Source organism: Somniosus microcephalus, chromosome 11 (genome assembly GCF_052327205.1).
Source record: "Somniosus microcephalus isolate GS21.2 chromosome 11, FLI_Smic_1.0, whole genome shotgun sequence".
NCBI lineage: Eukaryota > Metazoa > Chordata > Chondrichthyes > Squaliformes > Somniosidae > Somniosus > Somniosus microcephalus.
The window spans coordinates 18,255,982-18,811,688 of NC_140997.1; the positions used below are offsets into that span (position 1 = coordinate 18,255,982).

At 47.9% G+C, this 555,707-nt stretch overlaps 7 protein-coding genes across 19 annotated transcripts in view; 5 read left to right on the plus strand and 2 right to left on the minus strand.

Annotated features, from left to right (window-relative positions):
• Nucleotides 1-48,072: 48,072 nt before the first annotated feature.
• Nucleotides 48,073-485,833, minus strand: chlsn (cholesin). 2 transcript variants are annotated; one of them, XM_086000267.1, is made up of 5 exons: nt 485,565-485,833; nt 77,500-77,705; nt 61,602-61,683; nt 49,451-49,565; nt 48,073-48,346 (listed from the first exon to the last, which is right to left on the minus strand). In XM_086000267.1, exons 1-5 carry the CDS (start codon nt 485,670-485,672, stop codon nt 48,279-48,281), a joined length of 579 nt encoding a protein of 192 aa, XP_085856393.1. In that variant the 5' UTR covers nt 485,673-485,833; the 3' UTR covers nt 48,073-48,278. The 2 variants fall into 2 exon arrangements, with proteins under 2 accessions (XP_085856393.1, XP_085856394.1); XM_086000268.1 differs by lacking the exon at nt 485,565-485,833 and adding an exon at nt 86,234-86,323.
• Nucleotides 179,596-194,827, plus strand: gpr146 (G protein-coupled receptor 146). The gene is made up of 2 exons (XM_086000262.1): nt 179,596-180,141; nt 191,920-194,827. The coding sequence occupies exon 2, from the start codon at nt 191,961-191,963 to the stop codon at nt 192,945-192,947; it is 987 nt and encodes a 328-aa protein (XP_085856388.1). The 5' UTR covers nt 179,596-180,141; nt 191,920-191,960; the 3' UTR covers nt 192,948-194,827.
• On the plus strand, nt 310,297-342,189 carry LOC147110347 (uncharacterized). The gene is made up of 2 exons (XM_086000263.1): nt 310,297-312,366; nt 340,739-342,189. Exon 2 carries the CDS (start codon nt 340,894-340,896, stop codon nt 342,034-342,036), a length of 1,143 nt encoding a protein of 380 aa, XP_085856389.1. The 5' UTR covers nt 310,297-312,366; nt 340,739-340,893; the 3' UTR covers nt 342,037-342,189.
• gper1 (G protein-coupled estrogen receptor 1) lies at nt 347,499-427,905 on the plus strand. Of its 2 annotated transcripts, none has more exons than XM_086000266.1 (2): nt 347,499-351,594; nt 421,899-427,905. In XM_086000266.1, the coding sequence occupies exon 2, from the start codon at nt 422,624-422,626 to the stop codon at nt 423,686-423,688; it is 1,065 nt and encodes a 354-aa protein (XP_085856392.1). In that variant the 5' UTR covers nt 347,499-351,594; nt 421,899-422,623; the 3' UTR covers nt 423,689-427,905. The 2 variants fall into 2 exon arrangements, with proteins under 2 accessions (XP_085856392.1, XP_085856391.1); XM_086000265.1 differs by lacking the exon at nt 347,499-351,594 and adding an exon at nt 379,889-380,402.
• Nucleotides 485,834-489,950: 4,117 nt separating the features above from the next.
• On the plus strand, nt 489,951-498,989 carry smcr8a (Smith-Magenis syndrome chromosome region, candidate 8a). The gene is made up of 2 exons (XM_086000269.1): nt 489,951-492,619; nt 498,437-498,989. The coding sequence occupies exons 1-2, from the start codon at nt 490,254-490,256 to the stop codon at nt 498,888-498,890; spliced, it is 2,820 nt and encodes a 939-aa protein (XP_085856395.1). The 5' UTR covers nt 489,951-490,253; the 3' UTR covers nt 498,891-498,989.
• Nucleotides 498,990-511,990: 13,001 nt separating this feature from the next.
• tmem11 (transmembrane protein 11) lies at nt 511,991-528,419 on the plus strand. Of its 3 annotated transcripts, XM_086000270.1 has the most exons (3): nt 512,060-512,137; nt 514,124-514,289; nt 526,167-528,419. In XM_086000270.1, exons 2-3 carry the CDS (start codon nt 514,144-514,146, stop codon nt 526,681-526,683), a joined length of 663 nt encoding a protein of 220 aa, XP_085856396.1. In that variant the 5' UTR covers nt 512,060-512,137; nt 514,124-514,143; the 3' UTR covers nt 526,684-528,419. The 3 variants fall into 3 exon arrangements, with proteins under 3 accessions (XP_085856398.1, XP_085856396.1, XP_085856397.1); XM_086000272.1 differs by lacking the exon at nt 514,124-514,289 and having other exon boundaries at nt 511,991-512,137; XM_086000271.1 differs by lacking the exons at nt 512,060-512,137; nt 514,124-514,289 and adding an exon at nt 512,545-512,565.
• A 7,550-nt stretch (nt 528,420-535,969) lies between these two features.
• The window catches only part of dhrs7b (dehydrogenase/reductase (SDR family) member 7B), a 37,580-nt gene continuing 17,842 nt past the window's right edge, over nt 535,970-555,707 (minus strand). For all 9 annotated transcript variants that reach the window (XM_086000273.1, XM_086000279.1, XM_086000280.1 and 6 more), the window contains 4 exons: nt 554,311-554,521; nt 547,102-547,194; nt 541,193-541,345; nt 535,970-536,801 (listed from right to left, as the gene is read on the minus strand). In XM_086000273.1, the coding sequence (XP_085856399.1) occupies nt 536,596-536,801; nt 541,193-541,345; nt 547,102-547,194; nt 554,311-554,521 (663 nt within the window). In that variant the 3' untranslated portion in view covers nt 535,970-536,595. The remainder of the gene's footprint in view (nt 536,802-541,192; nt 541,346-547,101; nt 547,195-554,310; nt 554,522-555,707) is intronic.

A 555,707-nucleotide genomic window follows, 5' to 3' on the forward strand; every position in this document is an offset into this window, starting at 1 on the left:
TCATTGAACTTCTTGTGGCACTGCATCCAGGTCCTTGGGACTAGACTCCTGGCATTGACCGCCCCGGCTATCTGCTCCCACTGCCTTCTGACATGTGTCTGGAGGGCCTCCTGCCCCCCTGCAGATACAGGACATCCCTCCTCCTTTCCAGCTCCTCCACCAAGACCTCCAGTGCAGCGTCCGAAAACCTTGGAGCCCGCTCTCTCCCCTGTTGTGCCATTCCCCACTCTTTCCCAGCTCAGAATCTCTTCAACCACGGCTCCCAGCACCTGCTCCAGCCGCAATGCACCTCCCCTTTAAGAGGTGCAGGCTAGCTTCAAGTGGTGCTAGCCCCTCACGATATTGGCCCGTTGCTGATGCGTCCAGCCAATGAACAGCGCGGTTAGCGCTGGCTGGATACAGGGATGATTTAAATGAGCAGGCAGCACAAAGTTGGCGTGCTGCCTGCATTGCAATCAACGGGCACGGGTTAATCGCACATTGCTATCCAATTTAGCCCCCGAAGATTTTAAAAACATTCAATCATTATGCCTCTAGAGCTTGCAGTCTGATGTCCTTTCTTGTCAATGTTCTCTGTTGTCCTTTAAAGAAGGAAATCTTAGGTATGAAGTGCAGAATACAGAAGAGGTCCTCTACTGCCACCTTGCGGCGATGCAAGTTGAAGTTACTTCCATGATGAGGGACAAAGATCTTCATTACATGTACAACAGCAACAACTTGTATTTATGTAGCGCATTTAATGTAGCAAAGCATCCCAAGGCACTTCACAGGAGCGTTATCAAACAAATTAGGCACCAGCCACATAAGGAGATATTAGGGCAGGTGACCAAAAGCTTGGTCAAAGAGGTAGGTTTTAAGGAGCGTCTTAAAGGAGGAAAGAGAGATAGAGCGGCGGAGAGGTTTAGGGAGGCACTAAGCAGCTGAAGGCATGCCCGCCAATGGTGGAGTGATTAAAATCGGGGATGCGCAAGAGGCCAGAATTGGAGGAACGCAGAGATCTCGGCGGGTTGTGGGGCTAGAGGAGGTTACAGAGATAGGGAGGGGGGCACGAGGCCATGGAGGGATTTGAAAACAAGGATGAGAATTTTTAAATGGAGGTGTTGCCGGACCGGGAGCCCAATGTGGGTCAGCGAGCACGGGGTGATGGGTGAACGGGGCTTGGTGCGAGTTAGGATATGGGCAGAGTTTTGGATGAGCTAAAATTTACAATGGATGCAATGTGGGGGGCCGGCCAGGGGAGCTTGGTGTTTAAGAATTAAAGAGATTCAAAAAAATCTCTTTACACAGAGGTTATTTAGAAAGTGGAATTCTCCACTCCAAACCATTGGTGAAGCAGAGTCCAATAATGCCTTTCAAAGGGAATTGGATAGTTACTTATAAAAGAGTGATATTAAAGACTACGGGGAGCACACAGCAGAGAGACTAGATTAGATAGCTCATGTGATGAAATACACCGGTGTGGACTTGATGGGCCGAATGGCCCGTTTCTGCTCTGCAACATTCGATGATCCTACGATGTATTTAACACAAAGTCCACAAAAAGAGAACTGAAAATGTTTTGAAAGGTCCGAGGCACGGCAGAGTAAACAGTGCGTGCATGCACATTAAAAAAACATCAAGAAGTGAAAAGCTGGCTCTTTAATTGCAAATTCTCAACAGCACAAAGGCACTAAACAGTGCCTGACCACTGAGGAATTCTGATTCAGCCTCGGGCACCGACAAACAGCAATTCTTGAGATAATGACGTGACATTGGATAGAAGATTACCTGCAACTTTCAGTTGTGATTCTCGCAGTTAAATGAGAATCCATAATCAATAAACATTCCTTTTTTTTTAAATCAGCCCAGTTGTGGCTCAGTGGGTAGCACTCTCGCCTCTGAGTCAGCAAGTAGTGGGTTCAAGTCCCACTCCAGAGGCTTGTGCACCAAATCTAGGCTGACACTCCCAGTGCAGTACTGAGGGAGCGCTGCACTATCGGAGGTGCCGTCTTTCGGATAAGACATTAAACCGACGCCCCGTCTGCTCCCTCAGGTGGACATAAAAGATGCCATGGCACTATTTCGAAGAAGAGCAGGGGAGTTCTCCCCGGTGTCCTGGGTCAATATTTATCCCTCAATCAACATAACAAAAACAGATTATCTGCTCGTTATCACATTGCTGTTTGTGGGAGCTTGCTGTGCGCAAATTGGCTGCCAAGTTTCCCACATTACAACAGTGACTACACTCCAAAAAGTACTTCATTGGCTGTAAAGCGCTTTGGGACGTCCCGAGGTGCTGTATAAATGCAAGATCTTTCTTTCTAATCGGTCAGGGAGGACCTCACCACTGTCGCATCTTTATTTTGTTTGACATTTCACTGTCCTTTGAGGGTCTTTTCTGTGATGAGGATTCAGACTGTATTGTGTGTTATACATTATTAACCTAAATCCAAATCGCCATGAATGCTTCCTGTTTAAACCCGTTCACAGCTAGTCCTTGCATTCTCTAAGAAGTGCTCAGAGTCTTTAACTGCCTGTGTAAAACAGAACCCAAGAACTCAACGTGGGCACGGCAACATAGTGGTCAAGCTACTGGACTAATGCAGGGAGTTTTAACATGAGTGAGCGGGGGTGTTGGGCTAAAAGAGAAGTCTTCCCTCCTCTCAAGCGGACCCCCTGAGATAAGGGGTCGACACTTGCCCTACAGCAAACACGAATTCACCAGACGGACACCTTGGGCTGGATTTTCATTGAGGAGGCGGGTAGGAGACGGGACTACAACTTTTGGGGTTGTAGTCCCGCCTCCATCGAGTTCTAGCCAACCCACGCGATTTTCACTTGATTGACCTAGCAGGCCAATTAAGGGCCACCTGGCAACAGGTGACATCACAGATTGACATTTCATCTGTCAAGACCTTTTGACAGATGAAATATCAGCGTTTCACAGCTGTTTGAAGCTGTCAAACACTGGCATTCTGTACTCTAAGTTAATTACTTCCTCTCAGGATGATTTCGAGATCTTTCCAGAACAGAAAGCTGAATGCTGCAATTTTTGACAGATCGCGGCCGTTCTGCTTTCTGTGCCGGTGAGATGAAGGACTCCCGAGACCTGAAGGAAGGAAGGCCGTAAAGGTAAGTAAAACTTCTTTAAACACTTTAAACACACCAAACACACTTACCTCTGCACTCATGCACCCATCACTCACCTGAACACTGGACATCTCGACCCCTCCAAGTCCTTCATCCCGACGGCCCGCCTCGCTAACTTGCCGTGGTTTGGAGCCGTCGGGAATCCCACACTTCAGCTATGAAAATAGGGATTAGGCTAAAAACTGCCTGTTAACTACCTGTTAACAGGCAGTTAATTGGCACTAATCCCCTTCCCACCTCGGGGAGGCGGGTCACAGTGCGGGTCGGGTACCCGCCTCCTTTGAAACTGGCATGGAGGCGGGTTGGGGGCGGGATGGGTTCGTGCCCCCTGATTTCAGGATTTTAACCCCCCACACGCCTCCAATCCCACCTCCACGGCCCAATGAAATTCCTGCCCCTTGGATAAGTTTCACGATCTTTATTCAAGTATATGCAGGGGGAAAATCTCAGTCGCATCCCAGAGAAAGGATTCTTCCACCGAGTATAAAAATACGTACAGTAATTATACCCTAACTTGAGGCGTGCACCCCCCTTCTACGATCATTGATTGGTGTACAGAATAGGCGAAGGGCTGTGTCCATTCGTTGCCCCTTATCAGGGAGGTTGCTGAATGGTTCACAGAAACCCATCTTTACAGCATTCGCGGGCTAAATTATCTGTTCCTACTCTGGCCAGGAGGTGCTTACATCATGCTTTGAGAATCTGTATGTCCTGCCTTATCTTAAGCAAGGACAAAAGGCTCAGCTTATTAGCTTTACAGTTCCTGTCTTATCGAGGTCCGACATTCCTAAGCAAGGATAGGAGACAAACTTATCAGCCTTCTATTTCCTACTAATTTTAATTCTAAGAAGTTAAAGTTTCTTCTAACTTATAATTCTAAGAAGTTAAAGTTTCTTCTAACTTTTAAGTCTTTTTTTGTCCCCTTACAGGGGTTTAGATGGCCAAAAATTGGAGGCGTGTCAGGAAAGACGGCTCCAACTCGCTGACTTCTGGCTCTTGCCCGAGGCAGGGCAAGAGGCGGGCAGCCAACCCGTTCCCAGGCAGCGGGTTGGCATTTTAAATATGATAATGAGGCCGGAAGCCTCGAATCGAACCTGGTGTGCAGTTTTTGCTGGGTTTCCTGGGCCTCGGGATTCAGTAAGAAATAACGGAATGTGCACGAGAGCAGGCTCCTGATGGCATGTAGTACGGAGCTTAAAACACAACTCAAGCAATTCAGTGCACCGGCATTTATTTTCTCCATCACAAAGGCCTTAGACTATTGTCTTAAGCTGGGTTGCTGGTCACTCCTCCAAGTCTCTCCTTTCCTGGCTTGGGATCTGTCTTCCATCGGCCGTTCTGTAAAGCACCTTGGGGCATTTTTTATGTTAAGCAAAATATATAAATGGAAATTATTTTATGCTTTTATAAATTGTAGAATTTTGTGTACACTGACTTATGTTTCTTGTATTCCCTTGCGGGGTGAACTAATTGAGGTCTTTAAAATGATGAAAGGGTTTGATAGGGTAGATACAGAGGAGCTATTTCCTGTGATGGGGGAGTCCAGAACGAGGGGGCATAATCTTACAATTAGAGCCAGGTCGTTCAGGGGTGAAATCAGTCACTCCTGTTACCTCACCCTCCTTCCTCAATACCTCACCCTCCCTCCTCAATACCTCACCCTCCTTCCTCAATACCTCACCCTCCCTCCTCAATACCTCACCCTCCTTCCTCAATACCTCACCCTCCCTCCTCAATACCTCACCCTCCCTCCTCAATACCTCACCATCTCCCCTCAATACCTCACCCTCCCTCCTCAATACCTCACCCTCCCTCCTCAATACCTCACCCTCCCTCCTCAATACCTCACCCTCCCTCCTCAATACCTCACCCTCCTTCCTCAATACCTCACCTTCCCTCCTCAATACCTCACCCTCCCTCCTCAATACCTCACCCTCCCTCCTCAATACCTCACCCTCCCTCCTCAATACCTCACCATCTCCCCTCAATACCTCACCCTCCCTCCTCAATACCTCACCCTCCTCCCTCAATACCTCACCCTCCCTCCTCAATACCTCACCCTCCTTCCTCAATACCTCACCCTCCTTCCTCAATACCTCACCCTCCCTCCTCAATACCTCACCCTCCCTCCTCAATACCTCACCATCTCCCCTCAATACCTCACCATCTCCCCTCAATACCTCACCCTCCCTCAATACCTCACCCTCCCTCAATAGCTCATCCTCCTTCCTCAATACCTCACCCTCCTTCCTCAATACCTCACCGTCCCTCCTCAATACCTCACCCTCCATCCTCAATACCACACCCTCCCTCCTCAATACCTCACCCTCCTCCCTCAATACCTCATCCACCCTCAATACCTCACCCTCCCTCCTCAATACCTCACCCACCCTCCCAATACCACACCCTCCTTCCTCATACCTCACCATCTCCCTCAATACCTCACCCTCCCTCAATACCTCACCCTCCTTCCTCAATACCTCACCCTCCCTCCTCAATACCTCACCCTCCATCCTCAATACCTCACCCTCCCTCCTCAATACCTCACCCTCCCTCCTCAATACCTCACCCTCCCTCCTCAATACCTCACCATCTCCCTCAATACCCACCCTCCCTCCTCAATACCTCACCCTCCTCCCTCAATACCTCACCCTCCCTCCTCAATACCTCACCCTCCTTCCTCAATACCACACCCTCCTCCTCAACCACCTCACCACCTCCCTCCTCAATACCTCACCCTCCCTCCTCAATACCTCACCATCTCCCCTCAATACCTCACCATCTCCCCTCAATACCTCACCCTCCCTCAATACCTCACCCTCCCTCAATACCTCATCCTCCTTCCTCAATACCTCACCCTCCTTCCTCAATACCTCACCGTCCCTCCTCAATACCTCACCCTCCTTCCTCAATACCTCACCCTCCCTCCTCAATACCTCACCCTCCTCCCTCAATACCTCATCCTCCCTCAATACCTCACCCTCCCTCCTCAATACCTCACCCTCCCTCCTCAATACCTCACCCTCCTTCCTCAATACCTCACCCTCCCTCCTCAATACCTCACCATCTCCCCTCAATACCTCACCCTCCTCAATACCTCACCCTCCTTCCTCAATACCTCACCCTCCCTCCTCAATACCTCACCCTCCTTCCTCAATACCTCACCCTCCCTCCTCAATACCTCACCATCTCCCCTCAATACCTCACCCTCCCTCAATACCTCACCCTCCTTCCTCAATACCTCACCCTCCTCCCTCATACCTCATCCTCCCTCAATACCTCACCCAATACCTCACCCTCCCTCCTCAATACCTCACCCTCCTCCCTCAATACCTCACCCTCCCTCAATACCTCACCCTCCCTCAATACCTCACTCTCCTCCCTCAATACCTCACCCTCCTCCCTCAATACCTCACCCTCCCTCAATACCTCACTCTCCTCCCTCAATACCTCACCCTCCTCCCTCAATACCTCACCCTCCTTCCTCAATACCTCACCCTCCTTCCCCAATACCTCCCCCTCCCTCAATACCTCACGCTCCCCCTCAATACCTCCCCCTCCCTCAATACCTCACCCTCCCTCAATACCTCCCCCTCCTTCCTCAATACCTACCCTTCCTCAATACCTCACGCTCCCCCTCAATACCTCCCCTCCCTCCTCAATACCTCACCCTCCATCACAATACCTCCCCTCCCTCAATACCTCCCCCACCCTCAATACCCTCACCCCCTCCTCAATACCTCCCCTCCCCCTCAATACCTCACCCTCCTTCAATACCTCACCCTCCCTCCTCAATACCTCCCCCTTCCTCAATACCTCCCCCCTCCCTCAATACCTCACCCTCCTTCCTCAATACCTCCCCCTTCCTCAATACCTCCCCCTCCCCCTCAATACCTCTCCCTCCCTCAATACCTCCCCCTCCCTCAATACCACCCCCTCCCTCAATACCTCACCCTCCTTCCTCAATACCTCACCCTCCCTCAATACCTCACCCTCCTTCCTCAATACCTCACCCTCCTTCCTCAATACCTCCCCCTCCCTCAATACCACCCCCTCCCTCAATACCTCACCCTCCTTCCTCAATACCTCACCCTCCTCAATACCTCACCCTCCCCCTCAATACCTCCCCCTTCCTCAATACCTCACCCTCCTTCCTCAATACACTCCCCCTCCCTCAATACCCCACCCTCCTTCCTCAATACCTCCCCCTTCCTCAATACCTCACCCTCCCTCAATACCTCACCCTCCTTCCTCAATACCTCACCCTCCCTCCTCAATACCTCACCCTTCCTCCTCAATACCTCCCCCTTCCTCAATACCTCACCCTCCTTCCCCAATACCACCCCCTCCCTCAATACCACACCCTCCCTCCTCAATACCTCCTCCTTCCTCAATACCTCACCCTCCCTCCTCAATACCTCACCCTCCTTCCTCAATACCTCCCCCTCCCATCTCAATACCTCCCCCTTCCTCAATACCTCACCCTCCTCCCTCAATACCTCACCCTCCCTCCTCAATACCTCACTCTCCCTCCTCAATACCTCCCCTCCCTCAATATCTCCCCCTCCCTCAATATCTCCCCCTCCCTCAATATCTCCCCCTCCCTCAATACCTCACCCTCCCTCAATACCTCACCCTCCTCCCTCAATACCTCACCCTCCTTCAATACCTTACCCTCCCTCCTCAATACCTCCCCCTTCCTCAATACCTCACCCTCCTTCCTCAAAACCTCACCCTCCTTCCTCAATACCTCCCCTCCCCCTCAATATCTCACCCTCCCTCAATACCTCACCCTCCTCCCTCAATACCTCACCCTCCTTCAATACCTTACCCTCCCTCCTCAATACCTCCCCCTTCCTCAAAACCTCACCCTCCCTCCTCAATACCTCCCCCTTCCTCAATACCTCACCCTCCTCCCTCAATACCTCACCCTCCCTCCTCAATACCTCACCCTCCTTCCTCAATACCTCCCCCTCCCTCAATACCTCACCCTCCCTTCTCAATACCTCACCCTCCCTCCTCAATATCTCCCCCTTCTTCAATACCTCACCCTCCTTCCTCAATACCTCACCCTCCCTCCTCAATACCTCCCCCTCCCTCAATACCTCACCCTCCCTCCTATATACCTCACCATCCCTCCTCAAAACCTCACCATCCCTCCTCAATGCCTCACCCTCCAACACCTCACCCTCCTTCCTCAATACCTCACCCTCCTCCCACAATACCTCACCCTCCCTCAATACCTCACCCTCCATCAATACCTCACCCTCCCTCAATACCTCACCCTCCCTCAATACCTCACCCTCCTCCCTCAATACCTCACCCTCCTCCCTCAATACGTCTCCCTCCTTCCTCAATACCTCACCCTCCTCCCTCAATACCTCACCCTCCTCCCTCAATACGTCTCCCTCCTTCCTCAATACCTCACCCTACTCCCTAATACTTCACCCGCCCTCCTCAATACCTCACGCTCCCTCCTCAATACCTCACCCTCCTCCCTCAATACCTCACCCTCCTCCCTCAAAACCTCCCCCTCCCCCAATACCTCACCCTCCCTCAATACCTCACCCTCCTTCAATACTTCACCCTCCTCCCTCAATACTTCACCCTCCTCCCTCAATACCTACCCCTCCCTCAATATCTCCCCCTCCCTCAATACCTCACCCTCCTTCCTCAATACCTCCCCCTCCCACTCAATTCCTACCCCTCACCCTCAATATCTCACCCTCCCTCAATATCTCACCCTCCTCCCTCAATATCTCACCCTCCCTCAATACCTCTCCCTCCCCCTCAATACCTCACCCTCCCTCAATACCTCCCCTCCTCCCTCAATACCTCATCCCTCAATACCTCACTCTCCCTCCTCAATACCTCACCCTCCTTCCTCAATACATCACCCTCCCTCCTCAATACCTCACCCTCCCTCCTCAATACCTCATCCTCCTTCCTCAATACCTCCCTCCTCAATACCTCACCCTCCTCCCTCAATATCTCACCCTCCCACAATACCTCACCCTCCTCAATACCGCACCCTCCCTCAATACCTCACCCTCCTTCCTCAATACCTCACTTTCCCTCAATACCTCACCCTCAATACCTCACCCTCCTCCCTCAATACCTCACCCTCCTCCCTCAATACCTCACCCTCCTCAATACCTCACCCTCCTCCCTCAATACCTCACCCTCCCTCAATACCTCACCCTCCCTCAATACCTCACCCTCCTCCCTCAATACCTCCCCCTCCTCCCTCAATAGCTCCCCCTCCTTCCTCAATACCTCCCCCTCCCTCCTCAATACCTCCCCCTCCTCCCTGAATACCTCACCCTCCCTCAATACCCCCCCTCCTCCCTCAATACCTCACCCTCCCTCAATACCTCACCCTCCTCCCTCAATGCCTCACCCTCCCTTAAATACCTCCCCCTCCTCCCTCAATACCTCACCCTCCTTCCTCAATACCTCACCCTCCTCCCTCAATACCTCACCCTCCTCTCTCAATACCTCACCCTCCCTCAATACCTCATCCTCCCTCAATACCTCCCCCTCCTCCCTCAATGCCTCCCCCTCCTCCCTCAATACCTCCCCCTCCTCTCTCAATACCTCCCCCTCCTCTCTCAATACCTCACCCTCCCTCAATACCTCACCCTCCTCCCTCAATACCTCACCCTCCTTCCTCAATATCTCACCCTCCCTCAATACCTCACCCTCCCTCAATATCTCACACTCCTCCCTCAATACCTCACCCTCCTCCCTCAATACCTCACCCTCCTCCCTCAATACCTCACCCTCCTCCCTCAAACCTCACCCTCTCACAATACCTCACCCTCCCCCAATACCTCACCCTCCCTCCTCAGCCTGGAGTCACTCCCCAGTACCTCACTAACCGGGCAGAGTATCGCAGCTCGGGCTGATTCTGTTCTCACCTGGCAGGTGCTGATCCAGCAGACATCACTGACTAGCAGTCCGGCGATGGAAGTCTGGCCGTTTTTGATCACACTAACTGTGATGAAATATTCCATTCATCACTGCCTGTGACTGTGGTTGGTTTCAGGTTCCCCCTTACCATTGTATTGCCTGTGACTGTGGTTGGTTTCAGGTTTCTCCTCACCATTGTATTGTGTATTGGAATGTATGGAATGTGTTGTGTGTAGGGCTCCGCCCATACCTGGCCTCTATGTAAGCCAGCTCAGTCTGACCTCACAGCCAGTACTGCAGACCTCCAGGGAAGATACCTCTCTCCACTGCGTGTTATCTTCTAAGTTAATAAAAGCCTTGTTGTTTCGCTAACATCGAGTCTCGGGATTATTGAGGCACATCAATTTTATTAACTTATTTTTCAACACAATGGACCAACTCCTGAAACCCGAACGTTTGGATTTGGATCAGCATGCTCCGGACGCATCAGCACGCTTCGGACACTGGTTTATGTGTATGGAATTCTTCCTGGACAATTCCGCAGCCATCAAAGACGCTACGGACGCTGTGAGTATGAAACTCGGAATTCTGCGGAATTGGGTAAGCCACCGGGTTTACCCCCTCATCCAAGACGCCGACACGTACCTGGCCGCCTACGACATCTTAAAGGCGCATTACCAGCAGCCTACGAATGAGGTGTATGCTAGGCATCTGCTCGCCACTCGCGCACAGCGACCTGGGGAATCGGTGGAGGAGTTCCTAGGCACCCTGAAAATGCTTGGCAAAGACTGCAAGTGCCGAGATGTAAAAGCCGCAGTGTACACCGACGAGCTTGTTCGCGATGCCTTTATCACAGGCCTCAGCTCCACTTACATCCGGCAAAGACTGCTGGAAAAAACGGGATTGGACCTGAAACAGGCTGCGGACACCGCGCGATCCCTGGATGTGGCCCAGAGAAACTCGGACGCCTACTCTTCAGCCCGCGCCGTCCACGCCGCCACGTGTGCACCAAGGGCGCCGCCATCTTGGAAGGCATCTTCCCCGCCCGGCAGCCCGACACCGTCGGGGCCCCGCTCTCCCCCCAGAAGCCCTACGACAGCCGCGACGCGTCGGGGACCCAACTGCTACTTCTGCGGGCAGCCAAAGCACACCAGAAACCTGTGCCCGGCGAAAGGCACCACCTGCTTTAAGTGCGGTAAGAAGGGGCACTTTGGGAAGGTGTGCAGAGGGAACCCAGCTGGAAAACCAAAACCCGCCACCGCCGCATGTGCGCCGTGGGAGCGGCCATCTTGGACGCCATCTTGCCCGACCTCGTGGGGTCCGCCATCTTGTGAGCAGACAGCGCGGACGCCATCTTGTCTCGATCAGGGCCCTACAGTGGCATCGGTCACAGTGGACCAGACCAGGCCCCACCCGCTATCCAAATCAATGGTGGACATCGAGGTAAACGGGTGCGGGGTTAAATGTTTAATTGACAGTGGAAGCACGGAGAGTTTTATCCACACAGAACTGGCACGACAACTCTCCCTAAAGGTGGTCCCTACTCGGGGTACCATCTCTATGGCTGATAAAACCCAGACATCGACCATTCTGGGTTACTGCACGGTACAATTGTCCGTTAACGGGACTGTATACGATAATTTTAAAGTATTAATCATGAAGAATCTATGCGCGAGCGTGATCTTGGGCCTGGATTTCCAGTGCAACCACCAAAGCATCACGCTCAAGTACGGTGGGTCCCAGCCGCCCCTCACAGTGTGCGGCCTGGCTACCCTGAAGGTAAAGCCGCCTTCGCTATTCGCGAACCTTACCCCTAACTGCCGGCCAATAGCGACCAAAAGCAGGAGGTACAGCTGGGAGGACAGGCGGTTTATCGCAACCGAGGTAGACAGGCTCCTGAAAGAGCGCATTATTGAATGCAGCAATAGCCCGTGGCGCGCCCAAGTGGTGGTGGTAAGGGGTAGCGAGAAGAAACGGATGGTGATCGACTATAGCCAAACGATCAACAGGTACACCCAACTAGACGCCTACCTGCTACCCCGCATATCAGAAATGGTGAACCAAATCGCCCAATACCGGGTGTTCTCCACCATCGACCTCAAGTCAGCGTACCACCAGCTCCCTATCAGACCAGAGGACCGCCCGTACACCGCCTTCGAGGCGAACGGACGCCTCTACCAATTCCTCAGAGTCCCCTTTGGGGTGACGAATGGGGTCTCGGTCTTCCAGAGGGAGATGGATCGCATGGTCGATGACCACCACTTGCAGGCAACCTTCCCCTACCTCGACAACGTCACCATCTGCGGTCACAACCAGCAGGATCACGACTCAAACCTCGAGAGGTTCCTGAAAACCGCACAAAAACTCAACCTCACCTACAACGAGGACAAGTGCGTTTTCAACACCACGCGCCTCTGCATACTAGGCAGCGTGGTGGAGAATGGGGAAATCGGACCAGACCCCGACCGATTGCGCCTCCTACGGGAGCTGCCCCTGCCCAACACTCCCAAAGCCCTGAAAAGGTGCCTGGGGTTATTTTCTTATTATTCCCAATGGGTCCCCAACTACTCCGACAAAGCCGGCCCCCTCTTGAAAGCATCCTCTTTTCCGCTCTCTGCTGAGGCCCACGCCGCCTTCAAAAGCATTAAGCAGGATATTGAGCGGGCCACGCTACAGGCAGTGGACGAGAACACTCCATTTCAAGTGGAAAGTGATGCGTCTGACTTTGCCTTGGCGGCCACCCTCAACCAGGCGGGGCGGCCCGTAGCTTTTTTCTCGAGGACCCTCCAAGGGCCCGAGATCAGACACTCCTCCGTGGAAAAGGAGGCCCAAGCCATCGTGGAGGCAGTGCGCCACTGGCGCCACTACCTAGCCAGCAAACGCTTCACCCTACTTACCGACCAGCGGTCGGTAGCGTTTATGTTCAATAATAAACAGAGGGGGAAGATCAAAAATGATAAGATCCTTAGGTGGCGGATCGAGCTCTCCACCTTCGAGTATGACATCATTTACCGGCCAGGGGCCCTTAACGAATCCCCAGATGCCCTCTCACGAGGGATGTGTGCCAGCGCCACCGGGGATCGGCTGCAGACCCTCCACAACGACCTCTGCCACCCAGGGGTCACGCGGCTGTTCCACTTCATAAAGTCCCGCAACTTACCCTACTCGATTGAGGAAGTTCGGTCTCTGACCAGGAACTGCCGCACTTGCGCTGAGTGCAAGCCTCGGTTCTACCACCCTGATAGAGCCCACTTAATCAAAGCTACACGGCCCTTTGAGCGGCTCAGCTTAGATTTCAAGGGCCCCCTCCCGTCCGTCGACCGCAATGTTTACTTCCTGAACATTGTGGACGAATACTCCCGGTTCCCATTCGCCTTCCCCTGCCCAGACATGACCAGCGCCACGGTCATTAAATGCCTCAACAGCCTATTCTGCCTGTTCGGTATGCCGAGCTACATCCACACGGATAGGGGGGCGTCCTTCATGAGTGAAGAGCTACGCCAGTACATGCTGTCCAGGGGTATCGCCACGAGCCGTACCACCAGCTACAACCCCCGGGGTAACGGTCAAGTGGAGCGAGAGAACGGGATAGTATGGAAAGCAGTCACTCTAGCTCTAAGGACCAAGGGCCTCCCTATCTCCCGCTGGCAGGAAGTCCTCTCAGATGTGCTCCATTCGATACGGTCGCTATTGTGTACTGCCACTAATGCCACGCCTCATGAACGAATGTTTAGCTTCCCCCGGAAATCCACCTCAGGCGTATCCATGCCGTCATGGCTCTCCACCCCGGGTCCGGTATTCGTGCGAAGGCATGTGAGGGGCCATAAGACGGACCCTCTCGTGGAGCCAGTGCACCTACTCCACGCCAACCCCCAATGCGCGTATGTCCGGCACGCCGACGGAAGGGAGGACACCGTGTCAATAAAAGACGTCGCCCCAGCCGGTAACGACAACAACCACGGCAATAGCAGCAACAACGACCACAGCAACTCTTACCCACCCACTACTCTTTCATCACCCCCGGAAGAACATCGACCAACGGCACCCCCACCAACTACCCCTTCAACAACCCTGGCGGCACCCCCGGCAGAGACCCAGGAGGCCACCGGGGACACCCAGCCGACACCCGCGACACCACAACAGCCACGTCGGTCGCAGAGGACTACCAAACCCCCGAACAGACTAAATCTATAGAAGGGGTGAATGTGATGAAATATTCCATTCATCACTGCCTGTGACTGTGGTTGGTTTCAGGTTCCCCCTTACCATTGTATTGCCTGTGACTGTGGTTGGTTTCAGGTTTCTCCTCACCATTGTATTGTGTATTGGAATGTATGGAATGTGTTGTGTGTAGGGCTCCGCCCATACCTGGCCTCTATGTAAGCCAGCTCAGTCTGGCCTCACAGCCAGTACTGCAGACCTCCAGGGAAGATACCTCTCTCCACTGCGTGTTATCTTCTAAGTTAATAAAAGCCTTGTTGTTTCGCTAACATCGAGTCTCGGGATTATTGAGGCACATCACTAACCCAGGGGATCTGCAGTTAATCGTAGCATCCCTCTGCTGCACCAGCTCAGATCAGCTGGGACCTCCCTGGTCTGAATGACTCGATACGATACAGGGCAGTCCAGTTACCAGCTGTCTCTATATGTTACTCTATGTGAAGCCAAGACCTGCTTATGGGTTTGTAGTCACTCTATCACTAATCTACTTCTCCCGATGACTGAAATCCTACAACCAATAAAGAATTCAGGAGGAACTTCTTTACCCAGAGAGTGAGTGAACATTGCACACGCTGCCAATATTCCCTTTAAGCCGTGCAGCGCTCTGCAGCTCCCGCGCAGCCGGCTCACCGGCTTTTAAATAGGGAAAACTGCACATGCATGGTATTTTGAATGGGCCGCGCAGCCCCTTAAAGGGCCGCGCACCCAAAAAATAAATTAAAGGGAAAATTGCGCGCTACCGCAAGGAGTGGTTGAGGCCAATAGCAGAGATGCATTTAAGGGGAAGTTAGATAAACATGAGGGAGAAAGGGTGAGATGAAGAGGGGGTGGGAGGGGGCTCGTGTGGAGCATAAACACCGGCACGGACCAGTTGGGCTGAATGGCCTGTTCCTGTGCATCACATTGGGTTTGAGACGTTGCAAAGTCTGATCCTAACTTACTCGTGTGCGCCACCGTGTGGCAGGTGTAGCAACTGTCATATCGAACCACTTTAACTGCTGCGTCTGGATTTATGAATCGCGCGCGATTTGTAAAGATGCAGAATCAATTTATTTCTCTCTATAAAAAGTTAAAGAAAAATCTAGGAAGCATGTTAACGTTTATCTGTTTTGCACAATTCTGGTCTCCATAATATATTAAAAAATAGATATAGAGGCACTGGGCAAGGTGCAGAAAAGATTCACAAGGATGATACCAGAACTGAGAGGGTACAGCTATCAGGAAAGATTGAACAGGCTGGGGCTCTTTTCTCTAGAAAAGAGAAGACTGAGGGGTGACCGAATAGAGGTCTTTAAGATTATGAAAGGATTTGACAGGGTAGACGTAGAGAAGATGATAAATATAAGATAGCCACTAATAAATCAAATAAAGAATTCAGGAGAAAAATCTTTACCCAGAGAGTGGTGAGAATGTGGAACTCGCTACCAAAAGACTTGCATTTCTATAGCGCCTTTCACGACCACTGGGCGTCCCAAAGCGCTTTACAGCCAATGAAGTACTTTTGAAGTGTAGCCACTGTTTTAATGTAGGAAGCGCGGCAGCCAATTTGCGCACAGCAAGCTCCCACAAACAGCAATGTGATAATGACCAGATCATCTGTTTTTAGTGATGTTGATTGAGGGATAAATATTGGCCCAGGACATCGGGGATAACTCCCCTGCTCTTCTTCGAAATAGTGCCATGGGATCTTTTATATCCACCTGAGAGAGCAGACTCGGTTTAACGTCTCATCCGAAAGACGGCACCTCCGACAGTACAGCACTCCCTCAGTACTGCACTGGGAGCGTCAGCCTGGGTTTTTGTGCTCAAGTCCCTGGAGTAGTTGAGGTGAACAGCATAGATGCATTTAAGGGGAAGCTAGATAAACACATGAGAAAGGAATAGAAGGATATGGTGATAAGGTTAGAGGAAATAATGCTGGCCTTACCAGCGACGCCCACATCCCACGAACAAATAAAATAAGGGAGGCTCGTGTGGAGCATAAGACTCGTTGGGCCGAATGGCCTGTTTCTGTGCTGTAAATTCTATATAACACATTTCTTCTACTCTCTTTGAAGACTCGAATGAGGGAATGGGGTGCCAATGTTCTACACACTTACACAGATCGGCTCTTACTGAACAATTGATTCTGAATTTTGCTGTCACAATCTTTGAAAAAAAACTGAATTGAATATTAGGAAATAACAGATTAAACACATGACAGTTGTAACGTTATTTTAAAAATCTACGGGTCAGAATTTCAAGGGGGGGGTGATGGGAGCGGGTGGGGGGGTTCTGATCTCCGGCCGTAACTTCAAGATCGATGGAAATCCCTTGAGAAACGGGATCACCGGCTGGGGCCTCCGCGGAAGCGATGGCAGAAAACCGGGAGAATCGCCGAGGGAAATCCCGGCCTGCCCAGGTTAAAGCAGGCTGACATCAAATTGAAAGGGGAATTGTGGCTGAAATGTCCTGTGGTGACTATTTAGGAGGCCTGGATGACAACTGATGACAACCATCCTAATCATTACGGGATTCAGATTTTCAAGCACTGCTGCGGTCGCCAACTCTGATTGGGTGTATTCCTGGAGGTTTTCATCACATGACCGTCCACCTCCCACAACTGCCCCCCCCCCCACCATTGGTCGACCCGCACGCCCATCATCGCGGCGCCCCGCCTTCCCACGGCCAATTGAGAAGCGAGCGGACTCTTCATTACCCAGTGGAATGATTCTCAACTTCAGTCAAGCTGCCCTTGTTCCCCATCTCCAATGCTTTCTTACAACCAGCAAGCTAAAACGTTCAGAGGTTTTTTTTTAAAGCACCTTTTTTTTTAATGCCCCTTATGATTTTTCTCCAGGATTGCTCCCAGCAGTGTCCTGGAGATTAATCTTCAATTCCTGGAGACTCCAGGCCAATCCTAGAGGGCTGGTGACCCGAACAATTACATTGCAAGTGGTTAGTCAGGGTTGTCCAAATTATGGTCAGTGGACCAAAAAATGACTCCTCCTGCGCCCTGGCAATCTGCCCTATTTGGACTTAATGGGCTGGATTTTACCAGCCCTGAGGAGGCAGGTTTGGAGGCGGGACTGCTGGGAAAATGGAAAAAATTGGGAAAGGGTCCCAACCCCGCTCCCAACCCGCCTCCGAACCATCTTCCCAGGAGGCGGTTCCCCGACTCGCGCAGGGACCCGTCTCCTCGAGGCGGGAAGGGGATTAGAGCCAATTAACTGCCTGTTAACAGGTAGTTAACAGGCAGTTAAGAGGCTTTTCCCCATTTTACGCCTGCTGATGCGGGTTTCCCAATGTCGGGAAACCCCACCAGGGTCAGCGAGGCGAGCAGTGGGTCTGCGGGGGTGAGAGGGGTCGAAATGTCAGCTGTAGGGGTGAGTGATGGGTGCAAGTGTGGACAGGTAAGTATGAGAGGTGTGTGTAAAGTGTTGGAAAAAGTTTCCTTACCTTTGCTTCTTTCTGCAGGCTTCAACCTTTGAGGATCTGGAGGTGCCTCATCTCCACAGCAGAGATGACAGAATGGCTGCTGCATTCTCAGATGCAGCAGCCATCTGCTTTCTGCTGAGGAGAGAGGTCTTGGTGAGCCTGTGTGCAAGGGCTCACCTTAGAACAGAGAATTCATCCATCAAAAAAATTTTGACAGATGAAGCGTCATACGCTGACGTCATCTGTCACTGGCTTTCCCTTAATTGGCCGGTAAGCCAGCAGGGTGGGCTTAACAAGGCCAATCAAGGAAAAATAGCGTGGGTTGGTCAGACGTCGCTGGCAGCGGGACTGAAACCCAGATACCCGAAGACCCGCCTCCAGCATGTCTCCATTGAGAAAATCCAGCCTTATTTGCCCCATTTGAATGTTTGCAGGCCCGGAGATTTGGGAAAGGCTGTCGACTAGACTTTTGCCCCATCGATCAACAAATCTGAATCAGAACACCAAGATCAGCTAGTATCAGAAACTTGAGATCTATGCAAATTAATGGGAGCAATAGATTTAAACTTTATAGGTCATCCCCACCATGATATGTATCCGAGGCCTGTGATGATAAGCTTGGACACCCTGACCTGCCAGTCAGTGTAATGCTCCGTCTGGCCACATGGAGGTGCCTGTGAGACATAAATGAACTTCATGCAACTTAAATGTTGGCCAATCTGTGCCAGGGACATTTTTACTGGGGCCAGTTTTAAGGGTAGACTGCTGAAATAGTTGGATTTCTGGTTAAAACTGGTGGAACAGCATTTTCTTAAGGTGAAATTGCTTTTTTGTGCAAAATGCTGTAAATGGGGACATTTTCTGTGCTAAATGTTCTGAAAATATGAAATTTCTTTAGCTACCAAAGATTTCTTGTTTCACAACAACTCTCTGATACTTCGAGTTCCTGACACACCCCTTGTTTTTTTTGTGCTGTTTACAGTGATGTTACTGCGGTCAGCTGGTGCGATTCTGAAGCGATGTTTATGAGACGCACCGAGGAGTCTGTCTAGTTGGAGAAACTCTGTGTGGCAGTGGGAAAATCATATTTGATTTTGGAGCTCTTTAAAACTAGGCCCAAACTTGTGTCCCACTTGTGATTAAACTCACTGGCCCGGAATTTGCGATGGTTAACGATGGTGAACTGTCAGCTTTCGCTGTTATCACCCCGCTTATTTCCTACATTACAACAGTGACTACACTTCAGTGACTCCCCAAAGTCTTTCCACCATCCACAAGGCACAAGTCAGGAGTGTGATGGAATACTCTCCACTTGCCTGGATGAGTGCAGTTCCAATAACACTCAAGAAGTTCGACACCATCCAGGACAAAGCAGCCCGCTTGATTGGCACCCCATCCACCACCTTAAACATTCACTCCCTCCACCATCGGCGTACCATGACTGCAGTGTGTACCATCTACAAGATGCACTGCAGCAACTCACCAAGGCTTCTTCAGCAGCACCTCCCAAACCCGCGACCTCTTCCACCTAGAAGGACAAGGGCAGCAGGCGCATGGGAACACCACCACCTCCGAGTTCCCCTCCAAGTTACACACCATCCTGACTTGGAAATATATCGCCGTTCCTTCATTGTCGCTGGGCCAAAATCCTGGAACTCCCTCCCTAACAGCACTGTGGGAGTACCTTCACCACACGGAGTGCAGCAGTCCAAGAAGGCGGCTCACCACCACCTTCTCGAGGGCGATTAGGGATGGGCAATAAATGCTGCCTTGCCAGCGATGCCCACATCCCATAAACAAATAGAAAAAAAAAGTATTTCATTGGCTGTAAAGCGCTTTGGGACGTCCGGTGGTCGTGAAAGGTGCTGCAGAAATGCAGGTCTTTCATTCTTTTCTCTGAAACTGACTGCAACGCCAGGATGTAGCGCAGGCACATCTAGACGTGGACATCCTGAGGTTGGGGTCAGTCATTCACTGCCCCGACACTGGCTGCGCTGTGGACCACCCACATAGCCGGCAATCAGTGTAATCAGTGAAACTAACGAAAACTTGGGCTTTTCCGCACTAATATTGTTGTTAAATACTCCATTAAGTGTCAAGCCTCGTTGGAATCATAGAATCATAGAAGGATTACAGCACAGAAGGAGGCCATTCGGCCTGTCGAGCCCGTGCCGGCTCTCTGCAAGGGCACCTCAGCTAGTCCCACTCCCCCGCCCTCTCCCCGTAGCCCTGCAAATTTTCTTCCTTCAGGTACTTATCCAATTCCATTTTGAAAGATGTGATTGAATCTGCCTCCACCACCCTTTCAGACAGTGAATTCCAGATCCTAACCACTCGCTGAGTAAAAAAGTTTTCCCTCATGTCGCCTTTGGTTCTTTTGCCAATCACCTTAAATCTGTGTCCTCTGGTTCTCGACCCCTCTGCCAATGGGAACAGTTTCTCTCTATTTACTCTGTCCAGACCCCTCATGATTTTGAACACCTCTATCAAATCTCCTCTCAACCTTCTCTGATCCAAGGAGAACAACCCCAGCTTCTCCAGTCTATCCACGTAACTGAAGTCCTTCATCCCTGGAATCATTCTCATAAATCTTTTCTGCACCCTCTCTAAGGCCTTCACATCCTAGATGTAACTGGGGTTTTAACAGCGTATTGACTGCTGAACAAACGTTCTGGCCCTCTAAAACTAGTTTTTATATTTGTGGAGTGTCAAATTTCTCCGCTATGATAAAAATTACAATTTAAAAATTTTTTTTTTTTTTTTTTTAGTAATTCTGTGCCAAGAAATGCTGAGGGAAAGTTCTGTTGTGACACAGATACTGTTCCTCACCTCAGGTCTCCGAGTCCCTCAGGATGTCTCACACTTGAATCACTAATCTGAGTATTCTCACAACAGACCGCACAGAAAGCACAAATCCCCCAAGGTCTGCTCCATTTCTTGACACTTTACTCCACTTGCTTGGTTTTTCCGTTGCTTAAACACAACCTAAACCTCGAGTCTGGTGCAACCTATACTCTGAGCTGATTGCGGTCCATCCGGTCCTTGAAAAAAGTGATAGGTTTGCAGCCCAATTAAAAGGTTCTAAAGGCAAACCGTACTCTTAAAGCAAAGACACACTGCACCTACTCCCTGTGTTATACAGTGGCAACTGGTACATGGATCACGAGTCCGTGTTCCTGTTTAAAGTCTACAGAACTGGGATAACTAGACCCAATAGTAAGCAGCTACTGTCTCTCAAATACACAGCAGGGTTTGAGAGAGTAAAATCCAGGTTAACATTTCACTCACAGCCCTTCATAGAAACATAGAAAAATAGGAGCAGGAGTCGGCCATTCGGCCTTCGAGCCTGCTCTGCCATTCAATATGATCATGGCTGATCCTCTATCGCAATACCATATTCCCGCTCTCTCCCCATACCCCTTGATGCCTTTTGTGTCTAGAAATCTATTTATCTCCTTCTTAAATATATTCAGTGACTTGGCCTCCACAGCCTTCCGTGGTAGAGAATTCCACAGGTTCACCACCCTCTGAGTGAAGAAATTTCTCCTCATCTCAGTCCCAAATGTCCTACCCCGTATCCTGAGACTGTCACCCCTCGTTCTAGATCCCCCCAGCCAGGGGAAACATCCTCCCTGCATCCAGTCTGTCTAGCCCTGTCAGAATTTTATACGTTTCAATGAGATTCCCTCTCATTCTTCTAAACTCTAGTGAATACAGGCCTAGTCGACCCAATCTCTCCTCATACGACAGTCCTGCCGTCCCAGGAATCCGAGCGAACCTTCGCTGCACTCCCTCTATGGCAAGTATATCCTTTCTTAGGTAAGGAGACCAAAATCATAAGGACTGGATGTGAGTCGCAACCCAGTTCTTACTAAGTGTGGGCTCAAACCTCACTACTGCCACTAATTGACACTCTCACTCAATGCTGTGTCCTACACAAACTGTTACTCTATCTGGTTCTGACAGGACTGGACAGACTAGATGCAGGAAGGATGTTCCCGATGGCGGGGGAGTCCAGAACCAAGGGTCACAGTCTAAGGATAAGGGGTAAGCCATTTAGGACAGAAATGAGGAGGAATTTCTTCACCCAGAGAGTGGTGAACCTGTGGAATTCTCTACCACAGAAGGCAGTTGAGGCCAATTCATTAAATGTATTCAAGAAGGAGTTGGATATATTTCTTAAGGCTAAAGGGATCAAGGGGTATGGGGAGAAAGCAGGGACCGGGTACTGAATTTGGATGATCAGCCATGATCTCATTGAATGGCGGAGCAGGCTCGAGGGGCCGAATGGCCTACTCCTGCTCCTATCTTCTATGTTTCTATGGTCACTCAGACACCTGCTGCATGTTTGTGCCGGTGACATTATTCCTTTAGTGTAGTTTTTCTGTTTCCGTCAGAGTTGCCAACTCTGGTTGGACATATTCCTGGAAGGCTCATCACATGATGTCTCACCCCGCCCCGCCCCCCACTCTCCCACCATTGGTCACCCAACACGTCCATCGTCATGGCGCCCCACCTTCCCACGGCCAATCAGAAAGCAAACATTCTTCATTCCCCGATTGGGTGATTCTTCACTGTCAGCCAAGCAGCCTTTTTTCCCCCCATGTCTGATATTTTTATATCTAATAAACAAAAGTGTTCAAAGAGAATTTTAAAAAATGTTTTTAATGCCCTTTCTCCTGGGTTGCTTCCAGCAGTGACCTGGAGATTAACCTTCAATTCCTGGAGACTCCAGGCCAACCCTGGAGAGTTGGCAACCCCCGTCTGTATCAAACCTGCATCTGCCCATACTGCCCCAAATCTCATCAAATGATCGGATTGTCAACGGTTATGAACTTATTTCATTGTTTTAAGCAGATTCTAAACTCGATGCCTCCACCAAGAAACTGAATTCCTAACTGCAGGCATTCATTCGCAGGTGCATTCAGGCTGGTATTTCCTGACAGGAACACATCAGTTCATCCTTAACACCTGCCTCAATTACCCCAAAGCAAATGGAGAAGCCTCAGATTTCAATAATCAGATTCAAAAGCAGCCATGACCAGGAGTAGCACCACTCAGGACTGCGATTTTATCTCATTGTACCAGCAGACTTGCACATTCTGTGCCTGTACTTTCGGCTATATTATGCCATGTTTCATAATCCCATCTACCACCTTAAACATTCACTCCCTCCACCACCGGCGCACCGTGGCTGCAGTGTGTACCATCTACATGATGCACTGCAGCAACTCGCCAAGGCTTCTTCGGCAGCACCTCCCAAACCCGTGACCTCTTCCACCTAGAAGGTCAAGGGCAGCAGGCGCATGGGAACACCACCAACTCCAAGTTCCCCCTCCATGTCACACACCATCCTGCCTTAGAGATATATCGGCCGTTCCTTCATCGTCACTGGGTCAAAATCCTGGAACTCCCTCCCCCTAACAGCACTGTGGGAGTACCTTCACCATACGGACTGCAGTGGTTCAAGAAGGCAGCTCACCACCACCTTCTCAAGGGCAACTAGGGATGGGGCAATAAATTCTGGCCTTGACAGTGATGCCTACATCCGGTGAATGAATAAAAAAAGTAAGTGAAGTAAATAAATGGCCAGCTTTTACCAAAGTGGTTGTGAATGTTACCCCACAGGTCCAGCATACACAATGGCCTGGATGTTGCCGTCAGTGGTGAACAAATGGTGCCAGCCGTTCATTACACTTACACTTGCCTGCAGACTTTCTATGGGCTTTTGCACTGAAACTTGCTGTGATTAGAGAGCCAAAACAGCACAGCACCCTCTACAGGGGATTTGGGACCTGTGTGAACAGGGCAAGCAACTGTGTATCTCCTTAAACAACTGATGAATCTTTACTGAGGCACGCTGACAGCCTCACCGTTATTTCTGCCGCAAAATCCGGCCCATTTTGCTGCAGTATTTTGAGTGTGAATGCGTGGGTGTTGAAAAGAAAGTCTTGTCCAGGTTTCTGTTGCTTTGTTTTCACTTGAGTGAACAGAAGTGTTTTATTAATTGGCCTGTTATTGCCAAATTTGACAAAATAGTCGCCTAAAATGTATTTATTTGGAAGGGAATCATATAGCAGACTTGTGTGAGGTGATGGCTCTTGTATTCCATAATGCCGCCAATAGTCTTCCAAAGAGGCACTAGATTGATCCCTGGGATGAGAGGGTTGTCCTATGAGGAGAGATTGTGTAGAATGGGCCGATGCTCTCTGGAGTTTAGGAGAATGAGAGGTGATCTCATTGAAACTTACAAGATTCTGAGGGGGATTGACAGGGTAGATGCCGAGAGGTTGTTTCCCCTGGCTGGAGAGTCTAGAACTAGGGGGCACAGTCTCAGGATAAGGGGTCGGCCAATTAGGACTGAGATGAGGAGGAATTTCTTCACTCAGTGGGTTGTGAATCTTTGGAATTCTTTACCCCAGAGGGCTGTGAATGCTGAGTCTTTGAGTATATTCAAGGCTGAGATCGATAGATTTTTGGACTCTAGGGGAATCAAGGGATATGGGGATCAGGCAGAAAAGTGGAGTTGAGGTCGAAGATCAGCCATGATCTTACTGAATGGCGGAGCAGGCTCAAAGGGCCGTATGGCCTATTCCTGTTCCTAATTCTTATGTTCTTATGATCATTACGTCCTTCTGATAATATCTAGATCAAGGGCTTGAAATTCATTATAGCCAAGGAATGGGCGGTGTCACTAGAAAAGTTGGAGAATTAGCGCCAGGCACTAATGCTTTAGACTGCACGCAAAATTCATGCTCACTGCTCAAAAAAATGATTGTGGAGTCCTAATTCAAGTCTTAAAACCCAAGCTCATTGCTGTTACCAGTATCAGGTGCAGCCTAATCACGAGTCATGATTGCCATAGGCTTTTTTCACTACTTAAAGGGAAGGTTCATTGATGCTGCAGCACCTCATTCTCAGCATTTCTAGCTGTGCAGCTGCCTCACCAAGCACGAGCAGGACAAGGAGAAGGAGACAGAGGACTGAACCAGGTGTGCTCATGTCAGATCCACACCCCAGGTAGAGAGCCCGCAGATTCTGCGATCAAGCATTGGAAGCTTTGGTTTTCGCTGTGGAGAGACGAAGGACGATACTCTACCCGACAAGTGGCAGGTGGCCCTCACCACAAGACTTCCACACCATGTGGAGGGAGGTAGCGCAGCACGTCTCGGGCAGCACGGTGGTCCCCAGGACCCACACACAATGCAGGAAGAAATTTAACGACCTCACTCAGGTGGTCAGGGTGAGTGAATGCTTCAACAAATGCTACATACCACCATCTGAACCACAATCTTCACACACTGCCCAAACCACCAAACCCCAGCACTCACCCACCAACAATCTCTACCTACCAACACTCACACCCACATCTCACACCTTGCACACAATGATAGCTATTCACTCTATCAAAACTTTTCATTATATTAAAGACCTCTATTAGGTTACCCCTCAGCCTTCTCTTTTCCAAGAGAAAAGAGACCCAGCCTGTTCATCCTTTCCTGATATGTATACCCTCGCATTTCTGGTATCATCCTTGTAAATCTTCTCTGCACCCTCTCCAGTGCCTCTATATCCTTTTTATAATATGGTGACCAGAACCGTACACAGTACTCTAAGTGTGGTCTAACCAAGGTTCAATACAGACTTAGCATAACTTCCCTACTTTTCAATTCTAAACCTCTAGAAATAAATCCTAGTGTTTGGTTTGCTTTTTTATGGCCTTGCTAACCTGTGTCGCAACTTTTAGTGATTTGTGTATTTGTACTCCGAGATCCCTTTTTTCCTCTACCCTACCTAGACTCGCACCCTCCAAGTGATGTGACCTCCCTATTCTTCGTACCAAAATGTAATACCTCACATTTATCTGTGTTGAACTTCATTTGCCAAGTATTTGCCCATTCTGCAAGTTTATTAATGTCCTCCTGTAACTTGTTGCAGTCCTCCTCAGTATTGACTATTCCCCCAATGTTGCCAAGTGCAGCAGTTTGATTCTTTGAAGAATAAATGTAGCTACTTTTTAGTTGCCAGAAGACTCCTGATACAAAAGAACCCTGAAATTACTGAATGAAACTGTTGCAGTATGTGAAACTGACAAGAAACCACTGAAACTGTAGTGTATGTACCTTTAAGAGCCCCTGTGTACTGTAATACCGGTAGTGACCACTCGGGTATATAAGCCTGTATAGCGTCTTGTATCTTTTAGTTCAGCCCTGACCTTAGACCTGTTAAAGTTATTCTTGTGGTCTGTGTGCAGTGATTCATATTAACCATAACTGGAACACACAGACTTAACAGTGGCGACGAGGATGGGATCTTACCCTGCGGCAGAGACATATCCAAGGCAGTTTAACGGGCGTCGAGAAGAGGCATCCGCCCTCATCATCCTGCTGAGAAAAGACTCGGGTCTGAAGAGCAAGGAAGAATCCTGACACGAAGCCTTCCATCAGCAACAGGCAGTGATCATCCCTTCTATCACAGTGAAGATTGCGAGGATGCCTAAGCGTGGTAACATCAACGATTTCGATCCCGATGTTGAAGATTGGGCCACGTATGTAGAACGCATAGAGATTTATTGTAAGGCAAATAAAATATCCGATGAAGATAAAGCACTAACCTTACTAAACTCAATGGGTGCGAAGACATACGGGCTATTGAAGCATCTTCTATCACCAGCTAAACCGGCGGATCAGGCTTTCGCTAATATTGTTGCTGTCCTGAGAAATCATTTGAACCCCACACCGCTGATGTTAGCGGAACGATTTAAATTTTATGCGAGAACGCAACTGAAAGAGGAAAGCAACGCGGAGTATTTAATTGAACTGCGTAAGCTAGCGAAATACTGTCAGTTTGGGAAAAGACTGACAGAGGCACTGAGAGACAAATTCGTGTGTGGATTGTCGAAAGAAGGAACACAAAAGCGGCTGCTTGAAGAGAATGATCTTACACTTGATAAGGCTGTCACTATTGCAGCATCGCACGAAGCCGCAGCGAGAGGCACTGCGGAAATGCAGCTGAAGGCAGCGGTACTCAGCGTAGATCAAATGGCTTTGGGTACAGCAAAATGTTATCGTTGTGGAAAGACAACACATGATCAGAACCAATGCTGGTTTAAAAACCAGGAATGTAGAAAATGTGGCAAGCTTGGTCACATAGCTAAAGTATGCCGGTCAGGAAAGAAGACCAGCAACAAAAAGTCACCGCAGGAAAAGTGCAGAAAGGTACATAAGGTGGCTGAGAAGAGTTCGGATGAACAGAATTCGGATTCAGACTCCAACAGCAAGGAACTGGGTAGTCTGAGAATTCACAATGTGAGTAAGGAAGCTGACCTACAAACTATCTGGGTCACACTGCAGATAGCAGGAGTCCAAGTGAAGATGGAATTGGACACCGGTTCGGCGTTGACGGTCATGAATAAGCAAGATTACAAAAGGTTATTCACACATATTCCCCTACGGGATACGGAGATAGTATTGCAGACATACACGGGGCAAAGAGTATACCCCATCGGAAAGATAAAAGTCAAGGTGATACACAAGGGCAAAGAACACCAAGGAATGGACTTATATGTACTACCTGAGGGAGGTCTACCACTTCTGGGACGGGAGTGGATCAGGAAAATAAATATGGACTGGCACTCCCTAAAAGCAATAACGGTAGATTCCGGAAAAAAAGATGTCAAACCTGAACGATTGTCTAGAATATTGGATGAGGCTAAAGAGGTGTTCCAACAGGGACTGGGAACACTGAGAGGAATTAAGGCAAAAATCAAGATTGCAGAACATGCAAACCCAAAATTTTTCAAAGCCAGACCGGTACCTTATGCGATACGACCTGCTGTGGAAGCTGAGCTGGAAGGGCTAGAACGTTCAGGAGTACTGTCTAAGGTGGACTGGAGTGAGTGGGCCACGCCCATTGTTCCCGTCATGAAGCGTTCATCGAGTAACAAGCCAGGGGAACCGGGGAAGGTCCGCATCTGTGGAGACTTCAAGATCACAGTTAATCCGGTGCTTCACACGGTGCAATATCCGCTTCCGCGGATTGAGGATATCTTTGCTTCATTGTCTGGTGGGAAACACTTCACCATGATAGACCTGGCGCAAGCGTACTTACAGATGGAAGTTGAGGAAGAGTCGCGCCAGTATCTCACAATCAACACGCACAGAGGCTTGTATCGATATAATAGACTGGTTTTTGAAGTGGCTTCGGCTCCAGCAATTTGGCAGAGGGCCATGGAGCAGGTATTACAGGGAATTCCAAGCACTCAATGTTACTTGGACGATATCCTGATTACAGGAGATGACGATGAGGAACACCTTGCAAATTTGAAACTGGTGCTCACCAGATTGAAGGAATATGGACTTTGAGTTAATCGCCAGAAATGTGAGTTCTTTCAGAAATGGATCTCGTACTGTGGTCATGTCATTGACCAGGAGGGGCTGCACAAGTCACCTGACAAGATCGAAGCTGTTGTGAAGGCTCCCGCTCCGGAAAATGTATCCCAGTTGAGGTCGTTCCTAGGGTTGATTAACTATTACCATAAGTTTCTGCCAAATCTATCCACGGTGCTGCACCCGCTGAATGCTCTTTTGCAGAAAGAAGTACCATGGAAGTGGAGCGAGGACTGTAAGAAGGCCTTTCGCAAAAGCAAGGCATTGATCACCTCAGAGGAAGTGTTGGCTCACTTCAACCCAACGCTACCTATTCGTTTAGCTTGTGATGCTTCTCCTTATGGTATTGGAGCAGTACTCTCACACAAGTTGCCAAATGGCTTGGAAAGGCCAGTCGCATTTGCATCCAGATCATTGACCTCCGCTGAGCGCAACTATGCTCAGATAGATAGGGAGGCTCTCAGCCTTGTGTGGGGAGTAAAGAAGTTTAATCATTACCTGCAGGGCCAGAAGTTTACACTGCTGACAGACCACCAGCCGTTGGTATCCATATTCAACCCTAAAAAGGGCGTTCCCATTATGACAGCGCAAAGGCTACAGAGGTGGTCCCTTTTCCTAGGGGCACACCAATATGACATAGAATACAAAGGATCAAAACAGCATGGGAATGCTGACGGTTTATCACGCCTACCGTTGCCAACGGTAGAAGAGGCGCCTACAGTGGACCCAGTGGAGATGTTCCACTCAACCATAGTGGAATGTCTACCAGTAACAAATTCTACCATTGAAAAGGAAACGAGAAATGACCCGACTCTCTCACGAGTCTACGATTTAACGGTGAAGGGATGGCCAGCACATGGCGAACCACTGTTGCCAGCATTCTCGCAAAGAAGAGAACAGCTGTCAGTGTGCCGAGGAACCTTGATGTGTGGATCCAGAGTGGTGATTCCACCCAAACTCCAGTATAAAGTGCTAAAGGAGCTTCACGAGGGGCATCTGGGTGGAGTGAAAATGAAGAACCTAGCCAGAGCGTTTGTGTGGTGGCCAGGTATCGATGGAGACATCGAAGAAATGACCAAGAGCTGTCTAGGATGCCAGAAGGTCCAAAGCGCCCCACCACAAGCCCCTCTACATCCATGGGAGTGGCCCTCATCTCCATGGCAAAGAGTACATATCGACTTTGCTGGTCCATTTATGGACTCAATGTTCTTAATCGCGGTGGATGCACACTCCAAGTGGCCGGAGGTAATAAAGATGTCCTCCACCACCACGGAAAAAACCATCACAGTATTAAGGACCATATTTGCCAGGAATGGGCTGCCGGAACAGATCTGTTCTGATAATGGACCGCAATTTGTGTCTGAAGAATTCAGGAAGGTCTTAAAAAACAATGGGGTTAAGCACTACACATCCGCCCCATACCATCCCGCCACCAATGGATTAGCTGAAAGGTTTGTCCAGACCTTCAAGAAGGCCATAAAGGCCATGGGTAATGAAGACATAAATCTACAACATAAGGTAGATAACTTCTTGTTTGCGTACAGGAATGCAACACATGTGGTTACAAACCAAACTCCCGCCATGATGTTTTTCAATAGAAGACTAAGATGCCGGCTGGATTTGATCAAGCCAAACATCAGAAGGGACGTAGAGAACCGGCAATTTCAAGGCATGAATGAAAGGCCAACTAGAACCTTCCAGATAGGTCAACAAGTTTTGGCCCGGGACTACCATACCGAGAAATGGCAGCCTGGAACTATTTGCACACGACTAGGACCGCTGATGTATACCGTGGACATTGGTGAAAGCATAATAAGGCGCCATGCTGACCAGATCATAGAGTCATCCGAAAAGGGACAACCTACACCACAACTCTATACGCCTAACGATGAAGCAGAGATACCCATAGTATCTACCTCCGATCCGGTGATACTGGAACCAGATGAACCCGACACTGGCATTCAAGCCGAATCGACCTTGCCAAAAGAACCTACTACACCACCGAAAACTACTACACCACCGAGGCGTTATCCGGACCGAGTCAGGAAGCCGCCAGAGAGACTGACTTATAATTGATTAACTGCAGCAAATGTGTAGATTATTGTTCTTGTAAACATGTTAATTAATGATTACTTAAAATGTTATGTACTAATTATCTAAAAGGGGAGGAATTGTAGTGTATGTACCTTTAAGAGCCCCTGTGTACTGTGATACCGGTAGTGACCGCTCGGGTATATAAGCCTGTATAGCGTCTTGTATCTTTTAGTTCAGCCCTGACCTTCGACTAGTAAAGACCTGTTAAAGTTATTCTTGTGGTCTGTGTGCAGTGATTCATATTAACCATAACTGGAACACACAGACTTAACAGAAACTGTACTAACCTGACAGCTGCGAGTGATTGCTGAGGCATCCTTTAAATAATATCCCTGGAGCCAGCTTCCTGGTGCTTCACACCAGCTCTCCCTGTCAGTGTTTACTCCAGGTGCTAAGGTAAGTGGCAAGAATCAATTTAGCAGATCGGGCGGTCAGTGAGCGATGCGTTGACGTTCCCAACGATAACTCTTACTGGCGGCACTATGGGGGGGAGGGGGGGATTTGGCGTGCAGCGCTGGATTCACCTCGCCCCGACGATACTTCTCTAGCACCCCATTAGCACCATCTGCTGGCACTAACTGGAAGCACTAAGGAGATGAATTCCCTCCCCCCCCCCATATGTTTACCAAACACTTGGCTGAAATGGAAAGTTTTGCATTCGTGTCATTTGTGTGGCTGCTTCCAATGAAGAGAGTCACTAACCAGGGATAGTAGAGAGTCTGAGCTAGTATCAGCTACTTTCATCATTGGGTCATTTGTTTTGGGCAAAGTACTTAAGTGGCTGTAAAGGGCTTTGAGGCGTCCTGAAAGTGTGAAAAGCGCTATATAAATGCAAGTCTTTCTTTTCTTTCAAAATCACAAATCGTTATTTCTTGTAATTCGAGGGTTGGCATTTTGGAGAAATTGGTTATTTTGGGCCTCAGAATAAAGTGCTTTTCATATGTTGAGTATATCTTGTCATTTCACGAGTTTCACAAACAGACGTGGCTCCCTCCTGACTCTCACCCGACTACCTCCTCTCTCCAGGAGAGCCTTCCATTGCCAAGGGGAAACTTGGACCAAAGCTGAAGCCTTCTGCAGGTAAGTACGCTGGGGCTGTCTAGAGGGAGAGGAGGTTGGAACAAAGCCTTTGACCTCCATTTGGGTATTTACTGTCGCTTTCCCCTGGACAGCCCCGGGCAGCAGTGGTAAGCATGGAGGATAGCGGGGGAAGCCCACCAGGACACCAGGTCCTACTGCTGTTTGGCGAGGGAGGAGCCGAGGCGTGAGAAATGCTGGTTGGGTGGCAAGGCGAGAGATTCTCTGCCATGATACCTGCCTGAAATTGGCCAGGATCGCAGGGGAGAGGGGAGAATCCTCCCACCTCCCCCCTTTCTCAGTCTTGACAGGAACTGCATAGTGGTCAACCATACCAGTGTGCTCATGGACAGATGTGCTTGCAACAGATAGGTGGTGAGGACAAGGTCAAGTCGGTTGTGCCCTCGTGTTGGTTGCCTCACCGCCTGATCAGGCCCATTCTGGTAGCTATGTCCTTCAGGACATGGGCAGCTTGTCCAGTGGTGGTACTACCGAGCCACTTTTCATGGTGGTCATCGAAGTCCCCCCACCCAGAATTCATGCTGTGGCCTTGTTTGCCTCAGTACTTCCCCCAAATGATATCTAGCATGGAGGAGCACTGGCTTCTCAGTTGAGGGGAGCAGTAGGTGATAATCAGTGGGAGGTTTCCTTGGCTTTGGGACTTCATGGGGTCCAGAGTCAATGTTGAGGGCTTTCAGGGCCTAGCCCACCCAATTATACATCACTGTTCCCCCCACCACTAATGCGTCTATACCTACCAGTGGGACAAGATGTACTGGGGATGATGATAGGGGAGTCTGGAATAGTGGCAGATAGATATGACTGTGAGTAGGACCATGTCAGACTATTGCTTGACAAGTCTATGATGCACCTTTCCCAACTTAGACATTAATCTCCAGTAGGGTTACTGAATCTGGTTGGACATTTTCCTGGATGTATCATCTCAGGACCGCCTGCCTCCAACCGCCCCACCTCCATGCTCTTGCCATTGGTCGCCCTACACGTCCATCCTCGTGGTGCTCCGCCTTCCCACGGCCAATTGGAAAGCGAAGACTCTTTGTTACCTGATTGGATGATTCTTGACTGTCAGTCAAACAGCCTTTTTACCCCATCTCCAATATTTTTATTAAGTAATAAAAAGAAGTATCCACAAAAAAATGAAAAAAACACATCGGCCCGGATTTTGCGATCGGAGGCTTCCTGCGTGCAGATGCCTCCAATCTGGAAAAAATCTACGCCTTTACTGGCTGGCTTCGTAGGTCCCGACACTTCCGCTCCTGGGCCTCTCCTGGTGCGCGTGCAGAGGGCCCAGGTATCCCAGGGGCGCAGGCAGTTCGCAAGCGTCCCTGGGATCACGTGGGCCCTGGGGAACCAATGGAAGAAGGGAACCCCCCTTCACACTTTTGACAGGTCTCTCAGCTTAGACCCATCAAATGTATGAATGGGGATCACTCAAAAAACACACTAAAGCATTTAAAAAAAAATTAAATCACGTATTTAAAATTAGTTAGAATTACATTAAATAAAATATTTTAAACAAAAATTTAAATTTTTGAAAAAAATAATTAAGGTTTTTTTACGGGGCTAAAAATAAGCTTACCTTTGTTAAAAGTCTTTTTAAACGAGTGAAATTTTTATTTTTTTACCAGGCGTAAGATTTTTAAGGGATTTCAGCGGGCGGAGGTTCCGCAGAAAGCGGAACTCTCCACCCGCGGAGGCCCTTCTCCAGGGCAGGCGGAGGATCTGTGAAGAGACTCTTGACAGATCGGAAGTGCCGGTTTTCAGCCCGTGTGCTTCGCATGCCTGAAACCTGCACTTGCGAGGCCCCTGGGGGTGTGTACACAGCGCGTACACACCTGTTGGGATGAGAAAATACGGGCCATCAATGTTTTTTAATGCCCCTATGATTTTCTCCCAGGTTTTTACTCCCAGCAGCGTTGCTGGAGATTAACCTTGAATTCCTGGAGTCTCCAGGCCAATCCTGGAGGGTTGACGATCCCCTCGTCTCCAGCTGTTCGTTGACTGGGCTGGGGTTGCCCTGAATCGTGTCCTGATCAAATGCTTCAATTGATGCGGTTAAATCTGTCTGATACTTCTCTCACGATTCTGTTCTACAGCAGTTGTTTTACAACTGAGTGGTTTACAAGGTCACTTCAGAGGGCAATAGGAAACAGCCACATATTCTGGGACTGGAGCCACATATTCTGGGACTGGAGCCACAGGCCGATCAGACTCTGTTGTTTTCCTTCCCTGAAAGCCGTCAGTAAACCAGTTGGGTTTTTACAGCAATCCAGCAGTTTGGATAATTTCTCCTTGTGCCAGCCCCTAAATTACCAGATTTATTGAATTAAATTTCACAGCTTGTCATGATGGGACTAGAACTCACAACCTCTGGGGCGCTACCATTACCACTAGACTAGCGATCCCACAATTTAAAGTGTACCCTCACAAGGCTTAATAAAAAATATATAAAGACGCCAATGATATCATACAGGGCACGTTTTGGATGTCAACATGATTAAAGGGGGCAGAAATTTCCAAGGGATTATTGTATATAAAATTATGAGGGGCCTAGATAGAGTGGATAGGAAGGACCTATTTCCCTTTGCCCCTGGGTTATTGACCCCTTTGCTTAGATTTAAAGTAATTGGTAGGATTAGCGGGGATTGGGGAGAAATTCTTTCACCCACAGGGTGGTGGGGGTCTGGAACTCACTGCCTGAAAGGGTGGTAGAGGCAGAGACCCTCATCACATTTAAAAAGTACTTGGATATGCGCTTGAAGTGCCGTAACCTAGAGGGCTACGGACCAAGAGCTGGAAAGTGGGATTAGGCTGGGTAGCTCCTTTTCAGCCAACACAGACACGATGGGCCGAATGGTTTCCTTCTGTGCCATAAACTTCTCAGATTCTCTTTACCGAGAAGACCAAAGCCACTGTCTTCGGTCCCTAGCCACTGACTACATCCCTCTCCCTAACATCTGTCTGAGGCTGAACCACACTGTTTGTAACCTTGGTGTCATATTTGACCCTGAAATGAGCTTCCGACCACGTATCCGCAGCATAACTGAACCCGCCTATTTCCACCTCTGTAACATTGCCTGTCTCTGCCCCTACTTCAGCTCATCTGCTGCTGAAACCCTCATCCATGCCTTTGTTACCTCTAGACTTGACTATTCCAACGCACTCCTGGCTGGCCTCCCACATTCTACCCTACGTAAGCTTGAGGTGATCCAAAACTCGGCTGCCCGTGTCCTAACTCGCACCAAGTCCCGTTCACCCATCACCCCTGTGCTCGCTGACCTACATTGGCTCCCGGTTAAACAACACCTTGATTTCAAAATTCTCATCCTTGTTTTCAAATCCCTCCACGGCCTCGCCCCTCCCTATCTCTTTAATCTCCTTCAGCCCCACAACTGCCCCGAGATATCTGCGCTCCTCTAATTCTGCCCTCTTGAGCATCCCTGATTATAATCGCTCAACCATTGGCGGCCGTGCCTAGGCCCTAAGCTCTGGAGTTCCCTCCCTAAACCCCTCCACCTCTCTACCTTTCTTTCCTCCTTAAAGATGCTCCTTAAAACCTACCTTTTTGACCAAACTTTTGGTCATCTGCCCTAATTTCTTATGTGGCTCGGTGTCAAAATGTTGTCTCTTACCATTCCTGTGAAGTATTTTGGGACATTTTACCACGTTAAAGGTGCTATATAAATACAAGTTGTTGTTGTTATCCAATGGACATCCTCACTAGATTAAACGAGTTGCTCCTCCAATGTGTTAACACTGTTTTGGGAGCATGGCTCTTGCTCTTTGCTCTTTCACTATGCATATAGTGGTGAGGGGATGTGAAAGCCAGATAGCCAATCATTCTCTCAATTAGTGACTGGATAGTTGGTTTTCACATGCAGTCTCCACTATATGTAAACTCCTGATTTCACCTTGCTTCTGCTGGTCGCACCCTTGGCTCTGGTTCCAGTGGTTGCAGGTTAGATCCCCTCACCCATGTTTGAATTTGTGAGTAGGACCATGTCAGACCCCTGGGGCTCGAATTTCATCGGGCTGTGGAGGCGAGATTGGAGGTGTGTGGGGGGTTAAAATCGCGAAATTGGGGGGCACGAACCCATCCCACCCCCAACCCGCCTCCATGCCAGTTTCCCAGGAGGCGGGTACCCGACCTGTGCTGGGAGCCGCCTCCCCGAGGCGGGAAGGGGATTAGTGCCAATTAACTGCCTGTTAACAGGTAGTTAACAGGCAGTTTTTAGTCTAATCCCTATTTTATTCCTGAAGTGTGGGATTCCCGATGGCTCCAAACCACGCCAAGTTAGCGAGGCGGACCGTCGGGCTGAAGGACTTGGAGAGTTCGAGATGTCCGGTGTTCAGGTAAGTGATGGGTGCATGAGTGCAGAGGTAAGTGTGTTTGGTGTGTGTAAAGTGTTTAAAGAAGTTTTACTTACCTTTACAGCCTTCCTTCCTTCAGGTCTCGAGAGTCCCTCATCTCATCGGCACAGAAAGCAAAATGGCCGCGAGCTGTCAAAAGTTGCAGCATTCAGCTTTCTGTTCTGGAGAGATCTCTAAATCATCCTGAGAGGAAGGAATTAACTTAGTGTACAGATTGTCAGTGTTTGACAGCTTCAAAGTTCAGAGGAGGTGTAAATGGCAAACGCTGATATTTCATCTGTCAAAAGGTCTTGACAGATGAAATGCCAATCTGTGACGTCACCTGTTGCCGGGTGGCCCTTAATTGGCCTGCTGGGTCCGCTGGGCGGGCTCAACAAGGTCAATCAAGTGAAAATCGAGTGGGTTGGCCACAACTCAATGGAGGCGGGACTACAACCCCAAAAGTTGTAGTCCCACCTCCTACACGCCTCCAGTATCAAAATCCAGCCCCTGGTGTCTACCTACCTTTTTCCACCACACACCTGAGTAAAAGAACCTTCACCTTTTTGACAGGTGTTCTACGCTTCCCCCTCCCCCTGCTTCTGTTATTGCCATTTACACCTCCTCTGAACCCATCTTTTGATTCTTTACTTGTCCCCATTACCATCTGCTTAGGCTTTGCACTATCACATTTTTTGTCATTTACCCACTCCTGCCTTCCACCCCATCACAGACCTTCCCCTTTTTTTAATCCCCCCCCTGGCCCCCATTTTCCCCAGCCCCGTACTTGCTTAACAACTGTTAAATCTCCAACATCTTCCAGTGCTGACGAAAGGTCACCGACCTGATCGGACAAAGTCAGCATGGATTTACAAAAGGTAAATCGTGCTTGACTAATCTACTGGAATTTTTGGAGGATGTAACTGGTAGAATAGATAAGGGAGAACCAGTGGATGTGGTGTATTTGGACTTTCAGAAGGCTTTCGATAAGGTCCCACATAAGAGATTAGCGTGCAAAATTAAGGCACATGGGATTGGGGGCAAGGTATTGACTTGGATAGAGAACTGGTTGGCGGACAGAAAGCAAAGAGTTGGAATAAACGGGTCGTTTTCCGAGTGGCAGGCAGTGACTAGTGGGGTACCGCAAGGATCGGTCCTAGGACCCCAGCTGTTCACAATATATATTAATGATCTGGACGAGGGAATTGGATGTAATATCTCCAAATTTGCAGACGACACAAAGCTGGGTGGGAGGGTAAGCTGTGAGGAGGATGTCGTGAAACTCCAGTACGATTTGGACAGATTGGGTGATTGGGCAGAAACATGGCAAATGCACTATAATGTGGATAAATGTGAGGTTATCCACTTTGGTGGCAAAAACAGGAAGGCAGATTATTATTTGAATGGCAATAGATTGGGAGAAGGGGAAGTGCAAAGAGACCTGGGTGTTCTTGTGCACCAGTCGCTGAAGGTAAGCATGCAGGTGCAGCAGGCGGTTAAGAAGGCAAATGGTATGTTGGCCTTCGTAGCAAGAGGGTTCGAGTACAGGAACAAGGATGTCTTGCTACAGTTGTACAGGGCCTTGGTGAGACCACACCTTGAGTATTGTGTGCAGTTTTGGCCGCCTTATCTGAGGAAGGACGTTCTTGCCATGGAAGGAGTGCAGCGAAGATTCACCAGGCTGATACCTGGGATGGCAGGAATGACGTATGAGGAGAGATTGTGTCAATTGGGATTATACTCACTGGAGTTTAGAAGATTGAGAGGGGATCTCATCGAAACCTATAAAATTCTGTCAGGCCTGGACAGACTAGATGCAGGAAGGATGTTTATGATGGCTGGGAGTCCAGAACCAGGGGTCATAGTCTAAGGATAAGGGGTAAGCCATTTAGGACTGAAATGAGGAGGAATTTCTTCACCCAGAGAGTGGTGAACCTGTGGAATTCTCTGCCACAGAGGGCGGTGGAGGCCAGTTCATTAAATATATTCAAAAAAGAGTTGGATATATTTCTTAAGGCTAAAGGGATCAAGGGATATGGGGAGAAGGCAGGGACAGGGTACTGAATTTGGATGATCAGCCATGATCTCATTGAATGGTGGAGCAGGCTCGAAGGGCCGAATGGCCTACTCCTGCTCCTATCTTCTATGTTTCTATGTTTCTATGTCAACCCTGTTTCTCTCTGCAGATGCTGCCTGACCCACTGAGCGTTTCCCAGCATTTTCTGTTTTTATTTCAGATTTCCAGCATCCCGCAGTATTTCGCTTTTGAATTTGTGAATCTAGGCGGACTCCACAGGACGGCACTGAGGGAATGCTGCATTGTTGGAGGCGGCTTCTTTTAGGACGTGATGTTAAACCAAGGCTCCAGTCAGCAGTTATACCAAAGAATAGATCAACTGATCATCCATCTCATTGCTGTTGACGGAACATTTTAGCTGGTTCAGAATGGCTGCTGTATTTATCGGTAATAATAATATTCACTGCATTTTCAAAAATAATGGGTTGAAGTGAGTTTGAGACATTCCGATCTGGTAAGATGCTACATAAAATGTTGTTATTTATGGTCATCTATGCGCTCCTGAGAGTTGGGCAGTGAAATCATAACTACACTCAAGTCTGCTTTGAATTTAAGTTACCAGACATAGAGGGAAAATGGGCCTCCCTCTACTTTCAATGATAACTACAATTGGAGAAATAGTCGGCGTTTTGCTTCAATGTCAATGACAATATGTCAAACCAGCTGTCAAGCCAAGGTAATGACCTCCTGATCAGGATACATGCTCTGAGCTGACACTGGGTGAATATTGAACTAAATCTACTGAGCACAACCAAGCTCACTTGTAACCGAAAAACTAAGAGTGTTACTCCAGGCCCATTTCACCTTGGCAACAGCAACATTAAATTAACAGAAAGCGTATCCCCACAAAAGCATACATAGACTAAAGGAATATGTTTTGGCAGAAATTCACCTGCAAAATATTCATTCAGATTACAAGACAAACATAAGAACATAAGAAATAGGAGGAGTAGGCCATTCGGCCCTTCGAGCCTGCTCCGCCATTCAATGAGATCATGGCTGATCTTCTGCCTCAACTCCATTCACTGGCCCTATCACCATATCCCTTGATGTCCTTACTAGTCAGAAATCTATCGACTTCTGTTTTGAATATACCCAATGACTGAGCCTCCACAGCCCTCCGGGGTAGAGAATTCCAAAGATTCACCACCCTCTGTGTGAAGAAATTTCTTCTCATCTCAGTCCTGAATGGCCTACCCTTTATCCTGAGGCTGTGGCCCCTGATTCTAGACTCCCCAGCCAAGGGAAACATTCTCCCAGCATCCACCCTATCAAGCCCTGTAATAAGTTTGTATGCTTCAATGAGATCCCCTCTCATTCTTCTGAATTCAAGAGAATACAGGCCTAGTTTACTCAATCTCTTCTCATACGACAGTCCCGCCATCCCAGGAATCAATCTCGTGAACCTTTGTTGCACTCCCTCTATGGCAAGTATATCCTTCCTTAGGTAAGGAGACCAAAATTGTACACAGTATTCCAGGTATGGTCTCACCAAGGCCCTATATAATTGGAGTAAGACTTCTTTACTCCTGTACTCAAATCCTCCTGTAATGAAGGCCAGCATACCATTTGCCTTCCTAATGGCTTGCTGCACCTGCACATTCACTTTCAGTGACTCATGTACAAGGACACCCAGGTCCCTTTGAGCATTTGCATTCCCCAATCTTTCACCATTTAGGAAATATTCAGCCTTTCTGTTTTTTCTACCAAAGTGAATAACCTCACAGTTATCCACGTTATATTCCATCTGCCATGATCTCGCCCACTCACTGAGCCTGTCGAGATCCCCTTGAAGCCTCTTCACATCCTCTTCACAACTGACACTGCCACCTAGCTTTGTGTCATCAGCAAATTTGGAAATGTTGAAGAGTAAAAGATTGATGGTCGTGGTCAGAGTGTCAACAGGCCCGAGGCCATTTTGCCACACAGGCAGTTGGTTCCGAGCCGAAAAACCACTTGCACAGGGTTCCACCAATGATTTGTGAGAGATGCAGGCAAGCAAGCGTGATCTCCGAGCCGGTAACTGCTAGGTTTGCTCATTCATTCTTGAAAGCAGATGAAAAGGTTAGCCAACTAGTTACAGACTTGGCAGAATAAGACCTGTCGAGAACAGATCCAAAAAACATTGTAGGCTCAAGTGAAGACAGTGCTTGCGCCAAGATCCAGAATCTCAAAACAAGAGAAGTCTTGGCAAGAACTGTCTCGGCACTATTAACAGGGTTGATGAAAACATCTGGCTTTCATTTTGTAACTGGCAATAAACAATGGCAAACAGGTTACAAATATTAACCCAAAGGGCAGCTTAAAAATATACTATTTAAAAATATTTATTTTATTCTTCAGCAAAACAATCTAGCAGTAATTCTTGCCTTTCACAATTCAGAATTTATGCAGTGATTAGTCTGTGGGACCATCATCCCCTTTGTCTCTTAATCTCTCCTGCCTTCCATCCAATCACAGACCTTCGCTTTTGTTCTTTCCTCCCCTCCTCTCCCTGCCCCTGCTCTTGCTTAAAAACCTGTTCCATCTCCAACTTTTTCCAGTTCTGACGAAGGGTCATCGACCCGAAACGTTAACCCCGTTTCTCTCTCTACAGATGCTGCCTGACCTGCTCAGTATTTCCAGCATTTTGTTTTTATTTCAGATTTCCAGCATCGGCAGTATTTTGCTTTAATATAAAGTGCAGTGTGGATGAACACAACCCCCCATGTTAAAGTGCCTTGGGATGTATTACGTTAAAGGCGCTATATAAATGCAAGTTGTTGTTGTCTACCAGTTACACATTTCTGGAATATCTGAGCGGCACTCTACCAGTAAGCCACAGAACCACGGGCTACAACGTATTCACTTCCGTGCACTTTGCACCTGCCCCAGCGGGTTTTGTCTCTGAATATAATCGTATTCAAAGTTGAGTTTGAAGTGCCCTGTTACAAAGGGAAGTGGCTGGGACGAGAATGAACAGCTGACTGAGCCAGAGCGGGAGAGCTTAATGTCTTACCCAAACATCTCCCTACGGGACAGGAAGGTACGGTCCTTTCATCGGTTGTTTATTCAGATTGTAAGTGAGACCTTAAGCCTACACCAGCTGAAACCAAGGTCAAAAACCAAATGAGAGAACCTCCCCCTGCAGCAAACTTCACTACAGCAAGAACGCAGGGTCCTAATACCTGGACATCTCCGATATGTACCAAAAACACACGTGTTCCAAGTTTATTCCATGAAATTGTCAGTTTAATCCAACTTTTTGCTCTGTATAATATTTTTCCACAGAGAAGTTACTGAGCCTAATGGTATGTGAACAGAATTAACACATACACACACACACCACGCACACCCAGATACATGCATGCACACACCCGCCATGCATGCGCGCACACACCATGCATGCGCGCACACACCATGCATGCACACACACCACACATGCACCCAGATACATGCATGCACACACCCGCCACACATGCACGCACACCACATGCGCGCGCACACCCAGATACACGTGCACACACCCACCACGCATACACCCAGATACATGCATGCACACACCCGCCATGCATGCGCGCACACCACACATGCGCGCGCACACCCAGATACACGTGCACACACCCACCACGCATACACCCAGATACACGCATGCACACCTGCCACACATGCACGTGCACACCCAGAAACATGCGCACACACACATGCAAACACCCAGATACACGCGCGCACACATGCACACACCCAGATACACGCGCGCACATACCCAGGTACACACACATACCCAGGTACACACACACACCCAGATATACGCGCGCGTGCACCCAGATATACGCACAAACCCAGATACACGCACACACGCCCAGATACACGCACACACATGCACACACCCAGATACACGCGAGCACACACACATGCACACACCCAGATACACGCGGGCACACACACATGCACACACCCACACACACGCGCGCACACACATACATGCACACACCCACCACGCGCACACACACACGCAGATACATGCACGCACCCGCCACCCACGCACACACACACGTGCACACACACAAAGCTAAAGTTCTCTTACACCATTAATTCCGCTCTTTAGCTGTCAGTCCACACAGATGTCATTGGGACTTACTGTTTGAAGAGTGATCAAGTCAGAAATAACAGAAATACATCACTAAATAAGTAAGCTGGTGCTCAAATTATTCTTGTTTCTTGAAAAAAATAAGCAAAAGGCTCTGATCGTGAAACTTCATTTTTAAAATCAGTTGATGGAGAAGGCACAACATCTGTATGGAATGGACAGCTGAGTGAGCCACACCAGCTGACTGCACGAATCTAGCTGACATTGTGGAAATGGGGTCCAATGAGACCAGTAAGTATGAGGTGATTTTTGTATGTTCCCGCAAATATATCTGAGGGGAAATAATCGGGCTTTTTAATCATTTAAATAAAAATGTACCAGTGCAAGTACATCCACTATAGCAGCTTGCTGTACTGACCGAACAGAGTCAATCCCTCTGTACATGCATCTGCTGTACGCACATTCCTGCTGGAAAAGGAGAAGGCTGGGAAAATATCAAAGGGTTCCGAGCAAGTCAAAAACTTTCTGTGTAAACTTGTTATCTGAACCACACATATACATACATATATTTATGTGTGTATAAAGCAACTTGTATTTATATAGCGCCTTTAATGTAGTAAAACGTCCCAAGGCGCTGCACTGCAATATTAAAAGACAAAGGCCTAGAAATTCAGTATAGCCACTTTTGGGGCGGAAAAGTCGGGCGGCCGGTAAAGTTTGCGCCCGGCGCAAAGTCGAGGCCACTTCGCCGGTATTCAGTAGCTTCGCCCTAAGAGTTTGCTCGAGCGCTAAAACTGGCGTTACACAACTATCTTTAGGCGCAAAGCCGGCGGTGCTGAGCTAAACCGCCGAGGCCAGGCGCAGCGCAGGTGCGGTCATTTCTTGATTGACAGCAGACACCCTGGCGCCGGCCAGCTCTTAAAGTGGGAAGGGTCGAGTTCGTCTGCTGCCACGCCCTGGACACTGCAGCCCTCCAGCGAGGCCTAAACACTGCTGCTGAACAGAAATAGCGCCGGGAAAGATGCAGAAGGCCCGTGAACGAGCGCAGCGCTTCACTGGACATGATTTGAGGGTGCTGGTTAGGGCTTTGGAGAGGAGACGCAAACTCTTGTTCCCGGACAGTGGCAAGAAGCCTGCCACCAGCGTCTACAGGAAAGCCTGGAGGGAGGTCGCCCACAGGGTCACATCCAACAGCGAGGTCCCCAGGACCGGTGTCCAATGCCGGAAAAAGTTCAATGACCTCACAAGGATTGTCAGGGTGAGTCCCCTTTCCAGTGTCCTCCTCATCCTTGCATGTGCACCTCACATTATGGGCAAAGGGACCTAAAAGCCCTAATGGCCAGCCCTCATCCAGCAGCTATGGGACTGGCATGAACATCAATTGCACATTCTGCACTTTACACACTGGCCAAGCTATTCGACCATGGGAGGCAGTGCACACAAGATCTGGGCACCACACTGGCCAAGCTATTCGACCATGGGAGGCAGTGCACACAAGATCACGGCACCACACTGGCCAAGCTATTCGACCATGGGAGGCAGTGCACACAAGATCAGGGCACCACACTGGCCAAGCTATTCGACCATGGGAGGCAGTGCACACAAGATCTGGGCACCACACTGTACTTAGAGGCCGTCCTTTCTCTTGCAGGCCAAGCTGGCACACAATCAGAAGAGCCGGACTGTGACCGGGGGAGGCGGTCCCCAGATCCAGCAGCTCAGTGACCTTGAAGAGCGCATGGGTAGCCTCATGGGTGCCCGGGTGATTGGCCCCGTTCCATCTGGAGATGCCGACCCTGTTCTGGGCACCAATGGTAAGGACATCACCTTTTGGACCTCTCTCGTCCCACTTGCGCTTCAGATCTACATCCTTTGCCACTGTCCGACCAATGCGCTGAATGCCACCACTCATGCCTCCCTCGCTGACGCCCTCTCCTCACTCTAAAGCTACTCTTGTGCCTTCCTGCTTTCAGATGGTGAGGAGGAGGTCCCTGAAGCTGCCAGTGACAGCCCCTCGGAAGGGGAGGAGGAGGAGGAGGAAGAGGAAGAGCAAGGCGGCCCATCAGGGGAACCCTCAGCCGCGCCAGGGGATGCCAATGGAGGGGACACGTCTTCCCTGGAGAACAGCCAGGGGGGAAGTGTCGCAGGGGAGTGTAGCTCCTGTGCCCAGTGGCGTGCAGCAACGCGGGAAGGGTCGGCCAGCTCGGCGGCCTTCTTCCCAGAGGGGGGAAGGGTCGCAGGGGAGTGTAGTTGCTGGGCCCAGTGGCATCCAGCAACGCGGGAAGGGTTGGCCAGCTCGGCGGCCTTCTCCCCAGAGGGAGAGTCTGGCCTCCAGTCCGGAGACGGTCCTCGCCAAGGAGGTGCGCCTCCTCGATCAAATGTCCATGGACTCGGATCGCCGGCACACCGAGTTCATGGGGGTTGTGGCACGGTTGCCTGAGGCCATCGAGTCCCTGGCTCATACTGTGGCCTATTTCAGCGCCTCACAGGCCAGGAGTTTCGAGCAATTCGAAGCAGCACAGGCCGCGAGTCGGGCCGAATTCGGGGCAGAACAGTCCGCGAGTCGGGCAGAATTCGGGGCAGAACAGTCCGCGAGTCGGTCCGATTTCGGGGCAGAGCAGTCCGCGAGTCGCCAGGTGATCAGTGGTGCCATGCAGTCACTGGCTGGTCTGATGCGGGCACAGACCAGGGCAGTACGGGCACTCACTGCTGCCACACTCGCTGTGTCAGCCAGGCATCGCCAGGGCACCCGCCGCGCTGCAGCAGCACAGCGGTCTGTCCTTCAGCAGATTGCTGCGCATGCTGCAGTGCTGGCCTGGGCGAGTGCCAGTGTCTCAGGCGAGCAGCGAGCACCTGCCATCAGCCAGCTTGCCCCCATTCCTGCAGCCGCCACTGCCACTCCCCCAGTGGAGCTGCGACGAGCTGCTGGAGAGACTGCTGCTGCCCAGCCACAGCTGCAGCAGTCACCAGCCGGCCCCTCGAGGGCCAGAGCTCGTCTAGGCAGACCCCCAAGGGCATCTCCCGTCACGCCATGTGCCCCTCAGGAGCCTTCCCCCAGCCTTGCAGCAGCCACTGGGCACACTTTGAGGAGGAGCAGCAGGGCGGCCAGGGGCCGCAAAAGGCTGGTCAAGGAATCGCCCTCGCGGGCCACAAAGTAGAGGGTGTGGGCAAATGTGTTTTTATATGGGGATGGTTGTTTTGTTTATGGGGATGGTTGTTTTTGTAAGGCCGAGGATGAAGGCCATTTTTGTGGAAATGTTTTGTTATTCCTCCCCAGGTTGTGGGAGTGAGTCATGTGTCTGACAGTTTTTTGGGTGTGTTGTCTGTTTTTGGGTTTCATGTGGGAAGGGCCCTGAGTTTGTTCAATAAAGCATTTTATTTATTCAGCTTGTCCATGTTTGATGTTTGAAGTGGTTGTTGCCTTAACCAGCTGAGGGCTTGCGGAGCGGCTGCATTCAGGTCCCTTCATTGGCACAAGCCATTCCCTGACAGGGGGCCTAGAAGTGACGTTCAATAAGCCGCCGACGGGCGGCCCTTGGACCTTGTGCCTCCCTCCTGGGCTGGTACTCCTCCTCCTCCTCATGCTCCTCCTCCTGAGGTGGTGCTCCAGCGTGAGGTGGCAGTGCCTGAGTCCTGCGGATAGCCAGGTTGTGCAGCATGCAGCAAACGACCACGACCTGGGAGACTCTCTCCGGCGAATACTGCAGAGATCCGCCGGAACGATCCAGGCAGCGGAACCGTTACTTGAGGACGCTAATCGTTTGTTCTATGATGTTCCTAGTGGCTTGATGGCTTTCGTTGTATGCCTCCTCAGCAGGGGTCCTGGGCGCGCGGAGCGAGGTCATGAGCCAGGTACACAAAGGATAGCCTTTGTCCCCGATAAGCCATCCTCTTGGGGGAGGCTGTGCCTGGAACATGTCAGCCACAGTAGTCTGTCGCAGGATAAATGCATCGTGGCTGCTGCCTGGAAAGCGGGCATTGACAGCTAGGATGCGCTGCCTGTGGTCACACACCAGCTGTACATTGAGGGAATGGTAGCCCTTCCGGTTGCGGTAATCCTCGGCATTGTGGATAGGTGCCCGCAAAGCCACATGCGTGCAGTCAATGGCGCCCTGCACCATGGGGAAGCCCGCTGTTCTCGCAAATCCCACTGCACGCTGCTGCTGCTTCTCCAGGGTCAGGGGGAAGGAGATGAATTGGTGTCTCCTTCTGAAAAGGGCATTGGTCACCTGGCGGATGCAGCAATGCACGGCGAACTGGGATATGTTAGCAATGTCCCCAACAGCGGCTTGGAAGGAGCCGCTTGCATAGAAGTTCAGAGCCACTGTCACCTTCACTTCCACCGACAGAGACGTCCTGCACCTCAGCTGTGGACGCAGATCTCTGTGAAGCAGCTGGCAGATCTCTGCAACCACCTCCCTTCTGAAGCGCAGCCTTCTAACACACTGCGCGGCAGGCATGGTGAGATAGGACACCTGCTAGCGGTATTTCCTGAGTGGGTAAGGCCTAGGTTGCCGACGCCTGTTGCCCCCTCTGCGTCTAGCCAGGGCTGCCCCTTTCACACAGCGTCTGCGAGCCCTTCGCACATAATGCTGAAACTGAGGGTTGGCACCCCATGCAGCCCCCATAATATACTGGCAAACAATGACCTCACAATGAAGGCGAATTGCCAAGCTCTGGCCTGAAGCCAAAAATACCTCTCCTATGTTGGGCCAAAGCAGTAAGCTCTCTTCCTTGGTCTCTGTCCAGAAATCCGTTGCACAAGAGTGATTGCTGCAAAATGGCTGGCCTTTATAGTTCAGAGTAAGTGCCCTTTAATTAGCGCTCCCCGAGGCCCGCATGGCCTCTGCTGCGTTCCAGTTCACAGTTCTTAGGAGCGCCACGCCCACATTGGGCGGGCGCGACTGAAGTTCCGGATTGGGGCGCACAAAGGGCGTTGCACGAGGAAGTGACGTCATAATCTGCGCGCGCAGCTGAGCGTGCGCAAACACTTTGCGCCGGCGCTAAATGTCTACTGAAGTTGGGCGTAGGCGCAGATCGCCCTGCGCCCGGCCGCTAAGTGCCTAGCGCTAGAGATCTACTCCTCCTAAGGCGCTAATGGCTGGCGCACGCAACTGAATTTCTAGGCCAAAGAATTTGACACCGAGCCACATAAGGAGAAATTAGGGCAGGTGACCAAAAGCTTGGTCAAAGAGGTAGGTTTTAAGGAGCGTCTTAAAAGGAGGAAAGAGAGGTAGAGAGGCGGACAGGTTTAGGGAGGGAATTCCAGAGCTTAGGGCCCAAGCAACATAAGGCATGGCCACCAAAGGTTGAGCGATTATAATCAGGGATGCTCAAGAGGGCAGAATTAGAGGAGCGCAGATATCTCGGGGGGGGGGGGGTGGTTGTGGGGCTGGAGGAGATTACAGAGATAGGGAGGGGCAAAGCCATGGAAGGATCTGAAAACAAGGATAAGAATTTTGAAATCGAGCGTTATATATATATTTATTATATGTGTGTCTGTGTATATGTATATGCATATGTATGTGTATATACACACACACACGTTAGTTATATATACTACAGGTAGACTACCTTTTATTCGAACTTCCGAAAACCGAAACCCTCTAAAAACCGACCCCCCCCCCCCGCCGACCCCCCCGCCGACCCTGACCCCTGCCGACCCCCCCCGTGGACCCCCGCCGACCCCCCCGCCGACCCCGACTCCCGCCGACCCCCCCGCGGACCCCCGCCGACCGCCGACTCCCCCGCCGACCCCGAGCCCCGCCGACCCACCCCCGACAAATTTCCCAGTCTTTTAAAATACCTTCCGAAATCCGAAATTTTCCGAAAAGCGAAACACGGCTGGTCCCGAGGTTTTCGGATAAAGGATAGTCTACCTGTACAGTGTGCGTGCATCTTCCTATTCCCACCACCACCGCTAAGTTTCGCCGTTTGGGTTTGTATCTTCCACTGTTGCCATACTGGATCTCCCTTATGTGGACTTCATCGAATGTCACCAAGAGAAGGTGTGATGGCTCTTTTTATTCTACAGGTATGTTACCAAGATATTCACTCGATTATAAGTAATTCCTGCCAAGGCCCCCTAATTTCTCACTGAGTTAGTCAGCGCTCCTTCAACACGCTGGTTGAATGCCTATCATGATTAGAAGACATGTTTTTGCACTCACCTTGATCTGCTGCACATAACAAAAAAATACACTGGAGTCCTGCTTCTTTCACCATAGTTACGCTGCCCTTACTTGACACGGCTAGCTTTCATTACCTTGTCACGGTCTCATATCCACCATTTCAGTTTTAATTTTAAGCATAGGGCATTTGGTATAAACTATAAACTTTATTGAAATCGCAGAGCTTAGGAATGGAATTTTACAAAAAAAACAGTCCTCAGCAGAGTTCTCAAACCAAGATCGGTGGCAGAGTAAGTGGAATAAATGTGATTTGTGTACAACTTGTCTGTTGCTGGGAATAGGGCAACTGCACTGTGAGCAGAGACTCAATTACATGAATCCTTTGAAAAGCTTCAGGACAAAAGTTGAAGGACTTGGCGCATCCGTTCAATCTTCACAGGGCTGTCCTCGGCGGAATCATCTGTTCAAGTGAAAACACATGGGCAAATATTACGTTTCTTTGCACACATTAATATAAAGTACTGATACCGAATGGGCTCAATAGGTAATGATTTCATTCTTTAACCCAGAGGCTCCCTTTCCCTCACTTGCCCAAGCAGTTCTAAATGAACAGAGCACTGTCTTGTAAGGCATTGCTTAATCAGTACAGGTCTTCTACACAGCATGCTGCTTGGAAACTAGCATAACTGAAGGATGAAGCGTGTTGGAAATGAAGAAAGAGAGAGAGAAAGAAAAAGAAAGAGAGGAAAAGAGAGAAATAAAGGAAAAATGAAAGATAGAAAGAAAAAAGACAGAGAAAAAGACAGAAAGACTTGCATGTCTACAGCTCCTTTCCTGTCCTCAGGACGTCCCAAAGCGCTTTACAGCCAATGAGGTAATTTTTGGAGTGCAGTCACTGTTGTAATGTAGGAAACGCGGCAGCCAATTTTGCGCACAGCAAGCTCCCACAAACAGCAATGTGATAATGACCAGGTATTCTGTTTAACAGCGCTTTAAAGTTCATGAAGTATTTTTTGAAGTGTAGCTATTGTCGTAATTGTATTGAAAATGTCTGCAATAACTAGAAGATGTTGACAGCCTTTTTCGTAGCACTGGAAGGCTGCTCGTAGTTACAATTTGTGTGTCAGCAAAGTATTCAAACATGCTCTTTACAACCGAAAGCCCTTGAACTTAATGCAGTCGTATTCCATGGTTGAGTCATACCAGGCTTGCTGTCTATTCATTCCCCGAGGTCTTGCTCTGCAAAGGACCACTAGAAATTTCCCAACTGAGTTGGAGGTTTGTTTTCCCATCCAAGTAAAGAACTGTGCAAAGCCCTCAATGCAAAGTCTGCAGGCACCATGTAATGTGTAATCTAGCGTGCATTCCCTCACGTGCATTAGCCCAAAATATGCCAACTTTCTTTTTGCATAATTCCACACTAAAAATAATTTTTGCGCAATGCTGAAAAATTTTATTCAAAATATTTAGTGACCTTTCATCAGGCTCACTTACAGCGCTGTAGGAATACCAGATTACCACCATTCACACTGAATGTCTCAAGTTGATCATATAAAGTACTTGCCTGCAGTTTCAGATTCCTTAATCAGAGCCTCTGTTTTTTGAATGGTCACCTCACGAGCGTTCCCCTTCAGCCCATCCAGATACTTGAGCAGCAGAGTGAAGTGCTTATCAGAGATCTACATTGCAACAACAACAACAACGTATATTTATATAGCGCCTTTAACATAGTAAAACGTCCCAAGGCGCTTCACAGGAGCGTTATCAAACAAAATTTGACACCGAGCCACATAAGGAGATATTAGGGCAGATGAGAGGTAGGTTTTAAGGAGCATCTTAAAGGAGGTAGAGAGGCGGAGAGCGTTTAGGGAGGGAATTTTGGAGCTTAGGGCCTCGGCAGCTGAAGGCACGACCGCCAATGGTGAAGCGATGAAAATCGTGAATGCTCACGAGGCCAGAATTGGAGGAGCGCAGATATTCTGCAGCAGAAGACAGTGACTAGCTTGGCGCTGTCAAAGGAAATTCCCCAGATCCAATGCATGAGAGCAGTACAACAGAGCAACTCCTTAATAACATTGCACTCTTAATTTATATTTCCCTGAAGCAACATTATTTGGCGGACTAGTAGATTGATAATCGTAGTTTTGAAGTACTGTGGTACAAAGAGTAATGGCCCAATTCTAAAGTCTCATGAGTCTACAAGGATTATTGCCAGGCCACTTATTAGGCTATGGGAACTCTGGGATTTGTCTGTTGATTCCCTAACGCAGTTTCTCCCAGTCTTTGTTTCCCCAGCAATCATCAAGGCCAGATTCAGGAGAGCTCAGTCCTCATTAGTTATCTGCAGCTGCACCCTGTGGTCATGCTACTTATTAAAAGCAGATACAAACTCAGGCACTACAGTGCCGGCAAATGTTAAAACCAATGAACCGGTAGATAGAAAGAAAGAAAGAAAGAAGGAACTTGTATTTATATAGCACCTATCACAACCTCAGGGCGTCCCAAAGTGCCTTATGGCCAATGAAGCACTTTTCGAAGTGCAGTCCCTGTTGCAAAGTAGGAAATGCGGCAACCAATTTGCGCACAGCAAGGTCCCACAAACAGCAATGTGATAATGACATGGGGATCTGTTTTTAGTGATGAAGGAGGCTGACTGCTAACAATAAATATTGTCTGCGACTCTGGGGAGAACTCCCCCGCTCTTCGTCAGGGAGTGCCCTGGGATCTTTTATATCCACTTGTAGGACAGCATTAAAGAATTAGTCGCCTGTCACTTTAATTCTCCGCTTCACTCCCACTCTGATCTCTCTGTCCTCGGCCTAGTACATTGTTCCAGTGAAGCTCAACGTAAGCTCGAGGAACAGCGCCTCATCTTTCGATTGGGCACTTTGCAGCCTGCCGGACGCAACATCGAGTTCGACAATTTCAGATAATTATCCCTGCCCCCATTTTTCATGCTGTATGACTTTTGCCATTCCCATTTGCAACATTTTATCTTTCCTGCCTCTTACAAAAGTACAGGATGTTCTTTCAATTCCTTCCTCCCCTCCTAAACCCACCCCCCCTCCTCCTGTCTCTGCACCTGCTTAATATCTGTTACATCTCCAGCTTTTTCCAGTTCTGATGAAGGGTCCCAGACCTGAAACGTTAACTCTGTTTCTCTCTCCACGGATGCTGCCTGGCCTGCTGAGTATTTCCAGCATTTTCTGTTGTTATTTCAGATTTCCAGCATCTGCAGTATTTTGCTATTGTATTAAAGAATTAGTATTCTGTTAGGTCAGTGTCTCATGGCTTTTTGGTTATGGCCACCACAGCTTTGACAGTTGTCCTGTTCTAGTTAAGTGTGTTGCAATGCAGGTGCTTTGCTGCTGTTGGCAATGGGGCGCCCAGTACATAGGGACACAGGAACAGGTGGAGGCCATTCAGCCCTCGAGCCTGTTCTGCCATTCAATGAGGTCACAGCTGATCTGTGACCTAACTCCATATACCCGCCTTTGGCCCCATATCCCTTATTGGCCCAGAAATTCGGGTCCCAACGCATGAGTACGCACGGAGTACTCACGCGTGGACCCGATGGAAGTGCCGGTTTCTTGCATGCACTATGCATGCGCGGGAAACCGGCATTTCCGATCCTCTGAACGAAGGGGTTCAGAGGTTGAACGCGTGCGCGCGGGAGTCTGCGGGTGCGCGTTGAACTTCCTTTTTTTTTTAAACAGGTTTTTCCATGCGTGAAGGCCTCTACATTTTACACATTTAAAAACCAGGCGTAAGGACTTCATTTTAAAAGGTAAGTGGTCAATTAATTAAAATTAGAACATCTTTTCCACAGGTTTATTATTTTTAAATACTTTAAAGTAAGGTAAGTGTATTTTTAGCCCCGATTTTTTAATAAAATTATTTTTTCAAAAATTTAAATTATTGTTTAAAATCGTTATTTAATGTTATTTATAGTTTATTTAAAAAGTGTGATTTAAAAAAAAAATTATTTTAATGTTAAGTACTGTTTTGGGCGCCAGAGTTTTCATGAGTTTGACAGTTCTTTCTGTCAAACTCGTGAATGGGCTTTTCCCTCCTCCGATTGGTTGCCCAGTGCTCACGTGATCCCAGCCGACGCATCGCACTAACTACGCCGCTGGATCACGCAAGCACAGCGCGCCGGGAGCTGGACCGGGCCACAAGACAGGAAATCCACGCAGGCCCAGGCCTCAACTGTCGGTGCGCTAGGTAAGTGTAGGTCGGGGGCTTGCACCCGCGGGAAGCCCCCGACACCAATTTCTGGGCCAATACCTTTAGTTAACAAAAATCTATCAATCTCAGATTTAAAATTAACAACTGACCTACAACAACAGCAGCTTGTATTTATATAGCGCCTTTAACATAGTAAAACATCCCAAGATGCTTCACAGGAGTATTATAAGACAAAAACATTTGACACTGAGCCACATAAGGAGATATTAGGGCAGGTGACCAAAAGCTTGGTCAAAGAGGTAGGTTTTAAGGAGCGTCTTAAAGGAGAAAAGGGAGGTAGCGAGGCGGACAGGTTTAGGCAGGGAATTCCAGAGCTTAGGGCCCAGGCAACAGAAGGCACGGCCACCATTAGTTGAGCATCAATTACCGTTCCTGGAAGAGAGTTCCGAACTTCTGTCGCCATTTGTGCGTACAAGAGTTTCCTCATTTCACTCCTGAAAGGTCTGGCTCTAATTTTTAGACTGTGCCCCCTAGTCGTAGACTCTCCAACCAGTGGACATAGTTTCTCTCTCTCTACCCTACCTGTTCCCCTTAATATCCTGAAAACTTCGATCAAATCACCCCTTAACCTTCTAAATTCCAGGGAATACAACCCTAGTTTGTGTAATCTCTCCTTGGTCCCTCGTAATTTAACCCTTGGAGTCCAGGTATCATTCTAGTAAACCTAGGCTGCACTCCCTCCAAGGCCAATATATCCTTCCTAAGGTGATAGGCACTAGCACCATCGCCACAGGCTGGAATCAATTCAGAGTGTCATCCTGTCTGCTCAGTAAAGCTCAGTCACTGCTACAACATATCATGTTCACTACACCATGAACACTATGAGAATAATGAATATAATGTAGGGCAGCGTGTTATAAAGCAATTGATAGAGGTAGAAGTATTCTCGGTCAGATCAGTGACAGCTATTTTACGAGGACCAGCTATCCCTAGGAGATGGGGACACTCACTAACTTAGAATCATAGAATGGTTACAGCACGGAAGAAGGCCATTCGGCCCGTCGAGCCCGTGCCGGCTCCCTGCAAGAGCACTTCAGCTAGTCCCACTCCCCCGCCCTTTCCCTGTAGCCCTGCAAATTTTTTTCCTTCAGTTACTTATCCAACTCCCTTTTGAAAGCCACGATTGAGACTGCCTTCAGGCAGTGCATTCCAGATCCTAATCACTCAATGCATAAAAAAGATTTTCCTGATGCCTTTGGTTCTTCTGCCAATCACCTTAAATCTGTGCCCTCTGGTTCTCGACCCTTCTGCCAATGGGAACAGTTTCTCTCTATCTGCACTGTCCAGACCCCTCATGATTTTGAACACCTCTATCAATTCTCCTCTCAATCTTCTCTGCTCCAAGGAGAACAACCCCAGCTTCTCCAGTCTATCCACGTAACTGAAGTCCCTCATTCCTGGAATCATTCTCGTAAATCTTTTCTGCACCCTCTCTAAGGCCTTCACATCCTTCCTAAAGTGCGGTGCCCAGAATTGAACACAATACTCCAGGCTGGGGCCGAACCAGTGTTTTATACAGGTTCATCATAATTTCCACACTTTTGTACTCTATACCTCTACTTATGAAGCCCAGGATCCCCTTAAGCCTTTTTAACTGCTTTATCAACCTGCCCTGCCACCTTCAATGATTTGTGCACATATACCCCCAGATCTCTCTGTTTGTGCACCCCTTTTATGATTGTACCATTTCGTTTATATTTCCTCTCCTCATTCTTTCTACCAAAAGGTATCACTTCGCAAATTTCTGCGTTAAATTTAATCTGCCATATGTCCACCCATTCCACCAGCCTGTCTATGTCCTCTTGAAGTCTATCACTATCCTCCTCACCGTTCACTTATACTTCCAAGTTTTGTATCATCTGCAAATTTTGAAATTGTGCCCTGTACACCCACGTTCAAGTCATTAATATATATCAAGAAAAGCTGTGGTCCTAGAACCAACCCCTGGAGAACACCACTGTGTACCTTCCTCCAGTCCGAATAACAACCATTCACCACTACTCTCTGTTTCCTGTCACTTAGCCAATTTCGTATCCATGCTGCCACTATCCTTTTTATTCCATGGGCTTCAACATTGTTGGCAATTTGTGGCACTTTGTCGAACGCCTTTTGGAAGTCCATGTACACCATGTCAACCGCATGACCCTCATCAACCCTCTCTGTTACCTTATCAAAAAACTCGATCAAGTTGGTTAAACACGATTTGCCTTTAACAAATCCGTGCTGCCTTTCCTTAATTAATCCACACTTGGTCACAATTTCTAGCAATGACCTACTTGAGGGCCACTCTAGAGTTATCTAGAATTATAGTAAAGCATACAACAACTTCCATTTATATGGTGCCTTTAATGTATCCCAAGGCGCTCCACAGTGCCGAAAGGAAAGATTTACACTGAAGCACAGAGGGAGATATTGTGAGGGGTGCCGAAAAGTCCTCAATATTTATCCCTCAATCAACATCACGAAAACAGATGTTGGGTGAAGAGGCTGGTGTTAAAGGAGCAGGTGGAGGGACGGAGGGGTTTGGGGAGGTAATTACAGAGCATGGGGTTTAAGCAACTGAAAGCACGTCGCTGTTGGTGGGGCGATGCACAAGAGGCGAGAGTCAGAGAAAGCGGAGAGTTAAGGTGGGTTTACATAGAAACATAGAAGATAGGAGCAGGAGTAGGCCATTCGGCCCCTCGAGCCTGCTCCCCATTCAATGCGATCATGGCTGATCATCCAAATTCAGTAACCTGTCCCTGCCTTCTCCCCATATCCCTTGATCCCTTTAGCCTTAAGAAATATATCTAGTTTGTATGGATGGAGGAGTTTACAGGGATAAGGAGATGTGAGGCCGTGAAGAGATTTAAATATACGGATGAGAATTTTAAATTTGAGGTGTTGGGGGAACTGGAGCCTATAATGGCCGGCATGGACTAAACTGTCAGCCAGTGGCTCCGTGGGTAGCACTCTCTCGCCTCTGAGTCAGAAGGTTGTGGGTTCAAGTCCCACTCCAGAGACTTGAGCACAAAAATCTAGGCTGACACTCCAGTGCAGTGCTGAGGGAGTGCTGCACTGTCGGAGGTGCCGTCTTTCAGATGAGATGTTAAACCGAGGCCCCGTCTGCTCTCTCAGGTGGATGTAAAAGATTCCATGGCACTAGAAGAAGAGCAGGGGAGTTATCCCCGGTGTCCTGGCCAATATTTATCCCTCAACCAACATAACAAAAACAGATTATCTGGTCATTATCACATTGCTGTTTGTGGGTTCTTGCTGTGCACAAATTGACTGCCGCGTTTCCCACATTACAACAGTGACTGCCCTTCAAAAGTACTTCATTGGCTGTAAAGCACTTTGGGGTGTCCTGAGGTTGTGAAAGGCGCTATAGAAGTGAAAGTCTTTATTTTAAGTCTATCAAAGTGCTCAAACAAATTGTGACTGTGCATTTTCTTTTATTATGGTCTATTTCTCCTCATTCTCATCTTCATTTTTTTTTTTAAGACCTACTTATTTTTTTCTTCCAAACACACATACAGTTTGATTTTCCTGTTCACTCAGTCTGAACAATTTCTGATGACATTCGGTTTTCTTCTAATGAAGGATTTGATGTGATATTTATGCAGCGAGACTTTGCTAGAAACAGATAATTACATATTCACTAAACGCTACTTTCACTCTCACAACAAGTAGCTTTTCTCCTGATTTGAATGAGTTATTTTTGCATGAGTTTATTTATATGTATATTGTATTAGCCTTTTTTTCTCCCCGTCTCCAATATTTTTATAACTAATAAGCGTTAAGTGTTCCAAGAAAATGCCCCAATTATTTTTTTTTCTCCCGGGTGTTGCTGGAACCAGTATCCTGGAGAATAATCTTCAATCCCTGGAGACTCCAGGGAAATCCTGGCGGGTTGGCGACCCTCTCGCTCTCTTACTCTTTTGAACCTTGGTTGTGCCCTGTGACATGAATCAGTCATTCATGAAAGAAAGACTTATGAAATAATACTGAGCGGCCTACGGGTGGCGCTGTCCAGGGAGAGTATAAATACTCGGGCACGGGCCCAGCTTGCGCAGGACATTCTTAACAGGAACTAGTGAAGGACACAACTAGACCTCCATGTTGTAAAACAGTTGATTAAAGCTTTGTTTAATGCTTAGATCAAGTGCCTAGTAGTTTTCTTACGTCACCCTGTACTCGTCCCTTTGGCCTGTCACCTTGGGTTCTCCATGACAGGAATTTCACCGTTATTGCACTGAAACAGAGGTTCCCCAACAGCAGAAGGCCGAGGTCTCAAGTAGAGACGCAGCTCGTGAATCAGATTATGAAACCTTAAAGAAATGTAATTATCAAATGGTTCTTTAAAAAAAACTTGTCAAAATGAAAAAAACCTGTGGTTTCAGTTTGGGGTGTATTATTATGTTTAATGTATTGTATTTAGATAATATAAGCTACACTTGGTGCAGTATCATTCAACTTAATTCGTGGACCTAAATTGCAAAAGAAAATCAGATATAGCTTGGCTGTAAAGCCCCGACATAAATAAAAAGGGTAAGCTGCAAATCCTGAACAAAAACAGCAGATTCTATGGCTGCAAGTCAGCCCGCAGGTTTTCAGTGTGGATCTTCCATGAGAACTGAAAATTGAAGGAGACCAGTGTGCTGAGAAAGGGACAGGTTTGTTGGGCCGATTCTCCCGACCTTTGGCCCCCGAGAACCACCCCTGTTTCCTAGGCGCTGAGGCCTGCGTGGGTCTCGGGATGCGGGGGGAGCAGCCTGAAGATTGAGCAAGCAAGGCGTCTTTTTGCATAACTCCCATCCCAGTACGACCCTCGGGGCTTGGGCCTCTGGTTTGCGGCTTTTCGTGCCGGCGGAGGGCTGCACTCCCAATTTCTTCTCCCTTTTGCCGGTGCTAGGCCCTGTCAGGAGAGGAGGGGCATTTCCGGAACATGTGGTCATGACCCGGGTCAGGAGATAGCAACAAAGTTCACTCAACAAAAAAAAACCAGATAATTATTACAAGACAGTAATCTAAATCGCGATGTCAGGTGACATGAGAAACCCTGAGAGCTTTGACATAATTTCCTGGCAGTTTTGGTTATATCTCGTTTTTATTTTGTGTTTTTTTTTAATTCCACCTTAATTCTGTCCTGCACCCACCCAACATGCTCCATCTTGTGACACAACTGCTGCAGGCTTATACCCTTGCAGTTCATCACTAGGGAACTCTCTTGGCCAATATATATATTACTAGCTGGGGTGCCCGGCGTTGCCCAGGCTTTTTTTGAAAACTGGTTATGAGACTGGTGGGCTGGTCGCTCTCCTCTCCCCTCCCTCCCCCTCCCCCTCTCCCTCTCCTCGCCTCTCCCTCCCTGCCCCTCTCCTCTCTCTCCTCTCCCTCCCCCTCTCCGCCCCTCTCCTCTCCCTCCCCCTCTCCTTTCACTCCCTCCCTCCCCTTCTCCCTCCCTCCCTCTCCTCTCCCTCCCTCCCTCTCTCTTCTCCCTCCCACCCTCCTCTCCCTCCCTCCCCCTCTCCTCTCCCTCCCTCCCCCTCTCCTCTCCCTCCCTCCCCCTCTCCCTCCCTCCCCCTCTCCCCTCTCCCTCCCTCCCCCTCTCCTCTCCCTCCCTCCCCCTCTCCTCTCCCTCCCCCTCTCCTCTCCCTCTCCTCTCCCTCCCTCTCCCTCCCTCCCCCTCTCCTCTCCCTCCCTCCCCCTCTCCTCTCCCTCCCTCCCCCTCTCCTCTCCCTCCCTCCCTCCCCCTCTCTCTCTCCCTCCCCCTCCCTCTCTCCCTCCCTCCCCCTCCCTCTCTCCCTCCCTCCCCCTCTCTCTCTCCCTCCCCCTCTCTCTCCCTCCTTTCCTTTCTCTCCCTCCATCCCCTCTCCCTCCCTAGCGCCTCAGGCCCGGCCGGACTCACCTCGGTGCCAGAACGGAGTCAGTCCGACAACGGGAGGCCGGGTGCCCAGCGCTCCGAAGCGAGCCCGGGGTTCCTGATGGTTAACGCGGCGGGCCTTTGGACCCGGTTGGCTGGGCGGCAGACGAACGCCTTTCGCTGCGGACTCCCGTGTCCGATTGCGGTCGGGGACGGCTCGTTGGAAAGCCCCGGTTCTGCCGGTCCCGCACTCACGGCAAGAGAGGGAGGGGGAAGGAGAGAGAGAGAGAGAGAGAGAGAGAGAGAGAGAGAGTGAAGGAGAGAGAGAGAGAGAGGGAAGAAGAGAGGGAAGAGGAGAGAGAGAGAAATTTTTTGAGCTTCAGGCCCGGCCGGTCTGTAATGGCCGCCACTCACCTGACAAACGGCAGTTTGAAGGATTAGGCCCCGCCCACAAACGCCATGAAACGCCCCCCGTGACGCAGCGCGCGGATTGGTCAACCATCACATCACTCAACGCTAATGAGCGGTAGGATTGGTCAACCGCTAATGAGCAGATTTTTTCCCCGTTTTTTGAACGTTTTTTGTCTACTGTCTGAACAATTTTTGTCTGACCAAAAAGTAAATACGCCTAGGAGACCCTCCTAATCATAACCTTTCTTTTGATTTAACATATGTGTAGGTACGCTCTATAACTTTTGAGTGATGCCCGGACAGACAGACAGACAGACAGACAGAAGTATCCTTTTATATCATAGAAGAAACATAGAAACATAGAAGATAGGAGCAGGAGTAGGCCATTCGGCCCCTCGAGCCTGCTCCGCCATTCAACGAGATCATGGCTGATCATCCAAACCCTAGCACCCGGTCCCTACACCGACAGCCATCCCACCCAAGCCCTATCCCCGTAACCCTGTAACCCCACATATTTAATCCCCCCTAACACTAAGGGTCAATTTTTTTAAATTTTTTTTTTATCATGGCCAATCAACCTAACCTGCACATCTTTGGATATAATAATTATTATATAGATATAGATTATATAGATATAGATAGATAGATAGATAGATAAGCCGACAGACTGAATAAAGTGCACTCTGACACAGCATCAGCTACGTTAGTTTTTATCTCCACACAAATTGTCTCCACTCTAATGGTATTAGCAGAATCTTGTCGGGCTTGCAAATGAGTTGGCTTAACCCTAGAATGCAGCACACTGCTGCCAACTCTCTGGCAAAAATTTACATGCAGGTGCTATTTTCTCCATGACTTGTTGAAACATCATGGTGCTGGGGAGTCAAATTGACACTCACTCCTTTAGAATAAATGGCAGAATGTCTCTTCACTGTTCCTACCACCTCCTCCCGCCCCCACCCCCCCAAATTCGCACACACTCTCTCGCACACACTCTCTCGCACACACTCTCTCGCACACTCTCTCTCGCACACTCTCTCTCGCACACTCTCTCTCGCACACTCTCTCTCGCACACTCTCTCTCGCACACACACACTCACACTCTCACATTCGCACACACTCTCTCGCACACACTCTCTCGCACACACTCTCTCGCACACACTCTCTCGCACACACTCTCTCGCACACACTCTCTCGCACACACTCTCACTCGCATACTCACACACACTCACAAACTCACTCTCACACACACTCACACTCTCACTTTCTCACACACACACACGCTCTCTCACACTAACACACACACTCACTCTCACACTCTCACATTCACACACACTCGCACACTCACACGGGTTTCAGAAAGTTTATTTTTCTGTCAAACATTTTCATTGAATGATACAGCACAGAAGGAAGCCGTTCGGTCCAGTGCGCCTGTGCCGGCTCTCTGAAAGAGTTATTTAGGGAGTTCGGTAGCATTGTGGTTATGTTACTGGACTAGTAATCCAGAGGCTCAGACTAAAGAGCCGGAAACATGATTCAAATCCCACCAGCTGGGGAATTTAAATTTAATTAATTTAAATAAAAAGCTAGTGTCGGTAATGGCGACCATGAAACTATCGGATTGTCGTTAAAACCCATCTGGTTCACTGATGTCCTTTAGGGAAGGAAATCTGCCGTCCTTACCCAGTCTGGCCGATATGTGACTCCAGACCCACAGCAACGTGGTTGACTCTTAACTGCCCTCTGAAATGGCCTAGCAAGCCACCTATTCAAGAAGGCGGCCCACCACCATCTTCTCGAGGGCAATTAGGGATGGGCAATAAATGCTGGCCTGTCAGCGACGCCCACATCCCATGAATGAATTTTTAAAAAACAATTAGTCCCACTCCTGCTCTTTCCCCATAGACCTTCTTCCCTGAAGGCATCCACTTGCACTGTTGTACCTTTCCATGGGCAGCGACAGCCCTTCGCTATCCCAGCCAAGTGACCCGCCCTGCACACGGGACCTTTGCAGAATATTGACAGGATATTCAACCGTGACGCGGGAGGAAAATCACAGCCGACTCCAATCCTGGGTTCCCCTGACGACCACACACACACATGCACTTTCCAGTCACTGGATAACAATCAGAAAAAGGCAGAAAGATACTCCCAAAGCGCTTTGCAGCCAATGAAGTACTTTTTGAAGTGCAGTCACTGTTGTAATGTAGGAAACGCGGCAGCCAATTTGCGCACAGCAAGATCCCACGAGATAATGACCAGATAATCTGTTTTAGTGATGTAGGCTGAGGGATAAATATTGACTAAGACACCAGGGATAACTCCCCTGCTCTTCTTCCAAATAGTGCCATGGGATCTTTTACGTCCACCTGAAAAGGCAGACGGGGCCTCGGTCTAACATCTCATCCGAAAGGCAGCACCTCCGACAGTGCAGCGCTCCCTCAGTCCTGCACTGGAGTGTCGGCTTGGATTTATGTGCTCAGGTCCCTGGAGCGGGGACTTGAACCCACAACCTTCTGACTCCGAAGTGAGAGAGCGCTGCCCACTGAGCCACGGCTGACACCTGAAAGTTTTATTCTCTGTCCGGCTCAGCTACTCACGGAGCCAACTGGGAGATAATACAGTTGTTTTTTTTTTTAAAAAGCAGACAGATTTGGGGGAAATTATCCAGGGAGGTCTCTCTCCCCCACATACTCCCTACAAACTGATCAAGCAAATGGACGTGACGGCGGCGCTTGGAGGCTGCAACATCCAGCTCGCCTGATCGAGAGGACGAGCTTGACTGCATGGGGAGTGGGATTAGGGAAGCAATGGGCAAATGTACACACACACACAGAGAAATCCCATTTAATGGTACCACTAGCTTTTGCTTGATGACTTAAGCTGGTCTATCTTTGATCTTTGTGTGTAGAGTTTTATAAAAGATCAGAGTCCATCAGCTACGGAAAACAGAAGAGTCTCCTTTGCCAGTAGCGTTCGTGTCAAAACAGAAACAGATGACCCTTTTACTGGGAGTACAGCTGTCACGATCACAGACAAATGAAGGACTTCTCTAAAATACCCCTTTGGACTAAATCCAATTTAAGCATGTAAGTGCGTTTTAATGTTTCATGATATCTGGTTTGTTTGCATAGAGCTGACTTCGAGTCTGCGATTGGCACAGTTTTCAAAGTGGCATTTTATTCACGTGTTCTCAATATTGATGCTTTACCTTATCACAGTCGTACATGTGCTGTAGGAGCCAGGTCTGTCTCGTCTTTTGAAATCTCCACTCCTTGTGTTTTCTGGACCACCTGCAAACAATGGTTACGCTCTTTAAAAGGTGAGCAAGATAAAATGGAAAATACAGCCAGGTTTTCTTTAAGAAAGAAAGAACGAGAGACTTGCATTTATATAGCGCCTTTCACAGCCTCAGGATGTCCCGAGGCGCTTTACAGCCAATGAAGTAATTTTTTGAAGTGTAATCACTGTTGCAATGTAAGGAAATGCGGCAGCCAGTTTGCGCACAGCAAGGTCCCACAAACAGCAATGTGATAATGACCAGATCATCTGTTTTTCGGTGTTGGTCGAATGGTCAAGTGTTCATTGCACAGGAGTTTCATTTGATTTTCTTGAAATCACAACTTAAATAAAAAGTTATTTAAGGATCTAGTGGGATGTACAGGAACCTTCCTAGATCAAGCCTTAGTTTACAGGCAGAATCTGTATATGTTGACAGAATCAATCCCATATATTGCCTTAGAGGGAGTGCAATGAAGGTTCACCAGACTGATTCCGGGGATGGAGGGATTGTCCTATGTGGAGAGATTGAGTAGACTAGGCCTATGTTCGTTAGAGTTTAGAAGAATGAAAGGGGATCTCACTGAAACGTACACAATTCTTACAGGGCTTGACAGGGTAGATGCTGGGAGGATGTTTCCCCTGGCTGGGGAGTCTAGAACCAGGGGTCACAGTCTCATAATAAGGGGTCAGCAAATTAGGACTGAGATGAAGAGAAATTTCTTCAATCATAGGGTGGTGAATCTTTGGAATTCTCTACCCCAGAGGGCTGTGGAGGCTCAGTCGTTGAGTATATTCAAGACAGAGAGCGATAGAGTTTTGGATATTAAGGGAATCAAGGGATATGGGGATAGTGCAGGAAAGTGGAGTTGAGGTAGAAGATCAGTCATGATCTTATTGGCCCAGAAATTCGGGTCGGGGGCTTCCCGCGGGTGTAAGCTGCCGGCCTGCACTTACCTTGCGCGCCGGCAGTTGAGTTGTAGGGCCCCGTGGAATTCCTCTCCGGGGCCTGGCCCAGCTGCCGGCGCGCAGTGCTTGCGTGTCCCAGGGGCGTAGTTAGTGCGATGCGTCCCCTGGGATCACGTGAGCCATGGGCAGCCAATCGGAGGAGGGAAAAGCCCATTCATAAGATTGACAGGAAGACCTGTCAAAACTTATAAATACTACGGCCCCAAAATAGCAGTAAACCTTCAAATATTTTTTTTTTTTAAATCACACTTTTTAAATAAACTATAAATTACATTAAATAACTATTTTAAACAATAATTTACATTTTTGAAAAAAAAATGTTTATATTATAACGGGGCTAAAAATAAACTTACCTTGCTTTAAAGTATTTAAAAATAATAAACCTGTGGAAAAAATGTTTTAATTTTAATTAATTGACCACTTACCTTGCAAAAAGCAGGCCTTACGCCTGCTTTTTAAATGTGTAAATCCTGCAGGCTTACCCTCCCGGGAAAACCTGTAAAAAAAAAACTAAGTTCAAAGCGCTCGCGCAGCCTCCCCTGCGCGCGCGTTCAACCTCTGAACCACTTCGTTCAGAGGATCGGAAGTGCCAGTTTCCCGCGCATGCGCAGTGCATGCAGCAAACCGGCAATTCCATTCAGCCTACGGGTGAGTACCCAATGCGTACTCACCCGTGGAGAGCCGAATTTCTGGGCCATTGAATGGCGGAGCAGGCTCCAGGGGCTGAACGGCCTACTCCTGCTCCTATTTCTTATATTTTTATGTTCTTCTATTAAGGAAAGGGTCTATTTTTAAAGGAAAACAAATCAATTATCAACATAGAGTACTCTGGACTTTGCTTCCATTTGTTGCTCTTGTAAAGATACACTTACGCACAGCTTACCACTTGCTCCTCCTCTTTGTTCATCCTCCGCCACCCACAACAGAATCTTTTAATACTTTTTGCCAGCAGCACACCCGTGTTATATTACCAAGGCATTCGCGATGCTGACACAGGTCTGGAGGTTGTACTTCACAGACTAAGCGTAGCAGGCATCGAACTGCAGCGTGGGAGTGGGTCAAACTATGTGTCAGCGGCAAACCCAACGTTCAATTAGAAAGAATCCTCTAATCGTTAAAACAAAAACTCGTGGGTTAATGTTGGTATACAACAGTTCAAATCTGACTAAATATGTAATTAACTAAAACTTAACCAATGACAACAGGTACCTAATCTAACTCCCGAACAACACCAGAATTTGGGATTTTAAATGTTGGTCTTTACAGAGCTCATACTGAAGGCATCATACAAATTATACACACATCTTCCCTGTAACCTCCTCCAGCCCTATAACCCTCTGAGAACTCTGCGTTCCTTCAATTCTGGCCTTTTGTTTTCATCGCTCCACCATTGGCGGCCGTGCCTTCAGCTGCCAAGGCCCTAAGCTCTGGAATTTCCTCCCTAAATCTCTCCACCTCTCTCTCCTCCTTTAAGACGCTCCTTACAGCCTAACTCTTTGACCAACCTGTCCCAGTATCTCATGCGGCTCAGTGTGAAATTTTACCTCATAACTCTCCTGCGAAGTGTTTTGGGACAGTTTACTACTTTAATGCCGCTGTATAAATGCAAGTTACTGTACATATATGTAAATGGTGGTGGACAATTAAACAACTAATGGGAGAAATATAGAAACATAGAAGATAGGAGCAGGAGTAGGCCATTCGGCCCCTCGAGCCTGCTCCACCATTCAATGAGATCATGGCTGATCATCCAAACTCAGTAACCTGTCCCTGCTTTCTCCCCATATCCCTTGATCCCTGTAGCCTTAAGAAATATATCCAATTCCTTCTTGAATATATTTAATGAATTGGCCTCAACTGCCTTCTGTGGTGGAGAATTCCACAGGTTCACCACTCTCTGGGTGAAGAAATTCCTCCTCATCTCTGTCCTAAATGGCTTACCCCTTATCCTTAGACTGTGACCCCTGGTTCTGGAACCACGTTCACTATCGTATCACTGTTAGTAGTTAGCACTGTTCACCACTGTTCGTTATAACTGTATCACTGACCACTATTGTATCACGGTACGAGGTCGCCTCTTGCCACACTGCTATACCTGGGATGACCACTGCCGACTCCGCCTTGGCTCCACCCACCAGGCCAGGTATAAAGGTGAGCGACTGGCTGGTATTCCTCCTGCTTGGATCGGATCACCCACGAGAGTGGGCTGTTATTTAGTCAATAAAAACCTTTAGTCACCTTCGTAACTCTTCGCCTTTTATTGGAGGAATTGATAGGTATATCAATTTTATTGACTAAATTTAATGATGTCCGACAACGAGTCACAACCGGCGGAGGAGCCACCAGCGCAGCTCCCAGGAGCACAGCCACACCAGCCAGCTTGGCTGCGAGCCCTCAGACCGCCGTACCTGGACCTGAACCCACGAGCAGCAAACTCAGCCGCAGACTTTAAACACTGGCTGGTCTGCTTCGAATCATACCTGAGAGAATCCAGCGTCCCTCAGGCATCCAAACTAAGTGTCCTGCAGGCACAACTGAGCCCGAGAGTATACACTCTCATCGAGGATATGACTACCTACGAGACCGCCATCAACCTGCTGAAACAGAAGTACCGGACCCCGGTAAACTACATGTACGCTAGGCACCTCCTAAGATCACGGCCGCAACAGCCAGGAGAATCAGTAGCCGAATTCTCACAGGCGCTATATGCACTCGCCAGGAACTGTGACTTTAAATCGGTGTCGGCAGCCGAAAATACTGAAGATAATATCCGCGACGCATTCCTGAAAGGCCTACGGTCCGAGTACTCACGGCAAAGACTGCTGGAAGCTAAAGACCTCAGCATGGAAAAAGCTGAAGCCCTCGCTATCTCCCTGGAAGTGGCCCACCAAGATCAGGAAGCATTCACCAGGTACTGCTCGCGACCCTGGGACTCGGGCCCGACCCCTACCACAGCACCCTTCCCAGCGCCGCCCCCGGGACCTACCTCTGCGTCGGCGTCCCGGACCCGACCGGCCCCGCCACCCCCGGCACCGGCCCCGACATCGGGCATCCGCGATCGGGCCGCCGGCTGTTTTTTGTGGCCAGGAGAAGCACCCGAGGTCGCGCTGCCCAGCCAAGAACTCCATATGTAAAACCTGCCTGAAGAAAGGCCACTTCTCCAAGGCCTGCAGGAGCGGATCCTCAGAGGCCAGCAGTGCCGCATGCGAACTATGGGGGCGGCCATCTTCGTTTAGGGCAACTGAGGCCAGCATCCCCACACATGAGTCATGGGGGCGGCCATCTTTGTTTAGGGCAACTGAGGCCAGCATCCCCACACATGAGTCATGGGGGCGGCCATCTTTGATTAAGGCAACCGACCCCAATAGTGCCTCATGGGGCCCTACCTCGTGGGAGACGCCATTTTACTCACCACGCCCGACCGCCTCGCCCGCAGATGACAACGACTCGCTCAGCTACACACTAGCTTCCGTCACCCTGGACCAAGCCCGCCCGCACCATCTGTCCAAGTCAATGATGGACATCAAAGTGAACGGCCACGCCACGACCTGCCTGTTCGACAGCGGAAGCACGGAGAGCTTCATCCACCCAGACACGGTGAGCCACTACTCCCTCTCTGTCCTACCAACGCGCAGCCGAATCTCGATGGCATCGAGGTCCCACGCCATGGACATCAGCGGCTACTGTGTCGTGACCCTGTCGGTTAAGGGCACGGAGTATAAAAACTTTAAACTCCTCGTCCTCCCCCCATCTCTGCGCTGCCGTCCTACTAGGGCTGGACTTCCAATCCCACCTCCAAAGCGTAACCCTAGCATACGGTGGACCCCTCCCCCCACTCACAGTCAACAACCAGCAAACGTTAAACCGCCCACCGCGTAACACCTGCAGCCTCTCCACCCTCAAGGTCCCGCCACCCTCTCTGTTTGCTAACCTTACCCCTGACTGCAAACCCGTCGCTACCAAAAGCAGGCGGTATAGCGCCGGGGACAGAGCCTTCATTAGCTCTGAGGTGCGGCGCCTCCTGAAAGAGGGCATTATCGAGGGGAGCAGCAGCCCCTGGCGTGCCCAGGTCGTAGTCGTAAAGACCGGCGATAAAAACCGCCTGGTCATCGACTACAGCCAGACCATAAACAGATATACCCAGCTGGACGCATACCCCCTCCCCCGCATATCTGACATGGTCAATCAGATTGCACAGTATAAAGTATTCTCGACCATCGACCTGAAGTCGGCCTACCACCAACTCCCTATCCACCCTGAGGACCGCCAGTATACCGCCTTCGAGGCGAATGGGCGCCTATACCACTTCCTTAGGGTCCCCTTCGGTGTCACTAATGGGGTCTCGGTCTTCCAAAGGGAGATGGACCAGATGGTTGACCAGAACGAACTGCAGGCTACATTCCCCTACCTAGATAACGTCACTATCTGCGGCCGCGACCAGCAGGAACATGACGCGAATCTGGAGAAATTCCTCCGTACGGCCCAACGGCTGAACCTCACCTACAATAAGGAGAAATGCGTGTTTAACACCACGCGCCTTGCCATCCTCGGCTGCGTAGTGGAGAACGGAATCATCGGCCCCGACCCAGAAAGAATGCGCCCCCTCATGGAGCTACCCCTCCCCCACTGCCCTAAAGCACTTAGGAGAACCCTGGGGCTTTTCGCCTACTATGCCCAATGGGTACCCAATTACGCGGACAAAGCCAGACCCCTCCTGAAAGCCACTTCCTTCCCCCTCACGGAGGAGGCGTGCGCGGCCTTCTCACTCATTAAGGGAGACATAGCCAAGGCCACGATGCACGCAGTGGACGAGTCCATCCCCTTTCAGGTGGAGAGCGACGCATCCGACTTCGCCTTAGCCGCCACCCTAAACCAGGAGGGGAGGCCAGTGGCCTTCTTCTCAAGGACCCTACAGGGCCCCGAGATCCGACATTCGTCGGTCGAGAAAGAGGCCCAGGCGATCGTGGAGGCAGTACGGCGCTGGAGGCACTACCTGGCAGGCAAACGATTTACCCTCCTCACCGACCAGCGTTCGGTGGCTTTCATGTTTAATAACAAGCTGAAGGGCAAAATCAAGAATGACAAGATTTTGAGATGGAGAATCGAGCTCTCCACCTACGATTATGAGATCTTGTACCGGCCAGGCAAGCTGAACGAATCCCCTGATGCCCTTTCACGAATGACATGCGCCAGCGCGCATATCGATAGGCTTCAGACCCTCCACGACCAGCTCTGCCACCCCGGAGTCACCAGACTCTACCATTTCATTAAGGCCCGCAACCTGACCTACTCCATCGAGGAGGTCAGGACCATGACCAGGAACTGCCAGACCTGTGCGGAGTGCAAACCGCACTTCTATAGGCCGGACCGAGCAAGCCTGATCAAGGCCACCCGCCCCTTCGAGCGCCTGAGCATCGACTTTAAGGGGCCCCTCCCGTCCTCTGACCGTAATGTGTACTTCCTCAACATCGTTGATGAGTACTCCCGTTTCCCCTTTGCCTTCCCCTGCCCCGACATGACCAGTAGCACGGTCATTAAGTGCCTGAATGCCCTCTTCGCCTTGTTCGGGTTCCCGAACTATATACACAGCGACCGGGGCTCCTCCTTCATGAGCGAGGAACTCCGGCAATTCCTCCTAGAGAGAGGTATTGCAGCAAGCAGGACCACCAGCTACAACCCCAGAGGTAACGGTCAGGTGGAAAGAGAGAACGCGACGGTATGGAAGGCCGTCCTCTTAGCCTTAAAGTCTAAGGGCCTCCCAACCTCCCGCTGGCAAGAAGTCCTCCCGACAGCGCTGCACTCCATCCGGTCATTACTTTGCACGGCCACTAACACCACCCCCCATGAACGAATGTTCGTTTTCCCCAGGAAGTCGACTACGGGAACCACTCTACCAACCTGGCTGACCGCCCCGGGGCCGGTCTGGCTGCGGAAACACGTGAGGACCCATAAAACGGACCCCCTGGTCGAGAGGGTGAACCTCCTGCACGCCAACCCCCAGTACGCCTACGTGGCGTACCCAGACGGGCGGGAGGACACTGTCTCCCTACGAGACCTCGCACCCTCAGCCGATCCGGAAACACCGCCACCACCCCCCCCAACCTCAGTCCAGGTAGACGGCATGCCGGAACCCCACGAGCCCTCGCCGACCACGCAAACACCAGCATCAACACCGGATAAGGCACCAGCACCGGATAAGGCAACACCACCGCTGCGGCGATCGGAGAGGCTTACGAAGCCTCCGGACAGACTGACCTACCAGAATTGGTAGTACACTTCACCCCGCCGGACTTAATTCTAAACAAGGGGTGAATGTGGTAAACCACGTTCACTATCGTATCACTGTTAGTAGTTAGCACTGTTCACCACTGTTCGTTATAACTGTATCACTGACCACTATTGTATCACGGTACGAGGTCGCCTCTTGCCACACTGCTATACCTGGGATGACCACTGCCGACTCCGCCTTGGCTCCACCCACCAGGCCAGGTATAAAGGTGAGCGACTGGCTGGTATTCCTCCTGCTTGGATCGGATCACCCACGAGAGTGGGCTGTTATTTAGTCAATAAAAACCTTTAGTCACCTTCGTAACTCTTCGCCTTTTATTGGAGGAATTGATAGGTATATCACTGTACATATATGTAAATGGTGGTGGACAATTAAACAACTAATGGGAGAAATATAGAAACATAGAAGATAGGAGCAGGAGTAGGCCATTCGGCCCCTCGAGCCTGCTCCACCATTCAATGAGATCATGGCTGATCATCCAAACTCAGTAACCTGTCCCTGCTTTCTCCCCATATCCCTTGATCCCTGTAGCCTTAAGAAATATATCCAATTCCTTCTTGAATATATTTAATGAATTGGCCTCAACTGCCTTCTGTGGTGGAGAATTCCACAGGTTCACCACTCTCTGGGTGAAGAAATTCCTCCTCATCTCTGTCCTAAATGGCTTACCCCTTATCCTTAGACTGTGACCCCTGGTTCTGGACTCCCCCGCCATCGGGAACATCCTTCCTGCATCTAGTCTGTCCAGTCCTGTTAGAATTTTATAAGTTTCAATGAGATCCCTTCTCATTCTTCTAAACTCCAGTGAGTATAAGCCCAATCGACCCAATCTCTCCTCATACATCATTCCTGCCATCCCAGGTATCAGCCTGGTGAATCTTCGCTGCACTCCCTCCATGGCAAGAACATCCTTCCTCAGATAAGGCGACCAAAACTGCACACAATACTCAAGGTGTGGTCTCACCAAGGCCCTGTACAACTGCAGCAAGACATCCTTGTTCCTATACTCGAACCCTCTCGCTACGAAGGCCAACATACCATTTGCCTTCTTAACCGCCTGCGGCACCTGCATGCTTACCTTCAGTGACTGGTGCACAAGGACACCCAGGTCTCGTTGCACTTCCCCTTCTCCCAATCTATTGCCGTTCAGATAATAATCTGCCTTTCTGTTTTTGCCACCAAAGTGGATAACCTCGCATTTATCCACATTATACTGCATCTGCCATGCATCTGCCCAATCGCCCAACCTGTCCAAATCATACTGGAGTTTCTCGGCATCCTCCTCACAGCACACACACCCACCCAGCTTTGTGTCGTCTGCAAACTTGGAGATATTACGTCTAGTTCCCTCGTCTGGATCATTAATATATATTGTGAATAGCTCGGGTCCTAGGACCAAATCCTGCGGTACCCCACTAGTCACTGCCTGCCACTCGGAAAAAGACCCGTTTATTCCAACTCTTTGCTTCCTGTCTGCCAACCAGTTCTCTATCCAAGTCAGTACCTTGCCCCCAATCCCATGTGCCTTACCTTTACACGCTAATCTCTTATGCGGGACCTTATCGAAAGCCTTCTGAAAGTCCAAATACACCACATCCACTGGTTCTCCCTTATCTATTCTAGGAGGAGGCTCCATGAATATCCCCATCCTCAATGATGGTGGAGCCCTGCACGCGAGTGCAAAAGACAAGGCTGAAGTATTTGCAACCATCCTCAGCCAGAAGTGCCAAGTGGATGATCCACATCAGCCTCCATCACAGAAGCCAGTCTTCAGCCAATTCGATTCACTCCACGTGATATCAAGAAACGGCTGAGCGCACTGGATACAGCAAAGGCTATGGGCCCCGACAACATCCCGGCTGTCATGTTGAAGACTTGCGCTCCAGAACTAGCCGCGTCTCCAGTCAAGCTGTTCCAGTACAGCTACAACACTGGCATCTATCCGACAATGTGAAAAACTGCCCAGGTATGTCCTGTCCTCAAAAAGCAGGACAAATCCAATCCGCCCCATAAGTCTACTCTCAATCATCAGCAAAGTGATGGAAGGTGTCGTCGACAGTGCTATCAAGCGGCACTTACTCACCAATAACCTGCTCACCGATGCCCAGTTTGGGTTCCGCCAGGACCACTGGGCTCCAGACCTCATTACATCCTTGGTCCAAACATAGACATAAGAACAGCATTCCAGACTTGAGGTGAGAGTGACTGCCCTCGACATCAAGGCAGCATTTGACTGAGTATGAACATAAGACGTAGGAGAAGAAGTCGGCCATTCGGCCCCTCGAGCCTGCTCCGCCATTCAATAAGATCATGGCTGATCTGATCTTGGCCTCAACTCCACTTCCCTGCCCGCTCCCCATAACCCTCGACTCCCTTATTGTTCAAAAATCTGTCTATCTCCACCTTAAATATATTCAATGACCCAGCCTCCACAGCTCTCTGGGGTAGAGAATTCCAAAGATTCACGACCCTCAGAGAAGAAATTCCTCCTCATTTCCGATTTAAAAGGGTGCCTCCTTATTCTGAAATTATGCACCGTAGTTCTAGATTCCCCCACGAGGGGAAACATCCTCTCTGCATCTACCCTGTCAAGCCTCTTCAGAATCTTATCTGTTTCAATAAGATCCCCTCTCATTCTTCTAAACTCCAATGAGTATAGGCCCAACCTGCTCAACCTTTCTTCATAAGACAACCCCTTCATCTCCAGAATCAACCTCGTGAACCTTCTCTGAACTGCCTCCAATGCAAGTATATCCTTCCTTAAATAAGGAGACCAAAACTATACCCATTAATCCAGGTGTGGTCTTAGCCCCAGGACATTGCTGCTGGAGTTCCTCAGTGTTTGTCCTAGGCCCAACCATCCTCAGCTGCTTCATCAATGACCTTCTCTCCATCAGAAGGTCAGAAGTGGGGATGTTCGCTGATGACAGCAGTGTGTTCAGTTCCATTCGCAACTCCTCAGATAATGAAGCAGTCCATGCCCACATGCAGCAAGACCTGGACAACATTCAGGCTTGGGTTGGTAAGTGGCAAGTAACATTTGCGCCACACAAGTGCCAGGCAATGACTATCTCCAACAAGAGAGAGTCCAACCACCGTCCCTTGACATTCAACAGCATTACCATCGCTGAATCCCCCACCATCAACATCCTGGGGGGTCACCATTGACCAGAAACTTAACTGGACCAGCCACATAAATACTGTGGCTACAAGAGCAGGTCAGAGGCTGGGTATTCTGCAGCGAGTGTCTCAACTCCTGACTCCCCAAAGCCTTTCCACCATCTACAAGGCACAAGTCAGGAGTGTGATGGAATACTCTCCACTTGCCAGGATGAGTGCAGCTCCAACAACACTCAAGAAGCTCGACACCATCCAGGACAAAGCAGCCCGCTTGATTGGCACCCCATCCACCGCCTTAACCATTCACTCCCTCCACCACCGGTGTACTGTGGCTGTAGTGTGTACCATCTACAAGATGCACTGCAGCAACTCGCCAAGGCTTCTTCGGCAGCACCTCCCAAACCCGCAACCTCTCCCACCTAGAAGGACAAGGGCAGCAGGCGCATGGGAACACCACCACCTCCAAGCTCCCCTCCAAGTCACACACCATCCTGACTTGGAAATGTATCACCGTTCCTTCATCGTCACTGGGTCAAAATCCTGGAACGCCCTCCCCAACAGCACTGTGGGAGTACCTTCACCATACGGACTGCAGCGGTTCAAGAAGGCGGTTCACCACCACCTTTTCAAGGGCAATTAGGGATGGGCAATAAATGCTGGCCTTGTCAGCGGTGCCCACATTCCAGGAATGAATAAAAAAATACACATTTTTTGGGCTGGAGGTTTTCAATTGATCTCCAATCTCATAGAAAATCTATCAATGCTTTCCTCAAGTGTATGATAGTCTAATACGATGCAATACACAAAGCTATGTTTAAGAGGCTGCATTATTCTTAGACTGGTCTGCGCTTGCATGTATAAATGACTGTTTTATTCAGAGCCTACCAGTTAGCCAGCATCAATTATTCCCAAAAACACTGGGGCCCTTTTTTCGAATGTGACACAGCAGTTGAATAATTCGTTCCCTTTATGGAGAGTACATTAAGCATATTTTGAGGAACATGTAACAAAAGTGGCAGAAGCATACATCTATGTACGATCAGTTAAATGGACGGTTCAGGCAGCCCCTCACTATATCTCCCCTCCTCCCAGCTCGAGTCGTTCTTAAACTATGCACAGAATTCTTTGCCAACGTTAGAAAGAAAAACAACCCACTCCAGAATGTAAATCACTTCACATCTTGAAAAAATCTCAGAATCATTATGCAAAGCTAGATCTGCCAGCTGCCATAATTAACATCTTTTTAAAAGCCCTTTTATCAAAACTATATTCCCTCTTTTAGATCTCCCACAGCATGTACACTCCCACAGCTGAGAGGGTGAGGGAAAGAAGGAAAGAAGGTATTTCTACAGCACCTTTCACAACCTCAGAACGTCTGAAAGTGTTTTACAGCCAATGAAGTACTTTTTGAAGTGTAGTCACTGTTGTAATGTAAGAAATGCTGCAGCCAATTTGCGCAGTGAGTGAGATAATGACCAAATAATCTGTTTTAGTGATGTTGGTTGAGGGATAAATAGTGGCCAGGGATAACTCCCCTGTGCTCTTCTTCTAAATAGTGCCATGGGATCTTTTACATCCACCTGCGAGGGCAGACGGTGCAGCACTCCCTCAGTAATGCACTGGAGTGTGGGCCTAGATTTTTGTGGTCAAGTCTCTGGAGTGGGACTTGAACCCACAACTTTCTGACTCAGAGGCGAGAGTGCTACCCACCGAGCCACGGCTGTGAACCTTTCTGGCCTTTGCCGACATCTCATTGATCAATTTTTATCCTCCCTCTTTAGGGGTCTGGCTGATACCATGAATTCCTCTTGTGGGGAGTTTGCAGGTTCACACCATGTTCTGTGACACCAGGCGTCAAGCCCGAGTCACCTCTGGAGCTATAACCTGATCAGCGCCGTTCAGCAAAAAAAACAAGAAGCATCAACTCCTTTGTGCATTGATAGCTTCATGCAGTACAGTTCCAAAGGAGCCTGGCCTCTTCTGCTATCTTCACGTGTGGCCTTGCCTTGGCAGGAGACATCACAGCACTGCTTGATCTGGTCCTCAGCCAGCTGGCCTGGACCTTTCAGAACTGAGCAGCCTGTCAAGGTTCTCGAGGCTCCAGCATAGATCCAGAAAGGCTGAATGGTAGGCAGATGTATGAAAGGGTGACTTCTGGCCACAGCTCCTCCAGCAAGCATCTGCTATCAGGGGTGGGTGGGGGACTTGTAAAGCCTGTGTGGGGGGGTGATGTGTACCAACCAGTGTTGTGTTCTTACTCAGGCCAACCAACGTCAGTGTTCTTGCTCAGGCCAATATCCCCAGCATCGAAGCTTTGACCACGCTCAATCAGCTCCGATGGACGGGTCACATTGTCCGCATGCCCGATACGAGACTCCCAAAACAAGCGCGCTACTCGGAGCTCCGGCACGGCAAGAGAGCCCAAGTGGATAAAGGAAACGCTTCAAGGACACCCTCAAAGCCTCCTTGAAAAAGTGTAACATCCCCACCGACAGCTGGGAATCCCTGGCCCAAGACTGCACAAAGTGGAGGAGAAGCATCCGGGAAGGCGCCGAACACCTCGAGTCTCTTCGCCGGGAGCAAGCGGAAACAAGCACAGGCAGCGCACGTCAACCCAAGCACCCCACCCACCCGCCCCTTCAACCACCATCTGCCCCACCCGTGACAGAGACTGTAGGTCCCGCATTGGATTAATCAGTCCCCTGCGAACTCATTTTTAATGTGGAAGCAAGTCATCCTCGGTTCCGAGGGACTGCCTAAGAAGGAGGAAGAAGATGTGTACCATGTTCGATCTGGAATTGGCCTTCACCCAGATGGCAGTGCTCACGGTCGGTGCCCATCTCTCCTGTTTTTTCTGTACTATGTGTAGCATTTGTGAAAGCGAATGTGGACTAAGTTGTTGGCAGTGTTAAAAGAAAGAACTCACGTCTACATAGTGCCTCATCACATCCTCGTGATTTCCCAGAGAGCTTTACAGTCAAGAAGTTACTTTCTGAGGTCTAGTCACTGCCGTTATGTAGAAAATCGCAGAAGCCGACTTGCACGTGGCAAGGTCCTTCGAACGGCAAATGGCCGGATAACCCGTGTTGGGTGGCATTTAGGTGCTCAAGTCTCACTCCAGGGACTTGAGCACATAAAGCTAAGCTGACACTCCCAGTGCAGTGCTGAGGGAGTGCTGCACTGTCGGAGGTGCCGTCTTTCGGATGAGACGTTAAACCGAGGCCCCGTCTGCTCTCTCAGGTGGACGTAAAAGATCCCACGGCACTATTTCGAAGAAGAACAGGGGAGTTCTCCCCGGTGTCCTGGCCAATATTTATCCTTCAGCCAACATCACTAAAACAGGTTATCTGGTCGTTATCACATTGCTGTTTGTGGGAGCTTGCTGTTCGCAAATTGGTTGCCACCTTTCCCACATTACAACAGTGACTACACTTCAAAAAGTACTTCATTGGCTGTAAAGCGCTTTGAGACATCCGGTGGTCATTAAAGGTGCTATATAAATGCAAGTCTTTCTGTCTTTCTTTTGGTGGAGAGAGGAATGTTGGCCAAGACACTTACAAGTCAACCTGGATACACCTTTCTGTGCCACTTGAAATCCAAAGTGGAAGCAAACATTTATCTCCCGACAAAAACAGCAACGAGGTGACGGTTACTTCACTCCCCCCAAAAATAGGTCTAGCGAGCTGCAAGAAAGTGATGGCGCGACTGTGTGTCCCTCCTCGCCATTGACGGGTGCCAGGAAACCAGATGCTGTTTGGCTGTGATCTGAGATTTGTAATGTAATTACTACAGCATCGCTGGGGCAGAATTGTACAACACGCTGGCCACAAACCTCCCAAGTTTATATGCAGCAAATGCATTTCAAAAAGTAAGATAAAGCCCTGGTGATTTATTTGGAGGCGGCAATAAATTTAATCAAACCTAACCCCACCACAACTTTGTTTGTGTATCTGTAGCCTGGAAACCAGATTATTTTTTCAAAGTGCAACCTTTGTGTTCTTCTATTGTGAATTCTCTCGCCCTTTTCCCTCCGAGGTTGGGTGCTTGGCTCAACTACTGGTGAGTATGGAAAGACTTGCATTTCTATAGCGCCTTTCATGACCTCAGGACGCCCCACAGCGCTTTACGGCCAGTGAAGTACTGGTTGAAGTGTAGTCGCTGTATTTTAGGAATGAGAACAGCCACTCTCAACTTGGTTCAGTGCACTGAGGCAAAAGCCCATGGATACTGGATCCCGCAGGATACAAGAAGCTGGCTGCTGTAACAGTTGATCATTCAGTCAGCGAGTGCTCACCTCAATGACACAGCTCAAACTAAGCGTGAATTCAAGCACCGATAAGCAGAGAAGAGCGTGTGCAAACCTTACGAGCAGCTGTTTGGCGTCAGGCTTGGCTCAGTGGTAGCACTATCACCTCTCCCTCAACCAACGCCACAAGCACAGATTGTCTGGTCATTATCACTTTGCTGTTTGCGGGAGCTTGCTGTGCCCAAACTGATTGCCACGTTTTTCCCTACAATACAAGAGTGACGACATTTCAAAAGTACATCATTGGCTGTGAAGCGCTTTGGAACATCCCGAGGCCATGAAAGGCGCTATATCAATGCAAGTTCTTTCCTTCTTACAGTTACATGGAGAAAGACAGAAAACACTGACTAAGATTCAAGCGTTGACGAGTAGAGAAAACTGACAGGGAAACTTGTGCGCTAGGGTGAAAATCTCAACATCGGCCCGTGATAAATGACCTCCCTAGTCCCGGTCAGCCTCACTTGCAGAGCTGTTGTAGTCAGAAGGTTGTGGGTTCAAGTCCCACTTCCGAGGGAGCACAAAAATCCAGGCCGACGCTCCAGTGCAGTGCTGAGGGAGTGCTGCACTGTCAGAGGTGCCGTCTTTCGGATGAGATGAGATCTCTCAGGTGGATGTAAAAGTTCCCACGGCACTATTTCGAAGAAGAGCAGGGGGAGTTATCCCTGGTGTCCTGGCCAAAATTTATACCTCAATCGACTTCACAGAAACAGATTATCTGGTCATTATCACACTGCTATTTGTGGGAGCTTGCTGTGCGCAAATTGGCTGCCGCGTTTCCTCCATTACAACAGTGACTACACTTCAATAAGTGCTTCATTGGCTGTAAAGCGCATTGGGATGTCCTGAGGTTGTGAAAGGCGCTATATAAATGCAAGTCTTTCTTTTTGTTGCTTCTGTCACACTATTGAGCACAGTACAATGGTACATCAAAAAAGCACTTTGAGTGTTTTTACAGATATTTATTTTCAGCCCAAGAAATTCAGTTAGAATTGCTTTGCGGTGCCAGTTTATTAGAGGGAGGCTGCGCCGGTGGCAAGTTTCTCCATTGTTGCCAATAGTAACTCCATCCAGACCGAGTAAAGAGTTGCCAAAAAGTTCTTCTGACTAAAAAGCTGCCAAAATAAAGGAATTTGTTTTATCTCTCACCTCTTCAGATATTTCAGCGCAAGGTCGCATGCTGAAGGCTGCTGAGGTTTCTCCTCTTCCACCGACACGCCCGCTTCCCTCAGCAGCTTCTTTGCTTCCTTTTTACGCTCTTTCTTCAGTTTCCTTTCAATCTTTCTCTTTACTTCTGGCGCCAGTTCCTCCTCTTCCTGGTGCACGAGCACTTCTGTCTTGTCTTCTTCAATATCCTGATAACCAGAAAACAAGTTGAGTGGCTTTGCCAAAGAAAAAAACTGAATTATTTTATTGCCAGCACGCAAGTATCCGATTTTAACACAATAATCGCCTCCAACGTGATAGATATTACAACAGCCAACTAAATTAAGCAAGTTTATAACTCGCCAAGGCTTCTTTGACAGCAGCTCCCAAACCCGCGACCTCTTCCACCTAGAAGGACAAGGGCAGCAGGCGCATGGGAACACCACCACCTCCAAGTTCCCCTCCAAGTCACACACCATCCTGACTTGGAAATATATCGCCGATCCTTCATCGTCGCTGGGGCAAAATCCTGGAACTCCCTCCCTAACAGCACTGTGGGAGTACCTTCACCACACGGACTGCAGCGGTTCAAGAAGGCGGCTCACCACCACCTTCTCGAGGGCAACTAGGGATGGGCAATAAATGCTGGCCTTGCCAGCGAAGCCCACATTAGGAGAATGAATACAAGATCAAAAAAAGGGCAATTAACACATTTCAATTATCTGCTCCGTCGTTTTAAATATCAGCTGCTATTTTTGAAATTCTGTAAGAGAACCTTGAATAATACAGATGAGAACTCATTGGTAATCGGAAAAGGCGGCTTGCATACGATAGAATCACGGTCGCCATCATTCAAACAACCCCGCATTTCGCATTCTAATTGGAGACTGCGGCTCAACAAACTAACCCATACACTGGATAAAACAAACTGACCCATACACTGGATAAAACAAACTGACCCATACACTGGATAAAACAAACTGACCCATACACTGGATAAAACAAACTGACCCATACAGTGGATAAAACAAACTGACCCATAGTGGATAAAACAAACTGACCCATACAGTGGATAAAACAAACTGACCCATACACTGGATAAAACAAACTGACCCATACACTGGATAAAACAAACTAACCCATACACTGGATACAACAAACTAACCCATACAGTGGATAAAACAAACTAACCCATACACTGGATACAACAAACTAACCCATACACTGGATAAAACAAACTAACCCATACACTGGATAAAACAAACTGACCCATACAGTGGATAAAACAAACTAACCCATACAGTGGATAAAACAAACTGACCCATACAGTGGATAAAACAAACTAACCCATACAGTGGATAAAACAAACTAACCCATACACTGGATACAACAAACTAACCCATACAGTGGATAAAACAAACTAACCCATACACTGGTTAAAACAAACTGACCCATACACTGGATAAAACAAACTGACCCATACAGTGGATAAAACAAACTGACCCACACAGTGGATAAAACAAACTGACCCACACAGTGGATAAAACAAACTGACCCATACAGTGGATAAAACAAACTGACCCACACAGTGGATAAAACAAACTGACCCATACAGTGGATAAAACAAACTGACCCATACAGTGGATACAACAAACTGACCCATACAGTGGATAAAACAAACTGACCCATACACTGGATACATAAACCCTGTATGAATGAAGTGCCAACAAAAGGTAAATAGTTCTTTTCAACTGATCTCACAGCAAATTAAGATGTAAATGAAATGTTAAAAATTCAACATCTAGAAATGTCTCTTTGTTTTGTGCGAGCCTGTTTCCCCGACTGCTGCTACCTGTAGTGAATGGCGAACAGCTCGCACGTTACACTCTTAACCTGGTGATAACACTTTCCTTATCAGTTTGTATATTGCAAAACACCAGCAAATTTGGGTGGTAGTTTGACAGGTCATGTGGGATTTAGAAGCCACCTGTGCAAATCTATTTGGGATGATTTGAGTGCAAGTCAGGATAAATTGTTGGCTGATCCTTGTCTGGTCGGATTGAGCATTCGGCTTAATATACACAGGATATTCAGACAGGCTGTGACTGAGGTCTCAATACTACAATAGATCATGGTGCCCTTAAGCCAAGAGTGCAAACAGAAGTAGAGCAACTTTCAAACAAAGCCACTCCACTGAGATTTGTGTCCAATTCTGAATGTAGCATTACATATAATTCCATTGAATGGCACTTAGTAAATTAAAAAGGTACATTACAGCATCTTGTTGGGGGGGCGGGGGGGGGGGAATGGGCAAAATCACTTTTGTATTAAATTTTAATGTTCTTCTGGGCACGTCCATACAATTCATTGGGAGCGCTTCTGGGCTGTGTGCTGGAATTCTTTACAAGAGTAGCGAGGAAAAGGAGGGAAGGAGAAAGGGAGGAGAATGAAGAGAAAATGGAAGGGAGCAGGTGCAGTGCTGTGGCAAGAAAGGAGGGAGAAAGTGGGACCGACATTTTGGGGTGGCAGGTGACTGACGATAAAAATCAATGAATTGTGAAGTACAGAAAGTGCATTAAAAAAAAAAACAGAATGACCCATTTTTAATATAAAAATTCAACATGTTCCGTGGGAGTGTGACTCTCCCTCCCCCTTAGAAGTATTCTTCTTCTTAGGCAGTCCTTCGGAACCGAGGATGACTTGCTTCCACACTAAAAATGAGTTCGCAGGTGACTGATGAGTCCAATGCGGGACCTACAGACTCTGTCATAGGTGGGGCAGACAGTGGTTGAAGGGGCGGTTGGGTGGGGTTGCTTGGGTTGACGTGCGCTCCTTGCGCTGTTTGTGCTTGGCTTCCGCTTGCTCCCGGCGAAGAGACTCGAGGTGTTCGGTGCCTTCCCGGATGCTTCTCCTCCACTTTGCGCGGTCTTGGGCCAGGGATTCCCAGGTGTCAGTGGGGATGTTACTTTTTCAAGGAGGCTTTGAGGGTGTCCTTGAAGCGTTTCCTCTGCCCACCTGGGGCTTTTATGCCGTGTCGGAGCTCCGAGCAGAGCGCTTGTTTTGGGAGTCTTGTATCGGGCATGCGGACGATGTGGCCCGTCCATCGGAGCTGATCGAGCGTGGCCCGTCCATCGGAGCTGATCGAGCGTGGCCCGTCCATCGGAGCTGATTGAGCATGGTCAAAGCTTCGATGCTGGGGATGTTGGCCTGAGCCAGAACACTGACGTTGGTGCACCTATCCTGCCAATGGATTTGCAGGATCTTGCGGAGGCAGCGCCGGTGGCACCCTTCCAGCGCTCCGAGGCACCTGCTGTACATGGTCCACATCTCCGAAGCATACAGGAGGGTGGGTATCACTACTGCTCCGTAGACCATGAGCTTAGTGTCAGGCTTGAGGCCACGGTCCTCAAACATCCACCTCCTCAGGCGACCGAAGGCTGCATTGGCACACTGAAGGCGACTCCCTCCCTTTAGGCTTTCATGGACTTATTAACCCCTCAAATACCACTGAAGGAAGGTTGGGTGTACCTATAGCGTTCGTTACGAACCCCACGCAAGGACTGATCTTCGCATGTCACAGGCTTCTAATCGGGACCATTCTGGAGTCGTCAGCAGTTTGGGGCTGTGTCAGACACAGCCATTGCTGCTTTTATAGGTTGGCGGGGAAGGTTAAACATGTGCAGGGGGCTCGGCTGGGCAACAGGAGCCCAGGCTGCAGGGCTAGGGCAAGCCAGCCAGCATTCTGCTCCTGAATGGAGTGTAGCAGCTTCTGCTGGAGCCGCCCGTGTGCTCAGCACGAGACCAGGCGCGACTGTGAAGCCCCCCCCCACCCCATGCCGCCACACGGGGTGAATAGTCCCACTAACACATTCGTATTCAAGGCTCACGTGTGAAAACTGACCACTTGGGTGAGGTGCTGCAGGATAATCCTTCCCATAATTCAGTAATTTGAGTCTTCGGGAAGGGGAAGGAGGGAGAAAGGGGAGATTTGATCGAGGTGTTCAACGTCATGAGGGGTTTTGATCGAGGAAATAAGGAGAAAGTGTTTCCAGTGGCAGGAGGGTGGGTAATGAGAGGACACAGGTTTAAGGTCATTGGCAAAAGAAGCAGAGGCCAGATGAGGAGAATTTTTTATTACGCAGCGAGTTGTTGTGATCTGGAATGCGCTGCTTGAAAGGGCGGTGGAAGCAGATTCAATAAAACTTCCAAAAGGGAATTGGATAAATACTTGAAGAAGAAAAATTTACAGGGCTCTGGGGAAAGAGCAGGGGAGAGTGGGACTAATTGGATAGAATCTCTCAAAGGGCCGGCACAGGCACGATGGGCCGAATGGCCTCCTTTTGTGCGGCATCATTCTATAAGATAGCAAAATACTGCAGATGTTGGAAATCCGAAATAACAACAGAAAATGCTGGAAAAACTCAGCAGGTCAGGCAACATCCGTGGAGAGAAATTTCAGTTGACGTTTCGGGTCGAACCCTTCTTCAAAACTGGAAAGAAAAGAAACTAGATCGAAGGCAGGGCTGCGATCGGAAAAAAGAATAAAAGAAACAAAAGAGGTAAAAGAGATTAGAAGCTAGACGAGATGGTAATAGGCTGAGATTGGGTGTAAAGTGTACTGGCAGGGCAAGAGATAGCTGCCAGGTGTGAGAGAGAAACAAAAGGAAAGGGGGGGGGGGGGAAAGGAGTGGAAAAATTACAAGAAAAAATGAAATAGGGGCCGAGCTTATGATCTGAAATTGTTGAACTTGATACTGAGTCCGGAAGGCTGCAGACTGCCTAATCGGAAGATGAGGTGCTGTTCCTCGAGTTTACGTTGAGCTTCCGTGGAACAATACAAGAGGCCAAGGACGGTGCGGAACACCTCCGTTCAGTCCGTAAGGGTGACCCCGAGCTTCCGGTCGCCTGTCATTTTAATTCACCGCTCCATTCCCACTCGGACCTCACCGTCCTTGGCCTCTTGTATTGTTCCACGGAAGCTCAACGTAAACTCGAGGAACAGCACCTCATCTTCCGATTCGGCACTCTGCAGCCTTCTGGACTCAATATCGATTTCAACAATTTCAGATCATAAGCTCGGCCCCTATTTCATTTTTTCTTGTAATTTTTCCACTCCTTTCCCCCCCCCCCCGCTTTCCTTTTGTTTCTCTCTCACACCTGGCAGCTATCTCTTGCCCTGCCAGTACACTTTACACCCAATCTCAGCCTATTACCATCTCGTCTAGCTTCTAATCTCTTTTGTTTCTTTTATTCTTTTGTCCGATCGCAGCCCTGCCTTCGATCTAGTTTCTTTTCTTTCCAGTTTTGAAGAAGGGTTCGACCCGAAACATCAACTCAAATTTCTCTCCACGGACGTTGCCTGACCTGCTGAGTTTTTCCAGCATTTTCTGTTGTTATTCTATGATAAGAGATGGCGCAGTCGAGTCAGTAAATCACGTCTGCGCAATCCCAGATTGCCTGCAGAGTCCTGGTGTTTCTATGCATTCTCTACGTAAAGGTCTTAGGAGCCAAGAGTACTTCAGCAGCCTGTTCTTCCGTCTTTTAAGTGCTGAAAGGCCTGGAGATCAGACATCTGCGCACACACATGGACCCTCCAGCAGGGTGTGCTGGAGGGCAATCAGGAGCTGGCTGATTGTTTTCAGGCGCACAACCCTATCACTGCTCTGACCGAGGTCCACTAACTCGGCAGAGGTCAGGGGTTAGAGTTGGTGATTGTGGCCTTGTGGCTCGGTGCAATCCATGCACGGAATTTACCGACTGCGCCATCAGAGTGCTCTCTGCTTCCCAAACGATTCTGCCTTGGAGACTGTAAGCTCGCCCAGAACCTGTCATTCGTCAGTACGCTTATGAATAACTACTGTTAGATTTAATCATCGTCACTGTAATAACATCATTATAATCTGTTCATTTTTGTTTTTACAACGTCCAGTCACTAACTAACAAAACAAAGCTTTAAAAGGCACGAACAACCGTCAGCTGGTCTGTCGAACACATAGCCTGCCATCTGAAATTATTCTGGTTGGGAAGAAAAGCAGAACATGAACCATGATTAGCAGATGACCTGCTAGTGTTGCAGAAACCGCCTTCAGGAAACCTTCAAATACATACTGTGTCCAATTCTGGGCACCGCACTTTAGGAAGGATGTGAAGGCCTTAGAAAGGGTGCAGAAAAGATTTACGAGAATGATTCCAGGAATGAGGGACTTCAGTTACATGGATAGACTGGGGAAGCTGGGGTTGTTCTCCTCAGAGCAGAGAAGATTGAGAGGAGAATTGATGGAGGTGTTCAAAATCATGAGGGGTCTGGACAGAGTAGATAGAGAGAAACTGTTCCCATTGGCGGAAGGGTCGAGAATCAGAGGACACAGATTTAAGGTGATTGGCAAAAGAACCAAAGGCGGTGTAATAAAAAAACTTCTTTATGTAGCGAGTGGTTAGGATCTGAATGCACTGTCTGAAAGGGTGGTGGAGGCAAATTCAATCACGGCTTTCAAAAGGGAATTGGATAAGTGAAGGAAAGAAATTTGCAGGGCTACAGGGAAAGGGCAGGGGAGTGAGACTAGCTGAAGTGCTCTTCCAGAGAGTGGCACGGGCTCGACGGGCCAAATGGCCTCCTTCTGTGCTGTAACCATTCTATGATTTTTACTAATCTCTGTGAGCGCCAGTTCAATCTTGTGTTTAGTGAAGGAGGTCAGGCAGGCTCCAGCCAAGTGTGCAATTCTGTCCCAGAGTATGCGATGGTGAAATCCAGTCGTCCCCCGCCACCCCCACCTTCAGCGTCCTCTGAATGGGACCTGATGATGAGTTACGATTTTAACCCCGTCTTCCTCTCTCCACAGATGCTGCCTGACCTTGAGCAGTGTTTCCAGCATTTTTCCGGTTTTAATATTTCAGATTTCCCTGCCTTCGCGGCATTTTGCTTTTGGTTTAAAGTGGATGGGTTCTTTCAGGTACAGCAAGGGCTGTCTGTCTGGTGCCCCGGGGGTCACGTGTGGCTCCCAACCCTTGAGCCCCAAGCAATTCCAGCCGACTTCAAGAAAGAGCAAGAACTCACATCCAATGTTCCCGTTAAACTGTGCGGCCGTGCACCGGCTCACCATCTACCGGCACAAGTCAGGAGTGTGATGGAATAATCTCCACTTGCCTGAATGAGTGCAGCTCCAACAACACTCAAGAAGCTCCATCTAGGACAAACCAGCCCGCTTGATTGGCACTCCATCCACCACCTTAAACATTCACTCCCTCCACCATCGGCGTACCGTGGCTGCAGTGTGTACCATCTACAAGATGCACTGCAGCAACTGGCCAAGGCTTCTTCGGCAGCACCTCCCAAACCCGTGACCTCTTCCACCTAGAAGGACAAAGGCAGCAGGCGCATGGGAACACCACCACCTGCAAGTTCCCCATCAAGTTACACACCATCCTGACTTGGAAGTATATCGCCAATCCTTCATCGTCGCTGGGTCAAAATCCTGGAACTCCCTCCCTAACAGCACTGTGGGAGTACCTTCACCACACGGACTGCAGCGGTTCAAGAAGGCGGCTCACCACCACCTTCTCGAGGGCAACTAGCGATGGGCAATAAATGCTGGCCTCGCCCAGATCCCATGAACGAATAAAAAAAATACTGAACTGCAATATAATGAACTGCTGTAAACTGATCTGTCAGAGACCAAATATATTAAATTACCATATGCTAAACTACAATATATTGTACTGTGCTGTAACACAAATATATCAAACTGTAATATACTAAATATATTGAACTATAAGAGTCGTGTACTAAACTAATACACAGAACTGCAAAATACTAAATTGTAATATACCGAATACACTATACCTATAGCTTAAAAAAGAAAAGACTTGCATTTCTATAGCACCCTTCACAACCTCAGGATGTCCCAAAACACTTCACAGCCAATTATGTTCTTTTGAAGTGTAGTCACTGTTGTAATGTAGGAAACACAGCAGCCAATTTGCACACAGCAAGCTCCCACAATCAGCAATGTGACAATGACCAGATAATCTGTTTTTACAGTGATGTTGGTTTGAGAGATAAATATTGGGAGAATGTTGAGAATATTGGGAGAACTCCCAACCTCTTCTTCGAAATAATGCCATGTGATCTTTTACGTCCACTTGAGAGAGCAGACGGGGCCTCGGTTTAACGTCTCATCTGAAAGACGGCACCTCCGACAGTGCAGCACTCCCTCAGTACTGCATTGGGAGAGTTGGCTTGCGTGATCAAGTCTCTGGAGTGGGACTTGAACCCACGATTTTCTGACTCAGAGGCGAGAGCGCTGCCCACTTAGCCTACCGCAGACACCTTGGGCTGGATTTTCATTGAGGCGGCGGGTAGGAGGCGGGATTACAACTTTCGGGGTTGTAGCCCCGCCTCCATCGAGTTCTAGCCAACCCACGCGATTTTGACTTGATTGACCTTGTTGAGCCCGCCCAGCATTTCACAGCTGTTTGAAGCTGTCAAGCACTGATAATCTGTACTCCAAGTTAATTCCTTCCTCTCAGGATGATTTAGAGATCTCTCCGGAACAGAAAGCTGACTGCTGCAATTTTTGACAGATCGCGGCCATTCTGCTTTCTGTGCCGGTGAGATGAGGGACTCCCGAGACCTGAAGGAAGGAAGGCTGTAAAGGTAAGTACATGTAAGTAAAACTTCTTTAAACACTTTACACACACCAAACACACTTACCTCTGCACTCATGCACTCATCACTCACCTGAACACCGGACATCTCGACCCCTCCAAGCCCTTCAGCCTGACGGCCCGCCTCCTCTAACTTGGCGTGGTTTGGAGCCGTCGGGAATCCCACACTTCAACCTTAAAAATAGGGATTAGGCTAAAAACTGCCCGTTAACTACCTGTTAACAGGCAGTTAATTGGCACGAATCCCCTTCCTGCCTCGGGGAGGCGGGTCCCAGCACGGGTCGGGTACCCGCCTCCTTTGAAACTGGCATGGAGGCGGGTTTGGTTCGTGCCCCCCGATTTCGGGATTTTAGCCCCCCACACGCCTTCAGTCCCACCTCCACGGCCCAATGAAAATCCTGCCCCTTCAGTTACAAATCCCACGCAAGTACTATCACATGTACAATTTATAATTGGGGCTATTCTGGAGTTGGCAGCATTTTGGGGCTGTGCCAGCACCATAGACTCAACTGTTAAATAATTATACCACACCATACCATAATATTCCCCCAGTATTTTTCCGTACCTTACTGCGCACAGCCAGGAAACTGCTGAAAGCAGCAAATGATTGCAATCCCTTATCAGTCCTATGCACATTGTGCAAATTCCTTGGCTGGGGTCCCAACAGTTGTGCAGCAAGTGTTAATTCACTCTGTGCAGTAGAGACCCCTCCTCTCTCTCCAGCCTAACCCACCCACTCCTTCACCCTCACCGCCCCCGCACCCCCCTTCCTCCCACTCCACATGTCAAAGATTTGAAAACTGTCTCCTGACTCCACAGCTGCTGTTTTCTCAAAACAAGTTGTTGCATCCTTTGCTAATGAGGCCAGTCATAAAAATGCCAAGCACTTGGCAAAGAGCTCTTAATCGGCTCCGACTCCCCCCCCCCCCCTCGGAGAAACCAAAAGCAGATTTTTTTTGGTGGGGGGGGGAGGATTTTACTGAGTGGTGTTCTGCCCTGAGTCGCCATTTGGAAGGTGCCCCACTCTTGCATTCTAATTTTTTTTTTTTTTAAATGATTAATAACCTTTTCCCTCTGCTAGCTGTCACAAGCACTATAGTTTTTGATAGGAAGAAAATGCCAGCAATCTTTCCCCCACCACCACCTCCCTCCCTTGCCAAAAGATTAAAACCAAAAAACATCCTGGAAATAGTCTGAAATATCTTGCTGTTGTCGAGTTTTAAGTGGTGTGTGGGGTTGGGATGTAACCTGTGTCCATTCTCCAAAAAATAAAACCCTTTTGCGGGTTGGGGGGGGGGGGGAGAGAAAATAAAAGAATAGGCTCACAAGTGTTGGGGCACACTGGGCTGGATCAGAAAGGCTTCTGAAGTGCACTGAAGCAGAAGTAGGAGAACACGCCTTGCTTGCGCTGTCAGTGAGAAACCCAGTGAGCAGCCTGCACAAGGTAAGGATTGAGAGGGCTTGTTTTTGAAGTTTAAGAGAGAGAGAGAGAGAGAGAGAGAGGGGGGGGGGTTAAAAGAATCAACTGAAATCTTAGGTGCCTCGCTGGAAATCATGCCCACGGAATAGGCAGCTTGCCAGACAAGCCTTCTGTGGTGTGACCGCACTGCATTCAGGCTTTTAATGAAAAGCAGCCAGTGCACACATTACATGGTGTATCTGCCGAGACCCAGCCTCCCTCCAGTCATCACTGAAGACCAGTAGGATGATGAGTACACTCGGGGAATAGAGAGAGAGAGAGAGAAGTGGTTCAGTTATTTCTTGTTTTATTATTTTCCAGCAGATACAATCTAGGTCAGCCTGCTTCCTCTGAACACTTGAACAGTTTAGGAGGAACTTTCTTTCTCTCTCTCTCTACCCTCCCCTCCTCTCCCTTGCTGCTGACATCGCTGAGAGGGGCTGGGAATGAGAATGAGCTGCTGTCTGCTCGCTGCTGTGCCATTCCTCCCGGGAGGCTGCTGTGCAATCTTCTAGCCGTCCTTGCGTTTCCCAGGAAAGGGATGGACATCCTCCTCTCCCCGGGAAAGGGGACACACGCAGGCTGACCAGGGCGTGTGCAAGGAGCCATGGAATCACCTCGGATCAAGGCAAGGTGAAGCCAGCCACCCACATCTCCAGCTCTGGTACAAGTGCTCACTATTATTAACCAGCACTCCAGGACACAGGAAGCTTTGGGGTCTCAAGCGTTGCATGAATTTCTTCTCATTTCTTCAAGCGCAGGCTCGAAACTGGGGGGTAAGTGTTTGTGGATTTTTTTGGTGTCCTTTCCCCTCTCCTTGTTAGGACCTGAAACTAGAAACCAACTGCATTCTTTTTTTGTTGCTTGACCAGTGTTTCTATGGCAACCGCTGGAGCATAGCTCTCAGCCACCTGCTTTAAAGCAAAACTTTTTAAAGAGTTTTTTCTTAAAAAACAGTGCTTCAGCAATTGTCAGCCACGCATGTTAATCGGGTCCAACTGTTTTCTTATGGATGAAGTGCTTGCTGCACACCCACTTTTTAAGCCCAGAGAGTGTGTTCGAGTTGCTGAATGTGACGCTCACTGTGGTGCAGTGTGCAGTTTATATTTCCATTTCAGACTCACTGAGGTTTAGTAAATTGTAGGGCAGGCACTCGTTATTTATCACCTCCTGTGTCCCCCCCACCCCCCACCCACGAAACAATAAAGTACAGGAGCTGACACCCACCCCGCAGTCATTAGTGAAATACAGACAACATAAAAGTGACAGGATCAATGTTCCATTCACTCACTCACTCAAACTGTTCCAGAGGGGACACAACATACCATGGCCAGCCAAGAGTCCTGCTAGCTAACAGGGTCTTTAAGACTAAGGAGGGGCAGGGGTTGGGGGGGGGGGGGAGAAAGGGTGAGAATTTGGCAGCAGATTAGGTTTTAACTGCTGGAAGGCTCCCAAAATGAAAGAATACCAAGTTCGAATCGATGCCCTGAGTGGCATCTTTCACGTTCGAAGACTTTCACCAATTTTCAGCGGGTCCAGCAGATGGCGAAGTGTCTGGGAACACTATGACACAGATTTTGCTGGAGCCGGGCATCTCGCGGTGTGCCCCGTTAGTTAGACTCCCCACCCCACCTTCCTGCCCAAAAATGTTTGCGCCGCAAATTGCTGGCAGTGCGAGCTGATAATGTGGCGGTGACAGCAATGGAGCATCTGGGACCTTGGTGAACGACGGGACCAACAGTCTATCTCCTTAACCCATGAGATTTTAGGACAGAGAAAGAAACAGAGGAACGACGGAGAAGGAAATAGGGTGAATTAAAGTCAAATCAGATACAGAGAAAGAAAGAGAGAGTCATAGAGTCATAATGGCACAGAAGGAGGCCATTCGGTCCATCGAGTCCGTGCCAGCTCTCTGTAGAGCAATCCAGTCAGTCCCATTCCCCCACTCTATCCCCGTAGCCCTGCAAGTTTATTTCCCTCAAGTGCCTGATCCAGTCTCCCCTTGAAAACATTGAGTGTCTCCGGTTCCACCACTTCCATCGGCAGCGAGTTCCAGGTCCTCACCACTCACTGCGTAAAAGTTTTTCCTCACATCCTTCCTGTATCTCTTGCCCAAAACCTTAAATCTGTGTGAGGGAAAGACAGTATGGATTGAGAGAGAGAGAGAGAGAGAGTAAAGAGACAGAAATAAAATAAAAAATTAATGTTTTAAAAATCTCTAACAATGTTCAGTATCGGTAGGAATGAGACTCCACGGTTTAAATTGTTCCCTTTCTGTGCTGGAGAGGTTGAGTGGCATTCCAGGAACATAAATCTCCTCATTAAAAGGGTCCTTACGCTGTTAATTACCAGCCCTAACTTTCTGCGTCGCGTTTAATGGGCAATTAATGCACAAATGCAGCAACTTCATGAAACTCCCGGGGAGGTTGAGGGCGAGCTGCTGTTTCCGCGAGGCTAACGGCGCAAATCATCCAGCAACGTGTGGCGATTCGCAATTCACGGTGTATCCCTTCCTCACCACAAATTGCCAGACGATTTGCACGTTAATAATGGCGCGCGCCATTAAACTCGCCGTGATTTCGGCAGCCAAAAAAATCTGGGCCAACATCTGAGCGGTGAAGTTAACTGCTCGCATGATAGCAAAATACTGCGGATGCTGGAAATCCGAAATAACAACAGAAAATGCTGGAACAACTCAGCAGGCCAGGCAACATCCGTGGAGAGAGAAATAGTCAACGTTTCAGGTCGAAACCCTTCGTCAGGACTGAAAACACACAGGAAATGAAACAGATTAAAAGGTCAGTTTGGGGGCTGGGAAATGGGGATGAAAGAATAAAAGAGAAGTGAAGAGACATTAAAAGGTATTCAAAACGAGATGAGATGGTGATAGGACTGGTGGAGACAAAAGACGGCTCGAGATGAGGTGTGAAATGCGCTGGCAGAATGAGAGACAGCTGCCACGTGGGAGAGAGAAAAAGGGGGGGGGGAAGGGCCAAAACAAAGGTGTGGATAAAAAATATATTATGCTGGGATGGCCGCTATGGACGTAGACTCCAGCTCCCGCTGTGCTCCGTGCCTTAGCGACTGTGAGGTTGCCATTGAGGGTCAGCCAATGAGGCTTGGGCATCATTCCCACCTTCCCCCCCCACAATGAAAAAAATATTCACTGAGCGTAAAACTTGAAGAACAGTTTATATCCCAATATGACAGACTAGAAAGGATTCCTGCTGTGCAAACTCAAAAGCCCGTCAATAAAACAGGAAAACGTTAGTGCAGTACTGATGCTCTGCCACTAGCACAGTTAACAAATCAATATACTGTTTTCAACCATCAGGTGCGGATTTTCCACGGAAAGATGGGTGGAATTGGGGACCGTGAGCCCCAGAGGAACTGCTAAAAATCCGCAAATTCCGTGTAATAAAAAAAGGGGAATTGACTTATGCAGTGGCCCTAGTTAAGCAAACAAATATTTCAATCCCCTTCCAAAATTGGCAAAAACTTTGGAATTCCATGTAGCAAAAAAAAAGGAATTTATTCGGTCACCATAAAACATTCCCCCCCCCGCCTCCCCCCCCCATTCGTTCTTGGGATGCGAGGAGATGCCAGCAAAGATTCATTTATTGTCCATCCCTAGTTGGTCTGAGGTAACGATGGGCCTTCTTCAAGCATTGGTTTTAGACTATTGAGTGGCTTTCTGGGCCACAGAATAGTTTCCCACATGACAACAGTGACTACACTCCAAAAGTACTTAATTGGCTGTAAAGCGCTTTGAGATGTCGTGAAAGGCACTATATAAATGCAAGTCTTTCTTTTTTCTTTCTTTCACTATTAGAGGGCATTAAGAGTTAACCACATAGCATTAGGGTTACCAACTCTGGTTGGGGTTATTCCTGGAGATTTAATCACATGACCTCCCTCCTCCAATCGCCTCACCCGGTCAAACAGCCTTCCCCCCCCCCCCCCCCCGCAATCTCCAATATTTTTAACTATGATCAAAAGTATTCAACGAAAAGGAGAAAATAAACACCTTTTTTTTAATGCCCCTCTGATTTTTCTCCTGAGCTGCTGGAAGCAGTGTATTAATCTTCAATTCCTGGAGACTCCAGGGCAATCCTGGCGGGTTGGCGCCCCTACATAGTGAGGGACTAGAGCCAGGAGTAGGCCCGACTGGGCGGAGGTAGCCGTGAGCTAGTTGGGGATTTTGGGGCGCTCATTTTTATTTTCTGCTGGCAGTGTGCAAGTTACCTTTGAAGTCAGCCGTAGCTCAGTGGGTAGCACTCTCTCGCCTCTGAGTCAGAAGGTTGGGGGTTCAAGTCCCACTCCAGAGACTTGACGACAAACATCTCGGCTGACACTCCAGTGCTAGTGCTGAGGGAGTGTTGCACTGTCGGAGGTGCCGTCTTTCGCATGAGACGTTAAACCGAGGCCCCCGTCTGCTCTCTCGGGTGGACGTAAAAGATCCCACGGCACTATTTCGAAGAAGAGCAGGGGAGTTCTCCCCGGTGTCCTGGGTCAATATTTATCCCTCAACCAACATCACTAAATCAGAGGGGATCTCATTGAAACTTATAAAATTCTAACAGGACTGGACAGACTGGATGCAGGAAGGATGTTCCCGATGGCCGGGGAGTCCAGAACCAGGGGTCACAGTCTAAGGATAAGGGGTAAGCCATTTAGGACTGAGATGAGGAGGAATTTCTTCACCCAGAGAGTGGTGAACCTGTGGAATTCTCTACCACAGAAGGCAGTGGAGGCCAATTCATTAAATATATTCAAGAAGGAGTTAGATATATTTCTTAAGGCTAAAGGGATCAAGGGATATGGGGAGAAGGCAGGGACAGGGTACTGAATTTGGATGATCAGCCATGATCTCATTGAATGGCGGAGCAGGCTCGAGGGGCCGAATGGCCTACTCCTGCTCCTATCGTCTATGTTTCTATCTGGTCATTATCACATTGCTGTTTGCGGGAGCTTGCTGTGCGCAAATTGGCTGCTGCGTTTCCCACATTACAACAGGGACTACACGTCAAAAGTGCTTCATTGACTGTAAAGCACTTTGGGATATCCTGAAGGTCGTGAAAGGTGTTATATAAATGCAAGTCTTGCTTTTAGTTGTACAGTTTATACACTATACATGTGTCAGCGCAAAGATAGGCTGTTCACAAAGCATAACTCATGAAACTATTGAGCTGCAAGAGTAGAATTCTGTTTGTTCTTTTCCTTTTGGTTTCCAGCGAGGTTCTTCCTTTAACGGCAGTACTTTGTGACCTCTGATACTACATCTCTACAACTAAAAACTTATCTGCTGCCAGTAATGAACCAAGACTGTGGAAAACAAGGGAAGGGAGGCCCCTGCACTAACATAAATGTGAAACTCATATCTGCTCCAAATATCTGGAGCTGCATTAGCTCTGGGCACTTTAGTTCTGCAATCAACTTCACTCGAACTATTAAAGAGGAATGTAATACACGCACTCGCTGACAATGTATGTCGTGTATGACTTGCACAGTCATTTGAGGAGAAACTGCATAAACCCCCGGCTCTGAAATTTGTGGTCTTCGGAGCGTTTGGGGGGAGGGGGGGCAGGGGAAGGGGCATAGATCTGGGTGGAGCCAAACTTCCATCTGCCCACTGACATTGTCCCCTGACCTGATCCGAGATCCTGGGGTGGGGTCAAGGTTACTTAAATGTCAAGTGTGGGCGTCTGAACTGTTTGCAGGGTAACTGAGGCACCTGTCTGGGAGGGGAAGAGGAGGCGGGGGGACAGAGGAGGGGAACAGAGCAGGGGATGAGGGAGGAAGAGATGGGGAAAGGAGAGGGAGAGATGGAAGAGGAAGAAAGAAAGACTTGCATTTCTATAGCGCCTTTCACGACCACCGGACATCTCAAAGCGCTTTACAGCCAATGAAGTACTTTTTGAAGTGGAGTCACTGTTGTAATGTGGGAAACATGGCAGCCAATTTGCGCACAGCAAGCTCCCACAAACAGCAATGTGATAATGACCAGATAATCTGTTTTTGTTGTGTCGATTGAGGAATCTATTGGCCAGGACACCGGGGAGAACTCCCCTGCTCTTCTTTCAAACAGTGCCTTGGGATCTTTTACATCCACCTGAGAGAGCAGACGGGGCCTCGATTTAACGTCTCATCTGAAAGACGGCACCTCCGCCAGTGCAGCACTCCGTCAGCACTGCACTGGGAGTGTCAGCCTAGCTTTATGTGCTCAAGTTCTGGGAGTGAGATTTGAACCCACAACCTTCTGACTCCGAGGCCAGTGTGCTACCAGCTGAGCCATAGCTGTCACTGGAGGGAGACAGAGGAGGCGATGAGGGAGGAAGAGATGGAAAAGGAGGGGGATGGGGATGAGTCAGGAAGAGATGGGGAAAGGACAGGGAGAGGAGGGGATAGCGAGGAGGGGGGAGAGGAAGGTAGGGAATGAGGAGGGGAGGGGGGAGGAGAGGAAGGGAGGGGGAGAGATGGGAGGAGAGGAGGGGGAGAGGAAGGGAAGGAAAGAGATGAGGAGGGGTGAGGAGGGGAGAGGAAGGGAAGGAAAGAGATGAGGAGAGGGGAGGGGGAGGGGAGAGGAGAGGGAGAGGAGGGGAAGAGATGGGGAGGAGAGAGGGAGAGGAAGGGAAGGAAAGAGATGAGGGGAAGAGGAGAGGGAGGGGAGGTGGCGAGGAGGGGGAGAGGAGAGGAGGGGAGGGGGAGAGGAGGGGAAGGAATGGGAAATGTTTCTGTGACATATTTCTGCAATGTTTGTGAGCTCTGGGTGGGAAGGGACAAAGGTTTAAAAAAAAGTAACCAGTTTCTTTTTTTCCTGCCAGTTCCTTTGCGATCGAATGCATCGAAAAATCGGCCTTTACATTTTCTGCCCACCACTGCCTTAGCAACGCTGGTTGCCAGGGGCCCAAAGGCGCGACACTCTCCCCACCCCAGAGATAGTGCTGGTGGGCGACTGGCGCGCGAAGCGTTTTGCTGGTGTACGCGACATTTATTGCAGAGGCCGTGTAGGTTTAAGTATTTTGCTTTCGAGACAACATTTGTCACAGTCAAATTCTGCTGGATAAACAAAGTACATTTTAGACAAAAAGAATAGGCAGCGCAGATGTGTAAGTGTGCCATGTTATTAAAGTCGCTGAGTCAACAAAGGGCATATAAAGAGCTTCACAAAGCTGAATCAACAACATTTCTTGTTCGACCCATTTCAAGCCTTACACATAATTAAGCTTCCGCACCAAGGCTGTAATTTGCAGAGAAAAATATTAATTTAAGCACTGAATCACACAGCCTGAGCAATGCACCAATCCCTGTCCAAGCAGAGAGAGACCGATAACCTGCTCCCAGGCCTTCGCTGCCTGATATCCAGTTCTAAGAGACGCAAAGTTATCTCTCCCGACCTGTCAGTTGTGGCTCAGTGGGTAGCACTCTCGCCTCTGTGTCAGAAGGTTGGGGGGGTGGGCAGTGGGCGGGGGCAGGGTTTCAAGTCCCACTCCAGAGACTTGAGCTCATAATCAATGCCCACGCTCCCTAGTGCACTGCTGAGGGAGTGCTGCACTGTCGGAGGTGCCGTCTTTTGGATGAGACACTAAACCGAGGCCCCGTCTGCTCTCTCAGGTGGACGTAAAAGATCCCATGGCACCAAAGAGCAGGGGAGTTCTCCCTGGTGTCCTGGGCCAATATTTATCCCTCAACCAATATCACTAAAGAAAGATTATCTGCTCACTTTTACATTGTGGGAGCTTGACGTGTCCAAATTAGCTGCCGCATTTCCTACATTACAACACTTAAAAAAAAAAGGAATAGACAGACTAGATGCAGGAAGGATGTTCCCGATGGTCGGGGAGTCCAGAACCAGGGGTCACAGTCTAAGGATAAGGGGTAGGCCATTTAGAACAGAGATGAGGAGGAATTTCTTCACCCAGAGAGTGGTGAACCTGTGGAATTCTCTACCACAGAAGGCAGTTGAGGCCAATTCATTAAATATATTTCTTAAGGCTAAAGGGATCAAGGGATATGGGGAGAAAGCAGGGACAGGGTACTGAATTTGGATGATCAGCCATGATCTCATTGAATGGCGGAGCAGGCTCGAGGGGCCGAATGGCCTACTCCTGTTCCTATCTTCTATGTTTCTATGTAAAAATGCTCCATTGGCTGTAAAGCGTTTTGGGACGTCCTGAGGTTGTGAATATAGAAATGCAAGGCTTTTTGTTTTTAATTCCACGGGGAAAGGTTTGCCTCTCTGCGGGTTTATGGGTGAAACTGGAAGCTGGGGTTGTGTGGAGAAACACAGGCATTTAGCGCGTTTTACACAAGGCACTGTAACTGGCTGCAGCACTGAGGGTTCCCGATCGCTGCACAGGCCCAGCACGCTCGCCTCCGAGTCAGAACCTCAAGCCCCGCTCAACGAAGCAGTTGCCAGGGTAACCCGTCCTGTTTTTTTTTGCTACCCCCACCCCCCCTGTTGGGACGGAGCCGCAAGAAGGACTACGGTGCAAGGTTCTCTCTCCCTGTGGCTTCAGCCTCTGTGGCCGGGCGCAGCCGGTTGGCCCAACGTGACGGCTCTGTGGCGATGTCGTTGGCTGCTGGCCGAGAAGAAATATTTGGTTCACCCTGGGTCACATAAGTACTCGACTTGTGCGCGACACATCTTTACAGCAGAACTGTCAAAACCAATGAATATTTAATAGTGCAGCTGCTGAACCGGTCAGGGGCTAAACGCTTGAGTGATATTTTGGTTGGCGGTGGAAACATTGGACTTTCGCTTTGTGACTGGAGTCTTGCTCCATACCATAACACCGTTCATTAAGACCTGTGCCTGTAATCTCCCGGGGCGAAAAGGTTAAATTATGAGGAAGAACGGGTTGCACAGACTAAGCTTGTATTCCCTCGAGTACAGAAGATTAAGGGGTGATCTAATTGAAGTGTTTAAAATGATTGCAGGATTTGATAGGGTAGATAGAACAACAACAACTTGCATTTATAAAGTGCCTTTAACGTAGCAAAATGTCCCAAGGCTTGTGTTATTGATACTGAGCCACATAAGGAGATATTAGGGCAGGTGGCCTACCTCTTTGACCAAGCGTTTGATCACCTGCCCTAATTTCTCCTTATGTGGCTCGTTGTCAAAGAGGTAGGTTTTAAGGGAGCGTCTTAAAGGTGGGGAGGCGGAGAGGTTTAGGGAGGGAATTCCAGAGCTTAGAGCCTTGGCAGCTGAAGGCACGGCCGCCAATGGTGGAGCGATGGAAATCGGGGGACGCGCAAGAGGCCAGAATCGGAGGAGCGCAGCGAGATCTCGGAGGGCTGGAGGAGGTTACAGATATAGGGAGGGGCAAGGCCACGGAGGGATTTGAAAACAAGGATGGGAATGTTAAAAGTGCGGCGTTGCAGAGCAAGGCACCTGACCTGGATGGTCATGCCCTGCCGGACTGCAATGGGTGATTTAGATGAGAAGAACAGGCACGGCCTACTTTAACTTCTTTGACACAATCTTTAACAATAATTTGTGGACCGTTTTGCTTTTTGCCAGTGCAGTTTTTTTACGTAACGACAACCGATAAAATGTCACCATGCCAATGTGCGAAAACAGCACCGCATGTAACTGGCTGTTGGAAACCCAGCGCACGGAATCTGTCTCCAAGGATAGGCTGGAATATTTTCTTTGGAAAAATTCCACCAGCGATGTACTCTGGACTACAAAAATAAATCCGAGGAAAGAGTTGGGTTATGGTGTGTAAAAACAACTGTTAATTGCACTGTGTCATAGAGTTCATGAAAACAGACACACTCTTGTGCGGAAAACACAGTCTGCTCTACTATACTGTGCATCAGCCAAGACTACTTCCTTCCTCTGACTGACTTTAGCATGACTTACCCTCTGTCCTTGTGTAACTGCATATGGTTAAGGTAAAGCGAAATAGCTTATTAAAATTCCATTTCAAATAACTATATCGAAGCAGGATTTTCTTCAGTCAGGCATTCCAGCTTCTCAAAGTCAAAGTCACTTGGCTACCGAACCAAAAACTCAATTAATGCTGGTATTTTACGGCATTTGTTGTAGTCTAAACGAATGGGGCTCTTCTTCATTGGGCAGGGGCAGGTCAGAAATGCTCGTGTACGAATTTATTCGCTGTGTGGCCATGGTTTACCCCCTCCCCCCCCCCCCCCCCCGCCACCCCCCCTGCCCAATTCATCAAAGGGAAAGGGTCTGAGCTCAGCCCAGTCTTGAGGGAAAGTGTCACACTGAGGACAGGCATTTCATCGCCAGGGTGGGAAAGAGAGGTCAGTAAACCAGAAGGGATTTAATTCCCCCACCCAGCCCACCCCTGCCTCCCCCTAGTGGTCACGTCAAGAGCAACAGGTTCCGAGGAAGCAATTTGCCTCCACAAGAACCGTTTGGGTTGCCAACTCTCCCAGGATTGTCCTGGAGTCTCCCGGAATTAAAGATTAATCTCCTGGACACTGTTGCCAGCAACCCCCCGGAGAAAAAAATCTTGGGGGCAATTTTTAAAAAGTGCGGGTTTTTTTCAATTTTTCTTTGAACATTTTCATTTCTCAGTTATAAAAGTTTGGAGATGGGAGAGAAAGGGCTCTTTGACTGGGTGGTTGGCAGTGAGAGGTCACGTGATGGGACCTCCAGGAATACGTCCAACCCGAGTTGGCAACCGTAGTCACGGTATAACTGATTCCTCTTAAGTTGCTTAATTCAAATTGCCCAGTCATTCAACTTTTAGGCTGAATACCCACTTTGCTGTGATATCATTGGCACCAATTTCAAATTATTGAATAATTCCATTTATAAATGTCAAACTATCAGGAGTGGACTGTACTTCAAAAATTGTGTGACGTATTCTGAGATCCTTCAATGCGATACATGCTAGATAAATGCATGTCTATATTATCTTGGGTGGACCATGCCGTGTGGTCTCATGAGGGGATTTACTTTGTACTTAACTTAAAAATAGTCACTCCAGATTTTACAAATCATTGTTCTTTTCTCAAAGATTTTTGTGCTCATCAAGGTGCTGGTGAATGCACCATTAAGCTCTCTCAGGACAGGTATAGCACAACCAGATGCATATAGTAAAGCTCGTTCTATTCTGCCCCAACAATGTGCCTCACCACCCCCTACATCACCAGGGTGACATATTTCCATTTCCCACTCTAGACATCCTGTGGCTTTTCTGGGTGAGTGCGCCAATTAGTGTTTGAGTAGGGTCAGTAGGTCTACTAGGAATTGGATTGAGACGGCCCAAACTCATTTCATATAGGACCCTTGCAGCCAATAGACAGAGGAGACGTTCCTCCCATCATTCCAGGCTGCACTTGAACCCAGGCCACTCAGCGGTGAAAGGTCCAATGATTCAAGGGGGGGGTCTAATGTTAGGCGGGGATACAATGAGTAACGGGGGGGGGGTTAATGATTGACGGGGGGGGGTCCAATGAATGACGGAGGGGTCTAATGATTGACGGGGGGTCCAATGATTGACGGGGGGTCCAATGATTGACGGGGGGTCCAATGATTGACGGGGGGGTCCAATGATTGACGGGGGGGGGTCCAATGATTGACGGGGGGGGGGGTTCCAATGATTGACGTGGAGGTCCAATGATTGACGGGGGGTCCAATGGTTGACGGGGGGGGGTCAATGATTGACGGGGGGGGTCCAATGATTGACGGGGGGGGTCCAATGATTGACGGGGGGGGGTCCAATGATTGACGGGGAGGGTCCAATGATTGACGGGGAGGGTCCAATGATTGACGGGGGGGGTCCAATGATTGACGGGGGGGGTCCAATGATTGACGGGGGGGGTCCAATGATTGACGGGGGGGGTCCAATGATTGACGGGGGGGGTCCAATGATTGACGGGGGGGGGGTCCAATGATTGACGGGGGGGGTCCAATGATTGACGGGGGGGGGGGGGTCCAATGATTGACGAGGTACTTCAATGCTGCTTTGCCATTCACACCAGACTCAAAACGGCAGCACAATCATGACCCTCCACTGGCTCCGGTACAGCTTATAGATTCTTAAAGGGATAGAGAAAGTAAATCCCAAACACTACTATCTGAGATCTTCTGTGAATTTCATAAACAAAAACTGGAAGTGCTCCTGGGTTGGCAGTGTTCAGCGAGTGTGATTAAAGGAATGATTAGAACTTGCACATCCACACAGGACCTCCTGCTGTAGGGTGGTTGAGTGCTCCTTTACAGAAACAAAATGTGTGTCACAAGTTGTTTTACAGCCACCAGAAACTGGTTCCTTCCAACCATTTCTCACTTGGTGGCACTTCCGAGGTCTCCTTTCTTGGAGTAAATTAACTCCAGAGAAATCTGCAGAGGCTGAACCTCTCCATTTATGAGCTTCAGAATCCCGTTCTATATCGGTCTCTATTTGTGCATCTCTATGGAGACGAATTTGCCAGCTCTCCCGTGGACACCAGACAGTTCTGCCGGAACAGAGCATCCGCGGGTCGCGAATAGGGTTGAACGTATTTTCCTGGCGGTTTCATCACATGAACTCTCACCCCCCAAATTCCAGTCAAACAGCCTTTTCCCCTCTCTCCAATATTTTTACAACTAATAAATGAAAGTGTTCAAAGAAATTGGGGGAAAAAAACTAATTAGAAAGGAAGAGTTGCATTTCTATATCGCCTTTCACCACCACCAGACGTCCCAAAGCACTTTACAGCCAATGAAGTACTTAGAAGATAGGAGCAGGAGTAGGCCATTTGGCCCTTCGAGCCTGCTCCGCCATTCAACGAGATCATGGCTGATCATCCAAACCCTAGCACCCGGTCCCTACACCGACAGCCATCCCACACAAGCCCTATCCCCGTAACTTCTTTTGAAGTGTAGTCACTGTTGTAATGTAGGAAACTCAGCAGCCAATTTGCGCACAGCAAGCTCCCACAAACAACAATGCGATAATCTGTTTTCAGTGTAGTTGCTTGAGGGATAAATATTGGCCCGGGACACCGGGGATAACTCCCCCCTGCTCTTCTTCGAAATAGTGCCATTAATTTTTTTTAACGCCCCTTTGATTTTTCCTCTGGTGTTGCTCGCGGGCGTGTCCAGGAGATCAATCTGCAATCCCTGGAGACTCCAGGGCAATCCTGGAGGGTTGGCGACCCGCGGTGAACACCGTACATTCACATCGGACAGTCGGCACGAGCCTGAGCCCATAGAAACCTGCGTTAAGATACGGCTCGTCTATCGGATGGTACGGTCGTTGGATTTGACTCTAGGGAATGTTTTTTTTTTTTAAAGTGCTGATTTCAAATGCAGTCGTGTCAACAATAATTAATAATTCAGGGCTTGTTTCAGCGGGAAATGAGTTTCATTTCAGTTCCCGGTACAGTTTTAACAAGAAAAAAAGAGGGAAGCTGATCGCAGAATATTGTGTGTAATTTTGTAACAAGTCCCAACCTGATTGAGATGAAAGGCAAGAGCTGCACTGATCAGCAGATAATGTCGCTGTACATAAATACAGACATCACCTCACTTATGTTAATGCAAATAACTTAACTGCTACTCCTGTAACAGTTTTGTGATTCATTTGCTCAGATCCTCTCCGAGTTGTTGTTCAAGTGTTGATCCGTGTTGTAGCATGTTGTATTCATACAACAACTTGAATTTATGTAGCACTTTTAACCTAGTAAGCTGCCCCAAGGCGCTTTAGTGGAAACGTAATCAAAGAAAAGTTTGACACCGAGCCACGTAAGGAGATATTACGACAGGTGATCAAAAGCTTGCTCAAAGAGCTGGGTCTTAAAGAGCGTCTTAAAGGAGGAGAGAGAGGTGGAGAGGGGGAGAGGTGTAGGGAGCGAATTCCAGAGCTGAGGGCCCAGGCAGCTGAAGGCACGGCCGCCAATGGCGGGGCGATGAAAGTCGGGGATGCGCAAGAGGCCAGAATTGGAGGAGCGCAGAGATCAATACAAACAGTACTATTAAATCTTGCACAACAGTCTGTACAGATTTATTATCATGTACCGACTGCCTGGAAGCACTTTAATCTTGGCACGCTTATCACAAAGTGTAACTGCGGGTTCCCTTCGCAACCGTATTGATTGAAATTGGTTTTCACATTAAAAAGATGTACTTGATAATATATATATCTCCTACGCGTACATTGCAGAATTGGACTCGGTACAGAAGTAATCAGCATGGGATTCTAGCCAGCTTCACTCACCCACTTCAATACTAATTAAATCCTAAAGGTATTTGTAGTCACAGGTACAGGAATATTTGGCACTGGACACCTGGTGTAATAAACAGCAAGCCAATCAGTATGCAAACGTGAAATACAAGTTAGAAAGAACGAACTTGCATTTATATATTTTTTTAATTAGTTCACAGGATGTGGGTGTCGCTGGCAAGGCCAGCATTTATTGCCCATCCCTAGTTGCCCTCGAGAAGGTGGTGGTGAACCTCCTTCTTGAACCGCTGCAGTCCGTGTGGTGAAGGTACTCCCACAGTGCTGTTAGGGAAGGAGTTCCAGGATTTTGACCCAGCGACGATGAAGGAACGGCGAAATACTTCCAAGTCAGGATGGTGTGCGACTTGGAGGGGAACTTGGAGGTGGTGGTGTATAGAGCGCCTTTCACTACCTCAGGACGTCCCAAAGCGCTTTACAGCCAATCAAGCACCTTTTAAGTATAGGCTTGTAGGAAACATTCAATTTTCACACATGAATGTGAGAATGACCAGATCATCTTTTTTAGTGATGCTGGTTGAGGGATAAATATTGGACAGGACACCGAGGAGAACTCCCCTGCTCTTCTTCGAAATAGTGCCATGGGATCCTTTACGTCCACCCGAGAGGTGGTTTAACGTCTCATCTGAAAGACAGCACCACCGACAGTGCAGCACTCCCTCAGTACCGCACTAGCCTCGATTATGTGCTCAAGTCTCTGGCGTGGGACCATAACCCGCGAGCTTCTGACTCGGGGCGAGAGCGCTGCCCACTGAGCCACGGCTGACAACGTTTCGGGTTTCAGTGTCGGACCCTTTTCATCAGAAGGGCTTCTGCCGAAACATGGGATGTGGGGATCGGGCGGCAAAATGCAGTTGAGGACGAAGATCAGCCATGACCTTATTGAATGGCGGAGCAGGCTCGAGGGGCCGTATGGCCGACTCCTGCTCCTATTTCTTACGTTCTTATGAGCCTTTCTCTTTCGTGTGCTGATCAGCCTGCTGTGTATTTCAAGCAATTTCTGATTTTTATTCTGAAGTCCAACATTCATAATTAGTCGATTTTACCACGAGGTAACTGCCAGTGACTTTGCAGCCACCGTGGGGTAGAACTAGGTCTAGGGGCAGCAGTGCAAAACGGGCGGTATTGCATTGGCCACCTGTTATCTGCCCCGCCCGATAACTCAGTTCCATTAAGAACATAAGAAATAGGAGCAAGAGTCGGTCATACGGCCCCTGGAGCCTGCTCCGCCATTCAGTATGATCATGGCTGATCTTCTACCTCATCTCCACTTTCCCGCCCTATCCCCCACAATATATATTAATGATCTAGACGAGGGAGCTAGATGTAATATCTCCAAGTTTGCGGATGACACAAAGCTGGGTGGGCGTGTGTGCTGTGAGGAGGATGCAGAGAAACTCCAGTATGATTTGGACAGGTTGGGTGATTGGGCAGATGCATGGCAGATGCAGTATAATGTGGATTAATGCGAGGTTATCCACTTTGGTGGCAAAAACAGGAGGGCAGATTATTATCTGAACGGCAATAGATTGGGAGAAGGGGAAGTGCAACGAGACCTGGGTGTCCTTGTGCACCAGTCGCTGAAGGTAAGCATGCAGGTGCAGCAAGCGGTTAAGAAGGCAAATGGTATGTTGGCCTTCATAGCGAGAGGATTTGAGTACAGGAGCAACGGTGTCTTGCTGCAGTTGTACAGGGCCTTGGTGAGACCACACCTTGAGTATTGTGTGCAGTTTTGGTCGCCTTATCTGAAGAAGGATGTTCTTGCCATGGAGGGAGTGCAGCGAAGATTCACCAGACTGATACCTGGGATGGCAGGAATGACGTATGAAGAGAGATTGGGTCGATTAGGCTTATATTCGCTAGAGTTTAGAAGAATGAGAGGGGATCTCATTGAAACTTATAAAATTCTAACAGGACTAGACAGACTAGATGTAGGAAGGATGTTCCCGATGGCGGGAGAGTCCAGAACCAGGGGTCACAGTCTAAGGATAAGGGGTAAGATGAGATGAGGAGGAATTTCTTCACCCAGAGAGTGGTGAACCTGTGGAATTCTCTACCAGAGAAGGCAGTTAAGGCCAATTCATTAAATATATTCAAGAAGGAGTTAGATATATTACTTAAGGCTAAAGGGATATGGGGAGTAAGCAGGGACAGGGTACTGAATTTGGATGATCAGCCATGATCTCATTAAATGGCGGAACAGGCTCGAGGGGCCGAATGGCCTACTCCTGCTCCTATCTTCTATGTTTCTATCCCTCGATTCCCTTAGAATCCAAAAATCTATTGATCTTGGCTTTGAATATACTCAACGACTGAGCATCCACGGCCCTCTGGGGTAGAGAATTCCAAAGATTCACAACCTTCTGAGTGAAGGAATGTCTCCTCATCTCAGTCTTAAATGGCCGCCCACTTATCCTGAGACTGTGCTCCTCTAGTTCTAGACTCTCCAGCCAGGGGAAACAACCTCTTAGCATCTACCCTGTCAATCCCCCTCAGAATCTTACATGTTTCAATGCGATCACCTCTCATTCTTCTAAACTCCAGAGAGTATAGGCCCATTCTACGCAATCTCTCCTCGTAGCACAACCCTGTCATCCCAGGGTTCAGTCTGGTCACTAGACTGATCATTGAAGTGACTGGAGCTGAATATCGGGTGGGGCTATAACCGACAGCAGATGTTTACGTTGCCGCCCCGAGTGGAATTTCTGCCGACGCCCCTCTACAGATTAGACCCTTTCAGTGACAGAGCAGCTATGCTGGTACAGATCTGTGTTCCAGCATTGCGGCGCAGCAGAATGGGGTATTTCTCAATCATGGGTGGCAAGTTCCTGGTCAGGGTTGAGATGGCGGGTGAGGGGGTCAGGGTGGAGAGAGAGAAAAAGAAAGAGAAAATCAAGGGGTGGGAAGGGGGCAAACGACACTGGCCCTGTCTCGCACCTCCTACCAAAACAGTTACAGCACAAAGACAAAGTCGACTGCTTTCCTTCCAGGGGATGGGGTTTGCACTGGAAGAACGAATCCAAACTAAGGGGGAAGAAGAAATAATTCAAACGAGAGATCGGGGACCCGCAATCCCATCTCTAATGAAAACCTCAGTTTTCCCTCTGTAATTAATGAGCTGCTTAGAGAATGCGGAACACCCGGCTTTAAAAACATTCAACTTCTGAGCGCAACTTTGTTAGTGGACCATTACCAAAAAAAAAAGCATTCTCTTGGTTTTTTTTAAACTAAAAGAGGAACTTCAGCACTGATTTCTGTCTGCAGTACGGTCACGAGTGCTATTGTGAAAGAAAGGAATAAGGCCGCAATGATCCAATCTACTCACTACTGCAAATGATCTCACTATTTCTCTGAATTAGGATGTGTAACGCATGCGTTTGTTTCCGACTGCCTTCAATCCAAATCCGCACTGCAGTTGCCAATGTCTGGCAATCTCGTCTGGCATCCGAACAAACTGAAAACACAACGGGAGCTGGAAGCGGCACTTGGACAATGCTGGTTCAAGGACATGTAGTTAGAACGGTCAGTTCCTCCCAGGGCCAGGGCCCGTCTCTGGCTTTATTTGATGCTTTCACGGGATCCTGCAGATAAAAGATCGCCCAAGTGCCAAACCAGGAGCGCACACACGAGGCAGCAATTTGAACAGCTTAAAACACAGAGTTCTACAAACCTACCCTGTATAATTGACAATGTGCCACCACTACAGTGGCTCTCACTCGAGAAATAATGAATCAATGGGAGGACAGAAATAAATTTATCCCCCAATCCTATTTTACAAATTGTGTCTAGTTTTGATACAGCACTTGGCCGGGGTAGGGGCGGGGAAATTCCTAAATTTTAAATTTTAGTTTGATTTAGCAGATTTCGAATTCAATTGGGCGAGATATTTGGCTATTTGGTCCGGTCTATTTGAACGGAAAATTTAAAGGGATGCTGTCACTCCTGATAACAGGGGGAGTGGGACTAATTGGATCGCTAGCTCAAAGAACCAGCACAGCACGGTGGGCCGAAGGGCCTCCTTCTGTGGTGTATGATTCTATGAGCTGCAGAATCACTTCAGTCATCCTGAGGAGGACTGCAAAAAATTACAGGACGACATTAATAAACTTGCAGAATGGGCATACAATTGGCAAATGAAATTCAACGCAGATAAATGTGAGGTGTTACTTTTTTTTTTTTTAGGAAGAAGAGGGAGGTCACTTAGATGAGGAAAGACGGGAGGAGGCTCGAGTGCAGCATAAACGCCGGCATGGACTGGTTGGGCCGAATGGCCTGTTTCTGTGCCGTATATCCTATGCAATGCACCACCAACATTCCACATGGAAATCGCCCTGAACCCTCACACTACAACTTCCATTTCCCAGAGCACAGAGGCCACACTTTAGGTGATCTCGGCAGATCATTAAACCTTTTTCGACACTGAACCCATGTGCGCCTGCACACAGACCTCGAGCTCACCTCCTCAGCAACTTGCAGTCAAGCTGCCTTGGTTGGCTGAGGAGGCCTCCTCCTTCCATTTCCAGGGAAGAGGACCTCGTGATGTCCTCTAAGGCATCAAGGGGTATGGGGAGAGAGCGGGAATATGGTATTGAGATAGAGGATCAGCCATGATCATATTGAATGGCGGAGCAGGCTCGAAGGGCCGAATGGCCTACTCCTGCTCCTATTTTTCCATGTTTCTATGACCTGCAGAATCACTTCAGCAGATTGTAACCGGAAGTGCATGATGACTGACATGAATCTTGTCATTCTTGTGGAAATGACTTATGAAATAATACTGGGCGGCCTGCTGGTGGCGCTGTCCAGGGAGAGTATAAATACTCGGGCATGGGCCCAGCTTGCTCAGGACATTCTTTAACAGGAACTAGTGAAGGACACAACTCGATCTCCATGTTGTAAAACAGTTGATTAAAGCTTTGTTTAACGCTTAGACCAAGTGCCTAGTAGTTTTCTTGTGTCAATGACGCCTGGCATCATTGCGTCACCAAATGCCGTGTATAAGACGCAGGAGGATACGGCATCTCAGTAGTTCAAACTACAGCGTGCCCAGAACCTGCTGCAGAGGGAGTGAGTGAACTTCCCTGGCGGCTAATACATCAGCCATCAAAGTCTTCTGGGAATGGGCTGGTAAGGATCAAGCCCAGCTTTCGCCATTTACGGTTCAGCGAGCGACGACACGACCCCCCACAAACAAATACGAGGTTCGGTGGGCACCATCAAGGCGCTTAACACTTTCCTCATCATGTCAGCGAAAGACAGAACTTGCATTTATACAGCGCCTTTCATAACCTCAGGACGTCCTAAAGCGCGTTATAGCCAATCAAGTGCTTTTGAAGTGTAGTCACTTTTGTGACATAGGAAACATGGCAGCCAATTGTGTACAGCAAGCTCCCACAGGCAGCAATGTGATGTTGATTGAGAGATAAATATTGGCCAGGACACCAGGGAGAACTCCCCTGATCTTTTTCAAAATGGGATCTTTTACGGGAAACTGTTTAATTCTACTTCTAAATATATAACACACAACAAAAAGTGACTTACAGAGTTTGAGTACAATTGAGGGATTGGAAGACTGCCATGTACTAAAACTTTGGCGGTTTATACAAGCCCGCAGAATTCGAGGCTGAATTTACTGCCTTAAACAGACCATCAGTACCTTATTATTGGAGATATATCAGTTATTACTGTAAGCAAAATTTGATTTCATTCACATTGCTGTCTTTATACAGCAGACAGAAGAGTTAGGAACAGGAGTAGGCCATACGGCCCCAGACATGTTGAGTGCAGGTGAAAGGGGCAATAAGGTGCCTTAAGGAGTGCAATGCCATGATCGGACCTGCACTACAAGTAAATAAAATTAATCATATTTTAAATGCTTTTACATTATTTATGCCCCTTTTTAAAAATCATGTTTCCTTTCTCTTCAAGTCCCTTCCAGACATTTTCCCAATCTAAGGGCCTGTTGACCTCTTGAACCAGCTGCTGATAAAGGGCTGGGTTCCCCTCCATCGCTTTGTGGAAGTGACCCATTTGACCACATGGCATCTCATTGTGATGTCCCAGTTCGCCACATGGCAGATGGTGTCAGCACCCTTGCCTCTGAGTCAGCAGGTTGTGGGTTCAAGTCCCACTCCAGAGACTTGAACTCAACTCAAGAGACTTGAGCACAAAAATCTAGGCTGAGGGAGTGCTGCACTGTCGGAGGTGCCGTCTTTTGGATGAGACATTAAACCGAGGCACCGTCTGCTTTCTCGGGTGGATGTAAAAGATCCCATGGCACTATTTCGAAGAAGAGCAGGGGAGTTCTCATCGGTATCCTGGCCAATATTTCTCCCTCAATCAACATAACAAAAGCAGATTATCTGGTCATTATCACATTGCTGTTTGTGGGAGCTTGCTGTGCTCAAATTAGCTGCCACATTTCCTACATTACAACAGTGACTACACTCCAAAAAGTACTTAATTGGCTGTAAAGCGCTTTGGGACATCCGATGGTCATGAAAGACGCTACAGAAATGCAAGTCTTTTTATGGTAGCCAGTGCCAAACCGCCCTGTGGCCAAGTACTTTCGGGGCACCAACCCTGTGGTCCCCTTGATATGGTGGTCACGGTTTACTTCATGCTGATGATTAGAGCTTGGATGAGTTCAAACCCCCGCAACCCCCCCCCACCCCCCAAATCCCCGGCTCCGTCCTGTCACTGATTTCTATGCTTCCTCTGGCATTCCGAGAGTCACCTGTTTTCACCGTAACCGTGAGCAAAAGATGTTTTTCAGACACATAGTGGAAATCTGAAGAACTCAGACTGGTTTCAATTACGCTACCCTCAACAACAGAGTCAGAAATCTTTTTCAGGACAATACAAAGGAGGGATTCTATCCCACATATTACAAATTACAATCTGCAAGGATTTCATGATGAACTTAATTACAAATGATGATGGAAAGGAATCTCTCTGGATTTGCAGAATAGCAGGGCTTCAATGAATTTGTCACTCTGAAGGAGTGCAGATATTTCCTCCTCAGGGTTAACTACACGTGACTGAAACAGTAAAATATCCATTCACATTTCTTCGAAAAATGAGTTTAAAAGAATTATGATCGGGCGCTGCGGTGGTGCAGCGGTTGGGAAGGCCAGTAAGCTGCTTTATGGAAAGGCGAGAAGCCAAGTTTGTGTTTGTGATCTCGGCCCGTGAACTGACTTTCTGATTGTAGCCCAGGCACCTCCCAATAAGGAAGGAGAAGAAGCAACAAAAAACAAATCAGACAGCTTGCCTTTTGAGCTACTCTTGGCCAGCCTCTGGTAGCTAGATTCAGAGTAACCTCAATGGAGGCTGGGGACCTGGTCATTGGCATGATTCATGAGGAAGAGCTTCCAAAATGGAGAAAGGGAGAAAGTTAAGCTAACAAGGAAGGAAGAAAGCCGTATCCTCACAAAACACAAAGAAGTTATGAGCAACACTTTAGTTTATTGCTGTTGTCTTTTGTTCAAACTTAAAAATGTTAATGAAGTCAAAGGAACTGGCACAGAGACGAACCGGAGCCAAGCTGAATTAACACACATGCGCACACACACGGATGTCCAAATCTGTGAAACACTGGCTTTATCTACCAACATTAATTCAGCTCAGCAACACTGAGGTCAGTTCTCACAGTGAAATTATCGACATTCAACTTTTGAACAAAAATATTAAGGGGGGGGAGTACGTCTAACAGAAATTGATGGGAACAGCACAGCCAATGGAAACACACGGGGACATCACGCCCAATGGAGACACACGGGGACATCACACCCAATGGAATCACACGGGGACATCACACCCAATGGAAACACACGGGGACATCACGCCCAATGGAGACACACGGGGACATCACGCCCAATGGAGACACACGGGGACATCACGCCCAATGGAGACACACGGGGACATCACGCCCAATGGAATCACACGGGGACATCACGCCCAATGGAGACACACGGGGACATCACGCCCAATGGAATCACACGGGGACATCACACCCAATGGAATCACACGGGGACATCACGCCCAATGGAATCACACGGGGACATCACGCCCAATGGAAACACACGGGGACATCACGCCCAATGGAGACACACGGGGACATCACGCCCAATGGAATCACACGGGGACATCACGCCCAATGGAGACACACGGGGACATCACGCCCAATGGAATCACACGGGGACATCACGCCCAATGGAGACACACGGGGACATCACGCCCAATGGAAACACACGGGGACATCACGCCCAATGGAATCACACGGGGACATCACACCCAATGGAGACACACGGGGACATCACACCCAATGGAATCACACGGGGACATCACGCCCAATGGAATCACACGGGGACATCACGCCCAATGGAATCACACGGGGACATCACGCCCAATGGAATCACACGGGGACATCACGCCCAATGGAATCACACGGGGACATCACACCCAATGGAGACACACGGGGACATCACACCCAATGGAATCACACGGGGACATCACACCCAATGGAGACACACGGGGACATCACACCCAATGGAATCACACGGGGACATCACACCCAATGGAAACACACGGGGACATCACGCCCAATGGAATCACACGGGGACATCACGCCCAATGGAATCACACGGGGACATCACGCCCAATGGAGACACACGGGGACATCACACCCAATGGAGACACACGGGGACATCACACCCAATGGAGACACACGGGGACATCACGCCCAATGGAGACACACGGGGACATCACGCCCAATGGAATCACACGGGGACATCACACCCAATGGAGACACACGGGGACATCACGCCCAATGGAATCACACGGGGACATCACACCCAATGGAAACACACGGGGACATCACGCCCAATGGAGACACACGGGGACATCACGCCCAATGGAATCACACGGGGACATCACGCCCAATGGAGACACACGGGGACATCACGCCCAATGGAATCACACGGGGACATCACACCCAATGGAATCACACGGGGACATCACGCCCAATGGAATCACACGGGGACATCACGCCCAATGGAAACACACGGGGACATCACGCCCAATGGAGACACACGGGGACATCACGCCCAATGGAATCACACGGGGACATCACGCCCAATGGAGACACACGGGGACATCACACCCAATGGAGACACACGGGGACATCACGCCCAATGGAATCACACGGGGACATCACGCCCAATGGAATCACACGGGGACATCACACCCAATGGAGACACACGGGGACATCACACCCAATGGAGACACACGGGGACATCACGCCCAATGGAATCACACGGGGACATCACACCCAATGGAATCACACGGGGACATCACGCCCAATGGAATCACACGGGGACATCACGCCCAATGGAAACACACGGGGACATCACGCCCAATGGAATCACACGGGGACATCACGCCCAATGGAGACACACGGGGACATCACACCCAATGGAAACACACGGGGACATCACACCCAATGGAATCACACGGGGACATCACACCCAATGGAGACACACGGGGACATCACACCCAATGGAATCACACGGGGACATCACGCCCAATGGAGACACACGGGGACATCACACCCAATGGAGACACACGGGGACATCACGCCCAATGGAATCACACGGGGACATCACGCCCAATGGAGACACACGGGGACATCACACCCAATGGAAACACACGGGGACATCACACCCAATGGAGACACACGGGGACATCACGCCCAATGGAAACACACGGGGACATCACACCCAATGGAGACACACGGGGACATCACGCCCAATGGAGACACACGGGGACATCACACCCAATGGAATCACACGGGGACATCACGCCCAATGGAGACACACGGGGACATCACACCCAATGGAAACACACGGGGACATCACGCCCAATGGAATCACACGGGGACATCACGCCCAATGGAATCACACGGGGACATCACGCCCAATGGAATCACACGGGGACATCACACCCAATGGAATCACACGGGGACATCACGCCCAATGGAGACACACGGGGACATCACGCCCAATGGAAACACACGGGAACATCACACCCAATGGAATCACACGGGGACATCACGCCCAATGGAATCACACGGGGACATCACGCCCAATGGAAACACACGGGGACATCACACCCAATGGAGACACACGGGGACATCACGCCCAATGGAGACACACGGGGACATCACGCCCAATGGAATCACACGGGGACATCACGCCCAATGGAATCACACGGGGACATCACGCCCAATGGAGACACACGGGGACATCACACCCAATGGAATCACACGGGGACATCACACCCAATGGAAACACACGGGGACATCACGCCCAATGGAATCACACGGGGACATCACGCCCAATGGAGACACACGGGGACATCACACCCAATGGAATCACACGGGACATCACACCCAATGGAATCACACGGGGACATCACACCCAATGGAATCACACGGGGACATCACACCCAATGGAATCACACGGGGACATCACGCCCAATGGAATCACACGGGGACATCACACCCAATGGAATCACACGGGGACATCACGCCCAATGGAATCACACGGGGACATCACGCCCAATGGAATCACACGGGGACATCACACCCAATGGAGACACACGGGGACATCACACCCAATGGAAACACACGGGGACATCACACCCAATGGAGACACACGGGGACATCACGCCCAATGGAGACACACGGGGACATCACGCCCAATGGAGACACACGGGGACATCACGCCCAATGGAGACACACGGGGACATCACGCCCAATGGAGACACACGGGGACATCACGCCCAATGGAATCACACGGGGACATCACACCCAATGGAATCACACGGGGACATCACGCCCAATGGAGACACACGGGGACATCACGCCCAATGGAAACACACGGGGACATCACGCCCAATGGAAACACACGGGGACATCACGCCCAATGGAATCACACGGGGACATCACACCCAATGGAAACACACGGGGACATCACACCCAATGGAGACACACGGGGACATCACGCCCAATGGAGACACACGGGGACATCACGCCCAATGGAATCACACGGGGACATCACGCCCAATGGAATCACACGGGGACATCACACCCAATGGAGACACACGGGGACATCACGCCCAATGGAGACACACGGGGACATCACGCCCAATGGAGACACACGGGGACATCACGCCCAATGGAGACACACGGGGACATCACGCCCAATGGAGACACACGGGGACATCACGCCCAATGGAATCACACGGGGACATCACGCCCAATGGAATCACACGGGGACATCACACCCAATGGAATCACACGGGGACATCACACCCAATGGAGACACACGGGGACATCACACCCAATGGAATCACACGGGGACATCACGCCCAATGGAATCACACGGGGACATCACGCCCAATGGAATCACACGGGGACATCACACCCAATGGAATCACACGGGGACATCACGCCCAATGGAAACACACGGGGACATCACACCCAATGGAATCACACGGGGACATCACGCCCAATGGAATCACACGGGGACATCACGCCCAATGGAATCACACGGGGACATCACACCCAATGGAATCACACGGGGACATCACACCCAATGGAATCACACGGGGACATCACGCCCAATGGAATCACACGGGGACATCACGCCCAATGGAGACACACGGGGACATCACACCCAATGGAATCACACGGGGACATCACACCCAATGGAGACACACGGGGACATCACACCCAATGGAGACACACGGGGACATCACGCCCAATGGAATCACACGGGGACATCACGCCCAATGGAGACACACGGGGACATCACACCCAATGGAGACACACGGGGACATCACGCCCAATGGAATCACACGGGGACATCACGCCCAATGGAATCACACGGGGACATCACACCCAATGGAAACACACGGGGACATCACACCCAATGGAGACACACGGGGACATCACGCCCAATGGAAACACACGGGGACATCACGCCCAATGGAAACACACGGGGACATCACACCCAATGGAAACACACGGGGACATCACACCCAATGGAAACACACGGGGACATCACACCCAATGGAGACACACGGGGACATCACGCCCAATGGAGACACACGGGGACATCACGCCCAATGGAGACACACGGGGACATCACGCCCAATGGAATCACACGGGGACATCACACCCAATGGAATCACACGGGGACATCACGCCCAATGGAATCACACGGGGACATCACACCCAATGGAGACACACGGGGACATCACGCCCAATGGAATCACACGGGGACATCACGCCCAATGGAATCACACGGGGACATCACACCCAATGGAAACACACGGGGACATCACGCCCAATGGAATCACACGGGGACATCACGCCCAATGGAAACACACGGGGACATCACGCCCAATGGAAACACACGGGGACATCACACCCAATGGAAACACACGGGGACATCACACCCAATGGAAACACACGGGGACATCACGCCCAATGGAAACACACGGGGACATCACGCCCAATGGAGACACACGGGGACATCACGCCCAATGGAATCACACGGGGACATCACGCCCAATGGAAACACACGGGGACATCACACCCAATGGAATCACACGGGGACATCACGCCCAATGGAGACACACGGGGACATCACGCCCAATGGAATCACACGGGGACATCACGCCCAATGGAAACACACGGGGACATCACGCCCAATGGAGACACACGGGGACATCACACCCAATGGAATCACACGGGGACATCACGCCCAATGGAGACACACGGGGACATCACACCCAATGGAATCACACGGGGACATCACACCCAATGGAGACACACGGGGACATCACACCCAATGGAATCACACGGGGACATCACACCCAATGGAATCACACGGGGACATCACGCCCAATGGAGACACACGGGGACATCACGCCCAATGGAGACACACGGGGACATCACGCCCAATGGAGACACACGGGGACATCACGCCCAATGGAGACACACGGGGACATCACACCCAATGGAGACACACGGGGACATCACGCCCAATGGAATCACACGGGGACATCACGCCCAATGGAGACACACGGGGACATCACACCCAATGGAGACACACGGGGACATCACACCCAATGGAATCACACGGGGACATCACGCCCAATGGAGACACACGGGGACATCACGCCCAATGGAGACACACGGGGACATCACGCCCAATGGAAACACACGGGGACATCACACCCAATGGAAACACACGGGGACATCACACCCAATGGAAACACACGGGGACATCACGCCCAATGGAATCACACGGGGACATCACACCCAATGGAATCACACGGGGACATCACGCCCAATGGAGACACACGGGGACATCACGCCCAATGGAATCACACGGGGACATCACGCCCAATGGAGACACACGGGGACATCACACCCAATGGAGACACACGGGGACATCACGCCCAATGGAATCACACGGGGACATCACGCCCAATGGAATCACACGGGGACATCACGCCCAATGGAATCACACGGGGACATCACGCCCAATGGAATCACACGGGGACATCACACCCAATGGAATCACACGGGGACATCACGCCCAATGGAATCACACGGGGACATCACGCCCAATGGAATCACACGGGGACATCACGCCCAATGGAATCACACGGGGACATCACGCCCAATGGAATCACACGGGGACATCACGCCCAATGGAAACACACGGGGACATCACACCCAATGGAAACACACGGGGACATCACGCCCAATGGAGACACACGGGGACATCACGCCCAATGGAGACACACGGGGACATCACACCCAATGGAGACACACGGGGACATCACGCCCAATGGAATCACACGGGGACATCACACCCAATGGAAACACACGGGGACATCACACCCAATGGAAACACACGGGGACATCACGCCCAATGGAGACACACGGGGACATCACGCCCAATGGAGACACACGGGGACATCACACCCAATGGAGACACACGGGGACATCACGCCCAATGGAATCACACGGGGACATCACACCCAATGGAATCACACGGGGACATCACGCCCAATGGAATCACACGGGGACATCACGCCCAATGGAGACACACGGGGACATCACACCCAATGGAGACACACGGGGACATCACGCCCAATGGAATCACACGGGGACATCACGCCCAATGGAATCACACGGGGACATCACACCCAATGGAATCACACGGGGACATCACACCCAATGGAGACACACGGGGACATCACGCCCAATGGAGACACACGGGGACATCACACCCAATGGAGACACACGGGGACATCACGCCCAATGGAAACACACGGGGACATCACACCCAATGGAATCACACGGGGACATCACGCCCAATGGAAACACACGGGGACATCACGCCCAATGGAGACACACGGGGACATCACACCCAATGGAATCACACGGGGACATCACACCCAATGGAATCACACGGGGACATCACGCCCAATGGAAACACACGGGGACATCACGCCCAATGGAAACACACGGGGACATCACACCCAATGGAATCACACGGGGACATCACGCCCAATGGAAACACACGGGGACATCACACCCAATGGAATCACACGGGGACATCACACCCAATGGAATCACACGGGGACATCACACCCAATGGAATCACACGGGGACATCACACCCAATGGAAACACACGGGGACATCACACCCAATGGAATCACACGGGGACATCACGCCCAATGGAATCACACGGGGACATCACGCCCAATGGAATCACACGGGGACATCACACCCAATGGAATCACACGGGGACATCACACCCAATGGAGACACACGGGGACATCACACCCAATGGAATCACACGGGGACATCACACCCAATGGAGACACACGGGGACATCACACCCAATGGAATCACACGGGGACATCATGCCCAATGGAATCACACGGGGACATCACACCCAATGGAATCACACGGGGACATCACGCCCAATGGAATCACACGGGGACATCACACCCAATGGAATCACACGGGGACATCACGCCCAATGGAGACACACGGGGACATCACGCCCAATGGAGACACACGGGGACATCACGCCCAATGGAATCACACGGGGACATCACACCCAATGGAATCACACGGGGACATCACGCCCAATGGAATCACACGGGGACATCACACCCAATGGAATCACACGGGGACATCACGCCCAATGGAATCACACGGGGACATCACGCCCAATGGAATCACACGGGGACATCACGCCCAATGGAAACACACGGGGACATCACACCCAATGGAAACACACGGGGACATCACGCCCAATGGAAACACACGGGGACATCACACCCAATGGAATCACACGGGGACATCACGCCCAATGGAATCACACGAGGACATCACGCCCAATGGAGACACACGGGGACATCACGCCCAATGGAATCACACGGGGACATCACACCCAATGGAATCACACGGGGACATCACACCCAATGGAATCACACGGGGACATCACGCCCAATGGAGACACACGGGGACATCACACCCAATGGAATCACACGGGGACATCACGCCCAATGGAAACACACGGGGACATCACGCCCAATGGAGACACACGGGGACATCACACCCAATGGAAACACACGGGGACATCACGCCCAATGGAATCACACGGGGACATCACACCCAATGGAATCACACGGGGACATCACACCCAATGGAATCACACGGGGACATCACGCCCAATGGAATCACACGGGGACATCACGCCCAATGGAGACACACGGGGACATCACGCCCAATGGAATCACACGAGGACATCACGCCCAATGGAAACACACGGGGACATCACGCCCAATGGAAACACACGGGGACATCACGCCCAATGGAGACACACGGGGACATCACGCCCAATGGAATCACACGGGGACATCACGCCCAATGGAAACACACGGGGACATCACGCCCAATGGAGACACACGGGGACATCACGCCCAATGGAAACACACGGGGACATCACGCCCAATGGAGACACACGGGGACATCACACCCAATGGAGACACACGGGGACATCACGCCCAATGGAAACACACGGGGACATCACGCCCAATGGAAACACACGGGGACATCACACCCAATGGAGACACACGGGGACATCACGCCCAATGGAATCACACGGGGACATCACGCCCAATGGAAACACACGGGGACATCACACCCAATGGAGACACACGGGGACATCACGCCCAATGGAATCACACGAGGACATCACACCCAATGGAATCACACGGGGACATCACGCCCAATGGAATCACACGGGGACATCACGCCCAATGGAATCACACGGGGACATCACACCCAATGGAGACACACGGGGACATCACGCCCAATGGAATCACACGAGGACATCACACCCAATGGAAACACACGGGGACATCACACCCAATGGAATCACACGGGGACATCACACCCAATGGAATCACACGGGGACATCACACCCAATGGAATCACACGGGGACATCACGCCCAATGGAATCACACGGGGACATCACACCCAATGGAATCACACGGGGACATCACGCCCAATGGAATCACACGAGGACATCACACCCAATGGAAACACACGGGGACATCACGCCCAATGGAATCACACGGGGACATCACGCCCAATGGAATCACACGGGGACATCACGCCCAATGGAATCACACGGGGACATCACGCCCAATGGAATCACACGGGGACATCACGCCCAATGGAATCACACGGGGACATCACGCCCAATGGAGACACACGGGGACATCACACCCAATGGAATCACACGGGGACATCACGCCCAATGGAATCACACGGGGACATCACGCCCAATGGAATCACACGGGGACATCACACCCAATGGAATCACACGGGGACATCACGCCCAATGGAATCACACGGGGACATCACGCCCAATGGAATCACACGGGGACATCACACCCAATGGAAACACACGGGGACATCACGCCCAATGGAATCACACGGGGACATCACGCCCAATGGAGACACACGGGGACATCACGCCCAATGGAAACACACGGGGACATCACACCCAATGGAATCACACGGGGACATCACGCCCAATGGAATCACACGGGGACATCACGCCCAATGGAATCACACGGGGACATCACGCCCAATGGAATCACACGGGGACATCACACCCAATGGAAACACACGGGGACATCACACCCAATGGAGACACACGGGGACATCACACCCAATGGAATCACACGGGGACATCACACCCAATGGAAACACACGGGGACATCACGCCCAATGGAATCACACGGGGACATCACGCCCAATGGAGACACACGGGGACATCACGCCCAATGGAAACACACGGGGACATCACACCCAATGGAATCACACGGGGACATCACGCCCAATGGAATCACACGGGGACATCACACCCAATGGAATCACACGGGGACATCACACCCAATGGAATCACACGGGGACATCACGCCCAATGGAATCACACGGGGACATCACGCCCAATGGAAACACACGGGGACATCACGCCCAATGGAATCACACGGGGACATCACGCCCAATGGAATCACACGGGGACATCACGCCCAATGGAATCACACGGGGACATCACGCCCAATGGAATCACACGGGGACATCACGCCCAATGGAATCACACGGGGACATCACGCCCAATGGAGACACACGGGGACATCACGCCCAATGGAATCACACGGGGACATCACGCCCAATGGAAACACACGGGGACATCACACCCAATGGAATCACACGGGGACATCACGCCCAATGGAGACACACGGGGACATCACACCCAATGGAAACACACGGGGACATCACGCCCAATGGAATCACACGGGGACATCACGCCCAATGGAGACACACGGGGACATCACACCCAATGGAGACACACGGGGACATCACGCCCAATGGAATCACACGGGGACATCACACCCAATGGAATCACACGGGGACATCACACCCAATGGAATCACACGGGGACATCACGCCCAATGGAAACACACGGGGACATCACACCCAATGGAATCACACGGGGACATCACACCCAATGGAATCACACGGGGACATCACACCCAATGGAATCACACGGGGACATCACACCCAATGGAATCACACGGGGACATCACACCCAATGGAATCACACGGGGACATCACACCCAATGGAATCACACGGGGACATCACGCCCAATGGAAACACACGGGGACATCACACCCAATGGAATCACACGGGGACATCACACCCAATGGAAACACACGGGGACATCACACCCAATGGAGACACACGGGGACATCACACCCAATGGAGACACACGGGGACATCACACCCAATGGAAACACACGGGGACATCACACCCAATGGAGACACACGGGGACATCACACCCAATGGAAACACACGGGGACATCACGCCCAATGGAATCACACGGGGACATCACGCCCAATGGAGACACACGGGGACATCACACCCAATGGAGACACACGGGGACATCACGCCCAATGGAATCACACGGGGACATCACACCCAATGGAATCACACGGGGACATCACGCCCAATGGAAACACACGGGGACATCACGCCCAATGGAATCACACGGGGACATCACGCCCAATGGAATCACACGGGGACATCACGCCCAATGGAAACACACGGGGACATCACGCCCAATGGAATCACACGGGGACATCACGCCCAATGGAATCACACGGGGACATCACACCCAATGGAAACACACGGGGACATCACGCCCAATGGAATCACACGGGGACATCACACCCAATGGAGACACACGGGGACATCACGCCCAATGGAATCACACGGGGACATCACGCCCAATGGAATCACACGGGGACATCACACCCAATGGAAACACACGGGGACATCACGCCCAATGGAAACACACGGGGACATCACGCCCAATGGAATCACATGGGGACATCACACCCAATGGAATCACACGGGGACATCACGCCCAATGGAAACACACGGGGACATCACACCCAATGGAAACACACGGGGACATCACGCCCAATGGAAACACACGGGGACATCACGCCCAATGGAGACACACGGGGACATCACGCCCAATGGAATCACACGGGGACATCACGCCCAATGGAATCACACGGGGACATCACGCCCAATGGAAACACACGGGGACATCACACCCAATGGAAACACACGGGGACATCACGCCCAATGGAAACACACGGGGACATCACGCCCAATGGAATCACATGGGGACATCACACCCAATGGAATCACACGGGGACATCACGCCCAATGGAAACACACGGGGACATCACACCCAATGGAAACACACGGGGACATCACGCCCAATGGAAACACACGGGGACATCACGCCCAATGGAGACACACGGGGACATCACGCCCAATGGAATCACACGGGGACATCACGCCCAATGGAATCACACGGGGACATCACACCCAATGGAAACACACGGGGACATCACGCCCAATGGAGACACACGGGGACATCACACCCAATGGAATCACACGGGGACATCACACCCAATGGAGACACACGGGGACATCACACCCAATGGAATCACACGGGGACATCACGCCCAATGGAATCACACGGGGACATCACGCCCAATGGAATCACACGGGGACATCACGCCCAATGGAGACACACGGGGACATCACGCCCAATGGAGACACACGGGGACATCACGCCCAATGGAATCACACGGGGACATCACGCCCAATGGAATCACACGGGGACATCACACCCAATGGAATCACACGGGGACATCACACCCAATGGAATCACACGGGGACATCACACCCAATGGAATCACACGGGGTCATCACACCCAATGGAATCACACGGGGACATCACACCCAATGGAATCACACGGGGACATCACGCCCAATGGAATCACACGGGGACATCACACCCAATGGAATCACACGGGGACATCACACCCAATGGAATCACACGGGGACATCACACCCAATGGAATCACACGGGGACATCACACCCAATGGAATCACACGGGGACATCACACCCAATGGAATCACACGGGGACATCACACCCAATGGAATCACACGGGGACATCACACCCAATGGAGACACACGGGGACATCACGCCCAATGGAATCACACGGGGACATCACGCCCAATGGAGACACACGGGGACATCACGCCCAATGGAATCACACGGGGACATCACGCCCAATGGAGACACACGGGGACATCACGCCCAATGGAATCACACGGGGACATCACGCCCAATGGAATCACACGGGGACATCACGCCCAATGGAGACACACGGGGACATCACGCCCAATGGAATCACACGGGGACATCACGCCCAATGGAGACACACGGGGACATCACGCCCAATGGAGACACACGGGGACATCACGCCCAATGGAGACACACGGGGACATCACGCCCAATGGAGACACACGGGGACATCACACCCAATGGAAACACACGGGGACATCACACCCAATGGAGACACACGGGGACATCACGCCCAATGGAATCACACGGGGACATCACGCCCAATGGAATCACACGGGGTCATCACGCCCAATGGAGACACACGGGGACATCACACCCAATGGAATCACACGGGGACATCACGCCCAATGGAGACACACGGGGACATCACACCCAATGGAGACACACGGGGACATCACACCCAATGGAATCACACGGGGACATCACGCCCAATGGAGACACACGGGGACATCACGCCCAATGGAGACACACGGGGACATCACGCCCAATGGAGACACACGGGGACATCACACCCAATGGAAACACACGGGGACATCACACCCAATGGAGACACACGGGGACATCACGCCCAATGGAATCACACGGGGACATCACGCCCAATGGAATCACACGGGGACATCACGCCCAATGGAATCACACGGGGACATCACGCCCAATGGAGACACACGGGGACATCACGCCCAATGGAATCACACGGGGACATCACGCCCAATGGAATCACACGGGGACATCACACCCAATGGAATCACACGGGGACATCACACCCAATGGAATCACACGGGGACATCACACCCAATGGAGACACACGGGGACATCACGCCCAATGGAATCACACGGGGACATCACGCCCAATGGAATCACACGGGGACATCACGCCCAATGGAATCACACGGGGACATCACACCCAATGGAATCACACGGGGACATCACACCCAATGGAGACACACGGGGACATCACGCCCAATGGAATCACACGGGGACATCACGCCCAATGGAATCACACGGGGACATCACACCCAATGGAGACACACGGGGACATCACGCCCAATGGAATCACACGGGGACATCACACCCAATGGAGACACACGGGGACATCACGCCCAATGGAATCACACGGGGACATCACACCCAATGGAATCACACGGGGACATCACGCCCAATGGAATCACACGGGGACATCACACCCAATGGAAACACACGGGGACATCACGCCCAATGGAATCACACGGGGACATCACACCCAATGGAGACACACGGGGACATCACACCCAATGGAGACACACGGGGACATCACACCCAATGGAGACACACGGGGACATCACACCCAATGGAATCACACGGGGACATCACGCCCAATGGAGACACACGGGGACATCACACCCAATGGAAACACACGGGGACATCACGCCCAATGGAATCACACGGGGACATCACGCCCAATGGAGACACACGGGGACATCACGCCCAATGGAATCACACGGGGACATCACACCCAATGGAATCACACGGGGACATCACGCCCAATGGAATCACACGGGGACATCACACCCAATGGAGACACACGGGGACATCACGCCCAATGGAATCACACGGGGACATCACACCCAATGGAGACACACGGGGACATCACGCCCAATGGAGACACACGGGGACATCACACCCAATGGAATCACACGGGGACATCACACCCAATGGAATCACACGGGGACATCACACCCAATGGAGACACACGGGGACATCACACCCAATGGAGACACACGGGGACATCACACCCAATGGAGACACACGGGGACATCACACCCAATGGAATCACACGGGGACATCACGCCCAATGGAGACACACGGGGACATCACACCCAATGGAAACACACGGGGACATCACGCCCAATGGAATCACACGGGGACATCACACCCAATGGAATCACACGGGGACATCACACCCAATGGAGACACACGGGGACATCACGCCCAATGGAAACACACGGGGACATCACGCCCAATGGAAACACACGGGGACATCACGCCCAATGGAGACACACGGGGACATCACGCCCAATGGAGACACACGGGGACATCACGCCCAATGGAGACACACGGGGACATCACACCCAATGGAATCACACGGGGACATCACACCCAATGGAATCACACGGGGACATCACGCCCAATGGAGACACACGGGGACATCACGCCCAATGGAATCACACGGGGACATCACACCCAATGGAATCACACGGGGACATCACGCCCAATGGAATCACACGGGGACATCACGCCCAATGGAGACACACGGGGACATCACACCCAATGGAATCACACGGGGACATCACGCCCAATGGAAACACACGGGGACATCACGCCCAATGGAGACACACGGGGACATCACGCCCAATGGAATCACACGGGGACATCACACCCAATGGAATCACACGGGGACATCACGCCCAATGGAGACACACGGGGACATCACACCCAATGGAGACACACGGGGACATCACGCCCAATGGAATCACACGGGGACATCACGCCCAATGGAATCACACGGGGACATCACGCCCAATGGAAACACACGGGGACATCACGCCCAATGGAGACACACGGGGACATCACGCCCAATGGAATCACACGGGGACATCACGCCCAATGGAAACACACGGGGACATCACGCCCAATGGAAACACACGGGGACATCACACCCAATGGAATCACACGGGGACATCACGCCCAATGGAGACACACGGGGACATCACGCCCAATGGAAACACACGGGGACATCACACCCAATGGAAACACACGGGGACATCACACCCAATGGAGACACACGGGGACATCACACCCAATGGAATCACACGGGGACATCACACCCAATGGAGACACACGGGGACATCACGCCCAATGGAATCACACGGGGACATCACACCCAATGGAAACACACGGGGACATCACACCCAATGGAATCACACGGGGACATCACGCCCAATGGAGACACACGGGGACATCACGCCCAATGGAAACACACGGGGACATCACACCCAATGGAAACACACGGGGACATCACGCCCAATGGAATCACACGGGGACATCACGCCCAATGGAGACACACGGGGACATCACGCCCAATGGAGACACACGGGGACATCACGCCCAATGGAATCACACGGGGACATCACGCCCAATGGAGACACACGGGGACATCACGCCCAATGGAGACACACGGGGACATCACGCCCAATGGAAACACACGGGGACATCACACCCAATGGAATCACACGGGGACATCACACCCAATGGAGACACACGGGGACATCACGCCCAATGGAATCACACGGGGACATCACGCCCAATGGAATCACACGGGGACATCACGCCCAATGGAATCACACGGGGACATCACGCCCAATGGAATCACACGGGGACATCACGCCCAATGGAATCACACGGGGACATCACACCCAATGGAATCACACGGGGACATCACGCCCAATGGAAACACACGGGGACATCACACCCAATGGAATCACACGGGGACATCACACCCAATGGAATCACACGGGGACATCACGCCCAATGGAAACACACGGGGACATCACACCCAATGGAGACACACGGGGACATCACGCCCAATGGAGACACACGGGGACATCACACCCAATGGAATCACACGGGGACATCACGCCCAATGGAGACACACGGGGACATCACGCCCAATGGAGACACACGGGGACATCACGCCCAATGGAAACACACGGGGACATCACACCCAATGGAATCACACGGGGACATCACACCCAATGGAGACACACGGGGACATCACGCCCAATGGAATCACACGGGGACATCACGCCCAATGGAATCACACGGGGACATCACGCCCAATGGAATCACACGGGGACATCACGCCCAATGGAATCACACGGGGACATCACACCCAATGGAGACACACGGGGACATCACACCCAATGGAATCACACGGGGACATCACGCCCAATGGAATCACACGGGGACATCACGCCCAATGGAATCACACGGGGACATCACACCCAATGGAATCACACGGGGACATCACGCCCAATGGAATCACACGGGGACATCACGCCCAATGGAATCACACGGGGACATCACACCCAATGGAAACACACGGGGACATCACGCCCAATGGAAACACACGGGGACATCACACCCAATGGAATCACACGGGGACATCACGCCCAATGGAATCACACGGGGACATCACACCCAATGGAAACACACGGGGACATCACGCCCAATGGAGACACACGGGGACATCACGCCCAATGGAATCACACGAGGACATCACACCCAATGGAAACACACGGGGACATCACGCCCAATGGAATCACACGGGGACATCACGCCCAATGGAATCACACGGGGACATCACACCCAATGGAAACACACGGGGACATCACGCCCAATGGAATCACACGGGGACATCACGCCCAATGGAGACACACGGGGACATCACGCCCAATGGAATCACACGGGGACATCACACCCAATGGAATCACACGGGGACATCACGCCCAATGGAAACACACGGGGACATCACGCCCAATGGAATCACACGGGGACATCACACCCAATGGAGACACACGGGGACATCACGCCCAATGGAATCACACGGGGACATCACACCCAATGGAGACACACGGGGACATCACGCCCAATGGAGACACACGGGGACATCACACCCAATGGAGACACACGGGGACATCACGCCCAATGGAATCACACGGGGACATCACGCCCAATGGAATCACACGGGGACATCACGCCCAATGGAGACACACGGGGACATCACGCCCAATGGAATCACACGGGGACATCACACCCAATGGAAACACACGGGGACATCACGCCCAATGGAATCACACGGGGACATCACACCCAATGGAGACACACGGGGACATCACGCCCAATGGAATCACACGGGGACATCACGCCCAATGGAATCACACGGGGACATCACACCCAATGGAATCACACGGGGACATCACGCCCAATGGAGACACACGGGGACATCACGCCCAATGGAATCACACGGGGACATCACGCCCAATGGAAACACACGGGGACATCACACCCAATGGAAACACACGGGGACATCACGCCCAATGGAGACACACGGGGACATCACGCCCAATGGAAACACACGGGGACATCACACCCAATGGAAACACACGGGGACATCACGCCCAATGGAAACACACGGGGACATCACACCCAATGGAGACACACGGGGACATCACACCCAATGGAGACACACGGGGACATCACGCCCAATGGAAACACACGGGGACATCACACCCAATGGAAACACACGGGGACATCACACCCAATGGAAACACACGGGGACATCACACCCAATGGAATCACACGGGGACATCACGCCCAATGGAGACACACGGGGACATCACGCCCAATGGAATCACACGGGGACATCACGCCCAATGGAGACACACGGGGACATCACGCCCAATGGAATCACACGGGGACATCACACCCAATGGAAACACACGGGGACATCACACCCAATGGAAACACACGGGGACATCACACCCAATGGAGACACACGGGGACATCACGCCCAATGGAATCACACGGGGACATCACACCCAATGGAATCACACGGGGACATCACACCCAATGGAAACACACGGGGACATCACACCCAATGGAAACACACGGGGACATCACACCCAATGGAATCACACGGGGACATCACACCCAATGGAAACACACGGGGACATCACACCCAATGGAGACACACGGGGACATCACGCCCAATGGAATCACACGGGGACATCACGCCCAATGGAAACACACGGGGACATCACGCCCAATGGAAACACACGGGGACATCACGCCCAATGGAAACACACGGGGACATCACACCCAATGGAGACACACGGGGACATCACGCCCAATGGAATCACACGGGGACATCACGCCCAATGGAGACACACGGGGACATCACACCCAATGGAATCACACGGGACATCACACCCAATGGAAACACACGGGGACATCACGCCCAATGGAATCACACGGGGACATCACGCCCAATGGAATCACACGGGGACATCACGCCCAATGGAGACACACGGGGACATCACGCCCAATGGAAACACACGGGGACATCACGCCCAATGGAAACACACGGGGACATCACACCCAATGGAATCACACGGGGACATCACGCCCAATGGAATCACACGGGGACATCACGCCCAATGGAGACACACGGGGACATCACGCCCAATGGAAACACACGGGGACATCACGCCCAATGGAAACACACGGGGACATCACGCCCAATGGAAACACACGGGGACATCACACCCAATGGAATCACACGGGGACATCACACCCAATGGAAACACACGGGGACATCACACCCAATGGAATCACACGGGGACATCACGCCCAATGGAATCACACGGGGACATCACGCCCAATGGAATCACACGGGGACATCACGCCCAATGGAGACACACGGGGACATCACGCCCAATGGAATCACACGGGGACATCACGCCCAATGGAGACACACGGGGACATCACACCCAATGGAAACACACGGGGACATCACGCCCAATGGAAACACACGGGGACATCACACCCAATGGAGACACACGGGGACATCACGCCCAATGGAATCACACGGGGACATCACGCCCAATGGAAACAGATGGGCAAATATATACGACAATAAGACAAGAAAAAATGCTTCTATCTGGAGACATATTTTTCTCCATTCAGTAATGATACAAAAAAGTTAGTAAGAGAATAAAGCTGCTTAAAGTAACTGGGTTACTTGGAATACTAAGTGGAAGAGTTTGAAAGAGACTGAAAGGCCTTATTTTGTCCTTAATTTTTTTTTAGTGTTTCCCCTACTCCATACTCGGGCTGATTTAGTTTTCACTAATATTCGAGTACAGAGGACAAACTACCTGATTTTGTCTTTTAAGGTGATTTAAGGTTTCATATATATATATATATGATCTAGACGAGGGAACCAGATGTAATATCTCCAAGTTTGCAGACGACACAAAGCTGGGTGGGCGTGTGTGCTGTGACGAGAATGCAGAGAAACTCCAGTATGATTTGGACAGGTTGGGTGATTGGGCAGGTGCATTATAATGTGGATTAATGCTAGGTTATCCACTTTGGTGGCAAAAACAGGAAGGCAGATTATTATCTGAACGGCAATAGATTGGGAGAAGGGGAAGTGCAAAGAGACCTGGGTGTCCTTGTGCACCAGTCGCTGAAGGTAAGCATGCAGGTGCAGCAGGCGGTTAAGAACGCAAATGGTATGTTGGCCTTCATAGCGAGAGGATTCGAGTACAGGAGCAAGGATGTCTTGCTGCAGTTGTACAGGGCCTTGGTGAGACCACATCTTGAGTATTGTGTGCAGTTTTGGTCGCCTTATCTGAGGAAGGATGTTCTTGCCATGGAAGGAGTGCAGCGAAGATTCACCAGGCTGATACCTGGGATGGCAGGAATGACGTATGAAGAGAGATTGGGTCGATTAGGCTTATACTCGCTGGAGTTTAGAAGAATGAGAGGGGATCTCATCGAAACTTATAAAATTCTAACAGGACTAGACAGACTAGATGCAGGAAGGATGTTCCCAATGGCGGGAGAGTCCAGAACCAGGGGTCACAGTCTAAGGATAAGGGGTAAGCCATTTAGGACTGAGATGAGGAGGAATTTCTTCACCCAGAGAGTGGTGAACCTGTGGAATTCTCTACCACAGAAGGCAGTTGAGGCCAATTCATTAAATATATTCAAGAAGGAGTTAGATATATTTCTTAAGGCTAAAGGGATCAAGGGATATGGGGAGAAGGCAGGGACAGGGTACTGAATTTGGATGATCAGCCATGATGTCATTGAATGGCGGAGCAGGCTCGAGGGGCCGAATGGCCTACTCCTGCTCCTATCTTCTATGTTCATCTTAAAGAAGGTCCCAATAGCGAGACCTTCACATTCTTTAATTTCTTCAGTGCCTTATTTCAATGTAGCCATGTTCATAACCTTCCAACTCAGAACATCTAATTTATTGACCCAATTGGCACGGCTGATGCAAAGTTACTTGCTCAGCATCTCCAACCGAATAAAGAAAGTCTCAAGACAGACTTGCATTTATGTCGCGCTTTACACGACCGCAGGGAGTCCCCAAAGCGCTTTACAGCCAATGGAGTACTTTTGAAGTGTAGTCACTGTTGTAAGCTGGGTTACTATAGAACGGTTTCAAAATTAGCACTGGATCACACATGCTGCACCCCCTCAATACGGCTTGCATGGTTGATGAGGGGGTGCAACCTGTGAGCAGTAGCTTCTCTCCCCTTTCCTTTTAGTGTCATGACGAATTCCAAGAGTGCAAGAGGCTGTGGCTCAGTATCCAAACACGGCCTTCCGCATTCGATGTGCAATTACCCAGGCGGGAAGCTGCGGGATAATGAAACCATCAACAAACGCGGTCTGCCGGCAAAACCCCCAGCTTATCCTGTTCATTCTGTGCTGAACGGTCTCAAAGGTCTGTACACGTGAATGTCCTTTTTATTATGATATAAACACCAGAAGCAAGCGTCCGCTAAAAAAAGATATTGTATACTTGCTGCTGGCAACAGCATCGTGACATTCTATTCCAAGTGGGATTCTTGAGGCTTGAATCAGACATTCTAAACCCACGGATTACAAACCAAATCTCATCCATATGGTAATGATTTCCCAAGGATTTAAAAAAAAATTCTGTAATCTCAAAGTATGGATGTTTCTTGTGGCCATCAGTCTTAAATTATTACTTTTTTTTTTACATATAGACTCTTTTTTTGTTATCTGTTAAACTCTTGTCTTTTGTTCCATTTCAGGACATAAAATCCCTCCCCCCTCATCTCCTGATCTCCCTGGGCCAACAGGGTGGGTGAGCTGGGAAGCCCAAAGAATGCTGATTGGGATCATGTTCCCTTGGTTTCCTCTACATCACCCACCCCCCCGCCCCCCCGTCCACCAACGAAGGCACCCGGCCTCCGCTCTTCCCCCTCCCACAGCAACATGACCGGGATTGGGAATTGAGCAAAATGAACCAGTACGTTGCCACTGCCAAAGCATTACAAGTGTCAAGATGCTCCGACGCATTGCACCTCGATGCTTCTTTAACTCAATGGGGGAGAAATTCAGTGGGTTGCGCCACCCGTTAGCACCTTAAGAGGGCGCTAAGTGGGTCGCAAGCCAACTGGCGCCCGGGTGCGGCACTGCCCACGCCTCCCACTAAATTCCACGGGACGTTAGCGGTGGCGCTAACCGTTAGCGCTGCGCCGCTACCGATGACATCATTGGTGTGCGCAACGCCCTGGCCGCGATATTTGGCAGCGCCTCCTGATTTACCGCCGGACGCTATGACCGACCGGTTCAGGGGGGCCTACCTGCGGCCGGGGAGGCGCAAATTAAAGGAGGTGCGGGGCGGCCATTTTTGTTGTTGGCCGCTTGCCGGCACCTGCCTGAGCTCCCGTCCCCGGCCTCCTGAAACCCCCCCCCCGCCCCTGCGGAGTGCCGGCTGCGCTCCAAGAGCCCGGCACTTCTCTTTGGTGCCGGGCTCTTTTGCCTGCACTCCCGATCCCCGGGGGCCCAGCTGGGCCCCAGATCGCGCTGCACAAGGCCCCTCCCCTTTAAGAAGGGGAGGAAGGCCTGCAATGCCGCAGCGCAGCGTGTGGCGCTGCGGCACGTTGCGCCACGACATTCAGTCGCAGCGCCCCAAGAGGGATGCGGGGCGCCTCCAGTAGCGCCGCGCTTCCCTTTGGGGCGCTACCACTCAATTTCCGGCGGGTGGCCGCGAATGCTTCCGGGGCGCTACTTTTAGCGCCCTGACGAGGCTGGCGCCCCAAACGGGGCTATACTCAATTTCTCCCCCACTGTCTTTCGTTTTCTCTCTTCCGCGTGTCAGTCGTGGCTCAGTTGGTCGCGCTCTTGCCTCGGAGTCAGAATGTTGTGGGTTCAAGTCCCATTCGAGATCTGAGCACAAAAATCTGGGCCGACACACCCAGTGGTGTCAGTGCTGAGGGAGTGCTGCACTGCCGGAGATGCTGTCTTTCGGATTGAGACCCGGCAGTTAAAACTCTCAGGTGGATGTAAAACATCACGTGACACCATTTCGAAGAAGAGCAGGGGGAGGTCAGCCCGGTGTCCTGGCCAATGTTTCTCCCTCAAACAACAGCAGGAAAACAGATTATCTGGCCATCACATTGCGATTGTGGGACAGTGCAGAAGAAAAACTAGATTGCACGAGCGCCAGAACGGACAATAGGTTCACTCTGGAGCCGCCATTGTGAACAACGGTATATAGCCTGCCATGTGTTGCCAGAGGTTTGTTTTGACATAACACAAGGCACTTTACTAAAGGGATTCTTCAGAGATCCTCGGAGTAGGTTTCTCAGTTAACGATTTGCATTTGCAAGACATGTGTTATTTGGGAGAGTTGCCCAGGCGAAATGTCAGCACTGGTGTTGACTGGATCGGAATTTGAAGCAGCCAGGAGCTGCAGCCAGCTTACACCATCTGTGCATTACTCAGTTCAAGATTCCAATGTTTTATTCATTCACTCAATCGGTTCCAGCTTTGGGCAGCAGAAGCTTGAGGTTGAGAGAGGGGGGGGGGGGGCGGGGGTGGGTGGTTTGGCTATTTCATTTGCTAAGTTACATTGCTGAACCAGTGCCGGCCGTGGCTCAGTGGGCAGCACTCTCTCTCGCCTCTGAGTCAGAAGGTTGTGGGTTCGAATCCCACTCCAGAAACTGGAGCACCGATTCTAGGCTGCCACTCCCAGTGCAGTACTGAGGGAGTGCTGCACTGTTGGAGGTGCCGTCTTTCAGATGAGGCGCTAAACCAAGGTCCCGTCTATCCTTTTAGATGGGCATAAAAGGTCCTGTGGCGTTATTTCAAAGCAGAGCAGAGTTCTCCCCAGTGCCCTGGCCAATATTTATCCCTCAACCAACATCATTAAAACAGATTATCTGGTCATTATCACATTGCTGTTTGTGGGAGCTTGCTGTGCATAAGTTGGCTGACGCATTTCCCACATTACAACAGTGACTACACTTCAAAAAAGTACTTCACTGGCTGTAAAGCGCTTTGGGACGTCCTGAGATGGTGAAAGGCACGACTGCAAGTCATTCCTTTAATGCTCCTGACAGCACTTTCAAGCCCAGATCTTTCTATTTCTAACCTAGAGCTGCGGAGTTCTCTGTACCTGCCAGAGTCGGGCTCGGGATGTGTGGGGAAGGCGCAGGCGGCCCAGTACACGGGCACACCAAAATATTGCAAGAAACGGACGCGGTGGAGCGCAAACAGTTCGTTCCGGGTACCGAAAAATAGGAAATACAACCAGAAAACGCTGGAAAGAGTCAGCAGGTCAGGCAGCATCCGTGAAGAGAGTTAACGCTTCAGGTTGACGACCTTTCATCAGAACTGGAAGATGTTCGAGATTTAACAGTTTATAAACAAGTGCAGAGCCGGGGTGGGGGGAGAGAACAAAAGGGAAAGTACTGTGATGGGGTGGAGGGCAGGAGTGATTAAAAGGGATGATGGTGCAAGGCAAAAAAGGGGGTTGGTAATGGGACAAATAAAGAAACAAGAGATGGGCCTGGAAGAGGTGTAAACAGCAGAGAGGGAGGGGAAGTGTGGAAAATCTGGCGAGGAGGAGGATGCCGTGGCCCAGGAATATGGCGGAGAAAGGTGGGTAGACCCCAGGGGTGCGGACCACCCCACTGTCCGTGTACCAACAGGGGATCCCCTCCCCAAGCACCAGCCCACGTCTCCTCCACTCCCAGTGGCTCTGGAGCAGCCGTCCTCCATTGCCAGCACCTACTGTCCGAGGGAGTGGGGAGCGGTAGTTAAGGCACAGCGAGCAGGCTGACCAAGTTGAGTTAGAAGGGAATGAGGGATGGGTGCAGATGGACATCCTGGATTGAGTCAAAATGAAACATGGGCCAATGACGCTCTTTTCTCAATTCCAAAACAACTTTTGGTAGGGGGTGTGGGGGGCGGTGGAGGAAGACAGTCACTGCCAAGTTTGGTTTCTGGCTGTGTACGTTTTTCAAAGCGTTCTAATCTGAAACATCCTTCCACAAAATTCAGTCCTGCCTGTTGATGATCTAAACCATGCTGCACAGCCATGAAATTCTCTCTTCCCCCTTTCGCACTATTTCTGGAAATAGTTAGATTGAGACATGTACTGTTTTTTAAAAATACAAAAAACAGCCAGCTAGCCAGCACGTTTGATGATCAAGAAATATGGACTCCTGCAGCCTCGAGATACCGTGCGACGGTGGACTAAATGCTCGGGCGGTGAGCTCACAATCTGCGCCACCCCATCACCCCCGTACCAAGATAAGGTGGTTCTTCACGTCAACCTAGATCGCTCTTGCCCCAACACACGAGCTGCCTCTTCAGCCCGAGATTAGCCACACAAAAAAAGAGTAGAATTAGGCTTGTAGATTGTCTACTAATCTTGTTCGGAAGATGGAGACCAAGACTGAAAGAGTGGGAGCAACTCACCCGGGAAAAACACGGTAGAATGGATAATTATTCAGTGTTAATTTACCCCCATCAGTGCAGCATTCCAATCTGCCGCTCTCCCATCTGTTCTTAGTTTTCTGTGCTCTAGAAGAACATTGTATTCATTGCGGATTAATAGTCTCCCAAATACAAAAAGCCTGGTTATGAAACTCATTCTAACATTCAGTTTGCAATGCAGAGCTAGGTTGTAGCAGACAGATTAACATTAATACTGAACTGAGTTCACTATTTGGAATTTCAATGATCAACTAGAGTTCGTAAATATAAGGTGGCCACTAAATAAATCCAACAGGGAATTCAGGAGAAACTTCTTTCCCCGGAGAGTGGTGAGAATGTGGAACTTGTTACCACAGGGAGTGGATGAGGCGAGTAGTATAGATGCATTTAAGGGGAGGCTGGATAAACACATGAGGGTGAAAGGAATAGATGTTTATGGTGACAGGGTGAGATGAAGAGGGGCGGGAGGAGGCTCGTGTGGATCATAAACACCGGCATAGACCAGCTGGGCTGAATGGCCCGTTTCTGTGCTGTAAATTCTATGTAATTGTCAGATATTCATTTTTCCTTAAACTTTACTTTTATTATTGGTGAAATATAATTGTATATTTTGAATAAAAATGGTGGTGCTCAATTAGTCCCCCTCCCTGCTCCAAGCCACCCTCTCTCAGGCTGCCGTTAGGGCAACTCGACTCAACAACAACAACTTGCATTTATATAGCTCCTTTAACGTAGTAAAATGGTCCAAGGCGCTTCACTGGAGTGATTATCAAACAAAATTTGACACCGAGCCACATAAGGAGATATTATGACAGGCGACCAAAAGCTTGGACAGAGAGGTTCGGTTTAAGGAGGGTCAAAGGAGGAGAGAGAGGTAGAGAGGTTTAGGGAGGGAATTCCAGAGCTTAGGTCATCGGCAGCTGAAGGCACGGCCGCCAATGGTGGAGCGATTAAAGTAGGGGATGGGCAAAAGGTCAGAATTGGAGGAGCGCAGAGCTCTGAGAGATGTAGGACTGCAGGAGTTACAGAGACAGGGTGGGGCGAAGCCATGGAGGGATTTGAAACTCAACTGCGTTGGAGTATCTGAGCCGTTCGGGCTCGTCCTTCCGTCGCATCTCTCTCGCTCCTTGTGAGGGAAGCACCCAGCATCCATTCAGCGACCTTCCTGGCAACATGGTGGAGATTAGAAACCTGCCTGTGGGAAATTACCAATGCAAGTCCATGCAATGCCAATCCAGTTGCGGTGCAGAGTGTCTATTGACACCACTGTGTCAGCCCATGAGTTGGAGGCGGGACAGGACTTACAGCAAGCGTCTATTTACAGGGTCTATTTAAATAGCAGCTCTACAAATTGCAGCAGACAGAACTCATGACCGAAACTGCAGCAACTTCTCCCGATAAAAGCAGGATTATTTCTCCAGCAAAATGCAATAATACAAATTATGTGCAGAAAATCAGTCCCAGTCACTTACTCCAGGCGCGATTGACGAGGGAATTACCCAATTATCTCGATCACGGCCGGGAATGGTGGTGTCACTGTAGGCAGCTGTTGCGATACTACTATGCTACTATGCTTGGGAACGGTGTTTTAATATGTTTTAAGACCGTTTGAATTCATCACTCCACACTGATAGAAATTATAGCTGCCTTTCAACTAACGAGGGTGCCTATACAGAGCACAATCCGCACAAGAGCTGGCCCTTGAAGAGTAGAAAGGTTAAATAAAATGCGCAGCAGATGATAGAGTCATAGAATTATACAGCACAGAAAGAGGCCCTTCGGCCCATCGTGTCTGCGCCGTCCATCAAGCCCTGTCCAATCTAATCCCATTTTCCAGCACTTGGTCCATAGCCTTGTATGCTATGGCATTTCAAGTGCTCATCCAAATGCTTCTTGAATGTTGTGAGGGTTCCTGCCTCTACCACCCTTTCAGGCAGTGAGTTCCAGACTCCAACCACCCTCTGGGTGAAAAAGTTCCTCCTCAAATCCCCTCTAAACCTCCTGCCCCTTACCTTGAATCTATGCCCCCTGGTTATTGACCCCCCTACTAAGGGGAAAAGTTCCTCTTTATCTACCCTATCCATGCCCCTCATCATTTTGTACACCTCAATCAGGTCCCCCCTCAGCCTTCTTTGCTCCAAGGAAAACAACCCCAGCCTGTTCAGTCTTTCTTCATAGCTGAGGCGCTCCAGCCCAGGTAACATCCTGGTAAATCTCCTCTGCACCCTCTCCAATGCAATCACATCCTTCCTATAGTGAGGCGACCAGAACTGCACACAGTACTCCAGCTGTGGCCTTACCTGTTGATGGGTTCTGATTTATTACAGACTGAAGATTAATTCAGCGGCTTGGTAGCACTCTCTCTCTCGCCTCCCAGTCAGGAGGTTGTGGGTTCAAGTCCCACTCCAGGACTTGAGCACATAGTGCACGGGCCGTCATCTTAGGGCAGTGCTGAGGGAGTGCTGCAGTGCGGGGGGGGGGGGCCGTGTTTCAGATGAGACGTCAAACCGAGCCCCCCCCCCCGCAACTCTTCCCCATCAGATTGTTGGCTGGGGGGGCAATCACACGGCATAATTCGAAGAACTGGTGTCTCAGCAACACCCCAGCACCACCAAAAACAGATTAACTGGCCATTCATCTCACTCGCTGTCTGTGGGACCTTGCTGTGTGCAAATTGACCTACATAACACCACTGATTGCACTTCCAAAACAAAAGTAATTCAGTGGACACGCTTGTCCTCAATGTCCTCAGAGATGTGAGAAGGCGCAGTATAAATTTAGGCTCTTTCTCAATCTCCAGTGCGTCATGACAAAGTTAGAGTGTTGTGTACTGGACCTGCCAGTCCTCTGCTTCAAATATTTATGCTAAGAACAAAGGTGGACCCTTCTATTCCTTTCTCCCTCATGCGTTTATCTAGCTTCCCCTTAAATACATCTATTTGCATTGCTATTTGATTCGAATTATGCCACCTTTCAAATGACTGTTTATCCCATACATTTAGACCCCAGTATGATGATGGGAACTGGGTCCCAGGGATCACTGCTTGGAAAATTGATAGGAATTGCTCCCGTAACCTTTGAAAATCGAATGTATTTAGGCTTGCCCCTCAAGTCTGTAATTGAAAGGCGCACTGGAGTTACTGCATTGTATATTGCGCTAAGTCAGACAGTTCATTTATCATTATGAAGGCTGAAACACCTTTAATGGCTTCTGCCATACGTTGCACCGGCAGAAATTGTTTTCTATAAAACAGTATTATTCTATTCAGAGCTACGTCAATGGGATTCATCATCAAATGTCAATGTTAAAAAAAAAATCGCAGTCGCTTTTATGATAGATGATGGTTATTGTGCGATCAATTATGACTCACTATAAGTCAGACATTGTAAATCGACAAATATAAATTTAAAGTGTCATTATTCCATTGATTTGGAGACTTGCAGTTAGAATAATGTAATTGTTGATTACAGATCATGGCAGGTCCAGTACACAACACTCTAACTTTGTCACGACGCATTGGAGATTGAGAAAGAGCCTACATTTATACTGCGCCTTATCACATCTTTGAGGAAAATTTCCACAGCGTGTCCATTGAATTACTTTTGTTTTGGAAGTGCAATCAGTGGTGTTATATAGGTCAATTTGCGCACAGCAAGGTCCCACAGACAGCGAGTGAGATGAATGGCCAGTTAATCTGTTTTTGGTGGTGCTGGAGTGTTGCTGAGACACCAGTTCTTCAAATTATGCCGTGTGATTCCCCCCCCAAGCCAACAATCTGATGGGGAAGAGTTGGTGGGGGGACGGGGGCTCGGTTTGATGTCTCATCTGAAACACGGCCCTCCCTGCACTGCAGCACCCCCTCAGCACTGCCCTAAGATGACAGCCCGTGCACTATGTGCTCAAGTCCTGGAGTGGGACTTGAACCCACAACCTCCTGACTGGGAGGCGAGAGAGAGAGTGCTACCAAGCGAGCCAAGCCGCTGAATTAATCTTCAGTCTGTAATAACTGTGGTGAGAAAATGGGGCAGTGGAATTAGTGTTGGATAACTCCAGCACAGTGCTAGCACAGACACGAGGGGCCCAAAGGCCTCCTCATGCGCTGCAAACCTCTATAACTTCTGCTCCCGATCCCTGTCTGGGAAGTCGAGCTGGAAGCGTTTGTATGTGGATGGTGGGCGAGGACCAGGTCGGAATCGGCCACAATTCCTGCTGAACTATGAGTGCTCTGTTAACTGCAAGAAAAAAGGTCCGTGCATCCATAAATTGACTGAATTATTCCGAGGCCACAAAAAGATCTCTGTTGTGTCGGGTTGCCAACTGTGCCCGGAGGTTTCATCATGTGACCCCCCCCCGCGCTGCCCCCATTGGTTGCCCGACATGTCCTGTCACAGGGTGCAACGCCTTCCTGCGCCAATCAGAAAGCAAACAGACTCTTCCTTACCCGATTGGGTAACTCAACCATTCCTTTCTCAACTCCCAACATTTTTATAACTACAGTAACAAAAGTCTTGAAAAGAAAATGATTTTTCTTTTTAAATTTAATACCCCTTATATGATTTTTCTCCAGTTTGCTCCCAGCAGTGACCTGGAGATCAATCTTCAATTCCTGGAGACTCCAGGCCAATCCTGGAGAGTTGGCAACCCCCGTCTTTGTGTGGTTCCTGCAATTTGCCAGATCGATTCATTTTATGCTGTACACACCTTTTGTGATTTTAGACAGATCATCTGGCAAGGTTGCAGGTACTAACAGACATGCCTACAGGCCGCAAGTTGATAATTAAGCAGAGGTTTTTGGGGTTGTGCAAGAAGGGATTACTAGGAATCTATTCTGAGCAAAGTTATATCTGCAGTTAATAAGATAAAAGAGTTATCTCAGGTTATATCTGTGGCAATATTTCATTAGCCAGTTCTGCTTGTGATTGAGACCAAACTTTAGGGGTCCATAAATATAAAATAGTTACCAATAAATCCAGTAGGGAATTTCAGGAGCAACTTCTTTCCCCAGAGAGTGATTAGAATGTGGAACTCGCCACCACAGGGAGTAATTGCGGCCACTCGTAAAAATGTTTTTTTTAAGGGGAAGCTAGATAAGCACATGTGGGAGAAGGGAATTGAAGGTTATGTTGATAGAGTTAGATGAAGTAGGGTGGGAGGAGGCTCGTGTGGAGCGTAAGCAGCGACGTGGACCTGTTAGGCTGAATGACCCGTTATTGAGCTTCACTTTCTATGTACTAGCTCTGCAGCAATAAATTTAATGTGAAGGTTAAGGCCCAACCGTTGTGACTGTGGTTGTGTTGACATATGCGTGCCGTGGCCAGATACGGCTTCAAGTTGAAAAAATGCTCACAGCTAATAAAACATCAAGTATTCAAATGTTCCCCAATAAGTCAAAAGTGAGTGAGAAGAAAGCAGCAGCACTTGAGCCAAGAGACTTCAGACTCACCTGAGGTACTCGCTCTCGTGCTCCACACTGTTCACATTAGCAGTGTAATAAATCTCACGGTGAAGTATGAAAGTCTTGTTGACGCTACACCGGCGTAACACTGCCAACGTAAGCTGCTACAAATTCACGGAACCACCTCAAAAATGCAGCTAAAACTCACCCGACGGACTTGGCTTTGAGACTCAGCCTGGTCACTTTTCTAAAACAGCAAATGAGTTAACAAAATAATCCCCTCCCACTTCTTTGGATTCTAAAAAGAAAAATGAGACTTGGATTTATATAGCGTCTTTCACGACCACTGGACGTCCCAAAGAGCTTTACAGCCAATGAAGTACTTTTTGAAGTGCAGTCACTGTTGTAATGTGGGAAACGCGGCAGCCAATTTGTGCACAGCAAGGTCCCACAAGCAGCAATGTGCTAATGACCAGATACTCTGTTTTAGTGATGTTGATTGAGGGATAAATATTGGCCAGGACACCGGGGAGAACTCCCCTGCTCTTCTTTGAAATAGTGCCATGGGATCTTTTACATCCACCCGAGAGAGCAGATGGGGCCTCGGTTTAACGTCTCATCTGAAAGACGGCACCTCCGACAGTGCAGTGCTCCCTCAACACTGCACTATCTATATCTTCTACAGCTATCCAAATAAAAATCACCCTATCCAGCCCTCCACATCATTGTGTTAGTTTCTAGGACTCTTCTCCTTAAACCCCACCCGAGCATACTGCACACTGCCTTCCGATCAATTCTCTGTTTCCGCGAATTACAGATCCTGTTAAAAGAATGTGCATAATAAAAAACAAAGGAATAGCCAAGCTATTCAATCAGGCTTCGCAATTTCATTACACAATCCTATTATGTTAAGTCGGTGCTGTCGTTATTGCTGAACTAAGCCTCATCATTGCCAACACTCAAGATTTTAACAATCTATTTTGCTCAGTTCACAAAGCGATTTATCACTCACGAATCACGATGCCTCAATGGTTCTGCAATTCTTCCTATGGTGTTCAGAGTATGGGGGTGGTGAGAGGGGAGAGAGAGAAAGAAAAATCTGCAAATTTAAATAGCATAAAATAAATCAATGTTAACCCCGCAAACCTGATAGATGTTTAATACAACCCTCCGAGATCTCTGCGCTGCTCCAATTCCGGCCTCTTGCGTATCCCCGATTTTCATCGCTCCACCATTGGCGGCCGTGCCTTCAGCTACCTGGGTCCCGAGCTCTGGAATTCCCTCCCTAAACCACGCTCTCCTCCTTTGAGACACTCTTTAAGGTGTGTCTATGTCTGTGTGTGTGCACGTGCCTGTGTGTTTTTTTTTACTCGTTCATGTGATGTGGACGCCACTGGCAAGGCCAGCATTTATTGCCCATCCCTAGTTGCCCTTGAGAAGGTGGTGGTGAGCCATCTTCTTGAACCGCTGCAGTCCGTGTGGTGAAGGTACTCCCACAGTGCTGTTAGGGAGGGAGTTCCAGGATTTTGACCCAGCGGCGATGAAGGATCGGCGATGTATTTCTAAGTCAGGATGGTGTGTGACTTGGAGGGGAACTTGGAGGTGGTGGTGTTCCCATGCACCTTCCGCCCTTGTCCTTCTAGGTGGAAGAGGTCGTGGGTTTGGGAGGTGCTGCCGAAGAAGCCTTGGTGAGTTGTTGCAGTCCATCTTGTAGAAGGGACACACTGCAGCCATGATATGCCGGTGGTGGAGGGAGTGAATGTTTAAGGTGGTGGATGGGGTGCCAATCAAGCGGGCTGCTTTGTCCTGGATGGTGTTGAGCTTCTTGAGTATTTTTGGAGCTGCACTCATCCAGGCAAGTGGAGAGTATTCCATCACACTCCTTACTTGTGCCTTGTACAGGAAACTTTCGATTTACCGGCACCTAAATAACTGGAAATCTCGGTTAACCGGCAAAATTCAGGAGTAGGTTCAGGTAGGTTTTACTTCATATTGTACTTGCCTTCCTCGATCTGTTGCTGTGCAAGGGTGTGGCTGCAGCTGTTGCTAAGCTACAGAGATACTTGGAACTTGTGGCCATTGTTCTGCACTTGTTGCTAAGCAACAGGGTTTGTTGCTTTATACGGAGCTGTCTGCTCTCCGTATCTTTTACTATAGCTTTCGGTTATCCGGAATTTTTGATGAACTGGCACCACGTCGGTCCCATCGGTGCCGGATAAAAAAAAGTTTCCTGTAAATGGTGGAAAGGCTTTGGGGAGTCAGGAGGTGAGACACTCGCCACAGAATATCTAGCCTCTGACCTGCTGTTGTTGCCACAGTATTTATGTGGCTGGTCCAGTTAAGTTTCTGGTCAATGGTGAACCCCCAGGATGTTGATGGTGGGGGATTCGGCGATGGTAATGCCGTTGAATGTCAAGGGGCGGTGGTTGGACTCTCGCTTGTTGGAGATAGTCATTGCCTGGCACTTGTGTGGCGCGAATTGTTACCTACCACTTATCAGCCTGCGGGCATGGACTGCTTCATTATCTGAGGAGTTGTGAATGGCACTGAGCACTGTATAGTCATCAGCGAACATCCCCATTTCTGTGCGGGTGTGTCTGCGCGTGTGCGTGTGTATATAAACACTGGAGGATTGTTTGTCCATCTTTTGTGCTACGCCCAACCTGAGCAACCTTGTTTGGCAGCTCAAATTATATTTTTTTATTAAAAAAAATTTTTTTTTTAATTCTTGAGTGAATTAATATGCCTATTGGGGTGAGGTTTGCCAGCGTTGGAGAATGGAACATCTGCTCCCACTTCTTTCACCCAATGTTGTTGTCAAGCACTTCCAACTCAAGTATGGCAATGCCAGAGGCAGAACGAAGCTCCCTTTACTCTGCTCCAACAACAGTTCTTCAACCCAACCTCATAACATCCTCTCGTGCACCACCGTGAGGTTTTTCCACCGCATACCAACTGAGTGAGTGAGGTGGTCCATTAGGGCTAACGTAGACGGCCCAGTTTTCTTTCAAGCAACCCTTACAGCCAGAAGAGACGAGAGGATTTTGTCTCTTCAGATTAAACCTGGGTCCCAAGGTAAAAGGCCAGTGTGCCCAGCCTTCAGTTCATTAATTTTCACACGCTTCTGTCGTGTTTTCACACAGGTACACCAGAATTAGACCAAGATGGAAGTGCCCACACAATGTGCCAGAGGTATAAAGCGACCGCACTCTTTTATTTACCTCCAATATTCTCCGTTTCTCTTCCGAGGAGACCAGCTCTTGCTGGGGCCCAGTTCCATGAGCGGCAGACGCCCTCCAAGTCTGGCACCCGAATGGTCATTCTTAAAGTGCGAGTCTAGACAGCAAGTGTTATCCTGCTATTTTACCTGGGGGTGGGGGCATCTCAACGAGGGGCTGATCCTGTTCTGATGTTCACGCACGCACTTTACAAGAAAGGCCACTGGATAGTGAACAGGATCTCTGGTTGATTTTTCACTTCCCCAGCCCAGAAATACTTAGGCAAATGATAACACCGTAACGACTGCCATTGCTGAGATCAGCTCACTCAGCAGGAATGGAGAATCAAGCTTGAGAATTGTTGTTCCTTATAGTTTATTTCTACACCATGCAATACCTTTACCTACCAAGGCATTGAGGGCAAGGGGAATAAGCTTTAAGATATTAATTTGAAGCACTTGTACTTTGGATTAAAGTGTCATGATAGATGACATAGTGTCCATTGGGATTGGGAGTCCAGCTAGCTCAAAACTGAGTGTAAAGAGAAAGACTTGCATTTCTATAGCGCCTTTCACAACCTCAGGACATCCCAAAGCACTTTAGAGCCAATGAAGTACTTTTTGAAGAATAGTCACTGTTGTAATGTAGGAAAATCAGCAGCCAATTTACAAAAAGCAAGGTCCCACAAACAGCAATATGATAATGACCAGATAATCTGTTTTTAGCTGTTGTTGAGGGATGAATATTGGCCAGGACACTGGGGAGAACTCCCCTGCTCTTCTTCGAAATAGTGCCGTGAAATCTTTTACGTCCAACTGAGAGAGCAGATGGGGCCTGGGTCTCATCGGCACCTCCGACAGTGCAGCACTCCCTCAGCACTGCACTGGAGTGTCAGCTAGATTTATGCGCTCGAGTCCCTGGAGAACCTACAACCTTCTGACTCAGAGGTGAGAGTGCTGCCCACTGAGCCACGGCTGACACCCGAGTGTGCTTCATGCGCAACACCTCCCCACCACATCAACAGCACAAAGCACCAGAACCCAAATACCATGTAATGCCACTGAAGTTGGGAGGAATTGGCGGGAGACCATAGGACGTGTGACGGAAACGGAATCCCTCCTGTTTCAAATGATAAAAAATCTCATAATGTCCATTTGAAATTGTAGCTAGGACGATGGACCGGGATTTATTCATGTCCGTTGTTCTGAAAGAATTTACTTTCTCTTGATGCAAGAAGTGGAGTGTAATGGACTCCACGCCCGACAGTTAGAGCAGACATTGGCATTCAAAGGAGCGTCCTTGCTGGGAGAACAGTTGTCTCTAGATTTACACCTCTGGCTCAAAAGGCTAACTTTGGTCAAGGAACAAGGGTGCTCTTCGCTTCAAAGGAAACGAGGGCTATATCGGAGCGGCAGGCCTGGTATCGAGCTCCCTTTCTCAACTGTTTAACTCGATGTAGCAGCAGTGAGATGGAACTCCATGGAGATAGGAATATCCATGCTACGGATTTTAAAGACAGGTATAAGAACTTTTGAGAAAGGACTTAAAGGATTGTGAAAACATTTGGTTCTCGGGGAAACAATTTGAAAGTATCAGGGATGGTCAGGGACTGATTTATCTGGCTCCTGTACAAATTCATATCGTGCTGTACCAACGTTAGTAAATTTAGCCTGAAGCATATGGTCTGTCAGCATGGTGTTTCTCCAACTGTTGGAAGGGTGAGGAGCATATGCTACAGCCCAGTGGCACAAGGACAGAGTGTTCACCTTGAGGCAATCACTTCAGCCACAAAGTGAGGTTTTGGTTTCACAGGCATGTGCTTGCGTTTGAAAGTCGCATTTTTTGTGGTAAGCGCCAATTAAGAGTGTTGGGCGTTCGAGTCCGAATTGCAACAGGATGAACAGCTTGCTCGGTATCAGGCAGATGCTGCTTCCAGTGGCAGCCGCTCCCAGGGCTTTGCCGCTTTAGCTGTAGTACCATAACCACTGAGTGAAACATAGAAACATAGAAGATAGGAGCAGGAGTAGGCCATTCGGCCCCTCGAGCCTGCTCCGCCATTCAATGAGATCATCCAAATTCAGTACCCTGTCCCTGCCTTCTCCCCATATCTCTTGATCCCTTTAGCCTTAAGAAATATATCCAACTCCTTCTTGAATATATTTAATGAATTGGCCTCCACTGCCTTCTGTGGTAGAGAATTCCACAGGTTCACCACTCTCTGGGTGAAGAAATTCCTCCTCATCTCTGTCCTAAATGGCTTACCCCTTATCCTTAGACTGTGACCCCTGGTTCTGGACTCCCCCGCCATCGGGAAAATCCTTCCTGCAACTAGTCTGTCTAGTCCTGTTAGAATTTTATAAGTTTCAATGAGATCCCCTCTCATTCTTCTAAACTCCAGCGAGTATAAGCCCAATCGACCCAATCTCTCCTCACACGTCATTCCTGCCATCCCAGGTATCAGTCTGGTGAATCTTCGCTGCACTCCCTCCATGGCAAGAACATCCTTCCTCCGATAAGGTGACCAAAACTGCACACAAGCTCACGGACAACTGATATCCCAGGAAAAAGCATGACCCTCTCCAGCCTTTCAGTGTCGGGAAAGTTGAAAGGAAGCAGACAAGATGTATATGGGAGGCTCCAAGCTTTGCCGGGAAATGAGACCTAAGTGGCTGTCCCGCTGCCTCCATGAAAGGACAGACAGACAGACAGACAGGGGCTCATTAGAAAGTGGAGCCTGCACAATGTACAGTAGTGTTCTGTCAACACTGGCTAGATTATAATTCATCACAGCATTCCTCCAGCATGCAACGGCATCCTAAGCTCTCGGGACAGGGGTCGGTAGAGTACACAAGAGTGATAATGCCTTTGGGTAACTGAATACAATGGGTTCGCAAGTTCACAGTAGTAAGCGTAATCTGGTTTTAATCAGCAGCATGCGGGCACTTCGTCCTCAAGGAGAAAACAAACGGGTCCAAATATAACCACACATTCCGTGCACTAAAAGTCCAGCAAACTCTGAATAATATTTAGCGGCGTGTGGAGCCCAACCACTATACTCGTGTTACTTGTGGGCCAGACACATGCTATCGCAATGAATCTGTGCCTGAGGTCGGCAACTGGTGCTGTCAGGTAGCACGAAGGAGCACCCAGTGAGGGAAAAAAAAAAGTGTCTTCGTTTTCTTGACAATCTTCGCCTGAAGGCACCAACCCCTACTTTTCAGAGCCAAAGAGGGTGACTGGCAGGTCCAGTTCTGGAGGCGCTCTCTCTTGTCGCTCGTTCATGTGTCCACTATTCATGTATAAGCCTTATAAGCAGAGGGCATCATTATCAAGGCCAATCCTATTCTCGCACCAATGCAGCTGAATAGCGAGCAATTTTCCTCTCCCTAATCTAGGGGCACCGAGGCCAATTGTAGCGCCCCCCCCCCCCCATTCCTGCCCTGCCCCAGAACAACTAATTCAGCACGGGTTAAACCTGGACCATTCTCGGTTAAAACTTGTTCAGTCATCAAGGAAGCAGAAAAAATCTTCTTGCCATGAAGATAATGGGTCATAATTTACCATGGCAGGGCATCTGCCGTTAGTTAGCCTTGCCCCTGCACGCTCAGATTTCTAAAGTCTTTGCGTGGCAAGTTGGTGAGAGTGCGAGCTGATGACATCGCAGCGAGGGAAACCAGGCAGCAAGGCAGCCAACTTAACCAAGCAGATTGAAGGATTGTGAAATAAACAGCGCAAGGACTGAGAAGGAAATGTAAAGTAGAGTGGGTGAATTCAGTGTCAAATCAGGTACAGAAAACTTGAAGGAACGAGACTCCACACTTGTAATGGTTAATTTTCAGAGCCAGAGAGGGTGACTGGCAGTAATTAGTCCTTATAACAGGGTACTTGGACTGACATGGACACAACCTAACTTTCTGTGGCGAGTTTAATTCGTATCCACCGCGCAATTACAGCAACTACGCGCCGTTCAATGGTGAGCCGGGCGGCGAGATGTCGTTTCCGCTAAGCTATCGGCGGAGCAACTCGGACAGCAACCTTTGTGTGCATCAACAGTGGCGAGCGCCATCCGCCTCACTGTTGTTTCGACAGCAAATTATGGCCGGACAAGGACACAATCCGCTTGCAATTTGAGCACGCGAGTTAAATGGTTGGATCATTTACCATGACGTGCATTCCATCGCCACCCACCACTTCCTCTCCTGATCTAACGGAACCAAGGTAAATAAAACTCAATCTGCTCAGCAAACCTCAGAGCAAAAACTTGTAATTTTAATATTCTGATTTTTACATGAAGTGCGAAATCAGAACAGTTAGAAATGAAGTGTCTGCTCATTTTTATCAGAAGCATTTTTTTGGGGAGAACTAGGACAAGTAATTAAAGAAAAAAACACCCTCCTCCCATATCCCTTCCAGCCGTTCCTTTATCCACCTCTCCAATCTAATCTTGAATGTTGACATAATTTCTGCCTCATCCACTTACCCAGGAAGTGGCCTCACAGCTCTCTGTGTGAAGAAGCTTCTCCTGACCTCTGTTCTATAGCTCTTTCGGTTAGTCTTGTATCAGTGGCCTTTAGTTCTTGACCCCCCCCAACTGCTGGAAGTTCTGCGTCTATCTAACCCACCCCATCTTTTCATAATTCTAAACACTTCTAATGTAATGGCCCATAATCGGCGATGCTGTAATGGAAAAAGACTTTCTTTCGCAGCTCTTTATGAAGGTCCAACAGTAGTGTAAGGGAATATCACCAAGAAAGATCTAAGAGAATCCTAACCCCATGAGATATCTGAACCAAGCTTCCCTCGGAGGAGAGAGTGATGGGCCTCAGCCATTAGAGCCTGAATATCATGTAGCAACACAGGAGCAGGAGGAGGCCATTCAGCCCCTCAAGCATGTTCCGCCATTCAATAAGATCATGGCTGATCTTTGACCTCAACTCCACTTTCCTGCTCGATCCCCGTATCCGTTAATTCCCCCAGAGTCCAAAAATCTATTGCTCTTAGCCTTGAATATACTCAACAACTCAGCATCCACAGCCCTTGGGGTAGGGAATTCCAAAGATTTACAACTCTCTGAGTGAAGAAATTCCTCTTCCTCACAGTCTTAAATGGCTGACCCCTAGTTCTTGACTCGCCAGCCAGGGGAAACCACCACCTCAGCATCTACCCTGTCAATCCCCCTCAGAATCTTATATGTTTCAATGAGATCACACCTCATTCTTCTAAACTCCAGAGAGTATAGGCCCAGTCTACTCAATCTCTCCTCATAGGACAAACCTCTCAGTATCAGGTGGACCTATCCTGCCTTGCAGTACAAAACTTCCATGATCCGATATAAAATGCTATTAACACAGATGAGAAGTCAATGGTTCACATTATCCATCCCCTCCTGGTTGAACAGGGAAGGATATACTTGCATTGGAGGCAGTTCAGAAATGATTCACACGTTTGATTCCTGAGATGAGAGGGTTGACTTATGAAGAAAGGTTGAGCAGGCTGGGCCTATACTCATTGGAATTTAGAAGAATGAGAGGTGACCTTATTGAAACATATAAGATACTGAGGGGGCTCAACAAGGTAGATGCAGAGAGGATGTTTCCCCTCGTGGGGAAATCTAGAACTCGGGGGTACAGTTTTAGAATAAAGGGTCGCCCTTTTAGAACTGAGATGAGGAGGAATTTCTTCTCTCAGAGGGTCGTAAATCTGTGGAATTCTCTGCCCCAGAGAGCCGTGGAGGATGGGTCATTAAATACATTTAAGGTGGAGATAGACAGATTTTTGCAAGATAAGGGAGTGAAGGGTTATGGGGAGCAGGCAGGGAAGTGGCTTTGAGCCTAAGATCAGCCATGATCTTATTGAATGGCGGAGCAGGCTCGAGGGGCCAAGGGGCCTATTCCTGCTCCTATTTCTTATGTTCTTATGTTAACAGAGGCAGTGATTGAGGGTAGAAGACAATTTTTTAAAAACAAAAGTGAAATGAATCATTATGACTCCATTGATGAGTGAACTGGTCATATTTTATATCCCACTCTACATTCGGATGTTGCGCAATTGGTTTGTTTTGTATTTTAAACTTTTGCAAGTTCCCCCCCCACCCCGCCACCTCCCCCTTCTTAACTTCACTGGGCTTTTTAAGATTTGAACACAAGTGGGACTGGAATTGTTTTTTTTTGTTCTGGCCAGAAACTGGAGGTTGAGGCCCTATAATTCAAACTAGGAGCTAAATGAGAGCCATAGTTTAATATGAAATATGATCCACGCGCAGTTTTGACAGCAGGCTTTATACAGTGCAGATGCTGTGCTTACAGAGATTCCCTTATTGTAAGGTCTTAGGATCACATAGCATGCAGACCGTGCCTTTATGGCTGCGGCAATCTGTGCTGCGCTATGAATGGCATGCAGTGTGGGTAGTGAGATATTACCCTGGTACCAGCGAGCCGCCTGCTCAGAGCACAGCGCGGGATGACTTTTCTTAAACTACAGTAACGCGCTTGAGGTTATGGGACCATGACAGCTGGTGGTACACCACTTGTGGAGTCCCTCTCACCCAGCCATCGCCATGGGTTACTGAGATGAGCAAACTGTAATCGGAGGCTCCAGTGGAAATTTTAAGTGAGCCTATTAGGGCGGCTTGGTCACTTAAATCCTCTACCGGACTGTGGAGGTTAAAGTTAGTAAATAAAAAACAAAGAAAGACTTGCATTTCTATCATGCATTTCATGACCTTAGGATGTCCCAAAGCACTTTACAGCCAATGAAGTACTTTTTGAAGTGTAGTCACTGTTGTAATGCAAGAAACACAGCAGCCACTTTGCGCACAGCAAGCTCCCACAAACAGCAATGTGATAATTGTAGTGTATGTAACCGTCTACCTTTAAGAGACTATTGTATGTAACCGTTCACCTTTAAGAGAACTATTTTAGGTGTGGCACTACTTGTTTGGCTTCTGTATACGGTAATACCGACGGTGACCACACCGGTATATAAGTGCTGTGGCATGATTTATAGGGCAGATTCGCCCTGACCTTCGAATAGTAAAGTCCTGTTGTATGTTACTCCTGAAGTCTGTGTCGTAATTAACTGCACAACCCACAGACTTTACAGTGGCGACGAGTCCGATCGTACCCTGCGGCAACAATAATTTCAAAGCAACGAAAGAGCGTCAAAAAGAGGCAACTGCCCTTGTCATTCGGCTGGGAGAAAACTCAAGGCTGCAGCAATAGAAAGGAGGAAGACTTTAGCGACAAAAACTTCCATCAGCAACAGGCACTGACTGTCCCTTCTGCCACGGTGGCTGTGAGTAAGGGAAAGTGAAAAGAATAGCCGGAGGATAAGGGCTGGGCACTCGACCACGGTCGAGGGGGAAAAGGAGCCGGACAAAAAGTCGGGTCCAACGGCGTCGTGAGAGACCGCGACCGGCGGGAAAAGCCAGGCGGTGACCGAAGCCACGAAGCGCTGCGACCGGGAGCGTAGGCGCGGGAAGAGAGAAACTCAGCCGCAGCCGGGGAGAGAAGCACCGGACTGCGAGAGGGCTGGGAGGCGTGATTGGGGTCCGAGCGAGCGGGAGAGGCAGAGCCGACCAAGAGAGACTGCGCGAGAGCCAGTCCAGCAGCTGAACTGTCCTCCGTCAACGGGGTGTAACCAGCGCCGGTAGAGCCAAGCGAGCGGGAGAGAGGCAGAGCCGAGCAAGGGGAACTGTGCGAGAGCCAGTCCAGCAGCTGAACTGTCCACCATCAACGGGGTGTACCCAGCGCCGGTAGAGCCGAGTGAGCGGGAGAGAGACAGAGCCGAGCAAGGGGAACTGTGCGAGAGCCAGCCCAGCGGCTGAACCTGTTCGCCGTCAACGGGGTACCCAGAGCCGGTCGCCCTGCCATAAAATAAAAAAAAAGGGGAAAGCCTTGAAGCCGACGCGCAGGCTGTGAACCTGAAAGCCAGCGGCCGTCGCCCGTGGGGAAAGTGTACCCCTCCCGCCAGGGAAGAAACGCGGGAAGCCGCCATTAGGCGGGGAAGAAGACAGAAGCGGGAAACCGCCATTGAAGTGGGCGGGGAGAGAAGATAAGAGCGGGAAACCGCCATTTTCGCGGGAAAACCGCCATCTTAGAAAAAAAAAGAAATAATAATTTAAAGAAATACTTGTGTTGTTCCCAAAGAGAGGAAGATGCCTAAGCGTGGTAACATCAACGATTTTAATTCCGAGGTAGAAGACTGGGCCACGTACGTGGAACGCATTGAGATCTATTGTGAGGCCAATAAAATAGAAGATGACAAAGCTATAACCTTGCTGAACTCGATGGGCGCAAAGACATACGGGCTCTTGAAGCATCTACTAGCACCAGCTAAACCGGCGGATCAGACTTTCGATGATATTGTGGCTGTCCTGAAGGACCACTTGAACCCTACACCGTTGATGTTGGCGGAACGATTCAAATTCTATGCGAGAACGCAACGGAAAGACGAAAGCAACGCAGAATACTTGGTCGAACTGCGTAGACTAGCGAAATACTGCCAGTTTGGAGGGAATCTGACAGAGGCATTGTGAGACAAGTTCGTGTGCGGGTTGGCAAAGGAAGGAACGCAAAAGCGACTACTCGAAGAGAACGACCTTACACTTGACAGGGCTGTCCTTATTGCAGCATCGCACGAAGCCGCAGCGAAGGGAACTGCAGAAATGCAGCTAAAGACAGCAGCACTAAGTGTGGATCAAATTACCTCGACAACAACAAAATGCTATCGTTGTGGGAAGACAACACACGACCAAAACCAATGCTGGTTTAAGAACCAGGAATGTAGGAAATGTGGCAAACTGGGTCACATAGCTAAGGTATGCCAGTCAGGGAAGAAGGCCAACAACCAAAGGACCAACAACCAAAGGAAGCCATCACAGGAAAAGTACAACAAGGTACACAAGGTGGCTGAGAAGAGTTCAGACGAACAGAATTCAGACTCAGACCCAAACGGCCAGGAGCTGGGTAGTCTGAGAATTCACAATGTGAGTAAGGAAGCTGACCTACAAACTATCTGGGTCATGCTAAAAATAGCTGGAATCCAAGTGAAAATGGAGTTGGACACTGGATCAGCTCTATCAGTCATAAATCGAAGGGATTACCACCGGCTATTCTCACATATACCCTTAAGAGATACCAAGTTCGTATTGCAGACATACACGGGGCATAAAGTATGCCCCATGGGAAAGATAAGAGTCAAAGTGAGAGATAGGGGTAAAGAACACCCAAGAATGAACTTATACGTACTACATGAGGGAGGACCACCACTTCTAGGACGGGAGTGGATCAAGAAAATAGACATGGAATGGCACTATCTAAAAGCCATAACGAGTGAGGACTCGGTGCAGACAATCAGCTCAGATTCTGAAACGGATGACGATAAGACCAACCCAAATATGAAAGACAAGGCTGAAATGGACTTGCCGACGAAGGTTGGAAAAACGAAGGCATGCATAAAGGCTTATGCTCCAGAGAAGAACAAAGTTTCAGAACAGAACTCCACCGAACGACAACCTAGTTCGACAGAAAATTCTGAGCCTGTTCAAGTTACGGACATATCCATGACGGAAGAACACCGAGCTCGGACTCAAACTTATTTCAAATTACGACAACAATTAGAACAATTGAGTTACCGTCTCGTACAAGAGATGAAAACAATGAAAAAGTTCTATGACACCGAATGGGAGAATCTGGAAAGACAACAGAAGCAGCTAGCTCAAGCAGAGAGCGACCATAGAGCCATCGTGACCAATTACCGATCACATCTCCCTTATGCTGTTCAGGAGTTAGAATATTTGCAGGAAGAAGCAAATGAAGAGGAATCTTCAGGAAGCCAGGATTTTATTCCAGTTCTTCTCTACGACTCCTTACAAGCAGAGTGTGAGAAGTTGAAAGAACAGTATGAACAGGCCCAGGCTACAATTCTGGAAGGGGTTAACTCGGCAACCTCCGAAAAGCTAGTTTCAGTGGAAGCATATGAGCAACTGAAGGTTGAACATGAGCAAGAAGTCCAAAGGCTGCAGGAAATTCTTGATGGGCTCAAGGCCAAGACAGACTCATCGGTAGAAGTTCCATCCATAGATGAGAAATTAGAGCTGAAATACATGGCAGAACCTGAAAGACAAGATGTACAAGAACTCATAAAAATATCAAAGGAAACCCAAGACAAATATGGGGCGGCAATGACCGAGATTCAACAACTTGAAGAACAGATTCAACTGGGAATCTGTTCAGTGGAAGAAAAGGGAACTGTAAGAAACACAGAGACTGTAAGAATGGCCTCTGAACATGAGCTAGAGAGCATCAAGGCGCAACTTCTCCGAGCGCTGGAAGCCAAAGTACAAGAGGAAAAGAAGGTGAAAGCATTGGAGGAAAAGGTGGATGAAATGGAGAAGACTCTGACCCACAGTGTTCCCGTGGAAGAGTTAACGGTCAGCCAACTCCTTCATATGCTGAAGGACAAGACTCTACAATGGGAACAATCTGAACACGAGCTTCAATCTTCAAAGGGAAGGAGTTCGGAGCTCTCAAAAGTTATGGAAATAGCTGAGGTTGCAACACAGATTTTACAGGGATGCCAAAAGTACGCTGAATCACGTCAATGTGAACAGCAGAATGTTGAAACAGCTGCTCCAGTAGAAGGATTGAATAGCCTGATCAATCAATCCCCGAGGGAAGGGGAAGTATTGAAATCACAAACGAGGTCATTAGTGAAGGATTTGCAGGAAACCCAGGAAGAGCGGGATGAATATGAACGCATGAAGAAGTCTCTTCAGGAAAGATGTCTAGGGAGGGAACAACAGTCGGCTAACGTCCAGTTGGGTACGGAAGAAGTAGCAGGCCCTCTCGCTAGACTAGCTCAGGACGACACCGAATATTACCATGGCCTGTTGAGTGACACTGAATATTACGAGGGTCTGGTCTGCCCAGCTTGTGATGAAAACTCCCAAAGTGCAGAAATCAGGATGAAGCACTTAAAGTCTAAGGAACATAGAGAGATGGTGGCGCTACAGCTGGCAGCTGATAAGGGAGCCCCGAGAGTCTCCAAGAAGCAGAAAAGAAAAAGAAGCAGAAGATGATAACCATCAAAATCATTATCACTCCTACCAGATCATGCACGTGGGCCCTACAAAGGGAGATAAATCAGTTGGAAAGTAAGGAAAATTACCAAGGCAATACCGCTGTTTGTAAAAGTCAGCATTGCTGGTTCAGCAGGACGGGAGTTCAAGCTGTTACGTCAAGGGGAAGACTAGTGGAGGAGTCACGCTAGCAATGTGAACCGGCTACACCACAGCGATGTTGTTCGGACCGAGTCAAGACTAGAGACTGAATCTATACACTGTTCCCACAGAGACTGAACCTGTGAACTGTTTCCCACAGAGACTATATCTGTAAATTGTTTACCTGAAGTTGAATATATGTATGTTAATGAGAAATAGTATGTTGTAAGCTAAAAAGGGAGGATTGTAGTGTATGTAACCGTCTACCTTTAAGAGACTATTGTATGTAACCGTTCACCTTTAAGAGAACTATTTTAGGTGTGGCACTACTTGTTTGGCTTCTGTATACGGTAATACCGACGGTGACCACACCGGTATATAAGTGCTGTGGCATGATTTATAGGGCAGATTCGCCCTGACCTTCGAATAGTAAAGTCCTGTTGTATGTTACTCCTGAAGTCTGTGTCGTAATTAACTGCACAACCCACAGACTTTACAATAATGATCAGATAATCTGTTTTAGTGATGCTGATTGAAGGATAAATATTGGCCCAGGACACCGGGGAGAACTGCCCTGCTCTTCTTCAAAGTAGTGCCGTGGGATCTTTTATGTCCTTCTGAGAGGGCAGACGGGGCCTCGGTTTAACGTCCCATCGACAGTGCGGCACCTCCGACAGTGCAGCACTCCCTCAGCACTGCACTGGGAGCGTCAGCCTAGACTTTGTGCTCAAGTCTCTGGATTTGGACTTGAACCCACAACCTTGTGACTCAGAGGTGTGAGACAGTGTGACCCACTGAATGAGCAACTTGTGCTGCTCTCACTCAAACCTTCCTTTTCCAGTAAGTCAAGCAGCCGGCGCTGAAACTGTTGCAACAGATACCGAGAAAAACTTTGTCCCAGGAAAAGAAATTCCAGAACATGGGTGTAATCGTATTTAATAACTTTCCCTTCAACCCATGCGCTTGCACATAATTCATTCACAAACAAAGCAGGCTGGAGCCAGGAATCTGAAATCTCAGTGACACAGATTTGCTACTGCAGCTGCACTTGTTTATATATTTTTTATAAAGGATCATATGGGACTGGGCAGTAGTCCCTCTTCATCTCTGCTATCTGGATCTGAATCCAGCCCAGGTTCTCCACTGATTGTAAGGGTCCTACATAGGGGTTGCCAACCCTCCAGAATTGCCCTGGAGTCTCCAGGAATTGAAGGTTAATCTCCAGAACACTGCTGGGAGCAAAAATCCGGGAGAAAAATCATTAGGGCATTAAAAAAAAAAATTCTTTCAACACTTTTGTTTATTAGTTGTAAAAAAACAAGGCTGTTTGACCGACAGTCAAGAAGCTCCCAATCGGGTAATGAAGAGTCCATTTGCTTTCCGATTGGCCGTGGGAAGGTGTTGCGCAGCGAGAATGGACGTGTCGGGCAACCAGTGGGGAGAGGGTGGGGGTGGGTGGTAGAGGTCACGTGATGAAACGTCCAGGAATACATCCAGCCAGAGTTGGCAACCCAAGTCCTACACAAAGTGACGAGAGATCATTTTAGTCTAATTGTTAGTGGGAGAACACAAAACTGCCCACAATTCCATACAACTTGGCGCTCTCGGTCAGGGAGGCAATAAGGAGAGCGGTAACACTAATCCCGTCCTCCAAGGTTGCGATGGGCACGTTCTTGGCGCGGCGCGCTTTACTCGCAATCCCTCACGTTAAGCTCTCCCGAGCAGAGTCTAACGATGACAGCAAGTGCGTTCGTTCCCCTGCACAGACATTAACAACAACTACAACTTGCCTTTATGTAGTGCCTCCAACATAGTAAAACGTCCCAAGACGCTTCACAGGAGCGTTGTCAAACAAATATTTGACACCGAGCCACATAAGGAGATATTGGGTCAGGTGACCCAACACTTGGTCAACTTGTTCAATAGCAAAATACTGCAGATGCTGGAAATCCGAAATAACAACAGAAAATGCTGGAAAAACTCAGCAGGCCAGGCAACATCCATGGAGAGAGAAACAAACCCTTTGTCAAGACTGAAAAAGCACAGGAAATGAAGCAAATTAAAAGGCCAGTTTGGAGGCTGGGAGAGAACAAAAGAGAAGTGAAGAGACATTAAGAGGTATTCAAAACGAGACGAGATGGTGATAGGACTAGTGGAGACAAAAGACGGCTCTAGATTAGGTGTGAAATGCGCTGGCAGAATGGGAGACAGCTGCCATGTGGGAGAGAGAAAAAAGGGGGAGGGGGGGAGAGGGCCAAAACAAAGGTGTGGATAAAAAATATAAGTTAAAATGTAAAGGGGGCCGAGGTTATGATCTGAAATTGTTAAACTCGATATTGAGTCCGGAAGGCTGTAAAGTGCCTAATCGGAAGATGAGGTGCTGTTCCCCGAGCTTACGCTGAGCTTCCGTGGAACAATGCAAGAGGCCGAGTACAGTGAGGTCTGAGTGGGAATGGGGCGGTGAATTAAAATGACAGGCGACCGGAAGCTCGGGGTCATCGTTGCGGACTGAATGGAGGTGTTCCGCAAAGCGGTCACCCAATCTGCGTTTGGTCTCCCCAATGTAGAGGAGACCACATCGTGAGCAGCGAATACAGTATACTAGATTGTAAGAAGTACAAGTAAATCGCTGTTTCACCTGGAAGGGGTGTTTGGGGCCCTGGACAGTGGGAAGGGGGGAGGTATAAGGGCAGGTGTTGCATCTCCTGCGCTTGCACGGGAAGGTGCCGGGCGAAGGGGAAGGAGTGGCAGCCCATAAAGTCACCACAGTCAGCCGGAAGCCCAGGATGTAGAAATGTGCCAGAGAATGATCAGATTAAGCAAATTAGTATTTACTCGGGAGCACAAAAGCTCCATTTTGTGACAGTGGCCCAGGGTTTTGAGGTGGCCACAGTGCCCCGTTATCCATTAACATGTGCTCGACCAGAACTGAATTCTGCCCTGTGTGCAACACCAGCTGAACTCTTAACTGCAAGCGTTGCAGGAAAGGCGCACACACTGCCCACAGGAAAATACTTTGGGATCAGATAATAAATATGATTGGCACCAAATTGGCTGACTAAGTTAAAGCTGGAATCATAGCTCGCACTGTGCTTGTTTGGCTGTAGTCAGTGCTCTGCTTGCCTCAGTAGCTCGTTTGTGAGACCCAAACTTTACTTTCAAAGTACTGCAATTGCTGTTAACTCTTAGTTGTTTGAAAAGCCCACTCTGTAATCAACACTGGAGCTGAGGAAGCGGACGAGGGGATGAGGAGGGTATATCTTAGTGTAGGGTTGCCAACTCTGGCTGGGTGTATTCCTGGAGGCTTTCGTCACATGTCCGCCTGCCTCCGTCCGCCCCGCCCCTTCCACCCACCACTCCCGCCGTTGGTCGCCCAACGTGTGATTGTTCTCCCGGGTTGCTGGCAGCAGCGTCTTGGAGATTGGGCTTTCACTCCTGGAGGCTCCAGGGCAATCCCGGAGGGTTGGCGACCCCTAATCTAGGGGGCGCTCGACACGACTGTCATTATGTGTGCAGAAATTACAACAGAAAATGCTGCAAACACTCAGCAGGCCAGGCAGCCTCCGTGGAGAGAGAACCAGAGTTAACGTTTCAGGTCTGCGACCCTTCGTCAGAACTGGTAAAAGTTGGAGATGTTCAGATTTCCAGCATCCGCAGTATTTTGCTTTTGTATTACGTGTTCAGATTTGGTTTATGGGGCATCAGCACATTTACTTATTGGCAGTCAAAGGGTGTGGGAAAGTCATTAAACTATCAATTTATTATCGAACAGACGACAGCAATGCTTTTTGCAAAAGGGACATTTCTTGGCGAGGCACAGTGCAAATCCTTGACTCAACAAACCGCAGGCTTGGCACTAAGGCAGGAGGGCAATGGGAATGGGCTGTGCGATTCCCAAATAATGCAGCGAGCTCAATGGCTTGGCTTCATTCTTACTTTCCCTCGCATGCTATTACATTCACTAATTAGAAGCAAAATGTTGCGAGTGGATTATAAATCACCAGCCTGTTTTGTCCCCTCCCCCCCCCCCCCCCCAGTTACTGATTATGTATGCAATAGGAAAAAGAAAAGTTGCTTTGTGTAACACTCAAAGGGGGTTCCGAGAGCTGCATTAGCAGCACAGTGAGATCCAAGGAACACCTACTCAGAACTCCTAAAGAGCCGGGCAGCAAAATTAATCCTTAAAGCATTGGTCCCATTATTTGTTTGTCTCAGTGTCTAATTTATCCCGCAGAGTAAAGGAAGGAACTATTTATGATCCACCCAAGGAATACCATCAACAACCTAGAGACAAAGGGCTCGATTTTCCGAGCCCCGAGGAGGCGTGTTTGGAGGCAGGAGTGGTGGGAAAATTGCAGAATCGAGGGGCAGGAACCCATCCCGCCCCCAACCCGCCTCCATGCCAATGTCCCAGGAGGCGGGTATCCGACCTGTGCTGGGAGCCGCCTCCCCGAGGCAGGAAGGGGATTAGTGCCAATTAACTGCCTGTTAACAGGTAGTTAACAGGCAGTTTTTTGCCTAACCCCTATTTTTAGCCCTGACGTGTGGGCTGTCCGATGGCTCCGAACCACGCCAAGTTAGCGAGGCGGACCGTCGGTCTGCAGGGGTTGGAGGGGTCGAGATGTCCGTTGTGCAGGTGAGTGATGGGTGCATGTGTGCAGAGGTAAGTGTGTGAGGTAAGTGTAAAGTGTTTTAATAAGTTTTACTTACCTTTACTTTCTCCTGCAGGCTTCCTTCCTTCAGTTCTCGGGAGTCCCTCAGCTCACCGGCACAGAAAGCAGAATGGCCGCTGAACTGTCAAAAGCTGCAGCCTCTGCTTTCTGGTCTGGAGAGATCTCTAACTGAGTCTGAGTAGAAGGACTCAAGTTAGAAGACAGATTGTCAGTGTTTGACAGCTTCACAGAGCTGTCAAACACTGATTTTTCATCTGTCAAAAGCTATTGACAGATGAAATGTCAATCGCTGACGTCACCAGTAACCAGGTGTCCCTTAATTGGCCTGCTGAGCCCGCTGGGCGGGCTTAACAAGGTCAATCAAGGGAAAATAGCGTGGGTTGGCCACAAGTCGATGGAGGCGGGACTACAACCCAAAAAGTGGGAGTCCGCCTCCAAAAGCTCCCCATTGACAAAATCGAGCCCTATCTATCTAAAGTTCTGAGAGGACTGGCACACTGAGAACCCAGGCCTGTGCTCAACCATTACCACTGCTCCAATTAATGGCACAATTATTTGTCCTCCATGAGCCTAATGCAAGGTAAACTGAGCATTGAAGGACGGTGCCCTAGGGCAGTGGTGTGCGAGGGGGAGACCCAGGACTTCTGTATTCCACCGGTGATATTAAAACAGGAGGCGTAGCAAATAATTCTCCAGGACCAAAAAGGGAAGCCGCAAAGGGATATCGGTAAGATGGTGGAATGGGCAAAAAGGTGAGATGGTCAGTTTTAGCGAAAATAAAATCCACTTTGAGTGAGGGAAAGCTGGATGATGTGGAACAGCAGAGGGATTTGGGGGAAGGTTCATGTTCATAAGACATTCCAAGCAGCACTCAAGTGGATAAGACCATAAAAAAGCTCATGGAATATTGTGTCTATGGCAAGAGATATAGAATATAATGATCGGGATTTAATGGTGAATCTATATAGTAGTCACACCACAGTTGGAGCAGCATGTTTTGGGCTCCACATTATAGAAAGCATGTTGAGGCAATAGAACTTAACTTCACCAAGAACGAACTTGCATTTATATAGCGCCTTTCAAGACATTCCAAAGCACTTCACAGCCATTGAAGTACTTCTGAAGTGTAGTCACTGTTGTAATGTAGTAGCCAATTTGCACACACCAAGGTCCCACAAACAGCAACCAGATAAACTGTTTTTGTTATGTTGGTTGAGGGATAAATATTGGCCAGGACACCGGGGAGAACTCCCCTGCTCTTCTTCAAATAGTGCCGTGGGATCTTTTACGTCCACCTGAGAGAATAGACGAGGCCTCAGTTTAACCTCTCATCCGAAAGACGGCACCTCCGACAGTGCAGCACTCCCTCAGCACTGCACTGGGAGTGTCAGCCTGGATTATGTGCTCAAGTCTCTGGAGTGGGACTTGAACCCACAACCTTCTGACTCAGAGGTAAGAGAGCGCTACCCACTGAGCTACGACTGACCCGACTAAAAAGGTTTCTAAGCATGTCAAACACAAATAAAATAGGATTATTTCTGCAACAAAAATTGATCTTTGGGCAGCAGTATCACCGAGCAAACAGAATGCTTAGACCTACCGGTGAAACAAAGTGACTAGTGATTTAACCAAACTGAGAACATTATGTCCCAGAAGTCGGCGAGAAATGGAAAGTGGCTCTGTCAAGTTAAGTCGGATAGGCTGAAAGCAAAATGGAAAAATCCCAGGCGGTCAGGAGCTATTGGACACTGGATTGATGAGACCAAACTGGCTGTTGTCTGAACATGCCTAGTTACAGGAGCTGTGGTGGTTTAAAGAATGAATATCGTCAGTCATTTTTAAATGCTCCCCCCCCACCACCCACCATTTTGGTCCCATCCTTTTCTGAGGGACTCGATGCTGGAATACACTTCCACAAGCACTGCGCATTCTCTGGTATTTAACGCAAGTGGCCATCAGTAATGCCTGAATCCAGACAGTGAGCATTAGCAGCTGATTAGACACTGCGCTGAGAGGCAGGGATGGGTATTTTTCTGTAAGATTGTGGGGTTTTACTTGGAGAAGGTGTACTTGGTCGCCGCCTTTGTCCCTTCTGACACGGTGCGCGCTTGGCCAGCTCCCAGCTTGGCAGCACCAGGCGCACAGCGGTCTGGATCTCCCAGGAACTGGTGGCATTGTAACGGGCCAGGCGGGAAGCCTCAGCCGGGATGCGCTCGAAAATATTGTTCACAAAGGAGGTCACGGTGCTCGTGGCCTTGGAGGAGATGCCAGTGCGGGGTTAACCTGCTTCAGCACTTTGTAGATGGAGTAACTCTCCTTCCTCGACCTTCTCCGCTTCTTGTCGCTTTAGTCAAAGCTTTCTCCAGCAAGGACATCACAGCCAAATCCAGCCCAAATGTTGTTTTCGCCCCGTCATCTACACACGTGCACTTACTCTGAGTCATCCATGGCTCAGTGGGTACCACTCTCCCCTCTGAGTCAGAAGGTTGTGGGTTCAAGTCCCACTCCAGAGACTTGAGCACAAAAATCTAGGCTGACACTCCGGTGCAGTGCTGAGGGAGTGCTACACTGTCGGAGGTGCCGTCTTTTAGATGAGACATTAAACCGAAGCCCCGTCTGCCCTCTCAGGTGGAGGTAAGTGATCTCACAGCACTATTTCGAAGAAGAGCAGGGGAGTTCTCTCCGGTGTCCTGGGCCAATATTTACTCCTCCATCAACATCACTGAAACAGATTATCTGGTCATTATCACATTGCTGTTTGTGGCAGCTTGCTGTGTGAAAATTGGCTGCCGCGCTTCCCACATTACAACAGTGATTACACTTCAAAAATACTTGATGTGCTCTAAAGCACTTTGGGACATCCTGTGGTCATGAAAGGCGCTATATAAATGCCGTGCCGGTGTTTATGCTCCACACGAGCCTCCTCCCCACCCCTCTTATCTAACCCCATCAACATATCCTTCTATTCCTTTCTCCCTTATGTCTAACTTTCCCTTAAATGCATCTATGCTATTTGCCTCAACCACTCCCTGTGGTAGCGAGTTCCACATTCTAACCATTCTCTGGGTGAAGAAGTTTCTCCTGAAATCCTTATTGGATTTATTAGTGACTATTTTATATTTATGGCCTCTAGTTCTGGTCTCCCCCACAAGTGGAAACATCTCTCCGTCTACCCTGTCAAACCCTTTCATAACCTTGAAGACCTCGATCAGGTCACCCCTCAGTCTTCTCTTTTCTAGACAAAATGTTTATCTTTCTAACCGTTCTAACATTTGTGAACATGTCTAAATGGCCCATCAACATGCGCATCATGTATCTAAGAAGAACCAATCAGCTTTTCGTTCTGTGTATTGTGTAGTTAACCATTTTACAGCTGCAGCTCTAAGGTAGCCACTGGGATCTTCCTGGCAGGTTATATCTGCCCCGACCTCAACTCTCGAGATGATATTGTCAATGTGTCCATAAGGCGTGTGCCCAAAGTAGTGTCCAGCTGCCACATATAGCACGATAGCAAAATACCGCAGATGCTGGAAATCCGAAATAACAACTGAAAACGCTGGAAAAACTCAGCAGGCCAGGCAACATCCGTGGAGAGAGAAACAGAGTTAACGTTTCAGGTCGAAGACCCTTCGTCAGAACTGGAAAAAGCTGGAAATGGAAAGCAGGTTTAGGGGCTGGGAAAAGGGGGAGGGGATGAAAGAACAAACGGGAATGTCAGTGATAGGATAGAAAGCAGGAGAGATTGAGAGACATTGAGAGACATCTTTCGATTAGGCACGCTACAGCCCTCTGGACTCAACATAGAGTTCAACAATTTCAGATCATAACCTCGGCCCCTATCACACATATATTTCTTTTTTTTTCTTCTTCCTTCCCTTCAGCTGTCCTTCATTCTGCCAGCGCAATTCACACTCCACCTAGAGCCATCCTTTGTTCCTTAACCTGTCCCATTACCACCTCCTCTCGCCTTGAATATCTCTTAATGTCTCTCAATGTCTCTTACTCTCGCCTGCTTTCTATCCTATCACTGACCTTCCCTTTTGTTCTTTCATCCCCTCCCCCTTTTCCCAGCCCCTAAACCTGTTCCATCTCCAGCTTTTTTCTAGTTCTGACGAAAGGTCATCGACCTGAAACGTTAACTCTGTTTCTCTCTCCATGGATGCTGCCCTGGCTTGCCGAGTTATTCCAGCGTTTCCTGTTGTTATGCCACATATAGTACCCAGAAGCTGGACGCATGCAACTCTCCCGCAGTGAAAGGGCTCCTGCAAGCTCTTCAACAACAACAACATGCATTTATCTAGCACCTTTAACGTAGTAAAACATCCCAAGGCACTTCACAGGAGCGATTATCAGACAGAATTTGACACCGCGCCACATAAGGAGATATTAGGGCAGATGACCAAAGGTTTGGTCAAAGAGGTAGGTTTTAAGGAGCTTCTTAGAGGAGGAAAGAGAGAGGTAGAGAGGTTTAGGGAGGGCGTTCCAGAGCTCTACATTACAGCTACTTGTGCAGTTTCTATAATCCTACAGCTAGGCAAGTAGCAAAAATAGGCTAGGTCAACTTTGGGCTTCTCACGATGCTGGACTCAAAGGAAGCACAGCTTTTGGGTTCGTGGATTATTTCACTCCAGTTGGTTTGCATATTCCATGCAATTTATCATATCTGTACGTTTTATTTTAGCTGAGGCTATACACTTCTAAATACAATGAAAAAAGTATCAAGAGTTCGAGGGAAGAAGTTATACTGCTCAAACAGGAAAAAGAACAAAAATGGTTTGTTCAGCTTGGCATGTAACCTTCCCATGTTGCACACTTGTTTGAAATCTAACAGCACTGCTGTATATTTCACAGGATTATTCAGTTTTCACATCCACGGTATTGGAAACAGTAAGACGCACACTTTAGCTGTAATTATGCTGGTATGCCGAGGTCACATCAACTCCAAATTGCTTTCATGGCTGTTTGTGCTCCAAATGGCATCGCCTGTGTAAACTGTAGGTGGTTCCCTTGCCAACTTAACCCTCAATTAGATTGACGTGTAGTCACTGTTGTAATGTAGGAAATGCGGCAGCCAATTTGCGCACAGCAAGCTCCCACAAACAGCAATATGATAATGAAAGAAAGAAAAAAGAAAGACTTACATTTATATATCAATGACCAAATAATCTGTTTTAGTGATGTTGGTTGAGGGATAAATATTGGCCAGGACACCGGGGAGAAACCCCCTGCTCTTCTTCAAAATAGTGGCCGTGGGGTCTTTTACGTCCAGCTGAGGGGGCAGACAGGGCCTCGGCTTAACATCTCATCCCAAAGACGGCACCTCTGACAGTGCACCACTCCCTCAGCACTGCACTGGAGCGTCAGCCGAGATCTTGTTCTATGAGTCCCTGGAGTGGGACTTGAACCCACAACCTTCTGACTCGGAGGCGAGAGTGCTGCCCACTGAGCCACGCTAATGTAGTGGCCAAAGTACAAGTGTGGTTTCAGTGGAATCTGTATAATAGTCTCAGTCTAGGAGTTTTCTGACCAATTGACAAAATGTTTAGTTACGGGATGATTACATTCAATCTCTTTTTCTCCCCAAGTCTGAGCCGCTTTAGAAACACTCAACACATCCCCTTTTCAGTTCCTTGTATGCCTTCAGCTGCCTAGGCCTTAACTCTGGAATTCCCTCCCCAAACCTCTCTACCTCTCTCCTCTCCTACTTTTTTTTATATTTGTTTATGGGATGTAGGTATCGCTGGCAAGGCCAGCATTTATTGCCCATCCCTAATTGCCCTCGAGAAGGTGGTGGTGAGCCGCCTTCTTGAACCGCTGCAGTCCGTGAGGTGAAGGTACTCCCACAGTGCTGTTAGGGAGTCTTTTACTAAGCTGTGCCTTCAGCTGCCAAGTACCCAAGCTCTGGAATTCCCTCCCTAAACCTCTCCGCCTATCTACCTCTCTCTCTCCTCCTTCAAGACACTCCTTAAAACCTACCTCTTTGACCAAGCTTTTGATCACCTGTCCCAATATCTCTATTTGTCTCGGGGTCAGATTTTGTCTGATAACGCTCCTGTGAAGCGCCTTGGGATGTTTTACTTTGTTAAAGGTGTTGTATAAATACAAGTTGCTGTACCTGTTAATAAAGTGTGTGTACTGCAAAAATAAACCTTTCATCATGCTTCATAACAACACCTTCACACCATTAGAGCAAGTACTGGATTGTGGCACACAGTCAGGTAGCAGATCAATACTTCTTGCTCCGGGCTGTTAGTGTGCAGGAAAGGGGACGAGTCCAATTGGCTGAGCCCAAAAATCTTATTCAGTGTAGGACTACTGAATGCCAAGGTATGTGACTGCAGTTGAGAAAGAAAGAAAGAAAGACTTGCATTTATATAGCGCCTTTCACAACCACCGGACGTCTCAAAGCGCTTTACAGCCAATTAAGTACTTTTTTGGCGTGCAGTCACTGTTGTAATGCGACAGCCAATTTGCGCACAGCAAGCTCCCACAAACAGCAATGTGATAATGACTGGATAATCTGTTTTTGTTATGTTGGTTGAGGGATAAATATTGGCCCAGGACGCCGGGGAGAACGCCCCTGCTCTTCTTCGAAATAGCGCCGTGGGATCTTTTACGCCCACCCGAGAGAGTTTGTAGTATAGAGGATGAGCAGACGTCACAGTGCAATGATACACAATGTACTGAATGCAAGTGGGCTTGTGGCTACAACTATTCCAAGATAAGTTATTATAGTAATTATAGAATAACAACAGAAGACGCTGGAAAAACTCCGCAGGCCAGGCAACATCCGTGGAGAGAGAAATAGAGTCAACGTTTCAGGTCGAAACCCTTCGTCAGAACTGAGAAAAAAAGGCAGGAAATGAAACAGATTAAAAGGGAGTTTGGGAGCTGGGAAATGGGGGAGGGGATGAAAGAAGAGACATTAAGAGATATTCAAGGTGAGACGAGATGGTAATAGGACAGGTAAAGAGACAAAGGATGGCTGTAGATGAAGTGTGAAATGCGCTGGCAGAGTGAGAGACAGCTGCCATGTGGGAGAGAGAGAGAAAAAGGAAAAGGCACAAACCAAAAGTGTGGATAAAAAATATAAAAATATAATAGGGGCCGAGGTTATGATCTGAAATTGTTGAACTTGATATCGAGTCCGGAAGGCTGTAAAGTGCCTAGTCGGAAGATGAGGTGCTGTTCCTCGAGCTTACGCTGTATTATGTAATTAATAGTAATTATGGTCCTGGGCTAGCAATCCTGAGATCGTGAGTGCAGAAAAAGATCACGCCATAAAAACCCAACTGACTCACCAATGTCCCTCAGGGAAGTGAACCTGTGTAACCCTCCACCACCCCCAGTCTGGCCCACACGTGACTCCAGTCCCACACTACATAGTTAACTCTCGATGCCCTCTAAAAGTGGCCTGGCATGTGGTTACAAAACACGACTGAAGAACGCAGCCCACCACCACCTTCTCAGGGCAACTTCGGGACGGGCAATGAATGCCACACTGCCCGCATCCCGAGAATCTACACGGACAAAAAAATTCCCGAGCTAGTGACTGAGCTGGACTGTTCATAGGCTGGGGCCGAGAGGCACGGAAGGTCCTCCGGGGAAGGATGGAAAATTGTAAGGATAGTGCAGCAGGGGCAAAGGTTTCGGGGCAGGATGGATGGCACGCTTTAGGTGCGGACATCAGAACCCAGCGAGTCACTGCAACCCCATTGTCACTTCTGGGAAAGCACAACTTTTTGAAGTTAGGTGTTCTAGGATTTGGGAACCAGCCTTTGGAAGAGGGATGCAAGTTGGGTCACATCACGAAGGGGGAAGTTTAACTATTTCCTTAGAGTGAAAGAAAGGAAAGACTAGCATTGATATAGTGCCTTTCACAACCTCAGGACGTCCAATGGAGTACTTTTGAGGTGTAGTCACTCTTGTATAATGTAGGAAATGTGGCAGCCAATTTGCGCACAGCAAGCTCCCACAAACAGCGATGTGATAATGACCAGATAATCTGTTTTTAGGTGTTGGTTGAGGGATAAATATTGGCCCCAGGACACCGGGGAGACCTCCCCCTGCTCTTCTTCGAAATAGTGCCGTGGGATCTTTCACGTCCACCTGAGGGGGCCAGACGGGGGCCTCGGTTTAAAGTCTCATCCGAAAGACGGCACCTCAGACAGTGCAGCACTTGCTCAGCACTGCATTTTGTGCTCAAGTCCCTAGAGTGGGACTCGAACCCACAAGCTGCTGACTGAGGGGCAGGAGTGTGACCCAGAGTCACGGCTAACACCAGTGAGAACCAGAAGGAATTATTTTCAAACTTCCCCAAACTGATATGAAATCCGTTACAATTGCGGCAAAGATGCTGATGCAGGCATATTGTAACAGACATTGTGTGCCATATCTTACTTAGGCACACATACAGAACATAATAGAACTGTGAATGATTATAGAGCCCAAAAAACAGTTTAACCTCTGAGGTTAGAATTCTTTTAGCAGTTCCTTAAATGACTGATGGGAATTGAAGGGTCACGCAGCCCGCAGTAATTGTTAGCTTGATCCAATTATCATTCACTAAGTCACATGGCACGCTGCACTTTAAAATGGGCATGCTTCATAATGCTTGGGTAAACTTAAGATTGGGACGGGATCCTTTTCTGGAGCCAACTTGGCTACAGCTTGAAGATTTTTGCAGCCAAGTAAGCTAAACTGTAACCGCTGGTGGTATTTACATCTGCATTCTATCTCCTCCATCAAGATCACGAAATTGTGCAATTATAAATATCATCCTTCCAGTCTCACTGGCTATACGCAGATCCCCTCAAATGACTTTTAGCAGTGATGAGTTTTTGCAGCTAATTAGCTTGCAGTTTTAATTAGACATTATGAAGTATACCTTTTGTTGTGTTTGTACCGCTCTACACAACTACATAAAATAATAAAGCGGCAGAGACTGAGAGTAACTTCAAGTGATCTTTACTGGGTAACTGGAACTTCGGCACTGACTATACAAATCGATACGCGTCTGTTATATACGCTCGCAACTAAGGATGTACATCCGCAAAACAAAGTAGTCCCTTCAATGTTGTATACATTACACCTTTCTTAACTGGTTTTTGCACTTTTAAATAGACTCGGGAGTTGGCTGCAATTCAGAACGGGTTAGTTCTACACGATAAAGAACATAAGAAATAGGAGCAGGAGTGCGTCCTTCGGCCTCTCGAGCCTGCACCGCCATTCAGTAAGATCATGGCCGATCTGATCTTGGCCTCAACTCCACTTCCCTGCCCGCTCCCCATAACCCTCGACTCCCCTGTAGTTCAAATAGCTCTCTCTCTCCGCCTTAAATATATTCAATGACTCAGCCTCCACAGCTCTCTGGGGAAGAGAATGCCAAAGATTCACGACCCTCAGAGAAGAAATTCCTCCTCATTTCCGATTTAAATGGGCAACCCCTTATTCTGAAATTATGCCCCCTAGTTCTAGATTCTCCCACGAGGGGAAACATCCTCCCTGCATCTACCCTGTCGAGCCCCCTCAGAATCTTATATGTTTCAATAAGATCCCCTCTCATTCTTCTAAACTCCAATGAGTATAGGCCCAACCTGCTCAACCTTCCTTCATAAGACAACCCCTTCATCTCCGGAATCAACCTCGTGAACCTTCTCTGAACTGCCTCCAATGCAAGTATATCCCTCCTCAAATAAGGAGACCAAAACTGCACGCAGCACTCCAGGTGTGGTCCCACCAGCAGGTGCAGCAAGACTTCCCTACCCCTATACTCCATCCCCCCTGCAATAAGGGCCAACACTCCTTTTGCCTTCCTAATTACTTGCTGTACCTGCATGCTAACTTTTTGTGTTTCATGTACAAGGACCCCCAGGTCCCATTGTACCGTAGCATTTTGTAATCTCTCCCCATTTAAATAATAATTTACTTTTTTATTCTTCCTACCAAAGTGGATAACCTCGCATTTTCCACTGAATCATGAAGGGTTTTGATAGAGGAAATAAGGAGAAATTGTTTCCAGTGGTAGGAGGGTCGGTAACCAGAGGTCACAGATTTAAGGTCATTGACAGAAGAACCAAGGGGGAGATGAGGAGGAGTGTTGTTAACGCAGCGAGTTGTTGTGATCTGGAATGTGCTGCCTGAAAGGGCGGTGGAAGCAGATTCAGTAGTAACTCTCAAAAGAGGATTGGATAAATACTTGAAGGGCAAACATTTGCAGGGCTATGGGGAAAGAGCAGGGGGGAGTGGGTCTAATGGGATAGCTCTTTCAAAGAGCCGGCACAGGCACGATGGGCCGAACGGCCTCCTTCTGTGTCGCATCGCTCTATGATTCCATACACGTAATGTTAATTCAGGCACAGCAAGGTAGACCTTTCGAAAGGTGTATGATGTTTAGTATTCTCACTGTATAGTTCCTACAGCACAATTTTTGCCCTGGCGCTCGGTCATCATTCTGCAGGTTGAGGTGGAGCAGGAAGGTGCTGGAGTTTGCTCCATCTTATCCAATAATCCAACGATATTTATTCCTGGAACTTGGCAATTGGAGTGTTTCCCCGAGCGAGAGCTGTGCTAAGTGACAGGACTGTGGATACTGTGGCTGAGTGGAACAGTTGTCAAGGTTGGGGAGTCGGATGCTGGGCAGCCGGATGCTGGGCAGCCTGTCGGGGAAGGTCACGGGTTAACACGATAGTCTCGACGCCATCAGTCTCCTTGACGAGTTAAAACGTCGAAACAGCAACACACCCTGTTCAAGCTCGGAGCCCGCAGCGTTCCTTCCATTTCACTTTTCTAGGCAAAAAGTACGCACAGGATGATAGGGCAGATGCCTGGCACTGAGCTTTTAAAAAAAAATATATTCGTTCATGGGATGTGGGTGTCGCTGGCAAGGCCAGCATTTACTGCCCATCCCGAGCTGCCCTCGAGAAGGCCCAGAAGTAGAAATTCAATAAACCCTTCGGGGAGCTATACAAACCATGAGATGCCTGTTACTGTAATGAGGCAACAGCTTTCCTGCCACTATTCAGTCGCTGCAAAGTAGCTGCTGCTTCACCGTGACAAAGAGTGACAGTATAACTCCAGTCAGGTTCCAATCAGGCGCAGATCTAATGTCATTAGGAGAGATGCAGTGATCTACTGCCTTTTGTTTCTGCATAACTCCAAAGGGATTGGAATTGTGTTTCTGTGGGAAGCCTGTTTCACCCGGGAGAGTCAGTTTCAGCTTTCCAGCCAGCCACAGGTCAGTTCTGGGCCCATCAGCTGGGAAGCTCGGCTAGACTGAAGCCCTACCAAGCAAATTTCTGTGATAAGGTCCATGTTTAAAGCGGGTGGCATCTTCATTATTTCATGTATGGAGGAGGCAAGCACAGCGTGCGATTTTATACTGCGTACTTCCATGTTATATGTTTTATTGAAACACAACTATCTGTTGGTTCTGGCCTCGAGCATTCCCGATTTTAATCGCTCCACCATTGGCGGCCGTGCCTTCAGCTGCCTGGGCCCGAAACTCTGGAATTCCCTCCCTTAACCTCTCTTTCCTCCTTGAAGATGCTCCTTAAAACTTTCCTGTCGTTTACTCTAATATCTCATGTGGCTCGGTGTCAAATTTTGTTTGATAATCGCGCCTGTGAAGCGTCTTGGGACGTTTTAAAGGCGCTATATAAATGAAAGCTGATGTTGTTTAGATCCCGAGTTTCAGTCTAATACGGAATAGATTCAGAAGAATCAAATGGTGGCATGCGATACATTCCAGCAGCTGTACTGAGCAAGGGTTCCTGGTTACAATCCTTGGGTCCTGCTATGGTTTACCTAGATACAGTATTGGTTAGGTTTAGGCGCGCACGGGATTTGTAAGGGAATGCTGAACCCCAGAAAATAACTATTGTAAAAACCCGAATACATGAAAGGGCTACAAAGGATAACACCAGTTGTAACCTGGTTCAAGAATCTTGAGATGGACAAGAGGCTGATGTTTAGGACACCTCCCTGAACCCCTCACATAAACGCATGGCAGGCTACGTCCCAATACCTTTAGGTGTCAGCCTTGGCTCAGTGGTTGTACTCTCGCCTTGGAGTCAGAAGGGTCGTGGGTTCAAACCCATGAGCACATAATCCAGGCCGACACTCCAGTGCAGTGCTGAGGGTGCGCTGCACTGTCGGAGGTGCCGTCTTTCTGATGAGACGTTAAACCGAGGCCCCGCCTGCTCTCCTAAAAGATCCCCTGGCACTATTTTGAAAAAGAACAGGTGAGTTCTCCCCGGTGTCTTGGTCAACGTCATTGAAACAGATCTCATTGCTGTTTGTGGGAGCTTGCTGTGCGCTAACCTGCTACCGCGTTTCCTACATTACAACATTCACTACAGTACAAAAGTACTTCATTGGCTGTAAAGCGATTTTGGACATCCTGAGGTTGTGAAAAGTGCTATAGAAATGCAAGTCGTCCTTTCAATAACAGCACAGTGTACGTAACATTGCTGTATTTTCAATTCAACAGTTTCACAGTAATTCAGCTCACAGTGATGCCGGATACCAGAAATAGCAAACACATCCCAAAAATACTGGGGATGGTCAATTGTGTAATCTCTGTGGCAAAGAGGAAAACAATGGGTGTCATTCATTCCAGTAATGTGGCTAATAACTCACTGTTCCACCATAATGAAACATAGCAATCAGAATTAGTTCTTTCCCAATTCCCACCCCCAGGAATCCTTTGGCCACTGTACTGAAAGTTGTTTTGTGGTTAAACAATCTGGTGACTTTCAGTTCTCAAAATAACTGTTTCGCAACAGAGTATGAGTTCAATTTTTAAAAAATATAAATATCCTCCCCAAAAATTCCAGCCAATTCCAGAGTTAAGTGCAAATCCTTTAAGGCGCTTCTTAAAACCTGCCTCTTCTTTTGGTCACCTGTCCTAGTATCTCCTTATGTGGTTTGGTGTCAACGTTTGTCTGATGTCGCTCCCGTGAGCCACCTTGGGATGTTTTTTTTACTGTGTTAAAGGTGCTATAGAAATGCAAGTTGTCGTTAACATGTATGTGCACACACGCACACATACTTCGGGGCAAACTTTTTGGAATACTGCAACTTTAAAAAAAAAAAAATTCCTTCTTTAGCAGCTTATCATTTTTTTTAATGAGAAAAGATGAAGTTGGTTTTAAACAAGTATCGACTGCTCAGTGCTGCACATCCTGGTCACGGGATACAGCTACTTTGCATATACAGGAAACTCTTTTTTTATCCAGCACCGACGGGACTGGCGTGTTTGCGGGTTTATCAAAAATTCCGGATGACGGAGAGGGTTATCTACCGAGGCTATTTTTAACAAAGAAAAATTTTTAAAAATCAAGAAGTGTGCAGTATACAGTAACTGGGTGCTCACCTACAGAATGTTGTGTTAAATGGATGGTGGAAGATGCTTGATTAAGTACAGTACTGCCAGTTGAGGGTAATGCAATGCAATGACTACCAGCAGCGTGGGAGACACACAGTACCCCTGTAAAATGGCGGATCAGAAGAGACTACCGGCAGCGCGGGAGAGTCAGACTCCTGTTACAGGGGTATTGAGGTGTTCCAACTCCCAACTTCCCACAAGAAGCCGAGTAGTGGCAGTTTGGAGAACTACCCCCGCTGACTAACTCGGCCACCGTGGGAGACTCGGACTCGGCAACATTGACGGTTATTGAGGTGTTGTTTTCGGAGCGAGAATCTTGCCGGTTAATAGAGAATTCCGGATATTTAGGTGCTGTTTAAACGAGAGTTTCCTGTAGTTGTAAAGGAAAAGTATTTGAAAGCCGAATCAAATCTCTTTCTTTCCTTTGGTAATCCACTGTGCGAGTAGGATTAATGTTAAACTTTCCCTAACGGCTTCACGTTAACTGTACGGCAGAATTGTAACTGACACTAATCGTGTCTTGAGAGTTCAGACAATAGCATCAACACAAGTGATCTCCACTCACTTTCCCCACCCCAACACCATGCGAGAACACAGTATAAACCTATGTATCAGTGGTCCAAGTCCCTCTGAGCACATAATCTAGGCTAACACTTCAGCGCAGTACTGAGGGAACACAGGAGCAGGAGTCGGCCATTCAGTCCCTCGAGCCTGTTCCGCCATCCAGTGAGATCATGGCTGATCTGTATCTTAACTTCATCCATGTGCCTTGGCTCCATATCCTTTAATACCCTTGGCTAGCAAGAATCTATCAATCTCAGATTTAAAATTATTAATTGAGCTAGCATCGACTGCTTTTTGTGGGAGTTCCACACTTCTACCACCTTTTGTGCTTCCTAACTTCTCTCCTGAATGGCCTGACTCTGATTTTAAGGTAATGTCCCTTGTCCGAGACTCCCCCACCAGCGGAAAAAGTTTCTCTCCCTCGATCCCATCAATTTGTTTCAAAATCCTAAAAAGCTCAATCAAATCATCCCTTAACCTTCTATATTCCAGGGAATACAAGCCTAGTTTGTGCAATCTCTCCTCATAATCTAACCCTGTAGCCCTGGTATCATTCTGGTGAATCTGCACCGCACTCCTTCCAAGGTCAGTATATCCTTTTTAAGGAGCAGTGCCCAGAACTGTAGACAGTACAGAGCGCTGCCCTGTCAGACGTTCCATCTTTCAGATGAGACGTCACACTGAGGCCTGGTCTCCAAGTTCAGGTGGATGTAAAGAATCCCGTGGCACTATTTGTAGAAGAGTTCTCCCAGTGGCCTAACCAGCATTCATCCCACGGCTAACACCACCCAAACAGCTTAATTGGTCATTCACCTCAGTGCTGTTTGTGGGAGGTCGCTGTGCACATGTTGGTTCCAAAGCAACAGCGACTACACATCAAAATTAATTCACTGGCTGTGAAGCGCTTTGGGATGTTTAAATGCATATTTTGCTTTCATACTTCCCCCTCCATCAGAAATCAAACATGCTGTGCCCGGTCCTGACCGAGTTCTTCCCGCCATACCGCCCCCTCTCTCCCTTCCAAGGTATTCCAATGGCAAGACTCCATCTTAATCGGCAGTAAATACTCTAAGCCACCCCAACACCTCCCCCCCTCACCCCGCCCTCCACATACCCAATAAACTCTGCCGGACGCTGACCTCCTCTCCCCCGCCACCCCCCCACCATCTTACATGGTTTCTCCCTTCTCCTAGCCAACATGCAACACAGGAGAGCAGAAAAGGGATAGAAAAACAGAGCGGCTTAAATTAATGATAAATAACAATCGACTCCACAGAGTACTTCCGATAAAACTACAAGCAGATCAAAGTCATTTTCAAAACTGCAGCCTGGTAAGACACAGGGTGGAGCTTTTGACTGTCAACATCAATCTGCTACATCTTGGTGCGTTTCACAAGCTCATGTTCGAGACATTGAGTGGAGCACCTCGCACCCGAGGAACAAAAACATCTTCACAAGATTAAAGGATTTTTTTTCCTGGATTGAGGAGAGGTTTCTTCAAACTTCCGCCACTCCCCGAAAGCTAACCCTTCATGTGTCCACTGCTTCTTTCTCAATCGAGAGGATTAGGTGCAGGAAAGAGGCCTCTCTGTGGTTAGTTTTAATCTCTACCCCAGATGATCTTCCCCACCTCCCCAGGTCTGGTCCACATACCCCACCGAGGGCAAATGTAACCCGTGGTTAGACCACACTTGGAGTACTGTACACAGTTCTGGTCTCCATATTATAAAAAGAATGCAGAGGGATTGGAGAAAGTGCAAAAAAGATTCATAAGGATGGACATAAATCGTGCCATTCATGTAGAAAGGACTTATGAAATATACTGGGCAGCCTGCTGGTGGCGCTGTCCAGGGAGAGTATAAATACTCGGGCAAAGGCCCAGCTTTCTCAGGGACATTTTGTAAACAGGAACTAGTGAAGGATAACTAGACTTCCATGTTGTGAAACAGTCGATTAAAGCCTTGTTTAGTACTCTGACCAAGTGCCTAGTAGTTTTCTTACGTCAAGGATGATACCAGAACTGAGAAGATATACTTATCAGAACAGGCTGGGGCTCTTTTCTCTAGAAAAGAGAAGGCTGAAGGGTGACCTGATAGAGGTCTTTAATCGTAGAGAAAATGTTTTCACTTGTGAGGGAGTCCAAAACTAGTGTCTTAAAGATAGTTACTGATAAATTCAATAGGGAATTCAGGAGAAACTTCTTTAGTGGTCAGAATGTGGAACGTGCTACCACAAGGAGTAGTTGAGGCAAATAATATAGATATATTTAAGGGGAAGCTAGGTAAGCACATGAGGAATTGGGAGAAAGGAATAGAAGGTTATGCTGATAGGGTTAGATGACGAGGGGAGGGAGAGGGCTCGTGTGGAGCATAAACACCAGCACGGAGCAGATGGGCCGAATGGCCTGTTCCTGTGCTGTAGACTCGATGTAACTCAGTGTAAATGTAGATTCGTCGAGGCTGAGATTTAAAAGCAGGTCTCATTGGGGACTAAACCAGGAAATGTTGGGTCTTTCTGTATACTATGCTGTATATAAGTATATACCAATATAAATAAAAACTGTGAATCCAGCAAATCCAAAGTAAATGCAGGTATAGAAAATTACATTAACGTTTAATGTGGGACCCTTCATTGCAACTGGGTGGAAGGGCCCTACATTGAATGTTAAACCCTCTTTGCATGCACCAACACTCTGCTAAGCATAAAGAGTTGGAAAAAACACTACAGATGTGTAAACAAACCAAGGGTTTAATGCGTGCTGCGTTTGTGTTAAAATGTTCAGTTCCTGAGAACCAAATGCACTGATCTACTCAAAGCCCCATTACAATGATCATAATATATATAGATAGGTCTCAGCCCAAGGAAAGCCAGGTCACCAAACAGGAGATTAACTATCTTGTTTGGCTCTGGGTCACTGTTCATTCACTGAACGCCACTCACTCACATTCTCAGAAACGGAATGACCTAAATGACTGAATTCTTACTCTTCCTTTCTCATCTCCCACACTCGTTAAGGTCACGATCCTGGCTTCATTCAATGAACACCGCTCACTCACATTCTCAGAAATGGAATGACCTAAATGACTGAATTCTGACTCTTCCTTTCTCATCTCCCACACTCGTCAAGGTCACGGCAATGTCAGTGATGATGTTTTATCAGGGGGGAATAAAAAACAAGACCAATTACAAGCTGACGTAAATGAAGAGAGACGTGTGGCGAGAGAGATTGCAAACCCACTGCATTCAACAGAGCAAAGTTCATTACAGCAGGGAGCTGACTGCAAAATCCATCACAGTAAATGAGGCTGGTTCAATTTGTTACAAGAAGACAGATTGCAAGCCCACTGAAATAAATAATCTGGTTTAATACAGTAGGAAAAATACTCTATTACAAACGGGATCAAAAACAGCTTGATAGAAAGCACCAAGTCATTGTGCCATACAGCTGGTGGGACCCGACTCCTTGCCAACTAGAGTCGACACAGGGCCATTCTCGGAACTGTTAGCAGCTGGTAGAGGCCTGGGAACAGAAGGGTTGTGACCCTCTCAGCCACGGTTGGTACATGGTACCGGGAGCTTCACACCAGACTCATTCTGATTAAAATAATGTAAGAACATTTTTTTTTTTTTTTTAAAACAGAGACTAGGGGGGAAAAAAACCCAACTCAAACACTGGCAAAGTACACAGCAATGGGACAATCATTTTTTGGATGAAATGTATACTCTAGATCGGAGTTACAAGCGTGCAATGCTATGGATTCTATCCAGAAGGTCTGCGAAATAAAATGACATTGCAGAATATTTAGTGATTTTTTTTTTATTATTAGTGTGAGGCTACTGGTTCACATCACAGTGGCCTCAATCTCAACACCTCACGCATTTCCTCTTCCTTCCTGTCCATTTCCCATCCTAGATGACAGCCCTGGCTCAGAGGTAGCACTCTCGCCTCTGAGCCGACAGGTTGTGGGACCAGAGACTTTTGAGCACATAAATCTAGGCTGACACTCCCAGTGCAGTGCTGAGGGAGCGCCGCACTGTCAGAGGAGCCGTCTTTCGGATGAGACGTTAAACCGAGGCCCCCGTCTGCTCTCTCAGGCGGACGTAAAAGATCCCTAGGCACTATTTCGAAGAAGAGCAGGGGGAGTTCTCCCCGGTGTCCTGGGCCAATATTTATCCCTCAACCAACATCACTACAACAGATTATCTGGTCATTATCACGTTGCTGTCTGTGGGAGCTTGCCGTGCACCAATTGGCTGCCGCGTTTCCTACATTACAACAGTGACTCCACTTCATTGGCTGTAAAACGTCTTGGGGAGTCCTGAGGCCGGGAAAGGCGTGATATAAATGCAAGTCTTTTTTCTTTCCAGGCGATGTATTAGTCTGGAGTAGGCATCATCCGGAAAATAGCCCATCCCAGGGGGGAAACGAGATCACAATACGAATTATACTCAGGAAGCCCTTAATAGTTCATTTGAACTAATGGAGCTCAGGATTGAAACTGGCATATTCTGTAATTGGGGGTAAATACCTCTTAAGCTAGACGGCTGGTAGTATTTCCCTCAGCCCCAGTAACCACCAAGCCAGTAAAACCTAGCTGATCATAGTAAAAACTGGACAATCAGACATAAGGAGCACAAAAGACAGCTTGAACATTGTAACTAGTGCAAAGTTCGAACTGGCCAACCACACCGACCGTTTCTGCCAAGTCACTGATTTGGGCAATCAGAGCCAATCTGTGTTATGCATTAAATATATTGTATTTCTAAAGTAGGTCACGGCTGTTTGCACCTTCGGGGCATTATTGGGGCACGGGAATGTTGCTTGTGAAACAAAGGTCCGCGGACTACAAATCCTCACTCCTAGTTCCGGCACAGGCGAAGGCGAAGGTGGTGAAAGGACATTAGCGAGGTGCAATTCAGCTGTTGTGACATGGACGAATGGTCTGAAATCAATAACTGAAGTGGGAAGACCACAAGAGGGCTTTTATTTCTGGGAATAATCTCGCTGGTCTGGTGACATGCATCGAACGATGAAAGACGGTATCACAGTAACGAGCTCAAGCACACTTGGTCAAACCATCGACCCCCTCCCGCGTGTACTTTCCATCAGTTGGGTAGAATGTCATTGTCGGAAGCCTGGAATTAGGTCACCTTCCCCCACAGCTCAACCAGAGATGGTGCGCGGCACAGCGTAAGCAGGAAGGAGAAAGACTTTGTTTTTAAAGAAAAAAAGTTTTAAAACTGCAATTGGCATGTCAATGCTAACGTTACGAAACCCTCGACGATGCAGTTACAGATTTAAGCAAATGGCTCTCAGGTTCTTTTAAGGGCCCTGAATACAAAAGCAAGGGGGCGATGATCAACATTCCTCCTAAGCTGCGCGGCCGCCTGGCAATCGGGGGGTCCCGCACAGGCCACTCACCAGCTGGAACGCTGGAAAGGATGGCGCATTGCAAATTTAAAGGGACCACGCACCTAAAATAAAAATTAGAGGGAACATTGGTGATGATGAATCTGTTATTGGTTAGGTCACAGTAGGTGTACTGCGTGCAGTTTTGGACATCTATTTGAATGGCTCCCCACCTCTGTAATCACCTCCAGCCCTACAACCCTCCGAGACCTCTGCGCTCCTCCAATTCTGGCCTCTTGTACATCCCTGATATTTTTATCGCTCCACTATTGGCGGCCTTGCCTTCAGCTGCCTAGGCCCTGGAATTCCCTCCCTCTCCTCCTTTAAGACGCTCCTTAAAACCTACCTCTTTGACCAAGCTTTTGGTCACCTGTCCTGATATCTCCTTATGTGGCACAGCATTAAATTTTGTTTGATAATCGCTCCTCTGAAACACCTTGGGGTGTTAAAGACGCTATATAAACGGTTTAAGGAGCGTCTCAAAAGGAGGAGAGAGAGGCGGAGAGGTTTAAGGGGGGAATTCCGGTGCTTAGGGCCGCGGCCAGCCGCCAATGGTGGAACGATGGAAATCGGGGATGCGCAGGAGGCCCAGAATTGGAAAGAAATACAAAGGGAAGGACGACTCCAGTAAACAGCTCTGAACAGTGTGGCCTCAGGGTGTTAGAACAGAACTTGACACGCACACTTCCACGGGCAGAGTGCAGTCAATCTGCTTAATAAAAAAACATGATGGCATATTAATAATTAAAAACTCTGTGCCTTCAAATTGGCTCTGTGGGTAAGTGAGTCGCGCTGTGCGTCATTGAGCCGCACGTATTTGCTCCCTGGCCTGTTCCGCTAATCCCGGTCAGGGCAGCGATGGGGTGGGGGGTGGGGGGAAAAAGGAGAAAGAAAAAGATAGAAAAGAAATGTATCTCAAATTCTGACTTGGAAAAACCTGCACTTGGAATTCACACAAGCTCACTTTTCTGAATGTGAGCCTAATTTTAAAGAACACCGAGGAATTCAGCACCAAAAGAGTTAACATCTCCTGTTAAAAAGTCGGCTGCGCTAAAAGAAAATCTTAAAAAAAAAAAAATTCTGAACCAATGGAGTCAAAGTACACTTCAATCCGGTAATCATTTCCTTCAACTGTTTTATGTTCACTTGATATTGGCCGTACACAAAGTGGGAAGGGTTTGCGTGTGTAGTCTGCCAAGCCAACCCTAAAACATTTATGACTCATTAACAGAGGAAAAAAAACCACACACACACACACACACACACACACACACATAAGTGCATCGCACCATGCTGTGCCAGCTGATAAGCAAGATGAAGAATGGGGAACCAGCACTGACAGGGAAAAAGCCTTCAATGCAGCTCGCTTCCGTTCAGTGTCGGACTCTCCGCCATCCGATATTAACCGTCTGGAAGTAAAGGTCGATGGCAACACATTTAAGGTATGGCACCCTTAGCGCAGGCAGACTAGAGGGGAAGGTGTTGTTTTTGTCGAGGGATTGAAAATGATCAAACCGCACGCACCCCGTGGACAGCTACTGAGCATTTGCCACAATCTGTTACAGTTGATTGTAGCTTAGACCTGGAGTGGCAGTGCTTGTTTGAGCCACAACTCCGCAGAGCTGGAAGGGTAGATAGCCCGCGGTCACTTCCACTGTCCTATAACGGAGCAGGTTCAATTTATTCATTTGACTTGAATAGTTATTACGAATTGTAACATTCACCGGCGACCACTGGAACAAGTGAAGTGAATTTCGGGTTTGTGAACAAGAAACTGGCTCAAACCATTGTAGCAATGTACGGATGTACCAAAAAGTATTGACTTAGAAATTAAATCAGAGTGACAGCAGGCAGGAAATTGAAATTAAGTCTTTGTTGTATGTGGCGCCTGATCAGCACGGAACAATTGTTCCTTGTAATGTTTGCGATCAGAAATGTAGCAAACACAAAAGAAGCTATCTTGGCTTTGTTTAACACATTATCAACTCATCCAAAAATATGTGCCGCCTCCAGGCATTAAACAGTATTCTACAGTTCCGTGAGTTCATGTGCAGAAGGGATATTTTCTGTTCACCATCGCGACATTACTTTCAGATCTTCCACATCCTCTTCGCTATCCCCGCAACCCAACCGAATACTTTCCTTTTAACTGTTGGATTTATCTTTTGTGCCATTTTAAATATGTAACGTACTGTTTTGTGTAAGTCACGAGAAAAAGTTCTGCTTTAAATACATTCCTGTACCAAGTGGTTAACAGCAGTGCTGAGGTGAGAATACTCATTAAACTCTATGAAATTTTAAAAACCGTTACCCAAGGAGCAAAATGTGATCAGGTCCAGGTTAACTCATCCATGTACCATATTGCTGTATCACCCGATACACAGACTGATTAAAGGCTCCACCAGTGAAGGGAGAGTCAGTGTACCCAGAGCCTAAGGAGAAAGACTTGTCGGAATGCACTTGCGTTCAAAGTTCCCTCGTGGGAAATACTCGCTTGGGTTAGGGGCTGGAGGGCTGCTTGTTCCTGTGAGTCACCATCTTCACAAGTCAAGAGGAGAGACTGGGACTTACAGGGAGGACAATCTGTATGCAGCAAAATTTCCCATCCTAAACCTCACCGCCTCGCCACCTCTCTCTCCTTCTTTACGTCGCTTCTTAAAGCCTACCTCTTTGACCAAGCTTTTGGTCACCCGTCCCAATATCTCCTTGTGTGTCTCGGGGTCACGTTTTGTCTGATAACGCTCCTGTGAAGCGCCTTGGGACGTTTTACTGCATTAAGGACGCTATATAAATGCAAGTTGTTGTTGTCGATGATAACCTAGAGTTTTTACAGTCAACAAGACTGTTTTATAAAAAAAACAATAAATACGTAAGCAGCAATCGCCTTGATTGCTCCCACAAGACAGGCAGATACGTCAATCGAAGGTTTATTAAAGGTCCATCGACATTGTGTCTACGTGTAATGGCAGTGGGATGCAACTGTATTTTATTTCGTGATTGAGATTTACATCAGTGGGGTCTGTGGTCTGAGGCTTGCGTTAACTGAAGTGGGTGTTATTGCAAAGGCAAAAATGATTCCTACTTCAAGAATTTCGCAAGAAATGGTGAAATAGAAATGGCAACTTTAAAAAGACTGAATATATTTTAAAATAACAACAGAGAATGCTGGAAAAACTCAGCAGGTCAGGCAACATCCGTGGAGAGAAATTTGAGTTGACGTTTCGGGTTGAAACCCTTCTTCAAAACTGGAAAGAAAAGAAAAAGATCGAAGGCAAAGCTGCGATCGAACAAAAGAAGTAAAAGAGACAATAAAAGGTATGCGAAGCCAGATGAGATGGTAATGGGCCCGTGGAGACAAAAGGCAGCTGAGATTAGGTGTGAAGTGTACTGGCAGGATAAGGACAGCTGCCAGGTATATTTTAATTGATCTTGTTCAATAATTACCAATAGTACAACTAAAAGCTCTCAGTTCAGCCTTCGAAGCGACCTGCGCCCTTTTATAATTCACGTAGTGCTGCTTTACGATCCCAAACAGGCAATTGCCAGAAAAGAGTGTCCCCTGACCAATTAATCAGATTTTGATTATCTCGAATACCTAAACCCATTGGATAAAAACCTTGTCTGAACAATCTTTTGTTTACGCTTCTACATAATTTACATCTCTCTCTTTTGTTAGTTAAAAAGGTTTCTCTCGCCTCTTTCCCCCTTTCTCCATTGGCTTTCCAATTTTCCTAAAGCAGGTGGAGGCCTGGTCTTGGACCTCCTTCAGTGCTGCTCTGAAACTGGAAGGAGTATGACAACAACCCGGGGCAACTCCTTCTCTTCCCATCTGGAGGCACTGGCTTCACTTAGCACCTCACTGTCTGAAAGGGTGGTAGAGGCAGGAACCCTCACAACATTCAAGAAGCATTTAGATGAGCACTTGAAATGCCATAGCATACAAGGCTACGGACCAAGTGCTGGAAAATGGGATTAGAGTAGATAGGGCTTGATGGCCGGCGCGGACATGATGGGCCGAAGGGCCTCTTTCTGTGCTGTATAAATCTATGACTCACAGAATCACAGAAACCCCACAGTGCAGATAGAGGCCATTTCGGCCCATCGAGCCTGCACCGACACATATCCCACCCGATCCCCGTAACCCCACGTATTTAATCCCCCTAACACTAAGGGTCAATTTATCATAGCCAATCAACCTAACCCGCACATCTTTGGACTGTGGGAGGAAAAATTCCGTATCGCCCCGTTTGGGGCGCCATTATCGGCCGTGCGCAAAGCTTAGCGCCTGGCGCTAATTATCGCCTCCGACGGTAAACTTGGCTTTTATCGCCCCTGGAGGTGATTGGAGCGCTAAATCAGGCGCTACACACCTGTCTTAAGGCGCAAAGGCCGAGCAGCGAGGCGCTACCTCAGAGCGCTGGCGAAGCAAGGAAGGGCAAATCAAAATGAACCTGCAAAGTGCTGCTCAGTACTCAAAACTCCTTCACACAGCGTTGAATCTCTCCAGAAGTGTCTCTCTCTCTCTCTCTCTCTCTCTCAGAATGCGTGGTGCAAAAATGTCACCAACAAAAAAAGGCAGGAAGCGGTCGCCTTTAAATAGCGCTCCCCCAGTCCCTTTCTGACTGCAAAACGCTCCACTCAACCTGTCATTGCCAGCGGCAGGCGGTAAGGGAGGGGGCGCCACTCAATATCCGGTCCGGTGCGCTACCGGGGCGTTGCACACTCGACTGACGTCACGATCTGCCGGCGCAGGAGATCGGGGCGGTAGTGTTTAGCGCCGCCGCAAAATGTCTAGTTAATTTTGTGAGCGGCGCAAACATCGCCGCGCCCCGGCGCTAGTTGCTTTGTGCCCCATTAGCGCCCTCTTAAGGTGCTAACGGGGGGCGCAAACAACTGAATTTTTCCCCCTATGACTCTATGGGGGAGAAATTCAGTATCGCCCCGCTTGGGGCGCGATTATCAGCCGGGCGCAAACTTGGCTTTTATTGCCCCTGGAGGTGATTAGAGTGCTAAATCAGGCGCTATACACCTGTCTTAAGGCGCAAAGGCCGAGGAGCGAGGCGCTACCTCACAGCGCTGGCAAAGCTCATGTGATGTCGGTCAGCAATGGAAAACAGACACACTGGCGCCGGCCAGTTCTTAAAGGGGAGGGTCGATCTTGCTCTCCATCCACACCCTGCTCATTGCAGCCTTGAATCTAGGCCTGGAGAGACCTGTACATCAAATCTGCTGGAAACAACAATGGAGAGGCCCAGGAAAGAGCTCAGAGTGCAGCCCCCACAGTCTCTTCTAAATCGATGCAAGGAAGATCAAATAAAAAAGAACCTGCAAAGTGCTGCTCAGTACCCAAAACTCCTCAACACAGCTTTGAATATCTCCTGCAGTCTCTCTCTCTCACTCAGAATGTGTGGTGAAAAAATTTCACCGACAAAAAAAGGCAGGAAGCGGTCGCCTTTAAATAGCGCTCCCCCAGTCCCTTCCCGACTGCAAAACGCTCCCCTCAACCTGTCGTTGCTAGTGGCAGGCGGTAAGGCAAGGGGTGTCACACGCTCGACTGACGTCACGATTTGCCAGCGCAGGAGATCGTGGCGGTAGTGTTTAGCGCTGCCGCAAAATGTCTAGTCAATTTCATGAGCGGCGCAAACATCGGCGCGCACAGGCGCTAGTTGCTTTGCGCCACATTAGCGCCCTCTTAAGGCGCTAACGGGAGGCGCAAACCAACCGAATTTTTCTCCCTATGACTCATTGCAGCTAGGTATCTCGCGATGTCAACAACCGACAAAGGCAACCTGTGCTCTACCACGCCAAGGCAACCTGTGCTCTACCACACCAAGGCAACCTGTGCTCTACCACACCAAGGCAACCTGTGCTCTACCACACCAAGGCAACCTGTGCTCTACCACACCAAGGCAACCTGTGCTCTACCACACCAAGGCAACCTGTGCTCTACCACACCAAGAAAACCTGTGCTCTACCACACCAAGGCAACCAGTGCTCTACCACACCAAGGCAACCAGTGCTCTACCACACCAAGGCAACCTGTGCTCTACCACACCAAGGCAACCTGTGCTCTACCACACCAAGGCAACCAGTGCTCTGCCACACCAAGGCAACCTGTGCTCTACCACACCAAGGCAACCTGTGCTCTACCACACCAAGGCAACCTGTGCTCTACCACACCAAGAAAACCTGTGCTCTACCACACCAAGAAAACCTGTGCTCTACCACACCAAGACAACTTGTGCTCTACCACACCAAGGCAACCTGTGCTCTACCGCACCAAGGCAACCTGTGCCCATCCCTAATTGCCCTCGAGAAGGTGCTGGTGGGCCTGCAGTCTGTGGTTCTGCTGTGGACCTTTGACATTATTAACCGCAAAATCACTGGGCTCCCTTTTCCAAGCACAGCTTTCTGCAGCATGCCAACTGGGCAGTAGGTTTCCCTTTCCTAAAGGACATTAATGAACCAGCTGGATTTTTATGACAATTCGGCAGCTTTCTTCCAGTGCTAGCCCACTAATTTACTTTGTTTCCTAACTTGTCATGGTGCGTTTTGAACCTGCATCCTCGGGTTTGCTAGTCCAGGACCATAACCACTACATTACCGTACTCCCACAGTCTCACAGTATGGGCACAGAGATGAATGGATAGAATGGAATGGTCACCAGGCAGCAACCTAATCAATGTGCATTTATACAACGCCCTATGGCATCAAAACATCTCGAAGCATTTCGACACAGTGAACGTCTTCTAAAATGCAAATGTGGCACCATTGTCCGCCAGCACAGCGATGAGATAAATGCTTCTAGAGGTGTTGATTGTGAGAGCAATGGTGGGCAGGATGGCCAGAGAATTTCCTAGTCTTCTTCAAATCACTCCACGGGATTTTTAACATCCACCAGAACCGGCAGGCAGCTAGAACGATTTGGACCCTCTCCCAAGGCTGTTTGCACAGGCAAGCCCTCGCGTTCCATGAACTGAAACGTGACCATACGCAAATAGTGTCTGTGAGGTAAGTGTGCCCAGGGTGAACAATAAATCCTTTTACCATTTGTAAATGTACTGGAAATGGCGCGTGCTGCCCGTGTAACTCCTCGGCTTGCCAAAATTAACACACTGTCAAAACAGGGCGAGCCAAGGCTGAAAGGTACTCATTCGTTTTTTTTTATTGAGACACGGAAGCAAAGTAAATCAATCAGCAGAATGAGTCTTGTAACCCATTCTCTAACTATCACTGGACCATTCATTCCCGATGAAAAGCATTGCGTTAGCGATGAACTCCAAAGAGTCACTTTTAGCCTCCAGCCTGTGAAGTGGTACAATGAGAAGGGAATTAAGGCACACAGCTAGTTTTATCACAAAAAGAAAATACTGCGGATGCTGGAAATCTGAAATAAAAACAGAAAATGCTGGAGAAACTCAGCAAGTCAGGCAGCATCTGTGAAGAGAGAAACAGAGTTAACGTTTCAGGTCGATGACCCTTCGTCAGAACTAGTTTTATTAGTCTATCCTTCCCTTTTCAAAGTCAAGCCAATACATAGAAACATAGAAGATAGGAGCAGGAGTAGGCCATTCGGCCCTTCGAGCCTGCTCCGCCATTCAATGAGATCATGGCTGATCATCCAAATTCAGTACCCTGTCCCTGCCTTCTCCCCATATCCCTTGATCCCTTTAGCCTTAAGAAATATATCCAACTCTTTCTTGAATATATTTAATGAACTGGCCTCCACCGCCCTCTGTGGCAGAGAATTCCACAGGTTCACCACTCTCTGGGTGAAGAAATTCCTCCTCATTTCAGTCCTAAATGGCTTACCCCTTATCCTTAGACTATGACCCCTGGTTCTGGACTCCCCGGCCATCAGAAACATCCTTCCTGCATCTAGTCTGTCCAGGCCTGACAGAATTTTATAGGTTTCGATGAGATCCCCTCTCAATCTTCTAAACTCCAGTGAGTATAAGCCCAATCGACACAATCTCTCCTCATATGTCATTCCTGCCATCCCAGGTATCAGCCTGGTGAATCTTCGCTGCACTCCTTCCATGGCAAGAACATCCTTCCTCAGGTAAGGCGACCAAAACTGCACACAATACTCAAGGTGCGGTCTCACCAAGGCCCTGTACAACTGTAGCAAGACATCCTTGTTCCTGTACTCGAACCCTCTCGCTACGAAGGCCAACATACCATTTGCCTTCTTAACCGCCTGCTGCACCTGCATGCTTACCTTCAGCGACTGGTGCACAAGAACACCCAGGTCTCTTTGCACTTCCCCTTCTCCCAATCTATTGCCATTCAAATAATAATCTGCCTTCCTGTTTTTGCCACCAAAGTGGATAACCTCACATTTATCCACATTATAGTGCATTTGCCATGCTTCTGCCCAATCACCCAACCTGTCCAAATTGTACTGGAGTTTCACGACATCCTCCTCACAGCTTACCCTCCCACCCAGCTTTGTGTCGTCTACAAATTTGGAGATATTACATCCAATTCCCTCGTCCAGATCATTAATATATATTGTGCACAGCTGGGGTCCTAGGACCGATCCTTGCGGTACCCCACTAGTCACTGCCTGCCACTCGGAAAACGACCCGTTTATTCCAACTCTTTGCGTTCTGTCCGCCAACCAGTTCTCTATCCAAGTCAATACCTTGCCCCCAATCCCATGTGCCTTAATTTTGCACGCTAATCTCTTATGTGAGACCTTATCGAAAGCCTTCTGAAAGTCCAAATACACCACATCCACTGGTTCTCCCTTATCTATTTTACCAGTTACATCCTCAAAAAAATTCCAGTAGATTAGTCAAGCATGATTTACCTTTGTATCGTTACGATCAACAAAACTTGGCTTGTCTAAACAATTCACACACCTTCAGGACAAAGCACAACTGCCAAAGTCTTGATGGGACAATTGAAAAGGCCATTAGACTGTAAATATAGGTGATCAATATTAGTTACTTCTATCTGGTTGGAGTTGGTATCTATTAACCCCGTTGGACAATATGACTAGTTCTGTCCTAAACAACATACAGTGCATGTCTGTTCAAGCCATCAAACTATTTTTGATTTGATGCTGGATAATGTGGCAATTGTCAATGGGGAGGAGTTCATTCCCTTTAGAGGATCGCTCCCAGGAATACATTCTCAGCAAGCAGTCACCACAGCTCATTTAATGTTGCTAGAAATTCCATAAAACATCTCATTTGGAGATTATAAACCGAAACAGTACAGGTTTCTGATCCATCACGGTCTAACCCAAACAATAGCACCTCCATGGATGCAGCAATACCTCCATACCGCTCTGAAGTGTAGGTCAAACACCCTATAGGGTTCGAACCTCCAGATCCAAAAGCAATACTGCTATTAATTGAGCGAAACTGACATACAAAACCTCAAACGCTAAATCAGGCAATTTGTAACAGTCAACCACACCCAGAGATCATAGAATCATGCAGCACAGAAGGAGGCTATTCGGCCCCTCGTGCCTGTGCCGGCTCTTTGAAAGAGTCGTCCAATTAGTCCCACTCACCCTGCTCTTTCCCCACAGCCCTGCAAATTTTTCCTTTCCCCAATATCTCCTTATGTGGCTCGGTGTCAAATTTTGTTTGATAATTGCTCCTGTGAAGTGCCTTGGGACGTTTTACGATGTTAAGTGCTACATAAATGCAAGTTGTTTCTGTTGAAGGGTTAATTTTTACACTAGCGACTGAAGGGGTTGATAAAGTCACATTGTTATTTAAGGGCATGTGATCTGCTGCAGGAGTTTAAATTGTTGACTTCACGACTCAAATGAAGTGTTCCCAATTTCTTATTTAATTCCATTTAATTCTGGCACGTTCAGATGGATTTGTGAACTGCAAGCGATTAGTGTGCTGCAAACCGTTGATAGTGAAATCTGCTTGCAGGAGCGCCTGAAATGTCTTTGTAGCAGAAGAATTCACCTAAATTCAAAGCCTCAAGGTCCTCTGTCGAGCAACCAACTTGTACATTTCTGGTCAGTTTTATCGACTTCAAAGTGTTCAGATTACTAACACGTGTTTTTAGGCAGAGGCTGTCGTGGTGGGATAAGAACCAGTGCGCCGTATCATGGAGTGCTACTGTGAGACTGCAATGAGACGAGGCCGTTAGGCCCATTTTAAATTCTACCAACCCAACCAGTCTCCTGCATTTCTCCAGAAAAGGAAAGAAAACAAAATGGAGAATCCCGGGTTATTCTCCCACACCTTCTAGTGCATTTCTGTAGCGCCTTTTACAACCTCCGGATGTCCCAAAGCGCTTTAAAGCCAATGAAGTACTTTTTGAAGTGTAGTCACTATTGTAATGTGGCTGCCAACTTGCGCACAGCAAGCTCCCACAAACAACAACGTGACAATGACCAGATAATCTGTTTTTAGTGATGTTGATTGAGGGATAAATATCGGCCAGGACACCGGGGATAAACTACCCGGCTCCTCTTCCCAATAGTGGCCGCGGGATCTTTTACGTCCACCTGAGGGGGCAGACGGGGCCTCGGTTTAACGTCTCATCCGAAAGTCGGCACCTCCGACGGAGTGTCAACCTAGATTTTGTCCTCAAATCTCTGGAGTGGGGCATGAACTCGCGACCTTCTGACTCAGAGGCGAGAGCGCTACCATGGAGCCAGGAATCGGAGAGCCTCAGTCCTCTTAATTGGGGAATGTTATGGAATATTGATGGGAGAAAGGAGGGGGAAACTTGAGGGTAGGAAGAGAAAAGCAAAAAAAAACTGCAAGTATAATTAATTAATGAAACAAGTTTCCAAATCTTTATCGGCATAGCCCAGTTGGGCCGAATGGCCTGTTTCTGTGCTGTAAATTCCATGTAATTCTACTAGTGGAACATTAAAGTAATTTTCTTCTCCCTATCAAGAAGATTACCTTGGTCATATTGCTTTCCTGTTGCTGGACAACATGAAAGTAGCAATGCTGTCCAAAGTTAGCATCAATTCCAATAGCTGTGCTGTAACAATATTATATTGATCGTAGTATAGTTATAGCTGCGTACCAATACCAGATCTGTACCAACAATACAGAGGACCCAGCACTAGTGAAATGCATAAAGAGACCCTGAGCCACTGCTTCCTTCCATCTTACGTGTGGGTTCCTCTCTTTGACTGATGGCAATAGTAACTAAATAACAACATCTTCAAGTACTACATCAACCAATACATCTTGGAGTTGGTGTTATAAATCTCATCATCATAAAGAAACTACTCGTGAAATAACACTGGACGGCCAGCTGGTGGCGCCGTCCAAGGAGTATAAATACTCGGGCGTGGGCCCAGCTTTCCAGGGACATTTTGTAAGACAAGGAACTAGTGAAGTACAACTAGACCTCCATGTTCTGAAACAAGTTGATTAAAGCCTTGCTTTATACTCAAACCAAGGGCGTAGTGAGTTTTATTACGTCAGTTGGTATCCTATTCCCCCGTCTAATTAGGAATCAAATTATAGACCGGGCTATGTCGTAATGTATTGCCCTGTAAGGGTCGGCTCGATGCTGTATGCAGGAGTAAACTGTTTTGCCAGTTTTTATCCTGACGTATTAAAGTAAAAATACTCTGGTCCAGAAATTGCTGCAATGGCGGGTTTGGCAGCGAACGACGTTAACGGGACTTCTACGCTCACCGTTGATGTCGCGCTGTATTTCCGCTGCAAACTGCTGGAACGTCGATACGATAACGGAGCAGCGATGTCAATGTCACATCAGGGACCTAGTCAACGTCATGCCCAATGGCTCATCTCCCCGACCAATGACAGAAAAGGATAGAGAGAGAAGCAGAGTGAATGAGAGAGAAGGAAATGGAGTGAACTAAAGCCAAACTAACTATAGAGACGGTAAAGAGAGAGAGAGAAAAAAAAGACAGAATGAAAAAATAAGAAAAAACGTTAAAAACAAGCAAAAGAATTGTAAGCCAGTTGTGTTTGGAAATTGTTTTATTGGTCCTTGAGAAGTTAATGAGTGAATGGCAGGGTAGGTGTGGGAAATGTACAAACATTCTTGACCCATGAAATATGGAACCAGCCACCATGTCCATCATGATCAGGAAGAGTGCAACACCCTGTGGGTACACCATTGCCCTGCTTTCATAGGAACATAGGCATTGCTGGATCACCAAAAAATGAGTTAGTGTATGAAATCACAAATATGACAGCACAATATGAACCCGCACGATTACCGGAATTTGCACGTTGACCGGAAAGCATGCAGTTTACAAGTCATGTCATATTTTCACATGATGGAGGGATAAAGTTTGTATTTATCACACAGGAATTGCTAGATGAGAAAAGACCAAGGTCCATCTCGTTCGCCTTCTACCATCCCAGTAGTTGCCTGTAAAATGCTAATGGAGCTCTTGACTAATCACAGGAATCAATCCCTGTCGAAAAAGACTTTAATTTATACCGCGCCTTTCACGACCACCAGACGCCCCAGAGCGCTTTACAGCCCATGAAGTACTTTTTGAAGTGTAGTCACTGTCTACAACAGACCCAGTCACGAGCTGAGGACCCCCCCCCCCCCCAGAATTGGTAGGGGTGGAGGTGGGAGTATGGAATGTCTATGCACACCTTCTAATCAAGAATCCTAGCACAGATCGTGCCGGGAAGAGATGATTCATTTTCTCCCTTCTGTTCATTGTCAAATAATGGAGGTGGAATATTAACTGCTTATTTCTGAACTTCTGAAAAAAAAGTTAAAAGTAACCACATGTCCAGTGGAACAGTTCAAACATTTCTATATTTTGTAATGTAAAGGGTCATTTGGTTTATAATATTTCTGTACAAATACAAATGATTGTAGCGCAGTGGAATATAGATACATTCCTCATGATACACACTGCCATGTTAGGCAATCCTTAGTGTTTCAGTGGGTTTTTGACATATTCTAGTGTTCTTTGTTGTATACAACTAAAACTACAGGATACCCCTCTGCTGTACACCACACCTCCACCTAGTACCTGTTCAAATGGCCTCAGAGAGATCAGTAACTCGCTGCGGGGTAAATCAGCAGAACAAACGCACATCCGTATCTCTCTGAGGTTCATACCATACCACCAATCCACCACCATATATGTCTCTGCCCACTTTGGAATCAATGCATCTAGTTAAAAGCTTAAGAATCTTATTGTTTTACAAAGCTCCCCCCCTCACCCCCCAAAATCAGCTTCATTTCTAACTGCAATTTTATTTTTTTTGTCTCCCCAGCCAAGCTAGCGACCTGCTGAAACATCCCGAGTGAAGTCAGTATGTGGAGTTGCGTGGGTTCCAATGGGACGGTGAATGGTGTGGACCAGCAGTTCTGCCACGACCTTGAACTGGTCCTTTCCGTCCTCTCCATCGTTTACCTCATCATCTGCTTCCCTTTCAGTATCTGCTACAACTCCCTGCTGGTCCTCGTAAACCTCTACAACAAGCCGTCAATGACCATGCCCGACGTTTACTTTGTCAACATAGCGATTGCAGGCCTCATCCTCAGCCTCGTGGCACTGATACAGCTACTGGGCCCGGACAATCCACAGTGGGCCATTTGGAACTTTAACAGGGAAATCTACATCACCTTGCTTATACTGTTTAACATCTCGGCTCTGGTCACCATGTACTCTACCACCTTGCTGAGTTTGGACTACTACATTGAGCAAGCTTTGCCGAGAACTTACATGTCCAGTGTCTACAACACCAAGCACGTCTGCGGGTTCATCTGGGGAGGGGCTGTGCTTACCAGCTTTTCATCTCTTCTACTGTACGTGTGCAGCCACGTTCCCAAGATAATCGAGTGCTCAAAAATACAGAATAAAGAGGTGGCGGATACCATCATGGTATTTATCGGCTTCTTTGTACCAGCTATAGCAGTGCTCTATGCCTTAATACTGATTCTCCGAATCCGGAACCAGCCCACCTCTCTTGATCAAGATTCTGCGAGGCTAGATCCTTCTACACACAAACTGCTGGTGGCTACAGTCTGCACTCAGTTTATACTGTGGACCCCTTATTACATGACACTGTTAGTGCACATTACCTTTAGCCCAAAAGCGTCAGACTTGATAACACGGTATCAAATTTACTATTTTGTTAAGGGCTTGTCGAAGCTGCTGGCTTATTCGTGCAGCTTTGTTATACCGCTGCTTTACACCTACATGCACAAGAACTTCACCAACAAACTGAGGCAGCTGGTCAGAAACCTGGACTGTCGGACTGAAGGATGTTCTCACCCACACTCAGAGGTGCAGGAATAAGTCTTTGTGAGCTAAGGTTCACGGATCAAGGCGAAACAATAAACGTACGGTGCTGGTATATTAGCACCGCGAGCAACAGCCCCGCCGTACATGCCACCTGACATTAGCCGTCGCATAGGGTGTACAATTCCATTGTATTCCATTCCGATTATCAAAATCCACGACAAGGCCTTGGACAACGTGGACCACTTTCCATACCTCGGGAGCCTACTGTCAACAAGGGCAGACGTCAACGACAAAGTCCAACACCGCCTTCAGTGTGCCAGTGCAGCCTTCAGTTGCCCGAGGGTGTTTGAAGACCAGGACCTCAAACCCGGCACTAAGCTCATGGTCTACAGAGCAGTAGTGATACCCGCCCTGCTGTATGCCTCAGAGACATGGACCATGTACAGCAGGCACCTCAAAGCACTGGAGAGGTACCACCAACGCTGCTTCTGCAAGATCCTGCAAATCCTTTTGCAGGATAGGCGCACCAACGTCAGTGTTCTGGCTCAGGCCAAGATCCCCAGCATCGAAGCTTTGACCACGCTCGATCAGCTCCGATGGACGGGTCACATTGTCCGCATGCCCGATACGAGACTCCCAAAACAAGCGCTCTACTCGGAGCTCCGGCACGGCAAGAGAGCCCCAGCTGGGCAGAGGAAACGCTTCAAGGACACCCTCAAAGCCTCCTTGAAAAAGTGTAACATCCCCACTGACACCTGGGAATCCCTGGCCCAAGACCGCACAAAGTGGAGGAGAAGCATCCAGGAAGGCGCCGAACACCTCGAGTCTCTTCGCCGGGAGCAAGCGGAAGCCAAGCGCAGGCAGCGGAAGGAGCGCACGTTAACCCAAGCACCCCACCCACCCATCCCTTCAACCACCGTCTGCCCCACCTGTGACAGAGACTGTAGGTCCCACATTGGACTCATCAGTCACCTGAGAACTCATTTTTAGTGTGGAAGCAAGTCATCCTCGGTTCCCGAGGGACTGCCTAAGAAGAAGAAGAATGGGAGTCTCGTAGGCTCAAGAGATCCAATACCATTCCATGGTAGAATATCACACTGGCCTTTATTAACCAAGTTCCGAGGCTCACTACTCAGTCGAGCAATGGAATATATTTTTAGGAGTCCGTAACATTGCTTGGCACCAGAAGCTGTGTCAACAGTTAACTGGAATGTGCAAGCTAGCAGAAACGATGAAGCCAAGCCTTCAAAAGGTTTGTATGCATCAGACCCAACTAAAGCCTTTTGCTTAGCTGAGTAACAAACAAAAAAAAATGACTGGCCGGTCAGGACTTGGTTCCAGGTCCACTGTTCATATGCCCCGAAGCTACAGCAACAACTGATGATAGTCACAAGGGGCCAAGAATGTTTCCATTTGTGATAAGCTGTTCAGATACGGTAACCAATGAACTCTACCCACCCGTCTGAATGTTACTCAGCTAAAGCCGACCTATTGAATGATCGTTTTTTTATGTTCGGAAGGACACATTGCAGAAAGTCTCATCGAGGCACAAAAAAAAAAATCACCCAATGCAAGCTCCGTGAAGACTTGTTCCCAAGACCTGTGGATTAGTCTCAGTAAACTGCTGGGAAACCTTCCACTGTTGTGATGTATGCAGGATAGGTCGTTAACTGGCAGCGAGGTGCAATGACTATCTCCACTACTCAGACACCTCATAGCCGACAATATCCCAGTGGGCTGCGGTCAGCTTCACAAGTGGACAGATCTGCCGTCGCTCGCTGCTGCCATTCCATCGGTTAAATGTGCGGTGCCATCGTTGGTTTTTGTAGATATAAAAGTATCTCCACAGTTCCTAGATCAAACACAGCACGTATACAATAGTCCAATGCTATTTATTGTCATTGCTTTGTAAATAAACAAAGATATATCCCAAAGGTTAAAGTTTGAGAGCATTGCTCCGTTACGATGTAGGAACATAGGAACAGGAGTAGTTCATTGAGACCCTCGAGCCTGTTCCACCATTCCATGAGATCATGGCTGATCTGCGATCTAACTCCATTTACCCACCTTCGGCCCATATCCCTTAATACCTTTGGTTAACAAAAATCTATCAATCTCAGATTTAAAATTAACAACTGATCTAGCATCAACTGCCAATTGCGGAGGAGAGTTCCAAACTTCTACCACCCTTTGTTTGTAGAAGTGTTTCCTAATTTCACTCCTGAAAGTTCTGGCTCTAATTTTTGTGCGGTTTATACTATTACAGTCTGAGGTAATACAGCCACGCCACTTTTTTTTAATATATATATTTAAAAAAAATTTAGTTTACAGCATACAATTATATTTTTTATTAAAAATGAGAGGTGGAGAGTTACTGCATTATCCTCTTCTCTCCAGGCCTGGGATTGAATCCAGCCAACAGGATCCCAAGTAAAATATGAGTTTGAAACAGTCTTAACCTAGTTCTCAGTCGCTATGAACAAAACCCTGTCCATTATTCAGAACTCACTCGCAGTCTCGCACACAAGGATGGCAGGTAGGGGGATTAGAAATTTCACACTGGTCCAAATTCATGGGGCCTACCTAGGCTACACCTGACCAGAGTGTTTCATTCTGTAGCCCAGACATCTTTTGCCCTCACGCCCACAAGAATTTCACCATTTTTATTAACATTAGTGTCAGATCCATGTTACACACGTACAAAAACAATGAAAATGTCGCTTCAGCAGAACACGGCTCACCCACAAGAGCGAATTACAAATGCTTTTGCAAGCTTCAGTTAGCATTGATTAACACTGCAATTGTAGTGTTGTCAATAGGTGTCTCAATGTATTGGTACCAATACGCTATGGGGGGAGGGGAATTGTACTAAAGCCAATATGGTTTAATGGTGTGTGATACACTTCTTGTGGGATATTCTTCATTAGCTCAAATTGCTCCTGCCAACAGAGGCAGACACATAACCACCAGTACTACACCCCCGTGCCAATTAGCTCTCTCCAATACAACCCCTGTTGGGAAGGGCACCATCTGTATATTATGGTGCTAGCTTCGCTTCACTGTTCAAGTGGGCACGGTTTAAACATTTCATACTCGCTGTTACACATCACCAAAATCCTAGCGCCAACACTGTCAACCACAATTACTAAATTAAGTACCCAGACAGCTTTGAGGTTTAATCAATAGTTCATGTGCTGTCTGGGTACTAGCTCTTGCGGTCCTGTAGCCTTGACCCATGATATTTGAGGTAAACGCCATTCTCACACTGTGAATTAGATCTCAGAGGGTCGTCACAGGTGGGGGGGCTTTCTCAGTAAGCATAGGTAAGAATCTGTACTGTGTTATAACCACTAATCAAAGATTTCTATTTTCATTTACCAAATGGTGGGTATATGTTTTTTTTTGTTGATGAGGCACACAGTATTATTTCAAAAGATACACGCACTTGCTACTCGGAATCTGATAAGAGAATATCCCGCTTAACAGCAAGTTTCGATTGTAGAGGGACGTCCCCAGAAAATTTCAATGGAATTGAATTCACAGCGAGTGAGCGGATTCCCCCGTGATGAGACTTTTGCAACAACATGGAACGTAGGGCTGTAGGAGTGAGCGCTGGAACTGCTAATTAACTGCATGTTGTTCCAGCTTCCAGGAAACTGCCGGTCTGGGATTCATCGGGATCTCTACATAACAACCCATTGTTTAGGAGCAAATTTATCCCACTGTTATCCGTTCCAGGATCAGTTAGTAACAGCAGAAAGGTCGAATCCTGGTCGGCTAATATAAGTACGTTGGTTTTGTTGGTCATTTGTCGCATATGCTGTGCACAAATTAGCTGCCGTGTTTGCCTGCATAACAACACTAATTACACTTCAAGAGGTAGTAATTCATTGCACATAAGGCACCTTGAGACATCCGGAGATTGTGATAAAGCACGACATAAATGCCCGTTCTTGCTTCTTCTCCTGGTAGACTCAACATCTGTCGAAATTAAGGTCAGATTCCCAGAACACAGTGGACACAAAGTCATCCGGACTTTACAGCCTTCCGGACTCAATATCGAGTTCAACAATTTCAGATCATAACCTCCCCTATTACATTTTTATATATATTTCTATATATTTTTTATCCACACCTTTGTTTTGTGCCCTCCCCCCTTTTTCTCTCTCCCACATGGCAGCTGTCTCCCATTCTGCCAGCGCATTTCACACCTCATCTAGAGCCGTCTTTTGTCTCTCCACTAGTCCTATCACCATCTCCTCTCGTTTTGAATACCTCTTAATGTCTCTTCACTTCTCTTTTGTTCTTTCATCCCCATTTCCCAGCCCCCAAACTAGCCTTTTAATCTGTTTCATTTCCTGTGTTTTTTTTCTCAGTCCTGACGAAGGGTTTCGACCTGAAACGTTGACTGTGTTTCTCGCTCCACAGATGCTGCCCTGGTCTGCTGAGTTTTTCCAGCGTTCTCTGTTGTTATTTCGGATTTCCAGCATCCGCAGTATTTTGCTATCGGATACAAAGTCATGTTGTTTTCTGGCGGCCAGACTGCAGGCTTCATTTTCTCCCCTTCTCTCGCAGGCCCGAGCTCGCACTAAGCTACAATTCCTCACCCAAGTGGCCACCCTTCGAGACAGCAAGTGCTGGCAGTTAATTGGACAAGGCAGGCCAGGCGGCTCGCACCTTCGCCTTGCGTCCGTGTGTTTGCACTCGGGTGTCAGCCGTGGCTCAGTGGGCAGCGCTCTCTCGCCTCTGTGTCAGTGGGTCATGGGTTCAAGCCCCACTCCAGAGATTTGAGCACAACAATCTAGGATGGCGCTCCCAGTGCGGCACTCCCTCAGCACTGCACTGGGAGTGTCAGCCTAGATTTTTGTGCTCAAGTCATGTGCAGTGCTGAGGGAGTGCTGCACTGTCGGAGGTGCCATCTTTTGGATGAGATGTCTGCTTTCTCAGGTGGACGTAAAAGATCCCACGGCACTATTTTGAAGAAGAGCAGGGGAGTTATCCCCCAGTGTCCTGGGCCAATATTTATCCCTCAATCAACATCACCAAAAAACAGATTAACTGGTCATTATCACATTGCTGTTTGTGGGAGCTTGCTGTGTGCAATTTGGTTGCTGCGTTTCCTACATTACAACAGTGACTACACTTCAAAAAGTACTTTATTGGCTGTAAAGCACTTTGGGACGTCCAGTGGTCGTGGAAGGCGCTACATAAATGCAAGTCTTTTATTCTTTCTTTTCACTTGATCAGTTGCTATCCTGCAACTCTTGCGGTCAGGAGTCCTAGCTGATTTTTTTCTCTCCTTCCAGCCCAGGTGCGTTTATTATATTGTCCCCCCCCCCCCCCCACATCCCTGTGCTGCACCAGCAGAGATCAACTAGTCCACCACAGACCAAGGATCAAACCAAGGGATCTTCCTGGGCTGTAGGGACAGTCACTGGGATATTGGGGGAGGGGAAACTCTCATCGCAAGTTGCTTCTCAAGACACAGTCTGTTCTTGTGAAAGTTCAGGGGTCATGGAAATTGGAGGTCCAGGGTGTTATGGTAACCTATAATAACTCCCACAAAAGAGTAATATATTTCACAGTGATACCAGGGATCCCTAATCAAAATCAAGACCAGCGCAAACAGTTTTGCCCCACATTCATGGTTTGCACTCTACCACGAAGGGTTAAAGGAACTGTATATTGTTCTCACTGTTCTCACTGTCACATCACTACACGAGGTCGCCTCTTGTCGCACTGTTATACCTGGGCTGACCACCTCCGACTCCGCCCATTACCTGCCCAGGTATAAAGGTAGCTGACTGGCTAGTATTCCTCCCTGTTGGATCGGATCACCCACGAGGGTGGGCTCTGTTATTTAGCCAATAAAAACCTTCAGTTACGTTCTTAACTCGTCGCCTTTTATTGGACTAATTGATAGGCATATCAATTTTATTGGCTAAATTTTAAAGATGTCTGATAATGAACAGCAACAGCAAGGAGCTCACCCAGCAGCACAGCAACAGCAGCCTCCAGACAACGGGCCACACCAGCCGGCTTGGCTGCAAGCCTTGAAACCACCATACCTGGATCTAAACCCACAGGCACCAAACTCAGCCAACGACTTCAAACACTGGCTGGACTGCTTCGAATCGTACCTGGAGGAAGCCGTCGTCCCTCAGAGATCCAAAGTAAGAGTCCTGAAAGCCCAAGCGAGCCCGAGAGTATATACACTCATCCAGGACATGACTACGTACGACGACGCCATCAACCTACTGAAACAGCAGTACCGGAGCCCGGTAAACTACATGTACACTAGGCATCTCTTAAGATCTCGCCAGCAACAGCCAGGAGAATCGATAGCTGAATTTTCACGAGCGCTGAGACAACTCGGCAGGAACTGTGACTTTAAAGCGGTGACGGCTACTGCGAACATGGAAGACAATGTCCGCGACGCCTTGGTGAGAGGCCTACGTTCCGACTACACACGGCAAAGACTGCTTGAAGCTAAGGACATAGACCTGGACAAGGCCGAAGCCCTCGCCCTCACCCTAGAGGCCACCCAGCAAGACCAGGAAGCGTTTGCCAGGTACTATTCGCGACCCTGGGACTCGGGCCCGACCCCCACCCCACCACCCTTCACAGCGCTGCCCCCGGGACCTACCTCAGCGTCTGCATCACGGATCCGACCGGGCCCGCTAGCCCCGGTACCGGCCCCGACATCAGGCAACCCCGATCGGGCCGCTGGCTGCTTCTTTTGCGGCCAGGAGAAGCATCCGAGGTCGCGCTGCCCAGCCAAAAACTCGACCTGCAAAACCTGCCTCAAGAAAGGCCACTTCTCCAAGGCCTGCAGAAGCAAATCCTCAGAAGCCAGCAGTGCCTCATGCGAACCCTGGGGGCGGCCATCTTTGTGCGGGGCAGCCGAAGCCTGCAGAGCCTCATGGGAAAACCAGGGGCGGCCATCTTTGTGCGGGGCAGCCGAAGCCTGCAGAGCCTCATGGGAAAACCAGGGGCGGCCATCTTTGTGCGGGGCAGCCGAAGCCTGCAGAGCCTCATGGGAACAGCAGGGGCGGCCATCTTTGTGCGGGGCAAACGATTTAAACAGAGCCTCATGTGAACTACGGGGGCCGCCATCTTCGCCGCCATCTTGTCATGACAACGACGCGCTCATCTACACCCTAGCTTCCGTGACCCTGGATCAAGCCCGCCCGCACCACCTGGCCAGCTCAATGATGGACATCAAAGTCAACGGCCACGCCACGACCTGCCTGTTCGACAGCGGAAGCACGGAGAGCTTCATCCACCCAGACACGGTGAGCCACTACTCCCTCCCCGTCCTGCCAACGCGCAGCCGCATCTCGATGGCATCGAGGTCGCACGCCACAGACATCAGCGGCTACTGTGTCGTGACATTGTCGGTTAAAGGGACAGAGTATAAAAATTTTAAACTCCTCATACTCCCCCAGCTGTGCGCTGCCGTCATATTAGGGCTGGACTTCCAATCCCACCTCCAAAGTGTAACCCTAGCATACGGTGGACCCCTCCCCCCACTCACAGTCGACAACCAGCGAAAGTTAAACCGCCCACCGCGTAACACCTGCAGCCTATCCACCCTCAAGGTACCGCCACCTTCCCTGTTCGCTAACCTCACCCCCGACTGCAAACCTGTCGCTACTAAGAGCAGGCGGTACAGCGCTGGGGACAGAGCCTTCATTAGCTCTGAGGTGCAGCGACTCCTGAAAGAGGGCATTATTGAGGGGAGCAGCAGCCCCTGGCGTGCCCAGGTGGTGGTAGTCAAGACCGGCGACAAAAATCGCCTGGTTATCGACTACAGCCAGACCATAAACAGATACACCCAGCTGGACGCATACCCCCTCCCCCGCATATCGGACATGGTCAATGAGATTGCACAATACCGCGTATTCTCGACCATCGACCTCAAGTCGGCCTACCACCAACTCCCCATCAGCCCGGAGGACAGCCAGTACACCGCCTTCGAGGCGAATGGCCGCCTCTACCAATTCCTTAGGGTCCCCTTTGGTGTCACCAACGGGGTCTCGGTTTTCCAACGGGAGATGGACCGGATGGTTGACCAGAACGGACTACAGGCCACTTTCCCCTATCTCGATAACGTCACCATCTGCGGCCGCAACCGGCAGGACCATGACGTGAATCTGGAGAAATTCCTCCGTACGGCCCAACGGCTGAACCTCACCTACAATAAGGAGAAATGCGTGTTTAACACAGCGCGCCTTGCCATCCTTGGCTGTGTAGTAGAGAACGGAGTCATCGGCCCCGACCCCGAAAGAATGCGCCCCCTCATGGAGCTACCCCTCCCCCACTGTCCAAAAGCACTTAGGAGAACCCTGGGGCTTTTCGCCTACTATGCCCAATGGGTACCCAATTATGCGGACAAAGCCAGACCCCTCCTGAAAACCACATCCTTCCCCCTCACGGAAGAGGCGTGCGCGGCCTTCTCCCTCATTAAGGGAGACATAGCCAAGGCCACAATGCACGCAGTGGATGAGTCAATCCCCTTCCAAGTGGAGAGCGATGCATCCGACTTCGCCCTAGCCGCTACCCTTAACCAGGAGGGTAGGCCGGTAGCCTTCTTCTCAAGGACCCTACAGGGCCCCGAGACCTGACACTCGTCGGTCGAGAAGGAAGCCCAGGCAATTGTGGAGGCAGTACGGCGCTGGAGGCACTACTTGGCAGGCAAACGATTTACCCTCCTCACCGACCAACGCTCGGTTGCCTTCATGTTTAATAACAAGCTGAGGGGCAAGATCAAGAACGACAAAATCTTGAGGTGGAGAATCGAGCTTTCCACCTATGATTATGAGATCTTGTACCGGCCCGGTAAACTGAACGACCCCCCTGATGCTCTTTCACGCATTACATGCGCCAGCGCGCAAAGTGATAGACTTCAGACCCTCCACAATGACCTCTGCCACCCCGGAGTCACCAGACTCTACCATTTCATTAAGGCCCGCAACCTGCCATACTCCATCGAGGAGGTCAGGACCATGACCAGGAACTGCCAGATCTGTGCTGAGTGCAAACCGCACTTCTATAAGCCGGACAGAGCAAGCCTGATCAAGGCCACCCGCCCCTTCGAGCGTCTGAGCATCGACTTCAAGGGGCCCCTACCGTCATCCGACCGTAATGTGTACTTCCTCAACATCGTTGATGAGTACTCCCGTTTCCCCTTTGCCTTCCCCTGCCCAGACATGACCAGTAACACGGTCATTAAATGCCTGAACAAACTCTTCGCCTTGTTCGGGTTCCCGAACTATATACATAGTGACCGGGGCGCCTCCTTCATGAGCGAGGAACTCCGTCAGTTCCTATTGGAGAGGGGTATTGCAGCAAGCAGGACCACCAGCTACAACCCCCGAGGGAACGGCCAGGTGGAAAGAGAGAACGCGACGGTATGGAAGGCCACCCTCTTAGCCTTAAAGTCTAAGGGCCTCCCAACCTCCCGCTGGCAAGAGGTCCTCCCGATTGCGCTGCACTCCATCCGGTCACTACTTTGCACTGCCATTAACACCACCCCCCATGCCCGAATGTTTGTCTTCCCCAGGAAGTCGACTACGGGAACCACCCTACCAACCTGGCTGACCTCTCCGGGACCCGTCTTGCTGCGAAAGCACGTGAGGGCCCATAAAACGGACCCCCTGGTCGAGAAGGTGAACCTCCTGCACGCCAACCCCCAGTACGCCTATGTGGCTTACCCAGACGGACGGGAGGACACTGTCTCCTTACGAGACCTCGCACCCTCACCCCCCCCTCCCAACCCCCCGAGTCCAGCCGAGGTAGACGGCATGCCGGAACCCCACGAGCCTTTGCCGACTACGCAGACACCAGCTTTAACACCGGATAATGTAACACCGCCGCTGCGACGATCGGAGAGGCTAACGAAGCCTCCGGACAGACTGACATACCAGAGCTGGTAATACACTTCACCCCGCCGGACTCTAATCTAAACAAGGGGTGAATGTGGTAAACCACTGTTATAGTTATCACTGTATATTGTTCTCACTGTTCTCACTGTCACATCACTACACGAGGTCGCCTCTTGTCGCACTGTTATACCTGGGCTGACCACCTCCGACTCCGCCCATTACCTGCCCAGGTATAAAGGTAGCTGACTGGCTAGTATTCCTCCCTGTTGGATCGGATCACCCACGAGGGTGGGCTCTGTTATTTAGCCAATAAAAACCTTCAGTTACGTTCTTAACTCGTCGCCTTTTATTGGACTAATTGATAGGCATATCACCCATCATCTAATAAGGAAGGGTCAGCTTGTAGCCACGAGCCAGCAGTGACCCAGCGGCCGCCTGACTGAGCTCGGGTGGTTGCTGTTTTTATTTCTGGCCTCGTTCGGTACATCAGCATCAGGGAAACATCAGAGTGTCTACGGACACCACTGTGTCAGCCAATGAGTTGGAGGCGGGGTGGGATTTATGGCAGGACTCACAGCAGTCTATTTACTCAGCAAACAGTCCGTTTAAGTACCGCACTGCCCCAAACACTCTACAGAGTCTATTTAAAAAGAGTCTCTACGAACTACAGCAAAAGGACTCGTGACCGAAACTACAGCAACATCTCCCGATAAAAGCAGGATTATTTCTCCAGCAACATGCAGTGAGCGGAGGATAGTTACACAATACAAATTATGTGCGGAAAATCAGTCCCAGTCACTTACAGCAATGCGGTCTCCAGGCATGAGATTCTGAGGGGGATTGACAGGGTAGATGCTGAGAGGTTGTTTCCCCTGGCTGGAGAGTCTAGAACTAGGGGCATAGTCACAGGATAAAGGGTAGGCCATTCAGGACTGAGATGAGGAGGAATTTCTTCACTCAGAGGGTGGTGAATCTTTGGAATTCTCTACCCCAGAGGGCTGTGGAGGCTCAGTCGTTGAGTACATTCAAGACTCGGATAGATAGATTTTTGGACTCTAGGGGAATCAAGGGATATGGGGATAGCGCGGGAAAGTGGAGTTGAGGTTGAAGGTCAGCCATGATCTTACTGAATGGCGGAGCAGGCTCAAGGGGCCACATGGCCTACTCCTGCTCCTAAATCTTATCCTTGCCAGTTCTTTGCCAATAATGGTTTAAAACTGAAGGGAAAGGACACATAAATCCCGATGTCCGAGGACACAGTTCCTCTCAGCAGCATCAACCTCTGCCCTGAGGCACCACGAGTTAAGAGGCACCACCCCAAATTTCCCTTCAATAATAAGTTGCCTGGCATTTTCCCAAACATCTGCAGGTCAGTCAACACTTCGGAACTAGAATCAACATACAAACGCAGTTGATGCATTCAGTTAAGTGCTATATAAATGCAAGCAAGCCTTTCGTTCTTTTCTTTGCCATTTCTGAAACTGCACGAAAGGACTTCACAACACAGCACAGCCAATGCTGGCCCTGCCCTGCTGATCAGAGCAATCTCCTTTAGTAAAGTCCTGTAGCACTGTTTCGGAGATACAAATTGTTCTTTCAATAACATGTTATGGCATCAGTGCAATCCCTATCCCAACACCAGTGTGTGCTCGCTTTTTATTCCGCATATTTGCTTTAAAAGGTTATTCCTTCTGTCCACCAGCAGGCAGTCTACATGGGGGATGGGGGGGGGGGGGGGGGGAGGGATCTGATAACATATGGGCCAGGGAGGAGGCTCTGGTTTCGGGATCAGGCGTGACAACAACAACTTGCATTTAGAAACATAGAAGATAGGAGCAGGAGTAGGCCATTCGGCCCCTCGAGCCTGCTCCGCCATTTAATGAGATCATGGCTGATCATCCAAATTCAGTACCCTGTCCCTGCTTTCTTTCCATATCCCTTGATCTCTTTAGCCTTAAGAAATATATCTAACTCTTTCTTGAATATATTTAATAAGTTGGCCTTAACTGCCTTCTGTGGTAGAGAATTCCACAGGTTCACCACTCTCTGGGTGAAGAAATTCCTCCTCATCTCTGTCCTAAATGGCTTACCCCTTATCCTTAGACTGTGACCCCTGGTTCTGGACTCCCCGCCATTGGGAACATCCTTCCTGCATCTAGTCCTGTTAGAATTTTATAAGTTTCAATGAGATCCCCTCTCATTCTTCTAAACTCTAGCGAATATAAGCCTAATCGACCCAATCTCTCTTCATACGTCACTCCTGCCATCCCATTTATTAAGTAGACGAGGCCTATATTCTCTGGAGTTTAGAAGAATGAGAGGTGATCTCATTGAAACATACAAGATTCTTACAGGGCTTGACAGGGTAGGTGCAGGGAGGATGTTTCCCCCTGGCTGGGGAGTCTAGAACCAGGGGTCACAATCTCAGAATAAGGGGTCGGCCATTTAGGACTGAGATGAGGAGAAATTTCTTCACTCAGAGGGTGGTGAATCTTTGGAATTCTCTACCCCAGAGGGCTGTGGAGGCTCAGTCGTTGAGTATATTCAAGACAGAGAGCGATAGATTTTTGGATATTAAGGGAATCAAGGGATATGTGCAGGAAAGTGGAGTTGAGGTAGAAGATCAGGCATGATCTTATTGAATGGCGGAGCAGGCTCGAAGGGGCCAAATGGCCTATTCCTGCTCCTATTTCTTATGTTCTTATATAGCGCCTATAATGTAGGAAAACATCCCAAGGAGCTTCACAGGAGCGTAATCAGATAAAAACTGACACCGAGCCAAAGAAGGAGATATTAGGAGAGGTGACCAGGAGTGTGGTCAAAGAGGTAGGTTTTAAGGAGCGCCTTGAAGGAGGAGAGAGAAGTAGAGAGGTTTAGGGAGGTTGTTCCAGGTCTTACAGCCTAGTCTGCTGAAGGCACGGCTGCCAATGGTGGGGCCAAGGAAGTCGGGCCAAGGAAGTCGGGCATACACTAGCGGCCAGATTCGGATGGGACGGAGAGATCTCAGAGGGTTGTAGGGCTGGAGGAGGTGACACTGTGAGTCTCGAAGTGCAACCTCCTCGCGACATTTCACATCAGGAATCTCCCAAGTTAGCTTGAAAACCCGTCGTCACTGAGCTAAATCCAGCAGGTTGGCCTCTCTGTAATTAGTCTGGAATTTCTTTTTAACTCTGTTATTCGAATAAATTAAGGAGTTGATCCCTTAATTCAGCTGGTGCCGACTCCCCATCTAGGGCCTCCGTTGTCTGACTGAGCCCCTGTAACAGTTGCCAGGGAAACAATTGCACTGCAATCTGTTCATCACGCTCAGATATAAAAGACGGGCTTGGCCACTGACAATATGACAGACCTTTCCTTAGCAAGCTGTAAAATGTCAGGAGTAATAATCTGACCCATCACTAACACCATGGTCATTTTGCGTCCAAGTGGTCATCATAATCTTCCAGATGGCAGCGGACACCCTGTTCTGGCCAGTAACTGCTCAAAACACACCCTTTGCATTAGCGTTACGCAGCTTTGAGAGAGATCTGGGGTCGTTTTTGCCAGTTCATGACCTTTTTCCTCAACAGAGAAAAAACAAATGTCAAAAAAACCATAACAAGAAGCTGAAAACGTTACGGAAAATTTACATGAGCACATGAGGGAGAAAGGGACAGAAGGATATGCTGGTAGGGCGAGACGGAGTAGGGGTGGGAGGAGGCTCGTGTGGAGCATAGACACTGGCACGGACCAGTTGGGCCGAATGGCCTGTTCCTGTGCTGCACGTTCTATGTAAACATGGGATCAATGTTCCCTTTAAGCTGCGTGGCGGTCTGGAGGTCTTGCGGAGGCCGTTTGCTGGCTTCACAATGGAAAAATCGCACGTGCGCGGAAATCTGATTGGGCCGCCCAGCCCATTAAAGGGACCGCGCACCCAAAAAAATTTTTAAGGGAATATTGCATGGGATGGGCCCCACTATTCACCTACTGCTGCGGTTTGAGGCTGTTGGATGCTGTTTCTGACATGCAGATCTGAGCAAGACCTCAGTAGCAATTTTGTTTCAATAAATCTGGTTATGACTAGCCCTTCCTTCACGCATGCTGAATGAGCAAAAGAATCTCATTAGAAACAGTTTTACTTCTCATTCCATTACGAGATAGAAAATATGCTGCCTTGAAGAAGGAAAAGCTCATTGCATTCCACAACCCTGACTAGATACTCAAGTGTTTTAAAAATTATTACACTTTTCAAAATCAGGTGTTATGCGAAATATAATGAGTGGATGGATCTCAAGGCTCTGAGGATCATTGCCAGCCTTTAAGGCATCGGAGCCCTTAACAACAGTCTTGCAACACATTTCGACAAGTTATTCAGTACACAAGAGGAATAGAGAACAGAATCACAGTCCTACAGAGATGGCACCATATCCCCATTTACCCAAACAGCGTGCCCCCTCTAGGGTCATTCTTCCAATCAATATTTTCAACTTTGTGATCATCGTAAAGCACAGTAATCATAACAGAGCTCCGCGAGTGTGCAAACCTGCAGGTACAGAGCTCAGCGAGTGTGCAAACCTGCACCTACAGAGCTCAGCGAGTGTGCAAACCTGCACCTACAGAGCTCAGTGAGTGTGTAAACCTGCAGGTACAAAGCTCAGCGAGTGTGTAAACCTGCAGGTACAGAGCTCAGCGAGTGTGTAAACCTGTGCCTACAGAGCTCAGCAAGTGTGTAGACCTGCAGGTACAGAGTTTAACGAGTGTGCAAACCTGCAGGTACAGAGCTCAGCGAGTGTGCAAACCTGCACCTACAGAGCTCAGCGAGTGTGCAAACCTGCACCTACAGAGTTCAACGAGTGTGCAAACCTGCGCCTACAGAGCTCAGCGAGTGTGTAAACCTGCAGGTACAGAGCTCAGCGAGTGTGAAAACCTGCAGGTACAGAGCTCTGCGAGTGTGAAAACCTGCAGGTACAGAGCTCCGCGAGTGTGTAAACCTGCACCTACAGAGCTCAGCAAGTGTGTAAACCTGCAGGTACAGAGTTCAACGAGTGTGCAAACCTGCAGGTACAGAGCTCAGCGAGTGTGCAAACCTGCAGGTACAGAGCTCAGCGAGTGTGCAAACCTGCAGGTACAGAGCTCTGCAAGTGTGCAAACCTGCAGGTACAGAGCTCAGCGAGTGTGTAAACCTGCAGGTACAGAGCTCAGCGAGTGTGTAAACCTGCAGGTACAGAGCTCAGCGACTGTGCAAACCTGCGCCTACAGAGCTCAGCGACTGTGCAAACCTGCACCTACAGAGCTCAGCGAGTGTGTAAACCTGCAGGTACAGAGTTCAGCGAGTGTGCAAACCTGCACCTGCAGAGCTCAGCGAGTGTGTAAACCTGCAGGTACAGAGTTCAGCGAGTGTGCAAACCTGCAGGTACAGAGCTCTGCAAGTGTGCAAACCTGCAGGTACAGAGCTCAGCGAGTGTGCAAACCTGCGCTTACAGAGCTCAGCGAGTGTGCAAACCTGCACCTACAGAGCTCAGCGAGTGTGCAAACCGGCAGGTACAGTGTTCAGCGAGTGTGCAAACCTGCGCCTACAGAGCTCATTGAGTGTGCAAACCTGCAGGTACAGAGCTCATTGAGTGTGCAAACCTGCACCTGCAGAGCTCTGAGTGTGCAAACCTGCAGGTACAGAGCTCAGGGAGTGTGCAAACCTGCAGGTATAGAGCTCAGTGAGTGTGCAAACCTGCAGGTGCAGAGTTGAGCGAGTGTGCAAACTTGCAGGTACAGAGTTCAGCGAGTGTGCAAAACTGCACGTAAAGCTCAGCGAGTGTGCAAACCTGCAGTCAGAGCTCAGCGAGTGTGCAAACCTGCAGTCAGAGCTCAGCGAGTGTGGAAGCACACACAAATGATGTCGAGATGCCAGGCTGACGTGGCACTGCCAGCTTTGCATTGCTCTGATCAGGTGCATCAGGCGAACTAACAGGACTGATTTCCAATGCAGTGTTATACAGCATCACTCCTACTGGATACCCCCTCACCATAAATAACACTGTGCAGGGGCGGGGACGGGTGGGGGGGGGGTGGGTGCGGGTGCGGGTGCGCACTAGAAACGTGGAATGAATTTCGAGCTTAAATCAGAAAAACAACCCAGGTCAGATCGCGAAATCCTGCTTGGCTTTGTTACAAAATCACTGCCTGTACAGACGTTATTTTAGTAAACAGTGTAGTCGGTGGTTAATTGTCAGCTTTGAAGTCAGTGAGATAACACAGGCCAGTGTGTGTCTGCCGCACGGGCACACAGCAACCTTGACCGCCCCAGCCTGCATTAAATCAGGCATTTTTCTTCCAAATACAATTTGTCCGATTTGACCTTCTGCTGATTTTATGCTTTGTAGAGTAGATTTTATAAATTTGTTGCCCCAGCCCACTGCTTCACACACGGGGGGTGGTGGGGGGTGATATCGGGCTTCAGAGGGTGCAGGTCAGGGGGCCTCCCCTCCCCCGAGATATGCTACCCAGTCATTGTCATGCCTTCTGTTGCCCAGGCCCTAAGCTCTGGAATTCCCTCCCTAAAGCTCTCCGCCTCGCTATATCTCTTTCCTCCTTTAAGACGCTCCTTAAAACCTTCCTCTTTGACCAAGCTTTTGGTCACCTGCCCTAATTTATTCTTATGTGGATCGGGGTCAAATGTTTTGTCTTATAATACTCCTGTGCAACGCCTTGGGACATTTTACTATGTTAAAGGCGCTATATAAATACACGTTGCTGTTGTTGTCATCATTCGGACGATACATCAACGGGAGCAGAGCGCAAGGTTCGGTGGCGGGCCCAGCGACTTCTTGAAGTGAGGGGTCGTGGCGGCCTGAGGAGTGGGTGTCTTGGCTCTGGCCTGTAGAGTCAGCCAGTCTAGCAGCAGGACAGGGTCGCCTGTGGCCTGGTCCCTTTGTGGTTTAATGACATGGGGGGAAGGGGGAGTATTTTGAGGCACTGAGTTGTCCTCCAATGAACAACAATAACTTGTATTTATATAGCGCCTTTAACGTAGTAAAACGTCCCGAGGCGCTGCACAGGAGTATTATAAGACAAAAATTTGACACCGAGCCACATAAGAATAAATTAGGGCAGGTGACCAAAAGCTTGGTCAAAGAGGGAGGTTTTAAGGAGCGTCTTAAAGGAGGAAAGAGAGGTAGAGAGGCGGAGAGGTTTACGCAGGGAATTCCAGAGCTTAGGGCCCAGGCAGCTGAAGGCACGGCCACCAATGGTTGAGCGATTATAATCAGGGATGCTCAAGAGGGCAGAATTAGAGGAGCGCTGATATCTCAGGGGGGTTGTGGGGCTGAAGGAGATTACAGAGATAGGGAGGGGCGAGACCATGGAGGGATTTGAAAACAAGGATGAGAATTTTGAAATTGAGGCGTTGCTTAACCGGGAGCCAATGTAGATCAGCGAGCACAGGGGTGATGGGTGAACAGGACTTGGTGCAAGTTAGGACAAGGACAGCTGAGTTTTGGGTGACCTCAAGTTTAGGTAGGGTAGAATGTGGGAGGCCAGCCAGGAGTGTGTTGGAATAGTCCACAAACGCATAGATGAGGGTTTCAGCAGCAGATGAGCTGAGGCGGGGCAGAGATGGGCGATGTTACGGGGGTGGAAATAGGCGGAAACAAGGTTAATTATTTAAAAAAAGCAAACCATTTTGTCCTTGTACAAGACCTTGTTAGAATACTGTGTCCAGTTTTGGTCACCTCACGTGGAGGATATTGAGGCTCTGGAATGAGTAGGGAGAAGGGCCTGGGTTAAAACACCTTAGTTGCCCAGATAGGCTCAAAGAGTGTGTCAAAGTCTGTGGGGGAGAAATTCAGTATCGCCCCGTTTGGGGCGCAATTATCGGCCGGGCGCAAAGTTTAGCGCCTGGCGCAAATTATCGTCTCCGACTGCAAACTTGGCTTCTATTGCCCCTGCGGGTGATTGGAGCGCTAAATCAGGCGCTTCACACCTGTCTTAAGGTGCAAGGGCCGAGGAGCGAGGCACTACCTCAGAGTGCGGGCAAGGCTCAGGTGATGTCAGTCAGCAATGGAACACAGACACACTGGCGCCGGCCAGTTCTTAAAGGGGAGGGTCGATCTTGCTCTCCATCCACACCCTGCTCATTGCAGCCTTGAATCTCTGCCTGGAAAGACCTGTGCAGCAAATCTGCTGGAAAGAACAATGGAGGCGCCCAGGGAAAGAGCTCAGACTGCAGCCCCCACAGTCTCTTGACAATTGAAGCAATGAAGGTCAAATCCAAAAGAACCTGCAAAGTGATGCTCAGTAGCCAAAACTACTTCACACAGTGTTGACTCGCTCCAGAAGTCTCTCTCTCTCAGAATCTCTCTCTCTCAGAACGAGTGGTGCAAAAATGTCTCCCACAAAAAAAAGGCAGGAAGATGGTGCCTTTAAATAGCGCTCCCCCAGCCCCTTCCCGACTGGAAAACATTCCACTCTCCCTGTTGTTGCTTGCGGCAGGCGGAAAGGAAGGGGGCGCCACTCAATATCCGGTCTGGGGCACCACCGGGGCGTTGCATGCTCGACTGACGTCACGATCTGCGGGCGCAGGAAATCGTGGCAGTAGAGATTAGCGCAGCCACAAAAACTCTGATCAATTTCGCCGCGCCCGGGCGCGAGTTGCTTTGCGCCCCATTAGCGCCCTCTCGGGAGGGGCAAAGCAACCGAACTTTTCCCTCTGTGTACTTTGATTCGATTTGAGGTTTATAAAATAATGATGGGACTAGATTGCACGTATACAGACAATGATTTTAACTGAATAGGTTAGGGAGCACCAGGGGTCATGGTTACAAGTTAAGTGATGCCAGCCGTGCCTCAGTGGGCAGCACTCTCCCCTCTGAGTCAGAAGGTTGTGGGTTCAAGTCCCACTCCAGAGACTTGAGCACAAAATCTAGGCTGACACTCCCAGTGCAGTACTGAGGGAGTGCTGCACTGTCGGAGGTGCCGTCTTTCGGGTGAGCTGTTAGACCGAGGCCTTGTCTGCTCTCTCGGGTGGATGTAAAAGATCCCATGGCACTATTTCTAAGAAAAGCAGGGGAGTTCTCCCCGGTGTCCTGGCCAACATTTATCCCTCAACCAGTATAACTAAAACAGGTCATTGCTGTCTGTGGGAGCTTGCTGTGTGCAGAGTACAACAGTGACCACACTTCAAAAGCACTGCATTGGCGGTAAAGCGCTCTGAGACGTCTTTAGCCTATACTGATTCCTATTGTTAGATACGCTCATACCACAGCTCACTGGCAGAGATAGCTGTGGTGTATGTAACCTGTTCCACCTTAAGAGAACTACCTTAAGAGATGTACTACTTTCTCTTGGCTGCTGTATACTGTAATACTGTAATACCGGTGGTGACCACACCGGTATATAAGTGTTGTGTAGGGATTTGCTGGGCAGTTCAGCCCTGACCTCCGAATAGTAAAGACCTGTTAAAAGTTATTCTTGTTGTCTGTGTCCAGTGATTGATCCTAAACATAACTGGGACACACAGACTCAACAGTGGCGACGAGTCCGATCTTACCCTGCGGCAGTTTTACATCCAAGGCAGCTTCGTCCTCAGAACGGGCGTCGAGAAGAGGCATCCGCCCTCATCATCCTGCTGAGCACCATCGCACGGGAGGCATCGAGAACCCGGGTTAAAAAGAAAAATTCTGACCACGAAACCCTCCATCAGCGACAGGCAGTGATCATCCCTTCTACCACGGTGGTGGGTAAGCCGATCAGCGACACGAGCAGAAAGTCGGCCGCGTTGGCTGTGGAGTAGGGGAGGGAAAACGGAGGAATAAGGGCGGAGAACTCGACCACGGCCGGTAAAAAGGGCCGCGCTGCAATCGAGGCCAAGAGGCGCAGCGACTGGGGCAGCTTAAGGCACGAGAGCCGCGGAGAAATCAAACGCAGCCGGTGTAAAGGACCGGGCTGCAAGCGGGGCTGCGAGGCAAAGCAGCATCGGGGAGTGAGAACCGCTGGGGAGGCGAGAACGGCAGCAGCATGGCAATCGCCATTGCAGCCAGCGGGGGAAGAAGGCAAACGCGGGAATCCGCCATTGTAGTCGGCGGGGGAAGAAGACGAGCGCGGGAAAGACCGCCAAGCGCGGGAAGCCGCCATTTTAGTAGGCGGGGGAAGAAGACAAGCGCGGGAAGCCGCCATTTTGAAAAAAAACAATTTAAACTTGCAAGGATGCCTAAACATGGGAGCATTAATACCTTTGATAGTGATATCGAAGATTGGACCACGTATGTAGAACGCATGGAAGTTTATTGTAAAGCAAATAAGGTACCAGATGATGAGAAAGCACTAACCTTATTAAGCTCAATGGGTGCGAAGACATACGGGCTATTGAAGCACCTTCTATCACCAAATAAACCGGCGGATCAGACTTTCGCGAATATTGTTACTGTCCTGAAAAATCATTTAAACCCCACGCCGCTGATGATAGCGGAACGATTTAAATTTTACAGAAGAACGCAGCTGAAAGACGAAAGCAACGCTGAATTTTTAATTGAACTGCGTAAGCTATCGAAGTACTGTCAGTTTGGAACAGGACTAGCAGATGCGCTGAGAGATAAATTTGTGTGTGGATTGTTAAAAGAAGGAACACAAAAGCGACTGCTTGAGGAGAATGATCTTACGCTTGATAAAGCTGTCACTATTGCAGCATCGCACGAAGCCGCAGCGAGAGGCACGGCGGAAATGCAGCTACGGTCACCGGAACTCAGCACCAATCAAATGGTCTTGGGTACAGTAAAATGTTATCGTTGTGGAAAGACAACGCACGATCAGAACCAGTGCTGGTTCAAAAATCAGGAATGCAGAAAATGTGGCAGGCTTGGTCACATAGCTAAAGTATGCCGGTCAGGAAAGAAGACCAGCAACAAAAAGTCACCGCAGGAGAAGTACAGAAAGGTACACAAGGTGACAGAACAGTTCGAATGAACAGAAGTCAGATTCAGACTCCAGCAGTAATGAACTGGGTAGTCTAAGAGTACACAATGTTGGTAAGGAAGCAGACCTCCAAACAATTTGGGTCACACTTCAGATAGCAGGAGTCCAAGTGAAGATGGAATTGGACACTGGATCGGCATTGACGGTCATGAATAAGCAAGATTACAAAAGGTTATTCCCACATATTCCCCTACGGGATACGGAGATTGTATTGAAAACATACACAGGGCAAAGAGTATACCCCATCGGGAAGACAGAGGTAAAGGTGGTCCACAAGGGCAAAGAAAGCAGAGGAATGGACTTATATGTGCTACCTGAGGGAGGTCCACCACTACTGGGACGGGAGTGGATTAGGAAAATAAATATGGACTGGCATTCCTTAAAAGCACTAACGGTAGATTCCGGTAAAAAAGATGTCAAACCTAAACGATTGTCCAGAATATTGGACGATGCTAAAGAGGTGTTTCAACAGGGACTGGGAACACTGAGAGGAATTACGGCAAACATCAAGGTTGAAGAACATGCAAACCTGAAATTTTTCAAAGCCAGACCGGTACCTTATGCGATACGACCTGCTGTGGAAGCTGAGCTGGAAGGGCTAGAACGTTCAGGAGTACTGTCTAAGGTAGACTGGAGTGAGTGGGCCACGCCCATTGTTCCCGTCATGAAGCGTTCATCGAGCAACAAGCCGGGGGAACAGGGGAAGGTTCGCATCTGTGGAGATTTCAAGATCACTGTTAATCCGGTGCTTCACACGGTGCAGTATCCGCTTCCGCGGATTGAGGATATCTTCGCTTCGCTGTCTGGCGGGAAACACTTCACCAAGATAGGCCTGGCGCAGGCGTACTTACAGATGGAAGTTGAGGAAGAGTCACACCAGTATCTCACGATCAACACGCATAGAGGCTTGTACCGGTATAATAGGCTGGTTTTTGGAGTGGCATCGGCGCCAGCAATTTGGCAGAGGGCCATGGAGCAGGTATTACAGGGAATTCCAGGCACACAGTGTTACCTGGACGATATTCTGATTACAGGAGATGATGACGAGGAACACCTTGCAAATTTGGAACTGGTGCTCACCAGATTGAAAGAATATGGACTTCGAGTTAATCGCCAGAAATGTGAGTTCTTTCAGAAGCGGATCTCGTACTGTGGTCATGTCATTGACCAGGAGGGGCTTCATAAGTCTCCTGGCAAGATCGAAGCTGTTGTGAAGGCTCCCGCTCCGGATAATGTATCCCAGTTGAGGTCGTTCCTAGGGTTGATTAACTATTACCATAAATTTCTGCCAAATTTATCCACGGTGCTGCACCCGCTGAACGCTCTTTTGCAGAAGGGAGTACCATGGAAGTGGAGCGAGGACTGTAAGAGGGCCTTTCGCAAAAGCAAGGCATTGATCACCTCAGAGGAAGTGTTGGCTCACTTCAACCCAACGCTGCCTATTCGTTTGGCTTGTGATGCTTCTCCATATGGTATTGGGGCAGTACTCTCACACAAGTTGCCAAATGACCAGGAGAGGCCAGTTGCGTTCGCATCCAGATCATTGACCTCCGCTGAGCGCAACTGTGCTCAGATAGATAGGGAGGCTCTCAGCCTTGTGTGGGGAGTAAAGAAGTTTAATCATTACCTGCAGGGCCAAAAGTTCACGCTTCTGACAGACCACCAGCCGTTGGTATCCATTTTTAACCCTAAGAAGGGTGTTTCGGTGATGACAGCACAGAGACTCCAGAGATGGTCCCTTTTCCTAGGGGCACATCAATATCAGATTGAATTCAAAGGTACAAAGCAGCATGGTAATGCTGATGGGCTGTCGCGCCTGCCACTACCTACAGAGGAGGAGGCACCGACGGTTGACCCTGTTGAGTTATTTCACTCGACCATCATCGAATGTTTACCAGTCACCAATGCAAGTATTGAAAGAGAAACCAGGAACGACCCGACACTATCCCGGGTCTACGAAGTGACAGTGAAGGGATGGCCAGCACATGGTGATCCACTGTTACCGGCATTCTTAGCAAGACGAGAACAGCTGTCCGTCTGTCAAGGAACATTGATGTATGGAACAAGGGTGATTATTCCTCCTAAGTTAAGAGAGAGAGTTCTAAAGGAACTGCATGAAGGTCATCTGGGGGGAGTCAAGATGAAAAGCCTTGCTAGGGCTTATGTGTGGTGGCCGGGTATCGACCAACAGATAGAGGATCTGACGAAAAGCTGCTCAGGGTGCCAAAAAGTGCAAAATGCACCTCCGATTGCACCGCTGCATGCATGGGAATGGCCTTCAACCCCATGGCAACGTGTACATATTGACTTTGCTGGTCCATTCATGGACTCCATGTTTTTAATTGCGGTGGACGCACATTCTAAATGGCCAGAAGTGATTAAGATGACTACCACTACCTCGGAAAAGACGATCGCGGTGCTAAGAACGATATTTGCAAGAAATGGATTGCCAGAACAAATATGTTCAGACAACGGACCGCAGTTCGTGTCAGAAGAATTCCAGAAATTCATGAAGAAGAATGGGGTCAAACATTATACCTCTGCCCCATATCATCCGGCTACAAACGAGTTGGCCGAGAGATTTGTACAAACGTTTAAAAAAGCAATAAAGGCCATGAGCGAAGATCAGATTCCACTACAACACAAGGTGGGCAAATTCCTACTGGCATATCGAAACGCCACTCATGCAGTGACAAACCAAAGTCCTGCCATGATGTTCTATAACAGGAGGTTGCGGTCCAGGTTGGACTTGTTAAAACCAAATGTGCGGAGGGAAGTTGAAAACAAACAGTTCCAGCATATAAATAACAAGACCACTCGGAGCTTCGAAATAGGACAACCAGTGTTAGCCCGGGACTATAAAAACGAGAAATGGCAATCTGGAACAATTCGGGCCAGACAAAGACCCCTGATGTACACGGTAGATATTGGTGAAAATGTAATATGGCGTCATGCTGACCAACTGGTAGAATCAAGAACAAGGGTCGAACCCATGGTTACGGCAGAGACAACCGTGGAAGAAGTTAGTGAACCTGAAGCATCTACCTCAGAAGTGAATGTACCTGATGATGATGTCCAATCCATAAGAGACCAACTAGATGAGTCACCCCAGCAACGAGAATCAGAGACCCCTGAAAGGCGTTATCCAACTCGAATCAGGAGGCCTCCTCAGAGACTGAATCTTTGAACTGTTTTGCATGAAGTTGTATATATATATATGTTATTATGTTATGTTAAATGGGGATATAACTGTTAAGCTAAAAAGGGAGGATTGTGGTGTATGTAACCTGTTCCACCTTAAGAGAACTACCTTAAGAGATGTACTACTTTCTCTTGGCTGCTGTATACTGTAATACTGTAATACCGGTGGTGACCACACCGGTATATAAGTGTTGTGTAGGGATTTGCTGGGCAGTTCAGCCCTGACCTCCGAATAGTAAAGACCTGTTAAAAGTTATTCTTGTTGTCTGTGTCCAGTGATTGATCCTAAACATAACTGGGACACACAGACTCAACAATAGCTACCTGCATGCAAGTCTCCACCGATAAGCTAACCAATAGAAGCACACATGAGCACAACACAGACTAGCCCTTCCTCGCTGGGAGAGGAGACCAGAGCTCACTCGCTCGCTGCGGCCTCAGATGGTACAACAGAGATTGGGAACTGGTCTTGTGGTGCACGGTGGGCAAAATTTACATCCCAGGTTAGCCAGCCAGTAAAACAACAACGTCACTGAAAAAAACATACAGTACAATCTTCAAAACTCCTTCTTTAGCTGTTGTACTTTTTACATAAATTCATACACTGAGAATGGATTGCAAATGTTCACTTTAGCTCAAGTTTATTACAATCTTCTCCACAATGAAATCAAAAGGCAGTAAACCACTTCCTACTGTATGTAATCCTCCTTTAATATTACTTTATGCAAAATACAGAACTGATGTGGTCTTGTCCAATTTCTTAGCCAGCTCTCTCAAATCCTAGCTCCCTCATTTAATTTACCATCCACCAGGTTGTGTATTGAACGCTTGCAGACATTCAACACCCCAGCAATTTTGCACTCCATGAACTATGCAGATCTTTTGAACAACAGCAGCTGGCTCTTAAATCTCACGCTGAGAGGGGTTGGTTGTGCCAATGGTCACTGTGAAAGTACTGCACATAAAGCTAGGCTGACACTCCACTGCAGTGCTGAGGGAGCGCTGCACTGTCAGAGGTGCCGTCTTTCGGATGAGACGTTAAACCGAGGCCCCCGTCTGCCCTCTCGGGTGCACGTAAAAGATCCCAGGGCACTATTCGAAGAAAAGCAGGGGAGCTCTCCACGGTGTCCTGCTCAATATTTATCCCCCAACCAATAGCACTAAAACAGATTATCTGGTCATTTGTGGGAGCTTGCTGTGTGCAAAATTGGCTGCCGTGTTTGCAACAGTGACTACACTTCAAAAGTACTTCATTGACTGTAAAAGCGCTTTGGGACGTCCTGAGGTCGTGAAAGGCGCTATATAAATGCAAGTTCCTTCTTTAACACAGCCAGGATGTGGAAACAGTAAGGATTTTAGGGCTTTTACCCATTATCTCTCTCGTACTCAGTGCCAAGGAACACGCCCATCATCGAGCCCTTGATCCCTTCGACCCGAGGTGCAGCCTTGCACACACACAGTAACTGATAGTGTAGCATTACCCATAGTTAAACAGATAACCTTGCTGATACACTTTGCTCACTGAAATCGACATAGACCCTTGTAAGAGCTTGGGGAGAGCAGAATAAAGACCCCTCTATCGGAACATAGAACTTAGGCTGTAAACTACCAATCAGGTAAAAAGTTGAACAATGGCAAAAGATCAATAGAGTAGATTTCACTCAATTACAGAAAGTTTAACTTACACCCCACTCAAATACAGAAAGGATAAAAGACTTTGATACTCTGCTAACTCTCTTAAGAATACTGAACCTGGACCATTGTCCATATCATAAGCTTAAACATGAAGGGGGTGATTTTCGCCGCATACTTTAGGCGCTAAAGGAGGTGGCCAAGCTGGGGTCTTGAGTGGAAACACCGGTTTAGCCTGTGTTTAGTGCAAGACGCCATCTTGGTAAAGGAGTTGAAGCCGTCTGGAGGCTTGTTAAACAGCTAACTGCCGCTGAAAATGCCAGCTAGCACTCATTGAAGAGGCTGCATGGCATTTTGGTGGCTAGCGCAACAACTAGCATCCTCTCCCAACGGCAACCAGCTCTTTGGGAGTAAACATGGCGTTGATGTCGATTTCAAGCGCTACTTAAAGGGATTCTCACCATTTCATGGTCATTGTTGCTGGAGCTGTGAAAAGGACCTCTGAAACACATTGGGAGACTGTCTAGGACAGTTAGCCAAGACTTCACCAACACTCGAGCAACATTTATTCCAGAAATTCTCTGAGGATTTCAAATAAAAAGAGTGGGTGCTGTGCTACTCCACCTTATTGGACACCTTGTTGGAGTCACCTGGAGAAAGGGAGTGCTTGGTCATCAGCATCTTGCCAGGCGTCCCCCTTGGTCTGCAGGAGGAATGGGAGGAGGACATGAGGCCAGACAGAGCAGCACCAGCTGCTGCAGGAGAGCGGGGCAGGAGGGCGAGGTGGACTCCTTCCTCCCTGCGGGTACAGGACATCCGTCCTCCTCTGGACCTCCTCCACCAGGACCTCCAGCGCCGCGTCCGAGAACCTGTGCGCCCTCTCCCTCGGTCCCTGAGCCACCCTGCAACGTGCCACTGTGTGCCAGCCAGAGCACTCCACACCTTCAGTGGAAGTGGGTGCGTGGAGCCCACATCTTCTGCTCCACGAATATTGCGTCTAATCAGCGCTCGAGTGCTAATCCTGCGGGTGTCTGGTTTAGCCCCCCCAGGCAAGTTCAAATGATGGTAATCAGCAATTAGGATCAAAATTGTGTCCTAAACCCAGACATTCAAACAGGCTAATCTTAGAACTGCACCCATTTAGCACCTATTTTAATTCTTTGGCCAAAATAACCCCCGAGATTTTGTTTACCGTCACAAAGTCTTTGATTGCTGACTTTTACATGGACTGGGTTTGCTTCCAACCCATTGAACCTATGTCTGCATTAAGCAAATTAAAGTGATTATCGATTAGGTATAAAAATCACAGTGCTTAAGGATGTTCTGACCATTGAACCACTGAAAAGATTTGAAAATACGAGTTACAATTTATGTTTCTTTTTTTTAAAAAAAAGTGCATTCTCGCCCCAAAAAAAAGGCTCCCAGACAAAAGGTGGTTAATTTGCTAATTAGAAGTAGTTTTGCCCAGAATCTAAACAATCTCTGGGCTATAAGCAAGAAAGCGGATCAGTTATTCTGTTTAAGTTAAGTTAAGATGACCCACTGATGTGGGGAAGTATAGCATGCTCATTATTTTATATTATTATGTAAAGACAAGTTGCATTCATTTAAATAAGTGAAACCGATCCTCAGGAAGGATATATTGGCCTTGGAGGGGGGCGGGGGGGGCAGCGTAGATTCACCAGAATTATACCGGGGCTAAAAGGGAGAAATTATGAGGACAGGCTGCATAGACTAGGCTTGTACTCCCTTGAGTATAGAAGATTAAGGGGTGATCTAATTAAGGTGTTTAAGATGATTAAAAGATTCAATAGGATAGATAGAAACTATTTCCTCTGGTGGGGGGCGTCCCATACAAGAGGCATAACCTTAAAATTAGAGCTCGGCTGTTCAGGGTGATGTCAGGAAACACTTCTTCACACAATGGGTAGTGAAAATCTGGAACTGCCCCCCACCCCCAAAAAAAGCTGCTGAGGCTAGAGGTCAATTGAAAATATCAAAACTGAGATTGATAGAAATTTGTAGGCAAGGGTGTTAAGGGATATGGAACCAAGGCGGCTAAATGGGGTTGAGATACAGATTAGCCATGATCTAATTGAATGGCGGAACAGGCTTGAGGGGCTGAATTGCCTTCTACTGTTCCTACGTTTCCTTTGTATGTTCAGCTGATGTGAAATGAAGCAGCTCAACAATTCTTACCGAGCCTCGTCTTCACTCAGTCCGCCTTTGGACAGATTGAAAAGACACGGAGAGAGAATGACATAGAATGTACAGCACAGAAACAACCCATTCGGCCCAACTGGTCCATGCCAGTGTTTTAATGCTTCACACGAGACTACACGTGCTAAAAGACAGGAACATCCGGTCCAGATCACAATGGGATGCTTTTGCTAAATCCCCGAGTTACTCTGTCATAGAAGTAGATGTAGAGCAGTGCGAGTCAACTCCCCTCAAAGTAAGACGCTGGGACCTCTTAAAGAAGCAACAGATGCCACTGACCCAGAGAAAAGGATCTACAACAGACCACAACTAGTGTATTGGTAAAATACTCATCAGTTTTCACTTAAAGCAACATACCTCAATGTCAGATAACAACAGAAAATGCTGCAAAAACTCAGCAGGCCAGGCAACATCCGTGGAGAGAGAAATAGAGTCAACGTTTCAGGTCGAAACCCTTCGTCCGGACTGATGAAGGGTTTTGACCTGAAACGTTGACTCTATTTCTCTCTCCACAGATGTTGCCTGGCCTGCTGAGTTTTTCCAGCATTTTCTGTTGTTATTTCGGATTTCCAGCATCCGCAGTATTTTGCTATCATGCCTCAATGTCGTGCAGTTTGCTTTTTATGTGATAATCTCAATCTACCACCACAAAAAAGACCCACCACTATCGGTACCCGTGACATATCTGTAACCATTAGTGCTTCATGTTCGTGCTGTCCAGCTCAAAATGCTCTGTCCAGACGCAGCCCAAGTTTGGAAGGAGAACTATCTGTAGTTGCACTCCTGGGTGACGCTAGGCCTTCAGTAATGCTGCGTGAAAACTTCAAAACACCCACCGCCACACTTTACAGAAATCTTAGCAACAACGCCGGGCGTGGCCAAAACCTTCAAGCTGGTGCCTAAAATGACAGACCCGCGTTGTCGCCGGCTCTTGACGCTCAGACTCTCCTGATCATCGACGTGGCTCGGCTCCAAATTACTTTGTACAAGTCCTCGGGAGATTTTTGCTTTCAAGAGCTAAGCAATCCGGGGGGAAAGCAGTCACACGCAAAAGGGCTAGTATAAAATCAACAAAAACAGCACTTAAAAATTTTTAGAGGAAACCATGATTCCGTGGTAAAATTGAACACGAGTGTTTCGAACTGTTAGTTGACGGAGAAGTAATAAACAAATACACGTTTGGACAACTAGCGCTCTATCCAATGGGAAACATTCGCTCTCATCAATAAATAAACAGCTTTTGATTCTTCCTTTTAGTGCAACGCGGTGCAAGTAGCCTGAAAATTTCCTGTGATTCCCACCACTCTCTGAATGATAGAAACATAGAAGATAGGAGCAGGAGTAGGCCATTCGGCCCCTCAAGCCTGCTCCGCCATTTAATGAGATCATGGCTGATCATCCAAATTCAGTACCCTGTCCCTGCCTTCTCCCCATATCCCTTGATCCCTTTAGCCTTAAGAAATATATCTAACTCCTTCTTGAATATATTTAATGAACTGGCCTCAACTGCCTTCTGTGGTAGAGAATTCCACAGGTTCACCACTCTCTGGGTGAAGAAATTCCTCCTCATTTCTGTCCTAAATGGCTTACCCCTTATCTTTAGACTGTGGCCCCTGGTTCTGGACTCCCCCGCCATCGGGAACATCCTTCCTGCATCTAGTCTGTCTAGTCCTGTTAGAATTTTATAAGTTTCAATGTGATCCCCTCTCATTCTTCTAAACTCCAGTGAGTATAAGCCTAATCGACCCAATCTCTCCTCATACGTCATTCCTGCCATCCCAGGTATCAGCCTGGTGAATCTTCGCTGCTCTCCCTCCATGGCAAGAACATCCTTCCTCAGAAGGAAGAAAGAAAGATTTGCATTTATACAGCGCCTTTCACGACCTCAGGTCGTCGCAAAGCGTTTTACAGCCAATAAAGCACTTTTTGAAGTGTAGTCACTGTCGTGATGTAGGAAACGTGGCAGCCAATTTGCGCACAGCAAGATCCCGCAAACAGCAATGTGATAATGACCAGATAATCTGTTGTTGCAATGTTGATTGAGGGATAGATATTGGCCCAGGACACCGGGGAGAACTCCCCTGCTCTTCTTCGAAATAGTGCCGCGGGATCTTTTACGTCCACGCAGACGGGACCTCATCCGAAAGATGGCACCTCCGACAGTGCAGCACTCCCTCAGCACTGCACTGGGAGTGTCAGCCTAGATTTCTGTGCTCAAGTCTCTGGAGTGGGATTTCAACAGCCACAGGCTGTTAATGATCTCAACTGGAGACGCGCATCCAACAGTGGGCGTGGCGGGGGGAAAAAAGAGCAAGATTGAGGCCCCATCAAACAAAACCGTCGCAACAGCTGCGCAATAAGCATCTAATTTTCCCCCTGCAGCAGCAAGGATGATTTGAAGGGGTCCCACTGCGCCGCACGCTTAAAATATCTGATTCTCACCTTAAAAGTAGGCTTACCAACCCCTCCAGGGGTTGCCCTGGAGTCTCCAGGACACTGCTATGAGCAGCCCCGGGAGAGAAAAAAAGAATCAAAGATTGTGCTTTTACCAAAAAATTATTTGGCCACTTTTGTTTACTAGTTATAAAAGTACTGGACGTGGGGGGGGGAAGCGCTGTTTGATCGGATGATTCCTGACGGTCAATCGGGGAATGAAGAGTCTGTGCTCTTTCCGATTGGCGTAGGAAGGTGACGCACCGTGAGGATGGACATGTCGGGCAACCAATGGCGGGAGCGCAGGGGGGCAGGGCAGTTACTGGTCGGAGCGGGGTGGGGGGGTAGGGGGTTGTGTGATTAAACCTCCAGGAATACATCCAGCCAGAGTTGACGAGCCTAGTTAAACGCGAGGCCGGCATTAGCTCCTCCTTGGAACGTGCGACAGCCACAGCTGAGCTCAGTTTCCTCGCCACAGGAGGCTCTCCGGACGAACGCACGCCAAATCCCCCTGTGAAGCCTGCTTTGATTTTTTCTTTTAAAAAAAGCATCAAATACCGTGACTTGTTCAAATTTCTCCAGTCCTCGTAGCTGTGCATTAAAATTTTATTGCCACTTAGGCACGGCTACAGTTCAGATCAAAGATAACATCAATTATTCATGCAGAACAGGTCAAAGAAAGGGCTGAGGCCCTCACAATTAGAAACTCAGGGTTCTACAGTACAACACAATAACCTTCGCTTCGGTATTTCTACATAAAAGTTTCATTAGTGTAACAGCAACAAACATGATAATCCAGGAGCATTTTTTTAAACAAGTAATGCTTCTTTTTTAAAAACACTAATAACTGAGCCTGCAGGCTTTTGTGTTGACTCCAACACACTCCTGGTCGGCCTCCCACCACACACCCGCCGTAAGCTTGAGCTCATCCAAAGCTCGGCTGCCCGTGCCCTAACTCGCACTAAGTCCCGTTCACCCATCACGCCTGTGCTCGCTGACCTACATTGGCTTCCGGTCCGGCAACGCCTCGATTTCAAAATTCTCATCCTTGTTTTCAAATCCCTCCACGGCCTCACCCCTCCCCATCTCTGTAATCTCCTTCAGCCCCACAACCTCCAATTCTGGCCTGTTGAGCATCCCCGATTTTCATCGCTCCACCACTGGCGGCCGTGCCTTCAGCTGTCAAGCCCCATAGCTCTGGAATTCCCTCCCTAAACCTCTCCGCCTCTCGACCTCTGTCTTTCTCCTCCTTTGAGATGCTCTTTAAAGCCTACCTCTTGTACAAGCTTTTGGCCATCTGTCCTAATATCTCCTGATGTGGCTCGATTTCACATTTTATTTGATAACGCTCCTGTGAAGCACCTTGGGATGTTTTACTACGTTAAAGGCGCTATATAAATGCAAGTTGTTGTTGGTTCACTGTACAATTAGATTCAGAACTTCTATACTACTGGCACGGTATTGCTTTAGGCGTTAAGCGTGGCTCAGTGGTAGCACGCACACCTCTCAAATCAGAAGGTTTTGGGTTCAAGCCTCGCTCCAGGTCTAAACACATAACTGATGCCGACATTTCGGTGCAGCACTGAGGGAGTGCTGCATTGTCAGAGCTGCCATGCTTTAGGTGAGATGTCAAACCTAGGTCCCGTCAGCCTGTTCAGGTGGATGTATTGAAGAGGAGCAGGGAACGTTCTCAGGGAACATTTACCCCTCAGCCAACGGCACCGACAGAAACCAGAGTAACTGGTCATTCATCTCATTGCGGTTTGTGGGAGCTTGCTGTGCGCAAATTGGCTGCCGCGTTTCCTACATTAGGAGCACGGTGGCATAGTGGTTAGCACTGTTGCCTCACAGCGCCAGGGACCCGGGTTCGAATCCGGCCTCGGGAGACTGTCTGTGTGGAGTTTGCACATTCTCCCCGTGTTTGCGTGGGTTTCCTCCCACAGTCCAAAGGTGTGCGGGTTAGGTTGATTGGCTATGATAAATTGACCCTTAGTGTTAGGGGGATTAAATACGTGGGGTTACGGGGATAGGGTGGGATATGTGTTGGTGTAGGGGTTACGGGGATCGGGTGGGATATGTGTCGGTGCAGGCTCGATGGGCCGAAATGGCCTCTATCTGTGATTACGACACTTCAGAAGTGCTTCATTGGCTGTGAAGCACTGTGGGATGTCCTGAGGATGTGATGGGCATCATATAACAGAAAGTTCTCTTTTAAAAGAAAAAAACCCAATTGGCAATACTCGGATCGCTGACTGCTACACCTACAGGCTTGTTCATAGCTGTTAGGGTAAACTCACTGAGCTGTGCTATATGGGGAGGTATTTTCCTCCGCGCTTGAAATGGAAGCTGTTTATACACAGCCGCATTAAAAAAAGCGAGCGCAGCCCGACCCTTGAACCCTGCCGACTTACATCGACCACCAGACGGTTGTATGAGCTATGTCCCACTCCCAACATGCCTCACAGCCCTGCCCTTCAGCAGAACCACAGGCAAAGCGAAATATCAAATTCAAATTCAAATTCAAATCGCTTTATTGGCATGATAAGGTACATCTTATGTTGCCAAAGCATCAAAATACATTTATGGTTGAACACATAAACGCAGTTCTATTCATACAGTGTATAAACAGGTATATCCCTGAGTGTATAAATATACATTCGCATTGTTTATATATACTCTTTTCTTAGTTTACTGGTTGTCCCTCTGTTCATGGCAAGCTGTAACATAGTGTGCCGCCAGTGTTACACAGCTTCTCTCCTCCCCCAGTAGGAATGGGAGTTTTTGGTTGTCATTCAGATTTCTGAATTCAGGGCATATTTGTGAGAATTTTTGGTAGAAATTCTCCCTGATGCCGTGATATTTTCCACAGGCTGTGAGGAAGTGCATCTCTGTCTCCACTACTCCCTGACTGCAGTGAGAGCATATCCTGTCTTCTCTTAGCAGCCTGGTCTGCCTGTGTCTGCCTTTTTCGATCGCTAGGCTATGTTCGCTAAGTCTGTACCTTGTCAAGGTTCTTCTCAGTTTGTTATCCTTTACCATGGTCAGGTAATCAGCTATGTTGTATTGTCTGTTTAGGGCCAAGTAGCAATTGAGTTTGCTTTGGGTTTTTGTTGTTTCTGCCCAATATGTCAGATATTTTTCCTTTTGCTTAGCGACGATTGTGTTGGGTCGAATTCTTTGTGTTACCCTGTCACTGTCCTGGGGCTGGTTATTGTTAGTATTGTTAGTAGTTACTTCACTGAGTCCCAGGACTAGTTGACTGAGGGTATTCTTCTTTATGGTCAGCTCTTGGCATTTCAGGGCGTCGTAGTGATAGCATTGGGGGTTGCTCATTTGTAGGTGATTCCAAAATTTGGTGGCTCTTTTTTGGATAGTGATTATTAATGGATATTGGCCTAGTTCTGCCCTGCATGCATTGTTTACTGTTTTCCTTTGAGTCCGGAGGATACTTTTACAGAATTACAGAATATCAATCGGACACCTGCCAGAGGTCTGGAGGACAGCTAACATAGCACCATTATTCAAGAAGGGTAGTAGGGATAAACCAGGGAATTACAGGCCAGTGAGCCTAACATCAGTGGTAGGGAAATTATTGGAAAAAATTCTGAGGGACAGAATTAGTCTCCACTAGGTGAGGCAAGGATTAATCAAGGATAGTCAGCATGGCTTTGTCAGGGGGAGATCATGTCTAACGAATTTGATTGGGGGTGACTAGGTGTGTGGATGAGGGTAGTGCAGTTGATGTAGTCTACATGGACTTCAGTAAGGCCTTTGACAAAGTCCCGCATGGGAGACTGATCAAGAAGGTAAGAGCCCATGGGATCCAGGGCAATTTGGCACATTGGATCCAAAATTGGCTTAGTGGCAGGAGGCAGAGGGTGATAGTCAAAGGTTGTTTTTGTGACTGGAAGCCTGTGTCCAGTGGTGTACCGCAGGGATCGGTGCTGGGTCCCTTGCTGTTTGCAGTGTACATTAGTGATTTAGATATGAATGTAGGAGGTATGATCAGTAAGTTCGCAGATGACACGAAAATTGGTGGAGTGGTAAATAGCGAGGAGGGAAGCCTCAGGCTACAGGACGATATAGACGGGTTGGTCAGATGGGCAAAACAGTGGCAAATGGAATTTAACCCTGGAAAGTGTGAGGTGATGCATTTTGGGAGGGCTAACAAGGCAAGGGAATACACAATGAATGGTAGGATCCTAGGAAGGACAGAGGATCAGAGGGACCTTGGTGTGCATGTACATAGATCCCTGAAGGCAGCAGGACAGGTAGATAAGGTGGTTAAAAAGGCATATGGGATACTTGCCTTCATTAGCTGAGGCATAGAATATAAGAGCAGGGAGGTTATGATGGAGTTGTACAAAATGCTAGTTAGGCCACAGCTGGAATACTGTGTGCAGTTCTGGTCGCCACGCTATAGGAAGGATGTGATTGCATTGGAGAGGATGCAGAGGAGATTCACCAGGATGTTACCTGGGCTGGAGCACTTCAGCTATGAGGAGAGACTGGTCAGGCTGGGGTTGTTTTCCTTAGAGCAGAGAAGGCTGAGGGGGGACCTGATTGAGGTGTACAAAATTATGAGCGGCATAGATAGGGTAGATAGAAAGGAACTTTTCCCCTTAGTAGAGGGGTCAATAACAAGGGGGCATAGTTTCAAGGTAAGGGGCAGGCGGTTTAGAGGGGATTTGAGGAAAAACTATTTCACCCAGAGGGTGGTTGGAATCTGGAACTCACTGCCTGAAAGGGTTGTAGAGGCAGGAACCCTCACAACATTCAAGAAGCAATTAGATGAGCACTTGAAACGCCATAGCATACAAGGCTACGGACCAAGTGCTGGAAAATGGGATTAGATTAGACAGGGCTTGATGGCCGGCACGGACACGATGGGCCTTTTTCTGTGCTGTATAACGCTATGAATCTATGACACCTCCCTCATTAAACTCCACTTTGTTGATGCAGCCCCGCACACACACCAGGGGGGAAAAATTCAGTATCGCCCCATTTGGGGCGCCATTTTCGGCCGTGCGCAAAGTTTAGCGCCTGGCGCTAATTATCGCCTCCGACGGCAAACTTGACTTTTATCGCCCCTGGAGGTGATTGGAGCACTAAATCAGGTGCTTCACACCTGTCTTAAGGTGCAAAGGCCGAGCAGCGAGGCGCTACCTCAGAGCGCTGGCGAAGCAAGGAAGGGCAATTCAAAATGAACCTGCAAAGTGCTGCTCAGTACCCAAAACTCCTTCACACAGCGTTGAATCTCTCCAGAAGTGTCTCTCTCTCTCTCTCTCTCTCTCTCAGAATGCGTGGTGCAAAAATGTCACCAACAAAAAAAGGCAGGAAGCGGTTGCCTTTAAATAGCGCTCCCCCAGTCCCTTTCTGACAGCAAAACGCTCCCCTCAACCTGTCGTTGCTAGCGGCAGGCGGTAAGGCAGGAGGCGCCACTCAATATCTGGTCCGGGGTGCTACTGGGGCGTTGCGCACTCGACTGACGTCACGATCTGCCAGCGCAGGAGATCGTGGCGGTAGTGTTTAGCACCGCCGGAAAATGTCTAGTTAATTTTGCGTGCGGCGCAAATATTGCCGCGCCCCGGGCGCTAGTTGCTTTGCGCCCCATTAGCGCCCTCTTAAGGCGCTAACGGGAGGCGCAAACAACTGAATTTTCCCCCCCCAGGTGTTTAGGCAGTGGGCAGGGCTGAGGCAATCAAGCGACAGGTCCGCAACTTGACGACAGGCCTCGGATTGAAGGGATATCGCATCCATCGAAACCATCAATGGGGAAGATGAATCAGTGCTATAGTGACCTCTGTGAGTGCTTTTGCACCTCGAGTTCTGGCAATTGGATGCTGTAACTCCACAGAACAGTGTACCTCCAATAAAGCCTGGGGTAATTCATTTAACTGCACTCTCCTCTATACATGCACCTGGATAATGGTGCACAAAGCTTGTAAACCCAAAGTGTAATTACCTCACGGAAAAATAATGCTAAGGTAAGAACCCAACTAAATTCTGCAGTAAATTGCTATGACTTAAGTGCAAAATAAAAGCTTAAAATACAACATTTGATTGTATTGCCCCTGGCTCCATCATCCATCATCTTTTACCGATTTCAAAACAGGACAATGGGGCAAGATACGGACAAGGCAGGTGGGGGACAGAAACAGAGCAGGAGGGGGGGGGGATAGAGATAGGGTGGGGGGAGGGGATGGAGACAGGGCAGGAGGGGGGATAGAGACAGGGTGGGGGGGGATAGAGACAGGGCAGGAGGGGGGATAGAGACAGGGTGGGGGGGAGGGGATAGAGACAGGGCAGGAGGGGGGATAGAGACAGGGCAGGATGGGGGGGATAGAGACAGGGCAGGAGGGGGGATAGAGATAGGGCGGGGGGAGGGGATAGAGACAGGGCAGGAGGGGGGATAGAGACAGGGCTGAGGGAGGGGATAGAGACAGGGCAGGAGGGGGGATAGAGACAGGGCAGGATGGGGGGGATAGAGACAGGGCAGGAGGGGGGATAGAGATAGGGCGGGGGGAGGGGATAGAGACAGGGCAGGAGGGGGGATAGAGACAGGGCTGGGGGAGGGGATAGAGACAGGGCAGGAGGGGGGATAGAGACAGGGCTGGATGGGGGGGATAGAGACAGGGCAGGATGGGGGGGATAGAGACAGGGCAGGAGGGGGGATAGAGATAGGGCGGGGGGAGGGGATAGAGACAGGGCAGGAGGGGGGATAGAGACAGGGCTGGGGGAGGGGATAGAGACAGGGCAGGAGGGGGGATAGAGACAGGGCAGGATGGGGGGGATAGAGACAGGGCAGGAGGGGGGATAGAGATAGGGCAGGAGGGGGGATAGAGATAGGGCGGGGGGAGGGGATAGAGACAGGGCAGGAGGGGGGATAGAGACAGGGCAGGAGGGGGGATAGAGACAGGGCAGGATGGGGGGGATAGAGACAGGGCAGGAGGGGGGATAGAGACAGGGCTGGGGGAGGGGATAGAGACAGGGCAGGAGGGGGGATAGAGACAGGGCTGGGGGAGGGGATAGAGACAGGGCAGGAGGGGGGATAGAGACAGGGCAGGATGGGGGGGATAGAGACAGGGCAGGAGGGGGGATAGAGATAGGGCGGGGGGAGGGGATAGAGACAGGGCAGGAGGGGGGATAGAGATAGGGCGGGGGGAGGGGATAGAGACAGGGCAGGAGGGGGGATAGAGACAGGGCTGGGGGAGGGGATAGAGACAGGGCAGGAGGGGGGATAGAGACAGGGCTGGAGGGGGGATAGAGACAGGGCAGGATGGGGGGGATAGTGACAGGGCAGGATGGGGGGGATAGAGACAGGGCAGGAGGGGGGATAGAGACAGGGCAGGAGGGGGGATAGTGACAGGGCAGGATGGGGGGGGATAGAGACAGGGCAGGAGGGGGGATAGAGACAGGGCAGGAGGGGGGATAGAGACAGGGCAGGAGGGGGGATAGAGACAGGGCAGGAGGGGGGATAGAGACAGGGCAGGAGGGGGGATAGAGACAGGGCAGGAGGGGGGATAGAGACAGGGCAGGAGGGGGGATAGAGACAGGGTGGGAGGGGGGGATAGAGACAGGGCAGGAGGGGTGATAGAGACAGGGCGGGAGGGGGGACAGAGACAGGGCAGGAGGGGGGATAGAGACAGGGCGGGGGGGGGGAAATAGAGACAGGGCAGGAGGGGGGGGATAGAGACAGGGCAGGAGGGGGGGGATAGAGACAGGGCGGGAGGGGGGACAGAGACAGGGCGGGAGGGGGAGAAGTCCCAAAGCTCTATTGAGCAATCACTGTTGTTGTGTGGCTAAACATAGCAGCTACTTTTGCACATAGCAAGTTCCCACAAACAATAATGAGTGGAATAACCAGTTCATTAGGGAATTCAGAAGAAACTTCTTTCCCCAGAGAGTGGTGAGAATGTGGAACTCGTTACCACAGGGAGTGGTTGAAGCGAATAGTTTGGATGCATTTAAGGGGAGGCTGGACAAGCATATGAGGCAGAAGGGAATAGAGGGTTATGCTGACAGAGTTAGATGAGGAAAGATGGGAGGAGGCTGGAGTGGAGCACAAACACCGACATGGACTGTATCCTGTGTAATTTGTTTCTGATGGTGTTGGCTGGGGGAGAAATATTGGCCAGGAAACCAGATGAACTCTACTCTTCATCAAACTGTGCAATGTGATCTTTAATGGTCACCTGCACTATTGAAACAGGCAGGGAGGACCGCAATTTAACCACTCACTGAAGGGGCACACACCCGACAATGCTTACCCTCCCCGTATTATACTGGAGCATCAGCTCAGATGATGTGCTTGTCCTGTTGCGGGGCTTAAACCCACAACCCTCAGAACGGGATGCAAGTGTTGACAACTAAGCCATGCTGAGGACTTCTATCTAAACACAACCGGCTTTTGCTGTCCAGTCTCTAAAGAACTGACTGGACAATCCGAACCACTGTTGTAATCTGGCCCCTCTTTCTTCCCTCATACCCAGTTCTCTTGTCTTTCTCTCTCACGTGTGCGCAAAACTAGAAAGTTCATCCACATCTTCAACCTAAGTATGCTTTGCAATCATTTTATTTTTTAAAGCTAGTACTCTACGGTTTTCTACTTTTCATTTCTTATTTCTTGACCCCAAAGCAGTGACATAAGTTGGTGAAATTTAAAAAAAGAATTGTTTTAAAATGTATTAATTCACAGGGTTTGGGCATTGCTGGCAAAGCCAGCATTTATTGCCCATCCCTAATTGCCCTTGAGCAGGTGGTGGTGAGCCGCCTTCTTGAACCGCTGCAGTCCGTGTGGTGAAGGTACTCCCACAGTGCTGTTAGGGAGGGAGTTCCAGGATTTTGACCCAGCGACAATGAACGAATGGCGATATACTTCTAAGTCAGGATGGTGAGTGACTTGGAGGGCAACTTGGAGGTGGTGGTGTGCCCATGCGCCTGCTGCCCTTGTCCTTCTAGGTGGTAGAGGTCGTGGGTTTGGGAGGTGCTGCCGAAGAAGCCTTGGCGAGTTGCTGCAGTGCATCTTGTAGATGGTACACACTGCAGCCACGGTGCGCCGGTGGTGGAGGGAGTGAATGATTAAGGTGGTGGATGGGGTGTCGATTAAGCGGGCTGCTTTGTCCTGGATGGTGTCGAGCTTCTTGAGTGTTGTTGGAGCTGCACTCATCCTGGCAAGTGGAGAGTATTCCAGCACACTCCTGACTTGTGCCTTGTAGATGGTGGAAAGGCTTTGGGGAGTCAGGAGGTGAGTCACTCACCACAGAATACCCAGCCTCTGACCTGCTCGTGCAGCCACAATATTTTTGTGGCTGGTCCAGTTAAGTTTCTGGTCAATGGTGACCCCCAGGATGTTGATGGTGGGAGATTCGACGATGATAATGCCATTGAATGACAAGGGGAGGTAGTTAGACTCTCTCTTGTTAGTCATTGCCTGGCACTTGTGTGGCACGAATGTCACTTGCCACTAATCAGCCCAAGCCTGGATGTTGTCCTGGTCTTGCTACATGCGGGCTTGGACTGCTTCATTATCTGAGGAATTCCAAATGGAACTGATGTGAACTGAACATAGCAATCATCAGCGAACATCCCCACTTCTGAACTTATGAGGGAGGAAAGGTTTGTTGATGAAGCAGCTGAAGATGGTTGGGCCTAGCACACTTCCCTGAGGAACTCCTGCAGCAATGTCCTGGGGCTGAGATGATTGGCCTCCAACAACCACAACCATCTTCCTTTGTGTTAGGTATGACTCCAGCCAGTGGAGAGTTTTCCCCCCGATTCCCATTGACTTCAGTTTTACTAGGGCTCCTTGATGCCAGACTCAGTCAAATGCTGCCTTGATGTCAAGGGCAGTCACTCTCACCTCATCTCTGGAATTCAGCTCTTTTGTCCACATTTGGACCAAGGCTGTAATGAGGTCTGGAGCCGAGTGGTCCTGGTGGAAACCAAACTGACTATCAGTGAGCAGATTATTGGTGAGTAAGTACCCCTTGATAGCACTGTCAACGACACCTTCCATCACTTTGCTGATAATTGAGAGTAGTCTTATGGGGCGGTAATTGGCCGGATTGGATTTGTCCTGCTTTTTGTGGATAGGACATACCTGGGCCGTTTTCCACATTGTCAGATAGATGCCAGTGTTGTAGCTGTACTGGAACAGCTTGGCTAGAGGCACGGGTAGTTCTGGAGCACAAGTCTGGGATGTTGTCAGGGCCCTTTGCTGTATCCAGTGCGCTCAGCCGTTTCTCGATATCACATGGAGTGAATCGAATTGGCTGAAGACTGGCTTCTGTGATGGTGGGGACCTCAGGGGGAGGCCGATATGGATCATCCACTCGGCATCTCTGGCTGAAGATGCTTCAGCCTTGTCTTTTGCACTCATGTGCTGGGCTCCACCATCATTGAGGATGGGGGTATTCATGGAGCCTCCTCCTCCAGTTAGTTGTTTAATGGTCCACCACCATTCGCCATTGGATGTGGCAGGACTGCAGAGCTTTGATCTGATCCGTTGATTGTGGGATCACTTAGCCCTGTCTATAGCATGCGGCTTCCACTGTTTAGCATGCATGTAGTCCTGTGTTGCAGCTTCCCCAGGTTGGCACCTCATTTTTAGGTACGCCTGGTGCTGCTCCTGGCATGCTCTTCTACACTCCTTATTGAACCAGGGTTGGTCCCCTGGCTTGACGGTAATGGTAGAGTGAGGGATATGCTGGGCCATGAGGTTACAGATTGTGGTGGAATACAATTCTGCTGCTGCTGATGGCCCACAGCGCCTCATGGATGCCCAGTTTTGAGCTGCTAGATCTGTTCTGAATCTATCCCATTTAGCACGGTAGTCACGCCACATAACACTCAATCAACAGAGTTTTAAAAACCTGCAAATTCACTTCATGAACTTGCTGTCTTGCACCAGTTAGAAACCACAATCTAATCTCTTACTTGCAGGAAAGAACTGGCTGTGTTAATCAAATAATGCTGCACTAATATGCCTGATGGCCTTCTCCTTGGGCATTCCTTATTAAAACTAAACTGGCCTAAAATGTTTACCTTGGGCTGTCAGCCGACCGTCGGAACTGTCAGTTCCATATTTGTAGTGTATGTAACGTTCCACCTTTAAGAGAACTATTTTAAGGGTTGCACTACTTTATCTTGGCTACTGTATACTGTAATACCGGTGGTGACCACACCGGTATATAAGTGCTGTGTAAGGATTTATTGGGCAGATTCGCCCTGACCTTCGAATAGTAAAGTCCTGTTAAAGTTACTCTTGTAGTCTGTGTATTAATTCACCATATAACCCACAGACTTTACAATATTCAGCTTGAAGTCACTGAGTCATAATATTGCAATGCCGAGCCCCAGCGACTTCCTCCCAAACCTCTGCGTGGCTTCAATGAAATCAACGGAGGATCTCAGTCAATGAGAGACGGTCAGTAACGCGCAAGACTGAAAGCGGTTTTACGTACTTACATTCAAGCACGCGTTTTAGAGAATCAACAAAGGTATGAAACAAAAAACTTAAAACATTTTTAAACAGGTGGATTTAAAAGTGGCGTATAGCAGATAGGAATAAGTCACGTTTTCTCCCAGCACTTGTGATAGTTGCTAGAAAACAAGGTAGTTAACAGATCAAGGCAACCATTTGGCCTACCCTAATGAGTCCATCCAGATGTACCCTAGAGTTCCCCCATTGCAGCTATTGTTTCTTCAATGATTCCAGGGTTTTCCCTCCACTGCTCCACCCAGAAGTCCATTCCAAGTCTTAGAATCATAGAAATTTACGGCACAGAAGGAGGCCATTCGGCCCATCGTGTCTGTGCCAGTCGAAAACAAGGTATCCGGCCTAATCCCACTTTCCAGCACTTGGTCCGTAGCCCTGTAGGTTACGGCACTTCAAGCACATATCCAAGTACTTTTTAAATATGATGAGGGTTTCTGCCTCTACCACCCTTTCAGGCAGTGAGTTCCAGGCCCCCCACTGCCCTCTGGGTGAAAAAGTTTCTCCTCAACTCCCCTCTAATCCTTCGACCAATTACTTTAAATCTATGCCCCCTGGTTATCGACCCCTCTGCTAAGAGAACTAGGTGCTTCCTATCCACTCTATCTTGGCCCCTCATAATTTTATACACCTCAATTAAATCTCCCCTCAGCCTCCTCTGTTCCAAAGAAAACAACACCAGCCTATCCAATCTTTCCTCATAGCTAAAATTCTCCAGCCCAGGCAACATCCTGGTAAATCTCCTCTGCACCCCCTCTAGTGCAGTCACATCCTTCCTGTAATGTGGTGACTAGAACTGCACGCAGTGCTGATCATTCCTTCTGTGACAAAATACTTTCAGATCTCAGTCTTATCTTTTACTACTTTGAACCTGTGTCTCTTTGCCCTACTTTTGTAATTTCATTTAAAGCAGTACGTTAGACTTTTCATTTCCATGTGAAAAGCAAGTTAATGATATCTCCACACCATTAACTATCTTGTATACCTCAAAGATCACCGCAAAAAACAGCTCAGGGCAACTAGCCCCCCGATTTAATCCTTCTCAACATGGGGACAACAGCTGACATGTGTTGGGCACTTCTATTAGTCAGGTCATCCCAGAAGAGAAGGTTGCCATGAGGAGAATAGTGGGTCTTGTGGTTTAGGATATTTGTGATCCTTTTTCCACAGAAAGGAATTGGAAAGGAGTTTCATTTAAGTGAAGTGCTATAAATTAAAGTGGGTTCACACAGATTTCAAATTCTCCTAACAGCCATTTGCTGTGGTAAAGGAGAGTTTAAGGGCTGGATTTTGCCAGCCCTGAGGAGGCGGGCAAGCAGCAGGTAGTTAACAGGCAGAAAAAAGGATTAGTCCCATTTTACCTTTTCAAGTGCAGGCTTCCCGACCTCGGAGAACCCTGCTGGGGTGGAGGAGTCGAGTAGGAGGTCTGCGGGAGTCGGAGGGGTCTGAAAGTGCAATGTAGAGGTGAGTGATGGGTGCAAGTGTGAAGTGATAAGTATGTGAGGTGAGTGTAAAGAGTTAGAAAATGTTCACTTACCTTTGTTTCTGCCTACAGCCATCAGCCGCTCTGGATCTGGAGTCCCGACATCTTCATTGTAGATTTCACAGACTGGCTGTTGGATCCTTCGAACCAACAGTCTTCTGATTTCTACAAAGTTGAGAGTTCTGATGAGTCCTGAATACAAGGCCTCATCAAACTACACAGAAAGTCAGTGTTTGACAGCTTCACAGAGCTGTCAAAACGCTGACATTTCTTCTTTCAAGAAATCTTGACAGATGGCACGTCAGACGTCGACGTGCTCTGTCACTGACTTCCCCCTACTTGGCCTGCTGAGCCCGCAGGGCGGGCTCAACAAGGTCAATCAGGGGAAAACCCCGCTGGTTGGCCAGAAGATGATGGAGGCAGGACTGAGACCCGGGAAGCAGCAGTCCCACCTCCAACTCGCCTCCATTCACTAAATCCAGCCCTATGTGTCGATTAGTCAGGCATCAGAGATGTGTTCGCTCAACGACTTGGGACAATGGTTAATTTGTTCCCTCGGCTCAGGCTGCCTAAAATATCCACACCGATTAGCGTTGGGAATGGGATGACCTATTAATTTGGGCCTAGCCTAGGGTGTCTGCTGAGAATCCAGTCTTATTGACAGGTGCTGCTGTCAATTCACTGAACAGGAAAGATGGTGGAGAGACGGCCCTCGCAGTTCTTGTGGTCGGCAGTAACAAAAGCGTCGGTCAGTCCAGTTAGGTCTGGAGAAAGAGCTTGGCCTAGCAAGGGAAAACTCGCTCTTCTTCAATTCAGAGCCAGTCAGAACCAGAAGGCTGAGCAGGAAAAGTTCAGTCAGCCCACTCTTCCTAATCACAAGAGGTGTGAAGTGAAGTGAAGTGAGTTTTGATGGTAAGAGTCACTCTGCACATTCTTCTGCTGTTCAGAAAACTCAGCTTAACGATTGGTATTCGACCCCGTCCCAGTTAAGATGCTTTCAAGTGCACTGACTGAAAGATTGGAGGCGTGCACTGGAGGGCATGTGTGATAGAAGCGATATCCAGTTCAGATCACAAGGTACTGTTATGCACCTGGCTTATGCTGTCTCATTAGATATTGGCCAGGAAGGGCTTGCTCCTGAACATAAAGACAGGAGTACCACTTACAGGGGTGACCAACACTGCTGAATCTAAGGCAGACCTGAAATGTGCAACAGTAGGAGTGAAGTACAGCCATGAGCGTCATGTCTACCCACACCTGCAGAGAGTTACAGTGTTCCTGCACGAATGTACGGTCAGATATACTTTCAGAGCTAGGAGTTGATGCAATGTGAGGATAGAATAAGCAGGCACAACCTGTCTAAACCAATGGTTTAAAAATGGAGAACAAACTTATATCATTTATTTACAATATTCAAAATAGGCAAACAAAGCAAGGGAGCAGGTCAACCTAAACACTGGGGCAGAATGGGTACGGTAGTATAGTGGATACTAGTAATCCAGAGGCCTGGACTAATGATCCAGAAACGTGAGTTCAAATCCCACCACAGCAGCTGGGGAATTTAAATTCAGTTAATTAAATAAATCTGGAATAAAAAGCTAGTATCAGTAATGGTGACCATGAAACTATTGGATTGTCGTAGAACCCACCTGGTTCACATTAAGGAAGGAAATCTGCCGTCCTTACCCGGTCTGGCCGATATGTGACTCCAGACCCACAGCAATGTGGTTGACTCTTAACTGCCCTCTGAAGTGGTCCAGCAAGACACTCAGTCGTACCAAACCGCTACGACAGTCACTGTGGGAGTACCTTCACCACACGGACTGCAGCGGTTCAAGGCAGCGGCTCACCACCACCTTCTCAAGGGGCAATTAGGGATGGGCAATAAATGCCGGCCTTGTCAGCAAACGCCCACATCCTGTGAACAAAAAAAAATCAGCCAAGCAGGGGTTGGCACCCTGCAAGAATGAGATCAGTTAGGCTCAAGGGCCTTCCTCGTGAGAACCAATCTCGTGAGTGTACAGAGGCAGTGTGAATTTCCTGAGACTGCTCGGGTAGAATGTACGCAACAATGACAGGAAAGTAATTGCAGGAAGTTGCTACAACTAAGTGGGTCAGAGTCGGCGGGCTCGGCCTACGTGAGACAGTTGTGGTCAGTATTCGGCCAGGCTCGCCATTAATCATGGGTTTGTTTATTTCAGATCTTTGCTAGCACGATTTAGCAAACAATAGTTTGTTTAAAATGAGGCCTTGTTGGCGAGAATTAGGATGGGCACTGCAGTGTAAACCGGGCAGGATTACCGTAAAATATTTCTGGGCTTATTTAGTGGCGCCTAGATGATGATCACAGCGGGGGAGCGAACCAAAGTAACCAAAAAAGGTAAAAATGGCAAAAGGAATAAACATGAAGTATAATAAGCAGCAAGCAAGCCATTGCTAATAACAACAGAAAATGCTGGAAATACTCAGCAGGCCAGGCAGCATCCGTGGAGAGAGAAACAGAGTTAACGTTACAGGTCTGGGACCCTTCATCAGAACCCATTCTCAACAGTGACTGATTATGTGCAAGACTTTTGAATATTAAAAGCAAGGTTGTGCCAACTTCAGAAATCAGGTACAATTTAATAGCTGAAAAGCCAACAGAATTCTGCCTGTGGCCACCAGCAGCCACCCCCGCCCCTCCACCCCCCACTAATCTGAGCGTCTCATCCTGTGGAGAGGACTCGCTGAAGCAAATCTGCCTGCCCCGCGAATCTGTCCTCACGTTACTGCTTCCAGGGTTATTCATAAACCAAACCGGAGAGAAAATATATCTGGGACGAGACGAGGTCTCTGTGAAGAAGCACCTACCATTGACACTGCTGCCCTTTCGATCGCAAATGCAAATTAAGGATAGGGAGGTGATTCTGAAAGAAATGACTAACTATCAGGTGTCGTCGGTGGGCGGCACTCTCACTTGAGTCAGAGGGTCGTGGGTTCAAGTCCCACTCCAGAGACTCGAGCATGTAATCTAGGTTGACACTCTAGGTCAGTACTGAGGGAGCGCTGCACTGTCGGAGGGGCAGGCTTTCGGATGAGACGTTAAACAGAGGACCCTGTCTGCCCCCTCAGGAAGACATAAAAGATCCCGCGGCACTATTCAAGGAAGAGTAGGGGCGATCTCCTGTATTTCTCTAATATTTATCCCTCCATCAACATCACTAAAAAAAAAACAAATAATCTGATCATTTATCTCACTGCTGTTTGTGGGACCTTGCTACGTGCAAATTGGCTACCGCATTTCCCTACATTACAACAGTGACCAATGTTCCCCTTAAGCTGCGCGGCCTGTCAAAGGGGCCGCGTGGCCCAAACAAATTACGGGGAACATCGACAGCGACTGCACTTTTTACAAAAGTACTTCACTGGCTATAAAGCGCTTTGGGACGTCCCAAGATCACGAAAGCTGCTACATCAATGCAACTTCTTTCTTTCTGTTCTTCAATTATGGATAGCGACGTGAATGTGTGTTGGGCTACAATCGGCAGAAGCAATGCGCCCCAAAATAAGGAGAGGCTAAAAGGGTAAGTTGCAGTAACAGGAGATCAATGAGGCTTGAAAAATAGTTTTGCAGACAACTGAATCCAACCGTCTCGGGGTTTCAATTGAGAAGCTGATCAAACATGTTTAAACTGTGGCATTGGAGTGGGAGTGGAGAAGGCAACAAGAGAGATAACAGACATTTCCTGTAGCTATATAAAATGGCAGATGCCGAAGGACTCGGGAATGGTAAGTGCGACTGCATAGTTCAAGAAAGAGCTAAGTGGCCCGGAAGTCCAGTAACAATGCCTGCAGTGGGAAAACTCTTAGAGCCGATAGCAAGAGATGTAAAATGGAAACTGTTTTTTAGCAAAGGCAGGTTGGTTTTTTTCTTAGAAACGTACTGGATTTTTTTGAAGGGTATCTAGTTCATAGGCGGTAAGAAAATATACAACCGGTGCAGCATCAAAGAGCAACAACCCCTCATCGGTGACCTGTACAAAGGGTTATCGTCCATCATGGCAGTAGAGAGGAAGGTGCAAAGTTCATAAGAAATTGGCCGCACAGTAGAAAGCAGAGGGAGGCCATCAGTGCACAGAAGTTGAAATGGGCAGCGGGGAGGAGTTCGAGCAGCACAGGAGCAAGGACGTCTTACTACAGCTGTACAGGGCCTTGGTGAGACCACACCTGGAGTACTGTGCGCCGTTTTGGTCTCTTTACCCATGAAAGGATATACTTACCATAGAAGGGTGTGCAGCGAAGGTTCACCAGACTGATTCCTGGGATGGCAGGACTGTCGCATGAGGAGAGATTGGGTCGACTAGGTCTGTATTCACGAGAGTTTTGAAGAATGAGAGGGGATCTCATTGAAACGTATAAAATTCTGACAGGGCTAGACAGACTGGATGCAGGGAGGATGTTTCCCCTGGCTGGGGGCTGTAGAACGAGGGGGTCACAGTCTTAGGATACGGGGTAGGACATTTAGGACTGAGATGAGGAGAAATTTCTTCACTCAGGAGGTGGTGAACCTGTGGAATTCTCTACCACAGAAGGCTGTGGAGGCCAAGTCACTGAATATATTTAAGAAGGATAGATTTCTAGACACAAAAGCCATCAAGGGGTATGGGGAGAGAGGGGGAATATGGTATTGAGATAGAGGATCAGCCATGATCATATTGAATGGCGGAGCAGGCTCGAAGGGCCGAATGGCCGACTCCTGCTCCTATGTTTCTGTGTTTCTATAGTCACAACCCTCTAAAATACTTTCAGCAACTGTTGTTACTTGTTGGCTTTTTGTGTTTGCTCACCTCTTGGTGAGGACAACTCTTGCATTTCCTGGTGCTGTCCAGGAAGGATTGCCTTTAATCATGTATCTAGCTATTTATTCTTACGTTGATTAATGCTGCAGGAAAACATTAACTTGTGGTTTAATCCATGGATTCGGTTTTTATCATTTTGATGCATTTGCAGTCCTATATCATAGAATGATACAGCACAGGAGGCCAGTCGGCCCATCGTGCCTGTGCCGGCTCTTTGAAAGAGCGATCCAATTAGTCCCACTCCCCGCCCCCCCCCCCCCCCGCTCTTCCCCCATAGCTCTGAAAAATTTTCCCCTTCAACTATTTAACCAACTCCCTTTTGAAAGTTACTATTGAATCTGCTCCCTTTCAGGCAGTGCATTTCAGATCACAATAACTCGCTGCTTAAAAAAAATTCTCCTCAGCTCACCTCTGGTACTTTTGCCAATTACCTTAAATATGAATCTGTGGAATACGAATCTCTTTTTCTTTGTAATCTTCACCAATGAAAATCAATTTACTGGGAAGAAAAATTAGAGTCACAGCACAAATGTAATACTGTATAAAACAGGTATTACATGTACATTTGGGAATAAAAACCAAGTACAGCCTGAACAGCTTTGAAGTTTGGGAACAGAATGAACCCTAACTCATAACAGGAAGGAACTAAATTAGCTTTGAAGGGCGTGAAGAGCTGAATTAGCTTTGAAGGGTGTGAAGCAGGTCAGAAAACATATCCTGCAAGGCTGTTGGGACCAAAATTAAGTTGGAAACCCAACTTTAAAGACAATAAATCATATAGAAACTCTGATTCACCAAATGCTTTAAAGATGCATTTGCAACAACACTGAGGAAATTGGTCATGTTTGGTAAAGAGACTAAGGGCTGGATTTTGCCGGCGCTCAGAGGGCAGGTTTGGAGACGGGTCCACTGTCAAAACAGCAAATATCGACAGCGGGTGGGAAACCCGCTGTCAACCCGCCTCCACGCGAGTCTCCCAGGTGTCGGGTCTGTCAGCGGAGAGCTGACCCAACACCAAGTGCCGGGGGAGACAATTGAGCTCATTAAATGGCTTGTTAAGAGCCAATTTAATGGTATTTTGAGGCTTCCTTCCCAATTTTACCTTCTCCCCACGGGTTACCCACTGCTCGGGGAACACGCCAGCTCAACCTGGTGTGAGTTGAGTCTGCTCTGATGTATCTGATAAGCTGACAGCTGTAGAAGTGGTGTAAAGGATGCCATGTTGCAGATGGTCAGTTTCAGAGCGCAGAAACTGTTGGTTACTGCATTTGTAATACATACAGAGATTTCTTTAGCTTACAAGTATTTAGAGCCAACTGTATGTCCAGGGCCACCTCATTGGAACAACCTCTCTCACCATTGATAGATCGCTTCTGTCAGCTCACCTGCATCCCTTTAATGTCCAAGCCATTCCATGCACACTCGTCACTATAGCGGGGTGGGGGGAGTTATGTCTCAACATTTACTGGAACTCAGAAAGGCACTTCTCAAGGTGCGCACAGGTCTGTCCGATAAGGGGCAGTGTTGAAATTATAGATTTCATTGTATGACAACACATTACCAGAAACTTCAAATGGATATTGGTTAAACCTCTCAAGTGCCTACCCTTGTGTGTTGTTAGTTGGTATGCTTGCAGTAGGATGAGGGTGAGTGTGAGGGGTGGCTAGTGAGATGGGGAAGTGATAAAGTAGATAGCAAGGGTTGGGGTGGAGGTGCAAGGTAAGGTGTGAGTAAGGATATGCAGGAGTAGGGTATGGAAGGCTGAGTGATGGGGATGTGTTGAGTGGCACAGCAGGGTGAGTTTGAGTGTGGCTTTGCAGTAACGTTTTGTGAGCCACTGAGATCATTGAAAGGTTGGCGCCACTGCAACCAGGGACCCCATACGACATCCCTGCTTGTGCCCTCCTGTGCAATCTGCAACCAGGCTGCGTTGATGTCCGGGGGGTGGGGGGGGAGGTCTTCTCTGCCCTTGAAAGGGAAGAGAACCTCCCTGCGTGCTGTGACTCCTTTCATAAGCATATGGAGGGAGTCATTGGAGAGCCTAGGTGCAAGCGTCCACCTTTGTGCAGTGCTTGTCAGTGTTTGCAGCACCTCAATGCTGTCAAACACTGAGAGAACAACTGTCAAACTCCATGTGGCCGTGGTCCCTTTAAGGAAACCGGCTGATGACGCGTCATCAAATGACCTCATCAGACCCGCTTCCTGTTAACTGGCCAGGAAGCCTGGGAAGGCCAATCAGGGGAAAATTCCTTTGACAGAGCGGCTACAGTTGAGAGCAGGACCGGAACCCGTCAAACAGCTCTCCCGCCACCACTGAGAAAATCCAGCCCTGTGAGATTACTTCAGGTGTAAGCAAACTACACACAAATTGAGCAGGAAAATGTTGGAGCCAGATTCACGTGATCTTTGGATAAGCCAGAAGCACAATTCCTGCCAGCCACGTGCAGTCTGAACACCCTTTATGTTCTCTATGTCTCACCCAGATTTAAATATAACTGGTGGAAATTCTGCAATGGTCTTCAATTCATCACATTCAGCCACAATATTAAGTTGGTCTGACCAGTTTCCTTACAGTATCACAATGTACCTTTCTCTTGCCTAGGGTTGTCACAACCCTCCAGGATTGTCCTGGAGTCTCCGGGAATTGAAAATGCATCTCCAGTTGATTGCTGGGAGTAACCCAGGAGAAAAGTCACAAGGGACATTAAAAAAAATAATTTTCTTTCCAATACTTTTGTTTATTAGCTACAGAAATGTTGGAGTTGGAAAAGAAAAGGCTGTTTGATTGACAGTCAATCCTCTAATGAAGAGCCTGTTCGCTTTCCAATTGGTGGTGGGAAGGTGGTGTCAAGTGAGAATGGACATGCTGGGCAACCAATGGGGGAAGCGAGGGGGCGGGGCAGTTGGAGGGAGGAGGTCATGTGGCGGAACCTCCAGGATTACTTCCAGCCAGGGTGGACAATCCTACTCTTGCCAACTGACAATGACCACCTACATCATTGCAATTCATAAACTTCATGGCAAACGTCAGTGGTGGTGGGGGGTTGGGGGGGGGAGAATGTGCCTAAACCGAGTGACATTAACCCGAGGCCCGGTCTGTCCTCAGTACTACTCAAAGAAGAGCAGGGGAATTCTCCCATTGTCTTGGACAACATTTATCCCTCAACCAACATCAGGAAGAAACCGATGATCTGGTCATGTATCTCATTGCTATTTGCGGGACTTTGCTGTGCACAAAATGGATGCCGCGTTTTCCTACCTTACAACAGTGGCTACGCTTCAAAATACTTCATTGGCTGTAAAGTGTTTTGGGACGTCCCGAGGTAGTGAAAGGCGCTATAGAAATGCAAGTTCTTTCTTAAATAGGAATCAAGATTTATATTCCACCACATACATGCGTGATAAGTATTTGATATGGTCGAACCTCTAACCTGTGGTGAAAAACCTATTGGATTTTATACCCTACATAAACTTCCACCCTACATAAACTTGAGGTCATCCAAAACTCGGATGCCCGTGTCCTAACTCGCACCAAGTCCCGTTCACCCATCACCCCTGTGCTCGCTGACCTACATTGATTCCCGGTTAAGCAGCGCCTCGATTTCAAAATTCTCATCCTTGTTTTCAAATCCCTCCATGGCCTCGCCCCTCCTGCCCCACAATCCCCCTCCCCCCGAAATATCGGCGCTCCTCTAATTCTGCCCTCTTGAGCATCCCTGATTATAATCACTCAACCTTTGGCGGCCGTGCCTTCTGTTGCCTAGGCCCTAAGCTCTGGAATTCCCTGCCTAAACCTCTCCGCTTCGCTACCTCTCTCTCCTCCTTTAAGACGCTCCTTAAAACCTATTTCTGTGACCAAGCTTTTGGTCACCTGCCCTAATTTATCCTTATGTGGATTGGTGTCAAATATTTTGACTTAAAATACTCCTGTGCAGCGCCTTGGGACGTTTTACTACGTTACGGGCGCTATATAAATCCCTTCTTCTTCTTCCTCTCTTCTAAGGCAGTCCCTTGGAACCGAGGATGACTTGTTTCCACATTAAAAATGAGTTCTCAGGTGACTGATGAGTCCAATGCGGGACGTACAGTCTCTGTCACAGGTGGGGCAGACGGTTGTTGAAGGGGCGGGTGGGTGGGGTGCTTGGGTTGACGTGCGCTCCTTCTGCTGTTTGTGCTTGGCTTCCACTTGCTCCCGGCGAAGAGACTCGAGGTGTTCGGCGCCTTCCCGGATGCTTCTCCTCCACTTTGTGTGGTCTTGGGCCAGGGATTCCCAGCTCCGATGGACGGGTCACATTGTCCGCATGCCCGATGCGAGACTCCCAAAATAAGCACTCTACTCGGAGCACCGGCACGGCAAGGGAGCCCCAGGTGGGCAGAGGAAACGCTTGAAGGACCCCCTCAAAGCCTCCTTGAAAAAGTGTATATAAATACAAGCTGTTGTTGTTATAATTCTATTTCTGCCTACCACCACAAGACATCCCGTCGGGGTAAATGTCGTGCTGGCATGAGTTTAACGCCTCCGCAGGTACACAAACCAATACTGAGGACATGACCTTCCCCTTCATTATCTGCTGCTGCTCTGAGAGTTTATTCCATGTTCTAATAAAATCTATTTTCTAGGTATTAACCGAGTGCAATGGAAAATGTCAGGGTGCAACATTTATAGGTTCCTGCAAAAAGAACATTACTCGCAGGATATGGCTGGAACGTGCACTTTTTTGCTTTGAAACTTTCATGTTTGAAACACAAACAGCTTTGACATTTGCAAAAGAATCAGCCCTAGCTCATAACAGGAAGCAAAACTAATTGGCTTTGAAGAGTTGTGAAGAGCTGAATTAGCTTTGAAAGGTGTGAAACAGGCCAGTAAACACATCCAGCAAGATAGCTGGGACCAAATTTAAGCTGGGTACCCAACTTCAAAAAGATGATCCGTCAAACAGAAGCTGTGGTCGTCTGCCAATCCTTTGAAGGTGCATCGCAGCAACGCTGAGAAAATAGATCCCGTTTAGCGAAGAAACTAAGAGGTTACTTCAGCCAAGCAGAGAGGCCAATTTCCACCAACACTTGTCCGGAATTCCCTGGATCGCAGAAATTACACCAATATTACCAAAGGGAACTTACGCTAACATTTCCTGCGGAGCTCGTTATCGACTCCGGCAGGCCAGAACCGTCGCAGGACGAGCGCAAACGCAGTGCCGCCAAGCGAGTGGGCTGCTGTCTTCTTCATGGTGGCTCACTCTGAACCTCTTGCCTCCGCTGCTCCTCTTCCTCTTCCATTATGTTATTCCCATTGGGGAGGCCATTCCAGCTGCTCAGTCCTATGGGAGGAGGGGAGGGGAGGGGTCCGAAAAATTTCAGGTGCACCGAGGCCGCCTTTGGTTAAGAATCGCTACGAGAAGCACTATCCAGAGATCTCCGTTATGCTGATATCAGGTGACTTTGGGCCGTGCCGTGCCTAAATTTCTGGGTGTAAATCTATGACAGTGGATTATTCACGTAAATCCAGGAAACTTGCATGAGCTGGTCCTCTGCATGGGGAAGGTGCGGTGTCAACGGTGGTGAGGGGGTTTTGGCGGACGTATCTTGGAAGCGGCGCAAGCGATCGAGGATGTTCGTGCACGCTATGTTGAACAGCGTAAAACCGGCGGAAATCAGTTACGCGCAAATTTCCTCAGAGGAAAAACAAAAGTGCTGCAACGCCGCTCTTACGCCGAAACTTTCCAAGGAAATTCCGGGCCTACATGGCTGTCAGGCTACAGCGAACATGAACAGAGCTGCCCTCGTTTACACTGCACTCCATCACAACAGAGCAGATATCGCCTGGTAACTGTCCGCAGGCACTTAAAGCAGCCTCGTGCTGAGAGCAGGCAGCAAAAACATGACGTCTAGAGTTGACGTTACATAAGATACATAAGACACAGGAGCACAAGTAGGTCATTCGGCCCCTCGAGCCTGCTCCGCCATTCAATGAGATCACGGCTGATCTGATCTTGGCCTCAACTCCACTTCCCTGCCCGCTCCCCATAACCCTTGACTCCCATTACCACAACGTCGACAGCAAGAGACCGGCAGAGTGCTGAATCGCAGTCCCAAACCAGCTGAGTGTTTTGCTTGGCGGCTAAAGGGAAAGGCTACCTTTATTTATTTTTTTTATTCAGTTTTTTTTTAATGGGATGTGGCGTCGCTGGCAAGGCCAGCATTTATTGCCCATCCCTACTTGCCCTTGAGAAGGTGGTGGTGAGCCGCCTTCTTGAACCGCTGCAGTCCGTGTGGTGAAGGTGCTCCCACAGTACTGTTAGGGAGGGAGTTCCAGGATTTTGACCCAGCGACGATGAAGGAACGGCCGATATATTTCCAAGTCTGGATGGTGTGTAACTTGGAGGGGAACTTGGAAGTTGGTGGTGTTCCCCTGCGCCTGCTGCCCTTGTCCTTCTAGGTGGAAGAGGTCACGGGTTTGGGAGGTGCTGCCGAAGAAGCCTTGGCGAGTTGCTGCAGTGCATCTTGTAGATGGTACACACTGCATTTGCATTTGCAGGTAATTTGTATTTGAATGAATCAATACTAACTGCTTCCACCATCTCAGTAGGGAGCCTGTTCTATCGATCGATCACTCGCTCACTGAGATATTGTTTCCGCAGATTAGATTTGAATTTGCGCCCCTTCAAGTTCAGGCTGTGTCCTCTGGTTTGCCATGTTTTGAACCAGGTGAAATAGATTGTTATGGGCGACATTATCTAGTCCCATTAAAATCCGAACAACAGCAATCAGATCAGAATTCCTCATTTTCAAATAGCTAAATTTAATACAAAAGACGTGTCCCTACGGGGAGTAAGCATTCCATTGTACTAGTACATATGGCAAATTGAATTGAAAGAATCAGATCCAGAAAATTTATTAAGAGGTACTCATCGGAAACTGAACAGGAATAATTAGTTACCATGGCCCGTTTCACCCCAGAATTATCCTGCAGGAGAGGCTTAGACTGTAAATTTTAATACCATTCAAACTGAACTTACATTAGAATAAAGCTCCAAATTATTCTGCTGCGAATGGCTGTGGCGTCACTCAGGTGACATCACTACTTCCCTTCAGGGATTTAAAAAAAAATGTAGACAAATTTAACTTACAGCTTGAACCACTTCAAATACTTCAATAACCCTTAAATTCAACCAAATTCTAAGAACAACAAGCAGTCTCCAGTGATTTGCCGATGCTAATCAAATTGCCTTCAGGATAAGTTAACCTGTCAGCTAAACGGAACTATCAGTAAGATTTCATGCTGCTGGACAACCTAGCAGACGATCCAACTTCAAATGATACGAGGTGTGACCTGCATCATTAAAGTGTATCACTTTGTCACCGACGTCCGCTGCACGGGTCTTGTGCGGCCAGCAACAACAACTTGCATTTATATAGCGCCTTTCGTCCCCAGGCGCTGCACAGGAGCGATTATCAAACAAAATTCGCCACCCGAGCCACGTAAAGAGATATTGGGGGCAGGTGACCAAAATCTTGGTCAAAGAGGAAGGTTTTAAGGAGGGTCTCAAAGGAGGAGAGATAGAGGTGGAGAGGCGGAGAGGTTTAGGGAGGGAATTCCAGAGCTTAGGGCCCAGGCAGCTGAAGGCACGGCCGCCAATAGCAGGGCTATGGAAATCCAGGCGCCCGAGAGACCAGAACTGGAGGTAGGCACATCTTAGAGGGTTGTAGGGCTGGAGGAGGTTGCAGAGATAGGGAGGGGGGGGCGTGGCTCTTTTGTAATATAAAAGCAGCTTCAACTTACCGAAGATCCTCAAGGGTTTATTACAAAAAAAAATATTCAGACATCCAGCAGGATCTAGTTTCAGTAAACAAGTTCTGTAGAGCAGTCAGATTCAACAGGCTGTGCATCTGAAACAAAGCCCTACATTATAATATTTCAATACTCGAACAGATATGTCAAAGCACTCGACTTCTAACGGGGGGGGAGGGGGAACAGACTATCTCAACTTACGATCGCATTTCGAAAGAAAAATAACTCCCATTCATATCGTGCCTTTCACGCCCTGAAAACATTCCAAAGCACTTCATAGCCAATGCATTGTTTTTGAAGTGTGGCCACTACTGTTTGTGAGCAAGTGTGGCAGCCAATTTCCACACAGCGGTGCTCTACAAACAGCAGTGAGATGAATGACCAGTTAATCTGTTTTTGAGGAACAAATATTGGCCAAGACAAGACAAAAAAAAAATAGTTCCATGGGATCTTTTACATCCACCTGAACAGGCACTTGGTTTGGTGTCTCATCCAAAAGACAGCACCTCTGACAATGCAGCACTCCCTCAGTGTAATGCACTAGCCTAGATTATAAGCTCAACTTCTGGAGTGGGCCTTGAACACACAACCTTCTGACTCAGAGGCGAGGGTCAGAGGCAACTGCGCCAGGCAAGACACTTGAGCTTGTTTAGTGAAAAGACTTAAAATGAGGGGAAACTGCTCCAGATGATAATCTTACTTCACTCCTCAAACGTCAATTAAGAAGCAGCAAAGATGGGGCCGTGCAGATCTCTGTCTGGTGGTTCCGCGCAGGCCGCTTACCGGATCTTGAGTGGGAGACTTTGCACGGTGTGTGAAATTTTGAATGGGCTGCACAGCTCGTTAAAGGGACCGTGCGCCCAAAATTTTAGGGGGGAAAATTGCTCCATTAGTGTAGAAAAATGTGCCGAAGCATGTCACACACCAGGAAAAGACACACGCCAAAGCCAAATGAGGAGAGATTAGGAGGGGTGATCAAAAGCTTGGCCAAAGAGGTGGATTATAAGGAGGGTCTTATAAGGAGAGGGAGGTAAAGAGATCTAGAGGCAGAGCGACTTAGGGTGGGAATTCCAGAGACAGGGCCTAGGTGGCGTGAATGGGGGATGCACAAGAGACCAGAGTCACAGAAATGGAGAATTTGGGGCGGGTTGGGCTGGAGGAGGTTATGGAAATAGGGAAGGGCAAGGCCATGGAGAGACTGAAACACAAAAAGGGTGTCAATTTGAAGAGGGCCTGGGAGCCAATGTAGTCGGCATTAAACCAGAGGAGAGTGAAAGCTTGGAGTTGGTAACTTGGTCACGGGGGTGATGGCGGGGGGGGGGGGGGGGGGGTTGTGAGGAGATGTCGCCATCCTTCCGGGTATGTCCTGAAATATTGGCCCAGAAATTCGGGTCTCCACGGGTGAGTACGCACGGGGTGCTCACCCGTAGGCCCAATGGAAGTGCCGGTTTCCTGCATGCACTGCGCATGCGCGGGAAACCAGCACTTCCGTTCCCCTGAAAGAAGGGGTTCACAGGTCGAACGCGTGCGCCAGAGAGGCAGCGCTGTGCGCATCGAACTTAGGTTTTTTTTTGCAGGTTTTCCCGGGAGGGTAAGTCTGCAGAAGTTACACATTTAAAAAGCAGTCGTAAGGCCTGCTTTTTACAAAGTAAGTGGTGAATTAATTAAAATTAAAACATTTTTTCCACAGGTTTATTATTTTTAAATACTTTAAAGAAAGATAAGTTTATTTTTAGCCCTGTTAGAAAATAAAATTATTTTTTTCAAAAATTTAAATTATTGTTTAAAACAGTTATTTCATGTAATTTATAGTTTATTTAAAAAATGTGATTTAAAAAAAAATTATTTGAAGATTAGTGATGTTTTGGGGCCCGTAGTATTTCTAAGTTTTGACAGCTCTTCCTGTCAAACTTATGAATGAAGCATTCCCTGCTACGATTGGCTCCCCATGGCCCACGTGATCCCAGGGGACGCTTCGAACTAACTGCGCCCCTGGGATACGCAAGCACTGCGCGCTGGCAGTTGGAGCAGGCCCAGGATCGGAATCCTACGCGGGCCCACAGCACAACGGCCGGCGCGCTAGGTAAGTGCAGGTCGGAGGCTTGCACCCGCGGGAAGCCCCCGACCCGAATTTCTGGGCCAATATCTGTTGGCTGGCACAGGACCTATCTCTGGCTGAGAAAGTTTCAAGTTTTGGAAGAAGCACAACCAAAGATCGCTCTGGTTGAAGCAGCAATGGAGAGCGAGGGACAATAGCCACGACTGCTGTGCAGTGTCATTGTAATTGGTCAGTATGCTTTTACTGTAACACGTTGGCTGGGACAGGTCTTGGCCCATGGTTTTGACTCTAAGACTGCTGGGCTTTCACATCACGTTCCGTAAATTCTTTAAGTCTTTTCGCTTTTCACTTAAAGGGCGTTATGTAAACACGACGATCTTCATTTGTGTTTGGCCTACGTACAGTACAGTAGCTCATTTTTCACAACTTTCACATCATAAATTCACAGTAAAGGGTATCCACTTTGTAACTTCACAGAACAAAGTATTGGCTGTTCCTCTTCTTGGGACCGAGTGCCAGGATCTGATTTGAGATACAATTGCCCTGCAGTACACATGATATTAAAATTTATGATGTGTAGCACCCACGTTATCTAGACTGGAGTCATCAGAAAATCATGTGCATTGATTGTAAAAAATGTAAATGGTTATTTTTAACCGTACACTTACTATTGTATCATGTACACCCACAAGATTTAAAATTAATACAAATTGCATGACTGCGCCATTACAGTAATATTTTCACTCAATTGAAAAGAACTCGTGCACTTTCCTTGCTTGCTAGTCCCATAACAGAGAGACAGAAAAAAAAGATCAGAGAGAGAACAAGAAAGTGAAAACAGGAGAGTAAAGAGTGAAGGGCGAGAAAGTAACAGGAGAGGGCGTGGCGGAGGGGGAGGGGGGCATGGCGGAGGGAGAGAGGGAGCGGTGGAGGGGGAGGGGGAGAGGCGGAGGGGCGCGGCGGAGGGGGAGGGGGCGCGGCGGAGGGGGAGAGGGGCGCGGCGGAGGGGGAGAGGGAGCGGCGGAGGGGGAGAGGGAGCGGCGGAGGGGGAGGGGAGCGGCGGAGGGGGAGGGGAGCGGCGGAGGGGGAGGGGCGCGGCGGAGGGGGAGAGGGGCGCGGCGGAGGGGGAGAGGGGCGCGGCGGAGGGGGAGAGGGGCGCGGCGGAGGGGGAGAGGGGGCGGCGGAGGGGGAGAGGGGGCGGCGGAGGGGGAGAGGGGGCGGCGGAGGGGGAGAGGGAGCGGCGGAGGAGGAGGGGAGCGCGGCGGAGGGGGAGGGCGCGGCGGAGGGGGAGAGGGGCGCGGCGGAGGGGGAGAGGGGCGCGGCGGAGGGGGAGAGGGGCGCGGCGGAGGGGGAGAGGGGCGCGGCGGAGGGGGAGAGGGGCGCGGCGGAGGGGGAGAGGGGCGCGGCGGAGGGGGAGAGGGGCGCGGCGGAGGGGGAGAGGGGCGCGGCGGAGGGGGAGAGGGGCGCGGCGGAGGGGGAGAGGGGCGCGGCGGAGGGGGAGAGGGGCGCGGCGGAGGGGGAGAGGGGCGCGGCGGAGGGGGAGAGGGGCGCGGCGGAGGGGGAGAGGGGCGCGGCGGAGGGGGAGAGGGGCGCGGCGGAGGGGGAGAGGGGCGCGGCGGAGGGGGAGAGGGGCGCGGCGGAGGGGGAGAGGGGCGCGGCGGAGGGGGAGAGGGGCGCGGCGGAGGGGGAGAGGGGCGCGGCGGAGGGGGAGAGGGGCGCGGCGGAGGGGGAGAGGGGCGCGGCGGAGGGGGAGAGGGGCGCGGCGGAGGGGGAGGGGGCGCGGCGGAGGGGGAGAGGGGGCGGCGGAGGGGGAGAGGGGCACGGCGGAGGGGGAGAGGGGCACGGCGGAGGGGGAGAGGGGCACGGCGGAGGGGGAGAGGGGCACGGCGGAGGGGGAGAGGGGCACGGCGGAGGGGGAGAGGGGGCGGCGGAGGAGGAGAGGGGGCGGCGGAGGAGGAGAGGGGGCGGCGGAGGAGGAGAGGGGGCGGCGGAGGGGGAGAGGGAGCGGCGGAGGGGGAGAGGGAGCGGCGGAGGGGGAGAGGGAGCGGCGGAGGGGGAGAGGGAGCGGCGGAGGGGGAGAGGGAGCGGCGGAGGGGGAGGGGAGCGGCGGAGGGGAGCGGCGGAGGGGGAGATGGGCGCGGCGGAGGGGGAGAGGGGCGCGGCGGAGGGGGAGAGGGGCGCGGCGGAGGGGGAGAGGGGCGCGACGGAGGGGGAGAGGGGCGCGGCGGAGGGGGAGAGGGGCGCGGCGGAGGGGGTGAGGGGCGCGGCGGAGGGGGAGAGGGGCGCGGCGGAGGGGGAGAGGGGCGCGGCGGAGGGGGAGAGGGGCGCGGCGGAGGGGGAGAGGGGCATGGCGGAGGGGGAGAGGGGGCGGCGGAGGGGGAGAGGGGGCGGCGGAGGGGGAGAGGGGCACGGCGGAGGGGGAGAGGGGCGCGGCGGAGGGGGAGAGGGGCGCGGCGGAGGGGGAGAGGGGCGCGGCGGAGGGGGTGAGGGGCGCGGCGGAGGGGGAGAGGGGCGCGGCGGAGGGGGAGAGGGGCGCGGCGGAGGGGGAGAGGGGCGCGGCGGAGGGGGAGAGGGGCGCGGCGGAGGGGGAGAGGGGCGCGGCGGAGGGGGAGAGGGGCGCGGCGGAGGGGGAGAGGGGCGCGGCGGAGGGGGAGAGGGGCGCGGCGGAGGGGGAGAGGGGCACGGCGGAGGGGGAGAGGGGCACGGCGGAGGGGGAGAGGGGCACGGCGGAGGGGGAGAGGGGGCGGCGGAGGGGGAGAGGGGGAAGAGGAGAACTGTTAATGTGAATAAAACGCTCAAGCTTCATGCTCGGTTACCATAGATGCTTGATTGAATCATTACTTTGCAAACCGCTGATGACAGCCTAGTATCAGATCTGTGACTTTGTGAGTCTGCACAAGCACAACAGGATGATTCTAATCTTTTCCGATTGGTCTTTGGCCATTGCACAGAAGGATCTGCTGTCTTGCCGTTAAATCCCTCCCAGTGGGCTGTAGGTATGTTAGGAAGCGGGTGAAACGTGCAGAGGGGCAGACATGTGCCTCTTCAGTTCCTGGACGGGCTAGCTACAAAGGAAATCACGTTGGTTTGCTGCGGCAACTGTGGAAACCATCATTTCGCTGGTTGCCAGACCACACAGGTGGAATGAGATATATTAAATCATTCGGTGGTACATCAGCGAATGGGAGGAAATTGACAAGCCCAGACTCTCTTACAGGATGAATGAAGACTTGTCAGTTTCACCCTGGGATATAAAGTTGACAAGAGAGACATTGCATTTAGTTGCTGAGGTCTCTGCTCCCACTGGAACAACAGGCAGGTCTGTCGATGTTGGTGGTGTCATTAATCCAACACTAATACACAGTGCTCCACTTGAGAACAAGATGATACAAGTTTGAACCTCGTACCGAATCTTCTCACCACCACCCAAAAGCAATTCCAGAATACCCGGCAGGCTCATCTGTCTGTACCTACGTTTATGGCAGGCGTGCAGGTGCTGTACACTGATTGTCCCACAGGCTGGCACGATACGGGGTTGTGCCCAGGATCAATCTTCCCTTTAAGCTGTGCGGCAGTTCGGAGCTCCCGCGCAGCCGGCTCACCGGCTTTTAAACGCAAAAAAAACCGCGCACGCGGGGATTTTTGAAAGGCTCGCGCGGCCCCTGAAAAAAACTAGAGGGAACATTGCCCAGGATCCTCCACAAGGTATCAGCCTGTGGCTCAGTGGGGTAGCACCCTCGCTTCCGAGTCAAGAAGGTTGTGGGTTCAAGTCCCCACTCCAGAGACTTGAGCACATAAAGCTAGGCTGACACTCCCAGTGCAGTGCTGAGGGAGTGCGGCACTGTCAGAGGTGCCGTCTTTTGGGTAAGACGTTAAACCGAGGCCCCGTCTGCTTCCTCAGGTGGATGTAAAAGATCCCACGGCACTATTTCGAAGAAGAGCAGGGGAGTTCTCCCCGGTGTCCTGACCAATATTTATCCCTCACTCAACATCACTAAAACAGATTATCTGGTCATTATCACATTGCTGTTTGTGGGAGCTTCCTGTGCGCAAATTGGCTGCCGCATTTCCTACATTACAACAAGTGCCTACACTTCAAAAAGTGCTTCAATGGCTGTAAAGTGCTTTAGAACATCCTGAGGTAGTGAAAGGCGCTATAGAAATGTGCGTCTTGCTTCCTTTTTTCTGTCTTGAGTTCCAATGTTCCCAGTGAGCTCCAGGGAACCTGCGCAGCTGGCTTGTCGATGCACAAAGCGCGCACACGCGGTATTTCGAATGGCCCGCACATACGCCTTAAAGGGGCTGCGCAGCGCCAAACAAAATTACTGGGAACATTGTTGAGTTCCAAATCTCAGCTGGATTGTTGAGCAGAAGCAAAGTATTTCCTGCCCGCGAGGAGAAGGAAAATAAACAGGGAGGAGATATCCACTTGTGTTATAATGGTTTCCCTTGCAACAGCTGATTCAAACGTAGCCCAGTCACAAGCCTGGGAGGGTGTTTGTTGGGAATAATGGTTTGTCGCAGGGGGGGTGGAAGCAAGTCATTAGTGAAGTAAAAATAAAAAAAGGCTTGCTTTTCTTTAGAGCCTTTCCCAACCTCAGGACGTCCCAAAGAGCTTTACAGCCAATGAAGTACTTTTTATTTGACGTGTAATCACTGTTGTAAAACTACCATATAAAATAGATATCCTTTTAGTTTCAATGCTTGAGCTTCAATGTTTGTGCCTTCAGCTGCCTCGGTCCTAAGCTCTGGAATTCCCTCCCTAAACCTCTCCGCCTCGCTACCTCTCTTTCCTCCTTTAAGACACTCCTTAAAACCTACCTCTTTGACCAAGCTTTTGGTCACCTGCCCTAATTTCTTATGTGGCTCGGTGTCAATTTTTTGTCTTATAACACTGCCGTGCAGCGCTTTGGGACATTTTACTACGTTAAAGGCGCTATACAAATACAAGTTGTTGTTTGCTCCCTTAATGTATCCCTTATCCACCTCCCCATGATACATGTCCTCTGGTCAAGGGAGTGGTCAGTTGACCTGCTCCCAGGCCAGTACCGCTGAGCTGGCTGGGAGGAGGTGGACAGTGCCCCAGGGTCAACGATGCTGGCGGAATCTGGTACCATCCATTGTATTTTTGAGTCACAGGAGGCAAAGAAGGCAAGAACAAACAAATGCTCACAATGAATTGCTTTTAAAGTGTCGTCAACGCGACAAGTCGATTTGCGCACAGCAAGGTCCTACAAACAGTAAATGAATAAGTGACCAGATTATTTCTTTTTTTGGTGGTGAGGGAGGGATGTTAGCCGGGATAGCGGGAGAAATCCTTTTTTCTTCAAGTAGTGCCGTGGGATATTTTGTACATCCACCTGAGCAGATGGATGGGACCTCGGTTTATTGGTCTCAAGTGAAAGACCGGGGGCAACAGCCGAGAGCTTCGGTGCTGCAATGTAGTTTAACCGAGACACGGTGCCCAAGTCCGGGCGGATGGGTCTCGAACCCACAACCTTCTGATTCAGAGACTACCAACTGAGCCAAGGCTTACCCATTTACCATGACTTGGTTGGCCTTTACCATGACTAGGATGGGTTGAGCTTTTGGTGATGGTCGATGCTGTAGACATTATGCCTGCTTATTTCTGTCTTTCAGTCGAGTGGTGCTTAAAGCTTCTCTTCCCCGACCCCCTTTTCCAGTCAATTCTCTCAGGGAGAGGACAACTGGTCAAGGCTTCTTTGGCAGCACCTCCCAAACCCGCGACCTCTACCACCTAGAAGGACAAGGGCAGCAGGCGCATGGGAACACCACCACCTCCAAGTTGCCCTCCAAGTCACACACCATCCTGACTTGGGAATATATCGCCTGTTCCTTCATCGTCACTGGGTCAAGATCCTGGAACCCCCTCCCTAACAGCACTGTGGGAGAACCTTCGCCGCACAAGAGTGCAGTGGTTCGGGAAGGCGACTCACCACCACCTTCTCGAGGGCAGTCAGGGATGGGCAATAAATGAGGGACTTGCCAGCGACGCCCACATCACAAAAAATATATTTAAAAACAAAGTCAAGGTTGGCCTCGTCCTCACCCAATGTCCACTTCAACTGAGACCAGCCTGTGACTGCTCCATGGGGTGTCACCTCACTCACTAAAAAGGCTGAGCTATTCGTAAACACACATCTTAGTTATCTCATTACATCAGTCTATAGCCGCACTGTGCAAATGCCATAGAAGCACGAGGCATTTTTCTAGCAGCAGGCACGACAGTCAGAACAATACCGAAAGGTGCCTTAAGCGGAAAATGGGCTTAAATCAAACAAAATAACCCACAGGGTGTTGTTAATATTCCAATTACTTCTATGCAGGAAGAGAGGAATGTTTGTGTAATGAGGGATCGTGTTGCAAAAGGTGGTTTCCTTTCAGATGACCCAGAGTTGGGTAAAAGATGGGGGAAGCTGACTGCCTTCTGTAAGAGACGGAGAATGAGTGGGAGATTGCAGCAGAGCTGTGTGTGGAAATCGGTATTACGCACAGGGGTGCATGCAGGGTATTTCCAAACAGGATTTGAAGTTAATAAAATAAACTGAGCAAGCAGGGCCATGCCCAGAGAGGTTGCAGTACTTGCATTCTGAAAAGCACTTGCTCAGAAAAAATTACATGAATCATTATTTCAAATGTTTCTCAGACAAAAAAGTGTCGACCAAGATCCCCAATTCCTAAAATTTGTATGTGAGAATTGGTTAAGAAATCAGTGCACAGATGCTACCTGTCTCCGCATGTCTGTATATCACTGTAGTGAAGTGCGATTCTTCTACGAGAAGCGGTGGATCTCCTTTGTCCACGGGAAAGTCAGGACACAACAATTTTCCCTCAGTGATGTTATAGGGATCTGCAGTGTCAGCCTTGGCTCAGTGGGTAACACTCTCACCTCCGAGTCAGAAGGTTGTGGGTTCAAGTCCCGCTCAGGAACATACAAGATTCTGAGGGGGATTGACAGGGTAGCTGCCGAGAGGTTGTTTCCCCTGGCTGGAGAGTCCAGAACTAGGGGGCACAGTCTCAGGATAAGGGGTCGGCCACTTAAGACTGAGATGAGGAGGAATTTCTTCACTCAGAGGGTTGTGAATCTTTGGAATTCTCTACCCCCAAAGGGCTGTGGATGCTGAGTCTTTGAGTATATTCAAGGCTGAGATCGACAGATTTTAGGACTTATTTTTTATTCGTTTATAGGATGTGGGCAAGGCCAGCATTTATTGCCCATCCCTAATTGCCCTCAAGAAGGTGGTGGTGAGCTGCCTTCTTGAACCGCTGCAGTCCGTGTGGTGAAGGTGCTCCCACAGTGCTGTTAGGGAGGGAGTTCCAGGATTCTGACCCAGCGACGATGAAGGATCGACGATATAATTCTAAGTCAGGATGGTGTGTGACTTGCAGGGGAACTTGCAGTTGGTGGTGTTCCCGTGCGTCTGGTGCTCTTGTCCTTCTAGTTCGAAGAGGTCACAGATTTGGAAGGTGCTGCCGAAGAAGCCTTGGCGAGTTGCTGCAGTGCATCTTGTAGATGGTACACACTGCAGCCACGGTGTGCCGGTGGTGGAGGGAGTGAATTTTTAAGGTGGTGGATGGGGTGCCAATCACGCGGGCTGCTTGGTCGAGTGTTGTTGGAGCTGCACTCATCCAGGCAAGTGGAGAGTATTCCATCACACTCCTGACTTGTGCCTTGTAGATGGTGGAAAGGCTTTGGGGAGTCAGGAGGTGAGACACTTGCCGCAGAATACCCAGCCTCTGACCTGCTCTTGCAGCCACAGTAATTATGTGGCTGATCCAGTTAAGTTTCTGGTCAATGTTGACCCCCAGGATGTGGATGGTGGGGGGTTCAGTGATGGTAATGGCGTTGAATGTCAAGGGGCGGTGGTTAGACTCTCGCTTGTTGGAGATAGTCATTGCCTGGCACTTCTGTGGCGTGAATGTTACTTGCCACTTATCAGCCCAAGCCTGAACGTTGTCCAGGTCTTGTTGCATGCGGGCATGGACTGCTTCATTATCTGAGGAGTTGCGAATGGCACTGAACACTGTGCAGTCATCAGCGAACATCCCCACTTCTGACCTTATGTTGCAAGGAAGTTCATTGATGCAGCAGCTAAAGATGATTGGGTCTAGGACACTGCCCTGAGGAACTCCTGCAGCGATGTCCTGGGGCTGTGATGATTGACCTTCAACCACCAATTCATTAAATATATTCAAGAAGGAGTTAGATATATTTCGTAAGGCTAAAGGGATCAAGGGATATGGGGAGAAAGCAGGGACAGGGTACTGAATTTGGATGATCAGCCATGATCTCATTAAATGGCAGAACAGGCTCGAGGGGCCGAATGGCCTACTCCTATCTTTTTTTTCAATTCAATTCAATTCAATTTTATTTGTCATATATGCAGCAGACGTGTGTACTGCACAATGAAATGTTGATTTTTACGAGTCCTCCCAACATTGGAATAAATATGGCATAACAATGATAAAATACTAATAGAAATACAGTAATAATAAATAAAACAGTAATAAATAATAATAAATTAATCGTTCATGAGTCTTATGGCCTGGGGGTAGAAGCTGTTTCGAAACCTGTTGGTACGAGACCGTATGCTTCGGTATCTCTTACCGGACGGGAGCAGGGCGAAGAGGTTGTGGCTGGGGTGGCTCGCGTCTTTAATGATTCTCAGGGCCTTCCCCCGGCACCTCTCGGGGTAGATATCCTGGACAGCAGGTAGTTTAATTCCTATAGTGTGTTGTGCAGCTTTCACCACCATCTGTAGAGCCTTGCGGTCTGTGGCGGTGCAGTTGCCATACGAGGTAGTGATGCAGCCGGACAGGATACTCTCGATGGTGCACCGGTAGAAGTTGGTGAGAATCTGGGGGGCCATTCCAAATTTCTTCAGTCTCCTGAGGAAGAACAGGCGTTGGCATGCCTTCTTCGTTACGACGTCGATGTGATGGGACCACGTTAAATCCTCCTCTTCTATGTTTCTGTTTTTTAGCATGCAAGTAGTCCTGTGTTGCAGCTTCCCCAGGTTGGCATCTCATTTTTAGATACGCCTGGTGCATGCTCTTCTACACTCCTTATTGAACCAGGGTTGGTCCCCTGGCTTGATGGTAATGGTAGTGTGAGGGATATGGCGGGCCATGAAGTTACAGATTGTGGTGGAATACAATTCTGTTGCTGCGGATGGCCTACAGCACCTCATGGATGCCCAGTTTTGAGCATTCTGAATCTATCCCATTTAGCACGGTGGTAGTGCCACACAACACGATGGAGGGTGTCCTCAGTGTGAAGACGGGACTTCGTCTCCACAATGACTGTGTGGTGGTTACTGCTACCAATACTGTCATGGACAAATGCATCTGCAACAGGTAGGTTGGTAAGGACGAGGTCAAGTAGGTTTTTCCCTTGTGTTGGTTCTCTCGCCACCTGTCACAGGCCCAGACTGGCAGCTATGTCCTTCAGGACTCGGCCAGTAGTGGTGGTACCGAGCCACTCTTGGTGATGGACATTGAAGTCCCCCACCCAGAGTAGATTCTGTGCCCTTGCTACTCTCAGTGCTTCTTCCAAGTGGTGTTCAACATGGAGGAGTACTGATTCATCAGCTGAGGGAGGGCGGTAGGTGGTAATCAGCAGGAGGTTTCCTTGCCCATGCTTGACCTGAAGCCATGAGTCTTCATGGGGTCTGGAGTCAATGTTGAGGACTCCCAGGGCCACTCCTTCCCGATTGTATACCACTGTGCCGCCACTCCTGGTGGGTCTGTTCTGTCGGTGGGACAGGACATACCCAGGGATGGTGATGGAGGAGTTTGGGACATTGGCTGAAAGGTATGATTCTGTGAGTATGACTATGTCAGGCTGTTGCTTGACTAGTCTGTGGGACAGCTCTCCCAATTTTGGCAAAAGTCCCCAGATGTTGGTGAGGAGGACTTTGCAGGGTCGACTGGGCTGGGTGTGCCGTTGCCGTGTCTGTAACCAGTGCTGAGGTCGATGCTGGGTGGTCTGTCCAGTTTTATTCTTATTGTGTTTCATAGCGGTTAGTTACAACTGAGTGACTTGCTGGGCCATTTCAGAGGGCAGTTAAGAGTCAACCACATTGCTGTGGGTCTGGAGTCACATATAGGCCAGACCGGGTAAGGACGGTAGATTTCCTTCCCTAAAGGACATGAGTGAACCAGGTGGGTTTTTACAACAATCCGATAGTTTCATGGCCACCATTACTAATACTAGCTTTTTATTCCAGATTTATTTAATTAACGGAATTTTAATTCCCCTGCTGCCGTGGTGGGATTTGAACTCACGTCTCTGAATCATTAGTCCAGGCCGCTGGATTACTAGCTGCTGGATTACTATGCTACCAGACTCTAAGGAAATCAAGGAATTTGGGACAGTGTGGGGAAAGTGGAGTTGAGGTTGAAGATCAGCCATGATCTTATTGAATGGCGGAGCAGGCTCGAGGGGCCGTATGGCCGACTCCTGCTCCTAATTCTTCTGTTCCTTTGTTCAGAGACTTGAGCACCAAGTTTAGGCTGACACTCCAGTGCAGTGCTGAGGGAGTGCTGCACTGTCGGAGGTGCCGTCTTTCAGATGAGACGTTAAACTGAGGCCCCGTCTGCCCCCTCAGGTGGACGCAGAAGATTCCAAGGCACTATTTCGAAGAAGAGCAGGGGGGGGGGGGTGGGGGGAAGTTCTCCCCGGTGTCGTGGGCCAACATTTATCCCCGCAACCAACACCACTAAAAACAGATTATCTGGTCATTCGCACATTGCTGTTTGTGGGAGCTTGCTGTGCGGATCTCTGGCGGCTGCGTTTCCCACATTACAACAGTGACTACCCTTCTAATGTACTTCATTGGCTATAAAGCGCTTCAGGACGTCCTGAGATTGTGAAAGGCGCTAGGGAAACGCAGGTCTTTCATTTTCCTTTCAGGGTTTTATTTTGAGGCTGTCCGGTCGGTGCAGGTTTGGGAAATGTGCAGTGCCCAGAGCTCGTGAAGCTCCATCTAGTGGGGGAAGTGTGAAGCCACAGGTATGGCTGTTGGTGCCCAAATAAGGAGTGTGAGAAATGCGTAGCAAATTTACAACAACTTGTATTCATACAGCGCCTTTAACGTAGTAAAACGTCCCGAGGCGCTTCACAGGAGTATTATAAGACAAAAAATTTGACACCGAGCCACATAAGGATAAATTAGGGCAGGTGACCAAAAGCTTGGTCAAAGAGGTAGGTTTTAAGGAGCGTCTTAAAGGAGGAAAGAGAGGTTGTGAGGTGGAGATGTTTAGGCAGGGAATTCCAGAGCTTAGGGCCGAGGCAACTAAAGGCACGGCCACCAATGGTTGAGCAATTATAATCAGAGATGCTCAAGAGGGCAGAATTAGAGGAGCGCTGATATCTCGGGGGGTTGTGGGGCTGAAGGAGATTACAGAGATAGGGAGGGGCGAGGCCATGCAGGGATTTGAAAACAAGGATGAGAATTTTGAAATCGAGGCATTGCTTAACCGGGAGCCAATGTAGGTCAGTGAGGTCAGGGGAGATGGGCGAACGGGACTTGGTGCAAGTTAGGACATGGGCAGCCGAGTTTTGGATGACCTCAAGTTTACGTAGGGTAGAATGTGGGAGGCCAGCCAGGAGTGTATTGGAAGTGTCAAGTCCAGAGGTAACAAAGGCATGGATGAGTGTTTCAGCAGCGGATGAGCTGAGGCGGGGCGGAGACGGGCGATGTTACAGAGGTGGAAATAGGCGGTCTTAGTTACGCTGCGGATATGTGGTCGGAAGCTCATTTCAGGGTCAAATATGACACCAAGGTTGCAAACAGTGTGGTTCAGCCTCAGACAGATATTAGGGAGAGGGATGGAGTCAGTAACTAGGGAACGGAGTTTGTGGTGGGGACCGAAATCAATGGCTTCGGTCTTCCCAATATTTAATTGGAGAAAATTTTCGCTCATCCAGAACTGTATGTCGGACAAGAAGTCTGATAATTTAGAGACCGTGGGCTAGATTTTCCTGGAGCCGTCAGGCGGGGTTTCAGGCGTGTGGGGGGAAATCCCGAATTTGGGGGGTCCCGGCACCATCCCGCCCAAAACCCCGCCCCACGCAACTTTCAGGGGTGGCGGGCACCCGCCCCGCACTGGGATCCGCCGAAACCAGGCGGGAAGGGGATTAGTGCCAATTAACTGCCCGTTAACAGGCAGTTTTTAGCCTAATCCCTATTTTGAGGGGTGTCGTGTGGGATTCCCGACGGCTCCAAACCACGCCAGGTTAGAGCAGGCGGGCCGTCAGGTTGAAGGACTTTGAGGGGTCACGATGTCGGTGTTCAGGTGAGTGATAGGTGCATGAGTGCAAAGGTAAGTGTGTTTGGTGTGTCTAAAGTGTGTAAAGAACTTTTACTTACCTGTACTTACCTTAACAGCCTTTCTTCCTGTAGCCGTCGGGAGCGCATCACTTAGCCGGCACTTAAAGCTGAACGGCTGCGATCTGTGAAAAGTGACAGCCTTCAGCTTGGAGTGCTGCTGAGAGTTCTAACTGAGTCTGTGCAGTAGGACTCATGTTAGAACTCAGACTGTCAGTGTTTGGCAGCTTCAAACAGCTGTGAAACACTGATATTTCATCTGTCAAGAACTCTTGACAGATGAAATTGCAGTTTGCGATGTCACCTGTTGCCGGGTGGCCCTTAATTGGCCCGCTGAGCCCGCTGGGCGGGCTTAACAAGGTCAATCAAGGGAAAATCGCGCGGATTGGCCGGACGTCGAAGTAGGCGGGTCAAAAACCCGAAAGTTGAAGTCCCGCCTTCTTCCCGACAGGTTCGGGAAAATCTACCCCCGTGGATTTAATTTAATATATTATAGATAACCGCTTGTACTCATACTCATGGCACAATCTCAGTTTTGACATTTTCAATTGGCCCCCCACCCCAGCCTCAACAGCTTTTTGGGGGGGGGGGGGGGGGGGGAGAGTTTTCCAGATTTCCACTCCCCTTTGTGTGAAGAAATGCTTCCTGACATCACCCCTGAACGGCCTGGCTCTAATTCTAAGGTTCTGTCCCCTGGTTCTGGACTTTCTCCCACACACCAGAGGAAATAGTTTCTCTCTATCTACCAAATCAACTCCTTTAATCATCTTAAACACTTCAATTAGATCGCCCCTTAATCTTCCTGTCTCAAGGGAATACAAAGCCTCATCTGTGCAACCTGTCCCTATAATTTAACCCTTTTTGTTCCAAAGTGACAGGGGTAGGATCACTTACTCAGCGAGAGTGGGGAACATTTATTCCAAGGAAATAAAGCATTTTCTCTGCAGGCACCAGTCGTTAATGATTAAAAGTGCTACGAAAAATCAAATGGACACTCGCCTTTATAATGGAACTGAACCCAGCCTGGAGTAAAGATTACTAAAGCACCCGGTCTTCACTCAGACTTGGGAGGGTGGGGAGGGGAGAGGAGGGGGGAGGGGAGAGAGGAGGGGAGAGGAGGGGTGGGGAGGGGAGAGGAGGGGAGAGGAGGGGTGGGGAGAGGAGGGGTGGGGAGAGGAGGGGAGAGGAGGGGTGGGGAGAGGAGGGGTGGGGAGAGGAGGGGTGGGGAGAGGAGGGGTGGGGAGAGGAGGGGAGGGTAGAGGAGGGGAGGGTAGAGGAGGGGAGGGGAGGGGTGGGGAGAGGAGGGGAGGGTAGAGGAGGGGAGGGGAGGGGTGGGGAGAGGAGGGGAAGGGTGGGGAGAGGAGGGGAGGGGTGGGGAGGGGAGGGGAGGGGAGAGGAGGGGAGGGGAGGGGAGCGGAGGGGAGGGGTGGGGAGAGGGGAAGGGTGGGGAGGCGAGGGGTGGGGAGGCGAGGGGTGGGGAGGCAAGGGGTGGGGAGGCAAGGGGTGGGGAGGCAAGGGGTGGGGAGGGGAGAGGAGGGGTGGGGAGAGGAGGGGTGGGGAGAGGAGGGGTGGGGAGAGGAGGGGTGGGGAGAGGAGGGGTGGGGAGAGGAGAGGAGGGGAGGGGAGGGGAGGGGAGGGGTGGGGAGAGGTGGGGAGAGGAGGGGAGGGGAGGGGAGAGGAGAGGAGGGGAGGCGAGGGGTGGGGAGGTGAGGGGTGTGGAGGTGAGGGGAGGCGAGGGGTGGGGAGGGGAGAGGAGGGGTGGGGAGGCAAGGGGTGGGGAGGGGAGAGGAGGGGTGGGGAGGTTTCCTGTGGGGTCAATGGACTCGGAACAAAATCCAAGCACAAAAGGCTGTCTCGTATGCAATGAGGGAATGTGACCGGCTTCAGTCTGACGCCTGTGAAAAGTTGAGGATCTTGGCAACATCCATTGCAGAGTCTCAGTCCAAACCACAGGTATTGTGGTTACCTTTCTGTCTTAGAATACAGCTAACCTTTCATCAGATTTACCAACAGTTACACACTCAGGTATTTGTGTCAGAGTGCTGTTGTCTTTGGGCTGTACAAACCAGGACTTGTTCGCAACACGGTTCTTACAAAGGCCCCAGCCTGCCAAACCAACTTCCAGAGAGTAAAGACTAAACCCACAGTAAGCGCACCACCTAAACCACAGAATAGCATTGACTGTAATCGTCACAGAGAAGCCGGCTCCTTCACACACGAAACAGTCTTGCCTCCAATTCTTGCCACTTCCCTTGGTGGTGACTCCTGGTAAGGGTACAGGTCCACAGGCGAGGGTTGCCCTTCGACACAATATCCCAATGGCTGTTATCGATGATTGGGAGGCTCGAGAGGCTGTCTGACTGCTGGCTCACACCACAACCAAGTTTGATCCGGTCAGCGTGGACTTTCAGTAGGGGTCACTGTATCGTGATAAGGAGTGGAAACCCGAGCTGATTTTTATGCTCCCTGAGTCGTGAGCGCTGCGGCTCACTGTAGAGCTCCTACCACTGCGCCAAGTGAGATCAGCTGACTGTGGGTCAACCCTGGGATCTTCCTGGTCTGTAGGCCTCTGCTAATCGCTGATTTAAACAGCCGAGCCATTAGGGGAGACAAGTCGACATCTCGTGAGATGTTCCGCTGCAGTGAGAACATGGATAGAAAGAACCGAATTCTGATCCCGGTTCACGTCAGAAGAACTTTTGTGAATTTCTATGCCTCCTGAGCTTGGAGCAAACCCTGATTGCACCTCGGCATGGAGGAAGCCCACCCACCCCAGCCACAGCCAGTCTGTTCGCCCTCCTGCCATCTGGGAGACGCTACAGATGCATTCGCACCCGTACGACCAGATTTAGGAACAGCTTCTTTCCCAGGGCTGTCATCCTACTGAACTCCACAAATAAACTCTAAAGCCTGCACATCTGCCAATGCACTTTATTATGGTTATGTTTATGTTAATGTATTACAAGCCAAATGTATGTTGAATGTTTAAATGTCTTAATCTAAATGTACACTCTCGGGAGCCGCAAGCCTACATTTCGTTGTACTGCACTTGTGCACTAACAATGACAATAAAAGTTGATTTGATTTGATTTTGATAAAGACATGGCATCAGGTTCCACATGTACGCCAGCTAAAGCCAACTCTACCTCTCCACCATTGCGCTCGACCTCTCCACTGCCTCTGTACTGTCAGATTGCTTATCTGTCATCGAGTTTTGGATGAGCAGAAATGTCCTCCAATTAAACACTGGGGAGGCTGATGTCATTTGTCTTCAGTCCCCACCACCCTTTCCAGCCCCCTTCCCAGACACTGGGCTGGATTTTGATACTGGAGGCGTGTAGGAGGCGGGACTACAACTTTCGGGGTTGTGGTCCCGCCTCCATCGAGTTGTAGCCAACCCACGTGATTTTTACTTGATTGACCTTGTTGAACCCGCCCAGCCGGCTCAGCAGGCCAATTAAGGGCCACCCGGCAACAGGTGATGTCACAGATTAATATTTCATCTGTCAAGACCTTTTGACAGATGAAATATCAGCATTTGACAGCTGTTTGAGGCTGTCAAACACTGACAATCTGTACTCTAAGTTAATTCCTTCCTCTCAGGCTGATTTAGAGATCTCTCCAGAACAGAAAGCTGAATGCTGCAACTTTTGACAGCTCACGGCCATTCTGCTTTCTGCGCCGGTGAGATGAGGGACTCCCGAGACCTGAAGGAAGGAAGGCTGTAAAGGTAAGTAAAGGTAATTAAAACTTCTTTAAACACTTTACACACACCAAACATACTTACCTCTGCACTCATGCACCCATCACTCACCTGAACACCAGACATCTCGAACCCTCCAAGCCCTTCAGCCCGACGGTCCGCCTCGCTAACTTGGCGTGGTTTGGAGCCGTCGGGAATCCCACACTTCAGCAATAAAAATAAGAATTAGGCTAAAGACTGCCTGTTAACTACCTGTTAACAGGCAGTTAATTGGCACTAATCCCCTTCCCGCCTCGGGGAGGCGGGTCCCAGTGTGGGTTGGGTACCCGCCTCCTTTAAAACTGGCATGGAGGCGGGTTGGGGGCGGGATGGGTTCGTGCCCCCCGATTTTGAGATTTTAACTCCCCACACGCCTCCAATCCCGCCTCCATGGCCCAATGAAAATCCTGCCCAATGTTTCAGGTTCAACCAGACTGTTTACAACCTGACAGTCCTATTCGAGCCCAAGCTGAGCTTCCAATTCCACATCCTCTCCCTCACAAAGACTGCCCGCTTCCACCTCCGCAACATCGCTGCTGAAACCCCTCCTCCAGACTCCGCTATTCCAATGTTCCCCTGGACAGCCTACTGTAGTGTATGTACCCGTCTACCTTTAAGAGAACTATTGTATGTAACCGTCCACCTTTAAGAGAACTACTTTAGGTGTTGCACTACTTTGTTGGCTTCTGTATACTGTAATACCGACGGTGACCACACCGGTATATAAGTGCTGTGTCAGGATTTATGGGGCAGATTCGCCCTGACCTTCGAATAGTAAAGTCCTGTTTTAAGTTACTCTGGTAGTCTGTGTATTAATTAACTAAACAACCCACAGACTTTACAGTGGCGACGAGTCCGATCGTACCCTGCGGCAACAATACTTCCGAAGCAGTTAACGAGCGTCGAGAAGAGGCAACCGCCCTCGTCATTCTGCTGGGAGAAAACTCGAGTCTGCAGAGCTGGAAAGGAGGAAGAATTCAGAGACAAAGACTTCCATCAGCAACAGGCACTGACTGTCCCTTCTGCCACGGTGAGGAGTGAGCCGATCAGCACGAGAAGCAAGCCGGCCACGGTGACTGTGAGTAAGGGAAAAGTAAAAAGAATAACCGGAGGATAAGGGCGGTGCACTCGACCACGGTCGAGGGGGAAAGGAGCCGGACAGAAGGCGGGCCCAGAGGCGCTGAGACTGGGGCAGCGTGGAGCAAGGAAGCCGCGGTACAGACAGGCTGGGGACGCAACGGCGTCGTGAGACAGCTAGACCGCGACCGGCGAAAAAGGCCGGGCAGCAACCGAAGCCACGAAGCGCTGCGACCGGGAGCGTAGGCGCGGGAAGCTATAAAAACTCAGCCGCAGCCGGGGAGAGAAGCACCGGACTGCGAGAGGGCTGGGAGGCGCGATTGGGAGCCAAGCGAGCGGGAGAGGCAGAGCCGACCAAGGGAGACTGAGCGAGAGCCAGTCCAGCGGCTGAAAATGTTCGCCGTCAACGGGGTGTACCCAGCGCCGGTAGAGCCGAGCGAGCGGGAGAGAGACAGAGCCCGAGCAAGGGGAACTGAGCGAGAGCCAGCCCAGCGGCTGAAACTGTTCGCCGTCAACAGGGTGTACCCAGCGCCGGTTGCCCTGCTGAGAAAAGGGAAAGCACTGAAGCCGACGCGCAGGCTGTGAACCTGAAAGCCAGCGGCCGTCGCCCGTGGGGAAAATGTACCCCTCCCGCCAGGGGAAGAAATGCGGGAAGCCGCCATTAGGCGGAGAAGAAGAGAGAAGCGGGGAACCGCCATTGAAGTGGGTGGGGAGAGAAGATAAGCGCGGGAAACCGCCATTTTCGCGGGAACCGCCATCTTGAAAAAAAAAAGAAAATTTAAAGAAATAATCCGTGGTGTTCTCAGGAAGAGAGGAAGATGCCTAAGCGTGGTAACATCAACGATTTTAATTCCGAGGTAGAAGACTGGGCCACGTATGTGGAACGCATTGAGATCTATGGTGAGGCCAATAAAATAGAAGAAGATGACAAAGCTATAACCTTGCTAAACTCGATGGGCGCGAAGACATACGGGCTCTTGAAGCATCTACTAGCACCAGCTAAACCGGCGGATCAGGCTTTCGATGATATTGTTGCTGTCCTGAAGGATCATTTTAACCCCGCACCACTGATGTTAGTGGAACGATCCAAATTTTACGCGAGAACGCAACGGAAAGAGGAAAGCAACGCGGGGTACCTGATTGAACTGCGTAGGCTAGCGAAACACTGTCAGTTTAGGGAAAATCTGGCAGAGGCACTCAGAGACAAATTCGTGTGCGGAATGTCAAAGGAAGAAACACAAAAACGACTGCTCGAAGAGAACGATCTTACACTTGATAAGGCTGTCCTTATTGCTGCATCGAACGAAGCCGCAGCGAAAGGAACGGCGGAAATGCAGCTAAAGGCAGCGGCACTCAGTGTGCAGCAAATTACTTCGGGTACAACGAAATGCTATCGTTGTGGGAAGACAACACACGACCAGAACCAATGTTGGTTTAAAAACCAGGAATGTAGGAAATGTGGCAAGCTCGGTCACATAGCTAAGGTATGCCGGTCAGGAAAGAAGACCAACAATAATGAGTCACCACAAAAGAGGTACAGAAAGGTACATGAGGTGACTAGGAAGAGTCCGGAAGAACAGAATTCGGACTCACACTCCAACTGCAAGGAACTGGATAGTCTGAGAATTCACAATGTGAGTAATGAAGCTGACCGACAAGCTATCTGGATCACACTACAGATTGCAAAAGTCCAAGTAAAAATGGAAGTGGACACCGGATCGGCGTTGACGGTCATGAATAAGCATGATTATAAAAAGTTATTCAAGCATATTCCCCTACGGGATACGGAACTAGTATTGCAGACATACACGGGGCACAAAGTATACCCCATCGGAAAGATAGAAGTCAAGGTGAGATACAAGGACAAAGATCACCAAAGGATGGACCTGTATGTGTTGCCTGAGGGAGGTCCACCACTTCTGGGACGGGAGTGGATCAGGAAAATAAAGATAAACTGGCATTCACTAAACACCATGACGGTAGATTCCGGAAAGGAAGATGTCAAACCTGAATGGTTGTCCAGAATATTGGACGAAGCTAAAGAGGTATTCCAGCAAGGACTGGGAACACTGCGAGGAATTAAAGCAAAGGTTAAGATTGCAGAACATGCAAGCCCAAAATTTTTCAAAGCCAGATCGGTACCTTACGCGATACGACCTGCTGTGGAGGCAGAACTGGAAGAACTTGAACGATCAGGGGTACTGTCAAAAGTGGACTGGAGTGAGTGGGCCACGCCCATTGTTCCCGTCATGAAGTCTTCACCAAGTAACAAGCCAGGGGGACCGGGGAAGGTCCGCATCTGCGGAGACTTCAAGGTCACAGTGAATCCGGTGCTTCACACGGTACAATACCCGCTTCCGCGGATTGAAGATATCTTTGCTTCGTTGGCTGGAGGGAAACACTTCACCAAGATAGACCTGGCACAGGCATACTTACAAATGGAAGTCGAGGAAGAGTCGCGTCAGTACCTCACCATCAACACACACAGAGGCTTGTATCGTTATAATAGACTGGTTTTTGGGGTAGCTTCGGCTCCAGCAATTTGGCAGAGGGCCATGGAGCAGGTATTACAAGGAATTCCAAGCACGCAGTGTTACTTAGACGATATCCTGATTACGGGAGAAGACGAGGAGGAACACCTCACAAATTTGAAACTGGTGCTCACTAGGTTGAAGGAATATGGCCTTCGAGTTAATCGCAAGAAATGTGAGTTCTTCCAAAAACGGATCTCGTACTGCAGTCATGTCATTGACCGAGAGGGGCTGCACAAGTCACCTGACAAGATAGAAGCTGTCGTGAAGGCCCCCGCTCCGGAAAACGTATCACAGTTAAGATCATTCTTGGGGTTGATTAATTATTATCACAAGTTTCTGCCGAACCTATCCACGGTGCTGCATCCGCTGAATGCTCTGTTGCGGAAAGAAGTACCATGGAAGTGGAGTGAGGAATGTAAAAAGGCCTTTCGCAGAAGCAAGGCGTTGATTACCTCTGAAGAAGTGTTGGCTCATTTCAACCCAACGTTACCTCTTCGTCTAGCTTGTGATGCTTCCCCCTATGGAATTGGAGCAGTACTTTCACACAAGTTACCAAATGGCTCGGAAAGGCCAGTGGCATTCGCGTCCCGATCATTGACCTCCGCGGAGCGAAATTATGCTCAAATAGATAGGGAGGCCCTCAGCCTTGTGTGGGGCGTGAAGAAATTCAATCATTACCTGCAGGGCAAGAAGTTCACATTACTGACAGACCACCAGCCGTTGGTGTCCATATTCAACCCTAACAAGGCCGTTTCCACCATGACAGCGCAAAGGTTACAGAGGTGGTCCGTGTTACTTGGGGCACACCAATATGACATCGAATACAAAAGGTCCAAACAGCATGGAAATGCTGATGGGTTATCGCGTTTGCCATTGCCGATAGTAGAAGAAGCGACTACAGTGGACCCGGTAGAGATGTTCCACTCATCCATAGTGGAATGTCTACCAGTAACAAATTCGATGATCGAAAACGAAACAAGAAATGACCCGACTCTCTCACGAGTCTATGATTTAACGGTGGAGGGATGGCCAGCAGAGGGCGAACCAACGCTGCCAGCATTTTCGCAGAGAAAAGAACAGCTGTCAGTGTGTCGAGGAACCCTGATGTGTGGATCTAGAGTGGTGATTCCACCCAAACTTCAACAGAAGGTGTTAAAGGAGCTGCACGAGGGACATCTGGGTGGAGTGAAAATGAAGAACCTAGCAAGAGCGTTCGTGTGGTGGCCAGGCATTGATGGGGACATCGAAGATATCACCAAGAGCTGTCTAGGATGCCAGAAGGTCCAAAACGCGCCACCACAGGCTCCTCTGCATCCATGGGAGTGGCCCTCATCTCCTTGGCAAAGGGTACACATCGACTTTGCTGGTCCATTTATGGACTCAATGTTTCTAATAGCGGTGGATGCACACTCAAAGTGGCCGGAGGTAATAAAGATGTCCACCACCACCACGGAAAAAACCATCACAGTGTTAAGGACCATGTTTGCTAGGAATGGGCTGCCGGAACAGATCTGTTCTGATAATGGACCGCAATTTGTGTCCGAAGAATTCAAGAAATTCTTAAAGAGCAATGGGGTTAAGCACTACACGTCCGCCCCATACCATCCCGCCTCCAATGGATTGGCTGAAAGGTTTGTCCAGACCTTCAAGAAGGCCATGGGTAATGAAGCCATTAACTTACAACATAAGGTGGATAGCTTCTTGTTGGCGTACAGGAATGCAACACATGCGGTCACAAATCAAACTCCCGCCATGATGTTTTTTAATAGACGACTAAGATGCCGGCTGGATTTGCTTAAGCCAAACGTCAGAAGGGACGTAGAGAACCGGCAATTCCAGGGCATGAATGAAAGGCCAACTAGATCTTTTCAGATAGGTCAACAAGTTTTGGCCCGGGACTACCGTACCGAGAAATGGCAGCCTGGAACTATTGGAAAAAGGCTAGGGCCGTTGATGTATACGGTGGACATTGGGGACAGTATAATAAGGCGCCATGTTGACCAGATCATAGGGTCAGCCACAAATGGCCAATCTACTCCACCACCTTACACGGTTAATGTTGAGACAGAGATACCCAGAACACCTACCTCCGATCTGGTAATACTGGAATCAGATGAACCCGACACTGTCCTTCAAGCCGAATCGACCTTGCCAGAAGCACCTGCTACCCCGCCGGGAGTTACGACATCACCGAGGCGTTATCCGGACAGAGTCCGGAAACCTCCAGAGAGACTGAATCTGTGAACTGTCTTGCATAAAGTTGTATATATGTTATAATGTATGTTTAATGGGGAATCAGTATGTTGTAAGCTAAAAAGGGAGGATTGTAGTGTATGTACCCGTCTACCTTTAAGAGAACTATTGTATGTAACCGTCCACCTTTAAGAGAACTACTTTAGGTGTTGCACTACTTTGTTGGCTTCTGTATACTGTAATACCGACGGTGACCACACCGGTATATAAGTGCTGTGTCAGGATTTATGGGGCAGATTCGCCCTGACCTTCGAATAGTAAAGTCCTGTTTTAAGTTACTCTGGTAGTCTGTGTATTAATTAACTAAACAACCCACAGACTTTACACCTACCATTTTAATTTAAGTTTAAAATTCTCACCCTAATCTTTAAATCCCTTCATAGCCTCTCCTCGTCCTATCTCGTCACCTTCTCCAGCCCTACAACTCTGTCATCCTCCAACTTCGGCCTCTTGCGCATCTCCCACTACTTTTTTTTGATGGCCGTGGCTTCAGAATTTTGAATTCCCACCTTAAACCTCTCCACCTCCATCTCCTCTTTGAAGACCCTCCTTAAAACCCGCCACCTTTACCCTCCTAATGTCTCCTTCTTTGGTTCAGTGTCTGTAGGCTGTAGACCTCCTGCTCCTATCTTCTATGTTTCTATAGGGTACTGAATTTGGATGATCAGCCATGATCTCATTGAATGGCGGAGCAGGCTCAAGGGGCCGAATGGCCTACTCCTGCTCCTATCTTCTATGTTGCTATGCAGTGTCTATTTTTGTTCGATTACGCTGCGGCGAAGCGCCTTGGGACATTTTCCGACCTTAAAGATGCTATATAAATGCAAGCTGCTTGTGTTGTTCTGCCGGCAAGCAAACAGCTGAGCCCCGTAGCTAAATTTTCAATCTAACCTCCCCAGCCTACCACTATTACAATCAGCTGCGAGATTGGCTAACCAGACAGAAGGGATCTGGCCGTCCCACCAAACCACCAGTTCAGCAATAGGAAACCAGCGAGGGAAACCAGCTCCTGGTGGGTTATTCCACTGAAGTGGCTAGTACAGTTTCTAAAGACTTTGGGAAAAAAAAATCAAATTTGAGGTTAAGGCCTCTGCCTATTTTTCCGCTACTCCCGAGTCTCTTAGCCAAGCTCCAACTGTGGCCAAGAGGGTGGGCAAGTCAAGTTACAACCAAGTCTCCCTTAGGAGCAGGTCTTGAGGCTTCTCTCGATAGCTGTGGAGTAAATACACCATGTGGTGTCAGCTTTGGATCAAGGGGCAGCGCACTTACCTCGGAGTCGGAAGGTTGTGGGTTCATGTCCCACTCCAGGGACTTGAGCACACAATCTCGGCAGACGCTCCAGTGCAGTGCTGAGGGAGGTGCTGCACTGTTGGAGGTGCCACCTTTTGCATGAGACGTTAATCCCCATCTGCCAGCTCAAGTGGATATAAAAGACACCATGGCACCATCGGAAGAAGAGCAAAGCAGTGTCCTGGGATTATTTAGTATTATTTTTACAACAGAAAAATTAACCTGATTGGAAATGAATACCTACTTTAAGGGCGAAATTATTTTGACGTTACATAGGATATACGGCACAAAAACAGGCCATTCAGCCCAACCAGCCCATGCCGGTGTTTATGCTTCACACGAGCCTCCTCCCGTCTTTCCTCATCTAACTCTATCAGCGTACCCCTCTATTCCCTTCTCCCTCATATGTTTGTCTAGCCTCCCCTTAAATGCATCTATACTATTCGCTTCAACCACTCCCTGTGGTAGCGAGTTCCACATTCTCACCACCCTCTGGTTAAAGAAGATTCTTCCGAATTCCCGATTTGATTTCACGATGACTATCTTATATTGACGGGTTAGCAAACACGTTAAAATGGCAGGCTGAGGAATTCCAGATGAGTTCCGGGGCAATTTCACCCGCTTCCAAGACCTAAACCCTAAAGCTAAAAACTAGAGAGGGTATAGAGTCATCCCTCTCGTACAGTGGACAGTCGGCCAATACCCAATTTTGCCTTGGTTGTTTCATGCAGCAGGAGAGTTTGGCGGTTACCTCCCGGGCACCGAGTGATTAATTACAGTTGACAATAACCGCATTTACATTCGCTTATTGATTCTCCATTTGGCAACATAATTCCCCAGGAGCTGCATCTCACAAGAAGTCCATGTGGCAACATTTGACTAGTTCGTGACCAGATGCCAAGAAAAATAAAATATTCATTAAGATTCACAAACAATTTTCTTCAAAAAGTTGATGTGCTTGGAATAGGCAAGTTGTTACCTCAGCAGTTGAAAAAACTGATGGAAAAGGCACAGACCCTTTTTGTTGCAATGGTGTTATGCAAGACCCGTTCTTTTCGCAAGGCAATTTTGATTTGGACTCTTCGACTCACAACAAATGTTTGGCAAAACTTGATTGTTCTTCGCTCGTGCAGGGTCAACTCAGGTTGGACGTCTGCCTGGAGGTTTCATCACGTGACCTCCCCGCCTCACCCGCTCAAACAGCCCCTCCCACTATTTTTATAACTCAGAAAATAATGGGCCGTATTTTGCGACCCCCTACGGGTGCCTACGAGGTGTGTACGCGCCCGTGGGGGCCGCGCACGTTCCGGCTTCAGGCGTGCGAAGCTCATGCGCTAAAACCCTGCACTTGCGATCTGTCAAGAATCCCTCTCGACAGATCCTCCGCATCCCTGAGATGAGCCTCTGCGGGCGGAGAGTTACGCTATTTGCCCAACTTCCGCCTGCTGAATGCCCGTCAAATTCTTACGCCTGGTAAAAGCAGGCGTAAGGTCTGCTTTTACCAGCGTAAGAGTTTTAAAGAATAGAAAACTAAAATTTTATCACTCATTTATAAATTAAAAATACTCTTCAATAAAGGTAAGTTTATTTTTAGCCCCGTAAAAACATACAGGGGAAAAATTGAGTCGCGCCCCCTTTAGGGCGCTAACTTCGCCGGGACGCTACTTTTAACGCCCCGAAAAAATCAGCGCCCCCGCGGCCGAAATTCATCGGTAGTGCCCCAAGAGAGAAGTTGGACGCTACTGGAAGCGCTGCAAGTGAGTATCGCGGCGCTATGTGTCGCGGTATCGCAGGCCTTCCTCCCCTTCTTAAAGGGGAGGGGCCTTGCGCAGCGCGACCCGGGGCCCAACTGGGCCCGCCGGGATCGGAGTGCCGGCAAAAGAGCCCGGCACTCAAGAGAAGCGCCCAGGCGCTAGTTGCTTTGCGTCCTCTTCGGGCGCTAACGGGAGGCGCAAAGCAACCGAATTTCTCTCACATAATTTTTTCCCCAAAATTTTTTGTTTAAAATATTTAATTAAATGGTATTTTCATTCATTTTAAATAGGTAATTAAAAAAAAATTATTTCATGTGTTGGTGTATTTTTTAAGTGGCCCCCATTCATACTTATGGCCGTTCCGTATGTACAGAACTGTCAAAAGTATGAATGGGGATTCCCTTCTGTCATTGGTTGGGCCAGCCCACATGATCCCAGGGGCGCCTACGAACCGCCTGCGCCCCTGGGATATGTGGGGCTCTGCCCGCGTGGACCCAGAGAGGCCCAGGATCGCGAGTCTCCGTACCTCCCGGGCCACCAGGTACATTCGTAGATTTTTTGCAGGTCGGAGGTGTCTGCCCGCGGGGGAAGCCTCCAATCGCAAATGTTGGCCCATGAAAATGAAGAAAATACACAGCTTTTATTGAACGCCCCTATGGTTTTTCTCCTGGGTTTTTGCTCCCAGCAGTGTCCTGGAGATCAATCTTTAATTCCTGGAGGCTCCAGGCCAATCCTGGAGGCCTGGCGACCCCTACTCCTGTGGCTAAGGTGGCGAAGGCCATGAGAAGCTAAACCACACGGACGAGCAGACGTTTCAAACTAGGGAAGTAGCAAAAGCTGATCAAAGGCCCCAAAAAATGCCTTCGGCCCCGAGTGCAGGCCTCACCCCCTGAAGACAAGGGGTTAGGCTGAATCTGCAGTGGGGCACAGGCATTTAAAAGTTACTTAAGTGGGGGGAGGGGGGGCGGTGTGTGGGAGAGAGGGGGTGGTCTAGGGCAGCTTTCCCTCTGACCTAGTGTCGCCATCTCTGGCTGGGCGTAATCCAGGCGGTTTCACCGCATGACCTCTCACCTCCAATCGCCCCGGCCGGTCGAACAGCCGTTTCCCCCCCCCAATCTCGAATATTTTTACAACCAAGTGTTCAAAGAAAATGAAAACAACAAAGAACCTGCATTTATATAGCGGCTTGCACAAGCTCAGGACGACCCAAAGCACTTTACAGCCAATGATGTACTTTGTGAAGAGCAGTCACTGTTGTAATGTAAGAAACGCAGCAGCCAATTTATGCACAGCAAGCTCCCACAAACAGCACCGTGATAACGACCAGATCACCTTCCTTTAGTGATATTGGTTGGAGGGATAAATATTGGCCAGGACACCGGGGAGAACTCTCCAGCTCTTTGAACAGTGCCGCGGGATCTTTAACGTCTACTCGAGGCTTAGCGTCTCTTCCGAAAGACGGCACCTCCGACAGTACAGCGCTCCCCCAGCACTGCGCTGGAGTGTCAGCCTAGCTTTTGTGCTACAAGTCTCTGGAGTGGGACCTGAACCCACAACTTTCTGACTCAGAAGCAGGAGTGCTGCCCACAGAGAAAAGAAAGGCTTATATATTTATATAGCGCCTTTCACGACCACCGGACGTCTCAAAGCGCTTTACAGTCAATGAAGTATTTTTGGAGTGTAGTCACTGTTGTAATGTGGGAAACGCAGCAGCCAATTTGCGCACAGCAAGCTTCCACAAACAGCATTGTGAGAATGACCAGATAATCTGTTTTTGTTATGTTGATTGAGGGATAAATATTGGCCAGGACACCGGGGAGGACTCCCCTGCTCTTCTTCGAAATAGTGCTGTGGGATCCTTTACGTCCACCTGAGAGGGCAGACGGGGCCTCGGTTTAACGTCTCATCCGAAAGACGGCACCTCCGACAGAGCAGCACTCCCTCAGTACTGCGCTGGGAGTGTCAGCCTAGCTTTACATGCTCAAGTCCCGGGAGTGAGACTTGAACCCACAACCTTCTGACTCAGAAGCGGGAGAGTGCTACCCACTGAGCCACGGCTTGCACATTAACAACACGCAATGTTTGCAACTCCGCTATGATTTTTCTCCCCGGTGGCTCACGGCAGGGTCCGGGAGATTAACCTTTAATTCTTGGAGACTCCCGGACAGTCCTGAAGGGTTGGCAACAATGCCTCTCCGGAGAAATCCGATTTTGGCGCTGCATGTTGGAGCCTCATGTAACGCTGTCTTTCAAGCCAAGAGTAATTTCTTTTGGAAGGAGTACAAAGGAGTACAAGTATTTTTTTAAATTTTTTTTTTTTTTTTTTTTTTTTTTTTGAGTATGAACTTAAAAAGTAGTTGCAGAGGCTTCTACGCGAATTTACTGGCTCCGGTACCTTTGACTGGGAAGTGAGCCCCAGATCCATCACGTGAACCTGTGAACTAAAACCTCACAACAGGCACAATCGATAATCTTAACTGACAGCACCTTCGATACTCACAGGATGAAGCTAGCTCAGTATCGCATCTGTCCCTGCCCACACCTCTAGGCAGCCCAGAGGGAGGCTGGCAATTACTTGGATCAAAGAAAGGTTTACTAATTAACTATTACCAGATTTTTAAAAAAAAGCTATTTAAATTTTTTAGGTAGCTTCAGGATAATAAATGGTGAGGCAATAGTCACACCCAAACGTGTCTTTTAGATGCTGATCGGTCTCGGCATTTCAAGTGGTTTCTGCATTTAAACCACTAGAAATCACTGTTGACAAAAGTAGTGACAGACCCTGGAAGCACAGAGGCAAGTAATTGCTCCTCATATTTCTAATTGCTGCTACATTCATGTTCCAACTATTCACTAATCCAAGAAAGAACAAACTTGCATTTATACATTTATACAGTGTCTTTCACAACCTCAAGATGTCCCATAGCGCTTCACAGCCAATTAAGTACTTTCGAAGTGCAGTCACTGTTTTAACGTAGAGAAACACGGCAGCCAATTTTCACAAGTTGTATTTTATCCTTATCGAGTCCGCTTTCCACCAAGTACCATTTCCTAACTGAGGCGGCAGGCAGGTGACCTGTTCCTAGACTTCGCTAATGCATGCGCCCCAAGTATCTGGTGGGCCTCTCTCTCTCTCCACCTGCCCCATCATGGATTCCACCCAACCCATTTAATCTTTTGCCTTAGGGTTCTGTAAAGTTCCCTCTTTGCTGCCTCGTGCAAGATAAAGTAACAAAAGCCCCCAGAATACGGGTCCAGCCGTACGTCTTCCAATGCTCACCCTTGGCTGGTCTGTATTCCTTGCCATGACACTGCCATGGTCCTAGCAGCTGATGAACAACCGGGTTCCGCAGTGAAAACTTTCCTTAGGTGACGAATTTATAAATATTGGCTCTCCCTATTGTATCGTCACATAGAAACATAGAAGATAGGAGCAGGAGGAGGCCATTCGGCCCCTCGAGCCTGCTCCGCCATTTAATGAGATCATGGCTGATCATCCAAATTCAGTACCCTGTCCCTGCTTTTTTCCCATATCCCTTGATCCCTTCAGCCTTAAGAAATATATCCAACTCCTTCTTGAATATATTTAATGAATTGGCCTCAACTGCCTTCTGTGGTAGAGAATTCCACAGGTTCACCACTCTCTGGGTGAATAAATTCCTCCTCATCTCTGTTCTAAATGGCTTACCCCTTATCTTTAGACTGTGACCCCTGGTTTTGGACTCCCCTGCCATCGGGAACATCCTTCCTGCATCTAGTCTGTCTAGTCCTGTTAGAATTTTATAAGTTTCAATGAGATCCCCTCTCATTCTTCTAAACTCCAGCGAATATAAGCCCAATCAACCCAATCTCTCCTCATACGTCATTCCTGCCATCCCAGGTATCAGTCTGGTGAATCTTCGCTGCACTCCCTCCATGGCAAGAACATCCTTCCTCAGATAAGGCAACCAAAACTGCACACAATATTCAAGGTGTGGTCTCACCAAGGCCCTGTACAACTGCAGCAAGACATCCTTGTTCCTATGCTCGAACCCTCTCGCTACGAAGGCCAACATACCATTTGCCTTCTTAACCGCCTGCGGCACCTGCATGCTTACCTTCAGTGACTGGTGCACAAGGACACCCAGGTCTCGTTGCACTTCCCCTTCTCCCAATCTATTGCCGTTCAGATAATGGCCCAGAAATTCGGGTTGGGGGCTTCCCGCGGGTGTAAGCCCCCGACCTGCACTTACCTTGCGCGCCGGCAGTTGAGCTCTGGGCTCCCGTGGAATTCCGCTCCGGGGCCTGCTCCAACTCCGGCGCGCTGTGCTTGCGTGTCCCAGGGGCGTAGATCCCTGGGATCACGTGAGCCATGGGCAGCCAATCAGAGGAGGGAAAAGCCCATTCATAAGATTGACAGGAAGACCTGTCTAAATTTATGAATATATGGACCCCAAAATAACAGTAAACCTTCAAATAAATTTTAAAAAATCACACTTTTTAAATAAACTATAAATTACATTAAATAACTATTTTAAACAATAATTTAAATTAAAAAAAAAAAAAATTTTTATAAAAAAAGGGTCTAAAAATAAACTTACCTTTATTTACCTAAATTTAAAACAGAAATAGACAGTTTCCTAGAAGTAAAGGGAATTAAGGGTTACGGGGAGCGGGCAGGAATTTGGACATGAGTCTAGGTTCGGATCGGTCATGGCCCTGTGGGTAGCGGAGCGGGCCCAGGGGCCGTGTAGCCTGATCCTGCTCCTATTTCGTGTGTCTAATTCTGTTAGATTCAGGAGATGGTTCTGTGATAGTGGATTGGCGGTTAGGATCAGATCAGCCATGATCTTATTGAATGGCGGAGCAGGCTCGAGGGGCCGATTGGCCTACTCCTGCTCCTATTTCTTATGTTCTTATGTTTAAAGTAGTTAAAAATAATAAACTTGTGGAAAAAAATGTTTTAATTTTAATTAATTGACCACTTACCTTTTAAAATGCAGGCCTTATGCCTGGTTTTTACATTTCTAAAATTTAAAGACTTACCCTCACGGAAAAACCTGTAAAAAAAACGTAAGTTCAAAGCGCACGCGCAGACTCCCGCGCGCACGCGTGCGACCTCTGAACCCCTTCGTTCAGAGGAACGGAAGTGCCGGTTTCCCACGCATGCGCAGTGCATGCAAGAAACCGGCACTTCCATCGGGTCCACGCGTGAGTACCCCGTGCGTACTCACGCGTTGGGACCCGAATTTCTGGCCCAATAATCTGCCTTCCTGTTTTTGCCACCAAAGTGGATAACCTCACATTTATCCACATTATACTGCATCTGCCATGCATCTGCCCAATCACCCAACCTGCCCAAATCATACTGGAGTTTCTCGGCATCCTCCTCACAGCACACACGCCCACCCACACTTAACACTCAACACAAGGGAGGCCTATTGATTTAGTGCAGGGCAGGGCGCACTATGCAAGGTATTCCATTCTACTTCATCTGCAAGTCGGTCCCTCTTTTACATATTTATTGACAATCCAAGTCATATTCCACTTCAGGGGTGACAATAACCAAATACCTCCAGCAATGAACACAACACAGAGCCAATAATATTCCAGGAATCCTGACCATGCTTGCAACAATAACAACTTGTATTTATATAGCGACTTTAGCGTAGTAAAACGTCCCAGGGCGCTGCACAGGAGTATTTTAAGACAAAAAAAAAAGTTGACACCGATCCACATAAGGATAAATTAGGGCAGGTGACCAAAAGCTTGGTCAAAGAGGTAGGTTTTAAGAAGCGTCTTAAAGGAGGAAAGAGAGGTGGAGAGGTTTAGGCAGGGAATTCCAGAGCTTAGGGCCCAGGCAACAGAAGGCACGGCCACCAAAGGAGGAGAAGGAGTCATCGTCGTCCACAACAGCAACAACAACTTGCATTTATATAGCACCTTTAACATAGTAAAACGTCCCAAGGCGCTTCACAGGAGCGTTAACAAACAACATTTGACACCGAGCCACATAGAGATATTGGGGCAGATGACCAAAAGCTTGGTCAAAGAGGGAGGTTTTAAGGAGCGTTGCAAAGGAGGAGAGGGAGAGAGGCGGAGAGGTTTAGGGAGGGAATTCCAGAGCTTGGGTATCAAAATACAGCGTGCACTGGTATAAAATTAGATGCTCGAGAGCTCTGGCTCACTTGTGATTGAGTGACATTGAAGCTGCACGGAGTTCATTATCTGTCCTGGGAATCGGCGCATATTGGGAAAAACTAATGGGCAGTGTAGGGTCAATGCAGAGGTTGCTTTGCCATCAACTCTCCCACTAACCGCAGGGATTTTCCAATATGGTTTCTCAGGTTCCCAGGATCTGCAGTGAGCTCGGCGAGGCCTCCATCGCTGCCAATAACTTTACAAAGGCATCCCAATAGGGTCTCATTTTAATATAGTAACTAGCCGTTAAAGTCTGGAAAGGAAAGCATCAAGGTTAAGAAAATAAGAAAATCCCATGGCACTATCTTGAAGTAGGGCGGGGAGGGGGTGGGGGGGGGGAAAGTTCTTCCCGGTGTCCTGGCCGATATTTGGCCTACAACCAACAGCACTAAAACATTATCGGGACATTTATCGGATTGCTGTTTGTGGGAGCTTGTCGTGTGCAAAATTGGCTGCCGCGTTTCCCTACATTACAACAGTGACTGCACGTCAAAAAAGCACTTAATTGGCTGTAAAGCAATTTGGGGCTTCTACTGGTCATGAAAGGCGGTGTGTAAATGCATGTTCTTTCTTTATTGTACAACTGAAGTTGGATGGGCTTCAAACTGAAAGTAGAAATCCTGTATGAAAAATGACAACACTGCAGTGATTCAGCGTGTTGGTGGTCTGGCGTTCGATACTCCAGTATTACAGGGGTTTGCACCTGCAACTCCATACATGCCAAGTTCCTGATCGCAATCATACCTTCAGGGCAACTGCAATGCAGAAGGTTTAAAAAAAAAACAGCAAGTCCGTCTGGCCATTTTTATTCACCTGCCAACTCAGAAGTACTGTAGCGTAGTGGTTAAGTCACTGGGCCAGTAATCCAGAGGTCTGGTACTAATGATCCGTGAGACGTGAGTTCAAATCCCGCCACGGCAGCTGGGGAATTTAAATTCAGTTAATTAAATAAATCCGGAATAATAAAAAGCCAGTGGTGACCATGAATCTACCGGACTGTCGTAAAAACCCATCTGGTTCACTAATGTCATTTAGGGAAGGAAATCTGCCGTCCTCACCTGGTCTCCTCTTCTTCTTCTTAGGCAGTCCCTCAGAACCGAGGATGACTTGCTTCCACACTAAAGAGGAGTTCTCAGGTGACTGATGAGTCCAATGCTGGACCTACAGTCTCTGTCACAGGTGAGGCAGACGGTGGTTGAAGGTACCTCTCCAGTGCTTTGAGGTGCCTGCTGGACATGGTCTGGCCTATATGTGACTCCAGACCCACAGCAATGTGGTTGACTCTTAACTGCCCTCTTAACCACCACCTTCTCAAGGGCAAGTAGGGATGGGCAATAAATGCTGGACTTGCCAACATCCCGTGAATGAATTAAAAAATGTGAATTTGGAAGAAGCATGGGACTAGGTCGCTCGTCTGCCCGCTGGCATGAAGCATAGCACGAGGGAGATAAAGAGCAGGGGGGAAGGGGGAAACCTTTTTACAAAGAAAATGGAAACAAATCTTTAAAACCAGTGACAGTTAAAAGTCACCTACGTTAATACTTAACCTTTTTCTCAGTGTGTTGTCCAGCCTGATAAAACTTGTGCAGTGTACATCCACATACAGATCATATTCCAGTGTCTTGATTAAAACTTGCATCTTTCAACACAAGCGTGCCATTTGCCACTGGGGTATTTTTGCTGATAACACCACAACAGCAACTTGCATTTATATAGTGCCTTTTAACGTAGGAAAACATTCCAAGGCAATTCATAGCAGCAAAATTAGACAAAAATTGACACCGAGCCAATGGAGGAGATATCAGGAGCGGTGGCTAAAAGCTTGGTCAAAGAGGTAGGTTTTATGGGGTGTCTTAAAGGCCGAGAAGAAGTTAGACAGGTGGAGAGGTTTAGGGAAAGAATGAAAGCAAAACTTGCATTTCTATAGCCCCTTTCACGACCACCTGATGTCCCAAAGCACTTTACAACCAATTATGTACTTTTTGAAGTGTAGTCACTGTTGTAATGTAGGAAAGGTGGCAACCAATTTGCGCACAGCAAGCTCCCACAAACAGACATGTGATAGCGATGCGATAATCTGTTTTAGTGATGTTGGTTGAGAGATAAATATTGGCCAGGACACCGGAGATAAATCCCCTGCTCTTCGAAATAGTGGCCATGGGATCTTTTACGTCCACCTGAGAGAGCAGACGGGGCCTCGGTTTAATGTCTCATCCGAAAGACGGCACCTCCGACAGTGCAGCACTCCCTCAGCACTGCACTGGAGTGTCAGCCTAGATTTTTGTGTTCAAGTCTCTGGAGTGGGACTTGAACCCACAACCTTTTGACTCAGAGGTGAGAGAGAGTGCTGCCCACTGAGCCACAGCTGAGAATTTCAGAGCTTAAGACCAAGATAACTGAAGGCATGGCTGTCAATGGTGGGTCAAGGGAGTGGGGGGATGTGTAAGAGATCAGAGTTGGAGGAATGCAGAGTTCTCGGATTGGAGGAGGTTACAGAGATAGGGAGGGATGAGGCGATGAAGGGATTTGAACAAGAGGATCAGAATTTTTAAATGGAGGCGTTGATGGAGCGGAAACCAATGTAGGTCAACGAGCACAGAGGCGACGTGTGAATGAGACTTGGTACAGGATAGGATAAGGGCAGTAGAGTTCAATTTTATGCAGTGTGAAGGGTGGGAATCCAGTCAGAAGAGCATTGGAATAGTGAAGTCTGGAGGTGACAAAAGGCATGGAGGAGGGTTTCAGCAGCAGATAAGCTGAGGCAGGGGCGGAGGCGAGCAATGTTACAGCGGTGGAAGTAGGCGGTCTTTGTGATGGAGAGGATATGGGGTCAGATGCTCGGCGAGAGGAGGGGGAGCGGCGGCAAGAGGAGCGGGAGCGGCGGCACATATACACACACACACACACACACACACACACACACACACATATACACACACATATACACACACACATATACACACACACATATACACACACACATATACACACATACATATACACACACACACACACACATATATACACACACACACACACACACACACACACACATATATATATATACACACATATACACACACACATACATACACATATATATACACACACACACACACACGTTTGCTGATGTAGATTATCTTCAAAAGATTAATTTTGAACATCTGGCCTTTTTGGAACTGGGTTGTTGCTGTTGATCACACTGAGCAGATTCGGTTGAAATAAAATGAGAAATGCTAATGTATGGTAAACAAATGTCACTGCAAAGTGTGGCAGCTTCCAGTATTTCACAGCTTCAGATATTCTGAGCAATGAACAGGAAGTTGTTCAAGGCGGCACCACAGCATGCAAGTGAGTGAGTGCGAACCAGAAACCCACCGAACCAAAGGCATTTAATTAATAATCATAAAAATATTCACCTACGTTGCCCCAAAATTTAAATAAAACAGCACTCATTGATTCCCTGTGGCGTTTCATTCATCTTTCGGGCTTGGGCCCTGACTACCTCTGTTGTTAGTTGATGGTACTCAGTACCTCACCACTGGACGTTTTTCAATCCTACAAGACTATGGCAAGACTATATAACATCACACTGAACACAGACACGTAGACACTGAACACAGACACGTAGACACTGAACACAGACACGTAGACACTGAACACAGACACGTAGACACTGAACACAGACACGTAGACACTGAACACAGACACGTAGACACTGAACACAGACACGTAGACACTGAACACAGACACGTAGACACTGAACACAGACACGTAGACACTTAATAATACAAACAGACATGCAATGGCTGGTCAAATTAAATTCCACGTATTCTCATTGCATTTTTTAGAATATCTTGCACAATAACTGGAATTTTTCTAAGTCATAATACTTAATTACGGAGACTTCACACTGACTGTCAGTACGGTCCCGAGCACACATTTGGGCAGGAGGTTCAAATCCCTGTCACTACAGCGTTTTTAATGCCAACAGTTATATATTCACGTCAGTGGAAAAGGAAATGAGTGAATGGACAAAGCGCACGATAAACTTTAACCACACTACGCAGACATGCATCCGGTCTTCACAAGGGCTGCAACACCAACCTCAAAAATATATCAACACCTTTGAAACATTGCCGTTACTAGAATATGGCATTCTTGGCCTTAAACATTAAAGGCAACATCATGTTGAAAAGAGTTAATTGAACTGAACAAATTGAGATTGATAAGATTTTTGTTAGGCAAGGATATTCAGGGATATGGAACCAAGGCAGGTAGATGGAGTTAAGACACAGATCAGCCATGATCTAATTGAGTGGCGGTATAGGCTCGAGGGGCTGAATAAGAAATAGTAGCAGGAGTAGGCCATACGGCCCCTCGGGCCTGCTCCGCCATTCAATAGGATCATGGCTGATCTGAATCTAGACTCACGTCCACTTCCCTGCCCTCTCCCCGTAACCCCTAATTCCCTTATCTGCTAGGAAAATGTCTATCTCCATTTTAAATTTATTTAATGTTGCAGCTTCCACAGCTCTCTGGGGTAGCAAATTCCATAGATTTACTACCCTCTGAGTGAAGAAGTTTCTCCTCATCTCAGTTTTGAAAAGGCAGCCCCTTATTCTAAGATTATGCCCCCTAGTTCTAGTCTCACCCATCAGTGGAAACATCCTCACCGCATCCGCCCGATCAAGCCCCCTCACAATCTTATATGTTTCGATAAGATCGCCTCTCATTCTTCTGAACTCCAATGAGTAGAGGCCCAACCTACTCAACCTTTCCTCATACGTCAACCCCCTCATCTCTGGAATCAACCGAGTGAACCTTCTCTGAACCGCCTCGAGAGCAAGTATATATTTTCTTAAATATGGAAACCAAAACTGCACGCAGTATTCCAGGTGTGGCCTCACCAAAACCCTGTATAACTGCAGCAAGACTTCCCCGTTTTTATAGGCCTTCCTAGGTTCCTAAATTACCATGCCATATCTCACTGGATTTGGACAGAGTCGTAATCTGACGAACCACCCCAAATCTCACCAAGATTTTTTTTTAAATCTGTAAATGATGTGCCCTGTTGTGCATGTATGGGCAACTTTATTCTATAATTTAAAAAAACACAAATGTATAAAATACAATTGTGTTGCACAATGTCACCCAATTATGCATGTAACCTAACGTTATCCTCTTATGTGTTTCTGTGAGGGCAGGAAGAGGATAAGGGGAGGAGCCAGGGCTTGATTAACTTTTTCCAGTAACCAAACCCAAATAACAAGCAGTAAGACAGAGGCACCACACGGTCACTATCCAAATAGGAGCCAAAGATGCAGGCCTATGGCACAGCAACTGTTACTCAAACCTACAAGTTCTAAGTCTCACATATTAGAGAAGTTTTTTTTTACTGTCTTCATAAGGAAGGAGTTTGCTGCACCTCTATAGATGAAGCAAGATGGATATTCAGGAACAATGTCAACAAACCAAGCAAGATTAAAGAGAAGAATATCCTCCACTCCTCCCGACAAGCTAGTAGATGTGACCGTTAGCAGCCATCAAAATCATACTACAGCAAACTCTTTATTATCCAGCACCGACGGGACCGGCGTGGTGCCGGTTTATCAAAAAGTCCGGATTGCAGAGAGGTGTAGTTAAAAGGTACAAGAGCTCCGTACACAGCAACAAATCCAGGCTTCCCTGTTGCTTAGCAACATGTGCAGGAACTCCGGCCACAGACCAAGCGTCCCTGTTGCTTAGCAACAAGTGCACGAACCCCAGTTACACAGCCACAGATCCAGGAATTGCCACTAATATGAAGTAAAACTTACCTGAACCTACTCCTGAATTTTGCCGGTTAACAGAGATTTCCGGTTATTTAGGTGCCGGTTAAAAGGATCAGGAACATAGGAACAGGAATAGGCCATTCAGCCCTGCGAGCCTGTTCTGCCATTGAATGAGATCACGGCTGATCTGTGACCTCAACTCCAATTACCCGCCTTTGCTCCATATCTCTCAAGACCCTAACCTAACAAAAGTCTATCCACCTCCAACTTGAAAATTTCAATTGACTGAGCAGCCGCAGCCTTTGGGGAGGGTGGGGTGGGGGGGGGAGAAAGAGTTACAGATTTCCACTACCTTTTGTGCGGAGGAAGTACCTCCTGATGAGGTTTGGATGGTCATTGCAGACACAGATATGTTCCAGAACACCATGGCCCCTGCACTATTGTCACAATGAAAGTATCAGCCGTGATGCAAGAGGTCACCGTCGCTTTAGGTGCTCAGGGAAAGTTATCACAGCATTCCCTGCTTTTTGCACCTTTTCCCCCCTGTGGCCATTCGCCTCCCTCACGAGATTGAAGAAGTTGGGTGGAGTCCATTTTCCAGCAACTGTGTTCAGTCTCTGGGACGAATGGGCGAATGAGGCCCATCTCCTGACCAATGTTCCCTTTAAGCTGCCCGGCCGTACAGCGCTCTGGAAGTCCCACGCAGCCAGTGAGCCAGCTTTTAAATAGAAAAACCGCACATGCGCGGAATTTTAAAGGGGCTGCGCGGGCCCCCAAAAAAATTAGAGGGAGCGTTGCTCCTTATATAATCGACATTCCTATTTTAAAATTGCACCTTTTAACGGAAGGCTTCAATTGAAGGGTAATCAATTTTCTTTATAGAGTGACTTAAGCATCAGCATTTCCACATCTGAACACAAAAGTCAAACTATGAGAAATGCAAGATTCGACTTTTGGATGGAAACTGAAATCCATCATCATTTAAAGGAGCGCCCTCATAAAGAGGGTGTTTGCTAAAGCTTACTTCTTTGGAGAGACGGAAAAGTCATTAGAGCCGTGCGTCATGGTTGTAACATGCAAGTTGCGTCACGATGTGTTCCACAGGATCACGAACACACAACGCAATGACATCGAACAACAAAAAAGTCTTTTGCCAAACGCTGGAAAGGGGGATTTCTCCTTTAATCTAAAAAGCATTCGAGGACTGAGTGCAACAGCGAGTTAGCATCGGACGCCAGAGTTTGAATCTGGCGGGATGAAGGTTTCCATTTGCCGCTGGATGCGAGAGTCCTGTGCATTAGCCTTTCATTCCTACACCTGGCGGTCATGAGTTCAATACAAAGCTGTTCCTAATTCAGCGCATAAACAGATTAAATTGGCAAACTCACTTACAGACAGCCCATAAAAATGGCAGTGAAGTGGATAAAATCTACACTGGTAATTCTTTTGAGGTTGGGATTAAGCACATCATTGGAACAGGCTATGGCAGATACTTTATCCTGAAATCTGGTGTACCTGAGGTAGTTGATGGTGACGTGTGGGGGGCGATTATGCCAGCCCTGGGGAGGTGGGTATGGAGGCGGGACTGCTGGGAAAATGGCAGAATTTGGGGGCGGGTGCCCAACCCGCCTCCGTGTCATCTTACCAGGAGGCGGGCTGCCGTCCCGCGCCGAATCCCGTCTCCTTGGAGACGGGAAGGGGTTAAAGCCTATTAACCACCTGCTAACAGATAGTTAACAGGCAGAAAATAGGATTATCCCCTTTTTGCCCTCACAAGTGTGGGCTTCCTGAAGGCTCCAAAACCCGCCAGCTCAGCGAGGCGAGTAGTGGGTCTGCGGGGGTCGGGGGGGGGTGCAAAAGTGTGGTGTGAAGGTAAGTGATGGGTGCAAGAGTGTAGAGGTGAGTATCTGAGGTAAGTGCAAAATGATTTTAAAAGTGTTCTTACCTTTGTTTCTTCCTGCAGGCTTCAGTCGGTGTGTATGTGGAGAGTCTCGCACCTCCGTGTTGCAGATCAGAGATGGCCGTTGCATTCTCATAAGCAACAACCATCTCATTTCCGCAAAAGAAAGAAGTTTGATGAGGTCTTGAATTCAAGACCTCATCAAACTACAGAGAATGTCAGTGTTTGACAGCTTCACAGAGCTGTCAAACAATGACAATTCATCTGTCAAAAATTTTTGACAGATGAAACGTCATACATTGACGTTCTCTGCGGCTGGCTTTCCCTTAGTTGGCCTGCTAAGCCCGCTGGGCGGGCTTAACAAGGTCAATCAAAGGGAAAATTGCGTGGGTTGGTCACAAATCGATGGAGGCGGGGCATCGACCCACCAAGCAGCAGTCCCGCCTCCAACACGCCCCCATTAACAAAATCGCCCCCGAGGTGTCTTAAGAGAAACAGCCCAGTTGCGTCCTTCACTGATGGGCACAAAATTCAGTCAAAAAATTAACAATGAAAATCAAGAGAGCTTAAAAAGAACAATGATTTAATTACCATACCACAGTATGGTATGGCAGCTGTAGCTACTGTGACCGGAAAGCCCTGCAGCGGGTAGTCAAAACTGCCCAACGCATTACCGGCACCCGGCTACCGACCATAGAGCACATATACCAGAAACGCTGTTTACGGAGGTCACGGTCCATCATCAAAGACCCTACCCACCCCAGCCACAGTCTGTTCGCCCTCCTGCCATCTGGGAGACGCTACAGATGCATTCGCACCCGTACGACCAGATTTAGGAACAGCTTCTTTCCCAGGGCTGTCATCCTACTGAACTCCACAAATAAACTCTAAAGCCTGCACATCTGCCAATGCACTTTATTATGGTTATGTTTATGTTAATGTATTACAAGCCAAATGTATGTTGAATGTTTAAATGTCTTAACCTAAATGTACACTCTCGGGAGCCGCAAGCCTACATTTCGTTGTACTGCACTTGTGCACTAACAATGACAATAAAAGTTGATTTGATTTTGATTTGATTGAAATAAAGTTCATTTGCTAGTTAAAGCCAATGAACAGAACGACACAAACATCACTGAACATGACGTGTATTACTCAGAGATACAATAGAGGGAGGAGGAACACTCAAAAAGCTCTATTAGTGTGGATGCAAAGGAAGATCCCACTCATTGTAAAATCAGACTGCTTGCCACTGCAGAATCTTTGTGAATTAGGAAGACCAACTCTTGTCACACCCCAATGCAGACCCCTCCCAGTATAAACTCATAACATAGAAACATAGAAGATAGAAGCAGGAGTAGGCCATTCAGCCCCTCGAGCCTGTTCCACCATTTAATGAGATCATGGCTGATCATCCAAATTCAGTGCCCTGTCACTGCTTTCTCCCCATATCCCTTTAGCCTTAAGAAATATATCTAACTCCTTCTTGAATATATTTAATAAGTTGGCCTCAACTACCTTCTGTGGTAGAGAATTCCACAGGTTCACCACTCTCTGGGTGAAGAAATTCCTCCTCATTTCTGTCCTAAAAGGCCTACCCCTTATCCTTAGACTGTGACCCCTGGTTCTGGACTCCCCCGTCATCGGGAACATCCTTCCTGCATCTAGTCTGTCTAGTACTGTTAGAATTTTATAAGTTTCAATGAGGTTCCCTCTCATTCTTCTAAACTCTAGCGAATATAAGCCTAATCGATTCATAGCCTGAATCCACAGTAGTCCCACCCTCCACTGCTGCACCAGGCAGATACATTAGGCCTATTGTCTATTAGGCCTCTGCACATGCGATAAGAATGAGAGGCGATCTTATTGAAACATATAAGATTGTGAAGGGGCTTGATCGGGTGGATGCGGTGAGGATGTTCCCAATGATGGGTGAAACTAGAACTAGGGGGCATAATCTTAAAATAAGGGGCTGCTCATTCAAAACTGAGATGAGGAGAAACTTCTTCACTCAGAGGGTGGTAGGTTTGTGGAATTTGCTGCCCCAGAAAGCTGTGGAAGCTACATCATTAAATAAATTTAAAACAGAAATAGATAGTTTCCTAGAAGTAAAGGGAATAAAGGGTTACGGGGAGCGGGCAGGAAATTGGACATGAGTCTGGGTTCGGAATGGTCATGGCCCTGTGGGTAGTGGAGCGGGCCCAGGGGCCGTGTAGCCTTGTTCTGCTCCTACTGTGTTCTAATTCTGTTAGATTTCAGGAGATGGTTTTATTCCTGTTCCTGGCTGGGGTGGAGATCGCCTTTACAGAAGGTAAGTACTGTAGAAAATATAGGGACAGAGTGATCTCCTGGAAGAATTTCGATCGCCTAGATGGGTCGGAGAGGAATTTCCCAGATTTTTTTCTCCCAAATTGGCCATTGGGTCTTTATCTGGTTTTTCGCCTCTCCCGGGAGATCACATGGGTTCGGGTGGATGCAGAGTGATAGAAGATTTGAGGTTAGGATCAGATCAGCCATGATCTTATTGAATGGTGGAGCAGGCTCGAGGGGCCGATTGGCCTACTCCTGCTCCTATTTCTTATGTTCTTGTGTTCTTATGTTCTAACTTATGCATGTATGCAGAAAAACTTTTGCTAATTTTTTTTATTTCTAAATAAAACGTTAGTGAAACCCAACAGTTTGCGTTTGAGAATGCTGAGCCCAGCAATTAAAACTGCTGCTGACGTCACTTCTGCTTTTCATTAAAAATAAACACTTGAGTTTTTTTCAAAGTGGCTGGGGAGCCCATAAATTCCTAGTGTGGATGAGGTTTACGGTAGGTTACATTTCCACTGAACCACTGCAAGCAGTTCCCCTCTGAAACGGTCGAGACTGCAGCAACTCCACTGTTGCCCGCTGCCGATGTGCCAAGTTTATTTTCATACGTTGTTTTTTAAAAAATGCTTTCATCGCTACTGTGTTGTTTCTAGGGACGTCCACAATGCGGCCCCTCACTGAATCTGCAAGGGTAAGTCTACCAGCAATAAACTGAAGTAAAAATTCATTTAAATCATTGAAAACATTTTTTTAAAGTTTTAAAGTAAAGAAAGTGTAAAAGCAAAATAGCTAGGTGGTGAAGGACAGCCTTTAAAAAAAATTCATTCATGGGATGTGGGCGTCGCAGGCAAGGCCAGCATTTATTGCCCATCCCTAATTGCCCTCGAGAAGGTGGTGGCGATCCGCCTTATACAACGGAGTGACTTGCTAGGCCATTTCAGAGGGCAGTTAAGAGTCAACCACATTGCTGTGGGTCTCGAGTCACATATAGGCCATGTAGTGTATGTACCTTTAAGGGGAGAACTACTTTTTACAGCTCCTGTATACTGTAGTACCGGCAGTGACCACACCTGTATATAAACCCTGAGTAGGGATCTGTACTGTTAGTTTTAGAGTAACCCTCATCCAGTAAACACCTGTTGATTGTTCCTCTGCAGTCTCTGTCTATTTCTTGAAGGACACCATACATCAAAATTCACAGATTTAACATTGGCGACGAGGCGATTCGACCCTACCTGCAACTCTGCAGAGGAAGGCCGATTCCAGAGACACGGGCGTCGACCATCCGGCGGAGACTCCAGCGAGGCGGGCTGGCAACAGGTACGGCGCAGACCCTTCCCGCACAGCGGCGGCTAGAGCCAACCGACGGCACAGGAAAAGGCCGAGCAGCGTCGACGGGAGCAGAGAGAGAGGGTAAAGCGCACAGGGCGCAGCCGGGGTTCAGGACCGAGTGGCGTCAACGAGAGAGGCGCGCAGGAAAACGCGCAGAGCGCGGCCGGTGTTCAAGGGCTGAGCAGCGTCCGCGGGGGAAAAAAGGAAAGCGCGGGAGACGCCATTTGAGCCGCAGCGGAGAAGAAGGGAGAGCGCGGGAGACGCCATTTTTGAGCCGCAGCGGAGAAGAAGGGAGAGCGCGGGAGACGCCATTTCGAGCCACAGCGGAGAAGAAGGGAGAGCGCGGGAGACGCCATTTTTAGCCAGTCTAACCACACCCAGGGATGCCGAAGAGTGGCAGTGTCACAGCGTTCGACAATGAAGTCGAAGATTGGGCGACATATGTAGAACGCATACAAGTGTACTGCAAGGCGAATGAAGTGCCAGATGCCAGGAAAGCGCTGGTATTGTTGAATTCCATGGGTGCAAAAACGTATGGCTTACTGCGAAACCTAGTAACCCCAGAGAAGCCAGTGGAAAAGGATTTTGAAAGCATAGTGGCAATCCTACAGGACCACTTAAACCCCACACCGCTGCTGATAGCAGAAAGATTTAAGTTTCACAAAAGGAACCAGCATAAAGACGAAAGTAATGCTGAGTATTTAACGGAACTGCGCAAGCTATCGAAACACTGCCAGTTTGGAACGGGACTAGCAGATACATTAAGGGACAAGTTTGTGTGTGGGCTTCACAGTGAAGGAACCCAGAAACGGCTCCTATCAGAAAAGGATCTTACGCTGGACAAGGCTTTCAGCATGGCAGTATCACACGAAGCAGCTGCACGGGGCGCTGCAGAGATACAATGGAGACCGCAAGAATATGGCACAAATGAAATGTCATATGGAGCAGTGAAGTGTTATCGCTGCGGCAGAACAACACACGACTATAAGGATTGTTGGTTCAAGGACCAAGTGTGCAGACAGTGTGGAAAAGTATGACACATAGCAAGAGTCTGCAGGTCGGGAAAGGAAACCAGCAGCAAGAAATCTCCACAGGAGAAGTACAAAAAGGTACATAAGGTGACTGAGAGTAGTTCAGACGAACAGAAAAGTGATACAGACTCCGGAAGCAAGGAGCTGGGTTGTCTGAAACTACATAATGTAATCAAAATGGAGGATCACCAAACTATCTGGGTCACGCTCAAGATAGACGGAGTCCAAGTGAAAATGGAATTGGACACAGGATCAGCCCTAACAGTCATAAACCGAAGGGACTACAAGCAGCTATTCTCACATATACCCTTGAGAGATAGAGATTGTCTTGAAGACGTACACGGGGCAAAAAGTCTACCCCAAAGGAAAACTAAGGGTGAACGTTATATATAACGGCGGAGGAAGCACCAGCAGTGGACCCTGTCGAAATATTTTATTCGACTATAATTGAACGCTTGCCAGTAACTAACGCGGATATAGAGAAGGAGACCCGAAATGACCCGACACTGTCTCGGGTATACGACTTGACGGTGAAGGGATGGCCAACACATGGTGACTCACTGTTGCCAGCATTCTCATCCAGAAGAGAACAGCTGTCAGTATGCCAGGGGACCTTGACGTGTGGATCCCGAGTGGTAATTCCACCCAAGTTATGGGAGAGAGTGCTCAATGAGCTTCACGAAGGCCATCTGGGAGGGGTGAAAATGAAAAGCCTTGCTAGGGCTTCTGTGTGGTGGTTGGGGATCGATCAGCAAATCGAGGACCTGACAAAGAGCTGCTCAGGATGCCAGAAGGTCCAAAATGCACCACCACATGCCCCTCTACACCCATGGGAGTGGCCCTCCTCTCCATGGCAACAGGTGCATATTGATTTTGCTGGTCCATTCATGGACTCAATGTTTTTAATAGCCGTGGATGCGCACTCGAAATGGCCTGAGGTGATCAAAATGTCCTCCACCACCACGGAGAAAACGATTGCAGTCCTACGGACCATATTTGCCAGGAACGGCTTGCCAGAGCAGATTTGCTCTGATAACGGACCACAGTTTGTGTCTGAAGAGTTTTGGAAATTTATGAAAAGGAATGGGGTAAGGCATTACACATCCGCCCCGTATCATCCAGCCACAAATGGATTGGCTGAGAGGTTCGTACAAACCTTTAAAAAGGCAGTAAGGGCCATGTGCGATGACGACATTCCACTGCAGCATAAGGTGGACAATTTCCTGTTAGCCTGCAGTCACCAACCAGACCCCAGCCATGATGTTCTTTAACCGAAGGTTGAGCTCTCGTCTGGATTTGCTCAGACCAAATGTACGAAGAGATGTTGAGAATAAGCAATTCCAGCACATCAATGAGAAGCCGACAAGGAGCTTCAATGTAGGGCAACCAGTCTTGGCCCGCGACTACCGAACAGAGAAATGGCAACCAGGAACGATATGCACACGGCAGGGGCCACTAATGTACGCAGTGGATGTTGGGGAGAACATTGTGAGGCGCCATGTCGACCAGATCCTAGAGTCACAGGAACGAGTCAACCCCATGTCTCGCGTACCTGGTGATGAACCCGATATACAGGTAGCATCTACCCCAGAAACAGCAGCATCGGAAGCTGATGAACCAACCGACGACAGGGGGCCAGAATCGCCTCCACACCAAGAGCAAGACACTCAGGAAAGGCGCTATCCAGAAAGGATCAGGAAGCCGCCCCAAAGACTGAATTTATAAATGGACTATTTTCAGTTAATGTTGCATGTTAAAAGTGTTAATTGTTAAATGAATGTTATGGTAGTTAATCTAAAAGGGGAGGAATTGTAGTGTATGTACCTTTAAGGGGAGAACTACTTTTTACAGCTCCTGTATACTGTAGTACCGGCAGTGACCACACCTGTATATAAACCCTGAGTAGGGATCTGTACTGTTAGTTTTAGAGTAACCCTCATCCAGTAAACACCTGTTGATTGTTCCTCTGCAGTCTCTGTCTATTTCTTGAAGGACACCATACATCAAGATTCACGGATTTAACAGGCCAGACCGGGTAAGGACAGCAGATTTCCTTCCCTAAAGGACATTAGTGAGCCAGATGGGTTTTTATGACAATCCGGTAGTTTTATGGTCACCATACTAGCTTTCTATTCCAGATTTATTTAATGAACTGAATTTAAATTCCCCAGCTGCCGTGATGGGATTTGAACTCATGCCTGGATCATTAGTCCAGGCCAACTGACCCAGTACCCTAACCACGACTCGACCGTACCCCGCCTAATCTTTAGTTGCTTACAAGCCTTTATTTACAGTGACACACATTATATACTGTGCACCCCCAGGATAAGCTTGCAACCCTTCCCCAGCCTACTCACACTATATATAGATATATAAAGAGCAAGAGAGTCCCCAATTACCACCCAAATCCTGAATACAATAAAGACCCAATTGCTATACACCACTTGAATACAATTAACAGAAAGGATTGCATTTACAACCTCAGGATGTCCCAAAGCGCTTCACAGCCAATGAAGTTCTTTTAAAAGTGCAGTCACTGTTGTGGTCTAAGAAACGCGGCAGCCAATCTGCACACAGCAAGCTCCCACAAACAGTAATGTGATAAATGACCAGATAATCTGTTTTAAGTGAAGCTGGTTGAGGGATAAATATTGGCCAGCACACTAGGAGAACTCCCCTGCTCGTCTTCAAATACTGCCATGGGATCTTATACATCCACCCTCGGTTTAACGTCTCATCTGAAAGACTTCACCTCCCAACAGTAATGTGTCAGCCTAGATTTTTGTGCTCAAATCTCTGGAGTGGGGACTTGAACCCACAACCTTCTGACTCAGAGGCGAGAGTGCTGCCCACTGAGCCACAGGCTGACAGTTAAAAGTAAATACAAGCCGTTCAAATGCCTTAGAGATAAGTGCCCATCTCTGAATTGTACAGAGCAAGGTCCCTAGGTTAGATGCCTGTACTGACTTAGCCGATCTTTGTCAAGGTAGTTGCGATGGCTGCAGCTCCCCTGGGTCAGAGGATGAAACATTTCACTCAAGCGATGCTGCAGTCTTTAGCAAACACAGAAAAAAAGAGTTTGCCAGACACTTCAACGGAACAAAAGGACTGTGTCCGTCCAAATGGGACGTACAGTGGTCTGTTGAGATAACTTTCCAAATTGAACGGACATGCACAGCAATGCACCTATTGTGTGTGTGTGTTCCCATTCCTGATCGCTGTACAGAAACTCCACTGGAAGCGGGCATGTGTGAATGGTGGAATGTGCCGAGGTCGAAGTCTTCCACAGTTGGGCTGTTTCCCAGCGCTCTCGTCAAGGGTCACACGTGAATAATTATCACAGGGGTAAGGTACTGGAAGGGATCCAGGGTCCATGGAACCTTAGCCCAGTGAGGGAGTTAACGTCTTCAGGAGAGCAGGGGAGGAAATTGGGGGGGGGGGTAAAAATATTAAATAAAAAAACAAATTCACGATCCATATAAGTACATATCGGATACAATTTCTTTTGAAGGAATAGTAATTACGTTTTGACATCACTGAGTTCATGAATAAGAATAAAGCATAGCAGTCATTCCAATTGGAGAAATCCCACACATACACAATAGGGGCATTGCTGTGCATGTCTGTTCGATTGCCTCACACACCCAAGGGACACGATCTTTGTTGAAGCGTCTGGCAGACTGTTTTCTGTGTTTGCCTAGGACTTCTGTATCATTTGGGTGGTAATGCACCACGAAAATGTCATCACGCTGTCCAATATTGCAATGAGAATGATACTTGACAGTTCTCTCTACCCTGTGATTAAGACAGTGCCTCTTTAATAGGCCTTAATGGGACGGCAGGTACTTGCAAAACAGCACTGCCTATACACGCTGCAATATATGGGAGTGCAGCTGGTATGAAAGATATCGGACACACGTAAGTCAACATATGTGCTAAACCCCAATAATTTATCCAACATGGTGAGATTTGGGAGCCTGTACATAAAACGGGCCAGGTAGATCGAGCCTGCAGTCCTACTCACACATCCGTTTTAATTCTTTTTGTGTGCTTTATTCCCTTCCAATCTTTTCTTCTCAACAACAATGACTTGCATTTATCTTCTTCTTCTCAGGCAGTCCCTCGGAACTGAGGATGACTTGCTTCCACACTAAAATGAGTTCTCAGGTGACTGATGAGTCCAATGTGGGACCTACAGTCTCTGTCACAGGTGGGGCAGACGGTGGTTGAAGGGGCGGGTGGGTGGGGTGCTTGGGTTGACGTGCGCTCCTTCCGCTGTTTGCGCTTGGCTTCCGCTTGCTCCCGGCGAAGAGACTCGAGGTGTTCGGCGCCTTCCCGGATGCTTCTCCTCCACTTTGTGCGGTCTTGGGCCAGGGATTCCCAGGTGTTAGTGGGGATGCTGCACTTTAAGGTGGCTTTGAAGGTGTCCTTGAAGCGTTTCCTCTGCCCACCTGGGGCTCTCTTGCCGTGTCAGAGCTCAGAGTAGAACGCTTGTTTTGGGAGTCTCGTATCGTCTGAGGAAGAGAGTGTTTGAAGAACAGGACCTCAAACCCGGCACTAAGCTCGTGGTCTACAGAGAAGCAGTGATACCCGCCCTCCTGTATGCTTCAGAGACATGGACCATGTACAGCAGGCACCTCAAAGCACTGGAGAGGTACCACCAACGCTGCCTCCGCAAGATCCTGCAAATCCATTGGCAGGATAGGCGCACCAACGTCAGTGTTCTCACTCAGGCCAACATCCCCAGCATCGAAGCTTTGACCACGCTCGATCAGCTCCGATGGACGGGTCACATCATCCGCATGCCCGATACTTGCATTTATATAACACATAGTAAAACATCCCAAGGCGCGTAGTCAGACAAAAAACTGACATAGTTTACATGGTGCCTTGTACCTTGAAGGTGAGCTCAGAAGAATAACCACAAATTTAAGTACCTCCAACCAACCTTGTAAACGTTTAACGAGCGTTTCACCATATGTGCAGTGATGCTAATGGTTAATGATTTGTTGTCGCACTTTAGTTGAGTAACACTTTCTCAGATGCCATCGTAACAATTTCCTCAATACATTGTTAAAAAAAAAAAACACGTTCGGTGTCTGAATTTCAACATACTCTAACTGAAGCAAGCCCGTTTGCAGTAAATACGAAGCCTTCAATTCAGCTGACTAATAGCTGACATTTGAAACTGCATTCTTGGATTGGTACAGCTGGACTGATTCGTTTTAAAACATGAGGGGCTCCGACATGTTACTCAATTCCTGCAAAAGTCAGTTCAAATCTCTGATTAACGGTATCCCCTCGAAGGGGAGTTGGCCAGTCCCAGTGGAGAGAGAGGTTGCCGTGGGTGATCTCCTCATACACTATGTAAACTGCCAAGGGAAAGCGAAGTATTGACCGTGTCTCGAAAGAGAGATTTATGGCCTGATAATATTACCCCAGGCCAAGTGAGGAGGTGTGGATGTTGTGGGGTGGGGGGGAAGTTGGAGAAGAAGGTATGAAGTATTTCTGATACAGTAAGCTGTGTGTTCCACTGTTATGTATTATTGAACCTCTTTCTACAGTCTATTGGTATGAAGTCTTAACCAATGATAAGTGCTGTACCCCCAATATCCCCAGCCGATTGTCTATTTTGTTAACATTTTAAGATTTTTTTTTTGCGCTGTGTGCAGGCACATAAAGAAGCCACTGTAATACATTTACAGTACCACTAAAATAGCCAACAACTTAAACTGCTGCGTTCTGATATCCTGTCAGGAAATTAGCTTCCCGGGTGTGGCAGGAACTGGGTTGACAGCCGTGGCTCAGAGCGCAGCACTCTTGCCTCAGAGTCAGAAGGTTGCGGGTTCAAGGTCCCACTCCAGAGACTTGAGCACATAATCCAGGCTGACACTCCGGCGCAGTGCTGAGGGAGTGCCGCACTGTCGGAGGTGCCGTCTTCCGGATGAGACGTTAAACCGAGGCCCCGTCTGCTCTCTCAGATGGACGTAAAATATTCGAAAGAAGAGCAGCGGGCATTCTCCCCGGTGTCCTGGCCAATGTTTATCCCTCAACCAACACCACTAAAACAGATGATGTGGTCATTATCACAGTGCTGTTTGTGGGACCTTGCTGCGCGCAAATTAGCTGCTGCGTTTCCTACAGCTCAACGGTTCAAAGGTACTGCACAGGCTGTGAAGCGCTTTGGGCCGTCCTGAGGTCGTGGATGGTGCTATATAATGAAAGTTCTTTCTTTCACTCTTCAGGTGAACAGAAACCTAGAGTGAAAATCCGACCTCCTTAAACTGGTGCTCGCTCAGCAGCTCTCCAAAGGCCAAGAGTCCAACTTTATGTAATTGGTAACACTGATGAAATGAATCGCCGCCTTTAAGAGGATGTCAGTGGAAGTGATGTTTTATAAAAAGCTACAAGATAAAATGAACAAGCTAATTGCAATGAACGAGAGCCATCTTGTTCTGCTAAAGAACGTCACATTCTTACCTCACTCTGCTAAATCTCTTATGCACCTGCAACAGCTTCTATTTATACAGTGCCTTTAAGGTAAAAAAAAACACCCAATGCATTGCACAAGAGGCTTATGAAAAACAGACACCCAGCCAGAAAAGGGGAGATTAGGAAAGGGGGTTGCAAAAAGCTTAGTCAAAGAGATCAGATTTTGAGCAGGTTTTGAAGGGAGGAGGAAGAGGTGGAGAGGAGAGCAGTCTTAAGAGAGGTCACTGCAGAGAGTAAGGCAGCTAAAGGCTCTGCCTCCAATGGTGGGCCAAGGGAAGGGGTGGGATACTCGAGAGGCAAAGGGTCCATGGAGCGGAGAGTTCATCAGAGATGTAGCGACGGAGGTGGTTGGGGCGAGGGTAAGGAGGGATTTAATGATGAGACTTTTAAACATGAGGCATAGGTGGAAAGGGGGGGGGGGAAAGACAGAGAGCTAATTTAGGTAAGCAAGGACTGAAGGGATGAATGAGCAGGACATAATATAGGATAGGATACAGCAACAGATCTATTATAGTAACATTCAACTGTACCTGCAGGGTACCAGTGCGGGAATGTCGTATCCAAGGGATAACCAAGTGACAATATATTTATTTTCCCTCCTTTATCCCTCTCTCTTTCATTACAGAGTTATTTCCTTTGTGGGTATGGATTCATAGCGGCAGCGAAAGTCCTCTATTGAAACGATTAACTCGAGAGTTTATTTATAAAAACAAATATGCATTCTGTGGAGTGACTGTAGTTTTGTTACACGGTACTTTCAACAGAAGGTAATGTCGCGGTAAAGCTCCTGCTACAGTTAAGCGCAATGCTGGGCAATGTTCCCCTTAAGCTGCATGGCCACACAGCAATCGGCAGGTTCCACGCAGCCAGTGCAACGGCATTCTAATGGCAGAGGCCGCGTGTGCGCGCAGTAATTTGAATGGGCCGCACGCGCCCCCCCCCCCCCCCGCAAAAGAAAAAATTCGCGGGAACACGGATGCTGGGAACCACGTGCTTTGGTGGGCCCAGGGTAATTTGGTGGCGTCCCACAGGCTCAGCCAGGTCAGGGAGATTGCAAGGGTCCCACTTACCCTTGGTATGGGGGGCGGTGTGGAGAGAGAGGGGGGTCTCACAGAGTTGGTTTCTTGCCCGAGGCTTTTGGTGGCTCAGTCGGAGGAGAATCCATGATAGCTTCTGATTTTGTGTTTCCGACGAACCCAGTTTTAATCGCCCTGTGGAGATGTCTCAACCCTTGCTCTCCGGAGCTCCCTCCCGAAACCCCTCCTCCTCTTCCTTTAAACACTTTCTCAAAACCCATCTGGCGTAATAAAACTCACTACGCACTTGGTTTGAGTATAAAGCAAGGCTTTAATCAACTTGTTTCAGAACATGGAGGTCTAGTTGTACTTCACTAGTTCCTTGTCTTACAAAATGTCACTGGCAAGCTGGGCCCACGCCCGAGTATTTATACTCCTTGGACGGCGCCACCAGCTGGCCGTCCAGTGTTATTTCATGAGTAGTTTCTTTATGATGATGAGATTTATACCACCAGCTTTTCAACCTACTTTTTAAAGACGTCCGCCTCCTAAATTCTCCCTTCGTGCCTCGCCGTTACTTTATCAATACCTATTTTCTTTCCTCCCTCGTTACAGACGGTTACCACGTGGAGGGTGCTATATAAATGCATGTTGTAACTGGGAGTACTACTAGCTTACGGGTTGCCATGAGGGCTCTTTCTCCACTGGGTAAGCCCAATAGGAACAGGCCAGGCAACATCTGTGGAGAGAGAAACAGTTAACCTTTCAGGTCGAAGACCTTTCATCAGAAAGGTCTTCGACCTGAAACGTTAACTCTGTTTCTCTCTCCATGGATGTTGCCTGGCCTGCTGAGTTTTTCCAGCGTTTTCTGTTGTTATTTCGGATTTCCAGCATCCGCAGTATTTTGCTATCCCAATAGGAACAGACCTGGCTCTGCAAGAACTGTGCCAAAGGCTTCCACTTTCATTGCCTGTATCAGTAGTGGGATAGCTGTGCTCCGTAGCATACTATTGATTGCACCAGAGTGGAAGGGGAGGGCCCGGCGTGGCAGGAAAGAGAGGCAGAGACCAAGAGACAGTCACACAAATACCAGAGATTTCTAGCACATTCGATGCTGAAGCAGGAAGGCAGACGATAGCCATCTCGTTGAAGGAATGTTGGTAAGTCTGCTAGTCGCAGAGTGCCGTTCGCGATAATCAAGAGTGGCCCCGTAAAAAACAAGGGCAATTTACTATCACTAGCCTAAAGTGACATAGTCAACACCAACAACAACAACTTGTATTTCTAAAGCGCCTTTAACGTAGTAAAACGTCCCAAGGCGCTTCACAGGAGTATTATCAAACAAAATGTGACACCGAACCACATCGGGAGATATTACGGGGCTTGGTCAAAGAGGTAGGTTTTCAAGAGCGTCTTAAAGGAGGAAAGAGAGGCGGAGAGGTTTAGGGAGGGAATCCCAGGCAGCTGAAGGCACGGCCGCCAATGGTGGAGCGATGAAAATCGGGGATGAACAAGAGGCTAGAATTGGAGAAGTGCAGATATCTCGGGGGGGGGGGGGGGGGGGGTGCGGTGGGGGTTGTGGGGCTGGAGGAGTTTACAAAGATAGGGAGGAGTGAGGCCATGGAGGGATTTGAAAACAAGGATGAGAATTTTAAAATCAAGGCGTTGCTTAACCGGGAGTCAATTTAGGTCAGCGAGCACAGGGGTGATGGGTGAACGGGTCTTGTTTTAGATGACCTCAAGTTTATGGAGGGTAGAATGTGGGAGGCCGGCCAGGAGTGCAGTCGTTACATAATGTGTACATATTACATGTCACAAGTGTGCCACTGTTGGCGAGTGGGGTTTGGAAGGGTGAATGTTGGTGTCTGGATGAAACCCTGAATGTAAATGGCACTTGAAACTTAAACTAAACAGTCTCAAGACCTCTGTATGTCTGCCAGACTCAGTTTGCAGCAGTTGTCCTTTTGCAGGTTGAGTCTAGAGAGCTTCTTTGAAAATACTCATTCGAAAACCACCACCTCCTGAAATAGGATATATTCCACAAACCACTTGAAACCAGACAGCTACTTGTTTTTTATTCGTTCACGGGGTGCTGGTAAGACCAGCATTTATTGCCCATCCCTAGTTGCCCTTGAGAAGGTGGTGGTGAGCCGCCTTCTTGAACTGTTGCAGTCCGTGTGGTGAAGGTACTCCCACAGTGCTGTTAGGGAGGGAGTTCCAGGATTTTAACCCAGCGACAATGAACGAATGGTGATATATATATGCAAAGTGCAAAGCTAACAGTCGCCTCATTGATGGGTGAATCCTCAATCAGTGCACCCATGGTATTGGTAACTTGTGATATAAGCAAACGGATGGAAACATGGGGCTCGATTTTCCAAGCCCCGAGGAGGTGGGTTTGGAGGCGGGAGTGGTGGGAACATTGCAGAATCGGGGGGCAGGAACCCATCCTGCCCCCAACCCACCTCCATGCCAATGTCCCAGGAGGCGGGTATCCGACCTGTGCTGGGAGCCACCTCCCCGAGGTGGGAAGGAGATTAGTGCCAATTAACTGCCTGTTAACAGGTAGTTAACTGGCAGTTTTTAGCCCTGAAGTGTGGGCCTTCCCGACGGCTCCGAACCAAGCCAAGTTAGCGAGGCGGACCCTCGGTCTGCAGGGGTTGGAGGGGTCGAGATGTCCGTTGTGCAGGTGAGTGATGGGTGCATGTGTGCAGAGGTAAGTGTGTGAGGTAAGTGTAAAGTGTTTTAATAAGTTTTACCTACTTTTACTTTCTCCTGCAGGCTTCCTCCCTTCAGTTCTCGGGAGTCCCTCAATTCGCCGGCACAGAAAGCAGAATGGCCGCTGAACTGTCAAAAGCTGCAGCCTCTGCTTTCTGGTCTGGAGAGATCTCTAACTGAGTCTGAGTAGTAGGACTCAAGTTAGAAGACAGGTTGTCAGTGTTTGACAGCTTCACCGAGCTGTCAAACACTGATTTTTCATCTGTCAAAAGCTCTTGACAGATGAAATGTCAATCACTGACGTCACCAATAACCAGGTGTCCCTTAATTGGCCTCCTGAGCCCGCTGGGCGGACTTAACAAGGTCAATCAAGGGAAAATAGCGTGGGTTGGCCACAAGTCGATGGAGGCGGGACTACAACCCAAAAAGTGGGAGTCCCGCCTCCATCACATCCCCATTGACAAAACCCAGCCCAGAGAGTCTGCAAAGGGATATCGATAGACTAAGTGAGTGGGCAGTAAGGTGGCAGATGGAGTATAATGTCGGGAAATGTGAGGTTATTCACTTTGGTAGGAAGAATAGAAAAACTGAATATTTTTTAAATGGTGAGAAACTTTTAAATGTTGGTGTTCAGAGAGATTTGGGTGTCCTCGTGCAAGAAACACAGAAAGCTAGCATGCAGGTACAGCAAGCAATAAGGAAGGCAAATGGCATGTTGGCCTTTATTGCAAGGGGGTTGGAGTATAAGAGTAAGGAAGTCTTGCTACAATTGTACAGGGCCTTGGTGAGACCACACCTGGAGTACTGTGCACAGTTTTGGTCTCCTTATCTAAGGAAGGATATACTTGCCTTGGAGGCGGTGCAATGAAGGTTCACTAGATTGATTCCTGGGATGAGAGGGCTGTCCTATGATGAGAGATTGTGTAGAATGGGCCTATACTCTCTGGAGTTTAGAAGAATGAGAGGTGATCTCATTGAAACGTACAAGATTCTGAAGGGGATTGACAGGGTAGATATTGAGAGGTTGTTTCCCCTGGCTGGAGTGTCTAGAACTAGGGGCATAGTCTCAGGATAAGGGGTCGGCCATTTAAGGCTGAGATGAGGAGGAATTTCTTCACTCAGAGGGTTGTGAATCTTTGGAATTCTCTGCCCCAGAGGGCTGTGCATGCTGAGTCTTTGAGTATATTCAAGGCTGAGATCGATAGGTTTTTGGACTCGAGGGGAATCAAGGGATATGGAGATCGGGCGAGAAAGTGGAGTTGAGGTCGTTGTGAGGTCAATAAAATCATTGTGGACTTCAGGAAGTCTAAAGGCGGAAGTCACACCCCCATCCACATCAATGGGGCTGTGGTGGAAAGGGTGGACAGCTTTAAGTTCCTCGGAGTCCACATCACAGAAGACCTCTCCTGGTCCCTCAATACCTCCTCTCTGGTGAAGAAGGCCCAGCAGCGCCTATATTTCCTAAGGAGGCTGAAGGGATGTAACCTGTCACCCCTGATCCTCTCTAACTTTTACCGCTGCACAATAGAGAGCATCCTGACGAACTGTATCACAGTATGGTATGGCAGCTGTAGCTACTATGACCGGAAAGCCCTGCAGTGGGTAGTCAAAACTGCCCAACGCATTACCGGCACCCGGCTACCGACCATAGAGCACATATACCAGAAACGCTGTTTACGGAGGTCACGGTCCATCATCAAAGACCCTACCCACCCCAGCCACAGTCTGTTCGCCCTCCTGCCATCTGGGAGACGCTACAGATGCATTCGCACCCGTACGACCAGATTTAGGAAAAGCTTCTTTCCCAGGGCTGTCATCCTACTGAACTCCACAAATAAACTCTAAAGCCTGCACATCTGCCAATGCACTTTATTATGGTTATGTTTATGTTAATGTATTACAAGCCAAATGTATGTTGAATGTTTAAATGTCTTAATCTAAATGTACACTCTCGGGAGTCGCAAGCGTACATTTCGTTGTACTGCACTTGTGCACTAACAATGACAATAAAAGTTGATTTGATTTGATTTGATGATATTACTGAATGGCGGAGCAGGCTCGAGGGGCCGTATGGCCTACTCCTGCTCCTATTTCTTATGTAACTAGTTTAGGACAGTTTTAGGAGCTTTATCCTTCAGAGTGTGAGCAATCCCAATGCTAGGTGGTCTCAACCTGTACCCAAGTCTGTTTTACCACTGCGTTTCCAAATCATAAAAAAGGGATTGGATTCTCCAGTCTGGTTTGAGTTTTCCTCCAGGTCCCTTTCCCATCTCTTGGGGTTGGCTTCAACTAGTCTACTACTAACGTCTTAATTGCTGCTCTGCGCTCAATTTGCACCATTCTGTGTATCCATCCTTCCTTCTCTCTTGGGCCTAATTTAGATTGCGCCGTAATCAAACCTGTCTTGCCTGTTCTTCTGCTAACAGCTTCTCAACTTTTGTTGGTCCCTGCAGGTGGAAACCAGAGGCTCGTGTTGATGGGGTGTCCATTGCTGTTCCATAGAACAGTTGATGGGGTGTAAAGCCTGTGCTTTACTGACATCCTAGTTCTTAAACTCATTAGTGTCCATGGGAATTTCTCATCCCATTTTCTCTTTTGTCCTAAACATGCCTTTCTCAGGGTGTCCTTAATTAGTCTGTTAACACGCTCTATTTTTCCTGAGCTTTCTAGATGCAGCAAGGGTTTAAGTCCCAGTGCTTCCCATGTTCCGATGGTTATTCCAGAGATAAAGTGAGCTCCTTTATTACTTTCAGTCACTCTGAGAATAGCAAACTATTTCATCCCTCTTTCTTTCTCTGAGGGTCCCTGTTCGGGTGCCAAACGTCACGATGCCTTGGCCATCACTGTCCTCGGACAGATCCTGGGATACATCTACGATCCTCAGGAGTTTTGGTGCCAGTCTCTCTCGGAAGCCCCCTCAGTCCTCACAGGGTGTGACTAAAATTGTTTGAACCCAACAACAACTTACATTTATATAGCGCCTTTAACGTAGTAAAATGTCCCAAGGTGCTTCACAGGATCTGGCACCGAGCCACATAGAGTCATAATGACACAGAAGGAGGCCATTCAGTCCATCGAGTCCGTGCCGGCTCTCTGTAGAGCAATCCAGTCAGTCCCATTCCCCCCGCTCTATCCCCATAGCCCTGCAAGTTTATTTCCCTCAAGTGCCTATCCAGTCTCCCCTTGAAACCATCGAGTGTCTCCGCTTCCACCACTTCCGTCGGCAGCGAATTCCAGGTCCTCACCACTCGCTGCATAAAAAAGTTTTTCCTCACATCCCCCCTGTATCTCTTGCCCAAAACCTTAAATCTGTGTCCCTCTATCAAATCTCCCCTCAACCTCCTTTGCTCTAATGAAAACAAATCCAGCTTCTCCAACCTGTCCTTGTAGCTAAGATCCCCCAACCCCAGAACCATTCTGGTAAATCTCCTCTGCAAACTCTCAAAGGCCTTCGCATCCTTCCTAAATTGTGGTGACCAGAACTGGATGCAATACTCCAGTTGTGGTCTAACCAGTGCTTTATAAAGGTTCAGCATAACTTCTCTACTTTTGTACTCAATACCTCTATTTATGAAACCCAAGATCCCATATGCTTTGTTGAGCACTCTCTCAATATGTCCTGCCACCTTCAGGGACCTATGCACATTACGGGGATAGAGCAGGTGAATACGGGGATAGAGCAGGGGAATGACTGGATTGCTCTGCAGAGAGCTGGTGCAGACTCGATGGGTCAAATGGCCTCCTTCTGTGCCGTTATGACTCTCTATGACATTAACTCCCAGGTCCATAAAGAGTCATTAGGACAGGTTGGTCACAGAGGTAGGCTTAAAGAGCGTCTTAAAGGAGGAAAGAGAAGTAGAGAGGTTTAGGGAGGGAATTCCAGAGCTTAGGACCGAGGCAGCTGAAGGCACAGCTGCCAATGGTGGAGTGATGAAACTCACGAATGCGCAAGAGGCCAGAATTGGAGGAGCGCCGAGATCTCGGAGGATTGTTGTGCTGGAGTAGGTCACAGAGACAGGGAGCCCAAGATTCATTGACGACTTAGCTCAAGCTTCAATAAGCACTTTGCTCGGTTGATTAGCTAACAAAAGCAAACCAATACCAACGTCAGGGAACCTGAGCTGGGGGGGTGGGGGGGGGCGGGTGCTAGCCTGCTAATTAACGACCACCCCAAGCAATTAGTTGAAAGCAGATACTGACACTGCACAGAGAGTCTGTAACCGAAGACCTGAGAAGGTCTGCAGCAACGCAACGCCTCTGGTATCTGAAGCCAGAATCAGAATCTTATACAGGTTATCGGACTTACAGCCTCTCTGGTGGACGCAGAGCCATCTCTTTCATCTCTGTGACATTTCCCCCTCTTGATTGAGAAGGATGCCTAGCAGCCCTATTGGGAGACTTTCTTGCTGAGCTTTCATCATTAGAGTTCAGGTTGCCTGTTACACGAGGTAATGCGAGCATTTTCAATTTTCCAAGCAGATCAAGAACATTTCTGTAATACAGTTGACAACACTGCATTAACAAAACGATATTAAAAACCACAGACAATAGAGTCCACACTTGTGGGTATCTCAGGTTAGCATCCTTTCCATCTACAGCTTAGTGTTGTACCTGCATACGGTATCCTGTCTGTGTCTCTATACAACGTCCTGTTGCTTTATTAGTTTGCATGCAGTTAAACCTGACTCTTTCACTTCTAATACCATGACACAAGCAGGTACAGTCTGTTCCGGCTAATAGCAATTCCTTCGAGGATTGGATGCTACAGTATCTTGCACTACTACACTTTCCCACCGAGTGCACACATCCCAATTTCAACTGAGACAAAGGTGATGGAAGGTCCTCTCTCCATCAAGACTGTAATAGCCCCCAAGTTGAGTGAATTTAAGCAATTGTTTTCTGCTTTTGAAGCCGCCCTCCTGTGAATCGATGCTCACATTTTACAAGACAATTCTCCAGCCCTCTCGGGCACTATCCACGTGATGTTCTGTCTAGTGGGCTGGCCCACAGTTAGCCAGTCATCGATGGGATTGAAAGCCCTTGCAGTCATCTATTAAGTCCCAGGCTCTACCACCTCCTATCGCAAACTAATGTCCCTTTAACTCTGGCCTCCACTTCCTTTGCCCCACCCATTGGCGGCCGTGCCTTCAGCCGTCTAGGCCCGGAGCTCTGGAATTCCCTCCCCAAACCTCTCCACCTCCCCAAACCTCCCCACCTCCCCAAACCTCCCCACCTCCCCAAACCTCCCCAAACCTCTCCACCTCCCCAAACCCCCCCACCTCCCCAAACCTCTCCGCCTCCCCAAACCTCCCCACCTCTCCCCCGCCCCAAACCTCTCCGCCTCCCCAAACCTCTCCGCCTCCCCAAACCCCCCCACCTCCCCAAACCTCTCCACCTCCCCAAACCTCTCCACCTCCCCAAACCTCTCCACCTCCCCAAACCTCCCCAAACCCCCCCACCTCCCCAAACCTCCCCGCCTCCCCAAACCCCCCACCTCCCCAAACCTCCCCGCCTCCCCAAACCTCTCCGCCTCCCCAAACCTCTCCGCCTCCCCAAACCTCCCCGCCTCCCCAAACCTCCCCGCCTCCCCAAACCTCCCCGCCTCCCCAAACCTCCCCGCCTCCCCAAACCTCCCCGCCTCCCCAAACCTCCCCGCCTCCCCAAACCTCCCCGCCTCCCCAAACCTCTCCCCCTCGTTAAGATGTTGCTTAAAACCTACCAATTTTAGCAAGCGTTGGGTCACCTGTCCTAATGTCTTCGTCATTGGCTCGCTGTCAGTTTTTGTCTGATTACGCTCCTGTGAAGCGTCTTGGAATGTTTTACGATGTTAAAAGTGCTATATAAATGCAAGTTGTTGTTGTTGATTGCAGTTTCAAACTTCGCCTTGTACGTTACGTGCCAAATTCCTACCCAAGTCTTTAGACCAATGTGTTGAGAGAGATTTAGGTGTCCTCATACAGGAAGGCAAAAGGCATGTTGGCCTTTATTGCAAGGGGGTTGGAGTACGAGAGGAAGGAAGTCTTGCTACAATTGTACAGGATTGGCGAGACCACGCCTGGAGTCCTGTGCACAGATATGGTCTCCTTATCTGAGGAAGGATATACTTACATTAGTGGTGGCGCAACAAAGCTTCACTAGATTGATTCCTGGTATGAGAGGGCTGTCCTATGAGGAGAGATTGAGTAGATTGGGCCGATACTCTCTGGAGTTTAGACAAATGAGAGGTGATCTCATTGAAACATTCTGAGGGGGATTGACAGGGTAGATGCTGAGAGGTTGTTTCCCCTGGCTGGAGAGTCTAGAGCTAGGGGGGCACAGTCTCAGGACAAGACTGAGATTAGGAGGAATTTCTTCGCTCAGAGGGTTGTGAATCTTTGGAATTCTCTGCCCCAGAGGGCTGTGAATGCTGAGTCTTTGAGTATATTCAAGACTGACATCGATAGATTTTTGGTCTCCAGGGGAATCAAGGGATATGGGGATAGTGCGGGAAGGTAGAGTTGAGGTCGATGGTGGGGCAGGCTCGAGGGGCCGAATGGCCGACTCCTGCTCCTATTTCTTATGTTCTCTCAGAATGTTTCTTTTTCCTGCACCAAATCTGCAATCAGGATACAGACTGGGTCTTGGAATCAATCCTACTGAGGAAACTCCCTCTTCCTTTAACTCTTCAAGAACTGAAAGAATTATTGGAGACAAAATGCAGACCTGATGTTGCAACTAAGGGGTTTCTGTATTTTCAAAAGAATCCCAATGCGCAATATTAAGACCAAACATTGGCATCGCTTTCACGGTGCAATTAAAAGAAAATTGCAGTGTAGACCACATACTATTTTTGGATAAATTGCAAACATCACGATAGTCACCACAACAACCCACCCTTTCTCTGTTTTTTTTCCCAAAAATAAGTCATTAGGAACGCGAAAGCACAATTATGCACAGCTAGATCAGATTAAAATTTTTTTTTTTTTTTTTAAGTGTACTGTAATGTATTTTCTGGGCTGAAATAGGAAAAGGCAAATTACACCCAATCTCGCCTGTTACTGACCACGAAAATGTGTGCAATGTCAGCTCAGAATAGAACCTCCCCACCCCTTCACCGCCCCCCCCCCTCCGTTGATCCTTCCTTCATTCCCTCTTGGAAAGCAACCCAGCATCACTTGGCATCTCCCTCGAATGGCAAACCTAGGCTCAGAAACGTGCTCGAGTGTGTGAGGTAATTCGGCACTTTTTGTCACCGGGCAGCAGACCCTCAAACACACCAACCAAATGCTGCGGCTTTTAATATTGCCAGAGGAAGTGGCTGGCTCGAGGTAAAAGGAAGCTCCGAGCTATTGAGCGCAAGAGGATTTCAGAAGATGCACAAGACTCTTGTCCAAAAAAATATATATAAAGCACACAAGTTGAAAAGTAAAAACTTGTGCGTGCGAGACCTCACTCCAAACAGAACCTGTGTGTGTGCACTTGCTGGACAGGGGAGCAAGCAAACCGCGGCCGGCCAGGCCAATGTGTGCTCTTAAGAAAAGGACACCAATCGAGTTTATTCAAAAAGCAGCTTTCGTGTTGGAAACGAAACTGATGGAATTTGTCTCTGAATAAACAGGCCTCCCTTCGCTGAAGCGGCTGAGAGAACAGTTAGCCCGGCTGTTCCACTGAGCAAGCAACACCCTCAAAGAGGAAGTCTCAGGCACTTCCTCACTACGTCAGCAAGCAAGAAACCAAATGCAGAGCCGAGAGGTGAGTAAAAGCAAATCTTTTAAATTCTGTTAAATACTTTGTAAACAGTCTGTTGGCCTATTTCAATTTAGCTATGCAATCATGTGTTCTATTTTAGTCTGCGCAATACTAAAAGTACAGCCACTGAAGGGCGTGTGATTGATGCTCTCACAAACCAGAATATATCCAGAGTACATTACAGTACATTAGGCCCAGGATCTTGACAGGCTGGCTGCAAATACTTAACCAAAAGCTGTGATTTTCTGCTGGAAACTGAACCAGGTTTTAAATCGACGTGCTCTTCCCCGAATACAGAAACCAGTACTTCTCACTTGATTTCAGGCTGGCTCGAGTAGTCGGTCTTCCTGCTGTGCAGCCATGGCGTGAATGGCAACTGCTCGCATTTTTCACAAGTGATTCGGAGGTGGTCTCCGTGCAACACTAGCCGACCCAGAGGCGCCTTTTGCTGTTCCGAGCACAGCTCTCGGGGCACAGTTGCCCGAGAGTTCCCCCGAAGTGCTTTCCCGAGCACGTGCAGAGTTTCGCGCGCCCGTGCGGTTACAAGCAATGTTCCCTCTCATTTCTTTTCCTCTTTCGGTCCGCGCACGGCCCCTTTAACGGGCTGCGTGAGCCATTCAAAATTCCACGCGCCCGCCTGGCTCACCCACTGCGCGGGACCTTTGGAGCGCTGCGCGGCCTGCGCAGCTTAAAGGGAACACTGGCTGCAAGTGATCAAACAACAGAAGTGGCGAGGAGAATATGGGGAGGGCAGTTTAGAGCGACATTACCTGGAGTGATCCTTTATCTTCTGCCGTGCGCTGTAAGTAAATAATCCAGTGCTTCTAAAGCTAACATAGGCAAATGACTGGTCCAAGCACTGGTTGCTGTACGTGCAAACATGAGAAAGAAGGTTGACTTTTTTTGCAATGCTTTTGAAATCATGAGAAATGAATGTTCAGGTTGTTGCTAAACATAGTAAAGTTTCACCTCCATTGATTGTTTTAAATTGAGATCTTCAGCAGTATGGGTATGCTGTGGGAAAAAGCGATGTCCAATCCAAGCTGACTTCAGGCATAGTGCCTTATTCAAAATGATCCCTAGAATCACACAGCACAGCAGGAGGCCATTCGGCCCATCGTTCCTGTGCCGGCTCTCAGAAAGAGCTGTCCAATTAGACCCACTCCCCTCTGCTCTTTCCCCGTAGCCCTGCAAATTTTTCCTTTTTAAGTATATATCCAATTCCCTTTTGAAAGTTACTATTGAATCTGCTTCCACCAGCCTTTCAGACAGCGCATTCCAGATCACAACAACTCGCTGCGTAAAAAATTCTTGCCTCATTTTCCCCCTGGCTTTTTGCCAATGATCTTAAATCTGTGTCCTCTGGTTACCGACCCTCCTGCCAATGGAAACAGTTTCTCCTTATTTACTCTATCAAAACCCCTCAGAATTTTGAACACCTCTATTAAATCTCCCCTTAAACCTTCTTTGCTCTAAGGAGAACAATCCCAGCTTCTCTACGGACTCCACGTAACTGAATTCCCTCATCCCTGGTACCATTCTAGTAAATCTCCTCTGCACCCTCTCCAAGGCCTTGACATCCTTTCCAAAGTGTGGTGCCCAGAATTGGACACAATACTCTAGCCAAAGTCTAACCAGTGATTTATAAAGGTTTAGCAGAACTTCCTTACTATTTTGTACTCTATGCCTCTATTTACAATTGTACAGGAAACTCTCGTTTAAACGGCACCTAAATATCCGGAATTCTCTATTAACCGGCAAAATTCTCGCTCCGAAAACAACACCTCAATAACCGGCAAAGTTGCCGAGTCCGAGTCTCCCGCGGTGGCCGAGTGAGTCAGTGGGGGTAGTTCTCCAAACTGCCACTACTCGGCTTCTTGTGGGAAGTCGGAACACCTCAATACCCCTGTAACAGGAGTCTGACTCTCCCGCGCTGCCGGTAGTCTCTTCCGATCCGCCATTTTACAGGGGTAGTGTGCGTCTCCCACGCTGCTGGTAGTCATTGCATTGCATTGCCCTCAACTGGCAGTACTGTACTTAATCAAGCATCTTCCACCATCCATTTAACACAACATTCTGCAGGTGAGTACCCAATTACTGTACACTGCACATTTCTTGATTTTTTAATTTTTCTTTGTTAAAAATAGCCTTGGTAGATAACCCTCTCCCTCATCCGGAAATTTTGATCAACCGGCAACACGCCAGTCCCGTCGGTGCCGGATAAAAAAAAAGAGTTTCCTGTACCAATAGGTTTGTACTATAAATTGAATTGTACTGTATTGATGCTTTTAAAAACACAGTGGTCGCCTACTTCATTTATTGGGATCAATATAGCCTTGACGGTTAAGTTATCAAGTTACCAAGGATCCCGCATGCTATTTTAACATAGGAGCAATCTTGTTCCTATTTTAGTATCAATCTTTTGTGCTCAGTTGATGGTGTGTAGGCCCACGCAGCGTAGCCTTTAAGAATATTGATCGGAGGTCACCCATGTTGCTGTTGTGTCATTGTTAATGATTACTGGCCCCCCGTTCAAGTTTCTAGCTCCCAAGAATCGGCTTACCTTGGAGCACAACCGCACCATTTTACTGCTCAGGGTTGATGGGATCATCAGGAGAACAACTTTCCTGCGTCAGACTGCGATGTGTCCTGGAAGAGCAACACCGGGCGAGCCCCACTCCACAACGTGGGCACGTCAGCATAAAATTAGAGCTAGGCCGTTCAGAAGGGAAATCAGGGAGCACTTTGCCACACAAAAGGGCAGTGGAAATGTGGAATTCTCTCCCTCAAAAGGCTGTGGATGCTGGCATGGGGGGGGGGAATTGAAATTTTCAAGACCGAGACAGGCAGATTTTGTATTAGCTACTGTGTATCGAGCCCCCTAGCGTTCTCCCCCTGCCAAAAGAACACAAACCAAAAAGCCAGAGACCAACGTTTGTTAGACCAATCCATACATCAAGGCCAATGGGTCAACCTCAAAGATCAAATTCAAATCCGTGAATATTATGAGATACGCAAACTATCATGTTACATCCTTAAAGGAATAACGCGCCATTTTAATTCAAATCATTTGGTACCAACATATCCAGGCTAAACAGGCACGAGAGAAATCAAGCACTTTTGTTTCAGAAGTTCTGACTGGAAGTGATTCATACACACTGTGGAATACTTACAGGCCCTTCTTCAGAGAATGCAAACACAAACATCACCTGTACATACCTGGAACAAAAACAGAGAATCAATTAGTGAAGCCCATCAGCTTACTGTTACCATCACAACATCTTTGCGCTTTCCCAAGTCCCAAAACTTGGGAAGTTAAGTGAAATTGGAAAGATTTTTTTTTTTTTTTTTTAAAGCCCTTCAACGCTTAAGCAACGATAAATTCGAGAACATTTCTTATTTGTCTTTTTATTCCCTTCATTCCCCTCTGGCACAGCTGATTCACTGAGAGGGGAAGCTGGAGATTGGAGTGGTGGCCCTGACCCTCCCACTGGGGAGCAGGGATTGTAGGGAGACCTCGAGAGATTGCAGACACTTCTCAATTCACTCATTTTAATTTGAAACCGGTTACTCTTCAGCTGTCTCTTCCTCCATTTCCACCACGCTCTGATTGATTGCTGATCTTCATGATTGGTTTGTGATGTATTATGATGTATTTCTTCAAAACCCTTAAATAAAGATTTTTTTGGGAAGTTCCACTGCTGAAGCTCTGGAATTCCCTCCCTAATCCTCTCTGCCTCTCTCTCCTCCTTTAAAGAAAGACTTGCATTTCTATAGCACCTTTCACGACCACCAGCAAGCTCCCAGAACCAGCAACGTGATAATGACCAGATAATCTGTTTTTGTTATGTGGTTGAGGGATAAATATGGGCCAGGACACCGGGGAGAACTCCTTCGAAATAGTGCCGTGGGATCTTTTACGTCCACCTGAGAGAGTAGACGGGGCCTCGGTTTAACGTCGCATCCGAACGACAGCACCTCCGACAGTGCAGCACTCCCTCAGCACTGCACTGGAGTGTCAGCCTAGATTTTTGTGCTCAAGTCCCTGGAGTGGGACTTGAACCCACAACCTTCTGACTCAGAGGCAAGTGTGCTACCCACCGAGCCACAGCTGACACTCTTTTCTTAAAACCTACCTCTTTGGCCGAGCTTTTGGTCACCTGTCCTAATATCTCCTTATGTGGCTCGGTGTCAAATTATGTCTGATGACGTTCCTGTGAAACGCCTTGGGAAGTTTTACTACGTTAAAGGCGCTATATAAATACAAGTTGTTGTTGCTGTCTTCTACACAATGCCAAATGTCTCTTGACTTTTCTTCCCTCTGTAGTACCTGCCGTTCCCCCACTTCTTGTAGTAAAGTCCACAAAACTATTATCTCAAAGCCAGCTCACGTTCAGCTGCTGATGACCGCATCATCAGTCAGCATCAATCCTTAATGCGTGTCATCTTTGGCGTTGCCACCCATGTTCTACGATCCAATGACATCAATCCCCCTATAGCAGCAGGCCCAATGAAAAGAAGAAACTAACTCAATATTAGACACATCTTGTAAAATAAACAATTTACAATCAATAGGTAATTAATGAATTGGGCCTTTCATTATTTATGGACTCCAAATCAATAACCTTCTTGCTGTGGCTCAGTTGGTAGCACCCTCGCCTCTGAGTCAGAAGGTTGTGGGTTCAAGTCCCACTCCAGAGACTGGAGCACAAAAATCTAGGCTGACACTCCAGTACAGTGCTGAGGGAGTGCTACACTGTCGGAGGTACCGTCTTTCGGATGAGACGTTAAACCGAGGCCCCGTCTGCTCTCTCAGCTGGATGTAAAAGATCCCAGGGCACTATTTCGAAGAAGAGCAGGGGAGTTCTCCCTGGTGTCCTGGCCAACATTTATCCCTCAATCAACATCTTTGAAACAGATTGTCTGGTCATTATCACATTGCTGTTTGTGCGCAAATTGGCTGCCGCGTTGCCTACATTACAACAATGACTACAATTAAAAAGTACTTCAATGGCTGTGAAGCGCTTCGGGAGTCCTGAGGTTGTGAAAGGCGCTATACAAATGCAAGTCTTTCTTTCAATCTTTCTTGCCTGGAGGGTCTCAATTTCTAATCTACCAGCTACATCAATCAGCTCAGCCTCTTGAAACAATAGGCATGTTCATTAACTTCAGACGTACTGTGACAAGTGCGATGATTCATTGTTAGCCACCCGTGCCGCGCACAATTCCTCTGCTTCCTCCTTTTTAACCGCACGCTCGTTCATCCTGATCGCTTGCCTGCAATCTAGTGGGTTGCCAACCCGCCAGGATTGCCCTGGAGTCTCCAGGAATCAAAGATTAATCTCCCGGACACTGCGGCGAGCAACACCCGGGAGAAAAATCATTGGGATATAAAAAAAAGCGTTCTTTTTCCCCATTTTATTTTAACACTTTTCTTCCTTAGTTTATAAAATAAAATTGCAGATTGGGGAATAAAGGCTGTTCGACTGGGCGGGGGCGATTGGAGGTCATGTGATGAAACCTCCAGGCATATGTCCAACCTGAGTTGGCGACCCTACTGCAGTCTGAATAGCACCATGTGTAAATAGGACGGGGTGCGATATGCTAACCAGACCTCCACTTTCCTAACCTCACTCGTTACCAAACAAACTTTCAGCTTGACAACACTTCCAATCTCAGCCCCCTCTCCAACACATTGTTGCGCAGGCAGGCTAATCGTCACTGAATTCCCAACGCTTGCCCTGTCTTTACATTACATAGGATTACAGAGGATATACGGCACAGAAACAGGCCATTCGGCCCAACCAGTCCACACCGGCTGACATGAATCAAGTCATTCATGAAAGAAAGACTTATAAAATAATACTGAGCAGCCTGTGGGTGGCGCTGTCCAGGGAGAGTATAAATACTCGGGCACGGGCCCAGCTTGCGCAGGACATTCTTAACAGGAACTAGTGAAGGACACAACTAGACCTCCATGTTGTAAAACAGTTGATTAAAGCTTTGTTTAACGCTTAGACCAAGTGCCTAGTAGTTTTCTTACTTCACCGGCGTTTATGCTCCACACGAGCCTCCTCCCGTCTTTCCTCATCTAAATCTATCAGCGTAACCCTCTATTCCCTTCTCCCTCATATGTTTGTCTAGCCTCCTCTTAAATGTATCTATACTGTTCGCTTCAACCACTCCCTGTGGTAGCGAGTTCCACATTCTCACCACCCTCTGGGTAAAGAAGTTTCTTCCGAATTCCCGATTTGATTTCACGATGACTATCTTATATTGACGGGTTAGCAAACACATTAAAATGGCAGGCTGAGGAATTCCAGATGAATTCCGGGGCAACTTCACCTGCTTCCAAGACCTAAACCCTAAAGCTAAAAGCTAGAGCGGGTATAGAGTCATCCCTCTCGTACAGTGGACAATCGGCCAATACCCAATTTTGCCTTGGTTGTTTCATGCAGCAGGAGTGTTTGGCAGTTACCTTCCGGGCACCGAGTGATTAATTACAGTCGACAATAACCGCATTTACATTCGCTTATTGATTCTCCATTTGGCAGCATAATTCCCCAGGAGCTGCATCTCACAAGAAGTCCATGTGGCAACATTTGACTAACTCGTGACCAGATGCCAAGAAAAATAAAATATTCATTAAGATTCATAAACAATTTTCTTCAAAAAAAAATGTCTTAACTTAATTGCTCTTAAAATTAGAAGTCCGCGATGTTAACGCTCTTGCTAAAAATTGGGGCAGAGCTCCGGTCCCTTCACCACTGCTGTCCCTCCGCTGATTCTCATTCGGGAAGGGATGGAACATGCAGATTGGCAAATGGTGCAGAAGGAAGGGTTTCAGGTTTCGAGAGAAAGGCGGAAAGCTCTAAAGCAGCTAAACTGAACAGGTATCAATGTCCACGCAGAGAAAGAAAATAAGTGAAGGATTTACAAAAGCAAAACACTGCGGAAACACTCAGCAGCAGGTCAGGCAGCATCTGTGGAGAGAGAAACAGAGTTAACGTTTCAGGTCGATGACCCTTCGTCAGAACTGAAACGTTTTAACTCTGTTTCTCGCTCCACAGATGCTGCCTGACCTGCTGGGCGTTTCCAGCATTTTCTGTTTTTAGATCAGTGAAGGGTTTAAACTGGTGAGACAGGGGTGGGGCCAATCTTAGAGCATATGGGGGAAAGAGGTTAAAAATAACTATGGTGAAGAGGCAAAGCAGCAAGAATAAATTGCAAGGGGTGTTGAACATTTAACCTACGGCAGATAGGAGAGAGTGGAAAATGTGTGTTGGCAGGGGGGGGTGGGGGGGGTGGTGGTGGGGGGGAGAAGGATAATGAAGGAAAGAATAAGAATAAAATAGAAGAGAAAGAGGTTCAGAGCAGTGTGACTACATCAGGTTTGCGGTGTTTACGGGCAAATGTGCAAAGCATTAGAAATAATGTTTGGAAACTAGTGGCTGTAATTAGAATGGAGAGTCAGATCACAGTCTGGAGAAAAACTTGGCTTCAGCCAGGGTGATGCTGGGAATTAAATATTCCGGGCTTTAACATTTTCAGGAGCGATTGAGACGGATAAAGGGAAGAAAGAAATCGTTAAGAACCAGTTTACAGCCATTGAAAGGACAGATTTTTTAATGGTGTTGGTAGTGTATAGACAGAGTCTGTTTGGTTTAAGTTAAGAAATAATAGGGGATGTGTTACCATACTGAAGTACATCACAAGACCCTGAATGGTGACAAAAGGGAGGAGATGTGCAGTCGTAACAGAGTTCGAATAATGAGGGACTTCTAACTGTCCTGAGGTAGACTGAGATATTTCAGAAGTCTGCGATAAGAATGGGGGGGATCTCAGAATGAATCTTGGACTGGTTCCTTTAATCAGTGTTACAAGAAAAATCAACAAGATCCCAATCTGCCCATTTCGCAAATCAATATGTCAGTAAGAGAAATTGAGACGCCCCCCGCCTCCCCTCCTCAACTAGGAACAAGTGAATGGAATTTCAGGAGGGCCCCATATAGATTTATAAATACTGTAAGTTGAGGTCTGCAAACCCTATTTTGAATTACAGTAGTTCTCTGAAAAGCAACCAAATCCGACCATTGTTGGGACTTTGGGATTAGCCACCGCATCCTGGAAACAGGGGGCTGACTGTAAACATCGAGCTGAGGCAAATTCCATTTCAGGGGAAACTCTCCCGAACAGGATGACTCAGTCAAGAATCGGGTCCATCTGCATTGTATTTTATAAAGTGATTAGAAAACATGTAGTTCACATTAAACTGCAGTGCAGTAAAAAGTTCATTAACGTCCTCTGATATAAACCCATAAAGGCCACTCTTTCTAAAACCCAGAACAAATAAAACAAATACCAGATATGGGGAGTGTGCTGCTAGAGAAAGAGTTTAACACATTTTTGCCTTCCAAATATTGCTTCTTTCAAACTCCTCTTTCTGACCATACCCTGCGACAGATGGTGCTCCATTTTATTCTTAAATTTAGAAAACCTCGAATTAGAAGTTGGCTCTGGCAACTTTTGGTTATCTCCCAGAAACCTGAGTACTTGGTTTGGCTTTTCACGATGTGTTCAATTACTGGAGTTGGAGAGCAAAGAGGCAAAAATATTCGGCCGAGTTTTCAAATTCAAATTTACAGGGAAAGGAGGCCAAGGGCTGTGTGAGCAAACCTTTCCCTCGCTCCCTTAAATAATAAACAAACAAAAAGAAACATTCACAGTTAGTCAAGCTCATCCCCAATTTCCTTATCCCAGTAAAAGAGGGGCCAATTTTCCCCAAATATTTCACTTGTGAAAACATAAAGCTACAACAAAAAGATTTGTTTGTGAATCGTATTTAGAATTGGAATATTTGTTCTCATTCCTGTCTCTGACTGTCCTGACCAAGCGGTCAGACAGGACAAGGAACAGTACTGAGAGAGTGAAACCACACACCTGCCATGGGTTCTGCGACGGTTTGTAGCCAATAAGAGCCTTGCTTTATGCTTACTTGCATTTGAATGAACCTTTGTGCCAAATTACCTTTGTAATGTCAGTTTGGCTCCGTTGGTACCGCTGTCAGCTGAGTCAGAAGGTGTGGGATGAAGCCTTACTCCAGCACCTGCTGTCGCTCTAGTGCGGCACTGAGGGCGGGGGGGGAAGAGGGGCTGCATTAACAGGGGTGCGTCACTTTAGAGGAGGTGTGAAACCAAGGGCCTACTTGTTGCGGTGATTCCTATGGATCTCATGGCGCTGTGCAAAGAAACACGAGGAGTATTCCAGTGTCCTGCTCTTTGTGACAAGCGTTACCAAGAAACAGACCAACTGACCAAATCATCTCATTGCCTTCAGCAAACCTTTGCTGTGGTCAAAATGGCTGCCGCACTGCCTGCATACAGAAGCCACTGCACCTCCAGGTAATTCATTGAATGTAAAGCACTCAGCCGTTTCTAAGAGACACGACAAACCCAAGTCATCTTCTTCACCCTTATTTCATCCGAATGCCATTTCAGAGATACTGAAATGTTTCAGGACATCAGTGGGGCATTGCTGACAGATAAAAAACAACAACAACTCGCAGTTATATAGCGCCTTTAACGTAGTAAAACATCCCAAGGCGCTTCACAGGAGTATTATCAGATAAAAATGGACAAAGCCAGTGGTATTGCTCAGTTGAAGGGTGTGCGCACCTTCCTCTGATCAGTGTGGATTGACGTTTAGTCTCGCCACGTATCACATCAATTGTGTTCTGTGAACAAACTAGAACTTCCTGGTATTTCACGAACACCCCAGATTATACCATTAGTCAGTGAGAGTCAAGGTTACATGCATGCACACATGGGATCTGTGCTAACCGCCACTATCTGAACCACATTGTGTATTTCTATTTATCTTTGGTGGCAGGACATTGACTCAATGTATTAAACATTCCAGGAAAAGTAAAAAAGAAAAAAGGCTTGCATTTCTACCGCGCCTTTCACAACCACCGGACGTCCCAAAGCGCTTTACAGCCACTGAAGTACTTTTCGAAGTGTGGTCAACTGTTGTAATGTAGGGAAACGCGGCAGCCAATTTGTGCACAGCAAGCTCCCACAAACAGCAATGTGAGAATGACCAGATAATCTGTTTTAGTTATGCTGATTGAGGGATAAATATTGGCCCCAGGACACCGGGGAGAACGCCCCTGCGCTTCTTCGAAATAGTGCCGCGGGATCTTTTACATCCACCTGAGAGGGCAGACGGGGCCTCGGTTTAACATCTCATCCAAAAGACGGCACCTCCGACAGTGCAGCACTCCCTCAACACTGCACTGGAGTGTCAGCTTAGATTTACATGCTCGTGTCTGGAGTGGGACTTGAACCCGCAACCTTCTGACTCCGAGGCGAGGAAATACTCCACCACTTAATTTACTCTTTAATGCTCCGGGGGTGCCTCCTCACACTCTGCTACATCACTGTGGCTCCATACAGTCTCATTGTAAGGTTAGATGAAGCGGGGTGGAAGAGGCTCGTGCTAAGTATAAACGCCAGCATGGACCCGTTCAGCTGAATGGCCTGTTTCTGCGCTGTACATTGTATGTAATTCATTCTTATTAGCATTATAATTCAAGATTCTGTTAAAGGCATTGGCTTCACTGGTGGGGTTTTTCGACCACATTCCTTCCACTACTGCAGCGTAATTTTCTAGATTTCTTTTGTAAAAACTCTGTATATTTTTCAAATCAGTTTAAACTCCCTCTCATTAGGTTCTTGGACCCCTTGCAGCCCCTCCCCAAACACATTATTCCCAGTTGTGAATGCCAGCAGGTGACCGACTTCCAGCTCTGTCAATGCTGCCATTGCCCCAAAACACCGAGAGTTAGACCTGAACAGCTGGAAGGGGGGCGGGGGCAGGACACAGAGAGTATTGCTCCCCCAGCTTGCACTCCACTTCACGCATTCTTTTACAGCACAGTCGAGACGGAAATGTCCTCCTGCAATTAAACAGGCAGCGGCAAACTTCACCTTTGTTGTTACTTCTTCAGAGAAGGGCGAGGGGGTGGGTGGAGGGCGAGGAGGGCAAGAGGGCGGGAGGAGGACGAGGCGGCGGGAGGAGGAGGGTGAGGCAGCGGGAGGGCGAGGGGGGCGGGAGGAGGGCGAGGGGGGCGGGAGGAGGGCGAGGGGGGCGGGAGGAGGGCGAGGGGGGCGGGAGGAGGGCGAGGGGGGCGGGAGGAGGGCGAGGGGGGCGGGAGGAGGGCGAGGGGGGCGGGAGGAGGGCGAGGGGGGCGGGGAGGAGGGCGAGAGGAGGGCGAGGGGGGCGGGAGGAGGGCGAGGGGGGGCGGGAGGAGGGCGAGGGGGGCGGGAGGAGGGCGAGGGGGGCGGGAGGAGGGCGAGGGGGGCGGGAGGAGGGCGAGGGGGGCGGGAGGAGGGCGAGGGGGGCGGGAGGATGGCGAGAGGAGGGCGGGAGGAGGGCGAGGGGGGCGGGAGGAGGGCGAGGGGGGCGGGAGGAGGGCGAGGGGGGGCGGGAGGAGGGCGAGGGGGGCGGGAGGAGGGCGAGGGGGGCGGGAGGAGGGCGAGGGGGGCGGGAGGAGGGCGAGGGGGGCGGGAGGAGGGCGAGGGGGGCGGGAGGAGGGCGAGGGGGGCGGGAGGAGGGCGAGGGGGGCGGGAGGAGGGCGAGAGGAGGGCGAGGGGGGCGGGAGGAGGGCGAGGGGGGGCGGGAGGAGGGCGAGGGGGGCGGGAGGAGGGCGAGGGGGGCGGGAGGAGGGCGAGGGGGGCGGGAGGAGGGCGAGGGGGGCGGGAGGATGGCGAGAGGAGGGCGGGAGGAGGGCGAGGGGGGCGGGAGGAGGGCGAGGGGGGCGGGAGGAGGGCGAGGGGGGCGGGAGGAGGGCGAGAGGAGGGCGAGGCGGCGGGAGGAGGGCGAGGGGGCGGGAGGAGGGCGAGGGGGCGGGAGGAGGGCGAGGGGGCGGGAGAAGGGCGAGGAGGGGGGAGGAGGGCAGGAGGAGGGCGAGGAGGCGGGAGGAGGGCGAGGAGGGGGGAGGAGGGCGAGGAGGGGGGAGGAGGGCGAGGAGGGCGGGAGGAGGGCGGGAGGAGGGCGAGGGGGCGGGAGGAGGGCGAGGGGGCGGGAGGAGGGCGAGGGGGGCGGGAGGAGGGCGAGGGGGGGCGGGAGGCGGGCGAGGGGGGCGGGAGGAGGGCGAGGGGGGCGGGAGGAGGGCGAGGGGGGCGGGAGGAGGGCGAGGGGGGCGGGAGGAGGGCGAGGGGGGCGGGAGGAGGGCGAGGGGGGCGGGAGGAGGGCGAGAGGAGGGCGAGGAGGGCGAGAGGAGGGCGAGGAGGGCGAGAGGAGGGCGAGGGGGCGGGAGGAGGGCGAGGGGGCGGGAGGAGGGCGAGGGGGCGGGAGGAGGGCGAGGGGGCGGGAGGAGGGCGAGGGGGCGGGAGGAGGGCGAGGGGGCGGGAGGAGGGCGAGGGGGCGGGAGGAGGGCGAGGGGGCGGGAGGAGGGCGAGAGGAGGGCGAGGGGGCGGGAGGAGGGCGAGGGGGGCGGGAGGAGGCAGGAGGAGGGCGAGGGGGGCAGGAGGAGGGCGAGGCGCCGGGAGGAGGGCGAGGGGCGCCGGGAGGAGGGCGAGGGGGGCGGGAGGAGGGCGAGGGGGGCGGGAGGAGGGCGAGGGGGGCGGGAGGAGGGCGAGTGGGGCGGGAGGAGGGCGAGTGGGGCGGGAGGAAGGCGAGGGGGGCGGGAGGAGGGCGAGGGGGGCGGGAGAAGGGCGAGGCGCCGGGAGGAGGGCGAGGGGGAGAGGAGGGCGAGGGGGCGGGAGGAGGGCGAGGGGGCGGGAGGAGAAGGGTGCAAAACGTTTATTAAACAGTGTATCATGGCAAAAATCTCACTATTTCCATTACTAGGATGTGAAATAAATGATTAAGTTACTTGTTAAAGAGTTAGATCCTAGTAGAGTTATTGGTTTGACCTTTGTTTAAGAGGATTAACATTGCTATTGTGTTATAGACAAGCGCGTTTTATTTAGGAGTCTCCTCAGACCTGGGTAACTGGACAGATAATGCAGGTAGGGTCTTATCTTGCAGTACTCAACTGAGGTCTGGTCAGACCACACCTTGTGTCCAGTTGTGGCCACCAAGAAACAGTTGAGTGCTGAGCCAGAGCAGAGTAGACCCACCAGGCTGGTCCCACAGTGTCAGGGGTCAGAGTTATGAGGGAAGACTGGAGAGATCTGGGCTTTTCATCCTGGAAAGGAGGCATTTGGGTGGTGATCTTATAGAGGTGTGCAAGACAGGAAATGGCGTGGAAACCAGATCAGTACTTTAAAAAAAAAATTGTTCATGGGATGTGGGCGTCGCTGGCAAGGCCAGCATTTATTGCCCATTCCTAATTGCCCTTGAGAAGATGGTGGTGAGCCGCCTTCTTGAACCACTGCAGTCCGTGTGGTGAAGGTACTCCCACAGTGCTGCAAGGGAGGGAGTTCCAGGATTTTGACCCAGCGACGATGAAAGATCGGCGATATACTTCTAGGTCAGGATGGTGTGTGACTTGGAGGGGAACTTGGAAGTGGTGGTGTTCCCATGCGCCTGCTGCCCTTGTCCTTCTAGGTGGAAGAGGTCGCGGGTTTAGGAGGTGCTGTCGAAGAAGCCTTGGCGAGTTGCAGCAGTGCATCTTGTAGATGGTACACGCTGCAGCCACGGTACGCCGGTGGTGGAGGGAGTGAATGTTTAAGGTGGTGGATGAAGCGCCAATCAAGCAGGCTGCTTTGTCCTGGATTGTGTCAAGTTTCTTGAGTGTTGTTGGAGCTGCACTCATCCAGGCGAGTGGAGAGTATTCCATCAGACTCCTGACTTGTGCCTTGTCGATGGTAGCAAGGCTTTGAGCAATGGTTGTAGGTCAAGGGTGCACAGGCTGAAGCTATTAAAAGGTAACATTATGGGTGATATTAGGAGGTTTTCTTCATGCGGTGAGGGATCAGCACTTGGAATAGACTTCCAGGCAGAGTAGTGGAGTTGAAAACTCCGGAATAATTTAACAACTGGATGCAGCCATGGTGGGAGTGTAGAATTATTCTGGATGGATGTGTTAAGCTGGGCCGAATGGTCGACTTCTTTGTCTAGTATCTTGTGATCGCTGCGCTGTATTTTAATGGGACAAGTGCCGAAACACATCCCATTAGATATAATAAACTCACATGCAACACACTGACATTTTTGGTCCAACCAAACAGGAAACACTACCATTAGACTCGTCCCATTACCATCTCCTTTCACCTTGCGCCATCATCCCTTTTGTCATTTAATCTCTCCTGCCTCCCACCCTATCACAGACCTTCCCTTTTGTTCTTTCCTCCCCTCCCCCCTTTCCCTGCCCCCTACACTCGCTTAAAAGCCTGTTCCATCTCTAACCTTTTCCAGTTCTGACGAAAGGTCATCGACCTGAAACGTTAACTCTGTTTCTCTCTCCACAGATGCTGCCTGAACTGCTGAGTGTTTCCAGCATTTTCTGTTTGTATTTCAGATTTCCAGCATCCGCAGTATTTTGCTTTTGGATTAGACTTAGTGTTTAGGTTAAGTTAGAGTCTGTATATTCGTTTTAAAAAGTGCAGAAAAAATGTTTTATATTTCCAGATACGTCAGCACAGCATTTAATTGTGGAACCAATATCTGCTGGTTCACTCTCATTTTCTACCTCTGCTTCCCTCAACTCTCGCTCTGTAAATTTAATTCTCTACAATTAGTGTGTTTGTAGCATCAGTGAAGCCTCTTCCCACTGCCCTCCTAAAGATTAAGGGGGTTAAGTTCGGTTGATTTGCGCCTCCAGTTAGCGCCCTCTTTTAACGGGGCGCAAATCAACTAGCGCCTGGGCGCGGCGCCGCTAACACCTCCCGGCTGTAACATTGGGTGGCGCCCACCGACTTACCGCCGGACACTATGTCCGCTGGGGTCAGGGGGGCCTACCTGCGGCTGGGGCGGTGCTAGTTAAAGGGGAGGTGGCGGGCGGCCATTTTTGTTGCTGGCCGTCAGCCAGCACCTGCCCCCCGTTGCTGTCTCCGGCCCCCGTGAAGCCCACCCACGGGGTGCCGGCTGCTTTCCGTGAGCCCGGTACTCATCTCGAGTGCCGGGCTCGTTTGCCGACACTCCCGATCCCCGGTGGCCCAGCTGGGCGCCGGGACGCGCTGCGCCAGGCCCCTCCCCTTTAATAAGGGGAGGAAGGCCTGCAGTACCACGGCACGTAGCGCCGCGATATTGTCTCGCAACGCCCCAAGAGGGACGCAGGGCACTACCTGGGAAAATTGGCTGTGGGGGGGTGCTAATTTTTTCGGGGCGCTAAAATGAGCGCCCCGACGAAGGTAGCACCCCCAATTTTTACCCCCAACTGTTTACCTTGTGTACAATTAGACCAACACAGAACATGCACGTTGACCCAACTACCGCCACTGTGAAACATGGAGCCCTACAGGAGAAGAAATTCCTCTCTCCTCTTGCCAATTATCTTCAATCTATGTCCTCTGGTTAGTGACCCTCCTGCCAGTGGAAACAGTTTCTCCTTATTTACTCCATCAAAACCCTTCATAATTTTGAACATTGTTGTCTCTCGTTACTCAGCTGACCAGTCCCTCGGACTGCTGAAGCAGTGTTTGCGATGTGCAGAGGTTGGACCCTCCCTCCCGATACAGGGCGCTTTCTGCAATGCAAAAATTGTAAAAATGCGGTTGACGTAAGAAAACTACTAGGCAGTTGGTCTAAGCGTTAAACAAAGCTTTAATCAACTGTTTTACAACATGGAGGTCTAGTTGTGTCCTTCACTAGTTCCTGTTAAGAATGTCCTGCGCAAGCTGGGCCCGTGCCAGAGTATTTATACTCTCCCTGGACAGCGCCACCCGCAGGCTGCTCAGTATTATTTCATAAGTCTTTCTTTCATGAATGACTGATTCATGTCAGTGGTCTCTTTATAAACATTCCAAAATAAAAATAAAGGGTGGGGCTGGAAGAGGCTGGACAGCCTCAGACAGTGTCAGCTGTGGCTCAGTGGGTAACACACTCGTCTCTGAGTCAGAAGGTTGTGGGTTCAAGTCCCAACCCAGGGACTTGAGCATGTAAAGATAGGCTGACACTCCCAGTGCAGTGCGGAGGGAGTGCCGCACTGTCGGAGGTGCCATCTTTCGGACGAGACGTTAAACATCCAACGGCACTGTTTCGAAGAAGAGCAGGGGAGTTTTCCCCGGTGTCCTGGCCAATATTCATCCCTCAACCAACATAACAAAAACAAACAGACTATCTGGTCATTATCACATTGCTGTTTGTGGGAGTTTGCTGTGCGCAAATTGGCTGCCACGTTTTCCACATTACAACAGTGACTACACTTCAAAAAGTACTTAATTGGCTGTAAAGCGCTTTGAGACGTCCGGTGGTCATGAAAGGCGCTATAGAAATGCAAGTCTTTCTTTCTATTTTACTCATTCGGCTCCTCGTGTGTTTGCTTGTGCCGCCTGTTTTTTTTTTCTCTCTGTGGCATTTACGACAGAAGTGACATTTGCACTCGCCCCTCTGAAATCCGCAATACCAAACCCACGACCGAACAGGCAGCTGATGCCTTTGCTTTTCCGGTTACTGCAATGTGTCAAGAGTGTGGTAGGTGGGCCTGCAGCAGTGGATGGGATTAGATCTGCTCACGTTAAAAACACACAGCAAAGCTAGACTTGTGGTTTCCATTGCACAGTTCTGTTTATCTGCTTGTGCGACAATGCGCGCAAGTGGTTTAAGCCATGGAGATCATTTGTACCGCAACGGTGTTTGAATCAGATTGGACTAATCGAGGCCTGAGAGAATGGAATTTGGGTCAGAGGGCACTTAGATTCCTTCCTTAATAACAACAGAAAATGCTGGAAAAACTCAGCAGGCCAGGCAACATCCGTGGAGCGAGAAATAGAGTCAACGTTTCAGGTCGAAACCCTACGTCAAGACTGAGAAAGCACAGGAAATGAAACAGGTTAAAAGGCCAGCTTGGGGGCTGGGAGAGAACAAAAGAGAAGTGAAGAGACGTTGACTCTGTTTCTCTCTCCACGGATGTTGCCTGGCCTGCTGAGTTTTTCCAGCATTTTCTGATGTTATTTCGGATTTCCAGCATCTGCAGTATTTTGCTATCGTACTAGATTCCTTCCTTATTGTTCTGTAATCCCGCCGATGCTGCTCAACTTTCTTCCTCTCTCTCTCTCTCTCACTCCACTCGCGTTTCACTGACGGACAATCCACCGTCCTGTCTGGGATTGTTCCTTTAGCAGCCTGGGCTGACCTCATCTCACTCTATTGGCATTGCCGCCCGGGCTTCTGGGAACTAGTAACTTAAAGCCAGTGGGTAAAGATGGCAGCAGCAGCATTGTTCCATCCACAGCTGGACATTGAACTCCTCGAGAAGTAGGACTGTTCGAGCTTCCCCCAAAGGCTCAAGTGATAAAAAGCAGCTACACAAACCCAAAAAAATCCTAATTACAGGGTTTGCAAAAATAGACTTTTGAGCTACTGTTTGTTTTTCCTTCACCAGATCTAATCCCATCCACTGCTACGGGCCATCCCCACACTCCAATACTTCACATTAATCGGAAAAGCAGGGACCCAATTTGTCATTTTAAAAGATATAAATATGTTTTTTTTTTAATCTCACTAAAAGGTGACCATCCTTCCTACCTGGGCCATCTTTTGTATTCCCATGGCATTCTTTCATTTAGCCTTGGCTCCCAGCAGTTCCCTATCTCTGTAATCTGCTCCAGCCCCACAATCCCGCAAGATATCTGCGCTCCTCTAATTCTGCCCTCTTGAGCATCCCTGATTATAATCGCTCAACCTTTGGTGGCCGTGCCTTCTGTTGCCTAGGCCCTAAGCTCTGGAATTCCCTGCCTAAACCTCTCCGCCTCTCTACCTCTCTCTCCTCCTTTAAGACGCTCCTTAAAACCTACCTCTTTGGCCAAGCTTTCGGTCACCTGCCCTAATTTCTCCTTGTGGCTCGGTGTCAAATTTTCTGTCTTATAATACTCCTGTGAAGCACCTTGGGGCTATTTGCTACATTAAAGGCGCTATATAAATACACGTTGTTGTTGGTGGGTACTAGGATGGCTGGGAGCCAAGGCTCGGCAAAGGAACTTGATGTTTCCACATCCCAGCCTTTGAAATACTGTAAAGATGGCCCGGATCAAGGGGTCAGTCACCTCATGGTGAGCTTAATTTCACTTCGAACTTTTTTTTGTCATTTGAGCTGTTTTTCAGTTTTCTTGCCGAATGTCCAATTACAATAATGCGATTTCTGCCAATGTATCATAGCATTCCAAAAAAATGTCACTGTGCCAGTATGCAAGTTCAGCATAAGAAACGTGCTGTGCTTTGGCACTTCTGCTGAATACAGTGCTGCATTTCCCAATGGAATACGCCAGGATGAAGCCCCACAGGGATTTTTGTGCAGCCTGAAGGATCCCTTGTAATGTAATTTGGCGGCAGGTGGTAATGCACGATTGGCGGAAATTAATATTTTTCTTAATTTAATGTGAGCACTAGAGCAGTGATGACAGGGGCAGTCGAAGTGTTATCTTTACTGGTTAGGCCTCAGCTGGAGTTGTGCGTGCAATTCTGGGCACCACACTTCAAGAAGCATAGAAAGGTCTTGGAGAGGGCGCAGAGGAGATTTACTGGGCCTTGGAGAGGGTGGAGGAGATTCACTGGGCCTTGGAGAGGGCGGAGGAGATTTACTGGGCCTTGGCGAGGGCGGAGGAGATTTACTGGGCCTTGGAGAGGGCGGAGGAGATTTACTGGGCCTTGGAGAGGGCGGAGGAGATTTACTGGGCCTTGGAGAGGGCGGAGGAGATTTACTGGGCCTTGGAGAGGGCGGAGGAGATTTACTGGGCCTTGGAGAGGGCGGAGGAGATTTACTGGGCCCTGGAGAGGGGGCGGAGGAGATTTACTGGGCCTTGGAGAGGGCGGAGGAGATTTACTGGGCCTTGGAGAGGGCGGAGGAGATTTACTGGGCCCTGGAGAGGGGGCGGAGGAGATTTACTGGGCCTTGGAGAGGGCGGAGGAGATTTACTGGGCCTTGGAGAGGGCGGAGGAGATTTACTGGGCCCTGGAGAGGGGGGCGAGGAGATTTACTGGGCCCTGGAGAGGGGGCGGAGGAGATTTACTAAGGCCTTGGAGTGGGCGGAGGAGGATTTACTGGGCCTTGGAGAGGGCGGAGGAGATTTACTGGGCCTTGGAGAGAGGGCGGAGGCGATTTACTGGGCCTTGGAGAGGGCGGCGGAGATTTACTGGGCCTTGGAGAGGGCGGAGGAGATTTACTGGGCCTTGGAGAGGGTGGAGGAGATTTACTGGGCCCTGGAGAGGGGGCGGAGGAGATTTACTGGGCCTTGGAGAGGGCGGAGGAGATTTACTGGGCCTTGGAGAGGGCGGAGGAGATTTACTGGGCCTTGGAGAGGGGGTGGAGGAGATTTACTGGGCCTTGGAGAGGGGGTGGAGGAGATTTACTGGGCCTTGGAGAGGGCGGAGGAGATTTACTGGGCCCGGCGAGAGGGCGGAGGAGATTCACTGGGCCTTGGAGAGGGCGGAGGAGATTCACTGGGCCCCGGGAGAGGGCGGAGGAGATTTACTGGGCCTTGGAGAGGGCGGAGGAGATTCACTGGGCCTTGGAGAGGGCGGGAGGAGATTCACTGGGCCTTGGAGAGGGCGCAGGAGATTTACTGGGCCCGGGAGAGGGCGGAGGAGATTCACTGGGCCTTGGAGAGGGCGGAGGAGATTCACCTGGGCCCGGGAGAGGGCGGAGGAGATTTACTGGGCCTTGGAGAGGGCGGAGGAGATTTACTGGGCCTTGGAGAGGGCGGAGGAGATTTACTGGGCCCGGAGAGGGCGGAGGAGATTTACTGGGCCCGGGAGAGGGCGGAGGAGATTTACTGGGCCCGGGAGAGGGCGCGGAGGAGATTTACTAGAATGGTACCAGACGTGGAGAGACTAGAGAAGCTGGGGTTGCCCTTCTCAGAGCAGATAAGTTTAATGGGAGATTTAAGAGAGGTGTGCAAAATTATGAAGGGTTTTGATCGAGTAGATAGGGAGAAACTGTTTCACTGGCTGGAGGGTCGGTAACCAGAGGACACAAGATTAAAGGCAATTGGCAAAAGAAGCAGAGGGGAGAGGAGACATTTTTTTGCACAGCGAGTTATGATGATCTGGAATGTGCTGACTGAAAGGGCGGTGGAAGCAGGTTCAATAATAACATTCAAAAAGGAATTGGGTAAATACTTTGAAAGGAAACATTTGCAGCGCTATGGGGAAAGCGCAGGGGAGTGGGACTAATTGGACGGCTCTTCCAAAGAGCCGGCACAGGCACGATGGGCCGAATGGTGATCAGGTACAGAAAATAATCAAAAAGGCTAATGGAATGCTGGCCTTTATATCGAGAGGACCAGAGTACAAAGGGGTAGAAGTTATGCTGCAGCTGTACAAAACCCCGGTTAGACCACACCTGGAGTACTGTGAGCAGTTCTGGCACCGCACCTTAGGAAGAGAAGATAGGAGCAGGAGTAGGCCATTCGGCCCCTCGAGCCTGCTCCGCCATTCAATGCGATCCTGGCTGATCATCCAAATTCAGTACCCTGTCCCTGCCTTCTCCCCATATCCCTTGATCCCTTTAGCCTTAAGAAATATATCCAACTCCTTCTTGAATATATTTAATGAATTGGCCTCTACTGCCTTCTGTGGTAGAGAATTCCACAGGTTCACCACTCTCTGGGTGAAGAAATTCCTCCTCATTTCTGTCCTAAATGGCTTACCCCTTATCCTTAGACTGCGACCCCTGGTTCTGGACTCCCCAACCATCGGGAACATCCTTCCTGCATCTAGTCTGTCTAGTCCTGTTAGAATTTTATAAGTTTCAATGAGATCCCCTCTCATTCTTCTAAACTCCAGCGAGTACAAGCCCAATCGACCCAATCTCTCCTCATACATCATTCCTGCCATCCCAGGTATCAGCCAGGTGAATCTTCACTGCACTCCCTCCATGGCAAGAACATCCTTCCTCAGATAAGGCGACCAAAACTGCACACAATACTCAAGGTGTGGTCTCACCAAGGCCCTGTACAACTGCAGCAAGACATCCTTGTTCCTGAACTCAAACCCTCTCGCTACGAAGGCCAACATACCATTTGCCTTCTTTAACCGCCTGTTGCACCTGCATGCTTACCTTCAGCGACTGGTGCACAAGGACACCCAGGTCTCGTTGCACTTCCCCTTCTCCCAATCTATTGCCATTCAGATAATAATCTGTCTTCTTGTTTTTGACACCAAAGTGGATAACCTCGCATTTATCCACGTTATATTGCATCTGCCATACTTCTGCCCAATCACCCAACCTGTCCAAATCATACTGGAGTTTCTCGGCATCCTCCTCACAGCACACACGCCCACCCAGCTTTGTGTCGTCTGCAAACTTGGAGATATTACATCTAGTTCCCTCGTCCAGATCAATATATATTGTGAATAGCTGGGGTCCAAGGACCGATCCCTGCGGTACCCCACTAGTCACTGCCTGCCACTCGGAAAAAGAGCCGTTTATTCCAACTCTTTGCTTTCTGTCTGCCAACCAGTTCTCTATCCAAGTCAATACCTTGCCCCTAATCCCATGTGCCTTAATTTTACACGCTAATCTCTTATGCGGGACCTTATCGAAAGCCTTTTAAAAGTCCAAATACACCACATCCACTGGTTCTCCCTTATCTATTTTACCAGTTACATCCTCAAAAATTCCAGTAGATTAGTCAAGCACGATTTACCTTTTATAAATCCATGTTGACTTTGTCCGATCTGGTCAATGTTTTCCAAGTACTCTGCTATTACATCTTTTATAATGGACTCTAGCATTTTCCCCACTACCGATATCAGGCTTACCGGTCGGTAATTCCCCGTTTTCTCTCTACCACTTTTTTTGAACAGTGGGGTAACATTAGCTACCCGCCAATCCATGGGTACTGTTCCAGAGTCTGTCGAATTTTGGAAGATGACCAGTAATGCATCTACTATTTCTAGGGCCACTTCCTTAAGTACCCTAGGATGTAGATTATCAGGCCCTGGGGATTTATTGGCCTTCAATCCCGTCAATTTCTCTAACACCATTTCCCTACAAATACTGATTTCTATCAGTTCCTCCCTTTCATTAGACCCTATGTTCCCCGACATCTCTCGGGGGTTATTTGTGTCCTCCTTTGTGAAGACAGAACTAAAGTATGTATTTAATTGGTCTGCCATTTCTTTGTTCCCCATTATAAATTTTCCTGATTCTGACTGCAAGGGACCTACGCTTGACTTCACCAATCTTTTTCTCTTCACATATCTATAAAAGCTTTTACAGTCAGTTTTTATGTTCCTTGCAAGCTTACTCTCATACTCTATTCCCCCCTCTTAATTAATCCCTTTGGGTATACTGTATTGGCCTTGGAGGGAGTGCAGCGTAGGTTTACCAGAATGATACCCGGACTTCAAATGTTAAGTTACGAGGAGAGATTACACAAATTAGGGTTGCATTCCCTAGAATTTAGAAGGTCAAGGGGTGATCTGATCGAATTTTTCAGGATATTAAGTGGAACTGATAGGGTAGATAGAGAGAAACTATTTCTGCTGGTTGGGGAGTCTAGGACTAGGGGGCATAGTCTAAAAATTAGAGCCAGACCTTTCAGGCGTGAAGTTAGGAAACACTTCTATACACAAAGGGTGGTAGAAGGTTGGAACTCACTTCCGCAAACGGCAGTTGATGCTGGATCAATTGTTAATTTTAAATCTGAGATTGATAGCTTTCTGTTAACCACAGGTATTTAGGGATATGGGCCAAAGGTGGGTATATGGAGTTAGATCGCAGATCAGCCACGATCACATTGAATGGCGGAACAGGCTCGAGGGGCTGAATGGCCTCCTCCTGTTCCTATGTTCCTGTATGATTCTATGATACGGTTCCTCACCAACACCACCCCCCCACTTCCCAAATAAAACCAGTTTCCCACTCCAAGGTATGGAAACTCACTCACAGGGCAACCCCGACTAAACAGATTCAAACTCAACACCCTAGAATTAATATTTTTTTTTAATGTACTTTCAAATTTCAAGTTTCTAAAGAGGAGACTCTTTGAAAAGACGCTCCTTCTTTTACTATTTACTAATCTTCCCACATTACAACAGTGACCGCACTTATTTCATTGGCTGTAAAGCACTTTGGGACGTCCGGAAGTCGTGAAAGGCGCTATAGAAATGCAAGTCTTACTTTTCTTTATATTACCCCTCACTCAGAACACGGTAACAGCAAGTAACCGCGGGCTCTCAAACCCAGACAAGCAACGTCAAATAGTTAAAGGTGTCAAGTTCAAGATTAGTTGCAGAATTCAAACTATTTCTTGCATTTCCCAATATATAAACTGGTCAATGATTCAGGACAAGCCAAGGTTACCGAAATGAGGATGTGAGTATTTTCTTTAGTTTGAAATGTCAGGTGAGCATAGCCCGGCAGCGACCTTATTAACAGCTTACACATTAAAAATTGCAATATGCTCAACCGTAAAAGCGAATTAAAAATAAAGGACACTTCTAAATAATCCAATTTAGACAAGACAGGTGAGATGAAAATGTCCACCTGAAAAATGCCAAAGTCCAATTTAAAAATAAATCGAAAGATCGATGTTCCAGCCTTCAGAATCACAGAATCACAGAAACCCCACAGTGCAGATAGAGGCCATTTTGGCCCATCGAGCCTGCACCGACACATATCCCACCCGATCCCCCTACACCAACACATATCCCACCCTATCCCCGTAACCCCACGTATTTAATCCCCCTAACACTAAGGGTCAATTTTATCATAGCCAATCATTTAACGAGAAAGGATTGATTAACAATCTTGTTGTGCTTGGTCCCTTGGGGAGGAGCGATCATAATATGATAGAATTCTTTATTAAGATGGAGAGTGAAGTAGCTGACTCAGAGACTAGGGTCCTGAATTTAAATAAAGGAAACTATGATTGTATGAGGCGCGAGTTGGCTAGGATGGATTGGGGAACATTACTTAAAGGGTTGACGGTGGATAGGCAATGGCAAACATTTAAAGATCACATGGATGAACTACAGAATTTGTTCATCCCTGTCTGGCATAAAAATAAAACAAAAGAGGTGGTGCAACCGTGGCTAACAAGGGAAATTAGGGATAGCATAAGATCCAAGGAGAGGAATATATAAATTGGCCAGAAAAAGCAGCAAACCTGAGGATTGGGAGCAGTTTAAGATTCAGCAAAGGAGGACAAAGGGATTAATTAAGAGGGGGAAAATAGAGTATGAGAGTAAGCTTTCAGGGAACATAAAAACTGACTGTAACAGCTTCTACAGACATGTGAAGAGAAAAAGATTGGTGAAGTCAAGCATAGGTCTCGCAGTCAGAATCAGGGGAATTTATAATGGGGAACAAAGAAATGGCTGACCAATTAAATACATACTTTGGTTCTGTCTTCACAAAGGAGGACACAAATAACCTCCCAGAGATGTCGGGGAACATAGGGTCTAATGAGAGGGAGGAACTGAATTAAATCAGTATTTGTAGGGAAATGGTGTTAGGGAAATTGACGGGATTGAAGACCAATAAATCCCCAGGGCCTGATAATCTACATCCTAGGGTACTTAAGGAAGTGGCCCTAGAAATAGTAGATGCATTGCTGGTCATCTTCCAAAATTCTATAGACTCTGGCACAGTTCCCATGGATTGGAGGGTAACTAATGTAACCCCACTATTTAAAAAAGGTGGTAGAGAGAAAACGGGGAGTTATAGACCGGTAAGCCTGACATCGGTAGTGGGGAAAATGCTAGAGTCCATTATAAAAGATGTAATAGCAGAGCACTTGGAAAAGGTGACAGGATCGGACAAAGTCAACATAGATTTACAAAAGGTAAATCGTGCTTGACTAATCTACTGGAATTTTTTGAGGATGTAACTGGTAGAATACATAAGGGAGAACCAGTGGATGTGGTGTATTTGGACTTTCAGAAGGCTTTCGATAAGGTCCCACATAAGAGATTAGCGTGCAAAGTTAAAGCACATGGGATTAGGGGTAAGGTACTGTCTTGGATATTGGTTGGCAGACAGGAAGCAAAGAGTTGGAATAAACGGGTCTTTTTCCAAGTGGCAAGTAGTGACTAGTAGGGTACCGCAGGGATCGGTGCTAGGACCCCAGCTATTCACAATATATATTAATGATCTAGACGAGGGAACTAGATGCGAGGTTATCCACTTTGGGGGCAAAAACAGGAAGACAGATTATTACCTGAATGGCAATAGATTGGGAGAAGGGGATGTGCAACGAGACCTGGGTGTCCTTGTGCACCAGTCGCTGAAGGTAAGCATGCAGGTGCAACAGGCGGTTAAGGCGGCAAATGGTATGTTGGCCTTCATAGCGAGAGGATTCGAGTACAGGAGCAAGGATGTCTTGCTGCAGTTGTACAGGGCTTTGGTGAGACCACACCTTGAGTATTGCGTGCAGTTTTGGTCGTCTTATCTGAGGAAGGATGTTCTTGCCATGGAGGGAGTGCAGCTAAGATTCACCAGACTGATACCTGGGATGGCAGGAATGAAGTATGAGGAGAGATTGGGTCGATTGGGTTTATATTCGCTGGAGTTCAGAAGAATGAGAGGGGATCTCATTGAAATTTATAAAATTCTAACAGGACTAGACAGACTAGATGCAGGAAGGATGTTCCCGATGGTGGGGGAGTCCAGAACCAGGGGTCACAGTCTAAGGATAAGGGGTAAGCCATTTAGGACAGAGTTGAGGAGGAATTTCTTCACCCAGAGAGTGGTGAACCTGTGGAATTCTCTACCACAGAAGGCAGTTGAGGCCAATTCATTAAATATATTCAAGAAGGAGTTAGATATATTTCTTGAGGCTAAAGGGATCAAGGGATATAGGGAGAAAGCAGGGACAGGGCACTGAATTTAAATGATCAGCCATGATCTCATTAAATGGCGGAGCAGGCTCGAGGGGCCGAATGGCCTACTCCTGCTCCTATCTTCTATGTTTCTATGTAATGCGACGGGAGGAAAAGTGATAAAATGCAAGGTGAACCCGATGGACTAGAATTGTCTCGGTGCGGCAAGGGCAACAGGGACCTTGGTGAACGATGGGACAGACAGTCTCGCCCCTGAACTCATCAGATTTATGGATTGAGAAACAAACAGAGGAATAATAGAGAAGGAAATGGGGTGAATTAGAGTCAAATCAGGTACAGAAAGAGGGGAAGAAAGATTGGATTAAGAGAGAGAGAGAAAAGAGAGACAGAAAGGAAAAGTAAGAGAAATATTTTTTTTTTTTTTTTTTAAATCGCCAACTGTGGCGGAAACCACATCAGGACAGTAACACAATTCACTATGTTTAGCCAATGTTGTTATCGCTCCACGTTATGTACGGAACTTGGTTGGGTTATCGGGGCAGGGTCCCTTTAAGAGTCGTCGATTGTGTGATGACGTCATAGCCCTGCGACGAGGCAGAGTCCCTCAGTTCATGCGGAGAGTTAATAAAGTTAACACGCGTTTTTCTTTGCTGCTAGGAAAGTCTCGCAGTCTGTTGATTTCCATCGACTCCTACACAACAACAATTTACTACCTGCAGGAATGAGACGCCATATTTTAAATTATACCCTTTCTGGGCCGAAGAGGTTGAGTGTAGGTTGAGTGTAGGAACATAAAACTTCTCCTTAAAAAGGTCCTCACGCTGTTAAGTACCAGCCCTAACTTTCTGCGCCGAGTATAATGGGCAATTAATGCACAAATGCAGCAACTTCATGAAACTCACGGGGAGGTTGAGGGCGAGCTGCTGTTTCCGCGAGGATAGAGATTCCAGCAATGTGTGGCGATTTGCAATTCAAGGGGTAACGCTTCCTCGCCACAAGTTGCCGGACGATTTACACATTAATAACGGTGCGCGCCATTAAACTAACCGGTATTTTGGCAGCAAAGCCTGGACCACTGTGTTTCAGATTTACTTGTCAGAGCACCGGACTGTATTGGAATATAGTTGGAAAAAAACCACATTGCTGCCACCTTGTGGCTGGACCATTCAAATAGATTCATCATTAGCAAGGCCATCCAGTCCCTCTTAACATAGAAACATAGAAGATAGGAGCAGGAGTAGGCCATTTGGCCCCTCGAGCCTGCTCCGCCATTCAGTGCGATCATGGCTGATCATCCAAATTCAGTACCCTTAAGCTTGTTCAACCAGCAGTTCTTTCTCCCCATCACCGCATCCAGCTGTTTTTGAGGCAGTGGTTTTGAAAGCGAGTGGGGCAGCACCCGAGAAGAGCGAATCTTTCATAATGTCAGCCAGCACTGGGGGCCAGGGAGGGAAGTTTGGTGATCAGCGGTTTGGTGAGAATTAAGTCAACGGAGTAGGAGTTGGGTCTCATGGGCGAGAGGAGCTCGGGGAAGGTATGAGGGGAGAGAAACGAGAGAGAGAGAACACGAGTTCAGGGCTAGGGGGGAGAGGGGGGCAGAAAGCAGCAGAGGCAGCTAAACAAGTGGTCTCAGTCTGAAGTCCATGAGTTCCTTGCACTTGCTGTTGGAGGCGAGAGTGGAGGGGGGCCAGGGAGTTGGGAGTAGAGAAAATGGTTATCTGGATCCTGGAGCAAAGGGTAGTTTTTGGCATAGGAGGACGGAGTGCCAATAGCACTTAATGTGGTCCAGCCAGATCTGGCGATGGATGGATGAACCTGTTGTGTACCAGATATGCTCAAATCTGTAAAACTCTGGCTTGAGGGAGCTAAAATGGGGGCCATACCAGCAGGGGGGGGGGGGGGGGGGGGACCAGAATGGGAAAGAGTAAAGGTTGTGACAAAAGAAGGAACTTGCATTTATATAGCGCTTTTTATATGACCTCTGGATGTCCCAAAGCGCTTCATAGCCAATGAAGTAGTCACTGTTGTAATGTAGGAGACGTGGCAGCCAATGTGCACACAGCAAGCTCCCAGAAACGACAGAGATAAATGACCCAATAATGTATCACCGATGTTGGTTGAGGGATAAATATTGGCCAGGACACCGGGGAGAACTCCCCCGCTCTTCTTCGAATAGTGCCGTGAGATCATTTACGTTCAGCTGAGGGGGCAGACGGGGCCTCGGCTTAATGTCTCATCTGAAAGACGGCACCTCTGACAGTGCAGCGCTCCCTCAGCGCTGCACTGGAGTGTCAGCCAGCCCTAGATCATGTGTTCAAGTCTTTAGAATGGGGTTCGAACCCATGACCTTCTGACACTGAGACGAGAGTGCTACCACTGAACCAGGGCCGACACCCAAAATCAATCTTTACTTCGTTACAATTCGTCAAAATATTTTTTTGGTAGGTAAAAATTAACTAGTCATTTTTTTTGTTCTTCACAGGTTGAAAACTGAACTGTTGGGCTGTTTTTTCTCAACTCATTTTGCTGAATCGAATGCCATAGATTCGAATTCAGGATACAAACTGGCTGCATTACAGCACAACACCGTACACCACTGAGTGAGTCGATCTACGAGGGAAGAGTGCAGCTACAACAATGGCTTCGCAAGATACTCCCCACAACGAGTCCCTGTTCTCAGGTTACTTCAACTCTACTCACTCTCCCTCCGACAATGGCTATTCCACACATACTCCTTCAGGTTTTGACAACTCCGACATTAGCAATTCCACACATACTCCTTCAGATTCTGACAACTCCGCAATCATTGAGGTTATGAGAGCACAAGATATAATCTCAAGAAGCGTTTACATCTACAGCGTATTTGGACTTGTTGGGCTCCTAACGGGCATCTTCATCCTGGTCATTTATATCGGAAACTACAGGAAGAAAAAGAAATTCGAAACACTCGACGTCATTCTTTTCTCCCTGACAGTGGCAGATCTCACACTCATCCTTTTCTCACTCACTGATATAGTCAGACCAGACGCCGTAGAAACCACCGCTCTGGGCTGTGCAGTCCTCTCGTTTTTCTTCAACGCCTCCTACTTCTACACGGAATACATTCACGTTGTGATTTCCTTCTTCTTAGTGTGTGACCACATTGCGCTGGCGAGGAGAGTCCTGAATAAGCCGCTCATCTCCATCTTGGCTGCAATGGGCCTAAGCATCCTCTTCTCCGTCCTGGTCACGGCGCTAACTGGGGCCGGGCGAGACCCGAACGAGGCAGTGAACTGTCACGTCGACCCACTGGAGGCCCCGCCCGAGTACAGTATCGTCAAGTTTGTCTTCGGATTTCTGATGCCGACGCTCGTCATCCTGGGCTTTACCCTGCATTTCCTGATTCATCCCACGTGTTTGCGGAATTCGCAGGACCTGCAAGACTGCAGGGAGCGCGTCCACCCGCACCGGGTGTTTCTGGCGCTGGTCACAGTGACTTTTATTTGCCGGCTCGTTTATAACGTTCTACTCCTTCTCCGACCGCAAGAGGTCAGAAACCGCCACGGCTATCTGATAAAAGGGGCGATCATGATTATTGGGGAGCTGATCATGTTCGCTGGGAGCTGCCTGTGCCTGGTGTCCATCGTCATTTTTCAGGAGATGAGGAAGGACGCGGCCATGGAAACCCTGAGGTGCATCACCGAGCCTTGCCGAGGGATCAACACCAACAGAAACCACTACGTCGTGAGTTCCAACATTGAGATCAAAGATGACCCTGACGAGACCACTTCTATCTACTGAAGCCCATCTCTTCGCCCAGACAACAGAACATCTGTAACAGCCAACTCAACCAAACCAGTGACAAATTCTACTGCTTCATTCTATCCCAATAAAAACTTTCTTCTTTTTTGAAGCAGGGTTTCATCTGGTTCCACTTGCTTGGGTTGTGGGGCGGGGAGGGGGAGGGGGAGGGGGAGAACATCCCCGGGTCCTTTTGAGGCGCAGGGCTGGGTGACCTGCTCCCAGTCTCAATCCTCCTGCCGATGCCCTTCTGGAAGAAACTACTGTGATGTACATGACAGCAGCCGAGGGGCGACTTTCCTTTACCTCGTTGGAAAGTGCTTCACCAGTAGAGAGGCGGAGGATGGAAACTTTGAATGTGGATGATCCACAGAACAATGCCAAGTCCTGAACACTGACTATTAATGATGGGGGGGGGGGGGGGGGGGGGGGGGAGGGGGGGGGGCGGGGGGTTAGCAAGGAATAGGTGAGACAGCAGCACACAGTATTGATCTATCCTTATATAAGTCATAATATATATGGCAATAGAAAGGATCATTCTCTTCTTTGGTCTGGAACCAAGAAAGATACTGGTTTTAGGTGCTGTTTTTCACATCAAAATAGATGCAGTTGCTATAAGATGTTCAAACATCTTCAATGGATCAAGCTGCAGAATGTAGGTTACAAAGCTGTAGGCTTTCGATAAGGTCCCGCATAAGAGGTTAGCGTGCAAAATTAAGGCACATGGGATTGGGGGCAAGGTACTGACTTGGATAGAGAACTGGTTGGCGGACAGAAAGCAAAGAGTTGGAATAAACGGGTCATTTTCCGAGTGGCAGGCAGTGACGAGTGGGGTACCGCAAGGATCGGTCCTAGGACCCCAGCTGTTCACAATATATATTAATGATCTGGACGAGGGAATTGGATGTAATATCTCCAAATTTGCAGATGACACAAAGCTGGGTGGGAGGGTAAGCTGTGAGGAGGATGTCGTGAGGAGGATGTCGTGAAACTCCAGTACGATTTGGACAGGTTGGGTGATTGGGCAGAAACATGGCAAATGCACTATAATGTGGATAAATGTGAGGTTATCCACTTTGGTGGCAAAAACAGGAAGGCAGATTATTATTTGAATGGCAATAGATTGAGAGAAGGGGAAGTGCAAAGAGACCTGGGTGTCCTTGTGCACCAGTCGCTGAAGGTAAGCATGCAGGTGCAGCAGGCAGTTAAGAAGGCAAATGGTATGTTGGCCTTCGTAGCAAGAGGGTTCGAGTACAGGAACAAGGATGTCTTGCTGCAGTTGTACAGGGCCTTGGTGAGACCACATGTTGAGTATTGTGTGCAGTTTTGGTCGCCTTATCTGAGGAAGGATGTTCTTGCCATGGAGGGAGTGCAGCGAAGATTCACCAGGCTGATACCTGGGATGGCAGGAATGACGTATGAGGAGAGATTTTGTCAATTGGGCTTATACTCACTGGAGTTTAGAAGTTTGAGAGGGGATCTCATCGAAACCTATAAAATTCTGTCAGGTCTGGACAGACTAGATGCAGAAAGGATGTTTCTGATGGCCGGGGAGTCCAGAACCAGGGGTCATAGTCTAAGGATAAGGGGTAAGCCATTTAGGACTGAAATGAGGAGGAATTTCTTCGCCCAGAGAGTGGTGAACCTGTGGAATTCTCTGCCACAGAGGGCGGTGGAGGCCAGTTCATTAAATATATTCAAGAAAGAGTTGGATATATTTCTTGAGGCTAACGGGATCAAGGGATATGGGGAGAAGGCAGGGACAGGGTACTGAATTTGGATGATCAGCCATGATCTCATTGAATGGCGGAGCAGGCTCGAAGGGCCGAATGGCCTACTCCTGCTCCTATCTTCTATGTTCCAAGGAATATCAACTCCTAAAACCGCAGGACTTGCTGCTTCCTTTCACAGCCTATTTACCAACGAGGCCACAGGTTATACAACTTGAACAGCATCATAACTCCGAGGCACCCGGACTGGGAAAAGAAAAACCCGCGTTCTATTCTAGCGGTCAATAAATCCACAGATCAAGCCCTGCAACTACCCACGGGCAGTCAATTTAATTGATGGCATCACATTAAGAGTGAACACTAATGAGCTGTTAAACAACACTTGCTGTGCGCAGAAAGTGACGAGGGTTACGCATTTTAATTTTTTGCCTCTTACTGAAGAAGTGGAGCATTGCTGTAACTGCGGTGAACTGAAAGAATGGGCTTGGACGAGAGATTTGGCGTAAAACTGGTCACGCACCCAAGTCGGCTGGTTGAGAAGAAGCGGTTCGTAGAGCTACGTGCCTGCAGTACAGCTCTGCCTTTAGTCGAAAAATTGTAAAACTTGTTTCACCATCGGCACCGAAAAAAAATCCCACTTTTACATTGTGGATCCTGTTCAACCTTTAGGAACCACAGCCGTCCAACATGGTGAACTGTGCTGTTGAGGCCCATTGATCCAGCTGATTCCACTGCAAAGTACGGAGTGGGGAAGACGAACAAATGACTCTTTGTTAAACTTGTGAACACTTGCCAATGCAGGACGAGCACAAGAAGTTATTAAAGATTGCACTGCAGTCAAGAGTAACAGTGCCTGCCAGAAGATTGCAAAGTGGTTTCAAAGCCCATATAATTCCGTGGACAAAAGCAAAAGTGGCATCAGCTCCTGCAAGGCCGCTTGAATACATATCTACAAATGGCATCTAAAGATCAACTTGGAAAAACATGCACTTTCGTAATATATAAAAATGATGCAAAAATTACAGCTTCCTTCCTTGAATACCTTGGTTCTGATCTTGAAAAGCTAAATGCTAACGGTTCTTGGATTATAGATCTTATCTGACTGTGTCCATCTTTTGAAGGATACTAAACGTAAAAAGTTCAGTACTATCTTAAAGGGAACAAAACTGTTTAACTGTACGTGAATGTATTAAACACGTTAGCTCAGCCTACAGCGCTTAAAGCATCAAATGAATTTGTTTGGTGCTTGTGGACAGCATGAATTTTGGGGAACTGACTTAAAACGTCACTAACTCTTACGCAGACTGTTCAAAAATCTATGAAGGAGGTTGACTTATCGGAGGAATTGTTAGACTATAAAAGAGCCAAGATCCATCTACTTCGCCTTCGACCATCCTGGTACCATCTACCATCACATGATACGATAATAGAACTCAATCTCCAATCAATCAGTCTACAGCAGACCCAGACAGGAGGCGAGGAAGCCCTCAGTGGTGGAGAGCTTTGGGAAGCATGGGCCCAAAGTCACCTGTACCTCCCGAGCACGCTGCACTCACCACATGTCGCGTCTCAAATTACTCAGATACTGTGTCCCAAAATATCATCAGCCAACTTGGCGCCACAATATTGTACAATTGGTATTGCTTGTGTGCCACCTGGCCAGATGTTAAATCAGGGCAGGAAATGAAACAAAGGTATGTGACTGCAGCCTACGGGTCACACACGTGGCACTCCAGGCTTCGGCAAATGGCCCGGGAAACCCATTTTATTTGCATTCATTTGGGCAATAGTTATTATAGAATTACTGTGTAAAGAATGTGCACTGTCATAAGGCAGTTTTGATTTGTGTGCGTCACCGATTCCTGAAAGTGCGAGTTTTAAAAAGGTGACGGGGACACCTTACCTCCTGCTTCCTTTCCCGCTTTAGTTAAAAAGCAAATCGGCCAAACAGCAGAGACCAGCAGCGTTTATTCCCCCAGCTTATGGTTTTTGAATGTCGTTTCCCATTACCCACTGACTAACCCACTGACTACGCTAGAAGCATTTTATTTCCCCCCCCCCCCCCCCGCCCCCCGTGACATAGAAACATAGAAGATAGGAGCAGGAGTAGGCCATTCAGCCCTTCAAGCCTGCTCCGCCATTCAACGAGATCATGGCTGATCATCCAAACCCTAGCACCCGGTCCCTACACCGACAGCCATCCCACCCAAGCCCTATCCCCATAACCCCACGTATTTAATCCCCCCTAACACGAAGGGCCAATTTTTTATCATGGCCAATCAACCTAACCCGCACATCTTTGGACTGTGGGAGGAAACCGGAGCACCCGGAGGAAACCCACGCAAACACGGGGAGAATGTGCAAACTCCACACAAATTAATTTAATCTGGATAAAACAAAAGCCATGACTCTGCAGAGTTCACTTAGTTGACTGAAATAAGAAGTTCTCTTTCCTTTTGAAAGAAAGCTTTTCTCAGCACTCCACTGTAATGTAGTGACGGTAAAGCAGTAAATGCTTGTCACTGCAAAGTATTGCTACATTATCTCTGGCTACACCAAGTCTGGTAACAGGTAGTCAACTGGAACACCAAGCTGCTGATTTGGAAGCCCTTCAGTGGGTCTCAGGGGCGAGTTTATTCGCACGTTACTGACTGACTCAGCTCAGCTGGTTATGAAGGCAGTAGCTCGGCCATAAAAGTCCCAAGTTCGATCCCATAAGAATATAATCATAATCATAATCAACTTTATTGTCATTGTTAGTGCACAAGTGCAGTACAACGAAATGTAGGCTTGCGGCTCCCGAGAGTGTACATTTAGATTAAGACATTTAACATTCAACATACATTTGGCTTGTAATACATTAACATAAACATAACCATAATAAAGTGCATTGGCAGATGTGCAGGCTTTAGAGTTTATTTGTGGAGTTCAGTAGGATGACAGCCCTGGGAAAGAAGCTGTTCCTAAATCTGGTCGTTCGGGTGCGAATGCATCTGTAGCGTCTCCCAGATGGCAGGAGGGCGAACAGACTGGCTGGGGTGGGTAGGGTCTTTGATGATGGACCGTGACCTCCGTAAACAGCGTTTCTGGTATATGTGCTCTATGGTCGGTAGCCATATAAGGAAGGAGCGCACGTCAACCCAAGCACCCCACCCACCTGCCCCTTCAACCACCGTCTGCCCCACCTGTGACAGAGACTGTAGGTCCCGCATTGGGCTCATCAGTCACCTGAGAACTCATTTTTAGTGTGGAAGCAAGTCATCCTTGGTTCCCGAGGGACTGCCTGAGAGAGATGAGGAGTAAGAGCAGGAGCAGGCCATTCGGCCCCTCGAGCCTGCGGCGCCATTCAGTAAGATCATGGCTGATCTTCGACCTCAACTCCACTTTCCCGCACTATTCCCATATCCGTCAGTTCCCTTAGTATCCAAAAATCTATTGATCTCTGCTTTGAATAAACTGAACGAACCTCATGCTCAAGTCTGTGCTCTTGCTTTAACACTAAATAACACCACAATATACAAAGTCCCATAACCATATCAGAAATCAATTAAAACTTCAAATAAACTACTTTTAACCAGAAACCCAAAACTTCTTCAACAAAACTAGTAAATACCAGTTCTATACCAGTCCTATTGGCACTCTAATAACTCCTCGTTTTCACTTGATGTTATCTAACCATATAATGTCAATTAGCCTCAGCATCTTGGAGTTTGTGGGGGGGGGCGGGAGGGGTTGAAGAGAGGGAACTTAACTAGGATAACATTTCTACTGTTTCATGTCACTCGCATGTCCAACCAACAGCCATCATCTCCTACTTTTACTGAGGCTGTAGTCTTTCTCAACATTCCTGTCTCCTCTGACTTCAAATGGAATTCCCTCACCTTCTCCATTAGTAAAGTTGCCTGAAGAAGCTTCATTTCCTTTGCTGAACACTTTCCCCCCTCCCCGCCTCAACAGCTCTTAACTCTCAATGAAGCCCAGGCCCATCCCAAACTGAAATATTGCTCCCTGATCTGATGAGGCTGCTCTAGCAGCTCTCTCATACAGCTGGGCAGGATACAAGAAAAATAATCTGTTCAAGAGCTGATCTCCCGCCTCCAGCCAGCAACATCTGTCCGTCGCAGGCTCGCTAATCTTGCTCTGGTTTATCGACGTTCCTCGGTGCTGCGCTAACCGCTCCCCTCTTGATCCTCTTAAGCAACCTCCGGCCTTTGCTTCCTCCTCCCAATGTCCCCGCTGTGCTGACATTCAGACTCATCTACTCCAGCTCATCCTTCCCTAGGTCCCCCAGAAACCGTGGGACTCCCTGCCTCCCTCAGTCTTTCCTTCCTCTGACAATCTTCAAGCTTTTGAAAGCCAGGACCAGCATCAGCTAATCACCACATCCTCTTTTACTCATTTCAGACAGACCACGCATCAAATCAGAAAAAATTGAATTATATCCCAAATTATATTACCCCTATCTGCACGAATCCCAACCTTCGAGTCATGCTCAAATTATAATCTATAACCAGTGGTGCTGGGAGGAAAAAAATAAGAACTTACATTTTTACATCAATTGGCACAGATGTTTATGAGAACCCAAGTGGAAAGGGGGACAATGGTTACGAAATGGCTAAAATACACTTACTTTAATTTTACTGTATCTTTTCTATGACCTGAGGTGATTGCCAAAAGAACCAAAGGCGACGTAAGAAAAAACTTTTTTCGCAGCGAGTGGTTAAGATGTGGGATGCACTGCCTGAAAGGGTGGTGGAGGCAGACTCAATCTTATCTTTCAAAAGGGAGTTGGATAAGTATCTGAAGGAAAATAATTTGCAGGGCTACGGGGAAAGGGCGGGAGAGTGGGACTAGCTGAGAGTCGGCACGGGCTGGACGGGCCGAATGGCCTTCTTCCGTGCTGTAACCATTCTATGACCTCCAGGATGCTTACTTCCACCTAGAAACCTTCTATACAAATTTCATAGGGCAAAAGAACCAGAGGGGAGATGATGAGAAATCTTTTTATGCAGCAAGTTATGATGATCTGGAATGCACTGCCTGAAAGGGTGGTAAAAGTAGATTTAATAGTAACTTTCAAAAGGGAATTGGGTGTATACTTGAAAAGGAAAAATTTGCAGGGCTAAGGGGAAAGAGCAGGGGGAGTGGGACTACAGGAAACTCTCGTTTAAACGGCACCTAAATATCCGGAATTCTCTATTAACCGGCAAAATTCTCACTCCGAAAACAACACCTCAATAACCGGCAATGTTGCCGAGTCCGAGTCTCCCGCGGTGGCCGAGTTAGTCAGTGGGGGTAGTTCTCCAAACCAACACGACTCGGCTTCTTGGCGCTGTCGGAAGCCGGAACACCTCAATAACAGGAGTCTGACTCTCCCGCGCTGCCGGGAGTACCCAATTACTGCATACTGCACATTTCTTGATTTTTAAAAATTTTTGTTTGTTAAAAATAGCCTCGGTAGATAACCCTCTCCGTCATCCGGAATTATTAATCAACCGGCACCATCCCGGTCCCGTCGGTGCCGGATACCAGAGAGTTTCCTGTAATTGGATAGCTCTTTCAAAGAGCCCACACAGGCACGATGGGCTGAATGGCCTCCTGTGCTGTATGTATGATTCTGTGATGATTAATGAAACAAAAGGTCTCAAATCCATCAGTAATCAGAAGCAGAGGTGCCTTAGCTACCCATTATATTGCTTGCAGCACTATTTCTTTCTGTCTCTGTCTGGCTTCCTTGCTCCGTGTCCGTCACTCAATGTCTCTGTCTCCCTCTCACTCTCCATCTATTTCTCACTCTGCCCGTCTTTCTCAGTCTTGTTTCTCGGTAATAAAACAATAGATATTGTCCTGGATTCAAACCACTTGATGGCTCTGTGCAGAAGCAAAGCTGTGAACTGAAGTAGCACACAGCACAATCCAGTGACTCGAATCGGATACTACAATAAATAGAATTATGTAGCATGTAGGATGTCATTACATTTCCATCCAGTGGCAAGGACTGGGTACTACAGTAACACAATACTTCACCACATTCAACTTTGAAGCAGTTTTCTGCTAGTGCATATCAAATAACTAGGTCCCAAACACATCTACCTAGACTCGGAAACCTGGTCAAGCCTCCATATCTATTATCAAGACAACCTCCACCTTCACAATGCTTCCAATCTTCCCTCAACCCCACCTCTGCTGAAACCCTTATCTGTGCTTTCCTCATCTCCAGAGGTCCACCCTACTTGAAGTCCAATTTGTGCAAAAACCTCACCATTCGCATGCTGTCCTGCACTAAATCGCGTTCAGTCACCCCTGTTCTCATCAACACCCATTGGCTACTCATTAGCCAATGCAATGAATTCAAAACTCTTCTTCACAAATCTTTTCACAGCATCACCCTACAATAACTCTGCAACATCTTCCAGCTCTAAATTCCAGGATGCGCCCTTCAGCCCTCCAACTTTGTTCTCCTGTACATCCCTCCCTTGTTCTGCAGATCAGCCGTACTCCCTGGAACTCCCTCCCGAAAACCTTGCTACTTCGCTACCCTCTTAAAATCCATTCGCTTCGACTGTTCAGTGCCTGTTTCTCCTCTGTGTGCTACTTCATGAGTGAGCAAGACCAGAATGAGTCAAATCTGCGCCGTGAACCCTCTTGAAAAGGCTGCAGTCTCAGGCGGAATCAAACTGTTCGCAACCTATTTGACCTCCGAGATGAGCTTCTGATCCCATATCGTTTCTATACAAAAATCTGCCTACTTCCATCTCTGTATTATCACCTGCCTCTGCCCCAACCTCAGACCAGTTGCTGCTACTAATGTACTCAAGATCCTTAAGGATATCGACAAGTTGCGGCATAAGAAGCGGTTTACCATGGCCCCCAAAATGACAACAACTTGTATTTATATAGCGCCTTTAACGTAGTAAAACATCCCAAGGTGTTTCACAGGAGCGTTATCAAACAAACTTTGACACCGAGCCACGTAAGGAGATATTAGGTGAGATGAGCAAAAGCTTGGTCAGAGGTAGGTTTTAAGGAGCGTCTTAAAAGGAGGAGAGAGGTGTAGCGAGGTGGAGAGGTTTAGGGAGGGAATTCCAGAGCTTAGGGCCCAGGCAGCTGAAGGCACGGCCACCAATGGTGGAAGGACTGAAATCGGGGATGCGCAAGAGGGCAGAGTTGGAGGAGCGCAGTGATCTCAAAGGCTTGTAGGGCTGGAGGAGTCCCTGTAAATGACCAGTGGGAATTGGATGGAGCTCAGAAAAGGGAATGTGAATAAACAGATCTGATATCACTACTTCACACAGGTGAGGTGGGGGGGTGAATGATTGGAATGGACTGCCCAGGAAGATGGTCAACGCTGATAACCTCAGTAATTTTAACAGGAAGTTGGACAGGCATTTGTTAAGAAAATCAATTGAAGGATATAGTTACTGAACTGTGTATTCTGTTTTTTTGAACTGTCCTGATGGATCAAAATGGCCTTTTCTGGTCCTGTGTGTTCTTGCATTCCTATGTAATTACTCTGACTTTTGTGCAATATAATTACAAATGCATGAGTTTGGTTCAGTCGGCAGCACTCTTGCCTCTCAGCCAGAAAGTTCAAGCACCACGCCAGGCCCTGAGGACATAATCTATTCTGGCACTGCAGAGTGGTGCGGGGGAGTGCTGCGTTATCAGAGCTGTCATTCTTCAGGCATTGAACCGAGGTCCTGTCCGCCCGTTCCTGTGGTTCAGGTGGGACATTAAAGATCCCACTGCGTTATTCCGAAGAGGAGCAGGGAGTTCTCCTGGGCAACGTTCCTCCCTCAACCAACGTCACCCCTGATGCTGTGAACTGGTAAACAATCACCTTGTTGTTTGTGGGATCTTGCCGTGTGCGAAACGGCTACCACATTTGCCTACATAATAAGTCACTGCACGTCAAAGCAATTATATGTGACGCGCTTTTGAGTTAGTTTTGAGCGATGTGTATCCAATTGTTTTTGTCATTAAAATAAATGTTTTGGCATCATTGCAATCTTGAAGCTTTGCACAGGGCATTGTAATAAAATATTGTCCCATTTTGTGGCACGATCCAATTTTAGCAGAACTGAAGCCACGTCAGTGCTACTGTAAATATAACAAGTAACTAAGGAAGGGGGGACGACAAAGAATCACTTCCACTGAATTGCGTAAATATACTGTCGTGTGAGGCTGATTGCTTCTATTTACCTTTAGCCTGAGCCATGATCTATACGGCTGTGGGTTGAGATCAAAGCCAATCGACTGACACCGTGTGGCTCTGATCCCAATTTCATGATTGATCAGCAGCTCTGGAGGCTAAGAAAATAGAATCAATGTCATGACGGTTAACTGAAAGGACAGGACTCCCTGTGGGCCCACAGAGGGCTGATCTCATTACTGGCGTTAGCAGAGAAACAGTGACAAAAGGCAGGTCGCCACTGAGGGGGAAATAAATCTATTTGTTAAAACATCTAGTAGTTTTGGGGGGTATGGGGCTGGGAATGAAGTGCTCCCCCTTCACTTATTCTTTCTTGTTCTAATGATAGAAGGGAAGGTGGAGTGCTGTCCTGTACTGGGAAGAGAGGCTGGCTCGGTCCAATTAATTCCTCACTGCACTAAAAGCAGTGTCCAGCACTGCCATGCAATATCGGCAACGAGTATTATGTTCTTCGATAGTTTTGGAGAAGAAAAAAAAGTTACTGGCCTCAACACAAAGATGAATGCAGAACAGTGCCCGGGCCCCGATGTACTGGGTGAGGCATTCATATTACAGTGGGCAGGTTAAGCCAGGGAAGACCACGTGGATTGGGTGAGGCGAATAGCATAAGTGCATTTAAGGGGAAGTTAGACAAACACACGAGGCAGAAAGGAGTAGAAGGTTATGCTGATGGAGTTAGATGAAGGGGGGGGGGGGGGGGGAAGGAAGCTCGTGTGGAGCATAAATGCCGGCAGAGACCAGTTGGGCCGAATGGCCCGTTACTGTGCTGTAAATTCAATGTAATTCTTTGTAATATGTAAATTAGGACAATTATGAGTTAGAAACGGGGGGGAAGAGGCAGGGGGAAGTGCAGAGAATGAAATAAGAACAAACCTATAAAACTCGCCGATATCTCAAATTACTTCTCTTTTCGACGTGGGGAGGGAGGCGGGTGGGGGGAGTCTTAAAAATGTTGCTGAAAAATGAAGCCCAGCAAATTCAGTCAACCATGCTAAACAGAAACAAATGAGGAAGAACATTCGGCCTGTCTTGATTCATCCATCCAGAAGAACCTACAGTCCCCATCACTGCATTCAGCTGTAGCCGCTTAAAATGATCCAAGGGTTTTAGCCTCCATTACAATAACAACTCATATTTATATAACGTAGTAAAACGTCCCAGCAGTATTATAAGACAAGAATTTGACACCGAACCACGTAAGGATAAATTAGGGCAGGTGACCAAAAGCTTGGTCAAAGAGGTAGGTTTTAAGGAACGTCTTAAAGGAGGAAAGAGATATAGCGAGGCGGAGAGGTTTGGGGAGGGAGTTCCAGAGCTTTGGGCCTAGGCAGCTGAAGGCACGGCCGCCGATGTTTGCGCGATTATAATCAGGGATGCTCAAGAGGCCAGAATTAGAGGAGCGCAGATATCTCGGGGGGATTGTGGGGCTGGAGGAGATTACAGAGATTGGGAGGGGGCGAGACCATGGAGGGATTTGAAAAGGATGCGAATTTTGAAATCGTGCTGTTGCTGGACTGGGAGCCAATGTAGGTCAGCGAGCACTGGGGTGATGGGTGAACGGGACTCGGTGTGAGTTAGGACACGGGCAGCGAGCACTGGGGTGATGGGTGAACGGGACTCGGTGTGAGTTAGGACACGGGCAGCGAGCACTGGGGTGATGGGTGAACGGGACTCGGTGAGAGTTAGGACACGGGCAGCGAGCACTGGGGTGATGGGTGAACGGGACTCGGTGTGAGTTAGGACACGGGCAGCGAGCACTGGGGTGATGGGTGAATGGGACTCGGTGTGAGATAGGACACGGGCAGCAGAGCTTTGGATGAACTCAAGTTTACAGAGAGTAGAATGTGGGAGGCCAGCCAGGAGTGCGTTGGAATAGTCAAGTCTAGAGGTAACAAAGGCATGGATGAGGGTTTCAGCAGCGGATGAGCTGAGGCAAGGGTGGAGACGGGCGATGTTATGGAGGTGGAAATAGGCAGTACTGCAAGTTCATTACAAACGTTGCTCACTCTTTGCAGAAGAAAAATTTCCTGACATCAGTCCCTAAATTTGCCGTTGAGCTCCATTAATGGACCTCAACATGTGGCAATGAGAGGTACAGAGATAAAAAATATGAAAGTGCATCAGCCTTGATCGATAACAGTGTCAGAGAACTGCTATCATCTCTAAGCCTCCATATCTCACACCATCTGCCAAGATGCATCACTGGCTAATTTTTTTTTTATATACAACACAAGCTGTGTTTTTTAAAAATACAACACTCCATTCAAAACTCCTCAGAAAATGAAGCAGTCCGTGCCTTCATGCAGCAAGATCTGCACAACGTTCAGGCATGGACTGATAAGTGGAAAGTAACATTCACACCACACAAGTGCCAGGAAATGACCGTCTCCGACAAGGGAGAGTCTAACCACCTCTCCTTGCCATTCAACAGCATTACCATCGCCGAATCCCCCACCAACAACATCCTGGGTGTCATCATTGACCAGAAACTTAACTGGACCAGCCACATAAATACTGTGGCTACAAGAGCAGGTCAGAGGCTAGGTATTCTGCGGCGAGTGTCTCATCTCCTGACTCCCCAAAGTCTTTCCACCATCTACAAGGCGCAAGTCAGGAGTGTGATGGAATACTGTCCACTTATCTGGATCAGTGCAGCTCCAATAACACTCAAGAAGCTCGACACCATCCAGGACAAAGCAACCCGCTTGATTGGCACCCCATCCACCACCTTAAACAGTCACTCCCTCCACCACCGGCGTACCGTGGCTGCAGTGTGTACCATCTACCAGATGCACTGCAGCAACTCGCCAAGGCTTCTTCGGCAGCACCTCCCAAACCCGCGACCTCTACCACCTAGAAGGACAAGGGCAGCAGGCGCATGAGAACACCGCCACCTCCATTTCCCCTCCAAGTCACCTATCATCCTGACTTAGAAGTATATCGCTGATCCTTCATCGTCGCTGGGTCAAAATCCTGGAACTCCTTCCCTAACAGCACTGTGGGAGTACCTTCACCACACGGACTGCAGCGGTTCAAGAAGGCGGCTCACCACCACCTTCTCAAGGGCAATTAGGGGTGGGCAATAAATGCTGGCCTTGCCAGCGACGCCCACATCCCATGAATTACAGGTAGACTATCCTTTATCCGAAAACCTCGGGACCAGCCGTGTTTCGGTTTTAGGAAAATTTCGGATTTCGTAAGGTGCGCGAAAACACTTCGGTTTTCAGAGTAATTCGGTTTGCGGGAGTGCGGATAAAGGATGCACTATCCCTTATCCGAAAGGGTGGGGGTCGGCGGGGGGTCGTGGGTAGGGTCGGCAAGGGTGGGGGTCGGCGGGGGGGTCGGGGGTCGGGTTCGGCCAGGGGTGGGGGTCGGGGTCGTGCGCACGACTTACGCGGAGCGATTTCGGTTTTCAGAAGTCATGCTTTGTGCCACTTTCGGCTTTCAGAGGTTTTCTGGTTTCGGATGTGCGGATAAAGGCTGGTACACTTACGCTGAGCGATTTCGGTTTTCAGAAGTGCGGAAAAATGCTACACTATCCCTTATCCGGCTAGGCCTGTAAGTCGTGCGCCACTCTGGTCATGTCGTGCGCACGACTTACGCTGACCGAAAAAACCTTCGGTTTTTAGAGGGTTTCGGTTTTCGGAAGTCCAGATAAAGGGTAGTCTACCTGTACTTAAAAATAAGCTGTTGGCTAGTTAGTTCTTTCCTCCAAACCATCAGTTCGTGCTTGCGTTTAACAAGCGAATTTTGTGTGTTTAATGACAGATATCTCAAAAATCCTGTAAATTATAACCAGCCCAAATTTTATTAAGAAGTGCCTCGTACCAAAGACAAGTAGTGAGCCATAGGTTTATGAAACATAACTGGCCATCAAATCACAGGAACAGGAGTAGGCCATTCAGCCCCTCGAGCCTGTTCCATCATTCAATTAGATCATGGCTGATCTGTATCTTAACTCCATCTCCCCGCTTTGGCTCTGTAACTCTTAATACCCTTGCCTAACAAAAATCTTATCAAGCTCAGTTTTTAAATTTTCATTTGACTCAGCCTCAACAGATTTTTGTGGGGAGAGAGTTCCAGAATTCCACTCCCATTCCACTCCCCCTTTGTGTGAAGAAGTGCTTCCTGACATCACCCCTGAACGGCCTGGCTCTAATTTTAAGTTTATGCCCCCTTGTTCTGGACTCTCCCACCAGAAGAAATAGTTTCTCTCTACTTAAAGCTAGTTAAAAACAAGATTGGTGGCCATTTGTTCTGCTGGACTCTCTCGGAAGGCCCGTGCTCTAAGTACGGTCTAAGCTATAATTTGAACAAAGTTCTTTCACCAGATTGATCATTAATACTAGACTAAAGAAAGACAGAAAGACTTGCATTTATATAGTGCCTTTCATGGCCTCAAGACATCCCAAAGCTCTTTTCAACCAATGAAGTACTTTGTGAAGTGTAGTTACTGTTCTAATGTAGGAAACACTGCAGCCAATTTATGCACAGCAAGCTCCCACAAACAGCAATGGGATGATGACCAGATAATGTTTTTTTTAGTGGTGTTGGTTGAGGGATCAATGTTGGCGAATTCCCCTACTCTTCTTCGAAATAGTGTCATGAGATCTTTTACGTCCAGCTGAGAGGGCAGACGGGCCTCGGGTTAACGTCTCATCCGAAAGATGGCACCTCAGACAGTGCAGCACTCCCTCAGCACTGCACTGGAGAGTGTTAGCCTAGATTTATGTGCTGAAGTCTCTGCAGTGGAACTTGAACCCACAACCTTCTGACTCAGAGGCAAGAGGGCTAACTGAGCCACAGCTGACACTGTACTAGACGAGACTACCAGACACTGACTATTGGTTCGGGGGAGGGAAATAGGGACAGATAAAACTCCAAGATCGCAGTAAAAGGGGTTCGTGGCCCAGATTGTTCATTCCTCCGGGCTGATGGTTTGGGGCAGAACGGACATAATTAGGAGCAGAATAAATGGAGGTACAAATATACGAACACAAGTGTGATTAAATAATTGCCTTCCAAATTTCTATGCTAAAGTTCGTCCTCTGCCCAAGATTCAGCAGAGCTGAACGAACCGTCCCCACAGCTGCATGGTGACTGCACACAAATCGACTTCACGTGAATTATAATGGCAAACAGATGCTTGCTGATTAAAGCACAACGGTAACTCTGCTGGTGTGTTAAAAAAACGGGACGAACGGTTCAAGTGCTGGTGGCCGACTTCCTACTGCACTCGAGCACAAGCTAAACTTGCTGTAGGAGTCAACAAAAGGGGCTTACGACGGTCGCAGCGGCAGAACAGCCGCTCGATCATCTCATTGCTCAGTTCCAGCGCCTGGTTTGTCAAATTTTCCGACCAGGCTGGGCTATTTATTGATCCGTGTCAAAACTGGAAATCTGGACCATGTCTGTTATAATCGAGCCAAATCAAGCTGGATCGAAAACTGGAGCGATAGCCTAAATATCATTAATTTTTTAAAAAACCTTACTGTGCTAAGGCTGGGTGATGAAAGCTCGTGTGTTAGTGTATGGCGCTCCAAACAGAAATGTGTGCGGGATAGTACTGGTTCTAAGTTCAAGGTCATCGCCGAGTGTATACGCTCTCCCATCAACTAGCCCCTCATGGCTGAGAAAGGGGTTGATCCAGAGTCAACGCACATCAGACAAATTGTTTTAGATCGTGACAAGTCCTAGCGTCATCCAAAAAAGGATAAGCAGTAATACAAAGTCACAGTAATTGAAACTTATAAAATTCTGACAGGACTAGACAGACTAGATGCAGGAAGGATGTTCCCGATGGCGGGGGGAGTCCAGAACCAAGGTTCACAGTCTAAGGATAAGGGGTGAGCCATTTAGGACTGAGATGAGGAGGAATTTCTTCACCCAGAGAGTGGTGAACCTGTGGAATTCTCTACCACAGAGGGCGGTGGAGGCCAGTTCATTAAATATATTCAAGGAGTTGGATATATTTCTTGAGGCTAAAGGGATCAAGGGATATGGGGAGAAAGCAGGGACAGGGTACTGAATTTGGGTGATCAGCCATGATCTCATTGAATGGCGGAGCAGGCTCAAGGGGCCGAATGGCCTACTCCAGCTCCTATCTTCTATGTTTCTATGTAATACAAAGTCACCTTGTTAAATTCGTCGAGTGGACATTCAAAAGAAGGGCAAGGGATCCAATGTGGTGAGACACAGTATTCAGGCTAAAAAGGGGAAGAGCTGCTGCCCTTAAAATAAACAAACCTACAAATAAACAACATTTTTTTTTAAAAACAGAAAAAAAGACTTGCATTTATATAGCGCCTTTCACGACCACCAGACGTCCCAAAGCCAATATAGTACTTTTTGAAGCGTAGTCACTATTCTAATGCAGGAATCGCAGCAGCAAATTTGTGCACAGCAAGCTCCCACAAACAGCAATGTGATAATGACCAGATAATCTGTTTTTAGTGATGTTGATTGAGGGATAAGTATTGGCCCAGGACATCGGGGAGAACTCCGCTGCTGAAATAGTGACATGGAATCTTTTACATCCACCTGAAAGAGCAGACGGGGCCTCGGCTTAACATCTCATCCAAAAGACGGCACCTCCGATAGAGCCGCATCCCTCAGCACTGCACTGGGAGTGTCAGCCTAGATTTTTGTGCTCAAGTCTCTGGAGTGGGACTTGAACCCTCGGCCTTTTGACTCAGAGGCGAGTGTGCTACCCACTGAGCCACAGCTGACACAGGTCCAACTTTGATGGCCCAACCACATTGAAGAGGATGGATAGTCCCAATCGAGCTGCTCTCATGCACCTCACGCAGCCAGGTCTGCAGTGCCTTGAGGGCGTTTTACTACGTTAAAAGCACTATATAAATGCAAGTTGTTGTTGTATTGGCCTCGAATCTAGGTCCTCTTCCTCCACCTTACTCAGACGGGGGGGGAATCTGACCCACCGAGCGCCATTTACCGTCGCTTTCTAGGTCCTCGGGAACAGATATACATCCTGCACCGCACAGCATTTAAATACGGCAAGATGACTTCCGGAGTTGTGAACAACACGTGAATATAGCCCCCCCAGAATCAAGGTACTGCTCTAGATAAATGCAAATTGTGCAACATTTCATCTAACAGCAAGAATGGCCCAGATTTGGCTGGGACGAGGCAGCTCGAGGCAAATTGCTGGAAGTGCGAGCCGATACCGGCACGGCGAGGGCAACAGGGCATCGCTGGCAAGGCCAGCATTTATTGCCCATCCCTAGTTGCCCTTGAGAAGGTGGGTGGTGAGCCGCCTTCTTGAACTGCTGCAGTCCGTGTGGTGATGGTACTCCCACAGCGCTGTTAGGGAGGAAATTCCAGGATTTTGACCCAGCGACGATGAAGGATCGGCGATATACTTCCAAGTCAGGATGGTGTAAGACTTGAAGGGGAACTTGGAGGTGGTGGTGTTCCCATGCGCCTGCAGCCCTTGTCCTTCTCGGCGGAAGAAGCCTTGGCGAGTTGCTGCAGTGCATCTTGTAGATGGTACACACTGCAGCCACGGTACGCCAGTGGTGGAGGGAGCGAATGTTTAAGGTGGTGGATGGGGTGCCAATCAAGTGGGCTGCTTTGTTCTGGATGGTGTCGAGCTTCTTGAGTGCTGTTGGAGCTGCACTCATCCTCCTTTTTAGGCAGTCCCTCGGAACCGAGGATGACTTGCTTCCACATTAAAAGTGAGTTCTCAGTTGACTGAGGAGTCCAATGCGGGACCTACAGGCTCTGTCACAGGTGGGGCAGACGGTGGTTGAAGGGGCGGGTGGGTGGAGTGCTTGGGTTGACGTGCGCTGCCTGCGTTTGGCTTCTGCTTGCTCCCGGCGGAGAGACTCGAGGTGTTCGGCGCCTTCCCGGATGCTTCTCTTCCACTTTGTGTGGTCTTGAGCCAGGGATTCCCAGGTGTCGGTGGGGATGTTACACTTTTTCAAGGAGGGTTTGAGGGTGTCCTCATCCAGGCAAGTGGAGAGTATGCCATCACACTCCTTACTTGTGCCTTGTAGATGGTGGAAAGGCTTTGGGGAGTCAGGAGGTGAGACACTTGCTGCAGAATACCCAGCCTCTGACCTGCTCTTGTTGCCACAGTATTTGTGTGGCTGGTCCAGTTAAGTTTCTGGTTAATGGTGACCCCCAGGATGTTGATAGTGGGGGATTCGGCGATGGTAATGTCATTGAATGTGAAGGGGAGGTGGTTAGACTCTCGCTTGTTGGAGATAGTCATTGCCTGGCACTTGTGTGGCACAAATGTTACCTGCCATTTATCAGCCCAAGCCTGAATGTCATCCAGGTCTTGTTGCATGCAGGCATGGACTGCTTCATTATCTGAGGAGTTGTGAATGGTGCTGAACACTGTGCAGTCATCAGCGAACATCCCCATTTCTGACCTTATGTTGGAGGGAAAGTCATTGGTGAAGCAGCTGAAGATGGTTGGGTCTAGGACACTGCCCTGAGGAACTCCTGCAGCGATGTCCTGGGGCTGTGATGATTGACCTTCAACCACCACAACCATCTTCCTTTGTGCTAGGTATGACTCCAGCCAGTGGAGCGTTTTCCCCCCGATTCCCATTGACTTCAGTTTTACTAGGGCTCCGTGATGCCACACTCGGTCAAATGCTGCCTTGATGTCAAGGGCAGTCACTCTCACCTCACCTCTGGAATTCAGCTCCGTTGTCCATGTTTGGACCAAGGCTGTAATGAAGTCTGGAGCCGAGTGGTCCTGGCGGAACCCAAACTGGGCATCAGTGAGCAGGTTATTGGTGAGTAAGTGCTGCTTGATAGCACTGTCGGTGACATCTTCCATCACTTTGCTGATGATTGAGAGTAGACTGATGGGGCGGTAATTGGCCGGGTTGGATTTGTCCTGCTTTTTGTCGACAGGACATACCTGGGCAGTTTTCCACATTGTCGGATAGATCCAGTGTTGTAACTGTAATGGAACAGCTTGGCTAGAGGCACAACTAGTTCTGGAGCACAAGTCTTCAACACGATAGTCGGGATATTGTCTGGGCCCATAGCCTTTGCTGTATCCAGTGCACTCAGTCGTTTCTTGATATCACGGGTCCTCGCTTACTGATGGGGCCAACAATCTATCTCCTTAACCAATGAAATTTAAGGATAAAGAAACAGGAATGGCAGAGAGAAGGAAATAGGATGAAGTAGAGTCAAATTAGGTGCAGAAAGAGAATTAGAGAGGGATAGAAAAATTGGATTGAGGGAAAAAAACAGAAAAAGTAAGGAAAACATTTTAAATATAAATTTCACCATAATTTTGGCAGCAAAATCTGGGCCAATGACGATGCGGAACTCCTCAAAATCTCTTGAATGTTACCATAAGAAGAAAAAACAGCAAGCGCAAGGTCACTTAAATAAACAATTTCCATTAGAACATGACGTGCAAAGTCCACTTCTGCGCCACGGGACTGTAAATTTGGCTGGGTTCATGACTAGAACATTGGCACAGAGAGACGAAACGTTACCATGCCCTTTTCGCACGACCACTTTATATTCTTCCTTTTCAATCACTTCCGCCTGCTTCTGAAGAGAGCAAGGAATTCTCCCAGTCTCCAGGCCAACAATCTTTCCTCAACCAGAAGTAGATTAACTGGTCATTTGTCCCATTGTTGTTTGTGGGAACATCCGGTGTGCAAATTGGCTGCTGAGTTTGCCTAGAAAACCGTGACTGCACTTGTACAGCAATTCGTGTGACGCTGCTCATAAGAACATAAGAATTAGGAGCAGGAGCGGGAGTAGGCCATACAGCCCCCTCGAGCCTGCTCCGCCATTCAATAAGATCATGGCTGATCTTCTGCCTCAACTCCGCTTTCCCGCCCGATCTCCATATCCCTCGATTCCCCTCGAGTCCAAAAACCTATCTATCTCAGCCTTGAATATACTCAACAACTCAGCATGCACAGCCTTCTGGGCAGAAAATTCCAAAGATTCGCAACCCTCCGAGTGAAGAAATTCCTCCTCATCTCAGTCTTAAATGGCCGACCTCTTATCCTGAGACTATGCCCCCTAGTTCTAGACACTCCAGCCAGGGGGAAACAACCTCTCAGCATCTACCCTGTCAATCCCCCTCAGAATCTTGTATGTTTCAATGAGATCACCTCTCATTCTTCTAAACTCCATAGAGTATAGGCCCATTCTACACAATCTCTCATCATAGGACAACCCTCTCATCCCAGGAATCAATCTAGTGAACCTTCGTTGCACCGCCTCCAAGGCAAGTATATCCTTCCTTAGATAAGGAGACCAAAACTGTGCACAGTACTCCAGGTGTGGTCTCACCAAGGCCCTGTACAATTGTGGCAAGACTTCCTTACTCTTATACTCCAACCCCTTGCAGTAAAGGCCAACATGCCATTTGCCTTCCTTATTGCTTGCTGTACCTGCATGCTAGCTTTCTGTGTTTCCTGCACGAGGACACCCAAATCTCTCTGAACACCAACATTTGAAAGTTTCTCACCATTTAAAAAATATTCTGTTTTTCTATTCTTCTTACCAAAGTGAATAACCTCACATTTCCCTACATTTTACTCCATCTGCTCAGAAACAGAGGGAGTCGTATGAATACTAGCCTTTATTTCTTTTATATGATGTTATGGTTTCTGGTTCAAAAGCCACTTGTGGTAAAGCAATCCATGTTCTAATAACCATCTCTGTGGGAAAAACAAATTGTGGAATCATAGAATGATACAGTACAGCAGGAGGCCATTCGGCCCATCATGCCTGTGCCGACTCTTTGAACGAGCTATCCAATTATTCGCACTCCCCCCGCCCCCTCCCCCTCGCTCTTTCCCCAAAGTCCTGCACATTTTTCCCCTTCAAGTATTTATCCAATTCCCTTTGGAAAGTTACCATTGAATCTGCTGTCAGGCAGCGCATTCCAGATCATAACAACTCGCTGCGTAAATCTTACTTCTCCCTTTGTCTTCCAGTGATAATCCTGAGTCTATTTGGAGTCTAATCTCCATGGAAACTTTCACTATTGACCCGCTCAAAACCTTTCACAATTATTGAAAACCTCCATTAGACGTTCCTTGAGAACCTTCCGTTCCAGTGAAACGAACCCCTGATTTGTTAAGCCTTCCTTCATAACTACAATTTAAAAATTTTTTTTTTTTTTTTTTTTAAATAAAAGAGTATGTAGAACTGAATAAGGCGGAAGAGCTCAAATTTCAGTAAATTTATTAAGAAAAGGTTTAGAAACAAAATGAACTCTCAACGGCAAAGCAGTTAACGTGACTTATCCAGAGGGATCGGGGAATGGCTGTGGGAAATCATTAAAAGCATCGACCAATGTCAAACAAGTCAACACATGAAAATACACTTAGGAACACACAAGGCCAATGGCGCAGGGTCTCAAACCTTCTCGCTCATTTTCTTTATTCTTCCTTTTATTTTTAAAACAAATTTAGTTAAGGGAAACGATATTCTAAGAATGACTTTCCAAAAATAAGACGCTGTCTTTCGGATTCAATAAGAGGGAAACAGCTGGTTATTTCCACCACTGCAAGCACATCTGCTGGGACATTGAAAACTATTTTTCTTTGGTCAGTGACCCTCAATTCCCCCAAGAACGGTGCGATTTATCAGTCGGAACTAAACACACGCTATAATCCAATGCAGTGCCATGAAGTCTCCCCCGGACCGGTAACAGAATACTTCAAACGCCACTACATTACACGGTTAGTGCGGATAGGATGCAGTTTGGGTTTGGTGTTGACTCAAGACTGTACTTTGAGTGCACTCACACACCATTTGGCTTCATCCCCCCATTGTTCCTGGTTCTTGCAGATGTTCATTATTAATGTTAGCAGAGGGACGGACACTCCCGCTGTCGCTTCTCTCCTCCCAAAATGCAAGGTCAACCAGCATTGGGAAACTTGAGGTGCTCCTTCGATTTTAGGGCGCGGGTTCTAGGGAAACCCGCTGTATAACTCCGATCCGTCGTGCCCACGATTTGTGCATGGGGAACCGGTCAAGAGAACGCCCTTCAACAGTGGATTGGAAGGATTCGGGTGGGCGAGCAGTCCTTGGCCTCTTGGTCCAGATGATGTGAGCAGGTGCAGGGCGAAGCTGCTTCGACTCTGTGCGAGTGGCGCTGGGGTCCCGACCTGTGAGGCAACAGCAACGTCGAAGTGGAACGGCAGGGTTTGCTCAGACCAGTGGCTCGCCCAATTGCCAGGCTGGGCAAGAGGAGTTTGGCAAGTTTCCTCTTGGTGCTGCTCGTCTTCTTCTTCTTAGGCAGTCCCTCGGAACCGAGGATGACTTGCTTCCACACTAATAATGAGTTCTCAGCTGACTGATGAGTCCAATGCGGGACCTACAGGCTCTGTCACTGTTGGGGTTGTCCATGAGGGTCCTGACGTTCCAGGTCCCAAACTTCATTTTAAAGGGTGGAAGATGCCTGTGCGAGAATTCTTTTAACATGGGGTGGCCGTTGCACACCAGCTACCACATGGGCTTGACAGAGCAAGGTCCTGGTCCAATGGCAAGGGGATCCAAGACGATTGGAGACCAGGCTCTGCTACAATGGCCTAGCACACACACACACAAACAAACATACTGCTACTGTCCTCCTCCCTCCTTCCCGTAGGTCCTCTCTGCCTGGGTTTCATAGGCTATAACCCTGTAGTAACAAAGGCATTAAACATTCTACCCATAAGGTCTCCACTGCCTGCTTACCTCTCATTATATACTCTCTCATCATTGAAGTGATTTCATCCTTAAACACGAAGGCTACTCCTCCGTATGGGCAGGAGGAGGACCCATGCATTGGGAGCTAGCTGCATGACAGCAATGTAAACCCACTTTAGCATAAGCTCACCCTGCATTATAAATGTGGATCGATCCAAACTGGAGAACTGGTGACTAATGCAATGCACCGACAAAAACAATCACACACACCACACACAAGATTTACTGGGGTGTGAATTCCAAATAGCCAAAGGGCTACACTAGCCTTTAAGGAAATAAATCTTCGCATAGATCTTTTTTTTTTGGATTCATTCCTGGGATGTGGGCGTCACTGGCAAGGCCAGCATTTATTGCCCATCCCTAATTGTCCTCGAGAAGGTGGTGGTGAGCCGCCTTCTTGAACCGCTACAGTCCGTGTGGTGAAGGTGCTCCCACAGTGCTGTTAGGGAGGGAGTTCCAGGATTTTGACCCAGTGACGTTGAAAGAACGGTGATATACTTCCAAGTCCAAAAAGGGAATTGGATAAATACTTGAAGGGAAAAATTTGCATGGTTACGGCGAAAGAGCAGGGGGAGCGGGACTAATCGGATCACTCTTGCAAAGAGCCTGCATAGGCACGATGGGCCGAATGGCCTCCTTTGGTGCTGTATCATTTCAGGATTGTATGACAGTCAGGATGGTGGGTGACTTGGAGGGGAACTTGGAGATGGTGGTGTTCCCATGCGCCTGCTGCCCTTAACCTCCTCAGTGGTGGAGGTCACGGGTTGAGGGTGTGCTGCCAAAGAAGCCTTGGCGAGTTGGTGTCGAGAGTACACACTGCAGCAAAGTCACCCTTCATTGAGCCAGAGTCTACGATGGCAGTTCAGGGGTCCAGGCAGAGGATTCGACAATTTGGAATTATTTAGTAAATGGTTACATCAGTATTATTGCTGATCAGTTTAGTTTTGCACCCAGGCAGCAAATTGAGAATTGGGTTTCCAGCACTTTGTTTCGCTTTCAAAACTGTGCACAGGCTTCCCAAGTGCTGCCCCTCCTTCCTGCAAGCAACATGATGCACATTCCTCGGGTACGCCCTTCCTGGGACATTTTGAACTTCATATTATAAATGGTGCACACCGATTGATTTTAGATCGAACTTCTAATTTCACAAGTGGTGCGTTTTTTAATTTTTTAAAAAAGAAACATTTTGAGTCTACTTGTGTGAAGTTGGGAGACTCAGGCACCTTGAATCAGACGCTCTGTGCTGGAAAGACAGGACGCTCCATCAATCAACTCAAAACAGGCCGCAAATCCACCGTCATGTCACACCTCCCCAGCACCTAGTGAAACTGGGGCTAATTTAGGGGGTCCAGGCTGGGATTAGAGCCTGGACCCCTGAAGATGGGCCGGGGGGGGGTGGAATGGGGAAGCGGGATTTTTTTCCTTAAATACAAGGGCAGTTGGAGGTGGCCTCCACACCCTCGTGGGTAGGCCCATGGCGCCTCGCACACCAGAATCCAATCTGCCGCCGCCCACCCCCCCCCTCCTCCCGACACGGTTCAGGGCCATGAGGTCAAAGGTGAATTTATGCCTTGAGCAATGAAGAAAATGCCAATGAACAGTGAAACAGATATGGACTTAAATATGACTGCCACCTATCTCTTCGCTACATAAATTAAGAAGGAGCGACTTTGCCAATGGGACCCTGGAAATTAAACGTTGCTGACAGGCTGTGTTAAGTTTAACTCCGCGAAGGCTGTGAGACAGTCTGGCTGAGCCAAGTGACGCTTCGATAAACTGAATATAGTTAATGCTTTACTCTTCGTTCTGTTTTGGGATAACACAGTCGAGAATCTCTTTTATTTCTTAAATAAACAGTGGAATCAAGTAGTTACTTGTACATTAAACTGAATTCTCCTCTTGATATTTATCAGAGAGTCAAGGGTTTAAAGGCTTTAACCATTGTGGTCCTGCTTGACTCGATTTAAAAAGAAAAAAATATATATATTTTTATAAATCAAGTTGATTTATGTAGGGTGATTCAAGGGACAATTTAGGGAACACTTATAAAAACCCCAGATACAGAACTAAAGCATTATTCCTACATCTATGAACAGTGCCCAAATGTTCTCAAACAAAGCCGCTCTATCACAGTAAATACCTTTTTTCCCCCTAATGTGATACTTTCTCACCTGTGCCAGCTTGGATCAGAAAGTGGCTTCAAACCCTACACCGGGACTTTGGCTCATAATCTGGGCCCACACTCCAGTGCAGTACTGAAGGAGCCCTGCAATACCAGAGGCTGCGTCCTTTGGACGAGACACAGAACCACGTTTGGTGGGTGTTGAAGGATCTATGGCACTATTCAAAGGACAGTCGGGAGTTTGCCAGGCATCCTGACCAACAGTCCTCCCTCCCTCAACTAATATAACCAAAATAAAACCAAATTCGCTCGACATCCATCTCGTTGCCGTTCCTTCTTACTGGAACTTGTCCCTTTTCTGCAAAAGTCATTCTTTGCACAGAGCTCCACTTTGTAATCCATTAGAAACAAGGTAAATTCTTCCATTTCATCCAAAGCTGCTCTTAATGAGAAGGTCTTTACTGTTGGCAACAGAGCCGTCACTTCAAATATAGTCAGTCGCATGCGTTAGGGGTTTGAGTCTTTAGCCTAATCGCTCTAGCTAAGTTTGGTTTCTGTGTCTCAGATCGTTCTTCTAGGTGAATCTTCACTCCCTGTACCCTCAGGAATATTTGCGCGTGCCCCAATATCGAGGTAACTTTGCTACTGTACCCAGGTTAACAATCAGAAAACTCTTTAGATTACTTTAGGTGTTGGCTCTATCCCAGGTCTTCACTTCGGTCCTCCTTGTCTTTGAGAAGTGGCAGAATGACACCACGGAAGCATTTGTTTTAGGCTTTAACATCCCAAATTAATTTATTGAAAAGTAACTGAACAAACGTATAAATGGCAGAATTTTCTTTTTTTTTTTTTTTTTTTTAAGCAGTAGTTAAACTTTTCTATTTCCTCGTACAGCAGCAAATAATAAATAGTTCGCAACACTGTACTAAACTACTAGGAGGGAAGCCTCAGGCTACAGGACGATATAGACAAGTTGGTCAGATGGGCAGAACAGTGGCAAATGGAATTTAAATGAAAAGTGTGAGGTGATGCATTTTGGGAGGATTAACAAGGCAAGGGAATACACAATGAATGATAGGACCCTAGGAAGGACAGAGGATCAGAGGGACCTTGGTGTGCAGACTAAAGAGCAGGACCTCAAAGGTTGTAATCTCTGGATTACTCCCGGTGCCACGTGCTAGTGAGTATAGGAATAGGAGGATAGAGCAGATAAATGCGTGGCTAGAGTTGGTGCAGGAGGGAGGGCTTTAGTTTCCTGGATCACTGGGCCTGCTTCTGGGGAAGGTGGGACTTGTACAAGTCGGACGGGTTGCACCTGAACCAGAACGAGACAAATATCCTTGCGGGGAGGTTTGCTAGCACTGTTCGGGGGGGTTTAAACTAACTTGGCAGGGGGATGGGATACAGAGTGGAGCTATAATAGGGGGTGATGTACAGCCAAATATAGAGGAAAAAATAAGTCAGACTGGAAGGCAGAACAAATATGTAACGGCACAAGGGAGTAGGGCAAGGCTAAATGGCATTTATTTTAATGCAAGGAGTCTTACGAATAAGGTGGATGAACTGAAGTTGTTGATGAACACATGGGAGTATGATATTGTTGCTATCACGGAGGCATGGTTGAGGGAGGGGCAAGACTGGCAGCTCAATATTCCGGGGTATAGAATCTTCAGGCGAGACGGGGGTGGGGGGTAAAAGAGGAGGGGGTGTCGCAATATTAATTAAGGAGACAATTACTGCTGTAAGGAGGGATGATATATTAACAGGTTCCTCTAATGAGGCCATATGGGTTGAACTTAAAAACAAAAAGGGGACTAGCACTTTGCTGGGATTGTACTATAGGCCCCCAAACAGCCAGGGGGAGATAGAGGAACAGATATGTAGGCAAATCTCAGAGAAGTGTGCAAATAATAGAGTAATTATAGTGGGGGATTTCAACTTCCCCACTATTAACTGGGATAGTCAGAGTGTGAAAGGCTTAGAGGGTGCAGAATTCTTAAAGTGCATCCAGGAGAGCTTTTTGAGCCAGCATGTAGAAAGTCCTACAAGAGAGGGGGCGGTACTGGACCTAATTCTAGGGAATGTGGCCGGGCAAGTGGTAGATGTGTTAGTAGGTGAGCACTTTGGTGACAGTGACCATAATTCGGTGAGATTTAAGGTAGTCATGGAAAAGGACAAGGATGGACCGGAAATAAAGTTTCTAAATTGGAGGAAGGCCGATTTTAATATGATAAGGCAGGATCTGGCCAATGTGGACTGGGATCAGCTACTTGAAGGAAAATCCACATCGGAGCAATGGGAGTCTTTCAGAAAGGAAATTGAGAGAGTACAATGGCAACATGTTCCCGTAAAGGTCAAGGGTGGGACCAACATGCCCAGGGAACCTTGGATGTCAAGGGATATACGAGAATGGATTAGGGAAAAAAAGGGGGGCTTTTGGCAGATACAAAGGACTAAAGACAGAGGAAGCCCTAGAGGAGTATAAAAAGTGCAGGGGGATACTTAAAAAAGAAATTAGGAGAGCGAGGAGGGGCCATGAAATAACACTGGCGAGCAAAATAAAGGAAAATCCTAAGGTGTTTTATAAGTATATTAAGGGCAAGAGGATAACTAGGGAAAGAGTAGGGCCCATTAGGGACCAAAGTGGCAATCTGTGTGTAGAGCCAGAGGATGTAGGTGGGGTTTTAAATGAATTTTTTGCATCTGTGTTCACTATGGAGAAGGACGATGTGGACATAGAAATCAGGCAGGGGGACTGTGATATACTTGTATTGAACATATTAGCATCGAGAGGGAGGAGGTACTAGCGGTTTTAGCAGGCTTAAAAGTGGATAAATCCCCAGGCCCGGACGAGATGTATCCCAGGCTGCTGTGTGAGGCAAAGGAGGAGATTGCAGGGGCTCTGACACAAATTTTCAGAACCTCTCTGGCCACAGGTGATGTGCCAGAGGACTGGAGAACAGCTAACGTAGTACCATTATTCAAGAAGGGTAGTAGGGATAAACCAGGGAATTACAGGCCAGTGAGCCTAACATCAGTGGTAGGGAAATTATTGGAAAAAATTCTGAGGGACAGAATTGGTCTCCACTTGGAGAGGCAGGGATTAATTAGGGATAGCCAGCATGGCTTTGTCAAGGGAAGATCATGTCTGACCAATTTGATTGAATTTTTCGAGGGGGTGACTGAGTGTGTGGATGAGGGTAGTGCAGTGGATGTGGTTTACATGGATTTCAGTAAGGCTTTTGATAAAGTCCTGCATAGGAGACTGGTCAGGAAGGTAAGAGCCCATAGGATCCAGGGTGCCTTGGCACATTGGATCCAAAACTGGCTTAGTGGCAGAAGGCAGAGGGTGATGGTGGAAGGTTGTTTTTGTGACTGGAAGCCTGTGTCCAGTGGGGTACCGCAGGGATCGGTGCTGGGTCCCTTGCTGTTTGTGGTCTACATTAATGATTTGGATGTGAATGTAAAAGGTATGATCAGTAAGTTCGCAGATGACACGAAAATTGGTGGGGTGGTAAACAGCGAGGTGGGAAGCCTCAGGCTACAGGACGATATAGATGGGTTGGTCAGATGGGCGGAACAGTGGCAAATGGAATTTAACCCTGAAAAGTGTGAGGTGATGCATTTTGGACGGACTAACAAGGCAAGGGAATACACAATGAATGGTAAGACCCTAGGAAAGACAGAGGATCAGAGGGACCTTGGTGTGCATGTACATAGATCCCTGAAGGCAGCAGAACAAGTGGATAAGGTGGTTAAAAAGGCATATGGGATTCTTGCCTTCATTAGCCGAGGCATAGAATATAAGAGCAGGGAGGTTATGATGGAGCTGTACAAAACGCTGGCAAGGCCACAGCTGGAGTACTGTGTGCAGTTCTGGTCGCCACACTATAGGAAGGATGTGATTGCTTTGGAGAGGGTGCAGAGGAGATTTACCAGGATGTTACCTGGGCTGGAGTGCTTCAGCTATGAAGAAAGACTGGACAGGCTGGGGTTGTTTTCCTTGGAGCAGAGAAGGCTGAGGGGGGACCTAATTGAGGTATACAAAATTATGAGGGGCATAGATAGGGTGGATAAAAAGGAACTTTTCCCCTTAGTAGAGGGGTCAATAACAAGGGGGGCATAGATTCAAGGTAAGGGGCAGGAGGTTTAGAGGGGATTTGAGGAAAAACTTTTTCACCCAGAGGGTGGTTGGAATCTGGAACTCACTGCCTGAAAGGGTGGTAGAGGCAGGAACCCTCAACATTCAAGCAGCATTTAGATGAGCACTTGAAACGCCATAGCATACAAGGCTACGGACCAAGTGCTGGAAAATGGGATTAGAATAGATCGGGCTTGATGGCCGGCGCGGACACGATGGGCCGAAGGGCCTCTTTCTCTGCTGTATAACTCTATGACTAAACTGATTAATTCTAATCAATCTTCGGGCGTAGTGAATCTTTTTTCCATTTTCTCATCACCCCCGGGAGTTACCTACTTGACTAATACTCTTCAGAAGTCACAGATAGATTGTGAAGGTTTTAGGTACTGGTTCTATTCCATGCCTTCACAGATTCCTCACCGATTTGAAAACTGTAAGCTAATAAATACCACCTTCCCCAACCGCACCCCCCCGCCTCCCGACAGATGTATTGCTGGAACTTTGTTCAATTTAAGCAACTGTCTTTTAAATGCAAAAGGAGTCGACAATGAGACACAAATCCAAACAAATCACATAAAATGTTTGTGTTTCAATTGTGTGGCTTGGCTTCTCCCACAAGCAAACCACCTGGAGACAACAGAATAATCATTAAAACGTTGCATCAAGTTAGGCTGGAACATGTTTTCAATGAGTGAAATTGATTTTAACTCCTTATGTGCAGTGACTGAATTAAAGGAGTCAATCATATAATTACCCACCCTCTTCCACCCCTGTTCCTTTATCCACCTCTCCAATCTAATCTTGAATGTTGACATATTTTCTGCCTCAGCCAGTTACCTGGGAAGTGAATTCCACGGCCTCACAGCTCTCTGCGTGAAGAAGCTTCTCCTGCCCTCTGTATCTCTTTCGGTTAGTCTTGTATCTGTGGCCTTTAGTTCTTGACCCCTCAACTACTGGAAGCAGTCTGCTTCTATCTAACCCACCCCATCTTTTCACAATTCGACAGAACCACTTGCTCGCGTGGAAGGTAAATGCCTACATGGACTGGTTGGGCCAAAAGGCTCGTTTCCATGTTGCCACTTATTTGTGATGCCTCTATCTGATACCAAGACAAAGTAAAAATACAGTGTCAGCTGTGGCTCAGTGGGTAGCACACCCACCTCTGAGTCGGAAAGTTGTGGGTTCAAGTCTCACTCCAGGGTTGTGGGTTCAAGTCTCACTCCAGGGTTGTGGGTTCAAGTCTCACTCCAGGGTTGTGGGTTCAAGTCTCACTCCAGGGTTGTGGGTTCAAGTCTCACTCCAGGGTTGTGGGTTCAAGTCTCACTCCAGGGTTGTGGGTTCAAGTCTCACTCCAGGGACTTGAGCACAAAAAGGCTAGGCTGACTTCCAGTGCCGTGCTGAGGGAGTGCTGCACTGTCAAAGGTGTCGTCTTTCGGATGAGACGTTAAACCGAGGCCCCGTCTGCTCTCTCAGGTAAAAGATCCCGCGGCACTATTTCGAAGAAGAGCAGGGGAGTTATTCCCGGTGTCCTGATCAATATTTATCCCTCAACCAACATAACAAAACCAGATGATCTGGTCATTATCACATTGCTGTTTGTGGGACCTTGCTGTGCACAAACTGGCTGCAGCATTTCCCACATTACAACAGTGACTACACTCCAAAAAGTACTTCGTTGGCTGTAAAGTGCTTTGGGACGTCCGATGGTCGTGAAAGGCGCTATATAAATGCAAGTCTTTCTTTCATTTTTGTCAAAGCAAGTCCAGCTTTTGCCCAAGGGAGGGGATGGAGGAGAAGCTTAAATTATGGGTTGAATTAGAAGGTTAATACAAATTCATTTCATTCATATTGGTACCACAGTGCAGACAACACTGCAACTGCATTATCAAAAAAGATGAGCAATCTATTACAAAAGGGTTTGCTTTACCTACTCCTGTGGCTCACAACTTATTATTAATAATAATAATAATATATAATCATAATCAACTTTATTGTCATTGTTAGTGCACAAGTGCAGTACAACGAAATGTAGGCTTGCAGCTCCCGAGAGTGTACATTTAGATTAAGACATTTAAACATTCAACATACATTTGGCTTGTAGTATATTAACATAAACATAACCATAATAAAGTGCATTGGCAGATGTGCAGGCTTTAGAGTTTATTAGTGGAGTTCAGTAGGATGACAGCCCTGGGAAAGAAGCTGTTCCTAAATCTGGTCGTTCGGGTGCGAATGCATCTGTAGCGTCTCCCAGATGGCAGGAGGGCGAACAGACTGTGACTGGGGTGGGTAGGGTCTTTGATGATGGTCCGTGACCTCCGTAAACAGCGTTTCTGGTAGATGTTCTCTATGGTCGGTAGCCGGGTGCCGGTAATGCGTTGGGCAGTTTTGACTACCCGCTGCAGGGCTTTCCGGTCATAGTAGCTACAGCTGCCATACCATACTGTGATACAGTTCGTCAGGATGCTCTCTATTGTGCAGCGGTAAAAGTTAGAGAGGATCAGGGGTGACAGGTTACATCCCTTCAGCCTCCTTAGGAAATATAGGCGTTGCTGGGCCTTCTTCACCAGAGAGGAGGTATTGAGGGACCAGGAGAGGTCTTCCGTGATGTGGACTCCGAGGAACTTAAAGCTGTATTAGTGAAAATGAACACAGTGGGCGATATTTCCAAAAGGGACTTATTCTATTCTCTTGCTCTCTCTTTCTCGTGACCAGCAACAGAATAAACTGCTGGAAATGCACCGCGTCGGAAAAATAAACTAAGACAGATTAACGTTCTGGGTGTAAACCCTTGGTTCCATTTTTTTCTGTCAGACTTCCAGCGTCTGAAGTGCTTTTGTCCTTGTCCCTCAACATTGAAGTTTTTTTTACAAAACAAGCGTTTTGGGTGGTGAGACACAATTAGCACCTCTGCCCAGCTCGATTGAAGAGAAATGAGTGGGATTTTCCTTTTCTTTGTCTTGCAGCTGGTAACGTGTACACGCTTTGCACAAATGTGTGTGCATCAATTCAGTCTTCTCAAATGGTTGCCATATCCGGTTTCGGACTGGGCAGAATGCGGCAGCCTCTGGTTGGCCCACTACACATTCACCTTCTGTTTTTTATACCTACACTTCGGGTACTGTGCACAGCTCTGGTTATAAAAAGGATGTAGAGGCGCTGGTGAAGGCGCTAAAAAGATTCACAAGGATGATGCCAGAACTGAGAAGATAAACTGATCGGGAAAGGCTGGACCGGCCTGGGGAGCTCTTTTCTCTTTAAAAAAAACGGAAGACTGAGGGGTGACCTGATAGGAGGTCTTGAGAATTATGAAGGGGATTGAATAGGTAGACGTAGAGAAGATGTTTCCACTTGTGGGGAAGACCAAAACTAGGGTCCATAAATACAAGATAGTCACTAATAAATCCAATAGGGAATTCAGGAGAAACTTCTTCACCCAGAGAGTGGTTAGAATGTGGAACTCGCTACCACAGGGAGTGGTTGAGGCGAATAGCACAGATGCATTTAAGGGGAAGCTAGATAAATACATGAGGGAGAAAGGAATAGAAGGATATGTTGACGGGGCGAGATGAAGAGGGGTGGGAGGAGGCTGGTGTGGAGCATAAATACTGGTGACATGAATCAGTCATTCATGAAAGAAAGATTTATGAAATAATACTGAGCGGCCTGCGGGTGGCGCTGTCCAGGGAGAGTATAAATACTCGGGCACGGGCCCAGCTTGCGCAGGACATTCTTAACAGGAACTAGTGAAGGACACAACTAGACCGCCATGTTGCAAAACAGTTGATTAAAGCTTTGTTTAACGCTTAGACCGTGCCTAGTAGTTTTCTTACGTCAACCGGCATAGACCAGTTGGGCCGAATGGCCTGTTTCTGTGTTGTAAGTTCTATGCAATTCTCTGTAATATACTTGATACTGTACACACTGCCTTCTGAAAACTTGCCAAATGCTACTTCAGTTTTTCATTTTCATCTTCAATTTAGCAAAAGGAAATTGCCTTTGGGGCATGCAAAATTAATAAATCTACCTTATACATTCTCAGAGATTTCAAACAAGACAGAAGATTCAATTAACATTTCGAGCAAATGCAAACAGTAGTTTTTAATACTTTATTGAAATCAATATACGGAAAGAAATTCCTCCAAGATTAAAGAAAGTATCAACACACAATGCTGGCTTCACCCAGTGCAAGAAGTTAAGGCAAGGTTAGAAGAAAATTAAGAGTGCAGATTGGAATTTTACAGTAGAATGACCGAAAACCCCACCTCTTCTGATGATTCAGTGTGAACACAAACTAACGTGCAATTATATAGCATCGTTCACATTTTCAGGATAGGAACAGGAGGCGGCCATTCAGCCCCTCCAGCCTGCTCCGCCATTCAATTAGATCATGGCTGATCTGTATCTACTCGCCTTTGCGCCATATCCCTTGACACCCTGAACGAACAAAACATTTATCGCCATCAGTCTTGAAAGTTTCAATTGTCCCAGCAACCACAGCCTTTTGGGGAGACAGTTCCAGATTTCTACCACCCTTTGTGTAAAAAAAAAAGTCCTTTTTGCTTTCCCTCCTAAATGTCTGGTGTCCCCTCATTCTCGATTTCCCCCCATCAGAGGAAATGGTTGCTCTGTATCAACCCGATCGAATCTTTTTAACTTTTCGTGATCAGATCACCCATCAATCTTCTACACGCGAGGGAATACGAGCCCCGATTATGCAACCTGCCCTCGTAATGTAACCCTCTCGGCCCCGGTGTCATTCTGGTGAATCTGCGCTGCCCTCACTCCAACGCCAATATGTCATTCCTGAGGTGCGGTGCCCAAAACTGAACACAGTGCCCCAGACAGGGGGGGGGGGTCTGACCAAGGCGCCGTACAACTGAAGAATATCTTTGTTCCCTTTGTAATCCATGTGATAAAGAGCCGACACTCCATGTGCCTTCTTGAACCCGTCTGCTAGCATATAATCTGCCTTTCTTCTCAGCTACACACACTATTTTTTCTGTTAAATGACAAAGGCAGCCATAACCTTCAATACGTTGCTGAATTCAGGGCTCCAGATGAAAGCTTGATTAATGAGGCCCGTGGAAGTGTTTACAAGGCCCGTATGGGTAATAAATGGGTGATGATTACAAGTGCATTGGCTGCCAGGCTCAGTCCTTGGGAACACACCTAACCAGGATGTGGGTTTACATATTTTCTCACTTGTATGTGAAAATCCTGGATCAGTTAGCTGCTGCAGAAACTGCCTCACAACTTCTGCTTCAAGCCTGCGCAATAGTTTAAAAAGTTAGAATCTATATATATAAATATAAGTATGTCTCTCTGTCTGTCTCTCTGTCTGGCTATACAATCAAAAGTTATAGAGCGTACCTACACATATGTTATAGCAAAAGAAAGCTTATCATTAGGGGACTCTCGTAGGCGTATTTACTTTTTCGTCACACAAAAATTGTTAGGACAGTATACAAAAAAGGTTCAAAAATCCTACCTGTCATTAGCGTTGACTGACGTGCTGCTTGACCAATCCTACAGTTCACTCACCTGATGGTTGACCAATCAGTGCGTCACGGGCGGGTCCTAATCCTCCAGTCTCCCTAAACTTCGCCGCCATTTTTTCCATCCCCACAGGGACAGCAGCACCAAAAGAAACCCCCACATTGCGGCTTCCGATCCCGCTCCCGCCCCGCCGGAGCGGCAGGTAAGTTGGGCTCACTTGGGCCGTGCCTCGCAACCGCTCGGCCCGACACACACAGCGGTCGGGGGAGCGGCAGCGGCCGGCCGTCAGCCGCGCGATCTGCGGGGGAGCTCAGCTCGGGTCCGTCTCGGCCCGACAGCCCGGCCGCGCCTCAACCACTAGGCCCCGCACGGCCGCTATCACGACGACACCGGGCCTCAGGCGCTAGGCAGGGAGAGGGGAGGGAGGGAGAGAACAGCACAGGGAGACGAGGAGAGGGAGAGAGAGGGGGGACAGACAGGGGCAGGGAGACCACGCAGCCCAAAATTGCCCTGGCAACGCCGGGCACCCCTGCTAGTTAAATATATACAAGCACAGAGGCGAATAGCCTCAATGCGTTTAAGGGGAAACTAGAAAAGTACATGAGGGAAAAAGGAATAGGAGGATAGGCTGATGGGGTGAGATGAAATGGGGTGGGAGGAGGCTCGTGTGGAGCATAAACACCGGCATAGACCGGTTGGGCCGAATGGCCTGTTTCTATGCTGTACATTCTATGCAAAAATAAAACATTCCACAAGGTCAATTTTCTTGATCAACAATGTTCCTTAAATTCAACAGGCGTTTCGTTCGGCAGTTCTGGATAAAGTTTGTTTCAGTTACTTGAAACACTGGCAATACGCACAGTTTGAGTGTAACTGCACTGATTATATTGCAGCCCACGTGTCAGCCGTGGCTCAGTGGGTAGCACTCTCGTCCCCGAGTCAGAAGGTTGTAGGTTCAAGCCCCAAACTCCTGAGACTTGAGCACATAAATCCAGGCTGACCCTCCCAGTGCAGTGCTGAGGGAGCGCCGCACTGTCGGAGGTGTCGTCTTTCGGATGAGACGTTAAACTGAGGCCCCCGTCTGCCCTCTCAGGTGGACGTAAAAGATCCCACGGCCCTATTGCGAAGAAGAGTTCTCCCCAGTGTCCTGGGGCCAATATTTATCCCTCAACCAACATCACTAAACTAGATTATCTGGTCATTGCTGCATTGCTGCCTGTGGGATCCTGCTGTGCGCAAATTGGCTGCCGTGTTTCCTGCACTTACAACAGCGACCGCACTTCAAAAGTATTTCCTTGGATGTGAAGCGCTGTAGGATGCCCGGAGGTGGTGAAAGACGCTATATAAAATGAAATCTTTCTTTCTCAGTACATTGTAATTACAGTATTATTGCAAGTTAAAGTTTTCCCATAGATAATTTAAACTTCAGTCTGTTTTGTTTTTGATCAGAATTTTTTTTTAAAAACATAATTGTTCGACTGGAGTATTTTTTTGTTAAGCCATTTTGTTACCTGCAGACGAATTGGTGCTTGGGACACAGGCCTTCCAAATGGTGCCCTGCGGGGTCAGGTACTGGCTGGGAGAGCTGAGAGGGTGCAGAGCAGATTTACCAGAATGGTTCCGGGGATGGGGGATCTTAGCTACAAGGACAGGTTGGAGAAGCTGGATTTGTTTTCATTGGAGCAAAGGAGGCTGAGGGGTGATTTGATAGAGGTGTACAAGATTATTACAGGTTTGGACAGGCTAGACGGGGAAAGGTTGTTCCCACTAGTTGATGGTACAAGGACTAGGGGACACAGATTTAAGGTTTTGGGCAAGAGATACGGGGGGGGGGGAACGTGAGGATAAACTTTTTTTACGCAGCGAGTGGCGACGACCTGGAACTCGTTGCCGACGGAAGTGGTGGAAGCGAAGACACTCAATGTTTTCAAGGGGAGACTGGACAGGCACTTGAGGGAAATAAACTTGCAGGGCTACGGGGTTAGAGCGGGGGGAATGGGAGTGACTGGATTGCTCTACAGAGAGCCGGCGCAGACTTGATGGGCCGAATGGCCTCCTTCTGTGCCGTTATGACTATGACAGTGAACCTGTTGAGTCTCTAGCTCCGCCATCCGTAATGAAGGAAAATAAGGTCTTAGTGAGGGAGCAGAACCAGTTGGAGGAGCTGCACTCTTCGCAGGTGCAGGGATACATCAACCAAAAAACCAAAAGCTTGAGTTTTCTTCCTACCACCCCCCCCCCCTCACAGATAGCCATGTCCCCACTCCACCCGGGACGCCGCTAAAAGCACCACAACTGCAGGCAGAAGCCGCTCACCGTGACATTTTCCTTCCTCCTCACAAGGCATGGGTCAGGCCTTCGTGACTGAGCTGCGTCTTTCCTAATAGCCCACCCTGCGCCCACACTTCTGCACTGCCGTGCCCCTTTCCTCCCATCCACCCCCTCCTCACCCCCACAGAAAAAGTAAAATAAAAAGGAGCATAAAAAATATATATATTACTACGACTAAATTCCCGTCCGTCAGCTCAGCAGTGATGATGGGGCTGAATTAATTCACTCCATTGTTGTCGGTTCTAAATTAGCCTGGCTACCTCAATTATCTGTATTCCTTTCTGTGACAAGTCACTCTTGATATTGTCTATCCAGCGCATCCTTGGTCTTCCTCAGTCTCTAGTTCCAAGTACCTCCGTGTGCAGGGCCATGAAACGTATTCTAGTCGTTTCCATTCTTCAAACGTGCCCAAACCATCGCAGTCATTTTTCTTGGATTTTCTGTATAATCGTTCTTTTCTTGTCCCAAGCAGTGTTCTTATTGTATAATTCTTGATTCTCTGCCACTTGGATACTCCCAGCATTTCTCTCAACCAACTCACCTCTGCTGTCATAGTTTTCAGGGGCGGTCTCCAAAAGGGTGCAGAATTCTTCGGGATTTTCACGGAAAAGGGGACATAAGAACATAAGAAATAGGAGCAGGAGTAGGCCAATTGGCCCCTCGAGCCTGCTCCGCCATTCAATAAGATCATGGCTGATCTGATCCTAACCGCCAATCCACTATGACAGGACTGTCTCCTGAATCTAACAGCATTAGACACACGAAAACAGGAGCAGATCAGGCTATAATACTGCGCATTGGTACCATTCACGGAGAACATAGGAACGGGAGGAGGCCATTTAGTCCCTCGAGCCTGTTCCGCCCTTCAATGAGATCATGGCTGATCTGTGACCTAACTCCATAGGGGGCACTCAGGAAATCCCCCCCATATCCCAAAAGATTAATAACTGGTGCTAGTTTCACAGTGTCATCAAATTCTAGAGCTACGCATTGACTCAGGACAGCTCCTGAAAACAAAATCATTTGCTTGAGGCAATTTATTTATAGGCAGACTGCTTATAAGTTTTGCTACAACTGAATGCTTCTGACAGGATCAGACATACAACTGGATCCTATCGGTCCTCAGGGCTGACCATGTACACAAGGGAGTTAATATCACCATTTTTTTTCCACAGACTGTTTTAGTAACAAATTAGTTTCGGCCACACAAACTAGGCAAACATTTGGATAAGACATAAAGGCAGGCTGGAGTTTTCTGCTCAAAAGACACATTTTTTTTTTCCCCCTCCCTCTTTTGGTTGCTAAGGATACAGCACAACAGGATAAACTAGCCCCTGCCTTACAGGAGGAGTGCTTAACTTAGCATAAGACTTGTTTGATTCGCTGCTCTCCGATGGCACGGATGCTCACTGGATCTCAGCTGTTGCACAGCAGGTGGCGTTTAGTTTGGTCTAGAAACCTTCAGTTACGCCCGATACTGCACAGTCCTCGGGGGCTCAAGATTAATACCACTGGCTGGCGTTTTTGAAAAGGAGATAAGGGAAACAGCTCCATCGGTTTGATTGCCGATCTTTCCTTGGGAGGATAGTTGCGATCCAGAGGCTGAACTAACAGGTACAATTGCAAAAACTGGGCTGCTCAGCAACCGGGACTTGCGGGAGCGCCCCATTTCTGCAGTGATTTCACTCACTGATGTTTGTGTGCTAAGATACAGTAGACAATACTGTATCGGGAGTGTTTTTGAAGTGTGCTTATTGTTCATCTTTTTAGCACTGTACTTCGGGTAGACATGCACCGGCTAATGCTAATCAAGATCAAAATGTTAATCGGGCTTTGTTAAGGAATTTGTAGATTTTCTCTTCACCCACCCCTTTGTGGTGGAGCAGATTTCTTTCGGTCACTGAATGTGTGGGTGCTCACGTTTTCTAATCCCTCCGCATCCTTGGATGGACTGTATGGACATTTAATCAGGAGCTGGCACAGCAATGAAAGCGAATGCCACCCATTACAGGTTCTTTTTCCTTTTTAATTAATAAAAGGGGGTAGGTAGCATCACTTTGCTCGTGACGAACGAAAGGTAAATCACGAAAAAAAGTAAGAACGCGTTTGCAAGCGGGCAGCATACCAGGCGAGGCCCAGCCTAAACCCTCACTCTACACCCAACGTCTGCAGGACGTGTGACTGTGTCTATTAATTATTCAAGGCTCGTAGCCAACAATAATACAACAACAACAAAATTACTCTTCGTCAGCTGTGACTCAGTGGGCAGCATCCTCGCCTCTGAGTCAGGCGGTTGTGGGTTCAAGTTCCCACTCCAGAGACTTGAGCACAAAAATCTCAGCTGACACTCCCAGTGCAGTGCTGAGGGAGTGCCGCACTGTCGGAGGCGCCGTCTTTCGGATGAGCCGTTAAACCGAGGCCCCGTCCGCTCTCTCAGGTGGACGTAAAAGATCCCGCAGCACTATTTCGAAGAGGAGCAGGGGAGTTATCCCCGGTGTCCTGGCCAATATTTGTCCCTCAATCAACATCTTTGAAACAGATTATCTGGTCATTATCACATTGTTGTTTGTGGGAGCTTGCTGTGTGCAAAATGGCTGTCGTATTTCCTACATTACAACAGTGACTACACTTCAAAAATACTTAATTGGCTGTAAAGCACTTTGGGATGTCCAGTGGTTGTGAAAGGCGCTATCGAAAGGCAAGTCTTTCTTTTTTAATTTTGGAGCTACTGGACGCGACAGGTTAATTTGGGATGTCAGACAATTGCTTTCACTTGGGACGCATTAACTGGTGCGAGTGCTGAAGGGAATTTCAACACACGAAATGTAAAGGTCACATAACATCGGCAGCACTCTGCTGCTCAGCAGCACGGAGTGAGGCGGGGCGCAGGCTCCAGTCCTGCTCCATCCACTCCCTGATCTCGACCGTGTTTACTGGGCAGATGCCAAGTCAACACTGGGGCAGTTCTGCACATGGGGGTGGGAAAGGGGTGTAAAAGAGGGAGAATACAAAAACGGAGAGTCAATTTGGGTGGTCCCCAACATCTCCCAGCAACCCGCTATAGGAAAAAGAAATAGAGCTTGCATTTCTATAGCGCCTTACACGACCGCAGGACGTCCCAAAGCGCTTTGCAGCCAATGAAGTCACTGTAATGCAGGAAGCATCGGCAATGGCCCAGGAACAGACCACATACCCATCCTCACAGCTGAGCAAGTGTCGGGCCAGGGGGAACCAAGGGGACAAAGTGACTAATTTGTCGGCGTGTATTTGGGATACATCTGCGGACTTCAATATTATCGGATATACTGCCTCACTTAAGGGTTGCCAATCCCCTCGGGATTGTCCAGGAGCCTCCAGGAATTAAAGATGAATCTCCCGGACAGTGCTTCAGACAATCTGGGAGAAAAATCATTAAAAAAAAAGGCACCTTTTCCCCCCCCATTTTCTTTGAACAATTTGGTTTATTAGTTAGAAAAATGTCAGATGGAAAAAAAAGACTTTGACAAACAGTCAAATCTTGTACCCAAGGTCTGTTCGCTTTCCAATTGGCGTGGAAAGGGGTCGTGTCGTGAGGATGGGCGCGTTGGGTGACCAATGGCAGGAGCGTGGGGCGGGACGGTCGGAGGCGAGAGGTCATGTAATCAAATCTCCGAGAATACGTCCAAACCAGAGCTGGCGACCCGATCCCACTTCCAGGCATCTGATTTAAACCTGGACAGAAGAGGTCCGAGGCAGCTACAGAAACTAACATGCACAACAACAACAACATCTGAACTGAGCAGGAGCGACAAACCAAGAGGCCAGTCAACCTGTAGAATCTTAGCATTTGTTGCCCTTGTATCTAAAAAGAAAAGGCTTGCATTTATATAGCGCCTTTCACGACCTCAGGATGTCCCAAAGCGCTTTACAGCCACTGAAGTACTTTTTTTTTTGAAGTGTAGTCACTGTTGCAATGTAGAAAACGTGGCAGCCAATTTGCACACAGCAAGCTCCCACAGACAGCAACATGATAATGATCAGATAATCTGTTTTTTAGTGATGTTGGTTGAGGGATAAATATTGGCCCCAGGACACCGGGGATAACTTCCCTGGCTCTTCTTCGAAATAGTGCCGCGGGATCTTTTACATTCACTTGAGAGCAGACGGGGCCTCGGTTTAACGTCTCATCCGAAAGACGGCACCTCCGACAGTGCAGCACTCCACTTCAAAAAGTACTTCATTGGCTGTAAAGTGCTTTGGGACGTCTGGTGGCTGTGAAAGGCGCCGTCGAAAGGCAAGTCTTTCTTTTTTAATTTTGGAGCTACTGGACGCGACAGGTTAATCTGGGGAGTGGAGTGCAGCCTAGATTTTTGTGCTCAAGTCACTGGAGTGGGATTTGAACCCACAAACATCTATTATATTAACAATTGCCTGGGAAAGTGTGAGCAATGTTGCACAATCTTCTGGCTTTTGGGAGCTTGAGCTATAACTCTCATCAGAACCTCGCAGTGAGCTACTGACTAGAATAGATTAGAAAAAATCCCGGAATCAATATCGGCTTGTCAACAACCTCCAGGATTGCCCTGGAGTCTCCTGAAATTAAGATTAATCTCCGGCGAGCAAAAACCCGGGAAAAAAAAAAATCATTGGGATGTTAAAGAAAAAAAGTATTTCTTTGGACAGTCTTGTTTATTCATTAATAAAAATATTGGAGATGGGAAGGAGGGGCTGTTTGACTGGACGGGGCGATTGGAGGCCGGAGGTCACGGGATGAAACCTCCACGAATAAGCCCAACCAGAGTTGGCAACCCTAATCAAAATATTTAAATGCATGTTGACAATTTTTAGTTAATAAGGTTGCCTTTTACCTATTGGCGTCACAAAGCACAAAGGAACCGCAACATTCCTTATTCGAGAAATACGTTCAGTACAGAAACATTATAACAAATATTGACGATAATTTTCTGGTTCTAAGAAGGTCGACGACACTTCGGCACACAAAGGGTGGTAGAGGTTTGGAACCTTCATCTGCGAACGGCAGTTGATGCTACATTAATTGTTAATTTTAAATCTGAGATTGATAGATTTTTGTGAGGTATTAAGGGATATTCAGTTAGGTCGCAGATCAGCCATGATCTCATTGAATGGCGGAACAGGATCGATGGGCTGAATGGCCTACTCCTGTTCCTATAGGTTTGTCGGCAGACTGCAGACAATATTTGGATATAATATAAATACATCCTTTTTTACCCGATTGCTTCCAATCCTCCTGCGTATAACATTAGATCAGGTAGCGGAATTAAAAGTCAGTGAGAGACAGATGAGGATGCCTTAAGGTAATGAGTCAAAAAGTCCCAGGAGAATTTGTTCACAGCACTGAATTTTTTCATAAAGTGGGAACTCGATTTACCCGATGTGATCCTGCACATGCCTTGACAACATCTTTCAACAAAAAAAAATTGACTTACCATGAAATTTCTGGGCTTTTTCCTGCACTAAGGATACGCCAAATTAGAATCATAGAATGGTTACAGCATGGAAAGAGGCCATTCAGCCCGTCGAGCCCATGCCGGCTCTCTGCAACAGCACTTCAGCTAGTCCCACTCACCCGCCCTTTCCCCATAGCCCTACAAATATTTTTCCTTCAGGTACTTATCCAACTCCCTTTTGAAAGCCACGATTGAATCTGCCTCCACCTCCCCTGTAGAGGGAGCTTTACTCTGTATCTAACCCGTGCTGTACCTGCCCTGGTGTGTTTGATGGGACAGGCAGTGCATCCCAGATCCTAACCACTCGCTGCGTAAAAAAGTTTTTCCTCATGTCACCTTTGGTTCTTCTGCCAATCACCTTAAATCCGTGTCCTCTGGTTCTCGACCCTTCCGCCAATGGGAACAGTTTCTCTCTATCTACTCTGTCTAGACCCCTTCATGATGTTGAATGTCTCTATCAAATCTCCTCCCAACCTTCTCTGCTCCAAGGAAAACAACCCCAGCTTCTCCAGTCTAACCACGTAACTGAAGTCCCTCATCCCTGGAACCATTCTCGTAAATCTTTTCTGCACCCTCTCTATGGCCTTCACATCCTTCCGAAAGTGCGGTGCCCAGAATTGGACACAGTACTCCAGTTGAGGCCGAACCAGTGTTTTATACAGGTTCAACATAATTTCCAAGCTTTTGTACTCTATACCTCTATTCACGAAGCCCAGGATCCCGTAAGCTTTTTTAACTGCTTTCTCAACCTGCCCTGCCAGCTGCAATGATTTGTGCACATATATCCCTAGGTTTCTCTGTTCATGCACCCACTTTAGGATTGTACCCTTTAGTTTATATTTCCTCTCATCATTCTTTCTACCAAAATGTATCACTTCGCACTTTTCTGCGTTAAATTTCATCTGCCACGTGTCCGCCCATTCCACCAGCCTGTCTATGTCTGCTTGATGTCTAACACTATCCTCCTCACTGTTCACTATACTTCCAAGTTTTGTGTCATCTGCAAATTTTGAAATTGTGCCCTGTACACCCATGTCTAAGTCATTAATATAGATCAAGAAAAGCAGTGGTCCTAGAACCGACCTCTGGGGAACACCACTGTATACCTTCCTCCAGTCCGAAAAACAACCGTCACCACTATTCTCTGCTTCCTGTCACTTAGCCAATTTCGTATCCATGCTGCCACTGTCCCTTTTATTTCATGGGCTTCAACTTTGCTGGCAAGCCTATTATGTGGCACATTGTCGAACACGTTTTGGAAATCCATGTACACTACGTCAACTGTATTGCCCTCATCAACCCTCTCTGTCACCTCATCAAAAAACTCAATCAAGTTGGTTAAACATGATTTGCCTTTAACAAATTCGTGCTGGCTTTCTTTAATTATTCCACAATTGTCCAAGTGACTGTTAATTTTGTCCCTGATTATTATTTCTAAAAGCTTCCCCACTACCGAGGTTAAACTGACTGGTCTGTAGTTGCTGGGTTTATCGTTACACCCTTTTTTAAAGAAGGGTGTAACAATTGCAATTCTCCAGTCCTCTGGCACCACCCCCGTTTCTAAGGGGGATTGGAAGATTATGGCCAGTACCTCCGCAATTTCTTCCTTCACTTCCCTCAGCGTCCTAGGACGCAACCCATCTGGTCCTAGTGACTTATCTACTTTAAGTACAGCCAGCCTTTCTAGTACCTCATCTTTATTCATTTTTATCCCATCCAGTATCTCCTCTACCTCCTCCTTCACTATGTCTATGGCAGCATCTTCTTCCTTGGTGAAGACAGATGCAAAGTACTCATTTAGCCCCTCGGCCATGCCCTCTACCTCCATGCGTAGGTCTCTTTTTTGGTCCCTAATTGGCCCCACCCTTCCTCTTACTACTCGTTTACTATTTATATGCCTATAGAAGACTTTTGAATTACCTTTTATGTTAGCTGCCATTCTATTCTCATACCCTCGCTTTGCCCCTCCTATTTTCTTTTCCACTTCTCCTCTGAACTTTCTATATTTAGCCTGATTCTCAGATGTATTCTTGACCTGACATCTGTCATACGCACTCTTTTTCTGCTTCATCTTACTCTCTATCTCTTTCATCATCCAGGGAGCTCTGACTTTAGTTGCCCTGCCTTTCCCCCTCGTGGGAATGTACCTCGACTGTACCCAAACCATCTCCTCTTTAAAGGCAGCCCATTGTTCCATTACAGTTTTGCCTGCCAATCTTTGATTCCAGTTTACCCGGGCCAGATCCGTTCTCATCCCACTGAAATTGGCCTTCCTCCAATTAAGTATTTTTACTCTAGATTGCTCCCTGTCCTTTTCCATAGCTAATCTAAACCTTATGATACTGTGACCACTGTTCCCTAAATGTTCCCCTGCTGACACTTGCTCTACTTGACCCACCTCATTCCCCAGAACCAGATCCAGCAATGCCTCCTCCCTCGTTGGGCCAGAAACATACTGATCAAGAAAGTTCTCCTGAACACACTTCAGAAATTCTTCCCCCTCTCCGCCCTTTACACTATTACTATCCCAGTCTATATTAGAATAGTTGAAGTCCTCCATTATCACTACTCTATAGTTCTTGCACCTCTCTGTAATTTCTCTGTAAATTTGCTCCTCCATATCTTTCCCACTATTTGGTGGTCTATAGAATACACCTAGTAGTGTAATGGCTCCTCTATTATTTCTTAACTCTAGCCATATAGATTCTGTCCTTGACCCCTCCAGGACATCCTCCCTCTCCAGCACTGTAATATTCTCCTTAACCAATACTGCCACACAACCTCCTATCTTTCCTTCCCTGAACACCTTATATCCAGGAATATTTAATACCCAATCCTGCCCTTTTTTGAGCCAGGTCTCAGTTATTGCCACATCATATTCCCATGTGGCTATTTGTGCCTGCAGCTTACTTACCTTGTTTACTACGCTTCGTGCGTTCACATACATACACTGTAAACCCATCTTTGACCATCCTGTGTGTTCTCTTCCTCTAACCCCACCTAATACCTTACCATTTCTTACTTTAGTCCTATCTGTCTCTCCCAATTCTTTGTGTCCTTTGTTTCCCCTTTCTAATGCTACATCCTGGTGCCCATCCCCCTGTCAACTTAGTTTAAACCCTCGCCAACAGCACTAGCAAACCTCCCCACGAGGATATTGGTTCCGGCCGTGTTGAGGTGCAACCCGTCTGGCCTGTACAGGTCCCACCTCCTCCAGAACCGGCCCCAATGCCCCAGGAATCTGCCCTCCCTCCTGCACCACCTCTCCAGCCATGCATTTACCTGCTCTATCCTCCTATTTCTATACTCGCTCGTGCGTGGCATCAGGAGATTACTACATAAGAAATAGGAGCAGGAGTAGGCCATACAGCCCCCCCGAGCCTGCTCCGTCATTCAATAAGATCATGGCTGATCTTCGACCTCAACTCCACTTTCCTGCCCGATCCCCATATCCCTTGATTCCCCTGGAGTCCAAAGATCTATCGATCTCAGCCTTGAATATACTCAAAGACTCAGCATTCACAGCCCTCTGGGGCAGAGAATTCCAAAGATTCACAACCCTCTGAGTGAAGAAATTCCTCCTCATCTCAGTCTTAAGTGGCCGACCCCTTATCCTGAGACTATGCCCCCTAGTTCTAGACACTCCAGCCAGGGGAAACAACCTCTCAGCATCTACCCTGTCAATCCCCTTCAGAATCTTGTATGTTTCAATGAGATCACCTCTCATTCTTCTAAACTCCAGAGAGTATCGGCCCATTCTACACAATCTCTCATCATAGGACAGCCCGCTCATCCCAGGAATCAATCTAGTGAACCTTTGTTGCACCGCCTCCAAGGCAAGTATATCCTTCCTTAGATAAGGAGACCAAAACTGTGCACAGTACTCCAGGTGTGGTCCTGCTTTTTAATCTCTTTCCTAGCTCCCTGAAATCTGCCTGCAGGACCTCATCCCTCTTTCTACTTATGTCATTGGTACCGATATGGACCACGACCTCTGGCTGATCACCCTCCCCACTTAGAATTTTCTGCAGCTGCTCAATGACATCCTTAACCCTGGCACCAGGGAGGCAACATAATATCCTGGAGTCACGTCTGCGGCCGCAGAAACGCCTAACTGAAAAATCCCCTATCACTATTGCTCTCTCACTCCTCTTCCACCCACCCCCCCCCCCCCCCCCCCCCGCAACCGTACAGCTGAACCACCCGTGGTGCCGTGGACTTGGCTCTGGCTGTACTCCCCAGAGGAACCATCGCCTGCCACCAGTACTCAGAACCGAATACTGGTTGGAGAGCTTCACGGTGCACCGTATTTCTAGCATTCAGTATCAGAATTATAAATCGAGTATTGATTTTTGCAGACACTACATTGCCAAAAAAATAACCACACACACACTTCAGAGAGAGGCAATATACACGGGGAGAGGCAATATACACTTAATGGCAGTGTTTTAAAGAGGGACCTGGGAATTAATGTGCATAGGTCCCTGAAGATGGCAGGGCATATTGAGAGAGTGGTTAGCAAAGCATATGGGAATCTTGGGCTTCATAAATAGAGGTATTGAGTACAAAAGTAGGGAAGTTATGCTGAACCTTTATAAAGCGCTGGTTAGGCCACAACTGGAGTATTGCATCCAGTTCTGGTCACCACACTTTAGGTAGGATGTGAAGGCCCTTGAGAGGTTGCAGAGGAGATTTACCAGAATGGTTCTGGGGATGGGGGGATCTTAGCTACAGGGATAGGCTGGAGAAGCTGGATTTGTTTTCATTAGAGCAAAGGAGGTTGAGGGGCGATTTGGTAGAGGTGTACAAGATTATGACAGGTTTGGACAGGCTAGACAGAGAAAGGCTGTTCCCACTAGTTGATGGTACAAGGACCAGGGGACACAGATTTAAGGTTTTGGGCAAGAGATACAGGGGGGATGTGAGGGAAAACTTTTTTACGCAGCGAGTGGTGATGACCTGGAACTCGCTGCCGACGGAAGCGGAGACACTCGATGTTTTCAAGTGGAGACTGGATAGACACGTGAGGGAAATAAACTAGCAGGGCTACGGGGATAGAGCGGGGGAATGGGACTGACTGGATTGCTCTAGAGAGAGCTGGCATGGACTTGATGGGCCGAATGGCCTCCTTCTGTGCCGTTATGACTATGACTCGTGGGTATCGGTAGATTATCAGTTAAATAGATTTAACAGATAAACTACATTCAAGTGCTCAATAAATCTGAGGATTTATTAAATCGCGAAAAGAGAACAAGTCTCCCTACTTATGCACAAACAAGTTGGGGGGGGGGTGGCGGGGGGAGGAGGCTGCACACAACAAGCAATTTACTTCAGTTCAATCTAATTTGCTTCTAGAAAAATTGTGATGATTCAGTGCGGAGGTTTTTCAAACCGTGAATGGAACTCTGCTTGTCGTGACGTTGCAGCAGTGTTAAAAACAAAAGTGCGGGCGGTGGGGGGGGACATTTGAATGACTTCACAAATGGGGAGATAAAAGCTGCAAGGGTTCATTTCTATCTGAAGCCCCCTGGCCCTCACAGCAGGAGGGTCACTCACACAACAAAAGGCGCTAATGCTTGTGATGCCAGGGAGTTCACGGTATCTGAGAAATGTACTCTGCAGCCGATAGCTAGGGAATTCTAGAACAACGGTAAAACATACAAAATTGACGGGGCAGGAAAAGACCAGCTGGTCCATCAAGCCTGCCCCTACACACCATGATGGCCGGAACATCATGACTGAACATGTCTGTCCTCCCCCCACCTCCCACACCAACATCCCCCGTGAGCGGCCCGCCTCCCTCGCTGACCGGCCCTGCCTCCCTCGCTGACCGGCCCCGCCTCCCTCGCTGACCGGCCCACTCAAATTTTTGTGCATGCGCGGTATCTACCATGTAAAAGCCGGTGAGCGGCCTGCGCGGGACCTTGCAGGTGACTGCGCGGCCGTGCACCTTAGTGGGAACATTGCCCCACACCCATGTAATCTCCTGGAACAGGCAAAAAAACTCAGGGCCAATAAGGAAAAAAATACTCTGGAAAACTCCTCCCTTAACCCCCTCAGCTGATCAAAACTAGTCCAGGAGATCAAACGAACGGGAACCTGAACAAATGCAAAATACTGCGGATGGTGGAAATCTAAAAGAAAAGCAGAAAATGCTGGAAATACTTAGCAGGTCAGGCAGCATCTGTGGAGAGAGAAACAGAGTTAACGTTTCCGGTCGATGACCTTTCGTCAGAACTTCAAAGTCACAGACCTGAGACATTAACTCTGTTTCTCTCTCCACAGATACCGCCTGACCTGCTGAGTAAATGGGAACCGGTTTGCCTGGTTTCTCTTGGTAAGGGTGTCCCTGTAATGCTCGGTAATAATCAGCTTCCGCTGTAGTCTTCAGTCATGCTCACGTTTCTCTAAATTCTTGCTGAAGCACAGTGGTAGCAAAAAACAAATTAAATATCAATATCCAAGTCAGAAATCCAGGCCAAAGCTTCCAGGGTAACAGCGTGGATAGGCTGCCTGCAAATGTCCTCCAAGGGCAGTGCTCAATGATGTGCTCCAGGGTCTGATCAGGAGCTCCACAGTCGCATGATGGGGATGATTTAATCTTCCGTCTATGGAGAAGGTGGCAGTGTCTACCAGGACCGGTTCTGAGGCGTTGATGGTACTGACCCATACGAATGGACATCGCACCTCTGGATGGATATTTTGCCCTTGGAGGGTCATAGAGTCATAACGGCACAGAAGGAGGCCATTCGGCCCATCGAGTCCATGCCAGCTCTCTGTAGAGTAATCCAGTTAGTCCCATTCCCCCCGCTCTATCCCCGTAGCCCTGCAAGTTTATTTCCCTCAAGTGCCTGTCCAGTCTCTCCTTGAAAACGTTGAGTGTCTCCGCTTCCACCACTTCCGTCGGGGGGGTTCAGCGCTGATTCACCAGAATCATACCAGGGTTAAGAGAGTTAAATTATGGGACAGGTTGCATAGACGAGGCTTGTATTCCCTCGAGTATAGAAGATTAAGGGGTGATCTAATCGAGGTGTTTAAGATGATTAAAGGAGTTGATAGGGTAGAGAGAGAGAAACTATTTCCTCCGGCGGGGAGTCCAGAACGAGGGGGCATAACCATAAAATTAGAGCTCAGCGTTCAGGGGGTGAAGTCAGGAAGCACTTCTTCGCACATAGAGTAGTGGAAATTTGGAACTCTCTCCTCCATAAAGCTATTTCAAAACTGAGGTTGATAGATTTTCGCTAGGCAAGGGTAATAAAGGATATAGAGCCAAAGCGGGTAAATGGAGTTAAGATACAAATCAGCCGTGACCAATGTTCCCGTTTACCTGTGTGGCCGCGCAGCGATCTGCAGCTCCCGCGCAGGCCGCTCAATGGCGTTCTAATGGCAAAAAAAACGTGCATGCACGTTAATTTGAATGGGCTGCACACCCCCCAAAAAAATTAGTGGGAACATTGGCCATGACCTACTTGAATGGCAGAACAGGCTCGAGGGGCTGAATGGCCTCCTCCTGTTCCTATGTTCCTGGTAAGGTCCCCAGTGCAATTCCTGATAAATCAGCTAATCTCACCCTTGGTGGCAGGAGGGTGGGCACGATTCACTTCAGAGCCCCATGGCTACTGCGGGTGCTGGGCAGGGGGTTGGTGGCACTCACTATTTAGGTTTACACTTGAACAATGACCACTTGAGTGAGGTCCCAGAGTTGGACGAGTTCTTGCATGACTGTTTCCCGCTACAATTTAGCACCTCCAGAACAGGAGGAGAGAAAAAGATAATCCTGCTCAGCCCGAGTGGAGGAATGAATTTGTATGGCTCAGTACCACACTGGGCGACGCATTTCCAGCTAAATGATCCGGAGACAACAACGACTTGTGTTTATCTAGCGCCTTTAATGCAGTAAAATGTCCCAAAGTGCATCACAGGAGTGTTATCAGACAGAATTTGACACCGAGCCACATAAGGAGATATTAGGACAGGTTACCAAAAGCTTGGTCAAAGAGGTAGGTTTTAAGGAGCGTCTTCAAGAAGAGAGGTAGAGAGGTTTTGGGAGAGAATTCCAGAGCTTGGGGCCTAGGCAGCTGAATGGCACGGCCGCCAATGGTGGAGCGAGGAAAACTGGGGACGCGCAAGAGGCCAGAATTGGAGGAGTGCGGAGATGTCGGAGGGTTGCAGGGCTGGCTGGAGGGAGGGGACGAGGGGTTGGAACACAAGGATGAGAATTTTAAAATTGAGGCGTTACCGGACCAGGAGCCAATGTCGGTTGGCGAGCACAGGGATGATGGGTGAACAGGACTCGGTGCGAGTTAGGAGATGGGCAGCAGAGGCTCGGTGACCCCTGAGCTTTAGCAAGAATTTAGAGAAAGGTGAGCATGAGTGAGGAGTACTGCGGAATCTGATTATCACCAAGCATTAGAGAGATACTAGATACAGCATCATTGTTAAACCCGCACAAAGAGAAACCAAGCAAACGGGTTCCCACGTACTGCTGCTTTACAGAATTTCTGAGCGATCGGTGCAGGTACACTTGTACTTTGTAAATCGGCTTGATCTACATGGAAAATTGCAAAAATCTGTTTAGGTGCGGCCAGCCAAATGACACTATGGTGCTGGAATTCAACACATTTACAACATCGGAATCATTCATAAATGGTATAAACATTCGTCTGCAATGCAGCAGGAACCTTGACATCGTCAACAAGAAACCAGAACAAAACATTTTATTTTAATCCACCATTTCACACAAACAGAATAGCTGCTTGTACTATAAAACCTCGCGCTTTATATTGCTGATTTGGTCTCTGTGCTCGAGTTCAGCCAGCGAGGCTCCTCACCGAGTACACGACCAGAAACAAGGGCCCATTGGCTGATTGTTTGAAAATTCCTAAATGCCACATCAGTAGCAGCCATTCATTTCTTAAAGCAGAGGGGAGACATTTCTGCTGGTTTACTGTTACTTGTAGATAACAACTTTTATCTATACAGCGCCTTTTAGCATAGTACAATGTCCCAAGGCGCTTGGTCAAAGAGGTAAGATTTAATGCGATAGCAAATTACTGCGGATGCTGGAAATCCAAAGTAACAACAGAAAATGCTGGAAAAACTCAGCAGGCCAGGCAACATCCGTGGAGAGAGAAACAGCGTCAACGTTTCAGGTCGAAACCCTTCGTCAGAACTGAAAAAACACAGGAAATGGAACAGATTAAAAGGCCAGTTCGGGGGCTGGGAAATGGGGATGAAAAAATAAAAGAGAAATGAAGAGACATTAAGAGGTATTCAGGACGAGACGAGATGGTGATAGGACTAGTAAAGAGACAAAAGACGGCTCTAGATTAGGTGTGAAATGCGCTGGCAGAATGAGAGACAGCTGCCATGTGGGAGAGAGAAAAAGGGGGAAAGACACAAAACAAAGGTGTGGATAAAAAATATATATAAAAATGTAATAGGGGCCGAGGTTATGATCTGAAGTTGTTGAACTCGATATTGAGTCCGGAAGGCTGTAAAGTGCCTAATCGGAAGATGAGGTGCTGTTCCTCGAGCTTGCGCTGGGTTTCTGTGGAACAATGCAAGAGCCCGAGTACAGTGAGGTCTGAAATAACAACAGAAAATGCTGGAAACACTCAGCAGGCCAGGCAGCATCTGTGGAGAGAAACAGATTTAACGTTTCAGGTCTGGGACCCTTCATCAGAACTGGAAAAAGCTGGAGATGTAACAGATATTAAGCCTGGCCTGCTGAGTGTTTCCAGCATTTTCTGTTGTTATTTCAGATTTCCAGCATCCGCAGTATTTTGCTATTATACGGTGAGGTCTGAGTGGGAATGGGGCGGTGAATTAAAATGACAGGCGACCGGAAGCTCGGGGTCACCCTTACGGACTGAACGGAGGTGTTCCGCAAAGCGGTCACCCAATCTGCGTTTGGTCTCCCCAATGTAGAGGAGACCACATTTAGGTAAGCTTTAATGATTGTTTTAAAAGGAGGAGAGGGGTAGAGAGGCGGAGAGGATTAGGGAGGAAATTACAGAGCTTAGGGCCTTGGCGGCTGAATACACGGTCACCATGGGGGCGATAAAAATCAGGGATGCGCAGGAGGCCAGAATTGGAGGAGCGCAGAGACCTCGGAGGGTTGTAGGCAATGTGTCCCCCTAAGGTGCGCGCATCAATCGGGGAGTCCCGCGCAGGCCGCTCACAAGCTGTTGCCGCCGGAAGATACCCTGCACGCGCAGCCGCTTAATTTAAACAGACTGCGCATGAAAAAAAAAATTAGAGGGATGTATTGGTTACAGGGCTGGAGGAGGCTACAGAGATAGGGAGGGGCAAGGCCATGGAGGGACTTGAACACAAGGATGAGAAGTTTAAATTCGAGGGGTTGCCAGACTGGGAGCCAATGTAGGTCGGCGAGCGCAGGGGTGAACAGGACTCGGTGCGAGTTGCATAATCCCTTCCGCAAACTGAATCTTTGAGCTGTGTCCACGAACACAAACTATTTAGTCTGGGCAACTCACAGATACCAGTGGTGTTTGTGAACTTTAACTCTCCTCAGAGCTTTGGAGCTGTCCTTCAGTTAAAGACACCCGGGCCAAAGGCTTGGAATGAATAAGTATTTAACCTGTAAAAGAAACAGATTGTATGGTGGGAGAGGAGGAGGACTTTCTGTCATGTTCTGGGTTGGAATGTTGCACTCGCCGCCTCACAGCTGGGTGAACTGAAAAGTGACGCGTTAGTCTACAATATTCATTTCTTGATCCCTCCTCCATCGATTGTTTCCCTCCTGTCCTCCTGCTGGCCAATTCCCTAACTTTATCAAAAAGGCACTGGTCTATGCCGGTGTTTATGTTCCACACGAGCCTCCTCTCACCCTGCTTCATCTCACCCTATCAGCATGTCCTTCTATTCCTTTCTCCCTCGTGCTTATCTAGCTTCCCCTTAAATGCATCTATCCTATTCTGCTCAACTACTCCTTGTGGTCGCGACTTCCACATTCTCACCACTCTCTGGGTAAAGAAGTTTCTCCCGAATTCCTTATTGGATTTATTAGTGACTATCTTAGATTTATGGCCCCAAGTTTTGGACTCCCCCCAACAAGTGATAACATCTTCTCTACGTCTACCCTATCGAAACATTTCATAATCTTAACGATCTCTATTCGTTCACCCCTTAGCCTTCTCTTTTCTAGAAAAAAGGAACCCCAGCCTCTTCAATCTTTCCTGATAGCAACAACCTCTCAGATCTGGTATCATCCTTGTAAATCTTCTTGGCACCTTCACCACTCCCTCTATATCCTTTTTTGCAATATGGAGACCAGAACTGTGCGCAGTACTCCAAGTGCGGTCTAACCAAGGTTCAATACAAGTTTAGCATAACTTCTCTGCTTTTCAATTCTATTCCTCTAGAAATGAACCCTAGTGATTTGATCGCATTTTTTAAAAAAATATATAGATCCTGGGGTGGTACTTTTAATGATTTGTGAATCGGTCCCCTGAAATCTGAAAGCTTTTACTTTCGAATGCAACAAGTGCTTTGTGTGGCCCATATACTGGAATTTACAGCACTTTGATGTTCACAAACTGTGGAACCATGCACAATGCACGTCAGAGGATTTGAGTCAGCGTCTGACGCCACCTGAACCGTTTTGTCAATTCGGAAAAAAATCCAATAAACTGTTGAGATAACAAGATAATCAGCTGCCTTTTCGACACCCACATCGCCCCATCATCTCTCAGCAGCTTTGTCAAAAGCCTCCTGAAGGATTTACTATTAACGCTAATATTAGCACTAACCCCGGGGCAAGGATGTGTGGGATGGGAGGAGGTGCAGAATTGTCTTTTGGAGCCCGACTTGTTTACCACTGAAGCGGGTAGCTTTCATTGAATCATTGAACGAATTAGAAGCTATCAGGTCACACTCCTACAGAAAGCATTTTCTTTTTAAAGTCCTGAATTATTTAGATTCAAAGGTGAAGTTAAATCTCCTCTTCTTGCTCGTAAGCACTGGAATCAGAGCCTCGCATCCAGCATCAGGCACTCCCAAGGTGGCTATAGCGTGACAAGGTAACTTGGCTGAAATCTCGGAGGTTCATTTCCCAAAACAGCCACCGTTATGATTTAGGGAGGGAGGTCCAGGCTAGAGTTGAGGTGGCTGAAGTAACATGGGCAAGCTGCTTCGCAATAACATCACAGTGTCTCTGGAAGGAAAGTAAAACCAAACAAGCAGATCTCCATTGGGGTGGGATATTCAATATGTTCTTCATATCCCTCTCCCTAACATCTGTCGGAGGCCGAACCGCACTGTTCACAACCTTGGTGTCATAACAGACCCTGAAATGAGCTTCCGACTATTATGTCCGTGTATAATTGAGACACGGACGGCAGGAGTTGATTATAACACGTCTTTACTGAATGGAGACAACCTGGAACTGAAACTACAGAAGGCTGCTAGTGCCTTTTATACAGGGGTGGTCATACTTAAGAAAGGACATACTTGCTCTCGAGTCAGTACAAAGAAGGTTCACTCGGTTAATCCCGGGGATGAGGGGATGGACATATGAGGAGAGGTTGAGTAGATTGGGACTCTACTCATTGGAGTTCAGAAGAATGAGAGGCGATCTTATTGAAACATATAAGATTGTGAAGGGGTTGGATCGGGTGGATGCGGGGAGGATGTTCCCGATGATGGGTGAAACTAGAACTAGGGGGCATAGTCTTAGAATAAGGGGCTGCTGTTTCAAAACTGAGATGAGGAGGAACTACTTCACTCAGAGGGTGGTAGGTCCATGGAATATGCTGCCCCAAAAAGCTGTAGAAGCTACATCATTACATAAATTTAAAACAGAAATAGACAGTTTCCTAGAAGTAAAGGGAATTAAGGGTTACGGGGAGCGGGCAGGAATTTGGACAGGAGTCTAGGTTCGGATCGGTCATGGCCCTGTGGGTAGCGGAGCAGGCCCAGGGCCGTGTAGCCTGATCCTGCTCCTATTTCATGTGTCTAATTCTGTTAGATTCAGGAGATGGTTCTGTGATAGTGGATTGGCGGTTAGGATCAGATCAGCCGTGATCTTATTGAATGGCGGAGCAGGCTCGAGGGGCCGATTGGCCTACTCCTGCTCCTATTTCTTATGTTCTTATGTTCTCATTGAAACATATAAGATTCTAAAGGGGATTGACAGGGTAAATGCCGAGAGGTTGTTTCCCCTGGCTGGAGAGTCTAGAACTAGGAGGCATAGTCTCAGGATAAGGGGTCAGCCATTCAAGACTGAGATGAGGAGGAATTTCTTCACTCAGAGGGTTGTGAATCTTTGGAATTCTCTACCCCGGGGGCTGTGGATGCTGAGTTGTTGAGTATATTCAAGGCTGAGATCAATAGATTTTTGGAATCAAGGGATATGGGGATAGTGCGGGAAGGTGGAGTTGAGGTCAAAGATCAGCCATGATCTTACTGAATGGTGGAGCAGGCTCGAGGGGCTGAATGGCCGACTCCTGCTCCTAATTCTTATGTTCTTAGATCACATTCAATACAGAAGCCATTAAAGGTTCAAGGGAAAGAAAGAACAAAGTTGTATTTTAAAATTCGCCTTACACATCCTAAAGCGCTTCACAACCAAATAAATTACTTTTGAGGTTCAATCACTGTCATTTTGTAAATACGGCACAATCCTACAATTATTTCCTCGTTTCGTAAATGTATTCGTACTAGCTACTAGAAAAATGAATCGCGCGCGTCTGGGAAAAGGCCTCATTAAATGGTTGTCCTTAAATGTTTGGCATTTATGCCCTGTTGTGTTAAACACAAATATACAGAAGCACACCTTTGCATTGGGTTTGTGGACAGGGGGTGCAATTTGAAAGGACACAAAAACCTTTCAACTCCAGTTTGCTGCTCAGGTATGCTTCACAAGATTACCTGGTCTTGCCAAATAAACAAGGTTTTTTTCTTTTGTTAAACACTGACAATTTTATAACGACTTCCTCTGTTACACAGTAAGCACTTGTCCAATTACACCTAACCCGGATTTTGAAAAAAAAACTATCCCACGGCATTCAGACGATTTTACCTATGATCTTACATGAAATAGGTTTCCATTCCAACTTCCAGCATTGTAAGTGTGCAGTACGTGAGCGGTTTTAATCCTAGCCCAATTGCTAGACGGACGGTTCGAATTGCCCCCGCCTTACGAGTGTGAGTGTGTAAGTGTGAATGTGTAAGTGTGAGTGTCTTTTAGGAGTCGAGCAGACAGATGTGATACTGGGGCAGCGGCACCACTCCTGGTATGTGTTGCAACAGCAAATCTCAGCCAGAGTGACAGTCGGGCTGCTTCAGTGGCCCTGGGCTGCAGGGCAGATTGGCCGGGGGGGGGGGGGGGTCAGGCGAGAGGCATAATTAACCTCACGTTGAAATAAACAAGGGCCGCAATTTCACCGACCGAGGCGGGTTCGGGGCGGCCGGGGGCGGTGTCGCAGTCCCAGCCCGCTGCCTGCTCCAGCCCGCACTCTCCAAGTAATTTTACGTTAATAGGGCTCGTTAAGCTGCCCTGCAAGGTTCCCGGCCAATTAAAAGGAAGCGGGTCTGATGACGTCATTTGATAATGCGACATCAGCCGGTTTCCTTAAAGGGGCCACGGCCACATTGATTTTGACAGTTGTTCTGTCAGTGTTCTACAGCATTGAGGTGCTGCAAACACTGACAAGCACCGCACAGAGTTGCACAGCTGCACCCAGGCTCTCCCATTACTCCCTCCATATGCTTATGGAGGGAGTCGGAGCATGCAGGGAGGTCCTCTTCCCTTCCCATGGGCGGAAGAGATCTCCCCAGGAGACCACATGGTTGTACATTGCACAGGAGGGCACAAGCAGGGATGTGTTCAGGAGGACCAGGCTGCAGTGGCGCAAACCTTTCAATGATCTCAATAGATCACGAAATGTTACTGCCAAGCCAAACTCAACCTCATCCTGCTGTGCCACTCATCACATCCCCATCACTCTGCCTTCCCTACCCTACTCCTGCACATCCTTACTCACACCAACTTACCTTGCACCTCCAGCCATCCCTCTCTATCTACATTATCACTTCCCCATCTCACTAGCCACCCCTCACACTCACCCTCATCCTACTGCAAGCATACCAACTAACAACACACAAGGGTAGGCACTTGGGTGGTTTAGCCAATGTCCATGTGAAGTTTCTGGTAATGTGCTGTCAAACATTGACACCTTTATTTTCAGCACTTTGCGTTCTTGGACAGATTTGTGCGCACCTTTGGAACTGGCTTAGTGAGTTGCAGTGAATGGTGAGACATAACGGTAACCCCCGCAATGGTGATGAGTGTGAAAGGAATGGCTTGGGCATTGTAGGGATGCTTTATGGTGTTGGTGTGGGGTGGTGCCAACCTGGCGCATCATGTGGCATCCAGGGTGTGCAGCGTCAAGTGAAGTAAATGTGGCCATGGTGATCCCATCCCTGGCATCCCAGGCAGCAATGTGGTGGGGGACTGATGCCCTCTGTCCTGTGCAGCATCAGTTGATTGCGGAGAAGGCTGGTGTTGTTGTTGGTGCTGCTGGTGTGCCTGGTGATGCTGGTGTTGGGGCTGATCTTGGTGGGATTCGGAGGACCAAGGTGAGATATTTTCAAGGGCAACGATGCTGATGGAATAGATGGCAGGTGAGGCGGAGATGACAGAGCGATCTGTCAATGGTGAGAGAGGTTGTTCCAATGAGGTGGCACTGGATAGAGAGTTGGCTCCAAACATTTGTAAGCTGCAGAAAGCTCAATCTGTCTTCCAAATGCAGCAACCAACAGCTTTGAAAGTGAACAGCTGCAACATGGGATCTTTTATACAACTTTGGCAGCTGTCAGGTCATGAGATAATTCAATGCTGAATCCACTCACGACATGCTGAGCTGACGTGTTCCCCGAGCAGCGGGTAACCCATGGGGGAGCACGTAAAATTCAAATGTAGGCTTAAAATAACAGTTAATTGGATGTTAACAACCCATTTAATGATGTGAATTGCCTCCCCCACCGCTTGGCGTCGGGTCTGTTCAGCGCCGACAGACCCGACATCTGGGAGACTCGCGTGGAGGCGGGGTGACAGCGGGTTCCCGACCCGCCGTCAATCTTTGTTATTTTGATAGCTGACCTGCCTCCGAGCCTGCCCTCTGAGCGCCAGCAAAATTGAGCCCAAGGAGTCTCATTCTGAAATTGCTGTCCCTTTGTAGAATCAGATTTGGGAAATGAATGGCACAAAACCATAAAGCACTGTCCTGTCCTGTCAGCTCTTGTGTCAGCCGTGGCTCAGTGGGCAGCACTCTCGGCTCGAAGTCAGAAGGTTGTGGGTTAAAGTCCCACTCCAGAGACTTGAGCACAAAAATCTGGGTTGACACTCCAGTGCAGTACTGAGGGAGTGCTGCACTGTCGGAGGTGCCATGTTTCGGATGAGACATGAAACCGAGGCCCCCTCAGGTGGACGTAAAAGATGTCCACTATTTCGAAGAACAGCAGGGGAGTTCTCCCCGGTGTCCAGGCCAATATTTATCCGTCAATCAACATCACTAAAAACAGATTATCTGGTCATTGCTTCATTGCGGTTTGTGGGAGCTTGCCGTGTGCAAATTGGCTGCCGCGTTTCCTACATTACAACAGTGACTACACTTCAAAAATTGGCTGTGAAGTGCTTTGGCACATCCTGAGGTCGTGAAAGGCGCTACAGAAATGCAAATCTTTCTTTCTTTCTTTCCTTCTTTCCTGTGGCTAAGGTTCAAATTAGGCTTAAATTGATGGAATGCATATCTCGCTCTGCTATTTACTACAAAATTAAGTGAGCTGAGGAATGGCTCAAACTAAGATGACTCAAACTAGTCTCTCGTGGACGTGAGCCTACAGTACAAACATCCTTTGACAGCAAGATGATGCTCTCAGACAATTAGGCTGAGATACAATTAGGCAGAATCAAAGAAGATTTACAATCATTTGATTAGATCTGGTCCTGTGAGTACCCCATGCTGATTGGATACGCAAAAAAGTGTTTTACTTCCCCAGCACGGACATGCTTGATATAAGCATTATAATTCACCAGAGAACATAAATGTTGAACAAAAATCATTATAATTTGTGTCGGACCTTGATTAGGAACAGAAAAAGGAAGGCACCATAACAGTTAAAAATAGCAATTTGATATTTTTCCAGCGCAAGTACTACGACAGTTTACACAGCAGTGAAAACTTTGCTGAAAATCAGGTTTACACGGACCCAGATTAGCTCCCAGTCTGAGCTATGCACACTGGGAAGATTCCATGTCTGATCCCTGTTCCTGATCTCAGCCAGGAGTGCGATGCTGCAATTGGTCAGAGTGCTCCAGAAAGAAAAACAGCTTGCATTTATATAGCGCCTTTCATTACCTTAGGATGCCCCAAAGCGCTTTACAGCCAATGAAGCACTTTTGAAGCATAGTCACTGTTGTAATGTGGGAAACACGGCAGTCAATTTGCGCACAGCAAGCTCCCACAAGCAGCAATGAGATAATGACCAGATAATCCGTTTTTAGCGGTGTTGATGGAGGGATAAATATTGGCCAGGACACTGGAGAGAACTCCCCTGCCTTTCTTCGAAATAGTGCTGTGGAATCTTTTACGTCCACCTGAGAGGGCAGACGGGGCCTCGGTTTAACGTCTCATCTGAAAAACGGCACCTCCGACAGTGCAGCGCTCCCTCAGCGCTGCACTGGTGTGACTTTGGTAGGAAAAACAAAAAATCAGAATATTTTTTGAATGGCGAGAGACTGGGAAATGTTTGCATTCAGAGGGACCTGGGTGTCCTTGTACATGAATCACAGAAAGTTAACATGCAGGTACAGCAAGCAATTAGGAAAGCAAATGGTATGTTAGCTTTTGCTACAAAGGGATTAGAGTATAAGAGTAAAGAAGGCTTACTACAATTATACAGGGCATTGGTGGGGCCACACCTGAAGTACTGTGTACAGTTCTGGTCTCCTTACCCAAGGAAAGACATACTTGCCTTAGAGGGAGTGCAACAAAGGTTCACTAAACTGATTCCTGGGATGGAGGGATTGCCCTTTGAGGAGAGATTGAGCAGACTAGGCCTATATTCCTTAGAGTTTAGGAGAATGAGAGGTGATCTAATTGGAACATATAAATTCTTAAGGGGCTTGGCAGGGTAGATGCAGGGAAGATGTTTTCCCTGGCTAGGGAGTCTAGAACCAGGGGTCACAGTCTCCGAATAAGGGGTCGGCCACTTAGGACTGAGATGATGAGAAATTTCTTCACTCATAGAGGGTGGTGAATCTTTGGAATTCTCTACCCCAGAGGGCTGTGGATGCTCAGTCGTCGAGTATATTCGATAAATTTTTGGGAACAAAGTGAATTAAGGGATATGCGGATAGTGCGGGAAGGTGGAGTTGAGGTCGGAGATTAACCATGACGGAGCGGGTTCGAAGGGCCAAATGGCCGACTCCTGCTCCTATTTCTTACAATCTTATGTACCCGAATAAAGGAGGAGTGGGGTGAGGGTGGGATAAAAATAAAGAATTACAATTTTTTTTTAAAAACACACTGATCGAAGAGAGCTAATCCCAATGCCAACAAGCAGGCAGATAAATAACCCTGAGCCAAATCATAAAAAAACAAGTTACACAACAACAACTTGTATTTACAGGTATATAGCACCTGTAACATAGTAAAACGTCCCAGGGCACTTGACAGGAGCGTTATCAGACAAAATCTGACATCGAGCCACATAAGGAGATATTCGGACAGGTGAAGAGGTCGGTTTTAAGGAGCTTCTTAAAGGAGGAGAGGGAGGAAGAAGGGCGGAGAGGTTATGGGAGGGAATTCCGGAAGACACAGCTGCCAATGGGATGAGTCAAGGAAATCGGGGATGCACAAGAGGCCAGAACTGGAGGAGCGCAGAGATCTCGAAGAGGTGTAGGGCCAGGGGGAGGTTACCGAGATAGGGAGGGGCGAGGCCACGGAGGGCCAACAAAAAAAAAATCTGCATAAGTAGGACTGGAACCCAAGTCAGCACTTGGCATTTAGACAGAGTTCAATGTATTTACAAAGATCATATTTCTCCACCAGTAATTTTCATCCTCCAGGTCTCCACAGACTCTTAGCCGGCTGAGAGATCAGATAAACTTGCTTGACCTATGGCCCCAATCCTCCGCCATTGCTAAACCAACAGCGAACTTCAAAGTTGGCCAGATTCCGCCCCCCAAGCCAAATGCTCCAGCTACCAAGGTCCAGTCTCTCTTCTACATTGCGTAGTGACCGGCTCCAGAAAAAGAACTAATGATGAGTAACATCAGTCAAGCTGCTGTATTTTTCCACCAGGTTGCTGTGTTGAATCATAATGTTCACAGCAGCGAAAAATATATGCGCTGTTGTAGCCCATCCCTGTTCAAGTACTGTATGAATGAGCACCCGAGCTTGCACTGCAAACAAGATGCTTTATTGGTTCAAATAATGAAACTGCAGGCCACCTGTACAGAAAAAAAGACAGTCAACTCGTATATGGATTTGGGCTCGTCCAAAACTCTGCTGCCCGTATCCTAACTCACACCAGGTCCTGTTCATCCATCACCCCAGTACTTGCTGACCTACAGTGCCTCCCGGTCCGGCAACACTTCGATCTTAAAAATTCTCAGCCTCGTTTTAAGTCCTCGCATCAAGTCCTCGCCCCTTCCTAGCTCTGTAAGCTCCTCCGGCACCTGCAGCCCTCAGAGATCTCTGCGCTCCTCCAATTCTGGCTTCTTGCGCATCCCCCGATTTTCATTGCTCCACCACTGGCGGCCGTGCCTACAGCTGCCTGGGCCCTAAGCTCTGGAATGCCCTCCCTGCCTCTCTCTCCTCCTTTAAGATGCTCCTTAAAACCTACCTCATTGACCAGGTTTTTTGGTCACCTGTCCTAATATCTTCTAATGTGGCTCGGTGTCAAATGTTGTTCGATAATCGCTCCCGTGAAGCGCCTTGGGCCGTTTTACTACGTTAAAGGTGCTATATAAGTGCAAGTTGTTGTCGTCATTGTTAGAGTTCTTGCTCATGGATTAAAAGCCATGCAATCTAGGTCATAGAAACATAGAAGATAGGAGCAGGAGTAGGCCATTCGGCCCCTCGAGCCTGCTCCGCCATTCAATGCGATCATGGTTGATCATCCAAATTCAGTACCCTGTCCCTGCCTTCTCTCCATATCCCTTGATCCCTTTAGCCTTAAGAAATATATCCAACTCCTTCTTGAATATATTTAATGAATTGGCCTCTACTGCCTTCTGTGGTAGAGAATTCCACATGTTCACCACTCTCTGGGTGAAGAAATTCCTCATTTCTTTCCTAAATGGCTTACCCCTTATCTTTAGACTGTGACCCCTGGTTCTGGACTCCCCCGGCATCGGGAACATCCTTCCTGCATCTAGTCTGTCTAGTCCTGTTAGAATTTTATAAGTTTCAATGAGATCCCTTTCTAGCATCTAAAGTGATTGGGATCTGCTAACCCAGTTTATCAAACATATCAGACCAAAACGTCTGCTAGAAACACACAGATACCCCTACAGCTAACCTTACCATTTTTTCCCCCCTAATCATCGGAGTATCTCAATTCAAATGTGCAAGTCGGAAATGAGTTTGAAAACAGTGGCTGGAGATAAAACGTCGTCTCTTCCCCTGTCCCATTTTAAAAGCACCCCCCATTATCCTGGCCAATATTTATCTCTCAAACCAGCATCACGAAAAACAGGTTATCTGGTCATTGCTGTTGGTGGGACCTTGCTGGGCGCAAATTGGCTGCCGCATTTCCTACATTACAACAGAGACTGCATTTCAAAAAGTACTTCATTGGCTGTAAAGCGCGAAGTGACGTTGTGACAGGCGCTACATAAGGGCAAGCCTTTCGTTTTATTTCACTCGATGTTTAGCACAGCGAGTCAGCAGCCTTCCATAATGAAAGAGATCATTACTGCGCAGATAAAGCAGGCGAGAAAAATATCGTAACGTCAGCTTTAAACCCAACCACAAACGACAATCACAGTCAAACTGCAGAGCTTGGCATTTTCGCACCAGGTAAGTTTTATTCAGTCCATTAAACCTCCTCCCCTATGCTGACATCGTCAATCAGAACACGGCCACTGCATCTGCCAGTGAAAATATAAATACTAACATATTAATATAGTAACACTCTAACCACTCGCTGGGTCAAGGCGATTCTCCTGAATTTGTTGTTGGATTTATTGGTGACCATCTTATAGCTAAGGCCCCTAGTTGTGGAAACATTGTCCTGGCGAGGAAGCCAAAATTGCTTCCCCCACGCAGGCCTCAGGTTAAGATTACAGTCGGGCCCTAATTGACACTTTAATCAAAATTAGCACAATGTCCTCCTGCCAATCACACACACAAACCAACTTACTTCAGTACACTAGTTGACAGTGAGCAAGTGCATAAGGTGTTACACCGACCAAAAAAAACAAAATACCCAAAAAGTAAGCTTTCATGCTGGCAAGCTCACCTCGGAGTCAGATAACATAAGAAATCGGAGCAGGAGTAGGCCGTTTGGCCCCTCGAGCCAGCTCCGCCATTCAATAAAATCATGGCTGATCTTCTACCTCATCTCCACTTTCCTGCACTATCCCCATATCCCTTGATTCCCTTAATATCCAAAAATCTATCGATCTCAGTCTTGAATATACTCAACGACTGAGCCTCCACAGCCCTCTGGGGTAGAGAATTCCAAAGATTCACCACCCTCCGAGTGAAGAAATTTCTCATCTCAGTCCTAAATGGCCAACCCCTTATTCTGAGACTGTGACCCCTGGCTCTAGACTCCCCAGCCAGGGGAAACATCCTCCATGCATCTACCCTGTCAAGCCCTGTAAGAATTGTGTATGTTTCAATGAGATCACCTCTCATTCTTCTAAACTCCAGAGAATATAGGCCCAATCTACTCAATCTCTCCTCATAGGACAATCCCCCCATCCCAGGAATCAGCCTGGTGAACCGTCGTTGCACTCCCTCTACGGCAAATATATCCTTCCTTACGTAAGGAGATGAAAACTTTACACAATACTCCAGGTGTGGTCTCACCAGGGCCCTATATAATTGCAGTAAGACGTCTTTACTCTTATACTCAAATCTTCTTGTAATAAAGGCCAACATATCATTTGCTTTCCTAATTGCTTGCTGTACCTGTATGTTAACTTTCAGTGATTCGTATTAATTCTTTAAATGCTAGCCATTGCTTGTCTACCGTCATACCTTTTAATGTAGTTTCCCAATCTACCTTAGCCAACTCACCCCTCATACCTACGTAGTTTGTTTTGTTTAATTTAGATTTAAGACCCTAGTTTCGAATTTAACAAAATCACTTTCAAACTTAAACTCCGATAACTTGAGCACATAATCCAGGCCGACACCTCAGTGCAGTGCTGAGGGAGTGCAGTTCTGTCGGAGGTGCCGTCTTTCGGATGAGACGTCAAACTGAGGCCCCGTCTGCTCTCTCAGGTGGACGTAAAAGATCCCACAGCACTATTTCGAAGAAGAACAAGGGGGAGTGCTCCACGGTGTCCTCGTGCTTTGGGACATCCCGATGTTGTGAAAGACGCTATATAAATGCAAGTTCTTTCTTTTTTAGCAGCTGCCTGTCCCCATCTATTTAGTCCGATATTAGAAACCTCTTGAAGTTAAGGTAAATGTTTATGATATGCGACAGGTTTAATTAAAGCCACCAAGTCAATGTTCCACAGTCGCTGCAAAACAAATATACAAAGCCTCAAATTATGATTTATTGTGCAAGCAATCTGCCTCTATTTGCAGGAGTGTGTTACACAACTTTATACGACTACACACCATAATTTAGAACATCATAATGGGCTAAAAAGACAGGTAGAATGGGGGGGGGGGGGGTGTAGCCCTGATAATAAAGTATGACATAAGGACAGTAGTGAGAAAGGATCTTGGCTCAGAAGATCAGGAAGCAGAATCAGCATGGGTGGAGGTAAGAAATAACAAGGGGTAGAAAACACTGGTGGGAGTAGTTTATAGGCCCCCCCTCAAACAGTAGCTATACCGTTGGACAGAGTATTAATCAACAAATAATAGGAGCTTGTAACAAAGGTAATACAATAATCATGGGGGACTTTAATCTTCATATAGACTGGGCAACTCAAATTGGCAAAGGTAGTCTGGAGGACAAGTTCATGGAATGCATTCGAGACAGTTTCCTAGAACAATGGGCCAGAAATTCGTGGCCAAAGGCGTGAGTACGGTCGGGGTACTCACGCATCTGGCCGTTGGAAATGCCGGCGTTCAGCATGCACAGCGCATGCGGGGAACGCCGGCATTTCCAGACCCGAGGTCTAGGCACAGCGCGTGCGACTGCACAGGCAGCGCTTGCGCAGTGAACTGCGTAGATTTCATTCATGGATTCAGTGAGGGTAAGTCCTTACAAGTTACACTTGAAAAAAGCAGGTGTAAAGTTGTTCCAAGGCTGCGGAGGAAGATATATTTTATCGTGGAGCTTCTGAAATGCAATATTTTTGTTTGGGAAAGGGAGGGAAGTTATTTTAAGAAATTTTAAGTAAGTTTTAAAGTTTAAATTTTTTTTTTTTTTTTTTAAACGGGTTTTCAGAACGGTAGGTAGAAGGAGCAATTGTGGCTGTGTGAATGGAATGTGAGAATGAGTTATGTATATATGTCCACATATATTCCTTTACGTATATGTATGTATGTTTTATATTCCTTTACTAATGTGTATGAATGTATGTTTTTAATTATGATTTTCCAATAAGTTACTTTCTCTGAAAGTCATAATTAAATAATACATTCATACACATAAGTAAAGGAATATATACATAACACGCAAAGGAATATATACAGACATACATACTTTCAGAAGCTCCACGATAAAAAAATATCTTCCTCCGCAGCCTCTGGAGCAACTGTACCCATGCTTTTTTCATGTGTAAGTTGTAATGACTTGACCTCACTGAAAGCATGAATGAAAGCGGCGAATTTTACTGCGCACGCGCTGCCTGTGCAGTCGCACGCGTTCTGCCTCTGAACCCCTTCGTTCAGAGGACAGGAAATGCCGGTTTTCCCCACATGCACTGTGCATGCTGAAAACCGGCATTTCCTCCGGCCAGACGCGTAAGTACCCCGACCGTACTCGCGCATTTGGAAGGGAATTACTGGTCCAACATTTCACATGTCAATAAAATGAAAAATTTAACAATTGCACGATTTGCCCCCTCGCATCTGCGACTGAGGGTCCAAGGAGGTGCATTGCGCAAGAGGTCATCGTCGTACGTATCCTCACACTGTTCCCTTTCGGGAACTGTATGAAGTGGTGGAAGGATTTATGGCCGTGATTAACGCTCATTCCGTGACCGTAACCATCTTTGAACCAGCCATTAGGGTGGTTAGTCCTATGGCGTGAGGGTTTTACGGGCTCCCACAACCCATCTGAGAGGGGGGGGGGCCACCCACACCCACGGACGCAACTATCCCGCTGGATGTCCACCCAGAATTTATAGTTGGAGCTCCGACTCCACTTGCCGGGACTGTCTGGAGTGGGGTTCGAAACCCTACCCCTTCTGGCCCAGCGGCGGGGATGCTTACTGCTACGCAAAAGGCCCACTCCGCACAAAAGGTGACATCCATACGTTTCCTGCGCCTTTTCCCTCCCCGTGACTGGAGCCCTATGCTGCCACTTGAAAGACCAAGCTATCATCTGCCCTTTTTGCGGCGCCTTTGACTTCTCATTACCAATGATGAGCAGGCGCTGCGCCTCCACCTCCTTGAGGAGATTGCTGAGGTCATCATCAGTTCAATTGTGAGTTCTTTTAATGCCGTGAAGTGTGTTCATTCCAGCCATTTCACGTTGCTAATCGGATTGGGCCTTTGGTATAGCGGTAGGATCCCCGCCGCTGGGCCAGATCAGGGTAGGGTTTCGAACCCCGCTCCAGACAGTCCCGGCAAGTGGAGTCGGAGCTCGGGCTCTAAATTCTGGGTTGACATCCAGTGGGATATTTGCGTCCGTGGGTGTGGGTGGCCCCCCCTCCTTGTATAGCTTGTGGGAGCCCGTAAAACCCTCCCGCCATAGGACTAACCGCCCTAATGGCTGGTTCAAAGATGGTTACGGTCACGAAATGAGCGTTAATCATGGCCATAAATCCTTCCACCACTTCATACAGTTCCCCAAAGGGAACAGTGTGAAGACACGTATGACGACGACATTGCTAAATAAATAAATGGAATTAAAAAAATTCTTTTAGGGCTTTTAAAAGTCTTTAAATTGCTTTAATCTGTTTAAAACTACTTCAGATTCTTCAAAATAATGTAAACATTTTTAAAAGTTTATAAAAGTTACCAAAATCTTCAAAAAGCTTCCAAAAACCTATTTAAACTGCTGCTTTGCATGTAAAAATGCTTAGCAGCTTGACAGAAACATTGGGGGCGTGTCCTGCTACAATGAGACCTTAAGGGGCGTGTCTCACTTGCACTGCACGCTCCAGGCTTCGCGCTGGCTGCACTCCTGGGCGGCGTGACGTCATACGCTGCCCGGGATTCTTCTGTTTGAAACACCAATTCCAGGCGTCCCTGGAGCTGATCGGCAGGAGCGCAGGGTAAGTGCATATACGGGGCTTGCACGCGCGGCAAGCCCCGTTCACGAATTTCTGGCCCAATATGTCATGGAACCAACCAGGGAACAGGCTATTTTAGATCTTGTATTGTGTAATGAGACAGGGTTCATTAGTAATCTCATCGTAAAGGATCCTCTGGGAAAGAGTGATCATAATATGATAAAACTTTTATGTTGAGTTTGAGAGTGAAATACTTCAGTCGGAAATGAGAGTCTTAAACTTAAATAAAGCCAATTACATAGGTATGAGGGGCGAGTTAGCGAAGGTAGATTGGGAAATTGGATTAAAAGGTATGATGGTAGCTAAGCAGTGGCAAACATTTAAAGAAATGTTCCAAAATTCTCAATGAATATACATTCCATTGAGAAATAAAAACTCCACGGGAATAGTGATCCATCTGTAGCTAACCAAAGAAGTTAAGGATAGTATTAGATTAAAAGAGGCTTATAAAGTTGCGAAGAATAGTAGTAAGCCTGAGGATTGGGAGAGCTTTATAAACCAGCAAAGGATGACCAAAAAATTGATATAAAAAGGAGAAATTAGAATATGAGAGTAAACTAGCAAGAAATATAAAAGCGGATTGTAAGAGCTTCTACAAGTATGTAAAAGGAAGCGAGCAGCAAAAGTAAGCATCGGACCCATTGAGGCTGAGACAGGTGAAATTATAATGGTGAATAAAGAAATAGCAGAGACTTTAAACAAATATTTTGTATCTGTCTTCACAGCAGAAGACACAAAAAACATACCAAAAATAGTGGGGAACCAAGGGGCTATTAAGAGTGAGGAACTTAACAATTAATATCAGTAGAGAAAAGGTACTTGAGAAACGAATGGGACTAAAAGTCGACAAATCCCCTGGACCTGATGGCCTACATCCTAGGGTTCTAACAGAGGTGGCTGCAGAGATAGTGGATGAATTGGTTATGATCTTCCAAAATTCCCTAGATTCTAGAATGGTCCCAGTGAATTGGAAGGTAGAAAATGTAACCCTGCTATTCAAGAAAGGAGGGAGAGAGAAAACAGGGAACTACAGGCCAGTTATCCTGACATCAGTCGTCAGGGAAATGCTAGAATCCATTGTTAAGGAAGTGGTATCAGGGCACTTAGAAAATCATAAAATGATTAGTCAGAGTCAACATGGTTTTATGAAAGGGAAATCGTGTTTAACAGATTTATTAGAGTTTTTTGAGGATGTAACTAGCAGGGGGACAAGTGGATGTAGTATATTTGGATTTCCAAAAGGCATTTGATAAGGTGGCACATAAAAGGTTGCTACACAAGATAAGGGCTCATGGGGTTGGGGGAAATATATTACCATGGATAGAGGATTGGTTAATGGACAGAAAACAGAGTAGGGATAAACAGGTCATTTTCCAGTTGGCAGGCTGTAACTAGTGGGGTGCCACAAGAATCAGTGCTTGGGCCTCAGCTATTTACAATCTATATTAATGACTTAGATGAAGGGACCGAGTGCAATTTATCCAAGTTTGCTGATGATACAAAGTTAGATGGGAAAGTAAGCTGTGAGGAGGACACAAAGAGCCTGCAAAGGGATATAGACCGATTAAGTGAGTGGGCAATAAGTTGGCAGATGGAGTCTATGTGGGGAAATGTGAGGTTATTCACTTTGGTAGGAAGAACAGAAAAACAGAATATTTTTTAAATGGTGTTAAATCTCTCTGAACACCAACATTTAATAGTTTAGGTGTCCTCGTACAGGAAACACAGAAAGTTAGCATGCAGGTACAGCAAGCAATTAGGAAGGCAAATGGCATGTTGGTCTTTATTGCAAGTGGGTTGGAGTACAATAGTAAAGAAGTCTTACAACAATTGTACAGGGCTTTGGTGAGACCACACCTGGAGTACTGCACACAGTTTTGGTCTCCTTAAAAAACATACATGCCTTAGAGACGGTGCAACGAAGGTTCACTAGATTGATCCCTGGGATGAGAGGGTTGTCCTATGATGAGAGATTGTGTAGATTGGGCCTATACTCTCTGGAGTTTAGAAGAATGAGAGGTGATCTCATTGAAACATAATATTCTGAGGGGGATTGACAGGGTAGATGCTGACAGGTTGTTTCCCCTGGCTGGAGAGTCTAGAACTAGGGGGCACAGTCTCAGGATAAGGGGTCAGCCATTTAAGGCTGAGATGAGGAGGAATTTCTTCACTGAGGGTTGTGAATCTTTGGAATTCTCTACCCGAAAGGGCAGTGGAGGCTGAATCAGAGTATTTTCAAGGCTGAGATTGATAGATTTTTGGATTCATGAGCAATCAAGGGATTTTATCCTTATGTGGCTCGGTGTCAAATTTTGTGTCTTAAAATACTCCTGTGCAGCGCCTTGGGACGTTTTACCACGTTAAAGGCGCTATATAAATACACGTTATTGTTGTTGATGTTGATGATGATGATATGGGGATCGGGCGGGAAAGCAGAGTCAAGGTCGAAGATCAGCCATGACCTTATTGAATGGGGGAGCAGGCTCGAAGGGCTGTATGGCCGACTCCTGCTCCGAATTCTTGTGCTCTTAGTTCTAACCCCATATTGTTTCAGCTCGTGAGTGGTGCTGGGAGTATCAAGTTGTGCAGGAAAAATAATAGTTTACATTGGGTTGTAAAATATGGGATCTGATTTCATCTTCGAGTACATGTGGTTTTTCTTATATAGAAGTATGTCTAAATTCATAAACGTTTTAGTGCAACATGACACATGTTTGTTTTGCGACAAAAAGATTTTCTTTTTTTCCCCCCAGTGATTCCTTCTCCTTCAAACACACCCTGGCCAAGGGCGTAGGAGAGACACAGGCCACCATCTCTTTAGTGTGCTTCTCCATCATCGCATGGCTGAAGTGGGGAGCTCACTATGTAGATGATTACTAGTACAGTGGGAAGTACCTTCACCACGCGGACTGCAGCGGTTCAAGGTGGCGGCGGCTCACCACCACCTTCTCAAGGGCAATTAGGGATGGGCAATAAATGCCGGCCTTGCCAGCGATGCCCATATCCAAGAATTATTTTTTATTTTAAAAAGATTCCTATCCAAACATCCTGTTAGGGCCCCTGTGCATGTTACATTCACCACCATTTTCCTTTTCTCATTGCCCAGAGAACTGTGGATGCTGAGTCGTTGACTATATTCAAGGCTGAGATCGTTAGATTTTTGGACTCTATGGGAATCAAGGGATATGGGGATCGGGGAGTTGAGGTCGAAGATCAGCCATGATCTTATTGAATGGCGGAGCAGGCCCGAGGGGCCGTACGGCCTACTCTTCTATTTCTTGTGTTCTTACGTACAATGTATTTGTCAAATTCAGCATAACATGCATCAGGCAATACAGGAAACTTTTCTTTTATCCGGCACGGACGGGACCGATTCATCAAAAATTCCGGATGACCGAAAGCTATAGTAAAAGATACGGAGCTGAGAGCTCCGTATAAAGCAACAAACCCTGTTGCTCAGGTTCAGAACAATGGCCACAAGTTCCAAGTGTCTCTGTAGCTTAGCAACAGCTGCAGCCACACCCTTGCACAGCAACAGATCGAGGAAGGCAAGTAATAAAACTTACCTGAACCTACTCCTGAATTTTGCCAGTTAACCGAGATTTCCAGTTATTTAGGTGCCGGTAAATCGAAAGTTTCCTGTATTACCAACTTTTTGCTTTACATTAATGGATTGAGTATTGACACCACTGTGTCAGCCAATAAACTGGAGGCGGGCCAGGACTTGGCTAATTTCTCCAGCAAAATGCAGTGAGTGGAGTATAGTGACATAATACAAATTGTGTGCGTAAAATCAATGCCAGTCACTTACAGCAGTGATTGACGGGGTGGGGTGGGGAAAATTACCCAATCTCCATTCTGGTCAGGACTCGCGGTATCTTTATATGCAGCTTCAGTTGATTATACACGGGTGAAAAGACCTGGGCCTAGTACAGTCACTTTCTTACAAAAGCAAAATACTGCGGATGCTGGAAATCTGAAATAAAAACAGAAAATGCTGGAAATACTCAGCAGGTCAGGCAGCATCTGTGGAGCGAGAAACAGAGTTAACGTTTCAGGTCGATGACCCTTCGTCAGAACTGGAAAAAGCTGGAGATTGAACAGGTTTTTAAGCAAGTGCAGGGGCAGGGAGGGCGGTTGGGGGGGGGGGGGGAAGGGGAGGAAAGAACAAAAGGGAAGGTCTGTGATAGGATGGAAGGCAGGAGAGATTGAGAGATTAAGAGATGGTGCAAGGCAAAAGGAGATGGTAATGGGGCAAGCTAAGAAACAAAAGATGGCTCTAGATGGAAGGCAGGAGAGATTAAGAGATGGTGCAAGGCAAAAGATGCCTTGCACCATCTCTTAATCTCTCCTGCCTTCCATCCTATCACAGACCTTCGCTTTTGTTCTTTCCTCCCCTCCCCGCTTTCCTTGCCCCTGTACTTGCTTAAAAACCTGTTCCATCTCCAACTTTTTCCAGTTCTGACGAAGGGTCACCGACCTGAAAGGTTAACTCTGTTTCTCTCTTCACAGATGCTGCCTGGCCTGCTGAGTATTTCCAGCATTTACACAAGTCACTTTCTTCTTGCACGGACTCGGATTCTTTTTTCTGAACTCAACAATGGCTTTTGTCAGTGAGGTAAGCCACCATTTTCTCGTTGGCCGCAGAAAGGCATTTGTTTTATTTCCCTCTTGCAGGCTTAAGTCATTTTTTCTTTCTTATACCCCTGCCGTCTTGAAGGCACTAACCCCCTTGGTTAGGGTGCAATTCAACAGGTGAGAGTCACTCTCTGGTCCATTGCTCTCTTCATTAGAGACAAGAGGAGATCTGATGATCAAATTATGAGCAGCTTTGATACTGTAAACCAACCAATTTTCATCGGTCGTTGAGTAAACAACTGGAGGGCATCGAGTTAAGATCCCCAAAAAGAACAAAGCAAGGAGGTTAGAAGTTTTTTATGCATGGGATTGAAACAAAAACAGTGGTGGTAGTAGAATCCTCATTAAATTTTTAAAAGAAGTGGATAAATATTTTAAGATGAAAAATTTGAAAGCGGAAAAGAGCAGTGGAATGAAGCCAAGTGGATAGCTCTTAAAATTTAGTCAAATATAAATTGTATATTAATATCGGCCCGGAATTTGCGATCGGAGGCTTCCCGCGTGGAAATGTCTCCGATCCGCAAATAAAATGCCGGCGTACCTGGGGCCTCGGGATCCACGGAGACTGGCGGTCCCGGGCCTCTCCGGGTAGAGGCCCATGTATCCCAGGGGGGTGCAGGCGGTTCGCAAGCGCCCCTGGGATCACGTGGGCCGGCCCAACCAATAAATTTATACTTATGGGAGTTCTGTATCTACAGAAACCCCATCCGCATGAATGGGAATACCCCAAAAATACACCTAGACTTCAAATAAATAAAAATAAACCATCACATATTTAAAATTAATTAAAATTGCATTTAATTAAAGTTAAAACAAAAATTTAATTTTTTGAAAAATAAATTTAAAGGGGCTAAAAATAAGCTTACCTTATTCACAGCTTTTAAAATGTATAAATTATTGCTAAAATTTTATTTTATTTTATTTTTTAAAGTCTTACACTGGTAAAAGCAGGCCTTACGCCTGCTTTTACCAGGTGTAAGAATTTCACGGGCATTCGCTGGGTAGAAGTTGGGCAAATCTCCGTCCGCGGATGCCCTTTTCCCGGGGATGCGGAGGATCCGCCAAGATCGCAAGTTCCGGGTTTTAGCGCATGCCTAAACCCAGAACGTGCGCGGCCCTTACAGGCACGTGCGCACCTCGTACGCATCCGTAGGGGCCGCAAATTACGGCCCATCATCTTGATCATAGAATGATACAGCACAGAAGGAGGCCATTCGGCCAATGGTGCCTGTGCCGGCTCTTTGAAAGAGCTCTCCAATTAGTCCCACTGCCCTGCTCTTTCCTCACAGGCCTGAAAATATTTCCTTTTTAAGTATATATCCAATTCCCTTTTGCAAGTTACTTCTGAATCTGCCTCCTCCACCCTTTCAGGCAGTGCAATCCAGAACTAAACATACGTACATACGAATTAGGAGCAGGACTAGGCCACTCAGCCCCTCGAGCCTGCTCTGCCATTCAATAAGATCATGGCTGATCTGATTACTCCACATTCCCACCTATCCCGATAATCTTTCACCCCCTTGCTCACCTAGAATCTATCTACCTCTGCCTTAAAAATATTCAAAGACTCTGCTTCCACCGCCCTCTGAGGAAGCGAGTTCCAAAGACTCACAACCCTCTGTGAGAAAAGATTTCTCCTCATCTCTGTCTTAAATGGGCGACCCCTTATTTTTAAACAGTGACCCTAGTTCTAGATTCTCCCACAAGAGGAAACATCCTCTCCACATCCACCCTGTCCAGACCCCTCAGGATCTTATATGTTTCAATCAAGTCACCTCTTACTCTTCTAAACTCCAGCAGATACAAGCCTAGCCTGTCCAACCTTTCCTCATAAGACAACCCGCCCATTCCAGGTATTAGTCCAGTAAACCTTCTCTGAACTGTCTCTAACGCATTTACATCCTTCCTTAAATAAGGAGACCAATACTGTACACAGTGCTCCAGATGTGGTCTCACCAATGCCCTGTACAACTGAAGCATAACCTCCCTACTTTTGTATTCAATTCCCCTCGCAATAAACGATAACATGCTATTAGCTTTCCTAATTACTTGCTGTACCTGCATACTAACCTTTTGCGATTCATGTAACATAGAAACATAGAGATAGGAACAGGAGTAGGCCATTCGGCCCTTCGAGCCTGCTCCGCCATTCAATGAGATCATGGCTGATCTTCGTCTGAGATCATAGCTGATCTTACCAGTTCAGTACCCCGTCCCCGCCTTTTCTCCGTAACCCTTAATCCCCTTAGCCTTCAGAAATATATCCAATTCTCTCTTGAAAATATTTATTGAATTAGCCTTCACAGCCCTCTGTGGCAGGGAATTCCACAGGCTCACCACTCTTTGAGTGAAGAAATTCTTCCTCATCTCTGTTTTAAATGATTTGCCCGCTATTTTTAGACTGTGGCCCCTGGTTCTGTGCTCCCCGGCCATTGGAAACATTCTCTCTGAATTCAGCCTGTCCAGGCCTGCCATAATTTTATATGTTTCGATGAGATCCCCTCTCAATCTTCTAAACTCCAGTGAGTACAAGCCCAAACTATTTAATCTCTCTTCGTAGGTCATTCCCGCCATTCCAGGTATCAGCCTGGTGAATCGCCGTTGCACTCTTTCCATGGCAAGAACATCCTTCCGCAGATGGGGCGACCAAAACTGTACACAATACTCCAGATGCGGTCTCACCAGCACCTTGTACAGCTGTAGTAAGGTATCCCTATTCCTATACTCGAACCCCCTTGATATGAAGGCCAACATACCATTTGCCTTCTTAATCGCCTGTTGCACCTGCATGCTCTCCTTCAGTGACTGGTGCACAAGAACACCCAGGTCCCTCTGCACTTCCCCATCTCCCAATCTATTGCCATTTAGATAATAATCTACCCTCCTGTTTTTACCCCCAAAGTGGATAACCTCGCATTTATCCACATTATAGTGCATCTGCCACGTATCCGTCCATTCCCCCAACCTGTCCAAATCGCACTGTAGCCTCCTGACATCCTCATCAGAGCCCACCCCTCCTCCTAGTTTAGTGTCGTCAGCGAATTTGGAAATATTGCATCCAATTCCCTGATCCAGATCATTTATATATATTGTGAACAGCTGGGGTCCCAGGACAGATCCTTGCGGCACCCCGCTGGTCACTGCCTGCCACTCCGAAAACGAGCCGTTTATTCCAACTCTCTGTTTTCTATCCGCCAGCCAGTTCTCTATCCACGTTAATACTTTGCCCCCAATCCCATGAGCCTTAATTTTGCATGATAATCTTTTGTGTGGAACCTTATCGAAGGCTTTCTGGAAGTCAAGGTACACCACATCCACTGGCTCTCCCCCATCTATTTTACCAGTTACTTCCTCAAAAAATTCCAGCAGATTAGTCAAACACGATTTACCCTTTGTAAATCCATGTTGACTCTGTCCGATCCTTTCCCCATTTGTCAAGTGCTCCGCTATTTTATCCTTAATAATGGACTCTAGCATTTTGCCCACAACCGATGTAAGGCTTACTGGTCTATAATTCCCTGCTTTCTCTCTACCCCCCTTTTTAAATATTGGGGTAACATTAGCTACCCTCCAATCCACGGGTACTGTTCCCGAGTCAATGGAGTTCCGGAAGATGATCCTTAGAGCATCTGCTATCTCCAGGGCCACCTCCTTAAGTACCCTAGGATGTAGTTTATCAGGCCCTAGGACACCCAGGTCCCTCTGCATCTCGGAGCTCTGCGATCTCTCGCCATTTAGATAATAATGCTTCTTTTTTATTCTTCCTGCCAAAATGGACAATTTCACATTTTCCCACATTATACTCCATTTTCCAGATCTTTGCCCGCTCACTTAACCTATCTATATCCCTCTATAGCCTCCTTATATGTCCTCTTCTGAGTGAATGAACTGAAGTCAAATATTAATTTAAACATTAATAAAACAGAATCAATTGAGATCAATTGTTTTGTGCTGGGGGGCAGCAATCTTAAACAGGAATATGGATTTCACAAGCCATGGATTTTTGCAACACAAAAAAACTACTATCTGCTATGACTAGGTCACTAGGCACAAGGTTAGATGATGATACAGATATTTTTGTTTAAAAGGTGTGGTACAATTGCTTTAATCAAGTCACAGTTAACGAGATATTGACGGTTACATGCTACATGTAAAAGTACCAGCACCCTTTGCTTTGAGGTAGGAAGGTTGTGGGTTCATGTCCACTCCAGCGATCCCAAGTCACTATTCAAAGATGCGGAGGGAGTTCTCGGTAGTGTCCAGTCGAACACACACACACGAACACACACACACACACACACGATGAATCACTCTCACAATCGCCTTTGGCTGAGGCGTCAGAAGGTCCTTTTGCACGATTGTTGTTCTGGTTTTCTTCATCCGCTGGCTACACCGCAGTGACTGCACTTCAAAAGAAATATTTCGCTGGTTGGAAAGCACTTTGGGGTATTGAGAAAGTGATGAGGCAAGAAGTTCTTAAATTTGTGGTAAGTTTTTGACCACCACAACAACAACAATGTGCATTTATATAGCACCTTTAACGTAGTAAAACATCCCAAGGCGCTTCACATGAGCCTAATTAGACAAAAAACTTACACCGAGCCAAAGATGAGCGATATTAGGACAGAAGCTTTGGTCAAAGAGCTAAGATTTAAGGTGGGTCTTAAAAAAAGGAGCAAAGAGTGGTGGGGAGGTAGAGAGGGAATTCCAGAGCTTGGGGCTCAAGACAACTGAAAGCACAGCCGCCAATGGTGCAGCAAAGGAAGTCGGGGTACACAAAAGGCCAGAATTGGAGAAGCGCGGGTTGTAGGCAATGTTCCCCCAACAACCGTGCATCAATCGCGAGGTCCCCCACAGGCCGCTCACCAGCCGCTGTAAGAGACACCGCGCACACAAAAAAAATCAGAGGGAACACTGGTTGTAGGGCTGGAGGAGGTTACAGAGACAGGGAGGGGGCGAGGCCGTGGAACAGTTGAAAAACCGTGGCCGCATTACTTTTGCTAAAATATAAGTGTGTTTCACATAATAGAATTGGCAGTGTAGGCCCCCGACTGGTGACTCTTTATAAAGCTGATAAATGAAAACTTCTGCACCAAAAACAACTTAAAACGTGTGGTAAAGCAATAACTTAGAGAGGAAAGCCAAGGGACCGGCCATTAATCGGTGGTCAGGGAATAAAAAAACTTTTAAATAAACATCTTACGTTTGCCTGATGCATGTTGAGCTCTTGCTAATTTTAAACTCGCAAGTACATTTTAAAAGTGAGTTTTTCCCAAAATAATTTCTCACGAGGAACAATTTTGTATAACTTGCGGTTTTCAGTTAGAGTGAGACAAAGGCGGCCATCCATCAAACAGTGATTTCCCCTCAAAAAACTGCTAAATAACTTGGGTGATGTTAATATCAATCTTTGCTGTGTAATCCTGAGGAAATCCCCCCCGCTAGCCCAGACCATACACAACGGTCTTAATTGCACAGGAAATCCTTCAACTTCTCAGACTCACTTGTCAAATTCTCCCGTTGATATAGGCCATGAGTTCCTGCAGCAAATCCTTCTTGAATCCAGAGTCCAGGCACACTTTCACAAGTGATGCAATTACTATGCGCTAGTGCAGCGTTTTTCAAAAAGACAAAAGACAACTCTCATATTCTGCACTTTGATTTCCCATTTGCATTTGCTGTGTTAAACATGCCACTGCTTACGACAGGAAGCTTAGACGTGTTTTTTTTAAAAGATATATTAGTCAGTCTTTTTTAAGCTATAAAGTGCTGTACATCATCAGTTGTGTTGTCATAACTTTGTGCTATATCGGACGCCAAGTTCCAGTAGAAATTTACCAGAGATGCCACTATAATGGAGAATGATGTCACTTTGGTCGTGCAACGGCTGAAAGAAGAACATTGATGGTTTCTAAAAAAAGTAGAACAGATGGGAAATCGAGGAATGAACATTTCTCAATGTAAAGCACTGTATGAATAATGCAGCGCCGTATTACACGGTGACAGAAAGCTAAGACAATCTGTCTCTCCCCGCACTAATGGTACTCAGCACGTGGAGCAATATCACGAGAGTATTCAGGGTATTAATTCGCTTTTTGAAAATCGGGGTGTGTTTTTTTTTCTAATATTAAACTCATTTTTTTAGCTCTGTATCGCAATTCTCCTTCAGTGCTAAAAAGGGGTAATTAGCCCAAATTACAAATGCAAACATAATTGTGGTGCACTGACAGTTACAAACACAGCATTAGTGTTGAATTATCACCTACTAGCTGGGGGGGCCCGGCGTTGCCAGGGCAGTTTAGAGGGCCGCGCGGTTGACAGCCGGCCGCTGCCGCTCCCCCGCTCTGTGTCTCGGGCCACGCGGTTGACGGCCGCCCGCTGCCGCTCTCCCGCTCTGTGTCTCGGGCCGAGCGGTTGTGAGGCCCGGCCCGAGTGACCCCAACTCACCTCCCGCTCCGGCGGGCCAACGCAGCTGCCCCGCTCGCTGTTGAGGAAAAGCAGGGGAAAAAATGGCGGCGAAGTTTCGGGAGGCTGCAGGATTAGGTCCCGCCCGTGACGCACCGATTGGTCAACCATCAGGTCACTGAACTGTAGGATTGGTCAACCATCATGTCACTGAACGCTAATGAGCGGTAGGATTGGTCAACCGCTAACGAGCAGATTTTTGAACTTTTTTGTATACTGTCCGAACAATTTTTGTCTGACCAAAAAGTAAATACACCTATGACACTCCCCTGATCATCAGCTTTCTTTTGATATAACATATGTGTAGGTACGCTCTATAACTTTTGAGTGTATAGCGGACAGACAGACATACAGACAGACATAGACATACAGACGGACAGACAGACAGACTTCTATATACCTATATACCTAAGTGCTAAACAGAAAAAGTTACCCTCCATCAAACTGACTTTTACAGTAAACATTGATTAACATTCTTTCCTTACATAACGGTCCCTGGCTGGACCCGTTTAATACGAATGACGTGGGTGCTGTCATTTTTTATTCTAGTAACCTTGGAGTTGCATCAGCACATTTCAATATTGGGTTCAGACTCCGCTCGAGATTCCTTTGTTGTACACATCACGTTTTTGTTTCCCATGAAAGTACAGGACATAAAAAATGTACATCATCATTCGTGAAGTTTGCTAATACAATTGGACAGAATGTTTTTGCCAAGTGTCTGGATGAATGCCCCATCTACAATTAATTAGAAAAAGGTTTTCAACTGCAAATTGAAATAGTTTATTTCGATGGGGCATTCTGCTGTTGTGCGTACAGGATGTCTTGATTCATTATTGACTTTTCTCCTCCTACCCCTCCGCACCACCCCCCCCCCCCACACCTGGCCCCACCCCTTTCCATTAACTGCAGGATGCTCACTTGGACACTGTGCCCGTTATAGCCGGATTTTATAGCCAGTTAACAACTGACAGCCAATTCAACGCGCGAGAGGGAAAAGGCTTCAGCTCGTTCCAGCAGCTTTTCTTGGGAAGCCACCAAGTAAGAGAGAGGCGGCCACCATCGCGCATGCTTAACCAAAACACTAAACGCCTGCTGTCGGGACCTGAACGCCACGGGCACCTGCGAGTGCCTGGCCCAATTTTCCCAACTTGGCCGAGGCCATCGAGAACTGCGGTGAGGGCAGAAAAGCAACAGCCACACTAACGAGCACACAGGGCTAGCTTGCCAACCTCCCACAACATGCACCGACAAACCGCCAAATGCATCTGAATGAAGGCCAGGGCGATGCATTTTGAACTGGAGATGAGCAACGCCATACTTGCTGACCAGAACCACAATGCAACTGCAGGGACCCAGTTTGCGTCCCATTGGATTCTCCAAACACCAAATAAGCCCGCTACTACTGTATAAAGAATGGCAGATTCATTTTGGATACGCTGGGACAAATTGAATGAATGCATCAACACAGACAAAGCCCGCTACTATAAAGAATGGCAGATTCATTTTTGATACGCTGGGACAAATTGAATGAATGCATCAATACAGACAAATGTAAATACTCAAAGCACCGCGGACAGAGCACTATTTATAAATAATTCAATATATAACCTTTGAAAATTCGTAGCCCTTTGATTATGGAAGCTCGCCTAGCATCACTATTTTCTAATGAAGCTGAACTGAATGAGTCCAGCTACTGTAATGAGACCTTATACTGTGGCTATGTGACCGAAAGCCAAAGAGATGGTCATTTTTATAATATCAGCCTCTTTCTGTCCTGCTTGTACACAGTTTTTCTATTTCCCATAGGCTTCATTGGGAATGGCTTGATCCTGGTCGTGAACTTGAACCATCCCAAGAAAATGACCATCCCAGACCTCTATTTTGTGAACCTGGCCGTGGCTGACCTCATCCTCGTAGTGGATTCCCTCATTGAGGTCTTCAACCTCAGTGACAAGTACTACGACATAGCCATTCTGTGCACCTTCATGTCTCTCTTCCTGCAGGTCAACATGTACAGCAGCATCTTCTTTCTCACGTGGATGAGCTTTGACCGGTACCTTGCCCTGGCGCAATCCATGAAGTCCAACACACTCCGAACTCTGCAGCATGCAAAATGGAGCTGTGGCCTGATCTGGTTGACATCCATCCTGGCTGTGTTAATACCCTTTGCCGTGGTCCAGGCCCACCACACGGGGGAAGTTCACTTCTGCTTTGCAGATGTTATGGAGATCCAGTGGCTAGAAGTCACTCTTGGGTTTGTCGTCCCGTTCTTCATCATTGGGCTCTGCTACTCGTTGATTGTACGGATTCTCACAAACGCGCAAAAGCACAACCGCCTTTGGCAGAGGCGGCAGAAGGCCCTTCGCATGATTGTTGTGGTTGTTCTGGTTTTCTTCATCTGTTGGTTGCCTGAAAATGTCTTCATCAGCTTTCAGCTCCTACAAGGCGCAAAGGATTCATCGGTTTCCCTCAAGGAATCGCTGGGGCACTATTATCCACTCACGCGTCACATTGTTAACCTGGCTGCTTTTTCCAACAGTTGCCTGAATCCCATTATATACAGCTTTCTGGGAGAGACCTTCAGAGACAAACTCCGTCTGTACATGAAAAGGAAAGCAAGCGTGTCCACAGTTTACAGGCTTTGCAACAACACTTTGAACTGGAACATTCCTGTAGCCGCAGAGGAATCTTTTGCGTAGCAGATGAAATCTCTATAAGCACAGGCAATTGAGACGAGGCCCCAAATCGCATTTTGGCCTTCTTTGGTTACGATTCGCAATTTGATCAGTGGGTTGAAAGCAATATTTCAAGGATCGTCAATTTCAAGGCGAGTTGGCCTAAGCACAATAATGAGAATCAACTTCACAATGACCAACTTCTTTAGCAGTCTAACAAGTTTGGGATGTAGATGGCAGCAACCTCTTGCTGTACCAGTCGCACCATGCTGTTTAATGACACGGAAACCATCAACTAGCACTTGTTTAATGTGACTTATTTGAGGCTTGTACTTTAATGCATAATTATATTTAATAAAGATATTAAAGTCCATAAAATAAATCCTTACCCAAATAGGAAGAAAAATGAAAAGGGTGCTGGACTCTAAAGTTTTATTCAATTCTAAATGTTTTGTAATATAATTCTACCTTAATTTAAAAGCATAAATTTAAATTTAAATTACCAAGATATAAACAAAGGTTGGTCGTATGGTGTTTTGCTTCCTGCAAGTTTCTAACTTGCTGACTGGGCACCAAAGCTTGGCACCGAAAATGCTGGAGGCAGTGAAACTGTCCGTGTGCGAGTGATAAATCAATTGCCTTATCAATTCGTCATGTAAGTGTCAAGGTGAGATGCTCCAGTTTGACAGCGGCCTGCAGTCATACAAACGCCAGCATAATATCACTTCAAAATAAACCAGAAAAATAAACCAGAAGAAATGGACGCAGAGTTCATGGATGGAAATGACTGAAGATAAAATTTATAACAAATTATCAGGGAGAACTAAATTACTCAGAGAATTCAATTTTGGAATAACCTCCCAGGCAGGGTAGAGGCAAAGAAAACCAGGGTGCTCAAAATATAGGTGGTTGCAGCAATTAGAGAACAACAAGGGTTAAAGAGGGAGAGATAGAGAGAGGGAGGGAGAGGGAGAGGGAGAGGGAGAGAGGGAGAGAGAGAGAGAGAGAGAGAGAGAGGAGAGGGAGCACGGGAAAAAGAGAGCGTAGGAAAGAGAGAGCGGGAAAAAGAGAGCGGGAAAAAGAGCAGGAAAAAGGAGAAAGAGAGGGAGAGAGAGCACAAGAGAGAGAGAGAGAGAGAGAAAGAGAGAGGAGAGGGAAGAGAGAGAGATTGAGGGAAAGAGAGAGGGAGGGAGAGGGAAAGAAAGAGAACGAGAGAGCGAGAACGAGAAAGAGAGCAAGAGAGGGACAGAGAGAGAGAGAGAGAGAGAGAGAGAGAGAGAGAGAGACAGACAGAGAGAAAAGAGACAGAGAGACAGAGGAGAGAGAGAAAAGAGAGAGAGAGAGACAGACAGAGAGGAGAGAGAGACATGTATTTATATAGCGCCTTTCACGACCTCAGGACGCCGTAAAGTGCTTTACAGCCAATGAATTACTTTTGAAGTGTAGTCACTGTTGTAATGTAGAGAAACGCGGCAGCCAATTTGGGCACAGCAAGCTCCCACAATCAGCAACCAGATCATCTGTTTTAGTGAAATAAACACAGAAAATGAAAGGTCATCGACCTGAAACGTTATGCTGCCTGACCTGCTGAGTGTTTCCAGCATTTTCTGTTTTTATTTCAGATTTCCAGCATCCGCAGTATTTTGCTTTTGTTTTAATGGGTTTTGGTGATGTTGGTTGGGGAATAAATATTGGCCAGGACACCGGGGAGAACTCCCCTGCTCTTCTTCGAAATAGTGCCATGGGATCTTTTACGTCCACCTGAGAGGACAGACGGGGCCTCAGTTTAACGTCTCATCCGCAAGACGGCACCTCCGACAGTGCAGCACTCCCTCAGTGCCAGCCTGGACACTGTCTCTGGAGATCAAGTCTCTGGAGTGGGACCTGAACCCACGACCTTCGGACTCATTAGGTGAGAGTGCTGTCACAGAGCCACAATGACACCCTTAGCTCCTATTTACACTTGCAATGACCGTGGGGGAACGACAGCCTGAACAAGGAACCGGAGGCAGAATATTACGAGTAGGGATTGAAATAATGTTAAGCAAAATTAAAACGAGACGTCATGCAGTTTACATTGCAACACTGTTATTTTTTGAAAAAAAAATAAAGTTTGTTCTGATACCAAGATAGTAAAGGAACATGGATAGAATATCAACTGTACCTGTTCTTTATCCTCGTAATGAGTCGCATTTTTTCCTTATGTTACGAATTACAGCAAGTTTGTGTGCAGATAGAGTACATTTTGCGACGCTACAAGGTGAAATGTCCGTATATAGTTATGAGAGAAACACAGACAGACAGAGTCACAGCACGCTATATAACAGCATCACTGTGACATAAGAACATAATAGGAGCTGGAGTAGGCCATTCAGACCTTCGAGCCTGCTCCGCCATTCAGTAAGACCATGGCTCAACTACCTCAACTCCACCTTCCCGCACTATCCCCAAATCGTTTGATTCTCTTAGTATCCCAATAGTTACCGATCTCTGTCAACGGCTGAGCAGCCACAGCTCTCTGGGGTAGAGAATTCCAAAAGATTCACAACAAGAAAAGTGACACAGAATCATTCAGCCCATCGCCGTCAAATTAGTCCCATTCCCTTGGTTTCGGCCCAGAGCCTTGCAAATTTCTCCTTTTCAATATAAAAATTATATTTTCAAGTGACAAAGCAACTAGATCGTCCAAATTACAAGAATTTCAACATTTGCAGATGATGCAATTTTGAAAGGAAAAATGTTGCACATGTCTGTGTCAGTTTGAAGAGATTTTGGCAGCAGTCTATGTTGCAAGCCCTGAGGCTCTGTGAGTTTACACAGCGAGTAAATGAGACCAGCAAGATGCCAAGTCTGATTCCCACTCCATGCTGAGTTAGCCAATCTCGGTCAGGCAGGGGTAACAGCCAAAGAGAGGGCAGACGGGGCCTCGGTTTAAAGTCTCATAAAGATGGCACCTCAGACAGTGCAGCACTCCCTCAGTACTGTATTGGAGTGTCATATGAACATAGGGACAGGAGGAGGTCATTTAGCCCCTCGAGCCTGCTCCGCCATTCCATGAGATCATGACTGATCTGCGACCTAACTCCATATACCCGCCTTTGGCCCCATATCCCTTAATACCTTTGGTTAACAAAAATCTATCAATCTCCGATTTAAAATTAATTGATCCAGCATCAATTGCCGTTTGCGGAAGAGAGTTCCAAACATCTACCAACCTTTGTGTGTAGAAGTGTTTCTTAATTTCACTCCTGAAAGGTCTGGCTCTAATTTTTAGACTATGCCCCCCCAGTCCTAGAATTCCCAACCAGCGGAAATAGTTTCTCCCTAGATTTCGTGCACAAGTCCCTGGAGTGGACCTTGAACCCACAACCTTTTGACGTGCATTCATATAGCGCCTTTCACGACCTCAGGACGTCCCAAAGAGCTTTACAGCCAATGAAGTACTTTTTGAGCGGAGTCACTGTTGTAATGTAGCAAGGACATAAACGGTGCAGTGTGGACTCACTAAGACATTGCCAGTGTTGAACAAAATAAAGGCTTCGGGGGGGTTAGGTACCAAAACACTGCAAAAATGCTGAAACAAGAGGAAAGGCTGGAAAAGCACTGAAGGTCAATCAGCAACTGTAAAGAGAACACCGGCAAGTTAATGAAGAAATACCTAGAGTCCAAAAGCCCGAGAAGGAGAGAAGCAAGCCCGCACCAGTGGACGATAGCAAAATACTGCGGATGCTGGAAATCCGAAACAACAACAGAAAACGCTGGAAAAGCTCAGCAGGCCAGGCAACACCCGTGGAGAGAGAAACAGAGTTAACGTTTCGGGTAGGGTTTCGACCCAAAACGTTGACTCGGTTTCCCGCACCAGTGGTGCAGGCTCCTTTAGCAGCCAGTGTTCTGACGAAGGACAAGCATCCTGTTTTACCAGCTTCTCCAGTTTCCACTTCAGGTCCAGTGACCTTCACTGCCTCAGCTATTTCACCTGCTCTTTGTTTCTTTCACACTTCTTCCCATCGTGTGACGTATATAGACCATCTCCACTAATACTTCCTCCTCTCTCATGTGTGCGTGGTTCCTCTTTTTTGTTTAGTTCTGGCCCTGTTTAAATGCTCGCTCTCTTTTTTGCTTTTCCACTTCTGATGAAGGGTAACATCTGCAAAGTTCTTTGCACAGATGTCGATTTACCTGCTGCGCTTCTCCGGCATTTTCTGTTTTTTTGTTTGAGGAGCGAGGGGCTTTCTTCGCTACAGCACAGAAGGGTCGGGGGAGGGTGGTGGTGGTGGGGGCGACCTGGTAAGAGGTCAAGATTATGAATACCGACCGATAAAGTGACTACAGGAAACTTTTTTTAAATCCGGGACCGATGTGGTGCCGGTTCATCAAAAATTCCGGATAACCGAAAGCTATAGCAAAAGATACGGAGAGCTGAGAGCTCCGTATAAAGCAACAAACCTTGTTGCTTAGCAACAGGTTCAGAACAATGGCCAAAAGTTCCAAGAGTCTCTGTAGCTTAGCAACAGCTGCAGCCACACCCTTGCACAGCAACAGATGGAGGAAGGCAAGTAATAAAACTTACCTGAACCTACTCCTGAATTTTGCCGGTTAACCGAGATTTCTGGTTATTTAGGTGCCGGTAAATCGAAAGTTTCCTGTAGATTGCTGCCAATGGTCGACGAGCCATTAAAGAGAAGGAACAAACTTAAGAGTATCGTAAAAAGAATTAAGGGGAGAGGGGGGAAAAGAAAGATTTTTTGCAGAGGATTTTTAGAATGTGGAATTCTCTCTCACAAAAGGTTGTAGCAGCCACATCCATAAGAATTAGATAGTTGGCTGAAAGAGAGAATTGTTAGAGTATAGAATGATACAACACAAAGGAGGCCATTTGGCCTTCGAGAGAGCTATCCAATTAGCCCCACTTCCCTGCTCTTTCCCCAGAGGCCCTGCAAGTATTTATCCAATTCACTTTTGAAAGTCACCGCTGAATCTGCTTCCACCACCCTTTCGGGCAGCGCATTCCAGATCACAACAGCTCGCTGATTACTTTCTTTCCGCATCTCACCTCTGGTTCTTTTGCCCATTACCTTACATCTGTGTCCTCTTGTTACCGACCCTTCTGTCACTGGACCAGCTTTTCCTTATTTACGCTATTCCCCTGTGCATTAGTTATATTGATGGGGAGCACGCAGGCGAATGGGATTAAACTTGTGGCTCTTAGGGAGGAAAAACGGCGCTTGATGGGCCAGAAGATCTGTTTTCGTGCCGCTCTGGTGAGCTGCTCATCTTAGCTGAACCGATAAAGGATAAATGCAAGTTGTTGACATTTCCCCTAACGTAGTAAAACGTCCCAAGGCGCTTCACAAGATCGTTATCAGATTAAATTTGACACCAAGCCACATATGGAAATATTAGGACAGGCAGCCAGAAGCTTGCTCAAAGAGGTAGAAACATAGGAAAAAAATAGGAGCAGGTGTAGGCCATTCGGCCTGTCGAGCCTGCTCCGCCATTCAATATGATCATGGCTGATCCTGTATCTCAATACCATATTCCCGCTCTCTCCCCGTACCCCTTGATGCCTTTTGTGTCTAGAAATCTATCTATCTCCTTCTTAAATATATTCAGTGACTTGGCCTCCACAGCCTTCTGTGGTAGAGAATTCCACAGGTTCACCACCCTCTGAGTGAAGACATTTCTCCTCATCTCAGTCCTAAATTCACAGAATTCACAGAAACCCCACAGTGCAGATCGAGGCCATTTCGGCCCATCAAGCCTGCACCGACACATATCCCACCCAATCCCCGTAATCCCTACCCCAACACATATCCCAGTAACCCCACGTATTTAATCCCCCTAGCACTAAGGGTCAATTTTTATCATAGCCAATCAACCTAACCTGCACATCTTTGGACTGTGGGAGGAAACCGGAGCACCCGGAGGAAATCCGACCTCAGGTGACTGTCTGTGTGGAGTTTGCACATTCTCCCTGTAATGTCCTGGGTTTTAAGGAACGGCTTAAAGGAACAAGCACTAAGTGCATTCCCTACAAGTAAGGGAGGGAGAGAAAGATCCAAGTGAGTGCGGTCACAACATAACACTTAAAAATCCTCAGGCGGTCGGCTTCAGAACAACACTAACTGAGGAGCAGGCAATCCGACTCCCTTCTCACTTACCTACGGGAGATTCTTGGCCTGGGAGAAGAGGGGCGGAGGGGGAAAACTGCAGGGAACATAGCCTCAAAACAAGTTTCTTTGGCCGTTTTTTCAACTTGTACATAGTCAAGCTTAAAGCCACGAGTAACCTACTAATGCGGAGTCTCAAATAAGCACATGCAGTTTTGTTTCTCATTTATATTTTAAACAAGAACAGCCGTACCCTGGAAGTGAAAAGAAAGATACATGGGCAAAAGCAAAATACTGCGGATGTTGGAAATCTGAAGTAAAAACAGAAAATGCTGGAAATACTCAGCAGGTCAGGCAGCATCTGTGGAGAGAGGAACAGAGTTAACGTTTCAGGTCGATGACTTTTCATCAGATATATGGGCAAATGGAAATCTGGTGTGTATTTATTGGCATTGAAAAGGTATTGAATACAAAAGCAAGGAGGTGACAATGAATCTAACCAGACATTGGTTATACCACTGATGGAGTACCATGTGCAGTTATGTGGATCCAAATATAGCCATGATGAAAATGGTGAAACATAGATTCACTAACACAACACCAAAGATGAGGAGGTATACCGATGAGAAGACTTGAAAAACTATAGCTATAGCAGAGAAGGTTGGGGGGACAATTCTAATAGAAGTGTTCTAAAGGGTGCCAGGTGGTAAACAGTTAAAAGATTATTGCCACTGGTCAGTGAATCAGTAACAAGGAAGGCATAAGTTTGGGCTTAGCACCAGGAGCTTAAAGGAAAGTCAGAAGAAATATTTCCGTGCAAAAGGTTAAGAGAACTATGGAATGGATTCCTACAAGTGACTACTGAAGGGATCATGACATTTAAAAGGCACTTTGATATTTTTCTTGAAGCATTTAAATAACTAAGGGTACGAAGAAAGAGCAGAGACATGGGATTAGAGTCACTCGCTCTGATGTGGAGCGAGCACTGGCATGGTGATCCAGCCAGCCTCCTTCTGTACTGAAATGTATATGCTGTTATGAAAGGCCGTGACGTTAAGAGGCCACTTAAGAGCTCTCAACATGATCTTAGTACACCTGTCTCTGGTTTTTGGGATAACCAGAGGCGAGAGAAAAGGGTACAAGCCATCTCTTCCAGAAAACTGACAATCCATCAAAGATGTGCGGATCTCGTTAATCCCGAGACTTTCAACAACAAAAAAAGTGCAGCTTTGGTGTTTTCGGTGGCAGACAAGTCTACCCACAGCCAGGTCCCTCCACCTCTGGAAAATGAGGTCTACCAGTTCCTTGGGAAGTAACCACTTGCCTCACACTATGACTGGGAAAAGAAAGAAAGACTTGCATTTCTATAGCACCTTTCACGACCACCAGACGTCTCAAAGCGCTTTACAGCCAATGAAGTACTATTTGAAGTGCAGTCACTGTTGTAACGTGGGAAAGGCGGCAGCCAATTTGCACACAGCAAGCTCCCACAAACAGCAATGTGATAATGACCAGATAATCTATTTTTGTTATGTTGGTCGAGGGATAAATATTGGCCCCAGGACACCGGGGATAACTCCCCTGCTCTTCTTCGAAATAGTGCCGTGGGATCTTTTACGCCCACCTGAGAGAGCAGACGGGGCCTCGGTTTAACGTCTGATCCAAAAGACGGCACCTCCGACAGTGCAGCACTCCCTCAGCACTGCACTGGACGGTCTGCCTAGCTTTATGTGCTCGAGTCCCTGGAGACCCGGGGAGGTCCACAAGAATTCGATCACTTTTGGAAAAAGAAATGTTCCCCTCCAATGTCCATTGAGAAGTTTAACAAGAGTCCTGTTTTTCAGAAATGTGCACACTATATAGCTTCTGAGGGCTCGTATGAATGACACCATTGATGTTCTAAACAGACTAATGCTGATCTATGTTATAAATGTGTATATGTAGATATATTTTTTTAAATTGAACATAAAATTACTGTTCTAAGTGTCATTTTCAACTGACTGCTTTTGCAACCCTCTTTCTTTTTTAAAAAAACTGACAACACAGTTCACGGATACACTGAACTTGCATCTACATTACCAGATACACTGAAGTGAATTACAATCTAGTCACAGCATTACAGATGTACAGTTTTTTAAACTTCCAAAAACCACAAAAACACACACAGCCTTTCCTCAACATGAACACACTGGAACAAAGGGGCACAGATCAAAGCTGGCGACTGGGAAATTTAGCACAGATGTTGGGACGAACATTATTCTTATTTGTTTAATTTGAAAAAAAAACATAAAATAATCCCCTGCTGTTCCAAAATAACTCGTGCAGTAAATTTTGAATGGTTCGTCTTGAAGATGGTGGGAAACTACATTTTAGGTACAAACAGTATATATATTTCTTTTAATTTATTTTACATGCCGCTACACTGCTCCGTACCTGGCCGTCAAGCATTCTGTAACAAACTGAATAGGTCAAAGTTTTATACTTTTTTTAAGAATCAAGAACTCCACAAGCTAGAACTCTGCTAAAAGTTTCTCAATAAACACTAAGAATTGCTAAGGGAGCTTCAAATGGCTTTATCCCTTTAAAGAAAAAAAAATTATGTTTCAAGTTAAAACAATAAGGGGGAGATATTCGGTATCGCCCACTTTGGGGCGCTAATATCGGCCGGGCGCAAGGTTTAGCGCCTGGCACTAATTATCGCCTCCGACTGCAAAATTCGCCTCTATCATCCGGGAAGTAATTTGAGCGTTAAATCAGGCACTGCACACCTCTCTTAAGGCGCAAACGTCAAGGAGCGAGGCGCTACCTCAGAACGCTACCGAAGCTCGGGCGATGCCAGTTACCATGGAAGCCAGACAGTCTGGCGCCGTCCAGTTCTTAAAGGGGAGGGGCCATCTTGCTGGCCAGCCACACCCTGCTGATTGCAGCCTTGAATCTCGGCCTGGAGAGACCTCTAAAGCAATTGTAATGGAAGCACTAATGGATAGGCCCAGGGAAAGAGCTCGGCACTTAGGAACCTCAAAAGTGGTGCTGAGGGCCAAAACTCCTTAGGACAACGTTAAAACCCAAAATTTTGCCAGCAAGAAAAGTCAGGAAATGCCCGCCTTTAAAATGTGCTTCCCCAGCCCCTTCCCGACTTGAAAACGTTCCCCTCTACCTGTCGTTCCTAGCGGCAGGCGCTAAGGCAGGGGGCGCGACTCAATATCCGGCCCGGGGTGCTACTGGGCCGTTGCACGCTCAACTGACGTCACGATCTGCGGCCGCAGGAGATCATGGCTGTAGTGTTTAGTGCCGCTGCAAAATGTCAGGTCAATTTTGCGAGCGGCGCAAACATTGCTGCGCTCGGGCGCTGGTTGCTTTGCGCCCCGTTAGCGCCCTCTAATCAACTGAACTTTTCCGCTAAGAGTAGATGCTTTGTGTTGCGTGAAAGCACACGTGCAGGAGGGGCAAACACAGGATCGAAGCTTCCCGCTTACAACCTCTCTCCTCCTCATTTTTATCAAATTGGTAAATTGCCTGCAACATTGCCCACGGTTAGCAAATGAATATAAATGTATTTATTTTCAAGATGATGAAATAATTGGGAGAATGGCTTCAGAAACTCACTCCACAGAACCACCTGGTGGCCAGAACCTGCAACTGCATTGTGACAGTTGACATAGCAAAATTGAATGGGAAAGATTGGTGTAACAGTTTACAATGATGAATGTTTACAGAAAGGTTTGACCAAAAATTAGGACATGGAGTAAGGATATAGATATTTTATTTTATGACAACAATGAGCAAACTGGCCACGGCACCATGGTACGGGAGGTCATTCAAGTGGGGTGGGTGAAAAGGGATGTGGTAGTGGTAGGGGACAGTATAGTTGGGGGACAGATACTGTTCTCTGCAGCCGCGACGGGTGTTCCGAAGGTTGTGTTGCCTGCCTAGTGCCAGGATTAAGGATAGTTCCTCGCCACTGGAGAAGAACTTAGAGTGGGAGTAACCAGTTGTTGTGGTCCATGTAGGAACCAACGACATAGGTGGAACTAGGAATGAGGTTCTGCTGTGGGAGTTTGAGGAGCTATGGTTGAAATTAAAAGGCAGAAACTCACAGGTAATAATCTCTGGATTGTTACCCGAGCCACGCGCAAACTGGCATAGGGACAAACAGATTAGAAGATTTAAAGATGTTGATAGGGTGAGTGAAGTAAGTTGTCTGGAGGCTCGAGTGAAGCATAAACACCGGCATAGACCAGTTGGGCCGAATGGCCTGTTTCTGTGCTGTAAATACTATGTTTTTAGGTACGAGGGTTGTTTTATGAGGAGAGATCGAGTAGATTGGGCCTATACTCTCTGGAGTTTAGAAGAATGAGAGGTGATCTCATTGAAACATATAAGATTCTGAAGGGGATTGACAGGGTAGATATCGAGAGGTTGTTTCCCCTGGCTGGAGAGTCTAGAACTAGGGGGCTGCTGAGTTTTTCCAGCATTTTCTGTTGTTATCTCAGAATAAGGGGTCAGCCATTTAAGACTGAGATGAGGAGGAATTCCTTCACTCAGAGGGTGGTGAATCTTTGGAATTCTCTACCCCAGAGGGCTGTGGATGCTGAATCGTTATATTGAAGGCTGAGATAGATTAGATTTTTGGACTCGAGGGGAGTCAAGGGATATGGGGATCGGGCGGGAAAGTTGAGATGAGGTCGAAGATCAGCCGTGATCTTATTGAATGGTGGAGCAGGCTCGAGGGGCCTTATGGCCTACTCCTGCTCCTATTTCTTATGTTCTTAAAATTTTGCACGGACTCGGAAAACAGACTACAGGATTGGTGACCCAGTACAATCTGTGTGGCATTTTAAACAGCTGGGTGGCTCTTCCTCTATATTTTCTCAAGGAGTGTTTTGTTAAAACAGATATTTGCTGCAATTCAGCACATCATACATTAAAAACAGAAATCTGGCAAAGAAACCGATCTCAGGATCTTCTCCCTTTTACTTGCAACAAAGCAGGCGAGGAAAGTCTGGAAGTGTACCAGCGAGGTCCAGTTATTAGCATGTTGACATTCTGCCCGTCAGTAGAGCTACCCCTTCCACTCTGTTGACAGCAGCGCAGTTGATACCTTGCCATCCTATCGGGGCTTTAAAAGTCAGCACTCCTGCGCATGAAAGACTCGCTAGCTGGAAAGCAAACAAGAGACAAAAAACCACAACCTCAGCCTCTGCAGCGTCTACAAGCCAACAAATGGTTCTTGTGCTGATTAAATGCGGGAGAGAATGAGTTATCGCTAACATTGTTCTAACAAAAGAGGTGTCTCGCCATCATTGACACATTTTTGTAAAAAGCAGCGAGGCACAGTTGGCACGGCTAAAAAAAAAAATGTCATGTTCATTAGAATTTATTTCCACTGTAGAAGTACTTCATTACTCTCTGCGATATATATTCTAAACACAGAATCTGCCATATGGCAGCAGCATGAATCAAAATTTGAGTCAGAGAAAAATGCACTTTTATTCCCTTCATATTGACTTTCGTTTAGCTAGCTTCAGGGGGAGAAAAAAAATGGATATTTATTAAACTACTGAAGTACGATTTTGGTCAGTCCTCAATCCAGCAAGACAGAGAGAGAGAGCGTGAATGGGGGGGGGGGGGGGGGGGGGGAAGAAACGGAGAAAGAGAGAAAGGGGCAAGCATGTATTTATATAGCAACTTATCACATCTTCAGGGCCTCGCCGAGTGCTTTACAACCACTGAAGTGCTTTCTGAAGAAAAGTCACTGTGGTGCAGGCAAATGTGGGAGCTGATTGCACACAGCAAGATCCCACAAACAGCAAACAAACAAATGACCAGAAATGGATATTTATGAAATTGCTGCCGATCACATATTTTCTCATTTAATCTCTCCTGCCTTCCACCCAATCACAGACCTTGCCTTATGTTCTTTCCTCCCCTCCCCCCCCCCACTTTCCCTGCCGTTACTTAAAATCTGTTACATCTCTAACTTTTTCCTGACGAAAGGTCATCGTTGACTCTCTTTCTCTCCCCACAGATGCTGTCTGACCTGCTGAGCATTTCCAGCATTTTCTGTTTTTATTTCAACCGACCAGAAAGTCCGTCCTCGGTGCTGTTGGTTAAGGGAACAGTTTTGGCCCGAAAAACAAGGAGGGACAAAAATCTCCCTGCTCGGTTTCCCAATTGTGGCACGCAACCTGAGCACGTCGCATCAGAAAGATGGGCAGCACAAAACTGTCTGCAATCCATTAAATCGGCCAATCTCGCTCATAATAATCTATAAAAAATAGATGACCTGACATTTCCATTTACTACAGCAGTGTAGTCAGGAAAATGCAATGTTGTAGGATAAGACATAAGAAATAGGAGCAGGAGTCGGCCATTTGGCCCTTCGAGCCTGCTCCGCCATTCAATAAGATCATGGCTGATCTTCTACCTCATCTCCACTTTCCTGCACTATCCTCATATCCCTTGATTCCCTTAATATCCAAAAATCTATCGCTCTCTGTCTTGAATATACTCAACGACTGAGCCTCCACAGCCCTCTGGGGTAGAGAATTCCAAAGATTCACCACCCTCTGTGTGAAGAAATTTCTCCTCATCTCTGTCCTAAATGGCCAACCCCTTATTCTGAGACTGGTTCTAGACTCCCCAGCCAGGGGAAACATCCTCCCTGCATCTACCCTGTCAAGCCCTGTAAGAATGTTGTATGTTTCAATGAGATCACCTCTCATTCTTCTAAATTCCAGAGAATATAGGCCTAGTCTACTCAATCTCTCCTCATAGGACAATCCCCCCATCCCAGTCTGGTGAACCTTCGCTGCACTCCCTCTATGGCAAGTATATCCTTCCTTAGGTAAGGAGACCAAAACTGTCCACAATACTCCAGGTGTGGTCTCACCAGGGCCCTATATAATTGCAGTAAGATGTCTTTAATCTTCTACTCAAATCCTCTTGTAATAAAGGCCAACATATCATTTGCTTTCCTAATTGCTTGCTGTACCTGCATGTTAACTTTCAGTGATTTGTGCAGAAGGACACCCAGGTCCCTCTGAACACCAACATTTCCCAATCTCTCACCATTTAAAAAATACTCTGCTTTTCTATTTTTCCTACCAAAGTGGATAACTTCACATTTCTCCACATTCCATTCCATTTGTTTCTATTTTGCGGCTATGAGGGCAGATGTGAGCCTTGGCTTACTGGTAGCACTCTCGCCTCTGAGGCAGAAGGCTGTGGGCTCAAGTCCCACTCCAGAGACTCGAGCACAAAATCTAGGCTGACACTCCAGTACTGAGGGAGTGCTGCACTGTTGGAGGTGCCTTCTTTCGGATGAGACGTCAAACCGATGATGTGCTCTCTCAGGTGGACGCAAAAGATCCGAAGAAGAGCAGATGAGTTATCCCTGGTGTTCTGGCTAATATTTATCCGTCAACCAACATCACCAAAACAAGAGTATCTTGTCATTCTCACATTGCTGTTTGTGGGAGCTTGCTGTTCACAAATTGGTTGCCGCGTTTCCCTACATTACAACAGTGACTACACTTCAAAAGTACAGTTTTTAAAATTCGTTTATGGGATCTGGGCGTCGCTGGCAAGGCCAGCATTTATTGCCCATCCCTAATTGCCCTTGAGAAGGTGGCCTTCTTGAACCGCTGCAGTCCGTGTGGTGAAGGTACTCCCACAGTGCTGTTAGGTAGGGAGTTCCAGGATTTTGACCCAGCGACGAAGGATTAGCGATATACTTCCAAGTCAGGATGGTGTGTGACTTGGAGGGGAACTTGGAGGTGGTGGTGTTCCCACGTGCCTGCTGCCCTTGTCCTTCTAGGTGGAAGAGGTCGCGGGTTTGGGAGGTGCTGCTGAAGAAGCCTCGGCCAGATGCTGCAGTGCATCTTGTAGACAGTATACACTGCAGCCACGGTACACCGATGGTGGAGGGAGTGAATGTTTAAGATGGTGGATGGGGTGCCAATCAAGCGGGCTACTTTGTCCTGGATGGTGTCGAGCTTCTTGAGTGTTGTTGGAGCTGCACTCATCCAGGCAAGTGGAGAGTATTCCATCACACTCCTGACTTGTGCCTTGTAGATGGTGGAAAGGCTTTGGGGAGTCAGGAGGTGAGACACTCGCCGCAGAATACCCAGCCTCTGACCTACTCTTGTTGCCACAGTATTTACTTCATTGACTATAAAGCGCTTTGGGACGGCCAGAGGTCATGAAAGGCGCTGTACTTTCTTTTTCCTTTCAGATCTCTATACAATATCTCCCTTATGCCATACTTGGTGCATTCTGGAACTGTGACTAGCAGTGCAGGCATATCCTCTCCGTTTGGTTGCCAGTTCCTGTGCTTATAATTTAACACTTAGCTTCTAACTGTAGGCCGTCTCTCAATGCCGGTTCCTCAATGACTGAAAAAATCTGTTCTCTGGTGCAAAGCATTTTCAAGAGATAGAGACACGGGCGGGAAAAGGTCACAATTCTGCTCTTCATGCTAGATTCTTTGCACGTTACAAAAAAAAAATGCTGCCTCTTTGCCCCTTGCTGTTCATCAATGTACATCACAACCAAGTGTTCGATAAACCAGACGATTACTGAATAATTCAATTCGGAGTCCAGAAGATAGCTCAGAGCATCATTTGCTTTTGATTAGATGTTCTTATGGTAAATATGAAGGCAGCAGGGTTCTGAATGAGGAAGTGAATTATCATCGCTAACATAAATGGAGTAATCTATTTAAATACACAGTGCTTTTCTCATTAGCTGCTTGGAAATGAAAGCTACTGCCAAGTCGGAGATCTAGCTGGCTTCAACCAACCTGGGAGCACATTTCCATTTTAGACAACAGATACGAATCTTCTATCAGTGTAAACAACAAAGTGAGAAAGAGCAGCTCGATAAGGCTGGACAGGGTGATCACATCACTGGGCCAGCAATGGCAATGTATTTCTCACAGGTGCTGAACACATTTACTGGGATATCACAACATTGCACTGCTGGATCAGTACACTGCATCAAGCCAAGTGAACATTAACATCATAGTACTGTACTGTATTTCTCTCCAGGAAAGTGCCCCAGGTTTGTGCCTTTCAGGGCCAATTAAGTGTAAATCATGAATTTTTGCAAGCACATATAAAGTATAAAATTGACATTAAGGTGCACACATCACCAGCTGCAACAGCCCTCTTCCAATGCCTTCTTTCTGTTTTCCACTTGGCCAGGCTGCCCTGCTCAAAAAACACCAGTGGCGACCACTGGGACAATCCCTCCTCGATCTCTCCGTTCTACTCCCGCCATCTCCCCTCTGTGGTACTGCCCCGCTTGGTTCTGCTCCGACCTGCCCCAACCCTACCACACCACCTCCTGCAATGGGTTCTCCTCCTGCCCCTGCATGGTCCCATCAAGTGTGCCCAAAACTCCATCCTTGCCCCCCCCCCCCCGCCGACTTCTTTTCCCTGTCTACATACTGCCCCTTTGAAGGAGCCCGATTACACCCCGGGGAGCTCGACTCTCTTGGTAAGAAAGCACACGTGTGCTCGTCAGGGGAAAACAGGATGCCCGCATGGTTATTAAAAAAAGCCTTCTGCCACTCAATGTCCAGGGCACACAGTCCTGAAGGGTGTGTGCTTGGGTTACAATACCCAAGAGCCACATGTACAATGGAATTATACACCAGTATGAGTCACTGCATACAGGAAACATGGGCCAAAAAACACAATTCTATCCATTAAAAGCTAACGAACGAAGGGACGGGGAGAAATACTACCATCGGAATCGAGTGCAGTTACATTTTTTTAGCATTTCAACTATTAAAAGAATATCCCACAGGCTATTCCTCCATGCCACTTGTATTCCATTCTGCTGTAATGGAACCTGTCATTACAGAATGGTCCAACACAGAACACTCAACGCTATATTCATAACAGTGGAGTGCTGTGGTCATCAGGATATCTCGAAAATTCTATAAAGCTAAACGTATCGAAAGCGATGCTCTGTGCTGGTCTTCTGTGCATCCCCCGATTTTCTTTGGCGGCCGTGCCTTCAGCTGCCTCAGCCCTAACCTCTGGAATTCCCTCGCTAAACCGCTCAGCCTCTCGCTCCTCCTTTAAGACGCTCCTTAAAACCCCCGTCTTTGACCAAGCTTTTGGTCACCTGCCCTAATATCTCTTTGTGGCTCGGTGCCAAATTTTGTTCGATAACACTCCTGTGAAGTTTTAAAAGACTTGCATTTATATAGCGCCTTTCACAACCACCGGACGTCTCAAAGCGCTTTACAGCCAATGAAGTACTTTTTTGGAGAGTAGTCACTGTTGTGATGTGGGAAATGCGGCAGCCAATTTGCGCACAGCAAGCTCCCACAAACAGCAATGTGAGAATGACCAGATACAGGAAACTTTTTTTAAATCCGGCACCGACGGGACCGACGTGGTGCCGGTTCATCAAAAATTCCGGATAACCGAGAGCTATAGTAAAAGATACGGAGAGCTGAGAACGCCGTATAAAGCAACAAACCCTGTTGCTTAGCAACAGGTGCAGAACAACGGCCACAAGTTCCAAGCGTCTCTGTAGCTTAGCAACAGCTGCAACCACACCCAATTGCACAGCAACAGATCGAGGAAGGCAAGTAATATGAAGTAAAACTTACCTGAACCTACTCCTGAATTTTGCCGGTTAACCGAGATTTCCGGTTATTTAGGTGCCGGTAAATCGAAAGTTTCCTGTACTCTGTTTTTGTTATGCTGATTGAGGGATAAATATTTACTATGTTCAAGGCGCTATATAAATGCAAGTTGTTGAGGCTGGTCAACTGTAAAGTTGTTTTAATAAGGAGACACAGGCACGTCATTATCTATTAAAACATCCAGCCGTTGCAGCGTGGATTCACACTCACCATTACCCATACAGCTGTGATAGGGGCAAAGCAGCTCTGAAGAAGCAAAGTGCTTGGCTACAGGGAAGACAGAAGGAAGAAAGCGAAGGGAAAGAGAATAAAAAAACACCCTGGTTGTTCAGGGACACAGCCTAGCAACTACTTCTAAAGATATACAAGGCAAATTAATGTTACAGCAATAAAATAAATTAGAGACAGCAAAGCAAGCATAGGGTGGCGCTGAACAGGTAATATTACTCATCAGTAATCACTCCTTATTGATAACGCACGCATTATTTACAGTAGATTTCCCAGAAAGTGCAGCGGAACTACCGAGATTGGTGTGCTCACGATGATGCTTCTGAAGAGAGTCATCGCTTTCATTAGCTCCATTCTGATGGATAGCCGCAATCTTCTGCAACTCAGCTGTGAAAAGTCAAACCTGGAATCGCAGCCATTGCACTGTTACACTGCACACCCTTGCCTTTCTAGTACAGCACAGTACTCACATAAATGAAGGCTTGGGCCATTTTGATGTTGATCTCTTAGCTACTCAACTGTTTTGAAATAATAATTGTATCAGTTACAAGCTCCACGCTAAAAACTACAACAATTTGCCTTTGTATTGCTCTACTCTGTATTTCGTGAAGAAACGGCTTGACAGAGATCTGCAGACTAGGTTAGCGTTGACATGAAACCGATCTAATGGTCTGTCAACTGTTTACTGCATCTGTTTTCCCTTTCCACGGGTCAAATCTTCACCATTGAAAGCCCGCATAACCCTCGGCCTCCAAATCCAGCAACATCCGTTGCATTCGGCATGAACACCCCAGCAGAGCAGAAGAGCCGAGAAACCGAAAAGGGATGAACAGGACGGAGAATAAGGATGAAAGAAAGTGGAGTCTAGAGCCGAGAGAATTTCTCGGTTTGGTTCGGTTCCTGGCGGAATCGAGGGTAAGAGCAAAGAAAGGCTATAAAAAAATAAAAATAATAAACAAACCTTCATCAGAATTCATTCCAGCTAAGGATGAAGCTGAACGAGAGACCTTGGAGTCTTAGTTGACTCGACGCTCAACATGTCCAACCAGTGTCAATGCACGTAACAAAGCCAAGCGAATGTTAAACTACATCACCAAAGCCGCATGGGTTTTGTGGAGTCAACTACAAGCCAAATGTAAAAGTGTTAGTGGGCTTTCAGTGGGTTTTCCAGGCTACCAATCTGGCAAGTCCGGACAACAACAACAACTACTTGCATTTATATAGCACCTTTAATGTAGTAAAATGTCCCAAGGCGCTTCACAGGAGCGATTATCAAACAAAATTCACACCGAGCCACATAAGGAGGTATTAGGACAGGTGACCAAAAGCTTGGTCAAAGTTTTAAGGAGCGTCTAATGGAGAGAGGTAGAGAGGTGGAGAGGCTCAGGGAGGGAATTCCAGAGCTTAGGGCCTAAGCAGCTGAAGGCACGGCCGCCAACAGTGGGGCGATGAGCGTTGCCTACATTACAACAGTGACTACACGCCAAAAGTACTTCATTGGTTGTAAAACGTTTTGGGGCGTCCCGAGGTTGTGAATGGCGCTATATAAATGCAAGCCTTTCAATCTTTCTAATCCAGTCTTCACATTGTATTACCACAGAATTTTACGAGTAATTCTAATATGAATTTAATTTTTATTACTATGCCACCCAGTTAATCATTTTAGTTTGAGTCAGAACACACTCTCACACTCGGGAAATCTGAAACACAAACAGAAAATGCTGAAAACACTCCGCAGGTCAGGCAGCACCTGTGGAGAGGACAAGGTGTTTCGGGTATGGGCCCTTCCTTAGGGCCCTGTGTGCGGTTTGAATTTGGTGTCTACTGCAGGAGGGCGAGTCAACGGGGCTTTGGGGGCGGAGATGGATAGCCCTGGGGTTGCAGGACAAATTCACGTTGAGCAGCACAACTGCTTTCATTTGGTTACAAAAAGTTCCGACTTGAAGCTTGTCGCTCGCAAGTGACACGGTCGGGACTTTTCCTCTCTTCCTAGAAATACCACAACCGGCGCCAGTAAACATGTCCAGACACTTGTTTTAATGTTAACCGGTAATGACCTGGTTGTTGCTGTTACGTGAACATGGATTTTACACTGTAACTGTTTCTTACTGGTATTTGCGTGTGGGTATTATTAGTGTCAGCTCTGGCTCAGTGGGCAGCACCCTCGCCTCGGAGTCAGAAGGTTGTGGGTTCAAGTCCCACTCCAGAGACTGGAGCACAAAAATCCAGGCCGACACTCCCAATGCAGTACTGAGGGAGTGCCACACTGTCGGAGGTGCCGTCTTTCTGATGAGACCTTAAATGGAGGCCCCGTCTGCTCTCTCAGGTGGATGTAAAAGATCCCATGGCACTATTTCAAAGAAGGGCAGGGGAGTTCTCCCCGGTGTCCTGGGCCAATATTAATCCTTCAATCAACATAACAAAAACAGATTATCTGGTCATTATCACATTGCTGTTTGTGGGAGCTTGCTGTGCGCAAATTGGCTACCGCGTTTCCCACATTACAACAGTGACTAGACTGCACAAAGTACTTCAGTAACTGTAAAGCGCTTTGAGACGTCCAGTGGTCATGAAAGGCGCTATAGAAATGCAAGTCTTTCTTTCTTTGTGTCACATTGTCCACCTCAAGCTCTACCCACATCAGTCATGTGCCGATTGACATGAATCAGTCATTCATGAAAGAAAGACTTATGAAATAATACTGTTTGGGCAGGCAATGTGACATGAATCTTATCATTCATGTGGAAATGACTTATGAAGTAATACTGGGTGACCTGCTGGTGGCGCTGTCCAGGGAGAGTATAAATACTCGGGCACGGGCCCAGCTTGCGCGGGACATTCTTTAACAGGAACTAGTGAAGGACACAACTAGGCCTCCATGTTGTAAAACAGTTGATTAAAGCTTTGTTTCACGCTTAGACCAAGTGCCTAGTAGTTTTCTTACATCACTGATGTCGCTACATAGACGTCCCAGTACGGTCAGTCAGAGAGCCCCTCGAAACGGCCAGAAGTGGAGTCCCTGTGTATAGGCCGCACCCAGAATTCAGTGTCATTATTTTATTCAAAAGAGAAAAAAAGAGTGCAGCTTATATGAGCATCAATACAGTATGTACCCAACTGCGGGACATGGAAGATTCCAGCCTGGGAAAAGAAGGCCATGAAAGAATAAATGTTTTCCCAGCTGTAAAGCCTCACCCTGGGAAGTCTGTAGTCTTTATTACACAAATAATCCATTTTCAAAGAGTTTTCAATACACTTGAGTGTTATTAATGTTCCTCGTCGGGGCATGTAGGTCTCTTGCCACTCTGCAGTAAACAAGACTGGTTGCTAAACCAACGGGGCTATAAAAAGGTTTCTTTCAGAGTTCGCTCGACAATTACACCTGCCACACAGAAAACCCAGCTTCAAGTTCAGGCGAGAATCCTGTAGAGTAGCTTCAGAGGACAAGAATAGGAGGAGTCTGGTTGGGAATTTACGGTTTCATACAGGGATTAAATCAAATGGAGTAGCTGCATTTCCCCGACTGATATCTCCTTGTATGATGCTGTACCTTCAGCAGTGTGGGGTCATAAATTTAGGATGAGGATTGAAAACATTTGAGGGGGTGGAAATGAATGTTTTCTCTGAGTTATTAGAATAAATGCATTATGAGTGGCTATTGAAGCAGAGTTAATCATAATATTTAAACAGGAATCAACTACACATTTGAAAAAGGAATGAAGGGAATGGAGATCAAGTTGCTCCAATGTGGAGCTAGTATTGGCACGACAGGCCAAACTGTCTCCTGTTACACCGAAATTTATATAGCTGTATGAATTAAACATCTGTGAGACCTCTGATTTAAAGTTTCTATCAACCCAGCACGTCACTGAATTCTTTCCGTTTGGAATAGGTGAGATGTCAGCAGTTTCACAGAAGGTCAGATAGTAAGAACACATCAAAAATACATTACGTGTGTGAAAAGTGCCGATTATAATTTTGGAGTTTATTTTCCCCTCTTGGCCTGTGAGAGAATTTTGGATGGAACGTCAAGCTAGAGACTGAGCAATGGCACATCGCTGCATTCAGGGTTAGCATCAAGAACCGCCAGGTGTAACATGGGATTAGTTCAAGGCCAACCCCCTCAAAACACTTCCACAATAGCGGGCCACCATCAGAGCCTCATGACAGCAACTGTGACATTTCTATTCTCACCAGGATTTTCCACTTTGGTCCCAGTGGTTCTCAGCTTTCTGTTGTGAATTCATGCTTACTGGAAACTAGACTAAAGCTGCCCCAAGATTGACAGATGGTTGGCCAGGCTACCCTTCCAGTTTTATTTTTTAATATGAAAAAAAAGTGTTAACAAAAAACCATCCCAGCTTCAGGGAGCATAATGTTAATTAAAAGTCTTTGAAAGTCCCAATTTTAACTTGTCACGCCCGGCGTGAACGTGATGCGTTCGAGTCGGATGCCCGATTCACACCCCGTTCAATTTTACGCTCAATTGGAGCGGAGAATCCAGTGGGGGTGGGGGGGGGGGGGGTGGGTGGGTGGAGCGGGGTGTAAATCAAGCCTCCAACCCGAACTCGCCCCATTCCCGCCGGGTGCGTTGGGTTAAAATTGGGGCCGAGCTCACTTCTCTTCTGCGCTAAGCTAACTAAGGAGGCAGTCCGTGAGGGTGACCCCGAGCTTCCGGTCGCCTGTCACTTTAATTCTCCGCTCCACTCCCACTCTGATCTCTCCATCCTCGGCCTCTTGCACTGTTCCAATGAAGCTCAATGTAAGCTCTGAAGTGTCTGTGTTCAAGTCTCTGGAATGAGACTTGAACCCACAACCTTCTGACTCAGAGGCGAGAGAGAGTGCGGCCCACTGAGCCACAGCTGACACCGTTACATATGTGAGTGTGTGTATATACATATTAAAAGTGGATATAATCTGATTTATAAAACAAACTAGTTTAAAGATTACTGTAAATTTAATTTCAGAAGAACGTAATTCCAAAGATTCACCACCCTCTGAGTGAAGAAATTTCTCCTCATCTCAGTCCTAAATGGCTGGCCCCTTATTCTGAGACTGTGACCCCTGGTTCTAGACTCCCCAGCCAGGGAAAACATCCTCCCTGCATCTACCCTGTCAAGCCCCTTAATAATTTTATATATTTCAATTAGATCGCCTCTCATTCTTCAGCTTCTGAATCAGGATTTGTCCAAGTCTTTTCCCGTGGCCCACTAAATTCAAACAGAACAAACCATCAGACTGTTAGATAAAGGTATCAATGGAGATGGGGCAAAGGCGGGTAAATGGAGTGGAGGTACAGATCAGCCGTGAGAACAGGCTTGAGGAACTGAATGGCCCACTTACTTATGTTCCATTAGGAGTGGGCAAACCGAATTACGCTGGAGCAAAATAATTTTTTTTTAAAAATCATTTTTTAACTCCAGTTTCCCTCTTGGTTCACTCGTGCACTATATCCCCTACAAAGAATAAGATCATGGACTCGAGAACATTTGGTGTGCCCTCTCTTTACTGTCACGCCATGTGGTTCTTTTTACTGTGTCCATTAACGCGCAAAACTTTTTCAACATTTTGTCACGACAATTTATTAAACATGCGACTCCAGGGTTGGTGGAACTGTTCCGCTTGAAATGCACCGGCGAAGGTGTGACGATTTCCTAGAGCAAACCAACATTCACAAGGTGTGAATTGTATATTGTGTTAGCGAGCCCCGTAATGAAGCCCGGGTCTTGCACACCCCAGCCGCAAGCCAAGAATAAAGTTGCCTCGCACCCCCCCCCATCTCTGTAACCTCCTCCAGCCCAACAACCCTCCGAGATCTCGGCGTTCCTCCAAGTCTGGCTTCCTGTGCGTCCGATTCCCTTCACCGCTCCATGGCGGCCGTGCTTTCAGCTGTCTAGGTCCTGTGCTATGGAATTCCCTCCTTAAACCTCTCTCCTCCTTTAAGACGCTACTTTAAACCTACCTCTTGTCGCCTGCCCTACTATCTCCTTATGTGGCTCGGTGTCAAATTCTGTCTGACAACACTCCTGTGAAACGCCTTGGGGCGTTTTATTACATTAAAGGCGCGATATAAATGTCGTTTTTTTTTATTCGTTGTTTGTGGGATGTGAGCATCACTGGCAAGACCAGCATTTATTGCCCATCCCTAATTGCCCTTGAGAAGGTGGTGGCGAGCTGCCTTCTTGAACCGCTGCAGTCCATGTGGTGAAGGTACTCCCACAGTGCTGTTAGGGAGGGAGTTCCTGGATTTTGACCCAGCGACGATGAAGAATCAGCGATATACTTCCAAGTCAGGATGGTGTGTGACTTGGAGGGGAACTTGGAGGTGGTGGTGTTCCCATGCGCCTGCGGCCCTTGTCCTTCTAGGTGGTAGAGGTCGCGGGTTTGGGAGGTGCTGCCGAAGAAGCCTTGGCCAGTTGCTGCAGTGCATCATGTAGATGGTACACGCTGCAGCCACAGTACGCCGGTGGTGGAGGGAGTGAATGTTTGAGGTGTTGGATGGGGTGCCAGTGAAGCGGGCTGCTTTGTCCTGGATGGTGTCGAGCTTCGAGTGTTGTTGGAGCTGCACTCATCCAGGCAAGTGGAGAGTATTCCATCACACTCCTTATTTGTGCCTTGTAGATGGTGGAAAGGCTTTGGGGAGTCAGGAGGCGAGACACTCGCCGCAGGATACCTAGCCTCTGACCTGCTCTTGTTGCCACAGTATTTATGTGGCTGGTCCAGTTAAGTTTCTGGTCAATGGTGACCCCCAGGATGCAAGCAGTAGTTGTTGCCTGGACTCACTAAGATTGGTAGCCTGTAAAACCCACAAAAATTACTGACACGTTTACATTTGGCTCCACAAAACCCATGCTGCTTTGGCGATGTGGATCAACATTTGCTTGGCTTTGTTACTTGCATTGACACTGGTTGGACATGTTGAGCGTTGAGTCAACTAAGACTCCAAGATCTCTCTTTTTAGCTGAGATTAATTCTGAAGAAGGTTTATTTATTGATTTATTTTTAAAAGCCCTTCTTCGCTCTTACTCTCGATTTCTCCAGGAACCAAACCTACAAATTCTCTCATCTCCAGAGACCACTTTCTTTAATTCGATCCTTATTCTCCATCCGGTTCATCCCATTGGTTCGTCCCTTTTTTTAGTTTCCGGCTTCTTCTGCTGGATTTGGAGGCCGAGGGTTAATCGGGCTTTCAACGGCGAAGATTTGACCAGTGGAGAGACATCCTCCTTTTGCTCAAACAGAGGCAGTAGGCGTTGTACAGACCATTAGATCATTTTCATGTCAACGCTAACCCAATCTGCAGATCTCCTTCAAGCCGTTGCTTCATCCGACAGAGTAGGGCACTTCAAGATGCTTTGTGTTCTCATACCATGAGAATCATGTGGCTGCTGCGTGTGCTGTTGTGCTCACTAGAAGGCCCGATCTTAAGACCCCAGAGATTAGCTTAATTCCTACTTGTACAAACAGTCGCTGCTGGCTTGACCCCGCTTCATGGCAAAAGACAAACAGAGCGCAAATTGCAAATTGCACTAAAACCTGGGTGAACTTTGAAAAGGTCAGCAGCAGATCAGTCACTTTATCTCAAAGAAAATATTAATCCTGCATGCCAAAAAATGTGCATTGGAGCTTATGTTATTAGCATGCTTCTATACATGCCATTGTCGGAGGAGTTTTTTGAACATTCAGCAATCCTCACACTGCCCAACATCCATTTGGCCTTTTCCTTTGTTTTTACTGAGTGCTTTTTTGGGACAAGACTTGGGTCAGTGATGGATCGTTTCCACTGATCTAGAGAAAGCAAGGAGAAGGCAACAACCGCAGAGAAGATGATGGCTAGAATTCCGCATTCTAACCAGCATAACTTACTGCTGAAGCAGTGCCTGCCAGTTCTTTCAGAAGGGGATTAAGTTCGTTGCTTGAAAAAAAAAAAATACGAGAGTACAGGGAGCGAGCACGAGAGTGGAATTAGTCTAGGTGTCTCGCGGAGGAAAATAGTGGCACAGACGTGATAGGCCGAGAACGGCCTGTTCCTGCACTGAAACGTTCAAATATTCGATGAAATCTGCAGTGGTCCAGCTGTTGCTAAATATAATCTTCCCTTCCCCCCCCACCCGTCCAAACACTCTTTCGGGTAGGAGTAAATTTTTAAGGCGATTGGCAAAAGAACCAGAGGTGATAGGAGGAAAAAAAAACTCTTTACTCAACGAGTGGTCAGGATTTGGAATGCGCTGCCTGATCGGGTGGTGGATACAGATTCAATAGTAGCCTTCAAAAGGGAATGGGATAAATACCTGAAGGAGAAAAAGTTGCAGGGATGTGGGGAAAGAGCAGTGAGGATTGGGACTAACTGGATTGCTCTTCAAAAAAGAGCTGGCGCGGACTCAATGGGCCGAACGGCCTCCTTCTATGCTGTACTATTCTAATGATTCGATGAAATGCAAATGGTTTTTAGGCAGGATACATCTTCCGAAAAATAGTGCAGACCACTACTGTGAGGTACACCATCCAGCATCTAAACCCGTGTTTGGGCAGGCAATGTGACATGAACCTTGTCATTCATGTGGAAACAACTTACGAAGTAATACTGGGCGGCCTGCTGGTGGCGCTGTCCAGGGAGAGTAGAAATACTCGGGCACGGGCCCAGCTTGCTCAGGACATTCTTTAACAGGAACTAGTGAAGGACACAACTAGCTCTCCATGTTGAAAAACAGTTGATTAAAGCCTTGTTTAATACTCAGACCAAGTGCCTAGTAGTTTTCTTACGTCACAATGCTTCTAGCAAATTTTGAAAATTGGTTCCACAATGACTTGGGTTAGTAGGAACATAGCAACAGGAGTAGGCCATTCAGCCCCTCGAGCCTGTTCTGTGATTCAATTAGATCATGGCTGGTCTGTATCTTAACTCCATCTACCTACGTTGGTTCTGTAAACTTTAATACCCAAGGGATGTAACCTGTCACCCCTGATCCTCTCTAACTTTTACCGCTGCACAATAGAGGAGCATCCTGACGAACTGTATCACAGTATGGTATGGCAGCTGTAGCTACTATGACCGGAAAGCCCTGCAGCGGGTAGTCAAAACTGCCCAACGCATTACCGGCACCCGGCTACCGACCATAGAGAACATCTACCAGAAACGCCGTTTACGGAGGTCACGGACCATCATCAAAGACCCTACCCACCCCAGCCACAGTCTGTTCACCCTCCTGCCATCTGGGAGACGCTACAGATGCATTCGCACCCGAACGACCAGATTTAGGAACAGCTTCTTTCCCAGGGCTGTCATCCTACTGAACTCCACAAATAAACTCTAAAGCCTGCACATCTGCCAATGCACTTTATTATGGTTATGTTTATGTTAATATATTACAAGCCAAATGTATGTTGAATGTTTAAATGTCTTAATCTAAATGTACACTCTCGGGAGCCGCAAGCCTACATTTCGTTGTACTGCACTTGTGCACTAACAATGACAATAAAGTTGATTATTAACAAAAATCTATCAATCTCAGTTTTGAAACTTTCCAATTGACCCCCAGCCTCAATAGTTTTTTTTTGGGGGGGGGGGGGGGGGGGGGGGGGGGGGGAGTTCCAAATTTCCACTGCCCTTTGTGCAAAGAAGTGCTTCCTGACTTCACCCCTGAACGGCCGGGCTCTAATTTTAAGGTTATGCCCCCTTGTTCTGGACTCTCCCCCACCAGAGGGAATAGTTTCTCTCTATCTACCCTATCAGCTCCTTTAATCATCTTAAACACCTCAACACCACAAGAAAACAGAAAGCCCCAAGCCCAATTGCTGGTCAGTGCTGAATCAATCCAACCTTAGCCGGGGTGGCAGCACGGGGACATTTGGCCTCAGCACCCATGGACAAAGGAGCGAAAAAATCAGCCCGGATACCCACTTCCCAATTGCCATCCTGTCACCCCTGCTGGAAAGTGTTCATGTGTGGACACCAGGTGAGAAGAATGGGCTTGATCCCACACAGTCAAACAACCCATCTTGACTCGCACATGAACGGCTCTTTGGGTGAAAGGAAAATAAAGAAAGACTTGTATTTCTATAGCGCCTTTCACGATCTCAGGACGTCCCAAAGCGCTTTACAGCCAACAAAGTACTTTTGAAGTGTAGTCACTGTTGTAATATAGGAAACGTGGCAGCCAATTTGTGCACAGCACGGTCCCACAAACAGCAATGTGATAATGACCAGATAATCTGTTTTAGTGATATTGATTGAGGGATAAATATCGGCCCCAGGACACCGGGGAGAACACCCCTGCTCTTCTTCGAAATAGTGCCCTGGGATCTTTTACATCCACCTGAAAGAGCAGACGGGGCCTCAGTTTTAACATCTCATCTGAAAGACGGCACCTCCGACAGTGCAGCACTCCCTCAGCGCTGCACTGGGAGTGTCAGCCTAGATTTATGTGCTCAAGTCTCTGAAGTGGGACTTGAACCCACAACCTTCTGACTCAGAGGCGAGGGTGCTACCCACCAAGCCACGGCTGACACAGAAAAAGGGTGACCTGTGGCCCCAACATGAGCCGCGAGGCGGAATAAAAGAAGAATGTTTCTGTTTGATGCTCAAAAACATGTTTGGGTGGGGGCGGAGTGGAAAGAGGTGATGGGTCAGGAAAGAGCAAATACAGCACACTCGCAGACAAGGTGACCAACTTACAAGATGACCCACTAATCTCCAGTCTGAAAACCTGATTTTGCATATTAAGAGAGGCAACATCAGAATCATACTTCCGACAGCCCTACTTTCAAACAGCATCAGATCTTCAAATAGGTGGCTGACAATATAAAGAGATCACAAAAAGGCGTTACACAAAAATTGCCGACTGATGGGCAAAGTGACCATTCTTGGCCCATACTTGTCTACGTTCTGAACAGCTTAGGCCGCTACGGTAATTCTCTCCAACCCCAATTTGAATAATTTCTTTCCACCCTCTGGGGATAACTTGGAACCAGAAGAGAGTGGGGACCCAGCCAGAAGCAGTAGAGTTTGTATTCCCGGGGCGCCATTCCATTACAATGACTTGTACATAACCCTGCTGTGACGGATGAGAGACTGGTCAGGTTTCAAATCACAAGCGATTCCACGTTTTAATAGTTCCTCACAGGATTTTTTTTCTTCTGCCACTGCATCATTTTGTTATCTGGCCATCAGTCAGAGAGAGTAGAGAGTACAAGGTGTCTTGTACTATTTATATAGTGGGTTTATCAGCAGCATATGGGTTTGTTGTTCACCATGAGCAAGGGAACGCCCAGAGTACGTTACGCTTCGATTCAACAAAGAGCAGGCTTGTCCTCAGGAGCTGATGTCCCGCTCCAAGAATAAGTACGATAGCAAAATACTGCGGATGCCGGAAATCCGAAATAACAACAGAAAACGCTGGAAAAAACTCAGCAGGCCAGGCAACATCTGTGGAGAGAGAAACAGAGTTAACGTTTCAGGTCGAAACCCTTCGTCAGGACTGAGAGCAGAACTTCTTCAAGGTGGGCATTCCTAAAGAGGGGTGGCAGTGAACCAAACACAAATAGGATAGCAAAATACTGTGGATGCTGGAAGTCCTGACGAAGGGTCTTCGACCTGAAACGTTGACGCTGTTTCTCTCTCCACGGATGTTGCCGGGCCTGCTGAGTTTTTCCAGCGTTTGCTGTTGTTATTTCAGATTTCCAGCATCCGCAGTATTTTGCTATCGTATTTGTGTTTGGTTCACTGCCACCCCTCTTCTAGGAATGCCCACCTTGAAGAAGTTCTGCTCTCAGTCCTGACGAAGGGTTTTGACCTGAAACGTTGACTCTATTTCCCTCTCCACGGATGCTGCCTGGCCTGCTCAGTTTTTCTAGCGTTTTCTGTTGTTATTACCAAGAATAAGTATCTCGAGGAGTCCCCAAAACCGTAACACCTCCTTCTTTCAACCCTCAGAAAGTGAGGTGAATTTCTGGAATTGTACCAGAGTGTGTACAGCAAACCCGCAGCACAGGATGCCACAGAATGGATTTGTGCCACAATATGCAGATTCCGAGTCATTCATGTCTCGGTTATTGTAGCTGAACCTGGACAAGGGTCAGCCAGTAGGCGTTTAAATTCAGCTGCTGCCAGGCAGCCAAAACAATTACACTCGGGTCCGCTTTTAATTGCTTATTTAAACTTGTTTTACAGCATGATTGGCTATCTTTTAAACACGCGCTTTGTTTACTTTTCGCAATTTTCATTTTAAAGGTGGCTGCTATGTAATTTGTCGGATTTATTTCGAGATGAAATTTAATTACACTTGTCGTCGTCCACACACACACACACCAGCAACAGATCAACAAAACGGGAGCAAACACTTTGCTTGAGAAAGCAAGCACGAATGCACGGTGGGGAGGAAGGATGACCACAGCAGCAAGTACCTCTTACCGTTGCGGTCACAAGTTCAAGCTGCCAAGCACAGCGATCTGGCGAATTCATGTTAAATTCGTTGGAAGGCATCAGCAGGGTCCCAAATGAGATTTAGTAAGAGACAAACCACATTTCTTGGCCTGTACTTTCCAAGACTGCAGAGCCACTGACCGATAACTGCCAAGCATGTCACAAGATCAGTCAAAATAATACTGTGGATACACACGATCTCAGGATCCAGCCCCTCCTCAACCACTTTTGCATAACCAACTTTTAATAAAGTGCAGCTTGGCTCAGCAGCACCTCACCCGAGTCAGAAGGTTGTGGGGCTCATGTCCCACACCAAGGTTCGAGCGGACTAGGTTCTGCCTGCATGATAGCTGCACTAATTCCTGTTTACCCGTCACCCCTTGTCCTTGCCAACCCTCCATGTCTCCCAATGCCTCGACTTCAAAAGCCTCGTCCGGGTCCTGCAAATCTCTCCACAGCCTCGCTCTTTCCTGCAACTTCCTCCATCCGACGTCTCGGCTTACGCCCACTGCTCTTACAAGTCCGCACAACAGATCTCGGCGCTGCTCCAATTCTGGCCTCGTGCGCATCCCCGCTTTCCTTCGCTCCACCACTGGTGGCCGTACATTCAGCTGCCTGGGCCGTAAGCCCTGGAATTCCCTGCCTAAACCGCTCCGCCTCGCTACCTCTCTTTCCTCCTTTAAAGATGCTCCTTATAACCTACCTCTTTGACCAAGCTTTTAGTCACCTGCCCTAATATTTTATGCGTGCTTGGTGTTAAGTTTAGTCTGATAACGCTCCTGTGAAACGCACTGGGATGCTTTACTACGTTAAAGGCGCTGTATAAATGAAAGTTGTTGTTGTTGTAGTGCCTCTCGTGTTACAATTCTGCTATTTTCCAGATACTTCCTAATGTCCAGAGAGAAAAAGCTGTCCTGTACCCAAGCCCTCACTTCTGCGCAAAGAGGTTAATAACATAGGGTACCTGGGGTGAACAATAAACCTATTATGCTGTCGTTAAGCTCACGGGAAATAGTACAAGATGCCCTGTCCTCTCCCACTGAAGACAAATAACGTTGACAGCTCATATATTGCAGGCTACAAAGTCAAATGAAACAGAAGAGCAAACACATCAGACTTCGCTCGATAAAAGCACGCTTGATTTCTCAACACAACTTCGAATCTGAAAATAACAAACCTCTTGAAACTTTAATTCACATAACTTGGAGCGTGTGTGTCTGCGTGGAAAAGCTAGTACAGGACTTTGGGTGGTCATTACATACTTTCACGAGCCCCCCATCTCATTCAGTCTGAGGAAGCAGAGCGTTACTGAAGGAACAGCGATACGGAGCAACCGCCTTCATTGTTGTCTAGTCGGATACCTAGAGGTGCTCAGAGTTACAGAAACTGGCTTTCCTGATGAACAAACCAGGAATTTAAGGATAAAGTAGTGCAGCGCTCTTGTTACTGGGGCGAGTAATCCAGAGACCTGGGCTAATAATCCTCCGAATGGGAGTTTGAGAATTTGAATTCAGTTTTTAATAAAATTCTGGAATTTAAAAAAACTTAAATGTCAGTAAAAGTGACCACGAAGCGATTGGATTGTCGTTAAAAACCGAACTAATGTCCTTTAGAGAAGGAAACCTGCCATCCTTACCCGGCCTGGCCTATTGGTGACGAATCAGTCCCACACCAATGCGGCTGACTCTCAGCTGCCTTCCGAAGCGAGCCACTAAATTGAATCAAACGTCTGCCAGCGGCTCAAAAAGGTCCACCACCACCTTCTAAGGGCAACTAGGGAATGGGCAATAAATGCCGGCCTTGCCAGCGACGCCCACATCAAGGGGATGAAATTTTAATAAAATGGATAGCCACCTTCAACCCTCTCCCCCTCTCTCACAGGGAGTTAGTCAGTGGCAGTCCATTGTGCTATTCTCAGCCAATCAGGGTACACCAGTGATGGAGTAGAGGGAGGCATGATGGATCCGAGATCTGCCTTGTTTTGCATTTAACAGAACAGTTTTGTAAAGTAAGTGGTGAAACGTGGCTAGAGAAGGCAACCATTACAAATTTAAATCTCTCGAGGCAATATGTGATATCATGAGGAAATACCTTAATCAAAAGAGACTTGCTATAAAACCTAGTGCATCATTTACCCTCGTGTGTGTGCACACTGAATATTCTCCAATTATAATCAACAGTGAATTTTAATAAAATGGTAACTGTAAAATATATTTCTGTGGTTGATTGTTCAATAAGAAAAATCCTCACCTTCCCATTTTTTTGTTGTTGCTATGATGCATGAATCATCGAGAGTCCGATAGAGCAGTTCACTTGTACTGTGCCTCAAGGCAGGGGAGTAAAATGCATGTGGTAATCATGGTAATGCCATCACATTATCCCAACCTCCCACAGCTGTCTCCAGGGCACAGCCTCCTCTGAAGTGACATTACCAGATTAGACAAGACGTGCGATTCCCTCAACACCGACAGACAGCCGAGAGAATTTTGCGCAGCCTGCAATCACCGTAACCAGATTACACCGGCTACAATGCCAACGTCTAGAAGATCGCATCCATAAATATTTAAACGGGTATCGTACGATTTAAACAGAGATAGATCCGTCACGCCCCCACTCTGCTCTACTATCAGTGGCAAAGCCCCACTTTCTGGAACTACCTTCCTGAACCCCATCACTCAGCACCATTAAGGGGCTCCTCAAAATCTACCCCTTTGATCACCTCCACGAATCTTCTCCCTATCCCTGCTCGTTATCCGAATTCCACCCTACCCCCGCTCTTGTGCGCTATGTGCATCCTGTAGACGAGATGTTAAACTCGGGCCCCCCTCCGCTTGCTTTAAAAAGAAAGACTTACATTTATATAGCGCCTTTCACGACCACCGGATGTCTCAAAGCGCTTTACAGCCAATGAAGTACTTTTTGGAGTGTAGTTACTGTTGTAATGTAGGAAACGCGGCAGCCAAATTGCACACAGCAAGCTCCCACAAACAGCAATGTGATAATGACCAGATCATCTGTTTTTGTTATGTTGATTGAGGAATAAATATTGGCCCCAGGACACCACACCCCTGCTCTTCTTCGAAATAGCGCCATGGGACCTTTTACGTCCACCCGAGAGAGCAGACGGGGCCTCGGTTTAGCATCTCATCTGAAAGACGGCAGTTCCTCCCTCAGCACTGCACTGGGAGTGTCAGCCTAGATTTTTGTGCTCAAGTCCCTGGAGTGGGGACTGTGAACCCACAACCTACTGACTCAGAGGCGAGTGTGTTACCCACTGAGCCACAGCTGACACGGTGGTGCAGGCGAGCTTAGCAAGGTCCCACTCTACTATCCAAAGAGCAGGGCATTCTAATCTTATTGCTGTTTGTGAGATATCGCTGATTCAGCATAGCTGTCACATTTACACACATAACATTTGTTGTGCTTCAGAGCTTGCGTGTGAAGCATGTTGCGACATCTTGACAAGATAAAGCACTGTCTAGTATTATTACTAATAATTTGGCTACTATGTCCTGGTTATCTGTTATGTAGCAAAGACGTGCTCTCTCCACGCTCTCGGTTGTGTCGGAGACTGTGGAACTGTATCCATTGTAACTGCGTGGCTTCAGGAGAGGAAAGGGGGGGAAAGTATGTAAAGATCAGTTGGTGCATTCGCCAGTTGATGATCTTCAAAAATTTTTCCTCACTTCCCCTCCTGGAAACAACAGGTTTGACGGATACAAAGCCACAGATCAGGGCAGCGCTCCAAATGCTTTGCCCAACTAGCCTAGACAGCGAGTGTTGGCTGGTTATTCAGCTGCAGCGGCATCACAGCTGAACTCAATCCTACCCTCACTTGGCATCCACACGTTCCCATAGGGGCCAACACTGGGTCATGATCTGGAGCCTGGCTGATGCCCTCTCCTCAGGGCACTGAGAGCGACTGTAGTGCTCACCTGGCTAATCTGACGGAGATCAACTAATGCAGCGCCGACTAGGGATCAAACCTAAACTCGATGGGGTCGATTTTCCCGCAGGTGCGGGGAATTGTCGGGGTTCCCACAAGAATCTAAATGGGTCTACCAGATTGATGCAATTTTCCCTCAATTGGCCAATTCATTTCCAGCGTGTGGGAACCTTTGCTAATTGACTATTTCCAGTCAGAAAGCCCCACAGTATGATGTCATCATTCGTGGTGCTTTTAAAGTCTACAGCAAGCATTGCAACCTCTGCAGGCTTCCATACGAACCACACAGGATGGCAGAGGAGCCTGCAGCAGCTGTGGCCAGTGCCAGACCCCGAGCTTCCTCCAAATTCGACGAGGCTTCACTGCAGGCATTATTGGATGGGGTGAGGGCCCACAGGGAGGTCCTCTTCCCTAGGTCAGGGAGGAAGAGGCCTCCCACTGAGACCAAGGCTGCATGGATGCAGGTGTCAGCAGATGTCAACTCGCTGGGAGTCACCAGAAGAACATGGATACAGTGTCGGCAGTGATTCCATGACCTTCACCGTACAGGAAAAGTAAGTATGAAGTTTCCACCACCCTCAAACTGATCCCCATTGCCTTTCCCCACCAGCACTCAGCTTTAGCACTCTCTTCCTCCACATCCCACTTCACAGTCACATCCATGCACCCTTACCCGTTCCCTCTCTCTCTATGCTCACGTTCACATAACTATTCCACCATGCAGCCCTCACACTCCCTCTCACTCTGATGCTTTGAGCACAACTGACAACACACAGGGAGGGCCCTTGGTCTTGCAGCCTCACACCATCTTTGTCTCCCTCTAAGTATCTATGCTATGCAATCTCTACACTCACTCCTTCATTCTCACTCAAACTCCACTTGTCTCCCTCATTGCTCACAACAACAGCGAGCGAGCCAGGACTGGAGGAGGCCCACCCTCAATAGCCCACCTGACCCCCTGGGAGGAAGGAGTCCTGGAAATCGTCGGGGCTGATGTGGCTGCAGAAGCTGGGGAAGGAGAGACGGGTAGGCCCGCAAGCTGGTGACAGAATAGTTTTCCATCTCTCTCATTGATATAGCATGAGTCGCTGTTATGATTCTGAAGCTACATCATTTGGACTTATTGAACATCTGCAAAATCCAATGTGCATGTAACCTTGGCATCACATCTCTAACTCTTTCCTTTACTCCCCCACAGGACCATCCGAAGCCCCCGTCCCCACTGCGGAGGAGGAAGAGGCTGAGCAGCCAGCCTCCTCAGAGGAAGCTCCCACCTCTGAGGGCGCAGCATCAGCAGAATTCAGCGCACCCAGCACCAGCGCAGACACTCACACCTCGGTGGGACCTTTGCGAGATAGAGTAGTGTTGTCACCTGGTGTATCACAGCTCACAAGTGAGCATCAGCAGATGGTGGAGACAGGGACAGCAGTGGAGAGTCCTCGTCGGAGGGCGCAGGACTCTGCCAGCTCAGCTCAGCTGCATGTCGACCCCCTGCCTCTGGGTCCATCCGCAAGAGAAGAGGTGATGGATCTCCATGCACAGATGCAGGAGTCTCTGGCAGGTTTTGTCTCCAGGGTCGCTGCGAGTGTGGAGCGAATGGAGGCGTCCATAGCGAACATGAGCAGAGCCTTTGTGGAGTCATTGGCGCATGAACGCATCACCACGGAAAGGATGGCAACCTCCGCGGAAAGGATGGCTACAGTAGAGGAGAGGATGGTTACGGCCATGGAGGAGCTAAGTCGCCAGAGTGTTGAAAACATGGTGAGTGTTCAGAATAGACTGACATCTCTGGAGGAGCGATGGTCAGCTATTAAGCAGAGAAACCAGACCTTCATGGCAGGCCCTCTGAGTAGGACTGCCATTGTAGAAACGGGTCCCCATGGCCCCCCTGATGTGCAGTAAGCTGCTCTCAAGCCACTTGCAGGCACTGAGGGGAACCTGACCTATGAGAGGGAGGTTGGTGGCAGACCGCAAGGAAGTGGGGGCTTCTCTCCAAGCGCTCACACTTCCATGCCACTGCAGAGCCCTCGGTCAGAGCCCCGCCGGGGTCCACACCCAACGGAGATAGAGGTCTCAACCCCTGCACAGCCGCAGAAACAGCAGACTGCTGGCGAGCCCCCAAAGGCTCGCCACCCCAGAGGACGCCCGCCAAAGGTGTCGAGGCAGGAGCAGCAGGAAAGTGAGCAAGGGGCCTCCACATCTGCTGAAGCCACAGGGGAATCACTACGTAGGAGCACGCGTAAGAGAAAAATAAAGCACCACTAATCACAAGGGTAGTCACTTGGGTGAAATGTTGTTTATTTTAAAAATGCCATCAGTTGGTTACTGTAAATAAAATTTCAGATGGCAACTTCTGCAGTTGTGGCGTGTGTCATTTCGCGAATGGGGCTGGAGGTCCTCTAATGCCAAGAAGGGAAGGAAAAAAAGGCCTCCCATGCTTCTGGTAGGTGCCTCAGTTGAGGAAGCGCTGAGTGAGGGTGGTGAGAGGGGTTTCGCAGGAGGTCACACTGGAGAAGTGTGTGAGGCTCCAACCTTCCACAGCTGTGCCTAAGCCTTGAACAAGTTGCCCCAAGCCTGAAACAACAAGGTCCTGCAACCTACAAATGCTGTCTGATTAAATCTCTTCTTTCCTGATTGACCTGCAGCTGAAAGTAAGCAAGCCGACATTGTTCACGCCAGGTTTCATCAGCGGGGTTCCCACCAGGCGTCTTTAGCGTGGGAAAAGGCTGAAAATAGCAAGGGCCCCTTAAAATGGCATTAAAGATGCCAATTATTGGTGATTAGGCTCCCGACGACCAGTCCCGCCAGCTGCGGGCGGGACCGATTCGGGTCAGATTGAAACGCCGGGGTGAAAGTCGGACAGGGCGGGGAATCGAATCAGGCGGGGGGGGGTGGGGGGTGGTTGCGACCCCCTATTTTTGCGATTTCCCCCCCCACACGCCTGAAACCCCGCCTGACGGCTCCAGGAAAATCGACCCCATGTCTTTGTTCACCACACACTGCATTTACCCAACTGAGCCATTCGGAGAAGCCCCACTTTCCTTTTTTGCTGCATCATTTCCTTCTTCCTGGCTGCAGGATCGGGATTTAATTTATTATTTTTACTTCAGGTTATTGAAGAAAAGCACTTTTGTTAGAAATACAATAAACAAAATACCTCAACAACTTGAATTTAACGTAGTAAAAGGTCCCAAGGAACTTCAACAGGAGCGTTCTCAGGGAAAATTTGACACTAAGCCACATAAGGAGATATTAGGACAGGTGACGCAAAAGGGTAGGTTTTACGAAGGGTCTTAAAGGAGGAGAGAGAGGTAGAGAGGCGGAGAGGTTTAGGGAGAGAATTCCAGAGCTTGGGGCCCAGGCAGCTGAAGGCACGGCCGCCAATGGTGGAGCGATGAAAATCGGGGATGCTCAAGAGGCCAGAATCAATCAAAACTCTGTCACTTTAAAACCATTCAATTGCCTGTATACTCACAATATTTTCCAAATATAGATCAGAAATGTTGTGTGTTAATAGATAACTGTAATTAATTGTACAGTAAGAGACTCTCGACTTCCCGTGCTTTATTTTTTGCGGAGACATGTATATCACCATTACAATACATTTCCTATTTCTATTTATTCTTGCACTGAGTTCCATAAACATTTGCCAGTCAGAAGGTCAAACCTACCAGCTGTAATGTCAACGATCATTGCATATCTTTCCAAACACCAAAGCAAAATGCCTTCTGCAGACCCTTGGCCCCCCCAAGAGATTTACATTTTCGAATGGACCTCCAGTGCAGTCTTTTTCCACTTAAACCCAGTCACATTAGAGAATCATGACAATACCCTGGAGACAACTTGAGGGAGGTCGCGACAATATAATGACGTTACTATGAATGCCACACACATTCTAATCCCCTTCCTTGAGAAACTGGAGAAGCGTTCTGTAGGAGTTGCAGAATAACTCAGCAAGAGGCTAGCAAAGATATAATACAGGCTCATTCCCGACCGCCCCGCCTTCAACGCCTCGTCTGGTCTGGTGACTTCCCTCCCCCACCCCCGCCTCCCTTTCAACTGGTGGTCTCGAGCTTTGCCCACTTTACACCGTGAGCATCGTGAATCTTTGTGAACGATATTTTTCGAGCGCGTCTCGGGGAGGCTTCCCGCCTGGCCCGTTAGAACAAGCGCCGCGCCCCTCAGCTCCTGGGAGTATAGCAATGAAACTCCCCTTGTGTTCTGGACCGGACCTCCGTGTCCTACTCAGGCCATGCTCCTTCAATCTCTCCGAAGATGGACCAAGCGGACAACTAGGCTGGGGGGGGGGGGGGGGGGCGGCGATGTTCGGTTTGATTTATAAACTGATTTGTTCCACAGTAGGCAAGACATACAGTATGATGAGAGGCAGTAGGAACAATCAGTACAACTTCTGTTCATGAACTAGGCTATTCAGGAGCAAAATCAGGAAGCACGTTTTCACACAAAGTGTAGCAGAGATTTGGAACTCCCCTCACCCAATCGGCTGTGGCTGATAATTGGAGCTTTCAAGACGGAGAGATAGATTTTTGTTGGGCAAGGACATCAAGAGACATGAAGCAAAGGCGGGAGAAATAGGGCTGAGGTGCAGATCTGCCTGAATGGCAGAACAGGCCTAAGGGCCTACTCTTCTTTCGATGGAAGGAAGGAAGACTTGCATTTATATAGCGCCTTTCATGACCACCTGACGTCTCAAAACGCTTTACAGTCAATTAAGTACTTTTTGAAGTGTAGTCACTGTTGTAATGTGGGAAACACAGCAGCCAATTTGCGCACAGCAAGCTCCCACAAACAGCAATGTGATAATGACCAGATAAACTGTTTTTGTTATGCTGATTGAGGGATGAATATTGGCCCAGGACACCGGGGATAACTCCCCTTGCGTTTCTTCAAAATAGAATGGGATCTTTTACATCCACCTGAGAGAGCAGACGGGGCCTCGGTTTAACATCTCATCTGAAAGACAGCACCTCCGACAGTGCAGCACTCCCTCAGCACAGCACCGGGTGTGTCAGCCTAGCTTTATGTGTTCAAGTCTCTGGAGTGGGACTTGAACCCACAACCTTCTGACTCAGAGGCGAGGGTGCTACCCACCGAGCCACAGCTGACACTTTAGGTACCATTATGAACATAACAAACCCGTGTCCACGAGCCCATTTTGGTGGACCCTTTACTTCGTGTAAAAGCAAGAACTCTCCCTGACCAAGGCAGAGAGTGCCCCCTTGCAGCTGGCTGAGGTAACATTCGGGTGTCTGCACCCTGATTTTTTTTACAGCCTTTCTTCAAAATCTAGTAGAGATCAAAAGAGTGTGTCAGCGCCAAGGTGCAAGATGTCTTTCTGAATGGCCAGACATTGCTAACAAATTGGCCATTAGTTGGGATCTGTGCAAAGCAACTTTCTCGCCATCCTATGCACCTGCGACTCAGCATGGGGCTGTCCTGAAAGACTTCCACTTGTTAGGCAGCATTTGCTTAGAAATACATATTAAAAGCCACTTGTGCTCAGGCCCTTTTAGTGGGAAAAATGACCAAAAAATCCCAAATCCTGTTGTTGTTGCATGGTACCAGGCTGATCAAGAAACAACAACTTTTACAGAATGTACAGCACAGAAACAGGCCATTCGGCCCAACTGGTTCATGTTTCACACCAGCCTCCTCCCACCCCTCTTCATCTACCCCTGTAAATATAGCCATCTATTGTTTTCTCCCTCATGTGCTTATTATCCAGCTTCCCCTTAAATGTATCTGTCCTATTCACCTCAGCCACTCCCTGTGATAGCGAGTTCCACTTTCTCACCACTCTCTGGGTAAAGAAGTTTCGCCTGCATTTATATAGCGCCTTTAACGTAGTAAAACATCCCACGGCGATTTTTAAATCGCACCGTCATCGGACTGGGAGCCAATGTAGGTCAGCGGGCACAGGGGTGAAGGGCGAATGGGACTTGGTGCGAGTTAGGATATGGGCAGAAATGTTTTGAATGAGCTCAAGTTTATGGAGGGTGGAAGATAGGAGGCCGGCCCGGAGAGGATTGGAATGGCCAAGTCTCGAGGTTACAAAGGCAAGGGTGAGGGTTTCAGCAGCAGATGAGCAGAGGCAGGGGTGGAGACGGGTGATCTTGCAGAGTTGAAAGTAGACGATCCTGGCAATGGAGCGGCCATGGGGTCAAATAGGACACCAAGGCTGCGAACGGTCTGCTTCAGCCTCAGACGGTGGCCAGGGAGAGGGATGGAGTCGGTGGCGGGACCAAAGACAATGGCTTCGGTCTTTCCAAAATTTAGTTGCAGGGAATTTCTGCTCATCCATGACTGGATGTTGGACAAGCAGCCTGACAAATCAGAGGCCGAGAGAGGTGGTGGGGAGGTAGAGCTGGCTGTCATCAATGCACTTGTGGAACCTGACGTTCTGTTTGCGGATGATGTCGCCGAGGGGCAACATGTAGATGAGAAATAGGAGGGGGCCAAGGATCGATCCATCAGCCTGTATACAGTTCCATGTCAGCCCGGTACAATGCAGCCTACACACTGATCCATGCCAGCCCGGTACAATGCAGCCTACACACTGATCCATGTCAGCCCGGTACAATGCAGCCTACACACTGATCCATGTCAGCCCGGTACAATGCAGCCTACACACTGATCCATATCAGCCTGGTACAATGCAGCCTACACACTGATCCATATTAGCCCGGTACAATGCAGCCTACACACTGATCCATGTCAGCCCGGTACAATGCAGCCTACATACTGATCCATATCAGCCCGGTACAATGCAGCCTACACACTGATCCATATCAGCCCGGTACAATGCAGCCTACATACTGATCCATGCCAGCCCGGTACAATGCAGCCTACATACTGATCCATATCAGCCTGGTACAATGCAGCCTACACACTGATCCATATCAGCCCGGTACAATGCAGCCTACATACTGATCCATGCCAGCCCGGTACAATGCAGCCTACATACTGATCCATATCAGCCTGGTACAATGCAGCCTACATACTGATCCATGCCAGCCCGGTACAATGCAGCCTACACACTGATCCATGTCAGCCCGGTACAATGCAGCCTACATACTGATCCATATCAGCCCGGTACAATGCAGCCTACATACTGATCCATGCCAGCCCGGTACAATGCAGCCTACACACTGATCCATGCCAGCCCGGTACAATGCAGCCTACACACTGATCCATATCAGCCCGGTACAATGCAACCTACATACTGATCCACATCAGCCCGGTTACAATGCAGCCTACACACTGATCCAGATTAACACAGTACCATACCAGCAATTAAAAGATGAATAATATTCCACTGAATTGTCACATCATCCTAAATGTTGTAAAGAGAGAGGAGATCTGTATATCTGTGTTTCTCAGTCACCCCTTGACAGTGTGATTTAGGTTTCAAAGTCTTCATTGTAACAGAGTGAGAGAGGAACAATATGTGAGCCATAGGCTTTTGAAAGCTGTATATCCACGATAGGGGTAAAACTTTAAGAAATTACATAAAATGTCAGAATGACCACGGCAAGGCGACGTAGCTTTAAGAAATAATTGACTTTAACTGCCTTTAATCAGGAACGACTCCCAGCCTGCGAGAATATAAGGCAGGGAACTAGTTGAGTTTGGGGAGAGGAGTTTGGGGAGAGGAAGGAACTGGGAGTGAGAAGGTGTAGGCTGGAAACAATTCCCTGTTCCACTCTTGTTCGTCGCTGCACTTAAAGAACAACTGCTGTGGGTGAATAAACCGCACTTGTTTTCAGGTCGAGTCTGCGTGTCTAATTGTCCACTGGACTGAGGCCTGCTTCAGCTTGTTACACCATGTACAACCCTAAACTGATGTGATCTTATTGGAACAAACCTTCACAACGTCACAAGGAGATGCTGCCTGGAACTCACCATTCCCGTTCACAACACGACTTCACAGCACCACATGGGTTTGGGGGGGGGGGGGGGGGGGGCGGTGGAGTATGAGCAGTGACAGATAAGACAAGACCCTCTAGTCCATCCGGCCTGTTCCACACGATATATATACACACTTCCCACCCACGAGAAAGTTCTATGCACAATCCTTGCTATCTACCTCCAACCAGCGATTTTAAAGCATGAAATATGGTACCAAGGACTGACAAATGCATCGACAAGTGTGAAGACATCGCCCCTTAATATTTAGGACTGTGCAACAATTCCCTTTTAAAAGGCACACCATTCTTCAAACTATTTTAAGGACATAAGAAATAGGAGCAGGAGTAGGCCATTTGGCCCTTCGAGCCTGCTCTGCCATTCAATGAGATCATGGCTGATCTTCTACCTCATCTCCACTTTCCTGCACTATCCCCATATCCCTTGATTCCCTTAATATCCAAAAATCTATCGATCTCTGTCTTGAATGTACTCAACGACTGAGGCTCCATAGCCCTCTGGGGTAGAGAATTCCAAAGATTCACCACCCTCTGAGTGAAGAGATTTCTCCTCGTCTCAGTCCTAAATGGCCGACCCCTTATTCTGAGACTGTGACCCCTGGTTCTAGACTCCCCAGCCAGGGGAAACATCCTCCCTGCATCTACTCTGTCAAGCCCTGTAAGAATTTTGTATGTTTCAACGAGATCACCTCCCATTCTTCTAAACTCCAGAGAATATGGGCCCAGTCTACTCAATTTTTAAAAAAAGTCACGCATACCAGGAGTCACCGGCAAATCCAAGGAGAAAATAAAAGCCCTTTGCATTTTATTTTAATCTGATCACTGGGGAGAACCAGTACTGCAAGTGTTTAAATCAAACCCGAGAAAAAAAGTTACCGACTGACTGAATTTAAAACAAACATGGCTGTTTTTTTTCCTCCTGCTTTTGCTGTGCTGTTTGCCAGGTTAATACTGCCACAACCGGCAGGGCACACAGTGATGGGGGGAAACGGTGTTGGTTGCCAGCTCTCCCCCATCCCTTCCTGCGCAAGACTCTTGCAATTCCTCACCCCTTCTGAACACCGGGTTCATTATTTAAATCCTGCATCGTCGAACCTTTGCAAACTCTCGTCCACGCTACACTGAAAAAATAATACTGTTGGAAGTCAACAAGATCAAAGGGTTAGAAACAAAATATTCTGGAGAAGATATGGAAGGAATGCAAAAGCAGCTAATGGAAAATATGATCACAAACTGGTAGCAATGCCAGTTTTTCAAGAATCAAATATGCCATTAAGATATTGATAAGAAAATTAGCAAAAGAACATACTGCAAGAACAAAGTAAATTTAGCCCACGGTAAACATCAACAGTGGAGACAGAAAACCAGTAGAAAGGAAGGGGTACTTTTACAGAGTGGGGTAGACAAAATGAGAATTATAATATAAGAACATAAGAATTAGGAGCAGGCCATTTGGCCCCTCGAGCCTGCTCCGCCATTCAATAAGATCATGGCTGATCTTCTACCTCAACTCCACTTTCCCACCCGATCTCCATATCCCTCGATTTCCCTAGAGTCCAAAAATCTATCGATCTCAGCCTTGAATATACTCAATGACTGAGCATCCACAGCCCTCGGGGGTAGAGAATTCCAAAGATTCACCACCCTCAGTGAAGAAATTCCTCCTCATCTCAGTCTTAAAAGGCCGACCCCTTATCAACCCCAACGCCATCAAGCTGTAGTGATCTTCAAGCTCAACTGTGCATCTCCACGACTATAAACAGCTACAAGCAAACCAAGGTCATCTTTAAAGACATAAGAAAGCATTGCCTGCTAGCTCCCCAATGGCTCACAGTGAGTAGTGGAGCCAGAGACCAGAAAGCTCCCAAGCTTGAGCCCCTCAGTCTAGGTTGAGTTAGCTGGTCCCAGCCAGAACAGTGGCAAGGGCACTACGATAGGCCCCCATCGCCTCAGAGTTATGGAGGGGGGAAAATAGCTCGAGTTACTGCTCCTGATTGCTATCCAGTGCTCCCTGCCTGAAGTGCAGGTACGTGGGCATCAGATGCTGACAGGACCTGCCTCAACTGATGGTCCTCGTGCCCTTACAGCTAGCTGGCGAGGCTCGCACATGAATAATGGACACCTGGGTGAAGAAGCACAGCGCAACCTGTTGGACCGTACCCCAGTAAGAAGTCAGGATCTTAAAAGGAAAACAAAAGATTTGCATTTGTATAACGCCTTTCCCCACCTCAGGACATCCCAAAGCAGTTTACAGCCAATAGATTACTTTTGAAGTGTAGTCACTGTAGTAATGTAGGAAAAGCAGTAGCCAATTTGCGCACAGCAAGGTCCCACAAACAGCAAGCGATGAGATAATGACCAGTTAATCTGTTTTTAATGATGTTGGTTGAGGGATAAATATTGGCCAGGATACCGGGGAGAACTCCCCTGCTCCCATTCGAACAGTGCCATAGCATCTTTAACGTCCACCCAAGAGGGCAGACAGGACCTCGGTTTAACATCTCATCTGAAAGACAGCACCTCCGACAGTGCAGCACTCCCTCAGTACTGCACTGACTTGATTATGTGATCAAATCTTTGGAGTGATGCTCAAAGCCACTCAGGCGAGAGTGCTACCACCACACCAAGGCTCACGCCTAACATCCAAGGAAGGAAGAGAATAAAAAAGAAAAAAAGTGTAGAACTAGAGACCATTTCATCCATTGAGCCGATTCTTTGCATGATGATGATGATGATGGCCTGTCTACCATCGTCGCTGATGACAGCCTATGATTCATCTCCAATTAATACAGGTTGTGGGTTCTCACATGACTGCAGAGTATGATTTCCATGTGGGATGTTTTCTCACATAGGACATTGGGTGTCAGATTGACCCAAGGGCTGATCTTTCCTGGATTTCCTTTCCGCTCTCTTTCCTCCACCTAGCTGGATACGACTTGCTTCACGCTTTGTCGTGCCTCGTGAATCATCTTCTGCCCAGATCAATTATGCATTCCACCCAATTTATCTCAAAATAATCTCTGGCAAAGTTTCTCCATGCCCCCTCAAAAGGCAACTGTGCAAGACTCCAGAATATATGTAAGAAGTCACACAACACCAGGTTATAGTCCAACAGTTTTATTTGAAATCACAAGCTTTCGGAGCGCTGCTCCTTCATCCTGACGAAGGGGCAGCGCTCCGAAAGCTTGTGATTTCAAATAAAACTGTTGGACTATAACCTGGTGTTGTGTGACTTCTTACATTTGTCCACCCCAGTCCAACACCGGCATCTCCACACCAGAATATATGTGCAGCCTTACAACCTATATAATTCATCTTGTACTGGTGGTTTTCCATTGCTCCAGCAGGTTAGCGATCATGTTCCATTGCATATTTATACTGATTAACCGTATGACACCAGAACAATTGCAGACTTTATCCTTTCAAACATGGGTTGTGTCTGGAGAGAGCGCCTCGAGCTGTATAGCAGAATGTGAAGTAGTCGTGGCTGCAGGTCGGTCACTTGTGGTGGCGAGAGTATTATGATGGGAGCAATTGATGAATTAACAGCATCCGTACTGACTAAACCCAGAGATAAAACTGCTCTAAAACTGGCCTTGCAGTGATTTAAACGTTTACCGTGACATGTTTTCATTTAGTGTCGAGTGATCTTCAGAGTATCCGAATACTTCATTAGTCTGCTTTATAGCAACTTTACACTGATCGGATACTTTCAGTAAATCATCAATAGTCACACCAATTCCTCTACCTGTCCCAAGAGACACTCAACTTGCATACATTTCATACTCCATCTAATATATTTTACCTTGCACTAAAAATCCATCTCCATTCCTTAGGACAGAAATGATGAAATTGAGATGGGAAAATGAGGACTAGAATGTTTTTGTTGGCAGCAAATTGGGAGTAAAAGATAGAAGGCCGACCATGGCTAACAGATCGGCAGAGCAGACTCGATGGGCGGGACGGCTTACTGCTGTTCCCACGAACGCCATCAGTCTCCATAATATTCATCGTCTGATCTTGGTATTTTATACACACATACGTAGACGCGCATACATACATAAAATATACACATTCATGTCCTGGGGCCAATATTGATCCCTCAATCAACATAACAAAAACAGCTTATCTGGTCATTGTCACGTTGCTGTTTGTGGGAGCTTGCTATGCGCAAAATTGGCGGCCGCATTTCCCACATTACAACAGTGACTACCCTTCAAAAGTACTGTACTTGATTGGCTGTGAAGCGCTCTGGGACACGCTGAGGTCGTGAAAGGCACTATATAAACACAAGTCTTTCTTTCTTTGGCATGACAGTTGCAGGCTGCGAACGGGTTGGTTGTTTTTTTGACACGGTGCGTTTTTCCACTACTGCAACTTTATCTGATACCACACTGCAGGTAGTTTCGTTAGAAGACATTCAGGCTGTGAACTGCCCGTTCCGGCTGATCGGTGACATGTGCAAGGACTGTACATCTGTATTTACTATTTTTAAGCAAGTCGTACAACTTGTTATAAGATAGAAGGGATGTGGATATTTCTCGAGAGGTTTTTTTCAAACTGAATTCAGCATCCAACGATGAAACGTTTGGGGTTTTTTTTTGCAGGCTGAAGACTCATCCAATACCACACACAGCCACTATTTTCTCACCTTCACACTGGATCCTAGCAACATATAAAATACAAATGTCAGGAGATAGCCAAGATAAACACTTTAAGGTACTCTGTGCAGAGCTTGGGTAATAACTGGAATTTTGTACTTATTTACCATTGTGGATAGGTTTGCAAAATTAGTTATATTGAGATCACAGAATGATAGAATCATAAAGTACAGAAGGAGGCCAGTCGGCCCATAGCTCCTGTGCCGGCTCTTTGAATGAGCTCTCCGCTCCTCTGCTCTTTCCCCACAGTCCTGCAAATTTTGCCCCTTCCAAGTATTTATCCAATTCCCTTTTGGAAGTTTTATTGAATCTGCTTCCACCGCCCTTTCAGGCAGCGCATTCCCGATCACAACAACTCGCTGCGGAATTTTTTTCCCTCATCTTCCCTCTGGTTCTTTTGCCAATGACCTTAAATCTGTGCCCTCTGGTTACCGACCCTTCTGCCCTCTGGTTACCGACCCTTCTGCCCTCTGGTTACCGACCCTTCTGCCACTGGAAACAGTTTCGCCTTATTTACTCCATCAAAACCCCCTTCATGATTTAATTTAACTAACTAATTTTATTTAAAACCGTGACTGTAACGCACATTATGTCACACTGTGGTGTGACCTCATAGCACACCCATCCAAAGGGCAAAAAAAGTTACGATTGTTTAAATGAAGTTGCTGAACGTCTGATTACGAATACATAAGCGCCAAAATTTGCCAACGAGCACCAGCTAACCCGAGGAAAACCGAGCCATCGAAATCATCGTTGTTTTCCCTCCAGAGTACCTTCTTCTTCTTAGGCAGTCCCTCGGGAACCGAGGGTGACTTGCTTCCACATTAAAAATGAGTTTGCAGGTGAGACCTACAGTCTCTGTCACAGGTGGGGCAGACGGTGGTTGAAGGGGCAGGTGGGTGGGGTGCTTGGGTTGACGTGCGCTCCTTGCCCTGCCTGCGCTTGGCTCCCGACAAAGAGACTCGAGGTGTTCGGTGCCTTCCCGGGTGCTTCGCCTCCACTTTGTGCGGTCTTGGGCCAGGGATTCCCAGGTGTCAGTGGGGAGGTTACACTTTTTCAAGGAGGCTTTGAGGGTGTCCTTGAAGCGTTTCCTCTGCCCACCTGGGGCTCTCTTGCCGTGCCGGAGCTCCGAGTAGAGCGCTTGTTTTGGGAGTCTCGTATCGGGCATGCGGACAATGTGACCCGTTCATCGGAGCTGATCGAGCGTGGTCAAAGCTTCGATGCTGGGGATGTTGGCCTGAGCGAGAACACTGACGTTGGTGCACCTATCCTGCCAATGGATTTGCAGGATCTTGCTGAGGCTGCGTTGGTGGTACCTCTCCAGTGCTTTGAGGTGCCTGCTGTACATGGTCCATGTCTCTGAGGCATACAGCAGGGCGGGTATCACTGCTGCTCTGTAGATCATGAGCTCGGTGCCGGGTTTGAGGTCCTGGTCTTCAAACACTCTCTTCCTCAAGCGACCGAAGGCTGCACTGGCACACTGAAGGCGGTGTTGGACTTCATCATCGACGTCTGCCCTTGTTGACAGTAGGCTCCCGAGGTATGGAAAGTGGTCCACGTTGTCCAAGGCCTTGTCGTGGATTTTAATAATCGGGGAGCAGCACTGTGTGGCGGGGGCAGGTTGGTAGAGGACCTTTGTCTTACTGATGTTGAGTGTAAGGCCCATGCTCTCATATGCTTCGGTGAAGGGGTTACCATAAAACCAATCAAACCGCCCAATTTCTTCACTGCGTGCAGGAGTGAGTGAGTGTGTACTGGATCGCACAAGTTGTAGTTTTTACCCTGTACTTTTGTGAAACAGTAACACCCAACAACAGACCATTACAATTAACATCACATAGCATGGGGACAGCGTGGGGAGGGAGAAGAGGGACAGGGAGAGAAAGATACAGTAACAACTTGTATTTATATAGCGCCTTTAACGTAGTAAAACGTCCCGAGGCGCTTCACAGGAGTATTTTAAGACAATTAATTTGACACCGAGCCACATAAGGAGAAATTAGGGCAGGTGACCAAAAGCTTGGTCAAAGAGGTAGGTTTTGAGGAGCTTCTTATTAGGAGGAAAGAGGTAGCGAGGCGGAGAGGTTTAGGGAGGGAATTCCAGAGCTTAGGGCCCAGGCAACAGAAGACACGATCGCCAGTGGTGATGCGCTGAAAAGCAGGGATGCTCAAGAGGGCAGAATTGGAGGAGTGCAGATATCTCGAGCGGGGGGGGGGTGGTGGCGTTGTGGGGCTGGAGGAGGTTACAGAGATTGGGGGGGGGGGGGGGGGGTTCGAGGCCATGGTGGGATTTGGAAACAAGGATGAGAATTTTGAAAATCGAGCACTTGTAGTTCCACAGGAGCAGGCTCACAACTACAATACTACAAAAGTGTACTGACTTCTATACAGAAAATTTAGGGCATTGGGGCATTTGTTATGTGTTAAAGGCTCTCTATACACAGTGTCAGCCGTGGCTCAGTGGGTAGCACTCTCGCCTCCGAGTCAGAAGGTTGTGGGTTCAAGTCCCACTCCAGAGACTTCAGCACATAAATCTAGGCTGACACTCCAGAGCAGTACTGAGGGAGTGCTGCACTGTCGGAGGTGCCGTCTTTTGGATAAGACGTCAAACCGAGGCCCCGTCTGCTCTCTCAGGTGGACGTAAAAGTTCCCATGGCACTATTTTGAAGAAGAGCAGGGGAGTTCTCCCCGGTGTCCTGACCAATATTTATCCCTCAACCAGCATCACTAAAACAGATTATCTGGTCATTCTCACATTGCTGTTTGTGGGAGCTTGCTGTGCCCAAATTGGCTGCCGCGTTTCCCACATTACAACAAGTGCCTACACTTCAAAAGTACTTCATTGGCTGTAAAGCGCTTTGGGACGTCCGGTGGTCATGAAAGGCGCTATATAAATGCAAGTCTTTCTTATAAATGTTGCTTGTTGAAACTCCCCCGAGATGGCGGACTCCTAGGGCACGTAGCTTCGCATCTTCGTAGCTATGCTCAAGTGCACTGGTGCGGATATACAGAAATTCTACCTCTTTGGGGCATCGGGCTGGACAGGATTGCAGGGATAGGAGAGGGGCCACAGAGGGACTTGTAAATAAGGATGAAGGTTTTGAAATGGCACTTGTGGGTACGAAGCTAGTGAAGGTCAAGGAGGACAAAGCGAACAGGTGAGCGGGACTGTCGTGTGGTCTCTGGTGCAGGTGGCAGAGATTTGAACGAGTTGGAGCTCAGAAAGCCACCGAGTAGAAAAGTCAAGCCGAGGGAGGTGACAGTGTGTTGGCGGAAGGTTTCAGTGATGGTGGAGGAGAGCAAGGGCAGAAAAAGGGCAATTTAATAAAAGATAAAAAGACTTGCATTTCTATAGCGCCTTTCACCGCCTCAGGGCGTCCCAAAGTGCTTTACAGCCAATAAAGTACTTTTGAAATGTAGTCACTGTTGTAATGTAGGAAACACGGCAGCCAATTTGACACAGCAAGCTCCCACAAACAGCAATGTGGTAATGACCAGATCATCTAGTTTAGTAATGCTGGTAGAGGGATAAATATTGGCCCAGACACCGGGGATAACTTCTCCTGCTCTTCTTCAAAATAGAAGTAGAAATAGACAGTGCTGGGTGATTGACAGAATTGGAGTTCGAAACTCAGCTCACGATCAAACAGGACACCATAGTTGTGCACACTGGGTCAACCTGGGCAAGCAGGGAGGCTGATGAAATCAGGGGGCTAGTTAGTGGGCAGCTTCCAGTGGGAGCCAAGTAGGATGGCTCAGGTCTTGCTAATGTTAAGTTGGAGACAGCGCTGGTTTAACAATGCCTTGGTGTTGGACAAGCCGACAGCACAGGAAACCGTTGTGGAGTTGAGAGTGACAAAGAAAGACTTGTATTCATACAATGCCTTTCACAACCTCAGGACGTCCCAAAGCGCTTTACAGCCAATGAAGTACATTTTGAAGTGCGGTCATTGTTGCAATGGAGGAAACGTGGCAGCAAATTGGTGCACAGCAAGCTCCCACAAACAGCAATGTGATAATGACCAGATAATCTGTTTCTGTTATGTTGATTGAGGGACAAATATTGGCCAGGACACCGGGGATAACTCCCCTGCTTTTCTTCAAAATAGTGCCACGGTATCTTTTACGTCCACCCGAGAGGGTTTAACGTCCCATCTGAAAGGCAGCACCTCTGACAGTGCAGCGCTCCCTCAGCACTGCACTGGAGTGTCAGCCTAGATTTTTGTGCTCAAGTCTCTGGAGTGGGATTTGAACCCACAACCTTCTGACTCAGAGGCAAGAATGCTGCCCACTGAGACGCAGCTGACACACGGTGACACAAGAGATGTACTGCGGTATCACCATCACAAAGACTGAAGCTGACTGCATGCACAATCTTGCCAAGGAGCATGTAGATGGGGAAAGAGAATGGAACCAAGGATGAAACTTTGAGTTACACCACAGGGAGGACAACCACACAATGAGAGAATTCTCTTAGTCAACTATTACTGGCCATTTAGAGAGCGGCACAGACATGGGGGGGGGGGGGGGGGGGGGGGGCTAGAAGCACATCACCTGCCAGTTTGTTTCCCCCACCCCCCCAAAAAAACCTGTAAACTTTATTACGAATCCACATACTAACTTGCTAACAAAGGATAGGTGTGTAACTAGTTCTGCACGCTCATCTACATTAACTGAACTGATACGCTGAATCAAAGCAAATCAATGTATTGAAACTTGTTCTTTTGGCACCATCTACTGACCACCTGAAGAATTGCAACAACTAAGCTTAAATAACACACAGAACGGAATGAGGAAAGGACATTGAGCCAGCCCAGCATGCTAACTCCTTCCAACAGACCACGTACAACATCAACATAGAAACATAGAAGATAGGAGCAGGAGTAGGCCATTCGGCCCCTCGAGCCTGCTCCGCCATTCAATGTGATCATGGCTGATCATCCAAATTCAGTACCCTGTCCCTGCCTTCTCCCCATATCCCTTGATCCCTTTAGCCTTAAGAAATATATCTAACTCCTTCTTGAATATATTTAATGAATTGGCCTCTACTGCCTTCTTTGGTAGAGAATTCCACAGGTTCACCACTCTCTGGGTGAAAAAATTCCTCCTCATCTCTGTCCTAAATGGCTTACCCCTTATCCTTAGACTGTGACCCCTGGTTCTGGACTCCCCGGCCATCGGGAACAACTGACGTGCACTCTACCCAACTTAGCCCCAAGGGAGACCAATAGCCAACATTTTTAAAACCCAGTACCGTCATCCTTTGCGCACACTTTCACACTCAATTTACAATGGTTCAGCTTACGTACCGGAGTTTGTGTTCTATGGACATTAATGACAAGCAATTAACTTGAGGCTGTGAAAATATCAAGTGGTTTATCTCACCACTGACCATTCTACAATGGCTGACATCAAAAATCACCAGCAATAGCCAAACACCTGTCCAGTTCAATATTCCCACAAGTGCTTTTCAAATGACATTCGGGTGCCTGAGATACACAGATATATAAATTATAAGTGATTAATGACTCATTAAGTTCCAGTACAGCTAAAAGTGACCAATAGCTTCCGCAGCAGCAGATAAATATAATAATCTTAATGTAAAGGACTGGCGTTAACAAATTCTAACCCTTGTCCTTGCAAACTACCACCCCATCTCCAACCTCCCTTTCCTCTCCAAATCCGTGCCCATCTTTCCAGCAATTCCATGTTTCAATCCCTCAAATCTGGTTTCCACCCCTGCCACAGTACCGAAACGGCTCTCATCAAAGTCACAAATTACATCCTTTGTGACTGTGACAAAGGTAAACTATCCCTCCTCGTCCTTCTTGACTTGTCTGCAGCCTTTGACACGGTTGACCACTCCATCCTTCTCCAACGCCTCGCCACCGTTGTCCAGCTAGGTGGGACTGCACTCGCCTGGTTCCATTCTTATCTATCTAATCGTAGCCAGAGAATCACCTGCAACGGCTTCTCTTCCCGCTCCCGCATCGTTACCTCTGGTGTCCCCCAAGGATCTATCCTTGGCCCCCTCCTGTTTCTCATCTACATGTTACCCCTTGGTGACATCATCCGAAAACACAGCATCAGTTTCCACATGTACGCTGACGTCACCCAGCTCTACCTCAACACCACTTCTCTCGACCCCGCCATGGTCTCTAAATTGTCAGACTGCTTGTCCGACATCCAGTTCTGGATGTGCAGAAATTTTCTCCAATTAAATATTGGGAAGACCGAAGTCATTGTCTTCGGTCCCCGCCACAAACTCCGTTCACTAGCCACTGACTCCATCCCTCTCCCTAACATCTGTCTGAGGCTGAACCACATGGTTCGCAACCTTGGTGTCATATTTGACCCTGAAATGAGCTTCCGACCACATATCCGCAGCGTAACTAAGACCGCCTATTTCCACCTCCGTAACATCGCCCGTCTCTGCCCTTGCCTCAGTCCATCTGCTGAAACCCTCATCCATATTTTTACCACCTCTAGACTTGAGGATGTAACGTGCAGGGTGGATAAAGGGGAACCAGTAGATGTCGTGTATTTGGATTTCCAGAAGGCATTCGATAAGGTGCCACATAAAAGATAAGAGCTCACGGGGTTGGGGGTAATATATTAGCATGGATAGAGGATTGGCTAACTAACAGGAAACAGAGAGTCGGGATAAATAGGTAATTTTCAGGTTGGTAAACTGTAACTAGTGGGGTGCCGCAGGGATCAGTGCTGGGGCCTCAACTATTTACAATCTATATTAATGACTTGGATGAAGGGACTGAGTGTAATGTAGCCACATTTGCTGATGATACAAAGATAGGTGGGAAAGCAAATTGTGTGGAGGACGCAAAGAATCTCCAAAGGGATATAGATAGGCTAAGTGAGTGGGCAAAAATCTGACAGATGGAGTTTAATGTGGGAAAATGCAAGGTTATCCACTTTGGTAGGAAAAATAAAAAAGCAAATTATTATTTAAATTGGGAGAGATTACAAAATGCTGAGGTACAGAGAGATCTGGGGGTCCTTGTACATGAAACACAAAAAGTTAGCATGTGGGTACAGCAAGTAATTAGGGAGGCAAATGGAGTGTTGGCCTTTATTGCAAAGGGAATGGAGTATATAAGTAGGGAAGTCCTGTTACAACTGTACAGGGCGTTGGTGAGACCACACCTGGAGTACTGCGTACAGTTTTGGTCTCCTTATTTAAGGAAGGATATACTTGCATTGGAGGCAGTTCAAAGAAGGTTCACGAGGTTGATTCCGGAGATGAAGGGGTTGTCTTCTGAAGGAAGGTTGAGCAGGTTGGGCCTATACTCATTGGAGTTTAGAAGAATGAGAGGGGATCTTATTGAAACATATAAGATTCTGAAGGGGCTTGTCAGGGTAGATGCAGAGAGGATGTTTCCCCTCGTGGAGGAATCTAGAACGAGGGGGCATAATTTCAGAATAAGGGGTCGCCCATTGAAAACAGAAACGAGGAGGAATTTCTTCTCTCAGAGGGTCGTGAATCTTTGGAATTCTCTTCCCCAGAGAGCTGTGGAGGCTGGGTCATTGAATATATTTAAGGTGGAGATAGACAGATTTTTGAACAATAAGGGAGTCAAGGGTTATGGGGAGCGAGCAGGGAAGTGGAGTTGAGGCCAAGATCAGATCAGCCATGATCTTATTGAATGGCGGAGCAGGCTCGAGGGGCCGAATGACCTACTCCTGCTCCTACGTCTTATGTTCTTATGTTGACTTATGTTCTACCCTATGTAAACTTGAGGTCATGCAAAACTCGGCTGCCTGTGTCCTAACTCGCACCAAGTCCCATTCACCCCTGTGCTCGCTGACCTACACTGGCTCCCGGTTAAGCAACGCCTCGATTTCAAAATTCTCATCCTTGTTTTCAAATCTCTCCATGGCCTCGCCCCTCCCTATCTCTGTAATCTCCCCTGGCCCCACAACCCCCCTCCATGAGATACCTGCGCTCCTCTAATTCTGCCCTCTTGAGCATCCCTGATTATAATCGCTCAACCATTGGTGGCCGTGCCTTCTGTTGCCTGGGCCCTAAGCTCTGAAATTCTCTGCCTAAACCTCTCTGCCTCTCTTTCCTCCTTTAAGATGCTCCTTAAAACCTACCTCTTTGACCAAGCTTTTGGTCACCTGCCCTATTTTCTCCTGATGTGGCTCGATGTCAAATCTTTTGTCTTATAATAATCCTGTGAAGCGCCTTGGGACGTTTTACTACGTTAAAGGTGCTATATAAATACAAGTTGCTGTTGTTGCAGCTGCAAAAATCTCTCACCACTGACCATTCTACAATGGCTCACATCAAAAATCACCAGCACTGGTCAAACACCTGTCCAGTTCAATATTCCCACAAGTGTTTTTCAAATTACATTCGGGTGCCAGAGATACACAGATATATAAATTAAAAAAGTGATTAACGACTCATTAAGTTCCAGTACAGCTAAAAGTGACCAATAGCTTCTGCAGCAGCAGATAAATAATCTTAACGTAAAGGACTGGCGTTAACAAATTCTAATGTGACTCACCAACTATTTTAGAAGTCTAATTTAGCCAATCACCGCCCTGATTAGGAGTTCCCCCAAATAAGACGTGCTGTTCACGGTCTCCAATGTAAATATTTCATACCTGTTAGAAACTAGGGGTGCCTAAAAATGTATATGGCTACGCGAATAATACTGTGTTTAAATGATTGTATGTTTCTGCTCGAGACAAGTAAGGGGTTAACGTATAAGTTTCGTTTTCCTGAAAGCTCATATTAGAATTTGCGACAAAATGTCTACAGTTAGTTAGATTAGATGAGGCATAAACATTCCACACAGGGGCCCACAGGATGGCCTTGCTTGCCAAATCTGTCGTTTGTAAGTTAGGGTTTTGACTCTGTTGTTGTATCTTTAATTTGGCCAACGAAGGCCCAACCTATGTTTCTTCCATTATTACTAATAACCATATTATAATCTCTACAGGTAGAATTTGGGATTTGTTTAGCAGAACTGCTTGTGAAGATAAATAAAAGTTAATGGCCCAGAAATTCGGGTCTCCACGGGTGAGTACGCACGGGGTACTCGCACGTAGGCCCAATGGAAGTGCCGGTTTCGTGCATTCACTGCGCATGCGCGGGAAACCGGAACTTCCGTTCCCCTGAAAAAAGGGGCTCAGAGGTGGAACGCGTGTGCCGGAGAGGCAGCGCGTGCGCATCGAACTTACGTTTTTTTTGCAGGTTTCTCCGGGAGGGTAAGTCTCCAGCAGTTACACTTTTAAAAAGCAGGCGCAAGGCCTGCTTTTAACAAGGTAAGTGGTGAATTAATTAAAATTAAAACACTTTTTCCACAGGTTTATTATTTTTAAATACTTTAAAGAAAGGCAAGTTTATTTTTAGCCCCGTTAGAAAATGAAATTTTTTTTTCAAAAATTTAAATTATTGTTTAAAATAGTTATTTCATGTAATTTATAGTTATTTTAAAAATGTGATTAAAAAAAAAAATTATTTGAAGTTTTAGTGATGTTTTGGGGCTTATAGTATTTATAGGTTTGTCAGCTCTTCCTGTCAAATTTATGAATGGGCATTCCCTGCTACCATTGGCTCTCCATGGCCCATGTGATCCCAGGGGACACATCGAACTAACTGCGCCCCTGGGATACGCAAGCACTGCGCGTCGGCAGTTGGAGGAGGCCCAGGATCGGAATCCCACGCGGGCCCACAGCACAACGGCCAGCGCGCTAGGTAAGTGCAGGTCGGAGGCTTGCACCCGCGGGAAGCCCCCGACCCGAATTTCTGGGCCATTTAGTTGAAAGACACAGAATGAAGTGAGATAACGACTGGCTGAAATGGGACAGCTCTGGCTTGAGCCACTTGATTGAAGGGGTACAAGGCCAGGCCTAGTACCAATTGTAACAGGGAGGATGAGGACAAAGAGAAATAAGACAAATTCCAATCGAGGAAATGTAAAAACAAGAAAGATAAACTGGATGAGATCATGAGACACCTTTAGGGGAGGGCTTTCATCCAAGAATTGAGACAAAGATCTTGATGCCTCATTGGGTAATGAGGTTTTAGGGGAACAACGATAGGTTAAATGGTCTTGTCAATAATTTGGCCTCAGGCCCACTCCTAAAAGGAGAATAAAAGTAACACCCTGAGGGCTTGCCCACTCAGATGGCGGAGGGAAGAGCTAAACAAAAGTTGGGCTGGTCGAGCGCTTTCGAGAGTGATCCCATGCTCACCAGTTCTAGATGAAAGGAGAGAGGCCGCAAGTCAGAGTACTGTTCACACACGCCAGCCATCTATCTGATCGGGTCCGGTACCAGCTGCTTGTCACAGTCATATGTTTTTGCTGTATTATTAGTGTGTTATATTCTGTCCTAAACTCCAATTAAACACAATATACCCACCATATTGGTTTGCACTCAATCCTGTTTACCAGAGATAACCAAATCTCTACACACCATTCAAAAAAAGTCAAAGAAGATAATACACAATTCCATTGATAGTCTCCAGAGAACATTAATACTCAGAACTAATACAGTTGTACATAAGTTACATGGCAACATATAAAGAAAGACTTGCATTTCTATAGCGCCTTTCACGATCTCAGGACGTCCCAAAGCGCTTTACAGCCAATGAAGTACTTTTGGAGTGTAGTCACTGTTGTAATGTAGGAAATGCGGCAGCCAATTTGCGCACAGCAAGCTCCCACAAACAGCAATGTGATAATGACCAGAAAATCTGTTTTAGCGATGTTGATTGAAGGATAAATATTGGCCAGGACACCGGGGAGAACTCCCCTGCTCTTCTTCGAAATAGTGCCATGGGATCTTTTACTTCCATCTGAGAGCGCAGACGGGGCCTCGGTTTAACGCCTCATTCAAAAGACAGCACCTTCGACAGTGCAGCACTCCCTCAGTACTGCACTGGGAGTGTCAGCCTAGATTTTTGTGCTGCACGTCTCTGGAGTGGGACTTGAACCCACAACCTTCTGACTCAGAGGTGAGGGTGGTACCCACTGAGCCATGGCAGACAATAATAATTTGAAATCTCACAATACTTGAATGAGTATTCTAGTTATCCAAGGGTGAATTTACTGCTGGCTACTGTTTAAAATGCTTCAGTAACTGAAAGAACGGCTTCATTGCATTCCCCAGGAAATGAAATCAGAATTAAATAGTGATATAAGAATGGAAACAGAGAAGGTGCAAAAATTAGGTTGTTTGAAAATCCTGTGTGTTGGATTCCCGGGAATATTGAAGTACCACATTCAGAAGGAGCGTTGTGAAAAGGGACGAGCTTATGTGCTTCCGGTGGTGGTTTTTCCCCAGAAGCAAAGTGTTGACATGACTGTGGTAAATGTGCCATTGGAGTTGCCTCTTTATTCACCCCAGAAATCAACCCACACTGGTAACATTTGTTGCCCTGTGTGGACCTTCCCTTCCATCAGAAGCTGCAGAATAAATTGCAACATACAGTAAACAGGGTAATGAAGTGTACTTTTCCAGCTACTTCGGAGATCTGATCGATGGCGGTGTTGGTTAGTTTGTCACCGTTTGTGATTATGACGAGTGTTAATAGATTAATACAATGTTACTGCACAATAACACGGGCCATTGAGCACATCAAGGCTGCCCTTGTGTTTTCCTCCACACAAGCCATGTAGTCAAATCTCACTCTCCTGCTTGCTCCCCATACGGTTTAATATTCCTCCTTACCAGCAATTTCCCCTCAAAAAACTCACGGACTCTGCTCCAACATTGGTCAGTGGTCGAGACCCCCACACCCAACTACCTCCAGGCAAGGATCATTTCCTCTGGGTGAAAGGTGTATGGGCTATTAGGACTTAACATGAGCAAAGGCATCGTTAATGAACTGCATTCACTATAGTTTCCGGAATCCAATACACTTGGAGTAGATTCTTATGCAAAATGTGATGAAATGGAGATCCTTTCTTTTTTTTTTTTTTAAATTATTCGTTCCAGGATGTGGGCATCGCTGGCAAGGCCAGCATTTATTGCCCATCCCTTCGAGAAGGTGGTGGTGAGCCGCCTTCTTGAACCGCTGCAGTCCGTGTGGTGAAGGTCCTCCCACAGTGCTGTTAGGGAGGGAGTTCCAGGATTTTGGCGCAGCGATGAAGGAACGGCGATATAATTCCAAGTCAGGATGGTGTGTGACTTGGAGGGGAACTTGAAGGTGGTGGTGTTCCCATGCGCCTGCTGCCCTTGTCCTTCTAGGTGGTAGAGGTTGCGGGTTTGGGACGTGCTGTCGAAGAAGCCTTGGCCAGTTGCTGCAGTGCATCTTGTAGATGGTGCACACTGTAGCCATGGTACGCCGGTGGTGGAGGGAGCGAATGTTTAAGGTGGTGGATGGGGTGCCAATCAAGCGGGCTGCTTTGTCCTGGATGGTGTCGAGCTTCTTGAGTGTTATTGGGAGCTGCACTTCATCTAGGCAAGTGGAGAGTATTCCATCACACTCCTTAAATTGTTAAATTGCAACAGACATCCTCTCCTAGCTGTGAAAACTTGGAAGGCCCCAAAGATTTTTGAACTTTAGCTCATCAAATTATAGATCCTTTGAGGGCAATAGTTATGTTATTTCATAGGTTTCAGCTGGAAATTTCTGGCAAGTGAAGTGTTATACGTAAAGTTGCCACTGTTACAATAGATGCACGATTGTCACATAGGCCAAGCTTTATAGAAGACTCAAAGGCCAGCAGTTTAAGCTCTTACGACCCAAAAGCTGACAGATTAAAACCTCGTTTACCCGCTTGTTGAGAATAGATGGTCGAAGGGACACTAAAATCAGGAACAGACGTTTTTGTTCTGTGATGTGAGCATGCTGCTCAGTTAGATGTGTCTGTAGGGCAGCCCGAGAGCTTTAAGATCACTTGGAAACCGTGCATCCAAGTTACTGCAATGATACGCTTCATCTGAAATAAGGACAAGTATGATATGCTTATGTTGGTTCATAGGGCGCATGGGTTTCCTGTGTAAGCTGCCTATTACTTTGAGCTTGAGTTATTAAAGAGCCTGCAACTTTGATGGACGTACTGTATCTGTTATTTTCATTTGCTGGTTCAACATGCTTCTGTATATATTTCTCTCCAGTGATAAAATTGAATTGGGAGTTTTAGCCTGAGCTAACACAGTCTGTCAGTCTATCAGAGAGATCTGCAGTACATGAGGGCATATCCTGGCACTACAATGGCAGATTGTTCACTCTGTGACACACCAGCCTATATATTTTACACACAAGTTCAAACTTAAAATTCATGGGAAACACAGGCTTGGTGTAGAAGTTGAATATTGCAGTGAGCACAAATAAAGAGTATAGAAACATAGAAAAATAGGAGCAGGAGTCGGCCATTCGGCCCTTCGAGCCTGCTCCGCCATTCAATATGATCATGGCTGATCCTCTATCTCAATACCATATTCCTGCTCTCTCCCCATACCCCTTGATGCCTTTTGTGTCTAGAAATCTATCTATCTCCTTCTTAAATATATTCAGTGACTTGGCCTCCACAGCCTTCTGTGGTTGAGAATTCCACAGGTTCACCACCCTCTGAGTGAAGACATTTCTCCTCATCTCAGTCCTAAATATCCTACCCGGTATCCTGAGACTGTGACCCCCCGTTCTAGACACCCCCCCCCCAGCCAGGGGAAAACATCCTCCCTGCATCCAGTCTGTCTAGCCCTGTCAGAATTTTATATGTTTCAATGAGTATTGGGAAGCAGCACGAATTGCAAGACAGGGCATTCAGTTTTTGCATCAACCAGGCGGTGTCCGACATGCATGGAAACCCATCAACCTGCTTAAGAGTTTGAGACGAAATGGACATCCATGTAAATTGAGTTGCCATTTTCCAGATATGAAGCACACACTTTCTCCCTAAAGGGGGATTGGGTGACCGCTTTGCACAGAGAACAGAGGCACAACTTGACAAAAGTCAAGGCTTGAGGAGGTCCCTGTGTGTGCATAGGGATACTATTGGAATTTAACCCATTATAACCAGGAAGCTTACCACCTTGGAGTTCTGGTAAGCTTCATCTGTTTGTCAAGCTAGAATCACCCCACCCATTAAATTGTTATTTAGAGCCAAGTGGGAAGAATCTCAGCCCAAACTGAAGGGTACACCTCTCCAGATCTCAGCACTGATCGTCAATCACGATCAATGCCCTGGAGTACAGCACACTTGCCTGGATCATGCATTGGATTACTGAATTGACCACAAAGAATCAAATGGATTTCAATATTCCAACACATCTCAGAGTCAGAATGTTGTGAATTCACACCTCACCCCAGGACTTAAGCACATAATTTAGGCTGGTACTTCAGTAGTAAGGGAGTGATGCATTGTCAAAAATGCTGTCTTTCAGATGAGACGTTAAACCGATCTGTTCCAGTGGTGCAGCTACATAAAAGATCCATGGCACTCTCTGAAAATATTCCCCCTCAACCAACCAACCCTCACTGAGTGAGCAGCAGTAACACAACATGCGAGTACGTTGCCACCATTCTTCAGACAACACAGACATGAATCATATCCCACAGATGCTGGTATTGCACTTCAGGCTCTTTAATAACATGTTACTCAAGATCAAAGCACAAGTCAGCTTCCATGGGAAACCTGTGCTTAGAATTACAGAATGGTTACAGCACAGGAGGCCGCCATTTGACCAGTTGAGCCCGTGCCGGTTCTCTGCAAGAACACTTCAGCTAGTCCCACTCCCCGGTCTTTCCCCGTAGCCCTGCAAATTTTTTTCCTTCAGGTACTTCTCTTTTGAAAGCCACGATTGAGTCTGCCTCCACCACCCTTTCAGGCAGTGCATTCCAGATCCTAACCACTCACTGGGTAAAAAAGTTTTTCCTCATGGCACCTTTGGTTCTTCTGCCAATCACCTTGAATCTGTGTCCTCTGGTTCTTGACCCTTCCGCCAATGGGAACAGTTTCTCTCTATCTAGACCCCCTCATGATTTTGAACACCTCTACCAAATCTCCTCTCAACCTTCTCTGCTCTAAGGAGAACAATCCCAGATTCTCCAGTCTATCCTATGAACCAAACTTGACTTTATCCACAAAGTAACTGGGACAGTGTGCCACCAGGTGAATGATCAATCCCTTTTCTGTTGAGATGGGCACTACAAATAGTTGCGACTGTGAATTATATGTTCCTAATCTCTGAACAGGTGGCAAACACCATACTGCCAAATCAAACAGTGCAGGCTAAAAATCAGATTTATTAAAGTAGCAAGTTATTAAGAGTCTGCTGGAGTAGGAGCAAATCAGATTATACAAAATCACTTAATTTTACACTATCTGTTACAAAACAATAAAAGTTCCAAAGTGTTATCAGTTTTCTTCAGTAACATTTGACAATGGGTTAGTGAAGAAAAGCTTTATATACGGGATCAGATGCCCCCTCCACAAGGAAAGAAATGGAGTTTCACCTTAACCCAACATACATAAACAGTGACAATGATATATTGTTGCACAAATGAAATTTCTATTTACAGCATTATATTTAAAGCTTGCCCGTCATTTTATCGCTAAAGCCAAACCACCAGAAAACAAATTTGTGGTTATGCTTGTTCTTTCAGAAAGTCAAACTCAGTGTAATTAAGACTGCATTTATACAGTCACTTCTGTTGTCAATGGAAAGTCATTTTAGGTGAAGGGGACGGGGATGGTAGTATAACACAGAGGACTGGAGGATATGTAACAGCCCTGTGATGTGTGACTCCTCCTTAAGGACATTTCACATCCATTTAAAGATCCCCAAAAAAGTGCAGTATAAATCCTGCCCAACAGATTTTTAAAAAAATATTGAGCAACAGAGTGTTTTAAAAAGGAACCACATTTACTACCAGTGGAAATGAGGGACCCCCACAAGTTTGCTGAGCAGTGGCCCTGGCTGGCCTCTGACCACTCACCTGTCCTCTACTCCTTTTCGGCTCGGGTGCATCCGGCTTCCCAGCGGTCGTCTGCTGGTCGTTTGGAGAGAGTTTCATCTCAGCGCTACTTTTCTTCCCTTTAGCCATTGGAGGGGGGCGGGAAATAAATAGAATAAAAACTGTAAAATGCTTAAAGCACAAAATCACACTGAGAGTTTCTGCTGCAAGAGGGCCAGCTGACAGCTCGGGATTGTTACTGTAGCAAGCGTCCAACCCACGTGGCCTCCAAAACCAACCGAACCTGACTGCCAGGGCTCGCCCCGCCCCGCCCACTCTCTTCGCTGTGATTGGCTCACTCGCCGCCTCGCGTGTTTCTATTGGACGGTCTGTCACATTCCGCGGCATCACGTTGGGTTGGAGTGCGCGGCGCAGGCCACGTGCGCGGCCATCCTCAGGTTGCAATAAAAATGGAAATCGCAATCCAACTGGTTCTTGTCTGTTTAGTGACTTAAGTTAAGATTTTTTTGGGGGGAGGGTGCGGGTAGATCCGTATGCATAACCTATCCAGTTTGAGCAAATATTTGTTTATTAAATGTTCAGCCTCCAAATCAAAGATGTCCCCGTTCCCCCCGGGCCATTTCCAGGTCTGGCCATTTCGCCCAGGCAGTGCAGTTCTATTTCCACCTATTATGGGATATGGATCAAAGGTGGGTAAATGATACAGATCAGCCGTGATCTGATTGAATGGTGCAACAGGCTCGAAGGGCTGAATGGCCTTTTCCTGGCCCTATGTTTGAATTTTGTCAGCCTGGAGGCTTGGAAAGGATTGTTGCTCTGATTGGTGGATCGCTTTCAGCCTCTGCCACCGACTCCATCCCCTCTCCCCACCGACTCCATCACCTCTCCCCGACTCCATCCCCTCTCCCCACCGACTCCATCCCCTCCCCACCGACTCCATCCCCTCTCCCCACCGACTCCATCCCCTCCCCACCGACTCCATCCCCTCTCCCCACCGACTCCATCCCCTCTCCCCACCGACTCCATCCCCTCTCCCCACCGACTCCATCCCCTCTCCCCACCGACTCCATCCCCCCTCCCCACCGACTCCATCCCCTCTCCCCACCGACTCCATCCCCTCTCCCCACCGACTCCATCCCCTCTCCCCACCGACTCCATCCCCTCCCCACCGACTCCATCCCCTCTCCCCGACTGCATTCCCTCTCCCCACCGATTCCATCCCCTCTCCCCAGACTCCATCCCCTCTCCCCACCGACTCCATCCCCTCTCCCCACCGATTCCATCCCCCCTCCCCATCGACTCCACCCCCTCTCCCCACCGACTCCATCCCCTCTCCCCACCGACTCTATCCCCCCTCCCCACCGACTCCATCCCCTCTCCCCACCGACTCCATCCCCCCTCCCCACCGACTCCATCCCCCCTCCCCACCGACTCCATCCCCTTTCCCCACCGACTCCATCCCCTCTCCCCACTGATTCCATCCCTCCTCCCCAGCCACTATCTCAGGTTGAATCAGACTGTTTACAACTTCGGCGGCCTGTTCGACCCCATATATACTCCTCATAAAGACCACCTACTTCCACCGCCATAAGCTCACTGGGTCGCGCCTGTCTCAGCCCATCTGCCTCTGTTATTTGTCACCTCCAGGCTCAACTATTCCAATGCCGTCCTGATGAGCCTCCCATCCTCTAAAAGCTTCAGCTCATCCAAAACTTTTGGCTGTAGCTTATTACACATCTAGTCCCACTGACCAATCACCTCTGTCCTTTTTGACCTACGTTGCATCCCAGTCCCTCAAAACCTCCGACTGAAAGTTCACATCCGACTGTTTAAATCTCCATAGCCTCGTCCCTCTGTTTCTCTAACCTTTAGAGTTTAGAAGATTGAGAGGGGATCTCATCGAAACCTATAAAATTCTGTCAGGCCTGGACAGACTAGATGCAGGAAGGATGTTTCTGATGGCCGGGGAGTCCAGAACCAGGGGTCATAGTCTAAGGATAAGGGGTAAGCCATTTAGGACTGAAATGAGGAGGAATTTCTTCACCCAGAGAGTGATGAACCTGTGGAATTCTCTGCCACAGAGGGCGGTGGAGGCCAGTTCATTAAGTATATTCAAGAAAGAGTTGGGTATATTTCTTAAGGCTAAAGGGATCAAGGGATATGGGGAGAAGGCAGGGACAGGGTACTGAATTTGGATGATCAGCCATGATCTCATTGAATGGCGGAGCAGGCTCAAAGGGCCGAATGGCCTGCTCCTGCTCCTATCTTCTATGTTTCTATGTTTCCTCCAGCACTACAATACCCCAGAACTCTCCCCCGATTCTGTCCGCTTGTACATCTTTCCCCTCCCTTCGCCCCACCATTGGCAGCAGTGCCTTCAGCTGTCTAGGGCCTAACTCTGGAATTTCCTCCCTAAACCGTTCTGCCTTTCCACCTCCCTCTCCTCCTTTATGACCCTCTTTAAAATTTGCTGTGTGCAAATTGCCTGCCACGTTTCCCTACATTATAACAGTGACTACATTTTGAAAGTACTTCTTTGGCTGTAAAGCACTTTGGTTTTAAGAGAAAGAAAAGGAAAGAACTTTCATTTATATAGCGCCTTTCATGACCTCGGGACGTCCCAAAGCACTTTGACCAAGCTTTTGATCACCCCTCTTAACAGCTTGTTCTTTGGATCAGCATCCATTTTTGTCTGATTAATCGTGTGAAGCATCTCGATACGTTTTTCTATGTTAAAGGTGTTATATAAATGCACAATGTTGTTGGATAAATTATAAATCAGCGCACATAGTTGGTATCCCCAGCTTGAAATAGATGCAAATGAATGGGGATTTAAACTATGATGCCTAGCAGACTGTTAGATATGCAGCTAAGTGAGCCATGAAGACAGGAAATAAATGCTCCGATCTAAAATAAAAACAGAAAATGCTGGAAATACTCAGCAGGTCAGGCAGCATCTGCGGAGAGAGGAACAGTTAACGTTTCAGGCCGATGACCTTTCGTCGGAACTGGAAAAGGTTCGAGAAGTAATGGATTTTTAAGCAAGTGCAGGGGCAGGGAAATGGGGGCGAGGAGGAAAGAACAAAAGGGAAGGTCTGTGATAGTGATTAAATGACAAAAGGCATGATAGTACAAAGCAAAAGGAGATGGTAATGGGACAAGTAAAGAAACAAAAGATGAGTCTAGATGAGGTGTAAATGGGAATGGCAGAATCATCAACAGCTGCCATGTGAAAAAATAGGGGCCGAGGTTATGATCTGAAATTGTTGAACTCGATGTTGAGTCCGGAAGGCTGTAAAGTGCCTAACTGAAAGATGAGGTGCTGTTCCTCGAGCTTACGCTGAGCTTCGTTGGAACAGCGCAAGAGGCCGAGGACGGAGGGGTCAGAGTTGGAGTGGAGCGGAGAATTAAAATGACAGGCGGCCGGAAGCTCGTGTCACCCTTATGGACTGAATGGAGGTGTTCCGCAAAGCGGTCACCCAATCTGCGTTTGGTCTTCCCCAATGTAAAGGAGACCGCATCGTGAGCAGCGAATGCAGTATATTAAATCTGTTTTTATATCAGATTTCCAGCATCTGCGGTATTTTTGCTTTTTGCATTAAATGTTCAACACACTTATTTGGCAGCACAACATTCTCGGGCAGCGTTTCATTTTGCAGGTTGCTGCGTGAAAAGAATTAACTTTTCCATCCCAAATTTTAGTGCATCAAAAAAAAACTGACGCTGCATTAAAATCCTAGCAAGCAGAGAAATCAGTGCGGTGAGCCGCCCTGATCAGCTCCGATGGACGGGCCACGCTCGATCAGCTCCAATGGACGGGCCACATCATCCGCATGCCCGATACGAGACTCCCAAAATAAGCGCTCTACTCGGAGCTCCGACACAGCAAGAGAGCCCCAGGTGGGCAGAGGAAACACTTCAAGGACACCCTCAAAGCCTCCTTGGCAAAAATGCAACATCCCCACCGACACCTAGGAATCCCTGACCCAAGACCGCACAAAGTGGAGGAGAAGCATCCGGGAAGGCGCCGAACACCTCGAGTCTCTTCGCCGGGGGCAAGCGGAAGGCGAGCGCAAACAGCGGAAGGAGCGCACGTCAACCCAAGCACCCCACCCACCCGCCGTCTGCCCCACCTGTGACAGAGACTGTAGGTCCCACATTGGACTCATCAGTCACCTGCGAACTCATTTTTAGCGTGGAAGCAAATCATCCTCGGTTCCGAGGGACTGCCTAAGAAGAAGAGCCGCCCTGACTGGGCAAACCCATCACCTTCCAGCGCTATAACATGTTTGCGCCGGAGTGAGCATGCTCACAACTGGGAACTGCCCTATTGAGGCCGCAGCGGCGCCGGTGCACTCTGGGAGCTGTAGTTCGCGCCGCCATTGGGCCTCGGGCTAAAGGGCGAGCGGAGAACTACAGCCCCCAGAATGCCTCACACCCCACCCACACAATTTAATCAAACGATGAAACAATCGCATTTGTTGATTCATCGCCGCTTTTAAATGAGTTGATCTGAAAACCGTTTGCAGACGCAATTTTTTTTAGGGGGAAAAAAAGAGACTGTTTTGGTTCAAGTCATGACGCTTGCTGCCGGTGAGGGCCGCCCGGGTCAGCTGGAAACAAAATGGTGGCCGGCGAGGAGGCGCTGGCGTTGCTAAGGAGGTTGCTCTTTCTTTGTGCTTCACACACTCGGCCTGGGAAGGTGGAAATATGATCACTGCCCCCGATGTCGTGGCTCTGACCCGCGAGGATGACTACGGGGAGCCGTGCAACGACGACTCGGTGCCCCCTTTCCAATTCCAGCCCGACAACCCCTGGTCCAAGACGGCCACGGCTAAATTCCCGAAGGATTTCATTCTGATTTCCGAGTTTTCCGAGCAGGTAGGCCCTCAGCCTTTGTTAACCATCCCGGACAATGCCCGCGGTAACTTTGACCTCAACTATTTCTCTCTCAGGATCATGTCCGTCGATTACCAGGCCTCTTTTGTGGGGCACCCGCCCGGCACCAGCTATCCCAAGCTCAACTTCGTGGAAGACTCCAAGGTGGTGCTGGGGGACTCCAAGGAAGGGGCTTTCGCCTACGTCCACCACCTCACTCTCTACGACCTGGAGGCCAGGGGCTTCGTCCGGCCCTTCTGCGTGGCTTACATCTCCGCCGACGAGCACAAGATCATGCAGCAGTTCCAGGAGCTTTCGGGTGACTTTTCCAGAGCCTCCGAGTGTTTGAAAACTGGAAACAGGAAAGCGTTCGCCAACGAACTGGAAAAGAAACTCCAGGACCTGGAGTACACTCGGAATGTGTTGCACAACGAAACGGAAATCCAGAAAAGATCCAACGACAAAGGATACTACTCGTCGGTCGCGATAGAAAAAGCCAACGAGCTAGCTAATGTGGAAAAGTGTATAATTGAGCATCAAGATCTTTTAATGCAGATTAGAACTTACTCGTACAAAAAAACGAAAGATTCGGACTATTTTTCTTACGAGCCAGATTATGGCATAAAACAATCCGACACCGAGTTGGAGCAATTGTCAAATGCAGACGAATTGTGTGAAAAAATTAGCTTTTCCGATAGAAGATCTTACACGCCCAAATTCACAAGGGCCAAGTCGGCAAAATGCTTTGAAAAAAAGCTGAAAACCTTGGAAGAACTTTGTGATAGTTACTTTTTTAATCAAACTCTAGAACAGCTTAGGCAGGTGGAGAAATTCTTCAGAGGTGATGTATGCTATCTAATTACAAGCCAAATTGAAAAAAAGCTGCTTCAACAACAGCGAATAACTTCCTTTCTGTTTGAAGATCCACTACTCTTCACCGATGAAGCACAAGCTGAAAAGCAACAGCACTGTGACAAACTGCTTCCAGGTTTTAATATCCTCAGTCCTAAGGTTTTGGAACACCCATGTTTATCAAATGAGGCCACCAGCTTTGAGTCGTACAAGTCTTGTGTGGAGTCTGTGCCTATTAAACTGGATCAGCAAGCCAATGTAGAGAGTTACCATGGGACTGTGGCAGGTTCTATTCCATGTAAAAATCCTCCAGGAGCTTCAGACTACCTTGAATTGGAAGGGAAAGAAAAGGGAAGTATCAGTAGCGGTGAAAGCATTGAAGTGCTGGGTACAGAAAAATCCTGCCCAGCCCAAATAATTTCCTCTAAGTCTGACGGCCAAACAAACTTCCAGTGTCAGCATGCAGAAATTGTGAGGAGGAAATTCGTGATCACCAAGCGGACAAACAGTGAGGACAGCATTGAAGTCCTCAGTACCACCGAATCTCTGATACCCGAAGATCTTAAGGCCACCTATCCAAGTGCAATACATGAAGAAGAACTAGCTTTAGACAGTGAAGAAGAAAGACGGCTGAGCACAGGTCCTGTGCAGCCTGATGTGAATCTAAACCATGGAAATGGATTTAGCAATGCTGATTTTGAAAATAATACTATAACGTTGTCTGTTTTAGCTGAGCCTGTAGACTCCACTTGCTGTATTGGGAAGGAGAGCCCAAATTTTACTAGATCAGTACCTACATTTGTAACTGAAGAGTACAATGATGGAGTCGTCAATGTTCCACCACAGCGCAGTAAAAGCATAGACCAAATATTCCATGGTGATTTCCCACAGCAAGACGAGGGAGCTGGATTATATGCTGATCAAGTATTGTCTACCTATGAAAAGGAGTACAGTGATCCACCTGGTAATGGAGAAACCGCTCCGATTCCAGTAGAGGAGTATTTGGACAACATTAGTGCATCTTTATGTTCTGATCGGACTCCATCTCCAGCCTTCCCAACCAGTCCATCAAAGAGGCTCTCTGGAAAGCGTAAGAAACATTCTGGGAAGAACTCGCTGTGGTTTATAAGGCAATATTCTTTTGCACAGCAGGCAATTTTTTCATTGCTGTCGGGGCGGACACTTGTAATAGTCGGTGAACAAGAAGGAAAAGTCAAGAAGCTTGTCAATGCTTTGTCAATGTTTGTCCCCAATTGTGGCAGGGATGCAGACTCTATAAAGCAATGGTTAACATTCCCGTTGCACATCAACCATTTACAGACCTGGAAACTCATTGGACTTCAGAGGTGCGTATTAAATATGGGTACAAGATAGCTATATTTAAGGACCAGTTTACTTTGTAACAAAGAGAAGTTTGGTACTGTAGATGCATTCTAGAATTTAATTCATAATAGATTAAATACAGAGTTTGGAAGAATGCTGTGAAACTAGTCTTGTAGGTGTTTGTGTAACTCCCTTTGTCAAGTACTGTGGATCCCAGGGCTGGGAGAAAATTCTCAAAGCTCTTCCTGATGACCTCTCATTTTGATTTTGTTTCACCAGATGTGAAGCAAGCTTTACAAGTGTTCTCCCTTTATCAGATATTGGGTTGCTTGCAAAAATGGGAGTATTGGGACTATTAATATCACTTTGGATTTTTTAATCCAATTTGAAGGGTGGTTTCCTGCTCCAGCTGTAGGCTTATTTGAAAAAACAACTTTTATACATGTGCCTGTAAATATTTTGATAGTGAGCACCACCCTGTCACCTCGGTAATCTATGAATATACACTTGCTAAGATACATTCTCTCAAACTAATAATAATAATCAACTTTATTGTCATTGTTAGTGCACAAGTGCAGTACAACGAAATGTAGGCTTGCGGCTCCCGAGAGTGTACATTTAGATTAAGACATTTAAACATTCAACATACATTTGGCTTGTAATACATTAACATAAACATAACCATAATAAAGTGCATTGGCAGATGTGCAGGCTTTAGAGTTTATTAGTGGAGTTCAGTAGGATGACAGCCCTGGGAAAGAAGCTGTTCCTAAATCTGGTCGTTCGGGTGCGAATGCATCTGTAGCGTCTCCCAGATGGCAGGAGGGCGAACAGACTGTGGCTGGGGTGGGTAGGGTCTTTGATGATGGTCCGTGACCTCCGTAAACAGCGTTTCTGGTATATGTGCTCTATGGTCGGTAGCCGGGTGCCGGTAATGCGTTGGGCAGTTTTGACTACCCGCTGCAGGGCTTTCCGGTCATAGTAGCTATAGCTGCCATACCATACTGTGATACAGTTCGTCAGGATGCTCTCTATTGTGCAGCGGTAAAAGTTAAAGTTAGAGAGGATCAGAGGTGACAGGTTACATCTCTTCAGCCTCCTTAGGAAATATAGGCGCTGCTGGGCCTTCTTCACCAGAGAGGAGGTATTGAGGGACCAGCAGAGGTCTTCTGTGATGTGGACTCCAAGGAACTTAAAGCTGTCCACCCTTTCCACCACAGCCCCATTGATGTGGATGGCGGTATGACTTCTGCCTTTAGACTTCCTGAAGTCCACAATGATTTCTTTGGTTTTCTTGATGTTAAGGGCCAGGTTGTTATCGGCGCACCACTTCACGAGATGCTGGACCTCCTCCCCGTAGGCTGACTCGTCGTTGTTGGTGATCTGGCCTACTACCATGGTATCATCCGCAAACTTGATGATGGTGTTGGAACCATGAACAGCCACACAGTCGTGGGTGAGGAGGGGGCTCAGCACACATCCTTGTGGGGCCCCTGTGTTCAGGGTCGGGGGGGGGGAGGAGGTGTGGTTACCTAATTTGACAGACTGGGGTCTGTTAGGAAGTCCAGGGTCCAGTTGCAGAGGGAAGTGTTCAGGCCAAGAGTGTGGAGTTTGGTGGCCAGCTTGTTGGGGACGATAGTGTTGAATGCTGAGCTGTAGTCTATGAACAGCATTCTGATGTAGGTCTCTTTACCATCTAAGTGATTCAGTGCAGAGTGTAGAGCAGTTGTGATTGCATCCTCCATTGATCTGTTTGCACGATAGGCAAACTGGTGTTGGTCAAGAGAGGCGGGAACACTGGCTTTGATGTGAGCCAGGACCAGTCTCTCTCAACACTTCATTATGATGGGTGTGAGTGCGACAGGTCGATAGTCGTTCAGGCACGTCACAGCTGTTTGTTTTGGCACAGGAATAATGGTAGCGGTCTTGAAGCATGTAGGGACTACTGCCTGGGCCAATGACAGATTGAAGATGGCGGTGAAGACATCACCCTTATATGATTTCTGAAAATTGTACTCATACATTTTATTTCTCCACAAAGATTGATTTGTGTGACATTAGTAAGATGGACTTAATTACATTTTAGCTAAATTTATTGTAGGTTTTTTTTTTTAAGTCCAGTTAGAGCTTTTCATTTGTCTGGCCGGTCTGCTTCATGCAGGACAGTAAATACCCACCCAGAATGTACATGTCAAACTTGTGCATAAATGCCGACAATCTTTTGGGATAGCTTTTTTTTTAAAGCCCATCTTCGTTTGCAATAACGTTTGATGTTTGTGTCATTGTAAAATCTTTTAACTGCTTTTTGTGTAATTCTGTAGCCTCATCTATCAACATCTTTTTTACATGAGATTTTGTCAAGCAGTTTCTCACTGTTTGGTGACGGATACTGACTCTTAAGCAAGAAGAGAGTCAATGTTACATGAAATTAGAGTCGGGTGAATTTAACACCTTTCATAGGCAGATAGCAGTAAATATTTTGCATTCTGCACAGTGCATTGAGAATCAATTACACAATGAAACTCAAAAGCATATCCATGAGAAGCATGCAGTTCCCAGTTGTTTCTGTGCACTTGCCACACAAGCTGTGTAACTTTGCCACATTACTATTGAAACAAGGTCAGATGATGCATTCAGATTTCTTATTGGAACCATTCAAATTACAGTCTGAAGCTATTTTATCTTCAGACCTGTAGGTTTTGCTCCTGAGTTACCTAAAGACGCTAAGCTGATGGATTTTTAATAAACTGAACACTCTTCACACAAGTATTATCACTTTTGCTGTGTATAAAGTGACCATTAACTACCCTGGTGCTGTCGTACTAGTGTTTCCCCATTGCAGAGAGGTTTTGGAGGAGTGTCAACACAGGATCAATAGTTTAACTTGGCAGTGTGCATTGCAAGCTCCAAGCATACAAAAACCAAGAGCAGCAAGACCAACTCTAGGAGCAACTCTCTCACCACTTGGAACTTTGCACCGGGTATGATGATGATCCAACCTGGTGTGAAAATGCGTTTTAATATTATGAGAGTCACTGCCCCCACCTGCTGTCCCATCATGTTGGGTAGAAGCCATTCAGAGAGTGGTGCTCTGAGCTTGCTCCTTTGTCACTGAACTGAATTTGGAGTGTAATGATACACTGCCTTGCATAACTCTGGTCTGCCACTGCATGTTGCATTATACAGAATCTGCCCGAGATGCTTTGTATAACTGTGTCCTCAGAGTCTGCAGTCATTCCACTTTAAAACATCACGGCAGTATGTTACTTGTTTAAAAAGTTCCTTAAAATTGCTGTGCTGGGTCCAGAGAGGGAAATATGATTGAGATTGGTGACAATTATGAAACTGTGTAAAGTGATCAGAAAGTGTGCGTGTGGTTAAAAGGAATCAAAGGCTTCCACTTTTCAGACATGAAACCATTGATATTTGAGAAAAGTCTTAACTGCAATCCTCCCTTTGTGTTTACAGCTAAACGCAGGAAAGTTAGCTTTTACTAGTAACTCTTCCAGGCAATCCAAACAGATTTGTTAAATTGTGAATTCAATGTTTATAGAGTATTGCAGTATTAGATGATGGTGTGACTGTTGTCAGTGACGTGGCTAACCTACACAGAAGTATTTTTTAAAACCCTGCAGCACTTCCTGAGAACATTTTGTTGAAATCTTTCAATTGTTCCATCTGTGCTTTATGTCTATTGCTGCAATTAACTAGCTGCGCCTCTAGCCAAGCTGTTCCAGTACAGCTCCAACACTGGCATCTACCCGAAAAAGTGGAAAACTGCCCAGTTATGTCCTGTCCACAAAGCAGGACAAATCCAATCTGGCCAATTACCGCCCCATCAGTCTACTCTCAATCATCAGCAAAGTAATGGAAGGTGTCATTGACCATGCTATCTAGCAGCACTTGCTCACCAATAACCTGCTCACCGGTGCTCAATTTGGGTTCCGCCAGGACCACTAGGCTCCCGGCCTCATTACAGCCTTGGTCCAAACATGGACAAAAGAGCTGAATTCCAGAGTTGAGGGGAGAGTGACTGTCCTTGACATCAGGGCAGCATTTGACAGAGTGTGGCATCAAGGTAGAATTGAAGTCGATGGGAATCAGGTGGAAAACTCTCCACTGGCTGAAGTCATACCTTGCACAAAGGAAGATGGTTGTGATTGTTGGAGGCCAATTCTCTCAGCCCCAGGACATCACTGCAGGTGTTCCTCAGGGCAGTGTCCTAGGCCCAACCATCTTCAGCTACTTCATCAATGACCTTTTCTCCAACATAAGGTCAGAAATGGGGATGTTCGCTGATGACTGCACAGTGTTCAGCACCATTCACAACTCCTCAGATAATGAAGCAGTCCGTGCCCACATGCAACAAGACCTGGACAACATTCAGACTTGGGCTGATAAATGGCAAGTAACATTTGTGCCACACAAGTGCCAGGCAATGACTATCTCCAACAAGAGAAAGTTTAAACACCTACCCTAGACGTTCAGTAGCATTACCATCATCTAATCCCCCACCAACATGCTGGAGGTCACCACTGACCAGAAACTTATCTGGACTGGACACACAAATACTGTGGCTACAAGAGCAGGTCAGAGGCTGGGTATTCTGTGGCGAGTGTTTCATCTCCTGATTCCCCAAAGCCTTTCCACCATCTACAAGGCGCAAGTTAGGAGTGTGATGGAATACTCTCCACTTGCCTGGATGAGTGCAGCTCCAACAACACACAAGAAGCTCGACACCAGATCGCTTGATTGGCACCCCATCCACCACCTTAAACATTAACTTCCTCCGCCATCGGCGTGCAGTGTGAGCCATCCACAAGATCTGCAGCAGCTCGCCATGGCTTCTTTGACAGTGCCTCCCAAACCCATGACCGCTACCACCTCTAAGGACAAGGGCAGCAGGCACATGGGAACATCACCACATCCAAGTCACACACCATCCTGACTTGGACATGTATTGTTCCTTCATCGTCGCTGGGTGAAAATCCTGGAACTCCCTCCCTGACAGCACTGTGGGAGGTCCTTCAACACACTGACTGCAGCGGTTCAAGAAGGTGGCTCACCACCACCTCGAGGGCAATTCGGGATGGGCAATAACTGCTGGTCTTGCTAGCGATGCCCATAATCCCCTGAACACATACAAGCCAGGTAAATTACACTCTTTTGGGGGGGGGGGGGGAATCCTGTAAAGAACCTAATTGCAAAAGTGAACTCCAAAGCAGCAGGTATGACTATTGGGGGGTTTGCAATGCATGGTCATTATTGTAGTAATTTTAAAGCAAAATGGACTGTTAATTTGAAACCCACACTATACATGTAACGTTTTATAATCCCTATAATCCCCCTAGATCTCTGCGCTCTGTCTATTCTGACCTTTTGAACATCCCTGATTATAATTGCTCAACCATTGGCGGTCGTGCCTTCAGCTGCCTAGGTCCTAAGCTCTGAAATTCCCTCCCTGAATCTCTTCGCCTCTCCACTTCCCTTTCCTTTCCTTTTAAGATGCTCCTTAAAAACTACCCCTTCAACCAAGCTTTTGGTCATCTGCCCTAACATCTCCTTATGGCTCGGTGTCAAATTATTTTTTGGGTAACACTCCTATGAAGCGTCTTGGGATGTTTTATTACGTTATAGGTGCTATATAAATATATAAGTTGTTGTTCACTTGCCCAAATATATCTTGGAGCTGGGAGAATTCTATAATTCAGACTGAATTTGAAACGGCCAGAATGTGAATTTTGAAATTGGCGCTATTGCTACAGTGTACAATCCCATTGTCAGCGAGCAGTCCTGTTGAGAATGAATTGGTAAATGTTTTGTTTCTTTTACTTTTCTAGAGTAGCTTCTCCTCTGGGTAGCAGTGTGCTGCACTCGCTGAATCGGTACAGTCGCTACATCAGCATTCTAGACTGTGACAGCAAAACCCTCCGTTGCCCGCTATATAAAGGACTGCTGATCACCAGGCTGGCAGACCACAGGACTCAGATAAAGAGGGGCAGCACATATTACATGCACGTCCACAACATGCTGACCCAACTGTGCTCCCAGGCCTTTCTCTACACCTTCTGCCACCACCTGCACCTTCCCATCGATGAACGAGAAAGCGAAGAGTCGGTCACCTATCGAAGGGCAAACTTTTTAAAGCACCACCTGGGGCTGATGAATGATGATAGCAAGATCGTGCGATACTTTGCTGAACTGATAAAGATGCACTACCTACATGAACCTGCAAAGGGCTTAAATCCAGTTCTGCGGTTTAACTACATCTCCAATGTTGTGTTTAAGATCTAAGTCTGCCACATTCTCCATTTCAATGCTGAATTTTTATTATGTACTTTGATCACAGAAAAGCATGACCTTTTTCTGTCGGTTTTTCCTATGTTGCTGTACTATCGCCTGCACTGTGAAAAGGCATCAGTCTGGCTATGGCAGGTAAAGGAAAGTTCAGCCTTTCTAATTTACAGATCATTGGATAACCTTTTAGTGACGAAACTGAATCAAGAATTTACAGATCTGGTGCATTGAAGTGTCTTCAACTCCATATTCTAGGTTGCATTTTTTTTTTATGTCGTTGGTTTGGGGGAGGGAAATTATCTCCGGATGATGTAAAGCATCAAGGGGAATGGGATGGTGCAGTTTCCTGAACCATGGGTGAAACAAGACTCAGTTTTGAGGCTTTGTTCCATGCCCTGCCGAGGTCTTGGAGGTTTGTTTACAGAGGGATGGTATTTGAAGTCGTCATTCCAGGTCAGGCTCTCTAAACTGGAATCCAGAAAAAGCACCGCACAGAACGGAGCTCAGAAACTGAATATCACTGGGTCAGAGGCCCCTGAAGTGATCTGACTTTTTTTGTTGTACCTCCCTGAGGCTGAAGTCTCAGAACAATTATCCAGCCTGTGTATCAATTTGCATTTAGGAGATGAGGGAAAAAAAATAATTCCCTGATTGCCATGTCAGATGTAACTGAACATTAGTGGCTTGAGAACTGGCAAACGAGGCCTCTAGGTTAGCGAAGGTCTGGGAGGTAGGTTGTTTCATAGTAGTACCATTAAAATCGGATTATCTGCTGTCCTCAACAATGGTATGTGAATAGTAACTCATGGTTATGGTCCAAGAAAATAAATTTAGCTTTTTTTTTTATAAAGAGGACAAGGTAGATTCCATGTCTGACGTAGGAGTATGGTGATAAGGTTACATACCTCATAGTATTATGGCAGTAGATGCTTTTTCATGATGCATGATTTTATGATTGTTTGTTAACTGTCAACAAAAAAAACCATTGATCCAAATCTACTAATCTTGTCTCCAATAGCTTACACTGTGCCTGGACTTGCATCTATACTGGCAGCATGCAGATTACAAGTCTCATACTGGATGTGAGATGCCAGCACCTGGGCAAGTCCAATTCACCAATGGTATGTGCCTGTTTCCTAGTGGCCCACTTTCACGGGGGAGGGATGGGGTTGGGGGGGGGGGTGGAGGTGAATGGGAAAGGCTGGAAATAAACGCATCTCGATGTTAATCTAAGTTCGCCCAATCACTTGACGTACTCCAAGGTGTTGCAATACCTATTTTCTCCCCATCAGCAGTTTCACGAATTTCAGTGGGAAGTGAAACTCTGCTTTAGACTTGCATAGAATTTGGATTTTAAAAGGAAAAGAACCATTGGTGTAGACGTGTCGCTTGTCAGTGGTTTCATTTTACGTTTTAGTTGGGGGAGAATAGTGTGCCATTTCAAGGTGTGGCCTGCTTCAGTTCATAGAGTTCTTTTTATCCACGCCATTGGAAGATGGTGTTAAGTCGAAGCCAGGTTCTTCCATACAGGGATGGGGGGGGGCAATTAGAGTGAATCATTCTGGGCTGCTCTTCTGTACCTTCAAGCGGTATAGTTGGGTGCCATGCACCCGGTGTTCCGGCCAATATTTATCCCTCAATCAACATCACTAAAACACATTACCTGGTCATTATCGCATTGCTGTTTGTGGGAGCTTGCTGTGTGCAAATTTGGCTGCCGTGTTTCCTACATTACAACAGTGACTACACTTCTCTCTCTCTATCTCTCAATCTCTCATCAGGAATGGTGTGTAGCAAAGCAGGGAGCAGAAATAATTCTGCCTCATTTTCCACTTCTGCAATTATTTATTTTTTTAAAGTAGGAAGCAGACCCTAGACACGATGGTGGTGTGACTGACTAATCCTAAATCTAACACATCACTACCGTCTATAAACTGGTTCAGGCACCACAGCCTGAAGTAAGGCCACGCTATCTTTCCTGTTTGTGTGTCGGTCCAACAGCCAAGAAAAGAGAAGTTAAACATCTGCTCCTTGGGTTTCAAGAGCATTTTTGGATCATGTCAAAACTCTGACTACTCAGCAGTCGCACTTTCAGATCCTGTTTTGTTTGCTTGTTGCTCAAATAACACAGCACTTTAATGAAGCCTGCACAGTGAAAACTTGCACACAAAGCATCTCTCAAAAGGATTGTAGCATAGTGCAGGCTGAAATATAACACCACAAAGTGCAGCAGCTTAACTTGGTCATCACTGTTCGAAATCAGCAGCCTACTGAAATTCCCTTTTCTGGCGCCTTAGTGATGGTGTTGAGTGATAGCACAGTAATTATCTTCTGCCTCTGAAGTCTTTCTGCTGACAGTGTAAATATAACATGATATACCAAACATCAATAGAACATCATTACTGCACCAACTTTGATTAATTCTATTCATGGGAAAGCCAATTGGAATATCAGGTGTATTTGAACAGTTGGAGGTATTTTCATAACACTGTTAACTATAGACAATCTCCCTTTCAGTTTCACAATACCAGTCATGCAGCCAATTGGTTTTGCACGCTATTTGCATATTCCAAATATGAGCATGGACTACCACTTAGAAAACCATTCTGTGGTTTTGTCTTTTTTTTTCCCCCCTCTGCCTTCAATTTTCTCCTCTTGAAGGCAGTCAGGTCATTCTGGGCTATAGTTACTGACTGTCTTCATTTACCTGTCACAGTAGCCATTTTCTTTTGTGAGTTTGGGTAATAAGTGCTGACTGGCACTTAGACTGTTGGGAACGTCACTGCCAAGCCTGAACCTATTCACATACTATGTTCATTTTCCAGTAGGAATCACCGGATAGTAATCCGGAGCAGGGACTCTGGATGGCTGCTTCCCTCCCTATCCCAGTTGTCACTGCTGCCTTGTTCGAGATTGATTAACTGGGCATATGTCAGGGATTGAACTCAAGACCTTGCATGCTCTTTATGATTCAGTACCACACTGTATGACCCACTGATCCGTCAAGCCGCCATCTTAATTGCTGGTGTTTTTAAAATAAATTCTGGCATTCCACAATTTGAGTTTAGTGCAAATACAAAATAGGCTTTTACAAACTGAGAAAAGCACATGAGGAAGGGAAGGATTACATTTGGAATCCATTTGCAGACACCCTCTCCCCTTTTTAGAATTGATGCACTCAGAATGACAAGTGCTCAGTTTCTGCAGCTTCTGCATATTTGTGTCGGCCTTGACTCTGGTAGCACTGTCCCCTCCGAGTCAGAAGATTGTGGGGTCAAACCCTACTCCAGAGACATGAGCACGTAATGTAGGCTGACGCTTCAGTGCAGTAAAGGAGCGCTATACTGGCAGAGGTGCCGTCCTTTGGATGCGATGTTGAGACCCCCCATGTCTGGCATCCCAATTGGATGTAAGAGTTCCCATGGCAATAGTCAAAAGGCGAAAGAAGTTCTGAGATCCTGACCAACATTTATCTCTCAATCAACAGATTATCTGCTCATTGTTGTTTGCGGGACCTTGCTGTGCACAAATTAGTTGTCACATTTCCCTACATTACAAGTGACTACACTTCAAAAAAGTATTTAATTGGTTATGGAACACTGCCACATCCTGAGGTCGTAAAAGGCGCTGTATAAATACCAATTCTTTGTCACTGAGCATGGTATTTAGACCAAAAGCTATCCCATCGGTGCACTGTATTACGTCATCAGAATAGAGCCCAAAGATGAACATGTCACTTGATATCTGCAGTACTTGGTGTTGAGCTTTCTTTTAGGGAGCCCTGTATCCTCAATGCATTTGAGTCCAGCACAAACAGGAAAAAAAAAGTGATCTAACACTGCACTTAATCACGGAATAATTAATGACCAAACCCCTTTGTGATGTATGCGAGTTTTGACGCTGGCTGGAATCTCCTGTATTTTCCTATCAAAGTTGGAGCATGTTTCCCTTATTTTCTTTCTTTACCCCAGCCCCCTTCTGAAAGGCTGACTGGGGGCATGATTCCATGGGCACTGGTCGTCTCCTGGTACCTCGGCAAAGAGGACTTCATGTACGTCCCTAGGCAATGAATAGCAGTAGATTGTTCAGCATGGAGGAGGGGGTACACACCACAGCAGAACCTGGCCCAGTTCTCATCTAATGTCCATGTGCACTTTCCAACAAGCAACAATCCTTGGCTGATTTTCCTTTTTCAGTTTCAGCTGGTCGAATATTTGGCGGAACTCTGCTTTTATCCTCTTTTCCCTTTCCCTCTCCACCCGCCCCAAAAATACTCAAGTCTCTGACTACTGGATTTTACCCACAATGTTTCCTTGTATGCAAATGTTCTATATAGTTGAACTTGCTTTCCCACCTCTGCACTGAAACCTTTTTTAAAAAAAAAAAAAGAAAATCTCATGTTCTGTGGCTTTGTTAATTTTTACAGTATATTGATCCGTGTTTCATTTCTTTTCTACAGTATGTTTAAAGCTGTACTCTGTTCAGTTGCAGTCCTGGTTGAGAATTCACCTGCATATTCAAAAGTCACAGCTTTAACTTTGTTTCCAAACATGAAGGAGCTTATTGGAGAGAAATAGGCTGGAGTTGGGTGATACTTGGAACAGACGTGTAATTGTTTAGAGCAATTTATGTAAGATATAGCCGGTGGCCAGTAGACGCCACAGTCTTCCTAACTAAAATCATTGAGAGTCATGTTGCATCATAATAGTGCCTCAGCTTTCACTCAATGCATTTTTTTAAGGAGGGCTCCAGGTTAGTGCACTCCAACCCCTATAAATGCAACATTCGCTGCATCATCTTGCATGGAAGGTTTTCAGGAAAGTAGTTTAAAGGAGGAAATGGAGCCCATACTTCAGAACAGGACAAGGGACAGAGATCTTAAGGCGCTCACTTGCGCTGGGGTACGGTTCCACAGGTGCTGCTCGCTTTCCGGAATCTTGCCCTTGTAGCCGTTCTGCCATATGTGAGGCTAGACTGAGTGCTGATCCATTATTCAATAATGGAGACATGACGGCCAAGCCTGGAACATGCCGCCCCTGGTGCACGCACCTTCCAAGCAAGGGTCATTGGATAGCAGTCGGGAACGGGATCTCTCGCTACCCCAAGAATGCTGGGGCCAGTTGTATCACTTTTAGCAATTCTCCCAATCTGGCTTTGAAATTTGAGGAGGAAATTTTAAAAAACTCTCCTTTGTTATCCTCAAAGAAATTCTACAACTTGCCGTCGATGGGCATCTTACCTCGTTCCGAGAATCCATTTTATGTTTTGGAGTTGTGCCTTTTTTTAATTTCAATTTTTGTTTCATTTTCTAAAATCTTCAATTGTTGGTGCTGAATCCCTCGTGTAGTGTTCTCCATCTAATTTATTATTTTGTTTTTTGTGTCAGTTAGAGGTTTGCCAATTAACTTTTTAAAGATCAGTAGGAATTGATTCGTCTGAGCTAGCTTATCCGAGTGACCCTGCAGCCTGTACTGTGACTTGCAACAGCGTAACCTGGCCTCCCTACAACCGCCATCTGAGATTCATGAGGTTCAATTGGACTGCTGCATTTTTGATGCTGACTAGTTGATTTGAAATACAAATCTAAATAAACCAATCCATTGACCAGATCTGCAAAGTCCTGTAACCAGTTTGCGTTGCATCTATTGGGTTAGTCAGATTCTGTTCCAGATGGCTGGCAACGGCATTAATGCAAAATGTGTATTTGCTCCGACTGGCTGGCATAATGGGTGAATCTGAAGCATCTGTTCACTGGGCATGATGACATCTTGCTATACAAGGCACTGAATGCATGTTTAACCAACATGGCGTAATGGAGCTGACAGTGGAACTTGGCTCATAGCAAAATTATGGATTGGCAGAGCCTGAATACTGAAAATACACAATTATTCATTCATTCATAATTTCTAACCGCACATTCAAAGATGCAATGGATTCCTGCCAGAAAATGTGTACTATTTATTTAAAAAGGAAAAATGTTTATTTTTCAGACATATACTGTGAATATAGTTGTTTGCACTGACGCTATTAATTGTTCCCCCTAATTCAGAACAGCTGAATGTATCTACCGTGCAAAATGCTCATGTAGGACTCCAGTAGTCACTTAAGTAGTTAGATAAAACCAAATGCTGACCATTACAACTTGCTTTGTTTTATATATAAGATTGTTTGTTTACTGATTTGTATATTGGGGCTCATTTTCTTATGCCCCCAGAAACACCCATTTCCCCAGGCACGGAGATCAGGAAGAAGGAGCAGAGACCATTTAGGTGTATGCAGGCCCATCGCACCGATGCAAACAAGCCGGGGAGAGGGCATTCCCGGCTAGCTGCTGCAGTTTTCTGGGACAGCGCTCGCTGGGCGCCCCAGCGTATGGGGTGGCCAGTGAAACATGGCACCACGTCCCAGAACAAGAGACATTGATGCACTTGGGCTGAAACAGAAGCAGCTCACTTTGGGTGCACTGCTCTGGTCTGGGGCAGAAGAGTCCAGAAAAATCTTTTTTTTTTAAATACCTCTCTTGGGAGCTTTTGTCCCAACAGGCCATGGCAATATGGTAATGCCCCTCTGGTCCACCGAGTATGCTGAAAGTCAGGAGAGCAATATTGGACAATGTGAAAGTGGTAACGGTTCAGTGCCCAAGTCTGTACAACATGATGCCCACACTCTGCCCAAATTGAGGCAGTATTGGATTGTTAATTCTTTGACTTCACTCTTGATTTGCTGTACAGTGAAGTGGTCCAATATCAGTCTGCCTTGTAAGTTACTTTTGGCTTAAAGACGTGGAAGTCCTTCTCGGCCAGCTTGGGGATGTGTCTGCATGCCATCACATAACAGTAATTACTGCATGCAGGAGCATGATGTTATTCATTGGTGGCACAGTGTGAACGTACCTTGAATTTTGCCTCCCAATGTGCCCAGTAAATGTAACTGGTCAAAAGTGACTGAAACCCCTTTTACATGTAGGCGTAAACACTCTGTAACTGTACAAAGTGGGTAATCGGTGTGCATGAAGAATCACCTGCTAATATGATTTCCTTTTCCAGGGATAGAATTTAACAGTCTGGTTATTTTAATTTTTCGGAATTGTTTCTAAGTGCCAGTTGGAGGAAATTATCAGTCGTGTTTTTAAGAATTAAAACAACTGCCTGTTATATTTTAAACTGTAATTATGTTGTGTGGATCTGAGTCAAAAGACCACCCACCCCCCAATTCCTTGTATTTATGAAGTAACCCAGTGCCATAAATATAAATAAAAACTGGAAATGCTCAGCAGGTCACGCAACATCTGTGGAGCGAGAAACTGAGTTAACGGTTCAGGTCGATGACCTTTCATCAGAACCTGCTGATGAATTGTTGGGACTTTGCGATTGAATTACTATGTGGTTATCACTGCAATTGATAATATTTGAATTTTAATGCACATTTACCTTTGATCCAATGGCTTGCTTTTTTACTTCTGTCCTTATCTGTCTCTCAACTTAACCCTCTGGCTTCTTATCCAATTCCACACCATTTCCCCCCCCCACTGCTTGATAAAGCTGCTCACTCCACCCGAGCTGCACTTGCCCCACACCCAAAATGTTCACCAAACCCCCTCTCTCTCTCAGCTGTCCAGAACAGCTGCAAGTCATCGTTTTACAACCCTCCCTCTCACATTTCTGAATTCCAGCTGTCATGGCTTTGCTCACCATCTCATTGAATGGGATTTTTTATGACGAGCCAAAACTCACCTGCTTAGGGGGGAAAAAAATGTATATCTATATAAAGCAAATACTTCCCTCGCAATCCGATCAGGCCAAAAGAAAGCTACCCTGGTTGGATAGGATTATATTTATACAGCTCCTGAATGTGACCGCAGAGCACTTCGACACTTTGCTGATGTTTAAACAAGTTCACCCCTATACACACCATATCCTCCCTTCATGCTCATTGCCTCCCCGAATCATCCAATTCCGAGCGAAGGACGTTTCAAAGCCAGTAGGGTTAGTCCCACCCTTTTTAGATTAGGGGGCACACCCATAATAGCATTGATAGCTGGAACAACCCTAATAAGTGTGAAGTACAAGTCAGATGCTGTAAATTTTTGTCTTGTAAGACCCTGAAACATTAGCAGTGTTTAAATCCCCTGTTGACAAGATTTCAGTTTGCAAGGCTGGTATATTCTTGACGTGCTGCAATAATGCTCATCCAACAGGACCTATGACCATAATGTTTAAATTCTTACCCTGTTACTGGACGTTTTCTTTTTTTTTTTTTTTTTTAAAGTCTGTTTCGAATTGCACTTTCTTGCTTTTTATTAAAAAATTTGCACAAGACCCGAGTTGTTTTAAAATGCCAGATGTCGTCGTCTCTGGTGTAATTATTTGTGTAATTGTTCTGTTTCTATTTGAAAGTGTACGTCCATTTAATTATTGTTGTCTTGGAAAATGTTGTGCCTTCCACTTGTAAACATTCAACCATCGTGTACCTTAATAAAGCATTTTGCAACTCGCTTGTGTTGTAATTTTTTTTTGTGTAATGGTTTTCCTCCGGTTGTCCAGCCAGCTTGTTCACTGTACCCAATTGAGAGACCAGCTGGAGAGCCACTTGCAATGAAGGATGTATTTTTTTCCCCCCCTCATCCACTTTCTCTTCTGCACCTGCCTGCAGTTGGCACTTCCCCAATGGTATACCTGAGTTGAAGGACTTCATGTGACTCTATCCGTGGCACAGCACCAAGTCTGATTCCAGTAGGACGTTTGCACAGGGTGGTTGCATCTGCCCCATAATGAGTTTTTCTCATAAATTCCCTTTGCAACCTGCTGCGATCGTGTCTGCCTTGGGGGGGGGAGGGGTGGTTTGGTGAGGCTGCATCTCTTACTACTCTGATATTAAAAGGTATTGCTATGCAAGGCACTTTTTATTTTCTGCATTGGTCTGAGAGACAATGCAATTCAATGAAAATTATTCCACATTTAGTGAGTATTAAAATGTATTGGATCAACAAAACGTGTTTCCTTCTGCTACTGATGAAAGCTATTGGGTTGGGGAGGAAGGGAAACAGGAGATTTAGTACTAATGGTGCAATTATTTTAAAAGTTAACAGCAACATATTACCTGTTGACAGCTCTGGACTTTCTTCCTGAACGTCATTTAGGTAAGAAACTATGTTGAGCATATTTGGATGTGAAATACTAATTGGCTAATAAATAGGATGTTTTTTTTTTGCAATGGGGTAAGCTTAAGCATTAATAAAATTGTTAATGAAAATAGGGTGTAATTTCCCATAATATTGTACAATTCAATTTCCCTGCTAAACATTTGCTATACATTTTTAAATTGTGACTGATGGTGATTTTTTTATTAACAAGCTTTTTTTTCTCTTCCCAATGTGCTTTGGAACACACGTGTGGAGCAATGGAATGCTGGGACATGGTCGAGTTTTCGATTGCACTGGAGTTGGGTGGCAAGCAGAGGCTCGATGCCTCCCACAGAAAGTAGAGTGGAAATTATAACCTGCACTGCTCTCACACCACTTGTAGCTGGTGCTGTAGAAGCAGGCTGCAGTGGGCAATTTAATTGACATGTTTTTTGTCTGCTCCACAATAACAAGTATGTTTATATAAATAGCCAAAATGGTTCCCACACCTGTGACTTTCCCAAAGATAAATCATCGAAGTTGTCTAGAGGCAAACGCGATGCAAATTTGAAATAAAAATGGACCTGCTTTGCATTTACAATCTGCATCTGAAAAGGATAGATTAACGTTTTGGGTGTGAGCCTGCATCAGAACCCACAAGAGTTCACTAGCATCAAAGTCAATTGTAGCACCACTGCACCAGCTAAGATCAGCTGACCTCTGTTTAAATACTCGTCCAACAAGAAAGCTTTACTTTTTTTTTAAAGAGGCACTTTCCTTCCTATTCAAGCTAAAATCTAATTGAATGGCCTACTCCTGTTCTTATGTAAGAAGGAAAACAGCTGTTATTTTTATACTGGTATTTTCAAGAAAACAGCAGCACAAATTGCATTTTGAGTGTTTGATATACACTTCAGGGTAGATTGTACCTCTTTATAAAAGCTGCCACCTGGCATGATCAATATTAAAACCACATAACCATGAGCCATGTCACCATTATATGTTTATACAATTTTTTTCAAAACTTTCTCCTTCAAAGTCCCAATCTTTCTTTAGGCTTGAAAGACAATGATTGAAAATATAGAATGTGTAAATGTCATTTGTACCCAGTAAATCACAGACCATGCAAAATCTGCTTTGCTGTGGCTTCTACCCACTCCTACATTTGAGAAATAATTTGGAATTTATGTAGTACCTTATGTTAAAATATCTCAAAGTATTTCATGTGAACAGTTACTTTTACCGGCACTAAGCTCATGTCTACAGAGCAGTAGTGATACCTTCCCTGCTGTATGCCTCAGAGACATGGACTATGTACAGCAGGCACCTCAAAGCACTGGAGAGGTACCACCAACGCTGCCTCCGCAAGATCCTGCAAATCCATTGGCAGGATAGGCGCACCAACGTCAGTGTTCTGGCTCAGTCCAACATCCCCAGCATCGAAGCTTTGACCACGCTCGATCAGCTCCGGTGGACGGGTCACATTGTCCGCATGCCCTATACGAGACTCCCAAAACAAGCGCTCTACGCGGAGCTCTGGCACGGCAAGAGAGCCTCAGGTGGGCAGAGGAAACGCTTCAAGGACACCCTCAAAGCCTCCTTGAAAAAGTGTAACATCCCCACCGACACCTGGGAATCCCTGACCCAAGACCGCGCAAAGTGGAGGAGAAGCATCCGGGAAGGCGCCGAACACTTTGAGTCTCTTCGCCGGGAGCAAGCGGAAGCCAAGCCCAGGCAGCGCAAGGAGCGCACGTCAACCCAAGCACCCCACCCACCCGCCCCTTCAACCACCGTCTGCCCCACCTGTGACAGAGACTAGGTCCCGCATTGGACTCATCAGTCACCTGAGAACTCAATTTTAATGTGGAAGCAAGTCATCCTCGGTTCCAAGGGACTGCCTAAGAAGAAGAAGGGAGAAGAAGAAAATATCTCAAAGTATTTCATGTGATTAGTTACTTTTGAAGTATAATAATTGTTGTTGGATAGACAAACCAAATAGCTATTGAACATCATTAACAATCTACAGCCAAACAATGAAATGAATGACCAACTAATCCTTTTTTTGCCAGTATTGGTTGAGGAAGAATGCTCTCCTCCTCTTGGAATACGACCTTGAGATGCTTAACATCCATCTGAATCTTCAGAACAGGCAGACAGCACCTTGATTTAACATCTCACCTGAAGAATGGCAATGCAATAACCTCCTCACCGATTTATGAGTTCAAACCCTGGTTTGGGGCTTAAACACACAACCTTCTGATTCAGAGGTGAGCGTGCCACCAACTGAGTTAACATAACCCCTTCCCAGGGGAGTTTTTGCAAAGTTTCTCCTTGCCTCACAAAGATAAACCAATCAAACCTCCACAATATATTCACTTTACAATATATTTCTATGTCCATCCCTCACAGGCTGCAACCCTTGGCATGGCCCTGTTGGCACAGGAACCATAATTCGTATATGCACCTATCAACATGGCCCTCAGTCATGTTTCTAAACAGCTCAGCTTTTAATGGTGTTGATCGACACAATCACATTAACAAATCAAAAGGCATACAGCAGCATAGAGAAGCCCCACTATCTCCACCGCACTCCTTAGTAATTAGCCTGCAGGTATTGCTGTACCAGCAGTGGCATCGAGCCCCTCTTCCATTACTTGAAGGGGCTGCTCCTCGATTTTTGGTTGCACCTTAGCCCCACACTCCTGATCTTTGGTCACCTGGTGCGGGGCAGAGCGGGCAAGCCGGAAGACCTCATGGCACTGCTCCTGGGCCTGGCCAAGGTGGCCATAAACAGATCCAGGCAGCGGGTTGGTCGAGGGGGTCGTTCGGCCCGACTGCCTGCCTCTTCCGCAGCTACGTTCGTGCCTGGGTGTCCCTGGAAATGGAGCACAAGGTGTCCGCCGGCACGCTCGAGGCCTTCCGCGACCGGTGGGCACCGTCACCCCGAGGAATAGTATTTTAATTTAATTTGGTAAGTTTCCTTTTAGTTTTCTTTGTTAAGTTACAGTTTTTATTGGCTGTGTGTGTGTGCTTAACAGGCAAATGGGCAACTGCCTGAGATAAGAGTCAGCAGTGGAATTCTCTACCACAGAAGGCAGTAGAGGCCAATTCATTAAATATATTCAAGAAGGAGTTGGATATATTTCTTAAGGCTAAAGGGATCAAGGGATATGGAGAGAATCATAATCATAATCAACTTTATTGTCATTGTTAGTGCACAAGTGCAGTACAACGAAATGTAGGCTTGTGGCTCCCGAGAGTGTACATTTAGATTAAGACATTTAAACATTCAACATTCATTTGGCTTGTAATACATTAACATAAACATAACCATAATAAAGTGCATTGGCAGATGTGCAGGCTTTAGAGTTTATTTGTGGAGTTCAGTAGGATGACAGCCCTGGGAAAGAAGCTGTTCCTAAATCTGGTCGTTCGGGTGCAAATGCATCTGTAGCGTCTCCCAGATGGCAGGAGGGCGAACAGACTGTGGCTGGGGTGGGTAGGGTCTTTGATGATGGTCCGTGACCTCCGTAAACAGCGTTTCTGGTATATGTGCTCTATGGTCGGTAGCCGGGTGCCGGTAATGCGTTGGGCAGTTTTGACTACTCGCTGCAGGGCTTTCCGGTCATAGTAGCTACAGCTGCCATACCATACTGTGATACAGTTCGTCAGGATTCAGCAGGGACAGGGTACTGAATTTGGATGATCAGCCATGATTGAATGGCGGAGCAGGCTCGAGGGGCCGAATGGCCTACTCCTGCTCCTATCTTCTATGTTTCTAAATCGAATATCGCGCTCTACAGCGACACCGTCCCTTCAGCAACCAAACCCACCCCCCCACAGAAGCGTACAAACAGCGACCCTTAGTGGTGTCCTTGCCTCTGATTGGGCGTCCGGCGTGTGCGGTGCATTGTGGGAGATGTAGTCTTTTGGCCAGCGCGGGCTGGGCGCCGCCGTGCGGCAGGAGACTACAACTCCCAGTGGGCGGTGCGCGGCGCGGCCTGACCCGGCCCAGCGGCGGCTGCGGGAGGAGGAGGAGGGAAGAAAAAAAATTCCTTCCCTGGACGCTCGTCAAGATGGCGGCTTGGGGAAGGAGGCGCGGTGTCACGGGGACTAGGGAAAGGTCAGTGTCCGCGCCAACCTCGAGCCTACTTTTTTTGTTTAAATGAGAGCGAGGAAAAAAAATTTCAGACGGGGACGGGAGCGAAGGCCTTGGCGCCTTATTTGTGGCGAGGTTGCCGTCAGATGCGAGCGAGCGATGGCGGGCTGTGTTGTTAAATCGAGGAGGGTGAAGCTAAGCGAAGCTCCACATTTACCGGCCTACCTCAGGCAAGGCAGCGGGTCGGGGGGGAGTTTTTAATCTTCAAAATGGGCCCTTCCCCCTCCTGATTAAACTGGGAGCTCTTCACCCTCCGCTCTTCTGGAGCCACCAAAGGGATTTAGTTTTAGGAGTAGCTGTGGGTCGGAGTGAAAGAAAGAAAGAAAGAACTTGTGTTTCTCCAGCGCCTTTCGCCACCTCAGGACGTCCCAAAGCGCTTCGCCGCCAATGAGGTACTTTTTGAAGTGTAGTCACTGGAGGCAAAAAAAATACTTCACATCACCTTATCCCCCAGGCCTAGATTGGCCGCCAAAATTGGGATTGCTCTTGGGGAAAGAGCCAGCGCCGACTCGACGGGCCGAGTGGCCTCCTTTTTCTGTGCTTGCACTGCTTTGTGAATCCATCAAGCTGCTGCTGCTGTCAAGGTTTGGCCCTGAGGTGGGAGGCAGAGCTTATGTATGTCCTTGTGGCTCAAACAAGAGAGAGGGGAGCAATTGTTAAAGACAATGAGACTTAAAAGTGTCGCTGACCTCTTTTTTATTGCCCGGTAAGGAATTGATCCGAAGTAGAATGGACCAGTGTGTAGTGTCTTATTTCAAGAGGGTGATGTGTAGGTAAACCTCCTATCGGTGAGATATAAATAGGTACAATATCACATACTATACGTTCTATTTATATCATAGGAATGTGAATTAGTGTTCTTTTATTATTAAAAGAGGATATCTTGGCATCTGTACCAATTGTTAAGTCAAAGAGTCAGGAAGAATTGCAAAAAAAGGAACATTTTCTTGTGTATATTTCAATTTAATCGGCAAGAATTGGTGAGATTGGTAGTGTTAGTTTTTAGCTCAACGGTGTGACAGCTCAAAATTAACACATCCAGTCAGCGCTGAAGCCGTCTCCATTTAATTTCATTCTCCTGCAAGGTTAGGCTCAGTCATGCCTTCAAACCAGGTGCCTAAATGTCACCAGTACTCAATTGTTTCATCACACACAAAAAACAAATCAAACAAAACCTAGATTGGAATCACACACATCTGATTTTTTGAAATTACATCTTTGGTGAGATGCCCTCTTTAAAAAGAACCCCTCTCTTTTAAACACTGAAGGCAGATCTGTGGTGTTGCATGAAAACTATTAGCCACTGTTAAGTACATTGGGGAGTTTACAACATTAAAGGTGTTGTAAATTGCAAGTTCCTCAAATGCACTATTTATAAATCTTAGATTTTGGTTCTTGACATCATTCCGCTGCATTTAGAAATTGTTATTTGATCTGTAGCATTTCTCTCATCTCTCCATATCTGACATTAATTTATATGACTGAAATTCAATTAGGAAAAAAAATTGGAAGTTCATGACCATAAAGAAAATTAACAGAATAAATCTGCAGAAGTTGCTGAGTATTTTGGCAACAAGAATTTCCTCCCATTTTCACTGGCAATATTTCAATTGTTTTCTTGCCTCAATCCATTTTAAAAATGAAAAGTGGAAATAAAATTCTAGGAATTTTAATTTTTTTTACTTTAAACAACTAAAAATTGTGTCTCATAGATATTCTGTAAGGAGAATGGTAAGTTATAGTCCTACTACAATATTCAAAAAGAAAGACAGACTTTCATTTATGCAGCACCTTTCATGAAGTCAGGACGTCCCAAAGTGCTTTACAGCCAGTGAAGTATTTTTTGAAGTGTAGTCACTGTTGTAATGTAGGAAACACAGCAGCCAATTTGTGCACAGCAAGCTCCCACAAACAGCAATATGATAAATGACCAGATCATCTGTTTTTTAGTGATGTTGATTGAGGGATAAATGTTGGCCAGGACACCGGTGAGAACACCCCTGCTCTTCTTCGAAATAGTGCCATGGGACCTTTTACATCTACTTGAGGGGCCAGATGTCTCATCCAAAAAGAATGCTAACGTTCACACTGGAAGTGCTGTGTTAAAATTATTTTGGTGAATATATCAACACACTAACAGGTTTCCATACTATATGGAACATATGCGACCTGCAAATGCAAGCGACTATACCTTTTCTATTTACACTTGTATTTCTTGCTAGCTGGTTTGCTCCATTTGAATTTGGTGAAGCTGGATATTTGGAAAGGGCTATTTTTAGTGCAATTATCTCATTGGTGGATAATTCCTAAACCAGGGCATCCAGATTTTACTGTGAGCAGCTTGAGATATAAACAAATCAATGGGAAACTTTAGATGTGGCCCACAAGACTCCATTGTGTGCTCCTAAGTGGCTTAGGACGACAGAAAACTTGGACAGTTTCATGCCTCGCAGTAAGATATCAGGACTGAGATTAAATCAGCCGAACGATGTCTCTTCTCCGCATACTATCGCTGTGGAGTGGACAGTAAAATACTCATTGTCAGTATTCACTGGTTCGTATTTTGTAATACTCAGTACAGACATGGTGGCTGAATGACCTTCTGTGCAACCCACAGTGATGCAGAGTCAGCAGTAGCGCTCGGACCAATCAACTGTGGTTCCCTTCTTTGCGCGAGCTTGTATCTTCTGGGTTCTTGCCATAATTGATTAACTAATCAGTGTGTAATGGATCCTGGGTCTGCTGGCCCCCTCTTTTCCCCCCCCCCACCCCGCACCGTTGTATTGCAGCCACTGCTTTTTATTCCAGGGTCTTTTACACTTCAGTCACTTTAACTTAAAGGTTAAATCTTAATACTTTAAATTAAAATGATTTCTCCTGAAGCTGGAGCTGCTTGTTTTGGTCAATACTGTTGTTTTTCAGCAGGGAAGATTGTACGGTCATGCACCTATAACTTGGCATTCACGCATGTATGTATGTGTGTGTGTGTGTATGGCAGCTTAAGTTTGGCAAGCAGCATGTTTGCCGAGTCATTCAGTGTTGACGTGCAGTGGATATGATAGTATTCTGCTTATCAACACATTGCTGCTCTACGTAAATTTAAGCATTTCACAGTGAAGTGACCAGTTACTCTCTGTCTATGTATCAATTGTGCTGCAGCTCATCATGGCAGAATGACCCGTCCTGAAAAATACTAGGCAACACATGAGCTGAGTAAACTTGTTTATGTCCCATTCTTTCTAGTTTCTTAAATTGCTGCAGTCTGTGTTTCTGTGTGTGAAACCTGACTTAAAGAATCTTCTGGCCAACAATACTACGTTTTTAGTTTATTTGTAAAAGAAAATGTTCTTTACCTGGAGAGTACGAAATAGCCCATGCAAAGAACTTGGGAGCATAATAACCCTTTCAAACCCTACTGTTGCTACCCTATGTAGTGCACCTAAACCGTTTGAACTGCTGCAGATATATATTCACTTTTTGTTTTGAGGGACCTCTTCAACAGATAGCAAAGATACCTTGACTTTTAAAGTTCACCTATCCCATATATCTAAACGCCTAGTAATTTTATATTTATTGCAAAGACTTCAGCGTACAAATTGTTAGTCTAAAAACATTCTTGCCCTTTTGATCAAGGGTTTCTTATTTTTTATTCATTCACTGGATGTGGGCGTCGCTGGCAAGGCCAACATTTATTGTCCATCCTTAATTGCCCTTGAGAAGGTGGTGGTGCGCTGCCGTCTTGAACCGCTGCAGTCCGTGTGGTGAAGGCGCTCCCACAGTGCTGTTAGGTAGGGAGTTCCAGGATTTTGACCCAGCGACGATGAAGGAACGGCGATATATTTCCAAGTCCGGATGTGCGTGACTTGGAGGGGAGCTTGGAGTTGGTGATGTTTCCATGCACCTGCTGCCCTTGTCCTTCTAGGTGGTAGAGGTCGTGAGTTTGGGAGGTGCTGCCGAAGAAGCCTTGGCAAATTGCTGCAGTGCATCTTGTAGATGGTACACACTGCAGCCATGGTGCACTGGTGGTGGAGGGAGTGAATGTTTAAGGTGGTGGATGGGGAGCCATAGTTCCAAGTATGTTCAGGATACGGCATTAACTAACTTGGGAGCATTTTTGGGTCAATTAGCCTTTCCAGCTGAAGATAAGATGCTTGCCCCCTTCTTGGAAACCTGTAATATGAGGTGTGGTGCTTGTATACTGTGCAAGGGCTATAGGCTTGCATGTTAACGCAGAAAATTTCCTGATTGAGCTCAGTATGCCATGGAAATGTGGGCAGTAGTAGTTGGATGTTGAGGTAAAATTTGTAACTACTTCTCATGACAAAGCGTTCAAAAATAGTTATTGTCTAGCATGCATGGTTTAGTTCTGATTTCTGTATTTCTTTCAGTAAGTTTCTGCAATCTTATCTTACTCTGAAGCCATCTGTACCAACTATAATGAGACAAGTTGTGACTGAGGTGTTCACCTCTAAATCTACTTGTGCTACAAACCATTCCCTGTTCTTGATTATCCTGTTGGGCCAGCAATGGGATGCATTAAGTTTGCCCTACTCTGACTCCTGCACTGATTTTATTTTGAGCCTTTATTTTTCCTTTCATGGAGCTGGTTGGATGGCTAAATGGCCGATTTCAGTTTCTATGTTAAATGTGGGTTTCAGCTTTGTATTTTCCAAGAACTGTTTTCTATATGAGAAAGCTTGGTGAATGGCAATGGTCCACTTTGCAAGTCGTGATTAGGGTTATATTGATTTGTAAGGGAGGTAAGCATTTCTTCGGATTTTTTGAGGTCACAGGAGTGAGTATGTGACGACAAATTGGATGAAAAGCTGAAGAAACAAAAGAAGGGGAGGTAAGATCAGATAAATTTCATGAAAATTTAAGGGGGCACATGCAGCGTGTGAGGGAGAGAAAGTTTAAGAAAAGGGGGTTTGGAAACACCTAAAGACTCGAACATCCTTGTAGAGTTTGGCACTGTCTGTGATACGGCAGTGGTAATACCTCAGGTAATGTGTGATCTAGGTCTGAAGCTTGCCACTTAAAGAATCACGAATCCTATTGATTCTGTGGCAGTGCAGCAACTGTATCCCAAATAAATATTAAAATTGCATAGGAACAATTTGTCTACAAATATAATTGCACATTTCATAGAAGTTATCAGATAAGTGCAGAGTTCTCTTTTTGGTCAGTCAGGTATCTGCTGTACAGAGACCCATCACCATCTTTAAGTCTCCAAAACCAGCTGCTGCAAAATCCATACTTTTTTTTATATTCATTGATGGGATGTGGATGTCGCTGGCTAGGCCTGCATTTAGTGCCCATCCCTAATTGCCCTTGAGAAGATGGTGGTGAGCCGCCTTCTTGAACCGCTGCAGTCCATATGGTGTAGGTACACCCACAATGCTGTTAGGAAGGGAGTTCCAGGATTTTGGCCCAGCGACAGTGAAGGAACGGCGATACAGGTCCAAGTCAGGATGGTGTGTGGCTTGGAGGGGAACTTGTAGGTGGTGATGGTCCCATGCGTCTGCTGCCCTTGTCCTTCTAAGTGGTAGAGGTCACGGGTTTGGAAGGTGCTGTTGAAGGAGCTTTGGTGAGTTGCTGCAGTGCATCTTGTAGATGGTACACACTGCAGCCACAGTGCGCCGGTGGTGGAGGGAGTGAATGTTGAAGGTGGTGGATGGAGTGCCAATCAAGCGGGCTGCTTTATCCTGAATGATGTCGAGCTTCTTGAGTGTTGTTGGAGCTGCACTCATCCAGGCAAGTGGAGAGTATTCCATCACACTCCTGACTTGTGCCTTGTAGATGGTGGAAAGGCTTTGGGGAGTCAGGAGGTGAGACACTCGCCGCAGAATTCCCAGCCTCTGGCCTGCTCTTGTAGCCACAGTATTTATATGGCTGGTCCAGTTCAGTTTCTGATCAATGGTAACCCTCAGGATGTTGATAATGGGGGATTCAGCGATGGTAATGCCATTGAATGTTAAGGGGGGGATGGTTAGAGTCTCGCTTGTTGGAGATGGTCATTGCCTGGCACTTGTGTGGTGCGAATGTTACTTGCCACTTGTCAGCCCAAGTCTGAATGTTGTCCAGGTCTTGCTGCATATGGACACGGACTGCGTCAGTATCTGACGAGTCTCGAATGGTGCTGAACAGTGTGCAATCATCAGCGAACATCCCCACTTCTGACCTTATGATGGAGGGAAGGTCATTGATGAAACAGCTGAAGATGGTTGGGCCTAGGACACTGCCCTGAGGAACTCCTGCAGTGATGTCATGTGATTGAGATGAATGACCTCCAACAACCACAGCCAACTTCCTTTGTGCTAGGTATGATTCCAACCAATGGAGAGTTTTCCCCTTGATTCCCATTGACTTCAGTTTTGCTAGGGCTCCTTGATGCCACACTCGATCAAATGCTGCCTTGATGTCAAGGGCAGTCACTCTCACCTCACCTCTTTTGTCCATGTTTGGACCAAGGCTGTAATGAGGTCAGGAGCTGAGTGGCCCTGGCGGAACCCAAACTGGGCGTCAGTTAGCAGGTTATTGCAGAGTAAGTGCTGCTTGATAGCACTGTCGACGACACCTTCCATCACTTTGCTGATGATTGAGAGTAGACTGATGGGACGGTAATTGGCCGGGTCGGATTTGTCCTGCATTTTGTAGACAGGACATACTTGGGCAATTTTCCACATTGCCGGGTAGATGCCAGTGTTGTAGCTGTACTGGAACAGCTTGGCTAGGGGTGCAGCTAGTTCTGGAGCACAAGTCTTCAGTACTATTGCCGGAATGTTGTCAGGGCCTATAGCCTTTGCAGTATCCAGTGTCTTCAGCCGTTTCTTGACATCACGTGGAGTGAATTGAATGGGCTGAAGACTGGCATCTGTGATGCTGGGGACCTCCGGAGGAGGCCGAGATGGATCATCCACTCGGCACTTCTGGCTGAAGATAGTTGCAAATGCTTCAGCCTTGTCTTTTGCACTCACGTGCTGGGCTCCACCATCATTAAGGATGGGGATATTTTTGGAGCCTCCTCCTCCTGTTAACTGTTTAATTGTCCACCACCACTCACGACTGGATGTGGCAGGACTGCAGAGCTTTGATTTGATCCGATGGTTGTGAGATCGCTTAGCTTTGTCTATCGCATGTTGCTTCCGTTGTTTGGCATGCAAGTAGTCCTGTGTTGTAGCCTCACCAGGTTGACACCTCATTTTTCGGTATGCCTGGTGCTGTTCCCGGCATGCTCTCCTGCACTCTTCGTTAAACCAGGGTTGATCTCCCGGCTTGATGGTAATGATAGAGTGAGGGATATGCCGGGCCATGAGGTTACAGATTGTGGTTGAATACAATTCTGCTGCTGCTGATGGCCCACAGTGCCTCATGGATGCCCAGTTTTGAGTTGCCAGATCTGTTCAAAATCTGTTCCATTTAGCATGGTGGTAGTGCCACACAACACGGTGGAGGGTATCCTCAACATGAAGACGGGACTTCGTCTCCACAAGGACTGTGCGGTGGTCACTTCCACCAATGCTGTCATGGACAGATGCATCTGCAACAGGTAGATTGGTGAGGACGAGATCAAGTAGGTTTTTCCCCTCTTGTTGGTTCCCTCACCACCTGTCGCAGTCCCAGACTGGCAGCTATGTCCTTCAGGACTCGGCCAGCTCGGTCAGTTGTGGTGCTACCGAGCCACTCTTGGTGACGGACATTGAAGTCCCCCACCCAGAGGACATTCTGTGCCCTTGCTACTCTCAGTGCTTCTTCCAATTGGTGTTCAATATGAAGGAGTACTGATTCATCAGCTGAGGGAGGGCGGTAGGTGGTAATCAGCAGGAGGTTTCCTTGCCCATGTTTGACTTGATGCCATGAGACCTCATGGGGTCCGGAGTCAATGTTGAGGACTCCCAGGGCTACTCCCTCTCGACTGTATACCACGGTGCCACCACCTCTGGTGGGCCTGTCCTGCCGGTGGGACAGGACATACCCAGGGATGTGATGGTGGTGCCTGGGACATTGGTTGTAAGGTATGATTCGGTAATTATGACTACTCCAGTATGGAGTACATGCTCTCTCCCCTTAGAGATACACCTCGCTTACCTAAGTCTAGAACTTTTATGTGTAGGTTGCCAGAATCTTAAGCTTTTGTGAGGGGGAAAGTATGGAAACTGATTCTACCGGAGTTTGACAAACTAAAACTGCTTAATAACTAACTCAAACTGCTTAGCTTGCCAGAACAGAGCACTGGTAAGTTTCACTGCTGCTAGTCTGGCCAGGACCATCATTCCTGTTGGAGCATTGGTTTGCAGGGTTACCTGGAGCAGAGGGCGAAGAACCCCAGTCCCAAGTGACAGGCCTACCGTTCTAGGTCCCATTAGTGGCTCCGTCGCCAGCAGTGCCCTCGTGTACTGACGCGAGCATTGGATTACCAAGTCTGCCACAGAGGATTGACTGGGTTTGGGTCATTGCTAGATGGATGGTTGGTACTAGCGGCTGCTCATGAATGACATGGTGAGCAGCACAACTCGTAAAATGTGGTTGCATTGCCACCATCATTCCTGACTACAGCATGAACGCACACTGTACCCCATGGAATGGTGTTCCACCAGTTGAAGGTGCAGAACTTTAGCAGCAGCTGCTTGCCATCACTAAGACCGTCTACTTCCACCTCAGTAACATTGTCCTGCTCTGCCCCTGCCTTAGCTTATCCGCTGCTAAAACCCTCATCCATGCCTTTGTTACCTCTAGACTTGACTGTTCCACCGCACTCCTGGCTGGCCTCTCATCTTTCACCCTCCATAAACTTAAGCTCATCCAAAACCCCTGCTGCCTGTGTCCTAACTCGCACCAAGTCCCGTTCACCCTTCGCCCCTGTGCTCGCAGACCTACATTGGCTCCTGGTTAAGCAACGCTTGATTTTAAAATTCTCATCCTTGTTTTCAAATCTTTCCATGGCCTCGCCCCTCCCTGTCTCTGTAACTTCCTCCAGACCTACAACCCTCTGAGATAACCGCGCTCCTCCAATTCTGGCCACCTGCACATTCCCGATTTGAATCATTCCCCCATTGGCGGCCGTGCCTTCAGCTCTGAAATTCCCTCCCTAAAGCTCTCCATGTCTCTCCCTCTTTCTCCTTTAAGACGCTCATTAAAACCTACTCCTTTGACCAAGTTTTTGGTCATCTGTCTTAATATCTCCTTATGTGGCTCAGTGTCAAATTTTGTTTGATAACGCTCCTGTGAAGCGACTTGGGTTGGGACGTTTTACTACGTTAAAGGCACTATATAAATGCGTTGTCTCTCCACAACCCAATCATTTTAGGCATTGAGCCCAGTATATGAGCATCGGTTCTCATATCGGACCGGACCGCCACGTAACTCCTTCCAGAATCTGTCATCCCAAGTCTGAGTTTCCACGTCAACTATACAGCAGACATCTGCCTTCTGTGTGGTGGAAGGACCTACACCGGGCAGGTTACGATGTGCCAGCTCTCTTGATTATCTGGATGCCCAGATGCGGTGCTGTATACCATGCTGACTCATCAACTCGTTTAATCCGGGTGCTCATGTGGGGTGCTTTGGGAAAGAGATGTGCTTTCCAGTGAGGCTGACTGCCCTTCCAAGGTGTTCAGTGCAGGCCAGAACCCTCCCTCCAATTCATCTTGCACATCTTGCCATACAGGAGAACTGTCGGAATACATGTCTTTTGCAAACTTTGCTTGCATTGGGAATTTGGTGTTTCACATCTCTTCAATGAGAGCAAAGTCCTTTTGCTCTCTCAGCGAGTTCCCATGAGACTGCATCCTGTTGAATTTGGCATTCCCCAGTACCCTGGGTACTGATATGAATCAGCAGTTGGAACATTGCTCACACTTGAGAGGGAGAGGTTCATACAGTTTCTCACGCCCTTGTACAAATCCAAGATTTGGCCACGTACTCGCATAACTTAAAGCTTCTTCATGAAAGCTGCAAGAGTCACTAGGTTGAAAGCCTTTTCAATGGAAGCAATATACGTGGGTTTCCCCATACCATTTATGAACTTCCCTGCACATTCCCCACGAGAGTGAAATCCAGCCTGTTCCTTTCTGATCACTTTGCAGACCTTTGAAACAGCTGACGTGTGCCCTGACCATCCAAAGAACTGTCTGAAGAGCCACTGATACTGGCAAGAATTCCTTGAAGGTTTTGGGCTCACTCATGGTTCGAAACTGCAACTGGAATACTTAGTGTATACATGCATCGAACCGAATCTTATCACCTAAGAACGGCAGCTCCAAGGCCAGTTGTTGGTTCCTGGCTCGGATCGCCAAGAGCTTCGCCCTGCTCTGTCTAGAGCAGATGTTGGGAACTTAGCATGAATCCAGTCAATGCCTGTTGCTCTACCATTATTCAGGTGATGCAGTGTGGAGGCCACTGCCTTCTCTCAAACTGTTTATTAAGGCCATCTATCTATAAAGCACATCCCAGCTTTTACAACCTCTTTGCAAATGGATCCTTACTCCAGCCTGCTGGGTGAGATGCCAGCTTGGTATAGTGCTCTCTTCAGAGTTAGACAATGCCCTCATAGGTTTGCTGGGGAGCGCAATTTGTCGGTCATTGGCACTAGCCAGAGGATTCCTTTTCACCCCTGATTGATCAAATACTTTAGCTAACAGAATAACAGCGTAGGATTGTTTTTATGTAATTGTGCAACCATACAGATGAACACAACCCACCGATCCTTTTGGTGTCTCAATTGCTGCATCTTGATCTACCTTTGCTGCAGCCCTTGAATGCTCTAGAGAAGGTTTCCATCTAGCAGCTCCTTGTTGCCCATTGTCAGAAGTGAGAGGAAATTGAACAGTATTAACACATCAGCTCTTGCCAGTTTCCCTGGCCTAACTCTTAAATTGCTAATAAAAATGCAAATTTTAAGTAGTTTATTTTTAGGGGCATTTGGACTCTGTTGGTAGTATCCCCTTGTCTCTGGATCAAAGGGTTATCAGTTTGAGCCCCATAGCAGAAACTGAGCAAATAATCCAGTGCGCTACCATTGTCAGAGGTACTTTGAGTGAAATCTTACTTAAGAGAAACATAGGCTCAGGAGAGATGTGATGAAGTTTTTAAAAGTGACATGATTGGGTAGAATTGGTAAAATATTTAAAATGGAGAACGATAGGCATTCCTTCATGTCCTATAAAGTACTTAGCCTATTGGTTAGATGTCACAGCTTAGAAGGGCAGCCCTTGGGCATGTCACTATTCCTGGTACTTTGCTCCAAGACCGTTGTCCTTCCTCTTCGCCTCTCTCTTCCCCCTCCCCTAAAGCCTTGACCTAGAGCAGCTTTTAGGAACTTGGCACGAAACCTGCTGCCCACCGTTAGCCAGATGATGCTGTATGTTTCTGCTGAGTTGCCCTCTGGGCCATGGTTCCTGGTGGTTGTGGTAAGTATGGTTGCCCTATAGTCCTTTAGTTCCCAAGGCAGAAGGACACTGGGGAATGTGTGAGTCTGTTAGTTTTGCCTCGTGGATAAGCGTGTTCTCCTGGAGCCTGTTTTTTTTTTTGCCTTGTGGAGTCGGGGGATAAGCTTTGTGAACTTGGACACTTTTTTTTGCCTTTTGCTTTCAACAACAAAAGCACTTATTAAGCTCGAAGACATTTTTGGAGTTTTTTTTGTAGGACAGTGATAGTGAGTGGACACAGAACCTGGGGGGTGGGAATAAAAGAGGGTCAGGAGTGGCCAAAAGTATGGTCAAAGAGGAGGATGTTGAGGTTTTTATAGCCAGGCAGGGTGGTAGCGTGTCAAATGCTGATGCAGGGAGCTCCAAAGGGTGGGTGACAAAGTGGCTGAAGGAGCAGGCGCTGTGAAGCAGAGCAAAGTGAGGTAGTGTTGGAGGACCAGAGTGTGCCCTCGGAGACTGACCTGGAGCCTGTTCAGGACAATGATCTTGAGAGTGCAGCTGAGGTCACCAGATGGCGGCATTCTGGGCGGTTTGTAATTAATGAACTGTAGAATGTTGGAGAAGTCCCGATAAAAGCATGGTTTCGGTTTTTGGCAGTGGGATCGGGTGTAGCGGCGCAGGTAGGTAATGTTGAAGTGAAAGAAAACTGCCTTGGTGACAGATCATGTGTGATGGAGGAACTTGGGGTTAAGGACTTTGCCACGATCCCCCCCTAACTTCTGGGGTTAAGCCCAAGGTGGCAGCTGGGGAAATTCATGGAGTCACGGCCAGAGGCACGTAGGTATTTGCAGGAGCCGAAGAGGATGGCTTCAGTTTTTCCAGACATTAAGCTGAAGGAAGATCTGGGCCTTGATGGCGGATATCCAAGCGCCACTGGCTTCCTGTGTCCCAAGGAACCAGCTAAGATTAAAAACATTTCTCTTGAAGCTCATCCTAACTTTTTTTGTTCTCCCTCGCTGCCCTATCCCTTGCTCTTCCTCCTCGCTGGGTTGAAAACAAAACTCCTCAGATTGAGTCACTCTCTCCAGGACCTCAAAACTGTGGAACTGCTTCTCTGCCTGCATCTTCCCTTCCTGCTCCAGGCTTTTAAACCCCATGCTTGACATTACTAGTGTTGATTTGATCTGCACAAGTGAAAATCTTGTAAGTATGTGCATAAGCAGGGATGTGAGAATATTTGAAATGTCAGATATATTTGTAGATATGAGGTGGTGAAAGTCATTCAAAACTTGTTTTCCCAGCTTTATTTTTGAATTGAAGTGCGAGTGCAGTAAACTATTTTGTATCCGGCACCTACGGGACCGGGATGGTGCCGGTTGATGCAAAATTCCAGATAACACAGAGGTAGGCAATTTTTAACACAAAAAATAAAAGCCACGGACTAACTCGGCCACCGTGGGAAACTCAGCCTCGGAAAAATGAAAAATGGATGGATTCGGCAAGATTACTGGTTATCTATTTTGCCGGTTATTAAAGAATTCCGGATGGCTAAGTGCCATTTAAACAAGAGTTTACTGTATATTCACAAAGCATCATGTGTATCTTGTTTATTCATGAAAGTTTCAATATCTAATCCTGTCCAAGTATTACATCTTATGGTGGGGATTCTACAATGGCAGTTTTATTACACTGTGGTTTTTGATGATCTGCGCTCCTCCAATTCTGGCGCCTCGAGCATCCCCGATTTTAATTGCTCCACCATGAGAGGCCATGCCTTCAGCTGCCGAGGTCCTAAGCTCTGGAATTCCCTCCCTAAACCTCTCCACCTTTTTTTCCCTCCTTCAAGACGCTCCTTAAAACCTACCTCTTTGACCAAGCTCTGCCCTAATATCTCCTCATGTGGCTCGGTGTCAAATTTTGTTTGACAACGCTCCTGTGAAGCTCCTTGGGACGCTTTACTATGTTAAAGGCGCTACATAAACACAAGTTGTTATTGATGGTATTGCGAGGAAATAACCTGCAGTTCAGATGATTTCAGTTAAGGTTTTATCGAGGGGCTGTTTGATCTCACAACACCGACAATGTAAGTGCAGGATGTTAATTCTCATGGTGCTTGTGATTCTGTACTGACGATTCTCTGAGCTGCATACCTACTTGGTTCTCCTCAGAGTAAGAAAGACTTGCATTTCAATAGCGACTTTCAAAACCTCAGGACGTCCCAAAGCGCTTTACAACCAATGAGGTACTTTTGAAGTGTAGTCGCTGTTGTAATGTAGGAAACGCAGCAGCCAACTTGCACACAGCAAGCTCCCACAAACGGCAACGTGATAATGACCAGATCATATTAATCACTGTCTATTTTTTTGATTGCAAAAATTATAAATAGCTAGCTTTAAAAAGAAAAATCTGTGACCTGAACTGAAATTGCCACAACAAATGCGTCCCATTTTACTGCCTTCTTTAAGCTGAAGCGTGGGGGGAAATGATGTACTTCAATTTCGTTACAGCTGCTTCTCAGCTGATGGCCCCAAGAGTTGCCATGGATGCCCAAGATTGTTAGAGATTCTCTTGTCTCCATCATTTCTCATCTTACATGTTTCTGTTGCCTTTCCTTTTATCTTGTGCAGGGGGCCGCTGAATTCGACAGACTGCTATATTGTCCGTGAAATCTACAATGGGGAGAACGCACAGGAGCAATTTGAATATGAGCTGGAGCAGGCGCTGGAGACCCAGTACAAGTATATTATTATCGAGCCAACCCGAATCGGGGACGAGACGGCACGCTGGATCACAGTCGGGAATTGCTTACATAAAACATCCGTCATCGCGGGATCGGCCTGCCTGTTGACCCCATTAGCACTGGCTCCGGAATACACCCGTTACGTAACCCTGCCTATCGGGGCCATCAGTGTGGCCTGCGCAGCTCTCTACGGCATTTCGTGGCAGTTCGACCCCTGCTGCAAGTACCAAGTGGAGTACGACACCTGCAAACTCTCCCGGTTACCCCTGAACACACTCACTTCGTCCACGCCCGTGGTTCTGGTTAGAAAAGATGACATTCACAGGAAAAGACTCCACAACACAATAGCATTGGCAGCCTTGATGTACTGCGTTAAGAAAATCTGCGAGATGTGTATCGTATGATTGGGACAAATGGAGCAGTTGTATCCACCTAATAGTACTGTTGCATACGACAAGTTGTGGTCAGTGGAGACGGCAGGAACAAGGTCTCAAATCGATTTTCAGAAGTACCTCCCCTTGTGCACGGAGGTTTCCAGTCCACGTACTAGTTCTTGCCCATCCCCATGATCTTGATCCTCTTATAAAAGACCACAGTATACACCTGACATTTGTATAAGAAATTCAATATATGCAGAACTACTGAGACACTTCAGGTGATGAGCAGGCAAATGACCCTCCCAATTACTTTCATATTCTGCACATTTCCAAGAGCAGCATTATCTGGCCGGCGTGGAGTATTTTGAGTTGTAATCGTAACATTTTACAGCACAGAAGTCCCACCAGGGTCCGAGGTATATGTTCAGAGCTGAATGCGTATATTTTCAAAATTTCAGCGATGGCTTTTGGTGGGGTCTTACCAACAGATATTGCTGCAATTCAGAAACATTATTGCACATGAAATGTAAAATGTGATCTTCAAATTTATCTAGGCTGCAGCACTCGGTGAATTCATGTAACCTGACTTTCAGTTATTACCTCAATAGTGAAACTAGCAAGTCAGTTTCCAATTGAAACTCACATTAAAGGCAATAGAATGAAATTCATTTGCAAGCCAGATAATGACTTGGTGTGTCTGAATTTAATGTGCATTAACCTGTCATTTGGCTTTTTTAAACTACAGCTCACTGCGATGTAGTCAGGAGCGCTGAGGTTTAAAAGGCCAGTGAGAAAGGTGCAGCACCCAAATGCTCAACGATGGGATTTTAATTTGATCAGTAACGTAGGTTCATCCACAGTGCTTTTTATTTTAATATAGTGGTCTCTTGCTTTCATGAACAAAAATCCAAGCTCTGTTGTGGCCACTTCTGTTGTAGTAAGTGTGCACCGAGTTGTGTTGGAGTTGTATTAAAGCAATGCTCCAATATGGTGTCACTCGTCGCTTGAGTTCCAAACCAGAGCCAAGACAGCTTTGAAATTAGAATTTGGCCTGTAGTATACATCGCCTGGTTCTAGTTTCCCTGCAAACAAGCTGTTGCTGTAATGTGCAGACCTTTTTTTTTATTATTTGGCAATAAAAGGGAACATTTTGGACACTCAATTTCACCAAGATGCCTAATCTTGACTTTGGTGACATTTCCAGCCTGACTCAGTATTTACTGCATGTTTGATATTGTTTTCATTCCTCATGGTAGCATTACATGGAAAGCAACATAAAGTTCTGAAGTCACAACATGGAGGATTGGAGGAGCCCCCGGATTGTGGGTTCAGGTTGTACTAATACTTTAGGATTACAGGGCAACGTAAACAAGCTTGCATTTCTTTTCCTTGGCTTGCGTTGTGGGAATGGTATTTATACGATGCAGTGATGAACTTCGTGTGTACAGCGGGGCAAAGACGTGTGTCTGATTAAACATGGCACGCGCCAGGCATAAAGATTGTTGGGCACGTTATGCAAATTATATTTTAAGAAAAAGTAATTTTTTTGACAACTTTATAGATACGTGTATCTTGGACATTCTTAGACAATCCAATAAAGAATGAGAAGAAATGGTGCTGGAAGTGCTAAATGATGTTACAGTGACCTGGCTAACATTCACCCCCAGACGGTGAGGTTTGTGGGCCGTAATGTGAAACCCTGAGCTATTGATATATTTGATGGTGGCTGACACTAACTTTCTTGGTAAATACTTGAAAAACGATTTGTGTTTGACCTTTTTGTACTGGGGTAAATTCCCATCCACTCTGGAAAGCAGTAGGATATGCCGAGCGGCATTTTCTCTCTTGCTTAGTCTGTGGTTTCCCAACAAACAAGTTAAAAGGTTTCTTGAAGCATTTGCCAAATGCAGTCTGCGATGTTTGATGACACTGACACACTTCAGTTGATGCGACCAAATGAAAAGCATTTTCTATTTAGACACTTCAAGTGAGATTAAAGGAGAAGCATGTTCTACAGAATTGTCATGGAATTCTGATTGTTGCCCTGTTCGTGTTCTGTGCAGCAATACTCCGAACATTTGTGGTATTCATTCTCATCCTATTTCCTCATCCTCTCTGCCCCCCCCCTTTCTCCCCTTCTCACTCTCTCCCCTCTCTAGCCTCTCTCTCCCTGCATCACCCCTCTCTACCTCTCTCCATGAAAATTTACTCCGTGACATAATTCAGTGTTGTCAAGAACACTTCCCATTCAGGCATGGCTCTTTATAATTCACTTTACATGGAGTTCTGTATAAAGTGCTTGTCCAAGGCTGACTTTCATAAGAACATAAGAATTAGGAGCAGGAGTCGGCCCTTCGAGCCTGCTCCGCCATTCAATAAGATCATGGCTGATCTTCGACCTCAACTCCACTTTCCCGCCCGATCCCCATATCCCTTGATTTCCCTAGTCGAAAAATCTATCGATCTCCGCCTTGAATATACTCTGACTCCGCAATCACCGCCCTTTTTTTTTTCCTCTATACTTCCTGTTATGAAAAATATACTTTATTGCAATTCCTGTTTATCTCTAAGCGTGGCATGCAGAAATGTTGCTTTAAGGAGACTTTTCACCTTTGAACCTGAAACTCTGACCTTTCAATCTGATTGGCTTTGTATGAAATCTAAAATAAGAGAGGCGACAGATATCACCATTCAGTAGAATATGCTTCCCTTAAATCTTGAGTCAGTTTCATTATTTGCCAGGTAAGTTCCCCTCTTCCCCCGCCCCCGACAGTCATGGTAACTTGGTCACCCGGAGCCATTACAGCTTGAAATGATACTCGAAATGCTGCACATTTTCCACATGTTGCAGCATCATCAGCTTTTAGACTTTCATATGTCGAACAATATGCAAAGTGCATATTGAATATTTGTAGGGCAGTGGAAGCGGTATTGTGCAGCTGCCACTGTAGTAGCATTGACACTAAAATGTAGTATTCGAAGTGCCACTGACCGAAGTAAAGGTCAGTGTATATTGGCGTTGTCTGCATCCTGTCAATTGCCAGTGTTCCCCATCAATTGCTGAACATTTCCCATAAATATTTTCATACACAGGTGTTTCTTTTTTTGGAAAACAGTTTACACGGCAACTTTTATGAACAAAACTTAGCAGTATATTAATTTTTTTGAACCAGTTGCTCATTCAAGGGGCCAATGTCTTTTTGGAAAAAAGCTTTTGACAGATGCCTGTTTTATTTACAACTATGGGACACAATGATGGAAGTTGCATTGAAGCACATCGTTGTATAGTTTGCATGTGCCATCATGGTGAAAATGATGCATAGTCCCTTCAGCCCCACCCCCAAAAACAAAGTAAGAGATGACTGTTCTCCTTGGACAGGTTCAGTATTCTTTCCTATGTTCTGACATTTTTCTACTTTGCTATTCTGTTAAGGTGTGCATCTGCCAAATTAGTAGATTGATTAGGCGTGCTTGTTAAAACTGTTTCATTTCTTAGTGTTAAATGGTTTGAACTGCATACTATAAATAAACATGTTAGTGAGCAAACCAAATGCGTTGCTGCTAAAAGGCAAATTTGTTTTTTTTTGTCCCCTTGCAATATGAGCACTGTTTTTGAGATTCAGTACACAGTGAAGATGTGGGTGGGAAATCCATGGTGAAAGCTAAGGGTCCTCTAGCATGGAAATAAGATGGTGTTGGTGTTACAAGGGTTCCATGTAGGATTTACAGGGCAGCAACACACCAGGATTCCGTTTATTTAAACCATGAGAAGGTTATTGACATCGGAATCCCGAGATGTCTTTCAAGTTACAAATGCACTGTTAAATTATCCGACAGCAAGCTTATCTATACCAGGGGTGGCTCAGCTTTCGTCTTTGTAGGCCATATAGGTATGTACCTTTTTGGGGGTGAAGAGGGGACACCACATTTTCATGTTACTATTAATTTATCCACTGTGCTTTAAAATGGAACAGCCCTTTCCAAAGCTCCAGGCCCGCATAGGACGAGCTTCAAGGGTCAGGTTGTCAGCGGGTGGGGGGGGGGAGGAAGAGAGAATGAAGGTTGGACACCCTGATCTATAATGTAATTCACCAGGTGAATTGGGGAGTTGAGCAGAGTACAAGTCCAACCAATATATTGGAAGTTTGTTAACTTGTAAAGCAACCATTCTAAGTGATTAGTGGTTCTGTTGCCACTTGTCTATGTAGCATTAATGAACATACCATAGAGTTACAAGTACTTTAAAGAATTGCAGAGGTGCAAAGCTCCTAATTGACGATTGTGTTTAAATGTCAGAGGTGTTTGAGTAGATTGTGGTAGACTTGTAGTTGTCTAATGTTGGTCTATAGTTCATAGGAGGGTTTTAAAATCTCCCCCTCCTACTAATTGTCAAATGTGCATAATTTAGATGTGAACTTTGACAGCAATTCAACTGGGGGAAAGGAGCGAAAGCATCACATCAGCCCCTGATCATGTCACCCACACAGGCACACTGAATGGGGAGTAGGTTTCCCCCACCCCCCTCGTAACCCAGGGCTGCAGAGGTCCCAAGCACTGCTCTGCTAGAGATTGGCTAACTCAGCACAAACCGGGGCCAAAGGATCAAATCTGTACAGATCAGCTACTCGCTGGGTAAGCTCACTGAGGCCTTATCTTCATAAAACGTTTGACAAAGATCTTTTGTTGTGGGTGGGAGAGCTGTTATTTTTGGCATCAGATCACCAGCAAGTGGTGAGATTTGTTGTAGTTACATAAATCCCCTCCTGTTTGTAGACCTAAATTGGCCAAATAGTTTTGACGAAGACATCAGCCCTTTACCATAACTTTTAATTATGTGAAGAGGGCTATTATGGGCTGAGATCACAGCTCAGGTGAGATGGGTCTACGGAGCAATGTTCCCTTTCATTTTTTTGGGTGCGCGGCCCATTCAAAATACTGCCCATACGCGTTTTTTTATGAGCCGGCTACGCTGCAGAGCGCCGGACAGCTTAAAGGGAACATTGCTACTGAGCATCTGATGTTGAAAAAAAGTTTCACTTTGCAGATGTGATGGACAAACTGGTAAGACAGGAGCTGTCTCTCCACAGCAATTCCTCAATATAATCCCAGTCTGATTCATCGACACTCCCTTACTTCTCCATCACCCGTGGAAGAAATGCGGTAGTAATTTATAACGCTGGAGATGTAACCTTTAGTGGTTTCGTTGAACGTGTGCAAATTTAATTCAAATTGTGGTTTTGGCCAATAAGTGGGACCTCCGTGAACAATGAGACCAACCGTCTATCTCATTGACACATGAGGTTTAAGAATTAGAAGAACGACTGGGAAGGATGAATTAAGAGTCAAATCAGGTACAGAAAAAGAAAAGTAATACAAAAATAAAAATTTAACATTTTAAAAATCTGTTTACTATCTGTAGGAATAAGACTCCCCAGTTTAAACTGTTCCTTTTCTGGGCCGGAGAGGTTGAGAGGCATTGAGGAACATAAATCTCATTAAAAAGATACTTGTTCACACTGATGAGACCTTTTAAATATTCTGACTTAAATGTACTAGCCTTAACTTTCTACAGCGAGTTTAATTGACAATGAATGTGCAGATTCAGCAACCTCATGAAACTGAGAAATTTGAGGGCGAGCTGCTGCTTTCGTGGGGCTGTGCAAATCATCCAGAAACTTGTGGAGATTTGCAATTTATGGGGAATCTTCCTTGCCACACGTTGCCGGACGATTTACACATTGACGGCACGCGCCATTAAACTCACCGGTATTTTGGCAGCAAATTCTGGGTTCAATAATTGTGTACAGACCAGAAAACATGAGAACAGGGTCCAATTACTTTCAAATTATGTATTCTTTTGTGCAACATTTCCTTTCTGCAGTCATTTATTATTAATCTGCACAATCCAATCATTGTTGTAGCTGCTAATGCAAAGTTCCAGCCAGAGTCAATAATTAATTTTAATCATGACCAAATAGCTCTTGTCGCAGTTTATCAGTGGATCTAAAATTCAATAATTGACAAACCTACAGGTTACAGTAAGTGTATGAGTTGAAGCCTCACTACTGGAACCCCAAGGACCTGTGAAGTTATACTATGTACGAGTGCTCAATGCATTGGTATTCAATTCTTTTCACCACTATTTTAATGGATATCTTAATCCATTTGAAATAAACAGGTTAATACTTCTGTTCAAATAGAGATAAAGGAATTTTACACAAATGTCTATTTGCTATTATTATCAGTGTAATTTTAGGGCCATTAGTTTCATTAACAGCGACACAAACCAGCCATAGAACTCAACATAGTCTGCTACAGGTTATTGTTCAATAAATCTACAGTAGTAACATCACTTGCTCACACAAGAGGGCTAACATCACACTTCAATGACTGCATGCATTAGCTGTTGAGGTGTATGCTGGCCTTTATTGCAAGGGGGTTGGAGTACAGGAGTAAGGAAGACTTACTACAATTGTGCAGGGCTTTGGCGAGACCACACCTGCAGTACTGTGCAGTTTTGGTGGTCTTATCTGAGAAAGGACATACATGCCTTAAAGGTGGTGCAACGAAGGTTCACTAGACTGATCCCTGGAATGAGGGGGTTATCCTTTTGAGGAGAGATTGGGCCGATACTCTCCGGAGTTTAGAAGAATGAGAGGTGATCTCATTGAAACATATAAGATTCTGAGGGGGATTGACAGGGTAGATGCCAAGAGGCTGTTTCCCCTGGCTGCAGAGTCTAGAACTAGAGGGCATACAAAAGTACTTCATTGACTGTAAAGCGCTTTGAGATGTCCGGCGGTCGTCAAAGGCACTATATTAATGCAAGTCTTTCTTTCATAGTCTCAGGATAAGGGGTTGGCCATTTAAGACCGAGAGGAGGAATTTCTTCACCGAGGCTGGTGAACCTTTGGAATTCTCTGCCCCCAGAGGGCTGTGGGTGCGGAGTCATTGAGTATATTCAAGGGCGAGATCGAGAGATTTTTGGACTCTAGGGGAACCAAGGGATCGGGCAGGAAAGTGGAGTTGAGGTCGAAGATCAGCTATGATCTTACTGAATGGCGGAGCAGACGCGAGGGACCGTATGGCCCACTTCTGCTCCTAGTTCTTATGTTAGCATAGGGATAGATCTAGATATTCTTCCGTAAGGTTCACACCAAAATTAATATCTTGAGATTAATCATCGTTTGTTCAGATGTAGTCGGAGTCTCTTGATTACATTACTACCATGTCATTAACAGTCAGCTGCTATTAGATTAATTTTGAGTGGGTCTCTGATATTTTCCATTGGGTTTCGCACAACTGCGCCTGACTTACTATTTAAGGGATAATAGTGTTAGGTTGGCTGCAAATGTTAGCGGTTAAAATATTCCCTAATGGATTCGTTAGTAAGTGGTTACTAACATGATTTGGTTATGAACTTTACAGGACTCAATCCTTGGTTTCTGCTGACCTAGAAACATAGAAGATAGGAGTAGGCCATTCGGCCCCTCGAGCCTGCTCCGCCATTCAATGAGATCATGGCTGATCATCCAAACTCAGTACCCTGTCCCGGCTTTCTCCCCATATCCCTTGATCCCTTTAGTCTTAAGAAATATATCTAACTCCTTCCTGAATATATTTAATGAATTGGCCTCAACTGCCTTGTGTGGTAGAGAATTCCACAGGTTCACCACTCTCTGGGTGAAGAAATTCCTCCTCATCTCTGTCCTAAATGGCTTACCCCTTATCTTTAGACTGTGACCCCTGGTTCTGGACTCCTCTGGCATCGGGAACATCCTTCCTGCATCTAGTCCTGTTAGAATTTTATAAGTTTCAATGAGATCCCCTCTCTTCTAAACTCCAGTGAGTATAAGCCCAATCGACCCAATCTCTCCTCCTAGCTTGGTTCAACTACCAATAGGTCACTATAATTGGCTTTTGTAGCCCTGGGTCCAGAGGGCCAGGGTTCCATCTCCTGGTTGCTGCCTCATGAATCTTTCTGGGCAACACACATCTGTGGAGGTAAGGCTTAGCCCTGATGTCCCCACTGGTGTCTCAGCCTGCCATCACTCACTGTGAAGGTTTACAGGCGAGGAACAGCCAGGGTTCCAAATGAGCACCGTCACCTGCAGAGCAAGACCCCAGTATCACATACAATGTTCCCTCTAAGCTGCACTTTGTTCTGCGCATACGCGGTATTTACAGCGTCAAAGCTGGTGAGCGGCCTGCGCAGGACCGTTCCCATCACTACGTGGCTCTGCAGCTTACAGGGAACATTGATCACGTACCACCTTTGTAAAAGATGCGAGGTGGGGGGGGGGGGGGCACGGGGTTGGAGGAGAGGAACAGGGGTTCCGTAACGACAACCAAAATGGTTCCAGTCATGCTGGCGAGGAGGAGTGCAGGACTCCATCTGTGTAATGTCAATTAGTGGTGCATGAGTCCTCTCTATCAGCTACATTTGGCCTGTGCCTCCAATAACTAATTCTATATTTACATAGCACCTATGTCATCAAAACAGCTGCGAGTATTTTGTGCAATGAATTAGTTTATGGAGTGCAGTGAATTGTTATAAAGGCAAACATGGGCAGTCATTCTGCATTACCATCTTGAAACAAACAGCAATTAGATCAATGACCAGTTGATGTGGAATTTCTTTTCGTAGGATCAGCTCCCAGATAAATATTGGCCAAAACTCAGCTCTGAGTAATAGATCTGTAACATCCACCTAAATAGGTGGACAGGAACCTTAGCTTCACATTGCATCTACATTTCAGATGAGACAACTGTCTCTTTCCCCCCCAAACCCCACTTTTCTTCCCCCCCCCACAGCACCAAACCCCTCTCTTCTCTCCCCCACCCACTCCCCTACTCCATTTCCCCCCTCTCCCCACACACCCACCACTCTCCCCACACACTTCCCCCAACTCTCTGTTTGAATTCCTCACTTTACATGCTTGACATCATTAGCAAGAAATTAAAATGCTCCAATTGTCCCTCTTCTACTGGGACTGGAATATAGTTGCCCCAGTAGAACATTTCTTACCAGCAGCGAACTCCTCCACACTTCAAATCAGATATTTTATTTAATGGGGAGGGGAGGGATGAAAAATTCCACTCCGAACCCCTCAGGCGATTGAAAGCCGGTCAGGAGATCACACAGACCATGCGTACGAGGTACAAAGTGAAAGTGCTTTACACTGTCACTGCAGTCACATTGTCTGCTCTTCCCCTACCCACCCCCACTGAAATCAGCCGGCCCAGCATTTATTCTTCACTCGCTCGCTCGCACACACAGTTTAGCACAATATCCAGAGTGGCAGATCCTTGCTTTCTGACAAAAATCAAACCTTTATCCATCATCTCTATTTGCTTGCATGGAAATGCGACACATTGTAAACAGATGACTTTACACATGTAATACTTTCGGATGCATTTACACGATAACGAGGGGCTTCACTTGGCGCTGATGCTGCGGTTACAGTGCAAGCGCAGCCTGAATCTGGTTTTGGGCCAGACATGATGGAACAAAAGTGGCGTGAGAGTCCCCGGAGGAGGTGGTCTCACTCCACTCCACTCCAGAAGCTGGTTCGGGCATTCACACCTGATGCGCAGTCCAAGTTGTGCAAAGTGCTTTGGGCTTTGCACTCTCACTAAACTTGTGGAGTGTGAATGCAATGATGCACATTAGAGTTCTGCTCTTTATACCCACTTAAAGCAGGGATTCGGTTGAAGTCTTTTTTAGCTCATGTTCAATCGTACTTCATTTACCCTGGTTTCAGTGTAATCAGCAAAGAATCTGGAAAATCAGCCAAGCAAACACGGATGGAGTTCAGGAGACGTAGTTTGGGCACAAACAAGCGACAGTCAGTTTGTCGACCAGTTGTGGGAGTTGCACCAAGGGGCCTCAGTAGTAGTAGTGTGTGTAGTGTGTGTTTTGGGGGACCCAGGACAGGGTTAATTATCCTTCATCTTGCGCTCCTTTTTAGCCCTGGCTGCCATGACGGGAAAGAAGAGACTCGGAAGCAAGGTTCGCAAGTAAACTGCGGCGGTGGGCAGTAACCCCGCTAACAGGACATCCTTCTTCCTCCGGCAAACCGCCGTGAGAACGGCTTTGGCAACAGCACGAGGATCGTCGCCTTCCGCTGTTGTCTTGTCCATCACTGGTTTAAAGAGAACAAAAATAGGTCAATAGAATGGGCCTGTTCACCAATCCCGCAACACTTCACAGACAGTTTTCCCAAACCCTCGAGCAACAAGAAGCCTAAGTGTCGGGCTGAGTCTCAAAGCACCGGACACCACCGAGGTTGGAGAGAGTAGGAAAGAAGAGGAGGTCGATCAAGAAGTAGGAAAAGGACAGACACAGTTACAAATGGGAAGTTACCTTTTCATGTCTCTCAGAAACAAACAATGCTCTTCCACCCTCCATAAACTTGAGCTCATCCAAAACTCTGCTGCACGAATCCCAACTCGCACCAAGTCCCGTTCACCCATCACCCCCTGTGCTCACTGTCCCGTGTCCCAACTCGCACCGAGTCCCGTTCACCCATCACCCCCTGTGCTCACTGCCCCGTGTCCTAACTCGCACCCAGTCCCGTTCACCCATCACCCCCTGTGCTCACTGCCCCGTGTCCCAACTCGCACCGAGTCCCGTTCACCCATCACCCCGTGCTCACTGCCCCGTGTCCTAACTCGCACCGAGTCCCGTTCACCCATCACCCCCTGTGCTCACTGCCCCGTGTCCCAACTCGCACCCAGTCCCGTTCACCCATCACTCCGTGCTCACTGCCACGTGTCCCAACTCGCACCAAGTCCCGTTCACCCATCGCCCCCTGTGCTCGCTGTCCCGTGTCCCAACTCGCACCCAGTCCCGTTCACCCATCACCCCGTGCTCATTGACCCGTGTCCTAAGTCGCACCAAGTCCCGTTCACCCATCACCCCGTCCAGTGTCCCAACTCGCACCCAGTCCCGTTCACCCATCACCCCCTGTGCTCATTGACCCGTGTCCTAACTCGCACCCAGTCCCGTTCACCCATCACCCCGTGCTCACTGCCCCATGTCCCAACTCGCACCCAGTCCCGTTCACCCATCACCCCGTGTCCTAACTCGCACCAAGTCCCGTTCACCCATCACCCCGTGCTCACTGCCCCGTGTCCTAACTCGCACCCATTCCCGTTCACCCATCACCCCGTGCTCACTGCCCCGTGTCCTAACTCGCACCCAGTCCCGTTCACCCATCACCCCGTGCTCATTGACCCGTGTCCTAACTCACACCCAGTCCCGTTCACCCATCGCCCCCTGTGCTCACTGCCCCGTGTCCCAACTCGCACCGAGTCCCGTTCACCCATCACCCCGTGCTCACTGCCCCGTGTCCCAACTCGCACCAAGTCCCGTTCACCCATCACCCCGTGCTCACTGCCCCGTGTCCCAACTCGCACCCAGTCCCGTTCACCCATCACTCCCTGTGCTCACTGCCACGTGTCCCAACTCGCACCAAGTCCCGTTCACCCATCACCCCGTGCTCACTGCCCCGTGTCCCAACTCGCACCCAGTCCCGTTCACCCATCACCCCGTGCTCATTGACCCGTGTCCTAACTCGCACCAAGTCCCGTTCACCCATCACCCCCTGTGCTCACTGCCCCGTGTCCTAACTCACACCCAGTCCCGTTCACCCATCACTCCCTGTGCACACTGTCCCGTGTCCTAACTCACACCCAGTCCCGTTCACCCATCACCCCGTGCTCACTGCCCCGTGTCCTAACTCACACCCAGTCCCGTTCACCCATCACCCCCTGTGCTCACTGCCCCGTGTCCTAACTCGCACCCAGTCCCGTTCACCCATCACCCCGTGCTCACTGCCCCGTGTCCTAACTCGCACCCAGTCCCGTTCACCCATCACCCCCTGTGCTCACTGTCCCGTGTCCCAACTCGCACCGAGTCCCGTTCACCCATCACCCCCTGTGCTCACTGCCCCGTGTCCCAACTCGCACCGAGTCCCGTTCACCCATCACCCCGTGCTCACTGCCCCGTGTCCTAACTCGCACCGAGTCCCGTTCACCCATCACCCCCTGTGCTCACTGCCCCGTGTCCCAACTCGCACCCAGTCCCGTTCACCCATCACTCCGTGCTCACTGCCACGTGTCCCAACTCGCACCAAGTCCCGTTCACCCATCGCCCCCTGTGCTCGCTGTCCCGTGTCCCAACTCGCACCCAGTCCCGTTCACCCATCACCCCGTGCTCATTGACCCGTGTCCTAAGTCGCACCAAGTCCCGTTCACCCATCACCCCGTCCAGTGTCCCAACTCGCACCCAGTCCCGTTCACCCATCACCCCCTGTGCTCATTGACCCGTGTCCTAACTCGCACCCAGTCCCGTTCACCCATCACCCCGTGCTCACTGACCCATGTCCCAACTCGCACCCAGTCCCGTTCACCCATCACCCCGTGTCCTAACTCGCACCAAGTCCCGTTCACCCATCACCCCGTGCTCACTGCCCCGTGTCCTAACTCGCACCCATTCCTGTTCACCCATCACCCCGTGCTCACTGCCCCGTGTCCTAACTCGCACCCAGTCCCGTTCACCCATCACCCCGTGCTCATTGACCCGTGTCCTAACTCACACCCAGTCCCGTTCACCCATCGCCCCCTGTGCTCACTGCCCCGTGTCCCAACTCGCACCGAGTCCCGTTCACCCATCACCCCGTGCTCACTGCCCCGTGTCCCAACTCGCACCAAGTCCCGTTCACCCATCACCCCGTGCTCACTGCCCCGTGTCCCAACTCGCACCCAGTCCCGTTCACCCATCACTCCCTGTGCTCACTGCCACGTGTCCTAACTCGCACCCATTCCCGTTCACCCATCACCCCGTGCTCACTGCCCCGTGTCCCAACTCGCACCAAGTCCCGTTCACCCATCACCCCGTGCTCACTGCCCCGTGTCCTAACTCGCACCCATTCCCGTTCACCCATCACCCCGTGCTCACTGCCCCGTGTCCCAACTCGCACCGAGTCCCGTTCACCCATCACCCCGTGCTCACTGCCCCGTGTCCCAACTCGCACCAAGTCCCGTTCACCCATCACCCCGTGCTCACTGCCCCGTGTCCCAACTCGCACCCAGTCCCGTTCACCCATCACTCCCTGTGCTCACTGCCACGTGTCCCAACTCGCACCAAGTCCCGTTCACCCATCACCCCGTGCTCACTGCCCCGTGTCCCAACTCGCACCCAGTCCCGTTCACCCATCACCCCGTGCTCATTGACCCGTGTCCTAACTCGCACCAAGTCCCGTTCACCCATCACCCCCTGTGCTCACTGCCCCGTGTCCTAACTCACACCCAGTCCCGTTCACCCATCACTCCCTGTGCACACTGTCCCGTGTCCTAACTCACACCCAGTCCCGTTCACCCATCACCCCGTGCTCACTGCCCCGTGTCCTAACTCACACCCAGTCCCGTTCACCCATCACCCCCTGTGCTCACTGCCCCGTGTCCTAACTCGCACCCAGTCCCGTTCACCCATCACCCCGTGCTCGCTGCCCCGTGTCCCAACTCGCACCCAGTCCCGTTCACCCATCACTCCCGTGCTCACTACCCCGTGTCCCAACTCGCACCAAGTCACGTTCACCCATCACCCCGTGCTCGCTGCCCCGTGTCCCAACTCGCACCAAGTCCCGTTCACCCATCACCCCCTGTGCTCACTGCCCCGTGTCCCAACTCGCACCAAGTCCCGTTCACCCATCACCCCGTGCTCGCTGCCCCGTGTCCTAACTCGCACCCAGTCCCGTTCACCCATCACTCCCCTGTGCTCACTGCCCCGTGTCCCAACTCGCACCAAGTCCCGTTCACCCATCACCCCCTGTGCTCGCTGACCTACATTGGGCTCCCGGAGCAGCAATACCTCCATTTTCAAATTCTCATCCTCGTGTTCAAATGCCTCCATGGCCTCACCCCTCCCTATCTCTGTAAACTCCTCCAGCCCTACAACCCGCCGAGATCTCTGCGTTCCTCCAATTCTGGCCTCTTGTGCATCCCTGCTTTTCAGCGCACCACCACTGGTGGCCGTGCCTTCAGCTGCCTGGGCCCTAAGCTCTGGAATTCCCTCCCTAAACAACTTCTCTCCTCCTTTAAGACTCTCCTTAAAACCTACTTCTTTGATCAAGCTTTTGGCCACCTGCCCTAATGCCTCCTTCTTTGGCTCGGTGTCAATTTCTGTCTGATAACGCTCCTGTGAAGTGCCATGGGATGTTTTACTACGTTAAAGGTGCTGTATAAATACAAGTTGTGGCTGCTTCACATACAATGAGTTGCCTTGAAAAGCAGTAGCTTTTGCGCAGGGAAATGTGGCTGACATCTTGCGCATCAGTCTCATTCCCACAAACAGCAAATGAGATGTATGACCAGTAAATCCCCTCACTCTCTCTCTCTCCAGTAAGCCATTTAATTGACTCTTAGACCCATTTATACTGTCATACTCATACCAATAATGGTGTTATAGACATTGGCACTGACTTATCAGTAAATGAGAGATCCCCACACTACACAGTGATTAAAAACGTACCGCCATACTTGGATCCATTGCCAGTCACTGCGTTCAGGGAAAGGTTGGTGCGGATATATCCTGGACTGACTACGGTCACCTGAACTCCGCACTGCTCCACCTCTGCGCGCAGGCAGTCAAAAAAGGCTTGGGTGGCGTGTTTAGATGCTGCGTCTGGAACGACAATCCAATTAGGAACATTTTGATTCCTCACAATCCAGCAATTTGACAAAAAGGAAAAAAATGTAGGTGTAACCTTAAAATAGTCCCCCCTGACTAAGGGCGCCGATTAGAATGCATTAAGTCAGAACAGTATAGAATGGTGAACCTTTTGATACAATCTAAATTTTAATGCAGAGTTAAGATTTTTCCAGTGGAAGCAATGGGCCAGATTTTGCTGAAAAATTAATGGCGTGTGAACGATGCACTGCGTTACTAATGTGCAAATCGGCCAGCTGCTTGTGGCGAGGAAGGGATACGCTGATAATAGGGGACTTCAACTATCCTAATATAGACTGGGATAGTAACAGTGTAAAGGGCAGAGAGGGGGAAGAATTTCTGAAGTGTGTTCAGGAGAACTTTCTTGATCAGTACGTTTCCAGCCCAACGAGGGAGGAGGCATTGCTGGAGCTGGTTGTGGGGAATGAGGTGGGTCAAGTAGAGCAAGTGTCAGTAGGGGAACATTTAGGGAAGAGTGATCACAGTATCATAAGGTTTAGATTAGCTATGGAAAAGGACAGGGTGCAATCTAGAGTAAAAATACTTAATTGGAGGAAGGGAAATTTCAGTGGGTTGAGAACGGATCTGGCCCAGGATGTACATTGGAATCAAAGATTGGCAGGCAAAACTGGAATTGAACAATGGGCTGCCTTTAAAGAGGAGATGGTTCGGGTACAGTCGAAGTACATTCCCACGAGGGGGAAAGGTAGGGCAACCAAAGCCAGAGCTCCCTGGCTGACAAAAGAGATAGAGAGTAAGATGAAGCAGAAAAAGGTTGACAGATGTCAGGTTGAGAATACAAGTGAGAACCAGGCTGAATATAGAAAGTTCAGAGGGGAAGTGAAAACGGAAATAAGAGGGGCAAAGAGAGGGTATGAGAATAGATTGGCAGCTAACATAAAAAGGAATCCAAAAGTCTTCTATAGGCATACAAATAGTAAACGGGTAGTAAGAGGAGGGGCGGGGCCAATTAGGGACCAAAATGGAGACCTACGCATGGAGGTAGATGGCATGGCTGAGGTACTAAATGAGTACTTTGCATCTTTACCAAGGAAGAAGATGCTGCCAAAGTCAGTGAAAGAGGAGGTAGTTGAGATACTGGATCGGATAAAAATTGATATGGAGGAGGTACTGGAAAGGCTTGCTGTACTTAAAGTAGATAAGTCACCAGGACCAGACGAGATGTATCCTAGGATGCTGAGAGAGGTAAGGGTGGAAATTGTGGAGGTACTGGCCATAATCTTCCAATCCTCTATAGATACAGGGCTGGTGCCAGAGCACTGGAGAATTGCAAATGTTACACCCTTGTTCAAAAAAGGGTGCAAGGATAAACCCAGCAACTACAGGCCAGTCAGTTTAACCGCGGTAGTGGGAAAGCCTTTAGAAACGATAATCGGGGACAAAGTTAACCGTCACCTGGACAAGTGTGGATTAATTAAGGAAAGCCAGCACGGATTTGTTAAAGGCAAATCGTGCTTAACTAACTTGATCGAGTTTTTTGATGAGGTAACAGAGAGAGGGTTGATGAGGGCAATGCGGTTGACGTGGTGTACATGGACTTCCTAAAGGCGTTTGATAAAGTGCCACATAATAGGCTTGCCAGCAAAGTTGAAACCCATGGAATAAAAGGGATAGTGGCAGCATGGATACGAAATTGGCTAAGTGACAGGAAACAGAGACTAGTGGTGAACTGTTGTTTATCGGACTGAAGAAAGGTATACAGTGGTGTTCCCCAGGGGTCGGTACTAGGACCACTGCTTTTTTTATTGATATATATTAACGGCTTAGACTTGGGTGTACAGGGCACAATTTCAAAATTTGCAGATGACACAAAACTTGGAAATATAGTGAACAGTGAGGAGGATAGTGATAGACTTCAAGAGGACATAAACAGGCTGGTGGAATGGGTGGACACGTGGCAGATGAAATTTAATGCAGAAAAGCATTGGTAGGAAAAACGAGGAGAGGACATATAAACTAAAGGGTACAATTCTAAAGGGAGTGCATAAACAGAGACCTGGGGGTATATGTGCACAAATCGTTGAAGGTGGCAGGGCAGGTTGAGAAAATGGTTCAAAAAGCATATGGGATCCTGGGCTTCATAAATGGAGGCATAGAGTACAAAAGCAAGGAAGTTATGAAGAACCTTTATAAAACATTGGTTCGGCCTCAACTGGAGTATAGAATCATAGAAAGTTACAGCACGGAAGGAGGCCATTTCGGCCCATCGTGTCCGCGCCGGCCAACAAAGAGCTATCCAGTCTAATCCCACGTCCCAGCTCTTGGTCCGTAGCCCTGCAGGTTACAGCATCCCAAGTGCACATCCAAGTACTTTATCAATGTGGTTCGGGTTCCTGCCTCGACCACCCTTTCAGGCAGTGAGTTCCAGACCCCCACAACCCTCTGGGTGAAGAAATTTCCCCTCAAATCCCCTCTAAACCTTCCCCCAATTACTTTAAATCTGTGCCCCCTGGTTTTTGAACCCTCTGCTAAGGGAAATAGGTCCTTTCTATCCACTCTATCTAGGCCCCTCATAATTTTATACATCTCAATAAGATCTCCCCTTCAGCCTCCTCTGTTCCAAGGAAAACAGACCCAGCCTATCCAGTCTTTCCTCATAGCTAAGATTCTCTACTCCCAGCAACATCCTTGTAAATCTCCTCTGTACCCTCTCTAGTGCAATCACATCTTTCCTGTAATGTGGTGACCAGAACTGCACGCAGTACTCTAGCTGAGGCCTAACCAGTGTTTTGTACAGTTGAAGCATAACCTCCCTGCTCTTGTATTCTATGCCACGGCTAATAAAGGCAAGCATTCCGTATGCCTTCTTAACCACCTTATCTACTTGGCCTGCTACCTTCAGGGACCTGTGGACATGCACTCCAAGGTCCCTTTGTTCCTCTACACTACTCAGTGTCCTACCATTTAATGTGTATTCCCTTTCCTTGTTAGCCCTCCCCAAATGCATTACCTCACACTTCTCGAGATTGAATTCTATTTGCCACTGTTCTGCCCACCTGACCAATTTATTGATATCTTCCTGCAGTCTACAGCTTCCTTCTTCAGTATCAACCATACAGCCGATTTTAGTATCATCTGCAAACTTCTTAATCATACCCCCTATATTCAAGTCTAGATCATTGATATATACCACAAAAAGCAAGGGACCTAGTACTGAGCCCTGCGGAACCCCACTAAAAACAGCCTTCCAGTCACACAAACACCCATCAACCATTACCCTCTGCTTCCTGCCTCCGAGCCAGTTTTGAATCCAACTTGACACTTTGTCCTGGATCCCATGGGCTTTTAACCTCGTGACCAGTCTGCCATGTGGAACCTTATCAAAAGCCTTGCTAAAGTCCATCTACACTACATCAAACGCCCTACCCTCATCTACCACCCTCGTTACCGCCTCAAAAAATTCAATCAAGTTTGTCAGACACGACCTTCCCTTAACAAATCCGTGCTGACTATCCTTGATTAATCCGTGTCTTTCTAAATGAAGATTTATCCTGTCCTTCAGAATTCTTTCCAATAATTATCCCACCACTGAGGTTAAGCTGACTGGCCTGTAATTACTCGGTCTATCCTTTTCTCCCTTTTTAAACAAGGGTACCACGTTAGCAGTCCTCCAGTCCTTCAGCACCACACCTGAAGCCAGAGAGGATTGGAAAATGATGGTCAGGGCCTCTGCTATTTCCTCTTTTGCTTCGCTTAACAGCCTGCGATACATTTCATCCGGGCCTGGGGACTTATCCACTTTTAAAGCTGCTAAACCCCTTAATACTTCCTCTCTCACTATGTTTATTTCATCTAATATTTCACACTCCTCCGATAGCAATGTCTGCTTCGTCCCTCTCCTTTGTGAAAACAGACGCAAAGTATTCATTAAGAACCCTACCGACGTCTCCTGCCTCCACACACAGATTACCCTCATGATCTCTAATAGGCCCTACCCTTTCTTTAGTTATCCTCTTACTCTTAATATATTTATAAAACATCTTTGGGTTTTCCCAATAATTTTTCATGCTCTCTCTTTGCTTTCCTAATATTCTTTTTAATTGGACCCCTGCACTTTCTGTACTCCTCTAAAGATTCTGCAGTATTTAGCCCTCGGTATCTGTCATGCACCTCCCTTTTTTTCCTTTATCCTACCCTGTATGAGTATTGTGTCCAATTCTGGGCACCGCACTTCAGGATGTGAAGGCCTTAGAGAGGGTGCAGAAAAGATTTACAAGAATGGTTCCAGGGATGAGGGACTTCAGCTACGTGAATAGACTGGAGAAGCTGGGGTTGTTCTCATGAGGGGTCTAGACAGAGAGAGAAACTGTTCCCATTGGCAGAAGAGTTGAGAACCAGAGGAGACAGATTTAAGGTGATTGGCAGAAGAATCAAAGGCAACATGAGGGAAAACTTTTTTATGCAGCGAGTGGTTAGGATCTGGAATGCACTGCCTGAAAGGGTGTTGGAGGCGGACTCAATTGTGGATTTCAAAAGGGAATTGGATAAGTACCTGAAGGAAAACTTTTTGTAGGGCTACGGGGAAAGGGCGGGGGAGTGGGACTAACTGAAGTGCTCCTGCAGAGAGCCGGCACGGGCTCGACAGGCCGAATGGCCTCCTTCTGCGTTGCAACCATTCTACGATAATTGCGAATCGCCATAAGTTCCTGGCCGATTTGCACCACTCTGCTGTTAGCTTCATGAAAATGGCAGCTCGCCCTCAACCTCCCCGTGAGTTTCATGAAGTTGCTACATTTACGCATTAATTGGCCATTAAACGTGCCATAGAAAGCTAAGTCTAGTAATTAATAGCGCAAGTACCCTTTCAACGACGTGATAATTGTTAACAACTGCCAATCAACCTATTCTGGCCCAGAAAGTGAACAAAAATAAGCGTGGAGTCTCATTCCTTCAGGTTGTGAATTGTTTTAGGAGATTTCAAAGATGTCAAATTTAATTTTGTTCTTAGCTTTCCTTTGTCTCTTTTTTTTCTCTCCACCTCGATCCAATCTTTATTTCTCTTTCTGTACCTGATTTGACTCTAATTCACCCTATTTCCTTCTCCATCTGTTTCTTTCCCAATCCTTAAATCTCATTGGTTAAGGAGATGCACTCTTTGTCCTGTTATCCACCAAGGTCCCAGGTGCCGTTGCCCTCACCGTGCCGTTATCGGCTCGCACTTCCAGCAAGTTACGGTGGTTGGGCTGAAACGTGTCAAAAAGAGTCTAACGGGGCATGCTGAGATGCCCCACTCCAGGAAAATCCGGCTTGGAATATATCCTTCCTTTGCAAACGCACCAATAATGGAGAGGTATTGGCCACATCCATGGAGAATGCACACACCATTAACTTAGCTGTACCTGAATTGACATTGAATTCACCCTCCTTCTCAGTCCTTCCTGTTTATTTCTCAATCCTTTAACTTCATTGGTTAAGGGGATAGACCATTGGTCCCGTAGTTTACCAAGGTCCCAGGTGCCCCGTTATCAGCTCGCACTTCCAGCAACTTTGTGGGCAACATTTTTTAAACCTAAACGTGCACGAACAAGTCTAATGGGGCAGGCTGCGAGAATCCCCTGCTCCAGTAAATTCTGGCCCAACGTATATATCAGGGCCAGATGTGATCCGGTTACTGTGTATACATTGCCCAATTATACTGGTGATTGAAGTAGACATGAAACAGTAAATGACAATTGCTTCACGATACTTACATGCAGATCGAAATGGAATTGCTATTTTCCCTTGGACGCTGCTAATGGCTACGACGTGCCCACTTCTTCTCTGTACCATGGAGGGCAGGATGGCTGCAATGTTAAGTGATTGACATAAGAGTTAAAGCGTTTCATTACGGTGTAGTGTGGCATATTCCTTACGCACTTCGCGCTGGTCGAGCTGTTTCCCAGTCAGCAACTGTTGGCAGTGAATCCAACACAACTGTCAGTGCTTCGCTATGCACATCCTGATATGTCAAACATATAGACCGAGCAAAGCGACCCTCGATATCAGCAGTTACACGAGCCAGCATGAAGAGAAAATAGAACCAGCCCACGGTATGTATTGCAACTTTGGTTCCGATGATGGTTAGAAACTTCCTGAGCAGCTGCCCCAATGCTAAAGTGACTTCGCCCTGTGTGTAGATGAGTCCTACGGACCAGTTAGCTTCAGTCTCCAGTCTGTGTTGAGTTAGCAAGTCCCAGCCAGGCAGTGGTAGGGGCGTTACAACTAGCCCCTATCCCCAAGCACAGGGAGGGGAATATTACAGGAAGGATGTGACTGCACTAGAGCGGGTACAGAGGAGATTTGCGAGGATGTTGCCTGGGCTGGGGAATTTTAGCTATGAGGAAAGGTTGGATAGGCTGGGGTTGTTTTCTTTGGAACAGAGGAGGCTGAGGGGAGATTTAATTGAGATGTATAAAATTATGAGGGACCTAGATAGAGTGGATAGGAAGCACCTATTTCCCTTCGCAGAGAGCTCAATAACCAGGGGAGCATAGAATTAAAGTAATTGGTCGAAGGATTAGTGGGGAGTTGAGGAGAACTTTTTCACCCAGAGGGTGGTGGGGGGTCTGGAACTCACTGCCTGAATGGGTGGTAGAGCCAGAGACCCTCATTGCATTTAAAAAGTACTTGGATATGCACTTGAAGTGCCGTAACCTACAGGGCTACAGACCGAGAGCTGGAAAGTGGGATTAGGCTGGATAGCTCTTTGTCGGCCGGCACAGACACGATGGGCCGAATGGCCTCCTTCTGTGCCGTAAACTTCTATGATTCTATGATTAACCAGGGTTCCTGCTCCCGATGACTCGTGCTGGGAAATGTGTATTTGTGGAGTAGGGCGAGGGCAGGATTGGGATGCTTCTTCACGGTCTAACAGCTTCCTCACATTCACCGTCAAGGCTAAGATATGGGTAATAGCCAAATTAGGTGAAACGCCAGAGCCGCAGCGGCGGCAGAGCGGACCGGCGAGAGGCGGCACCAACTCAGCACCGGCAGAACTTTCAAAGAGTGATGTCAGAAGTCAAAAGTGACGTCGGCACAAGGGGAGGGAGCTGATTGGCGAGTATCTGGCAAGTGTTTTTACTTGGCTTTCTTAAAGTTTTTAAGTTTATTCCGGCTAGGTTAGTAAATTAGAGGTTAATTAGAGGTATGGCAGGGCAGCTCACACCTGGGGAATGCACATCCTGTGCCATGTGGGAAGTCCTGGACACCTCCCGTGGTCTGGACAACCACACGTGCGGGAAGTGTCGCCAGCTCCAGCAGCTCGAGCACCGGGTTACGGAGCTTAAGCGGCGGTTGCAGTCACTGCTGTGCATCCGCGAGGCTGAGAGCTACGTGGATAGCACATTTCGGGAGGTGGTCACGCCGCAGCTTAAGAGTGTGCAGGCAGAGAGCGATTGGGTGACCGTCAGACAGAAGAGGAGCAGCAGGCAGATAGTGCAGGAGTCCCCTGAGCCCATCTTGCTCACCAACCAATATTCGGTGCTGAGTACTGGTGAGGGTGATGGTTCATCTGGGGAGTGCAGCCAGAGCCAAGTCCATAGCACCATTGAAGGTTCAGCTGCACAGGCAGGGGGGGGGGAAAGAGGAGAGGGAGAGCAATAGTGATAGGGGATTCGATAGTTAGGGGTGCAGACAGGTGTTTCTGCGGCCACAGACATGACTCCAGGATGGTATGTTGCCTCCCTGGTTCCAGGGTCAAGGATGTCACTGAATGGCTGCAGGGCATTCTGAGGGGGGAGGGTGAACAGCCAGAGGTCGTGGTCCATATCGGTACCAACGACATAGGTAGGAAGAGGGATGAGGTCCTGCAGGCAGAGTTTAGGGAGATAGGAAAGAGGTTAAAAAGCAGCACCTGAAAGGTAGTAACTACCAGTGCCATGTGCTAGTGAGTTCAGAAATAGGAAGATAGAGCAGATGAATGCGTGGCTGGAGAGATGGTGTAGGGGGGAGGGCTTTAGATTCCTGAGGAATTGGAACCTCTACAAGCCAGATGGGTTGCACCTCAATGGGAACGGGACCAATATCCTCGCAGGAGGGTTTGCTCATGCTGTTGGGAAGGGTTTAAACTAGCTTGGCCGGGGGATGGGAAACTAAGTATAGAGTCAGGTAGGAAGGGAAGAAAACCTGGAATTGGAAAACAAAAACGTAGACAGTAAATTGGAAGGACAGAGGAACCAAGGGCTAGATAGTAGTCAACAAGGAGGTTTGCCTGTACTAAATGGTATATACTTCAATGCAAGGAGTATAGCGAACAAGGCAGGTGAGCTGAGGGCACAGGTAGATACTTGGGACTATGATATTATAGCTATTACAGAGACTTGGCTGAAAGAGGGGCAGGTATGGCAGCTCAACATTCCTGGTTACAGGATTTTCAGATGGGATAGAGAGGGAGGTAAAAAGGGAAGTGGGGTCGCGATATTGATTAAAGAAACTATTACAGCCGTGAGGAGGGATGATATGTTGGAGGGATCCTCAAACGAGGCCATATGGGTCGAATTGAAAAACAAAAAAGGGGCGATCACACTGCTGGGGGTGTACTACAGACCCCCAAACAGTGAGAGGGAGATAGAAGAACAAATATGTAGACAAATTTCTGAAGTGCAAAAACTATAGGGCAGTAATAGTAGGGGATTTCAACTACCCCAATATTAACTGGGATAAAATTAGTGTGAAGGGTATAGAGGGTGCAGAATTCCTAAAACGTATCCAGGAGAACTTTTTTAGCCAGTATGTAGCAAGCCCAACAAGGGAGGGGGCGGTTCTGGACTTAGTTTTAGGGAATGAAGCTGGGCAGGTAGAAGGCGTATCAGTGGGGGAGCAGTTTGGTGCTAGTGACCATAATTCTGTTAGATTTAAGGTAGTTATGGAAAAGAACAAGGATAGACCAGGAATAAAAATTCTAAATTGGGGAAAAGCAAATTTTGCTAAGCTCAGAGGGGATTTAGCCATAGTGGACTGGAAACAGCTACTTGAATGTAAATCAGTGTCAGAGCAGTGGGAGGCATTCAAGGAGGAGATCCGGAGGGTGCAGACCAAATATTATGTGCCCTTAAAGAAAAAAGGTGGGACTAACAAATTTAGAGCCCCCTGGATATCCAGAGACATACAGGGTAGGATAAAGAAAAAAAGGGAGGCATATGACAGATACCGAGGGCTAAATACTGCAGAATCTTTAGAGGAGTACAGAAAGTGCAGGGGTGCAATTAGGAAAGGATATTAGGAAAGCAAAGAGAGAGCATGAAAAATTCTTGGCAAGTAAAATCAAGGAAAACCCAAAGATGTTTTATAAATATATTAAGAGTAAGAGGATAACTAAAGAAAGGGTAGGGCCTATTACAGATCATGAGGGTAATCTGTGTGTGGAGGCGGGAGATGTCGGAAGGGTTCTTAATGAATACTTTGCCTCTGTTTTCACAAAGGAGAGGGGCGAAGCAGACATTGCTATCGGGGGGTGGGGGGAGAGGACTGTGAAATATTAGATGAAATAAACATAGTGAGAGAGGAAGTATTAAGGGGTTTAGCAGCTTTAAAAATGGATAAATCCCCAGGCCAGGATGAAATGTATCCCAGGCTGTTAAGCGAAGCAAAAGAGGAAATAGCAGAGGCCCTGACCATCATTTTCCAATCCTCTCTGGCTTCAGGTGTGGCGCCGGAGGACTGCTAATGTGGTACCCTTGTTTAAAAAGGGAGAAAAGGATAGACCGAGTAATTACAGGCCAGTCAGCCTAACCTCGGTGGTGGGAAAATTATTGGAAAGAATTCTGAAGGACAGGATAAATCTTCATTTAGAAAGACACGGATTATCAAGGATAGTCAGCATGGATTTGTTAAGGGAAGGTCGTGTCTGACAAACTTGATTGAATTTTTTGAGGAGGTAACAAGGAGGGTAGATGAGGGTAGTGAGTTTGATGTAGTGTATATGGACTTTAGCAAGGCTTTTGATAAGGTTCCACATGGCAGACTGGTCACAAAGTTAAAAGCCCATGTGATCCAGGGCAAAGTGTCAAGTTGGATTCAAAACTGGCTCGGAGACAGGAAGCAGAGGGTAATGGTTGATGGGTGTTTGTGTGACTGGAAATCTGTTTCCAGTGGGGTTCCGCAGGGCTCAGTACTAGGTCCCTTGCTTTTTGTGGTATATATCAATGATCTAGACTTGAATATAAGGGGTATGATTAAGAAATTTGCAGATGATACTAAAATCGGCTGTGTGGTTGATACTGAAGAAGGAAGCTGTAGACTGCAGGAAGATATCAATAAATTGGTCAGGTGGGCAGAACAGTGGCAAATGGAATTCAATCTGGAGAAGTGAGAGGTAACGCATTTGGGGAGGGCCAACAAGGAAAGGGAATACACATTAAATGGTAGGATACTGAGTAGTGTAGAGGAACAAAGGGACCTTGGAGTGCATGTCCACAGATCCCTAAAGGTAGCAGGCCAAGTAGATAAGGTGGTTAAGAAGGCATACGGAATACTTGCCTTTATTAGCCGTGGCATAGAATACAAGAGCAGGGCGGTTATGCTTTAACTGTATAAAACACTAGTTAGGCCTCAGCTAGAGTACTGCGTGCAGTTCTGGTCACCACATTACAGGAAAGATGTGATTGCACTAGAGAGGGTGCAGAGGAGAATTACAAGGATGTTGCCGGGAGTAGAGAATCTTAGCTATGAGGAAAGACTGGGTCTGTTTTCCTTGGAACAGAGGAGGCTGAGGGGAGACCTTATTGAGGTGTATAAAATTATGAGGGGCATAGATAAAGTGGATAGAAAGGACCTATTTCCCTTAGCAGAGGGGTCAAAAACCAGGGGGCACAGATTTAAAGTAATTGGGAGAAAGTTTAGAGGGGATTTGAGGGGAAATGTCTTCACCCAGAGGGTTGTGGGGGTCTGGAACTCACTGCCTGAAAGGGTGGTAGAGGCAGAAACCCTAACCACATTTAAAAAGTACTTGATGTGCACTTGGGATGCTGTAACCTGCAGGGCTACGGACCTAGAGCTGGGAAGTGGGATTAGGCTGGATAGCTCTTTGTTGGCCGGCGTGGACACAATGGGCTGAAATGGCCTCCTTCCGTGCTGTAACTTTCTATGATTCAATGACTCTATGACAGGGACCTGAGGAAGCCAATGGGAAAGAACATTGGGCGCGGTGTAACACGAGCTGCCGATTCACTGCCACCACCGAAGGCCAATTATCACCCGCAAAATGTTTTTAAAAAGAGTAAAGCTCCCGAGCTTCGCTCCAGCAGGTCGACACATCGTCTGAAACAACAGAAAACGCTGGAAAAACTCAGCAGGCCAGGCAACATCCGTGGAGAGAGAAATAGAGTCAACGTTTCAGGTCGAAACCCTTCTTCAGAACTGAGAAAAAAGGCAGGAAATGAAACAGATTAAAAGGCCAGTTTGGGGGCTGGGAAATGGGGGAGGGGATGAAAGAAGAGACATTAAGAGATATTCAAGGTGAGACGAGATGGTAATAGGACAGGTAAAGAGACAAAAGACGGCTCTGGATGAAGTGTGAAATGCGCTGGCAGAATGAAAAAGGAAAAGGCACAAACCAAAGGTGTGGATAAAATATATATAAAAATGTAATAGGGGCTGAGGTTATGATCTGAAATTGTTGAACTCGAGAGAGAGTCCGGAAGGCTGTAAAGTGCCTAATCGGAAGATGAGGTGCTGTTCCTCGAGCATCATCTGAGCCTTTCCAAGAGGCTGCTCATCGACCACTCCATGGGATCTATTGTTGTTTAACAATCAAAACCAAAGAATCCATCAAAAAAAGATTGCTGCTCAACTTTCTAGAGGTTATCCAAACTTCGACAGAGGTGCCACAAAAGTGAAGCAATTAATCCCATTTTAATATTTGGGGAACCAGAAATGTCTTGTTCCTGCTGCTTGATCGCCATCTAGTGGTCACCAGAATAAGACAGCAGCACTCGGCTGCTGCGAGGGATCGGAAGTTTCCAATGGGTTATTCATTTTTTTCTCTCTCCCTGCTCTCCTGACCCTGTGCTGAAGTACAGTTCCCCAGGTAGCGGAAAGGATGCTTGCTCGATTGCTCGTTCAAGTGTGAGACTAGACAGTGACTGTGGGTGGTTATCCGAGTGTGGAGGGAAAGCCAGCCAAGCCCAATCCCATCTTCACCAGACAGGTGCGCCACACCTGCCTTTCGCAGCAGGAGTCGGTGCCTGGTAATCAGGAGCAGGAACCCTGGCGGATTCCCACCCCCTTCCGCTACACTGGGGCTCAGCAGCCAATTCATAAAGAAAGAACTTGCATTGATACAGCGCTCTTCACAACCTCAGGACATCCCAAAGCGCTTTACAGCCAATTAAGTACTTTTTTTGAAGTGTGGTCACTGTTGCAATGTGGGAAACGCGGCAGCCAATTTGCGCACAGCAAGCTCCCACAAACAGCAATGTGATAAAGTACGGATAATCTGTTTTGAGGGATGTTGATCCAGGGATAACTCCCCTGCTCTTCTATCGAAATAGTGCCACGGGATCTTTTACGTCCACCCGAGGGGGCAGACGGGGGCCTCGGTTTAACGTCTCATCCGAAAGACGGCACCTCTGACAGTGCAGCGCTCCCTCAGTACGCCACATGAAAGGCACTATATAAATGTAAGACCTTTTTTCTGCCTTCTCTTCACACTGCCGGTTCCTGATTTCAGCCCTCCCCTTAATGAGGGGGAGGGGGCTGTCACAGCACAAAGCACTTCCCCACACTGAGGGAGTGGACCTCACCCCAGGTCACTTTCATGTATCTCCTCCTGATTGGTTATAGAGCAGCGCTGGCAGAGAAGTGACAAGAAACAACCCTCCAGCCTCCGAGTGTGCAGCCTTGGGGTTGGGGCGGGCGGACCTAGAAGTCAGGAACAGTAAAAACCCACGGAAATACACAACAAAAAGCCAACAGTGAGATACCTTTTGTTAATGCAACTTGTCCGAAATAGTTGATATTCATCACGTTCTTATCAACGCTAACGGCCGTATCCAGGATGTTGCCTCGGTAACTGATCCCTGCATTGTTTATTAGTACATCCACTTGGCCAAAGCAATCGAGAATCTCTTGTGCGCTGCTGGCCACTGTGTCCAAGTCCGCTAGGTCAAAGGTCACCACCTGAGGTGTGTGCGTCTGTAAACAGAACCCAAGCGCAGTGTGAGAATCAAACCGCGCAGTGATTGTCGTGTTCATTATATGTAACTGGGAATGGCGGGAACTCTCACGAGGTGTTCTGTCTGGGCTGCAATGTCCAAACCATCATCAACACCTTCACCAAAGTGTACGAGAGCATAGGCCTTACACTAAACAGCCGTAAGACAAAGGTCTTCTACCAACCTGCCCCCGCCACACAGTACTGCCCCCCGATTATCAAAATCCACGACAAGGCCTTGGACAACGTGGACCACTTTCTATACCTCGGGAGCCTACTGTCAACAAGGGCAGACATCGATGACGAAGTCCAACACTGCCTTCAGTGTGCCAGTGCAGCCTTCGGTCGCCTGAGGAAGAGTGTTTGAAGACCAGGACCTCAAACCCGGCACTAAGCTCATGCTCTACAGAGCAGTAGTGATACCCGCCCTGCTGTATGCCTCAGAGACATGGGCCATGTACAGCAGGCACCTCAAAGCACTGGAGAGGTACCACCAACGCTGCCTCCGCAAGATCCTGCAAATCCATTGGCAGGATAGGCGCACCAACGTCAGTGTTCTTGCTCAGGCCAACATCCCCAGCATCGAAGCTTTGACCATGCTCGACCAGCTCCGATGGACAGGTCACATCATCTACATGCCCAATACGAGACTCTCAAAACAAGCACTCTACTCGGAGCTCCAACACAGCAAGAGAGCCCCAGGTGGGCAGAGGAAACATTTCAAGGACACCCTCAAAGCCTCCTTGAAAAAGTGTAACATCCCCACCGACACCTGGGAATCCCTGGCCCAAGACCGCACAAAGTGGAGGAGAAGCATCCGGGAAGGTGCCGAACACCTCGAGTCTCTTCGCCGGGAGCAAGCGGAAGCCAAGCGCAGGCAGCGCAAGTCAACCCAAGCATCCAACCCACCCGCCCCTTCAACCACCGTCTGCCCCACCTGTGACAGAGGCTGTAGGCCCCGCATTGGACTCATCAGTCACCTGAGAACTCATTTTTAATGTGGAAGCAAGTCATCCTCGGTTCCGAGGGACTGCCTAAGAAGAAGAATGGGGATGGGACAGTGCTCCCTCACCACGAGCCAAGTGCTGCAGAATACCCGAGAGAAGAGTAAATAATGCTTGGCACTAATAGTTGCCAGCTTTTAACTTTTGCCTGAACCCCGAGACT

Coding starts and splice junctions, on each gene's coding strand:
- gpr146 (XM_086000262.1), top strand. CDS start 191,961: ATGTGGAGTTGCGTGGGTTCCAATGGGACGGTGAATGGTGTGGACCAG.
- LOC147110347 (XM_086000263.1), top strand. CDS start 340,894: ATGGCTTCGCAAGATACTCCCCACAACGAGTCCCTGTTCTCAGGTTAC.
- gper1 (XM_086000266.1), top strand. CDS start 422,624: ATGGAAGCTCGCCTAGCATCACTATTTTCTAATGAAGCTGAACTGAAT.
- chlsn (XM_086000267.1), bottom strand. CDS start 485,672: ATGGCTAAAGGGAAGAAAAGTAGCGCTGAGATGAAACTCTCTCCAAAC. Junction 77,706..485,564: donor CGAAAAGGAGTAGAGGACAG/GTGAGTGGTCAG, acceptor TCTGGTTATCAG/GATATTGAAGAAGACAAGAC. Junction 61,684..77,499: donor GCGCTGAAATATCTGAAGAG/GTGAGAGATAAA, acceptor CATTGTTTGCAG/GTGGTCCAGAAAACACAAGG.
- smcr8a (XM_086000269.1), top strand. CDS start 490,254: ATGATCACTGCCCCCGATGTCGTGGCTCTGACCCGCGAGGATGACTAC. Junction 492,620..498,436: donor AAACTCATTGGACTTCAGAG/GTGCGTATTAAA, acceptor TTACTTTTCTAG/AGTAGCTTCTCCTCTGGGTA.
- tmem11 (XM_086000270.1), top strand. CDS start 514,144: ATGTTGGCCAGGACACCGGTGAGAACACCCCTGCTCTTCTTCGAAATA. Junction 514,290..526,166: donor GCTGTGTTAAAATTATTTTG/GTGAATATATCA, acceptor TATCTTGTGCAG/GGGGCCGCTGAATTCGACAG.